Genomic DNA, 553620 nt, shown 5'->3' on the forward strand with positions numbered 1-553620 from the left:
CAAGTGTCCGCTCCAGTTATCTTTAAATAGTTACTCCATAAATACTGGCTTCCCTGGACCATGTTAATCTTTTATATTTTCAGGTATATCTATCAAAAAACAGTGGGGTAACGATAAAGAAAAAAATCTGGATCTTAAAAAGCCAGATATCTCAACTGACCAGTGAAAGTCTTTGAAAAGGATGTAATGGACACCAGTACTCTTAGAAGTAATAATGGCATAATTTATAAAGTAAATAATTTGATTGTCCCTACTCCAGCTGTGCATGGAAAAGTGAGTTGAGGGAATCCAGCCCCGTGTAAAAGGGCTATCCAGGAGCAGCCAAATAGGGCCAGGTGCGGCAGCTTATGCCTGTAATCCCAGCACTTTGGGAGGCCGAGGTGGTCAAATTTCTTGAGGTCAGGAGTTCTAGACCAGCCTGGCCAACACGGTGAAACCCCATCTCTACTAAAAATACAAAAATTAGCTGGGCAAGGCAGTGGGTGCCTGTAGTCCCAGCTACTCGGGAGGCTGAGGCAGGAGAATCTCTCCAACCCAGGAAGCAGAGGGTGCAGTGAGCCAAGCTTGCACCACTGCGCTCCAGCCTGGGTGACAGAGTGAGACTGTGTCTCCAAAAAAAAAAAAAAAAAAAAAAAAAATCTCATGATAAAAACTGAATAAATGCAAATAAATAACCCAAATATACTCGTTTGTCTTAGAGATAGTAAGTTAAATCTGATCAGAAATGACTGAAGCAAGTCCAGAGATGCTGACTGATTAGTACTTCTACACAGGCAGTTCCTGTGGTGTGCTGAGGGATGAGATACTTGCAGCAACTTTGTGGCCGTTCTCTTAGATCACTGAGTAATAAGCTGTGCTGATAAAAACTCATAAAACCTTTAGACACAAATTCTGTAATTGCACCATTATTACAAATTTTATTGTCTGGCATTCCAGGTTTCTTGTAAATAACTGATGTAAAGCCTCAATCATTAAAGGGAAGGTTTGAGATAGGATCAAAACTATCTTGGTTTTTTTTGAAAACGTCTCTTACAGTCAAATTATTCCCCAGGAATGTTTCTGTACTATCAGTACGTTTAAAAAAAAAAAAAAAAATCTAGATCACTTCTCTTTTTGAGACAGGGTCTTGCTCTGTCATCTAGGCTGGAATGCAGTAGCGCAAACATGACTCACTGCAGCCTTGACCTCTCTGGGCTCAGGTGATCCCCCTACTTCAGCTTCCTGAGTAGCTAGGACTACAAGCATGCACCACCACACCCGGCTAATTTTTGTATTTTTGTATTTTTCATAGAGATGGGATTTTGCCATGTTGCCCAGACTGGTGTCCTGGACTCAAGGAATCAACCACCTCATCCTCCCAAAGTGCTGGGATTACAGGTGTGAGCCACTGCACCTGGCCATAAGTTCCCTCAAGGGTTTTTCTCAAGTTGCCTACAGTAATCATAAATACAGCCTTTTTCAGTGGCAGACTAATTCTATGGTCCATGATGGCTTACTGCAAACATAGATTCCTTCTTGTCAATAACTTCCCATTATGCTGTTATAATATAGCCAAGATAATATGGTAAAAATATGTTGACATGATAAATTTTTCCAATAAAATGCATCCTTTGCATGCAGACAATTCATACTTATTAGTAAATAATTTTCATTCCTTGGGCAGTTTCTCTCTAGATCACCCCTTCAATACCAAGTTTAAGGCACAAGCTGATCTAGCATCACACAGGCAATAAACAAAAAGCTATATTTTATCTTCTCTTCAACAGAGAATGAAGTAAGGCTCCCAGGATCCCCATGTCCTGTAAAGCTGACAAGGAGTGTGTAGTGTGAGGGCACTTAGGGGACAGCATTCATTAGAGCTCTTCAAGGATTCCCCAAGAGAACTTAGGAGTTGGGTTGGAAGGAAACAGTCCCGCAATTCATAAAACAGTGCTGTAGTTCAAGGATAGGTTTATTCTTAGAAAAGTCCCTGGAAAGTCAAATGATAGCTTGTTGGAAGGATTTAAGGAACTAATAATCCACAGGAAGTGCCTAGCCCAGTGCCTGATGTGTCATAAGCATTCAATATATGTTAGCTAGTCTTATGATTTGAAGTGGTGGTAAGATTTCCTAACATCCATGATAACTCTCGGGGCTTCCATCTTGGTATCTGTGCAGCTGCATTCTGTGAGTAACAGTGTTCTTGGGTGGAAGCAGCTGGTACCTAACGGCCATCTGGCATTCTGTGGCCAAGCACAACTCCAGCCTTACAGGGTAGAGCAATTACATCAATAAACAGTGGCTGCATTCACAAAATCCATGGGCCCCGTCTGGGAAGCCAAAAATCTGCTTGACAGCCCTGCTCTTGTTACAGTAGGTAGCTAGCCAGCCATGAGCAGGGCAGGAGAGGACCCCTCCCAACCACCAGGAATGTCAGGCAACCATCAGGTGATGGTAAAGCAGTTGTTACACTGTCTCCCTAAAATAATATTTAGGTCGGTGCAAAAGTAATTGCGGTTTTTGTTATTGTTTTTAATGACAAAGACTGCAATTACTTTTGCACCAACCTAAGAATTGGTCACAGCTGGTGCCTGGGAAAGGCAGTCTCCCGATAGAGGGAAACACCTGGAACTGGAGATCAGCAGCTTCCGGGTGAGATCTCTAGAGTTGGGTGAGTGGGCTCAAGCATGTACACTAAGGGGCAAAATGACAGTTTAACCAGTATATGACCTTCCTCTAGGAACACGGGTAAGGGGAGAATGCCCTCAAGTGAACATGCACACACTCCAGTTAAACATACTGCACATGCGGCCCCTCCCAAGTGCTGGCAGGCCACTGTGCACCCAGACAACCCATCCCAAGGAAGAATCAAGAGAGAAGAGATGCAGACCCCGGAAGTGTGCCATTTTATAAAACCCCAAGTCAAAGGTCAAGCAGTGCACTTTGACTCGCTCAAGTCTCCCGCTTGGCCCTCTTCCAAGTGTACTTTACTTCCTTTCGTTCCTGCTGTAAAACTTTTTAATAAACTTTCACTCCGGCTCTAAAACTTGCCTGTCTCTCACTCTGCCTTATGCCCTTTGGTTAAATTCTTTCTCCCGAGGAGGCAAGAATTGAGCTTGTTGCAGACCCGTAAGGAGTCACCACTACTCTCACTCTGAGTCCAGGGCCAAGGAATATCCCTTTCCAGTAGGTGATAACATGGCTCAGTAATGGCTACCATTTACAGAAATGCAAAAGAGGCTGGGGGCGGTGGCTCACTCCTGTAATCCCAGTACTTTGGGAGACCAAGGCAGGTGGATCACCTGAGGTTGGGAGTTCGAGACCAGCCTGACCAACATGGAGAAACTCCGTCTCCACTAAAAATACAAAATTAGCCAAGCGTGGTGGCGCATGCCTGTAATCCCAGCTACTGGGGAGGCTGAGGCAGAAGAATCGCTTGAACCTAGGAGGCAGAAGTTGCGGTGAGCTGAGATCATGTCATTGCACTGCAGCCTGGGCAACAAGAGCAAAACTCTGTCTCAAAAAAAAAAAAAAAGCAAAAGAAAATGAGTAGCGCTGGCAAGGCTATGGCACTTCCTTTACTTTTTAGTATTTTTTAGCAGATTGAACAGATACTATGCATGCTTGACTTCAAGTGCTATTGGTCCTTGAATGGTAGTTATGGTAGCAGAAGTGAAAATAGGAAGTTCCATGATATATATATATTTTAATTTCCCACTTCTATGTCTGATTTATCTTCATAAAACAGGACATTCTGATTTTGTTCTGGGTAGTCTTTCTCTGTTGACCTCATCACTGAAACACAGTGCTACCCCCTGGACTCCTAAAAGAGAGGTTGTCATCAAAGCATTAGGAAGCTTTAGTAACCCCAGGAATTCTAGAAAGTATCTGAAGGTCAGCAATTGGACATCTCTTGATAAACTTGGACAGAGTCAACTATTGCAAATAATTGCCCCCTCCCAGGAAACATTAGAGGGTGCTCCCTAGCCTCAGGCATCTGCCATGGGTGCTGCCTTCTCACAGTGTCTGTACATTTCCTCAATTATACTAACATCTTTAAGCTCAAAAAATCCCAGTTCCTCCAGGGACTGCAATGGGAACCTTGAGCAGATGACCAACCTCCATCAGCCTCTGTTTCTTCATCTGCAAAGTGGTAAACTAGCTTTATTCCACAGAGTTGTTTTAAGGTAGAAAAATACAGTATATAATAATTATATATAATACATTTTTATTGTATAAAATGCAATATGCAATATAAATAAGTATACATAATATTATACATATAATAATATAATTGAGTATTTAGCACAGCACTTGCCAGATAATAAATGCCCAATAAGTATATGGAAAAAATAGAGAAGACAACTACCAGTGCAATTCTTTTTTTTTTTTTTTTTTTGAGACGGACTCTGCCTTTGTCACCCAGGCTGAAGTGCAGTGGCACAATCTCGGCTCACTGCAACCTCCATCTCCCAGATTCAAGCGATTCTCCTGCCTCAGCCTCCCGAGTACCTGGGATGACAGGCACGTGCTATCATGCCCGGCTAATTTTTGTATTTTTAGTAGAGACAGGGTTTTGTCCCGTTGGCCAGACTGGTCTCAAACTCCTCACCTCAAGTGATCCACCTGCCTCAACCTCCCATATGCTGGCATTACAGGTGGGAGCCACCGTGCCTGGCCTACCAGTGCAATACTTCAAAAGTGCTGAGTATATTTTACTGACCTAAGGACACTTTGTTAGTGTCCTTAGGTCAGTAGATTGAGGATTTATAATTTGAGGTTTATGATGCCTTAGAGAAACTTACTTAAATGTTATGCAAAATGGTATATTTATGGGCATTTCTCTAGGGAGAAGGTGCAAGTTTTCACCAGATTCTTGGATTCTCTGCTCTGGATAAGGTTAAGAACCACCATGGTTTCTATTTCTTAAGCCCACACCTCACTCCCATTAGGATGGCTCCTATCCAAAAAAACAAAACAAAACAAAAAGGCCAGGTGCAGTGGCTCACGCCTGTAATCCCAGAACTTTGGAAGGCCAAGGCAGGCGGATCACCTGAGGTCAGGAGTTCGAGACCAGCCTGGCCAACATGGCAAGACCCCCTTATCTATGAAAAATACAAAAATTAGCCAGGAGTGGTGGCAGGCACCTGTAATTCCAGCTACTTAGAAGGCTGAGGCAGGAGAATTGTTTGAACCTGGGAGGCGGAGGTTGCAGTGAGCCGAGATTGTGCCATTGCACTCCAGCCTGGGCGACAGAGTGAAACTCCCTTTCAAAAAAAAAAAAGGAAAAAAAAAAAGAAAAAAAACAGAAAATGACAGAGATTGGAACATTATTGTATCAGGCCGTTCAGGCTTCCATAACAAAAAAAACTACAAACTGCAGGTCAGGCATGGTGGCCCATGCCTGTAATCCCAGAGCTTTGGAAGGCCGAGGCAGGCGGATTATTTGAGCCCAGGAGTTCTAGACCAGTCTGGGCACCATAGTAAAACCCCGTCTCTAGGAAAAATACAAAAAATTAGCTGGGCATAGCGGTGCATGCCTGTAGTCCCAGCTACTCAGGAGGCTGAAGTGGGAGGATAGTGGAGTCCAGAAGGCAGAGGTTGCAGTGAACTAAGATTGCACCACTGCACTCCAGCCTGAAAAACTGAATGACAGCCTGTCAAAAAAAAAAAAAAAAAGACCAAAAAATCTACAGACTGGGTGGCTTAAACAACACAATAATTTTTTCTTACATTTATGGAGGCTAGATGTCCAAGATCAAGTTTCTGGCTGATTCGGTATCTGGTCAGCGTTCTCCTCCTGGCTTGCAAATGGCTGCCTCTTGCTCTGTCCTTACAAAGCCCTTCCTTAGTGCCTTCACATGGAGAGAAAAGGGCTAGCTCTCTAGTGCTCTTTTTTTTTTTTTTTTGAGACAGAGCCTCGCTGTCTCCCAGGTTGGACTGCAGTGGTGCGATCTCGACTCATATCAGCCTCCGCCCCCCCATGCTGGGTTCAAGCGATTCTCCTGCCTCAGCCTCTGGCGCTTTTTTTTTTTTTTTTGGAGACGGAGTTTCACTTTTGTTGCCCAGTTGAAGTGCAATGGCGTGATCTCAGCTCACTGCAAACTCCGCCTCCTGGGTTCAAGCGATTTCTACCCCTTCAGGTAGCTGGGATTACAGGCATACACCACCTGGCCCGGCTAATTTTGTATTTTTACTAAAGATGGGGTTTCTCTATGTTGGTCAGGATGGTCTTGAACTCCCAACCTCAGGTGATCTGCCCACCTCAGCCTCCCAAAGTGCTGGGATTATAGGTGTGAGCCACTGCACCCGGCTGCTCTTCTTATAAGAACATAAATTCTTATGTTTTTGAATTTGACCTCATTTAACCCTAGTTACTTTCTTACTCCAAATACGACCATATTGGGGGTTAGGGTTTCAATATATGAATTTGGGGGGCGCACAAACATTCAGTTCATAACACTTTTTCAACTTTAAAAAGGAAGGAAATTCAGACACGTGCTACAACATTGATGAGTCTTGAGGACATGATGCTAAATAAAATATGTCAGATAAAAAAGGAAAAATGCTGTATGATTCCACTTAGATGAGGTACCGAGACTAGTCAAACTCATAGAGACAGAAAGTAGAAGGGCAGTGACCATGGGCTGTGGGGAGAGGGCAATGAGGGGTTATTGGTTAATACGTACAGAGTTTCAGTTTTTCAAGATGAAGAGTTCTAGAGATGGATGTTGGTGATGGTTGCACAACAATGTGAGTCTACTTACTACCATTGAACTGTATGCTTAAAAATGGTCAAGATGGGCTGGTGCGGTGGCTCCTGCCTGTAATCCCAGCACTTCGGGAGGTCGAGGCAGGTGGATCACCTGAGGTCAGGAGTTCCAGACCAGACTGACCAACAAGGTGAAACCCTATATCTACTAAAAATATAAAAATTAGCCAGGTGTGGTGATATACACCTGTAGTCCCAGTTACTCAGGAGGCTGAGGCAGAAGAATTGCTTGAACCTGGGAGGTGGAGGTTGCAGTGAGCTGAGATCACACCACTGTACTCCAGGCTGCACGATGGAGCAAGACTCCATCTCAAAAAAAAAAAAAAGAAAAGGTCAAGATGGTGAATTTTATGTTAAATGTATTTTGTCACAATTTAAAATGATAAATAAGGCCGGACACTGTGGCTCACACCTGTAAACCCCAGCACTTTGGCAGGCTAAGGCGGGTGGATCACTTGAGCCATGTTTGAGACCAACCTTGACAACATAGCAGAACTCCATATCTACAAAAACACAAAAATTAGCTGGGGATGGTGGCACCCGCCCGCAGTCCCAGGTACTTGGGAGGCTGAAGTGGGAGGATCACCTGAGCCCACGTGGTCGAGGCTGCAGTGACCTGTGTTTGGCCACCGCACTCTAGCCTGGGTGACAAAGTGAGACCCTGTCTCAAACAAAAATAATACAATAACATAATAAATAAGTAAAGCCACACTGAAAGCATCGTCCAGCTCCTGTACCACTGGAGTCCTGAGGAGTGATTAAAAGCATACACTTTGAAATGAGATAGACCTGGCTTCTCATAGACCTACACATGAACCTGGAAAAGGTAGATGTTCAATCTTCGAAAATGTCTCTTAAACCAAAACAAACATTTTATCTTTCAAGTGACTAAATCTTACTGAGCACCAGGTTCCCTCTAGACTTCTTGGGACTCTATTAACAAATTGCCAGTGGTCAGGCTGTTTTAACCGTCTCTGAGCAGATTCTCCAGCCTAAGCAGGGGCTGGTAACCTGAACTGGCCTGTGAATATTTCAGAGTGTCCACTGTCTTAGCTCTGTTCACCCTGTTGAAAAGACAGCTCTGTATGTATGTTTCAGACAGCATTTTACAAGGAGGCCACATCTCTGATTCCAGAAATAAAGAGCAAATAACTCCATTGTCCTTAAACTTGTGAAGTTTGTTCCCCACGAAGGTACTTCACGGATCTAACACTGACACCTACAAAGACCCCAGTTGGTTATTTTGATGCATCTAGCCCAACTCTGTAACAGAATCGGTGATAGCCTCGCCAGGCTATTAGTTCCACCTCAAAGAATGATTGGAATTCACCCCATGGGATGTTTGACATGGAAGGGAAGAGCCTAAACGATCATTTCATCTCTCCCCATGCTTTGCTTGTTTGTTTTCAGACGGGAGGGAGTCTCGCTCTCTCACCCAGGCTGGAGTGCAGTGGTGTGATCTCAGCTCCTGCAAGCTCCGCCTCCCGGGTACAGGGCATTCTCCTGCCTCAGCCTCTCAAGTAGCTGGGACTGCAGGCGTGTGCCACCACGCCTGGCTATTTTTCTTTTATTTTTAGTAGAGACAGGGTTTTGACATGTTGTCTAGGCTGGTCTCGAACTCCTGCCTCAGCCTCCCAAAGATCTCAGGCATGAGCTGTGGCTCCTGGACACCATGCTTTTACAAATGAGGAAACTGAGTCATAGGGTTAGGAACTTCCTGAATAGAAATAAAAAGTAGGAATGGGAATCAAACCTAGGCCTTTGGGAACCAAGTCTAGACATGTTTCCACGACAACAGGCTATCTCACAAAAATGTAAGTGTCTCATGAGTCTCTAAGTCATCTCGGTTCAGGGACCAAGCCAATTGTCTCTGTAAGGCTTCGGTTTTAATATATGCACTGTCAAAGTGAGCATGTATAAAAATGTACATTGTCAGCTATGATAATTAAATCCTTGACTCATCTGAACACTCCGCTATAACAGCAAGCATCACATCATTTTGTAACTGTCTCTTAGCTGGTCCACCTCCTCTACCTCCTCCACTAAACTGTGCATTCCCTGACAACAGGGTTGACTTGTTCCTGTCTTAACCCCTTGTCTGATACAAGGTATTATGACCCTGGATATATAGGAGTTAGATCATTGTGCAAGTGAGACTTGTACCATTTATAAGGACAAATACTCATTTTATATTTCAGTCTTACAAGGAAAAAGGCATCTAAGAAAATGTCAGGCATATGCAAGGGCCCCCACAAATTGAGCCTAACACAATTCTGCAGATGTCTTGCTTTGTTATTGTTGTTTGGGGTTGTGTTTTTTGTTTTTATTTTTTGCTTGATAATAAAATTAACGCCTCATGTGTATGTCAGAAAGTAGGGTGGCTGAATCTGATATCTTAGCATGTACCATATTTTAAGCATAGTATCTGCTCTGTTTTCCAAACGAACTTGTTGATCATTGAAGTATCAAGAAGCCATGTGGTCTAGTCAGAGAAACGCGCATCTCACAACTAAAAGTGACTTCAGGCCAGGTGCAGGGGCTCACGCCTGTCACACCAGCACTTTGGGAGGCCAAGGCGCATGGATCACTGGAGACCAGGAGTTCGAGACCAGCCTGGCCAACACAGGGAAACCCCAACTCTACCAAAAAATACAAAAATTAGCTGAGAGTGGTGGGGCACACCTATAAGTCCCAGCTACTGGGGAGGCTGAGGCAGGAGATTCACTTGAACCTAAGAGGCAGAGGTTACAGTGAGTCAAGATCGTGCTACTGCACTCTAGCCTGGGCAACGGAGTGAGACTGTCGCGGAAAAAAAAAAAAAAAAAGAAAGGAAGGAAGGAAAAAAGCAAGGAAAGGAAAAGAAAAGAAAAGAAAAAGCAACTTCAAAATAATTCAGATCCTTCCCTTGTGTTTCTCAGAAGCCATGAAGTAAGGCCAAATAAATGTTCCAGAGTAGCCCTTATTAGAAAGCCCTTTCCTTTTCTAACCTCATACTCTAGCTGCTTCAGTGCCTCCTTCTACACATTTTTGGTGCTCATCTGGATCAAAATGTTGGAAAAACGCCACAAATTTATCTTCTCCCCAATCTCAAACTCATAAAATGCTACTGAATTAATTTAAAAGGCATAAACCTTCAATGGTAGAAGAAATAGGAGGTGGATCACACACAAGAGATTTCAGCAAAGCTCTGCAAGATGAGGAGCGCCTGGAGAAGAGTAACTACCGGGTGGACTGAAGAAGTCCCAGCCAAGAGTAAGGTGTTCAGCGTAACATCCAGGAAGGATGTCCGCAAGTCTTGCACAAACTTAGAGAGACTTGGGATTCAGAAATGCCCGGTGGGAGTGAAATGCGAGCTGAAATAGAAAATTATGGAGGATGTCCACATGGAACAAGCGGACTCACCACCAACCTTCAAATCCACCCACTTCACATGCACCTGTGGAAACACAAACACCTGGGAACAATATATATGCCCTCCAGATGAACGATCAGATAACCTCTTCTTCAAGAAACTGAATGTTCCTGAGGAAAGAATTCTGTGTTCTAGCCTTTAGGGGCCCAGGATAATGGACCCAGAGCCTTTACAGCCCTCTGGGTCACCTTGACACAGAGACTTCCATGGGAGAAGCCCCTCCTACCAAATGTGAAAGAGTGCAATCCCTAAGAAGGGGGATTTAGCAACATGGAGCAAAATTACATAGGCATTTGTTCTCTGACCAGCAAGCCCATGTCCACAAATCTATGCAAAAGACACATTGACAAACTATGAAAAAGACATATACACAACAGTATTCATTGCAACTGTATTTGTAATAGCAAAAGACTGGAACCAAATGTCAGTAGGAATAGGCTGACTAAACATTCAACCCAAAGCAATGGAGAGTTCTGTAATTAAAAAAAGAAACAGGGAAGATGCCTGTGAACTTCTAGGAGTTGATCTTCATGCAGTATTGTTCAGGGGTGGGGAAAGCCAAGTATGTTCCTTTTGGTGTAAGAAGGGGAAAATATAAATATAAAAACATATATTTATCTTTTGAAATAAACAATGAAAGAGTAAGACACAATCGATTTTTAAATGCTTATCTAAATATCTCAGTTAAAAGGTGGAAATTGGCAGACTCAATAAAAAAAGCAAGACCCAACTACTGTATGTATTCTTTATAAGAAACACATTTTATTTTATTTATTTATTTATTTATTTTTGAGACAGAGTCTTGCTCTGTCACCCAGGCTGGAGTGCAGTGGCTCACTGCAACCTCTGCCTTCCGGGTTCAAGCCATTCTCCTGCCTCAGCCTCCCCAGTAGTTGGGATTACTGGCACGTGCATGCCACCACACCAGCTAATTATTACTATTATTATTATTATTTTTTGAGATGGAGTCTCACTCTGTCGCCCAGGCTGGAGTACAGTGGCACGATCTCAGCTCACTGCAACCTCTGCCTCCCAGATTCAAACAATTCTCCTGTCTCAGCCTCCAGAGTAGCTAGGACTACAGGCGTACACCACCATGCACAGTTAATTTTTTTTTTTTTTTTTTTTTTTTTTTTTTGTATTTTAGTGGAGACAGGGTTTCACCATGTTGGCCAGTCTGGTCTCGAACTCCCAAAATCAAGTGATCTGCCTGCTTTGGCCTCCCAAAGTGCTGGGATTACAGGTGTGAGCCACCGTGACCAGCAAGAAACACACTTTAATCATAAAGACACTTTGTAAGATCTACCATGCAGGGTGGATCACGAGGTCAAGAGACGGAGACCACGCTGGCCAACATGGTGAAACTCCATCTCTACTAAAAATACAAAAATTAGCCGGGTGTGGTGGTAGGTGCCTGTAGAACCAGCTACTTGGGAGGCTGAGACAGGAGAATCACTTGAATCTGGGAGGTGGAGGTTGCAGTGAGCCGAGATCATGCCACTGCACTCCAGCCTGGCCATAGAGCAACACTCTGTCTCAAAAAAAAAGAAAGATCAATCGTACAAACTCTAAACATAAGAAAGCTAGCATGACTATTAAAATAGCCGGCAAGATAAACTTCAAGAGAAAGACTATTCCTAAAGATCAAGAAAGACATTTCATTCCAATAGAAAGGTTGATTCATCAATAGAAAAAAGAACAATCTTAACTGAGTACACACCTCATAACATAGCTCCCAGATACACGAAACAAAAATCGATGGTACTGACTTTCAGCACGGTTCTCAGCAACATGAGGAGGTAGATCTCTCATTTGTCACTTTCAGAGTGCACCTGGAGTTGACAGTTGGCTGTGCTGAGCCTACCATTAACAATAACAAGTGTGCACCACAACCCTCATGCCTCTCACTGCTGCATGGCGTACGAGGGCCACAGCCACTGCATAAGCAAATGCCTCACTTTCCACCTGTACCTTATCCAAATTCACCGCTGGCCAAAAGCTTAATAATTGTGATGGCACTGCATACCAGGTAATACCATATTCCCCTCCCAATCACTAATAATGGGGTCCTTGAGATGACCTTAAGGTGAGTAACCCTACTCCAAAATTCTTGTTTAAGGGTCTGCTTTCCAGGGTTACACCTGTTATTAAATATCTTGGTCAGAGCTTCCCAGACAACCGAACCTGAGGCAATCCCAAGGAGCTTGGTGTGGGTGGTAGGGAAGGAGGGAGAGTGATGGAGGAGGCACTGCCAGCTGGCCCCTGCCTGTTAACGCACAGTCAGGTGGGACCATCAGCTTCTCAGCACAGTCTGTCTGGGAGGGAAGAAATTGGGAAGAATCGATCAACTGGCTCCCATCTTTACCAGTCAAAGCTTGGCCCTAAGGCTACACTGTTAGGGACACCCACTGCAGACCCACTGTGTCTCCCACCTCAGTGTGGGCACGGAAACCCTCTGGGCATGAGGGAAGAATCACACAGTGTGGCATGAAGAGAGGTGCTGTCAAAGTGTGTCTGGGATGGTGATCAAAGCCTGTGAAAAGACGCTTCTAGCAGCACCAGCTAGACCAAGATGTGAGGCAGAGAATTCAGAATGATGCATGGGAGGGGTCTGATAGAGAGAACCTACTAAATCTACACCTAACAGCACACTTAAATGTGAAACAGTGAGTGTTCTTCCCCCGGGGTCAGGAACAAGACAAGTGAGCACTGTTTTTATCAACAGTGTACCAGAGGTCAGAGGTAGTGCAAGAAGGCAAGAGAAAGGATAAGAACCATAATGGGCCAGGCGCATTGGCTCACACCTGCAATCCCAGAACTTTGGGAGGCCAAGGTGGTGGATCACCTGAGGTCAGGAGTTCCAGACCAGCCTGGCCAGCATGGTGAAACCCCGTCTGTACTAAAAATACAAAAATCAGCTGGGCATGGTGGCACGCACCTATAATCCCAGCTATTGAGAGGCTGAGGCAGGAGAATGGCTTGAACCCAGGAGGCAGAGGTTGCAGTGAACCGAGATCACTCCACAGTGTTTCAGCCTGGCCAACAGAGTAAGACTCAGACTCAAAAAAAACAAAAACAAACAAACAAAAAAAACCATAATGATTGGAAAGAAATAAAAAAAACTGCTATGATTCACAGAAAATTTGAAAGAACCTTTAGAACCTATAGATTAACCATTAGTATTAATAAATGAATTTATTAGGGAATCTGGAAATAAAAGTCAGTTCAAAAATCAGTTGTATTTCTATACGGGAGCAACAAACTAATAGAATATGAAATTTCAAACTAAATACCATTTGCAACAATATGAAAAAGCATCAAACATTTCCTGAATCTGGAACCCACAGGTGTACATCGAGTCACTCAAGGCTGATCATTGAAAAACAAAAACGAAAACAAAAATACCTACATTGCAGAGAGCAAGAGAAATGGGCTCTAGAGCTCATCTGTACTGTAAATTTCCCTCTACCCATGTCCAAATCCATCTAAATAAACCAGTTGTCCTCCCTGAAAGGTGTGATTGGAAGTGTGATCAGACCTGTAATGTACATTGAAAGAAAAAATAATGAATAGAAATAGAAATAAATGGCTGGGCGCGGTGGCTCACGCCTGTAATCCCAGCATTTTGGGAGGCCAAGGCAGGCGGATCACGAGGTCAGGAGATTGAGACCACCCTGGCTAACACGGTGAAACCCTGTCTCCACTAAAAATACAAAAAATTAGCCGGGCGTGGTGGCGGGCCCCTGTAGTCCCAGCTACTCTGGAGGCTGAGGCAGGAGAATGGCGTGAACCCGGGAGGCGGAACTGTCAGTGAGCAGAGATCGTGCCACTGCACTCCAGCCTGGGCGACAGAGTGAGACTCCATCTAAAAAAAAAAAAGAAATAGAAATAAATGCCACAAGACTGCTTTTGAAGGCCTCATGGGGAAAAGCCCAGAGTTTTATGAGTGGGATTAGACAGTCAAATTGCACATGACAACCAGAATCTGACAGAAGAGTTAAGAAGCATTCTCAACTTGATAGTGGAGCCAGAGACGCACAGAATGGGAAACCTGTGCTCTCCCTTCCTTCCACTTAGACCTGGTGGTCAGAGAATCTGCTCTATAGTTTGTCAGTCAAAAGGGGCAAGACCCAGAAGAGTCTTTTCTCAGCTACAAGAGGAGAAAACTGTATGTCTTTGGAGGAATTAGAAATAAATTCTCCCTGAGTTGGGTGGGAGCTATTTGAGCACCATCACCCACTCTCCTGCCCAGAGCCTTGGCAGCTTGCCTCCTGCCTGCCACTCATTTTGCCCACACCCCATTTTCTTTGTCTCACATAAGTGTTCTAAGTTTGGTATTCCAACCATTGGTCCCACGTTGCTTGTCACACTCTGCAAGGATCTTCAGGACTTCAGAAGCTTGTATTGGGCCAGGCACAGTGACCCAATAATCCCAGCATTTTGGGAGGCTGAGGTGGGCAGATCACCTAAGGTCAGGAGTTTGAGACCAGACTGGCCAAAATGGTGAAACCCTGTCTTACAAAAATACAAACATTAGCCGGGCATGATGTCAAGCACCTGTAATCCCAGCTACTGGGGAGGCTGAAGTGGGAGAATCACTTGAACCCAGGAGGTGAAGTTTGCAGTAAGCAGAGATCGTGCCACTACACTACAGCCTGGGTGATACAGCAAGACTCTATCTCAAAAAAAAAAAAAAAAAAAAAAAAAGGACCCTGGATTGGCAGGGTAGAGTTCAGGGCATTGTATCCACAAGGTTGTTGGGTTCAATTTTAAAAACTAAAATTAAAAAAAAAGCAACACCCTGTCACCCAAGCTGAAGTGCAGTGGTGTGATCATGGCTCACTGCAGCCTCAAACTCCTGGGCTCAAGCAATCCTCCCGCCTCAGCCTCCCAAATAGCTGAGACTACAAGCAAGCACAACAACACCCAGCTAACTTTAAAAACATTTTTTGTAGAGATAGGCTCTTGCTATGCTGCCCAAGCTGCTCTCGAACTCCTGGGCTCAAGTGGTCCTCCAGGATGGGCCTCCCAAAGTGCTGGGATTACAGTCATGAGCTACTGCGGTATGACCTGGTTGGGAAACTTTTAAAGGGATTGCTAGAAATGTTAGATTCCAGGAAGAATGAATGGGTTCTGAAGTATAAAAGGCAACTCAGAAATTAATTTGAATACATGTTTAAATGTAGCACTAGGCAGCTAGTCAATTGTAGCTCAACTCAGGTCTCACCTGGTTCTGTATGAATTATATTCAGTATGGCAGGTGGTATATTTTCATGTGCTTTGTAGGGAAGTGCAGCCTCTAAAGTGAGGCGTGCCCATCACATTTTGAGGCCTTACATGCCCTGGCACAGCTACCAAGATGGGCCTTCATGTTCGCAACCTTGTGGAAGCCTCACAGGGTGAGGATTAAGTGAAGTAATAGAAATTAAACGATTTTGAAAGAACATGATGTACCTGCACAAATACCAAAAAATGTTTTAGGTTCTTTGAGGACTTCTTGTCATTCTTTTGTCTTCTCCTTTCTCTTTTGTTTTTAGACAGAGTCTCACTCTGTTGCCCAGACTGGAGTGCAGTGGCACAATCTCGGTCCACTGCAACCTCTGCCTCCCAGGGGATTCTCCTGCCTCAGCCTCCCAAGTAGCTGGGACTACAGACACGCACCACCATGCCCAGCTAACTTTTATATTTTTAGTAGAGACGGGGTTTCACCATGTTGGCCAGGCTGGTCCTGGACTCCTGACTTAAGTGATCTGTCCGCCTCGGCCTCCAAAAGTGCTGGGATTACAGGCATGAGCCACCACGCCCAGCCTGAGCCAATTTCAATTTCTCCTTCACCCTCATCCCTCAAGCCAATCTCAGGTACCTCTTGGGAGAATCACCTCAACCCCAGCAAGCACTGCTGTTCCGACTCTTATTTTGCTTGCCTGGACCAGTGCGGTTGTCTACGATTGATTAGTCTGTCCACCTGGAGTCTTTGTCCCTCTAGTCTTCCACTCCCCTCCAGAAGATGAAGCTTCCTAAACTTCAGATCACATCATGCAGATATAGGAATGTTTCCTTGCCCCATAATCTATCAGGTTAAAAATGTTTCTTTCTATTTTTAGTAAATAAGAATTTTTTTTTTTTTTTTTTTTTTAAATCAGGACAGGGCATGGTGGCTCACGCCTATAATCCCAGCACTTTGGGAGGCAGAGGCAGGCAGATCATTTGAGGTCAGGAATTCTAGAGCAGCCTGGCCAACATGGGGAAACCCTGTCTTTACTAAAACTACAACAACTAGCCGGGCGGGGTGTTGGGCACCTGTAATCCCAGCTACTCGGGAGGTTGAGGCAGGAGAATCGCTTGAACCTGGGAGGCAGAGGTTGCAGTGAGCCAAGATCATGTCACTGCTCTCCAGCCTGGACGAAGAATCTAGAAGGAAAAAAAAGAAAAAAAAAAAAAGAATGAAATGGGTATTAATCTCATTATATCTCTTTTTTTAGTATCTCTTAAAAATAGTAGTTCTTATTTTAGTATCTCTTAAAAACAGTAGTTCAATAGTAGTTCTTATTGAACCTACTGATATGCTGTATCATGGTAACATATTTTCCATTTTTATGCCATTTTAACCCTCTTGAGACAAACTCTTCTTCATGGTGATAGTAGATAATTGTTTTAAATTGAATTCAATTTGCTAGTGTTTTGTTTGGGATTTTTTTATGGCAATAATTCTCAATAATTAGGACTGTGCAATAGAGGTAATTTTCAAAAAGCAAGTTGCACAGCCCTTAGTTTCCACAGAAACCCAAAATGTAGTTGTGGGTGGGGAGTAGGCAGGAAGGGGTTTGTGATGGAAAGGGTGGGAAGAGGGGAAGGAAAGTGAGTGACTACAAGCTCCCCACTCTGTTTCCACCAGCAATGGCTCATCTTTTAAAGTCTTTCCACACTGGGGTTCCATGTGTGCCTTTTGGTATTGACATTATCTGAGTAAAATAAATGAAATGGTTTTCCGTCTCTTCATATGTGCTGAACCACTTTAAATAGCATGGAAAATTATCTGTTCCTTAAAACATTTTAACTCAGATCCTTTTATGTGGGGAGGGACAATGAGAGGGTCAGTAAGTTTTTGATAATTTTTTTAATTGAAATTTTTGTTGAGATCATTGCAGATACACATGCAATTGTAGGAAACAATACAGAGAGGCTCTTTGTAAACTTCGTCCAGTTGTCCCCAAGGGTAACAGTTTGCAAAACTATAGTATACTGCTGGGCACTGTGGCTCAAGCCTGTAATCCTAGCACTTTGAGAAGCATAACTTGAGATCAGGAGCTTGAGAGCAGCCTGGCCAACATGGTGAAATCCCATCTCTACTAAACATACAAAAATTAGCCGGGGCTAGGTGCAGTGGCTCAAGCTGGGCGCACTGGCTCACGCCTGTAATCCCAGCATTTTGGGAGGCCAAGGCAGGTGAATTGCCTGAGGTCCAGAGTTCGAGACCAGCCTGGCTAACATGGTGAAACCCCATCTATACAAAAATACAGGCCGGGCCCACAGTGGCTGATGCCTATAATCTCAGCACTATAGGAAGCCAAGGTGTGCATAACATGTGAGGTTGGGAGTTCGAGACCAGCCTGACGAACATGGAGAAACCCTATCTCTACTAAAAGTACAAAATTAGCTGGGCATGGTGGTGCATGCCTGTAATCCCAGCTACTTGGGAGGCTGAAGCAGAAGAATTACTCGAACTTGGGAGGTGGAGGTTGTGGTGAGCCGAGATCGGGCCATTGCACTCCAGTCTGGGCAACAAGAGAGAAACTCTGTATCAAAAAATATATATATACACATACACATATATGTATATATACATATATATACACAAAAAAATTAGTTGGTCATGATGACAGGCTGCTTATAATCCCTGCTACTCTGGAAGCTGAGGCAGGAAAATCGCTTGAACCTGGGAGGCGGAGGTTGCAGTGAGCCAAGATCACACCACTGCATTCCAGCCTGGGCAACAGAGTGAGACTCTATCTCAATTAAAAAGAATAAAAACAAAATAAAAAAAGAAGTTTTTATTTCTCCAGGATAAATGCCCAACAGTACAACTGCTGGGTTGTTGGTGAGTGCATATATCATTTTATAAGAAAGTGCAAAATTTTTTTCCAGAGTTGTGATATCATTTTATATTTCTGCTAGTAAATGCATGAGTAATTCAGTTTCGCTATTTCCTTGCTAGCATTTGATGTTGTTATTCTCAACTGTAGCCATTCTAATAGATATACAGTCGGTCCTCCATATCCATGGGTTCCATGTTCATGCATTCAACCAACTGAGGATCAAAAATATATTTTATTTCAAAGACGGTGGTTGTGTCTGTACTGAATATGTATATAAAAAAAAATTTCTTGTCCTTATTTCCTAAACAATACAGTATGACAACTGTTTACCTAGCATTTACATTGTATTAAGGTTATCTTAACTTTTTTTTTTTTTTTTTTTTTAAGAGACAGTCTTTACTCTGTTGCCCAAGCTGGAGTGCAATGCCGTGATTTCAGTTCACTGCAGCCTTGAACCCTGGGCTCAAGCAATCCTCCTGCCTCAGCCTCCCAAGCAGCTAGGACTACAGGCATGCACTACCATGCCCAGCTAATTAATTTTTTTTTTTTGTAAAGACAGGGTTTCACTATTGCCCAGGCTGGTCTCAAACCCCTGGCTTCAAGCAATCCTCCCACCTCATCCTCCCAAAGCACTGGGATTATAAGCATGAGCCGCTGCACCTGGCCTGTATTAGGTATTAGAAGTAACCTAGAGATGATTTAAAGTATACAGGAGGACTACACAGGTTATATGCAAAGAGTATGCCATTTTACATCAGGGATGTGAGCATCTGTGGAGTTTGTTGTCTGTTGGGGAAGAGGGTGCCGGAACTGACTCCTCATGGATACGGAGGGATGACTCTACAGCGCATCTCATTATGATTTTAACTTGCATTTCCCTCACGGCTAATAATGTTGAATATCTTTCATATGCCTATTTCGTCATCCTGTATCCTTTTCAGTAATATTTCTGTTCATGTCTTTTGCGCATTTTCTAATTGGATAGTTTTGTTGTTGTTGTTGTTGTTGTTGTTGTTACTATTGAGTTTTTTATTTATTTATTTATTTATTTATTTATTTTTATTTTTATTTTTTTTTTGGAGACGGAGTCTCGCTCTGTCGCCCAGGCTGGAGTGCAGTGGCGCGATCTCGGCTCACTGCAAGCTCCGCCCCCCGGGTTCACGCCATTCTCCTGCCTCAGCCTCCCGAGTAGCTGGGACTACAGGCGCCGCCACCTCGCCCGGCTAGTTTTTTGTATTTTTTAGTAGAGACGGGGTTTCACCGTGTTAGTTAGCCAGGATGGTCTCGATCTCCTGACCTCGTGATCCGCCCGTCTCGGCCTCCCAAAGTGCTGGGATTACAGGCTTGCGCCACCGCGCCCGGCCTACTATTGAGTTTTGAGAGTTTTTTAAACAGTATTCCCCCTTTATCCTCGGGAGACACATTCCAAGACCCCCCAGTGAATGCCTGAAAAGTAGATAGTGCTGAACTCTGTACATACTTAGTTTTTTCCTTCACATACACACCCAGGATAAAGTGTAATTTATAAATTAGGCACAGTAAGAGATTAACAACTATATCTAATAAGTTTTTTGGGTTTTTTTTGAGACAGAGTCTCACTCAGTTGCCCAGGCTGGAGTGCGGTGGCACGATCTAAACTTATTGCAGCCTCTGCCTCCCGGGTTCAAGAGATTCTCCTGCTTCAGCCTCCCAAGTAGCTGGGACTACAGGCACCCGCCACCACGCCCAGTTAATTTTTGTATTTTTAGTAAAAATACAGAGTTTCTCCATGTTGGCTAGCCTGCTCTTGAACTCCTGACCTCACGTGATCCACCCACCTCAGCCTCCCAAAGTGCTGGGATTATAGGCATGAGCCATCGCGGCCAGCCAATAATTAAGTTATTATTAGTAAAGTATTCTTAAATAAAATAAGGGTTACTCGAACACAGGCACTGTGATATTGGGACAATCAATCTGATAACTGAGGTGGCTACTAAGTGACTTCTAGGTAGCTAGTGTGGACAATGTGGATATCCCAGGCAAAGGAATATGACTCCCATCCCGGTAAGGGGGAGAGGACTGGCATAAGATTTCATCATGTTACTCAGGATGGTGCACAATTTAAAACTTATGAATTGTTTATTTCTGGAATTTTATGTTTAATATTTTCAGATAGCAACTGAGAGCAGATACCTGAAACTACAGAAAGTGAAACCAAGGATAAGTAAGGATCACTGTATATTCCAGATACTAATCCTTTGCTGAATATGTGGTTTGCAGATATTTTCTCCTAGTGTATAATTTGTCTTCATCCTCTTCACGTGGACATCCACACAGCAAAAAAAAATTTAATTTTTTTTTGAGATGGAGTCTCACTCTGTCACCCAGGCTGTAGTGCAGTGGTGAGATCTCAGCTCACTGCAACCTCTGCCTCCAGGGTTGAAGCAATTCAGTTCTCCTGCCTCAGCCTCCAGAGTAGCTGGGATTACAGGCACCCGCCACTATACCCAACTAATTTTTCTGTATTTTAGTAGAGGCAGGGTTTCACCATGTTGGCCAGGCTGGTCTTGAACTCCTGACCTCATGATCCATCCACCTCAGCCTCCCAAAGTGCTGGGATTACAGGTGTGAGCCACCGCGTCTGGCCAAAAAAATTTAATTTTGATGAAGTCTGATTTATCAATTTTTTATTTTATGAATCATGCTTTTGGTATCAAATCTAAACACTGTTTGCCTAGCGCTAAATCCTGAAAATTTTTGCCTAATTTTTTAAAAATTACAGTTTTATGTCTACATCACAATGTACTCCGTAAATGTATACAATTACGATTTGTTAATTAAAAATAATATTAATAAAAAATCAAAATGTGTCACAGGCTTAAATGTAGACATGGCAGAAAATGAGAGGGCGAGGGAGAGAAAAGGGGCCAAACTTACCTTTTTATAATGAACTCACTCACTCCAGGATAACAAACCCACTCCCGCTATAATGGCATTAATCCATTCATAGGGGCAGAGCCCACAAGGTCTAATTACCTCTTAAAGATCCCAATTCTATTAATGTTTTAATAGCAATTACTTTTTTTTTTTTTTTTTTTGAGAAGGAGTTTTGCTCTTGTTGCCCAGGCTGGAGTGCAATGGTGTGATCTTGGCTCACCACAACCTCCACCTCCTGGGTTCAAGCGATTCTCCTGCTTCAGCCTCCCGAGTAGCTGGGATTACAGGAGCCACCACGGCCGGCTAATTTTGTTTGTTTGTTTGTTTGTTTGTTACGGAGTTTTGCTGTTGTTGCCCAGGCTGGAGTGCAATTGCACTGTCTCGGCTCACTGCAACTTCTGGCCTCCCAGGTTCAAGCGATTCTCTTGCCTCAGTCTCCCAAGTAGCTAGGATTACAGGCACCTGCCACAAAGCGCAGTTAATTTTTTGTATTTTTAGTAGAGACGGAGTTTCTTCATGTTGGTCAGGCAGGTCTTGAACTCTCGACCTCAGGTGATCTGCCCACCTCGGCCTCCCAAAGCCCTGGGATTACAGGCATGAGCCACTGCACCCAGCCAATTTTGTATTTTTAGTAGAGATGGGGTTTCTCCATGTTGGTCAGGCTGGTCTCAAACTCCCAACCTCAGGTGATCCGCCAGCCTCGGCCTCCCAAAGTGCTGGGATTACAGGCATGAGCCACTGTGCCTGGCCCAGCAATTACATTTTAACATAAATTTTGGAGAGGACAAACATTCAAACAATAGCAGGATAATACTAGCCTCATAAAATAACTTTGGAAATAGTCCTTCTATTTTCTGGAAGAAATTGTGTAGAATTGGCATTCATTATTCTTTAAATGTTCGGCAGTTTTCCAGTGAGACTATCTAGGCCTGGATATTTTTGCAGGGAGAGCTTTGAATTTGTTAATTCAATTCCTTCAGTGGTTATGGGACTAGTCAGATTTTCTGTTTCATTTTGATTGAGTCTTGATAGCTTGTGGTTTTTGAAGGATTGGTCCATTTCATAAAATTGTCAAATTTATCACTGTGAAGTTGTGTATTAGTCCATTCTCACACTGCTATAAGGACATACCTAAGACTGGGTAATTTATAAAGAAAAAGAGGTTTGGGCTGGACATGGTGGCTCACACCTATAATCCTAGCACTTTGGGAGGCCGAGGCAGGTAGATCACTTGAGGTCAGGAGTTCAAGACCAGCCTGGCCAACATGTGAAATCTCATCTCTACCAAAAATACAAGACTTAGCCAGGCATGGTGGTGTGTGCCTGTAATCCCAGCTACTCAGGAGGCTGAGGCAGAAGAATTGCTTGAGATGGAGGTTTCTATGAGCTGAGATCATGCCATTGCACTCCAGGCTGGGGTACAAGGGTGAAACTCCATCTCAAAAAACAACAACAACAGCAGCAGCAGCAACAACAACAACAACAAAAACGAAAAAGAAAAAGTGGTTTATGACACTCACAGTTCCACATGGCTGGGGAGGCCTCATAATCATTGCAGAAGGCAGAGGAAGAGCAAAGGCACATCTTACATGGTGGCAGGCAAAAGAGCCTGTGCAAGGGAACTACCCTTTATAAAACCGTCAGATCTTATGAGAACAGCACAGGAAAACCCACCCCCATGATTCAATTACCTCCCACTGGGTCCCTCCCATGACATGTGGGGATTATGGGAGCTACAATTCAAGATGAGATTTGGGTGGGAACACAGCCAAACTGTATCAAGAATGCCTTTACTATCTTTGTTTAAAAAAAAAAAAACTCTACAGGATCTGTAGTAATATCCCCTAGTTAATTACTTTTATTGGTAATTTGTGTCTTCTCTTCTTTTGTTTTTGTCAGTCTCACTAGAAGTTTATCAATTTTATTGATGTTTTTCCTAAGAATCAGATTTTTTTTTTTTTTTTTAGCCCTCTCTCACCCAGGCTGGAGTGCAGTGGCACACTCTCCTCTCACTGCAGCCTCCGCCTCCTGGGCTCAAGCGATTCTCCTGCCTTAGCCTCCTGAGTAGTTGGGACTATAGGCACATGCCACCACACCCAGCTAATTTTTGTATTTTTAGTAGAGACAGGGTTTCACCATGTTGGCCAGGGTGGTCTCAATCTCTTGATTTTGTGATCCACCCACCTCGGCCTCCCAAAGTGCTGGGATTACAGGTGTGAGCCACCATGCCCAGCCTCTTTCTTTTTTAATTTACAGGCGTGAGCCACCACGCCCGGCCTTCTTTTTTCTAATGTAAGCATTTAGTGCTATCAATTTCCCACTAAACACTGCTTTACCTGCATCCTACGTATTATGATAGGTTGTATTTTTGTTTTCATTCTGTTCTATGTAATTTTTAATAGTCAGCAGTGTACATTATTTATTATTCATGATCCACTCTCATACAAATGTCATGAAGAACTTCCATTTACCAACAATTCTGAACCATGTCTTGTGTAGAAAACAAACAAACAAAACAGAAATGTTCTCAAACTCAGGCATACATCTGAAAACAACTCAAACAAACTTGGAGGAAAGTTAGAAAGAAACTATATTGGAAGGAGAGGGTGTAGGGACGCTGTCAGCTCAGCCATGTGTAGGTTTCCTGAAGGTCCAATCTTCTCACGTGAGAGAGAAAGTGTGGGACATTTGCCAGCTGGTGCACACCAAATCAATCCTCTTTTCAGTACTGAAACAAACAGCATCTTATTAAGAACTTGGCTTCTCTACCTATTATTTTACAGTGAATTGAACTTCCATGGCTTTCAATATTGTATTGTCAGGAAAGTTGTATTGCTGGGATTGTGTATGTATTTGCTAATTATTTCTACTTTTGAGACTTCTTTTCTAACCTATAGATTATTTAGAAGTGTGTTTAATTCCTACATGTTTAGAGGTTTTCTGTTTGTTTTTCTGTAATTGTTTTCTAGTTCGATTGCATTATGGTCAGAGAACACATTTTCTATAATGTCTTTTTCTTTTTTCATTTGTTGAAGTTTGGTTTATGGCCCAAGATATGATTCACCTTGGTGAATGCTTCATGGGCACCTGGGGAAAAAATGTATATTCTGTTGTTGGAAGGAGTGTTTGATAAATGTCAATTAGAGTCTTTGGATTGATTGTGCTCTTCAGATCTATATCCTCTCTGGTTTTCTAATAGTACTATCAGTTGCCGAGTGGAGGGCGTTAAAGTCCCCAACTATGATTGTGCATTTGTCTATTTCTCCTTTTAGCTTTATACTATTTACTTCATGTATTTTGAACTTCTCTTTTTTGGTGCATTCACATTTAGAATCACTGTGTCATCCTGATAGATTAATCCTTTTTATTGTCTTTGAACTGTTTGTTCTTTCCCTCCCTCCCTCCCTCCCTCGCTCTCTCTCTCTCTCTCTCTCTCTCTCTCTCTCTCTCTCTCCTTCTGTCTGTCTGTCTTCTAGGCTCCCAGACCCACTTCCCCCTGCAGATCTTGGCAGGGGATGAAGCCTAGGAATATGCTTTTTTTTTTTTTTTAAGACAGGGTCCTGCTCTGTTAGCTCTGTCACCCAGGCTGGAGTGCAATGGTCCAATCCAGTCTCGCAACCTCTGCCTCCTGGGCTCATGCAAGCCTCCCACCTCATCCTCCCAAGTAGCTGGGACTATACATGCCTGCCACCACACCCAGCTAATTTTTGTATTTTTTGTAGAGATGGGGTTTTGCCATGTTGCCCAGGCTGGTCTCAAACTCCTGGGCTTGAGCAATTATTTGTGTTTTCTACATCTTTGAGGCAGTTTCAATAACCTGTATTTTCCTGGAAAATCTTCAGCCTTATCGAGGTTCTCAAAATATTTTGTTAAACTGTTGCATATTGGGTGTATATGCATACATGATGTTTTTATATTTATACAATATTTGCAATTATCTATAAATAGTGTATACTTTACAGCATTGTTTGTAAGATGTTATAATGTACATAAATATGATTGTACTTCATGTATCCATTTGCCAATTGCTTTTCTCACTCAACAGGAGTTTTCCAGATGTATCTGTGTTGGCACATAAAAACAGCTGATTACTTTTCACTGGTGTGTGGGCGATCCTTCTTATAAATAAACAGTAACAGTTAATTTACTCATATGCCTCGTTTTTCTTGTGGTGAGTTTTCAGTATATGATGGACCTGAGGAGGCTTAGCAGCAGGACAATTGGCAGGACTGCTAGCCAGAAGTCAGTTTATTTGAGTCTTCCCTCCCCCATGCCCCCATTTACTCCTCCCAGGGCCTCCTTTTCTTTTCTTGAATCTGTCCCTGCAATTTCCCATGTAAGGTGTCTTCATTTACACCTTGAGATGCTTTTCTACCCATTTTGAATTTTACCCACCCAGCAAGACCCAGTGCGAATGCTACCTCCAAATCTCATCTCTTCTTCTTCAACTCTGCCATGGCGTTTTATTTGACTCTCTGTCGCATTCTTTGTTTTCTTTTTTCTTTCTTTCTTTTTTTCTTTTTTTTTTTTTTTTTTTTTTTTTGCAACGTTACACGTTATTTGTGCTGTTTTTAAGAACAAGGACTAGGATTTATTCACCTTTGTATCCCTTCTCTCTCTAGATCTACTCAACTCCCAGCATTGTGCCTAGAACATGTTGTGTACTTGATAGACATTTTGAAATCAACACATTAATGAACTAAGCCTGTGGTCTTTAAACAACCCCTAGATAACGTCCCCAATTGGGTATGCATGGACTCATTTGAACATGGAACCAAATTCCACAGGGCTCACTGTCTATTTTTCTGGAGGAGCTTTTCTGGAACCAAGCCCAGGAATTTTCCAGTCCTGTCCTAGCTACATCTCCACAGCTTTCATGGATGCCAGGGAGGGGCTCCAAGGGGTGGAGGCCATCCCCTCTACCATCAACAACTACCAAGGATTAGAATCCTAATGCGATAAGATTTTCAGGGGTGGTAAGTGAGAGGCTCTTACTCCTCCAGCTGGGGAGTTATCAGAGATGACATTGATAATAATAGTGACATTCACAGACAATAATTACAATTAATAGAGCACTTAGGAAAAGTAATCAAGGACTCTCCTCAGCAACTTACAAACATTCAGCTGTACTCACAGCTAGGATGCTTCCTAGCTAGGGTTTATTAGCCCCCAGTCTCTGCCACAGTGCTCTACACAGAATTTTTTTTTTTTTTTTTTTTTTTGAGACAGTTTCACTCTTGTTGCCCAGGATGTAGTGCAATGGCTCACTGCAACCTCTGCCTCCTGGGTTCAATTCTCCCGCCTCAGCCTCCCAAGTAGCTGGGATTACAGGTGCACACCACCACGCCCAGCTAATTTTTGTATTTTTAGTAGAGATGGGGTTTCACTAGATCAGCCTGTTGGTCAGGCTGGTCTAGAACTCCTGACCTCAGGTGATCTGCCTGCTTCGGCCTCCCAAAGCGCTGGGATTACAAGCATGAGCCACCACGCCCGACCTTACACAGAATGATTTTTTAAATCTAACCTTTTCAGAACCTTATGAAGTAGGAATTGTTATTATTCTCCTTTTACTGATGGGAAAATCGGGGCCTTGAGAGGTCAAATCAGCTGCCCATGGCACCCACCAGGTGACAGAGCCAGGATGCAAACTCACGTTGTTCTGGCTTTCTCCAAATGCCATTTCTTTCCTCTCTCACTCTCCCTCACTCTCTTCCTTTGTTCCTTCCTTCTGAACATTATTTTTTGATTATACAGAGAAACCCCGAAAACATTTTTCTAAAACTCCAGATCATATGGATAAAGAACAAGCCTCCTTTATCCTTCTTCTTCCTCTAATTCATGCATAGAAATATATCATTTTAACTGATTTTTTGAGTTTCCAACTTGGTTTTTGAAATAATAATAATAATTATTATTATTATTATTATTATTATTATTAAGACGGAGTCTTGCTCTGTTGCCCAGGCTGGAGTGCAGTAGCACAATCTCAACTCACTTCAACCTCTGCCTCCTGGGTTAATTCTCCTGCCGCAGCCTCCAGAGTAGCCAGGACTACAGGCGCCTGCCACCACGCCTGGCTAATTTTTCGTATTTTTAGCAGAGATGGGTTTTCACCATGTTAGCCAGGATGGTCTCGATCTCCTGACCTCGTGATCTGCCCACCTCAGCCTCCCAGAGTGCTGGGATTACAGGTGTGAGACACTATGCCCAGACTTTGAATTGTTTTTTGAATAAACAATGGATTCCCATGGCTCAGAAATGAAACTAACAAGGTATCCTGTGGAGTCCACCTCTGCCCCATATTGCCCCTCCCCACTTACAGGCGGCTGCTGGGTTATTTCCTGAATGTCCTCCAGGGAATCTTCACTCACATACATGCATTTCCAAGAGTATTTTCTGAATTCTCCGACTTGGGGGCCAAAAGTTAGCACACTATACCAACTGTTTTGCATCTTCAACCGTTGTTTGTTAACCATTGTTCCCTGTTGTGTTTTTCCTCCTCATTTCTAGGAAGGAAAGGAGTAGGGCAGGCTGGGCCAGTGTTTCTAAATGGCGGCATTTGTTCTGACACCACTTATCTTCCTCCCTGCAGCTCCTTCCCCCACTTTTGGTTTTATTTATTTATTTATTATTTATTTATTTATTTATTTTGAGACAGAGTCTTGCTCTGTCACCCAGGCTGGAGTGCATTGACCAGTGATGTGCTCTCGGCTTACTGCAATCTTCGCCGCCCTGGTTCAAGCAATTCTCCTGCCTCAGCCTCCTGAGTAGCCGAGATTACAGGTTCGTGCCACCATGCCCGGCTAATTTTTGTATTTTTAGTAGAGGCAGGATTTCACCATCTTGGTCAGGTTGGTCTCAAACTCCTGACCTCAGGTGATCTGCCTGCCTCAGCCTCCCAAAATGCTGGCATTACAGGCGTGAGCCACTGCGCCTCACCCTTCCTCCTTTTTGGTATCTCCCCTGCCACTGGCATCTCTGGCCAGGCCTTGGACACCTAAAGTTCCCCTTGGTGTTTCTGCACATGCCTGCTGCCCTATAGACCAGACTGGTCATACCCTTCATTCTTCCATGCCACCGTAGCACGCTAGTGCATGAGCATGAAACCACCTTTGCAAAAATCATAACTGAGAAAATTATGACAGCCAGGCGTGGTGGTTCATGCCTGTAATCCCAGCACTTTGGGAGGCCAAGGCAGGCGGATCACCTGAGGTCAAGAGTTCAAGACCAGCCTGGCCAAAATGGTGAAACCACATCTCTACTAAAAATGCAAAAATTAGCCAGGCATGGTGGCACATGTCTGTAATCTCAGCTACTTGGGAGGCTGAGGCAAAAGAATCGCTTGAACCCAGGAGGCAGAGGTTGCAGTGAGCCAAGATCCTGCCGTTGCACCCCAGCCTGGACGACAGAGCGAGATTCCATCTCCAAAAGAAAGAAAGAAAGAAAGAAAATTATGACAATGAAAGACATCAGACCTAACTGACCCCATCTTGCTTCTAACCTGTAAACTGTCCTTGTTCATTCCTGGGCATAGGCCAAACTAGCTTTGGGAAGGAATTTAGTGTATGGTTTAAATACTAGCCCTTCCCAAAAGGCTAAACTCTTCTCGTAAAACAAATGAAACGCCACCACCAAGTCAAGATGAGAGGGGCTGGAATTCTAAATATTAACAGCCATCATTCCAGAGGTCATAAGATTTGCAACTTCCTCAATTACTCTCGAAGGTGACATCTCTCTTACGAACCTAAGATTGGCTTTTTGAGATGTCTTTTCAGGCTTTTGCATTTCTAACAACTGGATGCCCCCACCTGGACCTGCCAACCAGTTTTGTGGCCCCCAACCAGGAACTGACTCAGCAGAAGAGAACAGCTTCGACTCCCTATGATTTTATCCCCTAGTCAACCAATTGGCACTCCCAATTCACTGGCCCCCTACCAACAAATTATCCTTAAAAACTCTAATCCCTGAGTTTTCAAGGAAACTGATTTGAGTAATAATAAAACTCCAGTCTCCCACACAGCTGGCTCTGCATGAATTACTCTTTTTCCATTGCAATTTCCCTGTCTTGATAAATTGGCTCTGTCTAGGCAGCAAGCAAGGTGAACATACTGGGCTGTTACAAGCATGTTTTCTATGTCAGACAAAGGTCTTCATGACGGCATTGACAGGGGTGTGGGAGGAAATAATTTAGAGAAAGGGGCTTCACGAAGACTGCTGAGTGACCGCAGCTTCTTCAGATAGAAGGAGTAGGCCGGGCGCAGTGACTCATGCCTGTAATCCCAGCACTTTGGGAGGCTAAGGCGGGCAGATCACTTGAGGCTAGGAGTTCGAGACCAGCCTGGCCAACATGGTGAAACCCTGTTTTTACTAAAAATACAAAAATTAGCCAGGCGTGGTGGCATGCGCCTGCAATCCTAACTACTCGGGAGGCTGAGGCAGGAATTACTTGGGAGGCTGAGGCAGGAGAACCTGGGAGGTGGAGATTGCAGTGAGCCGAGATCACGCCACTGCACTCCAGCCTGGGCAATAGAGTGAGACTCTGTCTCAAAAAAAACAAAAAAAGAAAGATGGAAGAAGCAGTGAGAGTCAGATTGTAGCAGGACAAGCCACAGACAAAACTTCTCAGACACCGGGTCAAAGAAGGAAGGAGCTTTATTCAGCCAGGAACTTCGGCAGACTTGCGTCTCAAAAGCCGAGCTCCCAAGTGAGCAATTCCTGTCCCTTTTGAGGGCTCACAACTCTAAGGGGGTGTACGTGACAGGGTTGTGATCGATTGAGCAAGCAGAGGGTACGTGACTGGGGGCTACATGCACCGGTAATCAGAACGGAACAGAACAGGACAGGGATTTTCACAATGCTTTTCTATACAATGTCTGGAATCTATAGATAACATAACTGCTTAGGTCAGGGATCGATCTTTAACTACCAGGCCCAGGGCACGGCACTAGGCTCTCTGCCTGTGGATTTCATTTCTGCCTTTTAGTTTTCACTTCTTCTTTCTTTGGAGGCAGAAATTGGGCATGACAATATGAGGGGTGGTCTTCTCCCTTAAGATGGCTTCTATCTCAGACAGTCCCCACACTGCCACCAGGTGAAAACACGACAGCTTCCTGCCTCCCACAGTTGCTGTCCCTGCCAGACCCAGCCCTCCTGCTCCTTTGTGTGCCCAGGGCCAGCAGTGACTCACCAGTGACCTTAATCCTGGCTCCAGGAAGGCAACCACCGACACCTGGCTCCTCCCTTGGGAACTGATGCTGACAAAGCCACTTTTTGCCACTACCTTGCCCTGAGTGGGTTCCATCTTTGGGGTGCTAGATTAAAAATTGAAGACTTTATTGAATAGATCCAACACCAAGATCAGAATCTCCTAACTTTATGGTGGTGGACACTATCTCTGAAGCTACATTGAGTTTATTCTGAATTCACTGGACAAATACGTATGGAGAGCTTCCAGGTCTGGAGATGAGGCCCTGCTCTCATGGGACTTATATTTTGGAAGAGGAGACAGCCAATCAAATCTCACTCCCCCAAACACAATTTATATCTGTGTATCTTATTGTCAATGCCCTCCATCAGAAACACCTGCAGTTGAACAACTTGAGCTTATTGTTCCAAGGGAGACCACACACGATGGGGTAACCATGGGGCATCTCAGTACAGGAGTGTTAAGAAGAACCTGTAGTAGAATTTGGGCTTCAGTTGGGTGGCTTTGGAGAGGACCCAAGGAAGTAGGGATTTGCTCTGCATCAGCTGCCCTCAGAAAGCAGGGATAAGTCTGGGATAGGTTATCTTATCCAAAAGGACAGCTGACTAGAGTGAGGTTAAAGCTAGAATTAACCAAGAGGCAGCAGTCATTCATAGCAGCCGGGAGAGGAGGATGTTTGACACTTTGGGGCTTGGACAATGTTGGTGCTTTGTCTGTGTTCGGACATGATGATGGAGTGGGCTTATTTGTCTTGATCACTCATGGTCACAGAGTGCTCTTCTCTCTTCTTTCTTTCTTTCTTTTTTTTTTTTTTAGATAGAGTCTTTCTCTTGTCACTCAGGCTGGAGTGCAATGGCGCAGTCTAGGCTCACTGCAACCTCCGCCTCATGGGTTCAAGTGATTCTCCTGCCTCAGCCTCCTGAGTAGCTAGGATTACAGGCGCCTGCCACCACGCCTGGTTAATTTTTTTATTTTTAGTAGAGATAGGGTTTCACCATGTTGGCCAGGCTAGTCTTGAACTCCTGACCTCATGATCCACCTGCCTTGGCCTCCCAAAGTGCTGGGATTACAGGCGTAAGCCACCATGCCCAGCCACAGTGCTCTTTTCTGATGCTGATGGTCTATGACATTATGTTCAACAGGAGAGCACCAAGGCCTAGCTATGCATGTAGGCCAGCTCCTCCCTGCCAGGGGTTGCCTCTCTCTCTGTCTCTCTCTCTCTCTCTGTATGTGTATATACTTTCAAGTGGAAGTAAGCGCCTTGGAGATATGGACTAGAGTGAGGGACTGCCAGGAGTGGGGAATGTGGCTGCTCAGGGTGGTCAGGATAGGCCTAGGTGGCAAGGTGACATGTGAGTAGAAACTGGAAGGAATCAGGGGAGGGAACCGAGTGGCCCTCTGAGGGAGAGCAATCCTATAGAACAACAAGGGCAAGGCCCTGAGCAGGAGTGGGCTTGGCCTGTTTGAGATCTCGAAAAGGGATCAGTAGGTCTGCAGCAGAGCATGTCAGGGTCAGGAACAGGGAGGTAGGAGTTGACGTGTAAGGGTGGCCCAGGCCAGACCAGGACAGGCTTATGAGCCAATGGTAGGACTTTGGCCTTCACTCTGAGTGAGGTGGGAGCTACTGGTGGATTTCGAGGGGTAGACAGACATAGTGAGATTATCTTACAAAAGGATTCCCTGGCTGCTGTGTTGAGAACATATTCTATGGGAGCAGGGTGAAAGAGGGAGATGGTCTGGAGGCTGCTATAATGTCACAGAGGACAGACAATGACAGTATCTCTAGACCAGCCTAGGGGTGGCAGTGGAAGTAGTTACTACTCAGACTCAACAGGGATTTCCTGATGGATTGATGCATGGGGTAGGAGAGAATGATGCCAAGTTTTATCTTACAAAACGAAAGACTGAGTTGTCCTTTCCTGAGATGGGGAAGCCCACAGGGAGAGCAGCCATAGGAGCTCAGTGGAGACAGATTGAGGGTAAGGCGCCCTAGACATGCACATAGAGATACCCAGTAAGCAGCTGCACCCATGGGCTTGGAGTTCATGGAGAAGGCGGGGTGGGAGCACAGAGTTGGCAGTTGCCAGTGCTTATATGAATGTAAGGCATGGGCCTGGATGAAATCACTTAGCGTGTGTAGGTAGGGAAGGGAATAGGTCTTCTTATCTCCCTATGCTCCCTACACTCCCTTCCTGGGCACTCCAATATTTGCAAGTCTGAGAAGTAAGGAGGAATCATCAGAGGAGACTGAAAAGAACATCAGAGGAGACTGAAAAGAACATCTGAGGAGGTAGAAAGAAAACCAACAGGCCGGGCGAGGTGGCTCACGCCTGTAATCCCAGCACTTTCGGAGGCCAAGGTGGGCGGATCACCAGAGGTCAGGAGTTTGAGACCAGCCTGACCAATATAGAGAAACCCTGTCTCTACTAAAAATACAGAATTAGCTTGGCGTGGTGGCGCAAGCCTGTAATCCCAGCTACTCGGGAGGCTGAGGCAAGAAAATCACTTGAACCCAGGAGGTGGAGGTTGCTGTGAGCTGAGATTGCACCATTGCACTCCAGCCTGGGCAACAAGAGCGAAACTCCATATTAAAAAAAAACAAAACCAAGAATTTGATCATCTATTAACAAATATATATTGAATTCTACACATCATCCCAGAATTTCTGAGACTTCAGATTCTGGGCCACCAGGAATACTAGCTAGATGGCAATGCTGGGAGGAAGGTATTGGTAAGGACTGTTGGTGGACAACAGGCAACTATTCTTCCCTCTTCCTTGTTAACAGAATCCTGACTTTGAGGAGGCGATGTAATAACATAAAAGCCTACATTTCCCAGCTGCTCTTGCAGGTAGGAAAACTAAATTCTGTCCATAAACAAAAGTGTTATGTGGGACTTCTGCAGTCTACATAAATGGAGCTAATCAGGCTGGAAGACACACATCTGATGTTCTTCTACCATTTTTCCTTCCTACTGTCTGGGATATAGATGTTAGAGTTGGAGTCCTAGCAGCCACCTTGGACTACAGGGCAACCTTGTAAACGGGAACCAAGCATTACAGATGAAGAATAAGAATACAGTAGCCCGTGTTTTTGACAACTGTGGAGTGGCCAACAAGGAATAGCTTGACTTTAGATTTCTTTTGCATAAGCAAGAAACTTCTATCTTGTTTCAGTCACAGCTAATTTGGGGTTTTCTGTCATATGCAGTAAAAACTAATTCTAACGCATATGAGATTTATTCATAGTATTTCAAAACTGTGTAGACAACTTTGGTGCAGCCCCAAGAGTTCTGAGACAAATTCATGGTCTCTGCCCTCCCAGAACTCCCTGCACAGCAGATGGACTAGGTAAGCAGGCCATTACAACACTGGTTGGTAAGGGCCGTGTTGACGGTAATGCTCCAGGGTCTGCAACAGATGGCAAGGCAAACTTCCTCTCCTCCTCTCATCTTCTTTCAAATTGTACCTAAATTCGATTAACTCCACACGGGTTCTTGGTCTGATTTTGTCCCATTGCTTACACTGTATTTGATTTTAATATATTCTAGTACCTAATTTAAGCCTTGGAGTTGAAGAGAGGAAAAATGATAATGTGGACCAGATTTTATTTGGTTGGCACTTATAATTTTACAGCGAACCTGCATAGAATAATAAGCAACAGTTATAAACTTGCCAAGAATCAATTTTCCATGTGGAGCTTCATTCAACCAACAATTCTATAAACACTCTAGTGCTAGAAAATCGGCAGGATGATAAAACTACAAATGTGATCTCTGTCATTTCCTTAATGAAGCAATTACTTTGATGCTAATGTGTCACAGTTGGTTCCTTCTGGTAGGTTCGCGGTCTCACTGACTTCAGGAATGAAGCTGCAGACTTTCACAGTGAGTGTTACAGCTCTTAGAGGTGGTGCGGACCGAAAGAGTGAGCAGCAGAAAGATTTATTGTGGACAGCTAAAGAACAAAGATCCCACAGTGCTGAAGAGGACCTGAGTGAGTTGCTACTCCTGGCTGGGTGTGGCCAGCTTTTATTCCCTTATTTGTCCCCGCCCATGTCCTGCTGATTGGTCTATTTCACAGAGTGCTGATTGGTCCATTTTACAGAGTGCTGATTGGTCCATTTTACAAACCTCTAGCTAGCCACAGAGTGCTGGTTGGTGCATTTCTACAGAGCACTGATTCGTGCATTTTACAAATCTCTAGCTAGGTACAGAGCACTGATTGGTGCGTTCTACAATCCTCTGGTAAGACAAAAGTACTCCAAGTCCCCACTGGACCCTGAAAGTTCTGCCAGCTTCACCTTTCACTACCTTTTCTCTTCTGAAGGCACCTTAACAGTGCACTTGGCAAGCTTCTTACCTCTGGCCAATACTGTTCATAAGTATGAGAACCCTGGTGTCTGCAGATCTGCAGATCTGGGCCAAATGGAAGCACAAAAAGTAATCTATATTGAGCACTTACTACGTGCCAGGCTTATTCCGTATGTTATCTTAATCTTTCCCATACCACTGCAAGAAAGGTTTTAGAATCCTCTTCACCAGTAAGAACCAGACACCAGAGAGTCTGAGCCATCTGCTTCAGTCCTACCTAGCTCTTGAGGGGCAGGGCGGGGTTTCAAATCCAGAACATCAAACTGTTTCTCAAAAATACCTTCCCTGGTGGTATCTTCTCATCATCTCCCAGTCTTTTAACCCTGGAATATCTGTCCGGTCTAAGCAGCTTTCTACCCAGGGGTTCTATTTCCCAGGTTCCACCAGTCACAATCCTATCCCCTCTCCCAAATCTTTGTACACTTCCTTAAACCTTCCCTGCACCTCCCACCTCCCTCAAGGTGACCTCTGCTTTCTGGGAATTTCCCCGCCCCAGGCTTGACTCTTCCCTTCTTATCACTTTCTATGCTTTACCTTTTGTATCCTTACTGATTTTCATTGGGAGGGAGAAAAGAGAAGACATTTATTGTGCACTCATTTTGTCTGGGAGTTTGTCTCCTTTAATCCCCCAAAAAATCCGATGAAGAGTTTTTATCTGCCGCTTTACGGATGATATTGGACACACACAGCAAGCTGAAGGAGTAGTCAGGAGGGAAAAGGACGAGGAATCACAAACCGTTCTCCCCCTCCGAGACGAGTGCATGGTGTGGACGTCCAGGAAATGTTCCTGGAAGAAATTATTGGATGGATGGATGGATGAATGAATGAATATTTAAAGGCTGGCTTACAAAAGGAGTTTAGTGAGAAATAACACAGAGAGAAGAGCTGAAATACCCCGAAAAATACAGATTTCAAGTACAGGTGGGGTTTGGGGCTGCAGAAAGTCCCAAACATTCAAACAAGCCCAGAGAGAAAGAAAGGGTTTCATTAACACTCGGGCAAGTGTGGTTCTGCAGAGTCTAAAGAGATCTACAACACTTGTGACCCGATCACAAAAGAGGCATATGCAATCTACAATGCTCCCTCCGGCAAGCTCTAGAACACCGTCGCGTTTTGTTCCCAACTTGGGCCGCTGGGGTGGGCAGGCGCCTGTCTCTTTAAGAATCTGGTCGAAGTCCTTTTCTTCGCTCCTCCCCGCCCCCGGCTCCCCCACGCCCCCGGTCCCCACTGCCCCCTCGGGGCCGGCGTGGCGTGGGGCCCACCCCTTTCTTCTCTGAGGCTGCACTGAAGGGTTCGGCTACCCATCCGTCACAGAGGCGATGCCTCTGATTGGCTGCTGCGCTTCAGGCCGGGAGGCGGGGCGGGAAGGCCGGAGAAACTAGTTTGTTGGTGGCGCCTCGGCTATACCGCAGCGGGAGCGTTTTGGGCTGTAGAGAGCCGGCCGACGGGAGCCGCGGCGCGGCCTGCAGAGCTCGCGCGGGCGGCTAGGGGTGGTCTCTGAGGCGGCGGCGGCGGGGAGCGCCTCCGGCAGTGAGTACCCAGGCCGGGCGGGGGCGCCGTGCTCTGGCCGCTGCACCCGCGTCCCCACTCCCTGCGCTGGGGACTCGCCACCCCCGGGCCGGGCCGGGACCAGCGCTCCGAGCCCCAACTGGGCTGTGTGTCCCGGGAGGAGCCAGCACGGCTGGGGCGGGGGCCTTGGGACTAATGGTGGGGAGCGGCGGCCGGCCGGCACCCCGCGGCTCCGCGAGGGAATTCCCCGAGAGCTCTGCGCGAGGGAATGAATTGTTTGGCAAATGGATGTTGCGCGCGGGAGCCGCTACTCTTTCCCCAGGGAGTGGTTGATTCATTGAGTCCGCAGACTCTCTTTTTAAAAAATTACTATTGATCCTGGACAGAGAGACTGCTTGTCTTTGAGGACGCGAGCGGCGATGACCCGCGCCTTGGACGCCCAGGCCGGATGGCTGCCTGCCCGGCGCAGAGCGAGAACCCGGGGTTCACAACGGGAGGGTCTGCGCGGGCCTGGCCGCGGAGCCCCGGGCCGTTCACGTTCCGCCTGCCAGGGTCCCTCGTTTCGGTTTGCAGAACTGTCCAGCGGCAGAGAAAGGTCGCATTCGAAGGCACACCCACCTGTCCACCTGGGTGGCGGCCAGCCTGGCAGGTCCAGAGCAAGTCCTCCAGCCTGACTCTAATTCCCACGCTTGTCCTGGCTCCGAGACACCACCGCGCGATGTTACGCCCCCACTACCCCTGTCTCTTTCGTAGTTGTTTTAGAAGCTTTTCTTTTGGGGGCTTGTGCCCGGAAGATACCAGATACTTTTTTGTGTTGCTGCTCTAAGCCCCCAAAGTGCATTCCCATTGTCTTTGAACAAAGAAAAATCTCTCTAGAGGCCTGACCCCGCGAACTGTGGGTGAGGGGGCGGAACCAGGCCCCTGCAGATTTAATCTGGACGCTCTTGGGTCCTGCTGGATCCCGGTGGCTTTGACCTTGGTGAGGGCGGGCTGGGCTTTGACTCTCCTCGGTAGTCAGGGCAGAGAATGCCAGGTGTCTGGACCATCTGGTTCCACTCTGTCGGCCCAATAGAGGGAGGAAGGGAAGTAAGCAGTGGCACCAGGAGAGGAGGCAGGATCCCACGGTCTGTATCCTGGAGCAGATTCCAGTGACTGTGATGGGACCAAGCCCTTTGGGACCCTGGGCCCCAGTCTCCCCATTCATAGGAGGAACTGATGCTCAGTGTGCTGATCTGAGCTGTGAGGATTCCTGGCATGTTGGTGAAGGCTTGCCTGGGGGTCTGGGGAAGAGTAGGACACAGTCTACCCTACCTCTGGGTCCATTTGGTGTCCCAAGACCGGAGGCCCTTGGGTCCCCAAGCTGTGCCTGTGGAGGTTGACGGAGTCAGTCTTTTTCTGGCCCGGCAGCTATTTCAGTTTTGAGGTCATTTGTCAGGCAGTGGCTCCAGGGAGGTTGATAAAAGGGAAGCAGAAATGGAAGACACCTTCATCCTGGGGTCTTGGGCTGCAGTTGGATTTATGTGTGTGGTGCGGAGAGAAGAGCTGGAAGGCAAGCTGTATGCTCCACATCGGAAGCAGGTTCTGCAGCCCGATGCCCCTTAATAGCGTTTTAAATCTGCGGGCACCCCGTGTGGGCAGAAGAGAGCAGGAAGAAAAGAGAACAGTTACCCAGTGAAAAGCAAGCTTGGTCTATCACTTGGGCGGGGGCAGCGGGGAAGGGTAGTATGAGTGAGAGTGTTACTTAGTGGGTGGTTTGTGACTGATTCATTAATTAATTCATTCATTCATTGTTTGAACGGACCTGAGTGGGCACCTGCTGTGTGCCAGGCCCTGGGTTAGGTGCTGGAGACTCTTCCTTTAGTGAGCACCTACATAGGGAGTGCTGGCACATGGATTAGGAACCATGACACATCGTAGTGATAGAGGTAGCAAGAGGAGCGGAGGAGACACAGGTGGGCAAGGCTTCTTGGGGAGAGGATGCCTTGACTGAGATGGGAAAGGCATGTCACAGCCCAGGTTCCAGGTGTAGGGCAGCCACCTTTTTCCTGTCTCTCACCCACACTTCTCCCAGAGGCCAATTTATTGCCAACCTCAAGATAGGCACAGGTTGAGGCCATGGACAATGCAAGTGGGATGTGGTGGAAGGTTTGCTCTCGTCCCTCGTGTCTGGCCGCACAGTCAGCAGTGCAGCGCATTTGCAGGAAGCTGGATGGCTTCTGGATGCAGCCTCTCTTCTCCGGGGATCCTGGAAGAACCTACGCCCCTGGTCCCAAAGACCAGCCCATTGTCTGAACCTGTAGTCCCTCTGTACCAGCAGGCAGTGTAGGCGTAGCCTGGCCAGTGTGGGCAGAGCTGGCACAAGAAAACACAGTGGCCAGACACAAATGAATTGGTTGATTGAAATGCTGGTTTTCATCTAATGTGGTAAATTTCATAATTTAATTGCCTCAGCCAGCCAAGGCTGTTGAAGCATTTTCCCCACCAGGAAACACTTAGTTGGAACAAGCTGTGGGTAGAGAGGGGAGGTGCAGGGGAACAGGGAGGAGGGAGAACTTAAGCATCCACAGCTTTCAGTCACAGCATCCTAGCAGGACTTATCAATCAGCAGCTATCCCCAGCTGATGGAAGTCAGCCCAGCCCCTACAGCAGGTTCCAACCCCTTTCCTGGACCACCTCATTGCCGTACCAGCCTAAAGGTGTCAAAAGCTGATACCTGTCATCTTCAGGGCATCATCAATCATCCCATACTGCCTCCAGGTCCTTCTGGGGCTGTTAGGAGCTGGGGAAGGGGTGCTGTGGGATTAGGTGGGGAAGCGAAGGGGTTTAGGGATAGGAAGAGCTCCCTGTTAAGTCCTTTTAACCCAGGAGCAGTGGAAAGAGCATGGGCTCTGGCACCAGACTGGTGTTCAAATGCTGTGGGTCTGTGATCAAGTTCCTTAACCTCATTGAGCTTTGTTAGCTTTTTTCAGGGATATGGTGAAGGTTAACCACTATATTATGCAGAATCCCCTAGAATGGGGTCTGGCACCAAATGGGTGTCAGTCATGCCAGGCTCCCCTTTCCCTTTTTTGTTTTTGTTCTCTGGGTGTAGAATTGAGCTTGGGTGCTTTTGCTCTGCAGCTGATTTGCAGCCCTCCCCTGAGCCCCCAGTCACCTCCCCCTACCCCTGCCTCGTCCCTCTCTTGACACTCTTTCTTATTGCTAAACCTTTCCTTCCAAGCCCTGCCCCAGCACCTTGTTGGATGATAAAGGATAGGTGTGTGTGTATTGACCTTTTTTTCTTTTAAGAAGGAGTCTCGCTCTGTTGCCCAGGCTGGAGTGCAATGGTGCCATCTTGGCTCACTGCAACTTCCACCTCCCAGATTCAAGCAATTCTCCTGCTTCAGCCTCCTGAGTAGCTGGGATTTCTGGCTAATTTTTGTATTTTTGTAGAGATGGGATTTTTCCATGTTGTCCAGGCTGGTCTTGAACTCCGGACCTCAGGTGATCTGCCCGCCTCAGCCTCCCAAAGTGCTGGGATTACAGGCATGAGCCACTGTGCCTGGCCTCTTTTTTTTTTTTTTTTTTTTGAGACAGAGTCTTACTCTGTTGCCCAAGCTGGAGTGCAGTGGTGCAATCTCAGCTCACTGCAACCTCTACCTCCTGAGTTCAAGCAGTTTTCTGCCTCAGCTTCCCCAGTAGCTGGTATTACAGACGCCCGCCACCACACTCGGCTAATTTTTGTATTTTTACTAGAGATGGGGTTTCACCATGTTGACCAGGCTGGTCTTGAACTCCTGACCTCGTGATCTACCTGCCTTGGCCTCCCAAAGTGCTGGGATTACAGGTGTTAGCCACTGCGCCTGGCCTTTTTTTTTTTTTTTTTTTTTTCTTTAATGGCAGCTCTGTGGTCTCAGAAATCAATTTCATTGAGAAATTGCACCAAATTTTCTGCAAATACATAAAAATCTTCCCAGCCATACTTTTCTCCCACAGTGGTCTCCCGTGCCCTGACTTGGGTACAGAGTCTGTATGAGGCTCACCTGGGCCACGTCTTGTTTCAGTGTGACCAAGGTCTGAGGCCAACTCCATGTCTTCACCATCCGGTAGCTAGAACCTTCAGATCTGGAACCTGTTGGCAGAAAGAGCACTTGAGTTGGAGTAGGGGAGTCCTGCTTGGCCCCTGCTTGGCTGTGTGACGCCATGCAGGTTCCCTTACCTCTGTGAGCCTCAATTTGCTTTCCTGTATAATACTTCTATTAAATGTTTTGCTATAGAATTTCAAAAGTTCTTGCAAGCTCTGGTATTCAGCCGTTTTATAAGGCTTGAGTTACTTGCTTAGCCCTTCTGGTCAGGAAGAGCTTGAGCAGCCAGTAGAATACAGAGGGGCTAATTTAGAAGTCAGGAATGGACCGGGCACGGTGACTCACGCCTGTAATCCCAGCACTTTGGGAGGCTGAGGCGGGCGGCTCACCTGAGGTCAGAAGTTTGAGACCAGCCTGACCAACATGGAGAAACCCCATCTCTACTGAAAATACAAAATTAGCTGGGTGTGGTGGCTCATGCCTGTAATCCTAGCTACTTGGGAGGCTGAGGCAGGAGAATCGTTTAAACCCAGGAGGCGGAGGTTGCTGTGAGCCGAGATCGCACCATTGCACTCCAGCCTGGGAGACAGGTGCAAAATTCTGTCTCAAAAAAAAAAAAAAAAAAAAAGTCAGGAATGGGGTTCTAGTTCCAGCTCTGCCTCGGATGTGTGCTGTGGGAATTGGGCAAGTTACTTTCTCTAGTTTTTTCACCTGTAGAATGAGAGTGGTGACGTAAGCAAGCTCCTGGTTTCCTGGAGACTCGATTCAGATTTTCCCAGTAACTCCAAAGGGACGGGGCTATTCTTGAGCCTCCGTCAGTTCCCTGTCCTTGCCCGCTGCCTCAGAGTTTCGGGCCTCCTGCGAAGGGGTGGTGGAGACAGAAGACTGCATCAGGGAGCACCAGGCTGGGCTTAGGGGAGCAGGCGAGGGCTCAAAGGAAGGTGGTGTATGGGTTACTCATTTCCCAAGGCTGCCGCTCTGGTTGTGGGCAGGGAGCTGGGCAGCAGTTCATGGGAGCACCAGGATGACCCCTTCTGGAATGGCTAGGGTGAGACCTCCCTAGTGGGATGTCCCTTGGGCACAGAGCCAGGGCCACCTCCCAGCAGAGAGTTGGACAATGAGCTCTGAGGAGCAAGGGGGATCTTGAGCAAATTAGCCGGACGTGGTGGCAGGTGCCTATAATTCTAGCTACTTGGGAGGCTGAGGCAGGAGAATCACTTGAACCCTGGAGGCAGAGGTTGCAGTAAGCCGAGATTGCACCATGGCACTGCAGTCTGGGCAACAGAGTAAGATTCTGTCTCAAAAAAAAAAAAGGGGGGGGATCCTGAGGGAGCCCAGTGGGGCAGGAGGAGGCGGCTGAACACCAGCCTGCAAGACCAGTTGGATGACTCCTCCCACGGGGAAGCAGAGCTGAGCAGGCCGTGGGAGCGCTGTGCCTGCTGCCACCAGCCCAAGGGCCACATTCACCTTAGGTGTCACTCCCCACCCACCTCTGCCAGGAGGAGCCTTCCACCATCAGCCATGTGGTGAGGAGTAGGATGCAAGGAAAGAATGGAGACAAAAAAGCCTTGCTTACATTTTTGCCTGTTCCCATTGGGCCCCCAAGGAGAGGCTGACTACAGATCCATCTAGGCTGAGCATAATTAATTTCCTAATTAAGATAAGGAGAAGCTTTGCTCATTCAAACCGCAGGACAAGCTGCCAGCCAGGTTTGCTGTTGGCCAGGCCAATTTGTGAGAGGAGTGAGGGCCAAGAGATGGAGGAGTTCTCTTTCTAGAAAACTATGGCGATTCCATCCATTGCCCAGAGTTCATATTCTGCACTCTAGCTGAGCTTGTGAGACCTTGGCAGCAAGTCCCTTAACCTGTGAATGCCTCTGTTGTTCACAGGCTTGGAAATCTGAGGGAGAAAGGTATCCAGCTCCATTCATGCCACAAACATTTATTTAGTTTTCTGAATGGCTCGCCCTGGAATAGAAGCTGAGGAAAGAAAGTCAGGTTCAAAGAGCACCTGCTTGGGAGCTCAGTGTCTGATGTGGGAGGCAGACAGGTGGTATGGCACAGTGCTAGAGTCTCAATAGTGGGCATGTTGAGAGTCTGCCTCAGTTTCCTCATTGATGAGGTGAGGAAGTGGACTGTTGGTTTCCTCATTTCAAATGTGTCCAGGGAATTTTTTTTTCCCCCATCTGTTCTCTGCCAGGCTCTGGGATTCAGTGGAGAACAAGGCAAGGTTCTCCCCAGCCCCCTCCTGATCCCGCATTCAGCTGAGGGAGGCAGACAACAGACTGACAAAAATATGAAGCTGCAGAGGAAGTAGACAGGGAGGTGTGGGAAGATGGTCAAGTGAGGATGCCGTCCAAAGAGGAGTCAAGGAAGGCCTCTCTGGGGTGGTAACATTTGAGCCAGCCGTGGGAGGATCAGAGAAAGGCCTGCCAGGTGGGGAGCACAGCTCGTGCAAAGACTGGGCCTGTGTGGGCTGCGGATGAAGACACCATGAGGCACAGAGAGGCGCCACACCCTGACTATCTGCAGTCCTCTGGTACAGGGGGAGACTAAGGATAACATTGTTCTCTTTCATTTTATTGTTTTTCTCTGATTTAAATAATATATCAATGGATTTCCTTTTTTTTTTTTTTTTCTTGAGATCTAGTTTCCCTCTCATTGCCCAGGCTGGAGTGCGGTGGCGCGATCTCAGCTCACTGCAACCTCCACTTCCTGGGTTCAAGCGATTTCCTGCCTCAGCCTCCCAAGTAGCTGGGATTACAGGTGCAAGCCAGCACGCCCAGCTAGGATTTCCTTTATAAATGAAAAGTATAGGAAAAGGTGGAGCACAGTGTGAGGGTCCATCCTTTCCTTTGTATCTGTCCACAGATGGGTGCATACCCTTCTAGTCCTCCGTTGCATGTGTAGATTTTGCATTTATGTAATTTGAATCATACTCAATACTCTACAACTTATACTACTTAGTGTGTGGTGGAGCTCTTTTTCACAGTGTCGTCATATTCCACACTGCAGCCAAACCATCATTTCCTCTCATTGTGTCCTAAGGAGAGACTTTAGATCATGCCTCATTTTCCCTGTACGATCAATGAAATCTTGTGTGTCCTTGATCATGCATCTTTATGAGCAAGTGTGATTATGTTAAATTTTCATGGTCAAAGCCAAATGCCTTTTGCAAAGACTTATTCAGTTTACTGTCCCACTAATAATAGTGCCTGAGTGCCCATTTCTCTACAGACTCACCAATTTTTTTTTTTTTTTTTTTTGAGATGGAGTTTCGCTTTTGTCACCCAGGCTGGAGTGCAATGGCGTGATCTCGGCTCACAGCAACCTCTGCCTCCCGGGTTTAAGTGATTCTCCTGCCTCAGCCTCCCAAGTAGCTGGGATTGCACGCATGCACCATGAAGCCCAGCTAATTTTGTATTTTTGGTAGAGACGGGGCTTCTCCATGTTGGTCAGGCTGGTCTCAAACTCCTGACCTCAGGTGATCCCCCTGCCTCGGCCTCCCAAAGTGCTGGGATTACAGGCGTGAGCCACTGCTCCCAGCCCCCAAATTTTTGGTAGTATCCGCATTTTTAGTTTTAGTTAATGTGATGGGGCAGCGGGGGCGGGGGGGAGTGCAGGGGCGGTGGAATCTCATTGTTCCATTAAAAAAAAAAAAAAAAGTTTATTCAGGCTTTGTCCTTTGATTCTAGTCCACGTTTGTCTTTCCAGAAGATCAAAATTTATTGAGTGATGGTTCTGCCTCTTATTGGTCTCTTGACCTCAGCTGGGGACTCATCTGTGAAATGAAGCCGTTTAATCCCTGCCCGCCCGTGCCCACCACTAGGCTGCTGTATTTTTTACATGGGCAGATGTTCCTAAAAGTTCATTTTATGCTGAGAAGCTCAGCAAACATGAAGAGGCATGGTTTTTACTAGGGAAATGGAAGTATCTGGAACATTTGAATGAATTCAGGTGTTTCTAAACAGCCAGCATATACACGGGAGGAGCTGGGGTGACTTTGCCCATGTGCAGTGAAGCTGGCCTTAGATGGGAGGTGTCTGCCTATTGTCCCAGAGATGCACGGGACCTTACCTGGCTGAGAGAGCCATCTGGCTGGGCTTGAGAGCTCTTCACAGAGGGCTGACCCAGTCAGTGATCTGTCACCTGTCTGCAGGAATAAAGAAATGAGCCAGGAGGACAGAGAGAGTTCCCTAGCTGGTCTAGAAAAAGGCCCAGGGGCAGTGGCCACCACAGACTCAACCCTGTTTACTTGCCTGTGTGGTCCCAGAAGGCATCAGACCCCATGATAGACGAGCCAGGGAACTGCTGACCATGGCCTGGGCCCCAGAGGAATTCATTACTGCTGGGGTTAGGTACCTGGGGACGTTTTGGCCAGGCTCTCCTCACCCTTCAGGAAGCAACATCCAGGTTTGGCCATGATTCCCCTGCTGTCCTGGAGATGACTCAGAACCAAGCTCCAGAGGAGGCTCCTGTGATCCCAGCCAGCCTGACCTACTTGGAACAGTCTCAGGGACAGATGTAGGTAGGGGAAGGGAGAGGGTAACCAAGGGGACAATGGGACCCTCAAAGGGCTTGGTAGGGAGGCCTCCTGCCTTTATACCTCTGCAGCTAGTGAGCAGAAGGGAGAGGGGAGGGGCCTCGCTGAAAGCAGTTTTTGCATTTATTAGACACCTGCTGATTCTGAGAGTTGGGTGTTTCATTAAGAGAGTAAGGGAAGCATCTCACTCTAGAGCTGGTTTTGCATGGGTTCTCCTGGGGCAGGGGGGTGAGTCGGCTGCCTTTGCTGGGCTCCTGTCCCACTGCCATTCTGAGCACAGCTTGAAGGCATTTCGCTGAGTTGGAGTGAGGTCGGATCACCAGGTTTCTTTTCAGGCATCAACTGGTATATCTGTGTTGCAGGAAGTTGCAGTTGCTATTTTTACCACTCCAACCAGGACTTTTTACTGGGAGGTACAATTACAAGCAAAATGCCAGGGTTTGGCTGGTTAGCTAAGCCCTGGGAGGCTGCTGTGGGCTGAGGCAGGGCCACTGCACATGGTCCTGTGTTGTACAAAGTAAGACACGTTTGCATGTGGACACACATCTACCCTGGTTGCTGGGCGGCTTTGTCTGAACCACTTCCTGTGCCTGGAGTTTCCTCTAGGTAGGAAAAAAAAAGGACTTTGCTGGGTTTTGCCCGGATAATTGTACCTGGCTGCTGGGGCAGCTCCAAAACTGTAAGCCATGTTGTTCTGACTGCCCAGAAAGTTGAAACTTTGTTAAATGAGATTGAGAACCTACTCTGTGCTACCCACTGTGCTAAGGACCAGGATACATCAGTCTCTGCTCTCTAGCATCACATGTTCAGGAATTGAAAATGCAGAAAGCGTGAGTAGTCTCTGCACCTTTTGGATGATTACCTGGTGTGTTTTTAATGTCTATACATTATGACTAGAGGCCAGATGGGGCTTATATTGGTTTCTATTGCAGCATAACACATCACCACAAGCTTAGTGGCTTACTCAGTACCTATTGATTAGTGCACAGTTCTGTAGGCTGGAAGTCTCGGCTGGCCTGACTGCGCTCTCTACTTAGGGTCTCACAAGTCCAAAATCAAGGTGCAGCTGGACTGGATTCTTGAGGCTCTGGTGAAGAATCTGCTTCCAGGCTCAGGTTTTTGGCAGAATCGAGTTCCTTATGGTCATAGGACTGAAGTCTGTCCCCATTTCCTTGCTGGCTGCAGCTGGATGCCAGTCTCAATGCCCTCCATCTTCAAGCCTGCAGAGATGTGTCAGATCCTTTCTTGCTTCGAATCTCTGACTTTTACTTTAGGGACCAGCTGGAGAAAACGCTGCAATTTTTTTTTTTTTTTGAGACGGAGTTTCACTCTTGTTGCCTGGGCTGAGTGCGATGGCGCAATCTCGGCTTACTGCAATCTCTGCCTCCCAGGTTCAAGCAATTCTCCTGCCCCAGCCTCCTGAGTAACTGGGATTACAGGTGTGTACCACTACACCTGGCTAATTTTTTGCATTTTTAGTAGATACAGGAGTTTCATCATGTTGGCCAGGCTGGTCTCGAACCCCTGACCTCAGGTGATCCGCCTGCCTCGGCCTCCCAAAGTGTAGGGATTATAGGCATGAGCCACCGTCCCCAGCCAACTCTGCTTTTAAGGGGCTTATTGACTAGATCAGGCTCACCCAGATAATCTCCCTTCTTTGAGATCGACGCCTGGCCTAAAATGTTTAAATATGGCCGGGCACAGTGGCTCACGCCTGTAATCCCAGCACTTTGGGAGGCCAAGGCGGGTGGATCACCTGAGGTCAGGAATTTGAGACCAGCCTGGCCAACACGGCAAAACCTCATCTCTACCAAAAAAACAAACAAACAAAAATACAAAAATTAGCCAGTCGTGGTAATCTCAGCTACTTGGGAGGCTAAAGCAGGAGAATAGCTTGAACCCAGGAGGCAGAGGATTGCAGTGAGCTGAGGTCGCATTGCTGCACTCCAGCTTGGGTGATAGAGTGAGACTATGTCTCAAAATAAATAAATAATAAAATGTTTAAATATGGTATATGTTGATTATCCTGCAAATAATACGGCAGGTACCAGGCAGGCACCAGGGAACTCTCATGTGGGTCTAACAGATCTCTGGATCATTTTGATTCTTTCTCCCGTGGGTATTGTGGCTAATCCCCGTTTCATTTAGCAGTATTTATTAAGCATCTAATCGATTCTAGGTAGCAAAGATGACACAGAACACTGTCCTTGAGCTGCCAGTACAGAGAAGGGCACAATACACAGTGATCTGAGGAGTGGACAGTGCAGTCCAGCAGTAGAAGAAAGGCTGCCGTGCTGCAGCAAAGACACAGAGGGCAGAAGAATGCTCATTCTAGGAGACACGACAAAATGATGTTCTTTACTGCATGCCATATGCCCTGTACGCTGCATGGGGTGCCACATTGTAGGTGCTCAGATTTCAGTGTATTTACTGCATTCATTTTCTGAGCATGTACTATGGACAAGGCCATCTACGTGCCTGACAAATATAAAATCCAGAGTGGGGTGCAGCTGTGAAGGGAGAGATTATGGAGGGGAGGGTATGGGGCTGAGCAGGGAGAATGAGGGGAAGGGAGGGGGAGGGGCTGGGGGTGGGACAAAGCTGGAAAGGGAACCAATTGAACATAGCTTGGATGTGAAAGCATCATTGAAGGCTTTTGAGCAGGAGCTCTCACAATTTGGCACTGGATTGGTAGGTGTGGGAAGAGAGGGTTCAGGGGCCTGGCCATAACCTGGCCTGCAGTGGTGGTGGCAAGACTGGGAAGGAAAACCCCAATGCAAGGTCCCAGGAAGGAGGATGCAGTGGAACTTGGTGGCTAAACAATATGCTAAAAATGTGTACATGAATGACTGGCTATTTATGGGCACCCATGTTTTTGCTATAAATATACATACATATGTAATTTCAAGAGACCAAGAATTATCAACTGCAAAGCCCAAGTGTAGCAGTCTACTCATGGCCCCTGTACTTTGCTACTGGAGGGCCTGCCCTCTGCAAACCCCTGAGGTCTTTTTTTTTGGAGAAGGATGAGGTGGTCCTGTGGGGGAGAGAAGGCTTTTGATAATGAAGGGAGGAGCAGGCAGGGCCAGCTCATTAGAGGAAGACAGCCAGCAGTGGGTGAGAGGGTACTGGGTCCAGCTGCCTCTAGTGACAGCAGGTTCTAGTGCCTGCATTGTAGAACAAACAGGATGGAGACCCCCTGCATAGGCCCCCATGCTTCCTACAGAAGTTTCTTTTTCTGAGTTCTTGAAAAAAACTGTGGTTAGTGTGGAGGATAAGAAAAATCTTCTGGCCAGGCGTGGTGGCTCACACCTGTAATCCCAGTACTTTGGGAGGCCAGGGCGAGTGGATTATTGGAGGTTAGGAGTTCAAGACCAGCCTGGCCAACATGGTGAAACTCTGTCTCTACTAAAAATACAAAAAATTAGCCAGCATGGTGGCGTGCACCTGTAATCCCAGCTACTCAGGAGGCTGAGGCAGGAGAATTCCTTGAACCCGGGAGGTGGAGGTTGCAGTGAGCCAAAACCACGCCATTGCACTCCAGCCTGGGCAAAAAGAACGGAACTCCCATCTCAAAAAAAAGAAAAGAAAAGAAAAGAAAAATCTGCTACCCCAGTGTTCTCAAAGTGTGGTCTTGGTGTCCCTGAGATTCTCTTGGTGGAGAGTCCACAAGGTCAAAACTATTTTCATGGTAATACTAAAACATTATTTGTCTTTTTCACTCATTCTCTCCAGAGTGCATAACTCAGTGAACCGATGTTTTCCAAATGGCTGGTGCCTGATGTTACAAAATCACGCATGGGTAAACAATCCATTCAAAGTGCAGGACAGGCTGTCAGATGGGAATGCCACTGAGTACAAAAGTTCATTGATACGGGCTCAGATTTCACATTGCAGCTAACCTTTAAGGCACTATACTTGTCAAGTTTTAGTGTAGTATCAAAGGAGAGTATCCACAATGATCTGAAAATACAATCTCCCTTTTCCAACTATCTGTGTAAGGTTGGATTTTCTTTATATTGTATAGTCAAAACAATGCATTTCAACAGATTGAATGCAGAAGCGGATATGAGAATCCAGCCACTATCTTCAATTAAAAAATTGTTTTAATTGATTTTTTGGTCAAAAAGTAATTTAGAAAAATGACATGTAACAGTTGCACATATTTTGGGGACACCTGTGATATTTTGATACACAGCATACAGTGTGTAATGATCAAATCAGGTAACTGGGATACCCATCACCTGAAACATTTATCTTTTCTTGGGAAATTGATTTATGAAAAACACCTGTTACTGCTGGGCACAGTGGCTCACGCCTGTAATCCCAGCACTTTGGGAGACCGAAGCAGGTGGATCATTTGAGGTCAGGAATTTGAAACCAGCTTGGCCAATATGGTGAAACCCCGTCTCTACTAAAAATATAGAAAACTTAGCTGGATGTGGTGGCACATGCCTGTAATCCCAGCTACTTGGGAGGCTGAGGCAGGAGAATTGCTTGAACCTGGGAGGCGGAGGTTGTGGTGAGCTGAGATCATGCCATTGCACTCCAGCCTAGGTGGCAGAAAAACATTTGTTATTTATGTTAACATGTGAAGGTTTTATTATTTTAAATTAACATAGTTTTTTGCTCAGTTTTAATTTCAACTCTGGTAAATACCAATAGGCAAAACCACATAAGCAGAAGCCCCTTAGGGTCCTGAGTTATTTTTCAGTTGTAAAGATCCTGGGACCAAGCAGTTGTTGAGAAAAGCTGTACCATCTAAAGCCCCTGAAAACCGGGAGCTGAGTGTCGGACCCTGTGCCTGGCTCTGCACACCATCTTCCCTTTTCAGTCCCTCTCCAGTCCTTTGGGGTTGGTGTAATTCTTTTAGTATCTGTTTCACAAATGAGGAAACTGAGGCACTGAGCATGAATCCCAGGCACAGGTCTCACAGTGCAGAGGTGGGAGCGCCGGCACGTGGGGATGTCCCAGGCAGAGAGGAAGGCAGATGTCGGGGGGGTGGGACAGGGGGAACCTGCTCTGTATGCTCTAGTCCTCCGCCTAGTATGCAGTGCTGAGCCTGGCAGGGAGGTGTATCTCCATGTGCTGTCCTCTTTCCTGACGCCCGGGAAGACAGGCATAGATTTGCTGTGGCAGCGGGAGGCTTGGGAAATCAAGAGTTTGTAATAGCATGCCTCTGTTCAGGCACACGCGGTGTTGGTGTGCTTCATCTTCATAAATATCCCACATTTTGCTGTTTTGGAGTGAAACAGCTTTGAGTACTGGCTCCAGCCAAACTAAGGATGTGTGCACGTTGCTTATCTTCTCAGAGCCTCAGTTTACATATCTGTACAACCAGGACAGGGAGACCTTGTGAAGATGTTGAAAGGATTGAATGAAAGAATATAGATAGGGCTCCTGCACAAAGGCTCACATACAGCAAGGTGCTTGAAGATAATACCACTTTGGACACACAATTCAATAGGTCAAAAGGGTGTGCAGTGAAAACAGTCTTCCCTGCTCTCCTCTCCGCCATAGCTAGCAGTAACCAATGTCTTACATAGCCTGCCAGGGAGAGTTTGTGCATGTGCCAGTAGGTGTGTCTATATTATATATGTGTGTGTGTATGAATAGTCTGGTTTTTCACACATATCAAAGGTAACATCTGAGCCGGGCGCGGTGGCTCACACCTGTAATCTCAGCACTTTGGAGGACTGAGGTGGGCAAATCACCTGAGGTTGGGAGTTCAAGACCAGCCTGACCAACATGGAGAAACTCTGTCTCTACTAAAAATACAAAATTAGCTGGGCGTAGTGGCACATGCTTGTAATCCCAGCTACTTGGGAGGCTGAGGCAGGAGAATTGCTTGAACCGGGGAGGCAGAGATTGCGGTGAGCCGAGATTGCACCATTGCACTCCAGCCTGGGCAACAAGAGTGAAACTCCATCTCAAAAAAGAAAAAAGTAACATCTGATACACAGCTCTTTGATTTTAGTGGAGAAAGCCAGTTGTTTTGTTTTTGTTTTTAAGACGAAGTCTTGCTCTTGTCGCCCAGGCTGGAGTGCAATGCTTCGATTTTGGCACTGCAGCCTCCCCGTCCTGGGTTCAAGCGATTCTCCTGCCTCAGCCTCCTGAGTAGCTGGGATTACAGGTGACTGCCACCACCATGTTGGCCAGGCTGGTCTGAAACTCCTGACCCCAGGTGATCCACCCACCTCAGCCTCCCAAAGTACTGGGATTACAAGCATGAGCCACTGCCCGGCCCCTTTGGTGTTTTTAGACAGCTGTGCATGTGCCCAGGTTTATCTCACCAGGCCTCTTTATTTGTGAACATTGTGGTTGTTCGCAGCCCTTACTTTTGTAACCATGCTGCGGCATGTAACCATTTTGTAACCACGTGCAGGCATGATGGAAAGGAAATTTTTAGGAGTGGAAATGCTGGGGCAGAGGGCACATGCATTTGTCATTTTGTAAGATGTTGCCCAATTGTTGTCTGAGGAGATTGTGCCAGCTATGCTCCCCCTGCTCTCATCTCTCTCGGCGGGTAAAGGAAGAGTTGTATCTTGGGCTTTGGGAATTGAGAGGCATTCTCATTCTGATTCAGTATCAGCGCTGACAGCCTGGAGAAGAACAGAGCTTCTGGAGAACAGGGAGAAAGAAATTCACTACCAGTAAGTGGCCAGTGCTTGGCTTTTGTTCATTTTTTGTTCTGTTCTGCATATTTGTGTTCTTCCAAGACTGTCACTCCTGGTGGTTCATTGAAAGTGATATCTAGGCCACAGTGCTTTTAATGGCTCCATCTGTGGGACCCGAGAGGAGGAGAGACAGCCTCCCTCCAGGTCCTCAGACTGCATCTGTTTACAAAGGCCAGTCCTGCTGTAGCGGCGGAATCCTCCTTAGGGGGCCATGTTGGCTTTGGAGGGAGCCAGTCTTGCTGCCCTTCTTTGTTTCTCTCTCTGGCTTGCTCTGGATAAGTGGAAGTAAACAAGTTACTTCACCAGGTGGGTGAACCTGAGTGCCGAGTTCTTTGTCCCCTCTGTGGTGAGAGCAGTGGAGTCCATTTTATGGACATTACGCCCGTCTGGAGCAGCAGCTGGGCTTGCAGATGACTCCCAGCTCTGGGGTCCAGAGAAAGCCTGAGCAGCGCCTCCAGGCTGAGGGGGTTGGGATGCGGCAGGTAGAAGCCAGGCGGCACCTTCCATCTGCCTTGGCAGATTTAGAGGGGCCACCACCCCTCCCGGAGCTGAAAGAAGCCTGTTCGTTGCACGGTGGTTTAAGTGTGGCTTGCGGGTGGCCTACCTGATAAATAGAACTTTTAGGACAGTGTGACATAGAACAATTTTTCTCGAAAGGATTTATCTCAAGAGAATACAGTGAACCAACAGAAGCAAAAGGCATTCTTTTTTCCTTGGATAAAAATTCAGAAAATTATGGGTGAATGGATTAGTAAGCCATAGTGATGTTTCCATGGACATTACAGTTTACAGCTGACAACCACAAAGACACTAGACTGAGGTTCGTGAGGGCTCCAGAAGGCTGGGTCCCCAGTGTCTGCACTTGGCAGACCCTTAATCAGTCTTTGTTCAGTAGTGAGGGAAGGGTAGGAAAATGGCAACTGTGAAAAGCTGAGGTAAAACCAGTGTAAAATAGTATTCCGTAACTGCAGTAATTTCAAAGTGTTTGTTTTGGGATAAAAGCTGAACATAATAAGCCAAAGTGAAAATAGTCATTGTGTTTGCAGTGTTTCTCAATCTTGCTGGCACCCCCCACCCCTAAGCCTTTTTAGACATGTTTTTCCTAATTACACCCACCCTTCTCATTGCATTTTAATACCACGTATATATCTATGCCTTATACATACGATGAAGAAGAGTTTTTCGTTCCCCAAGAACTAAGCTGTGTGTCCCCATCCACTGCCTCCTCCCTGCTCACCCTGGTCAGGCGGTGTGGTTCTAGGGCATTAGTGTCTTTTCTGTCTTGCTCCTCACTGTTATGTCAGTAAAAGACAACACAGTGGAGCTCCTGGGTGAGGCTCTTGGCCTCTCTCCCTTGGTCTGCAGAGCTCCCACTCAAGAAGACAGGATGCTGGGCAGAAAGGTGGGTGCTGCCCATCCATGGCTGCTTCTATCTGTACCTGCCCCGGGCTGGATGTGTGGCCTGGACAGTTCCTCCCATGCGAGGGCTCGGCTGGCTTCTCCTCTTAGCAAGATGGCTTCTCTTTTAAAACAAACCAAACAAACAAACAAACAAAATTGTTGGTGAGGAGCTGGCCAAATCCATACGTTGCCTTCGAGTAGCTGGGCAAGTCCTGGATAGTTCCTTTCTCTAGGGTGAACTTTCTCAATCCTGATTCCCCATGTGATCACAGAGGCTGCTGCCTACTAGGACCAGCGACCCACAGGAGAGAAGTTGATATCATGGGGCCTGGGAGCTTAATCCTCTTCAGGATCCCACTGTCCTGGTTGCACAGAAGCTGGTGGAGAAGGACTGCTTAAGGGGTAGATGGAGAGGACAGTGTCCTGGTGCTGGGACCTGCTGGTGGACACAGGGCTGAGGCCCCACAGACTTCTCTTCTGTCCCCTTTGGTGCTCAGCAAAGAGAGGGATGGCCTGAATTTGAACACCACCCCTTCCCCAGTCTTGGGCCAGTGAGCTCACATAGTGTAGTTGGGGGAACAGACTCAACAAGACAGAGCCCTGGGCTCTGCCCCCACTCCTTGCGTAGCTTTGGGCAAATTGCCTAACATCCCCCTGCCCAGTTTCCTAAACTGTGAAATGCAGACCATGATTATACCTAAGGCTGAGGAGGGATGAGGTGAGTTAACTCACGAAGCGCTGAGATGGTGCCCAGCATATCGTATACTAAGCAACTGTGATTAGCACTGTTGTTGCCATTATCATTAACCTGCGAGCTTCTATTTCCTTATCGGTAAATTTTTTACAGGAATAGTGTGGCATATGGCAGGATTGGATTTTTTGGCTCTCTGGTGGGTGAGTGAAGGCGTGTAGCTGGTTTTGGCCAGTGAGATGTGAATAGAAGTGCTGTGTGTTTTTCCAGGCCAAGCATTTAATTGTCAGTGCTATGCTTTCCAGAACTCTCTCTCCGCCCTGTGGCATAGTGACTGGTGACATGGTGGCAGCTCTGTCATCTGGGTTCCTAGGAGTGGGATTGATGAGCACACTCCTCACTGCCTGAACCATGATGCATGTATTAATAGTATGAGCAAGAAATAAATCTTTCTCCTCTACAGCTGCTGAGATTTGGGGGCTGTTCCTTGCTGCAATAGAACCTTGCCTGTCCTGATTAAGACAGAAAGTCATAACCATGTTGAGCTTGGTTGTGAGGATTAAATTTTGTATGTAAAATGCCTAGCACAGTATCAGGTACATGATAGTCGTGCATTTGATTTGGCTCCCTTCCTGGACAGAATCCCCTACTCATTTTTAGCAGCAAGTGTTGCTTCATCTTTCAGCAGTTTCACAGGCCTTGACCCCTTACCTCCTGTTCTGTGCCTTCTTTGTGAAGAAGAGCTTCACCAAGCTGGGTAGGACCCAGCATGGTGCACTGCCAGACCCATTCCTCTGGAGTGGAGAAGGCATCCATCTCAACTTGTAATCACAGCTCCCACTCCCTGGTGACCAGAGGCTGCAGTCACCCTGGGACTTGGAGGTCAATCCTGGAAGTTAAAGTGGCTGCCCTTCAAGTGTGCTTAATGTTTGGGTGCGTTAAGAAAAAAGGCTGGAGCATGTGGAGAAGGCACTGAAACGTTGGCCGGCCCTCTGGGTCTGTCGGGACCTCCCTTCACTTTCCAGGCTTTGGCTGCAGGCTGACGGGTAGCCGTGTGTAGAGTAATCCTCTGATTCATTGTCCACAAGGGAGACTGTGTCTGTGTCTGGGTGGGGAAGGAGACACAAGTTTGAGAGCATTGGTTGTTGGCACTGTTGATCTTGACCTCAGAACAGCAGGTGAAGCCAGGTGGTCTCACTGCGTCCACTGTCAGAGGCTGCAGCAGGGCTGTGGTTCTGTGCTATTGGGGTGGGCATTGGCTGGGAGCTGTTTGATGCAGGGACCTCATGGGATTGCCTGAAGGGGAAGCCCATTTATTACCAAGCATTGTCTGAAGCAAACATCCTCAGGCCTTCCCTGATCCTTGCTCCATTCTAGAACTGCCCCATGGGCAGCCCATTCCTGTGTGGGAGGCATGGGGGCCAAAGTGAGGCAAGGAAACGGGGGTGAGGCTGCGGGCTAGGAGATCTGAATACTGCCTAGCAAACTGTCCACCTGAGACCAGAAGGTGCCATTTCACAATTCTTGTGATTTCACTGCAGGTTTCAGATCTTTTTTTTTTGAGACAGAGTCTCGCTTTGTCAGGCTGGAGCCCAGGCTGGAGTGCAATGGTGCCATCTCGGCTCACTGCAACCTCCGCCTTCTGGGTTCAGGCCATTCTCCTGCCTCAGCCTCCCGAGTACCTGGGACTATAGGCGCCGCCACTACGCCTGGCTAATTTTTTGTATTTTAAGTAGAGGCGGGTTTTCACCGTGTTAGCCAGGATGGTCTCGATCTCCTGACCTCATGATCCTCCCGCCTCAGCCTCCCAAAGTGCTGGAATTACAGGCATGAGTCACCACGCCCGGTCTCAGATCTTTTCACAATAAAAAGATGAAATAAAATCAAACTAAATAAATATGCACACTGAAAAATATAAATAATTTGGATCAGTCACATTTTAAATAACAAGATACATACAATATTGAATAAATATGCATAAAGGGTTTTTTTTTGCTATTTATTTATTTATTTATTTATTGAGACAGAGTTTCTCTTTCGCCCAGGCTGGAGTACAGTGGCACGATCTTGGCTCACTGCAACCTCTGCCTCCCGGGTTCAAGCAATTCTGCCTCAGCCTCCCAAGTAACTGGGACTACAGACGCATGCCACCTCGTCCACCTAATTTTTATACTTTTAGTAGAAACAGGGTTTCACCATGTTGGCCAGGCTTGTCTGGAACTCCTGACCTCAGGTAATAGGCCCGCCTCAGCCTCCCAAAGTGCTGGGTTTACAGGCGTGAGCCACCATGCCCAGCCACATTTTTTTTTTTTTTTTTTTTTTTTTAAACGGGCCGTTGAAAGGTAGCAACCTGGCTGGGTGCCCTCATGCATGGTTGCTGCCCCCACAGTCTCCGAAACCCAGACAGGGGACATCAGGCCGGGTGGCTGGTGCATCCTACCTAGCTTGCGCTGCCAACCCTCAGGAGGGGACAGGAGAGCGAGGAGTTCATCTTTCCATTTCCTTTCCTCCCACTGCTTACTGAACGAGTCCGCCTTCCTGAGGAATTAAGAGCTCAGAGTCTGTAGTCAGGCCCAAGTTCCAAGAATGTGGCCTTGAGTCCGTTTCCTTATCAATAAAATGGGAATGATGGAAGTCCTGGCAATGGGACATGTTGAGGTCCTTGCAGCTCTGTGTTTTCATGAAGTCATTGTTGGTGGAATCCTGACTCCGACGCACCCAGTGCATACTTGGTGTCAGGAAGGGCCGTGTCTTGGGTTGCTGTCAGCGTCGGCTCCTGCAGGGTGGCCGTGAACCACTGTGCAGGTTGTTCACTACATAAGGGTACCCAGCCTCATGCAGGCTGAATTTCAGCTGCATTTTCCTCTCTAAGTCTTGTGCTTGGGCCCAGAGCCACATCTGTCAAAAAGCCCAAAAGCCAGGTTTGGCTTTTCTGAGTTTACAAAGGTGCTTTCCTGCTAACCCAGAGACTGGTACACTGCAGGTACACAGGCAAACCGAAAATAATTACACTGGCCGGGCGTGGTGGCTCATGCCTGTCATCCCAGCACTTTGGGAGGCTAAGGCAGGTGGATCACCTGAGGTCAGGAGTTTGAGACCAGCCTGGCCAACATGGCGAAACCCCGTCTCTAGTAAAAATACAAAAATTAGCTGGGCATGTTGGTGGGCGCCTGTAATCCCAGCTACTCGGGAGGCTGAGGCAGGATAATTACTTGAACCTGGGAGGCGGAGGTTGCAGTGAGCCAAGATCCCGCCATTGCACTCCAGCCTGGGCGACAGAGCTAGACTCCGTCTCAAAAAAAAAAAAAAGAATCGCACTGCGGGAGTGGGGAGGGGTTTTCAGTTTGTACCCGGGGGCCATACGGATTGGCCGTGGCCCTGAGCTCCGGAGATGATTTGAGCTGGTCATGGCTGGGGACTATGCAGGCTGAGCCCTGTGCCTCTCTTGTTTCCCCATCCTCTAGTGAAGAATGATGGAGCTGACACCCTCATTTTGAGCCTTGCTAACTCTTGGTTAGTGGAGGCAGGTGGGAAGGGGTTAGTGCTGCAGCCAGACTAAGTCAGGCCTTCCTGAGAGTGGCACGGAAAAAGCAGTTTGATGGCATCCTGGTTCCTATGTCTCTCAGGATAGACCTTTCGCTTTCAGTCACTGGAATCTTCTGTGAATGTGGCAAGTTTTCTTCAGAAAGTCTCACCCCTTGGCTACTTTGTTTCCTCGTGCATTTAACTTTCCAAAGATGTTCCGGAGAAGGGAGCTGGGCACATTGTTACCGGGTACATTTTAGCCGAGTCTGTAGGTAAGGATTGCCTGGGGAGCAGCGCTGTCCAAGGTGGATCCACACCTCGTAGCAGGGTGAAGGGTTGCTGGTTTGTGGCATTGCAGCATTGTGCAGTTACACTATATGCTTTACATCCATCAAAGCTCAGGACCGTGCTTAGGTCATCAGAACAATCCTGTGATCTGTGCAGAGTACAGTGTGATCTGCCTGATTGATTAAGGCCCCAAAGACGTGGGCCGTGGGCACAGGGAGGCTTCCTGGGGCCTGCTTTTGGGCCCTCTCACATGCTCCCCACCCCCTGCCACTGGGAGCCTCTGGCTTAGGCTGCTTTTGCATCCCCAAGCCCTGCTATGAGGCTGGGTACGCCACTGATACTGAACACATATATCTTGAGCAACTGAAAATAATCACACACAACCATTCCTCCTGGGTGCTGGATGGAAGGGGTGGAGGGACACACACAGCTGAGACCCCCTACTGAGACAAGCAGCCCCTGATCACCAATTCAGGGCACTGATGACCCTGTGAGTCCTTATGTGACAGGCCTCAGCAAAAGGGGGCGGACTGGGGGACCACAGGGCTCCACTCGGCCCTCTGCGCAGGCTTCCGTCTTGGGTAGGTGGCAACACAGCCGTCACTCCTTCCCACTCCCAACCCTGGTCCAGTCCGGTCCACAGTCCTGGGGAAAGGGCCTGCTTCGTTCCCCAAAGTTCCAGGGAACGTCTTCGTAGAGAATCCCACTGGTCTGTCCCGGGTGTAGGCCCCATCGCAGTGTTTGGGAGGTGACACTAGCCGACCAGCCAGGCCTGGCTCGCATCCACTCCCCACCTGGTCCCCGCGGCCCAGTGCCCATCCTGGGATCCCACCCGCTGGGCTGCCTGGAGGCAGGTGGTTCCCAGAGAGCAGTCAGGGTGTGAGTGCCAGGAGGAGGCGGCGGCATTGTGCTGGCACGAGGGAAATGCCACGTGTCGACCACATGTCAGGTGTCGCAGCCACCTGGGCAGCATTCGCCACTGCCTCGGCCTTCCTCTCCTCTGAGTCTTGAAAGTGGCTGGGCTGGCAGTCATGGTGGAGGTGATGTGAATGAGTTTCGTGTGCTGTGCCTCAGGGCTTCATCATGGACATAGGAAGAGATGGACAGGTCCATGCCATCAAATCAAGTGACTTCTGTGCTGGGATCTGTGCTGGGTGTTGAGGTCACATCAGTGAACACCACACATGGTCCCTGCCTTTCTGGGCCTCCTGTGCAGTTGGGGAGACAGTACACAAATAACATGCCCAGAACCTGTGTGGGCCTCAGCATCCTTGCCTGTAAAGTGAGGCTCCAGTGCCTCACTTGGGATCAGGCTGAGTCGGTGAGTGAGTAGCTGCCATCAGTGGAAGATTGGCTCAGGGGCAGGCCCTGCCCAGAAGGAGATGGGACAAATCGGGGAAACAACTGGGCAGGTGCTTCTGTCCTTGGCACAGAGGTGTCCCAGGCTGGCGGCTGTCTAAGGGGGTGGGAACCTGCCTGGGTATGTACGTGCGTTGCCAGTGTCTGCGTCAGCAGGCAGGCATTCTTGGCACTGACTTTGGCAGGATATCTGTCAGCTCTGGGACCCTGGGCTGCCGCTTAGTGTTGGCTTGGAGAGGTCGCTGCTCTGTCTCCTTCTCTGGACCTTTGTGGCTGCTCTGTTTCAATCTGCCCTGCTTTTTGGCCTTCTCAGTCTTTTGAGTCTTACTTTGTCCTGCCCATAACCCCCTCCAAAGGGAGTCTCTGCCTGGGTGCCCTCGCAGGCAGCCCAGTTAACACAGTGGCCCAGAGTGGGGTTAGTTCTAGGTGTGTTGGTTCCAGGGCCGTAGTTACTAAGGTGAGAAGCTGGGATTCCAGCTGGGGCTGTCTGTAAGAAGAATCCCAGAGGGGCTTGGCCCCACACTTGGAGCGTCCAAGCCCAGGCATTCATGGTGCCATTCAGCCCACGCTCAGAACCAGCCTCCCTCCCGGCAGGGCCAGGGGCAGGTGTGATGAGGTGCCTAGGGACCTCGAGCAGGGAGGCCCTGGGAAGCACAGGTGTGTTGATAATGGAACTGAGGCCGAACCTCAGCGTCAGGATCCTTGAACGTGACCTCAGTGGAGAGGGCTTGGGCTTAGGAGTCCCAGGGCTTGAAGTAGAGTTCTTCCTGGTCCTTGGCTCTCGATGTTTCCCCCAGCACAGTCTGCAGACCAGAGGCAACAAATGCCTCTTAAAATGTCTTGACACTGTGGGGTGGGGCAGGAGGGGACAGAGCCACATTTGGGAAATTGTTTGATCACCAAGGGGGTGATCTGGAGTTTGGAAACTGGAGTGAGGGTTTAGCAATCACAGCAGGATTTGGGGAAATGTCGAAGAGTCTGGAATTCAGATTGGGCAATTCCAATCAGTCACGAACTAAGCTGTTGGCAAAGCTTCCCTTAGACCAGGTCAGCGCAGCCTCTCATCTGAGGGCCCGGCTTTGAGGATGCGTTCAGGAAATAGTTGCCAACAAGTGAGTTGTGGAGGCCTGCATAGGATAGAGATCCCACTTTACAAGAAAATAATAGTGAGGTGCAGGATGGAGGTGGAGTCAGGATACAGCCTGGACCTGCATGCAGTGCTCTCGCCTCAACCCCCAGAAGGGCTAACCTCATAGCATCGGAGCCCTGTGGCCTATGGGCTGCAGGTTTGGACAGCAGTGCCTTAGGCAGGTCCTCAGTCTGCAGTCTGCCTGGAGCTTGGGGGCCCAAGCAGCAAGGCCAGTACAGCTGCTGTGCCCTCTCTGCCTAAGCCCAAAAGCAGGGACCTTGCCTAGCTCTAATCTTGTCAGTTTGTGGCTTCTCTGCCTCTTTGCCAGAGGAGGAGTGAGCAAGAGAGAGCCATGTAGTCGGACACTCATTTGCAATTTCATTGAAGCATGAAATCGTTTCCTACCTTTACCAGGTAAGTAGAAAATTGACTTGGAGTGGGAGGCGGCAGGGGAGTTATATACTTTTGAAAATGAAAAATGAAAAACTTTGTTGTTTAGGGTTTTTTGTTTTTCTTGGCCCCATTACCAGCAGGAAGACGGCAGCACAGGCTTTTTAGGGGGTCAAAATGCTGGAATGCAGTTTGCGTTTTGACCATGTTTTCTTTACTTTTCTTTTTTTTTTTCTTTTTTTCCAGGCTTAATTCACTTTATTTTTCTTGTGTAAAAACCCTGTTGTCACCACAGCTGGAGCCTGGGTCCGCTGCACGGCGACTCTGGTGAGGGTCTTGACAAGGTGATCAGAGAATCCCTGATCGGGAGACTTGTTGAATACAGTCTCCTTCCACAGGTCAGGGGGCAGGTAGCTGTGGTCTTAGAGATGGCATCAAAGGTGTTGGCCATAATTTCTCTAGGCATGAGTTTTGGCTGAGCCTTGAGTTCTCAGTACTGAACTGGGGCCTTGGGTCATGCTGTTCACTGGACGTTAATGACAGTGCTTTGAAATTCCCCTAGATTGAGCAGGCAGCGAACCTGTTTGTTGGCACAGACCATCACTCCATCACTCTGAGCACCCGGTCCCCAGGCCTGGTGGAGAAGGGCAGACAAGGGAGGCAGGGGAGGCGTCGCATTGACTCAGGGTCCTGGAGTCAGTCGGGGACCCTGGAAGCTCTGGCTGCATGTTCCTCTGCTTTGGCTGAGGCAAATCTGGATCACTTCAGTTAGTGTTCAGCATGTCCTGCTGTCATCTTGGGCCTCTGCCTTGGTCTTGAGGGTGAGTCACTCGTGGCCCCACCTCCAGGCCATCACTTGCCCCAGCTAAGTGAAGAGCCCTGTGGGGACACCTGGATTCAGAGAACATGTCTCCACTGAGCACTTGGGCCTTGATGGCAGCTCTTGCTCCAAGGCTAGGGGGATGTCTAGCTAGTACTGCTTGGAGCCCAGCCCAGGGCAGAGCCTGCTGGGAGCAGGGAAGCGGGTACATGAGGCTCTACTTGGGTGTCCACAGCAAACCCTGCAGGGATCAGTCACCTTGAACAGAGATCAGGCTCCAGAGCTGGACAGCCCATGTGAGAATCCTGGCTGTGGCGGTTTGGGTAGTTTCTTTGCCTCTCTGAGCTGTGGCTTCCCTAGCTTTAAAATGGGACTCACAGGAGAAGCTTCTGCAGAGGACTGTCGTGAGAGTGGAATGTGGTCAAAGGCACCAGTTACTTAGCACTGCCCGGACACCTGCCTGAGTCAGGAACACCGTTTGCATGTTCTCTTAACCATGGGAGGCAGCCTCAACTCTAGCTTACCTAGGGGGTGGCTCATCTGCAGGCCAAAGATGTTTGTCCCAGAGCTGGCCCATACCCTGAGAACAAAACCAGTTTCTGCAGGGCAGGGTCAGACCCAGCCACTCTTGCCTATGTTGTCCTTGGCAACGTGGTTGCGGGAGAGGGACTGGGTTTAGCAGAGGTGAGCAGGGAGTGGGTGGGAGGGGGCAAGGGGGTCATGCTGAAGAGAGAGTCCTGAGAGGGCAGATGGAGAGGAGGGCTCCTCTGACCTGTGGGCTTGTTCCCCCACAGGCTGGTGCACCATGTCAGTCAGCGTCCATGAGACCCGCAAGTCGCGGAGCAGCACGGGGTCCATGAACGTCACCCTCTTCCACAAGGCCTCCCACCCGGACTGTGTGCTGGCCCACCTCAACACGCTTCGCAAGCACTGCATGTTCACTGACGTCACGCTCTGGGCGGGCGATCGTGCCTTCCCCTGTCACCGTGCCGTGCTGGCCGCCTCTAGCCGCTACTTTGAGGCCATGTTCAGCCACGGCCTGCGGGAGAGCCGGGATGACACTGTAAACTTCCAGGACAACCTGCACCCGGAGGTGCTGGAGCTGCTGCTGGACTTTGCCTACTCCTCACGCATCGCCATTAACGAGGAGAACGCTGAGTCACTGCTGGAGGCGGGCGACATGCTGCAGTTCCACGACGTGCGGGACGCCGCCGCCGAGTTCCTGGAGAAGAACCTTTTCCCCTCCAACTGCCTGGGCATGATGCTGCTCTCGGACGCCCACCAGTGCCGCCGGCTGTACGAGTTCTCCTGGCGCATGTGCCTGGTGCACTTTGAGACGGTGCGGCAGAGCGAGGACTTCAACAGCCTGTCCAAGGACACGCTGCTGGACCTCATCTCGAGTGATGAGCTGGAGACCGAGGACGAGCGGGTGGTCTTCGAGGCCATCCTCCAGTGGGTGAAGCACGACCTGGAGCCGCGGAAGGCCCACCTGCCCGAGCTCCTCCGCAGCGTGCGTCTGGCCTTGCTGCCGTCTGACTGCCTGCAGGAGGCCGTCTCCAGCGAGGCACTTCTCATGGCGGACGAGCGCACCAAGCTCATCATAGACGAGGCCCTGCGCTGCAAGACCAGGATCCTGCAGAATGACGGCGTGGTCACCAGCCCCTGTGCCCGGCCACGCAAAGCAGGCCACACGCTGCTCATCCTGGGGGGCCAGACCTTCATGTGTGACAAGATCTACCAAGTGGACCACAAGGCCAAGGAGATCATCCCCAAGGCCGACCTGCCCAGCCCCCGGAAGGAGTTCAGCGCCTCAGCGATCGGCTGCAAGGTCTATGTGACAGGGGGCAGGGGCTCCGAGAACGGGGTCTCCAAGGACGTCTGGGTGTATGACACCGTACATGAGGAATGGTCCAAGGCGGCGCCCATGCTGATTGCCCGCTTTGGCCATGGCTCAGCTGAGCTGGAGAACTGCCTCTATGTGGTGGGGGGACACACTTCTCTGGCAGGCGTCTTCCCAGCCTCCCCTTCTGTCTCCCTGAAACAAGTGGAGAAATACGACCCTGGGGCCAACAAGTGGATGATGGTGGCCCCCTTGAGGGATGGCGTCAGCAATGCCGCAGTAGTGAGTGCCAAGCTGAAGCTCTTTGTTTTTGGAGGAACCAGCATCCACCGGGACATGGTGTCCAAGGTCCAGTGCTATGACCCCTCGGAGAACAGGTGGACGATCAAGGCTGAGTGCCCCCAGCCGTGGCGGTACACAGCTGCTGCCGTCCTGGGCAGCCAGATCTTCATCATGGGAGGTGACACGGAATTCACGGCCGCCTCGGCCTACCGCTTTGACTGTGAGACCAACCAGTGGACACGGATTGGGGACATGACTGCCAAGCGCATGTCCTGCCATGCCCTGGCTTCCGGCAACAAGCTCTATGTGGTCGGGGGCTACTTTGGGACCCAGAGGTGTAAGACTCTGGACTGCTATGACCCCACTTCAGATACATGGAACTGCATCACCACGGTGCCCTACTCACTTATCCCCACGGCCTTTGTCAGCACCTGGAAGCACCTGCCTGCGTGAGGAGCACCTGCCGAGCCCAGCCAGGTGAGCCCCTGGCAGCCCACGGCCACTCTGGATCTGGAAAGGTCATGGGGGAATGCAGTCCCACCTCTTCTCAGTCTGGGTGAAGGTCACCGTGTCTTCCAGGGAGGTCTGGGTGGGCAGCAGGTGGCTGGTGTGCTCTGGAGTCAACTCCTGGCTCTGCCTTCTGTTTGCAGTTAACCTGGAGCAAATTGTTCAACCAGTCTGCAGAATGGGGACAGTAACCGTAGTTAGACCAACATGGTAGCTCCCAAACATGGCTACACTTCGGAATCACCCAGGGACATTTTGACGTGCCGTGTGGAGCATAGGTCAACCTGCAGAGTCTGAGGGTGCAGTCTCCACACAAGCCTGCTCTTACTTTTGACACCAGGTGCAACAAAGAGGGCCTCCCAAACCACCCTTGGTCAATTTTGCCAGAACGACTTAGAGAAGTCGCTGAAGGCTGCTACGCTAACAGTTCCATTTTATTACAGGGAAAGATACGGATTAAGATGAGCCAAGGGAAGAGACATGTACTAAGCCAGAGTTCAGGAGAATGGCCCCCTCCCCATGGAATCAGGACAGTGTTACTCTCCTGGCACTGATGAGTAATGATATGTATGAAGATTGCCAACCAGGCCTGGGCACGGTGGCTCATGCCTATAATCCCAGCACTTTAGGAAGGCTGAGGTGGGCAGATGACTTGAGCCTAGTGCAAGACCAGCCTGGGCAATGTTCAGAGTCAGTCCTGGCTGGGCGCGGTGGCTCATGCCTGTAATCCCAGCACTTTGGGAGGCCAAGGCAAGTGGATCACAAGGTCAGGAGATCGAGACCATCCTAGCTAACACGGTGAAACCCCGCCTCTACTAAAAATACAAAAAATGAGCCAGGCATGGTGGTGCACACCTTTAATCCCAGCTACTCAGGAGGCTGAGGTAGGAGGATCACTTGAACTTGGGAGGTGGAGCTGCAGTGAGCCAAGATCATGCCACTGCACTCCAGCCTGGGCAGCAGAGTGAGACTCCATCTCAAAAAAAAAAAAAAGATTGCCAACCGGGCATGACATCCATGTCTAAATGGTGGAGTCCCCCCAAGAACTATAAACACCAAAGCCTGCGGAACAGACAGCCTTGGTTTGAGTGCTGTTTCTTTTGGGGGCAGCTGTATGCTCACCAGCGTGCAAGGGATGGGGAGAAGTCCTTCCTCAAAACCAGCAGGCGTCTAGCTTAAGCGAGGTCATCCTCGGGGGCCTTGGAGCAGGGCTTCCTGCAGAGCAAGTGTCCGTGGGTTGCTGCCACACTGTCACTGTGTGGAATCGCTATGAAAACAGATGACACACAAGGCACTCTGGGAGGTGACGGTGGGACAGAGACACTGGGAGCAACTCGAGCCAGGCCCTGCAGACCCTGCGGTGAGGGGAAGGAACGGGCGGGAGGAACGTCTCATCTGGGGCTGGTTTAATCTCCTGAGAAGCTGAGCTGGGGACAGGGTCTTCCCGCAGCAAATAGGGGCAGGATCGGCGTGAGGTCCTGCCATGAGAGAGGGTATCCCGGCCAGCCTGGCAGGGTACTGGGGTAGATGCCAGAGAAGGGTTTTGTGCCCAACATGCTCTCTGTGGTTAGGGCCTGGGAAAGGCCAGGGTGTGTGCCACTAGCCCTTGGCCATTCTCCCGGCTCATGCTTTCCTGGGCCCCTCACCCCTGGGATAGGGGCAGGAGATCCCTGGGTGCACTCTACCTCCAGCACAAGAAGAGACTGTGGAAGATGAGCTTTCCTGCCGGAGGGAGCCGAGCCGCTTCCCACGATCCTGCAGCGCTGGGTGGTGGCACTGATCCCGGTGTGTGGGCTCAGCTTGAGGTCATAGGAACCCTGTCAGGAGCTGGCCCAAGCTGAAAAATTAATTTCCTCAGTGAGCCAGCGGCTGCCGATACAAATGCTGAACGCTGCACGCAGTGAAGGCAGTCACTCTTAGCTGGGATTGCTTCTCAATGGAAGCTGTTGGCTCAGCCGCTAACTCAGACCCAGCCAAGCCTTCGAGTCCATAAGGGGACATGGTGGCAGGCAAGGAGAGCCAAAGAACAAGCATGAGGCTGGTGAACACAGGGTGTTTGGGCTCACAGAGGCCAGCCTGAATAGGAACACCGCTTTTCTTTTTTCTTTTTTTTTTTTTGAGACAGTCTTCGCTCTGTCGCCCAGGCTGGAGTGCAGTGGCGCGATCTCGGCTCACTGCAACCTCCGCCTTTCAGGTTCAAGCAGTTCTCGTTCCTCAGCCTCTTGAGTAGCTGGGATTACAGGCGCGTGCCACCACATCTGGCTTGCTTTTCTCTTTTACAGCTTTTCTGTTTTCTTTTTTTTGAGACGGAATCTTGCTCTTCTCCCCCAGGCTGGAGTGCAATGGCACGATCTCGGCTCCCTGCAACCTCTGCCTCCTGGGTTCAAGCGATTCTCCTGCTTCAGCCTCCTGAGTAGCTGGGATTACAGGCGCCTGCCACCACGCCCAGCTAATTTTTGTATTTGTAGTAGAGATGGGGTTTCACCATGTTGGCCAGGCTGGTCTCAAGCTCCTGACCTCAGGTGATCCACCCGCCTCAGCCTCCCAAAGTGCTGGGATTACAGGTGTGAGCCACCGCACCCGGCGTTTTTTTGTTTTTTTGTTTTTTTTTTTAATCTGCACTCTTTAGAGAAAAACCAGACCTGCCAAATTTCTTGATTCCCTGAGGAGATTCCAAGAGGATACTGGCATTTCCTAATTCCCTGTTGCTGTCCTCTAGGTCATTTAGGAACCTGGGGAATGTGGCCTGTGGGAAATGGAGGTGCCTCCCACCCCAGGCCAGCCAGGATGGGCAGGATGAAGGGGCCCATGCTGCTGGCCTCAGGCGGCTAAGACCATCTCTGGTCTGAGCCTCCAGACCAGAGACTGCCCCCTGCCTACCCTCCAGGTTGGAGGCTCCCTCTCACCGGGCCCTGCCCTGTCAGCTGGACCTGGTGAACTCTCCCAGGGATTACTCTGATCCCAGGGACCCTGGAAGGGGAGCATGCATGGTGTCTTGGTTGGGACCTTCTGGCTGCTTCACCCTGGACTGGCTCAGCTTCCCTCTCTGGACAATGAGTGGAAATCGTATTACTCATAGCACTTGAATAGAGATCAAATGATTGCCAGTTTCAGAAGCAGCTTTAAAAGGGGTAGCGATGGAGGACAGGGAGATGCTGATGATGATGGTTTTGGGGTGCTGTGGGCTGCAAGGGCCTCTAGATGTCCCTGCTTAGCCCCTCCCTCTGAAAGGCCTGTCCACCCATGACTGCTGTTGCTCGGCAGGCACTTGCCCTGTGCCCACTGGAGTCGTCCTCAGTCTGTAATGGACTTGCTGTCATCAGCTCCATTTAGGGATGAGGAAGCAGACACACAGGACTGAGCCAGTCCCAGACCTGATGGGGTAGCTACTTCCAGACCTTGTCATCCCAGAGCCATGTCCCCAAGGCATTCTGGGCTGTGTGCTTCCTTGGCTGCCGCGCTGAATCCAGGTTGCTCTTAAGTTTCTGCCATTGCCCTGCGTTCCAGCTGCTGCTTTCTCATAGGCTTGACAGCGACCCAGAGACACTCCAGCAGCCCCTCCTCGCCTGAGGCCGCCCCAGTCCTGTGGCTTCTGTCCCCTCACTATGACCCTGGGTTGTTCCCATGCTCTGCAAAGCTCCTCCTGTCCAGCTTCTGCCTGGACAGCTCGGTGTCCGAGTTCTCTTCAAAGGCAGAGAGTGAGCTGGGCTCTCCATAGAAGGGCCTGCAGCACAGAAGCCGACGCCCGGGCATGCCTGGCCTCTCCCAGGTCCCCAGGAAGTGGAACCACAGTGGCTGCAGGCAGAGCTCTTGCTGCTCAGGCAGCCATTGCAGAGCTGTCAGGGCTGAGCCAGAGGAGAGCCCCCAACTCAGGCAGCTGCAGACGGGGCCTGTGATGTGGCTCTGAGTGGGAGGGGCCGAGCCCTGGAACCAGACAAGGCTCACGGGGAGCTGGGTGGAGCGCCCTTGACAAGGACGGGGCCAGGGAGGGTGGAAACAAAGCACGCCTGCCGCCTCCCCCACGCGGTGGGCCCTCCTGGTGACCATGGCGCTGCTCACTGGGCCTCACTGCCTGCAGCCCCAACCAGCGCATCGGCCACCTAGAGTGTCCTCTGGCAGTGCCTGGGCCCGAGATGGCTTCTGTGGCCACCCCACTCCCCACGTTCCCCTCCCTGACTCTGCTCTCCCAGGCAGCAGTGGGGATCAGGGTGCTGGTGAGAAGTCCAGCTCTCGCTCGTCCCCACAAGCATGGCTGAGTCTCCTGCCTCCATGCTGGGCCCAACTGCCCCTGTCCTTGGAGGCCCCTTTCCATCCATCCTGCAAGACTCTGACATAAGCTTCAGAAGCCACCAGGAGGTCCCCTGCACACTGTGGCCTCTGCACCCCAGATGTTGGCCCTGTTTGTCCACAAGCATTTGTTTTCCCTGTCCTGGCCGCTTGTTGGAACTCGTCGTAGGTGTGAGCATCTGCGTCGAGTCCCCTGTCATTCCCACAGCTGGTTGTCATAGGTCCTGCTGTTACAGGGCACCCGCTGGGACTCTGAGAGGGGAGACAGTTGGCATCATATGAACAGCGAGTCAGGGCTGGAGCAGGACTTGAGCCCTGAATGTGCCGGGAAGCTGGCCACGGGCATCTTCACATCTGCGCCCCTGGCACAAAGCACAGGCTTGGCCAGCAGCTGCCCAGAAGCAGCGGGGAATTGCTGAGCTGGAACTGGAGTGACCTCCAGGGCGGCCCCTTGCTCCAGTGTTGCGGTTGGATCCACAGCCTAGGGGACAGTAGCCAGTGGCCACAGGAGGCCCCGTTACCCACTAAGGGTGGTCTTGCTATGAACATTCTCTCCTTTTCCTTCTCTCCCACTGGCTACCCCCTACTCCAGGCCCTTTAAGGCACAGCCCCCCAACCCTTCTCTCCCACCTGCCTCCAGCATGGGGGGCTGCCGAATGCAAGGCAGGCGTCCAGCTGCCGACAGCATGTCTTCTCTTCACAGGTGTTTTTGGAGCCTGGTCACTGGGGTGCAGGGCAGGGCTCATTAATCCTCTGTGGGCTCCGTCACTGCTGCAGGAGGGACAGTGCGGCACATTCCCTCCTGTCTTAAAAGAAGTTGCTACAGATGGGAAATCCCAGAGCACAGGCCTGAGGGTTTCTGCCAGCCTCGAGGGTTGGGCCTGGCTAAGCGAGTGCCCAGGATGGAGTCCGTCCGTCCAGGCGTCAGCAGTCATTCGTTCCTGTGCCAGCCTGGGGGATAGCACCATCCCCCCCTCGATGGGGCAGGCTGCATCCAAGCGGGGCAGGCCCTACACCAACAACCCACAGGGTACACGTCGGCCAGGGCCTGCCGCACACAGGAAGTGCAGGGCGGCCGCTGACCCCTGTCCCCTCTGCAGGCTGGAGGGTTAGCCCATTTCACAGATGAGGAGGCCAGGCCCAGGGAGCACCTGCCAAAAATTAAAGGGCCCAGCCTGAGAGGGAACACAGGAGCCTGGCCCCGAGGCTCCCCAACCCCTGTGCTTCTGGCTGTCATCTGTATTCTTCTCAGCAACTCAGGGTGCCCTGGGGGACACCCCCAGGTAGGTGGGGTGGCTGTTTAGTTCCAGGTAACAGGCCTTGCCCTGAAGGGAACACATGTCAGCATGTGGCGTGCTGGGACAGGGCCAAGACCCGGCAGCCAGGCCCCAAAGGTTCGGGTTTGCTGTGTTAGAGCACCTCAGGATGGTTAGGGCCCCTGTGACCCCAGCTTCACACTTGTGAGGAGCTTGAAGGGATTTGGGGGCCTTCTCAGTCACCCAACCCAGCCTCTGTGTCTGGAAACAACTTGACCACCTGGGGAGGGCAGCATTCCTGCAGAGTAGCCTTCAGAGCGCAGAGGGCCCAGCACTGTGAGGGAGGGAGAGGTGTACCCCGCTTAAAGGGGACAGTCCCATGGTGCTGGCTTCAGTGTTTTAATTGAAATGTGACTAAGGTTACTTAGATACACACAAGCATGCAACTAGTAAAGTCCCTTATGTTCTCGTTCTTACACAACTGTAAAACGAACACGTACAGGTTAAATACAGCCAAGGCCAAAAACCCCGGACAGCGTCGCCATTAATCACTGCTTTGCTGAGGCCCCTTGCCTCGTGGAGTGGATGAACACGCAGGGTTGCTAGAGCGCTCTGCCTGCCTGTGCTCCCCTGTGTAAGAAGGCTCACCTTTTCCCATTTCAGGGCCTCGAAGTGGTATGTGAGAGGGAACTTCTATGAGGGGAATTGGCTCACTTGGTGATGGAGGCTGAGAAGCCCCATGATAGGCTGCAAGCTGCAGAACCAGGAGAGCCGGGGGCAGTCCTCAGCCCAGCTACAAAGATCCAAGAGCCTGGGGTGGGGATGGGGTGGTGGGCAGCAAGTCTCAGAGGCCAGAGGACCTGGAGCTCTGATGCCCGATGGCAGAGAAAGAGCAACCTAGCTCTAGAAGAAAGAAACCTGATTTCCCGTTTCCTTAGCTTTTTATTCTACCAGGGCCCCAGCCCATCCTATGGTGCTCACCTGCACTGAGGGCAGATCTTCACCCGGGCCACGGCTCTGGCGCTGGTTGCCTCTGGAAGCACCCACACAGACTCACCAGGGCAGCCCAGCCATTCGAATCAAGTGCCAGGCCGCCTGGGTTTCCCTTCCAGGAGAAGAGGGCCAGGCTCCATGCCTGCTGCAGCACTGAGAATACATAATGCATCCCCGGGGTCTGGGTATCCCCGAATCCAATCAAGTTGACACCTGAGTCATCCGAGTGTGGCGGATGAAAGCAGGCCTGGGGTGCCTGAATCACCGGACTGCGCTGCTGGTGAATGGTGGATCCAGCGTTCTCATGCCCAAGCCTCATGGGCAGCTGCCTCGTTGTCATTTTGTTTCAGATCAGGTCAGAACAAAACAATGTGGCCACTGATTGATTTTCTCTTTCTCTCCTCCTTCCACAGCCCGCGGCCCTCAGTGTCACAGCGTGGCCTTGGCTTATGTGCCACAGCAGGAGCTAAGCGGGTCCTGGACCAGCTCTCCGGAGGTGGAAGGGGCCCCGCCAGCTCTGGGGAGCAGCAGCCTTGGGCTGTTCGGAGCTTTAGGCACAAGAAGAGAAGCATCTCTTGCATCTGTGCCCCTGGGGGCCTCTTCAGCTTTGCAGTGGTTTATAGGAAGACATACCTCCCGGAGGGGCATGGACTGCCACCAGGACTGACCCTGGCGTCGGGAGGAGGACACTTGCAGAGCCTTGAGATCACCTGTGTGGCAGGTCCTGGACTGGGGCCGGGCAGGCAGGGACAGGGAGGAGCCCCTGGTGGCTTTCAGGGCTGCAGCACTGCCACACATCCCTTTCCTCCCGGCCCGCCTTGCTGGGGCACTACTGCCGTCTGTAGATGGTGTCCCAGGCCTGGGAAACCAGGTTCCCAGGGGTTGAGACCAGAAGGTTGATGAGCAGAGAACCCAGGACAGATTTTATAAGGTGCAGAAACTGCAGGGGGGCCTCAGTGACGTCCACGAGGCAATAAGGCTAATTGCCTTATTTGCTAATAAGAGCAAAGGACACCCAGACCTCCAAGGTTTGTGGGCCCCTGCCACGAAGCTGTAAGTCCCAGCCCACCCACTCAGGGCCTTGCCCAGTGCTGTGGCCTGGTGGGGACACAGATGCTCTGGCCACTCAGTGGAGCTGGGCCTGCAGCAGACTCAGGACTCCGAGTGCCCTGGGGGTCACCCCTCACATCCCCTCCTCTGAGCCCACCCTGAGAGGCAGCAGTGACCCCCGTGGTACACACGTGCCAACAGCACTGAGGGCTTCTCCCCGGGAGACCACGCTGCCCTCCAAGACCAGGGGCAGCTGTAAGCTGGAGATAGCAGAGGGACCCCAGGGAGTCCCCTGCAGACCCCACCAGGGCCGCATCCGTCTCAGTTTGGGGGACAGTGATGGGGCCCTCACCATCCTCTTGAATCTTGGCCCCCATTTGCGCCCTGAGCTCCAGGGTAAGAATGGCCGTGAGAGAACCGCTGAACATTTGTTCATTGCTGTCACCTCCTGAGTCACTGGGGTCCCTCAGCAGAACCTCCCTGACACCTGGGCTGTGGAGAGGTTGGTGCTTGTCAGTGACCACCCTAATGCCTCTCACTCAGTCCTAACCCCCTGTTTGAGGGGGAGGGGTGTTGGTGCCTTGACGGGGCTGGGTAGGGTGTCCAAACTTGTGGCTTCCCAGGCACCTGCAGTGTGAACACTGCTTGACTGGCTCAGGGTTAGGGCTGCAGAGGGGGCTGTGCCACAAACCAGTTACGCAGCCCTGAGTGTCCCCATGCCTTGGTGCGGGTCCTGGAGGCCTCTTGGGGGTGGGACCTTTGGGCAGGGTTTGCCCACTGATGCGCCCCCCACCATGGGGCCCTGGCTGCATGGGGCTCCTTGGACCCCACAGACCCTGCAGACCCCACCTGTGTCAGGCCGGTTGCCCGAAGACACTTGGCTGTGGTCCCCGGGGATGGCTTTGCTGGCACACTCAGGAGCCCGGCCGCGGGGCTGCAGGGAGTGTACCTGGACCCGTGGCGTTGCTTCATTGAGATAAAGAACACTTACCACGTAGCACAAAGGACGGGCCATGGTGCTTTCCCCGAAAGTTGTGTTGAGTTTTTATCAGTTTCCTAACTTAATAAAGAGTTGAGAACATTCTTGGCCTGCCTTGTGTGCTGGTCTTACTCTTGGAGACATTCCTGTTGGCTGACTTCAGTCCTGTCCCACCAGCCAAGGCTCAGGCCTGCCTGCTGGCGTCTGCCCCTCTCATGAGCTGGGAAGGGGGACCCACCCGGATGAGAGGTCTCCCCATTCCTGTCTCCTCCTGAAGTTACTTCAGAAGCCGTGAAGTTGATTCTGTGGAGAGCCCTGATCCTGTCTGCCCCTCCTCTGGAGGGCGATTCTCTCTTGGAAACTAGTAAATAGAAGCTGGGAATGTCATTCCATCCACTTGAAAAGGCAGAACCTCCAGTTGATGCTCCTTTGTCTGAAAATAACCCAAGCGCCATTCAGAGGGGCAAAACGGCTCCAGGAGGCAGCTCTGCGGTCTGAGCGACAGCTCACAGCACCATTGTGCCCATTGGTTGCACTGTGGGTCCTGGTCTACCTGCCCTCCTTGTGTGTTTTCATAGTCACCATGAACCTCATGAGCTCAAGCATACGCCCACGGGGTAAACATCGTGTTCTGTGTTTTGTGGTCTCACCTTCAGGCGCCCCTCAGACAGCGGGCAGCCCAAGAAGGTCATGCTGTGGCGCAGCCTGCGTGCAGGGTGGCTGTGCTGTGAACGGGAACCCGGAGGTGCCCCAGCACGGTGGCTCTCAGCGGTGGCTTCCATGGTGCTCAGTGGTGTGCTGGCCCACAAAATCCAAATGGCGCCTTCACGGTGTAACAAGTGCTCTGATGCTGGCGTAGGGGCGTGACGTCACATTCCTTAGAAAATGGAATGATCTTGAGTGGGTTTGTCTCAGAGGTGAGTATGGTGCGTGTACGAGGGCCAAGAGCAGAGGGCCTCGTCCGTCCCCCTGCCCAGAGGTGCAGCCCTGGGAGGGGTGTCCTAGGACTCGTCTCACACTGTCAGCTCCTGCAGCAGTGGTGGGGACCACAGGTGAACGCCACCACTTCCATACAGGCCTGAGCGCTTCACTCTGGCCAGCGCTTCACATCCAAAGGCAGAAGTTGGCTCCAGCTAGAGTCCTGTGAGTACAGCTCAGACAGCAGCAGAGGTGAAGTTCCCTGTCACGCAGTCACAGGGTGAGTGTGAGCCAGCCGTGGCCCACAGGGCGCCAGCGTTGCACGCCACCCCCTCTCTCCCTGCTCTGCCGTCTTCCATGCAATGCAGCGGTTTCCTGGTCCACCCTGGCCATCCCAGCCCCGGCTGTCCCATCGGCATTCCAGCCAGTGGGAAGGGGAGGAGAGAAAGTGATGGGCAAGCCTGTTTTAAGGGCATGGCCCAGAAGTTGCACCATAACTTCTGCATTCTCCTGGCAGCTAGAACTCAGTCACATCCATGCCTGATTGCGAGCGGGACTGGAAAGTGCCCTGAGGAAACTCCAGGGCTCCAACACAACTAAAGGGAACATAGATATTAGACAGGTAGCAGCCTCTTCCTCTACATGCTGGGTCAGGGCTGGAAGGAACCTGGGCACGCCGCCCTGCCTCCCGCTTCTCTGGGAGCATGCAGAGCCACCGTCTGCCAACATCCTGGCTCTTGTCAAACCCTTCTTGTCAAGCAATTGTCAAGCCCCGATTGTGTGCTGCTCACTGGCCAGTGCTTTGCATAATTACCTCCTTTAACCTTCGCAGTGACCCCTGGAGGCAGATATTCTTGTCGTCTTCTTGCTGATGAAGAAATGGGCCCAGAGGTCACAGTAACTTGCCCAAGGTCTCATTCTAGGAGGAGGAGGAGGAGGCAATACAGTGGCAACTGACAGAATGTGGACTCTGGAGCTAGGCCCACCTGGGTTTGGGTTCAAGCTCTCATGTATGGCTCTCATGTATGTACAAGCTTGGTTAAACCACTTGATTCTCTGACACAGGCTTAATGATAGCAGGGTTAAGAGTTGAGGTCGAGTTCCATAAAGCACTAAACACCATGACCAACGCCCAGATAGCCCGTTACCGGGAGAGAATGGCCGCCACGTTGCAGCAGTGGAACTGGGATTTGAAACCAAGCCATATGCTACATTGTGGGGGGCTGGGAGTGGTGTTGCTTCCAGTCATTACCCAGCAGGCCTAGCTCCATGTTCCTTGGCCTTCCAGGGGTCAGACTGAGTCTGGGACAGGGCTTGGGGAGGGGAGAAGCCACCCTCCCCATCGGTAATGGGGCAAGGCCTCTCTGGAAACTTTGGGCCCAGAATGGCCAGTGGAGCTTTCCTTGGTTGCGCCTGATGCGGGAAAGAAAACAGGTCGTCTTGGAGGCTTTGGCATCCTGAGAGCCTGCCTGGGGGACTGTCAAGTTGCCAAGGGCAAGGAGAGGGTAGCCAACTGCCTCCTCCACCTGGCTGTTCAGCCAGGTGTCCCTGCCTTCAAAGGACACTTCTTTGGCCAGGAACTGACAAGAATGAGCCCAGAGTCATTCACCCCAAAGGTGTGTGGCAGCCGCCCCTTGCTTAACACCCAAGGCTGTAAATCCTAGTGGGGAAAGAGGCAGCCTCTTCAGAAGCAATTGTGTAATGAGCGCAGCTTGCAAAGAACCTCAGTTCTTCTGGATCATCACTAGGGGGATATTTTGCAGAGTAAGAAACTTGCATGCCCCGTCCATCATGTCCCAGCCCCGGCCCCAATCCCAGCCCCGATGGATCTGCCTGGTCTCTCCTTCAGGAGGTGGAAATTATGGCTGAATTATGGAAGAGGTGGTCTCTTCCAACTTGAAGAGACCATGAAGGTGATCGGCCCCCAGCTCCTCTTCTGCCCTCAGGCCCAGCCCTACCTGGCATGCAGCTTGTCCCGCCCATGGTATCTGCAGAGGTTCAGGCCCTGCCCAGGGAGCCAGGGTGATTCGGGTGAATTTCTCAGAGTGGGCACAGTATTGTCCTGCATTTTCCCTTGCCTTGTTGGGCTTTGGGATGTGGCTTTGCCTCACTGAGGGTCAAGGAAAAGCCTAGAACAGGCCGCAGGCTTCTTAACTTGGGATTTGGGATCAAATTCAGGGGATCCATGCACTTGGGTGGGAGAAAAATGACATATTTATTTTCACTAACCTCTGACTGAGGTTAGTGATCAAGTGATCCACCCGCCTCAGCCTCCCAAAGTACTGGGATTAGAGAGCCACCTCGCCTAGCCCAAGGTCGCTGTTGAGGTCACCATTTTAAAGCTGAGGAAACACGCTCAGCATGGCAGCAGAAGCTCTGGTGGTTTCTGTGTGTCTGGCCCCAGCTGCCCAGGCCCCCTGAACCCGAGGGGCCTTGCTGTGGCCCTGGGATTGGCCTGGGTTTGGAACCTGGCACTCGGGACCCTGAGGGTTTGCAGCAGTAGGGGAGCAGTGGCTTTTTTGAGTTGAATTGAGTAGGGCTGGACTCCTTTTCTGTCCTTCTGCAGGTAAAGGAGATGAGCAGTGTTGCTCTGGTACCCAGAGAAGCTTCCAGGCACTCCTGGGTTGCACGATAGATTATGTAATTCTATTGATGGGCACCAGCTCCATGCCAGGCCCCAGGGCTCCAAAGCCATTTCCAGGTAGACTCATCACGGCTTCCCCACTCAGCTTGCAGCGCTGGTGGGGAACCAGGGAAGTTGGGAGCAAGAGAGACACATCCCGCCAAGCCCACCCTGTGGTGGCTCTACCAGCGTCGAGACTGCAGAGCGAACAGGACGGCAGTCTTATCCTGACCACATGCATTCAGGAGAAATGCAGGCTCCAAGAGCAAGTGCCATGAATGGCTTCACCACGGCTTCTCTTTCTTCACATGGGCTCCTGTGAGCTTTCGCAAAGCTTCCAAAGCTGGCCCCGCTTCTCTCCCCTCTGCAGAGTGAACATTGAGGCGCTCTGTGTGTCTCATCTGTGCAACCCTAACTAGGGCCTCATCAAAGACTAGCAAGGAGCAGGTCCTGTCTCTTCCTCTCTCCGCCTCTCCACTTCCCATGGAGAATAGTGAGATTTTTAAAATGAGAGTTGAAGCCATACCGAAAAGCCCGGTGCTGTTAAATGCAGCTGTGACATTTGCCTGAGAGCAGTGGCCAGTTGGCGGGGGTTGGGGGTTCAGCTCCCAGTCTGCCCTCCAAGCTGGTGTTGCCAGCTGTGGCTGCCTCTTCGCTGTAGGCCTGCGAGGTCCCTGCCATGCCTGTCTCTTCCTCCTCCCAGCAGGAGTGTGAGCTCTGCTCTGGGGTCAAGGCCAGACCTTGGCAGCCCATGTGCTTGGCTCCCCCAGCTTAGCCTCAGGATGTGGGTCCTCAGTTTGCACTGTGCAGCGTCGGGGGCCACACTGCAGTCAAGCCAGCTGGGTGCAAACAGCAGCTCTTCCTCTACTTGGCGGCCCTCCTGGGGAAGGTCCCTCTGCCCCTGTAACTTCATTTCCTCATTCGTAACAAAGAAACATGGAACAGATCATATTGCTTGTTGTAAGGATTGAAGTAAATCAGGTAAAGGGGCTACTAGATTTCCGTCAACGATGTCCATTTCCTTTGCCCCATATACGTTTTCAACTTGAGTAAAGAGTGTGTGTGTGTGTGTGTGTGTGTGTGTAAAAATTGAAAGAAGAAAGCATTCCAGCTTTTCTGGGGAGTTGAAGGCAATTTCAATAAAAATACATGTTTCTGGCCAGGTACGGTGGTTCATACCTGTAATCCCAGCACTTCGGGAAGCTAAGGCAAGTGGATCACTGGAGGTCAGGAGTTTGAGACCAGCCTGGCCGACATGGTGAAACCCCCGTCGTGGCAGGCGCTTGTAGTCCCAGCTACTCAGGAGGCTGAGGCAGGAGAATCGCTTGAACCTAGGAGGCAGAGGTTGTAGTGAGCCGAGATTGCACCACTGCCCTCCAGCCAGGGTGACAGAGTGTGACTCTGTCTCAAAACAAAAAACAACAACAACAAAAAATTTCCGTTTTAGCTGTGGCTGCCAGGAAGCCCAGAGCCCACCAGGAGGTTCCTCACAGAGGCGTGTCGTCCCTCCTGTTGGCAGGAGTGCTTTGTCCTCCTTCCGTGGCTTGAAATTGTATGAGCCACCCCAGAGAAACGGTTACTGCCATCACAGGGTTTAAAGGACCTCGACTTCTGCTTGGAAAGCATGCAGAGTCTTACAAAACTTTCTGTGACTTCCTGATTTTCAGACTTTTTTGGGAGGCTGGCCGCCTCCAGGAAGACTGATTTGCTGTGTTGCTGGTGGGGACAGTCACCCCCAGGTCCAAGCCTCAGTGTGATGACTGAAAGAAGACTGCACGGGTTGGGCGCTTTGCTCAGTACATGCTGAGCCCCAAGGGTTAGGCCGTGGCTTGGCAGATCTTCCCCAGGCGACCTAGAATGTCACTGGGCATGAGCTGGGTTTGTCCAGGCTTGTCTAGCTGGAGTCAGGGCTAGCGGGTGAGGAGGTGTTTCTCTCTCTCGCCAGGTAAAAGCCAGGGCTTCAAATGCTTGTGGTGATGGAGAAAGAGCAGGAAGACACCAGGGCCCCACCTTCCTTGGGGGGAAGTGGCCTGGCACACAGGGCTCCCACCGCAGAGAGGAGCTTTGTGATGGGCCCCAGGCTGGGCGAGTCCTGAGGAACTCCTCTGGGATCTGGGGATGCGCTTTCCCAGAACCGTGCCTCTGCCCGTGCCTGTTCCTCCTTTCCCACCTTTCTTCCTCAATCACCCTTCTTTCGTTTCACAAAAGGAAGTTCTCTCTTGTCCCTCCTGAAACTCATTGTGGTGCATTGCTCAGGGTGTAAAAATATCTGGGGCACCAAATGGATGTGTTAAGGTTGAGCAGCATGAGGGAAAAGTGGATTGCAAAGCATATGGTTGTTAAACAGGGCAGTGCCTTTTGGAATTCAATTGACAAGCACATGGCAAGGTTCCATATCTTTGTGTGTCCATCTGCTCACCTGCCTGTCCATCCACACATGCATCCACCCATCTACCCACCCATGCATTCACCCATCCACCTGCCCACGCACCCACTCATCAGCCTACCCACCATTCATTCATCCACCCATCCACCCATCCACCTGTCCGTCCGTCCGTCCATCCATCCATCCATCCATCCATCCATCCATCCATCCATCCATCCATCTACTCATTCATCCTACCTCCCTCCCTCCCTATTATTAACTTAAGTCATAATTCAGAAGTGAGATGGTTGTCACTAAATAACATTTTTAGTTGTCGACTAAATAACATTTTAATTTTAATTTAAAAGCAATCAAACTTTTAATGGAAATTGAATTCTGAATTGGCCAATGAATTTGCCAAGTACTGGCTTTGCGAATGAGGTCACATGGTGGGCATTTTCTATAAGTTGAACAACTTAAGCCTTTAGCCCTAAATATATTTGAAGCATGAAAATAATGTCCCAAATTATGTACTTGGTAACAGTTACACTTGTGATACCATTTGAGAGCTAGACATAAAACCATGTGAAAGGTACATGGTGGTTCACATTTGTTTTAGGAGGACACGTGAACCAAAAGTGCGGATCAGTGACCGTGTCTTCCCTTCAGAAGCCAGCACAGAGCTGGGTGTGGGACTTAGCTGGACTTGCTCTCTGCCTTTTGGGATGAGGTATGGCTGATGCCTTGATGTGGAGGAGGAAGCAGTGGCATCGAGCCCATGCCCATAGTTGGCCTGAGGCCCACTCAGCACCTAGTGCCAACCCAGGGCAGTAAGAGGAGGCAGGAATTCCAGGAATGAGCCGGCTGGCCCTGGGCTGGTTCCGACAGGCTCCCTGCCCTGGCAGAGGCTCCAAATCTGAGGTTCCTTCCACAGGATGCCAGGCCAGGTGCAGCGATGGGGTTGGGAGTTTAAGGTAGGGACAGGAAGGGGGTGACCCTGTAACCCGAAACACTTCAGTTGTCTCATTTCAAATACCCGTGCATGGAAATAAACTAATGACATTATTGCACAGAAAATGCTGTGTGACCATCCACCATAGAGAGTTAGTGACTTGGAAAGATGCTTACGACATAAAGTGGAAAAAGGCAGGACGACCCATTATATAAAATAAACTATGTGTGTTTATAGAAAAGAGACCGGGAGGGTGGACCACCGTGTGAATTGTGCTTATTTCTAGAAGTTCACTGTAGGTGATTTTTAGAAACAGCCTTACTGAATTATAATTGATGTACAAATAAACTTCACAGAAACTATACAGTTTTGTAGACTGTGACATATATACCCATGAAACTTTCATCACAATCGTCGTAGTGACATCACCCATGAAAGCTTCCTTATGCCCCTTGTTAATATGAATAACAGTTTTATCAAGACATAATTCACATACCATACAATCCACGCATTGAAAGGGTACAGTCGGCCAGGCGCTCATGTCTGTAATTCCAGCACTTTGGGAGGCCGAGGTGGGCACATCGCTTGAGGTCAGAAGTTTGAGACCAGCCTGACCAACATGGCAAAACCCCATCTCTACTAGAAATACAAAATTAGCCATGCGTGATGCATGTGCCTGTAATCCCAGCTACTCAGGAGACTGAGGCTGGATAAGCGCTTGAACCCGGGAGGCAGAGGTTGCAGTGAACTGAGATTGTGCCATTGCATTCCAGCCTGGGCAACAGAGCAAGACTCCATCTCAAAAAAAAAAAAAAAAAAAAAAAGAATGCAAATTCTTTGGCTTCAGCTTTGCATAGTCTGATTCATTACATCTGGGGCTGGGCCCAGGGATATGCATTTTAACCAACAGTCCAGATCATTCTAAAGCAGGAGGCCCAGGCCCTTTGGAAAACACTGGTCTAAGGGGGAAATCCCAGGTCTGCTGTCAGAGATGTGGGTTTGTGCCTGGCTCTGGCTGGGCCAATTGCTGAGCTCCATGAGCCCTGTGATCACCCGCCAATGGGGAGACTCGATCCGATCCCCCTTCAGGACGTCACGTACCCCGAGATCACGGGTAGGAGGCTCCTGTGGCTTTCCCAGTGAGTGCCCCCCTCTATCGACCTCTGAGGCCCGAGAGAACTAATTCCAAGAAGTCAAAATATTGAAAAACTTTCTTAGACGCAGATGAGTCTGAAACCACGTGGAATCCTCCAAATCACAGGAAGTGCTCACACCTGGCAGGCCTGCTGTTGGGAACTGTGAGGACATTAATCAAGTTCAGCCTCCATGTTGTCATTCCCTTCCTGCCAAGCAGGACGAAAGGGTGTATATTTTTCTTACAATAACTGTATGGGGTAGGTGTCATCCCATTTTATAAATAAACTGTAGTGCAGAGAGGTTAAGCCTGTTGCCTCAGGACACAGGCGTGGGGGCCCAGCGTGTGAACTTCATCTGTTTCCAGACCTAGCAGGTTGACTCTTCAGCCTGCCTTCCCTGAGCGACTCTCATCCCAGTGGGAGAGGGTGAGAGCCCCTGGGCTCCCTGGTCCTAGACAGGGTCCCAGCAGCCTGGCCCACTTTCAGCTAAAAGCCCCTGGTTGGGGTGGGGCTCAGCTGCCTTTGGCTGGGACTGAGCTGTCCTGCAAGCCTCTGGGCCGTCCAGCTGGAGGCCCCCAGCAGGGGCAAGCATTCTGAGACCACTGGAACAATATCCGCCCTCCAGACTCGGCCCTGCTGGCGGCACAGTGGGGTCCCCCCAGGCTCCTGGGATAGCCCTGGCCATCCCTGATTCCCAGGACCCAGCTCTGGAATGAAGTGTGGGTGAGGAGGCCTTCAGCCCACTTCCAGGGCAGCAGGCAAAGGAGGGCTCAGCACTGCGCTGGCCTGGAGTGAGCTGGGGAGATCCAGGTATCTCTGTGTAAGGGGCAGGCCTGTGGGTAAGGGAGCAGACGGGAAGGTGGGGAGAAGTTTGACCTGGCTGTCAGGGAGGGCTTCCTAGAGGAAGTGACAGTTAACCTGAGCTAAGCTAAGGGAGGTGGAGGTGGCTGCTCTGAGGCAGATTGCATCTGTGTGTGTGTGGCTGTGTGCTGCCCAGGAAGATGGAGAAGACTGAGTCTGCCCACCGGAGAGCTCTCTTCAGACTCTTCATGAATCTGGGGCCACTGTCATGGCAGCTGTCCCACGACTCCCCTGACATGCTTCCAGATGAGTGTGCTGGGCCCCAGACCAAGCACTTCGCTCATCTCTTCAGCATCATGATGGATGTGCGCGCCACCTGCAGACTCTGCAGTCCCTTCTGAAAGAGGAAATGGAGACAGAGGTTTAATAGCTTGGCCACTCGGCTACGAGCGGCAGGCCTGGAGTCTGTGTCCATCCTGGTGCCTCTGAGTGGCCCCCTCAGCCCCTGTCCACAGCCCTCCCCGACAGAGGGGACCCCAGCATGGCCCTCTCCCAGGCTCCTCAGGGCAGGCAGCTCTGCTTCACTTGCCCAGCAGCCCTCTCCTTTGGACCACAGAGAAGAACCGAGGTTGTCCAGGCAACCGCCACCTCAAACAGTCCAGGAACAGCTTAAAGGGAAGCGGTGACCCGGGGAGGAAGGGAGAGAAAAGCAGGCTGGCTTCCAGCTGGTCCATTCCAAGGAGCCACGTTATGACCCCCTCCCCACAACTCTCCCACTGAGGCCTCCGGGTTCCTTATCCCCGGCGGGGTCCGGATGCTGTTCCCCAGGAAGAAGGAAAGTTTCCCAAAGGCATGGGGAGAGGGGGTAGCCTACACATCTGTGGGGCTGGGGCTGTGTAGAGCAGCCATTACCATATGAAAGGAGGAGGCTTGAGCGGTGGTGGGAGGGGCCAAAGCTGTCACTTGGATACCAAAGGCAGCTGGGGATGGCGGAGGGGGCCGGGGCGGGGAGGCAGCGACAGAGGGCCCCAAACTGGGGGGAGGGAGTAGGCTGCTGGGGCCACATCCTACCCATTTAGGGCACACACCACTTCCTCCCACTTGCGACTCTTCTCTGGCCCGGGGGGACACTCACAGAGGTGGCAGGACGCTGCTGGAACTGGACTGCTCCAGGACCCTCTGGGTGACCTGCCACTGTGCCCCTGAAGAAATAGAGTCAAATTTTAAGGACAAAGGGGTAGCCTAAGACTCCAAAGAACAGGAACTGTGGCGGGAACGGGGAGGTGGGGGGCTTGGGGAGGCACTTCTTGCTGTGTAGTGGCTGGATGAGGGGCTGTCACCCCCAGGCAGGGAGTTCAGGGAGTTCCAGGTCTGAGGTGTAACAATCTGCAGCTCAGCTCGCCTGCGCTCTGCTTCTGTGGCTGCTTCCAAGGAAATCGCAAGGCTTGCACGCTGCATGCCTCCTCTCCTCCCAAGCTCCTCCCTGGCCTTTGCTTTTTGGGGCCTCCTAATGTCCTCCCCACACTTCCGGTTTAGATCTCTGTCTTGCAGCATCAGCAACTCCCACTTCCTTTCCGGCGGGCCGTGGCTGCCTCTGGCATCTCCTGCTAGTTCACAGGCGGCCGCCCCTAGGCCTCGGGCTTTCCCTGGGGACGAGGGACCTTCGAATGGAAAATGGCCACTTTGGTAGGAGCCACTTGGCGGCCAGGTCTGTGCTGCGGCAGAGGCTCTGGGCACAGCAGCCTCCATCAGGAGTGGGCAGAGGCTTCCGTCCCTATTGAGTGGCTGTCTAGTGTTCTTGGGGCCCTCTGCGCTTTGTCGCTCTGCTGTTCTGGAAGAGAAGAATGGAACCTTCTCGCTCTTCTTGCCTCCCAGACAGCCTGTCCCTGGCTCAGAACCAATTGCGGTGGAAAGCGGAGGGAGGCAGGCCATGGGAACCACTCCTCTTGCCCTGCTGAGCGTGTCTGGGTGGATGAGGGCCACCACGGACCCAGGCCGGGATGACTGCTGTGGGGGAGGAGACCGCCGGGGCAGCAGTGACAGCCAAGAGTAGCGAGCGAGAGAGAAAAGACCAGTGTTTACTGGCTTGCGGGGAGGCAGCTATCACCAGGGCTACAAGACTCTGTGCAGAAACACGTGCACTTCCAAGTTTGTGGTAAAATGAAAGACACTTGGCAGCTGGGCAGGACTTTTGTTTTTGTTTTTTTTTTTGAGGAGTCTCACTCTGTCGCCAGGCTGGAGTGCAGTGGTGCCATCTTGGCTCACTGCAACCTCCACCTCCCGGGTTCAAGCGATTCTCCTGCCTCAGCCTCCCGAGTAGCTGGGACTACAGGCGCATGCCACCCTGCCCAGCTAATTTTTTTTTTTTTTTTTTGAGACAAAGTCTCACTCTGTTGGCCAGGCTGGAGTGCAGTGGCATGATCTCGGCTCACTGCAACCTCTGCCTTCCAGGCTCAAGCAATTCTGCCTCAGCCTCCCGAGTAGCTGGGATTACAGGTATGTGCCACCACGCCTGGCTAATTTTTGTATTTTTAGTAGAGACGGGGTTTCACCATATTGACCAGGCTGGTCTTGAACCCCTGAGCTCAAGTGATCTACCCGCCTTGGCCTCCCGAAGTGTTGGGATTACAGGCGCGAGCCACCGCGCCTGGCCAGGACTTTCTTTCTGGTGACTGGGTCAGGGAGGGCCAGGGAGCTGGGAAGTGGCAGAGCGGGGACTCCGGGCAGCTTTGCCCAGGTTCTCTGCATTACTGTGAGTGGCACAGTTCTCCAAGGCCCAGCTGGATTTAAGGGCCTTCCTATAGGTCTAGAAAGTTCAGACTCGAGCGCAGACTCGAAGAAGAGTAGGAAGCCAGTAATCTAAAAAAGGCAGGCACAGGCTGTGCTGGTGGAGCCAGTGACAGCTAGAGCCCTGTGTGTCTCCAGGGCAGACCCGGCATTCCGGGGTCAGACCCGGTGATTTCACCCGGAAGCTACAAGTAGAGACGATCTTTCTTCTTGAATTAGTTTCTGGCAGTTGCTCTAGTTTGGGGGTGGGATGGGGTGGAGAATGTTAGTGAAGGAAGAGAAATGAACATGAAGGGAAGTCGTAGGCTCTATAACAAAGTTCTTGTTCACTGTACTGATTTATCTGGAAATACAAAGTTTGGGCTCTTGGCATAAACTCTGACTTTAGGGCTGATCCGTCGCTCTCTCGGTTTGGGTTCCGCTGAGAGAGAGAGAGAGAGAGAGAGAGAGAGAGAGAGAGAGAGAGAGGATGGGGAGTATCCCTTCTACAGGAACCAGGAACAGGAATAAATCACAGCACCAACCAAGACTTCACAGGCAATTTATTATTTTTTTTTTTGAAAGGGCTGAGGGGGACTTTACAAGGGTCTGAAGCTGGTAACTAGAAAGAAAGCTAAATAAAATACAAAGCCAGTATGTTGTGGCAAAATTCCAGAAAACACACTGAAAAAAATCTTTACAGTTTAAAACTGCTTCACTTTATACATAATTACAAATTAATATACAGCATCTGGGTTTTAACCCGTCTGTTTTATTTAATATGATTTAGCACAGAAATGTCCACAGAGCATTTGGAAACGAGCAATGAGAGCAGAGGTATCCGGTGTATCCCAACCACCCTCCTGCGGATCCCTGCGCCTCCCCTGCGCACCTCACGCAGGCAGCAGCACACAGGTGACCACAGGCTAAGCCTGGACCGCAGGCAAACTCACCAGGCACGCCCCATGGCCAGGGCTCGGGGACTGCCCATGCCCTCAGGTGGTGAAGAAAGGCAGGGGAAAAGCTCAGGCCAGGGAAGGTGGGGGTGAGTGCTTCCTGCAGAAGCCCCCCTGGAGCGCAGCACAGGTGGTCCCACCTGCTTGTAGGGCAGGTCACCTACTTCGGTGGCAGGGGACAGTGGGGGGTCGCCCGCCTTTAACCCTTAGTGAGATAGAGAATTCATGGCCTATCAATCTTTTGACAATTAAATTAGATGAGTACTTGGAAAGATGCCTTTATTTTCCCTTCCTCCCCACCGCCCCCCTTTTATGGCAGCATTGAAACACTTTTCATTTTAAAGCCTGGCCAGCAGGTAGTAGATTCCAAGGCTCTGGTTAACTAGGGATGCTTTGCTACATTGAAAGGCAAGTTCAAAACCAAGCCCAAACTCCCTGCCCTCTTCTTTGTCTCTGAGGATGGACGAGAGCGGCGGGGCTGGCTGGGACATATCCGTAGGTGGCTGCACACCTAGTTGGTCCTGCTGAAGGAAGGCAAGGCACACAGATCTCCAGCAGCCGCCGCCCCCATTTCATCCACAGGGTTATTTCTAGGCTCCCACATTCCAAGGACATCCAAACGCAGAGAGTGCACATCGTTCTGAAGTGTCTGGGGTCACCTCACAGCCACCCTCTTTGTGACCACTGAAGCCCATTCACCAGGACTGTCTTTCTAAACCCCCTCCCAGGGCCTGGCTGTCCTCTGGGCACAGTTGGGCCACCCATCATTAGAGTAAACCTCAACTCCAATGCAAATACCAAAATCCCTGGGAAGACAGACCAGGCTACAGAAAAAGAGCCCTAGAGACAAAGATGATGAACTAGAAAGCACTTCTGTGGACAGCAAGTTCTGCATCAAGTTCTGGCCTCTAAGGTTATGGTCCCACCCTCTACTAAGGCAGGGTCTAGCTAGTTCAACCCTTGCACACACGAACACCTCCCTTCCCACATCAAGAAACAACGCCAAGGGTCTCCAAACTTTGTGCTCATGACTACTACTGAGGCCTCAGGAAGGTAACAAATATGGGAGAAAATGAGCAAAGGGGCGACTCTGAATAGAGTATTACCCTGAGACACAGAAGGGGAAAAAGGTAAGATTCGTACCTTTCCAAAAAAACCTTGGTAAGGATTCTTTCCCCCAGATAGCTCTCATGGGGGTAGAGGGAGTACTGGCAAAGGCTGAAAGTGGCAGTTTGCATGTTTTTAACCCTCTCCATTTTCTAAAAAGAAAACAGTCAATACATTTGATTGTCTTGAAAATGAAGCCAACCGTGACAGCATTTAAAGTGCACATGTCACCCAACTGGAATGACGACTGAGATGACTGGAATTGAGAGAAGATGGCGGTCTCCTTCCAGAAAGCTCACTCGATTCTGAAAATCTGGGGGCTCTGGATAGGAACTCCATCTTTCCCCTAAAACTTAAGCACAATTTCAGGCACCTGATTTCTTTAGCTTGATGGAGAACATGGCATCCTGGTGTGGAAACAGTACAGGGAATTCAGTCTGAGTCACCCCAGAAAACAACCCCTTCTCATGTGAGAGAAACCAAGACAGGCCATTAGATCCAGCAACGAGAACACTGTCAAGGCCATGCGCAAAAGCACAGGCAGCCACCATCCCAGGTAAACCCCCAGGACAGGAACAAATCCCCTTGAGGACAACTCCAAGGGGGAAGAGAGATGACGAAGGTATGTAAGCACAGGTCTTGGTAAGTGGTTCCCTTTCGGCACTGCAGATTGTATTCCTGGATGAAGTTGGGTGGCTTGGGGGAATTCTGGGCACTACCTTCTGATTTTAAACTTGTCCAACCAGAACCTGCCGAAATCGTTTTGAGTGAGGGAGGTCTGGGCAGATGTGAAATCTCCATTTTTAAAAAAGACCACCAAAACCACCAAAGCAGGTGAAACATCACAGCTAGGGGGCAAGAGACACTTTAACATTGATGTCAACCTCTGTGGCAACATGCTCTAACTTCAGCATCCATGGTGTTTTTGTGAAGAGCATGTACGCGAGTAAATCCAATCAGCACCAACCTCTTATCATTCCAAACCCAGAGAACAGGAGCACCCAGCCTACATTTACAAAGAGAAGAATGCAGGTTCAGTACTGCCCTCCTGCGAATCCCAGTAGGGGAACTCGGAGCTAGTGACCAGAACAGATAGCCAAGCCCTGGGGTAGATCTCAGGAAAGTCACGATGATTCAGCTGTAACTTGGAGTTGTATGGACTGGTGGAAGAAAGCAACTTAACTTTTTGTTTAGGGTCTTTGCAAGGGGACATGATATTTTCAATAGAAAAATCAGCAGGTTTTGGCCTTAAAGTCTGTTTCTGAAGGGTGGGTATTCTCCATGACAGAAAAAAGCAAAGGTAGCTCAGAGGTGGTGAGTTTCTTCATTCTTAAACAAGGGAGAAGATATCCTTTGATTAAAGAATGAGGCGGGGTGGGGGACGGAAGGACATGGACCCCTCCCTTTAAAATTTCATCTGGGCCTTCAAGGCACTTCAAAAGACACAGAGTGAGCGGTGCTGGCTGCCACTTCACTCAATATTGACTGGATAGTTTAGATTGTTGGGCTAGTCCTGGCTCACCCTTTAAAAAGAAACACACACACACACACACACACACACACACACACATACAATAAATAAAACAAATCTAGGCTACAAATTTTAAACCAGACCTCTTTCAAATAAACTGAAAGATAAATATCTCCATCTGCAAGGCCAGCTTGCAATTCATCAATAAGCACCAAGTTACAGATTTTTCTTTTTTTAAGTGTGCTCAAAGCCCCATGCTTCTGAGGGGCAAAAAAGCAAGAACTGAAGGCCACGTTGGAAGCACAAAATTTTCCAGGGCCTCCCTTCTGGTGTACGGGGCCTCAGAGGGCAACATTACCATGAACTGTCCTGCACACACCAGCTGGGGAAAGCCTCAAGTGAACACAGATCAAAACACGGCGGGAAAAGCAAAAGCAAAGCCGAGCAGCAGGCAGCATCTGTACCCTCCTTCAGGGGCAGAGCACAATTCAACAACAGACCTTTAGATACATTTTTGAAGAAATCCAATTTTGCCAAGGCCTCCTAACACAAGAAGGGTGCTTTCACAACCACTCCCTCTGGGCCAGCTCCTCTCCAGATCCGCACTGGCAGGAACCGCCATACGCGGCTTCACCCTTCGCCTGAACCCACCTCTCAGCCAGCTCTCCTAGCTCCAGAACACAGCTTCTGCCTGGCCCCTGGTGGTGGTGTGCCCATAGGGCGTGTCCTCACCCAGCAAGGGCCAGGCAGCTGCTGTCTGGGAGAGGCACGACAGGGGCTCAGGAACACAGCCAGGAGGCCGTAGCCACTTCTGAGTGGTCAGTAACAACCAAAAAGTGTCACCCTGTGGGGATAATGGTGAGTAGGCCTCTTCACTTTATCCGTGCCCAAAACATGTGGGTAAACATCCTGGAAAACCAGGGTATTTCTTCTGGATTTGATGACAAAATGAGATACTATGGGTTGTTTTGTTGCTTTAGTGCCTGAAACACCGAGATCGAGGTGGTGCAGATCACATCTTTTATACACATCAAGCCTTCTCTCACTGGTTTCACAAATGTTTGTCATCCCTAAAATGAAATGAGAAATACATGCAAAACAGGGGTGATACGTGCACGGGATGGGTTTAGAGGGAAACCAGTCTCTGAGGATTACTGGGTGAAGTGCTGATATGCAGGGGCTCTGGGTCCATCCAGGCACTGACCCTGTGCTGAGCTAAGGTGACCAGACATCTGGTACAGACTGGGCCTTCTTCTAGCATTCCCCATGTATATATGCAGACAGGTCCCCATGTATGGACACAGATCAAGTCCAAAACATCTTCTGTTTGGTTTCGTGTTCCCCCAAATAAAAGGCAGTCAGAGATTCAGACCTTACTTGGATACACTCTTTTAGCCTTTAGGAATTCCTGACATGTCCAAAACCATCACCTGTACTTACGAGGCCACTACTTTCAGTGTAATCCTGAGTAGGGCCAGCCCAACCTGAGAGTCCTGGGCAGTCACAAATCATGGCTGAAGCAGAGTCTGGGCTTCCTTCCCCACCCTGATACTCAAGATCATCTGTTCCTTCTTGTCCAGGACCTGGGGCCGCCCAGGAGGACTGGACGCTGAGGAGCAGTGGGTGTCCAGTGTAAGAGACTTGTGCACGTGGGGACAGCAGGAGAGGTGGGCTGGCCAGGATCAGGAGGCAGCTGCCTCAGCAGAGAGGAAGAGGGTCAGCAGAAGATCTCTTCACCCTCTGCTGATACTTCTGATGTGGGACAATCTGGAAATGTGAAAACCAAGAATGAAAAAAATTCAGAAAAACTGTTCCTTTCATCGAACTTCCTCCCCAAACCAAAGTCTTCTGTAATGCAAATAGGTGACGGGGGCTTATGGGCAATTGACTCTCTGCACACTGGGGTTTCTGAACAAATTTGGTTAATAAGGTTCTTGGTGATATCCTTCACTGTCTAATGTTCCCTTTAACTTTTAATAAGCACTAGAATTTATGAAGAGGCCTGGAAAATGTACATTTTTCTTTAACCTGCCACACAGAAAGGAGAGATCAATCCTAAAGAGAAGGATTCAGGGGGAAGAGTGGCACATGAACGGGGAGGCATTTAGTAGAATTCAACCGCGGGCTCTGTGGCTGCTGGCACATTAGTTAGCCTTCGTGAGCTTCAGTTTCCTCACTTCTCTTGGGGTTAGCAGTGCCAACTTCATACAGCCATTTGAGAGTTAAATCACCAAATGCTAGCTGTTAGCAATGACTTCTCTAGGCCCAGAAAGGCGAGGAGGACTTGAATTACTTCACTGAGAGGTGAGCTGCAGTTCCTCAATTGGATAATGCCTTGAAAATGAAACCCATGCTTTCTGCTTTTGCACATGTGCCACACAGAGTGGGTTCTTAATGTTTGTTGCATGAGCGCTCTTAGTAAGCGGAGCTGGTGAGAAGGATAGCAGTTTGGCTTCTGAGCATCTGAACTGTACCCTTTTCAACCCTGCCCCATGCCACTAAAATCTACCCTCTCTCAGAATGCACAGACACCATGGCCACAGGGAGAGCAGGTGTGCGTGACTCACCACCGGGCTGAGAGCGGCTGGTTTTGTTCTTCTTTTTTTTCTCCTTCTTTTCCTTTGGCTTAGCTAACCCAAACAGGCGGGTAGAGGCAGAGGTGGACACAGGGGCCTGGCTCTGCCCTTCTGGTCCTTTGTTTGTCTGGCTGGTTGAAGTCAGTATGTGAAAAGGCCCCTTATCTTTGTGTGTCCGAGAGATGCTGTTCCTTTTTGGGGACACTGAAAGGTCTGAGTCCAATGACCCTGATTTGGCAATCGAAGGTGCAGATGGCGAGGGGGGCTCCTCAGGACTGGGGAAGAACGATGGGATCCTCATCAGCTTGCTGTGTGGATGGGAAACCTGTACATATTCAAGAGAAGGGTTTCACTTGGAGGCTGTCAGCGTCCCTGATGCCTACTCAATAAATCCTGGCTGAATTCAACTGGGTGTGCTGGCTGGGTACTTACCTACCTCTGTGAACTCTACAGAGCTCACTTCTATGGACTGCATAGAGCTCAAAGGTTTCATTAGCTGCCCTCCCCCAAGTAGTATCTATAAACATGTTAAAAATACCGCCTTCAATACTGTTAATACTTTTACTACATATGCAAACACCGGCGTCATAAAAAACTGACAGTACCTTTGATGGGGTGATTTAGAAAAGAATTCCCATTTCCTGAAGAAAGAAGGAGAGCTGCTTAAGACTGCTCTGCACAGGGATGCACGGAAGTATTTTAGGGCAAAGAGATTACAGACACCTGTTCAGGTTAGAGGGTAAGTGGAAAAGCCGAGCTTACACCAAGAATCCTACTCAAAGGTTAAACCAGAGATAAAGAGGATCATCTAATCTGGGTTCTCTTAGCTGCCTGGGAACCCTCCTTTGTCAAAGCACTGATGATTGTATTGGTATGGGGTGGAATCCCTCCTTATGTCATAAAAAGCAACACGCAGCATTTGCTGCTCCCCCCTGCCCAATATATTTGGCAACATCTGCTGAAAGCTACAACTGCCCCCTACTCTGGAAGATGTCAGTATAATTTTCTTTCATGGTCCAAGGTCAATCAGTCAAACAAACAGCAACATGATATGCATTTCAAAACACAGGCAGATCTGTGTACACCCAGGCTCTCCATCTGCCACAAGCATCCATATTTTGGCATAACCAAGCAATATCACTGAAATAAGCTCAGGAGTGAGTGTGCTGAATTACCAAAAGCTTTCCAATATAAGCAGCAGCTATAGAGAAAGAAAAGTTTCATCAGCAGTAGAGAGGCAAATCAGGAACTATGCAGAGTGCAGCTGTCTCAACATCCCCCAAGCAAGAATATCATCTGTTCACAAGAGGAGTGGCCGCCTCCCCTAGTTGCTGGGATGGGCGTTTCCCTCTGTAACTGCCTCCCACCCATCCTGCCACACAGGTTCTTCCAGCAACTCTGGCCTGACAGCCATTTCCTGCTGTCTCAGGACCACAGGCACCACATGTTCTGGGGGATCTTTTATTCTTGCTGTGCTTCCCCATTAAGCTACAAGTTCCTTCAAGTCAGGGCCATGCCTGACTTCTGATGTGACACAGAGCAGTGGGGTTGCTCCTAAGATCCTGGATGGCTGATGGCCATTTTCTCAGATACATGGAGGCTCCTCTAGCTGTTGCCAACTCTAAGTATCCATTACTGCCTGGCCAAAATGCCCCAGCACTTCCATTCTCTTCTTCAGTCTCCTAGAGATGCAAAAAGCAGAAAAAGACTTTCTCCCTCTGCCTCTCTTTCAGGGTAAAACAAAGATTCTTTTTGTTTTTTTGAGACAGAGTTGCTCAGGCTGGAGTGCAGTGGCGAGATCTCGGCTCACTGCAATCCCCACCTCCCAGGTTCAAGCCGATTCTCATGCTTCAGACTCCCAAGTAGCTGCGATTATAGGTGTCTGCCACCACACCCGGCTAATTTTTGTATTTTTAGTAGAGATGCGGTTTCGCCATGTTGACCAGGCTGGTCTCAAACTCCTGACCTTAACAGATCCACCTGCCTCGGCTTCCCAAGGTGCTGGGGTTACAGGCGTGAGCCACTGTGTCCACCTACAAAGAATCTTAAAAACTTTTTTTTTTTTTTTTTTTAGTAGAGACAGTCTCCCTCTGTTGCTCAGGCTGGTCAAGCTACCCTCTCACCTCAGCCTCCTAAAGTGCTGGGATCACAGGCATGAGCCACTGCATCTTGCCAAAAACAGGCTCTGTATTTCTGCTCACTTTCTTACTATGCTTAGTACACAGGGGTTCTTAATTAATATCATCGTTAGGTTGCTCTCGGCAGGGAGTGCCATTACCTGACACAGGTCCCGTTCTGTCTGCCTCTGGCTGAGCCGCTCTGCCTCCCGGCGCAGCTGCTCCTGCTCCCTCTCGAGCTGTTTCTGGGCAGCACGCAGTCGCTCCAGGTCATACTGGTATGTGCCCTTCTTCTGCTGGAGCTCCTCCCGCTCCTTTTCCAGGTCCTGCTGCCCCTGCTGCACCTTCTCCTCGCGCTGGGCCAGGAGGGCCTCCCGTTCCCGCAGCTCCCTCTCACGAGCTTCCCACTCGCGCTCACGCCTGCGCTTCTCCTCGAGGTACTGGGCCTGCTGCTTCTGCAGGTTGGCCAGGTCCTGGCGCTGCTTCTCCAGGCTGCGTTGCTTCTCCTGCTCAATGAGGGAGCTCGGACGGGACAAGGTGCGAGTGAGCGCCCTCTCGCTCAGCACCAGTTTCTGGTCCTCAATGTAGCTGTCCTGCTGCAGCACCACACCCTGAGGAGGCACACAGAGGAGAGCCCTGCAACTCTGGCCAGGATGACAGCCAACTTCTGGATCCCTCCTGACCCCACAGCCGGGGGCACCAGGCACTATGATGGACTAGAACTCTCCCCTCATTTTTCAAGCCCATCTAATAAAAATGCTCCAGGATAATTGCAGGCATTTATCACACAAGAACCTCAAAGGTGCAGGAACTCACAGGTTTTTGTCAAATCTGGTCACATGCTGTTTGCGGTCACTGGTATTACCTGGGGTACTGTGTGTGTGTGTGTGTTGGAAGTGGGAGAAAGGAATGAGATAGGGCAGATCTTCAAGAAAGGAAGTGAGCAGAATTTGAGGATGTTCCTGGGAAGTCCGAAACAGAAGCTGTATTAGGAAGGCCACTCTATTCAAATGTACAGAGATATGGGATATAGAAACTTTTATAATCATACTTAAGGCTTTCTAAAGTGAAATCATCTCCCAAGTGCATGTTAGCATGCTATGTGATTTGTAGCATGGTTATCAAGCCATGCCTACAGCACACCAGCTCTTCACTAATTCTAGTCCTGGAAGGTCGATGATACTCTACCCACAGCATTCTGTAACTTTCTCACCATGAGAGCCAGTCTTCCCTAGACTGAGGGCCCCATTTACCCATAAACAGCCTACAAACCTCAAAGATCCAAGTCAACAACAGCCCCAAGCTGCTGTTCTTTAGACAAATAAACGCAGGGACGGAAGATGAAGGCACGCACCTGCAGAGTGCTGAGGAGCTCGTGGAGATGAACAATGCTCTGGACAACCTGCTGCCAAAGGAACAAAATGTAAACATTTGTTTCAGGGCTTTATGAATCTCAGAATCCATCACACTAATGTTTACCTGATAAGATGGCTTCTTTTTTTTTTTTTTTAGACGGAGTCTTGGTCTGTCGCCCGCGCTGGAGTGCAGTGGCCGGATCTCAGCTCACTGCAAACTCCACCTCCCGGGTTTACGCCATTCTCCTGCCTCAGCCGCCCGAGTAGCTGGGACTACAGGCGCCCGCCACCTCGCCCGGCTAGTTTTTTGTATTTTTTAGTAGAGACGGGGTTTCACTGTGTTAGCCAGGATGGTCTCGATCTCCTGACCTCGTGATCCGCCCGTCTCGGCCTCCCAAAGTGCTGGGATTATAGGCTTGAGCCACCACGCCCGGCCAGATGGCTTCTTTAAGATACAACTAAATGCTTGTATCTTTATGAAATATTTTCAAATTGAAAGCACCAAAGAAAGTGAGCACCAGCAGCCAAGAAAAACAAAAAGAAGACCAAAGTGACCTGTGTGTAGGAGGAATATCAGCACAAGTTAAAATGTATTAGAAAGCTTCCAATACTTAAAATGACTAGAAGAAAAACAGCATACATCAGTGCAATAGAACAGAAATTTCAGAAACTTCCCATAACAATTTAGCATGTAAGTAGCATTTCAAATCAATGGAAAGAAAAGAATATTCAATTAATTGTTCTGAGAAAATGGCTATATTTCTGAAAAAAATTGAGTTGAGACCTTAGCTCACATTAAAAAAAAAAAGGTTCAAATATCTGAAAATGTCAAAGGTGAAAAATAAACCATATTTATGTCCAGCCAGGGCAAGACAGCGAGATCCTATTTCAAAAAGAAAAAAAAAAAAAGCGCTGGAAGGAACTAGAAGGTTTTCTAATCTTGAAACAGGGAAGGCTTTGCAAACACAGAAGTAATGGAAGAAACCACATGATTTTTTCAAAAATTTCTATGTAAAAATGTAAAATTAAAATTAAAAGGCAAAGGACTAGTAGAAATTCAAATGCAAAAATCTTTGATTTAAAAAAGGCTCTCATAGAACATTATGACAAAAAAATACCCTAGTAGAAAAATAGGGGCCGGGCGCGGTGGCTCAAGCCTGTAATCCCAGCACTTTGGGAGGCCGAGACGGGCGGATCACGAGGTCAGGAGATCGAGACCATCCTGGCTAACACGGTGAAACTCCGTCTCTACGAAAAAATACAAAAAAAAGCTAGCCGGGCGAGGTGGCGGGCGCCTGTAGTCCCAGCTACTTCGGAGGCTGAGGCAGGAGAATGGCCTAAACCCAGGAGGCGGAGCTTGCAGTGAGCTGAGATCCGGCCACTGCACTCCAGCCCGAGCGACAGAGCAAGACTCCTTCTCAAAAAAAAAAAAAAAAAAAAAAAAGGAAAATAGGCCAGAAACACAAACCAGCAATTTGCAGAAGAAATATAAATGGCCAATAACATTTATATGTCATATTAAAAATGACTCAACTTTATTTGAAATCAAATAAATGTAAAATATAATAAATGACCCAAACTTATCAAACGAACAAAAACTTAGGAAGAATGATAATACTCAATGTTGGTAAAAGATGAAAATGGGCACTTGTATGTCTAATGGGTAGTGCCAAGCACTACAAAACCTTCGTTCAATAGCATTTTGGCATATCTGAGAAATAATCAGAGAGCTGTGCAAAAAACAATGTATGTACAAAGATGTTCTTAGCTCACTGCTTTAAAAGCAAAACGCAGAAAAACAGTTAACTATCAGAAGGATTAAGAAAATTATGGTACACAATAATATGAAGCTGTTCAACGGTATGCTTTGTAAAAATATGCCTTGGGGAAATGCTTTTAATGCATATTAAGAGGAAAAAAAAGCAAGATATGAAGCTCTAGGAAGTATTGATACAAATTATGTAAAACTTTTTATACTATTCATACATATACAACTCGGATATGTTATGTAGAAGACTGGAAATATAAACACCAAACATTTAACAGTAGCTATTTTCCAGTGGTGGGATGTTTATTATTAAGTAACTTATGTTACTTATCTACCATGAACATGTATTCCTCTTACAATACTTAAGTCATTTAAAAACAAAACACAAAAATCTTCATTACCAGGCTTAGCTCTTCTGAGAAAATTTTTTACCCCTTATTTTCTTTATTTTTATTTTTTGAGACGGAGATGGAGTTTCACTCTTGTCCAGGCAGGAGTGCAGTGGTGCAATCTCGGCCCACTGCAACCTCCGCCTCCCAGGTTCAAGTGATTCTCCTGCCTCAGCCTCCTGAGTAGCTGGGATTACAGGCGCCCATCACCACGCCTGGCTAATTTTTTGTATTTTTAGTAGAGACAGGGTTTCACTATGTTAGCCAGGCTAGTCTTGAACTCCTGACCTCAAGTGATCCACCCGCCTCAGTCTCCCAAAGTGTTAGGACTACAGGAGTGAGCCACCAAGACTGGCCCCCCTTATTTTATTCTTAATAAGCAGAGAGAAGTAACTGAAGAACCTGCCGACTCTAGCTAAGCATTTATAGTGTCTAATCCATACTGGAATGTCTGAAAAACAAATGGGTCTTCTACTATTTCTTACCCTGATTCTTCTAACTAAATATAGGGGGGAAATTTTGCCATAAAGCAAAATCAAGGCCAGGAGCAATGACTCATGCCTGTAACCCCAGCACTCTGGGAGGCTGAGGCGGGCAGATAAACTGAGGTCAGGAGTTCGAGACCAGCCTGGGCAACATGGTGAAACCCCGTCTCGACTAAAAATACAAAAAAATCAGCCTGGTGCGGTGGTGCGGTAGTGCGGGCCTGTAGTCCCAGCTACTCTGGAGGCCGAGACAGGAGAATTGCTTGAACCTGGGAGGCGGAGGCTGCAGTGAGCTAATTTTCAAGCAGCAGATCCAGAGAGCAAGTAGCTTCCATAAGCTCAAGTTTGTCATTTAAAGATAAGCACACTGAAGGATTCCTTCAGGACTCCACTGTATTTAGACTTCTGTGGCAACAAATATAAAACAATATCCTTCTGTATTTTAGGTGGAAAATGGAAAGATTCCCCTTAAAATTTCAAAATAAAGTTCCTTGGAGACTTAATGTACGTTAAAAGCAAGCACAAGAAAAAGAAGAAACACAATCAAAATGCTTGAGAAGTATACTCTAAAAAGCAACTATCATGTATCTGCTTCTAGTCTGCTTACAAAGTCAAGTACTCAGAATTAATTTTGGAGATGGCAGTAATCTGAAGATTATGTCACAACGAGTCTCGGGGGGGGGGGGGTGCACGGGGGATGGGCATCCTTCCAGAAGGACACCAAGGCTGCTTCACAGATAAGACACATATTAAGTCTAAAGCAACACTCAGAGAAGATATGGCTGGGCGTGGTGGCTCAGGCCTGTAATCCCAGCACTTTGGGAGGCCCAGGTGGGCAGACTGCCTGAGGTCAGGAGTTCAAGATCAGCCCGGCCAACATGACAAAACCTCGTCTCTACTAAAAATACAAAAAATTAGTCAGGTGTGGTGGTGTATGCCTGTAATCCCAGCTACTTGGGAGGCCGAGGCAGGGGAATCGCTTGAATCTGGGAGATGGAGGTTGCAGTGAGCCGAGATTGCACCATTGTACTCTAGCCTGGACAACAGAGCAAGATCCGTCTCCCCCCGCCCAAAAAAAAAAAGATGATGATATAACTTGAGTACTTGAAGGATAAGAAATTACTGTGTCAAATTACAAGTTAAATGCCCATGTTCCAGACCTGTGGCTCTTGGTATCAGGCTTGTGATAGAAAAGGCTGCTATGAATTCTACTCGGTGTGCTTAGACCAAAGGAAACCACCACGAGGGTTTTGCGGGCCCTACTTAGAGAAAGCTGATTAAAGCAAGAAGTGCTGGGTAAGGTGGCTCATGTCTGTCATCCCAGCACCTTGGGAGGCTGAGGCAGGTGGGTTGCTTGTATCCAGGAGTTTGAGACCAGCCTGGGCAACACGGCAAAACCCTGTCTCTACAAAAAATACAAAAGTTAGCCGGGCATGGTGGCATGCATGCCTACAGTCCCAGCTACTCTGGAGGATTGCCTAAGCCTGGGAGGTAGAGGTTGCAGTGAGCTGGGTGATACAAGGAGAGTGAGACCCCATCTCAAAAAAAAAAAAAAAAAAGGCAGCAAAAGGCTTCCTTAAGGACAGAGAATCAAAGGCCATCTTAGCAGGTAATTCTCTAAGTGGCAAAATTCCAAGACGGTGCCCCTAGGACCAAAAAAAGGGGAAAGGTCAAGGAAACTGACAACTGTATTGTTTACATGTACAGATGATAGCCAGCAGTTAGCCTCTTTGTAACAGCAAAAAGAAAAAAAAGGAACAAAGAATATTCCTAACTTGACAATGGTAACAAACACATATTTTCTTAAATAGCTCATAATGTCCTTACCTCACTGTTTCTTTTAAGCATAAATACCAGGTTAGCGTTTCCACCCTATGAAACAAAAACCATACATATAAAAAATGAAGATCTTGATGCAAAAATGACATTCAGTGTGTTTCTGTTAGGCTATAGCTTTCCATTTTCTTTCTTTCCTACCACAGCCTCTCACTAAGGTACTGAAGGTTTAAGGTTGAACTATTTATCACTGACACCTTGTAAGAAGGTCAGGTCAGTTTGGAGCACCTGAAACAAACCTCCTAATGAAACTGGTCCTGCCAGGACCATGGTAGAGTTATGAATGTAAACACACCACCCTAAGCCAGTGAGGCCACCAGCCAATAATATGGAACTCTTAACTGTACTGTTTGTTTTAAAAATGTGATTTTCCCTGAAAATGATTTTATTAAAAGCAGCAATTCAGGCATCCAAAACAACATCAAAGTGAAATAATTTCAAAGGTTATGAATTCAGAGGAAAGTGCCAAGGAGGTTCATAGTGTATTTTAAAGAGAAATACCTTTTTTAGGCCACTATCTGATTCCGTTCTCCTAAGATCTTGGCCATCATCTCCCTCTTCCTTCTCGCCTCCTAAACAAAAAATGTTTTTTTTTTTTTTTTAAATTTTAAAGTTGTGAAACAGATTAACAAAGGAAAGAATATCATATAGGTATCTTGGGGACGTAGTATTTCTGAATCCTACTGATGCCCCCAAAAAGAGGGAGCAGCTTGGTGGCAGCTAAGTGATTACTAGTAATTTTATGGATGCAGAAGAGCTGGAAGCAGGAATATGTATTATTACTCTTTTAGCTGATATCTTAGGAAAATCTTTTTTGTTACTCAAAATGAATATGAGTCTGATTGGCAGGCTCTTGAGTGTCTTAAGATCTCACTAAGAAATTTACTGATTGAATGGGAGCGGAGATGTAGCTACTAAAGTACAATGTAGCTACTAAAGTACAAATCATTTTGAGTTGTGTGGGACAGTCAAGGATTGCCTATAAAAGCTCATGACTTCACATCATTTACCTTTTGAAGCATTCATCTGATGGCTGTCAAATCCTCCAAAGGTTTCTGCTCTCCGGGGCAGGGAAACAGGACCAACCGCACCTTCTTGCTCAATGGGGCTGCTGACAGTTGGCCCAAGTGTGCCTCCCAGATTTCCACTCACCAAGCCCTGAAGGATCTCCACTGGAATAAAGGAAACATGCAAAGCTGACATCTTATCTTTCAATGAGGAGAAAACAAGTTCACAGTATACATGATATGTACAAAGAGCATGATTGGAAATTTCCAAAGAGTGACTGGGTGAGTACCTTTGCTCAGAGAAGGGTCTCAGCTCAGGGTATGTGTTTTGGTTGGACTCTACTAGAAATTTAGAGATGAGACCTTCCACTTTAAATACAAGAGGCTAGGAAATTTGAAAGTGTACAGGGAAGGCAGAGTAATTTACTAGAAGTTACATGGCTTCTGGAATCATATCCAAAGCAGCCAGAAGACATTCCCTGGAAAGTAAGATGGACTGATTTGAGAACAGCAAGTAAAACAGTCAGGGTTTCTGGCTTCGCTAACATGGAGTGAGTTCAAGGGGCTAGAGTAGTCTAAGAATTTGCGTCTCAACTCTGGCCCACTAGGGTTCTTTTCTAGGGTATGGCTCACAGAAAGAAGAAAGTGGAGAAAATGGAATAAAAGTTAAACAGGAGAAAAAGAGATAAAGAAAAAGAAGGGCCAGGTGGAATAAGGGAGGGAACCAATAGCAGGAAATCTGATAAGACAAGCCATGTTAAAAAAGAAAACCTACACAAAAATGATAGACGAGTCCTATGGTGTGAGAAAATCTATATGAACCTGTAAACTTAAGACACTAATTTCACATAAAAATGAGCAATAGAAAATATTGAAGTCAAATCCCATATAAAGGGAAAACACAGGTGGGGAAAACACAGGGTCTAACTTCTCTACAGATAATAAAAGCACATCAGAAAGACATGTCCATAAAATAAGTGAGCAAAACACATTCTTGCCTCAGCCTCCTGAGGAGCTGGGACTACAGGCGCACGTCACCACACCCAGCTAATTTTTGTATTTTTAGTAGGGATGGGGTTTCACCATGTGGGCCAGGCTGGTCTTGAACTCCTGACCACCTGCCTTGGCCTCCCAAAGTGCTGGGATTATAGAAATGAGCCACCCCGCCCGGCCCCATCAAACATGTTTCAATTTATGAGTCCATAATAAAAACTATGGGTCACTTTCAGAAGATGTTCATGGTCTTTAAAACTGGTAAATAGAGGGGAAAAATAATCAAGCGTTTATCCTTTTATCTTTTCTTATATGTCACAAAAAAAGAGACAACTAAATTTATGCCCTCTCAATGAAAGAACACACTATAAGGGCACAATTTACCAAAGAGATCAAGTCTGAGTGATTAATTAAGCCTCTGAGAATCCAGCTGCAAATCTGAAGGAAACAGAGGACAGAACTGTATGAATAAAATCCAAACTGTGGGAAACTCTCTAAGTCAAAAAGCTCATATTGTTCAAAGAAAAATTATATGGGAAAAAAAAAAGATGGTGAGGGGAACTGTAAATTAAGAATTTTAAGATGCATATCAAAAAAACATAAGCAAAGTAGGCCGGGCGTGGTGGCTCAAGCCTATAATCCCAGCACTTTGGGAGGCCGAGACGGGTGGATCACGAGGTCAGGAGATCGAGACCATCCTGGAAAACACGGTGAAACCGCCTCTCTACTAAAAAATACAAAAAAAAAACTAGCCGGGCGAGGTGGCGGGTGCTTGTAGACCCAGCTACTCGGGAGGTTGAGGCAGGAGAATGGTGTAAACCCGGGAGGCGGAGCTTGCAGTGAGCTGAGATCCGGCCACTGCACTCCAGCCTGGGTGACAGAGCGAGACTCCGTCTCAAAAAAAAAATAAGCAAACTAAACTATAATGTTTAGGAGTAGGCACTTAAGTCATAAAGATATATAAGTAAGTGATTAATGGCCGGGCGTGGTGGCTCATGCCTATAATATCAGTTCTTTGAGAGGCCAAGGTGGGTGGATCACTTGAGGTCAAGAGTTTGAGACCAGCTTGGCCAACATGGTGAAACCCGGTCTCTATGAAAAATACAAAAATTAGCTGGGTGTGGTGGTGCACACCTGTAGTCCCAGCTACTTGGAAGGCTGAGGCAGGAGAATCACTTGAACCCAGGATGGGGAGGCTGCAGTGAGCCGAGATCGCACCACTGCACTCCAGCCTGGGAAACAGAGCAAGATCCTGCCAAAAAAAAAAAAAAAAAAAAAGGCATAAATGATTAATTTAAAAAAAGGTCAGAATAACTGCTCCTTTTGGAGGGAGGGAGGTATGATGGGGACAGGGCACGTGGACGAAGGCACTTCAGGGTGTCTGGCCACATTTAATTTCTTGATGTGGGTAGTGGTTAAAAGGATACTCATCTGATTATTTACTATAGTGAAGTATTTGTTTTGGGTAATTTTCTGCATTTGTGCGGCTTTATTTTAACGTAAAAAAGCAAAAACTGGCAGATATTAGAGTGTAAACCACTCTGGGAGGAGATGAAGGGAGGCAATGCTGAATGTTAATTACCCTCATTTATTGCACTTTTCATTAAAGGTCCTCCTTTGAGAGCCTCTTCTGTGTTGGAGCGGAAGAGAACTCTAGGGCTATGTGTCGGGGAGCAATCCTCTGGGAGGGGGGTGCTGCACTCAGTCATGTCCCGGAAAATCATCTCCTTCTCTTCCAACAAGAGTAGGATTTGTTGGTCCTTCTGTTGAAGTTGTTCTGCAGGATGGAGAAAATGATCTGTGATTTGATTGGCGTATTTAGTATTACGAGATGACTAAGACATGAGCACCACCTTGTGGTAATTTATGGAAAGGGACAAGACAGGACACCCCACCCACTGCCCTTTCTTTTTCATCATGACAGCAATATTGTTTCTGTTCTGTGATTTCTATCTGGAAAACCATTCTGGATCTTTTTGGCGAACCATGGAAATTGTGACATAACAAGTTTGTACTTTGCTTCCACTCCCTTGTCCCCTGTTTACTTCTCAGCCCATTACTCTCTAGCTTCTGTCCACTCTGCAACTGGTTTCCCAGCTCAACTTCACGATTGAATCCAATGAGGTCTTTTAGGTTGTTTTTTTCAGCATTGATGATTACTTCCTCCTTTGTAAAACATGTTTCCTTCTTTAACTTTTAGGACACCGGTTCTCTTCCTACCATTCTTTCTCAGGACACTTTACTGATCTGCCATCTGCAATGGAATCTCTTATCTGGGCTCCTGGCTTCTGTCTCAGCTCCATCCTGAGAGCTGTCTTCTTCTTTTTTTTTTTTGAGACAGTTTCGCTCTTGTTGCCCAGATTGGAGTGCAATGGCACACTCTCGGCTCACTGCAACCTCCACCTCCTGGGTTCAACAATTTAGCGATTCTCCTGCCTCAGCCTCCTGAGGAGCTGAGATTACAGGCATGTGCCATCACCCCTGGCTAATTCTGTATTTTTAGTAGAGATGGGGTTTCACCATGTTGGCCAGGCTGGTCTCAAACTCCCAACCTCAGGTGATCTGCCTGCCTTGGCCTCCCAAAGTGCTGTGATTACAGGTGTGAGCCACTGCACCTGGTCTGAGCTGTCTTCTTTACCTTACCCACTTTCCTCTTGAGGATCTCATTTATCCCCATGGCTTCAATTACCTTCTATATGCTGATAATTCATTAAAAAAAAAAAAAATCAAAAGTCCTCCCTTTCTTAGCAGCAGACCATGGGGCCCAAGTGGCCACCTCTACTGAGATGCTTTGTTCTCAGCATGTGAGAAACCAATCTTTTCTCCAGCCCATCACCTCCTCCCTTTAGTGTGGAATCTCTTTCTCAGTCAACAACTCTTCATCTTCCAGGTCACCTGATTTGGAAACCTGTGAGAGATTCTTTCTCCTCACTCTGTCCCACCACCAACTGACCAGACTTTTTTTTTTTTTTTGAGAGTCTCACTCAGTCACCCAGGGTGGAGTGCAGTGGCACTATCTCGGCTCACTGAAACCTCTGCCGCCCGGGTTCAAGCGATTCTCCTGCCTCAGCCTCCCAAAGTAGCTGGGATTACAGGCACGCACCACCACATCCGGCTAATTTTTGTATTTTTAGTAGAGATGGGGTTTTGCCACATTGGTCAGACTGGTCTCCAACTCCTGACCCTTGTGATCTGCCCACTGCAGCCTCCCAAAGTGCTGGGATTACAGGCATGAGCCACCAAGCCTGGCCAACTGACCAGATTTTAATAACCTTATTTCCTACTCACATCTGTTCCCTCTCCAGCTCATTTTCACTTAACCTATCCTAACAGTCTTCCAAATGGTCTTTCTACTCCCAGTCGCTTCCCATTCCCTCAAGCAACCCTCCTAACTAGCTTCAACATGTTTAAAAAAAAATCGTTTTTTTTTTTCTTTTTTAAAAAAATTACATCAGTCTTTTGTTGCCTTTTTAATACCTGGTGCTTTTCCAGCTTAAGCTCCCATCCCTTAGCCCTGACCCTCCAAACACACCAAACCTGTCATTCCTTGGCAGACATGTCAAGTCCTTTTTCACCTTTGCACATAACTACTCTTGTGTGCTGAGATAATTTTTTTCAGATGTAGCTCATGCACCAGCTTCTCTGTGAGACTTACTAGACGCAGGATGAGCAGATCCCACACATGTTAATTGTGCCTGTGGTCTAATAAATCACTGTGTGGCCCATCGTTGAGGTATGTCTCCCCTGCTAGGGTGTGAGATTCTCAAGGGAAAGGGCTCTTTTTAAGGAATCTTTGCATCTGTTGTACCTAGCAGTATGCCTAGCCAGGTACTTAACAAAATTTAAAGAAGGAAGATTTTTATCCTCGTCATCCTAATCATGGGCCAATAAATCTGCTGTAACTCTGGCTCTGGTCTAAATCTGTCCATATTTTTAATTTTCCCCTCAGTGAGACTCAATGCTTTCATTTGTATGGCTTTAAGACCTAACCAAACTCCTTAGATGCTTACATTTATTTAACTCTAAGCCTTATTTCGACCCAAAGCATAGTCTTTACTTAGAAACATTCGATAAGCCACTGGCAAAGAGAAAAGAGCACCAGGCTTTGCTAAGACAGGGAATAGAATTCTGGCTTAACCATTAACTACATGTGTAACCCTGCGTAGCTTGTCCTTTGTGGGCCTCGACTGTCTCATCTGCACAACGGGGATTAGAATGCCTGTGTTGTAGGGACACTGACAAGACTATACAAAACAGTCAGCACTCAATAAACAGGGGTCAAACATAGATCGATACATACCCTTCTCCCAAAACTTCACCTCGCAACTCATTTGTGAACTGCAGATAAGTGATAACACTAGGGACTGGTGGGAGGATTAAATCAGATTAACTGGAGAATTCTTTTCCCCAAATTCTCTCCTTGTTTTAATTTTAGATGTGACTACAAATTTTGGCAAATTCATCTGTGACAAAGTACAGAGAATGTCATGAGGTTTGAGAACACCGATCCTGAGTTAAGAGAATCAATATTCTCTTGATCCAGTATTGGACACATCCTTACAGTCATTCTTTACCAGCACCCATGTCAGCCTGGACTTGGTTTCTCTTTTGTTAACAGCTATTCGTTTCGCTGCTTTCAAGTGCCTTCTGGGGCAGCTTTAGAACTGAGGGCAAACCCGTCCTCTAAAATCCACCAGCAGTCTTCTGCAACTGCAGACATTCCAGACAAGGGGCTCAGACCACTCCCAATGCCTCACCTTTTAATTCTCGGGCTTTGGTGTCCAACATTTTCTTTTCTTCCTCATTCTCACTAGGAATTCCTTCATCTTCATCTCTGTTCCTAATACAACCCAAACAAGACAGAACAAAAAGTTCCTAAGATGTCGATTACTCTGGTCACAGTACAGCCTATTATGAAAACACACAGAGACATCAGGAGGGCTGGGAAGGGTGGGGCCTGGTGGTTAACTTACAGGGTGTTGATTGTGTCCTGAATGATCTGAATCCAGCTGTTTCGTTCCTCTTTGGAGCTGGCATGGACTTCTACCATCTCTGGATCTTTCATCCCCATGCTGATCAGGAATAAACCTTTCTCCTCGTGTGCCACTTCTCTCACAATCAGTTTCTTTAAAGAGATCACTGTTGACTTCTGGTCCTGGAAAAAGGGAAGAGGGCAAATAAAAGATACATATACAATATTCTAACTCTTAAGGACAGCTTAAATCTAAGGTAAGACTAGATGCTGTTAAAAAGCACACAGTTTGAAAAACAATGGCTGCTTTAGGATAAAGAGAAATATCTCATTTCATTCAGATTTTAACAAAGATTTTCAAAAGGGAAATAGTAATTTATGGCTCTAAAGGTTGCAGTCATGTTTTCTACATGATGAATCTTTCCAGGTTCCCCAAAGAATCCAGTCAGCAATATTATACATGAGCATCATTTATGGGCTCACATGTGAGAAATACTCCAGTGACAGGTTTCTTCATAGGTCAAATAGTCAGATGTCCAAGACACTAAAAGAGGACTGTGATGAAACAGAATAATAATTTTTGGGGAAGAGGGGATGCCAGAAAATTGTGAGGGCGTGTGGGAAATTACTCAGAGGAATTTGTCCTGAGCCATTTAATTTTAAGAGGGCTGGGGAGAGCAATAATATAGTGCTTACATTCCATAACTAACCTAGATGCTTATAATACTATTACAAAAATAACAATTCAGCTTACCAATGAGGCAAAGATGTACTTCTGGTCTTTTTCTTGAAGGAAAACTAAAATGTCAGTGAGAAGAACTGCTTGAACCTCTGGAAAATGGAAATGGGAGAAGGGAAGATAGAACAATGACTACTTAATAGTTACCACAGTCAAAAGGGTTTTTATTGAAGGTGCAATACATACACCCCCATAAGGGCAAACTCTGATCTGAGATCACACTCCTCCAAAGCAAGTTTTACAGTTCTCCAGGATTCACATCTGGTCACCAGATTTTTAGCAGCATTTTAAAATGGGATTTATCACCAAAGCCTTGTTTTGGAAAAGTTTAAGTACTCAGTCCTAGAAAGATATATCCCATAAGACAAGAGTTTAAGAATAAAATACTTTTAAGAATAAAGCTGAAAAGCTGGACTTGTACAGATGTTAAACAGCAACACAGAGCAGGATACTCCAAAAAATACTCAGGTTGCAATATTTTTTGACTTCTGATTACAGTAACGGGAAAGGTGTGGGGCAGGAGACAGCAATGCTGCCCAAAGATGAAGTATAGAAATATCTAAGTCTAATGAAAAGACGTCCGTCTTCCACACCCTCAAAAGAACAAAGAGTGGCCACACAGGCACCTTCTAGTCTTACAGGTACATGTGAATATAGGGCTCTTTCCTCAGCTCCACATGCAATAGTCAACTTAAACTCTTGCTCTGACTAATCCTCTAGGAGTAGGTAGTAACATTTTCCACTAGTCTCTTGAGGATGGTTGGATGTCTCTGGAGTTGAGTCTATATCGAGCTGGCAGGCTGGCCCCTATGTAACATCTTCACTGTGGAAAGTGAAGTCCATGATTCCCTGGGAAAGGATGGAACTGACTTATGCAGTCCATGACCCACCTTTTCTTCTACCTTTGCTGCAACTAGAATCCCCTTTCTGTGGAATTCACTGCAAAGCTATGAAGAAAACAGAAGCAAGGACATCTGATTCCTAGGGAGGTCTAATTTTTTAAGGCTAAACTACTGCAATTTTCTGTGTACTTCCATCAGCTATGAAATTTTTTTTTTTTTTTTTGAGACGGAGTCTCGCTCTGTCGCCCAGGCTGGAGTGCAGTGGCCGGATCTCAGCTCACTGCAAGCTCCGCCTCCCGGGTTTACGCCATTCTCCTGCCTCAGCCTCCCGGGTAGCTGGGACTACAGGCGCCCACCACCTCACCCAGCTAGTTTTTTGTATTTTTTAGTAGAGATGGGGTTTCACCGGGTTAGCCAGGATGGTATCGATCTCCTGACCTCGTGATCTGCCCGTCTCGGCCTCCCAAAGTGCTGGGATTACAGGCTTGAGCCACCGCGCCCGGCCAATCCCACCCCTTTCAAAGAGTACCTAACATAGTACTGGCTGTTCTTGGCATGAATTCACTTGGGGGTGAAAATGAATAAACACCAACTCCTATCTCTACTGGAGGCATTCTAGGCCACAAAACCTATCATTCTGCCATGGCTTGACCACAACTTTATTCCAACAGCTGGGATCTACTAGTTTTTATTTTGGACATAAATAAATTGCTATGTAAAGGAAAGAATAAAGTGCTGGCTCCAGGCAGCAGCAGCTCTAGGAAATTCAGGCCTTTACAAGAAAAGGCAGGTATTTCTGAACTGCCAGCCTGCTTAGAAGTCTCAAAGAGAGCTAGGGCTCTCGCAACATCACAGAATATTAAGACTGGAGGGAAGGAGCCTTAGTTCGAGTTTATCACAGAACAATGAAATACACAGCCAGTTGGTGGTGGGAAAGGAGATTTCTTTCTCTGAATCTCTTCTGCCCTTCTTTTTTATGCCTTCTGTTACAGTGCAGGCCCAGATGAGCTCTTCCCCAAAGCACTGCACAGTCTCTTGATTTATCTGTCACCAGTCTCTCTTCACAAACTGCCCCTAGTGGTTATACTGAAAAACCACCTCATGTAGTATCCCTTTCCTGCTTGCCGTTCTCCTTTTTGAACCCATTCTTTGCCCCCCTCCCTCATCAACAGTATCAACTGTTAACTCCTCAGTCTGGAGAATGCACCTCATTACAACCTGGCCCCTCTCATTTCTTTGGGCTAGTTTCCTGTCACTCCCCCATCATTCACTCTGCTCTCTGTTTGAGATTCCCGGGTGTCCACTCTTCCCTGGACGTGCCACATCCTTTCAACTCGATGCTTCCACTTTCTCTTCCTTAGTGGGGGGAGCACTTTCTCCTTACGTACCAGGTACCTTCCTTGTCATCCTTCAAGATTTGACTCTAATGCTATTCCTCTTGCTTTCCCCTCCATTCCAGCACACATCACACTGTAGAGCAGGTACCTCTTTCCAAGGCTCTTCATTTTGATTTCAACTTCTAAGCAGGGTGTCCTGCTTTATTCATTGTTGAAACCAGTTGATTGCCTGGAACTTCTTTACTATTTGTTCTAAGCATGGGTATTTCTGACAGCAGTTACCTACATCATCACTTACACCTCAGAAACGAAAGCAGCACACATTTCCTCCACCTTCTTTCTATACTGGTGAGGCTGACAGCACTGCCCTAGCCTGCTTCAATGTCCTCAGCTCACTGAGGCCAGGGTGAAGGGGTGGGTATAACTCAAGGCTATTGGTGTAACACATAGACCCATGGAGTATAGGTTTGATGAAAACAAACAAACAAAATCAAATGTACAGATAAATTAAAAAACAAGCCTCACAGCTTCATTAACTTGACACGGCTGACCATTTGAAATGTAAAAATTAAAACCAAATGGAAAATGGGCATCCTTTATGATTTCTTTTGTTTTAAAGATATATGTATATTATAAAATATAATAATAAATCTAACTGATGTGGGTTAAACTTAACTTTCTATTAGGTGTCTGGAGCTGCAAATTCCTCTAACATCGCTGTGAACAACCCTGTGAACCTCTAACATCGCTTGTGAACAAGTCATGTGTTTTGAATTCACAGATTCTGTGAAACCGTCGCTGATTGTGTCTCCCTCCTTGTGAGTTTTGCCATAGACCCCAATTCCAACCTGGCTGTCCATCTCTTGTAGGGGAATACACCTTCCTTGACAGCTTGCATATGTGCACTAATCTTATGCTTTGCTTTGTTTTTTAAAATCTTATTTTCCATTTTCCTGACTGCATCATTTCTTTGTCATCTTGCTCTATTTTGTATGATTTTGTAGGCCATCACAAACCGTTTTTGATATAAGATTATGAAGAACTAAATGCTTGTTGCTCCTGGGTGGTGTTTGGAGATGGGCTCTCTGAGAAAAAATCTGGTAGTGAATTTCCAACAAAAGCACTTGGATTTTGCCTGTTGTACCTGGGCACACACTTAGACAAAAGAGCCAAGCCTTACCTTTCAACCTTCCTGCTGCATTCTTCAGAAACACACTCCCATCACGTACAAGCTTCTTCCGTTTCAAATCTTCCTTGGCAAACATCTGACCACTCTTCATCCTCATGATTGACTTGCTATCTGTCTTTGTATAAATCTCATTGAGACGCACTTTCTTTTCATAACTTGCCACTTTGCTGTCTACAGCTCCAATCACATCCTTCACCAGGCTCAAGGACTGTGCTAGATCTTCCTGCTCCACTTCATTGTCTTGGAAGGAAAGAATAATTCTGCTTTTTATGGCTCCTTTTGGACCAGGGAAGAAGCAAGGGAATCCTGACTTCTCACTCCATATCATCTTTTCCCTTGTGACTATGCTATCAGAGGGAAGCCAACACGTCAGAGGTCATGTGCCTATCCCTCTTGCTGTCATAAGTTTGATTCTAAAAAAAGCCAGAAGTTTTCAATGATTTAAATAATATGCAATCATATGTTGTGCTCTAAAATAAAAGGAACTAAAGACTTCTAGGACGAAGGTAGTAGCAGGAAGAGCTACCAAGTTTTTAAAATTTGTATCTTTGTGTTACTTAATGTAATTTCTGGGAAGAACTGGTGGAAATTATCTCCCAGCCTAGTGATAAGAGAATAGTGTTCAGGTCACTGAACTCTGGATGGAATCAATGTGGTCCCTTTCCTTCTTGCTATCATCCACCCTAAGTCTGGTAACATAACAGTCCAAATTTTCATTCAAGAAAATTATTTTCAAGATAAAACACAAGGTCTCTTTTAGACCTACCAGACCATGAAACAGCACTTCCATGGGGCCTCCAGTACTACTGGCCACAGAGGAAACAGTCCATTGCCATACAAGACTGGGTTAGAAAGGAGACTTACCTTTGGTACACTGCAATATTCTTTGGAATAAAACTGGGTACTTGGTAATCCGCTGAGTTACAAGCAATATGCACTCTGGAATTCCAAGCCTTCTAACAACTGAACTGCTCATCTTCTTCTGCAAGGGAGTAAACAGACTGTGAGGAATCACATGAAAAAGGCTCTAGTGAAAGCCGACAGGGACACATTGCTCTCAACAATGACGGGGGTTTTCATGTTTCTTATCAATACCTTTACAAAGGCTTGAAAACGCTTATCCTTGGCATAAAGGTCTTTGAAGTAGTTTACAGACTGGTTATGTTGCCCACAAAACTTGCCGTACGTCTTCTTTAAACGTTCTGCATTCTCACCTGAAAACTGCAGAGAAAAGAGAACAGAAGTCATGCCATGGGGCACCAAACTCGTAATGCCATTTTGTAAAATGTTTCCAGTCTACTTGTAAAAGTCAAAAGTGCTTCTTCATAAATTCGCCCAAAAGAATGAAATGGTGCAGCAGCTTTGGAAAGCAGTCTAGCAGTTACTCAAGAGGTTCAACTTTAAATAGGCAGACTATATGGCATACGGATTAAATCTCAATAAAGCTGTTATACAGATTTGAAAAACAACAAAAAATTACCGAAATTTTATGTACTATGCACATAGGAAATGTAAAATGTATTCTAACTTCTATTTGTCATAAACAGTAATAAAACAATGAGATTCAGTAGGAGTTTTTCATGGGGCAATCTTAAATACCTGACCTTGATAAGTTAGACAGACATCACAAACAGCCCTCATTACCTAGGGATCTGTTTGCACTACTTACTTCAGGCCAGTAGTCCTAATAATTCCACAAGGCCCTTAAATCATTCCCAAATGTGTGTAATCTCAATGGTTCATCTGAACGTATGTTCGCTTTGTGGTAAATCAATGAATTTCTGTATGCAGTTCATAAAATACATGCTAAGCATTGATTTCCATGTACTAAAAACCTCCAGAGGCAACACAAATTGATCCTTACCAAAAAACTGGAAAGAAGGATTAGTGTAGCTTTTCCCTTCACCATTTACCAATGGAAGAGCTGAGACAGTAAGTTATCTGCTCATATGACAAAGCAAATGCCCCAAAGGTTGATCCTAGCACTGGCAGCACACAGAACCAGCAAATGGAAACTACAGGTTAAACGGTGAATTCTAGCACCAAAGATCTTACTTACTACGGGTTGTACACAAGTGCGAGGAGGTACAAATGGTAATATAAGTCATAGTTTGATGAAGTACTAAGTTAGATGAAGTAAAAGTTAGATGAAACCAGAAAGGAGGGGCAGAGAGAGAGAAATGAAAATGCCCGAGGAGATGTTTCAGGAGGAAAGGTCATCATTTGTAGGTCTTACTTTTAAGCTCTATCTGTTGCAGCTATCTGTGTTCAAACATTTACCACACTGCATTTGCATTTATTTCATAACATGCTTACTTTTACTCCTAGAATAGGAGTTCCCTGAGGCAGAGGCCTAAGCCATATCATCCCCCTTTGTAGTTCCACCTGGCATTTAATAGATGCTCAGTAAATACCTGAAAAACGAATGAGTGAATGTGCTAATAAATTAATGAAGTGAAGGGTATGGGCTCAAGAATACAAAGGAAAGACAAAATGTACAATTCTCAGACAAATGTTCCAGCAATTAAGCCTCTGCTTCTACACAGCAGCAGATATTTGCCCAAAATCTTTGGGGAATCTGCATCTTTGGGGAAATATCTAGTCAGATGTACATGTTATAACCCTCTGCCTGTAAAGATTATACTGGCAATGTGTTTTTCAAGAATAATATTTTTAAAAGAAACATTAAAATCTGTCTATGATAATCACATCTAAAAGTACCAAAGTAACTTTTAGCTGAATTTTTTGGAGTATGACTAAAACCATACCACACCTTGATGAAAGTATCAACAATATATATTTTATTAAGTATTTTACAGATAGTCACTTATTCAATTTTCTGTGCTTCAGCTGGTTTTTAGATACATGAGATCCTTCTGATTTGAGGCAGAGGGGAAAGTTGAAGATTTCCAACACACACACACACACACACACACACACACACTTTTTTTTTAAATTTTGAGTTGGGGTCTCATTCTCTGCCTAGGCTGGAGTACAGTGGCACAATCACCACCACGGCTTGCTGCAACTTTGAATTCCTAGGCTCAAGTGATCCTCCCACCTCAGGATCCTTAGTGGTTGGGACCACAAGTGCGCACTACCACACCTGGCTTTTTTCATTTTTTTTTGTAGAGACAGTTCTTGCTACGTTGCCCAGGCTGGTCCTGAACACCTCGCTTCAAGCAATCCACCTGCCTCAGCCTCCCGAAGTGGTGGGATTACAGGTGTGAGCCACTGTGCCCAGCTCCAAATATTTAAATATTTTTCAATTTTTTTTTTTTTTTATGAGACACAGTCTCACTCTGTCTCCTGGGCTGCAGTGCAGTGGCACGATCTTGGCTCACTGCAACTTCTGCCTCCCAGGTTCAAGTGATTCTTGTGCCTCAGTCTCCCATATGCCACCACGTCTGGCTCATTTTTGTATTTTTAGTAGAGACGGGGTTTCATCATGTTGGCCAGGCTGGTCTTGAACTCCTGACCTCAAACGCTCCGCCCTCCTCGCCTCCCAAAGTGCTGGGATTACAGGCCTGAGCCACTGTGCCTGCCCACATTTGTTGATGTCTTAAACTATACTGTTTCTGATGATGGCACAGACTGAGGAAGAAAAACTAAGTTTTACTGCGCATCTATCATATGCATTAGGTAGTTTATACACACTCCCTTTAACTTCCAAAATAACATTACGAGAGAGACCCTACATCTGCATTTTGCAGAAAAGGAAATCAAGGCTCCAGAGAAATTAAATAAGTTCCCTGAGCTTACACAGATAATAAATGGTAGAAACAAGATGTGAATGCATGGCTATGGAACCCCATAACTTCCTCTTTTCCCAATGTATATAAGAACCTGAGATCTTTCCTATTCTCACCTGATTGACAAGCACATCCCCTATCCTCTTGATGAGAAAGTTCTTTTCACTTTTATCCACCAGAGACTCCTCCTTCCGCTCCAGAATCCTCTGAAAGAATTGGCTATGGATACTGATCAGCTCATCCAAACAGGGGAACAGCTTTTCTACCATCTGCTGCTCAAAAAGCAGATCCGTCATCATGCCCCGGCTGTACACATCACTCATGATCTTGAGAGTGCGGACATGATGTAACTCTGTCTGCATCAGCTCTAAAAGGAGGAAAAAGATCAAGGGTCAGGAACACTCTTTCATGAGGATTCTCCCTCAAAGATCATCTGCTGCAGTCCCAAAGCTAGTTTAGAGCCCACTTTGAACCTTAAAATTGGGTCAATAGCTATCCTTCCCCTAAAGTGTTCTCATTTTTTTTTTTTTTTTTGAGACAGGGTCTGGCTCTGTCACCCAGGCTGAAGTCATGGCTCACTGCAGCCTCGACCTCCTGGGTTCAAGCGATCTTTCTGCTTCAGCCTCCCGAGTAGCTGGGGCTGCAGGTACACACCATCATGCCTGACTGATTTTGTATTTTTTGTAGAAACGGGGTTTCACTATGTTCCCAGGCTGGTCGTGAACTCTGGGCTCCAGTGATCCACCCGCCTTGGCCTCCCAAAGTGCTGGGATTACAGGTATGAGCCACTGCGCCTGGTGAAGTGTTTTCAACTTATTCTTCCAATTTTATGAGTCCTATTTTCTGGTAATAGGTACACTGAATTCCATCAGTCTTAAATTGTTGATTTCCAAAGAGGCCTTCACTGGATTCAGGACCTGTCATAACTGACTGTATACCCAGTTCTAGGAAATGACTTGTGTTTAGTCTAGTTTTTAGCGTAGGTAAGGAACAAAACTGAGATATCTCTTTCTAGGACTGCTGTATAAATAAGCACTCATATATAAGTACCATGTTCAGTAGAACTGAAAAAAGAAGAGTGGGACAAAAAGGAGATAGGATACAAACAGGACCATGTCTCTGTACCTTAAAGTTTTTAAAGGAAATCTTTTCAAGAAGTCACATACTAAAAAACTGATTTTCCATAGCGCAATAAATTACCGCTTAAAAATGCTGGACAATGCAAATCAAATATAATCAGAGCAAAATGAAGAATCTCACCATATATTACTTCTTGCCGTTTGACCACATCTTTCTTTTGCTGTTTTAGAAACTTGCTGTCTATTATTCGACTCCAAGACTCTGCTTCCAGCTGTTTGGAATCAATCTCAAAGTCTCCCAGTAGCTGTCCTTCATTCATGTCTGTACCTACTCCTCAATATATTAAAAAATCAATATCAGAATCTTGGGTTTGTGACCTGTAGAATAAGCCTATGTTGAACTTTCCTCAAGATGATAGTTGATTTCATAAGATGCATGAATACAGGGGATATTCACAGACAATACAGGGGATATTCACAGGGAATATTCACATATTCCAGTACCAGAAAAAAAATATCTTGTTCAGGAGTGACAGACTCTACATTCGAGATTTTGGTTAAGAGTAATAAACATGACATAAACCCAACATGATTAAGACATGACTTCTATCTACATGAAGTTAAGAATTGGAAGGGACCTAGTACCTTTTCATATTTAAGAGACCAGGATTACAATTGCTTTGTAAGCTAGAACTGTACATGTACAAAAGTCTAAGGGAAGAAAAAGATTTGTACTAAAGAGTATGCCCACATTGAAATAAATGACATCCTTTACTTGAAAGCTGCTAGATGAGTTTGATTACCCAGTCATTATAAAGCACTGGACACTTTACTGACAATTCAGAGAATCTTCACAGGTTACAGAAGAGGCAGGCACTAACACTCCCTTAAGACTTATATTCTAGGTAATGGCACACACAGTCCCTACAGAGGCATAAAATATAGGCCATAACTTCCTCTTACCCTCATCAGTAAGTGATTCTGTTGATTCATTGACCTTGCTGATTTTATTTAGTGAGTCTGTTGAATGAGACAGGAATTTCCAGGTGTTTGACATGTTCTCATCATTGCCAACTCTGGGGACAAAAAAAAAAAAAAAAAAAAAAAAAAATTCCATACTGTCAAATACATTCTGATAGCCTATGGCTTGCATTCTTAAATGAGTACCTGAAGACTCCAGAATGACAACTGGCTGGAAGTACTACAGTGACTGAAGACAAATTGCTTATGTTGGGGCCATAGCAACATGCACACTGCCTGGTAACAAAGTCTGGAGCATTTAGTATCATTGTAGACTCAAATTGTGAGGACTTTTTGAGCCTTTTTAAAGAAAGTGATAAGAAGCAAGGGGAACTTTCTTCCATCAAACCATGTACACATTATATAAGAAACTTTCTGTTTAAAACTTATTGCCTAACGAGTACACTTTTTTTTTCTGTTCTCTAAATAACTACCGATCTAGCACTTAGAATCAACTACATTCTCTTTGGACTTTCTCAATCCTAACTCACTAACTAGCACAGCAGGCAACCAACTGATGTGTGAGTAGGCACAAAAGCAAGAACACTTTAAAGACCCACTTTTGAAAGTTACGATGTATACAAACTTCAGTAACATTACAACTTTTGAAAAGTACACTTTTGGAAATAATGAGAACATAAAGACAAAACAAAACAAAAATACCTGAAACTTTTTAAAGGAGGAGAAAACATTAGCCAGCACAGAGGTTAGGAATTACAAACAAAAGGAGACTTTTGCATAGTTAGGAATTTTGCTCCAAGATAGGTTAAAGAGATACTCTTGAGTCCTACATTTGAAATGGCTTATTCACCTGATGGGAAGGCAGGCATCTTACCCAAAATAGTCAGCAACATCATTATCAGCCCCTTGTTAACCACCTGACAGCCCAGGCCTGGCCAGGAGACCAGTAAAAAAACTCAGTGCAAACCAGTGAGTGGGAACCTAATAGTAATAATTGGCTCAGCACTCACCTCCATGAAACTGACTTAAGTGTTAAGAGGCAAAGATGTAAAACAGAGATAAGAAACAAAACAACCAGGTTTATCTGAACAATAGAAAAGCATGACATCTGTAAGTGGTTGCAACCCAAAATTCTGAATTAAATCACCCTTTTTCTTATTCCTACTTATTTTGATCTAAAAAAAATCATCTTTTTAGAACTCAGATTCTTCAAAAGTAGGGCTGATGATATACAAAAGCCTACAGCAACCAGCCTGCTAAGGGTATTTAAAGGAGATCCTTGCGACAGAATGACCATTATGACATGTACCAAAAACATAATCCCCATCATCCTTGTCTGCACCAACCCATGACTTTATAGATTTATTTCTTAAAAAAAAAAAGCTTTTTGTCAAATGATGTGATTATTATGCTCTTGTCAGCTAGATGCCAACTGTGCTATCTTTAAATATTTCCGCTTACCCAGTAATGTTCTGTATGGAGACACTTTTGGAGAGCGAGACACTCTGCTGGGACCGTCTACTGGCAAATATCGGGGTGGTAGTGGTTTCATCCACCAGGAGGACTGCGGACCGAGGACGCTCCTTGGGCTGTGTGGCTGCAAAAGGAGGACACTAACTGAAGCATCACCCATCCAGTCCCACCTAGTACTGACCCATCTGACAAATAACAAGCAGAAGTAAGGCGCTTTACAGCAGATTTGCCCTGGAACTGTAGGTTGGTAAAAAAACTCCATGGAGGGTAGTTTGGTGATAACTACTGAAATTGTAAATGCCTATATTCTTCGATCCAGCAATTTCACTTTCAGGCTATGTTTTTCAAGATATACTTGTATATTCGTGAAATGATGTTATGTCCAAAGTTATTCAATGCAACACAATAGGTAAAAGCAAAAGACTGGAAAAGACGCGAGTATCACAAGACTGGTGAATAAGTTATGGTACACCACATAGCAGAATACAATGCCACTTACAAAAAATGAGGACTACTTTCTAAGTACTGACACAGATAGATAGATCTATCTCTAAGATCTATTAAGGGGAGGAAAATCAAAGTGCAGAACAAAATATATAACAGGCTATCTTTCATGCTTAAAAGAAAGAAAAATAATCCAAGTTGTATTTACTTTAACAGGTGAACTCCAGGAAAATAAATTTTAAAAAAACTAAGAAGAGTGGTTACCTCTGGGATGGGATAGGCAATGGGGATAAAGAATCCTATGGGAGTATTACGTATTTTAACATTTAAACTGCAAATAAAATTGAAATACTTTCTTTTTTTTTGAGATGGAGTCTTGTTCTGTCGCCCAGGCTGGAGTGCAGTGAGCCAATATCGCGCCACCAGCCTGGGCGATATTGGCTCACTGCAAGCTCCACCTCCCAGGTTCACGCCATTCTCTTGCTTCAGCCTCCCGAGTAACTGGGATTACAGGCGCCCACCACCACACCCAACTAATTTTTTGTATTTTTAGTAGAGACAGGGTTTCACTATGTTGGCCAGACTGGTCTCAAACTCCTGACCTCGTGATCCGCCCGCCTCGGCCTCCCAAAGTGCTGGGTTTACAGGCGTGAGCCACCGTGCCTGATCCCAAGATTGAAAGAATTTTAAGGGTAAAAGGAATCTTAGAGATAACTGGGAGCAGCGTTCTTTAGGAGCGTTCACCATGAAAACATCTAGAGTGCCGTTAGATATGGAATCTCAGCCCCCCACCTTGTCTTCTGGGGGTGGAACCCAAGAGTCTACATATCTTACAGGCTCAAGTGATTCTTCTGCTCACTGCTAGAGAGCACAGATTTTGATGATTTCCTTTAATTTACAGATGAGGAAAATTTAACACTTGTTTAACATCTGTAACTACAGATGACCCTTGAACAACATGGGTTTGAACTACATAGATCCCCTTATGTGTGAAATTTCTTCTGCCTCTACCACCCCTGAAACAGCAAGACCAACCCCTCTTTTCCTCCTCTTCCTCCTTCTTGGTCTACTCAATGTGAAAACGACAAGGATGAAGACCTTTATGATGATCTACTTCCGCTTAACAAATAGTAAATATATTTTCTCTTTGAGTAGAAAATATATTTATTTTATCTTGTCATTTTAAAATGACATTTTTTCCTTTGGCTAAATTTATTGTAAAAATATAGTATATAAGACATATAACAAACAAAATGCATTAACTGGCTGTTTATGTTACTGGTAAGGCTTCTGCTCAACAGTAGGCTATTAGCAGGTAAGCTCTGGGGGAGTCAAAAGTTTTATGTGGATTTTTGACTGCATGGGGGCAGGGCTGGCACACCCATCATCTGAGTTATTCAAGGGTCAATTCTAATTTGTCCTCACAGTGCGTATTTCTCATTAACATGACTAAAGAGGATACTAGAGATCTAATTTGCTAAAGTGGTCACGCTGGCACTTGGGAACATTTTTCCTTGGTAACTGACTTGCTGTCCCATTCACAGGCTGCATTATCTGTCCACCCCCAGGAGTGTCAAGAGGTGAAGGAAATAAGATTGGGGTGGTAGTTATGACTTCACAGTATTTCAGGATGTCTTTGACTCAATAAGCATTAATATAATCATTAATTTCCAATTCAAATTCTATTTACAAGATGATGACACAATAAAACAGCAGAAACCCAACATACTACAACCCGACCAGATTCTAACTGCAGGAAGTACACAAGGGGTATGGGATGTGGATCTACCCCTCTTTCCCCACCCCCATCCCCACCCAAGAGGAAAAAAGCAAGTGAGTAGAAAAGAGAATGAGCTTAAGAGTTAAAGGGCCTGGGGCATAGTCTGAATGTTTCTGAAGAGAGGTCAGTGAGCAGATAAAATCGGAAGGAGGAAGAAAACACTAGTTCTTGAAGAATGGCAAGGATGTGGATGGGTCAGAAGAAAAATAGAGGACAATTCTGATGAGAAGAACCGTGGGAATGAAGACAGAAGTAATTATGTAGTATCAATGTAGAAGGGAGACACAGAATAGAAAAGGAAGCAGGTAGAAGGAATCAATGAAAAGTCTGGAAAAGCAGAATGATGTTAGGCAGAGCTCATAATAACTTGTATCTAAAAGGCAGCATGGGGGAAGAAAATAACCGCTCTCCTTATTTGTAACCAATCCATATTCTACCTAAGTAAGTGACTCAATATTGCTGCTTCCTTATTTGTGATGATTATAGCAGTGAAAACTAACACTTAAGGAGTGTTTACTACTAAGTACTTTACAGGTATGATCTGATTTAAACCTGACTACCACACTATGATACTATTATCATCCCCTTTTACAGAGGAAGAAAATGAGGCACAGAGAGGTTTGGTAACATCCACAGTTACACAGCTATTAAGCAGTGGTGTCAGACTTGAATCTATACAATTAGAATTCACAATCTGTACTCTAGACCACTATGTTGCCTCAGTGGAGTACAGTAGGAATAAAAATATTTGTGGCAGGGCCAGGTACGGCGGCTCACGCCTATAATCCCAGCACCCTGGGAGTCCAAGGCAGACGGATCCCTTGAGGTCGAAAATTCGAGACCAGCCTAGCCAACATGATAAAACCCCATCTCTACTAAAAATACAAAAATTAGCCGGGTGAGGGGTCGTGCACCTATAATCCCAGCTACTTGGGAGGCGAGGCAGGAGCACTGCTTGAACCTAGAAGGCGGATGTTGCAGTGAGCAGAGATCACGCCACTGCACTCCAGCCTGGGCGACAGAGCAAGGCTCTGTCTCAAGAGAAAAAAAAAGAAGACTTGTGGGGGTCGAAGGTAATAGTCATGAACCTTGCACATAATAGGCATTTGTTTTTAAGACATGAAAATAAGAAAGAAAACAGACTTATGAAACAATAGATAATGTCACAAAAAAAAGCATTTAAGGAAGCTAGACATAAAAAGTATGTCGAATGGGTGAGATGACAGACTGAAGTGGGTGTCAACCTGGAGAAGCTCCTCTTCTAGTCATCTACATGTGAAGATGGATAATAACCAGATTAAACATGTCTAAAGGGAATCACACTCTTGTGGGAGTGAAGACCAGTACAGCCATTCAGGAGCTATCTGGAGGTACTCAGAGAAATTAGGCACAAAGCAGTGGTTTTCAAGCTTGAGTGGGCATCAGAATCACCTGGAAGATCTATTAAGACACAGACCAGGCTGGGTGTGGTGGCTCATGCCTATTATCTCAGCACTTTGGGAGGCCAAGGCATGAGGATTGCTTGAGGCCAGGAGTTTGAGACCAGCCTGGGCAACATAGTAAGACCCCATCTCTACAAAAAAATTTAAAAATCAGGTATGGCACCTGGAGTGCCAGCAACCCAGGAGTCTGAGGCGAGAGGAGTTCCAGAGCCCAGGAGTTTGAGGTTACAGTGAGCTAAGATCACACCACTGCACTCCAGCCTGGGTGACAAAGCAAGACCCTGTCTCTATTAAACACACTCCCACGCACCACAAAAAAACACAGAATGCTGGCCCCATTCCACAGTTTGTGATTCATAGATCAGGGTAGGGCCCAAGAACCTCTACTTCTAAAAAACTATATTTTCAAGAACATTGCCTGGGGAAAGTCTCACAGAGGCTCCCATGGAGCCAGCTAATGAGATATTAATCACTGCATTATTTATAGTAGCAGTTGGAAGCAATGTAAATATTCTGTCTCTAGGGGAACTTAAAATGTGAAATATGCTTATGAAAGAATAGCCTGCCACAGTCTGAAACAACAGCGTACAATAATAACATGCATATCTCAAAACGGTATTGAGTGAAAAAAATAAGCAGAATATATGTCATATTATCTAATTTAAATTCACACAAAATAATACATTTTTTTTCAAAGTATACATATGTCTAAAAATATGGCAGATCAGAAGGACATACATTAAATATACTACAGTGGGAATGAGACAGGGAATGGGGAGTGAAAAGGGAAAAGTATCAGTAAAACCAAAGTGGAGTCTTGTATGCACTGTTGAAAATAGTTTGATGTGAACGGAAGAGTGTGATTTACCCAATTCTGAGTAACACTTGAGGTCCTTAGAAATAATAAAAAAAAGAACCATTTTCTACAACTTCTCAGTTTATAAAGAAGTTTAGGCTGGGTGGCCGGGCGCGGTGGCTCAAGCCTGTAATCCCAGCACTTTGGGAGGCCGAGACGGGTGGATCACGAGGTCAGGAGATAGAGACCATCCTGGCTAACATGGTGAAACCCCGCCTCTACTAAAAAAAAAATACAAAAAACTAGCTGGGCGAGGTGGCGGGTGCCTGTAGTCCCAGCTACTCGGGAGGCTGAGGCAGGAGAATGGCGTAAACCTGGGAGGCGGAGCTTGCAGTGAGCTGAGATCCGGCCATTGCACTCCAGCCTGGGCGACAGAGCGAGACTCCGTCTCAAAAAAAAAAAAAAAAAAAAAAAAAGAAGTTTAGGCTGGGCATGGTGGCGCGTGCCTGTAATCCCAGCTACCAGGGAGGTTGAGGCAGGAGAATCACTTGAACCCAGGAGGCGGAGGGTGTAGTGAGCCGAGATCGTGCCAGTGCACTCCAGCCTGAGTGACAGAGCGAGATTCCGCCACAAAAAAAAAAAAAAAAAAAAAAAAAAGAAGTTTAACAAACCAGATCTCATTCGATTCGTATGATTGTAAGGCACTGCAAACAAGTCTTTTAATTCGCAACTATTATTAAAGAGGAAATTGAGATGCACAGGGGTCACTTGCTTAAACACACAGGGCAAAGGTGCTGCCTTTAAGCTAATACACAGACTGTTTTAGAAACCTTCCAAGAGGGTTTGATGGTATAATGTTCAGGTATGGGTCAAGGAATCTGCAGGATAAAACAGCAGCCTTCTCTCACCACAGAATAGGTATTCATATCTTGACTATGAATAATAATTGAATATTACAACAGCATTTTCACATTCAGAACCAGAAAGTCAGAAAGGGAATTGAGAGGTGGGCTGAGCTACTTACGCTTGTTTCTCATAATGACCGTGGGTAGTGATGATGTGTCATGTGCCTGAAGGCTCCCTTTGGGCTGCTAAAGAGAAAGAAAGAAAGAAAGTCCATTGACAATTCACCTCTGTCAAGCCCTGAGAAGCGGAGTAGGAAGGGAGCAAGTAGTTCAGCTTCCTTTCCCACTCTGCTTTCCGCACTGCCCTAAGCACCCTGTGTCCTAGCCATAGTCGCCCTCAATTGCCATCCTCTAAACCTGCCACATACTCCGATGCTGTCTATCCTGCCTGGAATGCTTTTCTCACCTTCAGAGGCATGGCATTCTTCCCCTTCAAGACTATGTAAGTGTTGCCTCCTTGGTAAAGTCATCTATAGCTTCTCTCCTCTCCTCACCCAAGGCAGTGACTGGCACCCCTTTCTCATTTATAGTAACTGTCTGCCTATCTTCCCCAGTAGATTGCTGGTGCCTTAAGGGCAGAATCTTTTGACTTTTGCATTTCATTTCCAGTAGCTAGCATTTATAAGGTGCTGAATTACTGGGTAAAATACTAATTTTAGTTAAGACTTTTGCTGTAGCCATGTAACAAAAATACCTTGAGAAATTATAGATTGAAGCAATTAATCTGAGATAGGTTACTTCCTATTTAAAATGAAATTCCAGGCAGGGTGCAGTGACTCATGCCTGTAATCCCAGCACTTCTGGGAGGCCAAGGCGGGTGGATCACCTGAGGTCAGAGTTCGAGACCAGCCCAGCCAACATGGTGGAATTCTGTCTCAACTAAAAATATAAAAATTAGCTGGGCATGGTGGCAGGTGCCTGTAATCTCAGCTACTTGGGAGGTTGAGGCAGGAGAATTGCTTGAACCTGGGAGGCGGATGTTGCAGTGAGCCAAGACCGCACCATTGCACTCCAGTCTGGGTGACAGAGCGAGACTCTGTCTCTAAAACAAAATAAAATAAAATTCCCCCTTTTAGGTTATATTCTCTCATATGGGAGATGCTATATCTCTATTATGATCATTCTGTATAAACTAGTACATTCACAACAATTGAGTCTTACCAGAGATCACAAACTCAAATGACTATGGTGCCGGCAGGTAACAAATGACAGAAGCAAGCTGGGGTGGGGTGGGATGTGGGGAGGCAGTGGCGGCCTGGAACTGGCAAATCCTGTCTAAAAGAGGCAGCATCACTCAGCTCCAGCCATCCCTCCCTCCCTGCAGGCTCCACTGATGGAGCAGACTCCTGCCTTCAGCCTGCTTAATGAGTTTGGAGCTTATATTCTAGTGGGGGGAAGATACAGACCATAAGAAATCTATGTAATAATAAATAAAGATGGGCAAATACAGACTCTAAGAAGGTGGTAACTACTATGGAAAAAAGGAAAACCTGGGAGTGCTGGGTACCGGGAAATATCAGGGGGCCGAGGGTTATAAATCTTCCAATTTTTTCAGGAGAACTTAAGAATCCAAACTGATACAAAATATGATTTTGAAAGAGCTGCACTAACTCACATTTTAAAAGTACTACATGAGCCAAACAAAATATATGTCCATGGGCCGAAGAAGATCTGGGCTATCCTATTTTTTTGCCATTTTGATGCTAGTTTTAGTGCTTCTCAAAGTGAGGTCTTTGGACTATCAGCATCATCTGGGAACTTCCTAGAAATGCAATTTCCTGGACTTTCCTCCAGAATCTGAAACTCTGGGAGTGGGGCTCAGTAAGCTGTCTTTCAATAAGCTAGAAATGCAAATTCCTGGACTTTCCTGGAAATGCAAATTCCTGGACTTTCCTCCAGAATCTGAAACTCTGGGAGTGGGGCTCAGTAAGCTGTCTTTCAATAAGCCCTCGAGTTGATTCTGATGCACATTCCAGATTGAGGTCATGGCACTAGATAACTGTTTGGTGACTGATGAAGCACACAGCTCATTAATCATCTGTGTTGACATAGTTGGAAAGCATTCCTTTGACGAGGAATGAAGAGACACAGGTGACTAGAACACTGAAAACCTCACAGGCTGCCTAAAAGGTATGGCCCCCAACCCACACTTTTTTTTTTTAAAGGCCACTGGAAAAGCATGACTACATAGCATACACGTTCAGGGCAGATACCATCATAAAACAGGCACTTTCTATTCTTACATCATGTGATCAGAGCCACCTCTATTATGTACCTGAGGAGAAAAGTGCTACCAGACAGGCTGGGGCTAACCGTAACACCCTCCCCGCCCCCACCAGCAGATCAATGCCCCTGACCTCCACCTGCTGCCCTGATGGTCCTGAAGGAAGAAGACAAGTGTATGAGAAAACCACTTTAATAGCAACACGGAAACATTAAAATTGCGAAGAAATGTATATTGAACATGAAGAAGTTCTGAAAGCATTTTCTTTCCTCAAAGTCTAATTCCCCAGTATTACTCAAGAAGAGGATTGATCGCTTAAGAGAAAAAATATTTTTTAGTTATAATTCGTTCTCAAAGTTGGTACCGAATGATTAAAATAAACAAAATTCACCACAACCTCAACTTTCCCAACTCCTGAGGATCTTGCTGGTTTAAACTCTTTTATTTTAAGCCTTCTTTTAGCCAGAAAGTCTTACCTTCATTTTGACCTTTGCACAGGAGGCTAGACTTTCTCGGCAGCCTTTGTGGACAAAAGCACTGCAATCTGAAAAGAAAGCAAACCCAAGGTCACATGGACAAAGCAAACAGATTCCAGATTCTGAGTTTCCACTGCTGCCACAAGTGGCCTCTGAATTTCAAAGTGAAGTCACTCACATGTGAGAGTGTGACTAACTGAAATTACAGATTGCAGTCCTCTTCTAGGAAGCAGGTCTGTGATGTTATTTGGAGGAGGAAAAACATGAGCAGATGTGATTTCTTTTTTTTTTTTTTCCCCCGGTGTTAAGTGTCTTTATTTGGAGACTGGGAGACAGATTACAGCTTAATGAGAGGAACGACGACTCAAGTGATCTCATGGGAAGGGTGAGTTTCCTGGCCCTCAGGGAGTGACAGATGTGATTTCTAATTAACAAAAACTAGTAAGTCTGGAACTTTTCAGACAGGAAGCTGAGAGGCTACCAAAACTAAAAGTGAAAGTGTCTGCCATCAATGTGTAAGTCTAAATTACAAATAAATACATAAATAAAGCCCCCAACACGGGTTACAAAATTTGTATGACTGTAATAAAGCACAGAATATAAAATCTGAAAAGTTTAACTACGCTGGGCTTTTTGCAACCCATTCTCTGAGACAGGAACCACACACAAAAGGTCATCAGAACCCCACATGCACCTCTGGGAACTGTGACTTAAGAGAAAATGGAGACTTCTTGAAAGATAAAGCAGAGACCACAATTTGGCAAGGACAGCATTGTATCTTAATTCCTTTACTTTTCACTCCCTTGGCCAACAAGGGCCACTGACGTAAAAACCCAGGCCTCTGTGTCCAGAAGGCTTACCATCAGCTCTCAGCGCTGCTATAAAGTCACATAACAGAACCGTTCCAGGAAGCCAGAGGTAAAGCAGAAACAAACGAAAGATCTGTCTGTGGGGACACTCGAAGAGGAGACACTCTCATGAGAAGGGCTCACTCAGGAAATCAACCAGATACCATTCAATAGGCAATGCCTCACAGACTGATTCAGGAAGCGTCACAGGTCCTGTCTATACCAACTCACCAGTTAGGGGCCAACATCTCTTTAGCCCAGACGTATGGATTTGGGGGTGACTGGAGTGGTGATGGGGAGGGGAGGAAACCAGAAAGGAGACTGCTAGAATCCCAGACCTCAAAGGCCTTTTCCATTCCTTTTGTAACACTTCATTTAACAACCACTTGGTTCACAGGTCTCCTCCTTAATACCACTGGCACAGTGTATTGAGATTCTCTTGGGTTTTTCTCTATCCCCTTTCTGGGGCAGGGACCATTCACCCACTGCTGAATCTTCAATTAAGCCTCTCTAGCATAGTGCCTGGCTCATGCATCCTATTCAAATGCCCCTCTGTAGGCCCTACTATGCCTATTTAAACTAAAATTAGATGAATGCCCTATTACAGCCTTGATTACAGTATGTCAAATATCAATTTAGTAACACAAAAGGACAAAGAGCTGTCAAACTAAATTTGACGTAGGTCCTGGCTTTGCTTATTAGTTAGTATGATCCTAGCACAAGTCCCTTCTGGACAGGCCCCTGTTTCCTCATCTATAAAATTAAAAAGGAGGAACCACATTTTCTCCCAGGTTCCCTCTGCTGTGATTCTATTAGATGGGTAAGTGAGTTTCAGGCTGCTGGACCCACAGCAAGAAGTATAACAAAGTGCTCGAGGCAAATAGCTTTATTTATTTTCTAGTAAGCCAAAATGTGTTTCTGCCCAACCTCACAAGCACTATTCTTACTCAGGGTGTATGGTGCACCTCCCCTCCTCTGCCACAGAGATGCCTGGGACTTGCAGCTGGCATGCTCCTTTCTGGTTTCTTCCCCTCCCATTAGTTGATCCATCATCTCCTTCTCATGCACAGACTTGAAAGCCCACCCCATCCAAACCCTTTCTCTTCACAAATCCCAACTCAGCTAAAGTCTTTCAAATACATCGTCTTTAAGTCCATTTCTCTTTCCCTTCTACAGAAAAAGTATGCAAAGACTATGAGCAGGCAAAGTCAATGATTAGTAGATCTATGTTTTTCAGCATGCTGAATCCTCAATATATAATACTGAAGAAAGTAAAGCAAATTGCAAAATGAGAGGTATTGTATGGTAGCATTTATGTAAGCTAAAAACAAAAACAAATTATATGTTGTTTATGTATGAGAATAAATTATAAAACACAGACTACAAATGCACTGAATTCATGATAGTGCTTGTCCTTGGGGAGGAAGGAAGATGCATGGGGCAGGGAAACAAAGGGGAATCCGAACTTAATCATAATGGTTTCTTAAAAAGTGAAACAATCTGAAGCAATATGACAGAATATTACCATGTGTTCATTTTGAATCATGGACACACATGTGTTAAATTACCTATGTACCATACTTTGTATTAACATTTTTCAAAATTAAAAAAATTTTTAATTTTTAAAAAATCATCACACTCTTTCAAAGTTCCTTGGATTTGCTTATAAGCATTTCCATATCCTTTTGAATAATCCATTTATCACATCTTGTGATAACTTAAAAATAAGATTTTATTGTCTTATAATCCAGTTATAAAAGCACATTTTTTTCTTTTGTTTTATTGAACATCTAGAATATTTTAGGCACCTAAGGGCAACACAGGAGGTGGTAGATTTGCTAGAGAATCAGCTACTAACTCTGATCTGCAAAAGTGACTAAGAACACTATAGGCAAAATTTGTTTCCAAGTTCTGTTCTTTCTGTTCCTTTCTTCCCAACCAGTTCCAACACCCTACAGAGATTTAAACAATGATGATTTTTAAGGGAGTGGCACTATCACTTTTAAAAAGGCTTCAGCAATATTCAAACTCTCAGGCTAGTGTTTGAGTGTCTGAGATGAATCATAAAAGCAGAAAAAAAAAATCATTTAAAATGTGCTTCTAGTAAAGAACTTTTCATATAAATTAACTTTTAATTAATTGAAATGTCCCCAAACCCACAACCCAGTTGGAAGTTTAACAGGCTCTATATTATGGTCATGAGTCTTGTCTTAGTGATAGTTTGCATGGACATCGCCTTAAGATGCTGAAGTACCTACTTGAAAAACACTCAACTTGTTTCCAAGTTGTCCTGGACTCAATTAACAGTGACAGTTTTAGTGCTGTGCGTGGGTGATTTAGAAACTTCAGCCCCACTGACATCAGCCAAAGTCATGAGATTAAAATCTTACTCTCTGTTTGGGAAAACAGAAAATTACCAAGAATACAAGAATTGAAGACAAATCTAATACATTTTTAAGCTCTCTGCCACAAACCATACCATGCTGTTATGAAGATCAGAGAAGAATTATCTGGCCTTTTATTTATTTATTTGATAGATTTCCTAATAGCAGCAGGCAATATGCTTTTATTTTTAAAAATCCTTCAAAAAGGTCTCAGCACAGTGGTTTATGGGAACAGAGCTAACCCCTAATTGGATTCCTCTGAACTTAAAACAAACAGCCCAGCTTTCAACTTCTTTCTTTGCTACAAGGAGGCATCAAACCAAAGAAAATGAAGTTAAATCCACATGACTAGAAACTATCATCTATCTATTGCTGAATCTTTTTTTTAGCCCATGCCACCAACCACCAAAGATCTTTGGAGAATGGTTATATACTATGTGTTTTTTATCTTTGGGAAGAAAAATAAAACAAACCATTAGCGAGGCTAACTTAAGAAAATCAACTTTATACAATGATAAGAGGAGTGGCTATGCCAAACTGAAATGAAATGACAGAATAGCAAAGGACTGCCTACATAGAAACGAGTCACCTTTGTGAGCTAAGTCATATGTAGCCAGGGCTCTGACAAAAGAGGCCTTCTAGTACTTCAGTCCACTGATCATCATTTGGGAACAGGCTGAAGACTTCTGACTGTTCTGCCTACAGATGTGAGCAGCAAAATCTAACTAGGAAAAATGACCTGACCCTTCTTCAGGACACGAGTTGAAGAATTACCTTTAAGGACAGAAATGTACAACTTTCTCCTATCATTTCAACTCTAATCAAGAAAATGAAAATAAAACAAAAAAGTTAAATATGAGCAAATTTAGAAATGCATTCTACAAAATTCTTTCTGCAACTTCTTGTTTAAAATCTTTAACAAGGGCAACATGCCAAAACCCCACCTCTACAAAAAACACAAAAATTAACCAGGTATGGTGATGCATGCCTACAGCACCAGCTACTTATGAGGCTGAGGCAGGAGGATCACTTGAGCCTGGGACGTCAAGGCTGCAGTGAGCCATGATCACTCCACTCCACTCCAGCCTGGGCAACAGAGTGAGACCCTGTCTCTCTCAAAAAAAAATTATTAAATATATATATATTTTATTTTTTTGAGATGGAGTCTTGCTTTGTCACCCAAGCTGGAGTGCACTGGTATGATCTTGGCTCACTGCAACCTCCGTCTCCTGGGTTCAAGCGATTCTGCTGTCTCAGCCTCTCGAGTAGCTGGGATTACCGGTCCGTGCCACTATGCCTGACTAATTTTTTGTATTTTTAGTAGAAATGGTATTTCGCCACGTTGGCCAGGTTGGTCTCAAACTCCTAACCTCAGGTGATTCACTCAGCCTTCCAAAGTGCTGGGATGACAGGCGTGAGCCACCGCACCTGACCAATAAATAAAATCTTTGGGGGATTTGAGACATCGCCCTATCGACTAAGAGTGCTTATATGCCAAAGGCATGTGAGATGTTCTTGTAGCTGGTGTAATAACCACAGTGCTGATGTACAGAACAAGAGGAAAGCCACAAAAAAGAGCCAAATCATCTCAGCTGAAGTAGCCCCAACAGCAGTTTTCGTAAGAACACTGGTAAACAAAAATGAAACAAAATGAAAGTGTTCTGCTTAAAAAAGAATTGCCTTTATTGCTTAGGGTCTTTTTTTACCATCCTTTCCCCTAAGTAATAAATTTTCTTCCTTTAATCAATATGTATTTTACTCTCTCACATAAGCAATGAACTATAAATGCCAGAAAACTGTCTGTCCAGAGAGCAACTTTTCCTGATGAAATCAGAAGCAAAATCTAACCATCACACACATTCTAAATTCTTGTGTTTCCTACTTAGATTGCAGCTGGTTTACTTGTTTTTTTTTTTTTTATGTAAAAGAAACAACCTACCACAAAAGTACTGAAATGCTGCTAGCACAACAGAAAATAAAGCAGCAATAATCTCAGTATCATTTTACATCTGTTTAAAGCAAGCAAAACAGAACCACTGGCAAGACCCCAAAACCCAAACATAACAAATTCCTTATTCTGAAGGACTCCACTAAGTCACTAAGATTTTCAAAGAACAAATTATTTGTGGCAGTTGGAAAAAACAGCTGATTATTCAAGGACAGCTTTACATAATAGAGAAGTAAGAGTTGAAAAGACATTCCTTTATTAACTCTATGAAAGTCACCTAATCCTAAAACAAGAGTAGTTTTGGCTGAGATAAAAAAAAGTCCCAGTTTCTTATATAAATCATCATAATATATCATCATGATGGATTACATGGCTGATCTTTCTAACCACAAGTCAAAGGTGACTAGGCAGTGCTGAGGGTATGAAGCTCTATCCAGGCATCAGCCAAACATGGTTAAGCTTAACCACAATGGGAAGCCACTGTCTCCCAAGAGCACAAAGGTTTCCTAGGAGGTAAATGACTAACTGCATGGACGCTACATTTCCTACAACTCCTGGGAAGATCTTGGATATGACAGCCAATGGAGGGAAGTGACAAAACATTCTGGGTCCCCAAATTACTCATATTTTCTACTTCCTGCCAAGATAACACATGGGACTTCATACATACAAATATTCAGCTTCTTCAGGAAGCTGAAGATAATCAGCCCATTACTTCGGTTCATTTGAGAAGATGATTATATACTATTTTGTTGCTTTCAATCCTTTTCGCTCCTTCTTTTTTTTTTTTTTTTTTTTTGAGTCAGAGTCTCACTCTGTTGCCCAGGCTGAAGTGAAGTGCAATGGCGTGATCTTTCGCTCACTGTAACCTCTGCCTCCTGGGTTTGAGCACTTCTCCTGCCTCAGTCTCCTGAGTAGCTGGGATTACAAGCGCCCACCACCACATCCAGCTAATTTTTGGTATTTTTAGTAGAGACAGGGTTTTACCACGTTGGCCAGGCTGGTCTCAAACGCCTGATCTCGTGATCTGACCACCTTGGCCTCTCAAAGTGCTGGGATTACAGGCGTGAGCCATCGCGCCCGGCCTACCCCCTTCTTTTTATAAGAGGCAGGCTGCAGACTGTCTTACACAAACCTTAATGCTATCACCAGATGTTGAGACTATTTCAACACTACTTCTGGAGTAGGGTGGTACGTAAATTAAAGAATGTATTTTTGAAACTTAGGTGTATATTATTAGGGTAACAATCAAGCCCAACTTAAACTATTCCTTTTTGCTGTCTGATTCTTTTCAGTTTAAACCTCAAATATAGCCAGGCGCAGTGGCTCACACCTGTAATCCCAACACTTTGGGAGTTTGAGGGTGGTGGATCACCTGAGGTCAGGAGCGCAAGACCAGCCTGGCCAATATGGTGAAACCCCATCTCTAATAAAAATACAAAAAAAATAGCCAGGTGTGGTGGCGTGTTCCTGTAGTCCCAGCTACTTGGGAGACCGAGGCAGAAGAATAGCTTGAACCTGGGAGGAGGAGGTTGCAGTGAGCTGAGACTGCGCCACTGCACTCCAGCCTAGGTGACAGAGACAGACACCATCTCAAACAAACAAAAAACAAAAAACATCCCTCGAATATGTTACATCTTTTTCCTGGTTTTTGCTGAGCAGGCAGAACTAAGATAATCTCTGATACTCGATTAGATCAAGCTATTACCAAAAATCAAAGAACAACTAGCAAAGGTTATTATGACCCCTGTCCCCATCGACAGACTTCCCAAACAGACAAGACTTTAGTCTAGTGATAACACACTGGACTTCATGAAATCATGTGCTTCCAGAAAAAGCAAATTCCTTGGGTGACTTCATATTAAAATTTACAGGTTCAACCAAAAAAGTCCCATTCCACTTATAAGTGTTTATCAGCACAGAACCAGTAGCCAATCCACTATTTCACTGGTTTTCCAAAACACTAGAAAAACTCTTTAAAAAGTCTTACATGAAATAAAATATTAATATACTGTGTTCAAATGTGTAAAAGAGTACAGATTTATTTTCTGAGTTGCAATTTTAATGTTTACTTTTAAAGTTAATGAGAACAATGAAGTTGCTGTGATGAACTAAAAAATGTGAAATCAGAGGTACATTACATTTGCAATTCACTTATCTACCATAACCTCTAATTTATTTCTATATTTAATTTCGAGTACATGATATAGAGAACATCTTAACGTTCTTCATGTAGATAAATAACCAAAATTAGCAGTTTTTTTTTAATGGCTTGCCTTGCAATCACAGTATAATCTTCAATTAATTAGAGATGGAAGGAAAAATACAAATGAGTAGGTAGGCTGATAGCTAAAGCTAATATGTTGATGTTAAAATCTGGGAATTATACCTTTAAGAATGTATGTTTTTATGTAGTTTTAAATATATATAAATTCAGAAATCTGTGGAACTTCCAAACACCTGACACCCTGAAAGCTACTGCCCTATACATTAAACTATTTAATCACTATACAGAAGTGTGGCTGAGAATCTCAGAGTCTCAAACCTTTCATACAGTTTTCCCCAATCAATACCAAACCCTACACAAGTGATTCTTCATGGGTAGCTCTGGCATCACTGGGCAATGGAAGTCTCTAAGAGGTAACCCAGATCTTGCCCTCCAGAGGTGGTTCTAGCATGACAATGATACCATAAGGAGTCCAATAATTTGTAGTGTCCTAGTTTTGTGTGCTTCATCTACCAGCGAGTCCGGTAAAAGATAATTTCTATTATGTTTAACAAGAAGACGTATCAAGAAAGCAAAAATGGGCTTAGGATGCCTGTGCATTCTCCTACATTAACTGAATATTTTTTGCTATCTGATAAATTTATTATATGCCAGTTACGGGTTTAATTCTGAGTGATAGTCTAATGTAGACAAAGACTTAATACAACCAAAGAGGGCAAATTTCAACTATTTGTAACCTAGAAATAATGTATATACAGAAGTCAATGGCAATACAAGGCTAAATATACACTGGCATATATTAGACAACTTATTTTAACCTGAACTTAAAATTGCAAAATTATCTGGAGCTAGTCATCGAAAGGTACAGCCACTCATTATAACCATAAACCAACAATTCTTAAATCTATTGCCCTCTATAGCACAAGATTCTTCGGGTCTTCAAAAAGATTGTCTATAACTTTCAACCTTACATCTCCTGATAATGTTTCACATCACAATCCAGAACTGAGAGTTGGTAGATCAACTATCCTATTTCTGATTCAAGCAGGTGCTCTCAATACCAGTGGTAGAAAAACTCTCCTTAAGGCTTATAAGCTTACTCTCTTCTGGTAGTAATTCTGCTTTGTCCATTAAATTCTCGAATCAAACACCAACCTATTTTGTGCTTTCATCAGAGATCAGTTGATAAATAACTAGAAAATCCTTTGAAACTATCAGTGGTCCAATATCTACATTTTTAGACATACAAATAATATGTAAGTACATTCTTTAAAAATTCAAACAATATAAAAGAATAAAACAAAGAGTCCTCTTCAACTCCTTTTCTCCTTATTTCTCTTTTTTTTCAGATTGTTAACAGTTTGGTGTATAGCCTTTGAGATATTTTTGTACATTTTTTTTTTTTTTTAATAGAGTCTCACTTTTGTTGCCTAGGCTGGAGTGCAGTGGTGCGATCTCAGCTCACTGCAACCTCTGCCTCCCGGGTTCAAGCGATTCTCCTGCCTTAGCCTCCTAAGTAGCTGGGATTACAGACGTGCACCACAATGCCCGGCTAATTTTTTGTTTTTTAATAGACATGGGGTTTCACATGTTTCCCAGCCTGGTCTCAAACTCCTGACCCTCAGGTGTTCCACCTGCCTTGGCCTCCCAAAGTGCAGGGATTATAGGTGTGAGCCACCACACCCGGCCTATTTTTGTAAATTTATATAAACTACTGTTTGTTTTCCATAAACTGGGATCATGCTGTATATACTGTTGTATTTACTGACTTTTCAACTCATCAAAATGTCTTGGAGAGCTCTGTCTGTACCTGTAGATATCTCCCAGGGCTTGGCATACTATGGTCCTTGGGCTGAATTAGGCCCAGTGCCTATTTTTGTAAAATTTTTTTTTGAGACAAAGTCTCGCTCTGTTGCCCAGGCTGGAGTGCAGCGGCTCAATCTTGGCTCACTGCAATCTCTGCCTCCTGGGTTCGAGTGATTCTCCCAACTCAGCCTACCAAGTAGCTGGGATTACTGGCATGCACCACCATGCCTGGCTAATTTTTGTATTTTTAGTAGAGATGGGTTTTCACCATGTTGGCCAGGCTGGTCTCAAACTCCCGACCTCAAGTGATCTAACCACCTAGGCCACCCAAAGTGCTGGGATTACAGGTATGAGCCACCGTGCCAGGCCTGTAAATAAATTTTTTATTGGAACACAGTCACATCCATTGTCTATGGTTGCTTTTGTGCTAAAAGGACAGGGTCCAGTAGTCATGACAAAGACCTGATGGGCTGCAAAGCCTAACATACCGCTGGTTCCTTCGCAGAAAAAGTTTGGCAACCTCTGATCTGTCCTATGTTCTCTCTTTTTATTTATTTATTTTATGAGATGGAGTCTTGCTCTGTCTCCCAGCTGGAGTGTAGTGGCTAGATCTTGGCTCACTGTAACCTCTGCCTCCCAAGTTCAAGCAATTCTCCTGCCTCAGCCTCCCGAGTAGCTGGGACTACAGGCACCACCACCATGCCCAGCTAATTTTTGTATTTTTAGTAGAGATGGGGTTTCACCACGTTGGCCAGCCAGTTTCCAACTCCTGACCTCAAGTGATCCTGACCTCAGCGCTTCCCAAAGCGCTGGGATTACAGGCGTGAGGCACCACGCCTGGCCCCTATATTCTCTATTTAGTATCAGCCTATCCATCTATATACTACACAAAATATATTATATTTTATTGATGGATATTTAAATTGCTTTCAATTTTTCCAGAATATAAACAATGTTACAATAAATAAGTACCAAGGATCATACTTTAGAATTCCTTTTTTTTTAAGCCACTGTGGGTGCCTGGCTTATATTGATATTCAATAAATATTTGTTGACAAACTGCTTTTGAATGAATCACATATCAAACACAGTAGCTTGCAGAATTCAGCCAAATGAACTTTGCTGATTGACTTCATATAAGTTCAAGGACTTAAGGGTATAATTATTGATAATTAAATGTAAAAAATAAATCCAGTGTGAAGTCATTAAGATTTTCTAGACTGAAGCTCTCCCCTTACTAATGCAGACAACAGAGTAGAAGCCATTTTCTTCCTTTATAAACAATTATAAATCAGGACAACATGCTGAAATATTTGAAAAAAATCCATGAATACCTTTCAGTGACTATTTGCATGCTTGAAGTTTTATTCAGCTGTTTTTAAATCTACCCATTAGTTGTTACATCTTTTTTTTCCATTATAGAGTCCATTTGTTTCATCCTTTTAGTAATTATCGTTTTTTTTTTTTTTTTTGAGACGGAGTCTCGCTCTTGTATGTATTTTTTTATGTTACGTATGTATCCTATGTAAGTATGCTAAAAATGTTTTAATAATAGGTGAACATGCTAGAAAGTGCTTGGTGACTACTGCTCTAGGCAACCAGGTTATTCCAGTACTAAGAGGCTGTGTCCAGTGGCGAAAAAACTAAACTACAGACCTTCAACTGGTGTCCCTGAAAAGAGTCCTATTAGAACCTGGGTTCCAAAATAATCACTGGAGGAATATTGAGCAATGATAGTCTCTTGTTTCCTGGAGGTTACATGAAATTACTACTATGTGGTAGTGGCTCTCAATGGTCTGGTAAGTCACAAACAAAGGATGTGATGTGTGTGATCTCTGCCCACAGAGATGCATAAGGATTTGGGTGAGAGCTCTCATGGCTCTTTGTTACTTTTGAAAAAACAGGACAGTAAAACAAATAGTGTTGCTGACTACTCTGGGGCTATAACATCCATAAAAATCATTTTACATGAATGTGTGTCATAAAGTCAATCATTTCAAAAAGTCACAGGAGCTGTAGCACAGATTAGACAGGCTGTGGGCTGTGTGCCAGCTGGAACTCCACTCCTCTTCCATGCAAGAGAGTGAGTGGAAATCATCATAGAAGTATGTTCCAATCTGTCCAAATACACGTGTTTTTTTTTTCTTTTTGCTTTTTGAGATGGAGTCCCACTCTGTTGCCCAGGCTGCAGTGCAATGGCACGATCTCAGCTCATTGCAACCGCCCCTCCCAGGTTCAAGAGATTCTCCTGCCTCAGCCTCCCGAGTAGTTGAGGTTACAGGCACGTGTCACCACGCCCAGCTAATTTTGTATTTTTAATAGAGACGGGGTTTTGCCACGTTGGCCAGGCTGGTTTCGAATTCCTGACCTCAGGTGATCCGCTCGCCTTGGCCTCCCAAAGTGCTACGATTACAGTCGTGAGCCACCACGCCTGGCCCAAATACACTTTTAAACATTTCAAATTTCTACCAGGCACAGTGGTGCATGCCTAAATACCAGCTACTCAGGAGGCTGGCTAAGCCAGGAAGATCACTTGATGTCAGGAGGTCAAGACTAGCCTGGGTAACTTAACGAGTAAGTTAACTATTTTTAGTAAGAAATTACTTGGGATATCCAACATAAATGACTGAAAACAAGATTTCAGGACATCATGGTCTGAGAGTTGCTTCTTGACATCTGAATTCGTTACCATTTTGTCTGAATTGGTTATAGGTATAATATCAGGTTAATTGCCTCAGTCTTCTGGGTGACTGGGCTGGGCCTGGGCTGGCTGGAACTCACCTCTGACCACAAGCAGCCTCCTTGATTTACCCTGGTATGCTCTACAAATACTACTTTTGATCTGTACACTGACAAAATTTGAGATGCATTGCCTTAGAGCAAAAATGTGCAAATTATGGTCTGTGGGCTAAATGTGGCTTGAAGCCTATTTTTGTATAGCTCATGAGCTAAGAACAATTTTTACATTGTAAATAGTTTTTAAAAATAAAAAAACTGGCCGGGTGTGGTGGCTCACACCTGTAATCCCAGCACTTTGGGAGGCAGAGATGAGCAGATCACGAGGTCAGGAGATCGAGACCATCCTGGCTAACATGGTGAAACCCTGCCTCTACTAAAAATACAAAAAAATTAGCTTGGTGTGGTGGTGGGCGCCTGTAGTCCCAGCTACTTGGGAGGCTGAGGCAGGAAAATGGCGTGAACCCGGGAAGCAGAGCTTGCAGTGAGCTGAGATTGCAACACTGCACTCCAGCCTGGGCGACAGAGCGAGACTCCGTCTCAAAAAAGAAAAAAAAAAAAAAAAAAAAAAAAAAAATCAAATTATTACATAACAAAAATTTTATGAAATTCAAATTTCAGTATCTGTAAGTTAAATTTTATTGGAATCACACTCATTGGTTTATGTATTGTCTACGGCTGCTTTTGCACTGCAATTGCAGAGTTCAAGAATTGTGACAGAGACCCTGTGGCTCACGACACCTAAGATACTTTTTATCTCATTTTGTACAGAAAAAGTTAAGCAACTCCTGCCTGAGAGTATCTTATCAAAACCAGGAACAATGCTCAGTTAGCAGACTTGGCTTTCAGCAGATCAGCATAGAATGTCTCTGTGCATGGAGGTGCTCTCCCTTGGCAGTCACTATGGCTTAATGTTGGTAATGGTTGAAGCATACACCAAAGTAATAGAATAAAAATCAGCACATATGATCTAACAAAAGACCACCGAGTAGCTTTAGGGTTTGGGGCTATGGGTAATTTTGATGCTGACACTGACTTTTAAAACGTGGAGTGGTTTAGAGATCATAGAACAGAGTGCAGATGCTCCTTATCCTTTCAATGAGGCTATATCCACATAAACCCATGGTAAGTTGAAAATACTGTAAGTCAAAAATGCATTTAAATACACCTAACTTTCTGGACATCATAGCTTAGCCTGGCCTATCTTAAACACGTTCAAAACACTTATATTAGACTACAGTTGGCCAAAATTATCTAGCACAAAGCCAGTTTTATGATAAAGTGTTGACTAGCTCATGTAATTTACTGACTACTGCACTAAATGTGAAAAACAAAATGAATATACGGGTAGACAGTTTATACTGAATGTGGATTACTTTTGAACCATTGTAAAGTTAAAAAACTGTAAGTTGAACCATCTTAACTTGACTTTGTATTTGAAATTGGGGTTGTCTGAAAAAAAAAAACATAGGCTGTATATTATATATCTAGAATTTCTTTATCATGTCTAAAGAAAGATACAAAAAGGGTTACTTCTCCACATAAATGAGGAACAGATAAGGAGTGGGGTGGACAGGAAACTAGAAATGAGCTTTCCTGAGCCAAGAGAGTTCCATCTTATGAGAGGAAGAAGCACGTCTCTTACTTGTGCAAGTATAGGCATCTTTGTTGGTGAAGGGCTTCATACACTGGCTACAGCTGATAGGACCCACAACAGGAATGGAACTGAAAGTGTGCCCGTTGACAGTCTTCTTATCTTTCTCCTTGTCTTTAGAATCTTTCTCCTTCTCCTTAATCTTATCTTTTTCTTTTTCCTTTTCCTGCCGAAGAAAAGAAAAGAATCCACAGTTAATGAAACACTGGAGGGCCTTCTCCTTACCTGGGCACCCAGACGGCATGTGGTCAACAGTGGCTGGTGACTATTTTGGACAAGAGTGAGAAAGTTCTGGACAAAGAGTGTGTGTGTGTGTGTGTGTGTGTGTGTGTTTAATTAAGGTGTTGGCATGCAAGTTACATTAGAAAATTCACATGAAAACTGGGCAGGCCGAACAGTTCTGGAAGTGGCTTATCCATTGGTTACTTCTACCGATAGACACAATGCCCAAGGACCAGCACTGCAAGGAGGGCTTCTGACGCCTCAGCACAGTCCTGCCTCAGCAAGCTACAGCACAGTCCACACAGGAAGAGAGGCCAGCTTTAGGCAGAAGGCAGAAGAAAGGGTGGTAGCAATTCTGGGATTGGCCTGAGGGAGAGAAAGATGCCTGGGCGGCATGAAAAATTGCCGAGGCTCCTCTCTAACTTTCTCACATCAATCGCATATCCCTAAGTGAGGGAGTACCTATGAAGTTTCCTCCTTTACTCTAGTTAGAAACATAAATATGCCCCACATATACATTTTCAGTTTCTCCTAATTAGAATTTTAAGGTTTATAAATATTAACTTTGGCCTAATTTTCAAACTGGCAAGAGGAGACTGATAAGAGGGGGAGACTGGAAAACCACACAATGGTTAAGAATACGGATAATGGTACCAGACCATGGTTCAGATTCAGGTACTACTACTACTACTGCCATGACCACCAACACCAACACCACCACCACTACTACTACTACTACTACTTGGTAATGGTGTGACCCTGGGTAGATTATTTCTCTGAGCCTCAGTTTTCTCATTTGTCAAACGGGAATAATCACAAAAGTACCCATGTCATACGTTTTTTAAAACATGAGAATTAGGTGAGATAATACATTTCTAAAGCATTTTGCACAGTGCCTGGCACAAACTGAATACACAGTAACACTTAGCAATATTATTAATTACGCATAATTTACTGGAAATGAGTTTCATTAGCTCATTATTCTCCTAAGCCAACAGAGAAAGGTATTGCTTGTGGTAATGGAACGGAAGTTTTGATGTGAGAAGGGAAGATAGAAGAAACTGGGGAGTGGCTAAAGGATAACGGTGCAGGGCAGGGAGGATAGGAGAATGCACAGATGACAGGAAGGAGCCTTGTTAATAATTTTTCTCAAAAGCCACCTTTGTCGTTCCTCAAGCTAGTTACCAACAGGGTCACTTCCTTTAAGAAAACAGAGTACTAGGGAAAGGAAGTCCCAAGGCTTAGTAGCTCACTCCTCTACCCTAAGTACCTAGGGGTGCAGGAAGGCAGGAAAAGCAGGCAGTGTCCCTAGGTCGGAAAGATAACCTTCCTAAGCCGTGCTCTCTGACCTCTTTTGTGAAGTTCCTTTCTTTCCTGTGGTCTTCCCTCACTTGTCAGAGTGGCAACAGAAACTGATACTCACCTTGTGCTTCCTGTGTGCCCAGTCACTGCCCAGGTGCTTCTACTTACTGAGTAGGCCATAACCAGGCCAGGTACAAAGCTCAGGGGACACCAGCAAAGAAGAGATCAGACTGGGTGACCAGTGGGGGCACGGGCTGGGAGTCAGGAGCTCTAAGTGCCAGAATACCTTGGCCATGTCACCTCAAGAATAATGTAGGAATGTCAGAAATGTTCTAGAGACAGACCGAAAGCAGAGGACTCATATGACATCAAGCCTCAATCGAAGAGAGGTTGTTATCAAAGCTTACAGAGTCATGAAGAGGAATGGAAAGGAATTCAAACCTTGAAAACCTGCAGAACGACTGATGAATGCTGGGTCCTTAATTAAATATCTAAAGCAGTCAGGGACATTTCAGGTGAACACCAACCTTAGGAGGCCAGGACCATGGGGACATAACCATGCTCTCCGTAAAAGGTCCTTTAAGCACTGTTTGGCAGAGTACTTGGCTGGCTAATTAGTATCGATGAGATAATTTCCTTTCAAACCAATTGGACTACAAAGAACTACCATTCACAAGGTAGGAGGTTTTATCTATTGCCAATACTATTGTTACGTCCTTAAAAAAAAAATTCCAGGAAAATGGGTGTCCCAAGTCAGTGATCACGACAATTACTAAATGCCTTACATTTTGAATCAATGTCTTCTACATACATCATTTCGTGTGACTCAATGACTCTGAAGTGGGCAGGGTGAGCGTTATGCTTCCAATTTTACTATGTAGAGGATAAAGATAATAAATAACCGCTAAAAATCTGAGCAGTTACTAAGTGCTAAGCACCGTAATAGGCAATTCACATGTATTTTCTCACAGCAACCCAATGAATTAAGTACTAGGTATTATCTCCATTTTACATCTGAAGAGACTGAAGCTTAGAGATGTTTAATAACGTATTTGAGGCCACACGCCAGTAACTGCTCAAGCTGAAATTAAGATTCAGATCGGGCTGACTGTAAAGCTCAGCTCTCATACACTGCACTATGCTGCCAGGGACTGGAGAGGTTGGTTGACTTGCAAAAGGTCACACAACAGATGATCAGCACAGTCAAAATGGGAACACAGGTCTTCTGACTTTCTGTTCAGAACCCATCCACTGTAATGAAATGGTAAATAATTGCTACATCTATGATTCATGTGAAGTCTTTTGCTAATCAAATACATATAATGAACATCTAAGAGCCAAATTACTACACTTTTGAATTATAAAAAATAATGAGAGAGGAAGGGAGAAAAACTCCACTTTACAAAACAGGAAGCTGTTCTGAGTGAAAATTGGTAACCGCACAAGTACATAAAACTTTAATAATAACAACTAAATTTGGGGGTTTTCAAATAATTTCTTTCTTTTAACTAAATTTTGCTAAAGGTTTTTCCATGCATAAAATGTTAAATGGAAAAGCACGATTTTTTTGCTCAGGAAAGTTAAAGTATACTTCAATCGTTTAAAAAATCTTTTTATGGCAACCAGTTTATCCTCTCAAGCCTTGCAATGTTCCCCAAACCTGAATAAATAAGAAATAGCTTCCCTTTGCAACAATCCAAACTAGTTCTTCCCAGGATAGAAACAAAACAAAACAACCAACTCCACTGGCTCTTTCTGTGTTTACTAGAATTTAGTGCTTTAAAGAAGTCAGGCTCTTACCTCCCCATGCTTTGGTCCTATGAATCTCACTGTTATGTGGGGTACTTCATGAAACCGACCCCATTTTATCGACATGATTCGACCCCCATGCCAGGAAACGTGCTCTCACAGAAGCGGGGGTGCATGCCGTCAAGGTAGAGCTCAGCAGCTTTGAGCTGCCATTAGTGAAACCATAAGAGGAAGCCAGAGACTGGTTGAGAAAGGGAAGGAGGGAGGGCTGAGACTGCTTGTTTCCTTAAGACAGTCTTAACTCTTTGAATGCTGCTGGTAAAGCCAACAACCCTTGTTACAAAGGATACAGGAAATGAAACAAAACCCCATTGCCCCCAAAAACAGTGTGTGTGGACAGTGCTTAAACTGCAATATAAGAACTCTGGCAAGGTTTGGGCCAAGTTTTTACACGGGAAGTTAAGGAACACATGTTATCTATTTTAAAATAGACTCCTCATTTTATAAAATGCAGTGGGTTTCCTAAGAAAACTTTTTAGTGAAGTTGCCTGTGGTAAAGTGGTGACTAGTTATTTTCTGAAGTTTGACTTTTCCATGTTTAACAACTGGCAAAATGCTTTAGCTGGGGAAACAGACTAACAGTATTTAACAGGGATAGATGCAGGTAACAACTGCACTAGGACACTATCAAAGGTGATTCTTCACTTTTCCAAAAATATCCCTTTATACATGTAATTACAATAAAAAGAACACTCTGGACAACTGTGAAAACATGATATGACCAAACAACTGTCATGTTACAGATCTTTAATCAAAGAAGGAATGAGAATTACGTTTAACATTAAGTCTTTGTAAACACTACTCTAGGAGGCACTTCTGAAAGGCTAATGGGTACAGCTCTTTTTTATACAGACCACAGGACCTAGGAGCTTTAACTGAATTTCCTGTTACAAAGTCATGTAGTATACTTGCAGCTGTGCAGGAATTTAACCCATGCACTCAAAAATACCTACTTCAAATCAAATAGATTTGTCTGAAACATTTCTAACCACCTCTTGTTTGTCTACAAAGAAGAAAGCTTAGTATTAGGTTGGTGCAAAAGTAACTGCGGTTTAGAAAAAAGAAAACCAGTGTGATAGGATGGTTTAAAGAGGGTCATTCCACTCCCTTTGTGAACTCAAGCATCATGCATATGAGTGTTTAAATACTCTGCAACATGCAAAATTACTTAGCAGGAAATAGCACTATCTCTCAAAGATATTAAGACAAAAGCAGAAACTGCTGGTCTTCCTGTTCTACTTCCTGTTTAGCCCCCCCCTTCAACAAAAACATACAATATATTTAATCTAATCACTTATGCCAGTCGGTGATAATTCTCAAAAGGACATAGGATCAAGGACTCAATTTTTTAAGTTTATATACAAAACCCAGTACTCCAGACAAACTGTTACCCTCCTAGGAATGTGAACAGTTTACTGCCTACTGGCTTTTGGCTTTTTTGGACTTGTTTAAGAACTGTGTATCATCACAATTATACAACTGAATGGAATATATCTAGGTTAATCACTATAAACTATTTTCATAAAGATACATATATATCATGCAAAAGGAAAGCAGACATTTTCAAATAATCCTTAGACACTTTTCTGAGTTACAGGTGGCATTTTAATATCATATTCAGTAGATGCTTTTAATTTTTCCTTTAAAAGATGTAGGTCTAGCTTTATTGAATGGTTGGTTAATAAAACAATTGGATCAGATGGTCTCTCATAGCATCTATTTAAAAAATAATTTTGGAAAACTGAAAATTTGTGATTTTCACAGAAAAATCAGTGTCAATATCCATAGTAGCACTTTCAATTTGTTAACATTATGGAGAAGTAACATTATTCAATAGTTAAGAACAAGATTAGAGTTAGCATCACTATGCTAAGAAAATTTAATATTCATTAATTTTTATGTTACCATTTAGAAAATAAATTACTTCTGCATGGTAGAATGCTATGCAGATACATAGCATAGTGAGGGTATTTAACACAAAACATACTGCTTTTCCTCTATTTCTTTCCTTTCTCATTTTTTTTTTTAAGAGACAGGATCTCACTCCATTGTCCAGGCTGGAGTGCACACAGCTTACTGCAGCCTTGAACTCCTGGGCTCTGATCCTCTTGCCTCAGCCGCCTGAGTAGCTAGGACTACAGGTGTGCACCACTACGCCCAGCTAATTTTACAGTTTTTTGTAGAGATGAGATCTCACTATACTGCCCAGACTGACCTTGAACTCTTGGTCTCAAGTGATCTCCTCATCTCAGCCTCAAAGTACTGAGATTACAAGTGTGTATCACTGTGCCACGCCCCACACTTTTTAAAAATCATCTTTTGCTACATTGATAAAAGCCAAGCTGTTCCAATTTTATTTAAAAGTGAGCTAATAACAACTCACTATAAAAGGTGACTTACAGTTGCCACTAGGACACTCTAAACACTTGGTAATGGGAAATGGACTATAATCTAGGGTTACGAATTTGTAATTTTTTGAGTTTCCACTGCTAAACACAGCCTGGCCCCAAGAGATCAAATCTTGAAGCCAAGTCGGAAAGAGGAACCAATCTCAATTGCAAAAGAGTGCTGTCATTTTGACAAAGGAGATGATCAAAGGCAAGAGATCAACTGACACTAAACAGTTTCTACCAGTGATCACAGATTTCAGTCTAACACAAAGTATGTTTTCTCCTGTCCTTTCTGCTCATCCCCTCCTAGCAAACTCCAGTCCTTTCAGATTTAAAAAGTTAAAAGAAAAAAATTATACTGTATAGTAACATTTTGTTTAAACACAAAATGATGAAGTCAGATCACAGGAGGTTGTGTGACTTGAAGCATATGTCTCTGTGCCTCAGTCTGTAAAACAAGGAGGCCAAGATGAGACTTTTTTAAAGGTCAGGGTCCAGTTTCTAAATTCCATCTTACATTGTTTTTTTTCCCATTGTGTGTGTGTTTTACCTCATCCATGCTCTGTTCTAAAACTCCATGACATTGGGGAGATGGCTAGAAAGGGGGAATGTCCACTTATTTATTGGTCTTCCATGAAAAGCTTGTTTGAAGACAAGATTCGGCAGTTCAAAAGCAAAATAAAAAACAACAAAAAATTTTTGAATGTATCCAAACTATACCATAAAGTTTTTCAAGGTCATGACTATGAGCTTTAGTTCTCTTAGGTGCCTGTTAACACTTAGAGGAATGCTAAGACTATACAAGTCATTTAATAATATTTGGCTAATTTATATTGATCTATCCAAGGGGATTTTCTTTTGTTGATACCAACTATTATCCAAGCCAGCAGTGGTAAGTAAAATAGGTAAGGCTCTATTTTAAGCCTGGCTGCCAATGTGTAAATGTGTAGAATACTGGTAAAGCATTCTACCCTCTTTGACCTTCATTTTTTTTTTGAATTATAAAACAAGGCTGAGTCCGAAGCTAATACTTAAATGTGTGATTATGCTAGAAATAATTTGCTAGACTCTTTGTATCCCTCCCTGATTGCCTACTTTCTCTCCATTCTGTACTTGGACAGGAGAAATGAAGAGAAAACAATTCTTGTGGCAGGTTTTGTGGAAAAATTTCTCTGAATGTATTTGCCAAACCAAGAGATCTTACAAAACATGGTAAAATACTTTGGCTATATGTTCATCAGCCCACTGAACTGAGGGTTTGAGAAGCTTAGTGCACCTTGTTTTGTGGGGGAGGAGGCGATGCCCTTTTATGACAGTATTATTGAATTCAATGTTTATTTATTCCCTTACTTCTAAGTATGCATATATGTACATGTGTGTATATATCGTATATGCATGTATATACTACACACTCACACACACGCACGCACGTACATACACAGTGATTGCTTGCAAGAGTTCCTTAACTGATTTCGAATTTTTATTCATTTATGTCTTTATTTTGTTAGAGGGTGTTGTGGGTAGACAAATAGGGTAAGAGAGGCGAAAAGATTTTCCCCACAGACTTGAACTAGAATCAGTTTTGGTTTAGCACTGGGAATCAGTATAAGAAAGTGAACTTCTTTTCTCCCTTTCTTTTGAAAATACATTTTTAAAAAACATTAGAAATACATAAACCAGCCGGGCGCGGTGGCTCACGCCTGTAATCCCAGCACTTTGGGAGGCCGAGGCGGGCGGATCACAAGGTCAGGAGATCGAGACCATGGTGAAACCCCGTCTCTACTAAAAATAGAAAAAATTAGCCGGGCGCAGTGGCGGGCGCCTGTAGTCCCAGCTACTCGGGAGGCTGAGGCAGGAGAATGGCGTGAACCCGGGAGGCGGAGCTTGCAGTGAGCTGAGATGGCGCCACTGCACTCCAGCCTGGGCGACAGAGCGAGACTCCGTCTCAAAAAAAAAAAAAAAAAAAAAAAAAGAAATACATAAACCAAAACATTAAGCATAGTTATCGCTAAGTGGGGTTATTACAGGAGATTTTCATTCTTTTACTTTTAGATTTTGAAGATTTCCCTAATGAGCATGTAAAAAATAACTAGATAAAAAATGTTACTTTAGGCTGGGCATGGTGGATCACACCCAGTGCTTTGGGAGGCTGCAGCAGGAGGAGTGCCTGAGGTAAGGAGTTAGACCGGCCTGGACAAAATAGCAAGATTTCATCTCTACAAAAAAATTTAAACATAGCTCAGCATGACGGCGCATGACTGTAGTCCTGGCTACTTGGGAGGCTAAGGTGCAAGGCAGGAGATTGCTTGAGCCTGGCAGTTCAAGACTGCAGTGAGCCATGAACACCACTGTGCTCCAGCCTAGGTGATAGAGTGGAGCCCTCTACACACACACACACACACACTCACACTCTCTCTCTCTCTCTCTCACACACACACTTGGTTTAAATATTTATTTAATCTCTTAAGCACTAAGAGAATATGTTCTAAATGCTCCTAATTAGAAATAGATCTAAGAAATCATATTAATCTTAAAAGTTCTTGTAATCTTCCGTAGGATAATCCTTCCCTCTAAACCCAAATGTAAATATTTTCAATCCTTTGATCTTGGCATAAAATCCTTCTTTTGCATTTAAACTGATATTACAGATTTAAGCACTGTGGTTTAAGAGGATGGGATTTGAAACCAAAGAGATCTGGTTTGAACTACTTCTTCACATTAGAGGAGCATCCTTGGTAAGGTACATCACTTTTAGAAAAGAGAGATAATACCTACCTGATAGGGCTGTTGAAAGGGTTAAATAATATATGGAAAGCACTTAGCATATAGTGAAAATTCAGTAACTGGTAGTTCCACTTCTTGTTAGTTTTCTTATTATTTTCCTTTACATATTAGGCAATTTCAGGGAGTAATCCTAAATTTATTTTCATTTATGTCCCCATGATTTAACCAGTTTTGGCGTGTATAAAGGCTGTGACAGAATCCTACTGAGGACCGACTACGGTGATCACAAGCAATGCCCACAGTGATACTTACTTTGCTCTTCTTGCTGCTGGACATTTTATTCTTGATGTAGCTGAATGTACGACTGACTTTTGTTGCACTCTTCCATTCAGAATCTTTCTTGAAGAGGCTTTGTGGCGGGAAATTATAGTTCTCTTCTGTTATACTAAATAAAACAAGAAGATTGACTTTTTTAAAGGACTACAGAAGTTAAATAAATGTGAAGCAGAATAAAAGGTAGATGAAGGTTGCTTTTTATAGAACACAGTATGCCACAACGCCCAGGTTCTGTTATCAAAACTTGGCTAAGTTTCCTTAGATCCATCACTGATGTTTTTTTGCTCACTTGTTTGTTTTGGAGACAGAGTCTTGCTCTGAGTGGTGTGATGATAGCTCACTGCAGCCTCGAACTCCTGAGCTCATATGATCTTCCTGCCTCAGCCTCTAGAGTAAGCTGAGACTGAAGGCACATGCCTTCAGTATTTTTTTTTTTTTCTAATTTTTCTAATTTTTTTGTAGAGATGGGGTCTTGCTATATTGCCCAGGCTGATTTCGAACTCCTGGCTTCACACAATCCTTCCACCTCAATCTCCCAAAGTGCTGGGATTATAGGCGTGAGCTACCGCCTGGCCCATTTTTAATGTTTTAATTATGGGTTTTCAGTGATCTTATGTTAAAAAGAGCCTGTCAATTATTAGATAATTATTTTGTATGGAATCTATTCATCTACAATAGCACTCAATCTACAAACTCCTTTGCAACAAATGGGCGCTTGAAAGGAAACCCATATATGTAGCAGAATGACAGGGTACTTGCTAATAGGAGTTGCCAACCAAGGAGTCTTATGACTGACTACATATCCAAGTTCCTTAATGGTACAGATCACAACTCTTTTCTAGCCTTTGGGACACTGGACAATCAGGACTGTGGACTGGTCCATGCAGCTAGCTTCAATTTTAGGAGGGAACGTACTGAGTAGCAGGCAGAATTGAGGCAGAGTGTTGAAAGATCAATTTTAGGAGTTTTATGTAGATTCAGATATACTGATCTACCTGTTTGAGAAGTCTACATAAAATCTAAGTCCATCCAAGATGGACGTGTTCTAACTTAGGAAATTTGCAATGGTTGATTTTCTTAAATGCTGGGCATTTGGGCCGGGTGTGGTGCTTATGCCTGTAATCCCAGCACTTTGGGAGGCCGAGGCAGGCGAATCACGAGGTTAGGAGTTCGAGACCAGCCTCACCAACATGGTGAAACCCTGTCCCTACTAAAAAATACAAAAATTAGCTGGGTGTGGTGGCATGCGCGAACACAGGAGATGGAGGTTGCAGTGAGCCGAGACTGTGCCACTGCCCTTCACCCTGGGCGACACAGTGAGACTCTGTCTCCAAAAAAAAAAAAAAAAAAAAAAGCTAGGCATTCGAATAAACAATCCGTTACATAGAAAAGGCATCCATTTATACTACACTTTGCTTAGGTGTTCTAAAATAGTTATTTTAGACGGTTCCCACAGAACAGCAGTGATTGCCTCTAGGGCCTCTGTGAGAGGGCAGGTGGCAGGCAGAAGCAGCACCATAAGGGGTCTGGTCAACAGTCAAAGTTTATTTACATATGTGTTGTTTACAAAACAAAGCAGTCTGTTTTTAAGATAATGGGGAAATGGTATGAAAACCACTGCTCTAGAAAGGAGAAAGAACAAATAAGCTGTAAAAGCAGTACAAAGAAAAGCATTCATTGCAAGGGTTCTGAATCAGAATCATAACTGATGCCTCTGTGAAAAGGCAACTCAGAAAAAACTGCAGGGCAGCTATAGGAACCTGAATTATGCTTCAAGTAGAATATTCCGTCTCATAAGCATGAAAACTGAAATTAAAATAATGAGTCAGAACAGAAATCTTTTGCTTGCTGTCAAGTAAAGAATCAATTCGTGGCCGGGCGTGGTGGCTCATACCTGTAATCTCAGCACTTTGGGAGGCCGAGGCAGATGGATCACCTGAGGTCAGGAGTTTGAGACCTGCCTGACCAACATGGAGAAACCCTGTCTCTACTAAAAATACAAAATCAGCCAGGCATGGTGGCGCATGCCTGTCATCTCAGCCACTCAGGAGGTTGAGGCAGGAGAATCGCTCAAACCTAGGAGGCGGAGGTTGCAGTGAGCCGAGATCGTGACATTGCATTCCAGCCTGGGCAACAAGGGCGAAACTCTGTCTCAAAAAAAAAGGAAAAAGAAAAAAAAAAGAAGCAATTCATTTACTCCGACAGAGCTGTGTACCATTTACATGTATACAGAAGAAAACAGCTTTAAAGCTTAAAATAGCTAAGAGTATTATAAATTGCACACACACACAGACACTAATATGAAACAAAATGTTGTTAAACTGTTAGATTTAGGAATGAAAAATCCCCATAAGCAAAGTGTGCATGAGTTCACAAAATCAAATAATAGTGTACCCTCACATCAATAAATACAAACCATTTTTATCACGAGGATAGTGTAATTAATCAAAGAAAACTACTGAAGACATTAACTTTAAGAGATATAGCCTTCATGACAAAACCACCTTAATCATTATTCCAAATTTATCACTCAAAGAAGAATCCGACAAGCTCAATTAACTTAGTTTATGTAATTAAATGGCCTAAGAGATTTTAAATTTTCTTCATTTTATTTCTGGAAAAAGGAGTAACAAGTTTATAGTACCTCTCAGTCTGATCAGCACTGGTATTGTGGAAGGTACTGTGGAAGGGCCGTGAATCTAGAAAACAAGGCAGAGGAAAAGTTAGAATCAAAAAATTTAACACATGACAGGTAGAATATTTATAAATTCACAATGACACAGCTAAAGCAATAACAGCATGTGAAAGTCAGCACATGGTACCTCCTCCTTCTAAAGGTTTGAAAGAAGGAAAAATTAAACTTGAAACCCTCAAATTAGAACCAGAAGTAGGCAGTGAATTTCTCATAAAGCAAGTAAGCTTAATCCGCGACTCAAGTAATTGAAAAGACTCAAAATAACTTTTCTAATGCTTAAACATACACGAAGCAGGTTTAATTCCAGTTCTTAACAATCTTAAGTTTGCACAAACCATCCTTCTGAGATGACATCATAGGAAGAATATAGAATAGGAAATTAAATGTCATATTTTATCCCTGCTAATACTGCTTTTAAATGTTTCTATACTAAAGATCTAGCTCATCTCTAATATTTTCATGAGAATTGCTAGAAAAAGATTAGTAACCAGGAAAGAGCATCAGAGCTGGCTTATCAAGTCTTGGCCCTGTCACTAATTTGGGATGAGACCTTTGGATTGCATTTCCTCATCTGTGAAATGAGGGAGATAAAACAGATGGCAAAGTCCTTTCCAGGCTAATAGAGATAATAATGAATGAGGCAGATGCATACTTCTTCCTTCCACAACTACTGGGCCATAAACTGCTGCAGATCATTAAAATTCTAAGACTATGTTAGATAGGGCAATATGAAGAAAAAACAGAAGGAATATTATCATTATTTTGATCTACCACATGTTAATAAAGGTTGAGTTACTGAAGACTTAGATGAGAGCAAGGCCTCAGTTACAGTGATAAATGATTTTCAGTTTTCAGGAGATCAGTTACAGAACTATTTCCATGTATATTCCAGGGAAATAAAGGTTACCCTATATCACTACTGTAACGATTTAGACAAAACACCCTCCTTTTTCCTTGAGGTTGGTTTCAAGGATCTCTGAGACTACTGTGAGCCAAACTTTAACCTGATAATCTGACAGAGACTTGAAGACGTTCTACTACCAGATAACCAGCATTTGGGCCAGGCACAGTGGCTCATGCCTGTAATCCCAACACTTTGGGAGACTGAGGCAGGCGGATCACTTGAGGTCAGAAGTTGAAGACCAACCTGACCAACATGGTGAAATTCCTTCTCTACTAAAAATACAAAAATTAGCCAGGCGTAGTGGTGCGTGCCTGTAGTCTCAGCTACTCGGGAGGCTGAGGCAGGAGAACTGCTTGAACCCAGGAGGCGGAGGCTGCAGTGAGCCGAGATCGCTTCACTGCACTCCAGCCTGGGTGACAGAGCGACTTTCTATCTCAAAAACAAAAACAAACAAAAAAACCCCCAGATTACCAGCATTTGAAACTCTTCAACTCTCCAACTGTTTTGGATTCTGAACAGAAATCCAAAACTGTAGTTATTATTTTTATTATTATTAAAAATTGTTTTTTTAGAAACAGGGACTTGCCATGTTGCCCAGGCTGGTCTTGAACCCCTGGGCTCAAGCAATCCTCCTGTATCAGCTTCCCAAAGTGCTGGGATTACAGGTGTGAGCCACTGCACCTGGCTAAATTTAAATTGCCAACAAGTAGGAATGATACATAAGAAACCTTAACTTCTAAGTCTTCAAGAGATTGCCTTCCGTATTTTTTTCCCTTTTTCCCAATTTGGGGTTCTTCTTCTATTTATTTCACTTACGACACATGGTAACAACAGCCAGGTGAGAGGGAAAGATTAGCAGAATAAGAATATCTGGGATTCATTTCCAGGTTCCATATAATCTAGGTATAAACTATCAGCATTTTAATTTCATGATGTCTCAGTGTACTTAAAAAAATCGAGAGGATTTAAAAAAAAAATCAGGGGTTTTAAAACTTTTTCTGCCCAAGGAAACTTCGGTGATATAAGCAGCATTAAATTTTCTAAGCTTGCCTGGATTCTATTATACATTTAAGCAATTACCTAGTAAGTTACCACCCTAGTAATATGAACTAAATAAAAATAAAATTCATAATGCAAAAAAATACCAACCAACACAAAACCAGGCCAATAATAAGCTTCCAGTAGAATACTATGGAATAAATTAAAAACTGAACAAATATGTGATTGAGTACTAGGAGAATCTATGACTCCTACAATATTTTCAACTTCTCCACTTCTAAAAATTTTAGTTAAGTTATAATGACCTTTTAGATGTGGTTCTGAAAACAGTAATTAATCCACCAGTGCCTCTGAAATTCCTAAAGTGTCATCAGGTTTTCAGAGCATCTAAGAGTAGAAAACAACCAACGCTACTTCCATGGCAAAATTATGGACAAAAGAAATGAAACGAAACTTGTCATTAAAGTTAGCCTGCAAAGTATTATTGCGGGTAAATAATATATTTCAACTAGATTATCTTTCAAGGCATGAAATAACCTGCAGATTTATACTACAGCCAGGAACTTCAGGGTGGAACTACTAGATGGACAGTCGAATATTTTTCAGAGTGTGTTCCATGGAACACCAGTTTCATGAAATGTATACAGTGCTGCACATATGGTGGTTTCCTAGTTAATACATTTGAAACAGTATATTGAACTCTGCCTTGAAAATCCACAATGTAACACAACATTAGCATTTTAAACCTTCTGAACCCAGAGTTGCCTAAATTTACTAATATTTGGCCATGAACCAACCCCTCCCTTCTTTTGGTTCTCCCTGCCTACACATAATTCTTACTAGTATTTTTGAATTTAAGGAACACATTTTGAGAAGATATTTGATTCAAAAGTTTCTGCAAGCTTCCATATTTTTAAGGTTCCATTGTGTTGGATTAACTAAGTGACCAGTGCTGTTATAGGATTATAATTCTGTATTAGCAGGACCTTGGCTGCTGTTGTTTGTTTTTTTGAGATGGAGTCTCACACTGTCGCCTGGGCTGCAGTGCAATGGCACCATCTCGGCCACTGCAACCTCTGCCTCCTGGGTTCAAGCGATTCTCCTACCTCAGCTTCCCGAACAACTGGGATTATAGGAACCCGCAATCACATCCGGCTAATTTTTTGTATTTTTAATAGAGACAGGATTTCACTATGTTGGCCAGACTGGTCTTGAACTCCCAACCTCGTGATTCACCTGCCTCAGCCTCCCAAAGTGCTAGGATTACGGGCGTGAGCCACTGTGCCCGGCTGGGACCTTGGTTTATCTGTCATGCTGACTAGGCTACTTCCCAGTATAGTACAAATACTTTGATTTTTTTTTTTTTTTTTTGAGATGGAGTCTCACTCTGTTGCTCAGGCTAGAGTGTAGTGGCATGATCTCTGCTCACTGCAACCTCCGCCTCCCAGGTTCAAGCAATTCTCTTGCCTCAGTCTCCCGAGTAACTGGGACTACAGGTGCCCATCACTACGTCCAGCCAATTTTTTGTTTTTTAGTAGAGACAGGGTTTCGCCATGTTGGCCAGGCTGGTCTCAAACTCCTGACCTCAAGTAATCCGCCTGCCTCGGCCTCCCAAAGTTCTGGGATTAGAGGTGTGAGCCACCGCATCTGGCCTATTACAAATACTCTGAAATGAAACAGCTTTGACAATTTCTGAATACCCAAAGTCACAGGGGATTTTCACAACTTTCCTCCTATTGCAACTGGGATCATCTTATTCTGTGTCTATTTTTCAAACATGTTTTATTAGTGAAAAATATACCAAATCTTTAATAAGGCCTCCATTTAAAAGCAAATTAACTGTCTTACTGTGCATAATGCATTTCCCTTTAAGAATAGTGTGAAAATGCCAGCTTGAGCAACACTTAATATTGCTGAAACTTAGAATCAGCAAGTGCTAGGGAATTGGGGTGCTTAATCATACGGGTATGGTAATTGTCTCAGACTCATAATACTAGTTATATAAAAACAATTCATTATTTAATTTTCTATTATAAGTGGTTTCTCCACTAAAAGCAATCCTGGAATATTTTAGAAATCTTCCACAATTGAAGACAGTAATTTTCATGAAGGGGGAATTTATTTCTTTTCCAAGTTTACTTAAATTGATACCTTGTAAAGTTTTTATACTAGGCATTATCAAGTAAGAATGTATTCATTTGAAGCCTACAGTTTATCCAAAGAACTGAAAAAACAAAAGTTCAAAAGGAGAGAGAAAGTAGGAGATAAATACGTATATAACTCCCTCCCTCTAATCCATAGGGTCTAATCTTAAAGGAAAGGTATTTTTAAAGAAATGGTCTGAAAAGGAGAAGAAAAAAAGTGTAAAAATAGCTTTTAATACCACAGATGAACATCTAGATATCTGTCCCATGAGACAGAACAACAAAACAAGGAAAATAAAATTTACATTGTGAAATAAAAAGTTTTGTGAAATTAGCACACAATACTATTACAAAGAGTACACAATGGGATGGGAACACATCCCCCACACCTTTGAGGGTATCTGTGTGCTGGAAAGATATCTTGTGCCCTGGAATCAGGAGGCCAGTGGCTCAGTGTTAGTACTACACAGAAGACAACAAATGTTCTATCCAAACCAATTCTCAAAGGCAAGCATAAAGACAAATGACTTATAAAGGATGGCATGCAAGGGGCTAAAAGCCTCCAAACAATTTCTTAGTACCAAGCCTATAGCATTTTCTGAGCTGGTCAGACCTTCAAGAACAGTCACTGGACACCAAAGTTGCTTACTTACTATGCAACTCCTCCTCCTCATCACTGGAATAAGAAGAGCCAAGAGAAAAGAGAGTTTTAGACTTAAGGAGGAGCGGAGAGATGCTGATGGAGATCCGCCTTGCTGGCCGCATCTGCTGCTGAGCTGAGAAGGAGGTTCACAGAAGACATTAGAGCATGCACAGATTACGCCAGGACCTTCAGCATACGGGGAAACAGTATAATGTCAATGGACTATGTGGTTCTGGGAAATGGTGAATGATGTAATAATTTGTTTACATTCTCATCTCCATTTCTGAATATACCGAATTCTAATGCAGTTTCTAAAAAATTTGGCTAATAAATACATACCTGTTAGATTATGAAAACAAGAATGATCACAATTCATACCTGGGGTTCTCTTTCTTAAAAGTATACTAAAAATATCTACTAGTGGTGTTCCTCAGGATTCCATATCTGGCTCTCTTCTCCCTCACCCCAAATCTCCTCATTCACTCTACCTCTTAACGACAATCTGCATACAAGACACTGGTGAGTCACATCTTTCTAATCTGGAAGCCAGATCTCTCTATTTAGCTCTAGGCTCATTCCTCTCCCTGCTCACCTGGGGGTAGATGTTCCACAGGCAGCTACAGCTCCAAAGGCAGGTAAGTGAACTTATATTTTCCTGCAGAACTGTTCCTCCTCCTGTGTTCCTTCACTTAGTGAGTGGTACCAACATCTAACTCATTACTCAAAATGGAAACCAGGGCACCATCTCTGAATCCTTATATCACACTTCACTCAGGCTTCTTCACTTTGTCTTCTAGCTCAGCCTCCATTCCTCCCCTATTGCCACTGCTCTCTGCCTTGGTTTAGGACATGGTCTACTACTGTAACCTGAATCCTGCAAAAGCCTTCTATTGGCCGGACGTGGTGGCCCATGCCTGTAATCCCAGCACTTTGGGAGGCTGAGGCGGGCAAATCATGAGGTCAGGAATTCGAGACTAGCCTGGCTAACATGGTGAAACCCCGTCTCTACTAAAAATACAAAAAATTAGCTGGGCATAGTGGCAGGCACCTGTAATCCCAGCTACTGAGGAGGCTGAGGCAGGAGCTGAGATAGCGCCACTGCACTCCAGCCTGGGCGACGGCTCCGTCTTAAAAATAACATAACATAACATAACATAACATAACATAACATAACATAACATAACATAACATGCCTTCTACTGATCCAATCTCTCCTCCCCATAGTTAGCCTGAAGTGTTCTAATCAATTATTGGATCAATTTAATCAACGTAAATGATTCCATTTCCCTCAGGTAAATGATTCCATTTCCCTCAGGCAAGAGGCCGAAATTCCGCAGTCTTGCTTTCTACATACTAATTCACCCTGCTAATTCCCAGTTTCCTTCTGGTCCAAACTTTAATATTACTTGTCCTCAGTCAGCCTTCTCTGACCCCTTAGGTCTGTCAGTCCTATAACATCAAATGTTTAAGTTACTGCATTTACCATTTTCTATTAGATTCACTTGTTCTCATCTATAAATGTGGTGAGGAAAGCAACCCTACCTGTGAGTTCTCCCCTCTCCTACCACCGTCTAGCCTGGTATATGGAAAAGAGTAGGTACTCAAATATTTACTCGATAAACACACTAATAAACGAACTTCCCTTTATCCGACTTTCTGGAATCTCAATGTCCTAAATGAAATGAGAGAAAAAGCCCTGTACCTATCTAATATGAAAGCAACTCCATACCCCAGATAAATGCTAAGTGACATCACTGTTTGCTGTTGCAGCCACTGCACGTAATAGATCAAAGAAATGTTGGTACAAATACACACCAGTTTGCCAGGCAGTGAGAGTCTTGTGCAAAAGTAAGATACTACTGTGTGTTCTGATGTGCCTCCAAATGTGAAACGGATTTACAAAATGAAAATGAGCTGCCCCTATAACCCAGAATCTAAGAACATCCCTTTCATGCGTCACAAAATCATAGATCATAAGGAAAAACCTTAAGTGATGAGTATCTAGTGTATCCCTGACAAACAGAAATCTCCAACATATATATATTATATAAAGGAAATGTTCTGGTAACATAGCAATTCAATTTTATACGGTATTTGATTTAAAGTTTATATTTAATATGCATTTAATGAACACGCATGTTTTCCAGTCTTACAATTTAATAACGTCAAAAAGAAGTCTGATTACATTTTTGTTCTGATGTATTTGTTAATGTTATCTTTTCCAAACAGAACTGTGCTAAGAATATATAGATATACACTTATACACACACACACACACACACACACACACACACAGATATACACATACTTCAGTAAATTTCCATCACAGTTAGAGAAGAAATCCAGAAAACAGAGATAAAATATCCTCAATAGCACTGATGCCTAACTTTCCAGAGGCCCACCTTGATCTTTGGTCACACAGATCCTTTACCTTTTTAAAGATCTGGTACAGATATATAACTGCCACAGTTCAGCTCTCAAGACGGCCTTAGCTGTCATAGTCTAATGCATGCCACACAATTACAAGTTACTGCTCCCATCAAAACATGCTTAAGAAACTTGGCAAACTCACATGCCATAAGCGAAGTTAAAAAAACGACCCCAAGGGAAAGTGCCCTTCTTTGTGATACACATAGAGTATTCCTTCTGAAATGCTTGGGGTCAGAAGTATTTCAGATTTTGAATTTTGGAATATTTGCATATATATGATGAGACATCTTGGGGATGGGAACCACATCTGAACATGAAATTCATTTGTTTCATATATAGCTTATATACATAGCCCAAAGGTAATTTTATATAATATTTTACATAATTTTGTTAAGGCCTCATACATGGAATTTTCCACTTGTGGCATCATGTTGGTGCTCAAATGGTTCAGATTTTGGAGCATTTCAGACTTTCAAATTAGGGATGCTCAACCTGTAACACACCACACAAAATGAAGGGGAAAATGAAATCTCATTAAGAAGCATATGAAGTCAAAACATCTAATGGGTCCAATACCCCTTTCAACATATCACCACTAATGTGTTTCCAGGGATGTAATCAAGCAGATTATTATTTGAAGCATATTCTGGGTGGGAGCAATGAAAAGGTTAAAAATACAGTCATAGAAAGGGATCATCTGGGCCGGGCGTGGTGGCTCACGTCTGTAAGACCAGCACTTTGGGAGGCCGAGGCGGGCGGATCATGACTCAGGAGATCGAGACCATTCTGGCTAACAAGGTGAAACTCTGTCTCTACTAAAAAATACAAAAAAAATTAGCCGGACGTGGTGGCAGGCACCTGTAGTCCCAGCTACTTGGGAGGCTGAGACAGGAGAATGGCGTGAACCCAAGAGGAGGAGCTTGCAGTGAGAGATCCCACCACTGCACTACAACCTGGGTGACAGAGCCAGACTCCGTATCAAAAAAAAAGATCATCTGTCATAACTGAATTCTATACATGTAAAAATAAAAAAAATTTTTTAAGTTCTATCAAGAAACCATCTACGTTTCGCAGTACAGTGGGAGAAAACAGCCCCACACAATCCTTCTCTGATGCAAGGAGGAGAAATGCTGTGCACACATTCCATGGAGAGGTTTCCCTCAGGGCAGTCCTCCCAGGCACCAAGCCTCATGACACAGACAGCACCTGTGCTACTGCGACCCCCTAAAAGATGGCCGGCAAGTCACACTCATCATATCTCACCCTTCAAATCAAGACAGTAAGTCCAAGACAGGAGGCGCTGCAGCTTTTCCCGTCCTCTGTGGTTCCTAAAGAAGCTACTGCTTGCCTGCTCTCCACCCCAGAAAGTGACACAGAAATATTTTAGTCACCCTCTCTACTCAGTATTTTCCTTTTACATCAATAGATTTTTTTTTAAAACAGATCCCAGCTTAGAAATAATGCTACAAGTTTGACTGTTTTTCTAATCCAGCAAATGACCCAACAAAAGACATTCTGGACAACAGCTCAGTGGAAATACATTTTCAGAAATGTTCAAGTTTTACTGACAGCTGTGATAAACTGTGGTCGAGGCAACTAATAATTTCCTTAGAAGGAAAAAGAGCACAGGTAAAAGCTGGAAAGCAGTGAGATTAGGATGAGTTTAGAAAACATTCTGTTCCTAAACAAGCACGCTCACAATAAACAGCCAAGTGCAAGACAACAAGAGACAATGTTCTAGCAATGGTGAGCAACGTCTAACCTTGTTGAAGCTCTGGGCAGAGAAAAATGGACCCTGGCACTGTTCTGGTTACTGTGAACAATCACACTCCACAATGACAGCATGTGCTCATTATGTGACAGAAAATATGCTATGGACTTCAAATAAAGTCAGATTTAAGCCACATCACATTATCATCCCCATTTAACAGCTGAATTGAGGCAGAGAGTTTCAGTAACAAGCTCAAAGTAATACAGCCACTAAGTGTGCTTAAAATATGAGTTAAAATATTTTAAGTGTACCAAACATTTTAGGCTTTAAAAATCACTGAGGATTTTAACTATTATACTATTTCAGTTAGGGAGAATATGACTATAGATGAATCATGCTGAGTATTTAAGTGATTTGGAATTGAACACTTGAGTCTGGAGCAAATTATGAAATATCCAGTTATCCCGATGCTTAAGGCATACCACACACACTTTAACACAAGTTTTAGTCTTCTCTTCAGTCAGAATTTTAACATGTCCAAAATGATGTATTATGTTTCTAGTGTAGAATAACAAATACAGTTGGGAAACTATTTTAATTGTATATAGGAGGAACTAAGGAGAAACAGTGACATTAAGGTTGATGGGTCCTTCTGTTGCAGCATATGGTATTAGAAAGGTACGTGGGGCTAGCTATCATTCCAGCCTGCATGAAACGCACGCTACAAATCAGAATGAGGGTATTATATTTGGATGAAAGGCGTAAACTCTTGCTTGAAGCTCTACTTTTGACAGTTTTCTACTACTGAAATCAGGTTCCCTAGGTGAGTTGAGCAGAAAAATTATCAGCAATGGGAAGAAAAGCTCTGTGTGTCAGAACCTCTAGAATAGTGCTTTTGGGAGTTAGCTGTATTATTTATAGTGTTTGGATAGCAACTGAAAACACAGTCCAAAAGCACCTTGCTTTGTAAAGGAAAAATAATGAAGTGTTTCATCCACAAGGAAAGAAAGTGGGTCACAAAATATAGGAAAAAGGTCTCTCTTTGGGACACATTCTGTTGGTACTAGGTATCTGTTGCTGTAGAAGTACAATATCCACTATATCATGATGCTTGCTGGTCACAGAAGGAGGGCACACTGAGCTGAAATGTCTCACTTAGAGAGCCTTCCTGGCCTTTTCTGGCTACTGAGTGCTAGCATTCTGGCTTATCAAATTCACTGCAAACTATTCAATTGTAATTTCCATTCTATACAAGCCAAACCTCTAACTCAAAGCCAAATTTAAAAAAAAATCAAAACAAGCAAAAACAGGAAAAGCTATTTCTGTCACAGTTCTGGGGGACACATCTTTGAAAGTAAGTCTTCATTAGACACCTTTTGTCAAGTAGGCTAGATTTGTATTTGAAATATTAATCACATGAAAACAAGAAAAAATTTAACAGAATCATCCATTATGTCTTTCTCTCTCTCTCTTTTTTTTTTGAGGCAGTGTCTCACTCTATCACCCAGGCTGGAATGCATTCGTGCCATCACAGCTCACTGCAGCCTTGACCTGCTGGGCTCATGATCCTCCTGCCTCAGCCTCTGAAGCAGCCGGACTACAGGCACGTGTCACCATGTCTGGCTAGAATCATCCATTATGTCTTAATTCCACTGTGAAAATTTTAAAAATTAGGATTCCAGTAAGTCATGAAGTGAGATGGAACATCCCAAAAATACAGGGCATCTGCTTCTCAACTCTTAAACTGAATTATATCAGGGAATAATGAGGAAATCCCAGAAACACCAGGAGAATGTGTTTATTTCCTTGGCTTTAGCCTCCAAGACACATGCTCTTTCAGCAAAGAACATAATGTATCACTCACTCCCTCTTTAATGTGAATTTAATCTTTATATCCAGATCCCACACAGCAACTACTCATAAAAAAATCAACATTTAAAAAATAAAAAATGAGGCTTCTCAAAGAACAAGTTGCTTTGTGACAAAACAACACTGATCCAATCCAAGTATGTTTCTGAGCATCGCAAGGCACTGTGCTTATGGGTGCCATGACAACTCTACATAACTTCCATCGCCAGTTGATCTGAACCTGCATACAGGTCCACTAACCCCTTTCAGATGTAATACTACTGACCCTCACAGAACTAAATCTCTGTCTCAGTCTTGCTTTGTCCGTCTTGAGCTTGACATTGTTGAAAAGCTCAGGTCAGTTACTGTGCCAGTTTTCTCCACTGACAAATTCATGAAAGACAGGGATCAACTGAGGAACTTTTTAGATTAAAGAGGTCTAAAGAGACATGACAACTTAATTCAATATATGTTCTTAGACTGAATCTTGGACCCAGAAATAAGTGAGAAAATTTGAAATCTGAATAAGGTGTGCATATTAGATAACATAATTTTATTGACATTAATTTCCTGATTTGGATAATTATACTATGGTAATATAGTATTATCATAGTATATAAGAGTAGAAGGTACTCTTATATACTAATGCTAGCACTCAGTAGCCAGAGAAGGCCCGTATATGGTACTCATATACTATGGTAATATAAGAGAATATCTTTGTTTTTAGGAAATATACACTAAATTAGAGGTGAAGGAGCGTTACGGATACAACTTACTCTCTCAAATGTTTCAGAAAAAATCTTTAAGGGGAGTGACAAAGAGAGGGGGAGAGGCTGGTGAAACAAGTATTCTGACATTTGAAGACTAGAAGTGAAGAATACATGGGAATACTTTGTACTATTTTTGCAATTTTTTTTTCCCCAGTGAACATTATTTATAACTATTTTTCAAGTCTAAAATTACTTCAAAATAAAAAATGTTTAAAAACTGTGTCTGGCCGGGCGCGGTGGCTCACACCTGTAATCCCAGCACTTTGGGAGGTCAAGAGGGGCGGATCACGAGGTCAGGAGATTGAGACCATCCTGGCTAACAGGGTGAAACCCTGTCTCTACTAAAATTACAAAAAATTGGCTGGGCGTGGTGGTGGGCGCCTGTAGTACCAGTTACTGAGGCAGGAGAATGGCATGAACCCAGGAGGTGGAGCTTGCAGTGAGCCAAGATCGCACCACTGCTCTCCAGCCTGGGCAACAGAGCGGGACTCCATCTCAAAACAAAAAACAAAAAACAAAAAACAAAAAAAAAGTGCCCACAAATACAATAAACTTAATGTATTATGGATATTTTTAGGTAGCAAAAGGAGGAAGATCTCATGATGAACTCTATGTCACCTTTTCTGTTTAAGTGCTAAGCCATTCATTCAAAGAAGCAGCAAGCAAATTTTCGCAGGTAATGTTATTAGGCCTTAAAGTGAGAAAAATAATAGGAACAGTGGTTAAAATTTAATATATTTAATTTTTTAAAAAAGTAGTATACTCACTGTCCAATCCAGGATGGCTGATTGTCATTAATGAGATGGATTTTGTCAATGGAGAGGAAATGGCTGACGTACAGTAATTAAATCCCTGCTGCTTAGATCTGTGACATATCTGTGAAGTAAAAGAGTAAAGAACAGGTTGTAAGCATATGCTCTCATATTTCTAGGTAAGCATAAAACCTTATAATTAGACCTACATAGTAAAATAAGGCAGTACAGAAGGGGGTGAGAGCACAGGCCTTGTGGTCAGACAGACATAGGTTAAAGTCTGCTCCTGCTACTTAACAGCTGCTCAATTTCAGAAAAGTTACTTAGCTTTTCTGAGGCTTAGTTTTCTCATCTGTAAAATGGGGATCATTAGAGTATCCATTCTTTACAGTGGTTCTGTATCCCTCATAGCACCTAACAATGTTTCAAACTTAGTAAGTACTTAATAAATATCTGCTGGATGCATAATCACATAAAAATAATTTCACTGGAAATATCAAACTACATACAATACTTGTTCTTTGAAAATCTAAATACTCCTTCATACAGATATAGTAGAATATTGGTAACAGTATTCTGATTTTACTTTATTTATTATTATTACTTTTTTAGACAGAGTCTCACTCTGTCACCCTGGCTGATGGCATAATCTTGACTCACTGCAACTTACGCCTACCAGTTCAAACGATTCTCCTGTCTCAGCCTCCTGAGTAGCTGGGATTACAGGTGCGCACCACCATACTCAGCTAATTTTTGTATTTTTAGTAGAGATGGGGTTTCACCATGTTGGTCAGGCAGGTCTCAAACTTCTGACCTTGTGATCCGCCCACCTTGGCCTCCCAAAGTGTTGGGATTACAGGCGTGAGCCACCACACCCAGCCTATTTTTATTTTTGAGACAGAGTCTCACTCTGTGGCCCAGGCTGGAGTGCAGTGGCATGATCTCGGCTCACTGCAATGTCTGCCTCGTGGGTTCAAGTGATTCTCCTGCCTCAGCCTCCTGAGTAGCTGGGATTACAGGCGCACACCACCATGCCCAGCTAATTTTTTGTATTTTTGGTAGAGACAGGGTTTCACCATGTTGGCCAGGCTGGTCTTAAACCCCTGAGCTCAACTGATCCACCCGCCTCAGCCTCCCAAAATGCTGGGATTATAGGCGTGAACCGCCAGGCCTGGCCTCTGATTTTAAATAATTGGAATACTGAGATTCAAGTAAAGAGTTTTAAGGTCACAAACAAAGCAATAATGTATCTGGAAAGAAGCCTAAATCTCTTCCCTATCCTCTTCTAAGATGATACTGATTCTACATGAACATAAAGGTAACTGAAATTTGACAATTTAACTCTCAGTAAATTCACAGCAGCTTTGAGACCATGTAATCCAACCACCTGTAGAAGTTCCTGGTATAATATCCCTGAAAGACAGTTGTCTAGTGTCCACTAGCACACTTCTGGTGATAAGAGCCCCTTCCTGGCCGGGCGCGGTGGCGCACGCTTGTAATCCCAGCACTTTGGGAGGCCGAGGCGGGCGGATCATGAGGTCAGGAGATCAAGACCACGGTGAAACCCTGTCTCTACTAAAAATACAAAAAAAATAGCTGGGTGCGGTGGCAGGCACCTGTAGTCCCAGCTACTTAGGAGGCTGAGGCAGGAGAATGGTGTGAACCCGGGAGGCGAAGCTTGCAGTGAGCCGAGGTCGAGATTGTGCCACTGCACTCTAGCCTCAGCTACAGAACGAGACTGTCTCAAAAAAAAAAAAAAAAAAAAAAAAAAAGAGCCCATTCCAATTGTTAACTGACTTTATCATTAATCCCTTCCCTTCACAGAATGAAATCTGCCTCTTTATGACTCACACGTTGAAAGAGAAGCAATGAAATATCCGTTACTAGCATGAACTTGACTCAATTAGGCCAGACTTCTGATTATTTAGAGCTTGTTTCATGTGTAACCATGGCAGCTGAGGCAAACAGTTGCTATGTTTCAAATACAACTGTGAGGTCTAAAAAATGACCTCAGTGAAAGGCAGAGACTTTTAACAGGAAGTTGGCTGCAGGCAACTCATCCAGATCAGAATGATACAAGCAGCTCAAATACCCACTCTGAGGTTCCATACAAGACAAAAACTATGGCTAAGTAGAGATTCCAGGAAGACTAAGCATAGCAAGGCACTAAAACAACAACTTAATCTAGAAAGACTGAATCAGAAAGTCTGCTTCAGAAAGATAGTCCAATTTTAGAAACACATCAGGGGTTATAATGTCTTACTAAAATGCAGGGTTATCTGTCAAATTCCTGGAAACATCCATCTCAGAAAATAAACAATATTAAGAAAATTAAATCATTCTTATTTCCTCATTAAAATTCACCTACTCCAAAACCTGGAAAGAAGCAGTGAAATTAACAGCCAGGAACTCTCAGTTTAATACTGTTTAGCTAATAGCCACTTACACCACCTTAGGCAAGCCATTTAAATGAGCTTGAGCTGAATCTGAAGGGATATATGGGTCTTGATCTATGATTGTTTACAAATTCACAATTTTGGTATTTTTCCTTACCTTGCACATGATTTCCAAAGGATTCTATACATTTGAAATGCACTTTATTTTAAAGATTCTTTCACTGATTTACCGTTAGCAAAGCTGTGCTCAAGCCACCCAAGAATTGTTCCTATTTTTTCCTTCTTTTTTCTGTTACTGTTAGGCTGAGTAAATCTAAATCACTTGCTTCAACAAGCATATTCTTCATATTCTTATTTTTTCTCTTTCTGAAGTATCAGAACAAGTAGAAAAAATTTTTAAAGGGGCAAAATTTACTCTTCAACTGATTTTCATTATGCCTAAATCTCTTTATTCGTCTGGTCTCATACAAGCGTAAGTGCTACAATAATTACTAAGATAATCCTTCAGTGTCAAGTTTATATTTGGTCATGTTAGTGCCTTGTAGTAGGATACAATAAAAAATTAAACTTCTACACAAAGTCCTACTCAGCAAATCAAGGAAGAGGTTGTCAACATTTTTGTTTAATTAGAAATGTATTATTAGATTTTTGCCCCAAACTCCAGTCATCTATTCAAAAAGAGTTTTTTTTTTAATTATAAATGTTTCATTTGGAGGAAATAAGATGTATCCCAGAATGCTTTCATAAATTAATCAAAGTCTCCTGGCCCAAGAGGAAGAGAAAAGACTTGCAGTAAGGTACAATGCTATAAAAGCATGTAATTCAAATTCTCAAAACCTCCCCAAGGGATTGTCAAAAGTGGTAAGTGATAATGAGGACACCCAGAAGATGAGAACTAAGAAGTCACTTTGATTTGGCTGGCAAGGAAATCCATGACCTTCAAGACAGGAGTTTCAAGAGAGTGATAGCAGCAGAAATTAAGATATGATTAGGTGGTGATAAAGAGAAGGCAAGGGCCAGGAGCAGTGGCTCAGACCTGCAATCCCAGCACTTTGGGAGACTGTGGCAGAAGGATCACTTGAACTGGGGAAGTTGAAGCTGCAGTGACCTGTGATGGCAACACTGCACTCCAGTCTGGGTGACAGAGTGAGACCCTGTCTCTAAATAAGTAAATAAACAAATAAAATTTTAAAAAGAGAAGGCAGGGAGCATAGATATTCTCTTAAGAATTCTGGTAGGCATCGGAGTGAAAAGGCAACCTATAGAATGGGAGAAAATTTTTGCATTCTACCCATCTGACAAACGGCTAATATCCAGAATCTATAAAGAACTTAAACAAATCTACAAGAAAAAAAAAACCCCATCAAAAAGTGGGCAAAGGATATGAACAGACACTTCTCAAAAGAAGACATTTATACAGCCAACAGACACATGAAAAAATGCTCATCATCACTGGTCATCAGAGAAATGCAAATCAAAACCACAATGAGATACCATCTTATACCAGTTAGAATGGTGATCACTAAAAAGTCAGGAAACAACAGATGCTGGAGAGGATGTGGAAAGATAGGAACGCTTTTACACTGTTGGTGGGAGTGTAAACTAGTTCAACCATTGTGGAAGACAGTGTGGCAATTCCTCAAGGATCTAGAACTAGAAATACCATTTGACCCAGCAATCCCATTACTGGGTATATACCCAAAGGATTATAAATCATGCTACTATAAAGACACATGCACACGTATGCTTACTGCGGCACTGTTAACAATAGCAAAGACTTGGAACGAACCCGAATGTCCATCAATGACAGACTGGATTAAGTAAATGTGGCACATATACACCATGGAATACCATGCAGCCATAAAAAATGATGAGTTCATGTCCTTTGCAGGGACATGGATGAAGCTGGAAACCATCATTCTGAGCAAACTATCACAAGGACAGAAAACCAAACCGCATGTTCTCACTCAGGTGGGAATGGAACAATGAGAACACCTGGACACAGGGCAGGGAACATCACACACCGGGGCCTGTCGTGGGGTAGGGGACTGGGGGAGGGATAGCATTAGGAGAAATACTTAATGTAAATAATGAGTTAATGGGTGCAGCAAACCAACATGGCACATGTATACCTATGTAACAGACATCCATGTTGTGCATATGTACCCTATAACTTAAAGTATTAAAAAAAAAAAAAGAATTCTAGTAGGGAAGGGAAGGAGAGAGAATCAACAGACATTTCCTGGAAGGTATAGTAAGAAAGTTTTTCTTTCCCCTACAAAGGAGAAACTTGGGGTATGTTTTAGAGAATTGGGAAAATTAATAACGATATGTAGCATATTTCAAGATTCATTTTACTATTGAGATGGTAAAAGACGGTCTCAGATAAGAAAGAAAAACTCAATTTAATATCCTGGATACTTTCCTAATTTTAAAAAGTGTGCCTTGATGGAATATTTAAATCTCTGCAGATTAATGGCATTCTTTATTTATTTTTTTTCTTTTTTCTTTTTAGAGACAGAGTCTCGCTCTTTCACCTAGGCTGGAGTGCAGCGGTGCAATCACGGCTCAATGCAGCCTTAAACTCCTGGTCTCAAGTAATCCTCCTATCTCAGCTTTCAGGCACAAGCCACCATGTCCAGCTAATTTTTAAATTTTTGTAGAGATGGGGGTCTTGCTATGTTGCCCAGGCTGGTCTTGAGCTTTCTGGGCTCAAGTGATCCTCCTGCCTCAACCTCCCAAAGCACTGGGATTACAGTCATGAGCCACCATGCCTGGCCCTTTTTAATTAAGTGCTAAAAACTTCGTTTAGTGCTAGATTAAGTATATCATAAAATGGGTAAGTAATCATAGCTACTAGCCTTATACTACCAGAAGCCTTGCCTTCTATGTTCACATTTTGTGAAATACATTTTTTCCAAATTAGACATACTTAAGACTTACCTGCTGATCAAACATCCTATGTTCTCTCTGGCCTGACTCCAGATTCTCTTCTGAAAGTGACACCAAAGAGTCAACCCGTTCCTCACCACTGAATGGGTGTCTGAGCTCTTTGGCATTTGCAGAGCTTACTTCTAGAGATGAGGATGGCTTGTTTCCGACACCAGCTCCTCCTGTCAAGCCTTCTAGACTGAAACTGAACACAGGGCACAAAAGTTAATTCATTCTATTTCTGGGTCTCAAAAACAAAGGAGGACACAAAATCCCTTTGGGTGTATCTCCCTTGTTTATGTATTATTTCTATGTCAGCTAGCAAAACTGTCTAAAAGGGCATAGCACAAAGAATACCACCTACCTTTCCTCCACAGATCTTGGAATACTGAGAAAGAATACTGCACTTAGATTTTCTTACCCCATTAAATTTATACAAGTGTTGAACCACCTAAGATCACTTCTCAGATATTTTTCAATATACTATACAGACAGACCATAGTTATCGGATACTTTATAAATGTTTTTCCTTGATCTAATTAATCTTTGTGAATCTAACTGTACTAATGCCAAGTAATTAAGTCTCGGAGAGAAAATATGAGCTTAAGTAACTTTCAGAAGGCAAACTGGGTAACTTGCCCTTATGTCTATTAAGTGGACCTTTATAATTTTACGTTCAAGTTGACCTTTATAATTTTACAGGTATGCTTTCAAGTTGACCTTTATAATTTTACAGGTATGCTTTCACCCCAGAAAACCCAAGTGTTACTCATGAGTGTTACCATCTATTCTATGCACACCTGGCCAAACAACTGCTGACAGACTTCCCGAGATTTGTTAGTTGCAACAGGCACATATAACACCTTAATGAACAAATGCTGAAAAAGCAACCAGGTCTAATAGTAGAAAGAGCTGTAATTTTTTGCCTGGATATTGGTAAAGGGAACAAAGGCAATCAGGATTTGGCATTTTAAAGAGGATTCCTCCAAGAAAGATTCTGTGGTTTGCAGAATGAAAAGCATTTTCAGTAAGCAGAAGGCTACAGAGACAGGTTCGTGATTTAACCTCCTTGGGTTACTAACTAGAATAATTCACATCTGTTACAACTGCAGCGGAAACTTCTTTAAAATAACCAAGATCTCAAAACATAGCTGTAGCTGACGATGTTCTCAGCTAACAATGAGCTGGAATTCAATTGGAAGGTATACTAAAGCTACTCAGTTATCTCCACTCAAGGAAAACTGTACAGAAAATTGCTACAATTAAGTTCATACCTACCAGTCCAGGACTTGTATTTGCTTTTTAAAATTTTTATTTATTTATTTATTTTGGTTTTGTAAATCACTTATTATGAAATGAAGCCATATATATCTCTATTTTCTCTAGTAGGTAAATTAAACAAGGGATATGTTTTTCTTACTTCAATGTAACAGAAATCATGACTAACTACAAGTAAATGTCTCTGTAAACCTCATTTTCTTTCTTTTCCTTTTTTTTTCTTTTCTTTTGAGACAGAGCCTCCCTCTGTTGCCCCGGCTGGAGTGCAGTGGCCTCATCTTGGCTCACTGGTACCTCCATCTCCCGGGTTCAAGTGGTTCTCCTGCCTCAGCCTCCCAAGTAGCTGAGATTACAGGTACCTGCTACTGTGTCTGGCTAATTTTTGTATTTTTAGTAGAGACAGGGTTTCACCATGTTGGTCAGGCTGGTCTCAAATGCCTGACCTCAGGTAATCTGCCCACCTGAGCCTCCCAAAGTACTGGGATTACAGGTGTGAGCCATCACACCTGGCCTGTAAAACTCATTTTCAATACCAGGGATAAGAAGAGGGGCTAAGGGAAGAAGAAATTACTTGAAAAGCCTAAGAAAACCAGATCTATGCTTATTGCAAAAGTTAATCCTGAAAATGTTTTAGTAATCAAATCTGGCCGTTCAGTTGAGACAAGAGTATGAAACGACGAGGAGTCTCCGAATTTGGAATCTACACAGATTGGTGGATTTAGAAGCATAATAGAAATCAGTACATCTTATTAGCTGCCTTGGTTCTCTGATTGTTTTATTCAGGATCCAAGAATTTCTAGGATCTGAAAATCAAGACAGGCCAAGACAGAGAGAGAGAAATCTGTGCAGAAAACATCAAATCTATGGCCATTTGAGACATACAGGATGCATCACCTGACTCTTAGGCTGTATCCCCTCAGTTGAGTTAGTGACACCCATAGCAGAGGCAATGGAACGCTGTGCTCACAGACAAAGCAGGCTGGCCATATGCATCTCAGCCACACAGAAGCCAGCTCCAAGCCAAAAGCCCTGATGGCATATTTTATGGTTCCCCATTTGGTGGCTGGACACATAACAATATCATACCTTCTGTAATTAAAGTCAGCACTTAGGCCAGCAGAGTACTGCACACCAGAGGGGCACCAGCTCATACTGGGGATGACATCAAAGACAGAAACAGAAATGCAGGGAGAAAAGAGGAAACAGGGATGGAGTTACTAGGTTTAAAAACGAAGGGCATAGTTAAGAGACAGACGGATTTATTTGATCAACAAAAAATTTAGGAATGTAACACTGACAATTTTTTAAAAGGCTAGAATAAAAACCATAGAAACTTTAAAATGTTTTATTCTTGTCTAGATAGCACTGTGGAAAAGACTGTGGGTTCTTTACAGTATCACCAGTTCAACCTGAAACCCATACATTCCTTCTAGTGAACCCGTGGCAACTACCTATGGCTCACTCTTCAGACATGGGAGGTGTTTCAAACTCCATCATTGGGAATAATCTCTCAGTACATCCCATACTCCCACATCACCCTTACCACAGTATCGCTAACCCTAGACTTTTTAAAAGAGACAGTGACAAACTGTGCTCTGGTGGACTCATGAAGTCATTAGTTTTTTTTTTTCATGTGTTTCCATTACAGATCCAACCAAACCAGACAATTAATAGATTTTGCATAAGATACTTAGTCAACACTGCATCCATCTTCAAACCCTACTCACTAGGCTACTATGTTAAAGATAAAGCATATAACACTGATTAAATATTTGCTTATATTTTAATGATAATGAAAACTCCCCCCCAAGATGGAGTTTCACTCTTGTTGCCCAGGCTGGAGTGTAATGGTGCGATCCTGGCTCACAGCAACCTCTGTCTCCCGGGTTCAAGTGATTCTCCTGCCTCAGCCTCCTGAGTAGTTGGGATTACAGGCATGCGCCACCACACCCAGCTAATTTTGTTTTTTTGTTTTTGTTTTTGTTTTTAGTAGGGATGGGGTTTCACCATGTTGGTGAGGATGGTCTTGAACTCCTGATCTCAAGTGATCCACCCACCTCAGTCTCCCAAAGTGCTGGGATTACAGGCTTGAGCCACCACACCTGGCCAATAATAAAAATTTTTTAAAAAGGAATTCTATGGCACTAAGTTAGCAATGTATCTTTTAAATTTTAAGTTTGTATCCATTTTTCCCAAAAGATTAAAAAAAAAAAAATCCATCTGATCATCTACTTCCTTGAATATCCCAGTAGGGGTGTCTATTCTCAAGTAGCAGGGACAGAAAATGTGGGTTGGAAATGCTAAGTAAACACCACTAGCTAAAACAATAATCAATTCAAAATATTGTGTGCTCTATAAAGGAAACCGCATGGAAACGTCAGGATTTTTATTAACAAAAACTATCATTTAAAAAATACCCTGCTACCTGGGCCATAAAGTTCTAGGTGATGTGCTTTTGTTTTCTGAGAAGAGATAAAAGCAGAGCTTGTTGACAACAATAAAACCACTCGGCTCCCTCCAGAATCTTGCAGATGGGAAGGCCTGGCACCAAAAAAATTAGATATATTGGATATATCTAATAACTTTGTTTTGTTGTCAAGTGGGGTTTTTGGCTGGAGAAAGGAGACAAGGAAAATGGTGGGAGGATGTAAGAGCTACCCCTATGGCTCTTTAAAAAAATCTTTACCATATCATTTAAAACTAAATAGTATAAAGCATTTTACATCAGATTAAATTAGTGGTATAAAGCTTACAAGTGTAGAAGCAGAAAGTAAAAATACAGTGGAGACACTTCGCTGTTCTGGTAAGTGGGATGACACTGACACAATTTACTTGTGTGAGGAGAAGATACATATTTTACAAACACACGTAAGACTCAGAAGTCCGTTCTTCGACATTATTAAATTTTAAATCGCCAGTTAATAAACAGGCATATTTTTACCTAAATATCCAACTTCTTTTTTTAGAAACAGAATGTGGCAAATCAGTAACTGAACATACACTGCCAAACCATCATTTTTAAAAATAATCTCCTTCTACAGATTTAAATGTTTCTTTACTTTCAGGATACGACAATGATGTGGAATACCGTGAAGAGATTTAACATGAAGAGAATGAAAAACGATAGGGAGGCAGGAAGACAAACATAATAGCTTTTTTTTTTTTTTGAGACTCAGACTCATTCTGTCACCCAGGCTGGAGTGCAGTGGCATGATCTCAGCTCACTGTAACATCTGCCTCCCGGGTTCCAGCAATTCTTCTGCCTCAGCCTCCTGAGTAGCTGGGATTGCAGGTGCGTGCCACCACACCTGGCTAATTTTTGTGCTTTTAGTAGAGATGAGGTTTCACCATGTTTCCCAGGCTGGTCTCAAACTCCTGGGCTCAAGCAATCCATCTGGCTCAGCCTCCCAAAGTGCTGGGATTACAGGCGTGAGCCACCGTGCTCAGCCAAGATGTAACAGCTTTTCTAAGGAACCAGGAAGGAAGCTGCAGATGGTCTACAATGTCTGCCTTTTCTGGTAACAGAAAACTCCTTTCACAATTAAGGGTATTTTTGAAAGCATCGTCATTTCCTCAATTAGTCGGGGTAATATTTAGCAGTTCTTTGGCTTTGAGATTTGGAAAGTTCTAGATTAAAAAAAAACAAATGTCCCTCCCCCTGCCTTATAATACTTGTTGTAATGTTTCAATTTTACAAAATTTTAAATTATACATTACGTTCTTCCTACAAAAGTAAGTTTCACTAGGGATGAAACTGGCTGGAGTTGTTGACGACAGGCACATCTATATACTAACTCAGACTGCATCCAGCAATCTGTCGTCTCCCACTTTGTCATCAAGTGCCTGTTTTTAATAAGCTCATATTGAAAAGCTTTAATAAAGACCCAGACAAATGTACCTCCAAAGAACCTTCTACGGAAAAGCATTTAGTAGAGATGGGGTTAAAACTTGTTTAACAACTTATTTTCTGGAAGAACAATTTCATAGGAATCATGATTATCTGAAATTTATGAGAACATTTGAATTTAAGCTTAATTTCTTGCCTAAAATCTGGAATTAAACAAAGCATCCACTTGGAAAAGACAAAGTCGGAAAGATCACTATTCGCCTACTTCCCAAAAAACAGGTTCAGCTAATAGTTAAAAATACTTCTTTACAAATGCCTCCTAATATGAGAAACTGGCAGTAATATAACCCTAATTTTTGGACTTCTAAACGTTTTTCTAAACAATGGAAGAAAAGGTCACTAATGACTTCGAAAGAAAATCCAATGCAAAATTTGAAGCGAATTAGCAATCTGACTAGAAATTACTTCTCATCTTAAAAATCATTTATTTTTAGCTTCAAAATATTACCTGACAAACACTAATTAAGGAATTCAAAGGCCAAGAGATGAACTTATACCTCTGATTTGCTTTAAGAAATGACTACATCCACAATGGAATGGAAAATGCCAGGTGGCCTAGTAATAAAGTCTTTCATTACATTATTAAAGAATGTGTTGACAATATTTCAGGGCCTATATACAAGCACACACACATTCCTGGTTTTTCTTTTGTGGAGAAGAAAAAAATAGTACTCCCCAGGGTCCATTAAATAGGTATGACATAGACAATTCTTTGAACTCTTCTAGAGAAAGCTGGGTGAGACCCTATTATCACAGTCATCTGAACACCAATAAGCACAAGATTGAAAAAATTAAAAATAATTTTTAAAAAAGATAAAATAGGATAAAACTTCAATTAAAGAAACCATTTCATATAAAATGGACATTGGCAATTAATAAGTACCTATATTTTATTTGCCTGAATTAGATGGGACATTACTTAAAAGTAGATGGTCCAATCATGGATTAAGCAGAATGAGATGCTTGTTAGTATACGCTCAGAGGTGACATGGTTAGTCCATCAAGTTAACGAACTCTGTACCTTCTCCTATGAATGGGAGGTCTCCTGACAACATCCCCAAGAGCTCGCATTGAACTGAAAATGAATGGTGAAGAGGTCAGTGTTGCAGGTGAAACAAAATGGGATACAAATGCATGAAACATACAGACACCACACTGGGGAGAGAGACACTGCTCAAAGAGAAATGGCACAGGGAAGAGAATGAAGGAATGTGGAATGAGAAAAACATCAGGACAAAAAGGGACTGACAATTTCTGTGGAGGGCTACTTTGCTCCTCCCCTTGCTCCAAGGAGTTAATCAGATGGCAAAAGTTATGAAGTTTATTAAATTATTAAAGAATCAGAAAAAAATTACTACTCAAAGCTTTAAAGGGGTTTTTCTTAACACTTTAAAATTCAGGTTATACTACATGCAGGTAACACTATAAGAATTAGTCAAACTGATTAAAATCTCACTCTCATTCCATTATCTTCAGAGGTATTAGGACAATGGTCCTAGGTAAGCCTCAGCAATAAATTCAAACAGGAGAGCCCATGACATCATGCAGGATGAAAATAAGTAGAGTTCTAGTCTCAGTTCAGTACTAGACTGACTGTAAGACTTCACGTTTGTTTCTTAATTCAAAGCTGACATGAAACTACTGCCTCCAATATTTTATCATTCATAAGTTTCATTAATGTGGTAAGAATAAACGTTCCCATTTACTAAACACTCACTATATGACAATCACATTTCACTGTATTATTAAAAATAATAATGAAGGTATTTTACAGATGAGAAAATTAAAGCTTAGAGGGGTCAAGTGACTTGCCCAAGGTCATTTACATGGTAAATTATGGAGCTGGGGTCTGAACACAGATTTTCCTGATTCCAAAGCCTATATTCTTTCTTCTATACTATGGGGTCTCCTAAATTCTTTTACCAACAATAACACAAATCAGAAGCTTCTCAAAAGCAAGTACATACTGAGACACTAAACAAACTGCCTCCCATCTCACCTCCGGTGGTTCATTTCTGCATCGCTGGCTGCATTTTTCCCAGGCCCCCAGCTGTGCCTCCGGAAGGGGGAAAGAGAGCGCATGGAGCTCCTCAGGACAGAGCAGTTCGCAGGCACTTCAGTGATACTGTCCATCTCCTCCTCCTCCACGTCGCCTGGGTCAGCAGGCTCACTCTCACTTTCTCGACCCTCAGCTCCCATCCCATGGCTGCAGAATCCATCAAGGCTTTGCCGATCTCTTGACCTGTTTGGCTTTAAAATCTGGGAGAGAGACACATCACTGCCATGAGAAGAATGTTGGTCCAGTGAAGCCGTGTCATCGGTGGATGAACTGGATCCGGTGATATCACAGGTCAACTGCTCTTCCTCCGGCTGTAATGGAGAGAAAGCACATATGGTTGAAGCCAGCAGGGCCAATCAGATAGCCTCAGTTATTCTAGATCAAGCTAATGGCTTCTCAGTGGGCTCCAGGCAGGCAAGATCATGATTGGCCTCAGAGACTTGTGTTTTTAATAGGATGATCACAGTTGGATTCAAATCTCCCCGGACTCTAGAAAAGAAACAGTCTAGATCTACCCTCTTTTTGTTTGTCTGTTTTTGAGACAGAGTCTCACTCTGTTGCCCAGGCTGGAGTACAGTGGCTCCATCTCAGCTCACCACAACCTCTGCCTCCCGGATTCAAGAGATTATCCTGCTTCAGCCTCCCAAGTAGCTGGAATTACAGGCATGCACCACCACACCTGGCTAATTTTTGTAGTTTTAGTAGAGACAGGGTTTCACCATGCTGGCCAGGCTGGTCTCTAACTCCTGACTTCAAGTGATCCACCCACCTCAGCCTCCCTCTGGGATTACAGGTGTGAGCCATCCCACCTGGCCTAGGTCTATCCTCTTTATACCTTTTACTAGAGGTACTAGACTAGAAGTACATCATTTTTTCTTTCTTTTCTTTTTTTTTCCAATTTGAGACAGGGTCTCACTGTGCCACTCAGGCTGGAGTGCAATGGTGAAATCATGGCTTACTGCAGCCTTGACCTCCTGGACGCAAGCGATCCCCCCACCTCAGCCTCCTGAGTAGCTGGAACTAGAAGCAAGTGCCAGCATGTTCAGCTAATTTTTTGTATGTATTTCTTTTAGACACAGGGTTTCGCCATGTTGCCCAGGATGGTCTTGAACTCCTGGGATCAAGCAATCCTCTTGCCTTGGCTTCCCAAAGTGCTAGGATAAAGGTTTGAGCCACTGTGACCATCCCATTTTTTTTCTTTCTTTAAGAGGAAAAAGATCAAATTTATGTTAGTTCTTTCAGTCAATATCACCAACTGCAATGAAGGGAATCCATTTGTCTCTGGGTTTTTTGTATATGAAAACTAAATTCATAATGTGTTAGATTTAATTTTTTTTACAAGCTTTAACTGAAAACAAAGCAGTCTGCTTGGCTACAATAATAATGTGCTGAAATTAACATTCCAAAAGCAAGTCTGTGGTTGTTTTTAGTGGCCTTCTGAAAAATGTGGAATAGCTTATGACCCCACCTAAAGTTTGCCACAAATGCATAAGTACTTTTACAAATATCTAAATGGATGAAAGCTATACATTTTTCTCATTTCACTGAGAACTGGCTGAGTGTTATGAGGCCAAATCATACATTAAATAATCAGTCCTGGCAATGAGGTCTTTGATAAAGTGATGATGCTCTTTCCTGGCTAACCTCTGCCTAACAGGTTCTGTGTAACGTTGTTCTAGTAGCCTGACATTTTCTACTTGTCGAAACATACCAGTGGCCAGGCGGGGTGGCTCACGCCTCTAATCCCAGCTACTGGGGAGACTGAGACAGGAAAATCTTTTGAACCCAAAAGGGAGCAAGGGAGGGAGATACCAGAACACAGAATTTGATGGGTGAGGGAAAGATGAGCTTCATGGTACCCAAAAGACCAAAAGAAGTGTCTAAGAGAAGCTTGATCATACTTAAGATGTGGGCACTGTCTTAATAGCTATTTTGCACTCTTATGGGATGGGGGCAGGGAACAGGGAAGGGCATTTTGTAATTCTTTTTCCCTTTTTCACAATATTTTCCTAATTAGTCTACTCAATGTTTTAATTAAGGGTAAAAAAATTTACGGTTCTTCAAGAAAGAGAAAAAAATTATGAAAATCTTTTGGCTTTGGAATAGAAAACAAGCTCTATACTATAAGGAGACTCTTTTTAAAGGTTTGACGCAATAGTTCAAAAGCATACCACCTTCTAAAAGCACCCTTTTTACCTTTTGGGCTTGATCTCACAAGCTAATAAGAAGGCTTTCTTTTCCCAGTTCTGTGGAATCCAGTTTCCTAGATTGGTTTTTAAGTAATGTATGAGATGTGAATGAGAGAGAAGATGCATGGGGATCACCAGACAGGTCAAACTGAGGCCCAGATTTTCCAATGGACTCAGGCATGAGCAGCAGAGTCAAGATTTGAACCCAGGCTGATTTCAACTCAAACTGCCCTATTCTGGTATCTCAATCATCTTTTTAAAATCCTTTAAGAACAAGACATCAAAGTCAGTATCAGAGAAGTCCCTTCACTGGGTCACTCTGTAAAATAAAACTATGGTTCACCAAGTAAATTCTAAATTGTGGTAGGTATTATTTTAAAATGAAACAACTGACTATGCTTTTAAAGTGAGTGAGGGACTCGGGGGCTTCCTAAAGGGGTCCTATTCATGGAGCAACTCTCCATGAACAAGGACAATGTAAATGGTCTCGTGAATGTCTCGGCTTTCTCACTGTACTGGGTTGAATAGTGTCCTCCTCAGATATATGTCCTTCTCAGAATGTGCCCTTATTTGGAAAGAGGGTCTTTGCAGATGTAATTAGTTAAGATGAGGTTATACTGGAGTAGGGTGGATCCAAAATGTCCCCAGATCCAATATGAAAGGTGTCCTTGCAAGAGGAGAAGAGACACAAAAAGACACACAGGAGAGAATACCACGTGAAGACAGAGGAAGAGATTAGAGTGCAGCATCTACAACCCAAGGAACACCAAGGACTGTGAACAAGCACCGGAGATTAGGAGAGAGGCCATTTTCTCTCAGAGCCTACAGAAGGAAAGCAGCCCCCCTGACACAGTGATTAGGATCCCTAGCCTTCAGAACTGGGACCAAGTACATTCCTATTGTTTACAGCCACCGTGCTTCCAGTAATTTGTTACAGCAGCCCTAGGAAGCTAATATACTCACCCTTAGCTGCCTAAATGTCTAATTCTCAAAATAATAACAAGGGACAAACAGAATGAACATCAATAAAGCAAAATGTGTAAAAAGCCTGCTCTAAAACACACAAGAAAGGCTTCAAAACAAACAAAAATTTTGAGTTAAAGTTTCCATTTATTAATTTGTCATATAGCCTTCTTACAAGTTAGCTCTTCTCAGTTTGGAAATAACTCACAGACAGTTGTATAGGTGCTTCTTCACTGGCATCTAATCTTGGAAGGATTTTGCCTCAAAAAAAAAAGGTCTGCTGGCCGGGCGCGGTGGCTCAAGCTTGTAATCCCAGCACTTTGGGAGGCCGAGACGGGCGGATCACAAGGTCAGGAGATCGAGACCATTCTGGCTAACACGGTGAAACCCCATCTCTACTAAAAAAAAAAATACAAAAAACTAGCCGGGCGAGGTGGTGGGCGCCTATAGTCCCAGCTACTCGGGAGGCTGAGGCAGGAGAATGGCGTGAACCCAGGAGGCGGAGCTTGCAGTGAGCTGAGATCCGGCCACTGCACTCCAGCCTGGGTGACAGAGCGAGACTCCATCTCAAAAAAAAAAAAAAAAGAAAAAAAGAAAAAAGAAGTCTGCTATCTCTCTGGCACTTTACCAATCTGAAGTTTATAAAGCAACCATCTACCCTTTTGAGACTCATTAAAATAAGATGGGAAAATCTTTGGTGGCCTATTTATACATATTTTAAAAACAAAGAGCTCTGTCTAGAATATATTCTCAACACAAAGCCTTTCTTCCTAATACGTGCTTTTAACTCTGATCTCACTGAAACTACATGATTTCTACAGTCTTGTGCATCTGGTAAGAATAAAGTTCACACAGAATAATATTCTTATACTTAGTATTTTTACTGCACTATGCAGCTCTTACTATGAATTGGTGGTTATTACTTGAAAAAGGAAAACAAAACATCACTGGTGAAAATGTAAAATGGTACAACCACTTGGGAAAAGATCTGTTTCATAGCAAATTAAACCTATACCTACCATATAATCTAACAATTCGAATCCTAGGTATTTACTCAAGAGAAATGATATTATTTAGATTCCATTTACATGAAGTTCTGAAACAGAGAAAACTAATCTGTGGTGGGAAAACAATTAAGACAGCTGTTGCCTTGAGAGGGTGTGAATGGAGACTGACTGAGAAGAGACATGAGGCAACTCCAAAGCAATGCTTATAGTCTGTATCCTGCTGCAGGCTGGGTACAAAGGTGAATGAAGGCTTCTATCAAAAGTCACCAATGGGTGCTCACTTTGATAGCACATATACTAAATTGGGACGATGCACAGAAGATTAGCATGGCCTCTGTGCAAGGATGATGCACACATTCGTGAAGCGGTCATTAAATTTTTTTTTAAAAGTCACTGACTGGTACCCTCAAGATTGTACATTTCACTGTATGTAAATTTTACCAAAAAACCCAATCAGCCTATAAACAAATATTGAATTCTAAGTGTTCAGAGGTGAAGTATATTGATATCTGAACACTTAGAATTTAGGCAAACTGGGTGGACAGATACATAGTTACATAACAAATACAATTAAAAGTTAATTGTAGGATCTAAGTAGTGGGTATATGGGTGTTCACTGTACAATTCTCCAAATATTCTATATGCTCCAATATTTTCTTAATAAAATGTTGGGGAAAATGCCTGACTGGCTTTCTCAGCCAGAGTTACATTATACAGGTATGGACACATAAGTGTATACAGAGGTATAAACATTATATACATAGAACTACAAAAACTGCTGCATACTTTATATCTTATTACTATACTTGAAGAAATCATGTTTGATACTGCCAAAATACTAGTCCTTTAATCTCCATTTATTCCCAAATATTTATTATTGTTATTTATAATAATACACAAGGCACTCTAATGGACCTTGGAAAAGAACAGCTCACATTTTAAACACCTAACACATGCCAACCATTTAATCCATTTATGTTCAATATTTTAAGAAAAGTACCTGATTACAAGCATTACCACTGGTTCAGAGTTTTAAATTTGTAATAATTTCAGCACTTGTGCATAGGCAATTGTAGTTTTCTTTCTTTTTTTTTTTTTTTTTTTGAGATGGGAGTATCACTCTGTTGCCCAGGCTGGAGTACAGTGGCACGATCTCAGCTCACTGCAACCTCTACCTCCCAGGTTCAAGCAATTCTTCTGCCTTAGCCTCCCGAGTAGCTGGGATTACAGGTGTCTGCCACCACGCCCAGCTAATTTTTGTATTTTTGGTAGAGATGGGGTTTCACCATGTTGGCCAGGCTGGTCTCGAACTCCTGACTGCCAGTGATCTGCCTGCCTCGGCCTCTCAAAGTGCTGGGATTACAGGCATAAGCCACCATGCCCACCTGCAATTGTAGTTTTCTTAATTAGGATTCTGTAAATACATTTACTTTTATTTATTTTTAAGACAGCGTCTCCCTCTGTTGCCCAGGCTGGAGTGCAGTTGCACAATCACAGCTCATTGCAGCATTGAACTTTAAGGTCCAAGTGATCCTCTCACCTCTGCCTCCCAAGTAGCTGGGACTACAGACGTGTGCCACCATGCCTGGCTAATTTTTAAATTTTTTAGTAGAGACAGGTTCTCACTATGTTGCCCAGGCTGGTCTCAATCTCCTGGACTCAAGCAGTCCTTTCACTTCAGCCTCCCAAAGTGTTGGGATTACAAGTGTGACTTACATTTACTTTTATCTCAAAAAGGTTTTTTCGGTTTTTTTAAAGTAATTTTTTTGGCTTGGGGATCAAGGACCTGAGAAAAACTACAGCACATGAAAGAAGGATGTTCCCTTTAGGTTTTGTATCTTACATAAGTCATTTTGATTTTTTTAAAATCAATTGTAGATACATCTTCTAACTAACCTGGGGAAAAAATACATGGAAGCGCTTTGATTTACCTCTCTTTGGGAAGAAAGGCAGCAACTATTAATATTTCCTGTAGACTTTAATTACCCTTTTGGATAGTAGAGTGGCCTAGATCATTATATTTTATAATCGTACTTTCTCTCTTAGCTAGTGCCAAAAAGAATCCTAGGATTTCTTTTCACTTTAGAAACAAAATCTAAATTTTATGCTGTTGATTAAAGATCTTAGGAACTCACACATATTCATGAGAATAAACATGAAGCTCATAACACTCACTAAAGAGTCATTTACCAGGAGGTATACTGAATGGAAAGACAGGGTTAAGGTGAAAAGGTCACAACAAACATTACGGGCTGTTAAAGACCTCTGTGAGGCCAGAGTCACACAAATGGCTGAAGGAAGTGACTTCATGTACCACTCATGGTTCACAGAAAAAGATGTTGCAATCTCTTGCCTACAGATTATTTTTTAGAGAAGGAGAAGAGGGTTAGAACCTGGGAACAAACTGCAAGACATTTTGATATTTTGCATAGCACCCTCTGTGGATTACCCCTGAGGACGACTTTTAAGGAAGCAGCTGATGGCCTATCTGCCAGTGCCACACTTTTATTTAATCACTGGCTATTAGGGCAGGTTTGGAGAGGTTGAGAATAAAACAAAAAATGAATGGATTTTAGAGTCAGGCCTAGATGCAAACTTCAAGCTGGCTGCTCACCCACTAAATAATTTTGGATACATTTCTTTACCCATCAGTGCCTCTATTTCTTCAAGAGCATAAAATCACCTACTCGTCAGGGTTGATGGGCAACAAACTGAGATAAAATATTTTTAAACTTTAGTTCAGTACCTACTGTACAGTAAGTATCCTGTCAGTATTAGTTTCTCTCTCTCCTTTTTGTAGGTCAGCCCTTGGTTTCATTAACGCTAGAGCAAACATTTATTGCAAAACCTCTCCTGGTCACAGGCTACTTTGGTAGAGCAAAAACACTAAGAGAAAAATCCTCCCCATCTTTTCTCAGGCCATTTAGACATTCTCAAGCACACATGAAAAGGTGAAAGTGAACCTGCCATTTCTGGTTTTCCCTAAGCAGTCTGGTATAAAATGTAGGTGTTATTTACTTATTTATTTTTGAGACAGGGTCTTGCTCTGTTGCCCAGTCTGGAATGCAATGGTGCCATCACGGCTCACTGCAGCCTTAACCTCCTGGACTTAAGTGATCCTCCCACCTCAGCCTCCTGAATAGCTGGGACCACAGGTGTGCACCACCATGTCCAGCTAATTTTTGTATTTTTTGTAGAGACAAGTCCCATTATGTTGGCTCAGGCTGATCTCAAACTCCTTGACTCAGATGATCCTCCTGCCTTAGCCTCCCCAAATGCTAAGATCCACCATGCCTGGCCTCCTTGAACTTTAAAAAATTATGTCTGTCTAGTATTCTTGGGGAAAAAAAAAAAAAAAAAAAAAAAAAACCTCCGAAATCTAGCACAGGTCATTTATATGAGCAATTTCATAAATGGTTCTGGGAAACTAAGAAGGAGAAATATAGAAAATTCTAATTATCCTTAGCTAGGAAAACCATTCAGTTAAGTGACCAGAAGTAACTCTGAGTCTGCAGAGATGGTAATATTCAGGTACAAGCTGTCATGCACCTAGGAGGTTGCAAGCAAGTATTTCTTAATGAAGACACTTCAATTTTTTAAAAAAACTTTCTACATTAAAATTTTCAAACATATATAAATGTTTAACAAATATCTGTATATCCATGACCTAGTTTCAGTGATTATCAATGATCCCATTTTAAAGCTGGAACTTAGAGATACTATCTAATCTGTTTATCTCAGTATGTTTTTAGCGACACATATCTTCAGAATGGTATCCCCTTGCAGGGAATAGAATTCCTTACAATTAAAACCTCAGAGTCACAGTGGAAATTACCTAAACTCTGATATTATAAAATAAAATAAAATAAAATAAAATAAAATAAAATACAAAATAAAATAAAACTATTGATTTCTCTTTTCCTAAGTAAAAAGAGAAAGGCAGATCTTCTAAATGTGGAGTTTTTACTTCATAGAATTTTTTGTCAAGTCACTATAAGTAACAATGATAGAAATCTTTAAGGCTGCATCATATTAAATAAGTCTTTCCAAGGAACTTGGGAAGACAATGTGCTCAAGATAAAAATGCTGTGTAGAAGTTACAAGAATAGGCCAGGTGTGGTAGCTCATTTTGGCCTTAGGGAAGGCCAAAAATGAAAGGAAGGTACACAGGGTACATTCACAGAGGCACTGATATGCTCCTGATTCCCAAATCTTTAGGTCTCTATTCTTGTAACTTCTCTTTTTTTATTTTATTTTATTTTATTTTTATTTTTGAGACAGAGTTTCACTCCTGTTGCCCAGGTTGGAGTGCAGTGGTGCAATCTCGGCTAGCTTCAGCCTCCACCTCCCGGGTTCAAGCAATCCTCCTGCCTCAGCCTCCCAAGTAGCTGAGATTACAGGCACACGCCACCATGCCCAGCTAATTTTTTTTTATATGTTTAGTAGAGACGGGTTTTCACCATTTCCAGACTGGTCTCGAACTCCTGACCTCAAGTGATCCACCGTGGCCTCCCAAAGTGCTGGGATTACATGCATGAGCCACCACACCTGGCCTATTCTTGTAACTTCTACACAGCATCATTGACCATCTTGGACAGCTTAATCACCCACTAACACAATTGCCCTCACCACTTCTCCGAGATCATCATAAAACTAGAAGGAACCGCCTTGGTAGATGCAACAGTGTTTCTGCCTCTTCACCTCCTTACCATTAAGAAAACCACTTGTGGCATATAATTGAGTAGCATTTGCCATCTCTGTTGTGGGAAAGCCCTCTATTCTTCGCAGAGGAACAAAACAGAACTTGCTGCAACTAAAAACAAACATAAGCAAAAGAAAGCAAACTGCCCCGATTCCCCACCTCCCTTAGACAGTCTCAAATTATATGCAAATGTGAGCTGATTCATGTGGAAGGGCTCCATCGCTGAGATCTAGAAAGTTCCAATTAAGCAGGCTAGATGAGGATAAGTGATATGACCACACTCAACAGGAAGCTTCAGGCCTAAACACATTAACCAGAAATGACTCTACAGCTGGTTTATACATATGACATCATATAGTCTGAGCTGTGGTCCTTGCTGCCCACTGAGAAGTGTTTACTGTCATCTGACTTAATTCTAAAGGAACTTCCATTTCTTTTGACTCGTATATGAGCTTCAAAATCTGCATTTAACTAGCCACAATTTCACATTAAATCACTTTGGCCAATGCTTTTTTTCTTTCCCTTTTTTTTTTTTTTTTTTTTTTTTTTTGGTTTTTGGAGACAGAGTCTCGTTCTGCCGCCCAGGTTGGAGTTCAGTGGCGCAAACTTGACTTACTGCAACCTCTGCCTCCTGGGTTCAAGTGAGCACCTCCAGCTAATTTTTATATTTTTAGTAGAGACGGGGTTTCACCATGTTGGCCAGGCTGGTCTCGAACTCCTGACCTCAAGGGGTCCACCCACCTCAGCCTCCCAAAGTGTTGGGATTACAGGCATGAGCCACCATGCCCAGCCCAATGCCTTTTTCTAAACCCTGGTAATCTGGCGTTTCCTTCTCCAAGAGAACATTTACACGCCTCTCAGACTGAGTGAGGCCCTACAAGGCTAGCTGGATCACAACTTATTAGCAGGAGTTACATATTTAGGGAAACAACATGTCTTGGGAAGACAATGAGCACAAGAGGGGAAAAAAGTGGAAAAGAGTTTGGGAGCCCAAATAGGAACACAAAAGCCATGGGACAAAAATGAAAGGAAGGTTCACACAATACCTTTGGGAAGATGATGCTGTCCATGTCATCACTGGGTGAGTGAAAGAGGTCAGAATCACTCCCAGATTCTCTTTTAAGTACACCTTGTTTTGAGGTACACTCTCTGCCCAGTCCAACATCCAGGAAGTTCTCACACTCTGAAAAAGAGAATTTATTCACCAATATTGAAAATAAAAAACAAAAAGAAACACTTCCTTTTCACCCCAGCAACCAGTCTTTTAAATCTCTCTCTCACTCTTTTCTTTTCCTTCCCTCCTTGTTTCTTTTTTTCGATATCAAGAAGCTATAAAGGACACAGTCTAATTAGTAGTTCTGCTACTCCAATTCTAGGTTGATATAGCTCCTACAGGACAATCATGCGTCTACCATGTTTATATTAGGTACAGAAAGATAAAAGGATGATTTAGAACCATATTCTACTTCTATTTAGATACCTGCATGGTAATGTTTTCCTCGTAGTAATTAGGGAATTTTTTTTCTTTTGTCTTCAAAATCCAAAGTCTTTTACTAGCAACTATGTGATGCAGTTTGTTTTAAACTTATAGGTTCTTCTGAGTAATAACAGAAATATAATTTAACTTTTCTTACTATAAATAGTTCTTAAATTGGGGGCATAATGTGCCAAAGTGGAAAAATATATCATTTAGAATCTGTTTTCAGTTCAATAACTAGAACAGGGACCCTGGCAAGCCAGAGGGAGGGGTCTGTGACAGAAATACTACCTTGGTACATGGAGGGAGCCTAAAAACTTAGTAGCTTGAAATAAGCAAGATACTCTCTCTTATTAACTTTGCTTTTTTGTTTTGTGTTGTTTATTTTGAGATAGGTTTTCCTTCTGTTGCCCAGCCTGTAGTGCAGTGGCATGATCTCAGCTCACTTCAACCTCCGCCTCCTGGGCTCAAGCAATCCTCACACCTTACCCTCCCAAGTAGCTGGGACTGCAGGCACATGCCACCAAGCCCAGTTTATTTTTTGTAAAGATGGGTTTTGGCATGTTGCCCAGGCTATTAACTTTGAAAACAAAAGTGACATGTGACTGGGTACTATACGGTTAAAGGGATTTGTAGATGGTGAAACCAAGAACCCAAGTCCATTACTGAATGGATATGAGCTTCCTTCAAGAAGTTTTTGCAACCTCTGCCTCCCGGGTTCTACAGGCATGTGCCACCATGCCTGGCTAATTTTTTTTTTTTTGTATTTTTAGTAGAAATGAGGTTTCACCGTGTTAGCCAGGATGGTCTCCATCTCCTGACTTTGTGATCCACCTGCCTCAGCCTCCCAAAGTGCTGGGATTACAGGCATGAGTCACTGGGCCTGGCCCTAAGAAGTTTTAAAGATAAAAGTCATGACCAGGCATGGTGGCTCAAGCGCTTTGGGAGGCTGAGGCAGGAGGAGCACCTGAGGCCAGGAGTTTGAGAACAGCCTGGCCAACATGGTGAAACCCCATCTCTACTAAAAATACAAAAAATTAGCCAGGCTTGGTGGCAGGTGCCTGCAATCCCAGCTACTTGGGAGGCTGAGGCAGGAGAATCGCTTGAAGCTGGGAGGCAGAGGCTGCAGTGAGCCAAGATTGCGCCACTGCACTCCAGCCTAGGTGACAGAGAGCGACTTCATTTCAGGAAAAAAAAAAAAAAAAAAAAGATAAAAGTCATGCATCTCTGTTTTTGTAAGCAAGTTAATGTGTTATTTGGACAACCAGGTAGGCATGCTTTATCAAATCTATAGGTGACAATAAGTGATGAGGGACAGGGCAGGAAACCTGGCTATCTAGGAGTTAAAGAGAACTCTACTTGGAGGTTTTGGGGGAAGCAAATTCAAGAGGAACTGACAGTACAAGGTGATGACAAAACCAAAGAAACACTAATAGTTTTAGTCTCTATTAGTAAATAGTACACTGGCATCCAAAACGGGAACAGTCTTGTCACTATGTGCCATCCAGACCACACCTTCGGGACTGTACTTGTTCCTAAATAACATCTACAGTAGAACACTGATAAACAAAAATGTGTACGTAGTAACGGGGTCACGACAGTCAAAACATTTGAGATACATTCAGCTTACTGAGGAGCTTGAAGAAAATGTGCCTAAAGACGGTCACAGATTCCCTCTGTGCTGTTCCAGGGGCAGAACAAAGACCAGTGAGTGTGAGCTACAGAGCTTCACTAAAACGGGGCCTCTTGGCAATAGGTTGGGTGCCCCATAAAGTAGTGACTATCACTTTACCAGAAGGGTTTTGGAACAGAGAATGACTATGTCAAGATATTACAGAAAAGGTATCTGTACAGAGAGGGAAGTGAGGGCTGGACTAGATAACTTCCAGTGTCTCCTTCGATTATTAGATTCTATGCTTAGATAATTATGTTGTCTCTGTGTGTTGAAATTGGGAAGAAATAGCTGTTCTAATGAACAATTAATTAGTGATAATCACTGAATTATCTGCCCTGGTAGCTTAGAGCAAGGGTCAAGGATGCACTGCATTGCTACAGGTCATAAATCGCTTGTCAATCAAATGATTTTTTCTACTAGTTAAGCATCTGGCTAAATACTGGGGAGTATCCAAATAAAAAGAAATGTTTAGTGTTGGGGGGGAGGCAGTTTACTGTCTTGTGGCAGAAATAAACATATTAGAAGACAATTTCAACGAAGAATTACACAAAAAAATGCCATAGGAAGTGAGACAGGGCTCATGGATGAATCTGAAAATCTTTCAGTTAAAAAAGATCACCTTAGTCTGTTTCAGTCTTGGTTCAAACTATTTCGGAGAGTGTTAGTTCAATGGGAACAGCCCTGCCTTTAGCCGACTGGAAACTATGGGTATTCTGGAGAATTTTTTTCACATTTCCTAGAGTATGTAGTAACCTAAGAGGAGTTGGTGGGTGTGATCTACTCCTTCTCCTTTCCCTGCCTGAAAAAATAAAAAAAACACCTTTCCATGATTGAGGGAAAAATAGGGGGGCTGGCCAAGAAAAGAAAGGGCTGTCACAGCAACTACACTGAGCTGCTCGCTGTCCAGCTGGCCCTCTGACAGACCACGTCCAAATTCCAGACTGGAAAACAAACTAGCTCATGATATTCGAATGGAAAATTCACAGGGAAGATCCAGATTCAGCCCTGGTAGGAATACCTCACCCAGAAAATAAATTCAAGCCAGCATTACAAGGGGTAACAAACCAAGTTTGGGATGAGAGTCTGCTCTGTGAGATAAAGCTGATTGTTGAGGAGGGGAAGAGAGAAAAGTACAGAAAGAAGGACCAAGATGGAGAGAGAGGGACCATAAACCATTATAACTCCCCCGTGTCATGGGGCGGGGGGAGGTGGGGGGAATCCCTAAAGGCAGAGCTAATCCACACCCTGTATCACATGTATTGGTAAGTTTTCAAAATTAATAAAATCTTTTCTTTCCTTCTATATGTTCCCTTCCTACTGAATAAAGGGGAGCAGCATATCTAAGTGTAAACAAGAATAAAGATCTCTGCTTTTCGAGTTAGACCCATCAGGCTTAAATCTAGGTCTGACTACTCAATAGAAGAAAAATTCCAGGCAAGAAGTAATTTCACCGCGCTCAGTTGCCATTTCCATAACAGTGACAAGAGATGATCGTATTTCCCTAAAGGAGTCATAGTGACAGGAATAATTTATACATAGAGTAACCAGAACTCTGGTTTCCACCACATAGCAGGTGTGAGATATATGTGTCTAATGAAGTTAAGGCTTCATTAACATTTAATGTATGATTCAGTTAAGTATCCAGATGACAGTACCTTAAAGATGGGCACAGGCAGGGCCAGTCCCATTTTATGACCCATATGTAAATTTGTCTATAATTTTTGTGTACTGAGCTATTAGCTTTTTAGAATACAAACTTTTTAAAAGGTGTTATCTAGTCATTTGGGTTTAAAACGACATAAATGCCAACAAACTGTTATTGGGGAAGGGCAGGAAAACACACTGCTGACATCCTGTGGGCTCTGTTATGTCATACTAATCATAATTCTATCTTGTAATTTGTCCATTATTAAAGAGTATACAAAGTGATTTTAAAAGACAGTAGTATCTTGGCTAGGCGCAGTGGCTCATGCCTATAATCCCAGAATTTTGGGCGGACGAGGCGGAGGGATCACGAGGTCAGGAGATTGAGGCCATCCTGGCTAACACAGTGAAACCCCATTTCTACTAAAAATACAAAAAAATTAGCTGGGTGTGGTGGTGGGCACTTGTAGTCCCAGTTACTTGGGAGGCTAAGGCAAGAGAATGGTGTGAACCCGGGAGGCGGAGCTTACAGTGGGCCGAGACCATGCCACTGCACTCCAGCCTGGAGAACAGAGCGAGACTCTGTCTCAAAAAAAAAAAAAACAAAACAAAAAAAAAACCTGTTATTTATTTATTTATTTGAGACGGAGTCTTGCTCTGTCGCTCAGGCTGGATCTTGGCTCACTGCAACCTCCGCCTCCTGGGTTCAAGTGATTCTTCTGCCTCAGCCTCCTGAGTAGCTGGGGCTACAGGCATGTGCCACCACACCCGGCTAATTTTTGTATTTTTAGTAGAGACAGGGGTTTCACCATATTGGCCAGGCTGGTCTCGAACTCCTGATCTTGTGATCTGCCTGCCTCAGTCTCCCCAAGTGTTGGGATTACAGGCATGAGCCACCTCGCCCGGCCAAAAGACAGTATCTTATTTGGTCTAATGCTATTGCTCTCTTGAGGAAGTGTTTATGTAGTAAAATAGAGAAACCTGCAAAACAAAGTACCTGGGATTCACAAAAACACTATGCCTAAAATCAAAATCTCAGGTCTGAAGCTGAGTGGCGTAATTCTGATCTGCAACTTTGTTAAATTGAGATTTTAAAATAATTACTTTAAAAAGACTAAATTGCTTATGCTCGGGGTTAGCGTGTACAGTAGGTCTACAGAATTCAAAATTGTGTACTGGGGAAAATGTCCAGGGGTTCAAAAATCAATTCTCTAAATATAGAAATTAAACTATGATGTGTGGAGATCTTTCCTTCCTATGAATATTCAAACCGTGAGCAACCTCATTTAACCTTTACTTGGCAGAAAGTTTCACTCTTGGGTGGTTGTAATTACACTTTTAGAAAAAGCCCCAAACAGTTTAAGGAACCAAAACACAGTAGTAAGTGGTACACGTTTAAGTAGAAGGTTGTAGGAGGCTACATGGGGGAAGTGTCAGCTAAATCTGTGAACGGGGCCAATCTTGTAAAACTTGGACCCTGAACACGACTATAGCATAATATCCTTAACTACTCTCAAAAAATGAGACAAAAATAGAGAAGAACACTTTCCATATTTGTTTTCAATTATTTCCTTTGTAGTAAAGTCAGAGAGTTGAGAATCAGTAGGAAACTGCTCTGGAGTTACAGGATTCAAAACAATTTGTTTTTAAATTTAACACTACTGGAGGGTATCTACACGTAAACTATTTCTAAAAAGACCTGCAAATGAAGACTAGGTAATTTTTAAAGCTGGGCAGTAAAAACTGGGAAGGCAAACAGAGGCTTGTTGGGTAAAACAGACTAAAAAAACTCAGAATGCAAATTACTAGTATTCACTTAGCAGCCATAGGAACAGGCACAGGGATTACTCATCATGTCATCTGTATTACACCCTCAAAATGAGACAAGCTACTAATACTTTACAGATGGGAGGGAGACAATGTAGCACACAGACATTAGGGAACATACTTTACGTCACACAGAGTTAGAGGCTGGACCTGGTTTAAAAGTTGGGAATCCTAACTAACCACAAGCCATGTGCTATGTCATTAACAAGCAAGGTCTTAAGAGCATTGTACCCTCAAGTGTTGTTAGAAATAACTCAAAGATACTTAAGGAAAGACTTAATTCCTGACCATGCATCCAAAGTGTAATGTTCTCAATCTTGGGTACACAGTAGGGTAACTAAAGGAGCTTATAAAGATTTTGGTATCTAGGCCACACCCCACCCAACTAAATCAGAATATCTGGAGGTAAGACCCAGGCATGTGTATATTTTTAAAGCTTGCTCAGCCAGATAATTCCAATGTGCAGTCAAAATTGAGAACCTCAGGTTTGGTTCTTAACAGTAGATTTATACTTTTGCCAGATTAAAAAACATATGTCATATATATACGCACAGCACAGATGCCTTCACAAATGAATGAATCATAAAGCCACCTATGATGTCCTTTACCAGCAAAACAAAATCCAGGTAATTACATGTGCTCATCTCCAACTGTAAGACAAAATGCCTACAAAGCCAAATCACATATATCCCTTCCTCTGATTTACTGTATAATATGCTAAGGAAGGGCAGATCTCCAAATAAAACGATCTGTTAGAGTGGGCCTGCAGCTCCAGAAAATGAATGGACAATCTCAGCTTACCTGGGCTCTGCTTGGAAGCCAAAAGAGATGCTGCATCAGGGCATGGCTCTATTGTACACCAGTTTTCTCGGTTTATCTGAAAGAAAAGGAAAACACTGTGTTTCAGTCATTGAGGTAATGTGAGATAATTTTATAGGTGCCAAAATTATGTCGACTGTACCAACATTCCTATCTTTTTATTTAATACAGGGTGAGCAAACTTACGTCAAGGGAAAAAAAAATTTTTTCACACTATAACCACAGCAATCTATACTCAAGGCTCTAAAGAGGTTGTCATTGTCAATAAAAATTAGGCATACAAAAGTAAGAGGAAAAGATACACAAAGATGAAGGCCATAGTGTAGGCCAAGGGTAAAATAAAAAAAGTTAACATATGAAATTGACTAAATATTAAAATACATATTTGGTGTGGCTCATGCCTGTAATCTCAACACTTTGGGAGGCTGAGGTGGATTGCTTGAGGCCAGGAGTTCAAGACAAGTCTGGCCAACATGGCGAAACCCCATGTCTACTAAAATACAAAAATTACCTACACATGGTGGTGGTACATGCCTATAATCCCAGTCACTCAGGAGGCTGAGGCACAAGAATTGCTTAAACCCAGGAGGCAGATGTTGCAGTGAGCCCAGATCGCGTCACTGCACTCCAGCCCGGATGACAGAGCAAGACGCCGTCTCAAAAAAAAAAAAAAAAAAAAGGGCTCAGAGGGGTAGCTGAAGTAATAAATAGCAGGACTGGTATTGGAATGCCAAGTCTGTATTACTCTAAAAAGCAAAAACTTCCCCCCTCCCCACAAATTAAAAAAAAATTCAAATATAGCCTTTACACCTCCCAACCATCTTAACATTACAATTCTCTACTTTAAATTTTAAAATTCTTAAATTACCATTGAAGATTTCAATACTCCTCTCTTAGTTTATTGATAAAACAAATAGAAACAAAATCAGCAAGATAGAGAAAACATGAAAAACCTCAATCAATTTGACCTAACACAATACAGAACACTCCATCCAATAACAGCATAAGACACATTCTTCTCAAGTGCACTTGGAATGTTCATATTCTATCACATAAAACAAACCTCAAATAAAACAAACATATTCTGTAGCACAAAACAAGTCTCAAATATAAGAAAATTAAAATAAAAAGTATGCTCTGTGATCACAACAGTATTAAATCAGAAATCCAAAACAAAAGATTGGAAAAAACTCAAATATTTGAAAAAAATTTTAAAAACTTCTAAATAGGCTGGGTGCGGTGACTCACGCCTGTAATCCCAGCACTTTGGGAGGCCGAGAGAGGCGGATCACAAGGTCAGGATACCAAGACCATTCTGGCTAACATGGTGAAATCCAGTCTCTACTAAAAATATATATAAAAAATTAGATGGGCATGGTGGCGGGCGCCTGTATTCCCAGCTATTCAGGAGGCTGAGGCAGGAGAATGGCATGAACCCAGGAGGCAGAGCTTGCAGTGAGTGGAGATCGCACTGCACTCCAGCCTGGGAGACAGAGATAAAAAAATAAAAAATAAACAAATAAACACTTCTAAATAACCCAATGAATCAAAGTATATTAAGAAAAATAAGAAAATATTCTGAATTGAATAAAAATTAAAACACCACATATAAAAATTTGTGGATAGAACTAAAGCAGTGCTAACAGCAATATTTATAACACTACATGCCTATATTAGAACACAAGGTTTCAAATCAGTGATCTAAACTTCTACCTTACGAAACTAGAAAAAGAGGAGTAAATTAACCCAAAGCAAGCAGGATAAAGAAAATAAAGAACAGAAATCAATAAAATAGAAAACAGAAGAACAATAAAATCAATGAAACCAAAAGCTGGTTCCTTAAAAGGGTCAATAATATCAATACAACTCTAGCGAGGCTAATCAAAAAAGAAAAGCTACAAATGACAGAAATCAGGAATTACAGAACAACACCATTACAGATCCTATAGATACTGAAAAAATAAAGAAATATTATGAACATTACTGCAATAAATTCATCAAGTTGGATGAAATAGTAGCATTCCATGACACTATACAAACTATCAAAATGCACTCAAGAAAACACAGATAATCTAAATAGCCTTATTCTATTAAAGCAATTGAATCCATAGTTTAAAACTTTATTACAAGGAAAACTTCAGGCCTAGATGACTTCAGTGGTGAATGCCACCAAACACTTAAGAAAGAAATGTCAACTCTACACAAGCTCTTACAGAAAACACAAGTATTTACAATGCAGCTCATTTTATGAGCCTAGCATTACTCTGAAATCAAAACCAGAGAGATATAAGAAAACTACAGATCAATATTCCTCAGAAACATAGATGCAAAAAACCTTAACAAAATTTTAGGTTAATGGAATCCAGCAATATCCCAGGAATGTAAGGTTGGTTTAGCACTTGAAAAATCAGTTTATTAACAGACCAAAAAACTCATGAACTAATGATCATCATTAGATCGAAAGAATCTGGGGCCAGGAGCGGTAGCTCAAGCCTGTAATCCCAGCACTTTGGGAGGCCGAGGCAGGCGGATCACTTCAGGTCAGGAGTTCAAGATCAGCCTGGCCAACATGGTGAAACCACGTCTCTACTAAAAATACAAAAATTAGCCAGGTGTGGTGGTGGGTCTCTGTAATCCCAGCTACTAGGGAGCCTGAGGCATGAGAATCACCAGAACCCACGAAGCAGAGGTTGCAGTGAGCCGTGATTGTGCCACTGAACACCAGTCTGAGCAACAAAGCAAGAATCTGTCTCAAAGGAAAAAAAAATCAGCAAAATTCAACATCTATTCATGATAAAAAAAACTCTCAGAACACTAGGAAGAGAAAGGAAATTACTCAAACTGGCAAAGGCATCTATAAAAAACCTACGGTTAACATTATATTTATTGGTGAAAGACTAAATGCTTTCATTCTGAGATCAGTAACCAAAGATATCCATTCTCATCACTTCTATTCAACAATATTCCGGAGGTCCTAGCCAGTGCAGTAAAGCAGAAAAAGAAAGAAAACACATACCATTGGAAAGGAAGAAGTCAAACTTGGTTTATTGACAAATGGCGTGACTGCCTATGCAGAAAATGCTAAGGAATCTATAAAAATACTGGAATAAATAATGTATTAATAAAAGCAAGGTTGCCAGAGACAAAGCAACATTAAAAAAAGCAATGCTAGATCTTTATACTAGCAAAGAGCAATTAGAAATTGAAATTAAAAGTAAAAGCAATACCATTTACAAAAGCCTCAATAAATACAAAATAATTAGGGATAATTTTAAGAAAATACGAGTAACACTCATACTCTGAAACCTTTATAAAACACTATTGAGAAAAAATTAAAGCAGACTTAAATAAATACAGATATACCATGTTTACAGATCAGAAGATCTCAATACAGTTGTTATTGTCCTCAAATTGATCACTACATGATTTCAAGACTTACTATAAAAGCTGCACTAACCAAACCTGCCTCATATTAAAAGGCAGACATATAAATCAATGTTAGAGAAGAGAGAATCCACCAACAGACCTTCACAGATATGGCCCACTGATTTTGACAAAGATGCCAAGATATTTTAATGAGGAAAAAATAGTCTTATGAACAAATGATGCTATAACAACTGGATACAAATATGTAAACAAACAAAACTCCCCAAGATCTAAAATATTACCCCAAACCTTACCACCTATAAAAATGAACTCAGAATAGATTATATATCTAAATGTTCAACCTAAAACTAAAAAACTCCTAAAGAAGATGGAGTGAAACACTTTTATGGGACTTTGAGTTACACAAAGATTTCTTAAATACTACATTTTTTAAAACATGAAAAAAAAAATAAATATTTGTCAACCTTAAAAACTTTTACTCCTCAAAAGCCATTGTTAGGAAAACAAAAAGGCAAACTAAAAACTGAAGGAAAATATTTATAAAACAATTATCTGCTAAGAACTCCTACCCGGAATATTTAAAAATAAAACAAAACAAACTCTTACAATGCAATAACAAAGCAACGTGATTTTTTAAATGCGTAAAACATTTGAATAAACATTTCATTTAAAAAGATACACAAAAGGCAGATAAGCAAAAAAAAAAAAAAAAAAAAAAAAAAAAAGATACCCAACTTCGTTAATTCACAGGAAAATGTAAATTAAAATCCCAAGGACATACCAACAGGCATCCATCACAACAGTCAAAATTTGAGACTGATAATACCAAATGTTGGCAAAGATGTGGAGCAACCAGAACACAGAACTGTTGTTGAAAGAATGCAAAATAGTGTAGCCATTTTGGGAAAGCGGTTTAGCAGTTTTTTATAATGTCAAACATATACTTACACACAACATAGCATCCCATTCATTTACCAAAGAAGAATCAAAACCTACTGTCACACAAAGACTTGCACTGGAATTTTAAAAGCACTTTAATTCATGAGAGCTCCAAATTAGAAACAGTCCAGATTGCCATCAAATGGTAAATGGAGAAGCAAATTGTAATGTATCTATACAATGCTATAGATTCACAGTAAGAAGAAGTGAACTGCTGATACAAACAACATGGATGAATCTCAAGAGTATTATGGTAAGTTAAAAAAAAAAAAAGTCAGACTCAAAAGACTACTTATTGACTACCTATTGTATGGTTCTGTCTATGCAATATTTAGAAAAGGCAAACCTACAAAGAAAACATTAGTGATCAGCAGGGACTGAAGGAGAGGACTGACTACAGGGAGACAGAACAGAACTTCTGAGCTGACAGAAATGTTCCTATTATGATGCGGTAGTGATTACATAATTTAAATATTTGTCAAAGCTCACCAAACTATAAACTTATACTGTTAATTTTGTTGTATGGAAATTTATACCAGAATAAAGCTGAAAACAAATACATTCTCAAAAACAGAAGCATAAAATATAAAATTAATTTTAGTCTTCACAATTCCCAAGCACCTTAACATTATAACCCTTTAATCATTAAAACTGACATACTCAGATGTAATTCTAAATAATATGAGTGGAAATATCTAAACAAACTACCAAGTAGTTGTGAATATTTGTATGCTCAAAGACAGAAGCCTTGCTTTTATTCAATAACCTCTAAAATATATTTCTGATCACTTCAGTGAGAAGATATTAAACTCTTCTGCTGTTAAAGATCAACAGTTTTACTGTATACGCTAAGTGGCAGAAGGCAGAAGGCAGAAAGCTAGAGGACATTTTGTCAAATTATAACTGTTTGACAACAAAACAAATGAAAAGAATTAAACTGCTTGCAAATAACCAGGCAAACTAGAACCACATAAAACAAAACACTTTATCATTTGCTCTGTTCATCTATTTTACTATTACAGAGGAAAAACAGCAGGAACCAGGGGCCATCACGGTTTCAGTTCCTGGTGTGTTACAAAATGATGCCAAAAATTTAAAAGTACTCCTGAATGGAACTGAATCTTCAGCAGGTGCCCTGGGATTACACATATTAAAAAATATTCTTTCTGAAATGTACTTTAAGGTGTGCACAATAAGGAAGTAACCACAAATTCTGTAACTTTACCAACACCCTATCCACATCTTTCAAAGAATTGAAACAACACATTTTCTTAAAAAAAAAAACAAAAAAAAACTCATTCAGAGAATTTTCTCTTAATTTCAAACTGCATTTCATTTGAAATGAGCCAAATTTTGCTTATTGTGAAATAAGTTTATCTGCTAATAGAACCACTGTACTGCAATACAAAACTACACTTTTAAGCTGGAAGGGAAAAAATTACTCCCCCCCCCCCCCCCCCACCATTATTCCTGTAATAAGAAGAGGCCGCATGAATACAGCAACAAATTTAGATAGTTAACAGAAATAAAAGAGCTCAGACGATCCTTCAGTGACAAGTAAAGAATCTGGAAATGAACGACTACGAATTACCATATTACTGTCTCCTACCATGACCTTCAACAAGTTTTTTGGCCAACATTTTAGAAAACCCTATTAAAATTCTATTTCTACTGGGCGCGATGGCTCATGCCTGCAATCCCAGCACTTTAGGAGGCTGAGGCAGGGGGATCACAAGGTCAGGAGTTCAAGACTATCCTGGCCAACATAGTGAAACCGTCTCTACTAAAAAAATACAAAAATTATCTGGGTGTGGTGGCACGTGCCTGTAATCCCAGCTACTAGGGAGGCTGAGACAGGAGAATCGCTTGAACCAGGGAATCAGAGGCTGCAGTGAGCCGAAATCGGGCCACAGCACTCCAGCTTGGCAACAGAGCAAGACCCTGTTTCAAAAAAAAAAAAAAAAAAATTTATATTTCTTAGAATACTTTTCATTACCTTCTCAATACTACATGTCATTCCATAGCCAATGAGTAAAGTGAACATTATTTGCCTTGAATATGCAAGCGACTAAGACTCTCTATACTTTTCCTGTCATTTTAGGCGCATGTGTTACATAAAGTGAGTTTCACATTTTACAAAATTATATACAATAAACACACACTACTAGAACAAAATTAAAGTTAAATATCTTTAAGTAAATATACTGATTTCTGAGTAACAGTCATGAGAACATATTCATGTTGGGAAACAATTCTCCATGTCCCTCTTGCATTTCTGCAGGTCTTGTCTGCAAAAGCCCTGATGGCCCTTTTATTCTAGACTATCTTTTTCAAGACTGTTTGCATATCAAATATCCTTAAAAGATAAAAATATTAATTCCTTCCAAAGCAAAGGGCAGGTTTGTTTCTGTCCAGTATAATAAAGATAATGTCTCAGTCAAGGGCAAAGGTCACACAGGCTTACTGTCCACTGTATAAAAATTCAGGTTTCTTCAGGTTTAGATTTCTCAGCTGTGACACAGCATCAACCTGGACCCCTTTGTGTTGCCTGCATGGGGCTTAGGAAGCAAGGAGAACTAACAAGAAGGTGATGCTGATGCTGCTGGCTATGCAATGAGTAACACATTTATCTGTCTCTGACCCTAGAATCCCATGACTTCAGCCAGCACCCAAGAAACTGTGTCAGGATGTAAGTTAACTTGCCAGCTTGTAAGTACAGTAAAATCTCAGATCCACCACATTCTTAACAATTAGTATATACTATATAGTATTAAAAATTTTACACACAGTTGCAGCCAAAAATCTCTTGACACGTTACACTTGTGTGATCTCCTAATCTATTTTCAATTGGGTGGATATGTCTGAATGACCACAAAGAGACAACTTACATTCCTTTTAACTTTCCTGAAGTTTCCCAAATTTTCTTCAATAGTTATATATTTATTTTATTTAAAAAAATTTATCTCGATAAACTTATTTTGTAACTTCAGGCTGATAAAAAAATAGTATACATAAAAAGTAGAAATAACTTTAAGTTGCAAAGACAGCACAGAAAGTTCCCGTTTATCCCCACTCCCTTCCTCACCGGTTTCTCCAACTTTAAAATCTTACATAACCATGGCACAGTTGTCAATACTAAGAAACCAACACTGGTACATTACTATTAAGTAAACTCCAGACTTTATTTGGATTTCGCTTGTTTTCCCACTAGTGTTCTCTTTCTGTTCCAGGATCCCATCCAAAATGCCACATTGCATTGTGTGTGTGTGTGTGTGTGTGTGTGTGTGTGTGTATGTGTGTGTGAGAGAGAGAGAGAGAGAAAATGTGTGTATTATTTTGCATTTTAACATCTTTATTGAGATGTAATTCATATATTAGAAAACTGGCCCGTTTAACGTATATAATTCAATAGTACTAGTATATTCATAGAATTGTGTAACCATCACCACTACGTAATTTTAAACATTTTTATCTTGACAAAAAGAAACCTTATATCCATTAGTAGTCATGCCTCACCCCCATCCTCTGTCCCCTAGTGCCTAGAGAGCCACGAATCTATTTCTCTCTCTACAGATTTGCTTATTCAGGACATTGCATACAAATAGAGTCATACATTATTTGGTCTTTCATGCTGGGTTCTTTCACTTAGCAAAATGTTTCCAAGGTTCACCCATGTTGAAGCATGTAACAGTACTTTACTTCTTTTATTTCCAAATAATATTCCACTGTATGGATATATCCACATTTTACTTATCTATGCATCAGTTGATGGGAGATCTGGTTTTGTGTTCCCCCCCCCCACCCCCCCCACTTTCTGACTGTGATGAATGATGCTACTATGAACATTCAGAGTTTTTGTGTGGACATGTTTTCAATTCTCCTGGGCATATATGTAGGACTGGAACTGCTGGGTGTTATAGATGACAACTTTATGTTTAATACTTTAAGGAGATGTCAGACTGTTTTCCAACGTGGCTGTACCATTCAGCAATTTTTCTACATTCTTGTCAACACCTATTTTTGTTATCTTTTTTATTGCACCTACCACAGTAGGTGTGACACAGGTGCTCATCCTGAGTTTGTTTTTTTAACGGAAAATATTTTAAAATCTATTGTTACTTTCTAGAAAAGGAAGATAGTGTGAAGATGTAATGCTCGCCATGCTGGGATGTTTCTGTCCTTTTTCTATTTTTTAAAAACTGTGTTAAGTATCTTCTATATAATAAACACTGTACCAAGCCTTAAAAACAAAAGCAGTAAAACATTGTCCTCAAAGAACTCACAGATTACATGTGAGATGTGAAAATGTTAGGTTGGTCAATAAGCCTACCATAGCATCTTGCATAGCAGACAATGAAATGTGTGTTCACTTGGACAATGCATGCTGTAATTAACAGAGATGGGAATGACAGTGAATGGAACACTATATTGCATACAGTATTTTCAGTGCTACATATAATTCTGGTTGGGTCACAAATGTTATATATACAGAGACACTGGGCCAGAATAACAACTTGCCATTTTACTTCATACTGTATATGTGTGCGTGTGTGTGTGTGTGTGTGTGTGTGTGTGTGTGTAAAACAGAACAGAGAAGTCAGAGATGGCACACACCAGTGTCTAAGAGCCAGAGAACTCGGGAGATTAGAGCGTCACAAAAGCTGCAGCAGAGAAGTCAAAGCAGATACAAAACAAAAAGAAGTTACTGAATTTGGCAACTGTGAGCTCAGGAGTTCAAGACCAGCCTGGGCAACATGGCAAAACCCTGTCTCCACAAAATATACAAAAATTAGATGGACATGGTTGTGAGCACCTGTAATCCCAGCTACTCAGGAGGCTGAGGTGGGAGGCTGGCTTGAGCCAGGGAGGTGGAGGTTGCAGTGAGCCAGACAGCACCACTGCACTACAGCCTGGGCGACACAGCCAGACACTGTCTCCACAAAAAAAAAAAAAAAAAGGGTTATGAAAGAACTCATATTTCTCGATTCATGATACTTTAAAGTACCATCCCATAGATTTGACCTTTTTACAGACCCGTGAGAAGGCATGTTGCCATTTTAGAGAGGAAGAAAACACACTCAGTGAGGCTTGGTGATCTGTGGAGCACATACATGTATATGAACCATATTGTATTTACAGCTTTATCTGCTCAAAAGACCACAAGCTTCCCGAGAACAAAATCGCATCTATTTAACAGGTCTCCGCAATGAGTAATAAGTGCATGGTTCATGGTGGATGCTTAATGAATAATTTTTGAATTCGTTATCCTCAGTGATTCTGAAGAAAACAGTGGAGAGATTCCTTTAGGATTACAGCCCTGTCTCCCTTCATTAGACCCATAAAAAACCTGAGGCCAAAGGAGGCAAAGTAATTTGATGAAAGTAATAAGTATTTCAAACAGAGGACCCAAGGTTTCCTCACTTCCAGGTTTCCAAATTTCCCCCTCAAGAATCTCTTCTTGTTCTTTTCCCTTTTTCTTCTTTCTCCTTTCATTTTCCCTCCTTCCTTTTCAGAAAAAGAAGCTTTGTCACCCCAGGCTGGAGTAGAAATTCCTGGGCTCAAGTGATCTTCCCGTCTCAGCCTCCTGGGTAGCTAGGACTACAGGTATGTGCCACCATGCCCAGCTGTTTTTTAAAAAAAATTTTGGAGAGACAGGGGTCTCACAATGTTGCTTAGGCTGGTCTTGAATTCCTAGCCTCAAGCAATCCTCCCACCTCGGCTTCCCAAAGCATTAGGATTACAACCTCGAGCCACTGTGCCACCTCTTCTTATTCTTTACTTTGTCTTAGAATTCAATAATAATTGTTCAAAATTTTGTAGTATTAAATTGAATAAGTTTGGCAAAGTGTATTTCACATCTTCAAGATTTATTGGAAAATAGTCATTGTTGATTTAGACAAAAATATTTAGAAAATAAGGGATTAATGAAATGACGCAAGTAAAATATTAAACTGTGGACACCAATTTTTTTAAATATCAAAATGCTGTAACTAAAAAAATCTAGTTTGTTTGTTGTCAGCTCTGTCAATTACTAGGATCCTGTGGTTCTAATCACCAGCAGTTAACTAACAATGATGTCCTGAGGAGGCTCACTGTCTCTAAGAACACAAGAAGCTTAAGCAAATCTGAGATGATGCACACTTTCAGGCAAGTTCTCTCTTTTGAATTAGGCTTCATTCACAAACATTTAAAAGTAAAACCTACACTGAAGAACAGTAAGGTTTCCGATCATTCAGGGCTTCTGCACCAGGACTGATTGGGAAATCTAGCAGAAGGCGGCTTCTTAAAGTTATCTTGCTGTCAGCTACACACTGACACTCATCCACACAGCTAGCCAGCAGCACTGACGGAGTGCTCACTTTAGGCAAGAAACCAGGTTAAGGTACAGCAATAGACAGGAAGGTGAAAAAGACATGATTCTGATTACATTTGGCATAGTAGGTCCCACAGTTTATAATTTTAATACAAAATGCCTTGGGTTACAAAGGCTTGACGTCCCAGGATGATAAATATATACATACATCCTTACAAGTCTATGGATTATCAGATTCAGTGAGATAGCTCCACAAACCATGGCCTGTAAGTTGGGAAACACTGATTAATTTGTGTAATAAAAGAGGTACACAAACAGCTAAAATCCACAAAAGAAAGTCCCCAGCACGAAAATAATTCCTGCTCAAGAATCTGGGAAAAGCTCAATGAAAGTGTTGGTAGATGAGGTAGGCTTTAAAAGCGGACAATAAGCTTGAGAGAGAAAGATGGTAAGGCAGGGAATTCTAGCTATACAAAAAAAACATGAGCAAAGCAGTTAGGACACTCCAGAGCTGGACTTCATAGCCTTTTGCGTCACAGACTCCTTCGAGAATCTGCAAGAAGCCATGGAACTCTCACCAGGGACATGCATGCTACGTCACAATCAGCGGTTCTTTGCATAGCCTCATAACCCAGGTTAAAGACTTTTGCTTTTGATGTTTTTCAGGAACACAAAAAGCCCAACAGTATCCAGAAGTGTAAACTGAGCACGGAAGAACAACAGGAGATATAGCTATAATGAATCTAGGCTTTGTTCTCTAACAAGGGTGGACCCTGCCAATCATACAAGCAAGGCAGTAAAAAGATCAGTACTATTCTTGGCCAATAACTCTAGATGTGTACAGATAAAATGGGAGAGTAGGGAGGAAGGAAACATACGGCATCTGAGACACAAAGGCCAGTTAGGATGAGCCTGAACTAGTCTAGTCTAGAGGTAGTGTATACCTGGACTGGGGAGCACATAAAAGGTATACATCAGAAAGTTAGTACAAAGGGCAAAATTCACATAAGTAAGAGAGAAAAACGGGTCAAAGATCCACAATGAACAGATATAGGAAATCTAGAGGGAAGAAGATGATGTACCCTCTTTGCCCATGTTGAGTTTGAAATAACAACATGTCTTGCAAATGGTTACACAAGGTTTCGGAAGCTTGAGAGAAAGGCTGGCACTAGCTTCATTTATTCTTGAGGTGATGGATGAAAAGAGCGTGCAAGAGAGCCAAGGCAGAGCTTGCAAAAAGAAAAGACACACTAAGGGTAGCATTCATAGTAGATAATACATATTTGCAGATGGGGTGGCTTGGAAAGCTCATACTTGCTGGCTTCTTACAAACACAAACAGGACAAAAGTAAGTGTGCATTTGGGAAATGCAAATCAAAACCACAATGAAGTAACACTTCATATCCAATAGGATGGCTTTTAAACAGAAAAAGATAGAAAATAAGTGTTGGTGAGGATGTGTTGAAATTGGAAGTCTTGTTCATTGCTGGTGGGAATGTAAAATGGTACAGCCACTGCACAAAACAGTATGGCAGTTTCTCAAAAAACAAAATTAAACATACAATTACCTTATGATCCAGCAATTCCACTTCTGGGTATACATGCAAAGAACTGCAAGCAGGAACTCAAACAGATATTTGTATACCAATGTTCCATAATAGCATTATTTGCAATAGCCAAAAGGGGGCAACAGCCCAATGTCAATTGATGGATGAACGGGTAAACAAAATACGGTATATACTTACAATGGAATGTTATTTTTGCCCTAAAAAGGAAATTCTGACACATGCTATAATATGGGCGAACCTTGGAGATATTATGCTAAGTGAAATAAGACAGTCACAAAAGGAGAAATGTTGTATGACTCCACTTAGTACCTAAAGTAGTGAAATTCATAGAGATAGAAAATAGAATGATAGTTGCCAAACTAGCAGGCAAAAAGAATGGGAAGTTAGTGTTTAACAGGTAAAGAATTCCAGTTTGGGGATATGGAAAAGTTCTGAAGAGACAGCTGGTGGGATGGTTATATAACAATGTGAATGTACTTAATGCCACTGAACTATATACCTAAAAATGGTTAAAATTTATGGTATGTACATTTTATCACAATTAAGAAATGAATGTGCAGCAGTTAGGGAGATGCAGGCTTGTTTAGAGAAAAGTAGTCAGGCAGCCCACACAGTTAGAGTCAGAGCCAGTAATCTGGGCCAGATACTACCAATCATGGTCAATGTCATTAACCAGAGGACAAGCTCCATATGTACTGTGTGTGGAAAGAATGTCAAAACATGTATCAGCATTTTCAACCACATCCTGTGAAATAGCAATACCAAGCATATCATATTCATGTGTGAGGAATATTGTGCTTACTATAAAGTAAGCTGCTTAAGAGATGTAAAGTGGATTACAAAACATCTCCCCCTCCTTCTGCCCTATTTCAGAATCATTGATGTGGCAGGTAAATTTGTCCTAGTCTTGCTTCTTCTATTCATCAACAACTCCACTATTTCTTTCTCACTCAAACAACCAAGGCAACTTAAAGTCCACACTATGTGGCTCCATTTTTTAAGCAATGGGGGTCTTGCTAGGATGCTCGGACTGGTCTTGAACTCCTGGCCTCAAGTGATCCTCCTGTCTCAATCTCCTAAAGCGCTGGGGTTACAGGCATGATGTGAGCCACTGTGCCTGGCCACATCTGAAACATATACTGCAGGAAATCAAAAGCCACCAGACATTTTTTTATTAGAGGGATCTTGTTCTCACGTTAGTCTCTTTTCCAAATGTGATTCAAAGACTAAGGTTTTTCACACTAACAGATAAATTGGTTCCTTATACTATCAACACTCTTCTCAGTCAGTTCTGAGACAAATCCTGGCAAAAGATTCTGATCATCAGCAGAATTAGGAGACAGAATAGGAAGAATCATCAGTGTTGGCACTGTGAATAATTTGAGTTTAAAGAGAAAAATGAAGATGATTATGTATCTTTCTATTCAGATTTACCCTTTTGGAATCTTGAGCTGTGAACAAAGTATAGGACGGGCAATTGACTAAATGGGTAGGAAAGTGAATGGGTGATTCAGAAAAGCAAGTAGCTGGAACTGTGGAAAACAGAGACTTTACCATTAAACATCTATACCTTTTGGAGAGACAAGTCACCAAAACATACATTTTGGCTCTGATCACATTTATGACACTTTAGCTTAAAAACACAGTCATTAGTTTCCTTTGTCCGTACTATCTCCATGACAACCAGTCCATGGACACCACAGGTATTCAGCATCCAAAGCTCTGGTGAGTTATGGTGCACATGAAATACAGGATAATGGAAGTTACCTCAGAAGAAATGTCAGACTTATCCAGGTAACTTCTAAATTTCTGACACGAAGCCTACGGACCCCTTGTGATTATCCCTAAACCACACCCACAATGTGTTCCCATCAGTCAGAAAATAGAGCTGTACATATTTTCAGTGGAGAGGGAATTGCCTTTGTTTCTGGCAGTGTTTCTGTTACTCTTCGTATCTGAACATCCTAATAATACAGCTCATGGTTACACCCAGCCTTCCCAGCCACTGCCCATATTTACTTCCTCTGCAACTGTCTCAGGAGATCCTGCCTGAGCTACAAGGCTGAACAAAAGGAAGCAAAAACCCACCATCCGGACATAGAAGCCAACACTTGAGTCAAAGTCTTTTCAGGGAATTGGACTGTATCTGAGTGGCTATAAATATGGCTGTCTCCAATCCAGAGCTTCCTTATGTCTTTTGTTTTGCTGCAATGTGGACGTCTCTTACAGTAAGCAAACTTTTAGGGAATGTGTGTTTCTCTGCAAAATGACGCCACAATTAGAGACAGACTACTCCTCCTCAGCCTCAGCCGAAGAGCTCGTGTGGCCTGCCCAAGCATCATGAGTGGGGAGGGGATCGTCCTCCTCTGTAAATATTTTCATTCAATGTACACAAAACATGGTTGCAAATCTTTTAACCATTTAGCTAACATTCTGAATTGCTGCCTACAAAATACTCTCTATAAATCATCAGTAACAAGAAGAATCACATTACTATTAAAAGGCAGTATTTTTCCAGGTACCCAAAGTTACAAAATTAGTAAAACAGCAGTGGCCCAGGCTAAAAGCCATGTAAATCAGCAGTTAATCCTTGATTCTGACCCGCTTCCTTTTGGTACGCTAATTTTACAGTCAGTTTCTGATACCTGCTGTCCTCTAGTAATGCTCACCATGAGCTAAAGTTAGCTACTGAACTCAATTGGTTGAAAGCTCCCATCAGTCACCAACTTCCGAAGTCAACACTAGCTTTTTGAAGGATGCTAAGAAAAATGGGCATGTTGGTACCAAAGGGCCCATGCCAACAATTACAATTCTTTCATACCCCATTTTTAGCATAGATTCACAGTTACCAACCACATACTGTAAGAGTCAGAAGTCATGCATACATCAAGGAAAGGAGAAATGGGGGAATGTCATATACAGAGGAACAGGAATGGGTATGTGTATATTACGCTGGGGAACAAACGAGTGGGTGACCAAGGAATACTATCAACTTAGGTTTTATTACTTAGAAAAAGTTCAGAATAGAGGTAATATTTCAGAGGTGTTGGGGGTTGATGATGGGACAGAAGAGCTGATGTGAGGACAACACTAGCATATCCAGCCTCAGCGAAATCTTACAAGAAGGTCTTGATACAGAAAAGCTACCATGAAACTATGCAGAACTACCAAAGGAATCAGGGCAGAATGCAGAAGAAGCCAAAGAAAGTGTGGGTACATAACACAGAATGAGAACGTTGAAGCTAATCTACAGTGAATTATTAGGATGCCAATGGGAGGGACTGGAGTTGTAAATGTGGAATACCAAAGTGACAGGCTCACAAATTAAACTCTGTAATTACTGCCACATTTCATCTCATCTGTTAAACACAATTTATATAACATGATGCTTATGAATCCATACTTACAAAGATAAACTCATTTAACCAACAAACGTTTTGAGTGTTTAGATAGTATTAATGAACAGATAAAAGTGACAGACTCCTTAGTACAAAAAAACAAACTTCCATAGATAAAAGTGGAGAACATGTACATGACGGCTTGAGAATTTATGTGGCACCCAACATAACTATTTTTTTAAAACACTAATAGAAAATACTGAAATTCAAAATAATTTTGTAGAAATAATTGAAGAACCCTACCAAATGGTTTTTTAGAATTGTGAGAAAACTTTGCTAAAAATCATGGGACAAAATGAACTTATATGCCATGGTGTACCTGTCCTAAGTATTGTAGAAGGAATTCCTGCACTGAGAAAGAAGAGACCAAAAGTCTAAGATAGAAAAAGAACACATATGTATATATCAATAAAAGCTAATATATATATTCATGTAATAAAAGGAATTGATCGACTCAAAAAAGAGGTCTAGGATAGCAAGAAAAACATGGACTTTGAAACAGTCCAACCTGGGACTGCACTCATATGTAATTATCAATTACATATGAGATGTGAGGCACTGGGAAAGTTATTAACTACACAAATCTGTTTTCCCATACGTAAAATGAGACAAAGAGTAGGAATGTAAACATTAAATGCCTGTGTCTCATATCCATTCACGTCTTCCCACTTCAGACCACAAAACCCTCTTATTCTGCCTGTGCTATCATAACGGCAGGCTAACCAATTACTCCCAGGATAATCTTTTCAACACGTACACTGAGAGGTAAGGCATCCTCCCCACGGCTGTCAAGGCCCTGCTCTTCCAGGTCCCACCTCTGGCTCTGGCCTTCTCATCCTGCTACCCCACTTTCTACTCAAGGGGCTCCCATCCGCCACAATGGCCCTGTGTGCTCCTTCCTTCCTCAGGGCCATGTATTTGCTGTTCATTCTTTCTAGAGAGCTCTTCCTTAGCATAGCTAATGTCTTTCCATCCTCTGGAGATCAGCTTTTTAAATGTCTGCATCTCGAAAAGATCTTCTGTCCAAAGACCATTCTATCTGAAATAGTTCTGCCCACTACACAGCACCCTACTCATTTCTTGCAAATCAATTACAACGGTTTGTACTATAAATTTCTCTATTTATTATCTACCTTTAAGCAATAATAGGATAAAGACTGTACCCCGTGGCTCGCATGGGATAGGTACTTAGGTTTCTTTAAGTTTACAGCTCTCAATGATGTTGTCTTCTCCATCTCCAAAGCAAAGAAACTAACAACAAACGTCCCCATCTCATTTTAAACTGGAAACAGGGTGTTTTCAGGACTCCTGGTGTTTATTTACTAATGACTACTTTCTGAGAAGTGAAGTTTTTTCTAATGAAAATTTTTTATTATTTATTGGGCAGGATAGTACAAACAAACACTTTTATTAGTTGTAGGTTTGTGGGGGAAAAAAAACAAAAAACCACATTCTTGTCACTCAAGTTCTTCATACCCCTCACCATGCTCAAGAAAACCCTCGGGCTCTTCATATAAATATGGGGTAAAAAGTAACTGCCTGGCAAGTCTCGAATTAAGAAACGTATATGGAGGTGCTTCGTTAAAACTATAAAACAGCAACTCTGAGGCCAATAAGCCTGTACTGATTTAGCTCCATTCGCAAAGGCTTTCCATGCCCACCTAGAGTATAAAGTATTATATATTTTAGCATTACTTTAAATGTTCAATATTTCTTGTGATACTCAGATTTTCTTTTTATCTTTCTCCCCACCCGCAGGCAAAATCATAGGGTATCACGCACAAAAAGATCCTAAAAATGAGATTCTCCTAAATACATCATATGAGGACAAAAATTTTTAAACATCACTGTGATCTCACAGAGAAAATCACATTTCAGAGAACCCAAAATGAATAATATCTTGGAACAATTTCAAAACAACAAGTTACCAACTGCTTGCAGCCGAGGCCCAGCAAGTCAACCACCTGATAATGATTATGGAGAGACACTTACAACACTCTACCACAAATCACAACTACTCTACCTAGTGCCCTGCCCAACATGGCATTTCGTTGCTTTTTGTGTCTAGCCTTCTGAGCCCATTCCTTAGCCTCACTCGAGCAAAGAAAATCAAAAAGACCCAAGTAATAAACTGAATAGATAAATCAATAAAATAGGTCCACTATTTCCTTGACCAGGGCAATGTATTTCCACTTTGGTTAAAATCACCCTCAACTCCACATACAGCCTCAAAAGTTCAGATACTGGGGTTCTTTCCGTCATCTATGAAGCGCTTGGTTGAGTTCCAATTTCCCCTGCCTTTGCCAGAAAACTGCTAAATTTCCAAAAAGTGCTCTTTGAGCTGTCCAACATTCCCAGACTCTCATCTTACCGGCTGGAGGAGTTTTTACTAATTTTAGATTCAAGGATGCCTTCTGTGAGCAATTAGCTATTCAGAGTCTCCGCCCCCATCCTGCTTAGACACCAAACATCACTAATGCTGAGAACACAAACAAATACAGCTATCAACAAAGTCAGAAGTTACCTCCAAAAAGCAGTCAAACCAAGCCAAAAATGTCAGCTCTGCCACCTTAATAAATAGGTTTATTGGAAATCCTTCCAAAAGAAATAAATGTTGCCTATCTTTCCCCTAAAGAATTGAGTGAGACCGTAGCAGAAAAACAGAAAAGACTCAGACAAAAGACAGAAATACTTAAAAGACAGAGGCAGAGAGAGAGACTGCCAGAGAAAGAGACCAGGCAGATGGGGGTGGAGTCTGGGGGCGGAGGGGTGACAGAGACAGAAGGCCAAACAGAGCAACTTGGAAGGTGAATTTCTCCCTCTGTGATTTTCAACAGTATGAGGTGCTCCCAAGCATAAGAATCCATTTTAATGCAAGTAAAATCACATCTCAACAGTAAGTAGTCCAATGCTGATTCCCAAGCACCTACTGCTTCCTGTTCAGATACTCCTTTAAGAGGCTTACAATCACCCTTCATCCTCCATTGTACACAGATTTCTCAGCCTTTCTCCCAATACAAGAGGGCCAGGGACATGGCTACTGGGTTCAAAGCACTAAAACAGCCTGCAGAGCTTCAAAATGCATGAGGTGCGGCCCCCCTTACCTTCAGCAACACCACGTCCACAGTCCTGTCCACCTTGGAGATGTCACAGAGGCTGTAGCGCCTCTTGTGCCGTTCATACATTTTGCTCAAATGCAGAAAAGTACAGAGAAAATGCAGGAAGTATATCCACCGTTAACTTGGGAACCAGTGCGAGTCCTTAGTTCCAAATTTCTCACGGTGAGGTGGAGGAGATCTCTGCCTTCCAGATTCCTTTCTATATAAAAACTCTCAAAGGGGTCAAAAACAATGAATTAAAAAGAAATCAAAGATAATCCAATTCCTTGAACTGACTGAGAACTTGCTGGTAACTTCAGAGTGCTGAAAAGATGACTGTAGAACTCATAATATAAACAACAAATATCCCCTAATGCTATACTTTGTGCAGATCTTGACTGAAAGAGAAGCAAACAGCGTTTCCATCACTGGCAACGACTCCCGTAAAAAAATTAAGAATAAACTGGCCAAGCATAACGGCTGATACACGTAGGGGAAAAAACCCAAGAAGGCAATAAAAATCCAGTATATACTTTGCCAGGAAGAGGGAGAGAAAGAAAGGAAGACGACGCTATTTCAAAGCGATGACATGAAAAAAGTCATTAGATTCTGTTCTTGCTTAAAACAAAAACAAAGACAAAGAAAATCTACTTTTCCTTAAAGAGAAAAAAGTAGAAGCTGGGAGATGCTTTTCAAAGCAAAGTCTTTAGAGTCTGTCTCTTGCTCACCAGGCAGTGGGACTTGGTTTTGATTTAAGTTGAAAATCTCTAAGGACAGCAGAGTAAAAGGGGGAAAAAAAAAAAGACCACTCCTGCAGTACTCCCTCTCTCCCTCCCTCCCTCCCTAGCCAGCCTCCTCCTCCCTTTTCCTTCTCTCTCAGGAACGTCACTGCTTGCCCTTTCAGCTCTGCCTTGGAGGTTTGAAAACCCAATTGCAGTTGTGGGAACATGATTCATCTACAGACGAAGAGAAAAACAAGGCTTCCTTTTCCAACCCGCTTCTTCTTCCTCCTCCTCCTCCTCCCACCCCTATGAAAAAGGCTTTGTCAGGCATTGCAAGATGCAGCTCAGTTCTTTGATGTCAGAGTAGTATGCTAATAAAGGAAGGGGGGTGTTATACTAAACACCACAAGTGTGTACAATGGACTTACAATGGAGTGTAAACTCCCAAGGTACAGAAAACTGAAACTACCCAAAGCATACACTGTACCTCCCTGCCAAATGCAAGGCAATGATTTAACATGAGAAAAATGTTAGCCAAATATTGCAGTTATGTCTCTAGGATCAAGACGTGGCTACAAATGTGTCTGATAAGGTTTAAAAATTATCAAGAGTTAAGCTTTATTTTGGGGGAGGGAGAAGGGATGATGGAGTTAGATTTAAAGAAAATGAAAAGGAAAAGGAGTGGACAAAGGAGTTCTGGATATGTTAATATTTGTTGTGACTAAGCATAGCTGTCTGGCTGAGACTTCTCCTTCAATGTTTCTATGCACACTAACTGGGTCTTGAATGTGGGTCTGCTACTTCATTTGCCTGTTTTCTTACTATTCCACACCCTTCTAGTCCCCATCCTAACATTCTCGGGGACCGACTTACTTCAGAATGCATTCTCTCACCTGAGACACTCTCTTACTTGGATCATAAACGATTTGGGAGGGAAAAGGATGAGGAACTGAGGGGAGCAAAAAGCAGAAAGGAGTGAAGAAACAAAAGAAGGGATTAAAAAAAAAAGATTTCTCTTTCTAGGAGCTGCTGACATTTTCCTTGAGTTGGCCAGAGTAGTCCTTAGCTAGGCTGTGAAAGCAGGGGCTCAAATACCACAACAGAAGAGGAGAGGAGAGATTTAACACCTATATTTCTGTTGACATTGCAAACAAAGTTGGTGAAAAGGTTTTTCAGGTATAGAAAAAGGGTATAGATCAGCCGTGTCCTCAGGCCAGGTATTCAAGTCGCTGACCAGCTTAAAGGAGGGAAACAGCAAACCCTGCTAAGAAGAGTGCAAACATTTTCCTCAACTTTCTGTTAATACACCACAGCTACAGGCTTTAATCCGAAATAAAAGCCGTAAGGTTTTATCTCCCTATTCCTCACTGGTTCATCTGAGGAATGAAGGTGGACAACCCCTCCCCTTCTCATGCCACCAGTGAGCCTTGGCTCTTAGTGGTACCAACATGTGCAGTGAAACAGATGTTGCTTTTCATTACAAATGAGACTAGAAAACAGTAGAAACAAGACGATCTGACAGAGATTTAAAAGTTGTAAATAAAATTCTTGCTCTGGCTTATCAAAAGCATGAGAACCTGACCAGAGATTTACAAATATTTCCAAACTATGTGGTCTAGGGCACAGACAGAAAGAGCCTTTAGGCTTGAATGTATAGACAAACTGATAGTTTATTATCTTTTCTGTAAAAGCTTTCACCAAGCTAGAATGTAGAACTCGCCCTTCTTCTTTTTTTGAACACAGAGCTGCCTCCCCTCTGTCCGAAATATGGTTTGTTCCTCACTGCCACTCCCTTCTGTTTTAATTAGAATCAAATGATTCCTGCTTCCAAGATTCCCAGGCATGTCTCTCTAGGGATCAGAGATGGTTTAATCACCATTAAAACCTTCCTACCGGCCCGGCGCGGTGGCTCATGCCTGTAATCCCAACACTTTGGGAGGCCAAGGCAGGCGGATCATGAGGTCAAGAGATCAAGATCCTGGCCAACATGGTGAAACCCTGTCTCTACTAAAAATACAAAAATTAGTCGGGCATGGTGTCATATGCCTGTAGTCTCAACTACTCGGGAGGCTGAGGCAGGAGAATCCTTTAAACCTGGAGAGGCGGAGGTTGCAGTGAGCCAAGATCGTGCCACTGCACTCCAGCCTAGCAACAGAGGGAGACTCCACCTCAAAAAAAAAAAAAAAAAAAAAGCTTTTCTACCCTAACCCTGTCCAGTGACTTACATGCAGATAATCTATATCAATCTAACAGATATTCTGTGACTCCTAGTGGAGGCAAGCAAAAGAAATAGGTAACAAGGTGTCTGTCTTCAGGAAGTTTATAGGAGAGGGAAAATTGTTTCAAAATAATATAATTTTCTGAAAGAGCCTAGATTACTGTTTGAGACATATAGAACTAACCTTTTTATTTCTAACTTCTGGATTTGTGCCACAGGCTGGAAAGCTAGATTTCCTGCTCTTTCTGCATATTAAAAGGACAATTCTTTACATATTCTGCTCCTTCTTGGAGGACAAATACCCTGGGTGGGAAATAAATGCTCTGGGTGGAGAAAAGAGTCTGTGTTGCTTTCCCCTCTGGATCTGCTCAGCACTCCCCAACAGAAGACAGAATCTGCAGTCTTGTGCTTTTGCAGTTGATGTGACAACTCCAAGTTTTTATCAAAAACATCTGGAACCAGTGAACAGTAATTCTGCTAGGATTTTGAAATACAGCAACCAATCATTTCATATCTAAACCAGAGCTGAGAGTTACAAATTTAAAGGGGGTTCTGAATTTATTTCCCTTTTCCTTTAATTTGGGGAACCTGTAGTAAAATATTTTATTATTTACAGTCATACTACTTAACAGTAGTTACTTACAGTATTAATTCTCTCTCCTTTCTCTCTGCAGCCTCCGTCCTGCCCTCTATCCACACAAAGGGTACCAGATTCTTTAAAAACAACCGGTGCTTTTAGTCTGTCTCATGCCACAGGCCCAACATGCAATTCTTAAAGATTCCAGAAAATGAAATATAAAAATACTTTATACATCTTAATTTAGCTATAGCATTTGTGTTCATGAATTAAATTTTCATTTGATTTACTTAACTACAAGATCTAGCACCTTACCAAATTGTTTAAGCATTCTTATGGGTCAACACTGTGGCTGCTTCAGTTCTAGTTAGGGCAGAAGCCCGTCTGGAGTCTCACAGCAAAGTTTCTGAATTAGGACACCATCTAGTGGGGGATGCTGAAGACCCAAACAGAACACCAAAGGCCAGTGAATATTTTTGTGGGGGTGTGGGGATACGGGTGGGGCTCATCTTCTGCTACTAAGTATTTTTTCCTGAAAGCCCAAAGTGAACATAAAGTAGCAGCATGTGACTGGACACTGGTTAATAACTCACCAATGATCAATTTTACTCTCTGCAGAGAACACAAGGTACTAAGTGAAAATCAAGGGTTCTTTGTCTTCCTAGGTGTGCCATTATCTCACTGAGCAACTTGGGAGATACTAGTTTGACCCTCTGGACCAAGATTTCCAGAATGGAAAAATGAGAGAGATTTGATGCTAGGTCATATCTGAAGATCCTTCTTGCTCTAATATTATATAGTGCCAGTCTGAGATTAGGAAGTTATTGCCTGCCATATAGTTCATAGGATACGGTAGTTTCAGAGGAGAAAGAAAAGGGAATTGAGACATTCTCTTAAAACTTGCAGAAAACATTATTCCTGCATAATGACACTTTCTACCTTGTTCTTCACGTGAAATGGGAAGGAAAAGTTTACCACAGTCAACAATTTTCATTAATCTAAACTTAAATATAGTGAGTCATCCAGAGTTACACATATGTTGGTGGTAAAATGTATTAGAATATAGATAAAACATTTAGCCTCCACTTGAGCAACTCCTGTTTGCTTAGATAATAGACTGTTTCAAATAAGAGGAATGAATATTTCACAGGTGAAAGAAGAAAATAATTTACAACGGCTGCAAAGGCATTGTCTCCAATTAGGCTTTCCTTGTAAATTTCAGTGCAGGTGTTTAGGTGCTAGGTGCTATGGCTCCAGGAGAAGCAGTTCTACTGTTCCCTCCTAGCCTTCACTGACACACAGATTGGAAGGTTACCAGACAGTAAAAGGGTAAAGGAGGAGAGACCTGGAAGGCCATAACTAGCATTTCTTTTCAAATTAGTAGCAAGCAGTAGCCAACAGCTCCTTTCCTTAACCCTTTACTGTCTTTACAAGAAGAAATCTTAAGACAAATTAACTGGCGGCAGCAAACTGACAATAATAGCAACAATTAAAATAACAAAATAATATGGAAGAATATAAGAAAAAAGTATCTTCATAAACTTGTGCTCTTTACAGGAACAAGGTCTCATGTATCATACACACAAATGTTAAATTGTACTAAAATCACCAACAGCTTTATGAAATAAAAGGCAGGAGGAAGGAAGAAAGGGAGATGGCAGAATCAAAATTTCAGTTGGCAAAACAGTGACAGGACAGTTTAATCTCGAGGACAGGTCTTTTGGAGCAAGATCTATTAACCACAACATTTAATGAATACCTCCTGTTTGCCAGGTGCTTCCACAGGTACAATTTCATTTATTCCACATAAAAAGCTATAAGGTGAAATTTTACTGTCTACAGATGAGGAAAAGTAGCACTCAGAGTTTAAATCAGTTATATAACATCACACAGCTAATAAAACAGGCTTGCTTTAAACTCAGTTCCGTAAATCAGTCTTTCCACTACATCTTATTTTGCCACTTGATAAATCCCCCAAGAAATGAAACTATAACAGAAAAAAGTTAGTATCTGAGGAAAGAAAACTTGGGATTCATTGCTCATTATCAATATTCCTACATTGGATTTTTACATAAATGCTAAAGGACAGAAAAAGATGTTTTTTTTTTTTAAATAAAAATGCCAAGTGATTCTTAATTTTACATTAAATGGACTCAGCTTTTCTGCCAACATTTCAATATTTGACATTCCACTTTCAAAAAGTTTCTCACTATAGTAATATCTTACAAAAATCTGAATGAACAAACCAAACACACAGAGTAAAAGATCTCTGGATATTGACAATTGCTACCCAAGTCTTCCTTAAAACGAAGAGATACACTGATCTGGCTTTTCTCTTTGGAGCAAACACCGGTTATTTCTTTTGGCAGCAATTCAGATATTTAAAGATGGCCATCGTGCCTCATCATCTTCTTCAGGCTTCTCTTTCGAACCATGATTCCCACAACGGTTCCTCAGACAACAGAGTACCTGAGTGCTCTCCAGTTAGTGTACTTCTTGTGATGTGGATGCCACAAACAAAATCCTCTGACATAGTGCACACTGGGATGACTAAGATCAAATTGGTTTTCTTGACACACATACCACACCACTAGAAGGATAAGCTTATTGTGAAATAAACTTACTTCCCATATATTTTCTTTCAGTGTGACTTACAGCATCAGGTCTCCTTTAAACTATAATCTTGTGATTTTATTTTAAAACCTACTTTGTAGCTTTCTGTATAAATATATTCTCTCAAATGAATTCTCATTTGCTTTAAAGTTACCATTTTAGCCTAAAGAGAGCATAGTGAATCTAAATTCCATCACTGAAATAACAGCTGTTTCTCCAAACTCTGAAGAGCAAGGCTAATGATGGAACCCAGAATTATATCACTAAAAGCCTCCCCTGGTAGGATATCTGTCCATCAATTAGCACTCCTAATACATTCATGCCATTCTCCTGCCTCAGCCTCCTGAGTAGCTGGGACTACAGGTGCCCACCACTGCGCCCGGCTAATTTTCTATATTTTTAGTAGAGACGGGGGTTTCGTCATGTTAGCCAGGATGGTCTCGATCTCCTGACCTTGTGATCCACCCGCTTTGGTGTCCCAAAGTGCCAGGATTATAGGCATGAGCCACCACACCTAGCCCCACCACTCCTAAGATTAAGTAAAATGCTGGTCTATCAGCTACAAAGCCAACTGAATTCTGAGTCCCATTCCTCCATCTTCTATACAATAGAGAGTAATTCATAAAACTTCTTCCTGAAATTAATACATACTAATGTATGGCATTCTCCTATTCAATCTGTCAAATAATGTCACCCAAAAGGGAAATGAGACACTACTCATGCAGTGTACTGTTTGATAACCATTTATATTGTCTATTTAAAACCAGATCCTAAAGACTGTTGTATTTGATAAAACTATAAGCCATATTTACTTATAGTTTTGAAACTTCTAGCAGCATTTCTTTTTAGCATGACCACAAGAACATAAGACAGCCCAGCACTGACAAATAAGAACAAAAACAAAAGCTACTTCATAATAGTACAATGACACAAGAACTTCTTCTCACATGTAGAAATTTTACCAATTTCATAAAGCCCCTAAGTGCAAATTTTTGAGTAAAATTACTAAAAATCATAGCATCCCTTTTAAGGTATTAAGGTAAGAAGAATATCTTCTCTTCACATTTACTTTCCTTTTTTTTTTTTTTTTGGAGACAGAGTCTCACTCTGTTGCCCAGACTGGAATGCAGTGGTACAATCTTGGCTCACCACAACCTTCGCCTCCCAGGCTCAAGCGATTCTCCTGCCTCAGCCTCCTGAGTAGCTGGAGATTACAGGCACGTGGCATTACCACTCAGCTAATATTTGTATTTTTAGTAGAGACAGGGTTTCACCATGTTGGCCTGGCTGGTCTTAAAGTCCTGACCTCAAATGATCCACCTGCCTCGGCCTCCCAAACTGCTGGAATTTACAGGTGTGAGTCACTACGCCTGACCTACTTAAACATGCTAACTATACCACCAAATAGTCAATTCAAATGAATTCACAACCTTATGCAATTTTTCCCACCCAAATAGTTGGTATATATACAAGCGCAAAATGCATATGTGATTCAGACAAAACCACTGGTAAAAAAACCCCCTATTTCAGATGGTAATCTAGACCTTGAAAGTATTTATTATCAGTTAATTTTTAAACAGGTTTACTGAAGTATAATTTACATATAATAAACTGCACCTATTCAAAGCATAATAAATGTTTTATGTATTGTCAAATTTTTCTAAACATGTTTTCAAGATACATTAGAATTTTTAAACCTGGAGTGCCAAGAACACTAAACACGGCAAATTGAGTAACTAACAATTTCAACAACAACCAGGAAATTTCACATGGAAAATCTGTGACATTATTGGGACTGTATAGTACAACTCCACATCACTGTCCTAAATCTTCAATAAGCTTTTCAATAAAGTTAAATCATTAGGCAAATATTTATTAAACATGTACATTTGGCATTGAGGATATGGCAGTGCACAAAATGGACATTAAATAATTATAATCATGTTTGAGACTGGCCCTTAGAGTATGTTACTAATCTGAGACTTGATGGAAGACTTAATAGGAATTAACCAGGCAAAGGGTGTATATGTGTGGATGGTGCTGCACGGAGGCAGGGAAGGAAAGCCAGAGAGATTGACTGGTGTCTAAGTTCAGGCAGAAGACTGCATGATAAGGCCCAGAAGGAAGAAAGAACACAGAGACAAAGGATGAGGCCAGCCCCAGCTGAACATGTTACTTGTGTTCACAAGTATATTGTCACTACAATAGGAAAAGCGATCGAAGAATTGTTAGTAAGGGAAAGGCATGATCGCATCTGTATTTCAAAAATATTTTTTTCTGGAATACGCTCACAGGACAGGAGGGAACAAGCCTAGAGACAGATGAGTTAGAAAGCTGTTAAAGAAGTCAGATGAGAAATGATGGTAGCGTGAACTCAGGTCTGAAAGCAGAGATCAAGAAAAGAAACCGAAAGTCCAAAAATATTTAACATTAACAGGATATTGGGCATTGGGGTGGGAGCAGGAAGGAAAAGAAGTGTGATGATGGACTAGGTTTCTGTCCTGAACAACTAGGTAAAGGGCGGAATGCAGCAGTAGGTGGCAGGGAAAGATTAGATGACGAATTCACTTTTAGACACAGTGAATCTGAGACACAGTATCTCAGAGATATCTCAGCAGAGCCATGGTAAGCAGTTGAAAGTGTGTGACTGGAACTCAGGGGAATGGCTGGGGTTGGGCATTCAGATTTGGGAATTAACACACAGAGGTGACATCAAGGAAACTAAATGGAGAAAGTATTTCAAAGAAAGGATAGTAAACAGTGTGAAATGCTATAAAAAGCTCATGCAAATACAAGATTTGGATTTTGCTAGGCAAATATTTCGTACATCTTGGTGAGGGTAGTTCTGGTGTAGCTACAGACTGATGAAAACTGGATTTAAATAGTCTACTATTTCACAGGGGAAAACTTAAGGTTTTTGGGGGGAGGGGAGTGGGAGGATGGAGTTTCGCTCTTGTTGCCCAGGCTGGAGTGCAGTGGCGCAATGGCGACTCACTGCAATCTCTGCCTCCCGGGTTCTAGTGATTCTCCTGTCTCAGCCTCCCAAGTAGTGGGGATTACAAGTGCTTGCCATCATGCCCGGCTAATTTTTTTATTTTTAGTAGAGACAGGGGAGTTTCACCATGTTAGCCAGGCTGGTCTTGAACTCCTGACCTCAGGTGATCCACCCACTTCAGCCTCCCAAAGTGCTGGGATTACAGGCCTGAGCCACCACGCCCGACCCTTAAGTTCTATCTACATACTCAACTCTTCAGAGTGTTCTCTTAAGACATTTTTTTCCTTTAGAGAAAGTGCCTTAAGTGAATCCTTATATAATGACTGCTATAAGATTTCTAACCTGACAATAAATACTTTAGATTGTTAAGAACTTTAAGAAGTAAACAAAACACTGACAGAGAAAAAGGGATCGTTAACAAGAAGTGAGTTCCATGCATCACGACTATCCTTTTGTATTTTTTAAATTGTGTCAAAGAGATCCTGCCATAGAAACCAAAATTAGTAGCAAACTAATGAATATTAGCCAAATTTATTTACCCATTCAGCAAATACTTAAGTGTCTGCTGTAGGTGAGTTGCCCTGTAAGGTGTTATGAGAGATACACAAATACGTAAGACATTTTTGAGTCCTCAAAGAAAATACAGCAGGAGCAACTGTACAAAACACAAACACAAGACAGTTTGGGTAGTTAGTACAGATGAAAAGCAGAATTTCAGCAAAAGGAAGACAATCCCTGTCTGAAGTGATAAGAAAGAAAAGATGCTGTTTTAAAGTAAAAGGAAGGAAACAGAGAAAATGGAAGAGAGGAGGTGGGCATTGTGTATGAAGAGTGTGAGTGAGGGTAAAGCTGTTAATGAATGCCAGGTATGACAGAGGAATAGCACGATGTCTGGTTACATGCATCAGATTCATGCAAGGGACTGCTATGACATCAGCTAGGAAAAGCATTAACAGCATAAGTTATACAAACAGATGATGTAAAAAGAAAACTACCATATGATCTAGCAATCCCACTACTGGGTATATATCCAAAGGACATGAAATCAGTATTCACTCTTATGTTCAGTATACTGTTCACAATAGCTAAGATATGGAACCAAGCTAAGTGTCCATCGACAGTGAATGGATAAAGAAAATGTGGTACATACACACAACAGAATACTATTCAGCTATAAAAAATAACAAAATCCTGTTATTAATGGCAAGATGGATGAGCCTGGAGGACATTATGTTAAACGAAATAAACCAGGCACAGAAAGACAACCACCATAAGATCACACTGATAATGTGGAATCTAAATAAGTTGATTTCACAGAAATAAAGAGTACAATAGTGGTTACTAGAGGCTGGGACAAGGATGGGGAAAAGAAAATGGGGAGAGGTTGGTCAATGGGTAAAGAGTCATAGGAGGAAAAAATGTAGTGTTCCATCACATCCAAGGGTGACTATAGTTAGCAATAATATATTGTATATTTCAAACTAGCTGGAAGAGAGGATTTTGAATGTTTTCACCATTAAGAAATAATTAATGTTTGAGGTGACTGATATGCTAATTATCCTAATTTGATCATTACACATTGTATACATGTACCAAAATATCACACTGTACTCCATAAATACGTTCAACTATGTGTCAATTAAAAATGAAAAAAGCATTTGCTGTTATGCTAAAGAGTTTAAGACTCGATTCAGGGGCAACAGGGAGCCAGTGAAGATGTTTGTTTGAACAAAGAAGTGATATGACTTACGCTGTCATTCAGAAAGGCAGTAAAAAAGTCTTTAGCTTCATCCAGTCTAATCTCCCTTGTCTGGATTTCAGACTGCTCCATGACCCTTATCCAATCTCATTTTCTATTGTTCTTCAAGATAAAGCCTAATTGTGTCTCAAGGTTCCACAATCAGGATGTGGTTCTTCCTACTTCAATGCCCCTGGCTCTTAAAACAATCATGGTTTCTGCAATTCCCTCTCTTGCCTATCCACCTTAGTCAAAGTTCATCCTTTAATTCTACATTCCCAATTCAGCTCTCTCTACCTACTCTAACCCTCCTTATAATGCTCTCCTTTGAACCACTATGGGGCTTAGACTCTGCCTTGCTGACTCTATGGTGTCCTGCCCTGTATTGTCCATTGCTACTGCATGTTGGTCTGATTCTAACCAAATAATAATTGCCTTAAAGGCAAATGCCATTTCTCAAATTTCTCCAGAGTGCCAAAAATGGTATGAGACAAAGGTGGGATGAATAAATAATAATGTCTTTGTTTACCACCAAAATCACAACCCTAAGACTTCCAATGGCTGACCAAATTTAGTTATTAAATAAGGAGAGAAAATAATTTTGTCTGAAGTAGTTTCTCTATTAGAAGAACGCAAGTCCTGGCCAGACACAAAACTCCTGCTCAAAATAACCACAACCCAGGGAAAATATGAATCCCACATAAAATAAAAATGTATTACTTTAGGAAATTACTTGACGACTTCTTATTTTTCTCTTCACTGCAAAAAGAATAGCTCTAGCATAGTCAACACAGTCAGACAAGCCCAAAAATGATTCAGCTTCCCATGGAAGACTTCCCTCATCCCTCCAGGCAAATATACACCATTGTACAGTCATGCTCTCCAAAAAATGCAGAGGTACAACTTGCTCTTTTTATCAATTGTCCAAAAAAACAAAGCAAAGGGGAAAAGAGAGAAGTCCTTTATGAAAAAGCCTATTTGCCAACACTACTGCCAGGTTAATTTTGGCATTCACTCATACTCAAAGCAATAAACTTGCTTCTATTCATTCAGAGACTATTACTTGGAGCTTGCATTTTGAGAATTTTACTTAACTAGAACAGATATTTTAATGTTCTAGAAATTTTTAAGGAAGTACAATGTAACTTTGTTTACCTTAGATTACACTGTAAACATTTGCTTTGGAAGGGTTATCACAAAAATATGTTTAAAGAGTGGAGAATGCTCCTTTACTTAAATACATACTAGCAGAGATGTCTCATACAGGAAGCATCAAAGGAAATGAAGGGAGAAATGAGTAGCTTAATGACTCTATTAAGCTAGCATTGTGGTTAAAAGCATGAACTCTGGAGCAAGACTGCCTTAAACAAGTTATAGAAACTTTCTGTTCCTCAGTTTCTCGCCTATTAAATAAAAAGTTAAGAACAATAAATGAATTAATGTATGTTACATTTTTGTCTTATTTTTTTAAAGGAGGTATTTAAGTCAGCCTACAAGGGTACATATAAAATAAAACCAAGTAACTATGGTAAATTTTTACTCAAGTCAGAATTGAAAGAACAAAACACTTTTGCTTTCAGTCAGACTGCCATATCCCCTCTGGATCTATTTTGTACCATGACACAGGAAAGCAGAAGGAAAAGCGAAGTTTTCTGATTCTCTGATAACTGGAGAAGGTAGGGAGCTACCTCAAAAACTAAGAATAAAGGAACTACTGAGTATCTGAAGCTGTTTTACAAAGAAGTACTTCTTTAAAAGCCAAGATAGAACTAGGAACACAGATCGAAGAGTTAAGTCTCAAAAAAAAAAAAAAAAAAGAAAAGAAAAAAGAGAAAAGCCTCTTCATCTGAGGCAAAGGGAAAGAAGAAAAGATAGATATTTATAGATTTTTCCTGGCCAATCCCCAAGTGCCTAATTTGGATTGAACTGAAAATGTCTCCGAAACAATCCCCACCCTGAAGGCTGAAATACCAGTGTGACCCACTGGGGTAAAGAGCATCCAGCTCTGAGAGGTGACCCTGGGAAAGAAGCCTAGCACCGTGACCACTTCTCTGGCCTTTTCTCTCACCTTTCCTTGCAAGATTCTTCTACTTCAGTCACACAAGTCAACTTACTGTTCTCAGATTATTTTACACCTGGCTGCCTCCATGTCCTTGACCCTGCCATGATGTTCTTCCCAGTCTAGGCAAAACCGGAAAAGTCTTCAAGATCTCTTCAACTGTAGTCACCCCCATGATGCCTCCACCAAACACCTCAGTCAAAAAACTGGCCTATCTTGCCTCTGACTCCATTAGAACTGTGTTAGCATTCATCCATCGATTATCACAGTTACGTAGGGACCTGCTGTACAAGTGTCGTGGGCAAGACATCTCCTGTTTCTTTGGATTTCTTGGCATTCAACAAATGGTTTCTGTGTAAATAAATATGTATATCTGAAAAGGATCTTTCAGGTAAAGAAACCCATGCTCAAGGGTAGATCAAACCTAGGTTGGGCGCTGTGGCTCATGCCTGTAATTCCAGCACTTTGGGAGGCTGAGGCGGGTGGATCACCCAAGGTCAGGTGTTCAAGGCTAGCCTGGCCAACATGGTGAAACCCCATCTCTACCAAAAATATAAAAAGCAGCTGGGCATGGTGGTGGGTACTTGTAACCCCAGCTACTCAGGAGGCTGAGGCAGGAGAATTCTTTGAACCCTAGAGGCGGAGGTTGCAGTGAGCCAAGATCATGCCACTACACTCCAGCCTGGGTGACAGAGCAAGACTCCATCTCCCAAAAAAAAAAAAAAAAAAGAGAGATCAAACCAGTGCAGAAAATCTAGATTCAGAAGTTCCTTTCTTTAAAAAATGTAAAATAAACCATACATTTCTGACACAGAGATATGCACTAAGAAAAAGGACATTTACTTGGCCCACTACAAATGGTATTAGTAGTTAGACCTTATAAATACATGAGACCTGTCCGAAATTTATCAGTAAATGAGAATATCCTGTCTACCCTTAATGCTGTTTTAAAAATTAAAAATTTTAATCCACTTTATTGAGGCATGATAGAAATACAAAAAATTACGTATATTTAAAGTACACAACTTGATAAGCTTGACGACTGAATGCTTTTTTAAAATATAAATGGAGGTTTGGGTGGGTCGCATAAAATTATCCATCCCTGAGATTTGTCTAACTAAATACATATTGATTTTTATATTATTTTATTTGTTCACAATTATTTATAAGCTTATATCAGAACCTTTCTAAAACAATTTTATTTTAAGTTCCAGGCTACATGTGCATGACTTTGAGGTCTGTTACATAGGTAAACATGTGCCATGTTTGTTTGCTGCACCTATCAATCCACTGACCCAGGTATTAAGCCCAGCATGCATCAGCTATTTATCCTGACGCTTTCCCACCTCCCACCACACCCCGCTACAGGCCCCAGTGTGTGTTGTTTCCCACCCTGCGTCCATGTGTTCTCGTTGTTCAGCTCCCACTTATAAGTGAGAACATGCAGTGTTTGGTTTTCTGTTCCTGTGTTAGTTTACTGAGGATAATGGCTTCCAGTTCCATCTATGCCCCTGCAAAAGACTCTAAGTATGCAAATATCTCCTTCTGGAATTTATATGAATATTCTACAATTGTTCCCAGTGAAACTTTTAAATACACTCTCCACAAAATGGTAAATTATTTGAGACAAAGTTTCATGAAAGCATTTTAATAATTTCTCAAAAAATAAAGGGACATATCTGTGTGTTTAATGGCTCAGAAGCTTGCAAACCACTGACTGTCGGGAATAGTTTATCTAGGAAATTAGGTAATCCATGGGGATTAAGAGCATAAATTATTATCAGGGGCACCCATGAGCTCTTAGTGCAGCACTGAGCAGGAAACATGGAAGTTGTCCCTCCAACTAGCCATCTATAGATTATTAACATCTCTCTTCTGACTACTCTATGAAGATGTTACAGTAAACATCAGTAGTACTCAAAAGAGCTTAGCATACGGTTTATTGTTAAGAAGAACTTCTAATCTTTCTTTCATACAAGTAAGGTTTTCCTGGGTTTGAATTCTAATGGCTCTATGACTCTAACTCTCATTCTGAGGAAGCTTTTGAAGGCCAGGTGCAGTGGTTCTCGCCTGTAATCCCAGTATTTTGGGAGGCCAAGGTGGGTGGATCACCTGAGGTCAGGAGTTCAAGACCAGCCTGACCAATATGGTGAAACCTCATCTCTACTAAAAATACAAAAATTAGCTGGGAGTGGTGGTGGGTGCCTGTAATCCTAGCTACTCGGGAGGCTTAGGCAGGAGAATTGCTTGAACCCAGGAGGCAGAGGTTACAATGAGCTGAGATTGCACCATTGTACTCCAGCCTGGGTGACAGAGCGAAGCTCCAACTTAAAAAAAAAAAAAAAAAGAAGAAGAAGAAGAAGAAGAAGCTTTTGATCAGTTCTGTTTCATTACTGAGTCAATTATCCAAATTCTACATAGACAGAAAGATGAATCACCCCTCTTGGTTCAGTCCTAAATACTCATTTTAGTGGGTTATCAAAGAGGACCTCCTATTCTTCACCTAATTTTTAGATGCAACTCCTGCCACAGTGATTAAATCAGCTTTTCAACCTCAACTTACAAAACTTCAAATATATTTATTACGTAAACAGGAAATAGTTATTTTTTAAAAAAGTGACCTCTTTAAGATTGTCAGTGCCCCGAAGGAGAGAAAGTAATAAATAAAGTAAATACTGTATCCCCTTATGCAGAGTTCACTGAAGCAATACTTACAGGAAACTGTCAACTACCTAGAGATCAGCCTTGCTGAAGTTCTTCCTGTGTCCCTTTTTCTTTTGAGACAGTCAACATACATCAGACATTATAAATGCCAGCCATGTGTGAGACATGTGACAAGTCACTGTACATGAAAACAGGGCTGAAGCGGAGTCACTGGCAGGAGGCAGCAGAGCTCCCAGTGCAGTATGTAGTGGGGCACATGAGACACATTTTAATTCCACTGGGTCTGTTCCAGTGTGGGGAAGAAGAGTACAACAGGAGGCCTGAGAGTGCGAAGAGAGCACCACAGGTAACACTGCACATCAGGGAAGGGCTTTAAAGAAGGAAAGAGTACCCATGTCAACTCCAAAGATGCATTTCAGGCACAGAATACATTCGGTGAATACAACAATAAATTTCAAATAATAAGGGGGTTCTGGTGAGGCTGGCAGTTGGACTGTGGGGTGAAACAGTATAGCTGATGGGACTGTACAAGTAATCTTCAGAGGCAGATTGTAAAGTCCAGGTATGCCACATCATAAAGTTTAAAAACCAAGGAGCTATTTAATTTACTTTGAGCAAGAATCTGCAACATGGGCTAGACCAAGCAGTTCTCAAAGTGCAGTCTGCAAAACCTTGAGGAGACTTTTTCAGGGTGTCTGTGTGACCAAAACTATTTTCATAGTAATGGTAAGATATTATTTGTCTTTTTACTGTGTTGACACCTGCACTGATGGTGCCTTAGCACAAACCAAGGCATTGGTGCCAAAATGAATCAGGAGCCATCATAGTCTTCACTGCCATACTCTGAGTACACACCTTTTTAAAATTCTGTGGGACAAAATGGGAAGCAAACACAAAATACTTCTGCGTATGGAGATGTGATGCCTGTCTTGAAAAAAATCACTTGTACAGTTATTTTAAGTTGTGAGCTAAACTTTTTCAGGAAACAACATTTTACTTAAAAGAACGAGTGACAAATAATGGTTATTCAGAACTTGGGGTATTTTCTTAGAAATGAACCGAGTGGACGTGCTTCTCAAGGGAAACAACTTACAGTATTTATAGCTGATGATAAAATTCAGATTTTAAATGAAAATGAGAATTCTGGAAAGCTTGTAGTTGTCACTGTGAGTTTGCCAATTAACCAATACTTAAAGACATGTCTGATGAAATTAGTAGTAATATTAACAAATTTGAGTTTCTGATATTGTAGAATGAAACATTCGACAAATGGAAGAGTTGTATTACTCAGTGAATCAAATATTTTCCAAATGACCAATGTAGGATTTTACAAAATTATGCATGAGTAAAAGATTCATTGAAAGTATTATAGGCTGGGCGTGTTGGCTCACGCCTTTAATCCCAGCACTTTGGGAGGCCGAGGCGGGTGGATCACGAGGTCAGGAGTTCGAGACCAGCCTGGCCAACATGGTGAAATCCTGTCTCTATTAAAAATACAAAAATTAGCCAGGTGTGGTGGTACAACCCTGTAATACCAGCTACTGGGGAGGCGGAAGCAGGAGAATCACCTGAACCCAGGAGGTGGAGGTGGCAGTGAGCCAAGATCGCACCACTGCACTCCAGTCTGGGTGACAGAGCAAGACTCCGTCAAAAAAAAAAAAGTATGAGATAGACCAGACCCGGCAGAGTGGCTCATGTCGGTAATCACGGCACTTTGGGAGGCTGAGGCAGAAGGATCACCTGAGATCAGGAGTTTGAGACCTGCCTGGCCAACATGGAGAAATCGCATCTCTATTAAAAATACAAAAATTAGCTGGGCGTGGTGACGCACACCTGTAATCTCAGCTACTCAGGAGACTGAGGCACAAGAATGCCTTGAACCTGGGTGGCAGAGGTTGCAGTGGGCCGAGATTGTGCCACTGCACTCCAGCCTAGGCGACAGAGTGAGACAGAGTACAAACAGTTCAATGATAGGATTTCAGATTCCACACTGAAAATAGCTTTTAAGGACCTACTATTTGTCAATTTTGATCTAATATCAAAGAATATCACATTTGAGAAAACTATTAAGGTAGTTCTCCCTTTTCTAAGCATATACCTGTATTTGCTGAATTTTCTTTATATACTTCAACCAAAACAATGTATTGCAATGCAATAGGCTTAATGCATAAAAGGTATAAGAATCCAAATATTTTATTTTATTTTATTTTATTTTTTGAGGCGGAGTTTCGCTCTTGTTGCCCAGGCTGGAGTGCAATGGCACGATCTCGGCTCACCGCAACCTCCGCCTCCCAGGTTCAAGCAATTCTCCTGCCTCAGCCTCCCGAGTAGCTGGGATTATACGCATGTGCCACTAGGCCCAGCTAATTTTGTATTTTTAGTAGAGACGGGGTTTCTCCATGTTGGTCAGGCTGGTCTCGAACTCCCGACCTCAGGCGATCCACCCGCCTCAGCCTCCCAAAGTGCTGGGATTACAGGCGTGAGCCACTGCGCCCGGCTCAAATATTTTATATTAAGTCAGAAATTAAAACAATACCACTCCTCTAAATTTTTTGTAGAAAAAATATTCTTTATAAAAATATAATTTTAATAATGATTATTGTTGTAAATAAATATTTTTTAAATTTCTCAGTTTTAATTTCTAATACAGTATACATTTCTAGATATGACCTATATAAACAAAAGCTCTTCAGGGCTCTTAATTTTTAAAAATGTAAAGAGATCTTAAGAACAAAGAGTTTGAGAACCGATGGGTTATAAGGAATACAAGAATAGCTGGAAGGAAAAAAAAAAAAACCCACAAAAACAAAGAATTCCGGTGAGAGAAGATGACAGTATGAATTCCTAAATTGGCAGTTTAATGTGATAAGTTAAATTTACTATCTCAGAGAAAAAAAGCTTTTCTTATTTAGGGGAAAAGGATGGAATCTTGGATGAGAGCTTTCTAACTTAACAGACTGTATGAAAGCTAATGCCTTTAGTTATATGTGAGATTAGGTCTAAACAATTTCATAACATTATGAATGATGCTGGTGAATTAAGAGTAATCACAGCAAGAACAATAAACAGAGACGGTATTCTGAAGGGCAAATAAAATTATTTAGGAAAAGACTTTTGATGACCTATATGCTAATGAAGTTAACCAAAAGGTACTTCCTAAGGGACTACATGGTTGAATAAGTCTCATTCCATTTTTGAAATACCAGGGCAAATGGTAAGCTGAGATGAGTAACTCTTTTTAATGCAAGTTCCTGAATTATTACTCAGATTAGTGCCCATTAATGTACATTTTAATAAACAACAGTAAATGATACCCCATAACAATAATTCTGAGCCATCAAGAAGAGGATAAATTTTGCTCAGCATTTAAGTAGTCAGCCAAGTACATGGATATTTTAGAAATATAGTATAGCAAAGGTATCAAAGTAGAAGATCTGGCACGTAAGGCTTTACCTCCAGCTATCTGACTGCCATTCCACAAAGATTAACTTGTTACAGGTTCTACAGTGAAAATGTTCCAATTTAATTCTAAGAGGGTCTTCGCTCCTGGGGAAAGTGATATTAGGAAGAGCCACAGACACAATGCTAAGGAATGGATGGTAAACACGTGGTAGAAGAATTTCTACCACGCTGAATGACAAAGGCTGACAAAGACAAGTTGTTTCTTCAGCTTAGTTATTCCTTGTTGTCATCAGGACATAAATGCTTTTGGGAGTGGCTAGGGGAATATATTCCTTTAAAAGGCTATCTTGTTAAATTTGAAATTAATGTCATACATTTGTTAAATCTTTTAATTACCACTTGTTTATTAAAAAGAACCTCCTAAAAGAACATTTGTGTTGTGAAAATGGATGTCAATATTTAAAGTCCTGTCTACTACATTAGAGATGGCCCAGCAGTGCCTCTACTAAGCAGCAGCTGTTGAAATTTCCTCTGAGTAACTGTGTATATCTAAAAGTAAAAGCCTTGCTTTCAAAAATATTTAACAATTCCCACTTTTTATTTATTTAGATTTGTGCAATTATCTTCCTCCATTAGACTAAACTAGTTGGTTATGTGATAAAATGCTTTTCACAGGAAGAACAGTAAGCTAGCCCTTTTTTTTTTTTTTTTTTAATCTAAGCTATTCCCATCTTCCCCATTCTATGTGGGAGTGACATACCACAAGAAGTTACAGGAACAACTGCTACAAGAATTAAACATCTTGGGCCTTTACACAGCTGTTGCCATATCATGGCTTTGGTGCATGGTCACAGATGCTGTCAAGAGGCATGTTTAGTTTAGCTATCCTTTTGCTTCTCCAGCCCCCACATTAAAGGTCTCCTTCATCTTCTCTGTCCTTTTTGCTACCTCCCTTCTTCCTGCTCCAAGCTCCCACAAACCAGCCTTAATAAACAAGGAAGGATCAAGGCAACATTCCACAGCAGTCATATTTCAGGGTACCTTCATGTTTGTTTGCTAACAGATGGTTGGTATTATCTAACCAATAGGGTGACTTCAAGTTTTAAAAAAACAGCAAGATTAATTCAGAGATAATATTATTTCTTTTTTTTTAAATAGAGATGGGGTTTCACTTTGTTGCCTAGGCTGGTTTTGAACACCTGGACTCAAGTAATCCTCCCATCTTGACCTCCCAAAGTGCTGGGATTACAGGCATGAACCACCAACACCCAGCCCAGAGATAATATTCATAAAAGGTATGCATTGTTTTGTTTTTATTTAACCCCTTTTTCTTCCCAAAGAGTTATGCCAAGAAACAGACAAATGGCAGTATAAGTTCCCATTAGGAATAAAACAAAGAAAACTTGGCATTGTTAGGCACTGATGAGCTTGCCACCTCCCACCTTCTGGGATAGCTAAAAGCACAGTAGCTCCCCAAGATGAGACCAAAACCAAAGTGAGGAGGTAGAGATACACTGTAACTCTGATACCCAGCAGCAAATGTCAATCACCTGAATTCACTACTGCCAGTATAACTTAAGACCCTCCAGTGGCTACAAAGAAGCCTGTGGGGCTATGACGGGTGGGGTGTGCCAGTGACAAATTCTATTCTTTTTCAAATCCTACAGAACACAGTCTTTCGATTTAAAAGCAAACCTAAGAGCACTTGTCCACATTATATTATATGCTAATCTTCAAATAATATTTCTTCTCACAGCTTGCAGGTACTCCTTTTAATGCGCTCAGCTGCAACAGCCACTGCAGGAAAGTTCCATGTCAGGAAAGCCAGGATTTAAATCCTTTTCCTCACTCAAGGAGGAAAGAACAGGCTCAGACAAGGGAAAAACAATCCACTGAGCTTGATGTGAAGCAGATACAGCACCAGGTTTCAGCACTAATGAGGGAAGAGGGCCAGAGCTCTATTTCCCTCCTTTCCATCATCCCATTAGGGAAACCTAATGACTCCTGGGAAGGAACATAGCCTATTGTGTTGACTACAGGGGCAACAGGGACAGGAACTGTTTCATAGCAACACAATCATGATACATGCATCACTTTCTGGAACTGGAATGAAAAGTCTAACTCTCTATTTCAAGGCAAGCAATGCTGTCAACAGGGAAAATCCTTTCAGTGAAACATTTCAGCAGAATTCCACTTAATGCCTGATGTTACAATGCTACCAGAAGTGAACAGTAGAAGGGACAATGGTGTGGATAGGCCTAAACTATGGAAAATTCCTTCTCTGAGTTCCCATGACCCAGGTGTCAACTCCTGGTTCATTTCTTTGTTTCTCCCAATAGAGCTTCTTGAGGGATGAGATCTGTCTTATTTTACCCACCATGGCATCCCTGGTTTCTATTACAACACTCAGCATACAAAACAGATGTTTGCAGATTAAAGGTTGAATTTCGCTTTGGAAATGCACAAGAGTAACATCTCCTGGAGGAAGGGACTATGTTCCAACAGCATAATTTACTGTTGGAATCTTTGCTACAAATGTTTAAAGTAAGGGATTCGTGCATGGACATACGTTTTTTCCATGCCTCTCCCGCTGACAAGTCAGTCTGTAGCTTCCCACAGTTTCTGGCTTTCACAGGGGTGGAATGAGAGAAAAAATTCCTGAGCCTCTTAGAATAAATGTCCTATTGCCCACAAAGTAGAGACCTGCACACTACCTGGGCTCTGATGCTTCTCATCATGCATCCTCTCCAGATTGCACCAGGCCTAGGCCTAATTTCAAGGGGCCTGTGGCTGAGGTGGCACCCCCTGGTTCTTCTTTAGCCCGGCATGGCAGGGGGAGTCCAAACCAACCCAATGTCTTCAGGTCCCTCCACCTAAAAAGAGCTTGGCTTATAGTTGATTCAAGGGAAAAAATAAACACAACAAAATTTTTGGTAGCAAAACAAGGAGGAAGGATGACAAAGAAAGAAATTAATGATGTCAAAAATAAAACTGACCATAGCACATTTTCCTTGAGTTATTATTTTCATAGAAACCAAAAGATAAAGAATATTGGAAAGAGGATCTTACAATTCTGCTTTTCCCAGGGCAACCAGGATGTTACCTAGGGAAGAACATGACAAGCAGAAGGCTCTTCCATTTTTCACATCATTCATCTGCTGTCAGAAAACACTCGCATTACACAAACCTGGATTCCACAGTGATTCATGCAGGCTTATTACCTTGGTAGGTAACAATATCCACTAAACTTCAAGGAAGATAACACACAACAAGCACACCCAAAAATAAAGATGCCATGCTCAGGAAGGGAGAAGGCAACAGGGAGTGGGAATCTTAAAACTACCCATATCACCCTATACTGTGATCTGCACATGGCCCAGCCACAAGCCTCCAAGTATCTGTATCAGAGGGCAATTTGCTAAAAGGAAGTACTGCAGTCACCAGTGCAGCAGATGCACACAGCTCATCAACCACAACAAAGGGATCAAGTGTACACCTTCAGCTGTATCCTTCCCATAATTTTTCTTAATGTATGGGGAGTGGGGATTAAAGGATTTCATGAAGTAGAGGAATGTCACTGACTAGTAAAGATGGTCCTATTTAAGGATTTCCTATTAAAGAATCTCCAGCAGAAATACTGGAGAGGTTTTCAGTGTGCCTCCGGCTTACCATGTGACACTGAGGAGTTTACTTCAGTGACAGGTGATGACTAAGACAGAGGTGGGCAAGGAGAAGCTCATGGGCATCACAAATGATGGCAGGCCCTTTGAGCATCCTAGCTCTTCGGGTACTCCAGTTCCCTTCTTGGCAAATTAAAGGGCACAAGTCTCATGCTCACTAAAATTCCTCCCTAAACTAATATTCTATAATGAGAACAATTATTTTTGGAAGATTTTGGATTCCCGTAGTTACAGAATCTGGAATATAAATAGAAAAGATCTCTAAATGGTTCCATTACAAATTTTTTGATCATGTGCTGTTTTTACATAAATCAAAAGGGAACAGGATATTTCCAGTTCAGGCATGTTTTTCTGCTAATCTATCGTTTGTCGAGGGGATTCCAAGCAATAAAATAATTCACAGTTTTTAACTTCTTAGCCACTCCACCATGTTTTTTCTTTCTGCCTCAGAGAAGGGGTTCAGCAAAAATGTGCCCGATGTGCCACTCCCAAGGTACTTCATACTCTACACAGTAAAACACACACATACATGCATATCTCACATAAATGAAAGCGCCAACTCAAATTTATCCTTTCAAATATGTATTTAACCATAAAGGTCAACTGTGAAGCTATACATTTACCCCAATTATTCCTATTATAATTAGTTCAAACTGTTTCAGACATCTTTTGCAACCATCTTCAGTATAAACAATGAAATCACATGTGAAAAATCTGTCTCATTTTTATACCTCCATAACCCCAAATTCCAACCCCAGAGTGACTAGGCTTTTTATTTTATTTTGAGACAGGGTCTCATTCTGTTGCCCCGACTAGGATGCGGTGGCATGATCATGGGTCACCGCAGCCTCAACCTCCCCAGGCTCAGATGATCCTCTCACCTTAGCCTCCCAAGGAGCCAGGACTACAGGTGCATGCCACCACACCTGGCTAATTTTTGTATTTTTGGTAGAGACAGGGTTTTGTTCAGGCTGGTCTCGAACTCCTGGGCTCAGGCAATCTGCCTGCCTCGACCTCCCAAAGTGCTAGGATTATAGGCGTGAGTCACCACACCCAGCAACTAAGCTTTCAAAACTCTTAAATATATATCAATACTGATGACTGAGTCAGGATCAAATGCCAGCTACAGAAAAAGAAGATCAATACAATAAACATTTTGGTTTACTCTGACTTCTGAGTTAGGTTTAAACTTAGATAGTGCTCATAAGAGTATTCTCTGTCCTGAACTTTACCAAAGGCATTTTCACCATCAACTAACTTTCTCTGAAGACTTCCCATGTGCACTTAAGACAATGTCCCAATTGTTCAGGTCCACAGCAATGATAGGGTTTTGGGTGTCCTCAGAATGGAAGCAAAATGTCTACATCATTGTATGAAATGAAAGAAGCAGGAAAGGAGAACATAAACTTTCAATGGCTGAATGGAACTATTTAAACAGAAATACTACTTGTTTCAATTCCCACATGGTTCATATACTATTGAATACTTCCATTTTTCATATTCTGTGGTAAATTTTGTTTTTCAGTTCTAGTGAAATGTTTTTTGTTTTTTGTTTTTTTTAACCTGGATTACTGCCAGATCAGTTACCTTGCAAACTGATGTGTCTCTGGTAATCCTTAGGCAATTCTAAGATCGTTGAAGGGCTGAGTGTATTGTGAAAGTAAAAAAAGAACTACAAGGCTGGAAAGCATATCAATGGCTCCCTGAAGCTATCCCTGTTCTTGCCAATAGACTATTGATACCACCTGTGCTACAACATGGGTCTCACCAAGGAAACACCATTATGTTTCAGACAAGCACTTTTCAAGAAGTATTCCTCTCTGTGATCTCCTATAGCACATTAATGGTATCTGATAACATGTCTCACACACTGCATTCATGTATTGTGATTGTATCTGTATATGTTTGCTTTTTAAAATTTAACTAGATTCTAGTTATGCTAAGGGCAAAAGGATCCCTACCTTTCAAAAATTATCTGGTATTTGGCAGGGTACAGTGGCTCATGCTGTATTCCCAGCACTTTCGGAGGCCGAGGTGGGAGGGTTGCTGAGTCCAGGAGTTTTGAGACCAGCCTGGGCAACATTATAGAGATCCTGTCTCTACAAAAATTTAAAAATTAGCTGGGTGTGGTGGCTCGCACCTTCAGTCCCAGCTATTCTGGAGGCTGAGGTGGGAGTATCACTCGAGCCCAGGAAGTTGAGGCTGCAGTGAGCTATGATCACGCCACTGCACTCCAACCTGGGCAACAAAGTGAGACCCTATCTCCACAAAACAAAAACAAAAACAAAACTCCAATATTTGATGCAATAATTTGTCCAGGAAAAAATAATCATTTAATGTTTACTAAATGAATAAATGAAATTAAAGCCACAGACTAATATCACAAAATTGAGCAGCCTAGGAGACTAGAAACATCTGAAATTGGTGCCCCTGAAACCTTTTCTGGATAAAGTAGACAACTCCATATATAGTGGACAACTCCATAAATAGTGTACACATTTACTCTTCTGGTGGCCAACTAGAGAAACACCATTAGCCTCTTGTTAAAATCTACAATCAAAACCTAATATGGAATATCTAAAACTGCTAAATTGTAGGTACCCAGGTAGATCCCTGAGGTAGACCTAGGCCTTTCTCAAAGATCAAATAACATCTTTCTTTTAATTTTCTACTATGGAAACTTTCTCTTTTATAGGCAAAAACAAGCAGCTCTAAGTCATATTTATGTCAGTAAGCAACACAGAACTTAGAACCACAAGCAATACATAGTTTTTTTCTAAGAGATCACCTATTGGTAGCCCTTCCAAATGTACTGGTTACAACCAAGCCTGTATTTCTGATACATAATGCATATATCTTCATTCCCACAGTGTAAAAATAATATAACATTCTTTAAAAACTTCCTTAGAAAGGAGAATTTAGCATCCATTTCACTGAAAGTTATCTTTTCACAAGCACCTGTATATTTACCTGTATTTTAACACTCAAGAATATATCATATTTACTAGTTTAATAATTGCCTTTCCTACTGGAATATGAGTCTTTGAATGCAGAGACTCATCTATTTTCATTTCAGCATATCTGAGGCCTAGCACAGAGTTCAATGAACATTTGTTGAACTAAGTACTGACTAAATTAGTACACCCTTGCAGTAAACATAAAGTGACATGGAAAGTTAAATGAGTACCACTGTGGCCTGATATAATTGATAGCTTCTTCCAAGACCATTTAAAAATCATTATCTAAAATCATTCACTCATACTGTCTTAAGATGGGCCTAATAATTCTGAGTTACTTTAAAATGAGATTAGAATTATATCTATTGCCTTTAAAATGCCTATTAAAGGCTAGAATTTCCTAACCCTAGTTAATACAAACAACCTTTGTAATAGGCATCAATATCCCAAATTTACAGATGAGGAAACAGCCTCTAAATAAATTAATCAAAATTATTCAGCTGGTGATTGGCAAAACTGGGATTAAAACCTTAATTCACTGGGCTCCATAATCTTTCCCTTATACTTAGCTATTATCATTGGCTGTCAACATAATAAGAAAGAACAAAAGAAAAATGAGCGTAAGTAGTAGACAGAAAGAGTGCTAAGACTCAGATACAGTTATTTTCACTCAAGACGGGGTGGCATGAGATATATATACCCTCTAAAATGCACATACAACCTATGATTCAGCAGTTCTATGAAAGAAAAAAGCAGATTCTAGTATAATTGATTTTAATATCTCAGAACAAAACACCTTGGAAAACATTTAAGACAAAACTGATTAGTGTAAGGATTTGGTTAAAGAATGGGTGATTAAAAAAAAAAAAAAATCCCGCATGGTGGCTCACACCTGCAATCCTGCACCTTGGGAGGCCAAGGCAGGAGGATCACTTGTGCCCAGGAGTTCAAGACCTGCAACATAGCAAGATCCTGTCTCAAATTAAAAAAAAAAAAAAAAAAAAAAAAATCCCTCATGATTGTCCTTTTGGTCCAAATGTAAGATATCCTCAGTTTTGTTTGTTTGTTTGAGACAGAGTCTCATTCTGTCTCCCAGGTTGGAGGGTAGTGGTGCAATCTTGGTTCACTGCAACCTCCACCTCCCAGGTTCAAGCAATTCTCATGCCTTGGCCTCCCAAGTAGCTGGGATTACAGGCGCATGCCACCATGCCCTGCTAATTTTTTTGTATTTTTAGTAGAGATGGGGTTTTGCCATGTAGGCCAGGCTGGTCTCGAACTCCTGGCCTCATGTGATCCACCTGCCTCGGCCTCCTGAAGTGCTGGGATTACAATATTTTTAAAATTATTCTAATCATCTCAGAATCATACACTGGTCAAAAATTAAGAGCAGAATAAACTAGAGATTAACCATTATACAAAGGAGAAAACACAGATCAGAGAAATTAAATAACTTGCTTAAGGTCACTTAAAATATACAAATAGATCATTAAATTATACCTTTACATATATTATCTATGGGTAGTTTTACACTAAGTTTATAGTTTTGCCACTTGTGACTTTATGGTCTGGGGTTCTTTGAGGTACTTCTTTTCCACAATTGTATTAAAAATTTGCATTAGAAGCCACTGATAATTTCCTGGAAACTCTCCATTTCAGAGAAGATACAGAGAGTCTCTAAAAAATTTACATGAAAAAAACTGAGAATTAAGTTTCCTCTAGCTTTGGACCTAAATGGGATAATTCAGGGAGAGCCTGCCTCTCTTAAATGCCAAATGTATGCAGATAAAGACTTTATGGCAACTCAGAAAGTGGCCAATTTGCCTTTCCCTAGGTGACACACACACCACAAAACTATCTATGTGAATATGATGTCAGAAACATTTTTAAAGGACCTTTTTAAAAACTGACAACTATTAAATAACAGGGTGGGATGTATAAGCCATTTTGAATATCAGCATTGTAAGTTGTTGGGTGAGTTACCAAATAGTCTAGAGGCGGCCATATTTTCCCACGGCAGCTGAGCATGAAGGCTGTGAACAGTCACACAAAACAAAAGCTTTTAACCAAATTCCTAGACTAGGGATGGAAATACAAGTTCGCCCCCTTTAGACAACAGAAAGAAAATAGTGTTCCATTAAATATAATAAAAGGACAGAGTTCAGGAAGATATTAACAGGCAATATTCCAAGACCAACAATGCCCTTACTACAATCCTGAAGAAACAAGCATGAATACTGTTGTAAAAATAACTAAGAATGGAAATTCAGTTAATTTGATGTTTGGCTGTATAATTGCAAAATAAAAAAAAGAAAAAAGAAAAGAAAATGGTTCTGATTTTAAATGCTTTCTTGATTGAGGAAGGTATGTTAAACAAAGAGTAGATTTTCCCAGTAACCTAATACTCAACACATGGGATTTTACAGTTGTTCTTGAACGTAGTTGTTCTTGAGTGTTTGACTCCTAGGACCATAGAAACCCTGACAATACATACTGGTTTGTAGAATTAACTGTTCCATATGGCTAATAAGTTTATGCAAAGAGCATTCAGAAAAGGAACTATTATTGAGATACCTCAGTGAACAGATGCCCCAGGGAGGGAAGGTCCTTCCTAATGAACTTGGCCATATCTTGAAGAGAAAAGATCCCTACAACATATGATACTGGTTTGCAGTACTGCGGCATACTATGAAGGCGAATGGTGTCAGAAGGCCTTCTTTTCTGAACGTAAGTATTCAATGTCATCTCCTGCTTCCCTCCAGCATCTGGCACAGTATCATATCATTCTTTAGGAAATAAAAGGCAGGTCTAAAAAATCTTCCTAATCTCTGCACCAAAAGCAAGCACTTTGGAGAAACACCATCTTAGTGGTATTTAGTTGCAGCTAAACAGATTATAGTAAGAACACAAGACTTAAAGTGTATCAGCTTACATCTTAAAATGGCTAAAGGAATTTCTCCAACTATTTCCAAATGCATGAAAGTGTAATGCAATGGTTTTAGAATTTTAGTATGCGTAAGTATCATTCAGGGATGCTTGTTTAAAACACAAAAACCCATCCTAAACCAAGTGGATGGGACTTCCCAAGCATACCCTCAGATGATTCTTCAGGAAATAGTATAATGGAAAAATTATTAGCATAGAAATTGGGTTCTAGTCCAGCTGGAAGTTAACTAGCTGTGAAACAAGGCAAGTCATTTAACTATCCTGAATCCATTTCTTCTCTTATAAAGAAAAGGTGCTGGACTTCAGAAAATCTTTAAGGTTCTTTCAAATTGTAAGGGTCTCAGAAGTAAAACAAGTTCCATGTCTTTCAATTCCAAATTAATGTATGAAACTATTCCTGAAGCTTTTATAACATGTGTTCAAGAAGCAGTAACTGAGTCTGAACCACCATATTCTACTAGTTACTAAAATAAGTGAATAGCATATTGTAATCTGAAGTTACTAAAGTAATAATAATGCTAAGCTGAATTTGTTTTGTGCTAGGCTCTGATCTAAGTACTTGATATATATTAACTCACTAAGGAAAAAAAGACGACAACAAAAGGTAATCTGAATACCTTGAAACCAGTAAAGCATATAGGGGGAGGTCATGTTGAATATTAAATTGCAATGGGCATTACAACTTTGGCAATACTCAGTAACAAACGACAATTATAATAAAATGATAAAATGATTAATGGGAATAAACCACATTATGTGTAAAGTAGTAACTTTGCCTCAAAAACTGTGAACATTTTCAACCCAATAAAGAAATATCAGTAAAGACTATCAAGAAATCTGCAGCATTTAACACATACATGTGTTTTCTCTGAGAATATAAGTAAACGAATGTGGATACTAATTCCTTCACAAACTACGATTTTCAGCACTGGACCTTTAAAGTAAGGGTTTATTTACAATACATGTGTCAAACAGGTTAAGGAATGAAAAATTACCCCTCAGTTTGTATGACAGATATCAGACTAATGGACTAAAGAAAACAAGAACTCAACTGTAGCTTTTTCTTTAAATCCTTGGTAGTGCCACTCGACAGGGGTTCTTATGCTCTGATCATTACACGTTTAGAGAAGGTTACAAAACAAGACTTCTATAAGAATTTAAATGGATTCTTTAAATTTACTAGAAAAGAGCCATAAATTTACCATAGTACTGGTTTTCAAGCCGGTAGCAAAGCATAAGATATAGGAATTTGTTCTATTTTACATTTGGAGAGGATGATTCAATGAAGCAATGACTGGCCTATTCCCAAGGCACGCACATAGACAGGGTATGTGGTAGAAAGATCAGGTTAAATATTACACAAATGCCACTCCTCCCTCAAATATAATCACAGACTCTAACCCTTTTCAACATGAAAACAGACTCTAGAAGGTTAAAGATAGAGAATGATTAGAGACAAGGAAACTGAGCTCTAGAGAGGCTGTCAAAAAACTATTCAGGAAAGACAGAACTTGATCCCACTCCCAACCTGTAGTTTAAAAACCAGAAGTTTCACCACAAAACAATTTAAGAAAAGAAATTTGCTTGCTTCTTTTTTCTTTTCTTCTACCAGTGCACAAGTATTTATTAGGCAGGAGCTCACATGCTATCGCCAGTTAACTCTTTTTTACAGCCCTTGAAAAAAACTTAAGACTTTTTTGTTTTTTCAAGACATTGTTATTCTGTTGCCCAGGCTGGAGTACAGTGGTGCGATCTGGGCTCACTGCAACCAGTTCACTGCAACCTCCCAGGTCAAGCGATTTCTGGCTAATTTTTGGTTTTGGTTTTTTTTTTAGTAGACACAGGGTTTCACCATGTTAGCCAGGCTGGTCTCGAACTCCTGACCTCAAGTGATCCGTCCGCCTCAGCCTCCTAAAGTGGTAGAATTACAGGCATGAGCTGCTGTGCCCGGCTGAGATTTTCACATTTTTTTAATTCCTGGAAACATAATTCAAAACAATAATATTTCATGACACACGACCATCACATGATATTCAAATTTCAGTGTCCATAATAAAGTTGTATTGAAGCACAGTGACACTCCTGTGTTTACATACTATCTATGGCCGCTTTCACACTCACAGCAAAGCTTACTAGTTGTGACAGAGACCATATGTCCCACAAAGCATTTACAAAAGTCTGTCCTTTACAAAATGTTTGCAGACCTCTGCTCTCTTTCCCTATCCAGTGAAAACCTGTATGATGAATATAGTAATGTGAAGAGTTAAGTGGGAAAAATTAAAGTGTGTGTCTGTTTTATCCCTTCAATTCACAGCAAATAAGGGAAGTTTGTCAGAGCACCATAGAGAAGAGTTAAGTAGTCAGATTTCACATCATTATAAGAATGCTGTGAACACAAAAATTTTCCAAATTTAGGCCTGCAAATCCTCAAGAATTGAAAATCCCACTGACATATGCTTTCCCCAACTCTACACGGTGGAAGCAAACACAAAGCATAAGGTATTGATATCTCCCAGCTGGAGACAAATTACATGGTTCTCAGGCTTCTTATAGCATCCTTACCAACCAGAGCCCAGGTTTCTTAAGTCAAGCAGGAATTGCCCTGTTGTATAAGTCCTAGATTAGAAATCAAACCTCAAACTCTTCCAGTGGCCTTTGCCCTCTAGCTAGTCATGTGACTCTCCAAGGGTCTATTCTTTTATCTGTAAAATGAGGTATGCTGACCAACCAGAGGAATACTCACTCTCTCAACTCTTAAAACTAGAGAAAAAGGAGAGGAGGAAAGGGACTTTAAGTCATGTTTTGTTTTCTTCGTTATAGTAGACAAGATACCATTAGAATAGAGATAACCCTCATCAGAAAGCAAAGGGTCTAGAGCCAAGTACCAGTCTGGATTCAATGACTTGAATCACTACAATATTAAAATGGAGTACTAAGAAACAGAGGTATTTGAATTCAAGGATGTGAGTTTTTTCCTTCCTTTTCTAAGGGGCTTCTGGAAACAAAGACACATCTACCCATGCAGGGTGTGTTCTCTTTTCTTCTCACAGGGTTAAAAGCAACATTTGTCTGAATAATGCCTGCTTTACAAGTAGCCACCCAGGCATTAGTCATGAATGTTATGTGTAATAAGGGCGGGTTAGAACAGTCAGCACCTTCATACCACAGTACTCCAATACAACAAGGGCACAAGTATAGGGCACTGTTTCTCTCAACAAGTTTGTTTTAAAAGTTAACAGTCGGCCAGGTGCAGTGGCTCACGCCTGTACTTTCAGCACTTTGGGAGGCCAAGGCGGGTGGATCACTTGAAATAACAAGTTTGAGACCAGCCTGGCCAACATGGCAAAACCCTATCTCTACTAAAAATACAAAAAATTAGCCGGGCATGGTGACGAGTCCCTGTAATCCCAGCTACTCGGGAGGCTAAGACAGGAGAATTGCTTCAACCCAGGCGGTGGAGGTTGCAATGAGCCAAGATCCTGCCACTGTACTCCAGCCTGGGTGACAGAGTGAGACTTCAGCTCAAAAATAAATAAATAAAAATAAAATAAAATAAAATAAAATAAAATAAAATAAAATAAAATAAAATAAAATAAAATAAAAAAGTTAATAGCTTTAAACAAAGAAAAATAATCTCAAGACCTTGAAGAAAAATATTTTTAAAACCAAATGAATGGAAATTACATGATCCAGCAACTCCACGAGGTGTATAAAAACATATGTCCACATAATTTTGTACACAAATGTACATAACAGCGTTATTCACAGTAGCCAGAAAGTGGAAACAATCCAAATACACACATAAAATAATGTGCTATATCTATACAACGGAACAGTGTTTGACAATAAAAATAAATGAAATACTGATCAATGCCACAACATGGATGAAACTTGAAAATATTATGCTAAGTGAAAGAAGCCAGTCACAAAAGATCACATACTGTGTTATACCATTTATATGAAGTTCTGGAATGGGCAATTTACGTACTATCTATAGCCACTTTCACACTCTCACAGCAAATCTCTCTATGGATTCATAGAGAGCAAATGTAGACGAAGGAGCTGGGGGAGGGAAGAGTGAAGGAGAGGTACACTGCTAATGGGTCTGGGGTTTCTTTTTGGAGTGACAATGTTCTGAAATTAGAGCTTCAGTGGCGATGGTTGCAGAACTCTGTAAATCTATTTAAAACCAGTGACCTATGCACTTTATTAGATTGGGTGGATTTTATGGTATGTGAATCATATCCCGAAAAAAGCTATTCTGAAAAAAAAACCCCATATTGATTGAACCTTTTTTTCTTGTTTTTTTTGAGACGGAGTCTTGCTCTGTTGCCCAGGCTAGAATGCTATGGCACGATCTTGGCTCACTGCAACCTGTGCCTCCCAGGTTCAAATGATTCTCATGCCTCAGCCTTCCAAGTAGCTGGGATTACAGGCGCCTGTAACCACGCTCAGCTAATTTTTTTGTAATTTTAGTAGAAATGGGATTCCACTATGTTGGTCAGGCTGGTCTTGAACTCCCAACCTCAGGTAATCCACCCGCCTCGGCCTCCCAAAGTGCTGGGATTACATGTGTGAGCCACTGCGTCTGGCCTACTGAACATTTTTTTTTCATTGCTGAAAATGATATACTTCAAAATTTAGACGGTTGCTATTGAGCTATGAAGTAAAAATCTCATTTTGCCTATCAGTTTTTATATAAAGAAAGCAGAGTCAGGTTTAAGAAGGGTTTATAGGCCGGGCGCCGTGACTCACACCTGTAATCCCAGCACTTTGGCAGGCTGAGGCGGGTGAAATCACTTGAGGCCAGTTCAAAAATGGCCTGGCCAATATGGCAAAACCCCATCTCCACAAACAGTACAAAAATTAGTCGATCATCGTGGCACATGCCTGTAATTTCAGCTACTCACGAGGTGAAGGCAAGAGAATTGCTTTCACCCAGGAGGCAGAGGTTGCAGTGAGCTGAAATTGCGCCACTGCACTCCAGCCTGGGTGACAAGAGCAAAACTCCATCTCAAAAAAAAGAGGGAGAAAAGGAAAGAAATAAAGAAAAGGTTTACAGATCCCCTTTTGTGGTAACTCCGATTTTGTGACAATTTAAGCTTACTGACAAATTTTAAAGACTTGTGCTCATGGGGAAAATGTTTTTCAGCATAATCTGCAAGAAAACATGTAACAGCCCATTCCAAAACTTCGCTGTCTGGTATATACCATTTATGAAAGCTTAACTGCAGCAACATATACACATTTATATAACAGCACAAGAGAGAAGGGGGAAAACACTTTTTGCCCACTTACCCTCAAATAAAAGACAAAGCCATAAATAAGACATAGCAGAACAGGATAAACACGTTTTGTGCTCATATAGACTTACTGATGCCACTTACCACCTGGGTCATTGGGCCTTGCTTCATCTTCAGTGTAGCAGCTATGCTCCCTACAGCCACTTCTTCAGAAACTGAACTTGCTCTAAAATCTACTTCATCTTCAGCTTTCACGTCCGGCATTTCTGAAAGGGCAGGGAGGTTACAGAGTACATTTTTAAAAACTGATTTCTGTGCCTTACTATTTATACAACATGCTCCAGGTTTCATGTGTTTTGTTTTTGCTTTTGTGTTATAGCGGAAAAGTATTCTTTTGCTGTCAGCGGCTAGTGTCATTTCTGACCCTATGCTGAGCTATTCCTTTATCACATGGTTATTGGTTTTCCCTAGCCTTTGTAGGGGCTTAGAACTAAGTGAGGATCCAATTCAATGTCTTTTGAACATCCATTTCACTATTAACTTTTTATGACAAATCTGAGTGTAGCACCAACTTGCATATGGAAAACTAAATCCATAAGCTTCAGGGGGAACAGATTAATAGCTGAAGCTAGGTAGTCCATCTCGGCCATCATCAAAAAAGCAAGAAGGATTTGTACAAAACAAAAAGGAAAAAGCCACTGAGAATGAGACAAAGCCTCTGGGACAAGTCTGACTTTCACTACCATACAACACACTCTGACCCACCCATCACTGTAACCAGTAAGAACGAACTACTCAGCAGTTACTTCTTGTTTTTAATCCTTATTTCTTCCAAAACTGAAACCTAATCACAGACTAAGCTATCCCTTTCTTAAGAGAAACATTTCTGTGCATGTTTTCTCGAGAATTACATAGTTGTCCTCTTGCTGGCCATGCTCAACAGACCAAAAACAGTGGTGGTTTTTGTTACTTGACCACCACATGGTCAAGCAAATACAGGAAGGAAGTGATAAATGATGTCTGAGGCAAATTTAGGCTTCTGACACTTCTTTAAAGGGGACTGATGACTGAACAGTTAAAATTCACCTTAATAATCCAAATGCAAATGGAACTGTCATCTCAATTTCATGTGGAAATGTATCTGTGGTTATTAACCTAGTGATGCCTCTACTCTGGCTAGAAAAATGCTCCCCACACTAAAGATCATAGAAGTTTCTTTCACCAAAGAATAAATTATATTTTTATTCTAGGAGCACATGATATATACGAAAGTCTACCTTAAATTTGTAAGAGTTACATTTCTATAGATGAACCTCTTTTCTTCTTTCTTTGCCCTTATAATTATATAATCTTTTTTTTTTTTGAGACGGAGTCTCGCTTTGTCACCCAGGCTGGAGTGCAGTGGCGCCATCTCAGCTCACTGCAAGTTCCGCCTCCCGGGTTCACGCCATTCTCCTGCCTCAGCCTCCCGAGTAGCTGGGACTACAGGCGCCCGTCACCTCACCCGGCTAATTTTTGTATTTTTAGTAGAGACGGGGTTTCATCGTGTTAGCCAGGATGGTCTCAATCTCCTGACCTTGTGATCCACCCGTCTCGGCCTCTCAAAGTGCTGAGATTACAGGTGTGAGCCACGGTGCCCAGCCAATGATTATATAATCTTACCAGCAGTTTAAAAATAGGTAAACCAGTTTCCTTGCCCAAAGAACCAAAATCTGTGTTAAATTTCATAAAATGTTATTAAAGTTAAAATCTAAGCAATCCCCTCAGAACTATCCCTTGATCAAAACATCTCTAAGTGAGTCAGAGTAATTTCTGGGGGGAAAGAGGGTTGCTTTCCTCTGGGGATGTGATTTTTGGTACCTCCTTCCTTTCCTATATCTATCAACTTTGAAAAGATGCATCTTGGCACAGCAACCAGTCACACTAGTAAACAGTGATTACTGACACTTGAGGGGTATCAGCAGCCTCTGCAGGACTGGCGTGGCTCAGTCATGCACCACTGATTTCCTAAGCACTGTGGGCAATGCTTCTGGTGGGTCAAGGGCCACATCCCCTTCTTTCAAACTGGCCCCTTCCAAATCAGCAGTTAAACCTGTGTCTTCTCACTCATAAAACAGTACGATTAAATCTATGAGTAGAATGTAAACTTGCTAGAAAATACCCTTTGGCTCTGAGATCACACTCAGGTGCTTTTTCTCTAAAGCAATGTGACCAGGGATTTTCCCAATCCTGGCCATTTTCTGAAGAAAGCACCAATTTCTTCATGACTGGCTACTTTCTCTGTAGTCTGAGACCATGAGTACTGAGTTCCTCTGTAGTTTGAGACCATGAGTATGACTCCTTTTGGTAACAGGACAAGTAACTCACCTACACAAAATTTACCAACCCCAAGTCCATATATACTCCTGAAAGGTCATACGTTTTTTCTTCCTTCTCAAAACCTCAACATCCTAAACATCCATCATTTCTTACCAACTTATAATCAAAGTCTGAAATTCTCCCTGGTTTTTACTTTTTCTCATAGGATACTACAGACACAATCCCCACAGAGTTCACACTTGCTTGAGTTAAATTCTGACCACTGAGCCAGAAAGAGAAATAATTCTAGCCCATGTGGCCAAGGACGCAGCACCCAAATGAAAAGAACATTGCCAGGCATCAGCTTACAGCCACTCCCATTCTTCTGAAATGCCAACCTGCCAGGGCCCCCAAAATAGACTTGTTGTTGTGGCTTTCTTTTAAAAAAGTAGAGACCTTCTCATTTAAATCCTGAGACAACAGTCAGCAAATATTTATCACTAACAATCCAAAACATTAATAAAACTAAAAAGCTAAAGTCATCAAAAATTCTACCTGGGATTCCTTAAATCCCTCAACTGGGGAGGGAAAAGATTATAAATGGCTAAAAGCCCTTTACTAGGGAAAATGACCACTGTATTTAAATTGCGTTTCTTCCAAAGCAACTTCTTTTGCTCCACTGATTCATTTCTCTCCATAACCCTCCCCCACACTCTTAATACATATATGTAAAGGGATTTTCAAAAATTGAAAAGAACAGCAAAAATAAACAATGAAGACAAAACAGGCTACTTCTTACCTACAAAAGCCTAGGGGCAAGCATGGAGATAGGTCTTCCGTCTACAGCTGGTAACAGGTGGTGGTATAAAAGTGTGCATCAAACTGACCTTTAAAGACTTCAAGAGTCAAGATCGTGTCCGACTCCCGTTTCAGCTTTAGCTCAACCCCGGATAAGAAGTTTTATTCAGATAGTTTATTTCCACCGAGCAATAGCGGTTTCTCTTTGCTGTCTCGGAACATGATTACCCACAGATGGAACAGGCTGCTGTGTGAGCAATCTGCTCAGTGCAGCTGCTTCACCAAGATAAAGCAGACACAAGGTCTGCCCTGTGACAGCAGCTCAGCAGACTGGGCTTGGGCGGAAATCCTGCATCCTATCCCCTGCACTGTGCAGGGTCTTGAATTCCCAGACTGCTGCCCAAAAGCAACAGGCAATGGAACTAGAGGTCCGTTCCCCAAGCAGGAAAAGGAAGGAGTTCCCTGTCAACAACACCCCTAGCTCAAAAAAAAAAATAATAAAATAAAAGCACACAAAAAAACCAATGACCTAATACCACCATTCTGGGTGTTGAGATGTCAGATTAGAACAATACTTATAGCTGTTCATGAAACCACTCTGACTCTAAATTTGCTCAGAATACAGACTAGGATGACAGGGGAGGAAGGGCGTTTCAGGCTTGTAAATAGAACACAGCTTTTTGGCACTGTTTTCTATGGTACCAGAGAAAAGGATTAAGCCATGTGAATAAAAACATCTGCTAAATTCCTTCATCATTTTGGAATACCTGTGATCTAGGCATTGTTTTCCAGGTTTGCAAAGTTGCAACCACTCCAGAATGACAGATAAGAGTGTTTATAAGCTTAAGCAATCAAGCAGTTAAGTCTACAACACAGGAAACAAAATCTGTGCAACCCTGAGATGACGTGCCTCTCCTGATGGTGGTGACTATTAACTTGACTACCCACCCAATGAGTGCAAGACCTCAAAACAACAAAGAGGCCTATATTTTTACCAGGACACCACAGTGACTCTTAAGGGAATCTGCTGCTCAGACTGCTAATTTTGTATTATGTTTTGCTTACCTGTTGCTGGCTCAGGCCCTTGGACAGGTAAAATAATCTTCTCTGGCTCCTCCCTTTCAGCAAAACATCCTGCAAAGCTCCCTGTGGCTTCCTCAGGAGTACTGCCCATTGGCAGGCTCTCCCCAGGTGGGAAAGTACTCACTTTTTCTGTAAAAGCATTCTCTAGCCCTTCAGTGAGAGGACCCAGCTTAGGCCTGGACAGTGACATTTGACAGGCCTTCCCCTCAGCAAGCAGTGCTCCAGCGGCCTTGACTTGTTCGATGACAGCATCCACTATATGGCTGGCAGCCTCCTCTATCAAGTCTGCTCCCTTAGGCAGAGGTGTGGCCTGGGCAGAGACCATGCAAGGTAGAGAGGGAGTGCTCCTTTCCTCGCCTGAGGGCAAGGCTTGCAGGACTTCCCTCGCGCCAGCTGGGGCCTCATCATCATGGAATGAGAGCCCCATGTCTGTGGGGAGCTCCTTGGCAGCAGGCTGCAGTAGGACAGGATGTGCTTCAGTGTCTATCTGGGCTTCCTCAGCGTCACCCCTGGTACAGCTGTGGTCTGCTCCCTCCAGCTTCCCTTTCTCCCAATCAAGAGGTACCATCTCTGGGGTTCCAACTCCCTGTGGGTCAGTCACAGCTTTATCCCGTAAAGCTACTGGCAAACCCAGGATGACATTCTTCTCTTGGTTCAACAAGACGTCTGGAATCAGGATGTCTTGGGTGTTGTGTGATACATTCTTTCTTCTGGGAACAGCCATCCCTTGTAGAGCATTAACCTGCGTAACATCCACCGTCACATTTCCACTCACCTCACAGGCACTAGTTTTTCCCTGGGATTGGGTGTTCTTTACTCCAACATCCAGAGGAGAAGGTTGACTGCAATTAAGAGCCTCAGACCCATCAGACCCATCTGGCAACAGACATGGCAACAAAGCGGAGCTGTTGTGCTCTGCACCCAAGGCTTCCTGCCTTGAGTCTGTGGCCAGACTTGCTCCTGGTGGCACCAGGCTCTGGGCAGCCCCACCTTGAATCAGCAGTGAGACTTGTGGGGCCACTTTCTTGTTACGTTCAGTTTCTGCCTTAAGACAGGCAGAGGGTGCACCCGGTGAATTACTTAGCTGAAGTGCTTTGTCCTTGGCACCATCAACTGAGACCGATTTTTCATGGAATTGTAGAGTCTCTTGTCCGGGAGGTGGTGTTCTCTGCTCTTCCTGCAACATTCCTGAAGAAAGAGCATTTTCCTTAATGGAGGAACAGGTCACTGCTATATCCTTATCTTGTTTCTGAGTTGCAGAGCTTTCTGAAACCACCAGAAGTTTTCCCTCTTCTGTCAAAACTGAATCTAAAGCCAAAGTGGCCTTACCCACACTTTGCAGGGAAGAGTCAGTGTCCCCCTTGATATTCAGAGCTTCTGGGACTGCTGGAGGGGCAGGACCCTCACACTCTCCACCAAGTCCTGTGAGACTGGTATTCCCCATCCCACGCTGAAGCTCTGCAGCAGTGGAGGACGTGGACAGGTCTGCTGCCCTATCTTCTAGTGGCTGTGTATCAGGCTCATTCGAATCTCCGTCTGGGCCAGCTCTACAATCTGTAGCCATATGTAGTTCAGGAGTTGCTGTTCCCTTTTCTTTCTGGGAGGGGACAAAAGAAAGTGCGTCATCCTTGGTTACTGATTCACTGCTTGGATTGTTTGCCAGAGAGAAAGTACTGTCTGATATTACTGCCTGGTCTGGCACCAGTTCTTTCTCCATTTTAGGGCCAACTGGATGTGGATGTGAAACCACCTCAAGCATATTTGTTAAAGGTTTATCTAGTTTCACATCTTTTCGTTGGCCTTTGTTATCCACCACTTTGAAAGGACAAAAATCCACACGTTCCCGGGTATCCCTTACAGGGTCAGAGGTGACTGTATTAGCCTGTGGGTCTTCACAGTGGGTGGCATTGGGTGGATCTTGTGAGCTGGGTTGCCTTGCTGTGGTGCTTTCGGGCTGGCTAACTATGTTATCACACCGTTTTGCAACCAAGTCGCCACTAGAAGTCACTGTGTTCTGTTGACATGCAGAGTCTGCACAAAGTTTATCGTCTCCAGTTGTAGAACAAATGGGTGAGGATTTGCCCTTTTGGCTTTGAGCATGAGATGAATTTGTTTCTGAGTTCTGGTGTGGCATTACATCTTCTAGCCCAAGAAGGGCTAAATCTGAGGGTGACATTGCCTCACCTATGACTGCTGCTAAGAGAGTATAAGGTTCTAATCCATCTGAAATCTTGTCTTCTGTAGCAGCTGGAATCACCACAGAATTCTGATCTACTGGAGCATCAGCACTCTCCTCACGACTTTGTGAAGTTTCTGTTTCTGCTGTTTTTTCAATGGAGGTTTCTTCATTACTAAATGCAAGTGAAGACTCAGCCGGTTTGTCACCAACCACGGAACTGGCGGCAGGGACACAGTTTGGAACACTGACTTTATCCCCAGGCTTACTTATGACGTGCACGTCAGAGGCTCCAGCTGTGCCAATATTACAGTTCTCAAATCTTTCCTTTGTATTTTCCCCTACTTCAAGCACATTCTTTTGAACAGTGGCATCTGGATTCATGAGCCCATGTTCCATTTCCCCTGCAGTCTCTGGGGTACTGACATTTGTTGTTGAAATGCCTCCCAGTTCACCTCCGGAGGAATACTGGGCTGTGCCTGGCTCCATGACCAAGTCTCTCTGCAGCACAGCATCTCCACTGCTCAGGGAGTCCTGGTCTGTGGGCATTCTAGAAGATTTTGTTCCAGTTTCTTCACTTCTGTTTCCACAGGACGAAACGCCTTCCATGCCCTTTACTCCACAATCAGGCAACTTCTGAAGGCAGCTGTCTTGATCAGATACAGTTCCAGAGTCCACAATAGGTGCTGGCTCCACCTCTTCCCCTTTTCTTTCCACACCTTTATTTTTCTTCCTACAAGAATGGTCTGTATTCTCCTCCTCAACCATGCTTGACAAATCACAGGGACTTTCATTCTGTGCAACAGGGATCCCTGGGCAGCAGTGAGCACTCTCGATCTCTTCAGAAGAAGAAAGTCGCTGAGGGTCCGTGGGTTCTGGTGCACAGGGAAGAAACTGGCCATCTGTCTCTGGGGCACTGGAAGGATCCTGTGCCGTCACCATTAAGGGCATAAGATTGTCCATCTGCTTGAGGTTTGTTTTCTAGGAGGAAATGAAATACACTTTTAAAAAACTGCTCGTAGGAGAAGATGTCACTGACACCTCTGAGCAAAAATCCTGTTGGACAGAACTCACTTCCATTCTGGCCCTTCTAAGGTCACATGATAAGCTAATCTAAAAGAATACAAACAACTTTCCTCTTATTTCTGATATTACTTTCCTCTCATATCTGCCTATACACTGGGATGTTCAAAATGGATTGGATATATGAAATATCTATTTTCTAAATTTTGAACTTATTTTAGGAAGTAGATTAAAATTGAGTCTCAAAAACCTTATTTTTAAAAAGCTCAGTGAATATCTTCAAATGAGTCGCTAACATTAAGGTGGGATCTCCCATTCTGAGGCCAGGCTGGAGTGCAGTGGTGTGATCATAGCTTACTGTAGCCTCGAACTCCTGGGCTCAAGTGACCCTGTGCCTCAGCCTCTTGAGTAGCTAGGACTACAGGTGTGCACCATTGCACCTGGCTAATTGTTTTATTTTTTGTGTGCACCACTGCACCTGGCTAATTGTTTTATTTTTTGTAGAGATGGTATCTCACTATGTTGCCCAGGCTGTTCTCCAACTCCTAAAGCCTACAGGATCCTCCTACCTTGGCCTCCAAAGTGCTGGGATTATAGGGCGTGAGTCACTGTGTCCCACCTATATTTTTCATTGTCTTCAGCGGGGCAGAGCCTATTTCCGCCCTGCCTCATATATACAAGTAAAAACAAATCCTAGCTCTTTTCCATTACAAGGTGCAGCCAATGCTCCTGTGCCCTAAATATTTACTGAGGAGTTCAGAGTCCTTTAATCCCCAAAATATGTTCCAACCAATCTAACTTAACCATTGAGTTATGGGTTCATAATTTCAGGAACAGTGGCATGGCAGGTATTCTTTTACCTTTTGATAAAACCAGAACATACTAAATATAAAATAAATGAGAACATACACCTATATACTGTCAGAGTGTGTTATGGATACTATATGTAATCTCAAAAATGGATTTTGCAACTTTAAAGTATTTTAAAAATATAAACAGATACAACCAACAACATGGGAATGATTAAGAAAATCATGGTTCATAAAACTGATGGAAGAAATACCACCCATTATTAACTATGAGGACCATATTGCAATTAGAAAAAAATTATTAATCTAAGTTTATAAACATGCAAAACTCTCATGTGCATGCAGCAAGGTTTAGGAAAAATGGAAAAAAACAAATACAGGTGATCTTTAGTGAATTTACCTTCATATCAAAATTTCAAAAATTCTTACAAAAACACTATTTTCTCAACCCCTAAAATCTGTTTTTCCAAACATCTGGTTTGCTTGCCACTCATTACTTGATCTACTGCAATAATATGCATATCTACTGCCATCCATCCTCTCATTCATCTACTCATTCAGTGACTATATTGGGCACTTACAGGATTCCATCATCAGACCATTCCTATCTTACTGAGCCTATTGTAAAAGTTTATACATACAAGTATAAAATGTGTCATGCTTGTTAAAGTCTTTCTATTAGAGTGTACAAGCAAAATGGACTTTCACTAAAAGCTTCTGTGTTAGGTTCCTTAAGAGTATTCAAAATTGGCTTATTTCCAATCCTGGTGAGAGTATGACAGTCTCCTAAAATCAGGAAATGAAGTCATTAAATTTAATAAATAGTAAACATTATAAAACAGGAATCTGGAGAAACAGTAGTGTTGCCTGAAGAAAGTAACACATGTATGTTCCCACAGTTTTAATTTCTCGTATTTGCCTGCCAATTATTCCCATATCTTGGCAGGTAGCTTTGGTACCTGCAAAACTGTATTTTCAAGTGGACTACCATTCACCTAGTAAAAAGAGCTCTAAGGAAAAATGTGATTGCCTAGAAGTCCACTCAGAGGAAAATGAAATGTCACCTGCTCTGGAACAAACACAATTCTAAAACACAAAAGTGGGAGCATCACATAACCTTATGGAATTTCTTGGCTTGCTGGTCTCAAATAATGCAGCTCATGCTCTGGCATTGAGCTGACCTTAAATGAAATTATTGTCAAGTGGTTTCCAAATCAAATCAGCTCTGAAATAAACCGAGTGGAAAAATTACCTAAACATAGCCTTTCAGATGTTATGGCCAAGAGAGATGTACACGTATGACGTTTATATTATTCGTAATAAATGCTAACAGGTAGTCTGTAATGTTTTTATGTCTGGCAACAACTTTATCTTGAAGACTTGAGTGGATTATAAAATCTTTTCTTTTTTTTAGTGATCTTTGTATCATGCAACTATTGATTTAAATATAGTAATACTATATTCAAATGGTACATATCATCACTCACTAAAATAGTTATAAAAATACTCCTGATTAAATTTGGTTCTTGTTCTTTGGCAACAATCTCAGAAACTGTTTTGCTTCTTTCATTTTGTAAAGTTAAGCCAAACACAGACAAATATCCTTTCATGCTGGGATAATTTAATTCTAGTTGTTGCATATTTCTGTACCTGAAATATGTGTCTTTCATTATTCCCAAAACCAATGAAAAAAACCTCTCAGTCCCCTTACTGCTACAACCTTAATGCTAGCTCTGATCTGTAAGTGGTAACATTTAATACCGCTAACACTGCTTTACAGCTCTCACAATCTTTGGGGAAAGTCTTTCTTTTTCTGTTTTTGAGACAAGGTCTTGCTCTGTCACCCAGGCAGGAGTGCAGTGGTATCATCTCATCTCACTGCAACCTCTGCCTCCTAGGCTCACTCGATCTGCCTGCCTCAGACCCCCGAATAGCTGGGACTATAGGCATACACTACCATGCCCAGCTAATTTCTGTAGAGCCAGAGTTTCTCCATGTTGCCCAGGCTAGTCTCAAACTTCTGAGCTCAAGTGATCCACCTGTGTCGGCCTTCCAAAGTGCTGGGATTACAGACATGCGCCACTGTGCCCGGCCAGGAAAGTATTTTTATGTTCTAATTATATCAAGGTTCATTGGAGGAGGGCGGGGACATACAAAACACACATATGCACATGCACACACTTAAAAATAAAAGCTTTCTGACTTACCATTAGTTGCTGTTGGATGTTCATAAGTCTAAAAATGTGTCCAGTGCAACTGTCTCCAGGAAATGGGTGTTCATGTGATTCAGACTCAGAGGTTAATGTATAGATGTCCAACTCTCGATGATGCCTCACAGAACAGTCTCCATATGGTATTTCATAGGATAAACTGCTCCAGGAGTCTGGTTCTCCAGCATTCTCCCTACACGCAAGCAATCTCTGGTTAATGCATATATATTCTGCCTCCCAGACACAGGCTTAACCTTCTAGGTCTTACTTCATATTTCCAACCTGATTGTTCTTTGAGGTTCAGCAGCAAAAATTAGTATATATACCTCCCAAATGATTCAGGCATATAACTAATAGCTCCATCCTCCTCACAAGAGACCACAAATTGGTTAAATGAAAACTGCAGGACTCCTAGCCCTAACAATGTTCTTTAGATCAAGACAAAGAGATGTCTGAGATCTAATAATAGTTAATATTATGCTAACAACCAAGTAATGAGGAAGTGCAAGGAAGATGGTTTTAGCCTGATTTTCAACAAAATCAAGGCTTATTAAGAGGTGTTCTTAAAATAAATTAGACCATATGCTAACTACAGTCGATGATAATGGGAAGAGAAGAACCACTCACTCCAACCCTTATAAGGGCACTCCAACTTTTCTAACAATAGGTGCAGAAAACACCCTCAAGATTAATGAAGTCAATTACACAAAGAAAAACTGTTACGATGACATATTGTTCAACACTTGTCAATATAATTATCATCTTATTTGGAATAAAGCACTTGGTTCCAAGAACTTAAAACTTTGTAAAATTTAAAAAACAAGCAAGTTTGCTCAACTCATATCATTATAAACATATATAACAACTTTCCACCATTATATGCCAACTGATTTGAACGAGGCAAGGGGGTTTCTCCTCTAAAGGCTACAGCACCTCTGATTCCACTCTTGCTTCCAGAAGGCATACCCATGCCCATAATGCCTGCTGTGACACAATACATAATCTGTGCTATGTTTTTACAGCAGATGAAAGAATCTTGGGGCATACAATCAACAGGGATGAGGCACACAATGATACCCCACACAATCTCATATTACTTAACTACTGTACCTGAGCATGCATTTCAAGTGTTAAGCACCCTCTTCTACATTCAGCACAAATGTAAATGTCTGAAGCCCTAACTGTGGGTGTCACTATTCTTTCTCATTAGCTTGATACACAGTATGCTATACAGAGTTAGAGATTTCTGGGGACAAAATTTTATTTTCCAGCTATATGCTGCTAGACAAATTTCTTAACTTTTCTGAGCCTAATTTCATAATATGCAAACACAGATATTATAATCTAAGCATTGTTTTGAGAATTAGAGAAAATGTGCATTAAAAAACTACATCTATGGTGTTTGGCACAGAGAAGTCACACACGGATACTGCCTATTCTTCCTCCTTCTACTCTTTCATTCATTTAAAAAAAATTCCTAGTAAGCCTTCCTTTCTTAAAAGTAGAAAAACATTTCTACTTTTTTCTATTTTTCTACTTTTATCAGAAAATCCTGTTTTCTCTGAAAGCTTTAAACATAATGAAAACACTCCGCAAACAGCATTCTGATGAGGTTCCTAGCAGCTCAAAGATCAGGCACTATAATAGATTATGCTTTCCATCAACCCTTTCCTCCTTATCTGAAATGTTATTTTTCCTTTCCTTACAACATTAACACCTTTGAACATCCCATTATCACATCATATTTTATTTTGTTTTATTTATTTTTAAGACAGAGTCCTGCTCTGTCGACCAGGTTGGAGTGCAGTGATGCGATCTTGGCTCACTGCAACCTCTAACTCCCGGGCTCATGCAATTCTCCTGCCTCAGCCTCCTGAGAAGATGGGATTACAGGCACGTCCCACCACGCCCAGCAAATTTTTTTGTATTTTTAGTAGAGGGGTTTTGTCACATTGGCCAGGCTGGTCTTGAAGTGCTGACCTCAGGTGATCCACCCGCCTTGGCCTCCCAACCTATATCACAGTTATTATAATCTCACCGAAGCAAACAATAGATTGGTAAAGTATCCCTGAGATTCTGGGAGGAAGGTTATATTTGAGATCATTACCATGTTTTGAAATGGAAGAAACTAAAGATGTAAGAAATTACAGACATGCTATCTAGCCACTGAAAAACATGAGAAAGATTACTTCAACTGTCTCTCCAGAGTTTTTTCTACTAAGTCACACCTGTCTGTCATTAACAGTTCACCTGAGACTAATTGGAATTTTAAAGCTAAAAATATGCTACAGTGGCAGCCATAAAAAAGGATGAGTTCATGTCCTTTGCAGAGAAATGGATGAAGCTGGAAACCATCACTCTCAGCAAATTAACACAGGAACAGAAAACCAAACACCACATGTTCTCACTGGTAAGTGGGAGTTGACCAATAAGAACACATGGACACAGGGAGGGGAACATCACACACCCGGGCCTGTCGGAGGGTCAGGGGCTAGGGAAGGGAGAGCATTAGGAGAAACACCTAACATAGATCACAGGTTGATGGGTTCAGCAAACCACCATGGCACGTGTATACCTATGTAACAAACCTGCATGTTCTGCCCATGTATCCCAGAACTTAAAGCATAATAATAATAATATAAAAAAAAAAACTTAAAAAAAATATGCTACAATGGAAAATCATGTACTGGCTGAGGGTAATGACAATTAAGTGTACTCCAAAAAACTACTATTACAATTTCCATGCCCAAGAGCTCCCCAAAAGCAGCTAAAAATAAGAATGGCATATGCTATACTAGATGTTTCACATATTTTACTAAGCTGCTATACTCTGAGTAAAATGACCTCAAACAGAAAAGCACTTGTAAAATACTCTCGATGGTTCAAATAAATGACTCAAGAAGTCAAACAGCGGGGAGAAAACTTCTATATCAATTCAGCTTTCAAGCCTACACTGACATAGTCACTAACATGCCTTACTGTGTGGCAGACATTAGTGGCATATCTGCTTAATCAGATTATCACATACAGCCATATTCCAACAAAAAAGATCTCCAAAAACAAAAACAGCTTTATATACCACCACTGAGCAGGACCCAAATATAACAAGATTAGAGGGCACTGTTTGCCAAGGCAGGGGCAATTAAAAAGTGACACAGTCCATTCTCTGCAAAATGGAGTATTCTACCAACCTTACTACTACTAATTCTCAAATTGTTCCATTTATAATATCTAAACCTTAGAAAATCCCTTTCTCTAACTACAGCCTACTTACCTTCTACCTCTCCCACTCTCACCTTCCACAGGAATGCGCTTTTGTTGTCACAACTGCCTCCAGGTACTAACCTTTCAATCTCCCAATTCACGCCCCTGGGGACTTCTGTTGCTTCCTCATCCCTCTAGATGCTAAAGATCAGTCATTGCAATTATTTTTCCACTGACTTCCATGAATATCTGTTGCTACTGACACTCTTCCAAACTCATTTCACCTCCAGGTCTGGCTAAGTCCCATCATCCATTCATTTAGCAAGTATGTATGTGCCAGGCACTATTTAAGGTGCTGGTGACGCAAACCAAAATCCTTGTTCTGTTGAACAAAGGGGACAACAGCAATCAAGATGAATAAGTAAAACACCCAGAAGATAGCAAGTGCTATGGAGATTAAAGCAGGATTGAAGGTTGCGATTTTAAATGTGGTGAATCAAAGGAGGCCTCATTAATGTGACATTTCAGAAAATACATTTCCTGCTCTGTGTTACCACTGTATAAAACCTTTACTGAGTCCACCAGTAAAATCTGGCAAAACTCTATGCATAAGAATGTTTACTGCAACTTTTGGCATAACTTCATTAAAAACTGGAAGCAACCTAACCAGTCAGTTACTGGAGCACTAACTGGTAAATTGAAGAAGAGATCTATAGACCATTATGTAGCCATTAAAAATAACTGAAATAACCAGTCAGTTACTGCAGCGCTAATTGGTAAATTAAAGAACAGATCTATAGGCTATTACTGAATTATCAGGTCCAAACTCAGTAGTGCTAGAGTTGATGAACCCTGCTGAACCCAATGAACCATGTTCTGTCTTCCTCTTCCTCTTTCCTTCAAAGGAGGCAGACCTCCTTTCCAGTCATTTCAACATTTTAAGGCTTTGTGATCTGGTTCCTACTCATTTTGGTTTTTGTTTTTTGAGATGGAGTCTCATTCTGTCATCCAGGCTGAAGTGTAATGGTGTGATCCTGGCTCACCACAACCTCTGTCTCCCGGGTTCAAGAGATTCTCCTGCCTCAGCCTCCCGAGTAGCTGGGATTACAGGGCAGGCACCACCACACTTGGCTAATGTTTGTATTTTTAGTAGAGACGGGGTTTCGCCATGTTGGCCAGGCTGGTCTTGAACTCCTGACCTCAGGTGATCCATCCTCCTCTACCTCCTAAAGTTCTGGAATTACAGGCATCAGCCACCACACCCAGCCTCCTACTTACGCTGAACGCTACCAAAGCTTTGTCACAGGTTTCGGGTGATAAGTAAATCTCAAAATCCAGTGGCCTTTCTTTATCCCTGTCAACCCTGAGTTTTGCAGAATTTAAAAATGTTGATCTAGCTGGGTGTGGGGGCTCACAGTTGTAATCCCAGCACTTTGGAAGGCCAAGGCAGGCGGATCACTTGAGGTCAGGAGATTGAGACCATCCTGGCTGGTCAGGAGATTGAGACCACCCTGGCTAACACTGTGAAACTCCGTCTCTACCAAAAAAATATAAAAAATTAGCCGGGTGTGGTGGCACGCACCTGTAATCCCAGCTACTCGGGAGGCTGAGGCAGAAGAATCACTTGAACCCAGGAGGCGGAGGTTGCAGTGAGTTGAGATTATGCCACTGCACTCCAGCCTGGGTGACAGAGTGAGACTCCGCCTCAAACAACAAAAAAAAAGTAAGTCATTTTCTTTTTTCTAATTACTCCCAACTAAAACTTTGTTTTAATGGTCTAGCCTCATAAACTAATATTAAAAGACCATTCAATGAAATGTTTACTGAACACCTATTAAGTGGTAGGCACTATGCTAGAGGTTAGAGCTACAAAGATATATGACATCTGCCTCAACATTAATGTCTCAACATTAATTACTGTTAGCCACAGTTTGGCCCCCTGAAGTTATTGCTACCCTCACAGATGCAAAAAAGCAGGAAAGAATGTATCAGGAGTTTTACCCTTATATGTGTGGCACTATATTTATGCACTAAATATAGCATATTTCATCAAAATTAAGATGCTATTACTTGTAAAGCCATCATCATCTTATGTACTACTAAAGCAAAAAACTGTTGCAAATTAAATTATGATAAAATGGTATAACAGCATTGATCAAAATGTACCTGATTTCACAATTGGAAAGATGCACATTTGAAGACACTGTAACAGAGTATAAATAAAGTGAATTGTCTCTCTGAAGCACTGGTAGTGATAGTACAAACAGTTCACAGGAACCATTAGTTCCAGCATCATCTGCTTCACAGTATGCTCTGTTTAACTCAATGTTACCATGCACCAATGTTACCAGGAACCTATGTTCCCAAAGCATGCAACCAATAGACAGCAAACACCTGTGAAGAAAGCAGCTCACAGGCTTTATACAGAGCTGCACGGAACCTCAGGAGTCCATGGCTTGGTACAATTTCATAAATACAACTAAGACACTAGTTTTCAAACTTTTAAGTAGCTGCATGTTTTCAGATAAAATCATATGCAGAAATAAGAGTGGCTATGTGTGACAGGGCCAGTAGAGGGAAGGCAAGGCAAAGCCCTACTCTGGCTCTGTCCACCCTCCTTCTTAGGTGAACTGTGAGGTCCATACCTAAAACCCTAGGCGTATCTGAATGCTCTATAATTCTAGCACAGATTTTCTTTTTTTTTTTTTTTTTTTTTTTTTGAGACGGAGTCTTGCTCAGTCTCCCAGGCTGGAGTGCGGTGGCGCGATTTCGGCTCACTGCAAGCTCCGCCTCCCGGGTTCTCGCCATTCTCCTGCCTCAGCCTCCCAAGTAGCTGGGACTACAGGCGCCCGCCACTACGCCCGGCTAGTTTTTCGTATTTTTAGTAGAGACGGGGTTTCACCGTGTTAGCGAGGATGGTCTCGATCTGCTGACCTCGTGATCCGCCCGTCTCGGCCTCCCAAAGTGCTGGGATTACAGGCGTGAGCCTATGTACAACTACCACATTTCCATTTTAAATCCATCTTCCGCATTCAGTCTCCTTTAGACTTGTAAAATAACTACTCAACATTCTCTTAAGTGGAAGCCCTTCCTACGACTACAGTTGGTAATTAAGTTGTCCGTCAGCCTTGTGTTTCTGCCATAAAGAGGCCTATGGCTGGGTATCTAAAATTTACCTTGAAAAATGTGAACAAAGATTATATTGTAACCACATCAGGTCTTGCAGGACAGGAAAGCATAACCACAAATGTACTAGAAATTCTGGTTGTTTCAGTTGGTGAATTAAGAGGCACCATAGCCTCAGCTGACACTTAAAAAAACAAAGACAAAAAACAAGTGAAAGAAAGATCTGTAGACGAAGGAATGTAAATACTGCAGGAAGGTCTATAGAGCTTTCTACTGCCTTCTGCTTTATTTTTTAATTCCAATAAGGAAACTATCACCCTGAAGAAAAGAAGGTACTTTACCACCAACTGTGGCAATTATGCAGTACAGGCATTGTTTCATTACCACTACACATCAGATAGTGTTAAAGTCTCTTAGATCTTCACATTCAACCAGATTTCAAAACAGACTTTAAGATATGAAAGGCTGACAATATGATTACCTTGAAATTTTCGATCTTCTTGTCATGAGGTAATTAATATTGTTTTTAAACATCCTTAGGAGCCCTGAATTTTATCTAGTTTCCAGCACACTTCCCGGAGCAGTCTCTATCTTGTGAGCTCGGCAAGACTTGCTGAACTGCACCATAACAATCTTACTCATCTGTAAGCCCCACTGAGAACCAGGACCATGTATCTCCCGACCCGCTGATCTCCACTACTCAGCACAATCTCTTGACATACGTAGGTACTCAAGTATTTGTTGGGATTTCACTCCAGGGCGGAAGAGTACAAATATTCTTCTGTTTTACTCACAACGTTTAAGATGGTTTGAGATCATCACTCTCTGAAGAGACAGATAATCTAAGGAACTAATTCTAGTACAACCCAATGTTAGTGGCAGTAATGGCCCAAAAGGCACAGGTGGCAAAGGAGACTAAAGCGTAACAACTAAATCCAGTGTGTGATCCAGATCAGGAGGAAAAATACTTAAAAGAATACTATTAAGCAGATGGTGAAAAGTAGAATATAAACTACTATATATTAGATTATTGTATTAATGATAAATTACTAATTTTGATAAATGCACTGTTACTGTATTTAGTGACTGTCCTTGTTCTTAGGAAATACATGCTGAAATATTTAGGAACAGAAGGTCACGATTCTGCAATCTACTCTCAAAGACTTCAGTAAAATTCTATATATGTATATATACACACACATAGATAAAGCAAATGTAACCAAATGTTAAAAATTGGAGAATTTGGATGAAGGGTATATAGGAGTTCATGATATTTTTCTTGTATCTTTTCTGAGTTCAAAATTTTCCAAAATACAAAGTTAAATGTAAAACATTATTTTAATAAAGGCAGAGGTGACAATTCCTTCACTCTTCTGTGATTATTATTTACTTAAGATAGGGAAGAAACTAATATTATCTGAGTATCTACTTAAACAGACACTGACAGAAAATTTTAAGTACACTAATTTAATCCTCTTATCAGTCCTTCAAAGTAGTAGTATTCCGGTTTCAGAGATGAGGAAACTGGGACCAGAAATATTAACATACTTGTTCAAGGTATACTACATACATTAGCAATTTGATAAACCTCACTTCAAAATCAAACTTTACCACTTACAAGAAGTGAGAACTTGAGCTAGATATTTAACCCCTTTGAGCATGCATCTTGACCTATAAAAACTGTAACAGTCCTTTTAAAAGGTTGCTGTGAAAAAGCAAAGAAAGTTGTTGTGGAAATTAATGAGGACTACATAAATTATTTAACAATGCCTGGCATACAGTAGGCAGTCAATAAATATTAGCACCCTCTTACTCAGCACATTGTTAACAAGTAATGGATTTGAATCCAGGTTGGGCTGCTCCCAAAGCCTGTGCTCTCCCCCTTATATAATGCTGCACTGCTGTAAGAGGAAAGGGCTGGTCTTTATAGGAACACTTCATGTGGTACCCACAGCAGGAAGTATTCACTGTAATCTGAAGGCAACAAGGAGCAAAGAGGCCTTTAAGAGAAATTTTTTTTTATGAGTCAAAGGAATGTTCTCTCCAAGTAGAACATTTTTCAACACACATTCTCTGATAAAAAGTTCCAAAGTCCACCATCTGCTACATTGATCAACAGAATGGTGTGTGCGTTGAAGAGACTGACAAAATGTTGGATAAACTGCCTAGACCAAATTCTCATTCTCTGTGTTAAAAAAAAAAAAACACACACACACACATTCTACTCAAATGAAGGACAAATATTGATTCTGACAGGCTGGAAAATGGCATGCCCACATTGCTCACCATATTGTTCACAAAATTGACACCAACCTACCTTTTCCTACGAGGAAAAAAATACCAATTCACTACAAATTTATCTAATTATGTTCAACTGAGACTTCCCTAGAGGCTAAATCACAGTGTGGTATGGGAAAAGTACGGGTGCTGAAGTCTGAGTAGAATCCCATTTATACCACAGTCTGATCTAAGACAAATTATTTCGCTTCTATGAGCCAGAGTTTTTTCATCTGTTTAAAGAAAAGTGGGGACCAGGCGCAGTGGCTCACACCTGTAATCCCACCACTTTGGGAGGCCAAAGCAGGTGGATCACCTGAGATCAGGGGTTCGAGACCAGCCCAGCCAATATGGTGAACACCTGTCTCTACTAAAAATACAAAAAACACACACACAAAAAAAAACCTGTTGGGTGTGGTGCTGCACGCCTGTAACCCCAGCTACTCAGGAGGCAGAGGCAGGAGAATCGCTTGAACCCAGGAGGCAGAGGTTGCAGTGAGCCGAGATCGCACCACTGTACTCCGGCCTGGGCAACAAGAGCAAAACTCAGCCTCAAAAAAAAAAAACAAGAAAAGAAAAGGAAAGTGGGAATAACAGCAGTTTTCTTACAGAGGCTCAAGGAGTAAGATATTAAGATATAAGGACAGAGATATATATTCTTTTTTTTTATTTTTTGAGGCGGAGTCTCTGTCACCCAAGATGGAGTGCAGTGGCACAATCTTGGCTCATTGCAACCACCACCTTCCAGGTACAAGCGATTCTCCTGCCTCACCCTCCCAAGTAGCTGGGATTGCAGGTGCCTGCCACCACCCCCGACTAATTTTTGTATTTTTAGTAGAGACGGGGTTTTGCCATGTTGGCCAGACTAGTCTCAAACTCCTGACCTCAGGTGATCCGCCCGCCTCGGCCTCCCAAACTGCTGGGATTACAGGCATGAGCCACCGCGCCCAGCCAAGGTACATTCTTAATATGCATACTACTAGTAAGTACTCATTAAATACTGGTTTATATTTCCACAACATAACCACTTCCTTTTATTGTTAATATTTATCAACTGCTTAACAATGTATCAGATATTGAACTGTGCATTTGGTACACATCATCTCATTTACTCTCGTAATCATTCTGTGAAGGAGAATATTATTACCGTAATTTGCAGGTCAGGAAACTAAAGTTGTGAGAAATGTAGTAACTAAGTAATGGAGTCAGCCAGCATTTGGGTCAACAATCTAAACCACCACACATACCTACCTCTGCTGCCTACTTTGTAGCAGAGAATGCAGACAGTCGAAACAAAAAATATATATAAATTTTAAAAATACACATTTTGAGAGACTAGTATGCAAGTTCTAGATCATTGTGCACTATGAATATGGGTACAGCAGTTAGTAGTCCATGGTGTCTATGGTCATTTTTCTCTTGTTTTTTATCCTGAGGGGCTACTTCACTCCCTTTCTCAATGAGTCCGTAACTTCTGGAATACTACGTTACTCCAATAGCCAAAGTTGTATTTTTTTAGTTCTACCTTACTGTACTGCTTTCAAGATCTTGAAAAAGTGATTTTCAGCGTACTGCCACTACATTAGTTACACATGCATCAATATCTAACATACCAACACTCACAAGATTAGTAAAAATTAAAGTTAAATCAATTTTCTACTAGACAGACATGTATATATTTATTGATATGATCAAGGTATTTAGTTGATTCCTCCTACTGAATCAGATTTAAGCCACCAACCTGATTCAACGAATAACTCTAAGGAATCAATTTTCAGACGCAATGTTAAACTCAATCTCACTGAAGTAACCTTTTAACCTTAGCTGCACTTTGAAAGCCTGGAGAGCTTTTAAAAATCCTTATGTCCAGAGGCTGGGCATGGTGGCTCACGCCTGTAATCCCAGCACTTTGGCAGGCCAAGGTGGGTGGATCACCTGAGGTCAGGAGTTCGAGACCACTCTGGCCAATGTGGTGAAACCCTGTCTCTACTAAAAATACAAAAATTAGCTGGGCGTGGTGGTAGGCGCCTGTAATCCCAGCTACTTGGGGGGCTGAGGCAGGAGAATCACTTGAACCCAGGAGGCGGAGGTTGCAGTGAGCCAAGATCACGCCACTGCACTCCAGCCTGGGCAATGAGTGAAAACTCCGTCTTAAAAAAAAAATAAAATCCTTATGTCCAGATGGCATATCACATCTATCAAATCAAAATCCCTAGAGGTGGTCCTCAGGCATGAGTGTTTTTTAAAGCTCCCGCAGAGACTTTAATGTGCAGCCAAGGTTGTAAAACACTGCATTAAAGCAATCTATGGTGGCAGTTATCTAAAAAAGAAAAGCAGAGCTAATACTGGCCACATTGCAATGAATATGGGAGTTGCAAACATCATTTCCTTTGACCTAATTATACAATTCCTTGAAATTTAGCCTAAGGAAATAATTTAACAGCAGCAAAAAATCAGTAGGTAAAAGATAAGGCTCACTCCAGTACTCATTAGTTTTAATTTTTTAAAAAATCAGAAATTAATATTCAATATTAGTTCAATAATTTAAATACTCATAATAAACAAAAGAGGGCCTCAAGAATACTTATAAAGACCATAGAAATAGAAAATATGACAAAGTGAAACTATCAGACTACAAAACGGAGGATGAGCTGCAACTGTTATTAAAAATTCTATAATGTAGGAGGTAACATCTGATAATGAAATAAACCTTTCTTATGGAGGTGGCCTCTTACGTGGCCTCATGAATATTATTATGTACAACTTAATTATTAAAAATAAATAAATAGGCTGGTGCAGTGACTCACACCTGTGTTCCCAGCACTTTAGGAGGCTGAGGTGGGAAGACTGCTTGAGGCCAAGAGTTCGAGACCAGCCTGGGCAAAACAGAAAGACCACCTCCACTCTCTCCAAAAAAAAAATTAGCCAGGCCTGGTGATGCACACCTGTAGTCCTAGCTACTTAGGAGGCTGAGGTGAATAGTCAAGGCTGCAGTGAGCTATGGTCTCACCACAGCACTCTATACTAGGTGACAGGCAAGCAAGAGGGAGAATTAATTGATTATTTTATTTTTACTGGTTTTTTTTTTTTTTTTTTTTTTTTTTTTGAGACGGAGACAGCAGGTATTACAGGAGCTCCTTGAAACGAACACAGGAGAAATAAACCATGACGCAGACATCTGAGCTTAGGCTCCAATGCAGTTATATTTAGTTCACACTAGACCAACACCAACATCAAATAGATCCTCACCTAAGAAACAATCCCAGATAATCTTTATTCACTCAGTAATATACTTTCTCTTTTCCAACCTTCTCACTCCCCAGATGACTCAGAGTATCTAAGTGATTTTAAGTTGTAAGTGGCATTAGATTCTCACAGGAGCGTGAACCCTATCCAGAACTGCATATGCGAGGGATCTAGGCTGTGCGCTCCTTATGTGAATCTAATGTTTGATGATCTGTCACTGTCTCCTATCACCCCTTGATGGGACTGTTTAGTTGCAGGAAAACAAGCTCAGGGCTCCCACTAATTCTACATTATGGTGAGTTGTATAATTATTCCATTATATATTACAATGTAGTAATAATAGAAATAAAGGGCATTATAAATGTAATGTGCTTGAATCATCCCCTCAACCATCACATCCCCTCCTCCCATAGGTCCATGAAAATATTGTCTTCCACAAAACCAGTCCCTGGTGCCAAAAAAAATAATAATTGGGGACCACTGAAAGAGATTTCTATTTAAATATTACTTAAATTTGTATTTATACACAAACTAGGTTGCTCCATGTCAGAACTTGTGTGTCTTTGTCTACTCCATGACAGTTATTGGCTTACTAGCTACTTAACTGTCTTCCGTTTAACCAGTGCTTCATGCTACTTAGTGAGGCTGAGAAACACAGGCCCCTGAGAATTATTTTGAAAGTGAGAACATTACCCCTGTTGACCAAGATCAACAACAGTGGTAATGAGAACAGGAAAAAAGAGAACTGCTTACAAAATAAGCTGAAACTTGGAAAGAATAATATAACTGAATAAAATAATTTCAAACCGATGACAGAAAAGAAAGTCAAATTTCCAAGAAATGAGGGGGAGGGGACGGCAAAGGGAGGGAAGAGGAGGAGCGAGGGGAAAGGGAAGGGAGGAGTACACACTCATCTTTAAAAGGTCAAAAAGTTTCTTTAGCTTTCTCGTGGGGCAAAAACACAAAACAAAATCAAACAGAAACCCTGTAGGATTACCAATTTTTAAATAACAGAACCAGGAGAGAAAGGAATGCACATCCATTTCTTTCAGTTTTATTCCTGAAGATCATGAGAAACTTAAATATGATAGAAAGATTAAGAACTAAGTATGAACCCAAAACTCCAGTGTAATGGTGAACGTTAAAAATCAGCTGATTAACAAGCTTCCAACTTAGTGGACAAGCGATGTGTTCTATACTTACAGAAACTGGTAACTGTAATCACAGTGAAGTCATCACTCTGCAAACTAGCTTTTTCGGTTCAGAAGAAAAGATAAATTTTTGCTCATTTGTCTGGGCAGGACCCCCATCTTCAGGCATGAAGTTCACTTAACTATGTATGAGGTTATCATCACTAAAATTCAAGAAAAGAACCCATACTCAACAAGTCCAATAAGCTTCTAATGACCTTGAGTATTTTTATATAGCCCACTGACCTGATTCGGCACTTTTCGTAAGTTATAATTAAAGTTGATTATCCTACTTAAAAACAGTTACATTAATAAAATAGGTCCTCATAAAAAGATAATGTCTTTTGGACAAACTACATGTGACTTTTCTCATGTTTCTCCTGTAATTTGTTGCTTTTGCAGAAACATGTAACATTGATTTACTCACCCTAATAATAGCACTGCACAATAAACAGGTAAGGTGGGTCAGAGAACTTCTCAAATTACTTATGAAAAATTAGATTTTTTTAAATTTTCCACTTCATCACTGAAGCAAAGATTCTAAAAATGAACTACTGGAAAAATGAAATTTAATGTGCACAGGTTCTAGGGAGAAAAGTTACTGGCAGAAGAGAGAAGCATAGCATAGATAGGAATATGGCATGTGGTATAAGCTATAGACTCATTGGATAAGATTTCATTTTCTCCCAAAGGTAAACTTCATATAGGCCTGAGCAAAGCTGAAAACCAATTTAACAATAGCAAGAATATTTTAAAAGTTCAGTCTCACCCAGTCTTTATTATTGTTGTTATTGCTATTAAAATCAAAAGCATCCAAATATCAGCTGAAATGGTCATGTCACAAAGAGGTTTGTCAGGCCGGACACGGTGGCTCACGACTGTAATCCCACAACTTTGGGAGGCCGAGGCAGGCGGATCACGAGGTCAGGAGATCGAGACCATCCTGGCTAACACGGTGAAACCCCGTCTCTACTAAAAATACAAAAAATTAGCCGGGCGTGGTGGCAGGTGCCTGTAGTCCCAGCTACTCAGGAGGCTGAGGCAGGAAAATGGCGTGAATCCAGGAGGCAGAGCTTGCAGTGAGCCGAGATCATGCTACTGCACTCTAGCCTGGGCGACAGAGTGAGACTCTCTGTCTCAAAAAAAAAAAATCACAAAAAGAGGTTCTGTCACCCGGGCATGGTGGCTCACACCTATAGTCCAGCTAATCCAGCATTTTAAGAGGCCGAGGCAGGTGAACCACTTGAGTCCAGGAGTTAGACCAGCCTGGGCAACGTACAAGACCTCATCTCTACCAAAAATTTTCAAAAGTTAGCCGGGCATGGTGGTGTGTGCCTGTAGTCTCAGCTACTGGGGAAGCTGAGGTAGGATGTCGAGGATACAGTGAGCCATGACTGGGCCACTGCACTCCAGCCTGGGCAACAGAATGAGACCTTATCTCAAAACAAACAAACAAACAAAAAAACACACAAAAACCCACACCCAACAAAAACAACAACAAAACAGGTTCTGTAATGTGTTGACAAGATTTCCCTGAATCAAATGTGAAATATCAGGAACAAATCACAGTACATAACAAATATAATACGATTGTAAAGCCGTATTTAGTTTTTCAGAGCATTTTCATCATAAATATCATATTTAATCTTCAAGTAACAAGGCCAAGATTCTGCAGATAAATAGTGTTTAGGCAAGTCAACCAAGGCTTCACAGAACTAAGGGCTGAAATGAGGGTTAAAAAATAAATTTTAAAATTCATTCCAAGCAATCTATTCATTCTAAAGCAATTTAGTGTAGTAATTTATGTGAATTAATGAGCAGAAAGAAAAGATAAAAGCAAAATATTTCTTTAGATCACATTTTAAAATGGCACTAAGAGGTATTCTACTGAACACTCATATCTTAAAACCATTTCAAATGCACATATTCTCTAAAAGGAAGTGTATATACAAAAATCCCAGAAGACATTTACAGCAAAAGTGTGTAGAGAATTTTTATTTACTCTGCATGGAGTCTAAAACGCAAATCCAAATCTTCATTTAAGGAAAATAAAACAGGTGCTTATGGTAGAAAATGTCTTTGACTGGAAATGGTGACTTCTTCAGAAGAGCTTTCTGAGGAGGTGACCTAATAACTGGCCTGAATGGTATGAAAGAGCTAGCATGCAGAGTTAGGGAACAAGAACATCAGGCAATGTGTACCACAAGCGCAAAGATCCTGAGGTGGCAATGAGCTGGCCAGGGAGGTTAGAGTCACTGTAGCTGTGCAGAGAGAGCAATGCGAATGAGGAAAGTGTTATGAAATGAGGTCTCAAGAGTCGTATCGGGTTCAGATTTCACAGAGCTTTGTGAGTCCTGGTAGGAGCTAGGATTTTATTCTTGGAGGGGTGAGAAAACATTGAAGGGAGGAAGGCAAAAAAGAAAAAACAAAAGAAGGATGCTAACAATATTTACTACAGTCATGTGCTACTTAGCCATGTTTCAGTCTATGACAGACTATACATGGAATGATGGTCCCATAAGATTATAATGGAGCTGGAAAATCCCTATCACCCAATGATGTTACGGTTGTCATAATGTTGTAATGCACTATATATTTGCAGTGATACTGGTGAAAGCAAACCTAGTGTGCTGTCAGTCATATAAGAGTACAGAACATAAAATTATGTACAGTACATATTTGATAACAATAATAAAACAATTATGTTGTTGGTTTACTATCTACTTTTAATCCTCACAAAAACTCTGAGGCAGGTATCAGTGTATTTCTATTCTGCATGTGTGGAAACTGACACTTAATGGATAATTTCCCCAAGAATTCATTCACAGCTGTAAGTGAAATGGCCACAATTTGCACCCAGACCTAATTCTAAAACTTATGTGCCATCTTCCACTATCCACAAAGAAATTTACCTCTAAAAAAGTTTCAAACCACATTCAAATTATACTAACTGGATATCTGATGTAATATTTATCAGAAACTAATAAAATATATTAGGGTTTTTGTTATAAATTTTATAAAATCCATAGCAAGTTTTTCAACTGCAAAATAACACAAATTAGAGGTCACTTCTCAGAGATAAGGTTACAGTATTCAAACGGAGTATCCACAGTTTATGTACATTATACAACAAAATTCAATAAGCCCAGGATGAGTTTCAACTAATTTTCTAGCATTCTATCTGCCATGCAATTATCGACAACCAATCAGCCTCTGCCTTCTTACCTTGCCTAGCATGCTGCAACTCAAGAAAACATTGGGGTTTTATGCTAACAGACATATAAAAACCCAGTCAAATTAACTTAACTGCAAAAAAAAAAAAAAAAAAAAAACACTTTTGGATCCTAAAAACACTAGTTCTTCAGGAAAGTTCAATGATGCTTCAGGTTGAGTTATAGCAAAAAGCCAGAGAAAATGTCAGAATAAACAATGAAGATTCACAAAGCATCGGTCTGGAAGCTGATACTCACACATGGCTGCCCAAGCACCACGAATATCGCAAGCCCATCCTCTTTTAGTTTTGGCTTCATACTACAGCTTTAAAAGTAGAGGAAAGCAGCCTGGTCACCCCTCCTAAAGGCGTGTTTCGCTCCAAGTTTACTTCTGACAAGGAACTGCAGCACTTAGTTCCTTCTCTGAGGGCTATTGCATTATCTTCTCAAAACCACATCACCATAATAGTGCCAAACCTTAACGAGTTCTACAAAACCAACCACAACTCTACTCAAATGGAGCTGGAGAGGCTAAATGCCAGAAAGAGGTAGGGGTTCAGGGATAGCTAATCCACCTCAAAATGATGTATCTTAGTTATCTGAAGGGAACTCACTGCTAGGCTAGTTATAGTCAGATATGCATTCATGCATACCCAGGGCCACAAGATATTTTAGCACTGAAACTTAGTTTTCCTCTCTTCCTTCCTTTTTTTGCCAGGGGGCAGGGAACATAGAACTGCCACTTTCGCCTTAATAATTAGCATAAGGAGAGTGCAAAGAAAAAGAAGGCACATCCTTTGAGCAAATACTGTCTATGAATACTTCGTTCTAAATTTTGTGCTTTTAAACAAAAAAAGTTTTATAAGGTAATGGTTAGAGCATAAGCTGGAAAGTCAGACAGAGTTGGTTTGATTCCTTACTCTGACCTTACCATCTTTGTGATCTTGGAATACTTAAATTTCTCTGCACTTCAATTTCCTCATCTGTAAAGTGAAAATATTAAATTTGTCATGAGGATAAAATGAACATGAATGCAAAGTGTTAGCTGTCTGGCCACCCAAAATGATCGATATATTGTGACCGTGTGGTATACTAGAGGGCTGGTATAATTCTAATGAACCAAAAAAGAAGGCAACTTCCGAGTATTCGACTTTAAAAAAAAAAAAAAGGTAAGGAAATCTTGCTTGTGGGGTAACTGTCAGGCAACTACCCCTACATCACCTACCACCATTTATCCTCCAAAAATCTATGAGGAAAATGGCGCTCGGTTTCCCCACTAGGTCAAGAGATAGTTACAATTGTGGGGTGAGGCTGACTAGAAAACAGTAAGTCGGAAACTGGTAATTTTTAGTCACACCTGTAATTTAAAGTCACACCTGTAATTTTAAACTGGTGGTTAAAAAGAGATGTCATATTCATACGAACCTGAAATATTTCCAATGAATTGTCCTTCCTAGCTCTCCAAATAAAGAGATATCTAAACTCCTAAGAACGTTATAAACACGTTCTTTAATCCTAACAGATCTATGAGGTACATATTTTTCTCTATTTTGTGCAACTGAGGCCTATAGAGATGTTAAACAATAGGGACACACCCAAGTTCAGCTTTGCCATTTTTAAGGCCAAAGAGATGGATACCTACTGAACAAGGATTAAGTGATTACAGGGTTACCACCATTATCAGTGAGGCAGCACCATCAATACAAGAAATACTAGTAAAATAAGGAGTACTATGTAAGCATTCTCTACATAATTTAAAGCAGTAGTCCCCAGCCTTTTTGGAACCAAGGACCAGTTTCATGAAAGGCAATTTTTCCACAGATGGGGGTGCGGGGAGGATGGAATGGTTTTGGGATGAAACTGTTCCACCTCAGATCATCAGGCATTAGATTCTCGTTATGAGCATGCAACCTAGATCCCTCACACATGCAGTTCACGATAGGGTTCCCGTTCCTTTGAGAATCTAATGCCACCACCGACTGGACAGGAAGTGAGCTCAGGTGGTAATGCTCGATCGCCCACCTGCCACTCACCTCTTGTTGTGCAACCTGGGTCCTAACAGTCCATGGACCAGTACCAGTCTGCAGCCCAGGTGTTGGGGGCCCCTGATTTAAAGTATAAATCTCCTTATGTGCTTTTTATGCAGAAATTCTATTGGCCAGTGAAAGTGTACAATATGTACTATAAGAATAAAATGCTACAATAATCAGTGACTGTAAAAACTGTTAATGTCATATGCAAAAACAACTAAAGAGTTTTCAAATGGATAGTTTGACAGTTAAAATGAATATTAAGAGACAGTGTACCAGCTAGATAACCTTAGGAAGAACATTTTATCTTTATTAAGCCAACAAATGTTTATCGAAATTTAAATGGTATAAGAATTACAGATGTTAGGCCAGGCACAGTGGCTCACACCTGTAATCCCAGCACTTTGGGAGGCCAAGACAGGCGAATCACCTGAGGTCAGGAGTTCAAGACCAGCCTGGCTAATATGGTGAAACTCCGTTTCTACTAAAAATACAAAAAATAGTCTGGGCATGGTGGCAAGTGCCTGTAATCCCAGCTACTCGGGAGACTGAGGCAGGAGAAGAATCACTTGATTGCAGATATTCCATTTAGGCCATGGTCTTTCGAGGGTAAGTTCAATTTGAAAATCATTCACGTAAAAATAAAATTAAGAGCAAAATGTCAACATTGCCATCTCCAAATTTTATAAGAAAAAATGGCCAAAATAATGTATAAAAACTATGATAACTCCATCCTGGCTAACACGGTGAAAAAACACACAAAAAAATTAGCTGGGCATGGTGGCACACGCCTGTAGCTCCAGCTACTCAGGAGGCTGAGGCAGGAGAATCACTTGAACCTGGGAGGCGGAGGTTGCAGTGAGCTGAGATTGCACCACTGCACTTCAACCTGGGCGACAGAACGAGACTCTGTCAAAAAAAAAAAAAAAAAAAAAAGCCAAAAAACTATGATAAATCATCCTCAATCCAGATATAAATGTATTTTTTAAAAGTGTTAGGAAAAATATTAGGTACCCCAAATACATTTTGTTTTCATTAATGAAACAAAATAGGCTTTAGTAAGAATACTTAAGAATACTGCTCCTTATTTATGTCTATGGACACTAAAGATTCAAACAAAACCTTGTCAAAATGATTATTACACAATAACCAACTTCAGCAGCTAAAAGATTTTTGTGATTTATTAAATCCAGAATCCTAACACAAAATTCCTTCTAGAACATTTTACTGAAAAATTTCCCTGAATTACAACTGTCTGTAGTTCTACTAGATAGATACATTACTGATGTGCTAGGAGAAGTTGCATATGCTGTTTAATGAATCAAGAACAATCTAGAAGCTGGTAATGCTGAGAAACTGTTCTCCTACTATAAGGTTAAACTTTCAAAACAGAACAGGTAAATATTAATAAACGTATAGGATTGGTTGTATTTTTTACTACCTCATATTTATTCTTGTATCACGTAAGTTCATTCTTTGCTGGTGATATTCTGCTTCAGCCAAATATTGATTTTAGCGAAACTGTTTGTTCAACACACCTAGTTTTTTTCTTGTTTCTCTAATCACTTCCCTTGTTTCCCCAATCACTTCTATTTCTGCCAATAATAAACGCAGGTAAAATGCTGAAGTCATGCTTTCTATTGGTATGCCTTTAAGAAAACTTTAGAATTGAGCAAGTAAAAATCATATGTAGTTTTTAAAGAGTAGAAGGTGCCATCAACTGATCCTTCATTTTCTTTTTTTTTTTTTTTTTTTTTTTTTTTAAATTTTGAGACGGAGTCTCGCTCTGTCGCCCAGGCTGGAGTGCAGTGGCGCAATCTCAGCTCACTGCAAGCTCCGCCTCCCAGGTTCACGCCATTCTCCTACCTCAGCCTCCCCAGTAGCTGGGACTACAGGTGCCCGCCACTGCGCCCGGCTAATTTTTTTTTCTATTTTTTAGTAGAGACGGGGTTTCACCATGGTCTCGATCTCCTGACCTTGTGATCCACCCGCCTCGGCCTCCCAAAGTGCTGTGATTACAGGCGTGAGCCACCGCGCCCGGCCAGATCCTTCATTTTCTCACACATGATTATCAAGCCCTATATTCCAGGTCTGTATTTTCTTCCACGTAGGCCTGGAGTGAAGTCAGAAACAAATCACATGCTGTTGCCATAGATAATTTGTTACCACAGATTAAGTAGTGTTATTTCACAACTCTGACCACTCTGAAGTCTAAATGTTATATGGTGACCAAGAACAAACACATACCTTGCTCAGTATATATGTGTCATTCTGCAGGGAGAGAAAAGAAGTGTATGGAAACACAAGATACTTGGAATGGCTTTGTGATTCCAACCAACTTTCAATTCCTATTCATCTTCTCAGAAAGCCCAAGGGAGTGTAAAAGTTCATGGGACTTGGAGTTACAATCTGGTTCAAATTATTCTTCCATCACTTACCAGCTGTGGCTATTATATTTCCTTGTGCAATGGAGATAAAATGCCCACCTTCAAAGGGTTGGGGAGAGGATAAATACATGAGAATTTACACAAAACACCTAGCAACGAATATAATAAATTGCTCTATAAGTACAATATTATCTTCAGGAAGTACATTTCACAATTTTCTAGCATGTTGCCAGATACGCAATCCTGAGATTACTAGTTAAATGGTTTAAAAAATGTAAAATGTCAAAATTCTTGAAGTCGCCCAGCTGAAAACTGAGGGGAAAAAAAATGCACTGAGAACCAGAGTTATTAATCATCATAAACTAATTAGGTTAAAAGCCTGAGAAAGCTACCAAACATGCCTCCTCAAATAATTCTATGAATAAATCCGAATACAACCTAAAGACAGGCTGTGAAAATAGCGACTAACTATATGGGCCTTGGACAAGCTGCTTTAGCCTACCTGAGGTTTGCTGAGAGGTTTTAAATGAAAACGCACGTAAAGCACCAAGGTAGTACTGTGCATAACACAAAGCAGATATTCAATATTCAATAAATGTTAGTGTCTTCCCCCATTCTCTAGTTTCCATTCAGTTCTACAACCTTATCTTTACCAAGACACAAAGACCTAGATCACACAGTGACAAAGGAGGTCAGATACGAAGGGATGGACAGACTGATGAATGGGACTTTGGCCAGATGTCAAGTTATCCCAAATTCTGCCTCTCTGGTTATTATTTTTAAGATAAGTCTGTATATTTGTTTCATCTTTTGCTTTACTATGTAAAAGCAAAGTCTCCAAACTTGTTTTGCACCAGATGGGCTACTGAGGACTCAACTTGTCAAGTACTTGAATCTAAAAGGGCAAAATTACTATGTTGGCAGAACATTGTGAAATATGTATTCTTGAGCAGTTACTCTACCACCTAACCCTACACCTAGGTTTCAAGTGTAAGTGTCTTGTAAGAAGGACTTGAGAACTTACAGGCACAAACCCTTTGAGAGGGGCCAACAGTGCCTACTACAGTAAATCATGACTGAGTAACTAGTGCTTGTCAGGTTGGGTCTGTGTTCATCATTCACATGTGTTCTCTCAATCTGGATAGATCGGTGGACTTCAGGTTCCGTTACTTTGCAATCTTGTGAACCGAGACCTTGGGCAAGTCACTTTACCTCTCTGGCCTCAATTATAAAACAGAGATGGCCAGGTGCAGTGGCTCACGTCTGTAATCCCAGCACTTTGGGAGGCCAAGGTGGGTGAATCACCTGGGGTCAGGAATTCGAGACAAGCCTTGCCAACATGGTGAAACCCCGTCTCTACTAAAAATTCAAAAATAAGCCGGGCGTGGTGGCGTGCGCCTGTAATCCCAGCTACTCGGGAGGCTGAGGCAGGAGAATCGCTTGAACCTGGGAGGCAGAGGCTGCAGTGAGGCGGGATCATGCCACTGCACTCCAGCCTGGGTGACAGCGATAGTCAATCTCAATCTATCAATCAATCAATCAGAGATGACAATACTTACCCTATGTAAAATGGTAGCTTGAATGTAATTAACCATACTTGAAAAGTCATATAATGGGTAATATAAATGTATAGTTATTATAAGAACCTTGTTTTCCTCAAAAAACACATAGACTGGTAACCATAAACAGATGAGGAACCATAAACAGATAAACTGTTTCTAGGGCAGTATATGCATTCAATAAATGAAGATTTGTTTAGCTGATACTAAAAATAAGATGACATTTATGAGGACAAGTATGTTTAAACTGGCTCTTATGGCAATTGAAATATTTCAACACTTTTATGGCACCACTCCAGAGCTGAAATTCTTAAAAGAAATACTATTCTTATAAGGGTGGAAGGATTGTAAATGATTCTTTATCCATCTAGAATTCCTTGCTCCATTAATCAACAGGCATCAACATCACAGCATGTATCAGAGGGCCAAACTGATTTTATTTAAAGTAGTATCTATTATACTAGGGAATAATTTCCAACTTACATCAACTAGGGATATTCAAATGATGCTTAAAATACTACAAGATTCTGGTAACATTTCCCTAAGGTATGAAAAACTGACATAGGCATTAGAAGGAAAAGAAAATTAAAGAAAAGGAAATGGGGGGTAACATTTATGTCAATCACTGAATTATGCTCTCTACATGAATTCTTTTATTTACTTCTCAAAGCAACCCATTGAAGATAGTCCTCTTCTTCTTGTGAGACCAAAAAAAAAAAAAAAAAAAAAAAAAAAAATGCACTGAGGTTTGGAGAGGTTAAGTGATTTACCCAAGACAAATAATGCAGTTTCACAGAAGTAGACCCTGGATTCAAAACCAGCCAGTCTAACCACAATTCTCCAATCTCTCTACTAACTTTAATTCACAGAGAACTATAAGAAATATTACAAAACAAGGTATCTGGTAGACCAATCAACTGGAATTTGAGTTTCATTGATCAATTAACTCTAATTTTACTGATGTCATTATCATTATTAATACATAATTGTAAGAAACGTTCAGAGTATCTTAGAGTTTAACAAAGTATTTGCACAAATCTTTTTTTAGTTTAAATAACCTTGTGATGTAGGCAGAACAGGTATTATCCTTAAGAGAGGGGGAACATGAGACCCTATGGATAGGCGACATTTTCCAAGTCACACTAATTACTAAGTAGGCAGGCTTAGATTTTAATTAAGCTTTTAATCCATAAGCAACTCTACCATACTATACTACCATCTTTCTCCAAGCTGAAATATTTATAGCACCTTTATTTGCTCCACAAAAATAACCAAAATCTGTATGACAAATAAGCCCTAATTTTTCATATTGCATACACTAGAGACTGGGTTATCATCCAGGAAGTAGACAGTATTATCCTTTATTTATGAGATGAAGAAATCAAGGCTTAGTGAGGAAAGGCTGCAAATGGCAGAGTCAAAATGCAAACCTAGGTTTGACTTCCAAGTCTGCACACCTAGTCACTACCTGGAGCCTCCTCTTACTCTCAAGCTCCCTCTTACCCCCAACACGGGTGATCCACATCCCAAGATTTCTACTTTGTGACATGTAAGAGATCAGCCAGATCCAATAACATTTGCCTCTAATATTTTCTTCTTAGATAACTACAATGGCACGCTCATCTGTTATTGTCGCTTCCTAGCATTCATGAAACCAAGAGCCTGCAAACTGGGGTCTTTACCTATTCTCTTCATCACTAACTAGTTAGGTGACGATGGGTGGGGTCCTCAAATCAGAGGAGATGATTGTCTAACTAAAGGAGAAGTAGGCCTACATGTTTTGGGTACTGTTCTGGGGCTAAGATTTCTCAGGCAAGACAGAAAATTAAAGAAAGGGAAATAAGAGATAACATATATGTCAATCACTGAGTTATGCTCCCTACATGAATTCTTTCATTTACTTAAGGCGAAACTTAAATACAATGTATTTAAGATGAATTTTCAGATCACAAATGCATTCACATTCATAATGTAAGATCTAAATATAAGCTAAAGCGAAACAGCAAGTCAACAAAAGCTCTGCCTTCCCTAACACTGAATTAAGTGAAAGTTAACAATCATGGGTTACAAAAAAGGGCAACTGTAAAAAATGTCCTGAGTAGTTATTACTATCTGGTAGGATTTAATATAGAGTTCAAGCGTTTTCTAAAGGGATAGGTCTTAGAAAATCCTCGCATGTCCAAGAATGGCTAATCATAATTTTCACAGAAGTAAGACTTGGTTTATCAAAATAGACTGGCAATCAAAATAGCCTTGAACAAAGAAACACAAAAAGAACTTGGGCCCTAACCAGCACAATACTCTGGCTCCCCACTCCCCACTTAATAATTAAAAAGCAAAAAACAAGGTAAAGCACCAAAGAATTAAAACAACAAATGTACTCTGGAAGGGCTATAAATGGGGTTAAATAAGCTTGACTTTTCAGTAAAGTGTAGAATGTAACTAGTTATTCAATAAATGTAAAATGTACACAGCCATACTTCAATTTCATACTAACTGAAAAGAGGCAATAAAAGAGGCAGGCTTATATGTGGACAATTTCATTTTTAAAAAGCAGGATGGGGAAGAAGATACACAAAGTCAAAAGTTAATAAACTATTAGAAAGACAGCATCATACACTGTGGCAATTCTTAAATTTCTACAAACCCCTTCATGAATCTCACCAAGAAGTGCTTTATTCAGAAAAACATGTGCATAAACGTTTATAATTTCAAGAGATACAGACCCCATGAAGTCTATTGTTGGGCCACTTTTTAAGAATCCCAGGAGTGGAAGGAAAGAGCTCTGGACAGCCTTTTGACTTCTATTTCCGGCCCTGCCACCTTGTTATCCCAATCCAACCACTTTGTCTCTCTGGATCTCAGTTTCATCTGTTAAAGATGATCTTTTCTTTTTAAGGCTGTAGTATTCCGTTATATGAATATACCACATTGTTTGTCCATTTATCTGTGATGGACATCTAGGTTGTTTCCACTTTTGGCTGTGTGTGTGTGTGTGTGTGTGTGTGTGTGTGTGTGTGTGTGTTTGGTAACAGACAAATAACAATTATATAAATTTATTTATGGGGTACAATGTGATGTTTTAATCTACGTATATACTATAGAAAGATAAAATCAAGCTAAGTAACATATCCATCATCTCAGCTACTTATGTTTTTGTGGTAAAAAATATATTCTTTTAGCAATTTTGAAATATATATTATTTTTCTGACACACGTCACAACACGGGTGAACCTTGAGGACATTACGCTACGTGAAAGACAGGCACAGAAAGACACACATTGCATGATCCCACTTATATGAGGTACCCAGAATGGGCAAATTCTTAGAGACAGAAAGGAGAACAGAGGTTATCAGGGGCTGGGGGAAAGGAAGTTCTGTTTGGGTGACGACAAAGTTCTGGAAATAAGAGTGGTGATGGTTACATAACTTTGTGAGTGTTGTGAGTGTACTGAATGCCACTGAATGCTGTACCTAAAATTTACGATTTTAACCATTTTTATGTTATGTATATAGCAAAAGAAAGGGGAAGGAAAGGAGAAAAGAAAACCAATAACAAAATGATGATCATTCTTGATCCTTTAACAACTGAAATTCTACTAGAATCACACTCAGACTGTGTGATTTAGGACAACCACCCCCTTTCCATTTTTTAATTGCTAATTATGACTCAGCACTTTTCCTAAGCTTCAGAACAGTAACATCCCAGAATTCAAGTAAAGAACTAGATCTGCAGCAAGGTGCTCATCCTCTCCTATCAGGGTCCTCTACTTGGAGATATCTCAGGTTGGTTTTCCCTTACCAGTCTCCCTTCAAAAGGAGGTAAGTGGCTTTCCCACATGTAACAGAAGTAGTACTTTAAAGCAAGCAAAAAAAAGTCTAAGAACAAACACACTCTAGTTTCCTTAAAGCTGTGCTGCAATAACAGTCTTGTGACATCCCGTCCAAGGATATAATGAAGCTGTTGTAATCACTTTATTTCCCCATTTGGATGGCAGTCCTTAACCAACTCTGCTTCCCAGCAAAAAATCAAATTTAGAGGAAATGCATTTGAACTTCACAATAGTTATGTGGAGTTAACTGTTTCAACTTCTGAAACAAGGCCTCTCTTCCTGAAGCCATAAGGCTAACAGTAGAATGAACCCAATCATTGGCCAGATGGGGAGTGTGAAGGAGTAGAACGTATCACTCCCTGGAATACTGTCTTAGGAGAGCTCAGGTAACCAAAGCTCACTTGAGATAAGTGCCCCTCCTACTACCACTGTATCTGGAGCACCCATCAGAAAGCTTTCTGCAAAGAACCGTCTAGCATGATGGGGAAAGTTATAAGCTTGGCAAGTGAAGCAAGAAAAAGCTGTTTATATAACCGTAAGTAGCATTACATTCTGAGATCTCTTCTTGGTCCTTCCAGACTATATACACGGCTAAAAATGGTAAAACATAAAGCACAAATTAAATCTGGCATGAGAAAAATATCTGAAAATTTGCTAATACTGACTCAATTTGCACAGGTCCCTCAATTGCTAAAGAACATAGATTCAATGGGGTTTATACTTGTTCAGATAATGTGGTGGAAAAGATAATGATGACAACTACAAAACTAATAAAAAATATACTAAACAACAGAAACTATTCTTGAAACTTCTTTATATAAACATTCCAATAAAAACTTTTGGCTGCTCTAGTGCATTTATTTCTTTATTTATACAAGAAAAAAAAGAGCGCTCTTCAAATGTTTTGATTAACAACCTTCCTCCAGAGAACTCTTTAAAGAGTCAGGACATATAATAATCAAGCCCAAAGACAGACAGGATTTCCTACTGCACATTTCCAGGACAATTCAGTTGCTTTTTATTGCCATTCATATGAAGAAACCACTGTTCTCAAATTTTATTCACAGAAATTACATTCAATCCAAAACTTAACAGTTTACCATATTTTCTGTATGCAATTATTATATGGAAGTACTAGTTTCCAATTAACTCTTTCAAGTCTTAAAGATATACCAGAAAAAAATATATAAGAAATCTGTTTCCTCTTGTACTAAACCAGGATAAACTGTATACATTGGTAATGTTATGCTACCTCCACAGACAAGGCTCATTCTGACTTTCGAGTAAAATAGTAAAATGTAAGAGATACGAATTGAAGAAGGCAGGAAGGTAGAGGAGAGAGAAAATGGTAACATGACTTACGTTTCTCTCTCAGACAATGAAGTGGTTAGCAGGAGCAAGCTTACAAACCCCCAGCAGAAGGCAAGGTACAGAGTTGAGGTTTTAATTTGTGGCAAACACACACTGAGATGCCAAGTGGGTGGTACTGCTATGAATCAGGGGTGGGGCTGGGGATGAGAGGAGGGAAATAAGGAGAAGGAGCACTTACTCCGTTAGAAGCTGGTGCAGCTTGTGATAGCCTCGCTCCAAGGCCAAGCTCACAGGCGTCGCCCCTTCCTGGTTGTGGATGCTGAGAGCTCCGCGGCCACCTGGCTTCTGCAACAGGAACCACGTCAACCTCAGCAGTCCCAGTCGCACAGCAAAATGCATCAATGTCTCTCGCGGGCCAGCATCTGCAAATGGGGGAGAAAAGGAACATAAGTGAGGAAAATATAAAAACAAAAAGCAAACAAAGATAAAGACAAGTTATGTAAGCACCACTGTCTCCAAGCGCCTAAGACTGTAAAGTTAAGCCACAATATACAGTGTGAACAGCTTTATTGTGGCCAGATAGAATCAGCCCTCAACTAAAGGCAAAACAAAGCTACAAAAACTGAGAAAGTATAGGACACAAAATCTTCAACTGAACACAGCCCTGCAAAAGAGAACCAGGCCATTTCTGTATTCTAACTTAGTATACAGTGTTTGTTCAACCAATTTCACAGGCAGGCATATAAAGGTGACCCCCACACACATTCTTTTACTCAAATAATAATAACAGAAGCAAATGCAGCCCCACAACATGAGGTCCAAGGGGGAATAGCTGTTGGGACTTAAATGGGTGTATCATAAATGGTATAATTACTTTTTAAAAGAACACCCAGACAGGAGTTGGCTAGTTAAACACTAAAAACAGGTTCTGCTTGTTCAGTACACATGGGTCTTTTTATTCCTCCACAATAAGGGCAAATCAAATTTCTGGCACTGCCAGCTTTGTTTATTTGTTTAATGAGAGGAAGAAATGCATCTTCTGGCACAATAAGGAAGACTAACTTTAAGACAATCCATTAATAACTGCAGAAAGGAAAATGTTTATTTCACTTGAAATAAAGGCTCCCTCTTAGTAAAGTGAGTCACTCTGAAAGTGATGGAATGAGGAAGGGCTTGTAGTTAGACAAATCTGGGTTCGAATCTGGCATTTACCATCTGTGTGACCAAGCGCGATTCATGTAACATCTCTGAACTTCACTTTCTTCATCCCTAAAGTGAGATACCAACACCTCACTCATAGAGTTGTAACGAATGAGAAGAGGTAGGTGAAATGCTAGTATTAGACTGGCTTTAGTAGATATTCATTAAATCCCAGTTCCCGTTTCCCTGCTCTCTTCACTGTCCTCTTGGGACATCAAATTACATTCAAGGTTCACTAGCAATACTCTCTTCCTCAGCAGTCCTCTGTGCCCGACCTAGGATGACAGGAACTAAGGTCTTTGCAGGGATGCCACATATGGCCCCACAAGGCTGTATTACACTCAACTCCAGGGAGCTGGAAATGGCACCCTGAAGTTGTGCCTGCCTCACCTCAGCTATTATCTCTCATTCTTCATGGCTTCTCACGGGTCTAAACTTCTTCACTGAGCACTCAGACTTCTTGGACCCCAGTGGTTTTCTCCTTACTGTGAAGTCCTTAAATGCTTCTATACATGAGTATCACAAAGGAATCGACAGATTTTTGAAGCTGTGACTTTACACTGAATTATACTGTTTGCAAATGTCATCTGTGTATTAGTCTGGTATCTCTATTTCCAAGTTAAATTTCCTTGGAAGCACAATTTTTCATATTGTATATTTTCCCTACAGAACTGTATATGCACGGACCAATTCAGGATGTATAGGGTGTTTAACCAGAGGCACGTGGCTGGAAAGATTATGCCCCAGAAGCAACAACTACATGTGCAGGTACAAATTTTAATAATCAACACCTCTGAGCAGGTGGCAAGGCCAGACAAAAGTACAAATAGAATCCTCACAAAAGATCAAATAGCACCATCTAACTTGTGTCTTACAGTTGTTCTGACATCCTTATCAAAAACAAAAGAGCTAATGAGGCACTAACTAGGAAATCCGTGATTCTTTAGAGGCTAGTTATTTCCAACCTTGAATCAGTTGTTTCTTTACCATCCTCCCACAACCACTCTTGTGATTTGTTATTTGTTCTGAGTCAGCTCAGCATTTGAGTAGAAATCCCAATACTACGGCCACGCGCCTGCTCAGAAGCTGATGCCCTGACCTCTGCACTACATCCTCTCCCAATTTCTTGAAGTCTTAGCAACTGGTACCACATCTGCTTTTGTGTAGACCCTTTCTGAGGATAACTGATTAGGAGAAAACAATGTAGTGAGGACCTGCTATGCACCATGCACTGGACTAGGCAGTTTATGTCAACTTTTTCCATTCTATCTTCACAGTAACCCTATGAGACCTGGTTATCTTCACTGTGCAAATGAAGGCAGATTCATAGAATTAATAACTTGCCCAGAGTCAGAATCAAGATTTAAAATGGAAAGTTCTTCTGTCTTGAAAAAAAGAAAAAAAAAAACCTTTTCCATTACTCCACCCTGTTTCTTTTTGTTAGGAAATAAAACCACAAAGACAAAATCAAGCAATCATACAAGCAAGCTAAGCTAATGTGGTTTAAAAAGCACCTTTTTATGTTTTCCTCAAACATTTTATTAACTTTTCCAACGTACACATAGTTCAAAGAATTACACAGCAAATAACCAGACACTCACTCAACAACCTAGATCCTACAATTAATGTTTTTCTATATTTGCTTTATTATATATATCCAACCATTCTTCCTTCTATTTCCCCATCCACTCACCTTATTTTTTTTTTTTTTTTTTTTTTTTTTTTTTTTTTTTTTTTTGAGACGGAGTCTCGCTCTGTCGCCCAGGCTGGAGTGCAGTGGCGCAATCTCGGCTCACTGCAAGCTCCGCCTCCCGGGTTCACGCCATTCTCCTACCTCAGCCTCCCGAGTAGCTGGGACTACAGGCGCCCACCACTGCGCCCGGCTAATTTTTTTCTATTTTTTAGTAGAGACGGGGTTTCACCATGGTCTCGATCTCCTGACCTTGTGATCCGCCCGCCTCGGCCTCCCAAAGTGCTGGGATTACAGGCGTGAGCCACCGCGCCCGGCCCACTCACCTTATTTTTATGCATTTCAAAATAAGCTGAAGATATCAGTCCACTTCACCCCAAAATACTTCAGCATGCATATAATTAACCAGCATTCAATATGTAGTTACAATTTTAGGTGATTTATACATATACAATGAAATACAAATGGTACAGTATATCCATTTGATTGTGACAAATGCATATACATGTGAACCCAAACCTGTATCAACATAAAGAAAATTACCAACATCTTAAAAAGTTCTTTTGTGCCACTTTCCAGTTAATCCTCTCCTCCTTATTCCTAGAGTTAACCACTGTTCTGAAATTTTCACCTACGTTAGTTTTGCCTGTCCTACAACTCCATATAGATGAAATCATAGTATACTCTTGTGTAAGGCTTCTTTGATGAGCATGTTTGAGACTCATCTACATTGCTGCACATAGCAGTAGTACATTTCCTTTCATTGCTGAGTAGTCCACTGCATGCATATACCTTCAGTTTTAGGTATTCTCCCATTAATTCCTCACACATTTTTGATTCAGGGGTCACGTGAATTAGGTTTGTAGAAGAGGCCAAGGTGCAAAGGGATAAACAAATGAATATATGAATGTAGTTTCCTTTAGTCTGTGTTGTTTTAAGAGCATGAAAGCTTCCATCACTGCTTTCTTCCTTTCGTGTTTAGACTGTAGAGCTCAATAATTTAGGATCAATCTCTGTTCTCTTTTCTCTACATCAGTACTCCTCTGTATTCTGAGTTATTCAACTTCGTTTTTTTAGATCACTAATGGCCTTTCCTACAGTATCAATTGGGTCCTTTGTCCCCAGTGTGAATTAACTGTGCTTTAGGATTCTGGATGTCTGCATCATTTTTGCCAACTCACTCCCCTGCCATCCTTGTCATCATAACAACAGCTTTGCTGCAGATGTAATTAAAGCCCCTAACCAGTTGATCTAATAAGGGAGGTTATCCTGGATTATTTGGGTAGGCCTGACTGTATCAACTGGAAGGCTTTAAAAGCAGGGCTTAGGTTTCCCCTGGAGAGAAGGAATTCCACCCCACCTGTGGAGGACAGCACTAGCCTGTGCCTGTGGAGCTCCATCTCACCCACAATCTCCCCTTCCTCACATGATATTTTGGCCCATGTTGGTGGGCTGACTTTGCCCATGATCTTCCTTCCCCATCCTGCCCTACAAATTTTGGACTTATTAGCCAGGCCTCACAATCTAAGGCACCATTCCTTATAATAAATCTTAACATATTATTTCTCTTAGTGGTTCTGCTTCTCTACTTGAACAGTGACTGATATACTCACAAAACCTACTTTTCTCCCTGCCATCTCCTTTTCTAATTTAATAACAAATCTGATTTTATTGAGTTCTTTAAAGGACAAATGGGAAATATCATCTAAATTTTTTTGTTTCTTATAGAAAGCATACTCGGAAAATCTTCCATCTGAATACTTATGATACTTTACCCTTTTCTTTATGCTGTAATGTTATTTCATAGACCCCATGTTGACTGGTTATCCTGTTTAACCATACTTAATTGGAAGGATGTCTGTAGGCGTAGCTTCTACCCACAGAGAAGGAAGGTAGAAAATGTCTCACGTCCTGCTTTCTATTTATTTATATGCTAGACACACCTGTCACACACCTTCCCTCAGATCTACAAAAAAGTCGATGTGCCTAGTAGGTATTCAAGCATGATGAGCCTGCTAGAGAGCTGTGTCTTTTATAAATGGTCAGATTCTCTAAGTAAAATGTTCTAAGTTCTGAGATCAGTACAATAATTAAGGACCACTTTTCTACCCCATGAATCCACCCAGCAAGCCCTGCTCACAGTATTCTTCGAATCTATACCTATGATTCCAAAATCACCATTCTTTGTACTATTCTGGACTACCTCTTAAAAAACCGAAAGTCCCACATGACGCAGGAATTCTCAGCTGCATGTGAAAGGAAGGAGAACAGGCCACTGTGAGAAAATGCAGTTGTGGAAAAATGAGACTTGCAACCTTGTAATAAAAACAAGGTTTGAGAGGCAACAAAACCTTTTGGAATTCAGCTCCTGCCACTACTAGTCTTGGGATCAATAAATACTAATCTTCTGCCAAGGAAAAAAAAATCACTAGCAGTTTTAAAATATGTTATTTTCTTTTCAGCAGTGATAATAGCTGAAAAAATACACAAACACTAATGTAGCTAAGCAAAAATTTTTATGAAAAGCTATCAAACACTCTGAAGGTGGGTGGGAACTGAATCATCAAAAGATTATGGTGGGCGACCTATTAACCAACATCAGATACACAGAATTGGGAATTCTACACAGGTTGTTCTTACTGTAGTTTTTCCTAAACCTGTCTTCCACCTCTCCACCCAAATTTCTCTTTGAGGGGAGAATTCTTGCCCCCAAAGATGATCATATCTTTTTTTCACTTGGTTATACAATATCATGAGTAAATAAGAATGAAGATTTCCCCCAGGACATTTCTCCCTGCTTCCTCTAGAGCAAGTCTGCAGTGGGCCCACCCTACATTATCTGGGAGTTATGCTGATTGCTACTGCACAAGGGTCTCTCAGGGAAAACACCCTCCTAACTTACCATTTTCACTAACCACCAGGCTGAGAAACTAAGTGAGACTTGGAAAACACAGAGGAAGAAATGTCCTTGCCCCACCACTCACACTGCACCCAGATGAATCCTTATCACCTGCATTTAAGGCAGAACTGTGGCAAACAGTACAACGCAGAAGCTTGTTTATATAACTAGGGATGAGAGAACATTTGGAAGATTCAAAAGGACAAATTCCCTCCTGTTCATATTTAAAGTGAAGATTAATTTTTGTAACAAGCATAACATCAATGTTTTTTGTCTCTAAATGGTACATTCAAAATGAATAGCTTACAAACTAGCACACATTATCAGAATACACTTTCCTCCATTTCACAGATTGAGGAAATTAAGTAACAGAGAGATTAAGTATTTTGCACAAACTCTTGCAATGAAGCCAGGATGCAAACAGACTGACTCCAATGCCCCTGCTTTCCCCACTTTGCAAGAGCAAAGTTAAACCCAGAATTCTTAACTTCATGCTCATGCCTGAAGTTCAGGGAGACTTAAGAAATTTGTCATATGTAAATGTGTGCAGGTAGGCAACTATAAACATTTTTTTCTGAGGAGAAATCTGAGCAATTTCCAAAGAAGTCACTGACCTGAAGAAAGCTAAAAAGCACTGCAACTAAACAATTATAACAGAAAGAGGATTAGCCATAATTCTTACATACTATTTTGTATAAGTATTAGGCTAGCATACCTGTAAACATCCTAGCTTTCAACAGCAAGAAGTCCTGTTACATAACAAGGTTTCTTATTTATCTGTATTACCTCAGGCATCATGGTTACTTTGTACCTTTCTCCTTTAAATACCTATTTAAAAGTATTTGATATTCAACTCATTCATGTGAACAGACTATTCCATTACATTCGTCCCTCAACAGCAGGCACGATGAACTCTTAACTGATGCTACTCTCCCCTTACTGTACCCAGTGTTCCTAGATTCTAATCAACAATTAATAGAACAATTTAAACTGCAGAATGTGAACTGAGCACACAAAATCAGATTCCTGATCCCAGTTGCTGACTTAAAGACAGTTCTATCAAGTCACTTGCATCCATTTCACCATGCAAAGTATACAACTAACTTACACAATTTCTTTTGCTATTATTTTAAATATATGTACAATAAAATTCACCTTTGGGGGTGTACACTCCTATGAGTTTTAACACATGCATAGATTCTTATAGCCACCACCACGAACAAGATGCAAAACAACTCCAACAACCCGAAGAATTCCCTCATGATACCTCTTTGCAGTCAGACTTTTCCCCCACTCCCAGCCCCTAGCAACTACTGATCTGTTCTTTTTTTCTGTAATTTTGCATTTTCCAGAATATCATATAAATAGAATCATACAGTATGGAACCTTTGGAAACTGACTTCATTTTCCTAGCATAATGCATTTAAAATGCATCCAAGTTGTTGCACATGTCAACAGTTTGCTTCTTTTTATTGCTGAGTAGTATTCCATTGTATGGATATATTACAGTTTGCTTCTATATTCACTCAGTGAGGGAAATCTGGGTTATTTCCAGTTTTTTATGATTGTGAATAATGCTACTATGAGCACATCTGTGCACAGACTTTTTGGTAACTATAGATTTTCATTTCTCTAGGATAAACACCCAAAAGTGGGATTACTGGGTCATATGCTAAGTGTATGTTTAACTTTAAAAGAAACTGCCAAATTTTTCCGGAGTGGTTATACATTTTGCATTCCTACAACCAACATAAGAGATGTTCTTCATCTTTGCCAGCACTTGGTATTCTTCATCTTAGCTGTTATGATAAATGTGTAATGACATCTCATTGTGGTTTTAATATGTATTTCCTTCCTTAAGTGTTCAAATTTGGTTTGGCCTTTGTTAGCACTGCTTGAGCAATTTTGTGCAACAGAAAATTTACCAGTACACTGACAGTACAAAAAATATTAAAGCTGGCCAATTCCCTCCTATTAAAGACAAGGAAGTTAAGGCCCAAAGAGAGGAAGTGGCCAGGCATGGTGGCTCACACCTGTAATCCTAGTACTTTGGGAGGCTGAGGCGGGTGGATTGCTGAGCTCAGGGGTTCAAGACCAGCCTGGGCAACATGGTGAAACCCCGTCTCTACTAAAATACAAAAAAAGTAGCAGGGCATGGCAGCATGTGCCTGTATTCCTAGCTACTTGGGAGGCTAAGGCAGGAGAATCACTTGAACCCAAGAGGTGGAGGTTGCAGTGAGTCGAGACTGCACCATTGCACTCCAGCCTGGGTGACAGAGCAAGGCTCCATACCAAAAAAAAAAAAAAAAAAAAAAAATAGATAGAGGAAGTGATATGTCCAAAGTTTCAGATGTTTGCTTTTTCTAATAGTTGTTTTCAATCATGGTAATATAAACAAAACTATCCAACTCCTGGACCCCTCTTTAAACAAGACAAAACAAAACCGTAAAACACCATAAGCCCCACAAATAACTAATGCAGTACTATCTTGACACTGATTTGTAAAAGGCAGTCAGAATACACATTCCCGTATCAATACAGAAATGGAAGGAGCTAGAGGTATTAAGGCCATCACCAGGTTTCTGAAGAGGCACTCACACCTTATATAATGTCAAATATTCTGATCTCTAAATATTAGCAAGTTTCTTGGACACTATACTTAAAAAAAGAAGAAGAAAAGGACAAATTCTTTCTTCCTTGATTTGATACTTCAAGTTTTACCTGGGCAGGACTATCCAGGTAGTATCCGACAGTATGCACCTGATAGTATGGGACACTGTTCAGATGGCTGATCACAGTCTTAACTGTTACATTTAGTAGATTTAAGAGAATCAAAGCTGGCAAAGACCTCTTTACCATTCTTTCGTGGAAGAAGACAAAACTCGTCTGAGTGTAGAAACTATGCCATGGCTCAGGCCCCTGTGGGTATTCCTCCTCAGGAACCGCTCACCTGTGGAGAGGGTGACTTGTGGTCTGCTCACCCAACAAAATTCAGTACTCAAGGCTGGGTGGACTCCACAGGGCCGTGGAGTGACTGACCAGCTCTTTCACTGAAGACATAGAAAGTACAAGCAGACCCTTCTGGCAGGAGCTCTAATATCAGGCTTCCAATCTAGATTTCATCAGTAATAAAGTAAACATTTTGATCTCTATCTCAGGCCTTCTAAATCGTTTGATTGAACTCAGAAGGGAAACCGGATGTTACTTACTGAACTCCAGGTACACATTATGTTTCACTTTAAAATACCTATACAATTATAACACCAAGTAGATGTCATTTGCTACTAGAATTATGTGGGAAAACCCTTGTTTGAGTAACAGGACTTACTATGTAAATATTTTTGAAAAAGTGGAATTCTGGCCGGGTGCATTGGCTCACGCCTATAATCTCAGCACTTTGGGAGGCTGAGGTAGGTAGATTACCTGAGGTCAGGAGTTCGAGGCCAGCCTGACTAACATGGTGCAACTCTGTCTCTACTAAAAAAAACAAACAAAAAAAAATTAGCCAAGTATGGTGGCACATGCCTGTAATCCCAGCTACTTGGGAGGCTGAGGCAGGAGAATCACCTGAACCCAGGAGGTGGAGGTGGCAGTGAGCCGAGATCACGCCACTGCACTCCAGCCTGGCCAACAACAGCAAAAGCCCATCTCAAAAAAAAAAAAAAAGTCCTTTCTTCAGTGAATTACCATAGAGAGGGCCAACAGATAAGTCAGTAAGAGTGACACTAACCTGGTTAAGGAAGTGTGTGGTTTCTCAGAGCACACCCTGTTCTCATGCTCCTCCCACTCACTGCCCAATCTTTCCTCTCCTTCACTTCCAGGCTATCTTAGAGAACTTCAGCATATAATAATGAAAACCATGTCTTTGATCATTAAACACCAAAAAGTAACTCTGCTGCTCTCCTCATGAAGAATGTGTCACTTTCTATACTTGAGAGATCATGTCTGAAATCCAGACCCACAAGAAGGTGATGTGCCACTCTCCTTGGGTAGTCCCTAGGGTCATTTTGCTGCAACAACATGCTTAACAGCTCAGCTGAAGAACCTAGAAGAGATGCCACGGAGGCCACTTTCCTACAGTAGTTCTAAGATTTACTCAGCTGCTGTGGAAGACCTGAATATGATGACTACAGAAAAGCAGCCCCATTACAAAAACAGAAATATCACAAACTTAAAGTTTGTTTGTAGATCATATAAATTCTCACCATGCAAACTCTGATCTGTCCCCAACACATTCCACTCCGCGGGCAGCTTCAGGTGCCTGAATGCCAGCACTACCTTCTTATCGAGGGAATTCACATCCCCAGATGGGGGTCCTGACTGGTCAAGAAAACGGGTAAAGTTCAGAGCCTGCTGATTTCCAGCACTGGTTGCCAGGAATTGAGCTGCATCATACGCTTCATCCTGGATGAAATGAAAGTCTTCTTCAGCCACCACAAACACGGGAAGGCCCTCTTTGGAAGCACAGAGCTGCACCTTCACTGTCTCACAGCAATCATGACCTAAAGAAAACACAGGCAGCAAAGAAAACAGTATTAGAACCTCACTGCTGAAACGACGCTGGTGGATCCTCTTAGCTCTTATTTCACGACATACAAATTTCTCCTCCTAAAAAACATCCCTCCTTCCTCTTAAGCTCTGGCAGCATTTTTCCAAACTTCTTAAAACTCCATTTTCAGCTTTTAACATTATTTGCAAATATGAGTTCCCTTAACAAAGACCAAAAAACTCTGTATCCCAGCTTTCACCATGCCTATAATATGGTATCTGGAACTGAACAGGCTCTGAATATCAACAAGGGCTATTCAGTTTAAACAGATTTAAGAATGAAAGCTGAAGGACCGGCAAGGCCTAGCATACGATGGAAAGTCCAACAGCTACTGAACTAAATTAGATCTGAAAACATAACAGGAAAAAATATCACTCATACAAGTTATATAGGAAGAATTTCACAGATTCACTAGCACTTGCTTTATTATCACAATACAAAGGCTCACATGATGAAGCACTTGGAAAAGTACACAATTACTTGATTTTATTTTACTACTATGAGCAATTCAAGGCCTAAAAAATAAATATTGATTTTTGTTCTCAGATACACATTCTTTCCCATCTCAGCCACTAATGTAATGAGGACTTCAATGAAATTACCTGGTTTGCATGAGGATAATGCAATGCTGTGGCTGGGAGCCCAGTTCAGGAAACACAAACATGCCAAGGACTCCATGGTGCCCAGTGTACAGACTGGCAGGCACCTCAGGAGTGGTGATTGGAGGCAGAAAACTGCATGCCACTCCAAAGAGCTCGGCTGGAGTCAGGTAAGCAAGATTTAACACCACATGTCTACGGGTAAGGCCTTCTTGGAGGATTGGGCTTTCTTTTGAATTTTTAACCTCACAGAATTAAATATTTCCAATATTCAGAATATACTCATCACAACGCATATTGTATTTCCCCTGTTTTCACACACTGATCTCAAATAGCCAGAACTATGCTCCTATCATCATCCTTCTTCCATTATCTTTCTGATGACAAAAAAGGAAAGAAAGTACAGTTCATGTTTTTGTTTGGGTGATGCCACTTCGTGCTCTGCCTCATTAATCACGGGCACCCATGCACGTGCCACTTCTCTGAATCTCTAACATTCAGGCCACTCTTCTACAGCTAAGGGCATGTAGAGAAACCCTTTATATGGTCCCTGAGGCTGAATTTCCATACCACAGGCACAGGCCAACAGAGGTTTCAGACTTGGAACAAACTAAGCTTTCTGCTGTCTTTGAAAGAGACAATGTTTTTTCCATGTTACCAGAATAATAAATAAGTTGATTTTCCACATGCTTTTTTCCCAAGGGCCTCCTTAAGCCCTTCATCCTGTGGCAAAAGAAATCTCTCACTGCTGTGTACTTCTAGGATGGTAGGAAGTATTTACCAAGCAAGTACCTAGTACACATCAGGCATCTGAGTCATTTCTCTCCACAACAATTTTATGAGGCATGTATTGTCCTCAATTTATAGATTAGAAACTGAGACTTAAAGAAGTAACTTGCCCCGTGTTACACAGATATTAAGGTGCAGAATTCACTATTCAGAGTCAAGGCTGATGCCAAAGGACACGGTCTATTATAACAGGAGGCAAGGGTTTTGTATCACATTGCCTATCAATAGGGCAATGTGTTTGAAGAGGAAGAAGGCTAAGAGCTAAGTCCCTGCCTGAGAGGAGCCTAACACTTGGAATCATGGGCTAGCATGACTTTTAAGCAAGAATAATTGGTTCATGAACCATGAAGATAAGTCTTCACATGAACACTGAATCCACACGATAGTCCCACTGCCTTCCAAGTCGAATTCCTTCTAAGAAGGCTGTAGGAAGCCAAAACATCCTTTGCTTGGTGTGTGTGTGCAAGCGCAAGCATGTGCATACGCACGCACACTTTATAATAATATATACGTGGTATTTATACATTTAATATATGAAAGAGAATTAGGGGGAAAAAGCAGTATTTTTTTGAAGGGCAGCCAGCCTAACTACACAGACATCAATGTTAGCAGAAACAAGCCAAATGATTCCTTTAGTAAGATTTGTCTATTTTTCTAGCAGAAAATGTTTCCTTTAAAATATTCTCTAGCATCTGACTCAGTTTTGTTCAAGAGCTAAAAGCTAGACATCCATCAAGTCCAGGCACTATGATCAGAAGGTGAAGATGAGTAAAGTAAGGGGTCTCAATTCCTCAGAGATTTAAGGTCCATAACAGAGAATCAAACAAGATGCAGAAAACTGCAACGTAAGTCAAAATGAGAGGACTTCTACAAGACCTTTCCTATCTAAAATATCTAAATATCTAAATACAGTGCAGTTTGGGGAGAGGAGTGGTGCATTCCATACGTGGGCAAAAGCAGGAAGATTTCACAAAGGAGATGGCAATTAAGAAGGACTTAGGCCAGGTGTGATGACTCACATTGTAATCCCAGCACTTTGGGAGGCCAAGGCAGGCAGATCGCTTGAGGCCAGGAGTTCGAGACCAGACTGGCCAACACAGCGAGACTCTGTCTGTACTAAAAACAAACATTAGCCAGGCATCTGTAGTCCCAGCTACTAGGGAGGCTGAGGCAGGAGAATCGCTTAAACCTGGGAGGCGGAGGTTGCCATTAGCCAAGATCGTGCCACTGGACTCCAGCCTGGGAGACAAAGACCCTGTCTCTGAATAAATAAACAAACAAACAAACAAACAAATAAATAAATAAAATCTAGAAGGGGCCTCCTAAATTATTTAATATTATCACCTGAAACATCATACATAGCCTCACTTAATTTCCAAATAAACTGATGGTGGATGGATGAACGATGGATGGATGGAGTGATATGTATGTCAGTCAGGAGAACTGCTTTAAAGAAGAAATGCTGTGGTTCGTCAATAGAATCAATATATAGCATTGTACCATTTATCCAAAATTAAGCTAATCTGTAAACTTCTGGAAGTCCTTTGCGGTAGATTTGAATAAATGTCAATAAAGACCAAAATTTCACAATTCAATGATGATGATGTAAATAATCTGAGATCCAAATTGAATTATGCTTTCAAACCTTAAATTCACAGTGCCTTAGAAGAGAGATTACACTATGTAAAACAGAATATCCACTGCCGTACCCATTTAACCAGTCCTTTTCCTTTCTTATCACTTTCCTTCCTCAAGCCTATGCAAAGATGAGAAACCTGAACCCTTGAATCAGAAAGGGAGTCACAATACCACTAAAAGTAAACATCATTCACACGGCAAAAAGCCATGGTGAAGCAATGTTACCTTACCCAAAACTGTGAAGTGCCAAAGTAAAGTATCTGCACAGAAATTTGTCTGGAATTGCTAAAATGACTGTTTACTGAGGCAGAATGGGATGAGGGCGAACTACAGGGAGAGAAACAGAACAAGGCGTGATGGGTGTGTGCATGTGGGGGTGTTGTGCTTGGCAACACCAGTATGATTATCTCTTTCTGCTGCATTAGCAGAGTTTGTTAGCAGACGAATGGATGGATGTGTGAGCTACTGTCAGCTCTGTGTAACACGAAAATCAAACTGTATAACAGAGAAGGCAGAATGTCAGAAATAGCCATGAAAGAGATATCTCAGAAATTGTCCAATTGTTAATCCAATGTTTTCCCTTCAGATATGAATTCAAAATCTGAAGAAGAAACTATGAATCATCTTAAGTAAAATATGCCATAAATCTGGAATTTGTTTGGTATGATTAAAGGCTTCTTTTTCAAAAGAAAACCTGAGGGTTAAAAGATGAGTGGGGAACTCAGGGTTTCCTGGATTAGTCTTTATTAAACTTAAGAGCACATTGGAAGCATTACTACTGATCAAGAATAAAGTACCTCACCCTACTGTCTGGAAATCAACCATACCAGGTTGGCCTACTGTCTCACACTAATGTTTTCCATTAGGTTCAAGTGGCTCTCAAGATTATTTTTTAATTCCTATAACCTTTCTGATAAAGCACCTGGGGGGGAAATCAGCATTTTTTAAAAAGTTACATAATACAGACTCAATAATAAAACAAATCACCCCATATGCCTACACCAAACCTCTTACTATCATAAATTAGCTCTAGAGACACGACTATTTGCAAGAGGGCCATTAGTCTTATGACTGCCTTTGTACCTAAAGACTGCAGGGTTATTAACAATGTCTACAATTACACTGCAAAGACACGGGGATGGGAAACTGTATCCAATTTGATATAATAACCACAATCTAACTTTCTGCATAAAAACAGAAGCTGCAGTAGGAAGAACAATAGCAGGATTTTCAATTAGTTCCATGGCGTTTTTCCTTTCATTCAATTTCCTGGTAACAAGAAAGGAAAATAAAAATCCCAATCTTTTCTTAAAAAGGGAAGTTTTGAAAATTTTACTGAATTTCTGAAGGCAGTTACTCTAGAGGATTTATAGAGGGGAAGGAGAGAGAGAAACTATTGGAAGAAACATGGCCCAAACTTTAATTCCATATTTTAAATTATGAGTTAATTTCTGAACTTCTCATACTATCAAGTCCACTTACAAGACAAATATAAATTATGGGGTGGGAGAAGTCTGCTCCCAGCTGAGTACATTGTAGGGATCCTCCTCAAGTATGCTGGCAATTAGCTGTCAAGTACAAAATATTAGGTTTAAACTCCAGCTCCACTTCAACAGATTTGGTTATCCTGAGAAAGTCATTCAATCTTGAAGCCTGTTTTCCTTGTACACAAAATGAGAACAACATCAACCTTATGGATTGTTAATAACATTAGAGCTGTGCACAAAGTACCTGGCATGAAATGGGCATCTAAAACTGGTAGTTTTTATTATTGGCTATTAAAATGCTTCTGTTTAGGAAACTCAAGGAAAACAGATCCCTAACACTCTACAAAGAGCTTCTCCAGCATGGCCCAACAAAGCTTGCCATTGGCACTGCAGAAATAACAAAACAAAGAGAGGAGGGAAAGAATAAACAAAAACACAAGGAGCACCTAGGTGAGAAACAAAAACTTAACTACTGATGGTCCTCTTAAAATCATCTAATCTCCACCTTTTTTATGCTGGCAGGTCAGGAGGTGTGTGTGTGTGAGGTTGGGAGAGCTCTCCGGCAGGCTCCTTCTCACTATATGGAGCACCGCACCCATGGAAACGAAATATTGCTACTGATAAACAAAACTGCTGAAGTACAGCCCAAGAATTACTTCATTTCCTATTAAGCTAAAAGTGGAATGCATCCCATCTGGGCCCTCTCTTTTGAGGATGAAACAATAGGAACTTTGTTTCATCAGCTATCCAAAAAGAAACCCTAAAAGTGTTTGCTGGGCCAGCCAAGCCCAGTCCCACACAGACGTCACCTTCTAAGAGAAAAAATGATGGAAAATATAAAAATAATATCTTGATTACTTCAGTTTGGCATCAAAGTCTCTAAAAGTTTGATGTCTTTTTCTTCCTTCTGAAGTGTCTACGATAGGGTTAAAAGAAACAAATTTTCAGTCTTCAGACCCAGACTCTAATAAGAAATAGGATTATGTGCAGAAGTACACACCCACTGCTGGGTTTTGGTGGCCTAATGGTAGTGTGCAAATTTGGTATATGTGTAAAATGTCTCTATGTGTACAGGAGTATTTAATCAGAAAAGAACAAAGAGTAGGCACAAAAATTTCACCATGTACATTTTCGAGGAGGAAGGAGAGATTTAATGCTAAAAATGTGCTCCGCTATATTCCAGCCGACACCTCTAAGGCAGTGTTTCTGAGCCTTTTCTTCCGTTATACCCCAAAGAGCCTTTTCAGACATTATTCTCTATTCACCCCTCACTTCATGAAACTTTAATACCACAGATATACCACAAATTTGTTTAACTGTGTTTTACATACACACAGTAAGTCTTTTTTGTTCCCCAAAAGGCAACTTTCACCCCCTTGGGAGGATTCCACTCCCTTAATATTGTATGCCTTAGGATTCCAGTGCTGTGTTCATGGTTCCAAAGTTATGAAATATATAATTACCTTATAACATTACAACTAAGGACAGCAGATAACAGATTTTTTTTTTTTTGCTTTTCAACTAGTTCTCAGTCTGTTTTTCCAGTATAACCACTATATGTACTAACTAGCATTTGGACAGTAATTTAAGTTTTGCAGAATATAAAATCTCATCTGTCTAGAGACAGCTTTATAGTAAGATATTTCAGAATAGGGAGACTGTTATAGAAAAAGTCCAATAAAAATAACTGATTACCTTGGCAGGCATTGCCAGGGGCAGGGCTGGGCTGGGGGATGGGGGGTGTCAGAATTCTCTAATTAAGTCCATTAAATTAAAAGTCTACATCTTCTTTTCAAATATGCTATTCAATTTGGTAATACGGGACATCTGCTGCTAGAAAGTAATTATTGGTTCACAAGAAATGAAAGAGGCCAAGCATGGTGGCTTACGCCTATAATTCCAACACTTTGCTAGGTGGAGGCAGAAAGATCACTTAGCCCAGGAGTTTGAAACCAGCCTGGGCAACACAGGGAGACACCATCTCTAAACACACACACACACACACACACACACACAAATTAGCCACTCATGATGGTGAGTGCTAGTTGGGAGGCTGGGGTAGAAGGATAACTTGAGCCTGGGAGGTCAAGCCTGCACTGAGCTGTGATTGTGCCACTGCACTTCAGCCTGGACAAAAGACTGAGACTCTGTCTCCAAAAAAAAAAAAAAAAAAAAAAAAAAAACAGAGTGAGAGAGAGAGAAAGGAAGAAAAAGAAAGACATAACACATTATAACTCAGACCATTTGTTGTAATCTGGGCTGTAATTTTTTTCTTTAAACCCAAAAGAACTTCTGATCAGGTAAACGTATTTTTCTTTTTTAATGACAAATCTACTTTATAAAGTACCTTCCTTTATCAGTGAAAAAGAAAAGGAAAATATAAAAGAGCTGAGTCAAATTTGGAGTTAATAAAGGTTTGCAGTTCTTCAAACAAGAACACTTGCTATGAATTCTAAAAATAAACAACAGACATGGCTGAAAAAAGATTTCATTTTATGAAAGATTCTGCATCAAAGTCTTTTACAAAAATAGTATACAAAAACCACTAAACATTCTGTTCCATCTCCTATTCTGAAATCACTACTTGGTCTAAATTCACAGTTTCAGTAATAAAAATGAACACAATAAAACAGTACTCTATGCCCCCATCTCACTCCAAGAACTATCTTCAAATGATGTCCAGATTTCTGTACACTATTTGCCAATCCTACCTAGCTCTTAAAAAAACAAATCTCAGCTTTATCTCTCGAGAAAAATCACTGGTTAATTAAAATGTCATTTAGGATTTTATTTGTTTTCTATGGAGGGACAATAATGGAATATTATTTTCATTTATTACTAAGGCAACACCTTTCATTATTAGAAGTATATTTCCATCTCAAGCTACATTTCAAAGCAAATTATATTCTTGAATGAGCTACTTTCATAGGTGTTTTGAATGTAATATTTTATTATAAAGCTGTGATTGGCCTCCAGCGTTAATCAACACAAAGATGGATTTATTTTCAAAAGAGAAGACATTCTTTTCAGCAATCAAAATGTTTTCATCGAAAATTACTATGTATCATACAAATAACAAGCTCACTGTAAACATTTAAACAATTCAGGTTGGGCGCGGTGGCTCACAACTGTAATCCCAGCACTTTGGGAGGCCAAGGCGGGTGGATCACAAGGTCAGGAGATCGAGACCATCCTGGCTAACACGGTGAAACCCCGTCTCTACTAAAAATACAAAAAAATTAGCTGGGCATGGTGGCAGGTGCCTTTAGTCCCAGCTACTCGGGAGGCTGAGGCAGGAGAGTGGTGTGAACTCAGGAGGTGGAGCTTGCAGTGAGCCGAGATCTGGCCACTGCACTCCAGCCTGGGCGACAGAGCGAGACTCCATCTCAAAAAAAAAAAAAAAATTCAAAGATAGATAAAGTAGAAAGTCAAAGTCTCCACCTACCTGCCCTCTAAGATGTTACTACTTATGCTTAAAATACTTTATTTTTAAAAAGGAGGGGAAATCACATCATAACTACTTTAAAAGATCTTTACAACTTCTTTATAATTACAGACACATGTAAACACACACACACACACACACACACGGGGGGGGGATGGGGAAGGAGGGGGCAGGAGGGAGGGATAGACAGACATATACACTTCAATGTAGGACTTATTACAAAACATGCAAAAAAAAAAAAAAGAGAGAGAAAACAGAGATGGGTGGGAGACAGGCCTGCAATTTCAATATCCGAAGTCAAAATAATTTATTAGGAGATAATTTAGAATGTCTACGTGTCAACCCTATTTAGGGAAATATTGATTTGATAAAAGGTTACAGACTAACATCGAAAAGTAGCTGCCTTTTGAGGGTTAATCAATCCTTTGGTTTTAGGAAAAACTAAAATGTTACAAAACACAGTGAAACATACAGAGAACTCAAAGAAAAATCAGAGCCAGCAATCCGGATGAAACATGAAAAATAAAAAAATAATAATAATAAAAGCAAGAAGAGGCTGGGCACAGTGGCTCATGCCTGTAACCCTAGCACTTTGGGAGGCCAAGGTGGGCAGATCACGAGGTCAGGAGTTCAAGACCAGCCTGGCCAACATGGTGAAACCCCACCTCTACTAAAAATACGAAATTTAGCCAGGCATGGTGGCACACGCCTGTAATCCCAGCCACTCAGGAGGCTGAGGCAGGAGAATTGCTTGAACCCAGGAGACGGAGGTTATAGTGAGCCAAGATCGTGCCATTGCATTCCAGCCTGGGCAATAGAGCAAGACTCCTTCTTGGGGTGGGGGATGGGGGGCAAGAACAAGGCACAAAGCTCTGTTTCTTCTCTTAGCCAAAATGACTAGGAATTGCAGAGCTCGTCCCGCACATAAGCACAAACAGTGCAGAGACATCCCTGTAGGCAGTAGCTGCTGCAACAAACAGACCACGCACACTTATCCAGGAACTGGGATGCACAGTGCACTGCATGGACTTTCCACGAAGACTGGACTTTCCATGAAGATTCTTGACTAATCTAGCACTGCTCTCAGCAAACAGGAAATCTGAGGCTATCAATGCAGCTAACTGATGCACAAAAATCATCGGACTCCTTCTCCAAGGTAAAAATGCAACTCAACAAGCCAGAGGCTCCTTTTGAATTTATTTTAAAAAAACAAACAAACAAACAAAACAAACAAAAAAAAAACAGGGCGGGGAGGGGGTTACATGTGAGTGTGATTATGGGTGTATTCACATACATACACATCTTTCTAGAAGAGCAGCTTCTGGGAAGCTGGATGTGTGACACAGTAGAAATGTTGTTCTATCAAGTGACAGTTTCCTAGAACAAGCCTTCTTAGTATATACCAGTGAGGAAACCAAACAAAAATCCTTGTCCTCATAAAGCTAACACTTTAGTTGGGGCAGATAGAAAATAAATAAGGTAAATAAGTAAAATATATGTGAGAAGTTGAAAAGTGCAATGGAGAAAAATAAAGCAGGAAAGGGGGACAGGGAATGTGGAGAGGAGGCAGCTGTGTATTTTTATAAGCTGGACCGAAAGGCTTCCCTGAGGTGATAGCTGAGTAAGGGCCTGAAGGAAGGGAAGGCACAAGTCTAAGTCCACAAAGGCAGATTTAAAGACGTTTAGGTCCAGGCTAAAGAATTTACCCCATAATATAAACATGAAATTCAAAACAAGTTAACACCCAAAATGCCTCTATCTCTACCCCTTCACAATAAATTACCAAACTAAGCCAAATGACAGTAGCTGAAAAAGACAAATAACCAGAAAAATCTCACATGCGGTAAGTAGAGCAATAGGGTCTGGTCAGGAATCTCCTTTGCTTAGTTAATAGAGTTTCTACTACACCAACTAAGGATCTCATTGGTACCCTTGCACACATATCAAAAGCTCATATGTTAAAAGTGTTGTCTTACTCTCCATTTGGCCTTCCAGAGGTAAAAGAAGGTCTTTCAGGGACTCTAATCCTTTTGTCACCTCTGCTGTGATGAGGCACCTCATATTAGCTGTCTGACTAAATTCAGGTAGGAAGCAGAATGTTCAGGCCAATGGGAAGGGGGTAGTTATCAGACCTCATAAGCATGATGGAAAATACTGGAATGTGGCTAAGCAGAGAGACAATTCGTAGAAAATGAAAGAAAAGCCAGGTACTAGGTAGGACTCCAGGGCCAAAGCAAACGGGTCAGGAATGATTTCCCAGGATTTGGACCAAATTAGAGGAAAGGAGCAGAGTCTAATATACATTCTGCTTGGTTTGGGTAGGCAGGGCAAGGGTACTTATATAGACATATATAAAGAGGTACTAGAATCAAAGTCAAGGGAAGAAATGTGAACTAGAGCTCAGAAAGGTAGGCTGAGGATAATGTTCAAGGATTTGGTACAAACTTAGAGCTCCAGGCTGTCATACAAGTTCAGTGACTCCGGGAAAGTAATTGCCTGCTGCCCATCCTGGTTTAAGGACCTTACCAGTAAAGGCTTAAGGGCTTTGAGGTACATCCCTCTCCACCAAGAGAACAGACTTTGTTGGGATCTGTGACTGACGATCACAGTTAGGACACAGGCCATGCTTGTTATATTTGCCTTTTCCCTTTTATCTGCTTGCAGTCTCCTTGTATCTACTTATATGCCCTTTCTAGATACACATGCACACACAGGTATACAAACACACAGTCCTCAAACTTTAACCCTAAAGTGCTCCTAGTATAGGAAGTATTATGTTTATAAAACTTACCTCAATTCCTTTACTAATGAGAACTGAGTCACGGGCTGATCAATTATACCTAGGTTAAGAAGCTGTTTCTCCCCACCACCAACACATAATAAATGTTCAGCAATGGTGATACTGGATGGCACCTGCTAGAGAGCAGACCTCAAGTTCCAGAGAAGCCTTTCTGATGTGATATACATCACAGGAAACAAGATGACTGGAGCTGTGGGTTACAAGGAAGGATACCTAATACTCTTCAGAAAAGCAATCGGTATCTATCCTGACTGCCTTCTTTTATTTCCTGTCCATAAAAATTTGGAAATAATATACCTAGAGACTCTCTAGAATCTTTAAATCCTTGAATTTTCAACATCATTTTTACCAAGTAGGAGGATAAACCAGTTTTCAACTGTCATAATTCCAGTTCTTAAATAAGTTATAATTTACAGAATTTGGTAGGTGGCCGACACAACAATAATACATATAAAACGGCACAGCAATAAAAAACTGGCAATCTGCTCCAATACCAGCAGGACCAGATATTCAAACTGCTTTATAAACTAATGAATTTTTTTACACTGCCTACACTTCACTCTTCCTGTCACTCTATACTAATAAACGTAGAATAAAAGTGTTTAAGAACTAGGAAAAGCTAGTAAGGATCCCATTCAAATACTTACCAGGAGCAATGGTCTCCAATGTATCAGAACTGACCTTCCGAGTACTTGTACAGTGACGGAGGGTGGAACCCGAAAATACCAAGTAAAACACTACATCATCTTCAACTTTGTCCTCTTCAGCAAGCAGCACTGTAACAACACAATCGCCCTAGGAAAGGAAACAATATAGCAAGTTCACATTAGTAAGGTTGCTCTCCACAGCCTATCTTTATCAAACATCATATTTAAGGGAAAATCAAATATACCGTCTAAACCATGCCCCCATTCTAGTAAGCTGAAACAGGTATAAAGATTGAGCACTTATGTGCCAGGCAATTATCCAGGCATTCACAATACAGAATGAACCTGAAAATAAGATCGCTGTCTCTTCTCTAAATTTACATTTTAGTGGAGGTGATTAGACAAATAAGTTAACCAACAAGATGAAGGAAAACTTTACTTGATGAATGGGTTAAAAAGGGGACGGGCGGGGGAGATAGAGAAGAAAATCCAAAAATAAGGCAGAGAGGATGGAGGGGGTATAATAAATGATCACATCCTTGTACTCAGAATGCTTCTTAACTCCTGTGTTCCAGTTGACAATAATTCTCTAAATTCTATATCCCATAAATCATTACCAAGTCCATACATTCTCCAGCAATAGGCTTGCCTGGAAAGGGGAGAGTGCAAAGAAGACGAGCTTGGGCTCCAGCCTAAGTGCATAACAGGCTACAACATCCAAGTTTGTGTAAGTATACGCTATGATGTCTGCACAATGAACAAAATCACCTAATACCATATTTCTCAGAACATATCCCCATAGTTTAAACAGCACATGACTGTATAGGAAAGCTCCTGGAACATGTTCAACTCTCCGTCTATAATATTTTTAACCTATTTCAATAGGAGGCTGCTTTTCTAATAATTTGTATTTCCTAACCATCTGACATTCCTGCTCTTCTTTATCTACCCCTACATTAATCCCATAAAATCAGACAAAAAATCTTGGGCCAATAACTTTGTCTATGACTTCGCAACTATTAGAAGGTAAGACATCTTTGTCTTTCAGTTGCTTTTTTTTTTTTTTTTTTTTTTGGTAAGACAGAGTTTCCCTCTTGTTGCCCAGGCTGGAGTGCAGTGGCATGCTCTCGGCTCACTGTAACCTCCAACTCCTAGATTCAAGCGATCCTTGCGTCTCAGCCTCACAAGTAGCTGGGATTACAAGCACCCACCACCACACCCAGCTAAATTTTTTTGTATTTTTAGTAGAGACAAGGTTTTGCCATGTTGGCCAGGTTGGTCTCGAACTCTGACCTCAGACGATCTGCCCGCCTCAGCCTCCCAAAGTGCTGGGATTACAGGAGTGAGCCACCATAGCCAGCTGTAAATACTCTTTAGTAGTTTTTATATATAGTTTTTTTTTTTTAAATCAAGACCAGTGGCTAAATATATTCTATGAAATGCTGCCCTAAATATCAGCATTCTCACAATTACAAACTATACAATTCCTGTTGGAACCATAACAAAAGATTACAAAGCATCAAGGTTTAAAGCACTGAGATGTAATACTATATAAACCTTAATAATGCACTACAGAAAAATTAATTTAGAGAAGGCCGGACCATTTTAGCATCATAATTAGAGGAGTAAATTCTCATTACGTACAGAAGATTTTTCCTTTCAATTTTAGCAACAATTAACGCCAACAAGAGAACCATACCACCCTGTGGTCACAATTTACTAAGCCCAGCAGTATAACTGAGCAGAAAGTAGTTTTTTACTAAACACTAAAAAGCAAAAACCATCAAGTCAAACCTAGGAACCAGGTCTATTAACAAAATATGCTCCAGCGGGTCCATGACTACTACTATGACTATCACAGTGGAGCATTCAACAGTATCCTAATCCAAGGAATATCACAGCTGGTAAAACAGAATTATCACTGACTTCAGTTACTACCCAGAATTAGACTTTTGTCTTGTTTATAAGACTCTCTCGGAAACATTTTTGAAAAGCTTAGCCTGGTAATATGTATAATCTCCTTTGGCATGATGCAACCAGTTAAGAAGATGTTTGCAGCGTGTATGAGAAGAGTCTATTTCTCAAGGTACTGAAATATCCTCATAGCCTGAAAAAAGTACAAATGAAAAGTTCCATCCTTTGCAGCATAGTTTGACAAACTATGACCCACATGTCAATTCCAGCCTCCCACCATCCCATTTTACATTTTGCGGGGGTGGGAGTGGGGGTTACGGTTAGGGACAAAAAAAGGCCTTTTAATCCTTTTAATGTGAAAATTACATGACATTCAAATTCACTGTCAACAAATAAAGGTTTAATTGAACTCAGACCATTCATTTACCCACCATTCACGGCTAGTTTTGCACTACAATGGGCCATAGAAGGTAACGATTACATGAGAACTTAGCCCACAGCCTAAATTATTTACTATCTGGACTTTTATAGGGAAAAAAAAAAAAAAAAAAATTTACTTTGATTTTTAACCTGGTATTCTAAGAATGTATCTTCCTTTTCACGATCAAGAATTTCATCCTCACATGAGATCCAACATCTTGCTGGGAGACTCTCTGTGCCCCAAGATACTAGGGATGTCTGGGCCCTCCTTTGGGGACAGAGGAGGTGGCTAATTATAAGCAGATGAAATCCTTTTAGCAATGCTTTCAATATGAACCTCTTTTTACAAGTAAGTTTTAAACTGCTTTCATATATATATATATAATTATACTTTAAGTTTTAGGGTACATGTGTACAACGTGCAGGTTTGTTACATATGTATACTTGTACCATGTTGGTGTGCTGCACCCATCAACTCGTCAGCACCCATCAACTCATCATTTACATCAGGTATAACTCCCAATGCCATCCCTCCCCTCTCCCTCCTCCCTATAATAGGCCCCGGTGTGTGATGTTCCCCTTCCAGAGTCCAAGTGATCTCATTGTTCAGTTCCCACCTATGAGTGAGAACATGCGGTGTTTGGTTTTCTGTTCTTGCAATAGTTTGCTGAGAATGACGGTTTCCAGCTTCATCCATGTCCCTACGAAGAACATGAACTCATCCTTTTTTATGGCTGCATAGTATTCCATGGTGTATATGTGCCACATTTTCTTAATCTAGTCCGTCACTGATGGACATTTGGGTTATTCCAAGTCTTTGCTATTGTGAATAGTGCGCAATAAACATACGTGTGCATGTGTCTTTATAGCAGCATGATTTATAATCCTTTGGGTATATACCCAGTAATGGGATGGCTGGGTCATATGGTATTTCTAGTTCTAGATTCTTGAGGAACCCTTTTTCCACAATGGTTGAACCAGTTTACAATCCCACCAACAGTATAAAAGTGTTCCTATTTCTCCACATCCTCTCCAGTACCTATTGTTTCCTGACTTTTTAATGACTGCCATTCTAACTGGTGTGAGATGGTATCTCATTGTGGTTTTGATTTGCATTTCTCTGATGGCCAGTGATGACGAGCATTTTTTCATGTATCCATTGGCTGTGTGCATGTCTTCGTTTGAGAAATGTCCGTTCATATCCTTTGCCCACTTTTTGACGGGGTTATTTGTTTTTTTCTTGTAAATTTGTTTGAGTTCTTTGTAGGTTCTGGATATTAGCCCTTTGTCAGATGAGTAGATTGCAAAAATTTTTTCCCATTCTGTAGGTTGCCTGTTCACTCTGACAGTAGATTCTTTTGCTGTGCAGAAGCTCTTTAGTTTAATTAGATCTCATTTGTCAATGTTGGCTTTTGTTGCCATTGCTACTGGTGTTTTAGACATGAAGCCCTTGCCCATGCCTATGTCCTGAGTGGTATTACCTATATTTAATAGTTAGGGTTTTGGTTGTTGTTTGAGACAGGGTCTCACTTAGTTGCTCAGGCTGGAGTGCCAAGCACAGTCAGGGCTCACCGCAGCCTCCAGTTCCAGCACTCAAGTGATCCTCCCCCTGCTGCCTCCCAAGTAGCTGAGACCACCGGCATGCGCCACCGCTTTGGGCTGCTTTTTAAATTTTCTATAGAGATCAGGTATCCGTATGTTGCCCAGGATGGTCTCAAACTCCTGAACTCAAGTGATCCTCAAGGCCTGCCAAAAATGTTGAGATTATAGGCATGAGCCACTGCTCCTGGTCTGTAGTTTTTTTGTTTTTGTTTCTGTTTTTAATATTAAGTCACACTACCTTATGACAAAAAAATTCAATAGAAGAGAACACAAAAGTTCCATTCATTTCAAAGCCTCTTGAAATTTAGATTCCAAAGGCACCTGGAATCAAAAATACCTGTTTTCCTTGAAGGAGTATTCTCTGCACACTGATAAAGTCACTGAGAGCAAATAACAAACTGCATTTCAGCCACTAACTCCCATTTTACTCCAGCAGAACCAGGTACCTACTATTACTTGAGATGGCTTTGAAAGATTAAATGAGTAGAATGGTGATGAAAAAATAACAAGGAAAAACAGATCTAGGTAACAATTTTTGTTGCGATGCTTTAATCCTACCATCTTTAAAGAATATCCTGGTATTAATAAATTACTCTGCTGTGCCTGGGAAAGACCAGTCTACAGAATAAATAGATACATCAGTCTGGCTACACAGTGAACAAGTCTGCCATGTTTCTAAATAAAATAAAATATTAACAAGGGTAATTTTCAAGACATTCTCAATTATCATTTTAGTTTGACCCAACCTCAGGAAGAGTACACACCTACGTCACCACTCTCTTCCAATAATCTGAACTTAAGAAACACTGTGATCCCCTTACACAGATATTTTCCATGTTTCATCATTAGTGAGAAATGTCTCCCTGAAACTGACAATTTTTTCAGGGTCCTGATTAGTTTTGCTAACAGATGACACAAAAACTAATGGAAAAGACATCTATAGTAGCCCTTATTCTGTAAATATAGGTTAGCCCCCCCCCACCCCTATATAAATAAACTGTGATGTAAAATACCACTATCAACCACTTATTTGCAAATAAAAACAGGTTTTTATAAAAGAGTTACTTTACAATGTGATTTTAAATGGTAGCCATGGTCTCACTTTTCCCCATCCTGAAGTAATTCTTAGAGTAGCTACATACTATAATAATGGCACTGTAACTTCCTTTATATGTTAAGTTTAAAAATTTTTTTTTCACTTAGATTGCTACCCTGGAATTCTAAGAATATATTTTCCTTTTCTAGACAAAAGATTTCCTCTCCTCATGAGACCCAACATCTTGCTGGGAAACGCTCCATGTCCCAAGATACTAGTGGTCTGAGGCTTTCCTTTAACTGGGAAAAGTAACTTGATGGAAAAAAAAAAAAAAAAAAGAAGTGTGATGGGAAAGGGAAAGGTATTTGGGGGATGGGAAGAGGCAAATTACAATGCAGGGATGAATGGACAAAAAAGGGCTTTGGACAGAGAAGGTGGTAGATACGGATTAGGAGAATTAGATAGAAAGACCTGTAGGAGGAAGGGTGAAAGACAGGATGACATCAATGTCATCTTAGATAGTAAGAAAGCGTCAGCCATAGATTTTCAAAGGTGGGCCCAGTTACAAGCAAAGTCAGTGGTATACTGGAGTTGGCTTATGTAGACTCATGAGTGCTCATTGTTAAATTTTCAGGAATTCTGCAAGGAATTCTGTTAAACATAGACATTATTAAAAATTACATTATATTGGCTTATAATTAAGTAAATTGCATTAAAAACAAATGTCATAAATATTCAAAACTTATCACTTTTTAATTATTTACCACAACATACTATACTTTATGCTCTGGAGGTTTCTATCTCTTGTATCCAAACAGCAGAAATTCCACATAATGGTGTGCTGCTGCATGTCTTCACAACTCATATCTCTTGTCAAATCTGTATTCGTAATATGCCCTGGATAGCCTGAAATCAACCATTATGGGAGTATTTACACCACTGAAATTGGCAAAAGCTATAAATCAGGGCTTTCTGTTTTTCTTTTTAACCAGCACACCACTGAGAACAGGTCAGCAGAAGGGAAGGAGAGGGCAAAGGGGGAGAATTTCCACAGGGAGGACCAAGGAAGGCCACGGCAGGCCCATTTAAGAGACATCATCACTTACAGAAAGAATGGAGGTCTTGCTATAAGACAAAACGCTAGTCAAGTACAAACCATCACAGATTATAGGTAACAGTGTTGTCATAGTTCTACTCACAGCAGTTCAGTATTATCACCACCTTGAGTTAACTTGTTAGTTTATAACTTCTTAGTGTATCACCGTGATTAAGAAGATGATCATTGACACCAACCTGCCTGTGTCTTTATCACAGTATGGTATATCGCTTTATATTTGTTTAACTTGGGGTATGTTGTTTAACTTCCTTATGCCGTAAGGGAGGACACGAATTATCAACCTTATCTCATAAGGTTGTTTTGAAGAATTAGGTGATTGATAAAAGGAAAGCACCCATATCAAGTGTCTGGCACATAATATTCAATAAATGACTACTATTATAATGTACCAGGATGTACACCCCATTACAGCATGTTTTATTCACTGAGAAGCCTGCTTTGTCTAGACTAGTAAGTTGCACTTAAAAAGACAGAAAGGGAGACACCAAAACTTTAATGGCAGTTATTCCTAGACGGAATTTTAATACACCATGTGCTTTTCTGAGTTCTCCGATTTTTAACATCTTTGTTGTTAAAAACTGGAAAACAGAAAAGATGTTTAAAATGTTAAGGAAGTTGCTAAAAACGCAACAAAGATGTTGGAGAAATGCTCACTTACCGCTTATAAATAACAAAGGGGAAAGCAGAACTTTGGCAGGTAACACCTGAATCAAGTGATTAAAAAAAAAAAAAAAGTAAAAATAACCATAGAGAAATACGCTAACATCACATTTCACATAGCACGCACTAAGGACACAGCATCACTTATAACGTTCCTAACAAAAATGCATAACTTCAATCTAGTCATAAGAAAATATCAGACAAACTTAAATTGAAGGGGCATCTATGTAAAAAATGGCCTGTAACTCTTCAGAAAATGTCACTAACAAAAGACAAAGATTGAGGTCCTGTTCCAGATTAAAGAAGACTAAAAAGATTTGCCAAGTAAACACAATACATGATTTTGGAGTGAATCCTGAATAAAAACACGCTGCTATTAAGGATATTATTGGGACAACTGGCAAAATCTGAATGAGGTTTACAGATTAACATGGGACCAATGTTAAAATTCCTGGTTTTGGTATCATGCTGTGGTTATGAAAGAACACCTTTATTCTTAGAAACTACACAACAAAGCATTTGGGGTAAAAGGATGTAATACCTACAATTTACTCTCCAATGGCTCAGGAAAGAAATGATAACAGACAGAATGATTAAGTAAATATGGCAAAATGTTAACAGTTGGAAAATAGGGGCTTAAGGTTTATAAGATGTAATATCTGTTCTATTCTTAACAGCTTTTCTATAAACTTGAAATTATTTCAGAATAAAGTTTCCAAGAAATATCTACTCAAATAATTTATAATCAAATATTGGAAGTTAAAAGGTATAAAATGTAGATTTCTGAGTTTATTTTTTATATCTTGCAGTCACATATTTTATGTAAAGACATTCTTGTAGGCTCCAAGAATTGTGAAATTATAACAAAAACTACCTTTCAATCCAGAATCATAAAAGTTTCACAGGTCTTCCCAAATTTATTTCCCAGTCTGACAAAATGACAGGATTTATATCCACTGCAAATTTGGGAAAAGTGAAACAAAGGAGTTAAATAAACTAAGTAAAAACTCAGTGTTATTACAGGGTATTACCTTTCCATTAGGTAGCAATTATTACAGTACCAAAAAAAAAAAAAAGCAAAAAACCCTCAAAATCTCATTAACCAACACTGCTTGTATTCACATAACTATCTTCATTCTCTCCTTTAAACACAATTGATAGGCAATTGATAAAACTTTGCCCAGTTACTTTGCTAAAACAAACACCGACAGGTGGCTACAACTTTTCCATAGGTTAAAAGGCAAAGTCATGGCATTTTAACTTGGCAACTCATGGTAGCCAGTGTTCAATTTCATTAAAGGCTCACACAACAGAGGAACACTCAGCAGCAATGAACATTATCTAGTGCACAGATATTGGTCACTAATACCATTCTCCACTAAAAAGAACTGAGTCCCTTCAGAGATTTGGCTGATTCCAGGCCTGGGTCAGACCGTAACACCTTGTTTTGACAGAAAACAATGAAGCGCTCAAAAAAAAAACGATTGGGCCATGTCTTAAGGACACAGAAGCCAGACTCCAGTGGCTTCCTCTATACAAACCTGGGACAATTTAAAGACAAAACAATCAAGAACAGCAATAAATTATAAACAATTTTTTAACAAATAGGAAGTCATGAGTCCATATTAATAACAATAGATAAATTATATAGCAGAGAAGGGAGTTTCTATGAGTATCGCAGAATGACAGGGTTCGACTGCTAAAAGGGGAGATTGCTGGAATAGTAAAATTATCACTGCACAAACATGGTAAAGATTCACTCTGGCAAAAAGTTATCAATGAATGCTCAATCCAGAGGGAGATTCTGATGAGGAACAGCATACATATTACACAGTCTTTTAAGTGTCTCCCCATAGATTGCTTATTAGTTAAAAGAGAGAAAAAAGAAGTAGTATTCATTCAGTGAAATCTGCCAATACACTGAACAGGTAAATCAAAATAAAGATCTCAATAAAGACAGATAACAGATGTGTCTCCAGAGTCACACACTGAGAAAGACACAAGGTTACCTATGCAGTGCTCTGACCAAGCGTGCAAGCCCTCAACCTAATCACAAGGAAACGTCGGACAATGAGAAACAGTCTATTAAGAAAGAGGAGAGGCACTGTATTCTTCAAAACCGGAAAAGATAAAAGATAAAGAAAGGTGTGGACGTGTTCCAGATTAAAGAAGGCTAAGAGACATGACAAATAAAGAGCAGTATCTATCCTGCTGTGATTACAAAGGAGAATATCCCTATTTTAGGAAATACATACTGAAGTATTTTAGAAATAAACAGCCAGGATACACGTAACTTACTGACAGATAATTAAGGAAAAAAATTGTCGGCCTACAGGTAAATAGCTAGAGTGAAAATGATAAAGCAAATGGCGTAAGACGTTAACAACAGGTGTTGTCCTGAGTAAAGAATATATGAGTATCCTTTGTACTACTTTTGGAAAACTTTTTATAAAATTATTTTTTAATATTTTTAATATTTTGGAATTATTTCCACATTAAAAGTTTTAAAAACATAAAAATAAAAACTTGTAAAACCTCCAAGGCTTCCCACAAAAAACTGTAAAAAGATTTTGAAATAAATTAAGGGCTGAGGTTGTGGGAAGCCCTATCAATACAGATGTGGAGAAAGCTCTGTCATTAATAGCAAATGTAGAAGTTCCTTCAGCCTCACACTGAGAGCATGGAGTTTGTCCATGGCTGACCGAGGTGCTTTGCAAATACTGCAAGGTATCTTTATCTCCACTTAAGAGATGAGAAAGCTGTTGCCGAGTATTTTTTAACCCTTGCCTTTAAAAAGCTAGAAGGGTCAAGCGGGGATTCAAATCCAAGTAGGATTCCTAAGTCTGTACTTCCTCTATATCCCGACCTTGAAGTTAAGAGGAGGAGACAGAGTTAGGTGTGGGAAAAAAGAGATATGTGTGAAGAGGTCATTGTTGATAGAAGGAACATGTTACATAGCAAGCAAGTCGCAGGCATCGAAGGACTACAGGGTATAGGAGAAAGAGGGTGCTGAGAACAAGAAAGATGGAAGAGTCTGGAGGTGGGGAAGGGAGGAGAAGCAGGAGGTCTGCTTATGCTCAGGGTAAATCCAAACCCAGACACAACGGCTGCTTGGGCCCAAACATGTGCGACAAAGTCAGAGAGATGTATAATTGTGTGCACTGTACTGTCCATGTTTCTCTTCACCACCTGAGGCTTATGGAAAGCAAGAATTGTCTTTTGAAACTTCACACAAGGCCTATGTAGTAGTAGGAAGTTGTTCCATAACTGAGTGAATAAAGATGGCAGAGATCAGCTTATGCCGAATATTAATGGCAAGCCAAAAGATTCATACTTGAACCTGTGTAGGCGAGGGGAAAAAAAAGACACAGTCTTATGTGGTATATATTGAAAGAAAAATGGGGGGTCAGGGGTGTTAAAGGCAGCAAATACTCCAGAAAGATTTCTCTCACAGTCATATCCTAAGAAGGAAAAATAATAGAGACAAAGAAACCATTTGGGGAAAATAATACAAAAACACAATGTGAGAAAGTAAACAGTGCTTAACTGCCACAGTAGCAAGACAATCTAAAAAAATGATAAATGTGAGGAAAAAAGTTGTTAAAAGTAATTTGGGCCAGGCACGGTGGCTCATGCCTGTACTCCCAGCACCTGGGGAGGCAAAGGTGGGAGGATCTCTTGAGCCAGGAGATGCAGACTGAGGGAGCTATGATCACACCACTGCACTCCAGCCTGGGACAGGGCAAGACCCTGTCTCTCCAATTAATAATAATAATAATTTGATGAAATATGACAACCGACTGGATGGGACTAGAAGATAGTAAGCATGAAGCAGAATTAAGAGGAAAAAGGGGTATCTCTAAGGAAAACTAGTGGCCTGTGGGAATAATCTGTGATAAGATGATGAGGCTTTGAATCTTAAGTTTCATATATCAGCAGGGTAGACAAGATAGATATTTGTACTTATTCTATATCCAACAGGTAAGTAACAGGGCAAGCTGTCAAAAAAGGGCTAGCCTGGCCACTCAGATCTGAGAGTCAACCTGCACTAAGTTAAGAACTAAAACCTTGACTGTAGATGAGTTTGTGGTAATAGAGAGCCAATGACTAGACCCTCGTGTTCCAGCAAGGGAGGGCAGTAAGAAGAAATGGATCCAGAGAAACAGGCCAAACAAGGAAGGGCCAGTTGGAGAAGAGCAGAAATCAGAGAACAAAGGATCAACAAAGCCAAAAGAGGCAAGGATATAAAAGACTTGCAGCATGTAAAGGAGTGACTTTTTAAAAAGAACTCCTCAGAACAAACAATGGAAGACAGATGTCTGAAGAAAATCAACAAACTCAGAAATTTTTTTTTTCTCTAGCCTTCAATGGGTTTTTTCGTAACATATCTTTCATCTATCTAATCCAGTGCCCTGAACTCAGAAATGGCCCTATGGACCCAAGAGGGACCCAAACTCAAGTGCCACCTAAAAAGATGGGATTTGCCATATCTATTAATGGCAGCCACAAGTGAGCACTCTGCAGCCAAAACTTAAAATACTTGTTTCCCATTTCAAATCTTTCAGAAAGCTCATTTGCTAAACTAAAATAATGATCACTTCCCAGATTCACAATACACTCAATTTCACACCATTTAAAATATTTCAGAGTTCTCTTTATTTTAACCATCTATTGTTAATAATACCCTTGGTAACTACAAAAGTCTTTCAGGATGATACAATCTTGACAAGACATAATTGTTCATCTGTGATAATTAGGTGGAAAGCTAGCCTGCATTAATTAAAGGATTTTCAAATGACTTACTGCTAGCAAATATAGAACTGCCATCCATTGCTGGGATCATTTTTTAAAATACAAACATTATATGAAACAATATTGATAGGTAAATGAGACTTAAAATATCTGAAAATATTTTGTTCCTTTAAACATTTCCTTTAATATATTTTACTTTATTACTTCAATAATTGTATACTAGCAATAAAATGTATTACTAATATAATTATACATTTATTACTAATATAATAAATGCTATATTAGTACATATACTGACTTCTCTAGGTACAGGGAGATGAATGCCCAAACTCTACCCTGAAGAATATGACCAAAAAGACTTTTGCGGAGAAATGTCTAAGCCCAGTGCTGCTCAAAGCTCAAGACAGATCACCTCAAGCAGGCACATACTCTCTGAAAGCTTATGCCATTACAGTGAAGCCAGGCCACAGACTGCATCTCGTTCATCTTTGTACACCCAATATCTCTTCAAAAGACCTGATACAGCAAGTGCTCAATCAGGATGTACTGAGTTGAACAAAATGTATTTCATCTTTTTTTAAAAAAATAAAACATAAAATGCTCCAAATAAAAATATTAAGTTTGTCTTGCTTATCCCATCCTTCCTTCCTTCATTTCAACAATGGGGTGGAGACTTAGGTGAGGAACTATGGCACACTAAGGCTATGGAGACAAGTCGGTTCTTGCCCTGTTGGGGCTCACAGACTCTTCAGGGAGACAGACACATAAGGCAACAATTGCAGCTGTATAAAAAGCATAGTGAGAGAAGCAAGGACCAGGGACTGCAGGGATTAGAGGAGGCCCTTGACTGCCTGAGCAAAACGCAGGGCAGGGAGGCCTCCCACAGTCTTGTCAAACACAGGTCACCTGGAAGGAGCCTGAGGAATACCGATTCTCTCTCACCTGATTTCAAATTCTGTTTGAAAGAAATGATATTTGCAACCAGTGGACAGGGGTGACACGTGAGGGGAGGTGACAGAGGCTACAAACTAAATCCAAAACCATTCAGCTGTCAGACCTGAGAGTTTCTAAATACTGGATATAATGGCGCTTATAAAATTAGCAAACCCCAAAGAAACACAAAACTTGTATTTCTAACTTTGTGAATACCCCGAAGTGCTATTCCTTGGCATTCCTTATGTCGGAATTCATTCAAAAGGAGAATACCACAAAGTTTAATTATAGGATAAATGAGTTATATTTGTGCAGCCTAATTTAGTGGCGTGCTCTAGAAAATGACAGACAAATTCATAAGGCACGGTTACAACAAAGTAGGACCCCAAGGCTCCTTAAGATGAGGACATAAATATATGATGTTATTGCCATCAAGCTAGAAAACAGAAATCCTACCAGAAGAAAAAAAAATCTAAAAACCTTAATCACGAACAGAGCTATCCTGTTCTGTTGGTCCTTTAGTATTACCTCAAAGTAGCATGAATGGTTCTCAGAGTAGCTTCGTTTCTCTGGGAAATTAATACCATTATAAAGTAAGCATATGCACAAAAATCTTTAATATTATTTAGCACTCACTATTTCTTAAATGCAACATGCTACTCGATAACAAGGTATCAGCCACCACACATGGTAGTGAAGTATAAAAATGGAGGCTGGGAAACAGAATCAGGATCACTTAATAGCTACAGACCCCTGATAAGAACCACTTGAAGCTCATTTTGTCAGCAAAATGAATTCATTCATTACAAAACTTACTGTAATATGTGTCAGACACTATTAAGAACTAGGCCTCAAACATGAAAGACAAGGCCCCTTTCCCTCATGGAGCTTGTATTTTAGCAGGTAAGACAAATTATAGAAAGTAACATTAGAGAGGAAGTTCTATTAGAAAGGGTAAGACAGCATAAAGGGATTAAAGTTTGTCTGAAATACGGATGAGAGGATACTTTTCCCAACAGGGTGGTCGGGGAAAGCTCCTCCAAGGAAGCCAAATTTGAGCTGAAACCTGAATGAAGCAAATTAAGGGAAGACAAAGAAAGCAGTCAAGGTATCAAGTGCAAGGCAAGTACAAACTCAGCGTGTTCAAAAAATAGCAAAGGTCAGTCTGGAGGAGCAAATGAATAAACACTGGGTGGAAGGCGAGGTTGGAATATGGATTTTTTCTTTTTCTTTTTTAGTGTGATGCTAAACCACTGGAGGGTTTTGAAAAGAAGAGTGACATGATTCATGATTCATGTTTCAAAGGATTACTGTAGTTCCTCTGTGGAGAACAGGACAGAGCAAGGAAACTACAGAAACAGAAAGAACTTAGGAAGCATCAAGAGTGGTCCAGATGAAATATGACAGAGGACTCAACTAAAGAGCCAGCAGTACCACCACCTCTGTCAGACGGCTGGAATTCCCCACTTCAACCCCTTGCCTTTAAAAAAATCTACACAAGGCCAGGCACGTAATCCCAGCACTTTGGGAGGCCGAGGCAGGTGGACTGCTTGAACTGAGGAGTTCAAGACCAGCCTGGGCAACACGGCAAAACCCCATCTCGACAAAAAATACAAAAATTAGTCAGACACGGTGGTGCATGCCTGTATCCCAGCTACTCAGGAAGCTGAGGTAGAAGGACTGCTGGAGCCCAGGAAGCCAAGGCTGCAATAAGCCAAGACTGTACCACTGCTCTCCAGCCTGGGTGACAGAGTGAGACCCTATCTTAAAAAAAAATTACACAAAGTGCCTGAGGAAAACAGAGGCTCCATCAATATTACTCACAGCTCATTCCTGCTTGAAATGCTTTGAGAACATCTTGCTGAAACCCATCTGTAAAGATAGGACATCAAATGGACAAAGCAAAATGCCACAGAGAAAAGGAGGAGGGACCTAAACCCTCAAGGACAGTTTAGGAATATACCCTTGCCAGGATCCACGGCCCCCATTCCTGCCATGCACTCATGGCCAAGTCTCAGAAGAAGAACACTGAAAACTTTTCCAACAGCAGGTGTCCACCTGTTGCCCAGGGAGCACCACCAGTCTGACGTGTGGGGGTGGAGGGGGGTGATTAGGTGCTGCTGCCATCATACCCTACTCCCACTTGCCGCCACTTTGGGGATGTCAGTTCTAAAGGAAGCAAGTTGATCAGTCCCCAGAAGCTCGCATTCTTGGCCACAAGACCACTACCTGTCATCAGGTGTTGGTGACATCCAAATTGGTTGACTAAAAGAATGGCATGCCTTCTGTCTTGGGGCAAAGAGAAGCTTAGAAGTTTGGTTTGACTTGTTCTGTCTTTGCTGTGGTTTCTAGACACAAGGAAAAGGCAGTCAGCTTCGTGCCATACAACACAAAATGTTTCCTTTTCAATCCCCATTTCATCTAACATCAAGATTGGCAAACTTTATCTGTAAAGACTCAGATGGTAAATATTTTCAGCTTTGTGGGAAATACGGTTACTACTGCAACTACTCCGTTTTTTCTTTTTTTTCTTTTCTTTTCTTTTTTTTTTTTTTGGAGCACAAAAGGAGCCATAGACAATACATAAAGAAATGGGAGTGACTATGTTTCAACAAAACTTTATTTACAAAAACAGGCAGCAGGCCAGATTTGGCTCACAGGCTGTAGCTTGCCAACCACTAGTCTAACATAACCTTTTAGTACAGTTTTCCAGAGGTTCACACACCCAAGACATCAAAAAAAACCAGATTAAGAACCCCTGATTTAGTAGAAGAAACTCATGCCAACATACACTTACAGTGATATAACAGGTGCTATAAATAGAAACATTTCAAAAGTGTTATGGCCTAACAGAAGAGAAAGAAAGAGAAGGAAGAAAATTTGCCAGAGACTAAAAAGGCTACCCAGAGAAAGTAAAATTTATGAATTTCAAAAACCCCGTAGGAGCTGACTAGGAAGACAAGAGATAAAGTCACTCCAAGGAGGGGAGAGGATGTACGAAGGCACAGAACTGAACAAACATGGCGTATTCAAGGACTAACGGGCCATGGCTTCAGCACAGGGAACATGGGCATAAAAGAGTGCCAAGGATAAGCCTTTATACTCTAGACCAATGGGGCCCATGAAAGGATTAATAACACCTCTGTCCCATGTGCTTTCTGTACGTGGTTGGTGACGGTCAGGGAAGACGATCATAAACAACTGTTTTATATAACACTAATGATCATTAGTCTTCATATGTCCCCTGAGCAGTGAGGTCATCCCTGACCATCCTAAATGAAGCATGAGCTCTCCTACCCTAACTCTCCTTATTTATCTTGTCCTGCTTTATTTTTTCCATAGCATCATTTACTATCTGACACATATTTATTCATGTATGTCTATTTAATACAATACAGTATATAGTATACCTGTATGTATATATATAATTCTAAGAGTATATATTTATGTATTTATCTGAGTTCCCCTTTCCTCCCAACTGTTACATAAACTTCCTGAGAGGTGGGAACCTATTTGTCTTATTTAATGCTATATCATTGCCTAAAGGTGTGTCCTGTTGTTTCAGGTGCTCAATAAATGTCGGCCAAATGAATGCAAGAATTCCTCTCTGAACTCTCTTTCTGTAAACAATCTTTCTTTTTTTGTTGTTTTTGAGATGGAATCCCACTCTGTTGCCCAGGTTGGAGTGCAATGGCACAATCTCAGCTCACTGCAACCTCCACCTCGTGGGTTCAAGTGATTCTCCTGCCTCAGTCTTCCCAGTGGCTGGGATTATAGGTCCCTGGCTAATTTTTTTGTATTAGTAGAGACGGAGTTTCACCATGTTGGCCAGGCTGGTCTTGAACTCCTGACCTCAAGTGATCCGCCCACCTCCTCCATCTCCCAAAGTGATGGGATTATAGGTGTGAGCCACCACGCCCCGGCCTGACAATCTTTCTACAATTCATCTTAAATACTTAAGATGACTGGATGAGAAATTAATTAAAAGATCTAGAGTCTAATGGTCTGAGTAAATTTTCAGCTCTGTTGTCCTTAAGAAGTCACTTTAACTAAAACTCAAAAAGACTAATGACAAGAAGAGCACCTAACAGCTACACCCCTATTTATTTAACCCAGGGGCTTTTCCTATATCTGTCTCAGCTGGAAAATACTAAGATAGTATCCACATCCCTCAAAAGAAAATGCATTCTTGAAACTAGCCGACAAAGCCATTTTTATAAATCTTTCCTTAAAAGATACCTCAAAGTAATCTCAAGCAACATGAATAGAAATCCACCAAGAAATTTATCGACTTTTACATAAAGTCATTCCAGATATAGACTTAGGTTGACTTCACTGTTAGAAAATATTAAAGGATTTTATTTGGCATTTAAGGTTACTTTTTATTTAAACTAGGCTAATCTTTTGCAGATAAAGATACTGGCCAATGAAATCCCTATAACCTGTCTTCTTCTTTTTTAATCAGATTATGTGTATACTCCTGCCAAAAGCATACCCCTTTCTCAACGCCAATACAAAATTGTTATTTTAAATACTACTACCAGTCACAGCCCAAATTCATACTGTCTTCCAGCTTCATAATTTTGCAACACTAAGATACAGGATAATTCTTAAAGATGTCCAGGCACCACCTATTTGGTCCATTAAAACAAAGCCAGCAGATGGCGCTCAACAAATCTACTCGAGTTCTATGTCTATGGAGTAGTTTTAGAGATTGTTCTAACAGGGGGATTTCAGACAGAAAAGAAATTAAACTACTCAAGTTTGGATATCCTTTAATGTATGGTTCCTTTAATGAGAAATATTACTAAAAGGAAGAGAGTGTTGAAAATTTTTTTAAGAGTATAAGTTTTTCTCGTTTCAATGTACAATCTCAAGTACAATGTACAATCAATGTACAATGTACAATCTCAAGTCTACTTTTGTCAAGCAAAGCTAAATTGTTCAGATGGTGCTGGCTTTCCCACTGGCTTTAAAACACAAGTGCGCGCGCACACACAGAGAGCGAGAGCAAAAGAGAGAAAGAGAGAGATGCAGGGAGAGGGGGAAAGGGAGGGAGAGAGCGAGAGAGCAATTCAGAGCGAGACAGCGAGAGAGAGAGCGAGAGACAGCGAGAGAGTCTCTACCTCTGAAAAGTGTTTCACAACTCTCTGGAACTGGTAGAATTATTAATTAGGTCAATACTTAAAGAGACATTCTCTCTTTTGCTAATAAGACCAGATATTTGGCTAAAATGCAGACACATAAGGATTTTTTTTTTTATTTATTTTTGAGACAGGGTGTTGTGCCCTGTCACCCAGGCTGGAGTACAGTGGTACGACCATGGCTCACTGCAGCTTCAATCTTCCAGGCTCAAGCAATCCTCCCATCTCAGCCTCCCAAATAGCTGGGACTACAAATTTACGCCACCATGCCCGGCTAATTTTTTTTTTTTTTTTTTTTGTAGAGACGGGGGTCTCACCATATTACCTAGGCTGGTCCCGAACTCCTGGGCTCAAGCTCTCCTCCCACTTCAGCCGCCCAAAGTGCTGCGATTACAAGCACGAGCCACTGCACCCAGCCTTTATTAATTCTCCATAAAAATGTAATGCAAGAGTTGGACGTGATTAGACAAAATCAATCTCTCTGGCTCCCCATTCCTCATTCCTTCCCCTCTCCTCTCTCAGAGAGCAGATGGTTGAAGATTATACTCGGCTACTTTGTTGCTGATTGAAAAGGTGACATTCTGTCATTAAAATCTAAAGATTTGACTTCTGTTCTCATCTTACTGTTACTCACCTAGCTTTCTTGGTTATTTATTACCCTCAGTTCTCTTGTTTTTTCTCCAAAGTCATCAATTAAGTTGGGACTCTAGGCGTCGAAGCTGGCCTCCACACACTAGGAAGCACAGTCTCCAAAATACAATCTGATCAAGCCACTCTCCTGATAAAGCCCTATGCCTGAGCATGTCCCTTCAACACACAGCACACAAAGCCCCCGACAACCTAGCCCTCGCTGACCCCTCCAGCATCATCTCCCTCACAGAGCCTCTCCTCAAACACTTTGCTACAAGCATACCAAGCCACTGAGAATTCATGAACACACGTTCAAGGTTCACTCTTTCTACCTGTCTCACTACTTGGCCATGCTGCTCCCTTTATCTGTCACACTCCCTTTATCTGTCACACTGATGATTAGAGTGAGAGAGTAAAGCATGAAAGACAATGCCTTTCTTTTCTAAGTAGAAACCTGGGCCCCTTCCTCAGAGGAAGGGCCTCCTTACCTGATCTAATACACACTATGCCTCACCTACTGCAGGCAGATCAAGGTCCCCTCTGATTCCATGAGTCCATCAGGTTCGCACAATGGGTATCTCTGCACCAGCAATGCCTAAGTCAGGGAGCCTAGCAGGTCAAGTTGAATTACCTCTGGTCACATATCATTCCTAACCCAGGGTACAACATGCTGAGACCACGGAAAAGAGACATTCAAAGTTGGTCAGTGGGACACTGTCAACTACAAGATTAAGAAGGGAAGGTACCAATACCGAATGGACAGCATTGCTTTGGGGGCTGCAGCACCAGAGGAAGACCACAGGCTTTGAAATCACATGACTCAGAATATCAGCTTCCCTTGTTAGCAGCTGTGTGTTTAAAACAGCTGATTCTTTTAGGAGCTACCTCAAATTCCCTGTAAGAACTCCTACATTGTAAACTCTAGGAGGATGGAAATCATTATAATCCCATATCTGAAATGCATGAAATAATGGCTCTTGCATCAAATGCTTACTATTTGCCAGGACTGTTTTAAATGTCTTACACAAATTAAGGTTGCCATTTAATCCCCTTACCACGATATAAAGTAAGTACTAAAGTATTTTAACAAGGTATGCCAAGTACGTAGCATACACTAGGCACAAAGAAAATGTTCCCATCCATTCCCAAGTAAATAGAAACATCCCACATTTCTGAATCTCCATGTCTCTACCTCTCTTTTAATCTCTTCTAGTAAAACATACTATTTCTCAAACAGAGCCAAATAAAGTATGGTAATAAAATTGATTACTTTTTGATTTTACTTAATAATAGGTGAAGAATTTTTAACTAAATGGCAAATAAGTCTTACAAAAGAAACTGTCTAAAAGATGTCATACAGAAATTTAGGAGAAGAAATTCCATCCAATTAACAGTAAACCAGCTTTTTCGTAAAACTGGTTAAGCTTTCTAATTTCTAACAAATAGTTACATGAGTATCAAACAACCCACAGTACTTAACCATAAAAGTAATCAGAAGAAAATTATATCATTTCAGATATTATCACTTTTCTTATCTAGTATTACCAGTAAAACCATTTCACAAAAATACATTTTTTAAGTTTTCCTTTTTAAGTGTTGACATTTTTTAAAGAAATAAGTCAACTTTATGAAAATCTTTCTAAGGGATATTACACATTTCCAGGCCTAAGAAGGCCTACTGATAAAGGTGGGCAGGAATATCAACTGAGCAACTGATATGTATTAAGATTTTTACATGTAGGAATGACATACTTAACTGCTGCAGATTAAATTACATATGTTAAATGCTTCTCAAAGTAACTGATGTTTAGTAAGCATTCAATAATTGCCAACTATAGCTGTCACTTTTTAAATCACATGTAGTGCTCAAGAAAAATCCTGTAATATACATACTACCCTATATTATAGAACTTTTAAGATGAAGACTCTAAGGCTCCCACAGTAGGGCGGAATTTAAAGCCATGTCTACTTGACTCCTAAGCCCATACACTTTCTCTACGTGGGTTCTCAAAGTGTTGGATCATCTGGGAACTTACCAGAAATGCAATTTTTCATCCCTGTCCCAAACCTAGTAAATCAGAAACTCTGGGGTGTGGCCCAGCAATCTGGGTTTTAATAAGCCCTCCTGGTGACCCAAATGCATGCTCAAGTTTGAGAACCAGTGACCCCACAGCACCATGCTCCACTGTACCAGTTACCACAAAGGTCTAGTGTCTATCCCTAAATAGTTTCCCTTCTTCCCAACACATTCCACTTTTCAGTGTTTCCTTCTGACTTTAATAATCTCACCAACATCCTTATTTCACAAGTCCTAGGCAACAGCCCGCTTCTTCCCTGCACCATGCAGGGTTAAAAGCTGACACAGAGGAGAAATACACTGACATCATTAAAAGCCCAGGTTTCTGAAGAAAGGTCTAGTTTGAATTCTAACTCTGTTCTTACTAGCTGCATAACCTCAGCAAGTGACAAAAGTTCTGTGACACTTTCTTCGGCTTTAAAATGTGGAAAACAATAGTTATCTCATGAGATCATTAAGATGATTAAATGAGAAAAATGAATGCAGGACATATAGCATAGTGGATAAGTACTAACAGGTATGGAATAAACGGAGGCTTAAGATCAGCGTTTGAACACAATACGCATTTCCGCCAACCTCTACTGCATACAAATGCACACATATACAGTATGGCAAATGAAAAATCAACATTCCATACTCACCAGAAAAACTGAAATCTCGGTACACCATTTTTAAAAACACTCATCTCCGTCTCATGGTCAAGGAGAAGAATTACTTTGTATTCTGAGACTTAGCAAGATATGGGCAACACATAATCATGAGTATATGGTGGCAAGAATATAATAAATTTCACAGGGATCTGGAAAATGAGGATTTGTGGAGAAACAATACTGGCTATAAAAAATACCCACGGTTGTAGCTTCTTAATATTATGCTGCCTAGGATCCCTAAACCATACAAGATAGGACAAACTACACAATAATACACTTTACTCAAAGTAGAATTTAGGAACACAAGAGGTGACTGAGAAGAAAATGGTGTTCACGAGTGACAGTAGGTGAAGATCACCCCTGGCCTTCTTTAATTCCAGAAGATGACAGGAATGGTAGGAAAGGCTCCCACAATCAGATTGGTGGGTCTCATGAACCAAAAAAGGAATGTACCATCGCCTGAGCAGTAAGACAAAACTCACATTTCCTTCTGTGGACATAACAAAGAGAGACAGCTGAGAATTCCACCCCAGCCGCCAGATGCTCTGTATATCACATGGGGTCAACAGTTAATCCAGACACAGAGCCTTGTGAAGGGCTCCAAAGACACAAGAGCCAATAGCTCTTTCCTGGTTTAAAAAGGGTAACAAACAACCAAATTTCTGCGAGTACAGGTGAAATTCTCTATACTTAAAGATAAATACCCTAAGTTACAGCTCCTACATAAAAGGATCCAAAAGGAAATAAGCAGAATCTCTGGGGGGAAAACGTGTCTGAATGAGGAAAAAGTACTAAAGATTTGTATCACCAACCCATCAAACAATCAATAAATTCATGTATCTTCCAGAAAAATATAATTTCTACCTCCCTGCTGATATAAATAAATGTTCCCAATGTTCTACTTGAAGGGAGCTATTTATAGATTTCTGAATTATAGATTCAGTGGGCTGACTTCACAAAGCTAGCTAACAGTCTCATCTCAGGTGACAGAATTTCCAAAGACAGCAATGAAAATCTTATCATCAACATACTAAAACTTTAAAATATAAATCTTCCTGTCTCAAACCTAATTCATAGGTTTGTCGGACCAATAAAATGAGATTCGTGTAGTAAGAAGCAAACACAGAGAGTTCCAAGTAAACACCCACATACCACACAGAAGTACTAGGATACTGTGGTTGAAGTTCAGTTTTTCACCTAGTATCAGTTCCAGGTTTTCACTAGGAGAGTACCTCTTAGAGGCTCTACCCAAAGATCAAAGCAAAGTGACACATTGTCCCAGATCACAAAATCCCCGTGTGGCTTCATTTATTGGTTGATGAACTACAATAACCTTCCCTTTGGGATCATAAATCCTAACCAAAAAGAAAATCATCTTTGGCAAATCAGACATTTATAATCATCCATGTATGAGGCAACACCCGTTCCCAAAGAACAGCTTTAATTATACTTGGAAACAATAAAAAACACTAGCATTGGCCGGGCGCGGTGGCTCAAGCCTGTAATCCCAGCACTTTAGGAGGCCGAGACGGGCGGATCACAAGGTCAGGAGATCGAGACCATCCTGGCTAACCCGGTGAAACCTCGTCTCTACTAAAAAATACAAAAAACTAGCCGGGCGAGGTGGCGGGCGCCTGTAGTCCCAGCTACTCGGAAGGCTGAGGCAGGAGAATGGCGTGAACCCGGGAGGCGGAGCTTGCAGTGAGCTGAGACCTGGCCACTGCACTCCAGCCTGGGCGGCAGAGCCAGACTCCGTCTCAAAAAAAAAAAAAAACTAGCATTATAATGTACAAAGTACTGTGATAGAAGCTGAAGTAAAAATGAGAGCAATAAAATAATAATTCAAATACAAAGCCCCTGCCCTCAAGGAACATAATAAATGGGAAAGGCGTGCATACAAATGTGCATCTGAAGTGCTCAAGCTCTTATAAGAAAGTCCGCACAGAGTAGCTGGGGCATGGGAGTAGGAGTGATGGATCCACAGGAGGATGAAAGCTCAGAAGGGGCTCCACAGAGACAAGTGGCAGGAAATGAATCCTGAAAGATGAGCACTTTTCTTTACGCATATGCTGGGGATTGGAGGGGCTCTGGGGTGTGGTTCAGAGACAGGAAGAGATGCCCTAACAGTTTCACATGGCTGAAAGCTAGCTTACATAGAGTTGGAACTGGTTTACCCGAAGTACCAATGACTCAGCGTGGGATCCATGGCTAGGGATTTTTAAACTCCAAATACCATCAAAATACTGCTTTCATTTATGCTGTCCAAAAATCAGTCTCAGCAGCCCATCTACAACCTCATTTCAAAACCTGCTGCTCTTACCCATTCCATTTGCATCATAATCTGTGCTGCTACTGCTGCTCCTGCAAAGCATATGGGGCTTTAATTATCTACAATCATAAAAGGAAAAATTGGTGAAAAATTCTAAGTGACATAAAACTATCATGAAAAAAATGTGAAGTGTTAACTCCCTTAATTGTCCACTGAAAATCACTGCTATCTCTTACAAGAGATACCCAACCCTGTACTCAATAGTACACACCTTGATATTATTCTGAGTCAGTAACATAGTAATAATTTATTCAGGAAGCTAACCATTAAAAAAGAAAAGCCATAGATGTGTCCTTTTAAAATAACATCTTACTTAATACATACGCTTTCCCATGCATCTTCACAGGCAACCGCTGCTGATGGGTTATGCAGTCAGCCGTGTTGAAAAATACAAATGTACCCACACAGTTCTAACTGAATTCATAGAAGGCTTTTTAAAACTATCCTTTTTATTCATTTGGTTTATATGCTTAAACTTTGGAGTGCATCAGAATCACGTGAAGGGCTTATTTTAAAGTGACTTTTTGGGCCCCACCCTCAGGCATTTAGGTCTGGGATGGGGCCTAAACATCTGCATTTCTACCAAGTTCTTAGTGGTGCTCATGTCCCTGGCTGCTGGTTGCAGACCTCACATTGAGCCAGTGCCCTAGAGGAGTCCAGGTGGCAGTCATTCCAGGTCACCCCACACACCAATTACCACTGAGAGTAAGCAAGTTTTATACGATGTATGTCTTACATATGAAAAAGAGATGGCAAATGGAGTTCAACGCTAAAGACAACCTCTAAGTGTAGATGTGATGTAAGCATCAAGCTTCAAATGACCAGATCAAGAAAGGATTGTATCAACCTGAGGAGCTGATAGTGAAACTATCCTCACGTGCAGAGATGAAATGGGAAGAGCAAAAGTTTCTAGTTCGAATTACTGCTTCACCTCTTCCTAGCTATGTTCCTTCATCTATAAAATGGATCTCACATGGGTGAGGAGATGAAGTAAGTTACCTTACAAGGAAGGTGTTCAGTAAAAGGTAGTTGCTACCTAAGCTAACAAGGGAAAGAGCTCTCAGCGCAAGTATTTATGCCGAAGATGCAAGACGAAGCCACAAAATGTAACTTTTACGCGCTTTCAAACTATGTCAAAATAAAGGAGGAAGGTCTCTTTTTAAAACTACCTATATCTAAAGTTTTATCCATGATCTGGCTCATTGTGATTGATATATATATATATATATATATGATATATATATATATGAGGTGAGATAAATATCTCACCTTAATCCTTACTACCACACTCTAAGGTTGTTGTAAAAACATGACTGTTCTCCGTCAGGCTTCCAAGGCAGCTCCTCCTCCTCTAAACTGTTTGCTCCTCCAAACTGTTTGCTCCCTCTGTCCCCTACACTGACACCTTCAGTGGCCATATCTGTGGCTCTTTGATGCTTTCAGTCATTCTACCAGACAAAATCCATATGGTCTTCCTTCGGAACAGCTTCATCATCCCCAGATCTCATTCTGTATGCTGCAACAGTGAAGTGATAGGCCTACTTACTTGATAGCCCATCACTGCTCTCCTTCTACTCTCTATTTTGGGTATGACTTTCATCATGCTACTATTTGCCTGGTCAAAAGATCTCCAGTTGCTCTTCACACTGTTATCCTGTGTAAAACCCCATATTTCCTTTATCAGTGCTGACCAACAGAATTTTCTGCAGTGATGGAAATATTTTCTAACTGCACTCCATATGGTAGCCACTAGCTACGTGTAGCAACTGAGCACTATTTGATGAAGTGAATTTTTAAATTTATTTCACTTTTAACAGCCACATGTGGCTCATGTCTACATTACTAAACAGAGCAGCTATATATAATCTCATCTCCAGGTATCCTTCAATGTGAACTGCCCGCCCTGGTCAAGCAAAGTCTCTCCCCACAACTGATAACACTCTTCCATGCCTTACTCCAAAGACTGTGCTTCCTCCTCTCACTCTGCTCTTCCCAGTCTCCACAGCCTATCTATATCCAGGCTGGTAGAACCCCCATCTTTTCTGAAGGCTTCCCAACCACATCTGCCAATAGTTCATTCCTCTCCCTGCCATGAACAATCACTGTGTGCACAGCTCATCTAGCACTCCAATAGGTATTGCTAGCACTGTAATTTATCTCCTCATGCATCTGAGCCCCTTCCCCCCCCGGTGAAAGAATCTATTCCCCTAAGATCAAATCTCCCATTCACATAACAGGTGCTTCACAAACACTTGTTTTAAATGAATTAAAGGTACAGAGTGACACATTTTAATCTTTCTTGGACAGCAAGACTTCTCTTCACTAGTACCAAATGGAAATTTTAATCCCCTCACTGTTATTTGATAGCTTGGCAAACACCAAGTTATTGAAAAAGTATCCTGTAAAAAGGCTCTGAAAAGTCTTTGACCTATGTACATTTGTCTGTTCTAAAAACGCCAAGGAAAAACGAGAAAATACTGCTTACAAATGAAAAACCCATTAACTTCAAAGCAAGTTTCTGGAAACTGATTAAAAAGTCCAACAGAAGGAAACTGAAATTCCTGCTCTGTAAAACCATCAAAAGCTAGACGGAGGAACCCTTGATTTCCTTATTCTTCTGGCAGGTCTCAGATCTGGCTGGACAAGGCCACCAGCCCACAGTTGCTGGAGCAGACCTATCAGAAATGTATTGTTAAGGCAAAGGCAGGTAATCCATTTAAGAGATCAGCAGGCTGATAAGGCTCTTTGTATAAGCAAAATGTATCCTAACATACAAGTGAGAAGCACAGCCAGGTTATTTCAGAGCCTGCTGTGGAAACACATTTCCTGGGAAGCACGATAAAACTGTGCCATTACCAAATTAGTCTTCCCTATAAGGAGGCAACTGAGAACATTAAGCTGAGGTAACCTAATTTCTGTGGCCCTTCAAAAATTTGATTATTTATGCAAACTACATCTGTTCAGGAATAAATTTTTTTTAGCTGATAAAATTTTTAAAGCCTCCACCTTCTAATTACAATATCTCCGCTTGCATGCTCATCTTCTGAGGTCTGTTGTAATTAGCATAAACAGAGCAGCACGTTAATCTACGTGCAAAGTCCAGGTCTTCACGGAGGCTGAAAATGTAAGTCTGGAGTAAACAGGAACCCAATGTGGTGGCAGAAAACCACTCTGATTATGCAAGTCCAGTGGATATGCTCTTCTGATTTCCCTTCTTTAAATGGGCTTTTGAGGGAAAAAAGGAGGTGGGGGTGCTTTGTAGCCACTCACAGGATGCGAACCCTACATCCACCCTGGCTGTAAAGTGGATACAATAACCAAACACTGTATGTCTATTGTCATGATTAAATCAGGCAATGTGTATTAAGTGCTGGCCACGGTTCCTTGCCAAGAGTAGTTTCTCAACCAATACTAGCACCCTAACTTTTCCTTGGGAAAACAGAACATCATAAGGAACAGTCCCTATTCTAATAGAAATAGTTTAAAATCACTGGAGATTTTGTTTTGCACATTTTAAATAAAGAAAGGCATCCAGTGCCACATATTCTTTCTTGTGATGCTCTTCTATTATCAGGATGTTGTGCCTCCTCCCAGAAGCAGCTACATGCAAAAACATTTGGTACTGAGAGAAAACAAGAGAGGAAGGACAACATAATCAACCAGATCTGTTGGGGTTCTGGAAATTTGTTTTGTAATTGGAATGGCTCTTCCCCTTGAAAATCTAATAAGTATGGGTTTTATCCCAAACATATGGCAGGTAATGATTATTATCCCATATATTACCTTCAAGCATGCCTTGGAAAAAATAGAAATCTCACATCTGAATATCTCACTGGCTTTAAAAAGTATTTAATTTGCAGAGGCAAAAATACACCATTTGGCTTTCTTGAGGGAGACACAGAGATGTGTTCAACAGATCATAAATCTTAAGAGACACAAAAAAGCAAGTTTATAACTGAAGAATCTGAAATATACACCCCAAATTTCTCCTCTTGAAATGTGTTCTTACAGTCGTTTTAGTTAGTGAATCATCAGCATCGAATGCAAGCCATCTGGGTCAGTGTTCCGTACAGCCATCCATTCTGGAGTTACAGCTGCACACATTACTAACCACAAGAGTCCAATGCCCACCGAAACATACTGGAAACCAGTAAAGAACATTATTCTAACACAGAAAAAGCATCAAAGAACCATGGGAGCTGAGCTTTACAAGAGAAATGCCTTACTGTTCCAGGGCCTTGGTCTTACTCTCACTGATCCAGGGCTAATATGTCACCATCCTCTTGAGGAATCTCTAAGTATAAAGATGAAATAGCTGAGCATATACTTTATTGAGATGGCTATTACTGACTTTCCTATATCAAAAGGCACAAAACACATTTTATCATGACTACTTCCTCCACCATAGAGGGATTTCAAATAATAACTGTAAACTATTTTCCAATGTATCTATAGTCCATAAAGACAGTCTAATCCTTACCTGTTCACTCCCCCAAGAAAGGAGCAAAATGCTATCTTTTTGAATATTCCTCTCTTCTTCATCTTCCAATTGCTACATTTTTTCAAATGTTCCAATTTGTTCCAAATCTTATACTATAACTTCTCTGTGCATGTACGTTGAGTATTAAATTCAAACCAATTAGGGCCCTGTCTCCTGTACACCAGCTAAGCTAATTATCTGCAGATTCTGCTACCTCATCAGACCTCTCCTAACCTGCTGCGAAACTACAGGCAACTTCCCTCAATCTCTCTCTGTAGTTCAGTTTCCTCACTCTTCCAGAAGACTGGGCTCAACAACTCCTAACATACAATGATTCCTATGACTCATTAAATTTGTCACCAGTCCTGACCTCTCCCATAAAGTCCATTCCTACATGTAGAGCTGACTGTGGGACATTCACTCGGGTGTAGTAAAGTGATGAGAGAACAGAGGAAGCGACTTTCTCTGCCATATCAAGTATGGGATTCATCCACATCGCCTAATTCTTGACAGCTATTATTTCCTTGTACCTTGCAGAGCTTCAGGCCTGGCGTAGACAGACCTCTTCCAGACTAAGCCTGGGGCCTGAGATAAGGGGCATCCAAAGACCCTTTCCCTCCTCCTTCATCGGAAGTCTAAAAATCTTGTTTCCTTTTCAGCTGTTAGTCTGAGGGAGGATTTATTTACTGTTTCTAGAATCTAGTTGCTAGGTTGCTAGATCCGGCAGGGCTTAGAGTGTGGGTGTGGTGATAAAGCTCATTCTGTTTGTTTTATAAATACCAACCTTTCCTTCATGTGCTTGGCTTTTTCTTTTATCATCTGACAGCATCCCTCACCCCTTACCCCGTCTGGGACATGACTATGCTTTATATCTTGACAGTGAGGAGAGATCTAGAGACAAAGGGTACATGTACTATGTTCATAAAAAATAGAAGCAGTCACATGGCTTTGCTGTAAATAAATGGCTCAGATTATAACTCCCATAAGAACTAAGATAATTCAGGACTTGAGAGACAGAGGCACTGTTTCTAGTACGCTTCTTCAACTAGGTAAGGTATTATCTCACAGAATGCATCTCTATAATAAAACTCTATCAAACACACTCATCTGTACTTCACAGGGATGCTGTAAGGATTTCCTTACAGTTTTAAAGGTTCCACATGCACCATAAAGACAAGGTTATCACCTTCCTTTCCCTATTGGCCACACCTTCAATAACAAAGATGACATCACTAACTACTCAGGGCCTACGCTGGGCAGATTAATAAATGAAACCTGGGAAACAAATGAGCAATTTTAAGAAAAGTAGCTCTGTCAAAATGAAGTGAATTTCACTAAAATTTTAGTAGTCTTATCTAAACTGTAGTTCACTCACTTACTCAGTGAATGTTTACTGAGTGCCTACTATGCTCAATATTAAAATGGTTATTATAGCTCAGCTGAGAATCACATTTGTTAAATAACCATGTTCATCCACGAAGGCAGAGGCAATGCTCCCTTAAACCTCAAGCAATTTATCATTCACAATGAGCTTTCTGTTGACATTAGCCCTTTCACCTATATTCAAGGGTATACCTTGCACAGAACAAGGGTACCCCATTTTAGGAAAATCCAATAAGCAAAAGATGCCTCCAAACCAGAAACAACTTTAGAGGGGGAAAGTAAATAACTTACTCATGCCATCTCTTATATGCCCAATTCCTCCGGAACAGATAAATCACGTACATTCAACACCACCTTAACTAAGGTATCAAAGTTAACATTTCCAATAATTGGAAAATAACATATCATGTGTCCTCCTAATGTGATACTCCAAGGACATCACTTACGTAGTATGTAGTACTATTGCCAAAATCATGACAAAACATGCTAAAAAATAAAATTAAGAGACTAAAGACATATATTGTGTTTAAATCCTGGATTGAAAAGGGAAAAAGGTGCTATAATGGAAGTTATTGGGAAAATTAGAGAAATGCGAATATAGACTTCTATCATATAAGAGTATTACATCAATGTTACAATTCCTGTTTTTGTTAATACTGTGGTTATTAAGCAGAATGTCCTAGTTCTTAGGAAATATATGCTGAAATATTTAAGGGGAATAGAGTATAATGCCTGCAACTTTCAAATGACCAAAACAAATAAAAATATATAATACAGAGAATAAGCAAATATAAGTTTAATAAGAGTTGACAGAGGTGAAGTTATTGTATTCTTCTTGTAACTTCTCTGTACATTTAAAGTTATGGTTTTTTGAGATGGAATCTCGCTCTGTAGCCCAGGTTATAGTGCAGTGGTATGTTCATAGCCCACTGCAGCCTTGAACTCCTGGGCTCAAGTGAGCCTCCTGCCTTGGCCTCCCAAGGGTACTAGGATTACAGGCATGAGCCACTGTGCTTGGCCTTGGAGTTATTTCAAATAAAACCCATTAAATCTTTTAAAATATGAAATGGAAGAGTAAACTTGCGTTACTTATTCTTTAAAAGGACTTTATTTCTGCAAGTCTCTATAATATGAAATGTTTGCGTCTTATGGAACAGTTGTGGACTCAGTATTTGTAATAAGACAGCTTGGTATATAGAAGAATGAAAATGAATTTCAGAGTAACCACTTCTGGGTAAAGCCCCACATCTGCCATTCACTAGATGAACCGCCTTAAGTTTGTTTTCTTTTGTATGACAAGGGTAACGATGCCGCTTCCTCTGCTCTCGTGCTGGTAACACTGCTGTGAAAACTGCATGTATTAACATAAGGCATGCAAATATGCTTTCTTAACTATGAGGTACTACGCAAACATGAGCTCTTGTTTTTAAGGAGCTGTCATCCAGAAGGTTACAGGTGATGCAAATGAATGTTACACAACTGCAGGTAAAGTACCCACAGAAAATGGGAGAATGAAAGGACTACTATTAAATCATATTATACACCACTTATTCAGGTTCACAAATGGACTAACGAAGCAAGTTTTGGAAATATATAGATTTTTTCCTACCAAAAAGCAATCCAGCCATGAAACAATATAAAAACAAAGAAGTATTCTTTATTACACCATCCTCTCATAACAGCCAAATCTGCTTAAAATAAATAAATATATATATATATATATTCCTCAATTCAAGAACATCCATTTATATCTAATAATGTGGATCTTAACGATAACTAGAAATGACTAAAACTATTTTTTCCTCAAAAGTGTAGTCCAAAATATGTATGTTTAAACTACCTAAGAATCCCGTCTGCCCAGAGTCAGCAGATCCACATTAGGATAAATTCCAGTATCCCTAAGAGATCTGACTTGACCTCAAGGCAGCAGGAGCTCTAATGTTTTCTGAGTACACACAGGGATGTGGGTTCAGATGTGATGGAAGGTACGCCCAGGGAGATTATCCAATGGTCTGTTAAATCCTACAAGATCCAGCTTTTTCCTCATCTCCTCCCTAAATCTCCGACTTCATGCAGAAGAGACTGGGCCCCTCTCCTTTGTACTCACAAGGCCCAGCCACTGTTCTGTTCCTCAAACATGTTAAGCCACTACTTCTCACTTAGGAGTTTCTGCATTTGTTCCCTTGGGCTAGAGCACTTCTAGGAGCTTCACATGCTGGCTCCTTCAGGTTTCAGCCTAAATGACATGCCCCTCAAAGGCCTTCCCTGACCACTCAACATAAAATAGACCCTAGTCAGGCACCATCACATCGCCACTTTATTTATTTTCATAGAACTTTTCTTCCTGATATGCTATCTTGCTGTCTTCCTTCTTCTCACTACAATGCAAGTACCAGGAGGGCAGGGATCTTCTGTTTTGTTCATGGCTAAATCTCCAGCATCCAGAACAGGTCTTGGCACAAATAAGGCTCCTGAATAAAAGAATAAATTGCCCAGCTCCAGCCCAAAGTTTACTTCCAATCCTGATGTATAAGTGAAATTAAGTAACTCCAGGAATACAATGTTGAAGGCTCAAATGCAACCCAGGTTTCTGGAACTCCTTTCCTGACTCAACTTTGTCTTCTACACCATAGTCCACTATACTAATTCCATCTACTCTTTTACCTTCTCAAAGAGCTCATCTATTCTCACAGTCAAAAGAATCAATCTCTTAGAGATAACTCAAATGATCTCACTTCAAAACCAACTTCCTTGCTCTGTAGTTTCAAGTACACACCTCCATCTATCAACAGGACACCCATGTGACTTTATTTAACATGTGTAAAGAACAAGCTCATCACCTCCTTCTCTACACCTGATTATGGCATCAGCTGTTCTCTTGGTTCTCTTTCACTCTCTCTGTCTAATAAAGCATTTGGCCCTGCTGTTTCTTTTGAAATATTTCTTGCATCTGCCACTGCCTCTCCATCTTTCCTCTCTCTAAACGATCCAGGCCCTCATACCAAGAAGGATACTACTAAGCTACTCGGAGTTTTTAGCACTACCACTAAATGGAACTGAAAATGCAATTCTTATAAATTCATCTGGCAATAATCATTACTTTTGTAGAGGCTGTGAGAAAAACCCAACTGAGTGATTGCCTAACATAAAGGTTGTACTCATACAATCGGAGCTAACAGACAGGAAAACCAAGGCATAGCCATATTGAGCTACTAGTCTCCAAAGTTTCAGCCCAGGGTCCTGCATATTTTACAGTGAACATTTCATTGAAAATAATTCATTAAAACAGCTTCATTTAAACATTCAACAGTACTGCCACCTGTACACTTTGGAATCTTTCTTACATTTTAAAGTATTGCAACGCATTCTGGACACATCTTTATTCAAAGGCTGATTAAAATATTTATTTGGAGTCCAGCCTATTTGTCTTAACTGACAGATAAAAGTTCTTCTCCGGGTACAGTGCTTTTCCTTATTTAGTAGCAATATTCTCTCTTCTACTGATGATACTCACCCCTGGCAGATCCCGAATATGATCTAAAAGAAAATCTTCACAATCTTTGTTCTCTTGCTTATTTCTTTCCCTAGGTGCAGAGAACTGCCCCCACCACCCTGCTCAATGGGATATCATAAAACAGCTACTTTTCCTCACCAAAACAGCATAAATCCCTGCAACTTGACTCAGTTCACTGAGAATCCAATACACTGTTACTGTCCTTTTAAAAGGGGGATAACATATTGCCCCATTAAGTATTACTGCTGATGGACATACTTGAATCCTGAAGTTTAAAGAAGTATTCTTCTGTAGAGCCTGCTCACGTCAATTAAACACAAAATCATATACAAAGCATTTAGTGTAAGTATTAAGTATGTTACTCAGAACTGAGCTGTGCTTCCCTAACAGAATGAAACTTTTTAAAGCTTAACAAAGTTTACAGTGGTTTCTATGACTTAAGTCCAGAAAACAAAGGTTCAATTCACAATTTACCACCAATTAACTGTGCATCTTATCACAACATCTTCAGACCTCATTTCCTCACGTCTAAAATGAAGAGGTTGAAGCATATATTAGCTAAAGTATTTACTAACTCTAAAGTTCTCAGGCTCCATGAGGGCAAGATCAGAGAGCTTCTAACTGATCTAACTGCATTTATCCTCTCCTTTCCAATTATCGTTTATCACTAATTTTCCCAAACTACTACTCTATTAGTTTTCTACTGCTGTTACAACAAATTATCACAAACTCAGTGGCTTAAGACAACACAAATTTATTATCATATTATCATTTCTGAAAGTCAGAAGTCCGAAATGACTTTCACTTATTTAAAAATCAAGGTGCCAGCAGGGCTGTGTTCCTTCTAGAGTCTCTGTGTGGAGAAAGTGTTCTTTTGCCATTTCCAGCTTCTAGAGCTGCATTCCGTGGCTCACGTGCTCCTTCCTCCCTGTTCTAAGCCAGCAGTATAGTATCTTCAAATCTCTGACTCTGACCACTGACTCTCCTGATACTCCCTCTCACTCAAGAGAACCCCTGTAATTATACTGGGACACTCAGATATTTCAGAATAACCTCCCATCTTAAGATCCTTAATTTAATCATGTATGAAAAGTTCCTTTTGCCAGGTAAGGTAAATAGTCACAGGTTCTAGGGATTAAGACGTGAATAAATTTGGGGGAGCCATCCTTCTGCATAACACAACTACTTATACAGTTCCCTAATTAAAAACCTTTAATAACCAAAACCAGACAAAGACATCACAAGAAAACTATAGAACACATCTCTATGTATAGACATAAAAGTCCTCAAAATACTTTCAAAACAAATCCAACAACATGTAAAAAAGATTGCACAGCATGATCAAATGATACTTATCTCAGGAATGCCAGGTTGGCTTAACATTAAAAATTCAACCAAGGCAGCCTAGCAACAGAGCAAGAACTTATCTCTAAAAATAAAAACAGGCCAAGCACAATGGCTCATACTGTAATTCCAGCACTTTGGGAGGCCGAGGTGGAAGGATAACTTGAGGCCAGCCTGGGCAGCATAGTCAGATCTCGTCTCTACAAAAAATAAAAAAATAAAAAAAAATAGCTGGGCATGGGTACACATGCCTGTGGTTCCAGCTACTCAGGAGGCTGAGGTAGGAAGATCACTTGGGCCTAGGAGATCACAGCTACAGGGAGTCATGGAATACCCTGTCTCAATAAATACGTAAATAAATAGCCAGGCATGGTGGCGCACACCTGTAGTCCTGGCTGCTCAGGAGGCTGAGGTGGGATGATCCCTTAAGCCCAGGAGTTCCACGATGCCGTGACCTATGATCATGTCACCGCACTCCAGCCTGGGTGACAGAGCATGGTCCCATCTCTTTAAATAAATAAAAACTAATTCAATCAATGTAATATATCACATTAATGAAAGGAAAAAAACCCACATGGCCATCTCAACACAGAAAGATCACCTGACAAAATCCAACATGTTTTCATAATAAATATAGTCAAACTAGGAATAGAAGGGAACGTCCTCATCTAACAAAAGGTACCTGTGAAAAACTCACACCTAACAACATCATACTTAATGGTGAAAACGTGGATGCTTTCTCTTTAAGATCAGTAACAAGACAAGGATGTTTGCGGTCACCACTTCTATTCAATGTTGTACCAGAGAAGCTTCTCAGGGCAATTAGGCAAGAAAAAGAAATAAAAGGCATCCAGATTGGAAGGGAAGAAAACGATCTCCGATTACTTGATCCTGTACAGAGAAAATCCTAAGGCATCCACTTAAAAACTGTGGACAAACAAGCTAGATTATAGTTTGTAACGCATCTCTGACACAAGGCTATAGTTTCAGAGATCAGAACGCAAAAATCAATAGTATTTCTATATATAAGCAATGAAAAATCAAAAACTGAACAACTGGCCAGGTGCGGTGGCTCACGCCTATAAACCCAGCACTTTGGGAGGCCGAGGCGGGTGGATCACGAGGTCAGGAGTTTGAGACCACCCTGGCTAACACGGTGAAACCCCGTCTCTACTAAAAACACAAAAATTTAGCTGGGCGTGGTGGCAGGCGTCTGTAGTCTCAGCTACTCAGGAGGCTGAGGCAGGAGAATGGTGTGAACCCTGGAGGTGGAGCTTCCAGTGGGCCAAGATCACGCCACTGCACTGCAGCCTGGACGACAGAGCAAGACTCCGTCTCAAAATTAACAGCATCAAAATGAATAAAATCATAAGCAACAAATTTCAAGGAAGTACCAAGTTCATACAGTGAAAACTACAAAACACTGTTGAAAGAAATCAAAGACAACCTAAATGAAAGGAATCAAATTCAGAGTACAGAAAAAATTCCTCACATTTATGATCAATTTCAACAAGGATGCCCAAGACAGTTCAATGGGGGAAAGAATAGTCTTTTCAACAAATAGTGCTGGAACAACTACAGATCCACACGCAAAAGAAAAAAGCTTGACTCTTCCCTTACAAAATACACCAAAATGAACTCTCAGATTACATACCTATAAAATTCCTAGATGAAAACATAGGAATAAATCTCTGTGACTTTGGGTTAGGCAAATTCTTCTTAGATATGCAAAAAACAAAACAAAACAAGCAACAACAGAACATTATCAAAACTGAAATTCTTTTTGCTTGAAAGGATTGCATCAAGAAAGTGAAATGACTACCCACAGAATTACAGAAAAATTTTGCAAACCATGTATCTAATAAGGGACTTGTAGTCAGAATATACAAAGAACCCTTACAATTCAATAAGACAACCCAATTTAAAAATGAGAAAAGGATCTGAATAGACATTTCTCCAAAGATACAGAAAAATAGCCAATAAGCACATAAAAAGATGCTCAAAATCATTCATCACTTAGGAAATGCAAATTTAAAACACAATGAGGTATCACTTCACGCCCATTAGGGTGGCTATAAATCAGTAAGTCAGAAAACCTGTGTTGGCAAGCATATGGAAACACTGAAGTCCTTATACACTGCTAGTAGGAATGTAAAATGGTGCAGCCACTGTGGAAAAGAGTTTTCCAATTTCTCAAAATGTTAAACACAGTTATCATACACCCAAGCAATTCCACTCTTAGGTATATGCCTAAGAGAAATGAAAACATATGTCTTCACCAGAATTTGCTGTTCACAGCAGCATTATGCATAATAGACCAAAAGTGGAAACAACTCAATTGCCCATCAACTGGTGATTGGGTAAGTAAAATGTGATATATCCAGGCACTGGACTGTCATTCATTAATAAAAAGAACAAGGTACTGATCCATGCTCTAACACGGGTGAATATTGAAAACATTATGCTAAAGAAGCCAGTCAAAAAAGGCCATGTATTCCATGATTTTATATATACATATATATATTATATGAACTTTCTGTGTGTGTATACATATATATACACACACACACATAGATATATGATCGTTCTGTGTGTGTATATATATACACATGAACTTTCCAGAATAGGTATATCAATACAGACAGAAAGTATATAAGTGGTTGCCACAGGCTGAGAGGAGCAGGGAATGGTGAGTGACTGCTAATGGATATGGTGCTTTTTTGGGGGATGATGAAATATTCTGGTCAGATAATGGTGATGACTACAAAACTGTATACACATGAAAAACCAAAGAATCACACAGTTTAAAAGGGAGAGGCTGGGCATGGTGGCTCACGCCTGTAATCCCAGCACTTTGGGAGGCTGAGGCGGGTGGATCACGAGGTCAGGAGATTGGGACCATCCTGGCTAACATGGTGAAACCCCATCTCTACTAAAAATACAAAAAATTAAATTAGCCAGGTGTGGTGGCAGGCGCCTGTAGTCCCAGCTACTCGGGAGGCTGAGGAAGGAGAATGGCAAGAACCCGGGAGGCGGAGCTTGTAGTGAGCCGAGATCGCGCCACTGCACTCCAGCCTGGGTGACACAGTGAGACTCCATCTCAAAAAATAAAAATTTTTAAAAAAGTGGGGGGAATTTAGCCCGGCCTGGTGGCATGCGCTTGTACTCCCAGTTACTCGGGAGGCTGAAGCAGGCCTGCTTGAGCCCAGGACTTCAAGGCTGCAGTGAGCTACGATCGCTCCACCACACTCCAACAAGAATGACAGCGCGAGACCCATTTTCCTAAGAAAAAAAGAAAAAACTCAAGGTACTCAGCTCACATACAAACCCACTGGTAAACATAAATTATCTCTAAGTAGTCTAGAAAGAAAATGAGCACATAAAACATCTTCTAAAAACACACGTTACATTTAACATAAAAATCAGCTATGCAGAAGTTATATGAATATTTTATGCTGGAAACGTAAATGATTATTATTACTACAGAATGGTTAAGTATATTTATGTATTTATGTATAAATGTATAAAAGGAAAAGCATCTTTAAAATAAGCACTATCAATGGCTTCTTGGTGGTCACAAAACAAAATCCTCACACCTTTGTCTTCCCTCACAATTGAGCTTTATCCATCTTTTCTGGCATATCTCCCATTATTCCCTGACACAAACTCAGGTGGGCCAGAGTTTCCAATGACCATCCCCCCACTATTCACCCAACACTGTGTTCACTGCCTCCCATTCCTGACCATTTGCCTATTGACTTCAACTAATTCTGGGGACGTTTTGTCCCACTAAATGATCCTTAATTCTTCAAGGCCTACCTTAAGTCCTATAACAAATTTTCTCACCCACTCCAGAGCATAGCAACCCAGCATCTACTGGCCTCTCATAGCTCTAACCATCCACAACCCTAAGCTGGCTTCTCATGAAATGGACACTTTTCACCACCCAAATTCAACTAAGTCACTTTTTTTTTTTGGAGACGGAGTCTCGCTCTGTCGCCAGGCTGGAGTGCAGTGGTGCAATCTCACCTCACTGCAACCTCCGCCTCCCGGGTTGAAGCAATTCTCTTGCCTGAGCCTCCCAAGGTACCTGGGACTACAGGTACGTGTCACCACGCCCAGCTAATTTTTTCTGTTTTTAGTAGAGATGTGATTTCACCGTGTTGGTCACACTGGTCTTGAACTCCTGACCTCATGATCTGCCCGCCTCAGCCTCCCAAAGTGTTGGGATTACAGGCGTGAGCCACCACACCCAGCCAATTAATTCACTCTTACAATAATAAAGACTGGTCACCTAGAGCCTACGTTTTCCAGCCTTGATTCAATCATTTATCAATTTTATTTTCTAAGTCCCTCACTTTAGGGAGATGACATATCAGCTTTCACCCAGAGTCCTAAAGAAAACAGCACTCTTGCCAATGACATAGTGCCATCTAGTTGCAACATAAGGTAAATCACAATGGCAGTAGGAGGATCTCCACACTACTTTTACAGGAATGCGCTGCAGGTAAAAAATAAGCTACAGCACTGTTTTGCAGGACAATTTGCTTCATATGTGCATACTATCGCCCTGACTAAATTAACTCTCAAGTCATACAGGTATTATTTTGTTTTCCGTTCCATGCACAGATTAGCCATTTAGTATTTACTAAATCAAACTCAATTTCTGAAGTGTCTTACACAAATATATTCATGCACATATGGTTAAAATTTTCCTTGAGAATCTATCACGTGAGAGTGTGGCTTATTATAACAAGTAAACAGAACAGATAAATACCAAATGAAAAGAAATCTCATCATTTACTCACATATAAGGGAGCTTGTTGTGGATTAAGTTTCATGACCCAGGACACTGAAACAGAAATGGAATAAATGAGAATAAAATCAAAAGTTGTCATCAAAAATATATAAGCCACCAAAAGTCCTAGGTGTTAAGCATAGCTCTATGAGTACAGTCCCGTCTCTGAGATTACCATATGCCCAGCTGTATGCCATACACTAAGAGATTCAGGAAGGAAGTGGGGTCAGGGATTGATTCCAGACTCAATCTTTTCAAGTGGGGAAGAAAGATTTTCCGATTGAAAAATAAAGACAAAAGCCTTCACCGTCATAGAAGTTTCAACAACCAATAGGATATTTAAAACAGTTATCAAAGCAAAACCATTGTATGTTCACTTACGTTTTTACCTAGTCCCTCAAACTCACAAAATGCTGTTTATTCAGGGACTCCTTCCAGTCTTACTAGGGAGCCTGGAAAGTGAGGGGAGGATTGCAAGGGCCACCAGAACTCTCTTCCTCAATTCGCCTTCTCTAAGAAGGGAGGGTACAGCTTGCCTCTCTAACCACTAAAAGGCATGACCCTCCTCAGAGTTAATAGCTGGATTCCCTGATTGTTATTTTCACTAAATGAATTCTCATAAAAATCTCATTAAGATTTAGAGAAGGCTTCCAGGGTTGAATTCCTGAACATTAAGAATAGCATGTTCTTAAAAGTTGAACTTGGAGATTGGACCAGGATTTCATCTAGGCTATAAATGCTCAGCATTGTAGGCCCTTTACCAAACACCCTGAATTTGAGTATAAAGTGATCTCACCCTCTTAAGGGTCAGAGAAACAGAACCAAGTGAATTCACTATAATTTGATCTGAGGAAGTTTCTTACTCACAACAGGTAAACGAAGGCACATACTAACCAGCAATATAAACAACAGTATAAACTTTCATACATGCAAAAAAACAGACAAAATCCCAAACTTCATGTTCTAACATATCACAAAAACCTCACTAACAATAAATTGAAATGACCAAATGTTTGGACTGAAAAGCAATGCCTTGGTAGCCTAGTCATGCCTAACTCAAATAACAGAACCCTCTCGATATTAAAATCCTCACAGATCTGCCACAGATCAAGCTGCGTTATGTCCTGGATCAAGACTTCGCCAAAAAGCAGTTAGCACATACCTGAGCGGAAAAAAATCTACATCAGCCTCCTAAATGCAATCATCTCCACACCAGTTGCAGGTCCCAAGCTTCAGGTGTTCTGCTGGACAACGCAGTAGAAAGCTGACAAGCAGGTGGCTTTCCCACACTGACTGAACCACTTCCATGCTCATGCCCATTCATTCTCTGGTCCACCCCATGCGCTGTAACAGACCTCCTGGCTCAGGGTACTCTTATCTTACTGACTGCCTTCACTTAATGACTTTGTAACTTTAGGTGTAAAAATTATCTGCAGAAATCCACACTGAAAACCAAGCTTGAAAAAGGTAGCAATAACCAACCAACATTTTTAGAAGAACAAAGTCAATTTCAAGCCCATCAGATTCAAATAGCAAGCATGGATGAAAATGAAAGATTGAAAGGCTTGAGAACCTTCTCAATGTATTAAATATCCATTTAAATTACAATTAAGCTCACTGTGCTCACTGGACTTTTAATGAGCTTTCCAGGTCCTGCTCAGACTTGCCTAGGACACGGGAATGAAAGAACCTATAGATGTATGGACCAATCTACCTTAACTAACTTGTCAAGTGTTCCTGAATCAAGCAGAAGAAATATCAGTGAAATTGATACAGGAATTAACACCTTGTTAATCCACAAAAATTAAAAGAGTGTCGTACAATCCTGTGGCTTCCTTGGGCCACACTGGAAGAATTGTCTTGCACCACACATAAAATACACTAACACTAGTAATAGCTGATAGGCTTTAAAGAAAATTGCAAAAAAAGAAAATCTCATAATTCGTTTGTTTTTGAGACGGAGTCTGGCTCTGTCACCCAGGCTCAAGCACAGTGGCACAATCTTGGTTCACTGCAACCTCTGCCATCTGGGTTCAAGCGATTCTCCTGCCTCAGCCTCCCAAGTAGCTGAGAATACAGGCACCCACCACAACACCCAGCTAATTTTTTGTATTTTTAGTAGAGACAGGGTTTCACTATGATGGCCAGGCTGGTCTTGAACTCCTGACCTCAGGTGATCCATCCGCCTCGGCCTCCTAAAGTGCTGGGATTACAGGCATGAGCCACCATGCCCAACCAATGTTTTAAGAAAGTTTACGAATTTGTGTTGGTACACATTCAAAGCCCTCGCAGGATGCAGCCTGTGGGCCACAGTTTGGACAAGCTTGGATTAGAGAAATCTACAGAGACAAACTAGTGACTTAGCAGCCCTCTGATGTTTCATGATTTGCAAGAAACTTAGGATGACTATGTGGAAAGACGACAAACATCAATTTAACTGAATGGTTCCCACCACACTGGAATGAGGAAGCTGAGCAAACTCAGAGGACTCTTAAGAAAGGGCTGATGTCATCTGAACTGTTTGGAATTATAAACTCCTCTAAACATTTTTCAAAGCCAGAACTCATAAGAGTCATTCTGATACATGGATTAAAAGAGGGATGACAAAGTGTCTGGCCCCCACACTGGTCAAAGGGACAGGTCATTGTTATGCTGGCAACACAGGCTGTTCAAAAGAATGCATCTGTCAAAAGTAATCAAAGTAATGACCCCAGAAGGTTCCAGAAACAGATTGGTAAATTCAGGTTGCTTTTAGACTTCCACAATGCTGACACACAAGGGGAAGGACAAAACAAACATTTACAGAGCATTATATTTGACATTACATTTAATCCCCATTAAAAAGATACTATTTCCCCTATTTCACTAGTGAAAAAAATTGATCTTTCAACGGTTAAATCATTTAACACCAAGGTCAAAGGGTAAGTTGGAGAGACCAGATTCAAACCCAGTCTGACGTTAAAACATGTTTTTCCCCCCGCATCATAAAAGGCTCTCCTGCTAATGACCTCAAAATCTAAAAACTGACTTGCCCTACACCTCCAGCCCCATCCTACAAACTCTCCCTGATGTTGTTAATTCAGCTGTCATTGTGCACCTACAATGTGCCAGACACCATACTCCTCAAGATTCTGTAGGTACAGAAGGAACAGACAAAAATCCCTACCTTCATAGATATTATTCTAGGGGTAACACAGGTAAATAAAACATTAAAATAAATAGTTTTCACATAGTAACAAATTCTATAGAGAAAAATAAAACAGAAGAAGGAATAGCAAATGAGGGAGATGCCATTTTAAACATGGTGCTGAGGGAAGGCCTCCCTGAGAAAGATATCATTTACCCCCAAAACGCAAAAGCAAGTAAGAGAAAAAACAGGTAAAAGGTGTTCTAGACACTTAAACCTGCCACAACATTGAGAACTCAGGGTTCTGATGCAAAACCTCGCTGCATATAAAAGGATTAACTTATTTTATACATTTAAACAAACTCTACTTAAGAACTGTGTTCTAAAGGAAGGAGCATATTACAGGAAGGCAGTTTTCGGTCAGAGTAAACACACTTAAAAACTAAACCTATTGAAAGACCAAGACCCACTGAAAGTCTTTGCTTTGTCAGATTTTTGACCAAAAGGAAAATTAAACAAACACACCATGCCCATCCAATGATTTCACCAAGGAATTTTAAGAGAGAAAATCCTACTTCTTCCTCACCCAGTAGCCAGTGAAATGACTGAGCAAATTCACAAGTTCACTGGGGCTGCTTTCATGTAACACAGGGACAACACATGACGACAGTGGAACCCTACAGGTTGTCTAGTATTTGAAAGACTGTGAAGAGGAGGAAATGTCAAAATGCAAAGTCTTAAATGATGTGCTTTTAAGTATGTTCATCAATTTCACCACTCAGGAGTAAAGCCAGCTATAGTTGTAAGGAATCAGAAATTTGAGGGGTGTGAAATAAGCAGAAGCATACTAGTTAAGGATTTGTATTCTTCCCACATTTTCCACTTTATTTTATAATGCTGAGAAAAAACACATCTAATAGTTTTCTGCTGTATAAAAGAGACACATTCACTTTATGTCAAAATAAGAGTCACTCGATTTTAATACAACTATCTCAATTTATAAATTAACATTCTCCCCCACTGCCCACACATAGTAAGTCTCTTACGGTGTTGTTGATTAGAGAAACAAAAGTTGCTGCTACAATTCTCTTCCTGCATTTTAATATAAACAATCATCAGTCTTTTCCTCATAGAGTGCAGTGTGGACACCATCATCAGAATGTACCAGCGCTGGGTATGCAAAGTTCACAAAGATTAGCAATAGCAAAAGTTTGGAGATTTTTGAAATTCATCCTGCCGGCATAGAACTACGTAAAAACTCAATCACTATAGAGGACCACACAGAAACTCAGGCATGAAGTTACATGGTTGTGTGATTGGTTTGGGAGAAGGAACAGAAAGCATTTCCACCAACTCATAATGTCTGAGCAAATGACTGCAAAACTTCAGAAGCTATGAAAATGTTTATATACTAACCAAATGCCCCTTAATAAGCCAAAGAAACACTGTGTCCCCTTAGGTTGGATGCTGTGGCACATACCTGTAATCCCAGAATTTTGGGAGGCCAAGGCAGGTACATCACCTCAGTCAGGAGTTTGAGACCATCCTGGCCAACATGGTGAAACCCCATCTCTATAAAAAATACAAAAATTAGCCGAGTGTGGTGGCAGGCACCTGTAATCCCAGTTACTGGGGAGGCTGAAGCATGAGAATCATTTGAACCTGGGAGGCAGAGGTTGCAGTGAGCCCAGATGGCACCATTGCACTCCAGCCTGGGCAACAAGAGAGAAACTCTGTTTTAAAAAAAAAAAAAAAAAAAAAAAGAAGAAGAAGAAGAAGAAAGAAACAGCATTTTTTTATGTCTCTATCCAACAGCTTTACACATCTCACAGATATTTGCAGCTTAACCCCCTCACCCCTGCCACCTACATCTCAATACAGGAAAATAATAGGGTGCCATACAATATTCTCTAGATAATAAATCAAATTAAATCCCAAGTCCTCTATAATTAATTGTATTACCTTGAGCAAGTCACTTAACTTGTCTGAAACTTAGCCTTCTTATCTGTAGAAAGAGCATAATACTGCTTGCCTATACTGTGGGGTTAGTAGAAGAGATGATCCAGGTAAAGTATTAAAGCACAATGACAGACACATAGCAGAAGCCACTGCTTCTTCCTCTTGCAGAATTCCTGAGTCTCAAGGGAGACTAACCCCATGTAAGATACTGTGAAATCCATAAATGGCTAAATGAAAGGCTTCAGATACTCAGAAACACCTTTCTGGTAACTTCTTAAAATACATTGCTAAGTAAACTACATTCTAAAATACAATACAATAATCATAGAAAATAATCTGGAGGAACAAACACCAAAATGTTAAGTGTACACATCTCTGGAGATTACAGGAAATTTTCATCCCTAAATAATCTGTTTCTTAATTGTAACTATTCAAATAATGAACAGATATTACTTTTTAATAGGAAGAAAACATTATACACAGCACATCTGTTTTAAAGTCCCTTGTCATTCAATGTGTCACAACTGTACTAGAAGTAACTAAAAAGACACCGTTTCCTAAATGTGTAAAACTGAAGAAATCTACAATCTTCACCAAAAGTCCCTAGAACCAATAAAAAAAATTAAAATGAGAACGCATCCAGAGGTACATTAACATCAATCAAATTCACTATTCTGTCGTCACACCTACACATGCTACTAGAGAAGCCTTTAACAAGCCCTCCACCGTTAATGACATGCCCCTAAAAAGGGGGTGGGAAGTCACAGGCCCAACATCATGTAACGAACTAGAAACCCTTCTGTACCTGTTAACTTGGTGATCTCAGCATATTTCCTAAGGACCAGCTGTCCAGGTCTGCATACCTACCACATCAATTGACAGGGTTTTTGTCACTCTCAACAGGGAAGTTTCCAAATCCAGAAAAAAAAAATGGGAGGGGGCAAACCACCCCCACATCTGCTCCCAGTACCAACAGGCAGACGGCAGCTGTTTGGGACTCAGCCAAGTATAAATAGAGCATTTTTACCTGCAGGGTACTTCCATGGCACAATGTGCTTCAAATGAATTTCCATGGCCAGGGATCCTGCTAAGACTGGGCTACAGTCAATCCTTCAAAACCCACAAAAATTTCGGGTGAGGGTTAACGTGGAAATGACAATGCATACTTTGGATTCTTGTAAAAAAGTCAATGTTCAGCTCTTCCTCCAGGAAAATAACAGGATCCAAAAACTCTTTCCTTCATCCCACTGAGCCTGGGCTATAAAAATGTCATGCCCTGGTTGGGGAGGCTGGGAGTAAGAGCTAGAAATTCTGAACAATGGAAGAAGACCAGGATACAAAGAGTAAATAGGCTTTTCCTGTTGAAGATGCCAAGTTCTAACAAAAACGTAAAATACCACATGGGCCAAATAAATTTCCTGAATAAAGGACGGAGGAAGTCTTACAAGACCCTCACGAATGCTTTACTTTTGTTTGCAACTACGTTAATAATTGAGCAGTTAGTTTTAAGCAGCGATTCTTGAACCTCGGTACACATGAACATCAGTTTAAGGCATTGTTAAATAATGCTGATTCTCATTCCCAGGACCAGAAAGACTAGAAATCAGGAGACCAAATCTAGTGCTGCTTTTGCTCCGGAATCATGACCCACACTTCGGGAAACAATGATGTTAAGACTCATAATATGCGTCTGATTCTCACACAGGAAGAGTTAGCCCTGCTCTGCCCCACTATCATACGATGGTACTTACTAGCCACCAAGACAAAACGCAAAGCACTGAGCCCAAATGGGTAGGACAGGGGGCTGGGAGTGGGACAAAGCAGGTAGGTAGGACATGAAGGGAATGAAGAGTCTAACACAGGATAACATTCAACAGTACAACAAAAGAACACAGCAAATTAAAACAACAACAACAACAAAACAGTAACACCCATGATCACTCATTTAATTTATTGTTTATCAACGCTGGAGTACCCGAAACACATAAACGATCCTGAGTTTGGGCCAAACACATGCACAAACACAAAATCAATGTAATTATCATGGAATAAAAAATCAGAACTCTTACAATAATGAAATAAAAATAATCTAAAATAGTAAGTTAAATGTAGTTTTAAAACATCAGAACTCTGACATCCTTATAATCATTTTAGAGTTTACTTTGAAAAGCTGTGTAGGACAGTACACTATAATCTTTGTTTAGGGTATCATTTTCTTGGCATATATTTATAATATGTGCCTGGCACATAAAAACTCAATAAAGGGAGATAATCTGACATTTCTGAGCCCCTAAAATATTACATGTACTAAGTTATTAAGCTTTAGCAATAAATAATATGTCATTCCTACCACTTTAGTAAAGGGCCATATGTATGTAAACAGATATTACAGTATGATGAGTACAATAATAAAAATAATAAAAATGTTACAAGGATCAGGAAGGAGCAATAAACTCTCTAGAAGATGGGAGGCCCAGACAAGAGATTACTGGAAGAAGCAAATCATGGGGAAAGTTCCACCAAGTGGACACAGGAGGAGAAGCACAGGACCAAAGGAACAGCATGTGCCAGGTATGACAGCACAGTGAGTAGCTGAGAACTATAAAGATGAATAGGAAGTGCGCGCAGGGGATCGTGGGAAAGGAGTCACAAGAGGCATCCAGGTTAATCCACATACCTCAAAGCTGCCCAGCCCTAGAAACAGAGGCAGGCAGAGAGAAGAAAACACATAAACCACTGTGACACAGCTCTATACTAAAAAAATCTCAGCCATTATACAAGGGAAAAATTAACGTGTTGCAGCTAAGTGGGGAAAAAAGAAATCATGGCCCTATAATGGCAATAGTATCAACAAAGCTCTGTCTTTTTTTTTTTCTTTCTTTTTTTAAGCTCAGTTCAAATTTCTGTTCACTCACAACTAGCTGCAGGTTCAAAGATTCACAAAAAGTAGCACTGGAAAAAGTTTGTAATTGTGTAGACTAAACTCAAACCCAGACACAGCAAGGATCTGTTGGGGGCCCCAGCCAACAGGGCCAGGCCAGACTCCCACCATGGCTTCGCTTCCCTGCAGCAAACAACAGCTGGTGCCCAATCAATTTACACCAGTCCCTGGAGTTTCTTAATCCCAATCCCAAGTTACAAGAACTTACAGGTAGAAGGGGTCTTGGAAGCAGCCCAGATCATTCTTCTTCCCCAAGGAGGACTCGCTGCCAATGTGCCTGCCTCTGCTTGTAGACTTGAGCACCAGGGCCTTATCACCCTGAGAAAATCTCTCTAGGCCCCACTCGCACCTCTGACTCAACCTTCCTAAAATGCTATTTTCATTCTGTAGCACCCTCTCTGCCTTCACAGAAGTAGGTAATCTTTTAGAACAGTTCTTTTGGGATACCAATACCTTTACTTTAGGGAGTTCTAGGGCTTGGCACTCAAATAGTAACCTACCAGGACTCGAGAAAGGGAGAGAAAAGCATAAACATAAAATGTGATCATGGTTTTGGGAACACATTTAACCCATCTTAGTTTTTCTAGAGCTTCCAACCTCCAGGGCCTAAAGATGGAGCCCTGTACTCTGGGACCCATATTCCTAAATGCTGCATCCACAGACACACATGGCCAACACATGATTAAACTCACTACATTTCTTCTGTAAGAAATTAAACATACTTATTTTACAACAACGATGGACAAGCCACTTGGATGAACAGATATTAAAGGAAGGGATGACTGCAGAGTCCTCATTAAGATTAGAGACAACCTTCTAGTATTTAAGAATTATTTGATGACCCCTAACAGACTAATGTAAGGATAAAAATTAGAATACCAATGTAATTCAGAGACAGAGACAAAAAGACCTAGAATTGAGTTGTAAATGTGGCACTTACTGGCTGTGTTATCTTGGACAAGTTACTTAACTACCAAGCTTTATTTTCCTCATCTGTAAAATGGGAATACATAAAATTAAAGATGTATAGTTAAAGGTTTAACACAGTGGTAGGCAGTAAGAAAATACTCAATAAAGTAAGTTCCTGTTCTTCCTGCCTGGTATGAATTACATGACAGTCTTTCAGCACTAACCTTACATCACATTCAACTACCACATCTCTCAGGACATCCTAATCACTGTGTCGATCCCTAAATCTAAATAAAAGGTAATGGTGAGGGAAATATACATTCCAACCGATAAGGTACTCTATTAAACATACCATTTATCATTGGTGAGCTCTCAGAAGCCATCCACCATCTCCCCACTACCCCTCTGGTGCCTCCAAATAGTGTTCAGGGTCCCTCATTATCTATACAGCCTTACTGACCACTCTTTCCTTCCATACCACACCTTCCATCCAGTCCCTGCATACCTCACGTGCATGTACCATGCTCAGTCCAGTCCTCACATCTTTGCTCATGTTAATGCCCTCCACCCTTACTGATTTTAATATGATTATCACTGATAATCTAACCCACACTATCAGCAGTAATTCATATACTCTCTTGTATTTTTCTTTTATTTTCATGCTTGCCTTCTCTCCCCAATTTGTTTTTAATCTAGTCTACTGCATTGCAGATGTCTCCTGAAGCACCCTCCACACCACTACTACTCATGCCACACCATCTGGCACAGTACTGAGCCCCCAATGAATGCTAGAGAAATAACTGTTTGACATGAACATCAGAGACAGAGAAATTCATCAGCTGCTTTGCTGCACCATAGTTTGATGGCAATGGATCCACAGTTATAGCTATAAGTACAAAAATTAACCCATCAAAACAAAAATGTCTAAAATCACTCTAGCCCCAGAAGGTTAAACTGGTAGCTCATGAAGGGCAGCACGAATCCTGCTAAGTGTTAAGCAATCCAGCCTGAAGCAATTTGCTTAATCTGCCAGAGAGGTAACAGGCACCAGAGCTGGGGAATTCAACATCATATAACTAGACAACCTCAAAGTGAAAGGGAGGACAAAGAGCTACTTAACACTATACTTAGGATCCCACATGATGGTTGGTACCTCTGGAAAGAGGAACTCATGGACATGTTATTTCAATTCTCTTTTGGTGTTTAACACAGGCTTGTGGTTTCCTGCAAAAATGGTTTCTGCTGCTATGCAAAGACCTATATGGAGAAGAAAACTCCCAATTAATTAATTCCACAGGTGAGAATTTTGCCACCAGCTGTATCCTGTTATCCAAAGGAAATGGGAACTATAAGCTGACAGGAGGTCTAGACACAGGAGAGCAAGACCATAATTCAGTAAGTGCTGACAGTCCTATCCCTATGGTAATAAGAATAAACTTTAAATTTAGAAAAACTCATACATAGCTGGGTTTTATGTAAATTAACTTCAGGAGGGGTTAAAATAGATATCCGGCAAAGAGACTGCCAAATTCAAGCCTTTACACTTCCTTCATCCTCCCCAGCCTCTATCAACCAAAAAGCAGGCCGCCCAATAGGCTAAACCAATTATAAACCACCTGGAAAGACTAAATATAGGCAAGTAGGCTCTCACACAAATGAGGACATTACTGAGCTGGATGACCTTACCTGGACAAATGCAAGACTCGTTAGGAATGATTTCCGAGGCACACACAGCCCACCTTCTCAGACACATTATGTGACGAGTCACACAAGTGTCAGAGGGGATCACAGACGTTAAAAATGTCAATGTTACCTTGTAAATTATTAAATTGGTTCTTCTGTCTTGAGAATAAATATTGTCTTCAATGTATAATTTCACAATATTAAGTCTTTAACATCTTGAGAACAATGACACTGGAAACACAAGGTGACAGGTTTTTGTTAAACCACCAATCAAAAATAGAAGGAAAAGTTTTAAACAATAAAGACTTCAAATTAAAAACTTGTATATGTCATAATTAAGTGAAAATCCTACAGATATGAGGAAAACTCTGATTTTCAGCAGTCCCCTATTAAAGACTTCGTTAATGTTAATTGCTTCAATGAAAAAATTTCTTTCTAATGGGAAATTTCTACTCATAAAACATTTCTGGCATTAGCAATCCCTTAGACAGTCATTCTTGCTCTTATACACTAAGCAGGGATATTTCGGAAAATACTAATGCATTTATTTTACGTGGCAAAGAACTAGGTTAGTCAACTAAAAGCACATGAAAATTAATTATCAACTCCACTTTAACCCTCTGATGCCATGTCGATACAGAACTTGTGATAACATGAATGGCATTTTTAGCAAAGAATCTGACTACTTAATGACAGCATTTGGGGAATGGAGCAGAGGGAAAGAAGGGAATCAAGAATATATTTTTTAAGCTATGAAAATAATGGACCTGTGAGCTTTTACCTCTTGGAGGAAGAGGTGAGAACATGTTAGCTTGTGTTTTTTAACCACTGCTACTCCTGATGATGGAGAGTCAGCCACATGTTTGATAGAGAAACCCATGTTTACAGTTGGGAACACTTTTTTCATCCTATTTAAGTCACCTAGAGAAAGAACTGCTATTACCGAGATTTCAACTTTAAACTTTCAAACTAACAGTTGAGTGGGCTGTATTTCTTAAGGATTCTGCTGTTCAAGTAAGAAGTGAGGGGTTTTATTTCCTCATTGCTCCCCATTATCATTTTTTTCTTGTTGCTTATCCCAAGTCAGGTATGCCTGTTTACTGAGTTAGTGTCAGTGAAAGATGAAGTTTACAGAACATCTACTGTGCACTAAACTGCTGCACAGATGGCATCTCATTTGACCTACCACAGCCTTCTCAGGCAGTGCTTATTAACTCTGTTTTATACAGAGGAGGGAGGCCCCCCAGGCAGGGGTTGGGCTTCAGCTCCCACCCCTCTCATGACCCTCTTACTGGAACCAAAGCAGTCCATCATTCTTCAGTTGACATGGGATGTTTAGTTGATTCTGAGCTTTGGCTGTCTTTGGGTTTTGGGAGCAACCTTAGTTCTTTGGTTTTTCAGATCAGTCTGAATTCTGGCCATCTTCTAACGATGACTAATGCACTGAACCAACTGTTTGTTGCAGTGGGGGCCTGCTGTGGGGCCTATTTAACTTATGTGGAGAATCAGAAAGTCAAGGTCTCAGCATTCTCTGGAGAGTTTATTTGGACTTTTTACAGCTATAATCTCCGTCTAGAGTATGCACTCAAACGTTTCCTGAATTGAATTATTTCCCTTTCAAATACTTTTTGTTTGCGTGGTTTACATCTTCTCCTACTTGTGCCTTCCACATCAAATTGCTCTCCTGATGACCTAGGTCTGTAAGCCTACATCCCTACTCTTCACTCCCATCTCCAGGCCCACGCCCAGTTAACAAAACCTGCAAAGCAGCAGCTTTACTTCTAGGACCCCGTACCTTGACATCTTCAATCCTTTTTCCCTAAATTAGTTTACTTTTTGACTGTAATGGTTTTCACAGAAAGTAGCCAGTTGTGCTCCTTATGTGCTTATTATTATGACCAAATTATTAGCACGTGAGTCATTCTGTTACAACAGTGATTTTATAAAACACCTATGTGTATTTTTTGAATTTTTGAAGTGTAGTAATTTTAAAGGAAAGGGCACTATTTAGATGTCCAGCTGTTTCTCTATATTCTTGTGTATATGCCACGTATATTAAATATTTAAAGTGTCACATATGTAGTAATATGGCCTGTTTCCACACTTACTAAAAACGACAATTTATCATTATGTATTTCTGTTATGTAAGTGCTATTTATCTTTTCATATACAGCTACAAATGCTAAAATGTTTTAAAGCACCAGGTCTGTATTTTTCATGACAACTTTATTTTTTATTATCTTAGTTCAAGTGGGGAAATTAATTTTATTCCTCTCCTATATGAGAAGTTCTTAAAGTGGGGAAATTAATTTTATTCCTCCCCTATATGAGAAGTTCTTAATATGTAAACCCTCTAAGAGTTTCCTACTAAGAGGAATTCAAAGCTGGGTGTGGTGGTGCACACCTACAGTCTCAACTACCTGGGAGGCTAAGGGGAGAGGACTGCTTGAGCATCTCCTCTCTTGAGAAGTTTGAGGCCAGCCTGGGCAATGTAGCAAGATCCTTTGTCTAAATTTTTTAAAATGTTAAAAAGAGGAGTTCAGAAAATTTGAAATTCAGGGAATGAACACTGAAGCTTCTCTTAAATGTGTTATTTCTAAATCCAGAATTAGTGTTATATTACCCCAATTTAGACTGGCAATAACTTTTTAATAGTTTGATAAAAAGCCATGTATTTAATCTTTCTTCTAAACCATTTTCATTGAACTGCTGAAGTTATGAAAATTTGCTGAGTTGTTGTTTTTGTTTTTAGGAGATGGGTCTTATTATATTGCCCAGGCTGGACTGCAACCCCTGGGCTCAAGTGATCCTCCTGCCTCAGCCTCCCCAGTACTTGGGACTACAGGTGGGCACCACTACACCAGCTTCCTGCTTTTTGTGTTTTTTTTTTAACCTAGTATATGACTTTAAACTCAGATCTAATCTAACCAATTCTTCATCATAGCATTGTTAAACAATTACAAGTTGAAATTTCAAATAACTGTAATAGCATAAAAAAATGAAATACTTAGGGACAAATTTAATGAAATGTATAAAGCCTGTATCCTGAAGACTGAAAAACTTGGTTAAAAAAATACAAAACTAAAATAGAGAGATATATGGTAAATATATTAGCTTACTATCATTAAATGTCAATTTTCCCCCAAACTGATCTACAAATTTAATGCATTTCTAATAAAAACGCCAGTAGTCTTTCGTAAGGCAAGCTGATTCAAAAACACAAGGAAATGCAAATGACTTAAAATATTCAAATCAATTTGAAAAAAGTAAACAGAGGTAGTATAAGTTGGAAGACTTATACTACCTATTATGTGATCCCACTCTTATGGAATTCTAGAAAAGGCAAAAATAGTGACACAATGTAAACCAGCACTTGCCTGGACCCAGGGATGGGGGTGGGGGGGAAGGCAATTACAAAAGGACAAGAAGAAACCTGAGAGTGATAGGAATTTTCTATTTCCTGATTGTGGTGGTGGTTACATATGCATTTGTCAGAGCCAACTGACCTTAGGCACTTAAGATGGGTGAATTTTATTGTGTTTAAATTATACCGTAAATAAAGCAGTTTGTTGTTGTTGTTGTTGTTTTTGAAGACGGAGTCTGGCTCTGTCACCCAGGCTGGAGAGCAGTGGCGCCATCTCGGCTCACTGCAAGCTCCGCCTCCCGGGTTTACCCCATTCTCCTGCCTCAGCCTCCCGAGTAGCTGGGACTAGAGGAGCCTGCCACCACCATGCCCGGTTAATTTTTTGTAGTTTTAGTAGAGACGGGGCTTCACCATGTTAGCAAGGATGGTCTCGATCTCCTGACCTTGTGATCTGCCTGCCTCAGCCTCCCAAAGTGCTGGAATTACAGGTGTGAGCCACCGTGCCCGGCCAATAAAGCAGATTTTTAAACTTTTAAAAAATATCTTCAAGTAATTCAACAGTTCTTTATAATGCTGTAATGCTTTGTGTCATTGTGTTGAACACCAATTGTCACTATTCCATGGCTGGGCCTGGTAGAAAATCTCAGCTTCCTCCACAATGATAGCAGTAACAGACTGGCAACAAGAGGCCAGCATGAAGTCACAAGAGACGTGGAAAGTACATAAAACTAGGTAACTAAGACAGTGCCAAATGTTTGTTCAAAAGCACTACAAAGTGAATAGATAATAAGGATAAGAACGAGTAAAATTACACTGAAGCTTAACCAACTGCAGTCATGATGTTATAGCTCACAGAAAGCATAAAATTGAATGTTCCTGAGATGCTGCATCTCTGTTTCTCCCCACATCTCCAAAGTAACATAAAATCACTGAACTCTCTTCACTGTTAATGCTTAAAGCTCTGAGCCTTTGTCTAACTGCATGTCTGTCAGATGCATGCTATTTCAAACAAAAGAAAGTGATTAGGGCATACTGACTTTATTAAGTTACAAAATGAAAAGCCAGGAGGGAAGAGAAAAGTTATTTTGGAAAGGGAAAAGCTACTTTAAAAAGACTGACCATGAGCCTCTAAACTAGTTATGTAAAAACCTTGTGCAAACCACATAATCTCTCTAGGTGTCACATTATTCCACTATAAAACAAACTATAATGTTTTAATGCTACTGTTTTAAACACTTATGTTTGCTTTATAAAGCAGTATGTCTGAGTTGAAAGTGAATTATCTTTATTAGCATCCAAACAGAATCAGGCACAATTCTTATAAATTGCCTTTTTAAAAACGCATTGGCAGTTCCTCCTCCTCTACTATGGACTCTTAGTAATGCAGATTCAGTTTTGTTTTGTTTTGTTTTGTTTTGTGTTTTGTTTTCTGAGACGGAGTATTGCTCTTCTCTCCCAGGCTGGAGTGCAATGACGAGGTCTCGGCTCACTGCAACCTCTGCCTCCTGGGTTCAAGTGATTCTTCTGCCTCAGCCTCCCAAGTAGCTGGGAATTACAGGTGCCCGCCACAATGCCCGGCTAATTTTTTGTACTTTTTGTAGAGACAGGGTTTCACCATGTTGGTCAGGCTGGTCTCGAACTCCTGACCTCAGGTGATCCACCCACTCTGGCCTCCCAAAGTGCTGGGATTACAGGCATGAGCCACCACACCAGGCTGATTGAGTTTTCTTTAGTACTACCCTATATGTTACTTGGAGGATAGATTATTGAAGGTTAATAATCTATCCCATGTAGCGAGAGGTTGAGAAACAGTACCATTATTTCAGAACACTCATGAACTTTTGTCTTTAAATAGTCAAATTCTCTGCTAAAAATGCCATTCACATTATCACAAGTTCTCTATCGACATGGCATGTAGATTGTTAAACTGGAGTTGATAATTTTCATGTGCTTTTAGTTGACTAATCTAGTTCTTTGCCACCTAAAATAAATGCATTAGTATTTTAAGATTCTCTGTTCAGGGGTCTAATGTGTTCTGGCCAAAGTCTATGTGCGTACTCATTAACAGATGAGTTAGTTATTTAATGCGTGCTGCTTAACAATCACAGTATCCTTGTGCTGGAGGAAAACAGGTCAAATAATAAATCTGTATCTTGCAGGTGGTGGGTCCACCAGAAATGGCCTGCAAGTGATGACTCTGAATGAGCAGGTATTCCAGAAGTACACTTAGGGATCAATGCTAAACTTTATACCTAAAACAGCACCTGTCTTTATTAGATTAATCCATTTGTCACAATCTGGAACTACCTGGAAAGAAGTAACTCTGCTGACAGGAACACCCAATAGCAATATCCACTGTACACAGCAACTACAGCCCTCACCTCAGGTCTACCTATTCTAGAAGGCACTATTATATGCAATTCCTTATTAACAGAGGAACTTTCTGGTTGCAACAGGACACATATCCACATATGAAATCTCTCATTTATCCACTTAAACATTTACACATCTGGCCTGGTGCAGTGGCTCACACCCGTAATCCCAGCACTTTGGATCACCTGAGGTCGGGAGTTCAAGACCAGCCTGGCTGACATGGTGAAACTCCGTCTCTACTAATAATACAAAACTTAGCTGGGCATGGTGGTGCACGCCTGTAATCCAAACTACTGGGGAGGCTGAGGCAGCAGAATTGCTTGAACCAGGGAGGAGGAGGTTGCAGTGAGCTGAGATCCCGCCATTGCACTCCAGCCTGAGTGACAAGAGCAAAACTCTGATTCAAAAAAAAAAAAAAATTTACACACTTAATAAGGGTCAGATCAACTGATAGTTACAGCCCTCAAGGAGCTCTCAATCTGTCAGGAGAGACCTGTATGTAAACTCCTAATTGCAAGGCAGTGAAAATATTCTACAAGTACTTGTGAAGCATAAAGGGTGAAATGGGGGCAGCTTCACAGAAGTTATGTTCTCTGACCTAAAAAAATTAGAAAAGACTAAACTAATTCCCCAAATATTAATTTAATTATATTTTAAGTCAGACTTTATAGAAAATTCTACAAATCCAGTTCATATTAGAAACCTTTTACTTGTTCTGCTTTGTTTGGATAAAGAACAAAATCTCTGAAAGTGATACAACAGAACTCATCTGAGAGAACCAAGACATCTCTTTAGCAGCCTGGGGTTCTTTAAAGCATCAAAGCTGTCTTGTTAAAATGCTAATATGCCTACTCTTCCAAGCTACAAATCACAACTGATTTTACCAAAACTTAACTTTATCTCAGTCTGTTTCCAAAGATTTATTACCTCTCATCTGCTACTAGAGATTTTAAATAGTCCAAACTTAGAGGACAACTACTAAATCCACGAAAAGTCATAACACAGTGTGATTTTCCAATCTCAATACACCTCTAGAAGGGCTAAGACTCTGACCGTCTAAAAGGGTCATCGGCCATAAGAGAGTATTCAGACTATTTCAAACATGTAAAGCAAATTGAGGGCCTGACTAGAAAAATAGGCTTCCCGATTTCAGTTTCTTGCAGCCTTAATAACTTCATGGAATACCTCAAAAGTTCCTTTACCCTGAGAAATATAAGAATGCTTTTCCAACATAGTCTCACAATATTCATTCACCTAAGAAAGAGTTTTTAAGAACCACCTACTCACACGATATTTTGAAGTTTTGTTGTTTTTTCACATTATTGCGACAAAAATACAAATAAATTAAAATGTGCAAATCTGAGTACCTGAACATATTACAAATCAGGCATCAAAAATGTCCTCCTCAACTCTGCTTCCGTCAACACTTAAGTCAGTAAGCTGGATGAGGACAGAGAACACACGCTGACCAAACTTGCTGGATCTAATGGCTAACACGTTGGATAACAGAGCCAAAAAGACTGCAGGCTGAAATATCAACCCCTGAAATGGCCCATTATTATTTTAGTTATTCACTCATTCGCCAAAATTCAGTAAGCAGTTATTACTAGGCATATTGTGTTAGGTACTGCAGATAGAACAGTAAAAATACAGTATTTTCCCTCAAAGTAGGTATGTTCCAAGAGAAACAGATATGATAACAAGGAAGACACAAGGGGGTGGCCAATTCTACCTAGGAAAGAAAAGATGGTCAGGAAGGCTTCAGAGAGGTAATCTGATCTGAATCTCAGAAGTTGAAAGAATGAAGAAAGTCTGACAATACATTAGGGATGACAGAGAAGTCATTCTAGATGGATAAAACTGTGTGCATATTCACAGAGACATAAATAACTCGTGGCTCTTTAGGGGAACAATGAATGGTGGCTCAGTAGGAACAGATCACAAGGTAACATGAGGATGCTGTGAAGGGGAAAGGTGGGAGGGAGGGCTCATGGAGTAGGCAAGATCAAAATCACAATCACTCAAACATTTATTGAGTACCTACCATGTACCAAGAACTACATATACATATATACAAGGTCTATATTTAGAATCAACTACATCAAATAAAGGTGGAAAAGCACAGAAGCACTTGTAAAATATACTATAGTGTACACAAATGAACAATCGACAGTATAAAATGGGTGCCAAAATCATCATTGGTGTGCACTAATACATGGATGATTGAGTTACATATGTGTGTGCGTGTGTGTGTAGTTAATACAATAATAGATGTAGTGTTCAATGCAGAGAAGGTAATGAGTGATTCCAAACTACCATTTACTCAACAAACCTAGAATATAATGGTTCATGCTGGGAACTCTACCAAGACAGACACAGATAAAATTTTTAAAAGGTTAGGAACAAAGTGAAGGGATGGTTAACAAAATAAAAATCATGTTGTAAAAATAGCAGTGGACAAAAATTAAAGAGGATTAACCAGGAAAAAAGATCCAAGGATCTTTAAAGGATCTTTAAGTTTCTCTTAATTCCAAGATTCCAAAGCCTAACAACTGAGCAAAAAGTTAAAAGCTTACTTCTGGTGTTTCAAAGGTTTTACTCAAGTCATCACTGACACCAATAAAAAGTACTGTGTGCCCATTATGATGAGTAAGATGCAGTGTTAGACAGTACAAATGGGAAGAGGGATATGAAACTGAATCCGCCAAAGGATTCAAAAATGACTAAGATCCAAATATTTGCCTTTAAAAGATCTCTAGCCTACTAAAGAACAGAAGTCAGATCCATAAACAGATATATTCAGCAAGGTTAAAAAGTAATTAATGCCTAAAGATCAATAAAAATAATTACAAGTAGGTTTAGGAGAAAACTACAGTTTAGTCTCTGGTTTCATCATTAACCTAGGCTTAGAAATTAAAGAACTAGTAAAAGAAGAAAAAGGGACGGGGTAAGCAATTGAAAATTCTAAACTGACATAACCTTATTGTTAGACAGATGTTGATACAAATTTGTTAACAGCCCTGACTCTGGTATCAGACTGCCTGAGGTTAAATTCTAGCTACACTGTTTCCGAGTTATTTAAGCTTGAGCAGCTCAATTGTAACTCTGAGCCTCAGACTTCTCTTTGGTAAAGACAGATGAGTAAGAACCTACCAGTTCTAACCTCCCTCTTTGAAATTAATTCCTTAAAACAGAAGAATTATACAAAAACTACAGAGAGTTAGAAATGACCTAGGGTAACTGGCTATGATAAAACCAAAAGGAAATCAAAGGAATAAATATGAATGTGGAAGGCTTATCACACAGATTAAGTTTCAAAACTCAGGAGTAGATATCATCCATATTCTACAAGAAGATGGACAGTAGGGCTCAAAGAACTTGTTTAAGAACACTCTGCTCAAAAGTTTTAAACTCTGGAGTCAACCTAAATCCAAAGCTCTTTTTTTTAAATTCTAGACTGTATTACCTTCCAAAATCTGTAACTAGATTTCTAACAACTATTTTTAACACATACTGGAGCACACACATGGATGGGCACAGGCAAAACAGGGCCAGGGAAGGGAGATATTTCAGTATTAATGAAGAGGAAAGTCACCAGTCAGATAAAACAGAATAGAGGAAGGCATGCCAGACTTTAACCCTTTGGTTGCTGGATCACAGACTCCGTGTGGGAAAGGAAGAGTGATCGGGGACGTTCAAGAGCAACTAGGTCAAAAAGAAGTAGGAACAGGGCCTCGGGAGCAGTATTTCAAAACCATAACAATCATTATGGCTTCCCCAGTACATACTAGCTGGCTGTTGGGCATACAAGTGTGCATTTCTAAAAAGGTTATGGTTAAAATCATAGGAATCTGGCTTCCAAATTTCAATTGAGGCACATTGGCAAGGACTCATTACCAACTGACTCCTAGCACTGCCACCAGCAACATCACCGGGGGGCGGGGGGGAAGCAAAGACCCAACAAAAGCCTCCCCAGTGGTCGCTTTATCTTGAAGCTGACTCAGATATCAATAGAACTCACTGCCTTTGATGTAGCCAGTCTAGCTCAAATGCTTCAGTCTCCTTTTTGCCCTTTCTCAGAAACAAGAAGAGGGTGGCAGGAAAGGAAAGCAAAGAAAAAGGGCAGAGGGAAAAGCAGCACACACAAAAAGATCCAGTGTTCACTACAGATCTCCAAAAGAAACCAGTCCTGGCATGTTTCAAAAAACCACCATCCATATTCTACCATTTTGTGCAATTTAGTCTTGGCTGCAACTTAATCTAGTGATCTCATAACAGTGTGAATCTGTAAGACCCAGAAAGAAACATTATAGCAATTGAAATCGGTCAAGCTTAATAAAATCAGATCTTTAGAGCAAAGAAAGTCAAGCCTAAATTATTCCTAGGCTCAATGTGAAAGGAACATCCTTTTAATTTTTTTTTCTTATAAACAATGTCAAATGGCAATGATCTCTACGTAACTCCTACACTTAGGAAATGTTCATCCCTTCTTTGTTCACATTTTTTCTTTTCCATGCTCCCTTCTTTTTAGAACTCCAATTACATGCATATCATGGACCTTTTAAAGACTGTCCCACATTTTCCAGGATCTGTTCATTTTGTTTCAATCTCCTTTTCTCTCTGTCCTTCAAATTCAGTAATTCTTACTGAACTACAGTGCAATGGTTCTTTTCTGTCATCTCTGTTTTGCTATTAAACTTATCCTGTAAAATTTTTATTTCAAATAATTTTGTTTACAGTTTCTATTTCTCTGCTAGATTTCATAGCTTTGATTCTAAGTAGATTTTCCTGTGTGTAAACGAGTATAGTAATAACAGCTGCTTTAAAATCCTTATTGGCTAAGTTTAACATGTGGGTCATCTTGGGATCCAATCTCTACTAATTAGTTTGTCTCTTGAGAATGGGTCACACTTTTCGGTTTCTTCAAATTTTGAGTAGCTTTAGATGTATCCTGGGCATTGTGGCAACTCTGGATTTTTCTATTGCTCCAAAGAATCCTGACTTTTTGTTTTGTTTTACCAGGTAGTTAAACTCAAATGGCAAACTTCTGTCTCTTGATGGCAGCACCGATCTCTATTCGGTTTTAAGCATTACTGTGGATGCCTCATTCAGATGGTATGGGGTATGGTTCAGTGATTTGGACAGAATTTCTCTCTCTTTTTTTTTTTGGGGGGGGGGGGGCAGGCGGAGTTTCGCTCTTGTTACCCAGGCCCGGCTAATTTTTGTATTTTTAGTAGAGACGGGGTTTCTCCATGTTGGTCAGGCTGGTCTCGAACTCCCGACCTCACGTGATCCACCCACCTTAGCCTCCCAAAGTGCTGGGATTACAGGCATGAGCCACTGCACCCGGTGATTTGGATAGAATTTCTATGCAGAATTAGGGATGTCCCCTGTCTGGGTGCTCTCTCTCTTTCTTCATGTTCCAATGGCTGTGATTGATAGAACAAAGTCATAACCACCACAGGCTTCCTATGGACTTCCAGCTGTCACATGAGGCCTGCCACCAGGTGAGAAGCCATGAAAAAGAAGAAACTCCTCCAGTGACTGCTGGTCTTCCACATACCAAGTGCCCTCCAGAAACCACTGTTGTTGGTTACTCTCTAGTGTCTTCATGTAGTTGTTTTTTTTTTTGTAATTTATCCAGGTTTACAGTTGGTAAATTAAGGCAGGATAAGTGAATCTGGTATTCATACAAGATTTACTCTGGAATGCAAGTTTAACAAATAGAGGAAATCAGTAATTCTATTTCATTTAATAAAATTAACAAAGTTAAAATTCTTGTTCAGATTTCTCTATGGGAAAGGAAAGTACATGACCTGTAAAGACACACTGAGAAAATATAAACTCCCAACATCTTAGCTTTACTACAAAAACTTCTATCCAAAAGGGACTCAGATACAATGTCACTCTACTTTAAGACATATTGGAAGCAACAAACTATCAACAGGAAAAGAACCACCATGGCTAAAGAAAATAGGAGCAGAAAGAAAAAAAGTTAACAAGAAGGAAAGAGACTTCCCTGCACCCCCTCCCACCCACCCCCACACACAAACACTATTTAAAAAGTGAAAACAGTAACCCAAAAACTAAATAGGGGGATTTAGTATGTAGCAAAGATTGTTGAACACATTATCAGGATACTAATATCACTATATTGGTTAATTCACACACTCAAACTTTTCAGTGTTAACACTGTGTTAGCATTGTGCAAAGTTCTGAGGACAGAGATGAAATTACATACTGGCCAGGTGCAGCGGCTCACACCTGTAATCCCAGCACTCTGGGAGGCCGAGGCGGGCAGATCACCTGAGGTCATGAGCTTGAGACCAGCCCGGCCAACATGGCAAAACCCCATCATTGCTAAAAATACAAAAACTAGCCAGTCGTGGTAGCAAGCACCTGTAATCCCAGCTACTTGGGAGGCTGAGGTAGGAGAACTGCTTGAACCCTGGAGGCAGAGGTGGCAGTGAGCCAAAATCGGGCCACTGCACTCCAGCCTGGGCGACAGAAAGAGACTCCATCACAAAAAATAATAATAAAAATTATACAGTCCTTGTCCTTAAAGAACTTAATATCTAGTGAAAAATAAGAAATTAGCTATATAACTTGATAAGACAGAGAAGATGCAATGAAAGTATACTCATTTTCTATTGATGTCATAAACTACCACAAATTTAGTAACTTAAAATAACAACAACAAAAAAAAACTTCTGTTCCCCCATTCTCCAGGTTAAAAATCTGAGATCAATCTCACAGGGCTAAAAATCAAGGTGTCATTTAAGCTACATTCCTTTCCAGAGGCTCTACGGGAAAACCTTTCTCCCTGCCCTTTATTGCAGCTTCTAGTAGGCACCTGTATCTCTTGGCTGTGGCCCCTTTCTCCATCTTCAGAGCCAGCAAAGTCAAATTTATCTGACCCTTCTTGAACTGTCATCTCTCTCTCTGCCCACAGGCAAGCAAGGTTCTCTGCTTTTAAAGATTCCTATGATTAGACTGGCCCATCTGGGTAATCCAAGATAATCTCCACATCTCAAGGTCTTTCATCTTAATTATATCTTCAGAGAACTTTGTGCCATATAAGGTAAAATATTCATAGGTTCTAAGGATAAGGACATGGACAACTTGGTGGGGGGGGGCATTAACCTGTCTACCACAGAAAGTATCATAAATGGCTCAACAAACATGGAGCAAGGAAGGTATTTCTGTCCAGGCTTGGGGTGACGGGGTTCATGAATAATGTCACACCAGTGAACTTCCGCTGTATCTAAGAACACATTACAGTGATGGGTAAAATGCAGGGTGAGCTGTGTCAGGGGCTGTGTACTTTCCAGGAAGAATAAACAGCCTGTACAAAAGCATATGCACATAAAATCTCACACAATAGTCAGAAAACTGCTAGAAGTTTGGTAGCAAAAGCTTGGTGAGCGTGTGTGTGATAGGAGCAGGAGAAAAGGCCAGAAAGATTAAAAAAAAAAAAAATTATAGATTGATATGGAGTTAAATTTGACTCCAGGTGCAATGGGAAGCCATTAAAAGTCTGTAAGCATTAAAATAGCATGACATGTATGCCCAAGAAAGCAATTTTTGCCCTTGATATGAAAACACATTTGAAAAGGTAAGCCTGTGAGAAGGAACTTGGGAGGCTATTGCAGCTGTCCTGATAAAAACTAGTGAATCTAAATATGGGCAATAGTAATAGGGATGAAGAGGAGAAAACAAATTTGAGAAATATTTGAAAGGTAGCATGGCTAGAACTCAATGATCCAATATACTTCAGAGTGAAGACTAAGTAGGAGTCTAGAAAGATTTTTCACCTTAACTAGATAGATGATGGCGCTGTTAAGGAAAAGCAGGCTAGGCCAGGCGCGATGGCTCACGCCTGTAACCCCAGCACTGTGGGAGGCTGAGGCAGGCAGATCACAGCGTCAGGAGATCAAGACCATCCTGGCTAACACCATGAAACCCCGCCTCTACTAAAAATACAAAAAAAAAAAAAAAAAATAGCTGGGCATGGTGGCGGGCACCTATAATCCCAGCTACTTAGGAGGCTGAGGCAGGAGTATGGCGTGAACCTGGGAGGCGGAGCTTGCAGTGAGCCCGAGATCGTGCCACTGCACTCCAGCCTGGGTGACAGAGCAAGACTCTGTCTCAAAAAAAAAAAAAAAAAAGAAAAAGAAAAAGCAGGCTGGGAATGGTGGCCCAGGCTTGTAATCCTAGCACTTTGGGAGGACGAGGCAGGTGGATCCCTTCAGGTGAGGCTTTCAAAACCAACCTGGCCAACATGATGAAACCCCGTCTCTACTAAAAATACAAAAAAAATAAAATTAGCCGGGCGTGGTGGCAGGCACCTATGATTCCAGCTATGTTGGAGGCTGAGACAGGATAATCTTTCGAATCCGGAAAGCAGAGGTTGCATCAGCTGAAATCACCACCATTGCACTCCAGCCTGGGTGACAGAGTGAGATGAAGAAAAGAAAAACAGATGAGCAAGCAGTAATTTCAAGGGAATACAAGTTAAATTCTAGATGTGTTACTTTTGAGGTGTCTTTGACACAGTCAAAGGATAACAGTTTGTGACAATGAGCACCAGAAAGATGGATATATGGATCTAAAGTTCATGAAAAGTCTTGGTTAGAGCTGTAGATTTGGGAATCATTCGCACAAAAGTGATAGTTTATGACATGAAGGTAAATGAAATTGTCTAGACAAGTATATGCAGAAAAGTACAACTCAATGCAATACACTAAGGAAAACAAATATTTAGAAAGAAGCCGACAGGAACAAGGCTGGTGTGATAGAAGTCATTAAGGAGTATTCTAGCAACATAGTAAGATTGATGCCTATAATATACTTATGACACCAAGCTGTCATGGAAAATTTAAGCTGTTAAGTAATTTATTAAAGTATATAATGTTTTCTAAGAAACATTTATCCAAGATGCTTAAAATAAAGTTTTCAGCAGGGAAAATCTTCAGTTGTAAAAACTGTCATTCAAAATGATTACTCTAAGTTTCAATGCAGCAGAAATCTGTCTAATCCATATTAGGTATTAAAAATCAAACATTTACAAATAGTTGTGTCTATAAGGCTTTTATTTACACTATTAAAATCTGGAAATAATCTATATAACATTGAATGATTATTTTAATATATAAATTAGAGCTATAAGAGGAACTTAATAGCATGTACAAATGTTTAATCAATGTAAAGTGATAACTAAAATACAGATGTGTTGCACTCCATACATATATAGTAAAAAAAGAAAGACAGACCAGAAAAGAAAAAGAAAGGGGAAGACTCAAATGTTCATAGTGATTATTCCTAGAAGTTACAATTATGGGTAATTTTCATTTTTCTACTTCATATTCTAAAGTTTCCATAAGTTAAGGTCTACATATTTCAGAATTTCCATAACAAACATATATTACTAAAAATCAGAAAAACTGGAATATCTATTTTTAAGGGATACTTAGAAGTTAGTATTTTCTTTATAACTTTTTTTTTTTTCCAGACTGAGTCTCACTCTGTCACCAGGCTAGAGTGCAGTGGCGCAAACTGTAACCACCGCTTCCCAGGTTCAAGCAATTCTCCTGCCTCAGCCTCCTCAGAAGCTGGGATTACAGGCGCGCACCACCACACCTAGCTAATTTTTGTATTTTTAGTAGAGACAGGGTTTCACCGTGTTTGTCAGGGTGGTCTCGGTTTTGCGACCTCGTGATCCGCCCGCCTCGGCCTCCCAAAGTGCTGAGATTACAGGCGTGAGTCACCGTGCCTGGCCTCTTTATAACTTTTTAAGGCAGTGCCTCACCTCTGGAAGAGACCTACTTCTTTGTAGCAAACATTCAAATCTCTCTTCATGAAGCTCTGACTTAGAGAGGTCAAACAGAATAGTCATTACAATTAAGTAATGTAGTCAACTCAAAATCCTTCTCCACCAAAGGCTTCAGTTGTGTAAAAGATGACAGACATAGTAAGCAAAAGAGCCTAAAGGCAAATTATTTGGTTTGTTACCATGCAACCTTAGGAAACAGCTGTGTCCAAATACAGAGTGACGTACAGATCAGGGCTACAACTAGACGCCAAGGGTGCTGAGACAGGGGCTCTCTAATCTCCACCTCCTACTATGGCTCCAATTCTGTACACTGCTGAAAAGAATCAGTCCAGTGCTTCCCAAAAGAAAGGTAGAAGTGTCTCTCTTTTTAAGAAATCTCCATGGCTTCTTTCACCCTTTAAAAAAGAAAAGTGTTTAAAAGCCAAGATGGTGTTTTCCTTAAAAGAGAATGTGTCCTCTTTAATTCTGGTGGCTAATTTCTTATCTTCCAAAGAAGCTGTCACAATGCTATATCACAGCAGGCCTTCAATCACCATAAAAAGAAGCACTCACTATGCTGTCAAATAGACCTAAATTAGAATTTTAAACATGCCTCTTACATTTTAGATGTGTTACTTTTTAAAAACTGATTTAAAAATACAAATGAAGAATATATTATTTCTGTGAGGTCTGGGGCAATTCATTCAACCTTCACTTTACTTCATTTTCACTTTACTTTACTTTACTTTTCAGGTTCCTGTCCAAAAAAAGGGGATCATGCCCTCTTTGTAACACTGTGGCGAAGTATACAAGAAAACGTAACTAGAATGTCTCACTACAGTTAGTCCCTGACTCACAGCAGATAATAAACTATAGTCATTACTGTTATTGTATTGAATGGACTGAGGAATACTTCTCCAAATCCACAACCTCATGAAATTTTTAGAGAAGGTTCATGATCTCAACAAGAACGCATAGCAATAATTTTACATGAGATGAGTAGACCCACTTTGGAGAGAAAAGCTGCCAACATGAGCTATAAGAAAATAGAAAGTGTACCGAGACCATCCTGGCTAACACGGTGAATCCCCATCTCTACTAAAAATACAAAAAATTAGCCAGGTGTGGTGGCGGGCGCCTGTAGTCCCAACTACTCGGGAGGCTGAGGCAGGAGAATGGTGTGAACCCAGCAGGCGGAGCTTGCAGTGAGCCAAGATTGCGCCACTGCACTCCAGCCTGGGTGACAGAGCGAGACGCCGTCTCAAAAAAAACACCAAAGAAAATAGAAAGTGGGCTACTCTGGGAACACTGCCTTTGGGGTAGCCCTGCTCTGCAAGGAGCAGTAAAAAATATAAAATTAAATTAAAAAATAAAATTTTTTAAAAAGAAGAAAACAGAAAGTGAGAGCAGTGGGTGTCCCCATAGAGACTGAAGCAGTTCAGTCATTATTTGGATTCTGATTAAGAAAAATAAGTCAGGATTGATTTTCATCTCTAACACCTTATTAATAGTCATCCTCAATTCAAAGCAGAAAGGTCTGTTTAACTAAAACTGTTCAGTGTATATATCCAAGTGACTAAACAATTAAACACCTCTGATTTTGCTTACAGGAAGAAGAATCAACTTGCAGAAGTTTAGAGTGGAAAGCCAGAAAGGGTATGATTCTTTACCCCAAAACTGTACCTTGGAAAAATGCCATGGACTACAAAAAAGAGCTTTTCTGATTTTCTAATTATGTTTGCAGCAAGAAAAATAAGGAAGATCTAAGACTTAAGGCTCAGAGTGGTGATGTGCAAAAGAAAGTAAAATAGTTCTTTTTCTATTTTATGTCCTCCTTTTCTATCAATGAGAATGAACTTCAGGGTACATAACACAGAATAAATAAGTCACACTATCTGACTTAAAGGAATTTGTCCCAGGCTAGAAAGAGATACTTCCTAAGTCCCAAAAGAAGATTATTTAAGAATAAAACAGATGGAAGATTACAAAGGGATTATAGTAGTTTGCAGTAAGAAGCTAGATTCAACAATCTGTAATCTATTGAGTTTTATCTCAGTGTCAGACACAAATTGTTAAAGGGATGGACTGTGAGTCTTTGAAATGGAAGCAATAATCTAAAAGCTCAGCATATACCTACAAGAAGACACACCACAGTTCTTTTTTTTTTAAACAAATTTTATCATCCAAGGGATTGGTAACAGAGATTAAGGAAAACTAAAAACACTGTGTCTGAATTTGAGTAAAACCTATGCCCAAATTCCCTATGTTATTGCTGTGAACAAACTCAAGAAATCTGAGTTGAGACGTCATGGTTTCTACAGGTATAAAGAGTGTGACTACAATTTCCCTCCTGCAGCTCATGCTTTTGTCTGTGCTTCTAGGTGAAATCTAGGAATTTGGAGAAGCACTGTGGGAGGGGGAGAATATGCCGCATGTCCCACTGTTGCCATCCTCAACCCTATAATGGTTCTGTAAACAAAGTAAAATGAGTAATTCATAAATAACTACAAAAAACAAGATTTTTGTACAGGTGACGCCAACTCTTCCCCACTCTCACTCTGCCTAATTCTAATGAACACATTTGCCAATGACTTAAAAAAAATCTAATGATCAAATGATCAAATATACAGACTATATTAGGTTCACTAAGAACATTAATACATTAAAAGGCAGGCTAAAGATCCAGAAGTCCTAAAAGGCTAAAAGGATGTACCAAGGATAGACACGAGAGGCCCAATACACCAAGATGAGATTTAATATGGATATACATAAACCATGTACTTCCATCAAAACACCCAGGTCCTTCATTGAAACTCCCAAATGAACTCATAGAAGACAAGAAATTTATCTTAAAGTAGCATATACAGAAAGGAATTGTGATTTTTGGCGCCTAAAAATCTCTCCTCTGTCAGTAAAACAACCGATCAAGAAAGGAGATAATCTGGATCAATTTCTTGCTGCCTGTTAAGAGACCAAACGAGCTTCAGTGAGTAACTCAAAACAGTTATGAAATTTGGGTCAAGATAATAACTAAGGTATGCAAGGTCTTGTTCTGGGGTGATGAAAAGATTCTAAAATTGATCACAGTGACAGTTGAACACCTCTCTGGATATACTAAAATAATTGTACACTTTAAATGGGTAAGTTATATAGCATGTGAATTACATCACACTAAGTTTTTTTAAAGAGTTTAAATGGCTAGGGCAACAGAGCCGACTAGAGGCAGCTAGTGTGTGTGTGTGAGTCTCACAGAGAGGAACAGAAGGGGTGAGTAAATACAACACCTTCAACTGACACATCAGGTATTCTCATTGGGATTAATCAAGGAAACAACTTGATTTACAGAGAACAGAGAAAAGCAAGGCAGGACAACAGCGCATCTGGGAGCAACACAGAGCCAGGGGTTCCTCCCCGACTCAGGGAAGCGGTGAGTGAATGAGCGACCCCAGGAAACCACCCTTCTCCCACAGATCTCTGCAAACTTCGGGTTAGGAGATCTCCTTGTGAACCCACTCCACCAGGGCCTTCATTCTTCACTCTGACCGACACAGCAATGTGGAGCCTTGGCAGAGCAGTCGCTCAGGCACGCGTGAAGACCTTGGAGACTTAGACACTTGAGCTTTCTGGCAAAAGTAGTTGCAGCTTCAGCAGGGTGGGAGGTTAGACTCCTGTACATACCCCTAGGAAAGAGGCTGAATCCAGGGGACTGAGCAGCAACAGCCCAGAGGACCCACTTCCATGGCAGCCCACAAGATAAGACCCACTGGCTTGGAATTCTAGCCAGCTGCCAGTAGCGGCACTGCACCTCCCTAAGAAGGAGCTCCTAGGGGAAGAGGTGGGCCACCATCTTTGCCAGTCCAGCCTTTGTGCTTTGGAGAATTTGAGTTGACCCACAGTAGAAGGGATGCCACAGCACAGCACAGCACAGCACAGCTGCTCTACCCAAACATGGCCAGGCTGCTGCTTTAAGCAGGTGCCCAATCCCATTCCTCCTCACTAGGTAGGACCTCCCAACCTGGGCCTCTAGCCACCCCCACCCAAACTCTCCAGCCAACAGAGATCTGAAGTCCCACTGGAATGAAGCTTCCAGAGGGAGGGGTGGCCACCATCTTTGCTGTTTGGGTGACTCAGCTGTTCCAGCCTTAGAGTTTCAGAGTGTCTGAGGCAACTGAGGGCTGAAGTGGACCCCCAGCACAGCACACATGCTGTACCAAAACGTGGTCAGACTGCTTTTTTAAGCGGTCCTGATCCTGTCCCTCCTCACTGGGGGACCTCCCAACCAAAGTCTCCAGCCACTTCCTATAGGTGCCTTTGGACCAGCAACAGGTCCATTCCTCCCTGGGACAAAGTTCTCAGAGGGAGGGACAGGCTGCCATCTTTGCTGTTTCACAGTCTTCACTGGTAACACCTCCAGATTCTGGAAAATCTGAGGTGACCAGGGACTGGTGCAGGCCTCAAGTATACCACAGCAGCCCTAGGGAAAAGTGGCCAGACTGTTACGTGGGTGGCCGTTCCCATATTTCCTCACAGGGCAGGTCCTCCAGGCACCCCCAACCAGAGCTACTGAGCTAGCACCAACTCAGCAACTCGCTGGACAGAGCCTCTAGTGGCAACTAAAAGCCTCTCAGCCACTGACTCTACTGTGGAGCTGCCCTTGCCACCTTCGGTCTGACGAAGGAGCAAAGACATTAAGTGCCTTATCCACACTCCAACAAGCTGCAGTCAACTCAAGGAGAGGAGGCCAGTCTGTCGCCCACAGGTCCCACACACCTCTGACGGCTCATCACCAGACAGGGAACCAACCCCTGGCTTGGGCCCACAGTACAGACCCTCCATCCTGGGCCGATTGCACTGAGCAATTGCTGACCTGCATCTTCCTGAGGTGGAGGCCCCAGGAATCAAGCGAAGAACCTTTGGCCAAAACCACTAATAAGATCTCTCCCTCTGCTGCCTGTAAGCTGGGGGAGGAACATAAACACTGAGATCTCCCCAGAGCTGCAGTAGGCAGCCCAGGAGTGCCAAGTCACGAACTAGCCAGCACTCAAGGGGGAGAGGGAACACTGAGAGGGAACATGGCTGCAACTGTGAGGAAACACAGGGGAGTCACACAACTGAACAACTGTTTAGTCTACCAACTGTCCAATAAGCCTAAGAGCCACCTGCTGCATCATACCGCAAAGCTTCAACACCAAAGATACCTGACATACCCTCCCCTCTGAAACCAGAAACAAGAAGTCAGCTTCAAATAAAGACCCTACACAAAACCTCGACCCAGTGAAAACATCTAGAAAAGAAGTCTATTGACCATACTCAATCTACACTGCAGTTAAAGTAATACCCACACACACCAATGAGAAATAACCAACACAAGAACTCTAGTAACTCAAATGGCCAGAGTGTCATATGTCCTTCAAATGTACCAGTTCTCCAACAACAGTTCTTAACCAGGCCGAATGGGCTGGAATGACAGAAATATAATTCCAAATATGGATAGGAACAAAGATCATTGAGATTCGGGATGATGGCAAAACCCAATCCAAGGAAAATAAGAATCATAATAAAGTGATACAGGAGCTAAAGGATGAAATAGCCAGTATTGAAAAAACAAAAACAAAACCCTAAGGGGTCAGACAGAGCTGAATATCACACTACAAGAATTTCACAATGCAATCACAAGAATTAACAGAATAAACCAAGCTAAGGAAAGAATCTCAGAACTTGAAGACTGGTTTTCTGAAACAAGACAGACAGAAATAAAATAATTAAAACGAATGAACAAAACCTCCAAGAAATTACGAAAAGAGGACAAAACTACAAATCACTGGCATCCCTCAAAGGGAAAGGGAAAAAGCCAACAACTTAGAAGATACAGTCCAGGATATCATCCACAAAAACTTTCCCAACTTTGCTAGAGAGGCCAACAGTCAAATTCAGGAAAGACAGAGAACTCCTGCAATATTCCACATGAAGATCACCCTCAAGACACATAATTGTCAGATTTTCCAAGATGAAAATTAAAGAATAAATGTTAAAGACAGGGAAAAAGAGAAGGTCACATGCAAAGTGATCCCCATCAGGCTAACAGTGGATTTCTCAGCTGAAACCCTACAAGCCAGAAGAGACTGGGGACCTATATTCAACATCCTTTAAAAAATCTTCAAGAATTTCACATTCAGCCAAACTAAGCTTCCAAAACAGAAGAGAAACAAGATCCTTCTCAGGTAAGCAAATGTCAAGAGACTTCACTACCACCAGACCTGCTCTTAAAAGAGATCTTGAAAGGAGCACTAAATATAGAAAAGAAAGACTGCCACCAGATAATACAAAACCACACTTAAACAGAGACCAGTATCACTGCAAAGCAACCCTACAAACAAGCCAACATAATAACCAGCTAACATCACAATGACAGGATCAAATCCACACATATCAATACTAACCTTGACTATAAATGGGCTAAATGCCCCCACTTAAAAGGCACAAAGTGGCAAGGATAAAAAAGCAAGACCTCATGGTATGCTGTCTTCAAGAGACCCATCTCACACATAGTGATACTCATAGGCTCAAAATAAAGGGATGGAGAAAAATCTACCAAGCAAATGGAAAACATAAAAAAAGCAGGGGTTGCAATCCTAATTTCAGACAAAACAGACTCCAAACCAACAAGGATCAAAAAAGACAAGGAAGGGCATGGGATAATGGTAAAGGGTTCAATTCAACAAGAAGACCTAAGTATCTCAAATATATATGCACCCAACAGAGGAGCAGCCAGAGTCATAAAGCAAGTTCTTAGAGACCTACAAAGAGACATGGACTCCCCACACAATAATAGTGGGAGACTTCAACACTCGACTGACAGTATTAGACAAACTGAGGCAGAAAATTAACAAAGATATTCAGGACCTAAACTTACCATTGAACCAAGTGGATCTGATAGACCTTTTACAGAAGTCTCCAACCAAAAGCAACAGAATATACATTCTTCTCATCATGACATGGCACATACTCTAAAATCAACCATAAAACTGGACATAAAACAATCCTCACAAAAGCAAAAGAAACCAAATCATACCAAACACATACTCAGACCACAGCGCAATGAAAACAGAAGTCAACACAATGAAAAACACTCAAAACCATACAATTACATGGAAAATAAGAACATGCTCCTGTATGACTTTTAGGTAAATAATGAAATTAGGCAGAAATCAAGAAGTTATCTGAAAATAACGAGAACGAAAATACAACATAACAGAATCTCTGGGACACAGCTAAGGCAGTGTTAAGAGGAAAATTCATAGCACCAAATGCCCACACGAAAAAGAAAGATCTCAAATTAACAACCTAATCTCACAACTGAAAGAATCAGAGAAAAACAAATCAACCCCAAAGCTAGCAGAAGAGAAACAACAAAAATCAGAGCTGAACTGAAGGAAATCAAGACATAAAAAAATCATTCAAAAGATTGCTAAACTTATTAAGAAGAAAAGAGAGAAGATCCAAATAAACACAATTAGAAGTGACACAGACAATGTTACTACTGACTCCAAAGAAATGAAAACAACCATCAGAAACTACTACAAACACCTCTACCCACACAAACTAGAAAAACTAGAAGAGATGGATAAATTCCTGGACACATACACCCCCCTAAGACTGAGCAAGGAAGAAATTTATTCCCTAAACAGACCCATAATGAGCTCCAAAATTGAATCAGTAATAAAAACCTACCAACCAAAAAAGGACCAGGACGTGATGGATTCACAGCCTAATTCTACTAGATGTACAAAGAGCTGGTACCACTCCTACAGAAACTATTCCAAAAAATTGAGGAGGAGGGACTTCTCCCAACTCATTCGATGAGGCCAGCATCATCTTGATACTAAAACCTGGCAGAAATACAACAAAATAAGAAAACTTCAGCCCAATATCCTTGATGAACATCAATGCAAAAATCCTCAATAAAATACTTGCAAACCAAATCCAGCAGCACATCAAAAAGCTAATCCACCATGATCAAGTAAACTTCATCACCAGATGCAAGCTGGTTCAACATACAAAAAATCAATGTGATTCATCACATAAACAGCCTAACAAAAACCACATGATTATCTCAACAGATGCAGAAAAGGCTTTTGATAAAATTCAACATCCCTTTATGTTAAAAACTCTCAATAAACTACGTATTGAAGGAACATACCTCAAAATAGTAAGAGCCACCTATGACAGATCGACAGCCAACATCATACTGAATGGGCAAAGGCATTCTCCCTTGAAAACCGGCACAAGACAAAGATGCCCTCTCTCACCACTTCTATTCAACATAGTATTGGAATTCCTAGCCAGAGCAATCAGGCAAGAGAAAGAAACAAAGAGCATCCAAAGAGGAAGAGAGGAAGTCAAACTATCTTTATTTGCAGATGACATGATTCTGTCTCTAGAAAACCCCACAGTCTTGGCCCAAAAGCTCCTTCGGCTGATAAACAACTTCAGCAAAGTTGCAAGATACAAAAATCAATGTAGTAAAATCACTAGCATTCCTATACACCAACAGTAACCAAACTGACAGCCAAACCAGAAAACAATCCCATTCACAACTGCAATACAATACAATACAATACAATACAATACAATACAATACAATACAATACAATACAAACCATACCATACCATACCATACCATACCATACCATACCATACCATACCATACCAAGGAATACAGCTAACCAGGGAGGTGAAAGATCTATACAAGAAGAATTACAAAATACTGCTGAAAGAAATCAGAGAACACACAAACAAATGGAAAAACATCCATGCTCATGGATAGGAAGAATCAATATCATTAAAACGGGTACACTGCCCAAAGCAATTTACAGATCCAATGTTACTTCTATTAAACTACCAATGACATTCTTCACAGAACTAGAAAAAATTATTTTTAAAATTACATGGAACCTGAGAAAAAGTTTTCTTTTTTCCTTTCAAAAAAAAAAGCCTGAATAGCCAAGGCAATCCTTAGCAAAAAGAACAAAGCTGGAAGAATCATGTTACTGAATTTCAAACTATACTACAAGGCTACAGTGACCAAAACAGCATGGTACTGGTACAAAACAGGCATACAAACCAATGGAACAAAATAGAGAGCCCAGAAATAAGGTCACACATCTACGACCATTTGATCTTTGACAAAGCTGACAAAAGCAATAGGGAAAAGACTCCCTATTCAATAAATGGTGCTGGGATAACAGGCTAACCCTACGTACAAGTTTGAAGCTGGATCCCTTCCCTTATATTCTGTATAAAAATTAACTCAAGATGGATTAAAGACTTAAATGTAAAACCCAAATCTATAAAAACCCTGAAGACAACCTAGGCAATACCATCCTGGACATAGAAACGGGCAAAGATTTCATGACAAAGACACCAAAAGCAATCGTGAAAAAAAGGAAAAATTGATAAATAGGATCTAATTAAGCTTAAGAGCTTCTGCACAGCAAAACTGTCAACAAAGTAGACAGTCTACAGAATGGCAGAAAATACTTACAAACTATGCATGTGACAAAGGTCTTATATCCAGCATCTATAAGGAACTTAAATTTACAAAAGAAAAACAAACAACCCTATTAAAAAGTGGGCAAATGACATGAACAGACACTTCTCAAAAGAAGACATACATGTAGCCAATAAGCATATGAAAAAAAGCTCAATATCACTGATCATTACAGAAATGCAAATCAAAACCACAATAAGACATTATCTCATACAACTAAGAATGGCTATTATTAAAAAGTCAAAAAATAGCAAATGCTGGCAAGGTTGCAGAGAAAAGGAACCCTTATACACTGCTAGTGAGTTGGTAAATTAGTTTAACCATTGTGGAAAGCAGTATAGCAATTCCTCAAAGAGCTAAAAGCAGAACTACCATTCAACCTAGCAATCTCATTATTGGGTATATACCCAGAGAATTATAAATCATTCTACCATAAAGACACATGTACACAAATGTTCACTGCAGCACTGTTCACAACAGCAAAGACAAATCAACACAAATGCCCATCAATGACAGACTGGATAAAGACAATGTCGTACATATACAACTTGAAATATTACACAGCCATTAAAAAGAATGAGATCAAGTCTTTTGTGGGAACATGGATGAAACTGAAGGCTATTATCCTTAGCAAACTAACACAAGAACAGAAAACCAAATACTGCATGTTCTCACTTGTAAGTGGAAGCTAAATGATAAGAACTTACTAACACAAAGAAGGAAACAACAGACACTGGGGTCTATTTGGAGTGGGGGAGGAGGGAGAGGAGCAGAAAAGATAACTATTATGTACTGAACTTAATACCTGGGTGATGTAATAATATGTACAACAAACACCTGTGACATGTATTTATCTATGTAGCAAACCTTCACATGTATGCCCAAACCTAAAATACATTTTTTTTAAAAAAAAGGAGTTAAGGCTGGGCGCGGTGGCTCAAGCCTGTAATCCCAGCACTTAGGGAGGCCGAGACGGGCGGATCACGAGGTCAGGAGATCGAGACCATCCTGGCTAACACGGTGAAACCCCGTCTCTACTAAAAATACAAAAAACTAGCCGGGCGAGGTGGCGGGCGCCTGTAGTCCCAGCTACTCCGGAGGCTGAGGCAGGAGAATGGCGTGAACCCGGGAGGCGGAGCTTGCAGTGAGCTGAGATCCGGCCACTGCACTCCAGCCCGGGCTACAGAGCAAGACTCCGTCTCAAAAAAAAAAAAAAAAAAAGGAGTTAAAAATCAAATCCAGGTCCATATCCTACCCATTTTGCTGAAGAACTCTTATTTTAAAATAATAATAACAGATTTCTATATTTTGAGATGGAATCTCACTCTGTCACCAGGCTGGAGTGCAGTGGCGCAATCTCAGCTCACTACAACCTCTACCTCCCAGGTTCAAGAGATTCTCCTGCCTTGGCCTCCCAAGTAGCTGCAACTACAGGTGCGCACCACCACGCCCAGAATTAGAATGTATCAATCAGTTTTCTCTGGGCTACCAGTGATACCATCAGAGCCTATAACTCCCACTGTGAGCTCTAGAAACGTAAATTTAGAGATGAAGCCGCCTTTCAGTGGTAAGGTGCCAAGTTGTTGACCATTTTCTTTGGTATTATAGGGGCCTCAAAACAATGCCCACAAACTGTACTAACTGAATGTTCATAAGAGTTATCCAGCATATTTTAAACATAGATAACCTTAAGGACATTCACTCCAAAGAACTGTTTTGATCAGATAGTTCCCCAGTACTTATCAGAGATCAGAGGATAACGGCTTTTTGACTGAATAAGCATATGGAAGGTGAGGGAAAACAGGGGAACAGTTCATTTAAAATATTACATACTTTAAGAGAATACATTAAATGGAAAAGCAACATGCATGACCCCTTTGCAACTTCTTTCCGCCTTAATTCCCTCAGCTAAAAAACAGATTTCAAAACAGCTACGATGATTGTACCATATGAAGAGTTAACTCCTTTTGTGGCAACAGAATACCCAAAGGCAAAGGGGCTAGGAGAGAAAGCCTCCAGGAAGTAAGAGGTCCAAAAGGGAAAGCTGAAGGACACAAAGAACAAAATTAATTCACCAGGAAGGGTTGCTAGAGTCTTGGTGCTGACTTCACTAAATTTTAACGAAATTATAATCCCCTCCCCACAAAAGCCTCTGTGGCCATGTCTTCTGAAAAAGATTAACACTGATTCTGTAGTCCTTCTTAGACATTCTAAAAATGATTACATTGAGTTTTTTGGCATTTCACTTATGGATTTTTCTTCCCAATTTTTCTAACATGTGAAAAGGGAAAAGACATCTGTGCAAAGATTTTACTCTAAACAATTGCTTGCTCCCGTGTAGATTCGTTCTGCAACCAAGTCAAAGGTTCACTGGCACTAGAATAAGAGCCATGAAAACATTTTACTTTTTATTGCCTTTAGGATTCCATTTCCACTCCTCCACAACTACCTTGTATTGCTCATCCTAGTTCACTAGTCCAAATGTACTAAGGTGAAATCTGGAAGCAGCCATCTTTCACTGTTTTCTGTTTTGCCTGTCTGAATAAGCCTGAGGTAGCAGCAAGGTGCTCCACTCTAGCCTGAGTTCTCAATGTTGAACCCAAGCATAACACCTGTCAGGAATAAACATAACTCATATAACAAGTAGCTGGCTTGAGTGGAAAGCCCTAAATCACTAAATAAAATAATTTAGCAATTAATAGATTGGGTTAATATAAAGAAGTCTGCTTCATAACTGTCCAAATATCCCACCTCCGTTTGTACTCATTACGGCCCCAAGCCTTAGCCTGAATCACTAGGATAAAAATTCCTGCCAGCAGATGTCAATCAGGGGAAAGGCCCTGAATTCCTGTATAAACATATCAACCACCTTTCCGTTTTCAAAAAGGTTACTATGGCAACAAAATAAACAACAAATTAGAATAAGCTATGCTATTTGATAAAGTGAGCACACCAATGGGAAGTTCTGGCAGTCAAGCAGCCTTGACAGTCATAAATACCTCCTAAACGAAGAAGGAAAAATCAGGCTCCAGAATCACAAATATCCTACACACACACACACACACACACATATACACACACACTTTTTTTTTTTTTTAACATGAAATCAATGCTTTTTACTCATTGACACACATGCAAATACAGTCACATACCGCAAAATGACTTTCCAGTCAACCACGAACCGCATAGAAGACAGCAGTCGGTCACGTAAGATTATAATGCTGTATTTATACTGTATCTTTTCTATGTTTAGATATAGATACTTATCATTGTATTACAACTGTAAATACTCTGTGACCATATGGCCAGAAATTTATTTAATGGTTCTACTAACAAAAAAAAAAATAAGGAATGCTGACATACCACAGAAGGATCCTTGTTGAATAGGTAGTTCATTTTACAGATGAAGAAAGTCAGTGGACTTGCCTAGGAATCCACAGCTAGTTATTAGTTAATACTTAAGAAAGTAAAAATTGGTTATGAAATCAATCCAATTCAAGAAATGTTCCTTATTAAAACTCTAAGCTCTCTTCCGGGTGCAGTGGCTCAAGCCTGTAATCCCAGCACTTTGGGAGGCTGAGATGGGCGGATCACGAGGTCAGGAGATCGAGACCATCCTGGCGAACATGGTGAAACCCCGTCTCTACTAAAAAAATACAAAAAACTAGCCGGGCGAGGTGGCGGGCGCCTGTAGTCCCAGCTACTCAGGAGGCTGAGGCAGGAGAATGGCATAAACCCGGGAAGCGGAGTTTGCAGTGAGCTGAGATCCGGCTACTGCACTCCAGCCTGGGCAACAGAGCAAGACTCCGTCCCAAAAAAAAAAAACTCTAAGCTCTCTTACTTTATCTTTTTATTCAGCTAATAAACACCAAAGCTAAAACAGGGTCTCAGAGTTGAAAGCACAATACAGAAAGGAGAAGAGAAACAAGTCTTAATTTGAATAGGACATAAGGGGATCTTGGGACTTCTAAATCTGGTAGAAAATAAAAGGGAGACCACAGGAGCCAGAACAGTGTGTGGGGGGGGGGCGGGGAGGGTCAGGGGAGAACTTCCTTTGTTAAACCATGAAATAAGACACAGGTTAACAATTTTAACAGCTAACCAGGGAGGTGAAAGATCTCCCTGAATGATACTTAAGTTTTCCCCAACTTTTCAAATCTACCACATACTAGCTGAATGACTTTGGGCAAATTATTTAACCCAAGCCTAAAAAAAGCAGGGAGTTAGGGAGGATGAAGAGAGGAAACAAATTTTTCATGCTATTTTAATATAATTTTAATACTTCACAGAGCTTTCTGGGATACAAGGCCTAGCTCACAATAGATGCTCATCAAATGTCAGTTTCCATCCTTTTCCCTTCTCAAGAGAAGTATTTTTTAAAAGGCCGGAATCCATCAGTAGATCCAAATATTATTCCAAGAAACTATGTGTTCAAGAGTCCCTACTTCAATCATACAAAATTACAAGTATTGCTGAGCCAAAATCAGGATGGCAGTGATAGGGGAAGAAAGTTTTTTCTTCATACCTGTGGTAATTTCCAAACGTTTCTGTAATAAACTGTTTTATAGTTAGAAACAACTATTTGGAAAAAGAAAATAAAATGTTTTAAGAACAGTTTTATCATTGTCATGCTAGAAATATATATTTTATATATATTTTTTTTTCTTTCTTTTTTTTTTTTTTTTTTGAGACAGGGTCTTGCTCTATCACCCAGGCTGGAGTGCAGTGGCGCAATCTCGGCCCACTACAACCTCCACCTCCTGGGTTCAAGCAATTCTCTGCCTCAGCCTCCTGAGTAGCTGGGATTACAAACGCCTGCCACCGTGCCCAGCTACTTTTTGTATTTTTAGTAGAGACGGGGTTTCACCATGTTGGCCAGGCTAGTCTCAAACTCCCGATCTCGTGATCTGCCCACCTCAGCCTCCCAAACTGCTGGGATTATAGGCGTGAGCCACCGCGCCCAGCCTAAAAATATTTTTAACAAATGTTCTGTGCAATAGCTTGCACTATCCTAGGCTTACCCAGCCCTAACTATGTAAAATAAGACTTCATAACTATCCCTAGGGAGAGGATAACAGAGCAATCTTCTTAACTAAGGCCAAACTGAGCAGAACTCTATTCATTGTTCACAAAGACTGTGAATATCTTCTTTAAAGGCAGAATTAAGCAAAGTGAACTGTGATACAAAAGCTCCCTACAATAAGGCTAAGTCCCAAGACAAACTCCTTTCCTCCCTCTTCTCCCAATTCAGTCAGAAAATGAAGGCTTGTGTTCACAGCATATGTAAGACTGAGAGGCAGTAATACAGTTTAACAGAAAAAAAAAAAAAAAAAAAAAAAACTTTCAAGAGATTTATCAATGAGTGGCATCAGAACAAGCAAATATCCACATGCAAAAAATGAACTTACACCCTAGCTCACACCATACACAAAAATAAACCCAAATACGGATCACAGATACAAACATACGAAATAAACTATAAAACGTCTAGAAGAAAACATAAGAGAAAATCTTTGTGATCTCGGCTAAGGCAAAGATCTCTTAGATATATGACACCAAATGTATGATCCATAAAAGAAAACATGACACACTAGATTTTATCAAAATTAAAAACTTTTCCTCTTCAAAAGACACCATCAAGAAAATTAAAAGACAAGACACGTCACAGACTAGGAAAAAATATTTGCATATTACATAAACTAATAAAGGGCCTATATCCAGAATATATAAAGAACTCTTATAACTCAATAAAAAAAAAAATGGTAAATTTTTTGAAATAGACAAAAGGTTTGAACAGACACTTGACCAAAGACAATAAACAAATGGTAAATATGAACAGTTAAAAAAAAAGCTTAACATTATTGGTCATTATCAACACACAGCCACCAGAACGGCCATAAAAAAAAAAAAAAAAAGACTAACAATACCAAGTTTTGGCAAAATGTGTGGAAAACTGAAGCCTTCATATATTGCTGGAGGAACTATAAAATGTATAGCCACTTTGGAAAACAGTGTAACCCAGCAATTCCACTAAGTATCTACATATGTGAAAACATAATCATACAAAAGACCTCAACTGAACAGAAATGTGTAAACCTTCAAATGACACCAATGACACCAGGTTGCTGAGCTTAGAGATCTTAAGTTTGTTTTGTTTTGTTTCTTTGGAGTTTCTTTTGCTATCAAACTGTGGGCTTTTATAACTGCTATTATCAGTCCCCACAGTGAAATCTACTTGCATTATTTAAGCCACTGCAGAATTTTTAAAAAATTTCCACCACACTAAGCCATTCCCAAAAGTTAATCCTCGACTTCTAAATGGTCATCATTACCTTGGCAGAGGCGAGGAAAAAGAGGCAGAAGTAAACTTCTTCAGACTGCATGTATGACAAGAGTAACTGGATGGCTCTGAGAAAGCAGCTTTCACAGCACAAAGAAAAGTGTGTAAGAGAACTTGATGCAATACCCTGTTGACAGCTTTGTCACTAAACTGTTTAGATACTCCCCTCCCTTTTAGGTACCTGAATGACCTCAGGTGAAAACCGATTCTGAAAAGAGTCACCTATGCAAATCCTAGACAGAACATTTTTTACTGATGAATATAGAAAGAAAAAAGCTCTTTTATCTATTTGACAAGCTCTTTTTTCTTTTTTCTGTCTGTTTAAGATTTTGCATCACCTCCTCAGTATCAAAGTCATGATCCTCCCAGATAAAATCCATGAATTTACAACACAGTCAGTAAGTTACAATAACAGCAGCATTTCAGAACACAAAATAAATTCCAGGGAAAGGGAAATTTAAATTAAGAAAAAGTTTTCATCTATAAAACAGAAATATGCCTGATAGACACCGAGCTATAAAGTTTTGTGAACAAGTCTATAACAAGTAAGCTAGCTGAGCACCTGCTAGTCATGGCCAAAAGAAAAGGCAAAGGGAGGAGATGACCATGGTGTGTGCTTGGAGGAAGGGAAGGGCAGAGACATTCTGACTGGTTCTTCTGGATGAACAAAGTGGTTTAGCCAAAGTAATTGCTAAATATATAAAGGGTGGGCACAGAACACTGCCAACACTGAGAGCTTTGTTGGGTGTTCTTTTTTCTTCACAGTAATTTCTAAATGCTTCCTTAACTTTTCAGTGACAACCTGGTTTTGTTTTGGGTTTTTGTTTGTTTTTTGTTTTTGGGAGGGGGTTGTTTGTTTTTGAGACTAAGCCTCATTCTGTCACCCAGGCTGGAGTGCAGTGGCACAATCTCGGCTCACTGCAACCCCCACCTCCTGGGTTCAAGTGATTCTCCTACCTCAGCCTCCCAAGTAGCTGGGATTACAGGCACATACCACCTCGCCCAACTAATTTTTATATTTTTAGTAGAAAGGCGTTTTACCACATTGGTCAGGCTGGTCTCGAACTTCTGACCTCAGGTGATCCACCCGCCTCAGCCTCCCAAAGTGCTGGGATTACAGGTGTGAGCCACCACATTTGGCCGACAACCTGGTTTTAATGAAACCATACTAGTCTTACACAAACATCCATGTGTCTAGGAAGCTTAGCTAATACCAAGAAGGGATGATCAGGAAGTCCCCAGAACTGGGTTTAGACCAAAAACAAAGGCTAAGGAGTTTGTGGACTGACTAAGCATTCACAGCACTTCTAAGCGTCGCTGAATGTGAGGTGGTATCATCTTCCACCTATAAATCAAAGAAAGAATGCAGGAAAGCGAAAATGCCCAATACCAACAAAGATGTGGAGAAACAAGTGCTCCCATACTTAGATGATGGGAATGAAATAAGAAGTGGTCACAAGCATTTTGGATAAAATTTAACACATTTAACATGGATATATGAAGATACTTGAAAACGTTCAAACTTTAATCCAGTAATTTTACTTATTATCATAAGAAAATAAAGTTGGAATTGAGAGGAAAACTTGTTTTGATGGGGGAACTTTGCTGTCTAACAACAGAGAATTGGTTAAATGGGATAGCTCAAAAGAACAGAATTATGTCATCCCTTAAAACAGTACTCAAAAAAAAAAAAACTGTACAGAAGGGGAACACAGTATTAAAGGGTGGGGAGGAGACAATAATGATATATGATCTAATGTTTTAAAAACTATTTTTAAAACCATATAAGAAAGAGAAAAAAGCAAGAAGAAAACTAAAATGTTAAATATTTCAAGGTAATGGGGTGTAACCATCACCTATATATTTGCGAGGTGGCAGAGAAAGGAGATAGCAGACAATTCCACCACCACCACCTTTCAAAAATATGACAGCAAACTCCATATCAACCAAAGTAAACAAAGTACTTAGAAATCTGCCAAGAGCCTTCCCCAGTGCTTCCTGCCCTTTTGTGGTAATACGACTCAAAATGATGGAAATTAGTCCATAGCAACACTGACAGGATCATGGATCATTTTTTTCACCTTGTATTATATTAGCTTCCTAAAAGTCAATTTTGCAAAGTGAATGAAAATTGAGTGGTATAATAAGGCCTTATATCCACTTAGGTCTTTTTCAGATAACAAAGTAAAGTGTTTCCTGGTTTATATACTGAATTCTAACATTCTCCTTGTAAGCTTTAAAACTTTCCCAGAATAGTAAAGACATCAATAGTAATCTTTATCACCAGTAAGCTACTACTGTATGATGCCCTGAGAGAGAATTCAGTAGAATTCTCCCATATTTTACAAACCAATTTCTGCATAAAAAATGTTTCAGCTATCCTCAAACTGAATCAACTTTTTTTTTTAAGACTGGCAGAGGCATAAACAGAGCTCAAGGTTAGGAAAATAATGGGGTAAAAAGAGAATCCAAAATAAATATGTTAGCTTGCATTTTTCCCCTCATTGAAGGAAAAATACATTCTTATAGAAGATAAAGTGGGCAGGATTTTGCAGTCAAAATAAACTATAGAGTTAGGCTACGTTAGGAATGAGGTTAGAATTGAGTTGAAATAGCTAAAAGAGAAAGCTATTTTCCACTGTTCTTAGACTAAAGTATGTATTCTCCTGGAAAAAAAAAGAAATGAGAACTAATCTGGTATGTAACATTCAATACTCAAAAAAAAATAGAATCCCAGTGCTGGAAAGAGTCTGTCATCTAAACAGCCTCCCAATGAAATTTAGGCATCTTCTTCATACACCAAATCCCAGATCTGCACAACTACTACAGCAACTCCTCATTTGGATCCGTAACTGTACCACTGTTGAGATTTCTTTTGCCTGAACCTCTCCACATAAATAAAAACACATAAGCACACAACTCTATCTTTCAGATTATACCATATAATTGATCTGCTAAAGAATCTGGTAATCATTTCTTTACCATCTAATTGAGTTTCATATTGCCTACAAGCAAGAATATTGTAAAATGTAAACCACTTTAAAATGTTTTAAAATATTTCAGAATTTAGGATGTTTACTTACATCCTGAAGTTACTACCTACAAGCTGGAAAGAGCTGAATTTAGGACCACCAACACAAGTCAGCTAAACACGAAGGGGCAAGGTAACCAGTACCTCATCACCTGACCATTCCTCCACCTCAAAGCTTTTATATCAACTCTCAATTTAATACCTCTTCGATTTTCCCATTAGCTAGTAAAGCAAAATTTGAAGTTTAGTATATATAAGACACTCTGCTAAGTACTTTGCATTGTCTTATTTCATCCTTAAAAAATCTGTTTAAAGAATGTACTAGTACTACCCTTGTTTTACACATGAGAAAACTGAGGTGTGGAGAGCATAAGTAATTTGCCTAGAGTTACAGAGCTGGAAGAGCTAAGGTATGAATGTAAAGAGTTCAGCTCCCAGACTAACTTCCTAATCACTGTATTGGCATAAATAAAGGGGTAGTTTAGATTTTCCTGATACATCTTGTTCCTCAATTTATAGCAAATCAGGCTTCTAAACAATGTTACAATGTTACAATGTTACTTGTCCTAGAGTGAGTATGAGCCTCTACACCATCACTGTGAATGTCTGAGAAGTAATACATTTATGGTTATTCCATTCTCTGAAATCACAATGCAGCAGCAATTATTTTTAAAATGCTAACTGATTATTCACTAACTATGACCTTTATCTCTCAGTATCACCAGAAGAACAAATAGCTGCTTACCAACTTGATAAGGAAAAGAGAAAAGTGATGACGATGATCTGGCCTGGTCCTGGGGCAACAGACAAAAGTTAAAAACACAGGTTCTGAAAGCATGTTTGGATTTGAATGTGGGATCTTTTCATTTGTTAGCTCTTTGACCTAGTGCAAGTATTTAAACCCTCAAAGCCTTGCTTTTTCACCCGCAAAATGTGGATAACAACAGCACTACTCACACAGGTATTATAAATATTAGGCTAATGTACATAAGGCCAGCAAGCATGACACCCGGTATGGTAGGTATTCAAATGCTAGCTGTTATACATAATGATTAGGATAAGAATGAAGAAGGCCAAAGAGTAACTGTCTGACAAGTTAGAACAAAAGGCAGAAACACTACCAAGACCCACAATATGACTCCAACCACAAGAGTAGGAATGACTAAAACTTCAAGACAGCTTAGCTGTATAGGTGGTTCAGTGAAGTACAACATATAGCCTTTAAGAAACAAACCCACCAGCAGCCACTAGCATTCCAATCACTCACATCTCCCTGATGGGAAAGATTAAGTCACATAATCTCTCTCTACAATTGAAGAGAAAGTGTCAGCTTATTTCTATTCAGCTAACAGTGTTTACAACTTCAACTAATTTCTAACTACTTAGGAGAGACAAGTTAACTAACTAAATTTTTGCTACTATAAGGCAGATAATAACTTGAAAGTAGGAGCCAGTAAAACACTGCCAAGAAGAGGTTGTATTCAACCTGCTACAATGATTAAGACATGTAATTAGCCCATTACAGTAAACAATGGTGCCCTTATTAAGGATAAACTTTACCCCAGTGTGCCTCCAAAATACAGATTTAAATTACAGGGTCCATATTAATGAGACTTTACAGCATTCTATTAAATACAAAAATTTAGTCCCAAAGATATGCAAATAAATGAAGCCTATTTTACTAGATTCTACAATTAATTCCAAGACAGACTGAATTTACTTCCACATTAGACATTCTGCCTAAATCCATTACAGATTACATTCACAGATCTACTAACTAGACATGAGCCAACAGGCACCCAAGTTCCATTATTTCCACTTCAGAGTAAAGTGCAGGAGAAAATGCAAAGGAATATTCAAAAGAGGCCGGGCACGGTGGCTCAAGCCTGTAATCCCAGCACTTTGGGAGGCCGAGACAGGTGGATCACGAGGTCAGGAGATCGAGACCATCCTGGCGAACATGGTGAAACCCCGTCTCTACTAAAAAAATACAAAAAAACTAGCCGGGCGAGGTGGCGGGCACCTGTAGTCCCAGCCACTCGGGAGGCTGAGGCAGGAGAATGGCATAAACCCGGGGGGCGGAGCTTGCAGTGAGCTGAGATCCGGCCACTGCACTCCAGCCTGGGAGACAGAGCGAGACTCCGTTTCAAAAAAAAAAATTTTCAAAAGATAAAAACAAACATGCTTTGGAGAACTAAAGAAATAAAAGATTCTCCTTGACAGCATAAATCCCAGGGCATACCGGCACCGATTCCTACCCCCGCCGCCCAGCCCCCAAGATCTACTGAATTAAAACCTCTCCAGGATATTCTCATCCAGAGCCAGGACTGAGAATAGCCTCCCTGTTACAACTATGCAGATCTGTGCTCTCTTCACCACTCTGAACAGCCAATGGTTTGGTTTTTGGTTGGTGTGGTTGGTTGGTTGGTTGATTTATGGCCTTGTGGCACTCATCATATTCACTAATTATGTGCACACTTTAACTGAATCCTAAATTTCCTGATGGCCAGAGGGAGGTTACTATTTTCTTAGGCACCTAGGACCAAATCATGTCAACAAAGAGTACTATAGTAGATATTCAACCAATACAGAAAATTCGTCCAATCAAGATAGAATTTTAAGAAATAGTTTAGGGAATTACTTCCCTTGCTGCACAGAGGTAGTCAGGCCTCCCCCTGACTCTTCCCTGGCCTGAAAAACAGCTCCCAGATGGACCATTAGTCTTGTAAGAGAGAAAGGAAAGGAAATTATCTGGGAAAACTGCTAGAAGTAACACATGATTCCAAATTAGGAACTCAAGATAATTAAGAACTCAAAAAAATATGCTAGGGAAAACAGGGGGTCCAAGAGGTGTAAAAGTAAATAGGTAGAAAAATGGTAGTAGTTAGACCATTCTAAATAAAAGAGTAATATCATTTGTCTTTTGTGGCCATAAAAGTCATAAAAGATCTTTTCAGTCAAGATTTTGAATTCAAATTCCAGCTCCGTTAGCAAAATAACATGACTTTATGCATGTACTTTCTTCATCTGTAAGTGGGGTAAGAACACCACTACAAGGAAAAACAAAATCTACCCCGCAAAGCACTTGTTCATTGCCTGGCACATCATAAGTATTCAATAAAAATTAGTTCCCTTCCTCTCCAAGTGGAAACTCAGAAGGTAAGATAATGAAAATAATGATTATCTGGTAGAAAAGGAGTGGATGGTCATTCTAATACCATTTTTAACTGTGTGCTTTCTCGGGGGGCTTTTGTTTTTCCTGTAGACAAGCCACAGTACTACCCACAGCTACCATCTCTAATATGCAAGATCACAGGAAAGTCAAAAGTGATTGTAAGGCCAAGAAATTTTATATGTCCTTGTTAGAAACAAGACATTAGTAGCATGGGTACAAACCCACAAATGATCATTTAAACCCCCCAGCCACTTTGAAAAACAAGGAGAAAACGTATTCTGAGGCTTGGGGCCAAACTTTGCAAGAAGTCTGGGAAATAGCTTCCAGCCTTCACAGCTTTAAATAAAGGTATAGCCAGGCGAGGTGGCTCACGTCTGTAATCCCAGCACTTTGGGAGGCCGAGGCAGGCAGATCACCTAAGGTGGAGAGTTTGAGACCAGCCTGACCAACGTGGAGAAACTCCGTCTGTATTAAAATACAAAATTAGCCAGGCATGGTGGCACATGCCTGTAATCCCAGCTGCTCGGGAGGCTGAGACAGGAGACTCACTTGAACCCAGGAGGCGGAGGTTGCGGTGAGCCAAGATCGCACCATTGCACTCCAGCCCGGCCAATGAGAGCAAAACTCCATCTCACTCAATCAATCAATAAAGGTACCATGACCTGATCAGGCCTAGGAAAGTAAAGGTGTCACTGCGATCTTTATAGAGGAGGAAAAGCAAGAAAATTACATTAAGAAAAACAGGTAAAAAAAATAGACTTGTTCATTTGGCCAGGAAGAACACTTGAAGTCAGATATAGTGAGCACATGGAGAACCTGGTGGGGGATTCTGGCTTCAAATAGTTCTCAGGAGAGTAAGTTGGACAGTAAGATCCAGTTTGTCAATGTTCCTCTGAAAACTGGTGATCCAGGACGAAACACATTTGATACTTCAAATATTTTGCTGTTGCCGCCTTCTGTAACAGGCCACCCCTTTATCCTCATTTTGACATACTTTTATTATTGTAATTCAAGATCAACTTAACAACTCTGACAGCCATGTCACTTACGACTAACATAAGCTTATTATGGTCAACTAAATGCTCCACTTTAAACCAAGACTTCCTTCATCTATATTTCTGTAACTGGTTTTCTGACCCAAACGCAGGTCCTTAGAATTAATTCTATAATTGGCCTTATCAGAGTTGCCTCTTTGGCCCTCAAATTCCTCATCAATAAAATGAACAAATTTGACAAGATGATTTCAAAGGTTTCTTCCAGTTTTAAAACTACAGTCTAGCATTTACCAAACATACATGGTTAACGTTTTTACTTTTAAAGGGTGTGTGTGCGCACACACGCACACAGCTACGAACTTGCCTAGAGGAGTCAAGATACTTGCATACCACTCATACTCCCATCATAAAAGTGCTCTATCAAGCATTTAGGATAACACAGGCCTCTCAAAACATCATGTACTAGGAGAAAGAAAGAGAAAAAAAACCTCAAAATTTCTAGTAACTAGTGTTGTTTATTTCTATGAAAGCAGAATATAGACAGAAGACCTGGACAAATTAAAAACAAGGTTTCAATTCCTGTAAACCAGAAAACAATACTAAGGAGGTTGTTTTTGAAACAGTACTTCAGACATGTACAACTTAAAATCTCTAGTCAACACAACTATATACCAATGATGGCCACGAGAATTACATGGAAATAATTCTTCAGAGATGTTTATGAAGGAAAGGGTATCATCAGAAAATACATCGCACTGCACTGTCTTCTAAAAAAGACTGCAGATGGAGATAGGGTAGTGGCTAGAATCTCTACTTAGGCTCTTAAATGACAAAGTAACTGAGTAGAAACTGTGCTAGACAAATAAACCTCAATAACTATCACATACAATCTTCCAACAAGTTTTTCCTGAATGACACTGAGAACTAAGAATATTTTCTCTCATTTACATTTTTATGATCATTTTGTTTTCTTTATAAGACCACATGTGAAAATACACTTTAAATTGTGCAACTTGTTAGTTACAACCAAAAAACATCAAAAATCAAAAGTGTATCCAGACTGTGCTACCTTAATATTCAGGTGAATTTGCATACACACAAACTCATTCTCTTAGATTTCCACCTATTTTTGTTTTAGATGATCCTAGACAGTAATCACAGAGCCCACTAAACAGTAAAGGCTCACTCGCACACAATGGGAGATGACTGAGTTCTTGCCCCAGTGGCTGAACACTGCTTCTTTGTCAACCTTCCTAATTAGCACTTGGCTTAATAATTCAAGGTCTCGTAATACAGTAACACCTTACATTTAGACTAAATGAGGGATCCATTAGTATTAATGACTAAACCAATATAAACAATTTTAAAGAAGATTTCAGTTAACATATAGAATCCTAATTAAGAGCCAAAACTGGATATTATAGAATGAACCAAAGATTATCCTACACAAAGTTCTTCTGGATGAATTAGTCCTCCACCAATATTGCCGTTGCTCAAGTATTTTTGGAGCTTCTTTTTCACAAGAATCTTCAAAAATAGCATTAGAAAGGCATTACTTTATAGATGTCTCTTATTTTCTTTCTTCACACAAAACAAATACCTTGCAATCTGATAATGAATCTTTTTTTTTTTTTTTGTAACCAATCTTGTTTCTGAGTATCTTTTGGGCTATTTTTAAAAACCAAAAACCTCATCGGCTCAAAAAACCTTATCTACCCCAACAATTAATAACAATACTTTCAAAAAAGTCTTGCCCTAATTCCCACAGTAATGGAATGAGAACAATTAAGTCCTATCGGAGGTAAGTTCTTTTTTTTTTTTTTTTTTTTCACTCTGTCGCCCAGGCTGGAGTGCAGTGGCACAATCTCAACTCACTGCAACCTCCACCTCCCGGGTTCAAGTGATTCTCCTGCCTCAGCCTCCCGAGTAGATGGGATTACAGGCAGGCGCATGCCACCACACCGGACTGATTTTTTATATTTTTGGTAGAGACGAGGTTTCACCATGTTGGCCAGGATGGTCTTGCCCTGACCTCAAGTGATCTGCCCACCTCGGCCTCCCAAAGTGCTGGGATTACAGACGTGAGCCACCAGGACCGGCCTCTAATGTAAGTTCTTAGAGGAATCTTAAAATGAAAAATTAGTTTGATATTCCCAAAACTGTTTTCCAAGAACCAAAAGGTTTTCTCTTATATAAACACACCTAGAAAACTGTAATTTATAACCAGGCTTTTTACACATAACAAAAGGTAATCTCAATAAAAATAAATAATAAACCTGAATACAGGCATATCTCATTTTAATGCATTTCACTTTATTACACTTCAAAGATACAGATTTTTAACTAGTTGAAGGTTTGTGGCAACCCTACATCAAGCAAGTCTATCAGCACTATTTTTCCAAAACACATGTGGCTCACTTCATGCTTCTGTGTCATGTTTTGGTAATGTTCACAATATTTCGAACATCTTCATTATTATGTCTGTTATGGTAATCCGTGATCATTGATCTTTTATGTTTTTTATGTTACTATTGTAATTGTTTTTAGGGTGCTACCAACTGTGCCCACAGAAAATAGCAACTAAATAAACGTTGTGTATGTTCTGACTGCTCCACCAACTTGCTGCTACCCTCTCTCCCCCCCTCTTCTTGGGTCTCCCTATTCCTAAGACTTAGTAATCCTGAAATGTGGCCAGGCGTGGTGGCTCATGCCTGTAATCCCAGCACTTTGGGAGGCCGAGGCGGGCGGATCACGAGGTCAGGAGATCGAGACCATCCTGACTGACATGGTGAAACCCCGTCTCTACTAAAAATACAAAAAATTAGCCGGACGTGGTGGCGGGCGCCTGTAGTCCCAGCTACTCGGGAGGCTGAGGCAGGAGAATGGCGTGAACCCGGGAGGCAGAGCTTTCAGTGAGCCAAGATCGCGCCACTGCACTACAGCCTGGGCGACAGAGCAAGACTCCGTCTCAAAAAAACAAAACAAAACAAAACAAAAGTAATATTGAAATGTGACCCATGAATAACCCCACGATGGCTTCTAAGTCTTCAAGGGAAAGGAAGAATCACACATCTCTCATTTTAACTCAAAAGCTAGAGATAACTAAGCTTAGCAAGGAAGACATGTCAAAAGCTGAGACAGGCAGAAAGCTAGGCCTCTTGCAACAAACAGCCAAGCTGTGACTGCAAAGGAAACATTCCTGAAGGAAATTAAAAGTGTTATTCCAGTGAGCACATAAATAATAAGAAAACACAACAGCCTTATTACTATTAACAAATTAACAATATGAAAGCTTGAGTGGTCTGGATAGAAGATAAAGCCAGCCACAACATTCCCTTAAACCAAAGGCCAATCCAGAGCAAGGCCCTAAATAATCTCTTCAGTTCTGTGAAGGCTGAGACAGGTGAAGAAGCTGCAGAAGAAAAGCTAGCAAACTAGCAGAGCCTGGTTCATGAGGTTTAAGGACAAGAAACTATCTCCATAACATAAAAGTGCACTATGAACAAGCAAGTGCTGACATAGAAGCTGCAGCAAGTTATCCAGATAATCTAGACAAATGATGGAAGTAGCTACACTAAACAACAGATTTTCAATGTAGACAAAACACCCTTATACTGGAAGCCATCTAGGACTTTCATAGCTAGAGAGGGAAAGTCAATGCCTGACCTCAAAACCTCAAAGGATGAGCTGACTCTCTTGTTAGGGGCTAACGCAGCTGATGACTTTAAGTTGAAGCCAATGCTCATTTACCATTCTAAAAATTCTAGAGCCCATAAGAATTATGCTAAGTCTACTCTGTGTTTCCATAACTAGAACAAAGCCTGGACAGAACATCTGTCTATAGCATGGTTTAATGAATATTTTAAGGTCACTGTTGAGACCTACTGCCCAGAAAAAAAAAAAAGACTCCTGCTCACTGACAATGCACCTGGGTCACCCAAGAACTATGACGGAGATGAACAAGGAAGTTAATGTTGTTTTCATGCCTGCTAATACACTTGCTTTCTTCAGCCTACTGATCCAGAAGTAAGTTTGTCTTTCGAGTCTTATTATTTAAGAAACTAATTTCATAATCCTAGACCTGACATCCATCCTCTGATGAATCTCGGCAAAGCCAACTGAAAACCTTCTGCAAAGGATTCACCATTCTAGATGCCATTAAGAACATTCACAATTCATGGGAGAACATCAAAATAGCAACATTAACAGGTTTTGGAAGAAGTTGATTCCAACCCTGATGGATGACTTGGAGGGGTTCCAGACTTCAATGGAGGAAGTCACTGGACGTGTGGTGGAAACAGCAAGAGAACTAGAATTGGAAGTGGAACCTGAAGATATGACTGAATTCCTGCAATCTCATGATAAAACTTGAACAGATAGAAGGTTTCATATGGGATGAGAAAGTGTCTTCTAGAGACGGAATCTACTCCTTGTGTAGATGCTGTGCAGTGTTGAAATGATAACAAAGGATTTAGAGTATTATATAAACTTAGTTGATCAACTAGCAGCAGGGTTGGAGAGGAGTGACTCCAATTTTGAAACGAATTTCTACTGTGGGCAAAATGCTATCCAACAGCATCACACATCACAGAGAAATCTTTTGTCAAGGAAGAGTCAATCAATGCAGCAAACTTCACTGTTGTCTTATTTTAAGAAATTCCCTAAGCTGCCCCATTCTTCAGCAGCCACCACCTGATCAGTCAGCAGCCATCCACATCAAGGCAAGACCATCCAGCAAAAAGATTATGACTTGTTGAAGGTTCGCATGATTGTTAGCAATTTTTAGCAATAAAGTATTTTTCAAACAAGGGATGTATATTTTTAGACGCAATGCTATCACACACGTACTAGACTACAGCATAGTATAAACAAAATTTATATGCACTCGGAAACAAAAAACATTGTGTGACTTTCTTTACTGCAATGTTCGCTTTATTCCAGTAGTCTGAAACTGAACCCACAATATCTCTGAAGTATGCCTGCATATTAATATTGTACTATATTCAAGTAGGTCACTTCTATACTGGTCTGCAACTGTTTTTCACAACTAGAAAGTATCATATTAATAAGTCACCTATTTTACTGCAGAACATCTGCATTGCTGAGATGGGTTTGCTGCCAAAATAAGAAATTGTACATAACAGCAACTCCTATTCACAAGAGAGCTGGGCTGGTTTTTCTTTCCTAATTTAGAATCATATGCAGGTATGCACAGAGAAGGAAGCAACACCTCATTTGGTTTGGTTTGGTTAGGGTAGGGTAAACAAGGTAAGTTCTTTCTTAAACTGCTCCATTATTAAAACAAAACAAAAAACATCTGTTCAAAGTATGAGAAGAGTTAAGTCCAAACTAATCAATTACATTACTTCCTTAAAGATTAGTCAAAATGGTGCAATAACTTGAAAACTGAACTGAGTACTTCCCAATCGTAAGGACAAAGTTTTCTAAGGGCTCCAAGCCTTTCCTACCTTAACTCCAAGCCTTTCCTCCCCTTTCCCCTGCTAACTCTTCCTCATCTTACAGAACATGATCATGTAACCATCATCTCCTTCATGAAACAATTCCCTAATTCTCTCAACTCACTCTCAACTGGGTCAGGTAGGCTTCCTCTATGCTTTCTAATGCACACCTCAAATCTCTTAACAGCACCTCCATACTGTAATTGTTAGTTTCCTAGTGTGTCCTCTCCTACTAACATATAAGCTCTCTAAAGGTCCTAAAAATGTACATACCCAGGACCAGACACACTAGATGGTACATGGTAATTATTCAAATGACTCTGGATAAATCCCTGCCAAGAGAGACCATGATAGAGCCCACCACCATCTGTACTATTCATGTCAATGCTCTATTTACAGTAACAGAGACCTCTGGAATGCTGACATATACTGGAGCACCTACTTAAGTGCCAGGCAGTGAGTTTTAGGCACTGGATATATGAGAGATAGAGCAGAGACCTCTCTTACGGAGCACAAATGGTGACATTATAAGCCAAATTGCAAATATTCCTTATGCAACATGGTGGAAATGCAGTTAACAATGCGTACAAACCAAAAAACAAGTGGGAAAATAAACTTTTAGTGAGAAAATGAAAAACAATAATAAGCCTATAAAGTAGAAAGTCCCTTCTGTCACCTTTCTTGGACCTGTGAAAGGTTGTAACTCATTAACAGAGGAGGAAGGGCCTTTGCTTCTTCCAATTACATTATGAAAATCTAGACAAAGAGTGAGTATTAGAGGGAAGGGCAAAGAAAAAAAAACAATACAAAGTTGAGAGTATATACAGGCATGCGCACGCGCATGTACATGCACACGCGCGCGCGCACACACACACATACACACACCCCATCAAAACATTTGCTACTGTCCTGCAACCTCTCAAATCAAATATTGGGCTTTCATTCTGACAGTGCCAGAAATGATCAAATGTTTCCTGTCATTTATTCCACTTCCTGTGTTCTAATTCAAGCCCCTTTAATATCTTTCTCAAAAACGCTATGACAACCAGTGAAGACTTTCTCAATACAGCAAATAACCAGAGACGGAGAATTATTCAGTTAGGAGGGGTAAGGGAGTAAGAGACCCACTCCAGCTGTTCCACAAGGTCAAATGTGCAGATAAGCTTCCATCTATTTTTAGTTTTTGCTTTGCTCACCCTTTAAGAATCACTAGTACACTACGAGAACTCTAAAGCAACATTCTTCCTTAATTTATTCTAATTATATGTACCTTGGACTGTTTTGACACTGGAGATTTCACGAAATAGTTGCTTGTTTTCTCTGAGACTGTCACCATTTTCTAAAACTTGAGAAACTAGGCATGAAACAAAATCACTGCCTGCATTTCTAAGTCATCATCCATCTGTACCTTTGTTTAATAAAAGTCTATATATTGGAAATAGTTCTGAGACCTCCACATAATTCAGCTGTCCTAATCCTAGGAATGAACCACAATCCTTAAAATGCAGAATTCCAATATTTTTTTAGAAAGACATGGTCTTGCCATGTTGCCCAGTCTAGCCTCAAACTCTTGGACTTAAGCAATCCTCCTACTTCAGCCTGTTAAGTATTCTCATTTTTAATGCAGTCCTTTTTAATTTTTTCCAGTAAAAAAGTAATAGCCCACATTTAAGAAAATATTGGGGGAAATTCTCTTTTAATATTTCAGCTTCCTTTCCCTATAATTCCATCCCATTCAGATAATTTCCCTTACATAAAATAGCTAGCTAGCTCTTGACCTCCTTCAAAAATGGTCCCCACACTTTTACCCTGAGCAAAATTTTCTGGCATTACTCTCTGGTGAAATAAAGTCCTCTTCCTCCTAATCCCAATTAGTGTAAGAGTTTTAAGTATTAACTTTCAATGTGTATTTGTCTCTTCTGTCTCAAGGTATGGTTAACTGATTGCTTCATATTGAATAAAAAGATAATCAGAATAATACCATACCCTGCATCCATTCTTTTCAAGCAGGAAAGGTAAAAAAAATCAACTCCAAAGATGAATGAACAGACTGGGCTAGGGAAGCCATCAATCCTATTCAAAGTCATGGGCCAGATATCCCAAGAAGCTGTTTTGCAGTTCACAATACAAATGAAGTGACAACAGTCTACATCTTGAAGCCATCGCTGCTCTGTCAGAACACTGTTTCAAGAGTCAGATTAAAAAAAAAAAAAAAAAAAAAGTCAAATTCAGACACTTAAGACTTCTAGAAATGACAGATGAATATGAAAGATGTGCCTTCTTTCATACTCATAGAGAAAATGAAGTACACAATTTCCCTTCTCTGTGCCCTACCAACCCTTAGGCATTGACACTTATCAACAGAATAGATAACATACACATGTTGATTACTACTGACAAAAGGCATCTACTATCTTTCAAGCTTCTTTAAAAAGCTGTCATTATTTTGAAATGAGACATAAATGCTAGTTAACCATTTCTCTACATTCCCTCTCCACCCCCCAACAAAAAAACTCACTCAAGTTGGAAAATTTTTTACTCTCCCTCCTCAACCCAAAAACTAGAATACCAAGAATTTTTTTACTCTTAAATGATTAGGCAACTATATTTTCATCTATCTTGCAACTAAACAATCTTATACATAATAATATCCAGTTCAATAGTGGCATACAATCGTTTCCCTGACTGATACACAAATGTATCAGGGCCATGTTACCTGTATAATTCAGCTCAGTCAAAAATGCAGATCGAGTTCATCAGCATGATCAGTGAGTCTTTACCAGGAACAGAAATGGGGCAACATAATGGCAACTCACAGAGTATCAAAAGGAGAGCATCTGAGAAAGTGGCCCTGAGGCTGCCATAATTAAATTTCTCAGAACCATGCATTTTCTAATGCCTACAAAGAAGTTTGCAAAGTACTTGCAAAGAAGCTTGAAAACTTTTCAAATCTTATGAGGATATGAGACAAAGATTATACTTAAAGCAAACAGTGCCCACTGTGAAATGTCCAAAAATATATATAGACTCTTCCCATCACCACCAAATTTTTCTGGAAATAATGGTTCTAATTAATGGTTCCGGAAAGAATGGTTCTAATTAAACCCTTAAGGGTGGCATCCTTGAGCATAGAATCCATTTCTTATTTTAATATCTGAACATCTGAACAATGCCCAGCATACAGCAGGTACTGTAAGCAGACTGCTGAATTTAATTATCTATACTTAAACCCATGCACAATATTTCTTTTTTTTTTTTTTTTTTTTTTTTTTGAGACAGAGTCTCACTCTGTCCCCAGGCTGGACTGCAGTGGCGCGGTATTGGCTCAGTGCAAGCTCTGCCTCCCAGAATCACACAATTCTCCTGCCTCAGCCTCCCGAGTAGCTGGGACTACAGCCGCCCGCCAACACGCCCGGCTAATTTTTTGTACTTTTAGTAGAGATGGGGTTTCACCGTGTTAGCCAGGAGGGTCTCGATCTGACCTCATGATCCGTCCGCCTCGGCCTCCCAAAGTGCTGGGATTACAGGCGTGAGCCATCGCGCCCAGCCCAATATTTCAACTGTCTCTTTTTTGTGGTTAAAGTGGTCTTAGCCACCTGTGGTCTTTATTATTAATGATAACTATGTGATTGCATTCATTATCTCTAGGCTAAATGAAATTATTTGTCTTTTAAATACTACTTAAATATTTTATTTTAACCTACATCATCTCCTGTTCAGAGAAGTAAAAATTTTAAATATGGGAAAGACAACCAAATATCCGCATTATAACAAGGCTAGTTTATCACTTTTTGTAATGACTGATTTTATTAAATTACTGGCTATAATTATATGCTACAAGCTTAAACAATTCAACAACATGCAAAACCTAGGTTGATGCTGAAGTCTTGGTTTCTTTACTGCTTACAGACTTAAGAAAAGCAAAATGGAGTACTGGCCACTGCACAGGCATCAGGGCTACACAATCCCATTACAGAGCCACTAGCCACATCTCAGTTCGGGCTAGTCACATTTCAACTTGAAGAAATGTGGCTAGCCCGAACTGAGATGTGTTATACATCTAAAATACACACACTGACTTTGAAGATGGTACAAAAGGTCAGGCATGGTGGCTCACACCTGTAATACCAACACTTTAGGAGGCCAAGATGGGAAGACTGTCCGGAGCCCAGGAGTTAGAGACCTGCCTGGGCAACAAAGTGAGACCCTGTCTCTACAAAATAAAACATAAAATTAATTAGACAGGCATGGTGGCACACACCTGTAGTCCCAGCTACTCCGGAGGCTGAGGCGGGAGGGTCCCTTAAGCCCAGAAGATTGAGACTGCAGTGAGCTATGATCCCACCACTGCACTCCAGCCTGGACAACAGACAGACCCTATCTCAGAATAATAATAATAATAATAAATAATGAAGATGGTACAAAAAGAGAATGTAAAACATCTCAATTTTATAATTACATTTAAAATGAACTTTTATATATTGAATTAAAATATTAAAATGAACTTCTCCTTTAATGTAGCAACTAGGAAATTTTAAATTACCTAGTGGCTGATATTATATTTCTACTGGACAGTACTGGACTGGAGACAGACAATTCTAGGTTCAATTACCAGTACTAATAACTTCCTTGGTTTTGGGCTGCCTGACCAGCTGCTTAATACATGAACTTCAATTTCCCATCTGTAAAACTAGAATATGTCACCTTCTTCACTGGCTCCTGGTGAGGATTAATGAGCACTTAGAACATAATGGTGGGAATACAACAGAAAATGGCAAAATGACAGTCATGTTTAATCAGCAAAAGAAAGATTACAAACTTGGCTCTCAAATAAGTATCTCACAAAGTTTATCAATGGGCTAACAATAGATTGTTCTTTTAACAATTCATGACTTGTCATTATATTGCAACATTTCCATTCCTGACTAATACCCATTAATCATACTTGACTCTACAACCTTGACCAATACTACATTCCAGTAATTTCTGGTTAATTTTTACATAAACGAATATTTTCTAACTTAAACGCCCATTGCTCACACGCTATTTCAATTCTACCAGAAAGGACCAGTGAATATCAGAAGGATTCCTTTGGTCATACATATCAATTTTAAATTAGGACAAAGAAAAAGCAGTGAAGTCAAAATCCCACCCACCCCCGAAAATGAGGATTCTAAAATCTCAAAGTCTAAAAACTACTGGAAGCTCATCTGGCACATATTAAGGGAAGCTGGCTCCTGCCTAGGATAAACTATTAATATTTCTAATATCAATCCAAAACTTAATAGCAAACAATCAGAAAACAATAAAAGGCAAAGAAAAAAGCTACCTTTTGTTCCTATGCTAGCAAGCTTTTAAGGGAAACTTATTGCAAAAAAATTAGCTGTTCAAGTTAACCATTAATTTTCTTTTGGAAAGGAATGAAACAAAGACAAACTAGTGAATAAAATCTCATATTTCATTGTGAAGCATAACACATTCATATTACTCTAATATATCAAACTCCACCAAATAACAAATGTCAATCCCATAAATAATCATTTATGGACAGCTCAGCTTACACATTACAGAACAATTTTAAAGGAGCACGTGTGTGTAAGAACCCAAAAAATTTGCTACCTTTTAATGGGCAGGGAAAAGGAGAAATGAACCATGATATAGAGACTATGGCCTTGCCGAGGAATGGAATGGAATGGACATACTGGTTTTCAGATGGGTCAATTTTCAGCAGAATGACCTTAACGTGATCTCTGACATTCAAACACACACCAAAATTCCAAAATCATAACAGATGTGATTCAATACTTAACATACCCTGCAAGTTAAAGCAAATTATGCAGCTTCTCTCAAATTTCCTTTTCCCCACTAAAAACTAGTTAGTCATGGAAAAAATTAAGTACCTGAGACATACTCATTGACCAAAGGAGTCCCAAAAATTACTGTAGCTACCAGTCATATCCATGGGAATTAGTGCGCAGAGGTATAAAATGTGACTTTACATTAATGAAATTGATCATTTCTCTCTCTCTTTTTCTTTTTTTTTTTTTTTTTTTTTTTTTTTTTGATACTGAGTCTCACTCTGTTGCCTCGGCTGGAATGCAGTGGCGAGATTTCGGCTCACTGCAGGCTCTGCCTCCCGGGTTCACGCCATTCTCCTGCCTCAGCCTCCCGAGTAGCTGGGACTACAGCCGCCCGCCAACAGGCCCAGCTAATTTTTTTTTTTTTTGTATTTTTAGTAGAGACGGGGTTTCACTGTGTGAAACCTCGTGATCCGTCCGCCTCGGCCTCCCAAAGTGCTGGGATTACAGGCATGAGCCACTGCTCCCGGCCGAAACTGATCATTTCTAAAGTGGCTTACCAGCAGGCAGGAAAAAAAACCAGAATTAACAAAAGCACCACTCCACCACAGTACCTGGCTACCCACAACTGAGTCTTGAACTAAATGTTACTCAAACTGTTCACATAGTAGTCCCACCTCCAAGAAAGTACTGAAATAGGACATCTTTTATTTATTTTTAACTCCTTCCCCAAGAACCTAGCACAGTATTAAACATAAACTGCACAACGAATAGAAGTATTTAACTAAATATATGTGTCCATTTATGCAAATACATAGTACAATACACACTACAATTATAAAAGAGTAACCTATTCTTTAATGCTCTCAAAATTTTAGAATGTGCTTCCCTCCTCAACTCCTCAAAGCAAATACAGTTGCTCCGTTCTTCTGTGCTCCCATCTCATTTCGCTCGAATCTTCCCATTGACATTTACCATACTGACTCATTATTCTTCTATTTACAAACCTGCCTTGATCCATGAAATCTGAGCTCAAGAAAGGGGTTATGCACACTGAACCACCAGGCTTTAAGTGCACCAGCTCTCTCATAAACCTCCCATTATTTTTTAGAAGCTAATCATCTACACACCTCATTTTTTTAAAAGGCATTTCCCTCTGAAATTCCTGGGATGCTGTTACTAATTATAGAAAATTATGAATTTTTAGAGTAACTTCACTACCACCCCAAACCTGAGAGCAAAATTTAAGAAACAAACCATTCCAACGCCAGAAAACCCAACCAAAACAGGTGACAGGTCACACTTCCTCACACTCTGAAGTTACACTTAGGTGATTTTCTCCCATCCTAAAGCACCAATTGCACATAACAATCCCAGAATCCATTTTAGAAAACAGAATATTAACCCTCCTCCCAGACCATTTTAGTCACATACAGTCATATACTTCTCTAACACAATGCAAAGGCTAAAACAAGAGAAGGCCTCAGGCACTTGTCAATGTTCGCTCCTTAAAGCTAGGACATCTCAATTTGTCATTTGCTCAGAGAGACTTTGAAAAAGAAACAAGAAAAAATGAACCATTCATCTTAGAAATGCATCCACACCAGGAGAAGGCACTCTGACATAAGAATTAACAAAACATGTAGTACACCAATTTGCTTATCTTATTTTGGAGTGCCCTCATCCTTTTCAAATCATATACATAAAGGAACACTCTGTACCTATACCATATCTATTAATATCAAGAGGATTTTTTCCCATCTTCATTCTCTATAACACATGTACATCTCACCACTCCTCATTTTTGTGTATGTATAGAAATCTTGTTAATTATCATTGGAATACAAAGCTATTGACTAGTTCAGAAGGAAAAAAAGAAAGCACGATGGTCATATTCCTCTTCTATGTTTTTTTCACTGTGCTACTATTCATAAGTTCTCATCTTGTTTGTCCCTTATTTTCAAAAACCCTTCACACAATTAGCAATTCAATTCTACCACAAAACATGTATTAGAAATGAACAGGCAATCTTTACAACAGTTTAAATTTGCCCCGTCAAAGCCTGTTTACAGCATACAAATCTGAAAGACAAGTACCAATTATACACAGGCCACAATAGTGCTGAACAAAAGGAAGACTGGTTTCAAGACACAGTATGAACATCGGAGAAAAATCTGGGAAAAACACGTGAGTTAAACATGACAAAAAAACCTTAAAAAAAATTATACCTTTTTTCTCTGCTTTTCAGGCTATAAAAGGTACTCTCATTTCCATTTCCACTGAGGTGGTAAAAAAGGTTGGAGAAAACAATGAAAGTTGGATGAGTATAATAAAGTATAATTAAAATATACATACATTCCTTAATAGAGGAGTATAATGGATAATGTAAACAAAGCTGTTCATATAAATTTCAAAATACATGTACCAAGACAATTTTAGAGGAGCTGTCTAAGTAATACAAAGTTGAGTTAGTTAGGCCTGTGGGATACTGTGAATATAAACGCTTCTGAGGTGCTCTCAATTAACAAACCCACCAAGCAGAAACAAGTGTTGTGCTAAGAATCCCAACAAGGACCTGAGAACATACTGTGATCCCACCATCCAGAGCTCAAACCGTGGTGGCACACGTTTCCGTGCAGGGTGCCTGGATCGAGTCGCTTCCCCTCTCTGAATCTGTACTTTCACATTTGCTTTTTCAGTCACCTGATGCTTGCAGCACAATAACCCAAAAACCAGGGGACAGAGCAATGGTGCTATTCTCCTCACCTTCACCTGACTTCAACTCCATCCCCATTTCCTTGTCTCCCAATGGGAAAACTCCTGAAAATAACCCTTTCAGACAATCTAAGGTTTCTATACCCCTGAATGAAATGAAAGAACTAGCATAAGCAATGACAACTGAACTACAGTCATCCTGAAAATCTCTCCAACCCTGAGCTAGATTCGCATACTAACTACTAGTAATCATAAGAAACTAAGCCCATAGTCTTCCAGTTATGGTCTGTTCTGAAGTTCTGAAAGAACCACCTTCTAAAGATCCAGGTCCACAAAACAGTACAAGACTACGTGACCTGGGATAAAGAAAACATGAGCAGGATCTTCAGCCACTGCTCAACCTTGCATCAACAATCTTCAGACAATGGCATTCTGCACTTTTCCCTAAGGACCACTTAGTAGTGCCGACAGTCCTGACTTACAAACTTTTCTGCGAGGCAGAACATCATGATGAAAAGCTCGGGCTTTCAATTTCAACTTAAACTAAGTCTAAAACGGCTCTACTACCTACCCCTTAAATAAGCTTGGGTCAATTACTTGACCCGCCAGTGCCTTAGCTCCGATTTGTAATATATACATTGCAGAATAAGATGAAGGTTAGAGCAGATAACGTAGTGCAGGGTCGGGCCCATATTAAGTGGCCAATAAATATAACTCATCACTAGGAAAGTAGAAACAAATTAATTATTTTCCTCTGTGTTGTTTCTATGAAGATTTTCAAATAAGAAACTAAAGTATTTCATGAAAATCAGCTTATTTCAATCCATTGTAAGCTATAATCAGTGGTTTGAAAGTTCTTGATTGCCTGAGATCCCTCCTTTTTACTCTTAATAACTGAGAATCCCAAAGAGCTTTTGTTATGTGGGTTATATTTATTGGTACTTATTGTATCAGAAATTAAAACTGAAAAATTTATAAAATATTAATTCATTTTAAAATTCAATGAACTCATTGCATATGAAATAAACATACTTTTATGAAAAATAACTGTTTTCCAAAACAAAACAGAAATAAGAATGTGGCATTGTTTTACATTTTGACAAATACTCTTTAACATCTGGCTTAATAGAAGACAGCTGGATTCTCATATCTGCTTCTGCATTCAAAATGTTACACTGTTTGGGGAAGTACATTTTCTTTTTTCTTTTTTCTTTTTTGAGACGGAGTCTCGCTCTGTCGCCCAGGCTGGAGTGCAGTGGCGCGATCTCCACTCACTGCAAGCTCCACCGCCTTCCGAGTTCACGCCATTCTCCTGCCTCAGCCTCCCGAGTAGGTGGGACTACAGGCGCCTGCTGCCACGCCCGGCTAACTTTTTTGTATTTTTAGTAAAGACAGGGTTTCACCGTGTTCGCCAGGATGGTCTCGATCTCCTGACCTCATGATCTGCCCACCTCGGCCTCCCAAAGTGCTGGGATTACAGGCGTGAGCCACCGTGCCCGGCCGGAAGTACATTTTTAAAATTTTGCCTTACATAGACACCCAATTCGAAAAAGGAGTAGTATTTTAATAGTCTTTTTGGATAGTTGTTAATATTCTTTTTCTATGTTACAACAAAACCTGACAAGTGGTAGTTTCTTAAAGCGTTAGTGCCAGTGTGAAATCTGAAACCATATCAATGACCATTTTGCACTCTGTTACATTAAAAGTCACTGGTCTTTCACTTTGAATCAATCTTTTACCCAAGGACGATTTTGCTGTAACATCATACATTGATCATTTGTGAAAATACTGGTTCCTTGAGTTATGCAGATCTTCCAAATGTAGATCCATTTCATTATACAATATCAAATATCACATTTGTTAATATCATTACTCTACTCATAAAGCTTTTAAATACTGAAAAGCTATCAAGCTCATGGTGGCGAATACGTTTTCCAAAACTCTGATTTTCACTTGCAAAATCAAATTTTATCACTGGCAACGAACACTCTCCACTACTTCCTTGAAGTAAAAGGCTTTATTTTCAAGAAAGTATATGCCAAATACCCAATTTCTGAATAACCACAGCTTATCACCATCCTCCCTTCAAATAAAAATGGAGTTTCATTTAAGAAAGCAGTTAGTTCACTTTAACATCCGTCATACAAGAGCTTTTCCTCAACACAACCACAACACTTCCACGTGCAGAACTCCTTTGCGCATACTTCCCTTTTCTTCACACATTTTTAAATATGTTCAAAGGTTGAGATTTAATAAAAGTAATAATGTTCACTACTTCATCACGGCCATTAAGTGGAACTGGCATTATTCCTCACTCACAGTACATGACTGTAATGAATACCATGATTACTAGAGTTCAGTTTAGTCCACTGTTGTGATCGATTCTAAGGCATCGGCAGCTTCACCCATTGTTCCTTTTGCACTATGCACTATCAGGTCAAATGTCTGCACACTATAAAAAGGTAAATAATGTTTTCATGTGTTGACCTCACAGACTCACTGAAAGGGTCTCAGGAATGTCCAATGGTCTACTGACTAAACTTGGAGACCCAATGTTATAGGATCAATGAAGATCCATCAATTACCTATGTGTATAGAACCTGCATAGAGTGCAAGTTATTACTACTACTACAAGGAACCAAGGAGGACAGAACATTTTCTTAAAAACACACAAAAAGCTAACACAACACAGAGCCATTTACAATCAATTGCCCAATGAAACAACACAGAAAATAAATGGCATAAGCATTCTGATAAAGGAAAATGATTTACATGGGTTGGACCAGCTAGGGAAGGATTCAAGGAGGAAAGGGATTTGAGTTAGGCCCTGAAAAACCAGGCAAGTTGAAGAGGTGACAGCATTCCAAGCAGAGGGCACAGCACAAGCACGTCCACGTGACAGAGGGTAAATCTGAAGAGTTGCAGAAGAGAAACGGCCCACCTGTCAAGCACCTTACCCCAGTCCAAGGAAGATAAAATGCCTTGACTAACACTGTCAATATACTAAGGACCAGGGAAGAAAAAAACTGGAAAGGGGGGTTAAGGTCAAGGTAGAAGGAGTTGGGCTGCCAGGCTTAGTAGTCTGAACTTGATCCTGAAAGCATCACAAAATCCCTGAAAGGTGTTTTGGAAAGGCCAGCCTAAACAGTGTACAGGAAAAATAAGAGAAATCTGAAGCAGAAGACCTATTTTGAAGCCACTCTCATGACCCAAGTGAAGACGTCAACAAGAAGGGCATGAGTAGGGAGACAGCCCCAAGATAACTACAACTGTAAGACATGGTACACAAAAGCAAGTATGACCACACTTGCTTCTAACTGGACAGCTGGTGATGAGCTACCAGCCCAGGCAAGTCATGGTCATGATGCTTATTTTAATAATCACACCTAAGGCCCATGAAAAAGAAAGGAAGGAGACATTACTCAAGAGATACTAGGCCATAAATCATACCTAGAAAGGAAAATTCCAGAAAAAGTGAATACCAACCTTCTTTCAAATTATAAAATTATATCATACTCCTCTAAAGGAAAATGGAGGAAACTAATTCTTTCATTTGAGCTCAATAAAATTACTATAACAGCAACAACCTCCCTTATAATTTAAGGTTCATTTAAAAACTACTAGCTGAATCAGGCGGGGCACGGTGGCTCACGCCTGTAATCCCAGCACTTTGGGAGGCCGAGGAGGGCGGATCACGAGGTCAGGAGATTGAGACCATCCTGGCTAACACGGTGAAACCCCATCTCTGCTAAAAATACAAGAACATTAGCCAGGTGTGGTGGCAGGCACCTATAGGTGAGGCAGCAGAATGGAGTGAATCTAGGAAGCGGAGCTTGCAGTGAGCCAAGATCGCACCACTGCACTCCAGCCTGGGCGACACAGCGAGACTCTGTCTCATAATTAATTAATTAATTAATTAATAACTACTAGCTGCATCAAAGAATATAATCAACAGAGTGAAAAGAATGGGAGAACCCACAGAATGGGAGAAAATGTTAGCAACTCTTATTTGATAAGGGATAAATATTTAGAATACATAAACAATTCCTACAACCAATTTAAAAAATGGGCACTGGGCCAGGCATAGTAGCTCATACCTGTAATCCCAGCACTTTGGGAGGCCGAGGCAGGCAGATCACCTGAGGTCAAGAGTTCGAGACCAGCCTGGACAACGTGGTAAAACCCCGTCTCCACTAAAAATAAAAAAATTAGCTGGGCATGGTGGCACACACCTGTCATCCCAGCTACTCGGGAGGCTGAGGCAGGAGAATCGCTCGAATCTGGGAGGCGGAGGTTGCAGCGAGCAGAGATCACACCACCACACACCAGCCTAGGCAACGAGTGAAACTCCATCTCAAAAAAATGAATTAAATTAAAATAAAATAAAAATAAAAAACGGGCAAAGGATTTGAACAAACATTTCTCCAAAGAAGATATACGAATAGCCAATAACCACATGAAAGGATGCTCACATCACTAATTACTAGAAAAATGCAAATCAAAACCACAATGAGATATCACTTCACATGCTGTAAGATGACTACTATCACAAAAACAGAAAATAACAAGTGTTGGTGAGGGTACAGAGAAACTGAACACTTGTGCACTGCTGTTAGAAATGTAAAATGGTACAGCCACTACGGAAAACAGTACAGCAACTTCTCAAAAAATTAAAAATAAAATTACCATATGATCCAGCAATTCCACCTCTGGGTACATACACCAAAAAACTGAAAGCAGGGACCTGAAAAGATATCTGCACACCCACGGTCAAAGCAACATTATTCACAATAACCCATATGCAGAAACAACTCTAGTGTCCATTGGTGGATGAATGGATAAACAAAATGTCGTATATACATACAACGGAATATTATTCTGCCTTAAAAAGGAAATACGTTCTGGCACATGCTACAGCATGGATGAACTTTAATGACATTGTGGTAAGTGGAGTAAGCCAGTCACAAGAACACAGACTGTGTGGTATCATAAAGTACCCAGAATAGTCAAATTCACAGAAACAGAAAGTAGAACAGTATTTGCCAGGGACACAAAGGAGAGAGAAATAGAGTTACTGCTTTGTGGGTACAAAATTTCAGTTCTGCAACATGAAAAGAGTTATGGAAATGGACACTGGTGATGACTGCATGACAATGTGAAGGTACTTAATGCCACTGCCTCTACACTTAAAAATGATTAAGATGGTAAATGGTTAAGAGGGAAAATTTTATGGTATGTGTATTTTACCACAATTAACATTTTTTAATATTCTTAAAATATCAATTACTGGCATGAAGTAAGCAGTTGGTACTTTCTAGATGAATAAATGGACTCTAAAACAGACTGGGCAAAATCAAGAACCACTTTAAATGAGATAATCTAAGCCAAACTCAAACATTACCACTTCCAGGAAGCCGACTCCTCTCCCGTGCCAGAATGAATCATGCCCCTCAGTGCACTCTCATTCACCCAGCAGCCTGTGCTAGAAATTTCCAGTTACTCTGGACAACTACCACCTCCTAATTCCTACCATCTACTTACCAAGTTTCATCCATTCAACTTTCAAAATGTCCATTAGATCTGCTGGTTCCTCTCCAACCTCACTGCTTTCAAGCCCTCACAATCTGTCCTAAATTATGGCAATGGCCTCCTCTAACTTGTCTGAGAGGCAATGCTCCCTTCTCCCTCTGCCAAGCCACCATCCTCTACTGCTCTCAGAATGAGGTGTCCAAAACAAAACTAGATTATCCTCCCTTTTGCTTCAAGAGGACAAACTAGAAGATGCTTCCACCCACCCCATTTTGACTTTCTAACCTAATTCAGTGACCACACCCTATCCACATGAAATAATTCTACACCTCACTGCTCACTGAGCTCAAACACACCAAGCTCTTTGACGTCTGTTTCTTTGCACACAGTGTATCACAGCAGAACCATCATTCCATTCTTTCTCTCCTGAACCCAGACCTGGCAAATTCCTACTCATGCTTTAAGACCCAGCACAGGTCGGGCGCAATGGCTCATGCCTGTAATCCCAGCACTTTGGGAGGCCAAGGCAGGCAGATCACCTGAGGTCAGGAGTTGGAGACCAGCCTGGCCAACATGATGAAACCCTGTCTTTACTAAAAATACAAAAAAAAAAAAAAAATTAGCCGGACATGGTGGCGCATGCCTGTAGTCTCAGCCACTTGGGAGGCTGAAACAGGAGAATCTCTTGAACCCAGGAGGCGGAGGTTGCAGTAAGCCCAGATCGCGCCATTTGCATTCCAGCCTGGGCAACAGAGCAAGACTCCATCTGAAAAAAAAAAAAAGACTCAGCACAACTGTCCCATCCCTCATCCCTCATCTGTGTTCCTTAGAATCCTGTATACCACAAAGTTGGTACTATAACACTGTTACACAACACATTTCCATCTCTCTCACTATACCCCAATTATCTTTGCATTCCTAGTGGCTGGTGCACATTCCTTCTGCTTAAACATTTCTTCAGTGAGCTTACACTACTTGTAACTAGCATAAAATGTATTATTTCTGTTTTGTGAGCAGGACAAAAAATCCAGAGATCTTATCCTCTAGAGACACATTCTTTGTGACCGAGGACTGTGCTTCACTCTCCCTTGGTTCTTTCAGGGCCTAGCCCATAATATGCTGTTTCAAATGTCTGCTAAAAAGAATTTCAAAATAAAACTGCCCCTAGAAACTATCAAATTAGCTTTTATTATGCATTTTTCTCTCAAAGTGTCTATGTTCTCCTTAAAATGTTATGAAATCTGATTACATTTACAAAAATTAGCAAAGAAACAACATTGCAAACAACTTATTAGCCATTTATTTCTAAATTCCTATTTCTAAATAGGAATTCAGACTGGAAAGGTCAGTAACTGTTGCATATAGTACCTCTTCTTCTACCTATCGATGTCGTATACCATAATTGATCTACACTTAAAGAAAAAAACTCTCCCCAATTATACGTACAACCACAGACAAAAAATAAATGCTTGTTGGACACATATGTGTCCAGCGATGAGCAACATGGTATATATAATAGGTACTGTTTTTCCCATCTTACACAGAAGGGAACTGCAGCTCAAAAAAAAAAAAAAAAGCTATTTCTAGCCCAAGGTCACAAAAATTAGTTGAGAGAGAGCAAGACTTGAAACCACATCACAAAACCATACAATGCCATGGGAATTTTAATCATGGTCCCTTCACTCAGGATGGTAAAGCACACTTACAGGCACAATGAGAATTACTGAACTACCATGGGGTGTGCAGTCTTAATCGAAGATCCAGAAAAACAGTTTATTTATCTACTCTATTTTTTGTATCTTAAGAGTATTTAGGGCCAGGCACGGTGGGCTCAAGTCTGTAATCCCAGCACTTTGGGAGGCCGAGACGGGCGGATCACGAGGTCAGGAGATCGAGACCATCCTGGCTAACACAGTGAAACCCCGTCTCTACTAAAAATACAAAAAAAAATTAGCCGGGCGTGGTGGTGCACGCCTGTAGTCCCAGCTACTCGGAGGCTGAGGCAGGAGAATAGCGTGAACCCAGGAGGCAGAGCTTGCAGTGAGCCAAGATGGTGCCACTGCACTCCAGCCTGGGCGACACAGTGAGGCTCCATCTCAAAAAAAAAAAAAAAGAGTATTTAGATCTGGCTCAGTGGCTCACACCTGTAATCCCAGCACTTTGGGAGGTCAAGGCAGGAGGATCGCTTGAGGCCAGGAGTTTGAAACCAGCCTGGGCAACATAGTGAGACCCTGTCTCTACAAAATAAAAATTACAAAATTAGTTGGGCATGGTGGCACATGCCTGTAGATCTAGCTACTCAAGAAGCTGAAGCGGGAGGTCTGCTTCAGCCCAGGAGTTTGAGGCTGTGGTGAGCTGTGATCACCACTGTACTCTTTAACAGCCTTGGCAATGGGGCAAGACTGTCTCAAGAACAGGAGGGGGGGTGAGGGCGGGTAGTCTACCAGTAATATCACATGCAGCAGACAGTACTTTCTTCAAGAGACATATACAACAACTTTGATCTGTCCTAAAGGCTACTCCATTAGAAAAGTCTGGAACTGTTTGCAAATTGCAACAAAAAGAACATCGGCTTTGGAATGAAATGGACTTTGGTCGAAGTTCTGGATCCTGCCCTTACTAGCTCAACAAGTATCCTAGCTTCTTTGTATCTCATATTTCTGTAACTAAAATACAGAGATAAAATCTCCTTCACAGGTTAGTGAATAAGGCAAATAAACAGCATCTAGCACACAGAAGGACTCAATAAATAAATAAATAAATAAAGTTTCCTTCACTCTATGCCAACTCTACCAGAATTTTTTGTCCAAATTTTGTATCCACATTGATTAGAATTCAAATAACTCGCCCGGTCCATAGTAAAATCAGTATGTGAATCACGGATTTTTGTCAAACTCATTTGTTTTGTGGATACAAACTTCACACCCAAAGTTAACAAAGTGAGCTAGAAACCAAACTAAACTAGAATCTGGGTCTTTTAAACTACCCAGTTCAAAGCTCTTTAGTAAAAGGGGAAAGACTTAAATGATATGAAGAGAAACCAGAGTATCAGTTCAGAACTCTGATTCAAAGGCACAAATCTTTCAGGAAAACATCAGCAGAAACAGCAAGACACCAAGACAAAACTAAGCCTGAATCGATTAAAACACATGACTCATCTATTCATAAGCTCTAGACTTAGAAGTCACATTAAGAAACTTCACAATGGATCTTTAAAACACAAAACAGACTTTAAACAATGGTAAGGAAAGCTCATCAGAATGCGCTAGGATTCAGCATTCCAGACAGTTTATGAAAAAAAACACAACCACTGCCACATAAGGCCCTACTGAGTACTAAGAATGAACACACACAATGATAATAGCTAGAAGGAGGTAAGTGCAAGCAAGGAAGGTGACATAACTTTAAAGATAGTAACAATTTGTCAAACAAAGGCAAATTAATCATTGGCTTTTCAACACAGCCACAATCTAACAGCCATTCATTAAGTAAAGATTACTGAGCCCCTACCATATGCTAGGAGCTAGGTACTAAAGACACAAAGGTGTGACACTAGCCCAGCAAAGGGAATAAGATATACATGTACAGTTTTTCAACTGGGACAGGAAACAGTGTGCCAGAAAAGCTTGAGAGGTCAGAAAGGCAGCTTATAACCAACTGTGAGAATTAAGCAGGGTTTATGTAGGAAATATCCTTCAAGATTTAGCTTGAAAAGATAAGGCAGAATTGGACATGAACAGATGGGAAGGAACATTCTGTGTGTCCCTAGGGTCTAACCTCCACACTGGCACAGAAAGTAATCAATATATGTTTCTCAAATACATGAATGGGAAAAGGCACATGATGATAAATACTTCACTATGGTGAGAGAACAGTTTTTAAAGCATGTTGTTGCAGAACCAAACTGTGGCAGGCCTTACTCAGATTTTATTCTGTGGGCAATGAGGAACTACTATTTTTAAATGGGGCAGTGATATGACCAAAGCTAAGCTAAAAGAAGAATAAACTGACAGAACATAAAACAGGTGACAGCTAAAAGAGAAAACCTGCCCTTAACTACGCTATTGACCTTATCTGCATCTGAAGTAATTATGCTTCAATCTTGGTCAGTTCCTCTCCTTAAAAATCTTTTACACTAATGATTTCTGATGATATGTATAGTAAAGTCAGGATAAGCTAGATGATACTATGGTAACAACAACCAGAAGGTATCAGAGGTTAACACAATGAAATTTACTCCTCACTCACTCAAAGATCACTATGGCTCCAGGCAACTCTCTGAGGCAGCTATCCTTCAAGCCTTGGGGCAGTATTCCAACCTGATTTATTCATGTGGTACTGTCATACCTGCTTGTGCTTCCAGGTCCCAAAAGCAGGGAAAGAGAGAGAGGATTTCACATCAGCCTTTTTTTTTTTTCTGAGAGGAGTTTTGCACTTGTTGCCCAGGCTGGCATGCAATAGTGCAGTCTTGGCTCACTGAGAATTGCTTGAACCACCTCCCGGGTTCAAGCGATTCTCCAGTCTCAGCCTTCCGAGTAGCTGGGATTACAGACATGCGCTACCATGCCTGGCTAATTTTTGTATTTTTAGTAAAGACAAGATTTCACCATGTTGGCCAGGCTGGTCTCGAACTCCTGACCTCAGGTGATCCACCCACCTCAGCTTCCCAAAGTGCTGGGATTACAGGTGTGAGCCACTGCGCCCAACCTCACATCAGCTTTTAAATGCTTCTAGCCAAAAGTGACACGTTTCCATGGGACACACCAAGTCACAAGACCATGCCACCTTGAAATAAGCTGGGAAATGTGAATTCTACATGCAAAAAGGAGAACTAGAAATTATAGTGAGTAGCACTAATGCCCATCACATTTTGATATTTTTACAGTGTCCAGCAATAAATTATGTTGTGAAGAAAAAAATGCCCAATTTCTTTGCATCAGGTACCACCACGGTAAATCTGTTCTTAGGGCATCAAGGTTAGCACCATGCTGATCATAAAACAATCTAATCTCTATATGTTCGCTGACTCTAAAAAATTTAGCATCACTTATTTTAGATTTTTTCATATCTATTACTCTTTTAGGAATAATTTCCAACCATTAAAGAAAACATAGCTTATTTCATTCTGCTCTAATCTCATAAATTTCTCATTTTTTCCTTATTTATGAGGACATAACAGAAAAGGAATAGTATATACAGTATGATCAAATCGTTTCTGCCCTATATTAAGAGTCTTTGGCATAACAAGCTGTTAAGAACAATGAAAGTCACCACTTATATTACCAGATTTCATTAATGAAAAACATTGAGTAATAGCAGTGCTATTAAAAATGTCTCACAGCTACAAAACTCCTGTAACTTTACGAAAGGCAGGTAAACATAATAAAGAATGCATACATTTTAAAAACACAATCCTAGTTTCAAACCCCAGCTCTTGCACTTCCTGGCTGTGGGAGTTTAGCCAAGCTACACAATCTTAGTAAGCCTCAACTACCATCCCAGGGTTAAGTGAGACAATACAGATAAAATGCTACAAAGTAGTAGCTCAAGAAGAAAAAAAAAAAAGGGGCAACTAGTATAAATAGGTTCTGATAAGCAAGGAATATGATTCTTTGTATCTTTTTATCAGGATTTCCCAAGCTCACGGGGAGGTAAAAAGTACTTTAATTTCTAATTGCTTAGTTGAGAAATACCTCATGGGTAGTTAACATCAGGGCACAGCCTAGTAGTCAGATACCACAGTCATTCATTGTATTATACAGTTCCTTCATGATCGAGACAGTAAAATTTCCCTAACCCTGAAAGATTTATACCAAGAACAAAGATATCCAGCCAATAGATGGAGATTCATAAACAACAAATCCTAGGCACCAGAAGACACTTTCAACATATTTCAGTCCAGATGTTTCCAAACTGATTTTTTGGCCATGGAAATGACTTCGAAGGAAACATTGCAGGAAACTCACAAAAGTAAACTAGAGGAAAGTGGAACAACTCTGTGTAGCACCACTTGCTCTCTTTTTCATGTCCTCCCCAATCCCATTTGGGCCCTTGATGTAATTCCAAGGATCTCCAGGACTTGAGGACACTTTTTGGGGAAAACACAACAAAGAACCAAACAAAAACCTGATACAGTCTATTTGTTCCATTTTTGATGGGAGAATTGAGGTGCGGTGAGCTAAGCAACTTGCCCAAGGTTGTTAGCAGCAAACTAAGCTTACTGAATCCTAATCCAGTATCTGTTCACTAACAAGTTTTTCTCAGTTATAGAATGTTTTACATCAGAATGTATCCTTTACATTTCTACCAGTCAGTGAGTTTCCACCACCTTCCTATTTTTAATCGGGCATTCTTTTTTTTTTTTTTTTTTTTGGGGGGGACGGAGTCTGGCTCTGTCGCCCAGGCTGGAGTGCAGTGGCCGGATCTCAGCTCACTGAAGCTCCGCCTCCCGGGTTTACGCCATTCTCCTGCCTCAGCCTCCCGAGTAGCTGGGACTACAGGCGCCGCCACCACGCCCGGCTAGTTTTTTGTATTTTTTAGTAGAGACGGGGTTTCACCGTGTTAGCCAGGATGGTCTCGATCTCCTGACCTCGTGATCCGCCCGTCTCGGCCTCCCAAAGTGCTGGGATTACAGGCTTGAGCCACCGCGCCCGGCCGGGCATTCTTATTACTACTGTCTTGTTACTCAATCTCTATTTTGTTCTCCATTATTATTGTTATATGTCCCAGAAAAACTGCATAGAAACATTTAATTCCTACCACTGATGTACCAAGCTAATTGTTTAATCCCAGATGCCTAAGACAGGAAAGAAAGTAGTGAGACCTAAGGAAGAATCCTCTGAAATGTTAGATGCCAAGGTCCTATTTGTTGGTTGACCTGCTAATTGTTATTACTCTTTTCTGCAACCTCAAAGGGGCAGTTCATCAAGAGAATACTGAGACAAAAATGACTAGCTTCTTTGGTAAACAGTTTATTACAGCTCAAGTTACTAGGGGGAGGAAACAGTAAAAAAGTGGAATGGCACACTTCCGAGATTTAAACCCAAATAATGCGGTTGTAACAGAGAAAACAAATCAGAGCTGGCCTTGCCCCAAAAGATTTCCAAAACAGAGGTCCTTTGGGAGGCCTATAAAAATTCTGATCAATTCAGGTTGGCAGAGAGGATGCCCTCAAAATTCCACATAGGGTTCCTTACCAAAACAAAGTAACCATCTAAACTTCATAATGAAACTGAACAGTTGAACAATCATGTATACTACATAAAAAACTGGGCGGTTTCAAGACCACAGAAGCCCTCCCACGTCGGAATTAACTATCTACATGTTCCAAGACTTTATTATAGAACCATCATAAATCAAATTTCTACTGCTAGTGATGTAATATGCCGGACAAGCTGGCTCATGCCTATAATCCCAGCACTTTAAGAGGCCAAGGCGGGTGGATCACCTGAGGTCAGGAGTTTGAGACCAGCTTGACCAACATGGTAAAACCCAATCTCCAATAAAAATATGAAAATTAGCCAGGCATGGTGACAAACACCTGTGGTCCCAGCTACTTGGGAGGCTGAGGCAGGAGAATTGCTTGAATCCGGGAGGCAGGGGTTGCAGTGAGCCGAGATTGTGCCACTGCATCCCAGCCTGAGCAACAGAGACTCTGTTTAAAAAAATAATAATAATTACATTATCTACTAAAGGATAATTAATCAGCTATTTCTCTGTAGCCAGAAATAGGCTGAAAATCAACAAGATACTCCTAACAATGTTCAACAAAACAGAGACAAACTGGTGTATCAACAGAGCCAAGAGATCACCTTACACACCTACCTGACACAACTAGCTCTTCTTATAGTACAGAAAACTTTCACAAATATTATGATTGAAAATTATTATTACAGCTAAGACCAATTAACTAATCTTTGGCTCAGAGAAAAAGGCTTGCCTATGTTAAAGTCAAGAATATGGTTCCAATGTTTAATTTGCTTGTTTTCTTATCTAAACCATGATGTCAATATGCCAACTGTGATTTGAGAAACATATGTGGATTATACATATTTGTACTTTCAGAACTAAATTTTATTTTTTAATTTTTTTTAGAGACAGGATCTTGCTCTGTCACCCAGGCTGGAGTAAAGGCAGTGTGATCATAGCTCACTGTAACCTCTACTCCTGGACTCAAGTGATCCTTCCGCCTCAGCCTCTCAGGTAGCTACAACTACAGGCATATCACCACCCAGCTAATTTTTTAATTTTTATTTTGTAGAGACAGGGTCTCACTGTTTTGCTCAGACTGGTCCCGAACTCTGGGCCTCCTGACTTCAAGCTATCCTCCCACCTCAACCTCTCAAAGTGCTGAGATTATAAGTGTGAGCCACTGAGCCTGGCCTAGAACTAAAAGCTGTAACAGTCAGACGCAGTGGCTCCCACCTGTAATCCCAGCACTCTGGGAGGCCCAAGTGGGAAGATCACTTGAGGCCAAGAGTTTGAGACCAGCCTGGTCAACACAGCAAGACTCCATCTCTAGAAAAAATAATAAATAAATAAATAAGCTATAACATTAATTCTAATATGCATTTAGATATGCAACAGAATGGCCACAGATCATTTTTCACAGGGCTCTTTGTGTAGAAGAGGACCTTACTCCTTAGCATCTCTAAATCTTATCTCGAATACTTCCCTGTTTTATTGTTGGAGTTAATTTGAACTGACAACTAAGAACGAGCCAAAAGAACATGATATCAGTGACTTTATTTGAAAGTTTCCTCCGTGTGTATTTTAATATTGAGAACTCAGATTAACTTTCAGCACTTAAGAGGGCAGTAACTATGCTTCATGAGTTTCTTCGTATCCTTTTAGAAATACAGAATTCTCTCATTTTTTCTTTAGTTGCCAGTAATCCAGTAATTCTATTAGTAATTATGGTATCTAAAACTTTAAAAACGTGTTTTCTAAAGGTTATGGGGAAATAATATATAAGAACTGTCATATTCTGCCAGTAGAAGTATAAATGACATAAGCTTTCTGTAGACAACTTGACAATATCTATGAACAGCTATTGAAATGTACACCATTTGCCCTAACAATTCCATTTCTCTGTGAGAGCAAACAAGGACACACAGATGTATGTATAAGGTTGTTCTTCAAAGCAATGTTTATAATAGCGTAGAGGAAAGAGGCAGGAGGAAGGGTGATAGGGAAAAAAGATACACAACCTAAATATTCAAATAATAGGAGGTGAACTGAAGACAAACTTAAGTCCATACAAAGAAACACTATATAGCCATTAAAATAACTATGTCAGTTACTTGAAATCATATAAAGGTGGCCAGGGGAAACGTGGATCACTTGAGGTCAGGAGTTCAACACCAGCCTGGCCAACATGGTGAAACCCCATCTCTACTAAAACTACAAAAATTAGCCAGGCGTGGTGGCACGTGCTTGTTATCCCAGCTACTCGGGAGGCTGAGGCAGGAGAGGTGTTTGAACCTGGGAAGCAGAGGTTACACTGAGTAGAGATCACACCACTGCACTCTGGCCTGGGTGACAGCGCGAGACTCTGTCTCAACAACAACAAAAAAGAAATCATATAAAGGTATATTGATGAAATGTTTTATAACCTGTTTATGCTCAAGAATACATACAATATGCCACATATGGCTTGTATATATGCACACATGTACATACACACACTCTCTCTCTACAAGTTTTCAAGTTTGGAAAGAAAAATTATACTAAACGATTTTATCTAGGTAGTGTCATTTATGTGTACTTTTTTGGGACTATAGTTCCTAAATTTCTAGAGGAACTGTATATTACTGTTGTAATAAAAATAAGACTTATTAAAAATGTCTTTCATAAATCACAATAACAATCTGATGACTCCTAGAATGAGAGATTATAAAGTAGAAAACCATAAAAATAAATCTACTGGCAAAGTCAAAGTTACATAAAGTTCTGCCAAAATAATAGCTCACAATGATGTCCCTTTCACATAATTACTCGTTTCAACTCTTGCTAGAATGAGGAATGTAGAGCAGAGTAAGAGTTCTAGAGTAAGATCCACGTTCAAGTACGAACTTAGCCACATACTAACTGTGTGACCCTGAGCAAGTCGAGCCTCTCTGGGCTTCTGTCTCCTCATCCATAAAATGTGGACACTGACACATTTTGTGACAATCAGAGTTACGAGGATGAAAACGAGATAATGGTTTGTAGAGTACTTACTACTACACTTGGCACATGGAATATAGTAATAAATGATGGCAATTATCACTATTATTGTTACTGCATATCAATCAAGAAACAAAATCATGAGTGCTTTAAGGGCAGTGACTACATCTTACTTTGTTTATTCCTCAATCCCTAGCGCCCAGTAGTGTACCTGACACACAACAAGCCTTAAATAAAATGTTGAATGAAGTATATACAAAATTAACTATTAATTTCTCTGAGCCTCAATTTCTTTTTCTGGTAAAATCATAAAAACACCTTCCTTGCAGAGATAAGACCTGATCTACATAAGACACTTAGACCAACAATAGCTACCAATAGATCAATAATGGTTCCCAATAAATGACAGCTATTATATTAGTGAATTTGTCCCTGCAGATTTCAACATGCATCAAGGCTGACGGGAGAGAATAAATACAATTTTTCTTCTGAAATAGTATTTGAGTCCCGAGATAGCTCACAGATGAACCAATACCTTTATTTGAGCTCGGGAAAGAAAACTCTCCATTTACGGGCACATATCCCAGTAAGCTAACTAATAAAGTAGTCATCTTTAGACGGCCACAAGCACTTTTGACAAAGCAGCCAAAACAATTCTTTACCACAGAGGGGGTAAAAGAGGAGTATTTCAAAGAATCTATGCACTTAGGACATAAACATAATATTTACAAAAAGTGCTATGAAAAACAATGTATCAATTGCTCCTGGGCCTTCAAATAAAAGCTTTTAAGACACCGTTTTTATATACATTGTCAAATAAATTATTAAGGAAATACAAGATTTATGGAGGTATTCAATTACCTTAAAAATTATTTTCTTTCACAAAAATCAAAATATTTGGGAATGCATCATTTAAAAAATAATCCTCCGGAGGGAAAAAAATTACCAAATTCAATGGGGTGAACAAAAGACTACTGATATAAAAACAAAAATAATTATGTATAAATCATAGCATTCCTGTGCTGGTACTTAAGAAAAACAGTTATCTTAAAAAAAAAAAAAGGACCCAAAAAAAACTGCACAAATCAGTAATTTGTGCAGCCTTAATTTTCCATGTCTAATTTGACAGAAACCTCAAATTTCATATAAAAGTGCTTAATACAAGGTTTATAGTCCTATTTCTGCAATTACTCTGCTGAAAGGAAAACAGGCTACTCAGCACTCATTTGCTTTGAGTTAAAGTTGTCTGTTTCATATCCTGGAAATCTATCATGCCTTGTTTTACAGAGGCATTTCATGGTTTACAGTATTATACATTGGAGTAAAAATACCATTTAAAAATCACTAAAAAGAATAGTTGGTAGTGATTTTCAGGACAACTAGGATGAACGTATTACAGTAAAGCATGGGTGAATTTTAAGGTACATGAATTATATCAAAACAAAGCTTTAAAAAAAATGCATGCAGAGAATAGCAAAATCTTGCTAGAATCTGGGTAATGAGTATATAAGAGTCAATTCTACTGTTCTATTTTGAATATGTTTTACAATCATAATTTTGTGTTTTAATTACGCCAGCCATCACGCACCCACATTCTTAGGTCAACCATCCATATGCAATGATGAAGTTGCTGAAGAGGTTAAAATGTGAAGTGACAGAACCCTACGTGGACCAAGCACAAAAACCAGACAAGAGCTGTATAAATTTTACCACCAAACTTGGTCATCACCAAACCTCCATTTAATATGGTGTCTTCTCTTTCCCCAAAAGGAATGCTTTAAACTGACCAAAATCAAACTAAAACTGATGCTAGAAAAGAAAAAATAAAAATTTGTTCATTTATTTGCAACAGGATGGATTTTATTAAGTTTAATATATACATGTATATGTTATGTGTGTGTATATATATACACACATACATATATATGCATATATAGTCAAACCTTCATCTTTCTATCAACCCAAATATTTCTTTTTTTTTCTTTTTCTTTTTTTTTTTTTTTTGAGATGGAGTCTTGCTCTGTCACCCAGGCTGGAGTGCAGTGGCGCGATCTCGGCTCACTGCAAGCTCCGCCTCCTGGGTTCACGCCATTCTCCTGCCTCAGCCTCCCGAGTACCTGGGACTACAGGCACCCGCCACCACGCGCGGCTAATTTTTTTGTATTTTCAGGACAGACGGAGTTTCACCGTGTTAGCCAGGATGGTCTCGATCTCCTGACCTCGTGATCCGCCCGCCTTGGCCTCCCAAAGTGCTGGGATTACAGGCATGAGCCACCACGCCCAGCCTATCCCAAATATTTCTTGAGAAGCAACTATTATGTGCCATTGTTGCCGGGGATACAGCAATAAACAAAGCAGATAAAATTTGCCCTCAGGAAGTTCATAATCTGGGAGGAAAGACAGACATGTGATATTATTACCTTACCCCATCTATTCAGTGGACAATATGACAGTGCATCCTACTAAATTAACTGGGGAAAGGAAAGGAACACTGGGCAAAAACAACATGGAAAAATCAAAGAGGTAACCAAAAAAAAATACAACTCAAATCCCTAATCTAAATAGGAAAAACAATCATTTATTGGATTGTTTGGAAACCAGCTAGGTTTCCAAAAGAAAACTTCTATCTTGTCTTTTATACATATAATCTGTCCTATTAAAAAAGTCTCCCTTTTCAAAAAGATAAATAAACATTACCTTCAGACAACCTTTCAAATAAAAGAGTAACTTTAACCATTTAACCATTGAACAATCTCAATTATTCATAATTCATATATAGTATTACTCAAGGTCCGGCTGTTCAATATTTTTTCCAAGTTACCATAAATCTTGGCTGAAGAGAAAAATAAGCTTAAACCTGGGTGTATTTCATGTTACAAAGAGGTTCAACAGCCACAGTCAACTCATCCCACCTTTAAATTTTCAGATTTCAAGAAGAGAAGGAAAGGGATGGGGGAAAAAAAGACTTGAAAAACAACACTATTCGATACAGGCAAAAGTTCAGGGCCATTCTTATACAGCCCCATTAAAAGAACAGATTATCATTCATGACAAAAATGTAATTAAATATACACGCCAAGCTATCAGAATTCTTCCCCTTTCTGCCATCACATACTAAGGTTTCTCTGGCAAGGTTATCTACACAAAGATTCCTCTGAACAACGAACAGTCCCTCTGAACAATAGGCTATAAGCAATAATGAAAAGGAACTTGCATGTCCTGTCTTAGGAAATTACCCAGACACAGAATTATTTATCAAATAATTCTATTTACTGTACTGTATTGGAAAAAGAAAAAAATGTTTATGGTAATAAGGTTGGCAACAATAGTAAGAAAATTAGTTACTCCAAGCAAAGTAGAAACGAGTAGTTCCAACTCTGAAGAATCCTCACTAATGTGAAAATATCCTCTGTTCCATTTCATGTCCAAGAGCCTAAGTTTTGTATCTTTCTCTGGCCATCCTTCTAGGACTCAGTGAAAGGTGAGTCAGCAAATACCATTTCACAGAACAAAAGAACTCAAGGACAAAAGAGCAGTAACCTGCTCGAGGTCACACAGTCGATTATGTGACAGAACCCAGCTAAACTGGAACTACTGTCTCCTTCTGACTACAAACCTTGCCAAGTTAAAGCCATTTTACCAGGGGGTGGGAGGAGAGGAGATGGAGTCAGGTGACAAGCAGTAGTGAGGAAACTAGCAAAGTATCTAGTTACAGAGTTATTATTTCCTAAATCACGAGTTAAAAATAAAAGATTTCTTCCCCAGAAATTAACATGCATGCTCCATTCATTTGCCAGAGTCTCTGCTCCAACAACATCCTGGCCTTCAAAATGCTCAAATGGATGAATCAAAGACAATTCACATTTAAGGGACTACGAAGAGAAAGCTGCATTACATGACCCAGGTCTTTCCCCAACCATTCCACCTGTGTCTTTTGTTGGGTCCACATAATCCACTCCCCTGCATTACGCAGAAGATATGCACCCAAAATCCATGTTTGATATGAGCCAAACTGGGCTGAAAGCTAGGGGGGTAAGAAAAGATTTTTAGAACTTCATGGTGCACACCTGTATTTTTCTTACTGAGGGCTTGCTTACTCCTTCTTCTGCTAACACTTCAGTACTACTAAAATGAACCTAAAAAACTGGTTTTTCAACTTCCTATATAGGTTACACATGAACTAATTAAATGTAAAACACTTTGAAGACGTGAACAAATGTGTAAATGTTAATTATTAATGTCCATCCACAAAGCTTCTGTATATGAAGGAAAATACAATTCTATTGGCAAGTTTCTGCTACTTTCAAGGCACAAATATGGAAGCCTAGCATGTTTTTAAGAATTCTAGAAAAACTTTAAGAGAAGACCACAATGATTTTCTATTGACACCAAGATCAAGATGGAATTTTAAGCTGGCTACTTTGGATATAATTATATCAAAGTGAAAAAAAATGTGACTTATAGCAGATATAATAAAACTAGAGTTATGTTTATAGTCACAATGTCCCAGATGAAAGCTGTAATTGACTTGAAAAGCAAACTTAAATCTCTAAACCCTAGTTTTTTCATCAAAAAAGGGAGCGAGAATAATATCTATCTTACAGGATTATTGTAAGGAATTAAGAGAATGTAAATGAACATAATATGCAGGTAAACACACAAAAGTTTATTCTTCCCTTTAGCAACTTTACTTTTTTGAAAACACCTTTTAGAAAATGACCTCAAAAAACCTCTCTAGACTGGACATACACACTATTCTACGCTCTAAGGATACACACGGCACCATTTTGGCAGGAATGCCCAAGCAAAAGCTTTGGCTATTACTGCCCACTGACCCACGCATGTCTTTAATCCTTGAAGGGAGGAAGCACCTCAGCCAGTCCCTAAGGCTTCATGTGATAAAATGAACACTTAGAACTCTACTTCCCAACTCTTGTTACCATATTTTTTCCCCAAATAACTCCCAAACTGCAAAGTCTCATCTACAGTTCCTTTGTATTCTGAGCCCAGCCGCTCTGTGTACAAAGCATCCAAGAAGATGCACACTCTGTGTACAAAGCATCCAAAAACCATTTTCTTCCAGCTTGTTAAAGGTAAAAGAAATTATTTCCATGCAATGTCACAACGGACCTCCCTTCTCCCACTCCAGAAACACACCCACTTAGACAAGGCAGAACTCAAATGCCAAGATAAGGATAACAGATTAATTCACAAATACCACCCAAATCATTATGTTTTTAGAAGTGATTCATGAATTACTAGAAATGTCAAATTTGTCAAAAGTCCCTGTCATATCCACCACCTTTATCTTTAGCACAGCTATCACCCGGGAAAAAGAATACTTCTAAAAATCTAAGTCAATGTTTATGGTATAATTCAGATTTTAAAACAAAATAACTTCAAGCTCAGTTCAATTTTTCTGAAGAGATCTGCCCACCACAATGCAACATAAAGTACTCTTTCAACAAAATAGTGCCGCAATTAGCCTGGTGGCAAAAGCATGTGCTAACAATTTTTCCAGGAACGGTTATGGACTCATATCAAAACCACCCAGAGCCAGGTGCAGTGGCGTGTGCCTGTAGTTACAGCAGCTAGAAAGGTTGGGGTGGGAGGATCACTTAAACCCAAGAGTTCAAGTCCAGCCTAGGCAACACAGCAAAACCTCATTTCTGGGAAAAAAAAACAAAAACAAAAAACTCTTACTTGATTCCCATCTATGATTAAGATTATTCTGTAATCCCAGCACTTTGGGAGGCCAAGGCGGGTGGATCACGAGGTTAGGAAATCAAGACCATCCTGGCCAACATGGTGAAACCCCATCTCTACCAAAAATACAAAAATTAGCCGGGTGTGGTGGCACATGCCTGTAGTCCCAGTTACTCAGGAGGCTGAGGCAGGAGAATCGCTTGAACCCAGGAGGTAGAGCTTGCAGTGAGCCGAGATAGCACCACTGCACTCCAGCCTGGGTGACAGAGCGAGACTCCATCTAAAAAAAAAAAAAAAAATTATTAAGGGCTCAAATTTTTAAGACAATAGACTATATATAGTAAAATAATGGAATGAGTAATATCAGCAACCACAAACAAATGAAACCCACTACCCTAGAAACTCACCAACTGAGCCCAACCTCAAAAAATATTAACTCCTTTTATTAATGATAAGAATACGGCCGGGCGCGGTGGCTCATGTCTGTAATCCCAGCACTTGGGGAGGCCGAGGTCGGTGGAACACAGGTCAGGAGTTCAAGAACAGCCTGGCCAACATGGTGAAACCTCATCTCTACTAAAAATACAAAAATTAGCAAGGCATGGTAGTCTCAGCTACTCAGGAGGCTGAGGCAGGAGAATTGCTTGAATCTGGGAGGCAGAGGTTGCAGTGAGCCAAGATCGCACCACTGCATTCCAGTCAGGGTGACAGAGAGAGACTCTGTCTCAAAAAAAAAAAAAAAAAAGAACAAGGGGCCAGGTGCAGTGGCTCACATCTATGATCCCAGCACTTTGGGAGGCCAAGGTGGTGGATCGCTTGAGTCTAGGAGTTCAAGAACAGCCTGGACAACATGGCAAAACACCATCTCTTCAAAAAGTACAAAAATTAGCTGGGCGTGGTAGTGCACACCAGTGGTCCCAGCTGCTCAGGAGGCTAAGGTGGGAGAATCCTTGAGCCCAGAAAGCAGAGGTTGCAGTGAGCTGAGGTCGCGTCACTGCACTCCAGCCTAGACCCTGTCTTAAAAAAAAAAAAGAATAAAGACAAACATACACACTGCAGAAAATCAGAAGATCAAAAGTTACCCTCATCAGCTTTGCAGTAGCCTCCTTCTAGACTATCTTCATACATGTGTATGTGAAGTACATTCAAATAATACACTTGCATCACATTAAAACGTCATTATCTTTCCACTATCACCAATATCCTTAGAGACTACAAATGGAAAATATAGTTCACTAATGTTTTTATCATGCTCAGAGAAGAAAAGTTTTCAGCATGTTTGGAATCCTAACTAATTTTGATATAATATGCAAGACAATTGTTTTAGGTCACTACCATCTTCCTTCATTCATATCTAGCCTTCCTTTAATTATTATACATAGTGGTGGTTGTTTTATGACTGTCATGATTACTAACTACTATGCCATGAGCCCCTATTATGGAGCTTTATATATCCCTAATTCCCACTAAAACCTCCCACTCTCCCGTCTCTATCTACAATTCTCTAATTCATACATCCAGTCCAGATCATCACCGAACTCCAGAACTGTATATCCATATGCTTACTGATATCTTCACTTAAAAATTTCACGGACGTCAAACTTAGCATGTCAACAGGGAAATCACAATTTCAACCTCTCAGCAAACTGATTCCACATCTTCCCCATTTACCCAGTTGTTCAGATAAAACACCTAGGAATCGTCCTTAATTTCTTTCTTTCCTTTAGAACCTTTTTCCAATCTGTAAGTAATCCTATCAGTTCTATTTTCAGTGTATATGGATTCAAACCACTTCTCACCACTTTCGCTGCTACCACCCTAATCCAAGCCATCATCTTCTCTAGGCTGAACTACTGCAAATCTCTGAACTAGTCTCTGCGTTTCCACTACTGCTCCCTATGCCAAGAGTAAAGTTTTTAAAGCCGAAATCAGCTCTTGTCATGCCTTGCTTAAATCCTTCAGCTGTTTCTCACCATACTAAAGAGCCTATTTGATCTGGTCTCTGGCTACACATACAAACCTTATCTCCTCACGTTCTTTCTCACCCATTCCAGCCACACCAGGCTCCCTGTTCATTCTCCCACCTCAGGCCCTCTGCACTTGATGTTCCTTCCATATTGAACACACTTCCCCTGACTCTTCATGTGGCTAGGTTTCTTGATTTTCTTCAGGTCTATTCAAATCTCACCTCCTCAGTAAGGCCTTGTCTGACCTCCCCAATCTCTGCTAGTACTCTTCATATCCTTCCTAGAATCATCACCACCAGACATGACTGCAATTGTTTGTTCACTGGTTTATTTTCTACTTCCCTCAATAGGATATAGATTAACAGCAGCAACTACAGATGTCACTGAATTCCCATTACCTAGAACGGTGCCTGACAAAAGGTACTTGAAAAAATTTACAAACAACCCTACAAGGTATGTCATATAACCATTTGCCAAAAGAGAAAAGAGAAGATCAGATCTCAGAGACAAATAACTTACCTAAAGCTGCATGGTAAACAAACAGCAAATGCGCCTGAAAGAGCCACCACTCTACCCACTGACTCACTACAACTTGTGACATAAAGCATATATGCTAGGAAACAAAAACGCAAAAGCAAGTATTTCTACATGAAAACACCAGATCCCAAGTGTCACAGCTCTTTTAGAATTTATCTAGCAGGTTTTCTGGTTTTCATTGGAAGACTCCCCCAAGGGGGGGGGCGCAGAAAATAATAGATTATAGTGATCCTTCTCTTTCTGTTTATCACCATAGCAATTCATTGATTAATCTTAGGTATGTACCATGTGCCTCTTCAACTAAAAGATATCTACATTTTTTCTGTTATTTCCCACAAAGCAATGGCTGAGCTACTATCAGAAGATAGTCAACAAATACTTCTTTCTTATTTATATTCCCAAAGATTTTGAGAATCCTGTAATGAAACTTTCTGAACCACCAACAAAGCATACTCACCCAAAGGACTTCAGCTGCTAACCACGACAGAGTAACTGGATCCAGATTTATCCTGCCATTCTCCCTAACTACTAGAAAAGTGGACAAAATGTATGAGGCAGCATCCTTTAGAGCCTGGACAACAGGCAGCACAGAACTGCAATCCCAAAGAGAAGGGAACAAATAAGGTAAGCCCTAAAATTGCCCCAGCTTTCTGGCTGGAGGTACCTTCTAGACCATGGTGCAATGAGGAGGATCAAGCACAACATGGCAGCCTTGTCAAGTTTAGAAGACAAGCATAGCTTGGGAAGGCTAAGGAGTCTGAAAATTGCAGAGTATGAGAGAAGAGGAGTGAGTTGCATGAAAAAGGAGCTCCAGAAATCAGCATAGAGGCCAATGAGTCTCACACTTAGTAGTAAGCCAAGCATGCACGTTGTGAAAATACATGACGGCAAACAAAGAATCACCCAGGAACTGTAAGCTAAATGATCCCCAAAGTTCACACAGGTCTGGGAGACATTTGTGTTCTCAACTGCCAGAATAGAGCCCTCACAGGACGCCCAATTCTTCAATGAAAACTACAGGGGCTTCACGCCTTAGTAATGGGGTGTAGCAAGCAACTTAAACCCATAAGTTTGGCAACTTAACTTGCCAAAACAAAGTATGATACTCTTTAAAGCAATGGTTCTTGTGTTTGAAATAACTTTACCCCTGTGGAGACACCTGACATTTAACAGATAAGGACTCAACAACTATCATGAATATTATACATATGATCAAGAATCTATTTTAAAAATGAACATAATTGGAAACAAATGGAAGAAATAAAAAAAGATTCAGTAGCAAATGGAACCCAAAGACATGTAAAAAATAATACATCATGACTAAATGAGTATTATCACAAGAATGCAAAGCTATTTCAACATATTACACCAGACTAAATAAGAAAAAACATATGATTATATAAATATAGAAAAACCTTTGACAACATTCAACAGCTATTAATGACAAAAACTCTCAGCAAACTAAACATAGAAGGCAACTTCCTCAACTTGATAAAAGACATCTACAAAAACAAACACCTATGGCTACCATCATTTTAATGGTCAAACACTCAGTGTTTTCCCCTCTAAGATCAGGAAAAAGGAAAGGATGCCCACTTGTAAAATTCCTATTACACATTATACTGAGGGTCCTAGACAGTTCAGCAAAGTAACAAAAAGAAATCACGCCCAGTGCAGTAGCTCACGCTTGTAATCCTTGCACTTTGGGAGGCCAAGGCAGGCAGATCACTTGAGGTCAGGAGTTTGGGACCAGCCTGGTTAACACAGTGAAATCTGGGCTCTACTTAAAAAAAAAAACAAAAAACACAAAACTTAGCCGGGTGTGACAGCATGTACCTGTAATCCCAGCTACTTAGGAGGCTGATGCATGAGAATCACTTGAACCTGGGGGGCTACAGGTTGCAGTGAGCCGAGATCGCACCACTGCACTCCAGCCTGGGCGACAGAGCAAGACTCTATCTCAAAAAAAAATAAAAAAGGAAATGAAAGTATACAAAGTGAAAACGAAATCAAACTGCCCTTATTTGCCAATTACATTACTGCCTATGCAGAAAATTCCAAAAATCTACAAAAAAAGCTTCTATTACTAAAAATGAGTTTAGCAAGGGTGTGGGATCCAAGGTCAGCATATAATATAAAATGATCTTTCTATATACCAGCAATGAACTGGAAATTGAGAAATATCATTCACAACAGCACCACAACACATGAAACACATGTATGAGATCACAAAACACATGCAAGATCCAATTGCTAAAAACTACAAAATGCTAATCAAAAATCTAAGGTCTAAATAAATATATATACCATGTTCATGGCTCATTATTAAAATGTCAATTGCCCCAACTGATTTCCAGCTTCAACACAATGCCAATCAAAAACCCCAGCAGGCTGGGCATGGTGGCTCATGCCTGTAATCCCTACACTTTGGGAGGCCACGGTGGGAGGATCACTTCATCCTGGGAATTTGAGACCAGCCTGGGCAACAGAGAGAGACTCTGTTTCTACAAAAACAAAAAAATTAGCCAGGCATGGTAGTGCATGACTGTGATCGCAGCTACTTGGGAGGCTGACGTAGGAGAATCGCTTGGGCCCAGAAGATCAAGGCTGGGGTGAGTGGTGATCCTAGCACTGCATTCCACACTTGGCAACTGAGTGAGACCCTATTTTTTTTTTTTTTTTTTTTTTTTGAGAAGAACTCTCGCTCTGTCACCCAGGCTGGAGTGAAGTGGCGCAATCTCGGCTTACTATAACCTCCATCTCCCGGGTTTAAGCAATTCTCCTGTCTCAGCCTCCCAAGTAGCTGGGATTACAGGACCCACCACCACACCCAGCTATTTTTTGTATTTTTAGTAGAGACGGGGTATTGCCATGTCGGCCAGGCTGGTCTCGAACTCCTGATCTCAGGTGATCCTCCTGCCTCAGCCTCCCAAAATGTCAGGATTACAGGCACGAGTCACCACACCCGGCCGAGACCTCATCTTAAAAAAAAAAAGAAGAAAAACTCAGCAGGACTTGTAGATAACAGCAAGATGAATCTAAAATATGCACAAAAAAGCAATGCAACTAAAATACCCAAAAAACAATTCTGAAAAATAATAACTCACACTACCTGATTTTAAAACTTACTCTAAGGTGACAGTAATCAACAGTGAGGTGATAAAGAAATGAAAGACACAGATCAATGGAATAGGAGAGAGAATCCAGAAACAGATTCACACATTTATGACCAACTTGCAAAAAAAAAAAAGGGCAAAAAGGTAATCAACAGAGAAAGGACAGTCTTTTCAAAAACTTGCTGGAAAAATTGTAAATCCATCCACAAAAAAATAAGCTCAAAGCATACCTTGTACTATTTACGAAAATTAAATCAAAGCAGATAATAAACTTAAATATAAAATTTTAAACGATAAAACTTATAGGAGAGCCAGGCACAATAGCTCATGCCTGTAATCACAGCACTTCGGGAGGCTGAGGTGGGCAGATCACTTGAGGTCAAGAGTTCGAGACCACCCTGGCCAACATGGTGAAACCCCATTTCTACTAAAAATATAAAAATTAGTCAGGTGTGGTGGTGGGTGCCTGTAATCCCAGCTACTTGGGAGGCTGAGGCAGGAGAATTGCTTGAACCCAGGAGGCGGAGGTTCCAGTGAGCAAGATCTCGCTCACTCCAGCCCGAATGACAGAGCGAGACTCCATCTCTAAAAAAAATAATAACTTCCAGGAGAAAACACAGGGGAAAGTCTTTGAGCTCTAAAGCTAGGGAAAGATTTCTAAACTATTATATCAAAAGCATGATCCACTCGGGGGGAAAAAAAACCCAAAACTAAACACTGGATATCATAAAAACTAAGAACTTCAGTTCTTCAAAAGACATTATTAAGACAAGCAGGCTGGGCACAGTGGCTTGTGCCTGTAATCTCAGCACTTTGGGAGGCCGAGGCGGGTGGATCACTTGAGGTTAGGAGTTTGAGATCAGCCTGGCCAACATGGAGAAGCCCCATCTCTACTAAAATACAAAAATTAGCCGGGATTGGTGGTGAATGCCTGTAATCCCAGCTACTCGGGAGGTTAAGGCAGGAGAATCACTTGAAACCGGGAGGCAGAGGTTACAGTGAGCCAAGATCACACCACTGTACTCCAGCCTGGGTGACAGAGTGGAACTCCATCTCGAAACAAACAAAAAAAGACATTTATTAAAACAAGTAAAAACAGACTAGGAGAAAATATTTGCAAATTATATATTTGATTCCAGAGTATATCCAAAAACTCATTTTTTTTTTAAGCAAAAGATTTTGAATTGACATCAAAGAATGACAAATAAACAGATGAAAAGATACTTAATATCATTAGTCATTGGGCAAATGAATAAAAAGGCTACATTCTGTGTGATTCCATTTTGACAACATTCTTGAAAAGGCAAAAAACCATGGAGACAGAAAACAGATCAGCGATTTCCAGAGTCTGGAGGTAGAGAACGGGTTGAGTACAAAAGGGCTAAGAAGAATTCTGGAGAATGAAGGAACCGTCCTATTTGAAGCAGCAGATATATGAAAGTATACACCTGTTAAAACTCAGAGGATGTTACACTAAAATGGCTGAATTTTAGTGAATATGAACTATACATATGAATAAAGAATGAAAAAGAGACTAAAGAGACATATGATGTGCTGAGTGAACTTTAATTTTACCCTGTCCAAAATTTTTCTTAATCAACTATAAAAGATATTTGGGGGACAAATACAGAAAGTTGAATAGGTATTGAATAACATTATAGAATTAATGTTACTCTTTCTTGTGAATAACTGCAGTTGGTTATGTAGAAAAAGGGTCGACAAATTTCTGTAAAAGGCCAGATAGTACATATTTTCTGCTTTGTGGATCACACGGTCTCTGCTGTAACTACTCAACTCTGCCACTATAGCATCACGGTACCCAGAGAAGACCTTACAGAGTGATGTAAATGGTAAAAAACCTCACACCTTTTCCTTCTCTCCCATCCTAGCATCCATATCACACAAACACACTGGTATCCACCTTCTCCAGGCACTGAACACAGCATTGCCCCACACAAATGCTCATACAATCACAGTATTTCAGTACGAGGTCCATCCTTCCAGCAAGGTCTGACAAAAACGCACTATCCATTCATCTTCTATTTATAACGTCACAATCAACTTGCAGGTGGACAAGAAAATTATAAATATGAGGACAAATGCATGAAACAAACTTTCTTCCACTGACCAGTGAGGACAGATGTATGAAACAAGCTCTTTTTTTTTTTTTTTTTTTTTTTTTTTTGAGATGGAGTCTCACTCTGTTGCCCAGGCTGGAGTGCAGTGGCATGATCTCGGCTCACTGCAACCTCCACCTCCCGGGTTCAAGTGATTCTCCTGCCTCAGCCTCCCAAGTAGCTGGGATTAAAGGCATCCGCCACCCTGCTGGGGTAGTTTCTGTACTTTTAGTAGAGATGGGGTTTCACCATGATGGCCAGGCTGGTCTTGATCTCCTGACCTCAACTGATCTGCCCGCCTCGGCCTCCCAAAGTGCTGGGATTACAGGCATCAGCCACTGCGCCAGGCTATGAAACAAACTTTCTTCCACCCACAGCTTTCTCCTCTCTCCCCATTTACAGCAGTAAGACAGCCTAACCTGGGAAAGACAGAGAGAGAGAGAGAGGGAAGCTACTTCCAAATGGACGCCTGTCCCCATCAGTAATAACCAAGTCTATTCAAGTGCTAGATGTTAACTTTAAAAGAAGGGAACATCAAAAGTCCAAGTTTCTTCGCCTAGCTTTGTCAGGAATGTTTTTACCCTCAATCTGTAAGTGTGATCAAATATAATTTTTAAAGGTTTACCCTCAATCTGTAAGTTTGACCAAATATAATTTTTAAAGGTTTACTACAATCTCTTCATCAGAAAACTAATGGAAAAATGGAATAAAATCTATAGAAATGTCCTTAACAGGTAAATATTTCTAGAATGTATCTATTCCATCTGGTACTGTAAGTATTCTAAGCTATGCTAATATAACTGATTGAAATCACAGCTTTCTTCTGTAAATGGTGGTACCTTTAAAGTGTTATCTTGAAGGGGAAGTGAGTGATTTGCTCATGTCTCTGTACTGAACTAACACTGTTAACACCCAGTCCAGTTCCACCTTAAACAAGTCTGACAAATACAGACATATTCCATACTTATTATTTGTCAAGACTAGGGTAAAATAAAGAAAATTGGAACACATATCCTCTTATGACTGATGAACTGAAAACAATCCATCTCGCACTGTTTCCTAAATAACACAGTCACAAAGAGCTCTACCCCACCAAGCACTCTGCAAGTCCCACTCTCAAAGGAAGACTCACAGGTGACTGAGAAGATAAACTCGCTATTGTTTCCATTATCCTTCAGTTCATCTGGCACCTTTGAAGAAACAGATTTAGATAAGACTCACAAGTCTCAAGGCCCCTTCTTTATGAAAGAATTAGCTAAGCCTCTATACTCAGAAGCATCAGACTTTTAAGAATGCTTAAGTAAAAATGTATCAAAATTATTCTCATGACAGCTACCAGGAAATAGCTACTTATTCCACGTTAGATACTGCAGTTAAGTACCTCACATAGTTTCACTGATTTCTAAGAACACTGCAAAGCATGTTACTAACCCTTACAGAGTAGGAAACTGAAGCTCTGAGAGGCTATGCAACTAGTCAATGGAAATGTGGGGATGTGAACTCTACCTAGCTCCAAAGGGTGTACGTTTTTTTTAAATTTCTAATTTTTTTCCAATTTCACAATGGAGAGTTGTCACTACAATTTTAATAACTTCACCAGTTGGGTGGGGTGGCTCACATCCGTAATTCAAACACTGTGGGAGACTGAGGTGGGAGGATGGCTTGGGTCCCCGGGAGACAACTGGGAAACAGTGAGATTCCGACTCTAAAAAAATAATAATTTCACCAAAACGGGGGGAGGGGGGGCAGATTTCTAAATCGGAATCTCTTGTTGAAATCCTTAGGGCACTAGTTAAGCCCCACTTCTTTTCAAAAAATAACTGACAGATTTAAAAAAAGGTTAGAAATTCTTTTAAAGTAAATTTCATCACAGATCTGCAAGTGAATTGTCATTTTGGACAAGTGCCCAGAGTTAGTGGCTCTCTCCTGTGCACACTAGCTACCACTAGGCAGTAAAAATAATTTATCCAATTCAAACACATACTGTGCCTGCGCTATGTTAAGACTACTGGCACACAGGGTACAAAGCTAAGTAAGGTCTATCACAGCACTCAAGGAGTTAAGGACTAGAGGAGGAGTCCATTTACAGTACAGTATGTGTGCAGTTACCATTTAGTCAAGGCAAACGAAGTGTGAGAAATCCTAAAACAATAGTACCTACAGGGTAACATGCCATCACCGCCCAGAGAAGGAAAGCAACTGGTGCACTCGCCACGTTATGTTGTCAGCAGTACTGGCTTACATTGTGTCCCTCCCTGGCAATCCCTTCCAACCTGTCAACCAACCTCCTTCCCCACAAGCACACACACAACCACACAACCAGGAAGGGAAGCCATCGAGCGAGTATTGTGAATCCTAAAACTGGCTCTGTAGTTTAAAAGTGCAACGCCTGTGCCTGAAGAAAATTTGTCTTTAGCTTCATCAGGTGAAGAAATTGGTTTTATAACACAAGGCCCACCAAACAAGAAAAGCCCAGGAACGCTTCTCCAAATGACCCACTTAGCATGAGAAATCACTCAGAGCAAACTGACACACAGTATTTCTCAAATTTTTCTTTTTCACTTAGCAGAAGGTAAAGGAATACAACTGAAGTTAACAGTAAATGACACTCTGGCCATTTTGTTCCACTATGAATGACAGACATTTAAGCTAGTTCCATCTGGGGAACTGAAACAGAATCATGTTCATATCATAAGTCACATAAACCAAATACAGTGGAATACGTGCACCCGAACTTGGCAAAACTTGTACTTAATGCAGTCTGCAAATCCCCAAGAGTCCACGACGGAACACAAAAACAGTAACAATGATTTATCTCAACTGATCTTAGCTTCTTCACAAACTTGCCAATAATGAACCTTTCAAGAACTGCACCGTTTGTCTTCATCTGAGCAATCCAACGGTTTAGAAAAACTGAAGAAACTGCTTCTTCGAAAAATAAAACAGTTGTTGCGGGGGAGTACTAACAACAACAGCAACAAAAGGCACACTGGTTTTTACTGAACTGAAGCAATAAACTCTCCAAATAACTTCATTAAGCAGTGTCATAGCAAAGAAAGAACACCAAAATACCGCTCAATCCAACTTTCATTGTGAATTCCGGGATCTAGAAAATTAAATGTGACGGTATCACTCTGCTATAAAAACTATTTCCAAAACAAAACAAACCTATCTAACCCCTTTCTTGATTTTTTTTTTTTAAATAAAGTTTTAGGGTTTTTCCTTTTTTCAACTTCACATACTTATTGGCTTTGCAAAAAAAAAAAATGGCAGTGAGCCATATTTACCAAAAAAAAAAAAGTTTTGTTTGGTCTCAAAGTATAGCTGCAAGCTGAGCCGGCTGCACGGGTCCCAGAGTGCGTGGGGACCTCACAGGTCTCCTGGGCCGCTCGCCTCCGAGAGGCGCGGGTCAGCCAGGCCGCGCCCCCGAGAAGACGCGGAGAGGCCCCAACCGGCGGGCGCGGCCCGACGTGTTTACCGTCCGCGTCGGCCCCCGGGAGCCGCTCCCTAGCGCCCGCAGCACTTGTTCGCGGCGCGGACTCCACACCACTACCGCCCGCCTCAGGGGAGGAGTGAGCCCGCCCCGGCGGCGCCGACCCGGGGATCCGGGGCAGGGATTCGGCGCCTCGCTGGGGGCGGAGCGCCTGAGAGAGCATCCGCGGCCAGGCGCGCCCCCCACCCGGAAAGCGGCGACCGCCCCCAAGTTGTGCTGCGGAGTGGGAGTCGCGCCGAGCCCCAGGCAGACAATGCGGGAGAAGGGTGATCCGAAGGGAGGAGGAGTCCGCAGAGCTGAGGTCCCGGCGCGGCCCGGCGACCCGTCCGTCCCACCCGCCCCCGAAACCCCCGCAGCCCCCGCCCCTCCTCCCGGGTCCGCCCCACCGAGCAACCGCAGGGGACTGGCCGCACTTCGCACCCCGACCCCTCCTCAAAGCACAAAACTTCCCCCAACTCCGCCAACTAAGTTGCGCTCTCACCGTGCGGCTCCCGGGGCTCCCCCGCGGGCCGAGCCGGGACAGCTCCTCACCTTCGCCGCAGAGAAAGACAATAGGCGGCCGCTCCCCAAGCGGCGGCTAAAGCGGCGGCAACCGAGGCAAGCAATGTACACGGCACTCTCGGCGGAGCACAGGCGCTTCACCGCGGCTGCTCGCGCTTCGCGCTGGCCCTGCACACAGCCCCAGCCCATCCGCGCATGCGCCGAAAGTTGCTCGGGGGGTGGGCGGGGCACGCGGGCGGGCAGTAATGCCTGCGAGTCCTCCCGTGAGTACACGCGGAGCAAGAACTGCGAGCTGGGATTGCAAGGCAGAGCTGCCCATCCCACTCCACGAGACCAATAGTAAAGCTCCTGGGCGGGGCAGTCAGGTTGCTAAGGGAGGCTGAGGTTGACCGCCGCTGCTGCTCGGCGGCAAAGTGATCAAAGTAGGATGGCTGGCAGAGGCTGCTCTGGGAAATGCCCACCCACGGTCTCCTCTCCACCCTGTCTCCAGAAACCGCCCTTCCTCTGTGTGCCGGTGGTTACCTGAGCTGCAGCACTTAGCCACACATCGTGAAATGATTTACTCCTCTATTTCCCCCACTTCAACTCAGGAAGTGGGGTTTAGTCTTCTGTGTGCACAGCCTAGGACAGTGTAAGGTATTAGGTATTAAATATAGGTATTAAACAAGTGTTGGATGGATGCAAGACACTATGGCGGAATCACAATTGTGACAGTGCATTCCGTGAACTTTTGGCTACTCGATCACCGCAAAGTCATTCCGTGTTCGAGCTGCAAATGACCTCAGAAATCATCTGGTTGCTTTGAGAAACAAAGTGTGGTCCAGGTACCAACGGTGCCGGTAACCACCGACCCACAGAGGAAGGGCGGTTTCTGGAGACAGGGCGGAGAATATATTAGTACACGAAGAAACTTCTTTTTTCAAATAGTTAAGTGTTTCTAGTGCGCATTAGGAGGGAAATGCCTATCACGTCAAACCATTGTTTCATTAATGTTATTTCTTAGGTCAAATAAAAAGTGGCGAAAAACGAATGCACTTCAAGAAAAGTAAAAAATTGAGACACTTTATGCAGTTCAAGAACGTGTAAAACTAGTTGACAGTGAAGTAAGAACAGTGGTTAGGCAGGAAGAGAAGGTTATTGGCTGGGAAGGAGGAGGAGGGAACCCTCTGGGGTGGTGGTTCTGTATTTTGACCTGGGTAATGGATAACAAAAGTATATACATGAATAAAAAAATACATCCAGTGCACTTACGATTAGTGCACTTTACACATTTTAAATATGTATTTTTAATGTCAATTTTTAAAAATCTGGTACAGGATATACCCTCACCCCCGCCCCTCCCAAAAAAAGCAAAGATGCAAATGACTGCCATTTGGGAAACACTGATCCAGGCCGGCTCACTAGCAGTGACCACAGGCCGGCTCACTAGCAGTGACCAAACACCTGAGAAAGGGTATTGTGAATTCCTCATGTGTGTACCAGGAACTTCCAATGTTGAATAGCTCCAAATCTCAGAAATGCTCTTAATGTTGAGCTCTGGTGCTCACATATACTTTCTTGTTTTGTCTTTTTTCTTTCTTTCTTTCTTTCTTTTTTTTTTTTTTTTTTTTTTGAGGCAGAATTTCTCTCTTGTTGCCCAGGTTGGAGTGCAATGGTGCGATCTCAGCTCACTGTAACCTCCACTTCCAGGGTTCAAACGATTCTCCTGCCTCAGCCTCCCAAGTTACTGGGATTACAGGCACCCACCACCACACCTGGTTAATTTTTTTTATTTTTAGTAGAGACGGTGTTTCACCATGTTGGCCAGGCTGGTCTCAAACTCCTCTATTTCCCCCACTTCAACTCAGGAAGTGGGGTTTAGTCCTCAGGTGATCCACCCACCTTGGCCTCCCAAAGTGCTGGGATTACAGGCATGAGCCACCGTGCCCGGCCCTATTTTCTTAATTAAACCTCACCGAATGGCTTTAAAAAAAAAAAAGGTCAAACATGCCCAGCTCTTGATGTGAAAATATTTCTGTATCACTTCATCTCATCGTGCTGCTCACCCTCTTCCACTGTTCTCTAATCTGTCCTTGTTGATATTTAAAAGTTGGCACAAGGCCTGGCACGGTGGCTCACACCTGTAATCCCAGCACTTTGTGAGGCTGAGGAGGGCAGATCACTTGAGCCCAGGAGTTCGAGACCAGCATGGGCATCAGTTGAAACCCCATCTGTACCTAAAAATACAAAAATTAGCCAAGCATGGTAGCCCAAATCTCAGCTATTTGGGAGGCTGAGGTGGAAGGATTGCTTGAGCCCGGGAGGCAGAGGTTGCAGTGAGCCAAATCATGCCACTGTACTCCAGCCTGGGTGACAGAGCCAGACCCTATCTCAAAAAAAAAAAAAAAAAAAGCTGGCACAGAGAGAGAAGACACCTGGATCCTAGACCTGACTGACGGCCTCAAAGGAGCCTGTCAGGAGCTGGTCACTTCTCAAAGAACCTCAGTCCTCTGTGAAACAAGAGTGCTAACCAAGAAAATCACTTGAACCCTAACATTTGATAACCCAGTGACCTTCCCGCTTAGAACCTGGCTTGTTTCAAAGGCAGCAGTAAATGTTACCATGTCATCTTTCTATGGACACTGACAACACCATTCCCTGCTCCCTGCCTCAGCAGGATTTACACCTTTCCAGTGGGCTGCAGGAAAAGTTAAGAGTCTAGCACTTCTCGAATGTACCGTGCTTACAAATCACCTGGGAGAGTTTGTTAAATGTGGATTCTGATTCAGTGAGTTTGGGGTGGGATCCGGGATTCTGCATTTCTAAAAAGCTCCCAGGTGCTACTGATGTAGCTATTCTGAAACCCGACTCTTTTTTTTTTTTTTTTTTTTTTTGAGACAGAGTCTCACTGTATTGTCCAGGCTAGAGTGCAGTGGCATGATCTTGGCTCACTGAAACCTCCGCCTCTCCTGTTCAAGCAATTCTCCTGCCTCAGGCCCTCAAGTAGCTAGGATTACAGGTTTGCATCACCACACCTGGCTAGTTTTTGTATTTTCAGTAGAGACAGGGTTTCACCATATTGGCCAGGCTGGTCTTGAACTCCTGACCTCAGGAAATCTGCCCACCTCGGCCTCCCAAAGTGCTGGGATTACGGGCATGAGCCACCATGCCCAGTCTGAAACCCAACTTTGAAGAGTCTACCCTAAATTCCCCAAATGGCTAAGCCCTCTGTCATCTTTGGGAATTCCTAAATTGTTATCTGCGTGACTGATGCCATCTCATCGTTCAGGCCTCAGCTCAAATGATCCTTCTCAGAGAAATCTTCCTTGGCTACCCTACCTAAATTGACTCACTCTCATCTAGTCCCTCTCTTGCATATTTCCATATGCAATTATCGGTTTTTTCCATAGCATTTATCTCAATCTGAAAGTACCTTATTTATCTTGTGTGTTTATTGGCTCCTCCCACTATAATGTAAGCTCCTTGAAGTATGCTGGGTTTACCCCCTCTCTCCTGCCCCTCTGATAGTATCTGGTTCACAGTATGGACTCAATAAATGTTTCACATTAGTGAATTTGCACGAAAGAAGCTATTACAAGGAGCCTTCAAACTGAGTGTCCCTGATACTAAAGACTTGTTCTTCCAAGGTATACCAAATATTTCTACACAGTATGCCCCATTTCACAGAAAGAGATTGCAGGTTTGATCATTTTCTCATGCACTCTGAGTAAGTTTGCAAGCCAGGAAAGATACCTTACTAAGCAGTGGTGGGGTTTGTATCTCCGAACTATCTCTCCATTGACTTATATCTTCCCAACCGATTTACACAGATTCTATATAATACCTAAAAATATAACAAGAATAAATCCCATTTTACAGAGAGTTCCTGGTAATGCCAAAGCAAAGAAAAAACAAAAGTAACACAATTAAAAGAGCATAAATTTCTCTGGAAGCCCACAGTGTGTAACATGTCCACTTTGATAACAGAAACACTGGAACAAACATGTCCCAGCGTTCCTTCACAGCAGTGGACATTGTATTGCTTTTGTGATAGAAATAGTGCCCTCATCATGCTTTGAGAGCTTCCACTCTCAGCTCCTTGCTTGATGCGAAGCCAGCTCTACCACAGCCCCAATTCCATGGCCTCAGCATGGAATGCAGACCTGACTCTCCTGATGTATCCTCTCCGCGGGCAACAGTGACTACTCCCATACTACTCTGCTGGAACTAGGGTCTTGCTTGATTGGAATATTCGTCTCCGTTAAATGGAATCTGGAAGGATATGCCTGTCAGCCATCTTGTCACCATAAAGAAAGAACCTTTAGAATGGAACTGGAACAGTGGAAAGTAAACAGAGATGATTTTCTTAGTGACGCTAGTTGAACTGCTGAATCCAGCAATGTAGACTTTTCAATCCTATAAGCCAATAAAGCCTGGCACAGTGAAGGTTTCTGTCACTTGCATCCAGAAGAGTTGTAATTGCCACACCACCCATGAGCTGATGATCCCTGGCCAATTCCCTGACAAATGTCTATTGAGAGTTTACTGTGTGCCAGGCATTAGTCATGGTCCTAGGGTTATAGGTGAAGAAGAGGTTACTGTCTTTAAGAAACTCACAGTCGGCCGGGTGCGGTGGCTCAAGCCTGTAATCCCAGCACTTTGGGAGGCCGAGACGGGCGGATCACAAGGTCAGGAGATCAAGACCATCCTGGCTAACCCGGTGAAACCCCGTCTCTACTAAAAAATACAAAAAACTAGCCGGGCGAGGTGGCGGGCGCCTGTAGTCCCAGCTACTCGGGAGGCTGAGACAGGAGAATGGCGTAAACCCGGGAGGCGGAGCTTGCAGTGAGCTGAGATCCGGCCACTGCACTCCAGCCGGGGCGACAGAGAGAGACTCTCCGTCTCAAAAAAAAAAAAAAAGAAAGAAAGAAACTCACAGTCAATTGAAGGCAGACAAACCAGGAAGAAATCAAATGTGTAGGTGCCTTTAAAGAGGACAGTGCAGGGTGTTGTGGGGAACAGAGAGGAGTATTTCTCCTAGTTAAAGGATGAAAGTTTAGGAAAGACATCCAAGAGGATGAGACAGATAAGCTGGGTCTTGGAAGACAATCAGGCAGATAAAGAATGGTGGGGCAGTACAGGACACTAGGGTATGTGTGCACAAATAATAGAATGGCCTTTCTAGAAAAGGGAAGAGCAAATTCAAAGACACGGAGGTATCAGAAACACAACACACATAAGAAACTGGGTGGGAGATGAAGCCGAGGGCGGGATATGGAAGCCAAGTCATGAATGGCCTGGTACACAGCCCTGATAAGGGGTGTGGCCCTTATTCTGAAAAGCAAAGAGGAAATCTCAAAAGGTGTGAAGAAATAAGACAACAATGAGAGCAGATTTTCATCTTGTAATAGAAAGATCACCTTACCACCATATGTCGAGGCTGGATTTAAGTTGGGGGTGAGGATGGAAGGGAACAGGGAAATCTCTAAGAGAAATCTGGCTCCAGGCAGAAAGTTTTGCAGTCTAGAGCTGAATTTTTATTTCTTGGGGGCAGAGGGAATCTTACCTCCTTGATGTCAAGCCCAATGTTACCCAGTATATATAAGCCTTATGTATGCTTTGGAATTTTCCAGTAGTCACATTTAAAAAGTTAAAAAAGAAGCAGGTGAAATTTATTAATGGGGTATTTTTACATTCTATCTATTGTGCTAAGTCTTCAAAATAATCCAGTGTGTATTTACACTTACAGTACATTTCAATTCAGTCTAGCCACATTCAAGTGCTCAAAAGTCATGTGTGACTGATGGCTGGTGTACTAGACAGCAAAGGTGAGGTTGATTGCTTCTGACACAAAGCCTCTATCTAGAAATTTCTTCCAAACCTCAATATGTTTCTAAAGCCAAAATTCCTGCACCATACCTCTTCACTTGCATTATCTCATTTATTCATCACAACAATCCTAGGCTGGCACTATTATCCTCCTTTTACAAGTAACAAGTAATCTCTTTTACAGAGATTAAGTAATTTGCTACAAGTCACATAGCTACTGATTGGCACCACTTATCGTTCAAGAGACAAAAACTAAGGGAAAGTTGCCAAATCCAAGTTAGAATAGTATTTGAATACAATTTCCCTCATTAGGGCTCTCTCACCTCCTCCTCCTCCCCTCTGTACTTGGAACTATGAACCTACTTAGTCAGCCTAGCTACAGAGCAGGTGCTCAGTAGAGAGTTGATTAAGCAACCAATTCCTTGTTGAGAATACATTTCAGGAATTCTACAGGCACAAACTAAGCAGAGAAATGGCTTAAGGTTATATGCTGTATTGCAGGTAAATGCACAGTAAATGGCATTTATCATTATGATTATTACCAGGTCAGATACTATTAACATTTTAGGGACCTTGCTGCATATTCATTGCAAGCAGCCTTCCAAAACAAGTTGTGCTGATTTATAATTTACATCCCTGTCGTCAGGGTATCAGAGTGACTAACCTCTCTAAGTTCTACTTGTATGAAACAGAAGGAGTTTAGAAGTGGTCAGAACTGGCTGGGCACGGAGGCTCACGCCCGTAATCCCAGCACTTTTGGAGGACCAGGCGAGCAGATCAGAAGGTCAAGAGATCAAGACCATCCTGGCTAACACGGTGAAACCCCGTCTCTACTAAAAATACAAAAAATTAGCCAGGCGTGGTGGCGCGCACCTGTAGTCCCAGCTACTCCAGAGACTGGGGCAGGAGAATTGCTTGAACCCAGGAGGCGGAGGTTGCAGTGAGCCAAGATCACACCACTCTAGCCTAGGCTACAGAGCAAGACTCTGTCTCAAAAAAAAAAAGAAAGAAAGAAAAGAAAAGAAAAAAGAAGAGTTCAGAGCTAAGTTTGGATCATGGATGCTCAAATTCTTTGTCTGTAAAGGAATCACTCCCACCCAACAGCCACATTATAACAAATATAACCCTGAGCACATTGCCTGGCACAATGCAAGTTGCTCTATCCACTTTACACACCTCCTCCACTTCCCCTTTGAGAGACAATAAGATAAAAGGAAGTCTAGGAGCAGATCTGATTATGCAGAAAATTGTTAATTGACAAACGCAGGGAAACATGCACGTTGCCAAAACTGTAATAGAGAATTTTCAACAAAAAGTGCATATTGTCATGTACTAACTTCCTCAATAGATGTAGCAGCCACCCAGTCTCCTGCCCCAGAGGCTCCCCAGCTTTTAATTAATAAATGCCAGATGTACTGTTTATTGATAGAACAATTTATTTCATTTCTGAAACCCTTGCTTTTCTCCATAATGACCTTCCAAGCAAAAGTTTTGCTTGAAGGCTGCTCATGGGACCAAATTAAGCTTCTAAAGTCATTATGTTTCCAGCGGTAGAAGGGTGAGGGACGCTGGGTTGATAGGGGGAAGGAATCACAAATGCCTCAGGGTTAAGGGACCACCCTGGCCCCAAACAAAGTTATTGCCATATTTTTTAGCCTGGAGTCAGGGGATTTAATTTTAGGAGCATGAAAGGGTCCAGAGATTCTCTCCCAATAACTGCAAAATAAAACCGGAATCACTTTTCAGGGTAGCATTATTTTGATTTGGTTAGGTTTCGTTTGGTATCGACTTTATATGCAAGTTCCAGTTTGGAGAAGATGGGAACTGTTTTTCTGCCTCCAGAAAGATTTATGGGCGAGCTCAAGTACTGCACATTTCCTCCTATCGCTTTTCTCTTTATGCCCAACCTTGTCCAGTTTATTCAGCTGCTCTCATAATTATCCCCAATTATTTATAATGGTAGGTTTCTGAAGCTGGAGTTAGAGAAACACCATGTTTTTGAGCCCCAAATGCTGTTGAATGGAAATGGACTCCAACAACTTATGTGAGGCCTAAGCTCAGGTTTTCTTGGGCAGAACTTCTCAAAAACTTTTCTTCATTACTATTAGAATTTTTTTCCAAAACTATATTGAATTTTCAGTGTTAAAGGAAAGAAGTCCTTATTTGTGTACAACTATTAAAAATAACTGCAGTTTTGGCACAGCTTAAATCACTTTTTCTTGAAGTGCTTCTATTGGAGCATTAATTCCTTAGAAACCCATTGTCTGTTTAAATGAATATAAGAAATGCTTTATTTTATATTTCTCTCCTCATGAAGATTCACTGTACGTAATAGCATTACATATTAAGGCCTTGAAAAGTCCTGCATTTAAAAAACCCCAACTGTTTGACTTTGCTTAATCCTATATTACTCAAACTTATTTTACCATGACACCAATTGCCCTTGGAAAACTCATTAATATATCATATCCCATTGAGGGCACATTTTTGAGAAACACTGCCTGAACCCGTTCAACCCATCTTCCAGAAAGAACAAAGTAGGTGAAGCACCATTTACCTTTTACCCATTGTTAATGGCATAAATGTGTGTGTCCTCTCCAAAACTCATATGTTGAAGCCCTATCCCCCAACGTGGTGATGTGAGGAGGTAGGAACTTTCGGTAATAATTAAGTTTAGATGAGGTCATCAAGGTGGAGCTCCCATGATGGGATTGGTGCCCTTACAAGAAAAGGAAGAAACACCAGGCCGGGCATGGTGGTTCATGCTTGTAATCCCAGCAATTTGGGAGGCCAAGGCAGGCAGATCACTTAAGGTCAGGAGTTTGAGACCAGCCTGGCCAACATGGTGAAACCCTGTCTCTACTAAAAATATAAAAATTAGCTGGGTGTGGTGGCACGCACCTGTAATCCCAGCTACTCAGGAGGCTGAGACAGGAGAATCTCTTGAACCTGGGAGGCGGAGGGTGCAGTGAGCCAAGATTGCACCACTGCACTCCAGCCTGGGCAACAGAGTGAGACTTTGTCCCAAAAAAAAGGAAACACCAGAGGCTCCTCTCTCTTCTACATAAGAAAACAGTGAAAGAGTGGCTATCTGCAAGTAAGGAAGCAGGCCCTCACCAAGGAGTGAATCTGCCAGCACCTTGATCTTAGACTTTTCAGCGTCCAGAATGAGAAATAAATGTCTGTTGTTTAACCCACCCACTCTATGGTATTTTGTAATAGCAGCTTGAGCTAAGACACCCACACTATCATTTGTTTCAAAAGGGACCCTTAGTCCAAACCAAGAGGTGATTCCTTAGTTAAGAAAGGAAAATAGGCCAGGCGCGGTGGCTCACGCCTGTAATCCCAGCACTTTGGAAGGCCAACCAAGGTGGGCGGATCACAAGGTTGGGAGATCGAGACCATCCTGGCTAACACAGTGAAACCCTGTCTCTACTAAAAATACCAAAAAAATTAACCAAGTGTGGTGGTGGGCACCTGTAGTCCCAGCTACTCGGGAGGCTGAGGCAGGAGAATGGTGTGAACCCAGGAGGCGGAGCTTGCAGTGAGCTGAGATCGTGCCACTGCACTACAGCCTGGGCAATACAGCGAGACTCTATCTCAAGAAAAAAAAAAAAAAGAAAGGAAAATAAAGCCAAGATGGTGGCACATGCCTGTAATCCCAACACTTTGGGAGGCTGAGGCGGGTGGATACCTGAGGTCAGCAGTTCACGACCAGCCTGACTAACATGGTGAAACCCGGTCTCTACTAAATACAAAAATATTAGTAGAGTGTGGTGGTGCCTGCCTGCAATCCAAGCTACTTGGGGGGTTGAGGCAAGAGAATCACTTCTACCTGGGAGGCGGAGGTTGCAGTTAGCCGAGATCACTCCAGCCTGGGCAACAAGAGTGAAACTCAGTCTCAAAAAAAAAGAAAGAAAGAAAAAGAAAAAAGAAAAACAAAGGAAAATAGATGCTTCCTAAATCTCACCCGCAGCTTGATCAGATCACTCCTCCTAGGTTTCACACTGTATTCCTACCTACTACAAGCACCCCTTCACCTGAATTGCCTGCTGGACCAGAAACTTGGCTCCAAAAGTGAGAAATCCTTCTGTCCCTCATCTGCTCTGTTTTCTGCTTTCCCGCTCCCTCAGTCCCATCCAGTCATTTCCAGCATGCTACCTTTTCATTCTGCCGCAATCTCTTTTACAAATCAAGGTAAAGTTTCCCATTCTTACTTCTCTTGGGTTCATTCACTAACTTTCAGTCGCAGGATTGCAATATTCTTCTAACTGGTTTTCCTGCATCTAATAACTCCCAACTAGTCCATAGTCCTCTCTGTAACAGAATGGTTTTCCTAAAAGTACAGCCCTGACTTTTCACTTTCCTGCTCAAAAGACTTCAATGGCTCCCTTTTGCTTACAGAATAATACTAAACACTTTAGCAGAGAATTCAAAAGTAATTGACTTCCAGTGTCAACTCACATAAAAACTGCATTAAACTTCTTCTCTATCTAAACCTAAGTGCCCACTCAAAGCCTTGAACTTTTTGGCATGTAAACAGACCTACATTACTGAGGACACTAGAACTGAGTGCCTAAAATCTCTTTCACCTATCTTCCCCAGGAAGTAGTTCATGGTTTAACTAAACTGCCTGCTTAATATCATTTGTTTCAGTCCCTGCCAGAATTTTACTTTATAATTTAAGTTTTCTGGTTTACATCTTTAGTCCTTATAGTCTGCCTTCAAACTTATTCAAATCTCTCTTATCTTAAAAAAATGCATAAAATCCTTGACCCAAGTACATTCTTAAGACACTGTCCCATCTCTCCTCTTGCCTTTGCCATCATACTTTTTAGCCTACTGATTCCACCTCATTGTTTGCCCTCTTTTCTTAAAATCAATCTTATCAAGGTAAAATGTACATTCAATAAATATGCCAATTTTAAGTGTACAATTCAGTGAGTGTGACAAATGTGTAAGCATCCCAATAACTAAGAAATAGAACATTTCTGAGGTCTCCACAAGTTTTTATATGCCCCTGCCCACAATTCCCACCTCTACCTGCACGACCCTAGGCTTTGCTAATTTTCTTTTCCTTTCTTTCCTTCTTTCTTTCTCTCTCTCTTTATATAGAGACATCGATATCTCTATCTATCTATCTATTTCTATTTTTTTTTTTTTTTTTTTGTGATAGAGTCTCACTCTTTTGCCCAGGCTGGAGTGCAGTGGCACAATCTCGGTTCACTGCAGCCTCCACCTCCTAGGTTCAAATGATTCTCCTGTCTCAGCCTCCTGAGTAGCTGGGATTACAGGCATGCACCTCCATGCTCGGCTAATTTTGTATTTTTCGTAGAGATAAGGTTTCGCCATGTTGGCCAGGCTGGTCTCCAACATCCTCAGTCTCTTGAGTAGCTGGGATGACAGGCATGAGCCACCATGGCCAGCTAGTTTTTTTATTTCAAAAATATTTTATAGAGATAGGGTTTCCCTGTGTTGCCCAGGCTGGTCTTGAACTCCTGGGCTCAAGTGATCCCCCCGCCTCAGCCTCCAAAATGCTGTGATTACAGGCATGAGCCATCATGCCTGATCTGATTTGCTTTCTATCATTATAGATAAAATTTGTCTTAGAGTTGGTTTAAACGGAATTGTAGAGTATGTGCCCTTGGCAAGTATATTATTTATAGCTGCATAAGACATTACACTCCTAATTTAGTTTAAAATGGCAAACATTTATTATCTTGCAAAGTTTCTGAGAGTTAGGACTCTGTAAGCTACTTAGATAGGTGGTTCTGGCTCAAGGTCTGTCCATGAAATTACAGTGAAGCTGTCAGTAAAGCTGTATTCTTTGGATTGAAACTGGAGGATTCACTTCCAAGCTCACTCACCTGGCTGTTGTCAGGAAGTTTCCCTTTCTTGCTCTTTGGGCCTTTCCTTACGACTGCCTACAATGTGGCTGCTCACAGACTGAGTGATGAGAGAGAGAAACCGAGAGAGAGCAGAGGCAACACTAGATTTATGACATAGTCTTTAAGTTGTACACTAACACTTCTGCCTTATTCTTTTCATTAGAAGCAAGTCACTAAGCTCAGCCCACACTTAAGAGGGGACTACGCAAAGGACTGAAGTCTAAGAGGTGGGGCGCATCAGGGTCCATCTCAGAGGCTAACTAACAATTTAGTCTCTGGCCCTTCACTGATTCATGTTCTTCCCACATGCAAAAAATACTCACCACCTCCCAAGACCCTCAAAAATCTCAGCCCATTATATTATCAGCCCAAAGTCCAGAATCTCATAACCAAAATGAGGCCCAGCTGTGGATATAGCCCTTACATATAGTTCTTCTTAATCATCAAACCTATGAAGTCTGTGAAATAGGCAAGTATTGTGCCCCCTACACACACACACACACACACACACGCACTCAATGTACAACGGGGAAACAGGCAAAAGATAATCACTATAGATATTCCTGTTCAAAAAGGGAAGAAATGGGGAATATAAAGGCATCACTGCTGTTGACCAGCCATGGTGGTCCACAGCAATTCTGAATCTATCTGAAGCACTGTGAATTCCTTGATTAGTGATTCTCAAAGTTCTTGGTTCCCTCTTCTGAGGTGTCTTTCCTTTTTAATGACAGGTAGTGTGTGTTTGCAATAGAGTAGTTAGTTTTCTCAGCCCGCTTCTTTCTTTCTTTTTTTTTTTTTTTTTTTTTTTTTTTTTTTTGAGATGGAGTCTTGCTCTGTCTCCCAGGCTGGAGTGCAGTGGTGTGATCTTGACTCACTGCAAGCTCCATCCACTGGGTTCATGCCATTCTCCTGCCTCAGCCTCCCGAGTAGCTGGGACTACAGGCACCTGCCACCGTGCCCGGCTAATTTTTTGTATTTTTAGTACAGACGGGGTTTCACTGTGTTAGCCAGGATAGTCTTGATCTCCTGACCTCATGATCCACCTGCCTCGGCCTCCCAAAGTGCTGGGATTATAGGTGTGAGCCACCACACCTGGCCTCAGCCTGCTTCTTTCTTGTTGAATTTGAGAATCCAAAGTCCTCTTTTCATTTTGTACTGTCTCTGCCTCTTTCAATCTAAGGTGATGATGTTTCTGCTCATGTAATTATTTTAAACATGTAGTGGATTTCCTATGAATCTTAACGGGGGTCCCTGTCATTAAATTAAAGTCATACTTGCAAGTCTTTTTGATATAAGCACTTCTCTACTTTGGGTTTCTGCCGATAGGCAACAATTATTTTTTCTTTTGGGACAGGGTCTCACTCTGTCACTCAGGCTGGAGTGTAGTGGCACAATCACGGTTCACTGCAGGTACAGCCTCCTGAGTTCAAGCCATCCTCTCACCTCAGCCTTCTGAGTAACTAGGACTACAAATAGGCACTACTACACCCAGCTAATTTTTAAATTTTTTGTAGACAGGGTCTTGCTATGTTGCCCAGGCTGATCTCAAACTCCTGGGCTCAAGTGATCCTCCTGCCTTGGCCTCCCAAAGTGCTGGGATTGAGACAACACTCTTGCCCTATTCTTTGATCAAGAGGATCTGTTCACCACACCCTTACAATCTTAAGAGGCTTTTTGTTGGACTAAAGAGTACTGTAAGGCACCACTTTTAAGCTTTGTGAAGTTTTAACCATGGATTTATAGATACACCCTTAGCTTTGTCTTTGGACCATGTTTCCCTAGCAGTATCCTGGATTTGATCTTTCCTCGGAAGCCATTAATTTTTTTTTTCTTTTTGAAACAAGTTTTGTTGCCCAGGCTGGAGTGCAGTGGCACAATTTTGGCTCACTGCAACCTCCACCTCCCAGGTTCAAGCAATCCTCCCACCCCAGCCTCCCGAGTAGTTGGGAATACAGGTGCATGCAACCACACCCAGCTAATTTTTATTTTTATTTTTTTTGTTAGAGAGGATTTCACCATATTGACTAGGCTGGTCTCAAACTCCTGAGTTCAAGCAAACTGCCCATTACAGACTCCCAAAGTGCTGGGATTAGAGGCGTGAGCCACTGTGCCTGCCCCAAGATTTTTAATATAATTTGATATCTAGAGAGTCTAGGAATCTTTTTCTTTTTCTTTTTTTGAGACTGAGTCTCACTCTATTGCGTAGGCTGAAGTGCAGTGGTGCAGTCTCGGCTCACTGCAACCTCTGCCTCCTGGGTTCAAGCAATCCTCCCACCTCAGCCTCCCGAGTAGCTGGGAGTACAGGTGCATGCAACCACACCCAGCTAATTTTTTTGTTGTTGTTGTTAGAGAGGATTTCACCATGTTGACCAGGCTGGTCTCAAGCTCCTGAGTTCAAGCAATCTGCCCATTTCAGCTTCCCAAAGTGCTGGGATTAGAGGCATGAGCCACCGTGCCTGCCCCAAAAATTTTAATATCATTTGACATCTAGGGAGTCTAGGAATCTTTTTCTTTTTCTTTTTCTTTTTTTGAGACTGAGTCTCACTCTATCGCCCAGGCTGAAGTGCAGTGGTGCAATCTCAGCTCACTGCAACTTCCACCTCCTGGGTTCAAATGATTCACGTGCCTCCGTCTCCTGAGTAGCTGGGATTACAGGCACCCGCCACCACACCCAGCTAATTTTTGTGTTTTCAGTAGAGACAGGGTTTCACCATTTTGGCCAGGCTGGTCTCGAACTCCTGACCTCAAGTGATCCACCCGACTCAGCCTCCCAAAGTGCTGGGATTACAGGTGTGAGCCACCGCACCTGGCTGAGTCTAGGAATCTTCAAAGCTAACTCCTTTCTGTTTAACAATCCTTCCATTAGTTACTTCCTTTCTCTTGTGTTTTTCTGTAAGAAGCAAAAAGAAACCAGGTGGTATCTAGAGTGATGAACATATGATCGAAGTTGAGCCAATAAAAGACAGCCCTGAGACTTTTGATAAAAGTATTGGAAAACACAAATTCTCATTCCACTGGGAGTAGAGAGCTGGTAGAATGGGGGCCTGAAGTTCTAACGGTCATCTTGTCACTATGAGAGAAGAGTTTTCTGAGAAAGAAACCAAGACAGAGGGAAGCAGAGCTAAGAGAAGGTGATGGGGAAAGATTAGAAATCTCCTTAACTTGATCTCTCAGTTCCTTAGGGACATTTTCTACCACCCACATTACTGTAGGCAGCAACAATGCTAAACTTTCTGCTACTGCATTAAAAATCCCCTTTTATCTAATTTCCAATAAGATTGTCATCATTTTTCCCTTAAGGGAAAAATGGCTGTCCTCACTGGCAGCCTCCTTGAAGTCCACAATTCTACTAATAGGGTATTCAAGACACTTTAAGCTTTCACTATCACCCTCTTCAAAATCCTCACAGCTTTTCCAGCTTCTACTTACTTACTGGTTCCAAAGCAATTCCAACATTTAGATTTTTACTGCATCAGCACCCACCCTTGGTACAAAAATCTGCATTACTTATCTATTGCTATGTAATACACTTCCAGCAAATTTACCAGCTTAGAACAAACATTTGTTATTTCACACAGTTGCTGAGGACCAGAAATCAGGAATGGCTTAGTGGTGTGGTTCTGGCTCAGGGTCTCTCATGAGGAAGCAGTGAAATTGTCAGTAAAGTTCTAGTCTCCACTATAACTGGAATTGGAAGACCAATTCCAAGCTTATTCCCTTGACTAAAGAAGCCTTCGGTTTCTCACCTCATGAACCATTTCATAGCGCTGATTATAACATGGCTTCTGCCAGAGTGAGTGATCTGAGAGAAAGAAGCAAGAGAAACAGAGAAATAAGAGTAGAAGACACATTGTATTTATGATCTAGTTTCCAAGTCACATACCATCACTTCTGCCTTACTCTATTCATTAGAAGGAAGTCACTAAGTCCAGTCCACACCCAAGGGGAGAGGATGAAATAAAGATGTGAATACCAGGAAGCAGATCTCACTGGGACCATCTTGGAGTCTGGCCACCACAGCAAATTACTAAGCCTCTCCTGTGTGTCTGTTAGTGTCCTTACGTGTTAAATAGAAATAATAAAAGTATTTAACTCAAATGGCTGCTGTGAGGTGGAATGAAAGAATACTTACAAAGTTCTTTAGAACAATATCTGGCACAAAGCAAAAAATGTAATAAATATTGGCCCTTGTTATTGTTTTAACCATGTGAAATGACTCTCAAATATTTCTCTCAGTGCTCAGGGCACTTGATATAGTGTTCAAAGCACTAATTCTACTTTTTTGACTGCCTCGATGACTTCCAGTAACTTAAATATGTATGTCCCAAACCAAAATCTTTGTATTCATTAAGACTCTTTTAGTCCATTGGCTCAAGAAAAAAAAACAAAAGGGAAATTTAAGTCCAGAGAAAGATTTCAAGCAAGTCTGGTTCCAGATGACCCAATGATGCCATTAGGAATCTGTCTCTCCCCAACACCATCTTCATCTCTCCCCATTGCCTTCTCTTGGTTCTGCTCTCTTCTGTCTTGGTTTCTTTCTCAGAAACCTCCTCTCTCATGGTGACAAGATGATCATCAGAAGCTTCGATTCCCCGTTTTATCAGCTCCCTATGCCAAAATGAAAAGAGAGTTTCTGTATCTTTTATCAAAAGTTTACTACTGGCTGGGCATGGTGGCTTATGCCTCTAATCTCAGCACTTTGGGAGGTCGAGGCGAGTAGATCACTTGAGGCCGGGAGTTTGAGACCAGCCTGGCCAACATGGCAAAACCCCATCTCTACAAAAAGTACAAAAATTAGCCGGGTGTGGTGGTGTTTGCCTGTAATCCCAGCTACTTAGGAGGCTGAGGCAGGAGAATTGCTTGAACCCGGGAGGCAGAGGTTGCAGTGAGCTAAGATGGCGCCACTGCACTCCAGCCTGGGCAACAGAGCGAGACTCCATCTCTAAACAAAACAAAGTCTATTACCAACATTACTTTAGACAGCAATTTTACTAAACTTTCTACTACTGCATCAAAAGTCTCAGGGCTGTCTTTCACTGGCCCAGCTTTGATCATATATCCATCCGTAAGTCACAATAGCACTGTGGGGAGGTCATTGAAGAAGTGTTGGTTCCTTGGCCGGGTGCAGTGGCTCATGCCTGTAATCTCAGCACTTTGGAAGGCTGAGGTGGGTGAACTGCTTGAGGTCAGGAGTTTGAGACTGGCCTGGCTAACATGGTGAAACCCCACCTCTACTAAAAATATAAAAGTTAGCCAGGCATGGTGGTGCATGCCTGTAATCTCAGCTACTTGGGAGGCTGAGGCAGGAGAATCGCTTGAACCTGGGAGGTGGAGGTTGCAGTGAGCCAAGATTGAGCTACTGCACTTCAGCCTGGGCAACAGAGTGAGACTCCGTCTCCAAAAAAAAAAAAAAAAAAAGGTTTCCCCATAATCTTTATCATTCTCCTATCCTTCAATGATTTCCTAATTTTACATAAATTAATATGCAGACATAGCTTAGATTTCTATCCTCCCACTATTATGCTTGAATTAATAAGCAATTCTATATAAAAATTATAGAGCCATGCCTGAGGGCCTAAAATATAAAATGTTCTGATGGGTTAGGCCCAGGTCATGTGTTTGCCCACTGAGACAAAGAGAGTGTCAGTTACACCTGAACCACGTGAACTGAGAATGTGGTGAAGGCCCTATGCTTAGAAGAAAATTGACATACTGTGGCCAGAAGCAAGTAGGTTTGATGCCAGGCGAGCAAAACCAACAGATGCCCTTCTTAATCACCTTCCCTCTGAAATCCATTCCTTTTCCCATGTTCCATCCTTCAGTAAAGGTCACCTCTTGGGCTGACAACCTCTGACACCTAAATCTGCCCTGCCCCAAGTATCCAGACTGATGCCATGTTCTTCTGACTCTACAGCTCTGTGCCCAGAACATGTTCTCTGGTTTCCTTCTGTCCTGCCCCTATTCATATGGTTCCCTCTACCTAGAAGATCCATCCACAGCATCTCTGCCTGGCAAATTCCACAAACCTTAAAGGTTGGCTCAAGAACACCACCTCTATGAACCCCATTATTGATTTGTTGAGAAGAGTCCAATCAGTCACCAACTTATAGGAATACAGTGCTGAGTCCCACTTTTATTTGCAAGCATTTTGCAAATGCCAAAACTGCCTAAATGCAGAAACTCATTCAGTCCGAAAAAGGCACTGGGAGAATGTTTTTAACATTTCACGTCTGTCTCAATTTGTGAAACCTTATTGAAGTTTATGAAAGAGCTACTTAATTTTGTTTTCGTTCCCTTTTTGGCTTTGATTCAGATTTGATGGGTCTCCATCGCATCAGCTCAATGATGCCTTCTGCTAACGCACTTAAGTCTTGACCTACAGACCCCAGTGGGTGGATAATTCCCAGCTGAGCTATGACTGGAGCTCCACGTGGGGAGAACTTGGCCTCAGCATACCTTAAGGACAAAGCTTGTGACAGAAGACACTCTTTAGCTGGGGTAATTTAAGCTGGTCTCTTGAAGTGCATATCAGGTCTATTTGGAAATCGGCTTCACTTCTCTTTGTTTTTTTTCTAAGGATCTCCATCTTTCTTTCTTTCTTTCTTTCTTTCTTTCTTTCTTTCTTCTTTCTCTTTTCTTTCTCTCTTTCTTTCTCTTTCTTCTTTCTCTTTCTTTCTCTTTCTTCTTTCTCTTTCTTTCTCTTTCTTCTTTCTCTTTCTTTCTTCTTTCTCTTTCTTTCTTTCTCTCTTTTCTCTCTCTTTCCCTTCCTTCCTTCCTTCCTTTCTTCCTTCCTTCCTTCCTTTCTTCTTTGGCAGAGTCTCACTGCAACACCCAGGCTGGAGTGCAGTGGTGTTCAAGCAACTCTTCTGGGTTCAAGCAACTCTTCTGCCTCAGCCTCCTGAGTAGCTGGGACTAGAGGTGTGTACCACCATGCCTGGATAAGTTTTGTATTTTTAGTAGAAACAGGGTTTCATCATGTTGGCCAGGCTGGTCTTGAACTCCTGACATCAAATGATCCAACTGCCTCGACCTCCTAAAGTGCTGGGATTACAAGTGTGTGCCACTGTGCCTGGCCCCCCTTTTCATTTTAAGTACACTACTACCTTCCGGTTTTCTTCTGTAGGTATTCAGCAATAGAAAGACGGCAGTCATAACACACACACACACACACACACACACACACACACACGCAGATTTAAAAAGCGAGCCCAAACCTAACTTCAAGCAGGGTTGCCAAGTCAGAGAGGAAAAATAGCTTTTATGGCGAGCCCTTGGCCTGTCTGTGCTGACAGTTACATACATTCCAGCTTGTCACTTGCCTCTGACTTACTTTCCCAAATACTTCCATTGAGTTATGCCACTTATCACCTGCTTAGTATGTGACACTTCATCGGCCAAGACAAATGTCACATTAGGAAAGTTGTCCAGCGAATGAGGGCAATAAAGGACTGCAACACAAAAAGTTTGGGCTTTTTCTTTTAATCCACTTTCTAGTTCTGCTTTCCAGATCTTGCCTGTGGTTGGGGCTGGTTGGATTTTTAACTGTGAGTGAGCATGTTGTATTTAGGTTACAGAGACAGATCCTCCAATAAATGGAGAAACTGGTAAGAAAAAATGCCCTTGAAACTCAAAAACCCTGACAGTAAATTTGATCAAAAGTAGTGACAGTGATGAAAAACAAATGTTCACAAATGTTATAGAGCTACCAAAAATGAGGTCACTGGATTTTCAGGGGACTTCTGTAGACTTTTCACAATCATATATATATATATTTTTTTTAATTAAGTGAACTAAGTTCTTTTGAAAGTGAGAAGCTGACAGCTTTGGTTAGAGCCAGAAATAGAAGGCAAGTACTGGTATGCCTTAATGGTGAGATTTTGCGGTCATTAACTGCTTCTACTAATACATTTCAAGGTTAGGTTACAACCTTTCTCACTTCTGAGGGGCTTCTCAGAACCTGTTTTTCAAAGTGAAGGTCACTGTCTCCAGATTTGGTAAAAATCCCATAGCTCCTGTTCATAGCATTAGTACCATTGATTTGGCTCTGCAGGTAAAAGAGCAAATCAGTAAGTCTCAGTATCAATATTCCTATTGAAGTCCAACCTTCTCCACTCCCTACAGCAAATAAAACCCACACTCCAGCTAACACAAGGTATGTGGACAACTTTAATTTTTGAAGATGTTACTTTCCATGGAAGGAAAGGAAGTTGGGTATTATCATGAGTTCATAAAAATAAGTCAAATCTGTGGACATAAATTTTCATGGCAATTTTAAAAAGCAAATCTGGGCCAGGCATGGTGGCTCATGCCTGGAGTGTCATCACTTTGGGAGGCCAAGGTGGGAGAATCGCTTGAGCCCCAGAGTTTGAGACCAGCCTAGGCAACTTTGTGAGACCCCCATCTCTATTAAAAATAAAAAAAAAATTAACAGGGCATAGTGGCACATGCCTGTAAATTGCTCGAGCCCAGGAGTTCAAAGCTGCAGTGAGCTATGATCATGCCACTACACTCTACCTGGGCAACAGAGCAAGGCCCTGTCTCTAAGCAAATAAATAAATAAAATTAAAAAGCAAATCCGGGCTGGGCACGGTGGCTCACGTCTGTAATCCTTGCACTTTGGGAGGCTGAGGTGGGTGGATGGCCTGAGCTAGGAGTTCAAGACCAGCCTGGCAAACATGGTGAAACTCCGTCTCTACCAAAATACAAAAAATTAGCTGGGCATGGTGGTGCGTGCCTGCAGTCCCAGCTACTCCGGAGGCTGAGGTGGGAGAAATGCTTGAACCTGGGAGGCGGAGGTTGCAGTGAGCCTAGATTGCACCACTGCACTGGTCTGGGTGACAGAGCGAGACTCTATCTTAAAAAAAAAAGAAAATATGATCATGTTACCCTGCTGCTTGGAATCCTTCAAAGATTCTCCATATATGTCATGTTTAAACCCATTTCACATAGATTAGATACCCAGACCCTTTGTGATCTGACCTCTGTCCAACTCTCCAGCCTCTGTTTCAGCCCTGTCTTCCGCAGTACAATCCCTATGGCCTGCCTGTCAGAACCAAAGGCAATTTCCTATCATGTGCATGTGCATATACTGTTGCCTCTGCTGGCAGAGTGATCCTCACCCTCCTTCTTTACCGAGTTTACTCGTGCTTGCCCTTTCTGGCTCCCATCTGCCCCACTTCCCACTAGTTCTTACTTCCAAACAGCAACACACACACCCCTCACATGGTTCCTGAGAATCCTATTTGGATGCTCTTCCTGAGATGTGCTCAGCACCCTATTTTTGCCTTCATATCTCTCACAACAGTCTTACTTGTCTGTGTTCCACTCTAACTGAGACCCACACCTCATTTATCTATCTCTAGCTCCTGGTTCAGTCCCTAATACAGAATAAGTGCTTAATCATTTTTATTGAATAAAAGAATAATTGAATTGCCCATTTCCGTTTCTGGAATACAGTGTCTCAGGATGCCCTTCCATGCATTTCTGATCAATGAATCCTACGTTAGAAAGACTAGATGACTCTAGAGCTCTCAAAAGGACTTTCAAATACAGAAAGAAGTTCAGGTTAACCCAGGAGGTTGGGCAACCAAGACACAATTAACCGCGAGTCAAACACTGGACTGTGCACTTTAGCATGTATTTTCTCATCTAATCTTCCTAACAACAGTTAAGTGTAAGTCTTGTTTTCTCCATCTTATAGATGAATACGCTGTCCAAAGCCCACGCAGCAGGAAAGTCTTAGAGTTGGGGACTTATTTCCAGATTTTTGTTTTTTTTTTCAAGACAGGATCTCACTCTGCCCCCAGGCTGGAATGCGGTAGTACAATCATAGCTCACTGCAGCCTTGATCTCCTGGGATCAAGCAATCCTCCCACCTCAGCCTCCTGAATAGTTGGGACCACAGGAATGCAATCATGCCTAGCTAATTTTATTCTTTTTTTTTTTTTTTTTTTTTTTTTTTGTAGTGTTGGGGTCTCGACTATACTTTCCAGACTAGTCTTGAACTCCTGTCTTCAAGTGATCTTCCTGCCTTGGCTTCCCAAAGTGCTGGGATTACAGGTATGAGCCATCATGCTCAGTCCATTTCCAGGTTTTCATTTATTTATTTGCTTATTTTTATTTTTATTTTTTTTGAGATGAAGTATTGTTCTGTCACCCAGGCTGGAGTGCAGTGGCGTGATCTCAGCTCACTGCAACTTTCGCCCCCTAGGTTCAAGCAATTTTCCTGCCTCAGCCTCCCAAGTAGCTGGGATTACAGGCACACACCATCAGGCCCAGCTAATTTTTTTGTATTTTTGGTAGAGACAGGGTTTCAGCACGTTGGCTGGCTAGTCTCGAACGTCTGACCTCAAGTGATCCACCCACCTCAGCCTCCCAAAGTGCTGGAATTACAGGTGTGAGCCACCATGCCCAGCCTTTTTCCATGTCTTTATGATTCTAAATTCCTGTTCTCTTTTCACATAGCATGAACGCATAACTTCTTTTTCTTTCTCTAGGAGGATCTGGGTGAGGGGAACATTTCTGGTTTGTCTTTTGAAAGAAATAAATGCAGATTATTGAGACCTACAGGAACCTAAGTCTGTCTGGGTTTAGAGCACAAGGTGATTCTGACCCTCCCCGACTACCGCATTTACTCAAGAAGTTCAGATTCGGAGAAAGAGGTCGAACTAGAGAAGATGGTGCAAACCTGGACCGAGGAAACAGTTTTGAAAAGACTTCTCTATTTGGTTTAAGCCTCTACAAACAGATATCATTGTTTTTAGTATAGCACGCACTAATTGCATTGATATTTTATTTTTAGGTAGTTTGTGTTGCAGATATTATTTAACAATATAAATAAATATGTCCCTTCATTTTGGATGCATTATACACATCTTTCCTGAGTTCTTGAATATAGTGATGAGCAGAATTGAACAGGTGCATTTCCATCTATGTGGCCTTAGGATTGTTTCTGCTAGATTAGAATGAAGTTTGCTAGTTTGGTCAATGACCATAATGCCACTCACCTACCCAGTCTGTCTGTCTCTGGCACATTAGCACTGCCCTTTTCCCCCAGGGCAGTCCACTTTAGTCCACTGGAATTTGTGAAACCAGCTGCACCTTGGCAAGTCCTGGCCTGGGATTAATTTGGCAGGGAGGTTATTCTGAGACGTGTCTGACTCATAACTTAGGGGCTAACTCTGAGCACCAAGCCCCAGCCCTGCCCTCTTTTGATTTTTCTCTGTGCTGATTCATTCTGGGTTGGGACTTTGTTGTCAGCAGTCATAATTGTATATGGGTGGAACTTGGATTTTAAATATGACAAGGAGTCAAGTCTGGAGCTTCTGCTAGCTTTGTTATTAATTGTGTCATTTTTTATTAATTGAAAAAAGGAAGAAAAGAAGGGAGGATAGGAAGTAGAGAAAAAGGAAGTTAAAAAAAAAAAAAGAAAAGAAAAAAATATCCCATGGACCCAAGCTGAAACCTATTCTCTTCCACACTCTATATTTCCTCCAAGCTCTTGGAAAGACTTGTCCTGAATCTTGTTCATGTGAAAATAAGCCAGGTACAGTAGAAAAAGTACATCCGGGCACAGTGGCTGATGCTTGTAATCCTAGCACTTTGGGAGGCGGAGGTGAGCGGATCACCTGAGGTCAGGAGTTCGAGGCCAGCCTGGCCAACGTGGTGAAACCCCATCTCTACTAAAAATACAAAAATTAGCCAGGCATGGTGGTGCCTGCCTGTAATCCCAGCTACTCAGGAGGCTGAGGCAGGAGAATCGCTTGAACCCAGGAGGTGGAGGTTGCAGTGAGCTGAGATCGTGCTCTCCAGCCTGGGTGACAGAGTGAGACTCTGTCTCAAAAAACAAAAGCAAAAACAAAAAAAAAAAAACAAAGAGTATAGATTTTGGGGTTAGCATATCTGAATAATTGTATGATCACAGGCAAGTTATTTAAACCTCTTTGAACCTCTGTTTCCCAATCTGTAAAACAGCAATAATATTTTACCTTTAGGGTGATCATGATGGTTAGAAATATTTACATAAAGTGTCTGGCACATTAAAAAGCATTAATAACTTGCAAATATCATTGTCATAGCTATTTTTATTTTTATTTATTTATTTATTTTTGAGACGGAATCTCGCTCTGTCGCCCAGGCTGGAGTGCAGTGGTGCGATCTCGGCTCACTGCAAGCTCTGCCTCCCGGATTCACGCCGTTCTCCTGCCTCAGCCTCCCGAGTAGCTGGGACTACAGGCGCCCGCCACCTCGCCCGGCTAACTTTTTTTGTATTTTTTTAGTAGAGACGGGGTTTCACTGTGTTAGCCAGGATGGTCTCAATCTCCTGACCTCTTGGTCCGCCCGCCTTGGCCTCCCAATGTGCTGGAATTACAGGCATGAGTCACCATGCCCGGCCAATATCTGAATAACTGTATGATCATGGGCAAGTTATTTAAACCTCTTTGAACCTCTGTTTCCCAATCTGTAAAACAGCAATAATATTTTACCTTTAGAGTCGTCATGATGGTTAGAAATATTCTATATAAGGTGTCTGGCACATTAAAAAGCATTAATAACTTGCAAGTATTATTGTTACAGCTATTTTTATTAAGGGACCCTTTGAAGCAGTGAGAATGTAGCCTCATGGAATAGACTGAAAGTTTAAATTTCATTCCTCTGAAATTGCGGCAGAAGGTTCTATGCTCCCTTTGAGTGGAGACTTGGGTATGTCTAAGTACAATGGTGGTTGGGTCTCAGGGACTGACTCAGGCTGTGAGAATACACAAAACAGTCAATAAACAGAAGTCAAATATTTGGGGAAGCAGTAGGAACTGGAGATAAAGAGCTCCCTTAGTGGCTGGCAACTCCCCATTTACTAACGGAATATTCTTGTACAAGTTGCATAAATCACTATGACTTGGTTCTCTTCTCTGTGTCTATCTTTTGGGTTGCCATGAGGATTAGAGGAGATCACATATGGAAAGACCCTAGCACAAATTAAAGTGCTTAGTAAAGAATTATCTCACATGTGGAGAGACAAATTGAAATGTACCAAGTTCAAGTGTCGTACGGCATAGACTTTGGAGTAATATTACCTTGTTCAGATCTGAGCTCCACTACTGTCTGTCTCACTTTCTTATCTGTGAAATGGATATAATTGCTTCCTTGTCTGTACTTATCACATGTATGTGTTAGGAGGAATAATTTTTTTTTTTTTTTGAGACGGAGTCTTGCTCTGTCGCCCAGGCTGGAGTGTTGTGGTGCAATCTCTGCTCACTGCAAGCTCTGCCTCCTGAGTTCACACCATTCTTCTGCCTCAACCTCCCGAGTAGCTGGGACTACAGGTGCCCACCACCACGCCTGGCTAATTTTTTGTAATTTTAGTACAGAAGGGGTTTCTCCGTGTTAGCCAGGATGGTCTCGATCTCCTGACCTCGTGATCTGCCTGCCTTGGCCTCCCAAAGTACTGGGATTACAGGTGTGAGCCACCACGCCCAGCCTACGAAGAATAATTTTGAGTCAATATATGTAAGGCATTTATAATATGGTCAAGTACTATATCAATAAATATTAAATAAATACATAGAGAAGTCAGTGCTATGACAAGAACAGAAGGCAAAACTATAAGGATAAAAAACAAAATTGAGTTGGACACAGTGAAATGTGCCTATAATCCCAGTTACTTGGGAAGCTGAGGCAGGAGTATCAGTTGAGCCCAGAAGTTTGACACCAGCCTGGGCAATACAGTGAAATCTCATCTCTAAATAAATAAATAAATAAATAAATAAATAAAATTGTTGACTCTTGACTAGAGTGGGCCATGAAGAACAAAAGCAGTAGTGGCCAGGCACAGTGGCCCACACCTGTAATCTTGGGAGGCTGAGGTGGGTGGATTTCTTGAGCTCAGGAGTTCGAGACCAGCCTGGGCAACATGACAAAACCCTGTCTCTACCAAAAATACAAAAATTAGCTGGGCATGGGGGTGCACACGTGTAGTCCCAGCTGCTTGGGAGGCTGAGGTGGCGGGGGGGTCACTTGTGCCCGCGAGGTCGAGGCTGCAGTGAGCTGAGATTGTGCCAGTGTACTCCAGCCTAGGTGACAGAGCCAGGCACTCTCAAAAGAAAGAAAAAGGAAGGAAGGTAGGAAGGAAGGAAGGAAGGAAGGAAGGAAGGAAGGAAGGAAGGAAGGAAGGAAGGAAGGAAGGAAGGAAGGAAGGAAGGAAGGGAGGGAGGGAGGGAGGGAGGGAAAGAGGCAAAGTAGTAGTGAAGCAAATGCTTCCTCCTCTTTTTTTCTTTCTTTATAAAAATTGGCTACAGGCAGTAAGGGGTGAGGGTGTGTCAGCCTGAGTTAAAGACCAGGATGTGAGTGGATCCAGTCCTTCCAAGCTGCCATGGACCCCAGGAAAACGCCATGGGATCACCCTAACAGCAAGTCCTGCTTCTTTAGCTTCCCAGTCCTTGTGCCTAAGAGCAGCTCTAAGCCTTTTCTGTGGGGGTGGGCTTGGTTAGGGAAAGCTCACTCCATGGGAATGGCCACTGCTTTCAAGAGGTCCACGGTCATTTCCAAGGCCAACTGACTGAGTAGATGAGAAACCCCAGTCACTTCTGCTTCTTCTGCTGTATGACTGGTGCACAAGCGGGATGTAAAGTATTCAAATTCCAGGGATAGAGCCAACTGTGCAAATTCCTGACAGGCAAATTGAGACCGATTATCCGTAATTACAGTCGCCTGAATTCTATGCCAACAAGACCCTGTTTTCCAGCAGTCAGCGATAGCAGTTGCTGTCCTGGTGCCAAATGCATCCAGGGACAGTCCCAGGAATGGAAATGATCTGCCTTCACAGGGTATTCCTGACAGCTTCCATCAAGAATACCAAATCTTCTCACTTAAAACCTGGAGATGGCTCCTGTAACTCTCAGGATTAACTCTTTGGCTAGACTTGTCATCATTTGGAACATCACCATCTTGAACTTCTTTTCCCCAACAACCTTCACTTTAGCCCTACTGAATTGCTTGTTTATAATGAACAACCCGATCCCTGATTCCAACCTATTGCCCCTCGTTAAGGTGCTTCCTTATATGTGATTTAGTCCTTGGGCCAGGAATGACCTCATCACTAACTCCTACTCATCCTTAAAAACTCAGCTCGTGTAGTCCCAGCTATTTGGGAGGCTGAGGCAGGAGAATCACTTGAACCCGGGAGGCAGAGGCTGCAGTGAGCCAAGATCATGCCACTGCACTCCAGCCTGGGAACAGTGCGAGACTGTATCTCAAAAAAAAACAAAAAAGAAAAAAACAAAAAAAAAACTTTAACTCGTGCCTCTTCTTTGAGAAGCCTTCCTTGACATCCTCAGGCTGGATTTGATTTTTTTTCTCTTGGTTCCCATTGTGCCTGTGCTCACACAACACAACACTGTCATTCTTTGTTTGATTTGTCTCCTCCGCTAGAGTGCAAACCCCCTGAGGGCAGCGACCATATCTTATTAGATTTTCTCAGAACCCAGCACAATAACCAGCATCACTGAGTATCTATCCAATGACTGTTAGCTCATCAATAAATGACATCTTCCCTGCTGTAGTGCTAATGAAATTGTTCTTTCACTTGGTTAGATCAGAAGATCCTCCTCGGAGATTACTGCTCAAACTTACTCTTAAAAGCAACCAGTGAAAACCCACAAAGAAAATTTCATTGGTATACTGAGTATAAACTCAACTCACCATATACTCTTCTATTTTTAATGCTGTTTAATCTTATAAGGTTAGGCTCCCTAGGTATATAATAAAGCATAAAGACTTAATTAACCTTATTGCTTCTGTTTTGTCATGGTGCTCTATTGAGGCCTTATTTAAATAGCATTTCATGTTAGTCTCTTCATAGTTATTAACCAAGTCCAAAGGTTTTTATTCAATTTCTAACCATAGCATTATTTGAAGTGTAGCTATTAAGAAATGTCTTTTTTTTTTCTTTTTGAGACAGAGTCTCACTAACTCTGTTGTCTAGGCTGGAGTGCAGTGGCACAATCTCAGCTAACTGCAAACTCCGCCTCCCGGGTTCAAATGATCTCCTGCCTCGGCCTCCCAAGTAGCTGGGATTACAGGCACCTGCCACCACACCCAGCTAATTTTTGTAGTTTTAGTAGAGACGGAGTTTTACCATGCTGGTCAGGCTGGTCTCAAACTCCCGACCTCAGGTGATCTGCCTGCCTCAGGCTCCAAAAGTGCTGGGATTATAGGCGTGAGCCACCACACCTGGCCAGAAATGTCTATTTTAAGTGAAAGTACAAAAACATATTTATCTAAATGACTGGTCCCCTCACTATAGACCTCTTGCAAATCTAACCACCCGTCTTTGCTTTTTTTTTTTTTTCTTGAGACGGAATCTCGCTCTGTCACTCAGGTGGGAGTGCAGTGACATGATCTCAGCTCACTGCAAACTCTGCCTCCCGGGTTCAAGCGATTCTCCTGCCTCAGCCTCCTGAGTAGCTGGGATTACAGGTGCCAGCCACCATAGCTGGCTAATTTTTGTTTTTTTAGTAGATACAGGGTTTTACCATTGTTGGCCAGGCTGGTCTCGAACTCCTGACCTCAGGTGATCCTCGCACCTTGGCCTCCCAAAAGCCTGGGTTTACAGGCGTGAGCCACTGTGCCCAGCCTAGCCATCTCTCCTAAGATAATATTGTGCCTATTTGAAATATTTTTGGGTCTCTACTTTTTATTTTTGCCCTCATAGAGAGGTGGTGATCCTTACTTGAAGAGTGGTTTTGTTACTTTAAAACCCAAAACTATAGTGACAAATACTATTGTCCAATAAAATATCCACCTTATTTAACTTGTGGAAACAGTGTTGAACATGCTCACCATTAGTTGGAAATCAGATGTGTTAGGTAGTACACATTTTTTAATTTAAAAAGTAATAGTTACATAATCATTTTAAATGGCGTTAACTGCATATATATGACAAGCATGTTGAACCCATAATTTAATGGATATTGCTTACAGAAAAGCTATATTACTTAAGGAAAAACTTATTTAAGTAAAAATACAGTGAGTTAAATTGCTGAGAGATAGTAAACAGTAACCCAGGTTATGAGGATGAGACAAAGATTGTGAAGGGAGCACATAAATGACTAAGGTGTGAGAAACACCTGTGGAATGAAAAGAGCAGAGGCTCTGGGGCTCCAGTTATTTTACTTTTTATGCAGGAGCTGGTGGGCAAGTGACTTACCTTCTCTGAGCCCCACTTGCTGATCCATGCCATGAGAGTGAGTTGCAATGGTTATCAGAGATAAGGTTCATGGGTACTCAGCACACAGTACCTAAAGGGTTCTGTAGTGAGAATTTGAAAAAAATCAGAACCACTCTCATAGGACAAAGATATTGAGTCTACATTTTAAAAGTTGCCACAGTTTGGCTGGGCGCAGTGGCTCACGCCTGTAATCCCAGCACTTTGGGAGGCTGAGGTGGATGAATCACGAGGTCAGGAGTTCGAGACCTTCCTGGCCAACATAGTGAAACACTGTCTCTACTAAAAATACAAAAAAAAAAAAAAAAAAAAAAAATTAGCCAGGCGTAGTGGCATGCACCTGTAATCCCATCTACTCAGGAGGCTGAGGCAGAAGAATTGCTTGAATTCTTCCGCCCAGGAGGCGGAGGTTGCAGTGAGCAGAGATCACGCCACTGCACTCCAACCCAGGTGACAGTACAAGACTCCACCTCAAAAAAAAAAAAAGTTGCCACAGTTGAAAGGGAAAACCAGGGACATTTCATGAAGCATGATGAGCATAAGGTGGCAGCCGGATGGCTCAAGGTATTCCTTTGAATGTATTCACTTGGGCCTGTTTGTTAAGGGACCAATCACAGAATGAAGGAGTCAGGTAGTTACACCAATATGATGCTAAATAACTGGTGCTACCCTTGAACCCTAAGAGTGTGTCAACTTCTAGACAGTAAGCCATGAGATTCTGTCCCTTATTGACCTTTATAATCTCTCTCTGTCTTTTTCTTGGTCAACTTAAAGCTTATAACTAAATTCACAGCTCACTTCTAGAAATCTGTATCATCTTATCAACCACTTGCTCTTCCCCTTCACCTATACTCCTATGCTAAAAAGCACTTTCCTTGGTCCTGGTATTTTTTATTCTCACTTTGCCATTGTATTATACAGATTCCCATTAAAAACAAATTTTTTTTTTTAATACAGAGACCTGTCTCACTATGTTGTCTAGGCTGGTCCTGAACTCATGGACTCAAGCAATCCTCTCCCCTTGGCCTCCCAAAGTGCTGGGATTATAGGCATGAGCCACCGTGCCTGGCCCAGATTCCCATTTTGTATATGTCTAATGCAAAAGGGAGAGTACCTAAATGTCTTAGTCAGCTGAGGCTGACATAACCAAACTGCTTAACAGTGCAAATTAATTTTCTCACAGTTTTGGAGATTCTGGTGAGGGCTCTTTTCTCAGCTTGCAGATGGCTGCTTTCTTGCTTTGTCCTCACATGACTTAGGGGTTGGAGGAGCGAGCATGTCAAGTGCAAGCCCTCTAGTGTCTCTTATAAAGGCACTAATCCCAACATGATTCCCCCACTGTCATGACCTCATCTCACCCTAATCACCTCCTAAAGGCCCCATCTCCAAATACCATCACACTGGGGGTTGGAGGCTCAACATATGAATTTTGGAGGGCTACAACATTCAGGCCATGACACTAAGTAAATAATCAGATAATAAGAGTCATGTCATCTTTTGCCAAGAGCCAGCAATTTATCATCTGTGTCCCACCAGAATTTCCAGACCATCCAAAGAAACGTCTTCTTTCTTTGATCCGTCATTGTAAAAATAGGCAAGTGTGCTAACAACAGGCCACAAATATTGGTTCTCATACGGAGCCAAGTTTATATCCTTTATATCCCTAGTTGTTCATCAGCCATCACTGATTCACAAAAGATAAGCGAGATCTCCTGACATATCAATGTAGTGGGTTCTCTTCCTCACTCTAGTTGGTCACCCCAAGTGTATAAAATGAGAACCTACAACGTGGCAGGCAAGTGTAGGATGTTATGACCTCATCTAATGTCACAATCCTGACAGTAGAAATTATTACACTGTGTTTTGGGGTGAGAAATTGAGTCTCAATAAGATTAAGTAATGTGCCAAGCATTAAGCCACCTACAATTGAGGAGCTCAGCTCTGAACCCGAGTCAGTCTGAATATAAGGGGCTCCGAGAGAACTTAGATGTATTACTTGCCAAATGTTCATTCCCTCATTGAACTTCCTGACATGTGCCAGGCTCTATGTAGCAATAGCAATGAACAAAATAGAACAACAACAACAAAATTCCAGGCTGGGCACAGTGGCTCATGCCTGAAATCCCAGCTCTTTGGGAGGCTGAGGCAGGTGGATCACCTGAGGTCAGGAGTTCGAGACCATCCTGGCCAATATGGTGAAAGCCCGTCTCTACCAAAAATACAAAACTTAGCCGGGCGTGGCAGCAGGAGCCTGTAATCCCAGCTACTCAGGAGGCTGAGGCATGAGAATTGCTTGAACCTGGGAGGTAGAGGTTGCAGTGAGCCAAGATCATGCCACTGCATTCCAGCCTGGGTGACACAATGAGTCTCTGTCTTAAAAAAAAAAAAAAAAATCCTGCCCTTATGACTTACCTACAGGAGACAGATAATAAACAAAACAAGTAAGTAAAATAAGTAGTGTATCATACAGTGGTAAGTAAAAGAAAAAGCAGGGCAGCGGAGTGGGGTACAATAGTTTGTGCCTATAATCTCAGCAATTTGGGAGGCTGAGGCAGGAGAATTGTTTGAACCCAGGAGTTTGAGACAAGCCAGGGCAACATAGTGAGACCCCATCTCTACAAAAACATTTAAAAATTACCTGTGTATGGTGGTGCATGCCTGTAGTCCCAGCTACTCAGAAAGTTGAAGCAAGAAGATCACTTGAGCCCAGAAGTTCAAGGTTACAGTGAGCTATGATTGCACCACTGCATGCCAGCTGGGTAACAGAGTGAGACCCAGGCTCAACACCACACAAACACATACACACATCCAAGAACAACAACAACAACAACAACAAAACAAAAAAACAAAGAACAAAACAAAACAAAAAACAGGGGAGAGGAACTAGGCTGACAGGGCTGGAAGGAATCACAATTTAAAATATAGTTGTTAGGAAAGACCTTACTGAGAAAGAGACAGTTAAGCAAAGACATGGAAACAGTAAGTTGTGTCAGAATGTCATTAACCCTGAGGCTCCAAAGGTTCATGGGAGAGTGACAATTTTTGAAAAGCCATTGTGTCAGGACTCTTTTTGTTGTAAAAGATAGGAGAATAGTCTCACCATGACTTCAGCAAGAAGGGGGAATGTATTCGCTCAACGAATTGAAAAGTCCAGGTCTGCCTAGATTCAGGGGTCAAACAACGTCATTGGGACACAACCTAGTTCATTTTGTATTTCTGCTTTTTCCGTGGTGGTTTATTTTCTAGTTCCATATGGAGGTAGAATGGGATCAGCAACCCCAGGCCAACATCCTGCAGAGTTTAAACCCAGAATGGAAGAGGGAGTGCCTCTTTACCAGCAGGCCAAGCAAAAGTCTCAGTGCATCTTATTGGGTCACAGGCCCATCTGAACACTTGACTATGATCAGGAACATATGGCTCTGATCGGCTGGGCCCAGTCACCTGCCTAACCCTGGAGTCACAGGGAGAGTCAACATACTGACAGTAGTGGAAGGTGGGGCCCCGAGGAAATATGGGGTGTTGACTGCAGAGTGGAGAAAGCAGCAAGTATTCATGATATCACTGATCTAATAACTTCTTTTGCGATATTGTGTAAATTGTTGATGCAGTTTGCTCTATGCCCAAAGGGTGGTTAATAACAGATTACAGATTTCTCCCTAAGAGACAATCTACAGACAGCATAAGCTCCTTCAGTGGGGCTCCTGGGTTTCTGGGGTCTCCTGTCACGACACAGGACATGTGAGCAGCACATTCACAAGCTCTCAGACCTTCAAGGGTGGCTGGATGTGTGGTTTTCGACTGTGACCTCTTGTGCTTCCTCCATGGGCCTTAGTGAACCACATCACAAGTGCCTGACATCCCCAGTGTCAGAAGCTCAAGGCTTTTAGAGTCTAGTTCCACTCAGGCTGACCTGTTACCTATGGGGCCTGACAACATTCTAGAGACATAGTCCTAAATTCTGAAAACCTAGTCCACTGCTTGAGTAGAATCTTGGTGTTTTTCTAGGAAACTCCATTTTTATGCTTTGATGTTAGACAACCCTGGGGCTAGATTTTGACTCTATCACTTACCTGCTGCAGGACCCTGAGCAAGTCATGTGACTGACTTCCTGAGCCTCAGGTTTCATATTTGCATAATGAGGTCATTAAAATGAGTAAATAAATGACCACGTATAAAGAATCTGGTAACAGCCTGGAGTACAGCGGGAGCTCAGAACATTTCTTTCATTTTTTTCCACTTCCCTGCTCCCTTTTTCCATGAGGCCATTACCAGGGCTTCCCTGGAGTCCATGTTATGAAACTTGCAGATAAACCTGTCAAATAAAAAGGAAAGGAATGAAAGGGATGGGTAAATGAAACCTGAGGCAGAGCTGGGGGATGTGTCGTTCAGTGGAAAAATCATAGGCTTTGGAATAAAACTTAATTTTAAATATGGGCCCCATCCCTTGTTAGATAGAAGGCCTTGGGAAAATTACTTAATATTCCCGAGTCTCAATACCCACAATGAGAAAAACAATTACTATTGTTTACAGTGGTTGTGAGGGTTAGTTGAAATAATGTAACCTGGCACACAGTAGGCCTTCGATAAGTCTTAGTTCTCTTTTTTTGTAAAAGTAATTTAATACCTGGGTGAAAGTGATTGATAATCAAGACACTTACACACAAAAATGCCCAGAGAAAATTATTTTCCTGAAGGCTCAAACATCCAGACTTTTTGCTTGTTCTCCTCCATTTTTGCTTGAGCAATTTTTTCCCCTTATGTTGGAGGCTGGGAAATAAAAGTCAGTCAACAAAACCGTACTGACAACCTGCCATGCCCGAAGAGAAAACTATGTGTTATCAGTGGGAAACCAAATCAGACATAACTCTTGTCTTTGAGAAGGTTTGACTTAATTAGGGGAAATATAACATGCAAAAGAGGTTATTTAAACTGATTATGAATAGCCTGCTGACCAAATGCCAAAGTAGACCTTGAAGGAGTGACCAGGGTTGAGTGTGAAAAGTCAGGAGGGTTTCTAAGGACAGAGATTAGCAGGGAGAAGAACCCCCAGCAGAAGCCTAGAGATGGAATGAAAAACCTCCTCCATGTGGGATAGTGACCTCACTGACTTATCTGCACACCAGGAAGGCATTGTGTAGAGGTCATGAGATAACAAGTCAAGAGGCTCTTGAGCAATTGAATGAGGTCAATCACAAGTCTATGTTATTACCTGTTACTAGTGCTGGTAACACAAACAAATCCAGTCTCCCAAACTGACTGGTTGGAAAAAGAGCTGAAACTTTCATCCACCATAAGGTGGGGACCATTTCTCTTATGACTTTTTTATGTAAATCTGAACTTTCTGGCAATTCTTACATAGGGGTAAAACTACACGTCTCTGTGTAGGGTTGCATTGAACAAGACCTGGAACTCCATCAGGTGCCGCGTGTCAGCATAGTAATGGTGCCACTTCTTGCTGGAGCTTAAATCACTGGATCTTCCCACCTCCACAATTAAGGACAGAGGATGCTGAAGGTGGCTCTCCTGCCTCTGGATGCTGCTCTATGTTCCCAAGCCCACGTTAGTGTCTGAATAAAACCCTCCTCTGTGCTCCTCTCTACAGCTGGGTGTCATCGCGGCATGACGACTATGAGCTGGCTCTGTTTCTCACTGGTTGTGTGAAACTTAGCCAGCTAAATAGGAGGATGATACTACTAATGGTAATTCTTTCCTGTAATTGTAATTAATTGGGAGGTAATTAATTTAAAAGGCTTAGCATAGTGTCTGGCACACAGTAATCACTTACTAAATAGTACTTGTTATTATCTTAAACTAGCTTGAAGTTAGGACACTGTTTTTCTCTAGAGCAGAAAGGGCAGATTTATGTGACCCAGAATGGAGGGGCGCTCCATTCATTGGGAATGGATTTAAACCAAGAGGTGATTCTGGCAAGGTAGAGTGGAGAATCTTCCACCTTTACTCTTCCAGAGTATTTGAATGTTTGAAGCACTCTTTGGTGGGAAGGTTAATGGAAAGACTCAGTGGAGTGTGTGTATGCTTTTTTTTTTTTTTTTTGAGTGTTCAAAGTACAGTAACTTTTTCAGGGCATTGCTTAGAGATGGACCTGTGTGTGTCTATGTTATGCATAAATGAAAATATAAATAAACACATATATAGTTTTACACATATAAGTAAGTTTATTAATTTTCAATATGATGGATCTGATGCCACTGAAGACAGACAGACTCAGCATGGCTTTACCACAGACTAAATATGTGATCTGGAGAAAGTTATTTAACCCCCAGCTCAGTTTCCTCAATTATAAATTGTTATTATTGTCAAACTCAGGGGCTTATCGTGAGGATTAAACGCGATACCAAATGGAGTGTGCCTGGCCCACAGATGTTAAATGAGAGTTTGATGGAGACATGGAGCATTGTCATCAAAGTCTTGGTTTCTTACCCAGCTTATTTACTCTCTGGGATAGTTTGGAAGAAATTACACATAAGAGACAGCCTGCTTTGGGAAGACTTGAAGAGGAGAACTGGTTGGGTGGACGTATTTGATCCATGATGCAACTCCAATATGTGTAATGGCAACTTAAACCTCCTTTAGACAGATGATGGTAGTCATGCAGCTTGTCATGGTAGGAGGTTTCAAAATAAATTTCCTCTGCAGCAGTGCTAGGTTGTTTGCTTAGAAGATTGTACTTCTGACCTAGATCCACCCTCTCTCTCTGGACCACAGTTGATAAAGGGAAACATCTGGATACTCCAGGTTCACTGGTCTGGGAGGAGGAGAGGGTGGAGATCTGGGCTGAGAGTGAAGACACCTGGATTCTGGTCCCACTCACTGCTTGTCCATGGGCACATCACTTCATCTCTGAGTCTCAGCTTCTGTGGGTTCAAACTGATATTCTCTAAACTCTTTCCAAGTTCTAGTATCTCATAATTCTATGAATGTGTAACTTACTTTCTAGCTGAAGAACATGATCATACTAGACAAAGGCAATGCCAAAATGAAATCGCCTCATTCCGTTATGCAATTTCTTTGGCTTTCTAAAAGGAGTAGGGCGGGATTCAGCCAGATGAATAATGATGAGCAAACATGTCTCTAAATCCAGGATGCAGAGTCTGGTCTTTAATAACTTGGAGGCAATGCCCTCTGCTCTCTCTAACGCCCCCACTCCAGTGGTCCGACACAGGGCTCCTGGTTGGGAGGAATTGCTCTTACTCTTTGACAAGGTTATTCTATTGGATTTCAGAGCTGGTTTTCAAGTCTCTGTCATTCCAGAGAGACTCCCCTTGGTTCTCAGTCACCCAGCAGAGGCAGCTCACACCCTCTCTCCACATGTTACTGTGGATGCATGTGTCAGAGCAAGTTGAGTCATGGGAAAGGCATGAGCTCTCCTACCTGCTCCCCAGGCGGGTCCCTCCAGGGCTATTTTCTCTGGAACCAAGCTTAGTCACTTGCCAAGCTTTCAAAACAGAGATGTCTCTAAAATTCCAGGAGGACTGTTTGTTCCCAGACAAAGTACCTTATTTGGTGGTAAACATAATGGATAGAAGGTCTCTTCTGAGAAAAACCACCCATTGAGTGATGAGAACTGGCCACCCAGAATGTAACTGGGCACTTACTAGCACAAGCAAGTATAATCACCACTGCTACAATTTTAAAGCCCTTGCCCATTGATGAAGCCCTTTTGCATGCTTTGCATCAACTTGCTGGCCTCACCACAACTCTATCTAATAGATGGTATTATTTTAAGATTAATTAATTAATTATTGTTATTTTTGAGATGGAGTCTTGCTCTGTTGCCCAGGCTGGAGGGTAGTGGTATGATCTCAGCTCACTGCAACCTCCGCCTCCTGGGTTTAAGCTATTCTCCTGCCTCAGCCTCCCGAGTAGCTGGGATTACAGGCTCCAGCCACCACGCCCAGCTTATTTTTGTAATTTTTAGTAGAAACGGGGTTTCACCGTGTTGCTCAGGCTGGTCTTGAACTCCTAGCCTCAGGTGATCCGCCTGCCTTGGCCTCCCAAAGTGCTGGGATTACAGGCATGAGCTATCGCACCCGGCCTTTTTTTTTTCTTTTTTTGAGACACAGGGTCTTACTCTGTGACCCAGGCTGGAGTGCAGCAGTGCAATCATGGCTCATTGTAATGACAGGTAGTAAACCTATTTTACCCATGAGGAAAGTGAAGTTTAGGAAGACTAATTTTTGCCCCAAGTCACATAACAGATAAAGAGTGAGTCTGGGACCTTAACTCAAGTTTTCTGACCCTGAGTTCAGTGTTTTTACCATCAATACAACAGAACCAGGAAGTCAATTCAAACCTACATCCCCATATAAGCAGGAAGAACTCCGTGAATACTTCTTGGTCAATGATCTTGTGATTCATCAGCCCAATTTTCTTGACAATATCATTTTTATAGCCGTTTAGTCATTTTCCTGACACAGTATGGCTCATGCACAACAAAATTAATCAGATAAGATATTGGAGCTGCTCTTGAGAAGTTTACATTCCAGAGAAACATTCTTTCTCATTCCAGAAAAAATGAGAGAAGGTTTCATGATTTTGGTTTAAAGTCAGTGCAGAATTTTTAAGAGACTAAAAAAAAAACTTCTTATGGGAAAATTATTTCACTAAGGCAAGTTAAAATCATCAATACATTCTTTTTTTTTTTTTTTTTTTTTTTTTTGAGATAGAGTCATACTGTCACCCAGGCTGGAATGCAGTGGTGCAATCTTGGCTCACAGCAAGCTCCGCCTCCTGGGTTCACACCATTCTCCTGCCTCAGCCTCCCAAGCAGCTGGGACTACAGGTGCCCGCCATGACGCCTGGCTAATGTTTTGTATTTTTAGTAGAGACGGGTTTTCACCGTGTTAGCCAGGATGGTCTCGATCTCCTGACCTCGCGATCCGCCCACCTCAGCCTCCCAAAGTGCTGGAATTACAGGTGTGAGCCACCACGCCCGGCCAATACATTCTTTAATTCACCAAGTATTTGCTAAGCATCTGTTATGTGTCAAGTTCTGTACTAGCAACTAAGGACCAATGACAAATAAGACTTAGTCCCCACTAGGTAACTTAACAGTTCTCAGGGGTAGGTAGAGATGTCAATAAGTCATTGCAATAGAGTGTGATAAAGGCCCCAGGAGAGACACAAAGTTTTGCGGCACATAGAAGCAGAGAAGGTTTAACAGAAGAGGTAATTTTTTTTTTTTTGAGACAGGATCTCACTGTGTTGCCCAGGCTGGAGTGCAGTGGTGCAATTATAGCTCACTGCAACTTCCACCTCACGGGTTCAAGTGATTCTCCCACCTCAACCTCCTGAGTAGCTGGGACTACAGGTACATGCCACCATACCTAACTAATTTCTGTACTTTTAGTAAAGATGGGTTTTCACCCCGTTGGCCAGGCTGGTCTCCAACTGCTGACCTCAAGTTATCCTCCCACCTGAGCCTCCCAAAGTGCTGGGATTACAAGCGTGAGCCACCACACCCAGCCTGAAGCAGTCATATTTTACCTGAGTTGTAAACAATTAATAAAAATTGCCAAATAAATAAGGGGTACATGATCATTTGAGAAAATCATCAGCAGCAGCACCATCATCATCAGTACCACCACCATCACTCTGTAATTACCTCCTATGTGCCAGACATTCTACTAAGCCTTCTGTATATATTAACTCATTTGATCCTCTTAGCAAACCACAAGGAGGTATTGTAATCCCCACTCTGGAGTCCTGTTTTCCAAAGGGAGGAGGAACTTCCCTTCTGGTCTCTACGATAAGAGAGGAGGCCTGTCTGAGTAAATAAATATTTTGGAGTTGCAGTATGTCCCCAATTTTTCAGATGAGGAAAATGATGAGAGAGATTAAGTGGCTGACTCAAAGTCACCCAGAGTCAGGATATGAACCTGTGCCATCTGACTCCAGAGATCATATGGTCGATAATGGAAGGAACAACTGGTACAAAGATGAGAAGTTATGCATGGGTGTTTATGTGAAGGATTGAGAGCATTTCAGTGCAGCTGGAACATGGTATACAAACTGTGTCTACCTCAGTGGCTCTCCCAACCTCTGTGCCTCTTCTGTTTTCTCATCATTCTCTCTATGCCGTGCTATTTTAAATACCTAGCTTGAGCTTTGGAACCACACTACAGATGCAGACTTGGGCTCCAAATCTGAAAAAAAATGCTAGCCCATGGTTATAACCCCTTAGAGATCAGTGTTTTTTCTTTTCTTTCTCTCTGACTCTGACTGGTGCCAAGACCTCACTTTCCATCATCCCATGGGGTATTGTGGGAGGGGCCAGTTTACTTCTGGTTCACACGGACTTGAGGAGGTGACTGTGGAATCCCTGGTAATCCCTAGCCTTGACTTCTGTGTTCTTGCTTCCAGAATCCATCAAAACCACAGCTCAGTTTTGCAGCTTGGAGAATTCAGATGGATAAATGCCTTCACAGGAAATGTGGCTTTGATGTTCCACTTACTTCTCTGGGTTCCTGCTTTCTCTTAGACTTGAGGCTGGAATTTCTTACCATCCTGTCAGCAATTTGATGCTTTTACGAATATGAAAAGAGAATTATCCAACATGCTTAGTTATTTCCAGCAGGAGAGTTGGTCTAAATTACTACAGGAAACTCAACTACAGGAAATCAAAGTACCAAGACTCATCCAATTTTCACAACAACCCTATGATGTAGATGCAATTAACTTGATTTTTCCAATGAGCCAAATGTGATTCAGGGAGTTTAAATAACTTGCAAAAGGTCACACAGTTAATAGATAATAGGGCCAAGGTTCCAACCCAAATTTCTCTGACTTTAATTTCCACATCTCCCCCATCATATACCCAGGTTCACCACTCACTAGCTGTGTGGCCTTGGGGAAGTCACTTAACCTCTCTGTGTTTAAATTTTCTCATTTACAAAATGAAGGTAATAAAAGAATCAACATCAAAAAATTGTGCCAATGAAATGAATTAGTACATGTAAAGCATTTATAACTATGCCTTGCACATAAAAAGAACAAATGTTTGCAGTTTCTAACATTATTATTATAGTTCTCTAGGGAAATCAAACTTGTATAGAAGCTGGAAGTTTATGACCTATGACCTATTTAGAGAATACTTGCCAATCTCAATCGCTATCTCTCCGCCACACACACACACACACACACACACACTCCCTCTCTCATTCATTCTTTCATTCACCCTTTATAGGCAACCTTCAGTGTGTAAGGCCTTCTACACAGAGTACATTTATGTCTTGCAGAGCTTTGTGCCAAGGCCATGGGTTTCTCCCCACTCTGGAGTCCTGTTTTCCAAAGGGAGGAGGAACTTCCCTTCTGGTCTCTAGGATAAGAGGGGAGGCCTGTCTGAGTAAATAAATATTTTGGAGTTACAGTATGTAACGATGTCCTTTCCTGTTTTCTTCTCCTGTTTCTGTAGCCTTGCTTCTTTCAGCCTCCTGGTACACAGTGGATGAACAGGGAGTTACACTTGTGGAGGCTCTGCCACTAGGCCCTCACCTCCCCCAGATGACAGGAGTCCTAAAGCATTAGTTAGTTGCATCTTTTTTTTCCCAAGTGTCAGCTACCTCTTTAGAGACTGCCAGACCCTCTCTGAAGAGAGGCCAAACCCAGTGGAGCCAGAGTCATTCATCAGATGAATAGGTGACTAGCCACAAATATCCATCAATTACTTGCCATTTGCAAGGAATGCTGTGTTGAGGTTGTGGAGGACGGGAAGGTTATCATGACACAGCCTCGTGATGAGGTAAAGAGCACAACAGCTCATAAATAAGTTTCATTTAACAATGGAAGATTGTCATAAGGCAGTATTTGGGTACAAAGTGAATGAAATAGCTGTCGATGCTGGTACAAGGGATTCAGAGGGGAAGGAGGGAAGAGTGTGTGTGTGTGTGTGTGTGTGTGGTGGAGTGTGAGTGTATGGGTTTTGTGATTGGTGTCAGGGTCCCACTTGGGAGGCAAGTTGAGTGAGAACACTGTCCATGGGATAGGGTGTGGGAAAATGGTGGGGTTTAGGGTCCAGGAAATACGGGGAAGGACTAGAGGCAATATAACTAGTTAGAGTACAAAGATTCTAGGTGTGAGCCAAGGTCACAGTAGGTATTTAATCTGAAGGGTGTTTCAAGCCAACCCATATGAAATCAAGCAGTGTCCACCTTGACCTTGTTCCTTTAAACCAGCTGATCTATCCATGCACCACACATTTATTGGTAAGGCTAGTCCTGGATGCATCAATACCTTTTCTTTTTGAGACAGGATCTCACTTTGTAGCACAGGCTGCAGTGCAGTTGCACAAACATGGCTCTTTGCAGCCTTGACCTCCTGGGGTCAGGTGATCCTCCTGTAACTGGGACTATGGGCACGCGCCACCACGCCCATCTAGTTTTGTATTTTTAGTAGAGACAAGGTTTTGCCATGTTGCCCAGGTCGGTCTTGAATTCCTGGGCTCAAGTGATTGGCCCACCTCGGCCTCCCAAAGTGCTGGGATTACAGGCGTGAGCCACCATGCCCAGTCCATCAACACCTTTTCTAATAATAATCTAGAATCCTTCACTGTTGCCCTTGAGAATAGGAAAGTGAAAGGCTTCCTAACTCAGAGACTTATTAGACAGTGAAAGTGAAACAGTCAGCTTGTGGTCATTCAAAATAAACCGAACCTAACCTCTCTTGTTCCAGCCTCTGAATCCCAAGTTTCGTAAAGCTTGTTTCTGTTCTCTTACTACTTCCTGTGGATCCTTATTCCCATAGATGTAATCTTGGGCCTGGATGAAATGAAGCATAAAGATGGAGTCAAATACAGCGATTAAGAACTAAGACCAAGAAAAAGGCTCATCCTATAAGATTCCTGCTAAGCACTGCAGAGGTGGGCATGGCATTTCTTTTTCTTTTTTTGAGACGGAGTTTTCCCTCTTGTTGCCCAGGCTGGAGTGCAATGGCACGATCTTGGCTCACTGCAACCTGGCATTTTTAAAGTGTTGACCAGGGTGGACCATTTTTGAGTGTCAATGGCTTGACACTCATGTTGGCCAGGCTGGTCTCTAACTCCTGACTTCAAGTGACTTCAAGTGACTTGCCATCCTTGGCCTCCCCAAAGTGCTAGGGATTACAGGTGTGAGCCACCGTGCCCAGCTTGAAATCTTTAATACAAATAATTCCATTATTCTGTTTGATGTTTGCATACCAGTTGGTGTAAAACACAAAGGTGACTGCAGATCCAGTTGCTCAGTAGTTCTTAACCTACAGCTGAGTGGTTGCGAGGTGTTTTCAAGGTACTTCTTTCTTGTATTGCTTTGAGAGAAAGGATAAGGGAACAAAAATAGCAGAATGAGCAATGGAAAAAGGAGGGAGTGGGGTTTTAATCTTGGCCCCCAAGAGGCAGCAAAGGAAAAACAACACAAAGAGAATGAGAAATCCAGACAGTCATTGAAAGGAGAGGGAAACGCCTCAGGAAATGCAAGAGAAAGCAAAGGGTGAGGGGTAGGAAATAGAGACTGAGAGTCCCAAGCATGGGCACTAAAGGGACTGGGGTAGTCTCAGTTGGAGATGGAAGCATTTTCTAGAAAGATTAAAGCCCATTATTACCTTTAGAAACAAAAAGGATTTTGGAAGCAGAGAGCACAGTGGGGTGACTGCCCTGCCTTGGTTCATGAGCTAGATGCCAGCCGAGGTAAAATCCTCAGAGCAGGAGCTGAGAAGGGAAACATCCTCCACATGGGCAGACACATGCTGCAGAGCCTGGGAATCATCCCAATGCAGATCCCTTTTAAAAAGCCCACAAAACAGTGCGTGCAGGTACATTTCCAGCAACTGACTAGGGGTTCAGGTTTGCAGCCGAGCTGAGGTGCGAGTCTCGATAGATTCAAATGGACCAAGCCTTTGACCACAAAGGAGAAGAGAAGGCACATTTGTTGAGCACAATAATGCTGTGAAGAGGATGCTCTTACCTCCATTTTGCAAGTGAGCAAAGAGATGGAGTATACAGTGACAATACATTATTCATCCCTGTCCCAAGGTCACACGTGAGAAAGTGTGAAGCTGGGATTCAAACCCCAGCCTTTCTGTCCTCAAGCCTCACCACTTACGTCATGCTGGGCATCGTTTCATTTTTTGAAATCTCACCTAGGGCCAACTTCTTTATATACTTTCTCTGAGCTATAACAGGATCCAGCCATGTGCTTAAGTGTCAGCATGTCAGCATTTCAAAAACCTGCCACTTCCACATGACCCTAACACCTAGAGCTAAAACTGGGCAGGATCTCAGGGCCCAGGCATCTCTTTCCTTTTCTGATGATTTCATGAGGTGTGGGGGCAGGGATCCCTGAGTGGGTAGAGTCCAGATTAGGAAATATTTCCTTAACTGGCCCTAAGGCCTGTGCTCATATATTTCTTTCCTTATATTCATAGACTTATTTAAGAAATATAGACCCCAGAAGATGAACACACTCAATAGTTTTTCCTTCTGCTATTTGGAGGAATGATGTGATATGATTGATTTCTGTCTTTGTTAAAACATTTAATTACATCTTTCATCTTAAATTATTTGAAAATAGAAGCATTTTTAATAACAATGGCTGTTTAGGGGAAAGTAACTAACATTCACTGTGAGCCTGTTTGTGTCAGGTGCTTTAATCCAGATGATTTCCTTCACTTCTAGGGGGAAGGTATTACTATGCCCACTTCATAGAGGAGGAAACTGAGGTTCAGAGACATTACCAAAATAGTAGGTGGTCAGAGCTGGGATTTGAACCCAAGGACACTTGAATCTTGACTAGGCAACATGTCAGGCTTTAAGAAGGAAATCTTGGGATTAAAATAGAAAAAACATTTAAGGAGCTTAGGACAATATCTGGGACATAGTAAGCTTTAAATAAATGTTAAGTATTGTTACTGGTGTTACTATTGTTGAAAGATGAGCTGTAAGACCACCTTAAAATGTTTTTTTTTAATTTTTTGAGACAGGGTTTGGCTCTGTCATCCAGGCTGAAGTACAGTGGTGTACTCACTGCAGCCTCGACACAGCTCACCGCAGCCTTGACCTCCTGGGCTCAAGTGATCCTCCCACCTCAGCCTCCTGAGTAGCTGGGACTACAGAAGCATGTTGCCATGTCTGACTAATTTTTAAAAAATGTTTTGTAGAGATGGTGTCTCGTTATGTTGCCCAGGTTGGTCTTGAACTCTTGGGCTGAAGTGATCCTCCTGCTTCTGCCTCCCAAAGTGCTAGGATTATAGGTGTATAACCACACCCAACCAAAGACCACATTTTAAAGAGAATCTGTGGTGTATTAATTTTCAACCACATCTGGCAGATGAATGAATACCTGGAGATATGACAGCAATCGTTATTCTGATGGCAACACTGGCAGGTTACATTTACACAATGATTTGGGCTTTGCAGTCTTTCCATGGTGTCCCCATTCCTAGAGGAAACAGCCCATCCTATAGGATTCCAGGAGGCTATTGACTTGTCTTTTGATAGTCAACAGCTGGAAGGAGAGATCGAGGGCTTGTATGAGTTCTGAGCGCTGGTGGCCGTTGTAAAAACGCAAGCTCAGGCCTTCCTTGTAATTAGCAGAAAACAGTCATAGGTCAGAGATAAGAAACAGAAGGGCTGAGTCCGTTGTGGGAAGCTTGCCTGGAACCCTCTCTGCTAAAGCATTCCCAAGGTTGGTGGAGAGGATCAGGGTGAGCTTCTTACTGAAGACCTGTCTAAAAGATCAGAGGAACGGCTGATATTTAAGGAATTTTTATCTCCATTTTCCCCCTTGAAGCTTGCTTCATGTGGGCTACTGGTTTGCTATTTCATTTTTCCAGTGTTTAGAAAAATAAGTTACGTTTTGGTGACTATTTCCTTCCTCTGGTCCCTGCTCTTGGCCATGCTGTTTACCTTCCCTGCCTGAGCACCTCCTGCTGGCTCCTCAGGGCTTACTCAAGCATCTTTTTTTTTTTTTTTTTCCTGTGATTGTTGCCCAGGCTGGAGTGCAGTGGCACGATCTCGGCTCACTGCAACCTCCGCCTCCCGGGTTCAAGCGATTCTCCTGCCTCAGACTCCTGAGTAGCTGGGATTACAGGTATGCGCCACCATACCCGGCTTTTTTTTTTTTTTTTGAGATGGAGTCTTGCTCTGTTGCCCAGGCTGGAGTGCAGTGGTTCAATCTCGGCTCACTGCAAGCTCCGCCTCCAAGCTTCAAGCCGCTATCCTGCCTCAGCCTCCCGAGTAACTGGGACTACAGAAGCCCACCACCACGCCTGGCTAATTTTTTGTATTTTTATAGAGACGGGGTTTCACTGTGTTAGCCAGGATGGCCTAGATCTCCTGACCTCGTGATCCGCCTGCCTCGGCCTCCCAAAGTGCTGGGATTACAGGCGTGAGTCACCGCGCCCGGTCCCACACCCAGCTAATTTTTGTATTTTTAGTAGAGGGTTTCACCATGTTGATCAGGCTGATCTTGAACCCCTGACCTTGTGATCTGCCTGCCTTGGCCTCCCAAAGTTTTAGGGATTACAGGCATGAGCCACCGCGCCCGGCCTCAAGCATCTTAAGCCTCCCTGAACTGCCTGCTTCTCCTCCTCTCTCTTCCCACTCTGGGCTAAGTACTCCCTCTCAAGGAGATCCCGGGCATGCTTCTCTACCTATATCATAGCTCATATTACTTTGAAGTGATGTCTCTTTCTGCATTGAAAATATTTGGTAAGTGTCTGAATCTCCTTTCGGAGAGGAGTACCTGGGCCTTATATCCTTCACCAACAGAGCAACTGGTATGCAGTAAGTGCTCAGGAAAGAGGAGTCCAGTGAAAATGCCTCCAAAACAGAGTGAACCCATCTCTCAGTCCACCATGCAGGCGATAGTCAGAATCACATGACTAAAAACAACCTACATCCAGATTTATTTATTTATTATTTTTAGTGTTCTCTAATTGCGAAATCTTATTTTGAGGGATGAAAAGTCAGAAAGGTGAATATGAAAATCTAGGTATAAATATAGATGAGCCGGGTGCAGTGGCTCACACCTATAATCTCAGCACTTTGGGAAGCTGAGGTGGGCAGATCACAAGGTCAGGAGTTTGAGACCAGCCTGGCCAATATGATGATACCCTGTCTCTACTAAAAAAACTACAAAAATTAGCTGGCCGTGGGGCAGGCGCCTGTACTCCCAGCTACTTGGGAGGCCGAGGCAGGAGAATCGCTTGAACCCGGGAGGTGGAGGTTGCAGTGAGCAGAGATTGCACCACTGCACTCCAGCCTAGGCAATAGAGTGATATTCTGTCTCAAAAAAAAATCTATCTATCTATATATATAGATATATAAATAGATATAGATAAATGACAAAATGACCTCGGATAACAAGGATGAAAGTTTGGGTGATGTATCTTCTCTTTCCCAGAGATAGACTTCCTTGGACCTGCCTAATGTTGTCACTATTCATTTTATGTCCCTTTAGGTCAACAGCCAGAAATGGAGACAGATGCTAGCTTCCGTAGCAGCAGGCTGCCTCTAGCAAGTCTTTTTCCAGTTCTAAGCTGGGATCCAAGCCTGTTGTGGGCTACAGTACGCAGGATTTGCACTTCCCTGGCACATGGATCCAATTGGTAGCTGAAATTCCATGTTTATGCAGAAGAACATCTGTAGATTTTGTCTCTAGTACAGCCCAGTTACAACCAGACTTGGTATTTAAAGAATGAAGCAAAGCAACCACAGAAAGAGATAAAATGGAAGAACTCTCTGTCTGGAGTCTTTGTAGTTGTTTCAAATATGAATAGACAGGAAAAGAAAATAGGAAGATAGAGGGTGGGGTTGGGGACAGAGATATGAACATTTATCTACCAGAGCTGGCATATGATCACTCCTGTGTCAGCTTTGGGGTGGAGAGAACCTAGACCATTTAGATCCAGATAGATGTGGGCTCCTGGCTCTGGCATGTGCCTGCTGATGTTGGTACAAGGTTATTCACTGTAACATTGTCTATAGTAGCAAAAGACAGGAAACAACCCTATGCCCACCAATAGAAGACTGCTCCATTAAATTATGGTATGTCCATACAATGGAATACTGTGCAACTGCAAAATAAAAGAATGAGGAAACTCTTTATGTGCTGGTAATGAAAAGATCTCAAGATATTTTGTTGATCTCAAGTTCTTTATGTGCTGAAAGAAAAAAAAGCAAGGCATGGAACAGTATGCATAGTATGCCATGTTTTGTGTAAAAATGGAGAAAAATAAGACTTTGTACTTTATTAACTGGAATATGCATAAAGAAATGCTAAAAGTATACAAGGAACAAATGGTGGTTACCTGTGTTTGTGGCAAGGAGACAGATGGGGGAAACTGACAATCTGGGGGTCAGTAGACAGGAGACTTCGTATTGTATACCTTTCTACGGTTTTGATTTTTTTTTTTTTTTTTTTTTTTTTTGAGCCGGAGTCACGCTCTGTCACCAAGGCTGGAGTGCAGTGGCATGATCTCGGCTCACTGCAACCTCTACCTCCTGGGCTCAAAAGATTCTCCTGCCTCAGCCTCCCCAGTGGCTGGGATTATAGGCACATGCCACCATGCCAGGCTAATTTTTGTATTTTTAATGGAGATGGGGTTTCACCATGTTGGTCATGCTGGTCTCGAACTCCTGACCTCAGGTGATCTGCTCACTTTGGCCTCCCAAAGTGCTGGGATTACAGGTGTGAGCCACCGTGCCTGGCCCCCTTTCTACGGTTTTGATTTTTGAATCATATGACTATATTACCTACTTACAAGCCAAATTAAACAAACAAGCATCATAGCTCTGTCACTGTTACCAGCTGACCCTGGCAAGTTACTTAACATCTTCCAGTCCCACTTTCCACATTAGGGAAATGGGGATATTTATATTTGCCCCACAGGGCTGTGAGGTCACTAAACATCACTGAACAATGGAACATAGAAAGCACTAAACACAGAGCGGGGCGGGGTGCGGGGGAATGGGTGCTCCCAAAGGGTGGGTCATACCCCTTCCCTATAGCAATGCCAGCGTCTCTCAGGCCTGGGCATAATTGTGATGTGTTGGCTAACATTTCTCAAGAAGCACTTCAGGAGCCACTTTCTGCTGCTTGCCTTGTTGTGAATCTGTCCGAGTCCTCACCCCTGTTAAAAATATCCAGTGACCTTAAGAGTTCAAGCACCTCTGAACACTCCTCTGCTAGGCGGGGCAAGCCTCTAGAAACTTCTGCTTCATTTTTCTGCTTGGTTGATTTCTCCCACTCAGCTCCCCCTGCAGAGTCAACTCCCACTCACCCTCCCGGGGAGCAGTCCACACCTCAGGTACCTCACTGTGACGGAAGCTGCTTCATTGAACACTGAACATTCGGACAGTATTTGGGTCCATTCTGTCTCCATCTCGCCCGATTGCCCTCTCTCTCAATCAGTTCTCTGGGCTTCAGAATCCTAGTGAAGTCAGAGGACAGTTGCCTCTTATCGGATAACCAAAACCTTCTGCCCCCAGGCAGTCTCCCTTAGGAGGCCACCTGGCATATCCAGCGCTCCCTTGGTAACTGAGGGGCCCCGGGGTGCTCTAACTTCCAGGCTGGCATGTGATCTCCTGCATGCCTGTGTAGAGAGCCCTCAGCGGGGCGGGAGGATGTGAGGAAAGAACACAGTGTTCCGGGCAGAACAAAGCCAGCTGCAAATTTGCTCAGGCCCTTTCATTTCTTCCTTGAAGGGACCAAGTGCAGCCTCTAGCGGCTGCTTCTGGACATGGTCACCAGGGTCAGAACTGTGGAACTTGTGGGACTTGTTCACCTTAAACTGGGCCACAGCTCTGGAGCCCGAGGAGACAGCAGGACTTGGTGACATAGTTCTCTGAAAACCTTCACCAGGCAGGGTTGTGGTCTGTTCCGCAGGCCCGTGCGTGAGTCAAACTGAACCTGCACCCCACACAGCTCAGGTCCAGGGTTCAGGACCAGGCTAATCTCTGCAGTGAGCTCAGCTTGCTAACCCACATGGGCGTGCAGAACTCCCCCTTGCTCCTTCCTGTAGCTGCGCCCTTGGCCCTCCCAACCTCCCCACCAGCTCTGTTCCCCTTCCCACCTCAATTGTCATGGGCTGTCTGCAGCGTTGGCAGGGGTTTGTAGCTGTTAGTGGCTGCTTTCCTTGAAGTTCTTCTTTGCACAGATCCTGAGACTTGATATTTGTTGAATGAACAACATCAATGCAATTCGAATAAGTGGAAAGCGGACCTGAAGTTGAACCGGACCCATTTGCCTTAATCTATTTTCTAGGTTATTTAAAAACTTATCACATCAACTCTTCTTACAAATTTTGGTATTGTGGAATGCTATGTTGGAAATACTAATCAAATAGATCTCTCTTGTTTCATGGAAGACCAGTATAAATTCTCTGTTCCCTAATGAAAACAAAGCCCCCAAACAAAAACACCAAACATTTGAGCTCTCATCGGGTACATCAAACTATTTCAGGGGCTAGGCACGGCATTTCCTCTAACCCAGAGTGAATCCCTTTAGGGCACTCAAAGGACTGTAGCACAGCATTTACTTTTTTCCACATATTCCTTCAAATTTCTGTTTTCTATATTACCAGCTACTATCCACAGAGAGGCATAAATCCCCTGGAGGAGTCGTATGTGACCCCACGTGATTAACTTTGCATCTGTTTTGCAGCTGTTCACTCTGCAGTTTTATTTTGCCTTTTGGAAAACTCAGAGTAGTGCTTCTTAAATGTTAATGTGCATATGCCAAATCACGTGGGCATCTTGTTAAAATGCAGAGTTTTGTGTTGAGGGTCTGGGGAGGGCTGAGATTGTGCAGTTCTAAGGAGATGCCAGGTGGTGCCAATTCTGCTGCACTGGACACCACACTTAGAGTGGCGAGGTCACTAAATAATAGGAGCGAAAGGATTGTGAGAACACCGACATCAGTGAGAAGGAGGCTGGCTGCGGAGACCATGGTAGGAGGAGTTTTCCTTGGTGATTCTGCTCTTCTCTCCTCGCCCTTTCACTTTCCCTTTCCTTGTAAATATCCTTTACTGTGGTCTTTCTTTGATTAAAGAGAAACTGTGTGAGCAGAGCCAAACGCCACATTCATCTATGGGTAGCATCTATGCTTCTTCAGGTCATCTGGGCTGGAAGAAAACAAAAAAGTTCTGCAGCCAGTGATAACTGAAACAAGTGAGACTTCTGTAGCCTGTGTGTGCACACCCAGAAACAGACCCAAAGCCAGCGGTTTCAGTTCCCTCAACTTTATTTTACTAAAGTGACAGAGAGGCAGCAAACATCTGCAAGGAACCAGAAATCCTTCCTTTACGGTGCTGCAATCTAAAACAGTTTCTCAACCGTGGCGCCGCTGATGTCTTGGGCTGTCTCATAGTTTGCTGACGGGGAGGCCAAGTGTCCTGTGCATTGCAGGCTGTTTAACAGCATCCCTGGACTCTACCCACGAGATGCCAGCAGCACTCCCAAGCTGTGACAACCCAAAATACCTCCAGACATGGCCAGTGTCAACTTGAGGGGCAAAATTGCCCCCTGGTTGAGAACCACTGGTGTAGGATGGGATAAGGTATAATTTGTCAGTTCTACAGAAAGTCTACCTTCCCTATAGGGGAAGAAAGTTTTTTCTTCATACTTGTGGTAATTTCCAAATGTTTCTGTAATAAACATGTTTTACTTTTATAGTTAGAAACAACTATTTGGAAAAAAAAAATAAAATGTTTTAAGAAGAGTTTCATCATTCTTATGCTAGAAATATATATATCTATACACACACACACACACACACACACATATATATATATATATATATATATATATATATATTTTTTTTTTTTTGGAGACAGAGGCTCCCTCTATCGCCCAGGCTGGAGTGCAGAGGCACAATCTCGGCTCACTGTAACCTCTGCCTCCTGGGTTCAAACAATTCTCCTCCCTCAGCCTTCTGAGTAGCTGGGATTACAGGCGCCTGCCACTGTGCCCAGCTAAGTTTTGTATTTTTAGTAGAGACGGAGTTTCACCATGTTGTCCAGGCTGGTCTGGAACTCCTGACCTCAGGTGTTCCATCCACCTCAGCCTCCCAAAGCGTTAGGATTACAAGTGTGAGCCACCACGCCTGGCCCTTGGTGAACTGGTTCTCAGTGAGACACCACCAAGTGAAATTTCCAGATAAGTGAAGTTAAGGCATGTGGGTTTGTATTCTACGCCTCTTCTAACTAATTCGTTCTGGCTTCTAGAGAAAGAGATCTGAGGTTGTCTACACGCAGCAGGAAAGAACACTGTCTACCATGGGTGTGGGTGTGGGTGGAGGTGCCATTATGCTTGCTGTGGATTCATCTTTTTAAAAACTGAATTGCCATCTTTCCTTGCACCCCAACATTTGGTTTGCTCTCAATAAGGCAGTAGCTGTGGTCTAATGGAAAGCATGTTGGCCTCAGGGTCTGAAGATTTGAGTTGGAATCTCAGCTATGCCACTTACTATGACCTTGAATGAGTGGGTCATTGACTGTCCCCTCCTGAGCTTGGACTATGAGCTATTCATTCCCAGCTCATAAGGTGTGTGTGAGGGTTAGAGGAGATGACAGATGAAAGCATCTACTTAGTACCCGGCTTATGGGGAGTGCTCAATCATTTATGTGCATTTATACAACCCTTATTTATTTATCATCCAATAAGTAGGTAACACAAATTTTGGGGCAGGGAATATGATCCTGTACTGAATACTGAGAAAATTTCTGAAGGTGAAAATAGGGCCCTATACGGGCTTGTTCAGGAGAAAGGAAGCATCCTTTCCTTTGGGCCAAACATCCTCTCCAAGTGAAGGTATATTTAGAAGCCTTCAAACTGGCTTCCTGCACTAAGGGAAGAAATATTTGCATTTGTAGAGATGACTCATTAGGGAAGCTCTAATAAGTTCTCAAAGTGTGATTCCTTGACCTGCAGCATCAGGATCACGTGAGAACTTGTCAGGAATGAAATGACAAGGCCATTGGCCAGGCGTGGTGGCTCATGCCTGTAATCCCAGCACTTTGGGAGGCTGAGATGGGTGGATTACGAGGTCAGGAGATCGAGACCATCCCGGCTAACACGGTGAAACTCCGTCTCTACTAAAAAATACAAAAAATTAGCCGGGCGAGGTGGCGGGCGCCTGCAGTCCCAGCTACTCGGGAGGCTGAGGCAGGAGAATGGCATAAACCCGGGAGGCGGAGCTTGCAGTGAGCTAAGATCTGGCCACTGCACCCCAGCCTGGGCAACAGAGCAAGACTCCGTCTCAAAAAAAAAAAAAAAAAAAAAAAGAAATGACAAGGCCAGCCCCTAAAACTCAATCGATTTGTAGGTAAAATACTCAGGCCCTCGCTCATAGGCTTGGTTCTTATAAACTTCAGATGCTTTTAATCCATAGCAGAGAAGAAACAGCATATAAGAAGTCAAGTGGAGCTATTAGAAGGTGGACCAATAAAGGCAGAGATAAGATGACAATCGATGGAGAAAATTCAAATACTAAGTCCAGCCTTAAGCTCTTTAAATGTAGGGTAAACAGTAACATACTTCCTCAATAGCCTATGGTCATTACTTAATATTCTAAAGGGAGTATCTGTAGTGCTGGCCTAGAATTATCAAGAAAAACTTAAACCATGTTTTCGTGTTCGGTTTAAAGTGGTAGGATGGTATAGACTTCAGAAAGTTGTTTTTTTTGTTTTTTGTTTTTTTTTTTTTTTTTTTTTTTAAGACAGAGATTTGCTTTTCTTGCTCAGGTTGGAGTGCAATGGCGCAATCTCAGCTCACTGCATCTTCCGCCTCCCGGGTTTAAGTGATTCTCTTGTCTCAGCCTCCCGAGTAGCTGAGATTACAGGTGTGTGCCACCACGCCCAGCTAATTTTTGTATTTTTAGTAGAGATGGGGTTTCACCATGTGGGTCAGGTTGGTCTCAAACTCCTGACCTCAGGTGATCTGCCTGCCTCAGCCTCCCAAAGTGCTGGGATTACAGGCGTGAGCCACTGCGCTTGGCCAGAAGACTTTTTTTAAAATAAAAAATATACTTCAAATAACATTTGAGTACGTTGAGGAGTTAGCTCTACTTATTTGGGAATTTTACTTCCTTCCCCCAAGAAACTGATCAATGAGGCATCACTGTAACTTGTTGGGGTCAAGAACCATTCCCCATGCTTTTACCCACTCCTGTTTGACCACACTGTAAGAACTCAATAAATATGTGTTGCTGATTAAGCTTCCCTCTAGGCATGGGGATAAAAATGGGGTAAACTCAATTGTTTTGCAGTTGTCATGCTGTTGCCACCATGCCCGATTATTGCTTTTATCTTCAAAGCCCAACGTTCCCTGCTGATTTCTGTATTGTTTGCTTCTTTCCTTCTTTGCAGAAAATGAAATCTATGCATGGAGTGCAACCTTGCTGAGAATATTTGTTTCCTTTCTATATTGTCTCTCCATGGCCTGCTCGTTCTCTTCAGGTACTACTCATAATTATAGCTCTTCAAGATTCAGTGAATTTCATCATTCCTTGTTACCAGTTATGAAAATCACTGATTGTTTCAAGGATTGGTTATCTGTCGAGATGACTTATTAGGGAAGCCCTAATGAATTCTCAGAGCAAGGTCCCTGGACCAGCAGCATTAGAATCACCTGGGAGCTTGTCAGAAATGCAAATGTTCAGGCCCCACTCAGACCTGCTGAATTAGAAACACAAGGAATGGTGCCCGGAAATCTTGGTTAACAAGACTGCCAGGTGATTCTGATGCCTGTTCAAGTTTGAGGTTGGCTGTTCTGGAGTACCGTCCTTTATCTCACCCCTTACGGTACCACAGGAAGTGGGTGGGGGTGGGAGAGACAAGTTGTCCTCAGTTCAGAATATTTGGAATATAAACCAAAAGAGATAACTAAGCTTAGTAGAAACAACACAGGCTGAGATAAACCTCGGCTTAAATTCTGGCTCTGCCTACATGTCTTTGAGCATAGCATTAACACACCCTAAATGTCATTAACCATTTTGTGACTCAGTATCCTTAATACTTTGCAGAAGCTAAATGTTAGGTCTCTTGCCCTTACATTGTTTAGGCACTAGAAGTGTTTCCACTTGGAAAAATGTGTCTTCCTATGAAAACCACATTTAGTGCCCAGAACCAAATGTATCTGAAATACTAACTTGGCATTATACTTTAGGTATATTATGAGTTAAAAACACACTTAACAGGCTTTTGTATGCTAGCTTGGGAACTTTATTATCCATTTATTTAATCATTTAGCCATGCCTTTTAAAAAAGCACAATACAATTTCCCTATGGGGAAATATATTCCAAGTTCCAAAAATGTAATTTACGTATAACTTCTGTTCATTGGATGTCTCTATGCATCCGTTGTATCTTTAATGTAATCCAGATAGTCAAACTCAAGGAGCAGGGATTTGGAAGCTCCACACAATTAGTATCTTTCCTCAAAACTAGTAAATAGTCTTTGTAACTAAGTAAAACTCAAAAGTTGTGACTTGTTTTCAGTACTGATTATGCTCAACTGAAAAGGAATAATAAGACATTAGGGCAAACCTGGGCTGACTGAGGCATAGAAGAAAACGGAAACACAGAGTTTGGGCACCTGTTTGGCCATGAAGCCACATCCATTGTCTGCAGGGTAAGTTCTCACTGAGCCTCCTAGCACCTTAGCCACCACATCATAAGGTGACTTCAATGCTGTAATTCAAGGGCAAGAGCTCTAGACTTTTGAAATGAACCACTCATATTTTTTTTTCTAAGAGGAAATGCACAAATTGTGAAAAGAGAGCTCAGCTTTTGTTCTAGATCTGTAAGTTTTCTCCTCTTTAAAATTGGCCTGAGCCAGGCGTGGTCCCAGCTAGTCGGGAGGGACCTGTAGTCCCAGCTAGTCGGGAGGCTGAGGCAGGAGAATGGCTTGAGCCCAGGAGTTTCAGGCTGCAGTGAGCTGTGATCACACAGCTGCACTCCAGCCTGGGTGACAGAGCAAGATGTTGTCTCTAACAACAACAACAACAAAATTGGTCTGTGAAAATTTAAATAAAGACTGCCAATTTGTGTGAAGCAGTGTGGTATAGTAGGTAGCATGTGCCTGAGGGGCAGAGGTCTGAGTAACCCTGGCCTTATTTCTTGCATATAATCTGATTTTCTTTTTTTTTTTTTCTTTTGAGATGGAGTCTCGCTCTGTTGACCAAGCTGGAGTGCAGTAGTGTGACCTCCACCTCCTCGGTTCAAGCCATTCTCCTGCCCCAGGCTCCAGGGTAGCTGGGACTACAGGTGTACGCCACCATGCCCAGCTAACTTTTTTTTTTTTTTTTTTTGAGACGGAGTCTCACTCTGTCCCCCAGGTTGGAGTGCAATGGCATCATCTTGGCTCACTGCAAGCTCTGCCTCCCGGGTTCACGCCATTCTCCTGCCTCAGTCTCCCAAGCAACTGGGACTACAGGTGCCCACCACCACGCCCGGCTAATTTTTTGTATTTTTAGTAGAGACAGGGTTTCACCGTGTTAGCCAGAATGGTCTCGAACTCCTGACCTCAGGTGACCCATTTCCCCCCCACCACCACCACCTCAGCCTCCCAAAGTGCTGGGATTACAGGTGTGAGCTATCGTGCCTGGCATGATCTGATCTTTGACAAGTGATGCAACCTCTTTCAGCCTAAGTTTTCACATCTGTAAAGGGGTAATAATAATACTAATGATACTCAACCTTCCTAATTCTCAGGGCTATTGTTGTAAGGAACAAATAAGAGGATGTATATGAATATCTTAACCAGTCTATGCGGACATGGAATATTGATCTAGGAAAAAAACCTAGAAAGTCATCAAGTGGAGCTTTTTTGACCACAGGGGGCTTTTCTGATAGCAGAATGAACAGGAAGTAACCACAGATGGAATGGACTTGCATAATGAGAGAGATTTTTCCAGCCAACATTTAACCCCTTTTCCTGCTTACAGCCAATGACTCTCAATAGCTGGAGAAGGTGTTCATGTATGTTTCTCACAGGTGGTTTTAGGGGAGTTTCTGCAGAGGGCATTTGTGTGGAACTTTTCAACAGTTAGTGAGAATAAATTAGGGCAGTAGAAATACAGTTGAAGAATCTGAACTTGAAAAACTGTAAACGGCAAAGCCATACAAAAGTGAACCTAGTGAAACAGTAAAGTTATGTTTGTCCTGTCACTCATGACTGCCCTTGCCCGTCCAGAGGTCTGAAGGTTTAGTCTCTGAAGGGATCAAACAGAGAAGCCTCTGGATGGGATGCTTGAGACTTATTTGTGGGTGTGAGCACAATACCAGTGAATGCCATGCCAAAAACAGGGATTGAATGGCTATATGCACACTCAATTCAGAATGGAGGCCGGGTGTGGTGGCTCATGCCTGCAATCCCAGCACTTTGGGAGGGCAGATCACTTGAGGCCAGGAGTTGGAAACCAGCCTGGCCAACATGGCAAAACTCTGTCTCTACTAAAAATACACAAATTAGTTGGGTGTGGTGGGACGTGCCTGTAATTCCAGCTACTTGGGAGGCTGAGACATGAAAATCATTTGAGCCCGGGAGGTGGAGGTTGCATTGAGCTGAGATTTCACCACTGCACTCCATTTTGGGTGACAGAGGGAGACTTTGTCTTTTAAAAAAAAAAAAAATCCAGAATGAAGGGACTCATTGTCTTGTTCCTCCAACAAGAACGTTGGTACCAAGGACATTACCTCTAGGCAGGAGGATAGAAGGCTTCTCTTTAAGAAATTGACAAGATCAAGAAAAAAATGCCTGAATATACTGACATCAGTGTTTTACCCCAACAGGTACCATCTATACAATCCTAGAATGAAGTTCAAAGTCAACAAAGCTCATCATGTGCTCAGAGTTTCAAATCAGGTTTTCTTCTCTACTGGTTAGTATAAGTAGATGGCCAAGAAGTACTAGCTATCTGAGAAAGTCTCTAACATGATAGGTTGGAATGAAACAAGCAAAAAACCCACAACAGCTTAGAGAATATACAGGCAAGACAGGGAGAAAATGAAGTAATAGAAAATAACCTATTATTAAAAACCTCAGAAGGAAAGGAAAAGATACTCCATCTATGGAAAAAAAATCAAGATGCTGTCTATAAAAAGAAATATTTGGAGGACAAAAATGTGCTTCTGGAAATTAAAAACATGATACTAGAAACTAGAAACTCAGTAGAAGAAAAGGAAATCACCTGGAAAGTAGAATAAAAAATATAGAAATGGAAACTAAGCTAAAAGCGCAAGAAAGTTAAAGGATCAGGAGATCTAATATCTGAATAATGTGAGTTTCCAGAGTGAAAAGAACAGAGAACACAAAGAGGAGGAAATCATCAAAGAAATAGTTCAAGAAAATTTCTCTGCATTAAAAGACATGAGTTGTCAGATTGGAAGGGTCTGTTGAATTTACAACAGAATGAGTAAAGACAGATTTACAACAATGCCCATGTTGTGAAGTTTCAGAACACTGGGAACAAATAAGTTTCTACAACCTTCCAAAGGAAAAAAAAAATATCATTTTTTTGTATTTATCATACAAAGGATTGGTAACAAAAGTGGCTTTGAACTTTTGAGTCACAACCTTGAAGACAAGAAAATAAGAGCAGTGCCTTCAAAATTCTGAAGGAAAATTATTTCCTTTCTAGATTTCTATACATAAACTATCACTTCGATTTGAGAGGTGGAAAACTACATTTTCAGATGTGTAAAATCTGTAAAACTGGGTCTTATGCAACCTTTCTTAAGAGGAATTAGGAGATCCAGTTAGAAGAGAGTCCCCTGGAGGATGAGGAGATCCCAGAATGAGAGCTGTGCCAGTGATGCAGATTAGAGGAGTTGACTAGAGAGACAGACTGAGTGCTGTCATCAACAATTCCTCTGCTGACATTTACTTTTTTTTCAACTTTAGGAAAGCATGCCTGGGTTTCATACCAGCTTCTAATCTTGTCTTGACCACATATTGATGAAATTCCTACATCACTGCTGCTTAGACCTTCTAAGGTCATTTATTTCACCCCACAGATTTTTTTCTGTTTTCATTGACTCCTGAAGGCTAGTTGGCAAGGACTGAGGTCAGGTTACGGCAGGTTTAGAAGAAGAAAATACTCAATTCAGAGTATAGTCCATCCATTCAGAATGCTAGACATCCTTTGCCTGGCCCACAGGACAGTCCTGTCTGATGGCCCAGTTGTAGCAAGCCCTATGTTACTGAGGACTCACTGGTATGCCTGACCCTACGACTTCACTGGAAGGGGCTCTCATAAACATTCAGGGCAGCTGGAGACAAAGTGTGACCTGGAGACATCTTCAGCTTTTCTTTTCTTGGAAGCCTTCATCTAAAAGTTGTGATATTATCTGCGTTTTGTTGTTGTTGTTGTTTGTTTGTTTGTTTAGACGGAGTCTCTGTCGCCCAGGCTGGAGTGCAGTGGAGGGATCTCGGCTCACTGCAACCTCCACCTCATGGGTTCACGGCTTTCTCCTACCTCAGCCTCCCGAGTAGCTGGGATTACAGGCGCCCGCCACCATGCCCGGCTATTTTTTTTTTTTTCGTATTTTTAGTAGAGATGGGGTTTCAACGTGTTAGCCGGGGTGGTCTCCATCTCCTGACCTCCTCATCCGCCCACCTGGGTCTTCCAAATTGATGCCACTGCGCCCGGCCGATATTATCTGTTCTGTACAGGGCTAGGGTTGTACTGACTACTGAGTTTTTCAAAATGAAACAATTATTTCTTAGGGGTACATACATTTGTGCTACAACTTAAAATGCAAAGGAATGTGTAGCATTAAAGTCAGAACAGTGGTTAATTCCCTGGGGAGTGAGGGAGAACAGAGTGCAATTCGGGAAGGGCAGGGAGTATACTTTAAAATGACTTGTAATGTATTAATATTTTTCAACCTAGGTGGTGGGTACATCGTTGTGTAATTCTTACTATTTTGAAAGTGTAGGTTGGGCCTAGTGGCTCACGCCTGTAATGCCAGCATTTTGGGAGGCCGGGGAGGGCAGATCGCTAGATCGCTTGAGCTCAGGTGTTTGAGACCAGCCTGAGCAACATGGTGAAATCCCATCTCTACAAAAAAATGCAAAAATTAGCTGGGTGTGGTGGCATGTGCCTGTAGTCCCAGCTACTTGGGAGGCTGAGGTGGGAGGGTCACTTGAGCCCAGAAAGTTGAGGCTGCAAGTGAGCCAAGGTTACACCACTGCACTGCAGCCTGGGCAACTAAATGAGACACTGTCTCAAATAAAAGTGTACACATACATTTTATACATTCTTCTCTATTATCTATATTGTAACACAATTTTTAAAAATTATTTTTAATTTTTATGGATACATAATAGTTGCATGTATTTATGGGGATACATGTGATACTTTGATACAATCATGTAATGTGTAATGATCAAATCAGGGTAATTGGAATATCCATCACTTCAAACATTTATCATTTCTTTGTGTTAGGAACATTCCAATTCTACTCTTTCATTGATTTTGAAATGTGAAATAATTATTGTTAACTATTGTTTCCCTATTGTTATGTCAAATACTAGATCTCATTTTTTTTACCTAACTGTATTTTTTACCCATTGACCAACTCCTCTTTGTCCCTGACCCCACTACCCTTCCCAGCCTCTGGTAACCATCCTTCTACTCTCTATCTCCAAGAGTTCGATTTTTTTTCTGCTCCCCCATATGAGTGATGACATGTGGTATTTGTCTTTTTGTGCCTGGCTTATCTCACTTAACATAATGTCCTCCAGTCCCATCCATGTTGTTGCAAATGACAGGATCTCATTCTTTTTTCATGGCCAAATAATATTCCATTGTGTATATGTATCACATTTTAAAATCCATTCATTTGTTGGTGAACATTTAGGTTGATTCTCTGCCTTGGCTGTGAATAGTGCTGCCATAAACATGAGTGCAGATAAGAGTGCATAAGAGAGTGGATATCTCTTCAATATACTGATTTCCTTTCTTTTGGGTATGTATCCAACAGTGGGATTGCTGGATCATATGGTAATTCTATTTTTAGATTTTTTGTGAACCTTCATGCTGCTCTCCACCTTGTCTGTACTAATTTGTATTCTTACCACCAGTGTATGAGGGTTCCCCTTTCTCCACATCCTTGCCAACTTTCGTTACTGTCTGCCTTTTGGATAAGAGCTATATTAACTGGGGCGAGATGATATCTCATTGTAGTTTTGATATGCATTTCTGTTATGAGTAATGAGACTAAGGATTTTTTCATAAAATTGTTGGTCATTTATATGTCTTTTTTTTTGAGACAGAGTCTTGCTCTGTTGCCCAGGCTGGAGTGCAGTGGCACGATCTCGGCTCACTGCAACCTCCGCCTCCCAGGTTCAGGCAATTCTCCTGCCTCGGCCTCCCAAGTAGCTGGGATTACAGGCACGTGCCACCACACCCAGCTAATTTTTGTATTTTTAGTAGAGATGGGGATTTTGCCATATTGGCCAGGCTGGTCTTGAGCCCCTGACCTCAAGCAATCTGCCCACTCCGACCTGCTAAAGTGCTGGGATTACAGGCATGAGCCACTGTGCCTGGCCTCATTTTATATGTCTTCTTTTGCGAGATATCTATTCAGATCTTTTGCCCATTTTTAAATTGGATTTTTCTTTTTTTGCTGTAGAGTTGTTTGAGCTCCTTATATATTGTGGTTATTAATCCCTTGTCAGATGGGCAGTTTGCAGATATTTTCTCCCCTCTGTGAGTTGTCTCTTCACTTTGTTGATTGTTTCTTTTGCTGTGCAGAAACGTTTTAGCTTGAGATGTTCCCAGTTGTCTACTTTTGCTTTGGTCACCTGTGCTTTTAAGGTCCTACTCAGGAAACATTCGCCCAGGGCAATGTCCTGGAACATTTCCTCAGTGTTTTCTTTTAGTAGTTTTATAGTTGTATGGCTTCAGGTCTTAGATGTAAGTCTTTAATCCATTTTGATTTGATTTTTTTTTTTTTTTTTTTTTTTTTTTTTTTTTGAGACTGAGTTTCACTCATTGCCCAGGCTGGAATGCAATGGCATGATCTCGGCTCACCGCAACCTCTGCCTCCTGGGTTCAAGCGATTCTCCTGTCTCAGCCTCCCACGTAGCTAGGATTACAGGCATGTGCCACCATGCCAGGCTAGTTTTGTAGTTTTAGTAGAGACAGGCTTTCTCCATATTGGTCAGGCTGGTCTCGAACTCCCAACCTCAAGTGATCCTCCCGCCTCGGCCTCCCAAAGTGCTGGGATTCCGGTGGGAGCCACCGCAATCAACTGATTTGATTTTTATATACGGTGAGAGATAGGGGTCTAGTTTCATTCTTCTGCATATGGATATCTAGTCATAGTAGAGTTTTGAAATACAAATGGACCCAAAGTTATGCAGCAGATGGGGGGATTCCTAGAGTGGATGCTTGAGTTATGTTGAGCCCCAAACCCCAAGGCTTAAGATAGAATTATTCTGGTTCTGATAGGGGCGAGGAAACTCCCAATTCCTCAGTATTAAATTCTCCTAGGAAGCTGTTTTCTGACTTGCAGTGGCCTGTTCTGCAAGGACCGAGTCACGGGAAACATCAAGAAAGATGTGGTTAGTTCTTTTCCAACTGCTGGACTGCTGGAATATTCTCTGCCTTGATTCAGATGTTACTGGAGTGGGAGGGAAGCCCCTAATTATAGTCAGTTACTGACTCATATCCATACTTTGCTCATGGTTATTTCTTCAGAGAAGAATATATGTGGTATTTTTGCCTACTGAGTGCGCATGTGTGTGTTGTTCATCATCTCTCCACAACGTCTTTACATGACCTTTAGCTGTAGGGTTGGGCCTTCCTAGGAGCTCTTAAGTCAGCCCCAGCTGTGCACACTGCTGCTGGATTGCTTTCATAGGCACACCCAGAATGTGGGTGTGGCTTTGAAATATACAGCTCTCTGGGGTGTCATTTCACACTACCTGCTGTGGTCAGTAGTAACTGAACAGGATCTGGAACCACACCTGCTCCTAGGAACTAGTCAGGACTCCCTAGGTTATAAGAAGCAGAAGCCCAATGCACAGATTTAAATGCAGAAAAGACATACCGGCATGCTTAACTGCACACGCGTTGAAGGAGATTCAGGTACAGCTGGATCCAGGCCCCCACAGGATCACTGGAAGCTATTTCTATCTGCTTTCTTCTGTATTGGCTTCTTTTCAGGTGCACTCTCCCCCATCTGGTGACCTGGGGCAGTTACAGTCTTGTATTAACATTTTACTTGCTTATTAACTCCAGTAGTTTTTATATACTGAGTTCTTTTTGAATTCTCTGTCTCTCAATAATTCTTATGGAGACTTTTAATGGTCCAGTTAGGGCTATGTAACCATCTCTGAAGCAATCGCATTGGCTAGGGCGATAGAGTGGTCTCACCAAGAGGACACACATGCTCACCCCATTTCTGAGGGAGGGGCTTAGATCCACATGACACGGATTGAGAAAAGAAAGGTAGTTTTTGTTATAACAACTATTTGTACATACAAACTTCTCTGGAGTGAATTTTAGTTAACTAATTTTTGAATACAGTGATGTTTGAAATGATAGATTATAAATCTAGTTTGTGAACATCGTCTTCCTCCCTAGCCATATTTTATGAATTTCCACACTTAATGAAAACATGCTTTAAAAACATAGAAGTTTTCAATTCAAATGAGTAAGAAAGTTTCTGTGCCGGGCGTGGTGGCTCATGCCTATAATCCCAGAACTTTGGGAGGCTGAGGTGGGCAGATCACTTGAGGTCAGGAGTTTGCGACCAGCATAGACAACATGGTGAAACCTTGTCTCTACTAAAAATACAAAAATTAGCTGGGCATGGTGGTGGGAGCCTGTAATTCCAGCTACCTGGAAGACTGAGGCAGAAGAATCACTTGAACCTGGGAGGCAGAGGTTGCACTTACCCGAGATCCTGCCACTACACTCCAGCCTGGGCGACAGAGCAAGACTCTGTCTCAAAAAAAAAAATAAAATAAAAAATATATATATATACACACACACACACACATATATGTATTAATAAAGTAATTGGGCAGCAACAGAGCTCTTTTTTTTTTTTGAGACAGAGTCTCTCCCTGTCACCCAGGCTGGAGTGCAGGGGCGCGATCTCGGCTCACTGCAAGCTCTGCCTCCCAGGTTCACGCCATTCTCCTGCCTCAGCCTCCCCAGTAACTGGGACTACAGGTGCCCGCCACCATGCCTGGCTAATTTTTTATTTGTATTTTTAGTAGAGGCAGGGTTTCCCTGTGTTAGTCAGGATGGTCTCGATCTCCTGACCTCGTGATCTGCCTGCCTCGGCCTCCCAAAGTGCTGGAATTACAGGCGTGAGCCACCGCGCCCGGCCGCAGCAGAGCTCTTATGTCTTTCTATTGAATGGAAGAAAAACTCAACAGAAGAAATCTACTGCTTCTGACAGATCTTAGGGTATAATTTATTCAGACTTAGGTCCTTGAGTTCAATTTGATTCATTGAAAGCTCAGGACACATTTTGCTTTGGTTTAAAGGCTTGCCCATTTAGTTTTCTTACTGAAGGGGTTTCTAACCCAGTACCTGGAAAAAGAAAGTGTTTCTAGATTGAAGGAGTTTGCTGCAAATGTTCTCTCTTATTAAAGAAATATTCACATTTCTGACCTCATATTTCCCCTTCTCTGAGGGGACTTGTATTCTCTTTCATTGCGCAGGGGTAAGATGCATTTTGGAGATGCATTGCTTGATTTTAACTTCTAGCTCTGTTTCTCTGACTGTGACTTCGTCAGAAAGCTAGTCACTCAGTGCCTTTCTATGCTTCCATTCCCTCATCTGTAAAAACCTACATAAGATAACCTACTTAGGATGGTGCCTGGCACATAGTAAGCTCTTTATGGGTGTTGGCTGCCATTATTGTTATTTCATGAGCTCTCAAAGCACACAACCACAGGCCTGTTTTACTTCTGGTTGAGATGAAGCTTGGAGGGCAGAGGGCAGACGCCTGAAGCTAAGCAGCTTATTAAAAGTAGAATAGAAATAGATGAGAGGAAACCAAAGTGCTTTTCTCTTTAGATACTTATCAAAGCATGCTTCGCTGCAGACTGTGGGCTTGGGTATGGCCAGAGATCAAAGGCCCTCTTATGTGCAGTGACATTTCTGAGCACAGGGCTGAGTTATAAAACCCTTGAATGGAAGGTTTTGGCACTTGGAACACGGCTTGGGCTAGAAGGGCAGGGTTTTTATAGAGGCGATTCATGGAACTGCTTATGCTGGTGAAGAACCCAGACTGTTATGACTCACTTGTCTCTTTATTGCTTTGGACCAAGAACTGTTGTTTCCTTTTAAGTCCCTCTGTAGGAGCTGAGCTACAGACTAGGGCCAAGATAACTCTTTCAGGAAGACAGAGTGACTTCAGTGAGTGTGAACAGGAATACTGCCTTGTTGGGCTCTGGGTCAAGTATCCTGGACAAGCAGAATAAGGATTTTATTTTACCAGGGTAGAATTGCTTTTGGAAACTGGCAGCATCCTTAAAATCTTAAACTTCAGATAAGCTTTCCTTTTGTCTGTCTGCCATTTTCATTCTCTGAAAGCCCAAGCTAAAATTGATGGTGTGACAAATAGAGGACAGAAGAATGACTTTGGAAAGTAGAAATTAATGTGTCTGGGCTGCTACATATAGAAGTAGGGATAGCAAAAGGGGTCATTTGGAGTCCAGTTTTCCTGAGGTCCTGCTGGGTCTCCTGGGAAAAACTGAAAGGGACTTTTGGCCTGATGGTGAGGCCTCGTGCGGTAGGCAGACTTCTAAGATATATCCCAGTGCTCTCCAACTCCTGGTCCTTACCTCTTCAGGTAAGCTCCTCCCCTTGTGTTCAGGCCAGACCTATTGATCTTTGGATACCTTTGTGAGTTTGGAACTTATCGTGAAGTAGCAGATCATCCAGATTTCAAGGATACGGTGGTTCTTGGTCCCTGAGGGATCCTAGGTAATGTTATGGTCTCCAATACAGTGCCTGGCAGTTATTCCAAGACATTTGAGAAAGGATGCTAAAGCCAAGAGCACCAGGATTTCTTTGGGACTCCTAATTGAAGCTGAAGTCACTGGTTGGGAGAAAATCTCCTCCTTGGTGAACAGGAGCAGGAAGTATGAAGTGTGGGGAAAGACAGAGGCAAATCCAAGTCTTTATTTATTTATAATTCTGGTTTCAGAATGGGGTTACCACATGGTCAGGAGGAAGAGACTCACAAAGAAAGATGAAGGTTGCAGAGAGGTGCTGTGGAAATAGCACATGCTGAAGGAGTCTTGTAAACAGCCCAGAGGCGATGACATACCAGTGTCAGCAGAGGAGGAGAACCATGCTTCAGTATAACAAAAACTTCAGTGAATCATGCTCGATGTGGAAAAGTTGAATAGACGTGGCTAAGGATAAAAGAAAAAAAATACACATAATCTCACTACCCAGAGAGAAGCAATGTTGATATATTTCTCTTCTTCAATGAATACTTATATATTGTTGATATTTTACTGTCTGTGCAATTTTGCTTTAATTAAACATTTAAATTATGAAATAATTCAAATATACCAAAACAATATGTCACCAAGTGTGGCAGTTTGGACTAAGATGGGTGGCAATAGAATGAGTTCTCCTTCATTCCAGGCAATAACTTTGGCTTAGACGAGAAAGACATTTATTTTTCTCTCACCTAAACTATGTCTGTAGATGGTCAGCCCAGGGCTGGTTTGGCAGTTCTGCATCATCATCACTGGGGATATAACTTCCAACTCTCTGGTGTGCCATTCCTGGGATGCCTTTGTGTTTGCGCGATGGTTGTTGGAACTCCAGAAATCTCACCCACATCCTACCCCACAGGAAATCCTCTTTCTCTCTAAAGAAACTCCCAAGAACGTTTATGCCACACTTTCATTCATATCTTGTTGGCTAAAATGTAGTAACATGGCCACATCTAATTGCATGATAGGTGGGAAATGAAATTTTAATTCAAGATGATGTGACCAACTAAAAAATTATTTGCCAGGCCATGGAACCATCAACCAGATTTAACATATGATATCACTTCGCTAATTTGGATCTCTTCAAAAAATTTTTTAATTAAGAAATGAAGAGTTAGGCCAGATATGGTGGCTCATGCCTGTAATCCCAGAACTTTGGGAGGCTGAGAGGGGAAAATCGCTTGAGCCCAGGAGTTTGCTACCAGCCTGGGCAACATAACAAAACCCCGTCTCTACTAAAAATGCAAGAAATTAGCCAGGTGTGGTGGCACGTGTCTGTAATCCCAACTACTTGGGAAGCTGAGATGGGAGGATCTCTTGAGCCCAGAGAGTTTGAGGTTTCAGTGAGCTGTGATAGCGCCACTGTACTCTAGCCTGGGTGACAGTAAAACCCTATCTCAAAATTAAAAAAAAGAAATGAAGAGTTAAAGATATAGATAGACTCTACTTTCACCAAGGATATAGAAAGCTAAAAAAGTATTACTCCCACATAATAAGAAAAAGCCAGATAAACTACAACATTATAACTTTTCTTAAACCTATCTGAGAATTGAGTTTGGAGGGTGACTAAGCACCTGAAATTCAAGCAAAGACCGGCCCCTCTGAGAAGAGAGAAGATCCACACATTGGCTCCCCTTTGGGCAGAGCATGGGTGGTAGAAACATCGGGTGCCATATTAGTAGGTAAGAAGAAGTCAAGTAAAATTTTTAATGATTTGGTAAAAGCTGAGTATGGGCTACGATGACAGTATAGAAATCTTGGGATCCCAGACACCAGGGAAGTTCACAGTTATTGGTAATTTCTTCTCCATGGACTTCTGTTGAGTGCTCACAAGAAAGATTGAGTCAAGGAGGGAGAACAGAAAGTTTTCTAGTTGGTTAAGAACAGAAGGATGGAGGAAATTGGTCCCTGCCACAGGAGACTTCTCCCCTATGGAACCAAAGCCATGAGCTATTGAAGGAGAAGCAGCCAACTGAGAGGTAGCACCACAGTGAGGACACAGGGAGCTGGGGGAAGGGTCAAAGACAACATTCTTTCTATGCCAGGGAAAGGGGTAGGAAAACATTCTGAGTATGAATGCTATACCAATACAACCAGCAGCCTCCTACTGGTGGGGAAAGCGCAGGAAGCTATGTTTTGCACAAGACCTAAAGCAAAAAGCAGAATTTGGCTTACAGTGGGGAAGAAAGGCAGGATCAGTAAGAAAGTCACACCTCTGAGACCCAGGCACAAACAGCTCACCAGTTTAACAGAAAATCCTCTTCCTTCCAACAGAGAATTTCCCCTGCTGTCCCTCCCCCTGCCCCACAAAATCAGGCAAGCAAGCACTGAGTTACAAGCAACACAGCTTACTACTGCGGAAGAGACAAGAGCATGGGAGGAGATCCTCCGTGTAGAGTGCATGCACACGGGAAGGCTGAAAGCTAAGGGTGGAGAAGAGATATTTAGAAAAACCCTCCAGCATCCAGCCCCCACACCAAGCACAAGGTCACACCAGAGGAATTTAAAGCCACTGGTTCACTAGTTACACTGAAGGTAACTATAGCAACAAAATCCCCTTCTCAGTTCCTGACCAGATTGATTCACCCTCCCTGCCCCACTAATAACCAATTTAAAAAATGTGTAAATGTGGCAGGGTGCAGTGGCTCATGCCTGTAATCTCAGCACTTTGGGAGGCCCAGGCAGGTAGATCACCTGAGGTCAGGAGTTCGAGATCAGCCTGGACAACATGATGAAACCCTGTCTCTACCGAAAATACAAAAATTAGCCAGGTGTGATGGTGTGCATCTGTAATCCCAGCTACTCGGGAAGCTGAGGCAATGGAATCACTTGAACCCAGGAGGCAGAGGTTGCAGTGAGCCGAGATTGCACCATTGCATTCCAGCCTGGGTGACAGAGCAAGACTCTGTCTCAAAAAAATAAAAAGAAGTGTATCCATTTTCAGGCATAAGTACTATTTATCTTCATCTTTATTCTACACACACTGTCCCGTAGTCAGTAAAAAAAAAAAAAATTACAAGATATACACATAAGAAAAAAAAGCCAACCCATTATTAAAGAATGAATAAAACCAATTTATCTATTTTTATTTTTAATTTTTAAAAAATTTCAATAGCTTTTAAGGTACAGGTGGTTTTTGGCTAATGGAAGAATTATATGGTGGTGAATTCTGAGATTTTAGTGCACCCATCACCTGAATAGTGTACATCGAACCCAATATGTAGTTTTTTTGTCTTACATCCTTTTCTTACTCTCCCTGTTCAGAGGTTCCAAAGTGCAGTATATCACTCTGTATGCCTTTGTGTCCTCATAGCTTAGCTCCCACTTATAAGTGAGAGCATATGATGTTTGATTTTCCATTCCTGAGTTACTTCACTTAGAATAATAGCCTCCAGTTTCATCCAAGTTGTTGCAGACATTATTTTGTTCCTTTTTATGGCAGAGTAGTATTCCATGGTGTATATATACCACATTTCCTTTATTCACTCATTAGTCGATGGGCACTTAGGTTGGTTCTGTATCTTTGCAATTGTGAATTGGGCTGCAATAAACATACATGTACATGTTTTTTTCACATAATGACTTATTTTCCTTTGGATAGATACCCTGGAGTGGGATTGCTGGATCAAATGGTAGATCTACTTTTAGATCTAGATTTCTTTAAGAAATCTCCATACTGTTTCCCATAGAGGTTGTAATAATTTACATTCCCAGCAGCAGTGCATAAGCCTTCCCTTTTCACTACTTCCATGCCAACATCTATTTTTTTGACTTTTTAATAATGACCATTCTGGCAGAAGTAAGGTGATATCTCATTGTGGTTTTGCATTCTCCTGATGATTACTGATGTTAAGTATTTTTTCATATATTTGTTGGCCACTTGTATATCTTCTTTTGAGAAATATTTATTCATATCTTTTGCCCACTTTTTGATGGGGCTATTTTTTTTTTCTTGCTGACTTCTTTGAGTTCCTTTTAGATTCTGGATACTAGTCCTTTCTCAGATACACAGTGTGCAAATATTTTCTCCTAATCTGTGGGTTATCTGCTTACTCTGATGATTTTTTTTTTTGTGCTGTGCAGAAGCTTTTAGATTTAATCAGGTCTCATTTATTTGTTTTTGTTTTTGTTGCAGTTGCTTTTGGGGTTTTAGTTATGAATTCTTTGTCTAAGCCAATGTCCAGAAGAGTTTTTTTAAGGTTACCTTCTAGAATTTTTATGGTTTTGAGTCTTATATTTAAGTCTTTGATTCATCTTGAGTTGATTTTTATATAATGTGAGTGGTAAGGATTCAGTTTCGTTCTTCTACATGTGGCTAGCCAGTTTTCCCAGCACCATTTATTAAATAGGGTGTCCTTTCTCCAATTTTTGTTTCTGTATGCTTTGTTGAAGATCAGTTGGCTGTAAGTATTGGACTTCATTTCTAGGTCCTCTATTCTGTTGCATTTGCCTAAGTGCTTGCTTTTATACCAGTACCACGCTGTTTTGGTAACTACAGCCTTGTAGTATAACTTGAAGTCTTGGTAATGCGACGCCTCCAGATTTGTTCTTTTTGATAGGATTGCTTTTACTATTCTGGATCTTTTTTGTTCCATATGAATTTTAGGATTGTTTTTCTAATTTTGTGAAAAATGATATTGGTATTTTGATGGAATTGCATTGAATCTGTAGATTTCTTTGGGCAGTATGTTCATTTTCACAAGATTGATTCTTCCAACCCACAAACATGGGATGCATTTCCATTTGTGTCATCTATGATTTCTTCCAACAGTGTTTTGAAGTTCTCCTTGCAGGTATCTTTCATCTCCTTGGTTAGGTGTATTCCTAGGTTTGGTTTTTTTTTTGTTTGTTTGTTTTTGTTTTTTCCAGCTGTTGTAAAAGGGATTGGGTTCTTGATTTGATTCTTAGCTTGATCATTGTTGGTGTATAGCAGCGCTACTGATTTGTGTACCCTGATTTGGTAATCTGAGACTTTACTGAATTAATTTATCAAATCTAGGAGTCTTTTGGAGAAGTCTTTAGGGCTTTCTAGGTATATGATAATATAATCAGTGGACAGTAATAGTTTGACTTCCTCTTTTCCAGTTTGGATGCCCTATATTTCTTTCTCCTGTATGATTGCTCTGGCTAGGACTTACAGTAGTATGTTGAATAGAAGTGGTGAAAGTGGGCATCCTTGTCTTGTTCCAGCTCTCAGGGAAATGCTTTCAACTGTTTCTTATTCAGTATGGTTTTGGCTGTGGATTTGTCATATATGGCTGTTATTAATTTGAGTACTTTATTAATTTGAAAATGTATTAAGTACTTTCTATGCCTAGTTTGTTGAGGGTTTTTTTAAAATCAAAAAGTGATGCTGGATTTTATCAAATCCTTTTTCTGCATCTACTGAGATGATAATATGGTTTTTGTTTTTAATTCTATTTATGTGATGTATTACATTTATTGACTTGCATATGTTAAACCATCCCTGCATCCCTGGGATGAAACCAACCTGATCACAGTGTATTATCTTTTCGATGTGCTGTTGGATTCCGTTAGCTAGTGTTTTGGTGAGGATTTTGCATGTGTATTCATCAGGAATATTGGTCTGGAGTTTTTTTGTTGTTGTTGTTATGTCTTTTCCTGGTTTTGGTATCAGGGTGATACTAGCTTCACAGAATGATTTAAAGAGGATTCCCTCTTCCTCATTCTTTTGGAATAGTTTCAGTAGTATTAGTACCAACTCTTCTTTGAATGTCTGGTAGAATTCAGCTATGAATCCATTTGGCCCTGGGATTTTTTGTTGTTGTTGGCTTGTTATTGGTCTGTTCAGGGTTTCTGTTTCTTCCTGATCTAATGTAGGAGGGTTGTATGCTTCTAGGAATTTATCCATTTCCTCTAGGTTTTCTGTTTTGTGTGCATAGAGGTGTTCAAAATGACATTTTTGTGTGCATAGAGGTATTCAAAATGACATTTTGTATTTCTGTAGTGTGGGTTGTATGTCTCCAGTTTCATTTCTAATTGAGCCTATTTGAATCTTCTCTCTTCTTTTCTTGGTTAATCTAACTAACAGGCTATCAATTTTGTTTATCTTTTCAAAGAATCAGCTTTTTGTTTCATTGTATTTTTGTATTTTTTTTGTTTCAATTTCATTTAGTTCTGCTCTCATCTTTGTTATTTCTCTTCTTTCTTCCTCTTCCTCCTCCTCCTCTTCCTCCTCCTCCTGCTTCTGCTGCTGCTGCTACTGCTGCTGCTGCTGCTGCTTCTTCTTCTTCTTCTTCTTCTTCTTCTTCTTCTTCTTCTTCTTCTTCTTCTTCTTCTTCTTCTTCTTCCTCCTCCTCCTCCTCCTCCTTTGAGACAGAGTCTCACTATGTCATCCATGCTGCAGTGCAGTGGCATGGTCTTGGTTCACTGCAACCTCCAATTCCTGGGTTCAAGTGATTCTCGTGCCTCAGCCTCCTGAGTACCTAGGATTACAGGTGCCTGCCATGCCTGGCTAATTTTTGTATTTTTAGTAGAGATGGGATTTCACCATGTTGGCCAGGCTGGTCTCGAACTCCTGACTTCAAGTGACCTGCTGTCCTCGGCCTCCCCAAAGTGCTGGGATCACAGGTGTGAGCCACTGTGGCCAGTCTAACTGTATTTTTAAAAATTTCTTTTTCCCCCCTTAAGGATGTGACTTAAATGTTTATAGTTTATTGTAGCCTAATTCAGGGGTGAAGGCTCTGTATGCTTTCAGGAGTGCTTTCAGGGGTGAAGGCTCTGTATGAGTTCCTTGGTTATAGAGTCTTTGGATGACGGCTTTTTCAGATGCTGGTTGTAGTAGCACTGTGCTCAGTGTGTGAGCAAGTTCACTGTCTCCCATAGGATTGGAATGACAGAGGTCTCTTTAAGCTTGTCTCATTCCCCCATATTATGTACTTCTTTCTGTCTTTATTTTTTCCCCAGTATTTTATTTACTGGGTTGAATAGTCCAGGTGCCAGTCCAAAAGGGGAGCTATCCATGGGTGAAAATTGGCTGTGGCTAAGGCAGGTGGGTAAATGCAATAACCGATGATGGGCAGAGGTCCCTGCCTTGACAGAGGTGGCTGGGGGAGTTCTCAGTGAAACATGCTGAGGTCTTATCAGAAGGAAGGACTGGAGCCACCTCAGCTCTTCTGCCAGGCCAGCAGGAAAGCTATCCACCTCCCAGACACATTCTTGACCCAGTATTCTGGCTATTCAGAGCAGGTAGGCACCTCTGCTCGTCTGCAGGAATGTTGGTGTTCCAGGTGGAGAGGAATTGTGACTCTGTCTTGGGCAAGCCTGCACCTGGAGGGTGCTCCTCCGGTAGGGATGCAGTCACCCTGAAGTGTTCCAGAGAGGCTATCTAGAGGTGCAGCCACACTGAGTTCCCATGGGAAAAGCCCCAGCTGTGTTTGCAGTGGTGAATGAGGTGGAAAAGAAATCCCCCTCTCCAAGGCCCTTCACAAACACCAGCACTGCCTGACTCGTGGAGGGAGAGCTACAGATTTTCCCTGCTGATCCCAGTACTGCAATTGTGCCTCTGCTGAAGGAAACTTCCCACAGCAGAAAGACCCGGGACTCAAGGCTTGCCACCTGGGTTCTTTTGTCCCACAGGGTGTTCCCTTGAAGGGGTGCACTCCCCCTTCCTTTAGGAGTGGGAGGCCCTGAGAGCCAGACTACTGTGAATGCTGTTACTCCTCTGGGTCTAGCCACCCAATGTGGCTGCCACACTGCAGCCTGCTACTAGGGAATATCTGCAAGAGATCCAGAGTTGTGACCTGCCCTCAAGTCTCCCAGCAGCGGGTGACAGCACCAGCTCTAATAGGAGTGGCAGGGGAGTGATGTAGACTCAGAGATTCCTTGGTTATGGATAGTCTTCGTGTATTGGCTTCCTCAAATGCCCATTTGGGTAGTAATACATAGGTCACATGGGCAGATTCATGACCTCCTGGTTAGCCAGAGTGGTGCAGGCAATGGTGATGGCTGGGGTCACACACAAATTTTCTCCTTCCTGGGCACAGTGTTATTCTACCTGCAGATGCTGTAATGGACTGTGTGAGTTGGCCTCCAGTCAGGAAGTGATGCTTGCCAAAGAGCACCAACTGTAGCAGAAGTGATGGGATTTGTGCTTGCCTTATGCTACCCAGGGCTGGTACTTTGGATTAACAGGCAATGGGTGGGCCCATACAGCTCCGAAAAGTGTCTGTCCTTTGTGCTCCTAAAAGTTTCTGTCTTTGGCTGGGCGCAGTGGCTCACGCCTGTAATCCCAGCACTTTGGGAGGCCAAGACGGGCGGATCACGAGGTCGGGAGATCGAGACCACCCTGGCTAACACGGTGAAACCCCACTCTACTGAAAATACAAAAATTAGCCGGGCGCGGTGGCGGGCGCCTGTAGTCCCAGCTACTCGGGAGGCTGAGGCAGGAGAATGGCGTGAACCCAGGAGGCGGAGCTTGCAGTGAGTGGAGATCGCACCACTGCACTCCAGCCTGGGCGACAGAGTGAGACTCCGTCTCAAAAAAAAAAAAAAAAAAAAGTTTCTGTCTTTTGTGTTAAGCTACCAGGGTAGGTGGTGGGCAAAGCCAGATGGGGGCTGGGTCAGGCAGGTCCATGTTTTGACTCTTCACATGCGGTGCTAGCAGTGGCCCCTGTGGGAGTTGGGGGGTGGTTCTCTGGCCTTTGGGATAATGTTCCAGAGAGGAGAATAACTGCCTCTGCTGCACAGGAGAGTTCATTCAGGGAGTGGGGAGTAACAGGCAGCAGTAAGCCCCACCCAGCTCCCGTGCACTTGGCAAGGCAGACCTCTTACCTGCAGTATTCTGCTAGCAGCAGCCAGCTAAGTTCCTGGCCATCTATGCTTAGAACTCAAAACTTCCTTGGGCCATAAACCTTCCCCTGCAGAGACAAGAACCATGGCTTTCAGGCCATGCCCCTCCCAGTCTGCCTGCACAGCTCATTTGCTCGTGGCTGCAGCACACTTCCCATTCACTCCTGGGTTCTGGCCAAGGGAGTTCTTCCCCACTTGAGGTTATATCGCAAAATTCATTTGGGAGCTTCTTTTTTTTATTATACTTTCAGTTCTAGGGTACATGTGCACAACGTGCAGGTTTGTTACATATGTATACATGAGCCATGTTGGTGTGCTGCACCCGTTAACTCGTCATTTACATTAGGTATATCTCCTAATGCTATCCCTCCACCCTCCCCCCTCCCCACAATAGGACCCGGTGTGTGATGTTCCCCTTCCTGTGTCCAAGTGATCTCATTGTTCAATTCCCACCTATGAGTGAGAATATGCGGTATTTGGTTTTCTATTCTTGCGATAGTTTGCTGAGAATGATGGTTTCCAGCTGCATCCATGTCCCTACAAAGGATATGAACTCATCCTTTTTTATGGCTGCATAGTATTCCACGGTGTACATGTGCCACATTTTCTTAATCCAGTCTGTCACTGATGGACATTTGGGTTGATTCCAAGTTTTTGCTATTGTGAATAGTGCCGCAATAAACATACGTGTGCATGTGTCTTTATAGCAGCAGGAGGAGCTTCTTTTAATTAACTCAGGCAATGGTTGCTGCCTGTGTAATTTGGCAGACTTTTGTGAGGTCTCCTGGTGGCAGAATAAGGAATGGCTTCCCTTGGTCCATGCTGGAGACTGGGAGTGCATGCAAAGTTCTTCCTGCTGCCATTTGTGCTTTTATATTCCTCTCCACTCCCAAAATCAGTTCCAGTGTTGGGTAGGGTTAAGGCCTTTCCCTGTGGCCTGGATTACCAGGTTCCCTGGTGGGGATGTATACCCTGGAGGCAGTCTCTCCCCCTTTCACGCTCTGGGGACTTATGGTTGTGTGTATTTTGTTTGTTTGTTTGTTTTGATTTTTTTTACCTAGCTCATGCCATAGGTTGCAGCCTGCTACTTTAAAAAAATAATCTGTGGACCAGGTGTGGTGGCTCATGCCTGTAACCCCAGACTTTGGGAACCCAAGACAGGTGGATCACTTGAAGTCAGGGGTTTGAGACCAGCCTGGCCAACATAGTGAAACCCCATCTCTACTAAAAATACAAAAATTAACCGGTGATGATGTATGCCTGTAGTCCCAGCTACTCGGGAGGCTGAGGCAGGAGAATCGCTTGAACCTGAGAGGCAGAGGTTGCAGTGAGCCGAGATTGTGCCGTGCCACTCCACTCCAGCCTGGGTGACAGAGTGAGACTCCATCTGTAAAATAAAATAAAATAATCTGTGGATTTTAGTTTTCCTGTTTAGTTCCTGCATTGTTTCTTGGGGAAAAAGTCACAGTGTGAATATCTACAGGTTATTTTGTCTTTCCAAGTGGGAGAAACATGCTAACACTGCCTCCAATTTGTCATCTTGGAGAATAAGAGCAATTCTAAAGGCTATCCAGATGTTGAAACTATCTGGTAATTTAAAATAACTATGATTAACATGTTAAAGGCTCCACTGGAAAATGTAAACAACATGTATGAATAGATGGATTTCAGTAGAGAGATAAAATATATGAAAGAGTCAAATTTAATTGATAGAAATAAAAAACAAGGTAACAGAGATGAATTATGTCAATGAGCAGTTCAGGAGACTTTACATTGCTGAGGAAAGAATATATGAACCTGAAGACAGGTCGTTAAAAATTATGCAAACCAAAACACAAAGAGAAAGAAAAGTAAAAACCCCAGAGCACCCAAAAGCTATGGGACAATATTGAATGGTCTAACGTAAGTGTAATTAGAATACCAGAAGGAGATGAGAGAAACAGTGAGGTAGAAGACATCAACTATATTACTCACCCCAGTTTTTCTTCTTGAAGCTAACCACTTATTCTATAGTGAGTGTGTATTACTTCCATCCTGTTTTAATATTTCTTAGTATAGCTAAATGTACCACCAAATATGTGTATAGGTTCAGACCTGAATGGGTCTGAAGCAATGGGATTGCTTTTGTTTTTAAATGTATATAAATGGCATCATGTATCCTTTTATTAGTTTACTTTTTTAAATTAAAAATTAACATTCATTAATTTTTACTGGGTGGTATCCCATTATATAGTTTACTTATTCCCCAAATGATAGAAAAACTGGTTTTAGTTTTTATTATTATAAAAATGCTACAATAAACATATTTACACATGACATTGTGAACATGTGAGTTTCATAATATATTCCTCAGTGTGCAATTCTGAGTTGAGAAAAAGTAATTTTTTTTTTTTTTAGAAGAGTCTCAGTCTGTCACCCAGGCTGGAGAGCAGTGGTGTCATCTCCACTGCAACCTCCACCTCGCGGTTCAAGTAATTCTCCTGCCTCAGCCTCCTAAGTAGCTGGGATTATATGTGCCTGCCACCTCACCTGGGTGATTTTTATATTTTTAGTAAAAATGAGGTCTCACCAGGTTGGCCAGGCTGATCGCAAAGTCCTAACCTCAACTGATCTGTCTGCCTCTGCCTCTCAAAGTGCTAGGATTATAGGCGTGACCACCATGCCCCGCAAGAAAAAGGAATTTTCAATATTACTATTGCCAAATTGTTCATTAAAGTGGTTAAACTGATTTACACCTCCACTAGCAGTGAATAATAATTTCTAATTCATGACATTTTCATAAACACTTAGTATTATCAGACTCTTAATTGCTGCTAAATTATAGGTGTAAAATTATTGTTGTTTTAATTTACATTTTCCCTGAACTTTTTATTTTTTATTTTTTTAATTTTTTTGAGACAGAGTCTTGCTCTGTTGCCCACGTCGGACTGCAGTGGTGCCATCTCAGCTCACTGCAACCTCCACCTCTCCGGTTCAAGCAATTCTCATGCCTCAGCCTCCCAAGAAGCTGGGATTACTGGCATCCACCACCACGCCTGGCTAATTTCTTTTATATTTTTAGTATAGAAACAGGGTTTTGCCATGTTGGCCAGGCTGGTCTCGAACTCCTGGCCTCAAGTGATCTGCTCACCTTGACCTTCCAAAGTGCTGAGATTATAGGCATGAGCCACTGCACCCAGCCCTGAATATCTTTTTGTATCTTTATTGGACATTTACGTTTCCATTTATGTAAATTCCATGATCATATTATTTGCCCATTTTTAATTGCATTGTTTGTCTTTTTCCTATTATTTTGTAAGATTTCTTCATCCCAGTTGATTAGATATTCTTATCTGTGGCTGGTCTTTTATTTTTGTTATGAGTTCCTTTTTTAATACAGATATCAGAATTTTAATTTGTAAAATTGAACAATTGTTCTCTTTGTGTTTTTGCTGCCTTATGAAGTGCTTTTTTGCTGTAATATCATAAAATTACATTTTCCTCTATTTTCTTCCCAAAGTGCTAGAAGTGTTGTTTTTCACATTTGCAAGTTGTTACACGTGAGATAGGGTCTCATTTATCATTTTCTTCATGAAGCCAATTGTCCTGGTACTATATTTTCAATTGTGTTTTCTTTCCCCAGTGTTTTCAAATGCCACTGTTGTCTAGTTTCAAGTTGCCATTTACATGTGGGTGGGTCTATTTTTAGGCTTTTTATTCTGTTCTCTTGGCCTGTTTTTCTGTCTTGGTCCCTCTTCTATTTTCTTCACTTAACATTATTTCATAGGAATATATGGGGAAATTTAGAGGTGGCCCACAGTGTCTGGACCACTGAGAGAACAGCTGTAAGAACTAGAGTGTTTATTTTTCTTCCTTTTTTTGGGCTTTATTTTTAATTGACAAAAGATAATTGAACATATTTGTAGGGTATAATGTGATATGTTGATACATGTATGCATTGTGGAATGAGCAAATCAGGCTAATTTTGAGGAGTTTTGATTCCTGATGAGCTTACTGGGCATAGACTGGAGAACCAGAGACTACTCCAAAACCTTCTGGAACGCCGCTGTCATTAAGTATGATGAGCAAGCCACATGGCTGGCGCTGTGAGCGTGATGATAGGCTTTGGGGAAAAGGAAAGGGGAACTTCAGCCTGTTCTTGTCCCATATTCTTTCACCTGAAAGTTTATTTGAATTATTGAAATTCTTACCATAGCTTAGATTATTAAAAATTAAACCTTCTGATGGAAGAGGCAACATACTTACGTACCAGACTAGGGAATTGTTTTAAAGAAACACAAATGTTCCCTACTTTTCTTTTTTCTCATCCGGTAATAACACGTGAAGGTGGAAGAAATCTTTGAGGTCATCTAGTATGGGTCGCCTGGATGGAATTTTAAGAAGTTTGTTTTACTGATGTACTATGTTCTTATGACAGTTGTGGAGGAAGAGCAGGAGTCATTTTAAGTCAGAAGAAAGTGATTTCACTGATACTCCCTGGCTAGCTTGACATTTGTCTTTTGAAGTTGGAGGGTCTAGGGCAGCTCTATGACTCATACCTGAAAAGTCTAAAATCAGGAGGCCATGGTTGGAGCTGTTCCTGCCTGACAACAGAGTGACAGGTGATGGCTGTACTCTGAGCTGCACTTTCACTAATGATAGGCCAAGATGCCTGTTTTTAGAGCTGTGGAAAGGAAGATTTGAACTGGAATAAATTTATATTATTCATATTACGTTGGACTACTCCCAAATTATGTAATTATTAGGTTATTTGAGATTTTATGCAGGAATAGGGAAGAAACTGCACAGAAAGTTTGAAGGGGTGGGGAGAAATAATAAAGTAAGTTTTCTTTTTTCTTATATTCCTTTGGGTCCTTCTTAATGAAAACACTGGTTAAATACGAATCTTCAGGTCAGGTGCAGTGGTTCACCCCTGTGATCCCAGCACTTTGGGAGGCCAAGGCGGGTGGATCACCTGAGGCCAGGAGTTCGATACCAGCCTGGCCAACACAGTGAAAACCCATCTCTATTAAAAATACAAAAATTAGCCAGGCACGGTGGCACACACCTGTAATCCCAGCTACTCAGGAGGCTGAGGCAGGAGAATGGCTTGAACCTGGGAGGTGGAGGTTCCAGTGAGCAGAGATCCTGCCACTGCACTCCAGCCTAGGTGACAGAGCGAGAGAACATCTAAAAAATATATATATATGTGTGTGTGTGTGTGTGTGTGTGTGTGTATATACACACACATATATATATATGTATATATATATACACACACACACATAAAAATCTTCAGATTGGGGAATCATAACAAGTCACAACTAAGAAAAAATAAACATTTAGGTAAAATCACAAAGAGAATATATTTTACAAATTCCTGCGTGCCCCCCGCAACCCCTCTGAGAATATCATGTGACTCTAAATTTGTGATACTCTGAGGATCCAACATCACCTATGTGATATTCTGGGCAAAAATGAATAACCCGAATCTCATAAAGAAATATCAGACAAACAAAATGAGAAACATTGTATTTAAAAATTTAGGGGAGAGGAGTATAATAAAACTGTCAGTGTAATAAAAGTCAAAAGCTACATAAATAGTCCAGATTCAGGAAGCCTTAAAATATATGACAACTAAATGCAATGCCTGAGAAGAGATTGGGTTGTGTACTTGAGGTGGGGAGATAGGGGAAGAATGTGATAAAGGACATTACCAGGCTGATTGAAGAAACCAGGAGAAGAATGGAAGATTAATAAAAATGTATCGTTGTTAAATTTATTAAAGTTGATAACTGAGCTGAGGGTTATACAAGAGAGTGTCTGTACTCTTAGGAAATGCACACTGAAGTATTTAGGGGTAAAGAGCACAGTAGGCATACCATATCCTCAAGTGGTTCAGAAATAATTTTTTTTTTTTTTTTTTGAGTTAGAGTCTTGCTCTTGTCGCCCAGGCTGGAGTGCAGTGGTGCAATCTAGGCTCACTGCAAACCTCTGCCTCCTGGGTTCAAGCGGTTCTCCTGCCTCAACCTCCTGAGTAGCTGTGATTACAGGTACCCACCACCATGCCCGGCTAATTTTTTGTGTTTTTAGTAGAGATGAGCTTTCACCATGTTGGTCAGGCTGGTCTTGAACTCCTGACCTCAAATGATCCACCTGCCTCAGCCTCCCAAATAATGGTATTACAGTCATGAGCCACCGCACCCAGCTGCAGAACTAAAACATTCTAATATCCTAATATTTTCTTTGTAATTAATGCATGTTAAAATTTTAAGATAATTTTTATTTTTAAATTTGTGTTTTTACTTATTTATTTATTTATTTATTTATTTATTTATTTATTTATTTGAGACAGGATCTTGCTCTGTTGCCCAGGCTGGAGTGCAGTGGTGAGATTTTGGCTCACTGCAGCCTGTAAGGCTTGAGAGATCCTCCTGCCTCAGCCTCCTGAGTAGCTGGGACTACAGGTGTGCACCACCACGCCCAGCTAATTTTTGTATTTTTTTGTAGAGATGGGGTTTTGTCATGTTGCTCACACTGGTCTCGAACTCCTGGGCTCAAACCATCTGCCCACCTCCACTTCCCAAAGTGCTGGGTTAGAGGCGTGAGCCACCAAGCCCATTCTAAAATTTAAGATAAGAAAAAAAAAAAATCTATAACTTCTTAAGTGGTTAGGGGAAAATAGAGGGAATAAAGAAAACAAGATATCCTCGCTTTTCCAAAAAAGGGCTAGGAAACCAACAGCGTAAGTAGAAATACACAAAACAAATAGGGAAAATACATTTTACCATATTGGCAATCACAGGGCATGTAAATATCTATAAAATAGAAAATCATGTACAAGTCAAAACAAACTAATCAGATCTATATGTATCAACACAAACAAGTCTCGGATACATTGTACTGCGTTTATAAAATAAGATGCAAAAGAATATCATAGTAAAGGACCAGTTTGTAAAATTTAAAAATGACATAAAAAATGTTATATATTGTTTATAGATACAAATATATGTAGCAAAATTATACATGGAAGAATACACACCAAGTTAATGATAGTGTTTATTTCTGAAGATGAGAGAAGGGAGGAATGGGAGAAAGAGATGAGAGTAAATTTTTTTTTTTTTTTTTGAGACAGGGTCTTACACCATTGCCCCGGCTGGAGTGCAGTGGCACAATCTCAGTTCACTGCAACCTCCACCTCCCAAGTTCAAGTGATTCTCATGCCTCAGCCTCCCAAGTAACTGGGATTACAGGTGTGTGCCACCACTCCGGGCTAAATTTTGTATTTTTTTTTTTTTTTTTTTAGTGAAGACAGGGTTTCACCATGTTGGCCAGGCTGGTCTTGAACTCCCAGCCTCAAGTGATCTGCCTGCCTTGGCCTCCCTAACTGCTGGGATCATAGGCATGAGCCACTGCACCTGGCCTATGAGAGTGATCTTAACTGTATCTGCAATTTTTTCTTTGAAAAAACAAAAAATAACAACTCTGAAACAACACATAACTAAAAGTTAATGTGTTACAGATACCACAAATAGGTGTCTGTTATATTTATTTCTGGATTTTTCTGTGCATTTAAAGTATTTAATAATTAAATATCTGTATTTTCTATTTCTTAATTACATTTTTCTAAGGACATAGAGATGATGCAGTCCTGCTCTCACAGGTGCTGGCTGAGGTGCTTATTAAAATACAGCTTCCAAAAATAGTGCCAGAACTATATTGGGGGTGGGGGCGGGTAAAGGAGCTGAGTCCTCATCTATCATAGCAGGAAGACAATGGATAATGTCTGATGCTGGTTATTTGTGCGCCTAGGGTCCCTCCTAGTTTCATGCTCTACCCTGCTCTGCTAAGTCCAGTGGACTGCACTGTCCAGGCTTTCTTCCCAGTTGGCTTTCGGGTTCAGCCAGTGGGTGGCTCTGTGGGAAGATGGGAGGGCTGGATTCAAACAGAGGTCAGGGTAGCTCTTCCCAGCTCTCTTCCTGCTTTGGCATGCTATATCCGGCTGTAGCTGCATCCCAGGTACCACTCTTACTCACTGGGCTCTGATAAGTGTTTCTTTCCCTTGTCTCAATAGGCCCTGGAAGCGGGGAGGGTGGTAATAGCTTCTCAGCACTGCTAGTCTCTAGGTGTCCTACCATACCTTGTTTGTTACCTTATCCAGTCCAGAAAATCTGTGAATAGTCCCTTCATTAAAGCCTTTTCATTTTAACCATCTGGGATGACACAAGAAACACTGTGAAAAGTAAAAATTGCTTTTGTTTGTTTGTTTCAGAACCCTTTGCTGTGGATGAGAAGATTGACTAGGTGACTTGCTCCAAGTTCAAAGCCTGTTTACATAAAACAATAATGACCTGTCTTTCTTTTGTTATTTTGAGACAGGATCTTGCTTTGTCGCTCAGGTTGGAGTTCAGTGGTGCAATCATGGCTCACTGCAGCCTCAACCTCCTGGGCTCAAATGATTCTCCCGCCTCAGCCACCTGAGTAGCTGGGACCACAGGTGCATGCTACCACATCCAGCTAGTATTTTTAAATTATTTTTGTAGAGATGGGATCTCCCTATGTTTCCCAGGCTGGTCTTGAACTCATGAACCCAAGCAATCCTCCTGTCTTGGCCTTCCAAAGTGCTGAGGTTACAGGTGTGAACCACCATGCCTGGTAACAACTTGGTTCGAGAGCATATGGTTGACAACATCTTGATGAAAAGGGATATGACTGGCCAGGCATGGTGGTTCACACCTGTAATCCCAGCACACTGGAAGGCCAAGGCGGGCAGGTCACGAGGTCAGAAGTTCAAGACCAATTTGGCCAACATGGTGAAACCCCATCTCTACTTAAAATTCAAAAACTAGCTGGGTGTGATGCGGTGTGGCTGTAGTCCCAGTTGCTCAGGAGGTTGAGGCAGGAGAATCACTTGAACCCAGGAGGCGGAGGTTGCAGTGAGCTGAGATTGTGCCACTGCACTGCAGCCTGGGTGACAGAGTGAGACTCCATCTCAAAAAAAAGAAAAAGATATGGCTGACACACACAGAATGATCTACTCTCCTAAGACCTTGTGCCCAAGAATTTTGTGACTTCTTGGATGGTATCAATTGTGTTTTATGTTTTATTTATTCATTTACTTGGTAAGTTTTGATCAAGTGCTGCTCTGTACCAAGAATTGTGTCAAGAAATGGGGATACATTGCTGTGTGAGAGGAAGTCCTCATGTGCCAGGAGCTTACAGTAGACAGGGCAAGATATGCAAACTCATTATGAAGAAATATGATAAATGCGAGGCGAATGGAAGCAGAGGGTGCTCTGGAGTACCTAGGAGGGTTATTCAGCCCAGCTTTGTACTGTCAGTGATAGTTTCCCACAAGAAAGGACATCTAACCCGAGAGCTGAAGAATAAATACTAGTTAGCCAAGTTAAGGAGGATAGGTAGATGGGAGGGAGTGAGTTTTAGTTTTAAGGCATTTTAGGTAAAGAGAAAAGCAATATGGGTAAATCCAGTAGGGGATAAAAATCATTTGGGATACTGAAAGTCGGTCTCTTGAGTTGATTGCCGGAGGACAGGGTGAGATAAGTTAGAAGAAAAACAGGGATCGGATCACAAAAAGCCTTGTAAGTAAGATTAAGGGTAGTGGTATTATTATGAGGTCAATACAAAGCCATTAGATCTTTTGAGTAGATGGTGTGCAGTGTAATTGCATTTGCATTTTTAAAAGATTACCTTGTCTATACTGTGAGAATAAATTGGAGGTGGATAAGAGCAGAGGCAGCTCCCTTACAAAGTTGTTGCTGTAGCCCAGGCCAGAGATGATGAGTTGGACTAGAGGCTGGGACTGGAGAGAAGCGGCCAGAGAAGAACATATGGCTAAAGCAGGCAACCTGAAAACATTCAGGAAATTATTGTTATTAGAGGACAACCCGGCAAAATGCAAACTGTTCTGTCCTTATTTGATCTCAGATGGACTGTGAACTCTGGGGGGACAGGGACTATTTTGTATTCATCCCCGTTTCCAGTACTACGGAAGTGCTCAGGAAATGAATATTCTTCCTAAGTGAGTCTCAGTGACGTGGTGTCTGGGTAGAGTGATAACCCTCATGCCTTTGCTGACCCACCTTTATTAGGGAATTTCAGTAGCGATTGTGAAGTCGATGTGTAGAGCTACTGCGGCAGGGATATTAAGGTGCAGAAGTTTTACCCAGTTCACACTGAAATGCCCATGCTGGTTTTTCCTGACTCAGTTCTCTTCTGCCATCTGCTGGGACAGGCTTTCATAGCACATCAAAGCAAGATCACCAGCGAAGACAAGTCTGAAAGCTTTGTGGGAGCCGCGGTGGACCATGCCTTGGATAAGTTTACAACTTAGTTGGAGATGCAAGTATCACATCCAAACCACTGTCCATTTGAGGCTAATCTTCAATATTTATTTCCCAAAGACAAAATGTCTTTTATAAGGATGAGTTCATGTCCTTTGCAGGTTCATGGATGAAGCTGGAAACCATCATTCTCAGCAAACTAACACAGGAACAGAAAACCAGACACTGCCTGTTCTCACTCAAAAGTGGGAGTTGAACAATGAGAACACATGGACACAGGGAGGGGAACATCACACACTTGGGCATGTTGTGGGGTAGGGGGCAAGGGGAGGGAGAGCATTAGGACAAATACTTAATGCATACGGGACTTAAAACCCAGACAACAGGTTGATAGGTACAGCAAACCACCATAGCACATGTATACCTATGTAACAAACATGCAGGTTCTGCACATGTATCCGAGAACTTAAAAGACAAAAAGTCTTTTTTTTTTTTTTTTTTTTTTTTTTGAGATAAAGTCTTGCTTTGTTACCCAGACTTCCAGGCTGGGGTGCAGTGGCATGAACATGGCTCAGTGTAGCCTAGCCTCTTCCTGGGTTCGAGAAATCCTCCCACCTCAGCCCCGCAAAGTGCTGAGATTACAGGCATGAGCCGCCAGGCGGGCCCAAGCAGACTATCTTAAATGTCTGTGTTCTCCTTTGAGTTTTTGCAACAACCTTACGATAGCCATATACTATAACATTTTTCAAACAAGGAAACAGAAACACAGACATGTAAATGAAAAGCCAATTTTGAACAATAAATAAGTAGCCCAAGCCAGGACTGAAGCTTCCTTGACTCCTGGTTCCACACTTTTCTCACAATGTCTCAATGTCTCCAACACACCAAGGGGGAGTTCCAACAAGCCGAGACAGGCTGCTGATCTGCAGCAGGGACGGGGCAGGCCTAATGTGAAGGCTGACAAGGCTGGCGGCTCCCTGATGTTCAGCACAGAGATGCAGGATGTTGGCATGGGGTGGGGTGGGGGAGAGCAACAGAAACGATTCTCCACATTCTATGTTCCCCCAAGATATGTCAAGGTGAACTTTCCAAGGGAAATTTTTTTTTAAGTATATGAAAACTAATAGAACTTGAACTTTTGGTGGATGGATGTTGTCAAATAAAATAGACCCTACTATTTTTGTTAATGTATGTGGTTAAGACTAAGAAACTATTGTGCCATCCTTTTCTCTCTCTCTCTTTTTTTTTTTTTTTTTGGAGACAGGGTCTCACTCTGTTGCCCAGGCTGGTGTGCAGTAGTGAGATCACAGCTCGCTGCAGCCTTGAAAATCTGGGCTTAAGCAATCCTCCCATCTCAACCTCCCAAGTAGCTGGGACTACAGACATAGGCCACCACATCTGGCTAATTACTTTTTATTTTTGTAGAGACAAAGTCTTGCTATCTTGCCCAAGGAATCCTCCTGTCTCACCCTCCCAAAGCACAGGGATTACAGGTGTGAGCCACTGCGCCTAGTCAACTTTTCTCATTTAAACTTAAGTTATTCTTATATGAATGCCCAAATACATTCTTGGTGTTAAAAAATCCAAACATTCAGGTAATGCTAATCACTTCTTTTACTTCTTTTTACTTTTTTTCTTTTCTTTTAAGGTTTCAAGCCTTTCCCAAAAGACAGCCACAGTCAGGAGTACGCTTCCAGATCTTCTAGGAAAAATGAGTGACCGTTGCAGGAAGTCAGGGACCCCAAATGGAGGGACCGGCTGGAGCCACAGCAGAGGATCATAAATTGTGAAGATTTCATTTTAATATGGACATTTATCAGTTCCCAAATAATAATTTTATAATTTCTTATGCCTGTCTTCCTTTAATCTGTTAATCATGTTATCTTCGTAAGCTGAGGATGTACGTCACCTCAGGACCACTGTGATAGTTGTGTTAACTGTACAAATTGATTGTAAAACATGTGTGTTTGAACAATATGAAATCAGTGCACCCTTGAATAAGAACAGAATAACAGTGATTTTTAAGGAACAAGAGAAGATAGCCATAAGGTCTGACTGCCTGCGGGGTTGGGCAAAAAGAGCCGTATTTTTCTTCTTGCAGAGAGCCTATAAATGGACGTGCAAGTAGGGAAGATATCGCTAAATTCTTTTTCTAGCAAGGAATATTAATATTAATACCGTGGGAAAGGAATGCATTCTGGGAGAGGTCTATACACGACCACTCTGGTAGTGTCTGTCTTATGCAGTTGAGATAAGGACTGAGATACGCCCTGGTATCCTGCAGTACCCTCAGGTTTATTAGGGTGGGGAAAAATTCTGCCCTGGTAAATTTGTGGTCGGACCGGTTCTCTGCTCTTGAACCCTGTTTTCTGTTGTTTAAGATGTTTATCAAGACAATACGTGCACCGCTGAACATAGACCCTTATCAGTAGTTCTGCTTTTGCCCTTTGCCTTGTGATCTTTGTTGGACCCTTATCAGTAGTTCCCCTTTCTGTCCTTTGAAGCATGTGATCTACTCCCTGTTCTTACAGCCCCTGCCTTTTGGAATCCTTAACAAAAGACTTGCTGGTTTGAGGCTCGGGGGGCATCACGGTCCTACCAATATGTGATGTCACCTCCGGTGGCCCAGCTGTAAAAAAAAAAATTCCTCTCTTTGTACTCTTTCTCTTTATTTCTCAGCCAGCTGACACGTATGGAAAATAGAAAGAACCTATGTTGAAATATTGGGAGTGGGTTCTCCCAATGTCTGGCATGCCTGCGTGGTTTTCTTTTTCCTGAGTGCATGTGGGAACCTGATTCCCTTTGGTAGGTGCATCAGGCCGGTTCACAGAAATGCTTGTTCGGCTCCCTGATGATTGGTGAGTCATCTGTGTATTGTCCCGGGTAACTGTGGGTCACATGGAGTCTAAACATTATGCTTATCTCTGCTATATTAAACTCTCGTTAAAACAGGGAGGAGTTCGAGAGCCCATGGAAAATATGGTCACCCTATTCAGGGCAGTGGAGGAACACTGTCTTTAGTTTCCTGAAAAGAGAACATTAGATGTGGAACTACGGGATCATATTCGTGCAAAATTCTGGGAACTGGTCCCAACAGGGAATTATGTTCCCGTCACTGTTTGAGGTGATTGGGCCTTGGTACGTGCAGTCCTAATGACATACCAATCCCGTGACCCCCTGCAGTTACCACAGTTTTCTGAATCTGGTGACCCTCTACCTCTTCCTCAGCTTTCCTCTCCCGCTCCGCCTTGGTTATCTGCTCAGCCTCTCCCTCCGCCTACTCCTCCCCAACCTGATGATGTTGAGGATTCAATATTTAACTCCAGTGACTTTTGCTTAATGTCACCCTCTGATGATCTTATTTCTTTTCACAAAGAGCCGGTATTTGTAGTACTCACAGTCCCAACTTGGACAGCCTGGGACCATATCTATGCTAACCCTTCCCTCTCCAAACCTTTGCAGTCTTTGCCTTTGGAGCCATCTAATGGCTCTGGGACCAAACTACAATTTACCTGTAATTCTGCAGGCCCTCCCCCATCCACCGCAGCCCCTCACCCTCCTGTCATTTCAGTCCCTGAACTGGTCACTTTGCCATCCACCCAAACTGCTTCTCTGTACCCTTCTTCATGCATGGATGCCCCTGCCACTCTGGTTGCACAGGATTGGGACAATAATCACCAGCATGCTTCTGCCTCTTCTGCTCCCCCAATGCCCCTTTCTCACAGTCTCATACCGATCTGACCTCCTCAACCTCAGTTTCCCTTATCTACACATACTTTTCCTGTCACTTCTGTGCCAACTCCATCTCATGTGCCTGTTTTTGAAACTTCTATGCAACGCTTATTACCCCACAACAAAGAAACAAGTGGATTAGAGGCGTAGGCTTATCCAGTGATGCTGGAACCTCCCAATGCTGAAGGGGTACAAATGCATCAATATGCGCCACTCAGTCTTACCTTTTTAAAAGAATTCAAGGATGCTTGTACTAAGTATGGTCCTACTTCTCCATGTGTTAAAATGGTATTACAGACTCTTTGTACTGAGGTCATTTTGCCTCCTTTAGACTGGGACCTTTTGTCAAAAGCTGTTCTAACTCCATCTCAGCATTTACAATTCCATACCTGTGGTCAGAGGAGGCCCGTCTGCAGGCTCAGCTAAACCAGGCTGATGGCATTCCAATTACTCAGGCTCAGCTCACAGACTCTGATAATTTCTCTGATACTACCCCTCAATTAGGCTTTGATGCTCTCACCATGGAACAAGTAACAAAGGTATGTATGAGAGCTTAGGATAAATTACACGTCCCAGGCCAAGCTCCTGTTTCTTTTACTACTGTTAAACAGGGTCACAATGAATTATATCCTGATTTTTTGGCTACATTACAAGATGCTGTTGAAAAAATCTGTCTCTGATGAGTGCATTCAAGGTATTCTCCTTTGTATATTAGCTTTTGAGAATGCAAACCATGAGTGTAAAATAGCCATGTGTTCCATCCAATGACAAAATGTACCTCAATTACATTTAGCATTGTTTACTTTAAACTTTCTAAATTTTCCTAAAGACAATACTCTGACTGCAACTGACTGCCATTATACAGGCAAAAAATTCTTCCTAAATGAAGGCAAGACAGTGTTATGGAAAAACTCCCAAACCAATACCTAGGAACCTGGAAAAATTATAACATGGGGAAAAGGGTATGCTTGTGTTTCACCAGGAGATCATCAATACCCTGTCTGGGTGCCCACTAGGAGACTTAAACTTCATGTGAATACTGACAATGAAAACCACAGGGAAGAGATGTCCACATCAGAGACCACCCTCATATGTGGTGAGATCTGTGCCAACTCCTCAGAAACTGGCACACCAAATCAAAATGGGTCTGGTTCAATCCTCCCTAATGGCAATGGAGACCCCTCTAACTAATCTCACTTCTCCTAATTCTCTTTCTTTTTCTCCTTATGAACCTAAAAATCTCACCATTTCTATTAGCCTGAAAATAACATCCTCCTGTTCTTCTCTTCCTTCCTCCTTCAGCATTGGATCTTGCTTACTATAGGTTTTATTTAATAATTATCCTCCTTATACTTTATGTCTCACCAGTTTCCCCCAAACTGATTTACCTGCTACACAAATTATTCTTATTGGGCTTACGTGCCTTTTCCTCCACTTATTCGACCTCTCACCTGGATGGATGCTCCTGTGAAAATCTATACTAACGATAGTGTGTTGATGTCTGGAGCTACAGATGACCTTTGCCCCACTCAACCAGAAGAAGGCACTGCATTTAATGTTACTATGGGTTATAAATACCTTCCTCTGTGCCTTGGACATGCACCTGGTGGTATCCATCCAGAAACTCAACTCTGGGCTGCTTATCTTCCGGAGAGATTAGCCACAGGAGAATGGGGACATTTGGTCTCTGGCCTCTCCCTTTCTCCTTTAAGACAAATAAAAAGGGGAGTAATAGGAGATACCCCATGCTTTCAATATAAACCTGTAGGAAAACCATGTCCTAAAAATTTTGAGGGCCCATCTAAAACTTTAATTTGGGAAGATTGTGTTAACTCACATGCAGTAGTATTAAAAAATGACTCATATGGTTTAGTAATAGACTGGGCACCAAAGGGCTATTTAAAAAACAATTGTTCCTCTAGTGGAAGGGAATGCCTGGAGGCTACTTATTTTATTTCTTATTGGGAGGACGAGGATCATCATCCTACTTTGCATAGATGGTTCAGCTTGTTCCTTCCCTTAAAATGGGAAGATAAGGACATTACCCCCCTGAAGCCTCATGTGATATTCTCCATTCTGTGCCCAGAACACTCAGAACTTTGGAAATTGGCTATTGCCATGTCTGGACTGCAAGTATGGGAAGGGGAAACTTTTCTGACTGTTGTCCCCACTACCGCTTCTCACATTCGTGATTCTGAATCCCATGATAAATCCCCTTTGAACTCTTCTCCTCTTTTTGATGCCAAGCCCCCATTGTGGGACTCCAGTTTGCATTATGATAATTCTTCTCGACCCAGGTATCCCTCTCTACCCCTTCAGCATCCCCGGGCACCTCGGATTGCTTCTTTATAGCAGAGAACGTTGGGCGTTGCCACTGCCACTCTTCTCCCTCAGTATCAACATAGATTCAAACATTCTGCTTTGTTTACCACCAACCTGACTATTCCTATACAGAGTTGTGTTAAGCCTCCTTACATGCCGTTAGTGGGAAATATCAAAATTTGGACTAACAATGAAACTGTCCAATGCATTAATTGTCATTTATACACTTGTGTTAACTCCCGTTTTGACTCCAGGAAAAGTATAATGTTGGTTCGAGCTGGAGAAGGAATCTGGATACCGGTAACTTTACCCAGACCTTGGGAATCTTCCCCCTCAATGCATTTAATTTAATGAAGTGTTACAATGAATTCTCAAAAGATCTAAGAGATTTGTTTTCACTTTAATCGTTGTGATCATGGGCCTAATTACAGTCACTGTGCTGGCCACCACTGCTGGAGTGGCATTACACCAATCTATTCAAACGGCTCATTTTGTTAATGATTGGCAAGCCAATTCCACCCAAATGTGGAATTCTCAAAAAGGCATTGATCAAAAATTAGCTAATCAGATTAATGATTTAAGACAGTCTGTTATTTGGCTTGGAGATTGGCTAATGAGTTTAGAACATCGCATGCAAATACAGTGCAATTGGAATACTTCTGATTTCTGTATCACACCATATTCCTACAACAAGACTGATGATTCATGGGAGATGGTCAAAGGACACTTTCTGGGTAGGGAAGATAGTTTATCCTTGGACATAACTAAATTAAAGAAACATATTTTTGAAGCCTCTCAAGCTCATTTATCCATTGTGCCTGGAGCTGAGGCGTTAGATCAGGTGGCAGAAAGTCTTTCTGGACTAAACCCCACTACTTGGATTCAGTCTATTGAGGGCTCCACTGTAGTAAATTTTGAATCATGTTTCTACCGGCTTGTTTTTAGTGTGCCCGACAAGTCAAAGAATCCTTCATCAAAACCGAGAGAATGAACAAGCCTTCATCACCATGGCACATTTATATAAAAGAAAGAGAGAGATGTTGCAGGAAGTCAGGGACCCCGAACAGAGGCACCGGCTGGAGTCACAGCAGAGAAACATAAATTGTGAAGATTTCATTTTAATATGGACATTTATCAGTTCCCAAATTATACTTTTATAATTTCTTATGCCTGTCTTCCTTTAATCTGTTAATCCTGTTATCTTTGTAAACTCGGGATGTACGTCACCTCAGGACCACTGTGATAGTTGTGTTAACTGTATGAATTGATTGTAAAACATGTGTGTTTGAACAATATGAAATCAGTGCACCTTGAATAACAACAGAATAACAGTGATTTTTAGGGAACAAGAGAAGACAGCCATGTGGTCTGTCTGCGGGGTCAGGCAAAAAGAGCCATATTTTTCTTCTTGCAGAGAGCCTATAAACGGATGTGCAGGTAGGGATGATATTGCTAAATTCTTTTTCTAGCAAGGAATATTAATACCCTGGGAAAGGAATGCATTCTGGGGGGAGGTCTATAAATGACCACTCTGGTAGTGTCTGTCTTATGCAGTTGAGATAAGGACTGAGATATGCCCTGGTCTCCTGCAGTACCCTCAGGATTATTAGGGTGGGGAAAAACTCTACCCTGGTAAATTTGTGGTCAGACCGGTTCTCTGCTCTTGAACCCTGTTTTCTGTTGTTTAAGATGTTTATCAAGACAATACGTGCACTGCTGAACATAGACCCTTATCAGTAGTTCTGCTTTTGCCCTTTGCCTTGTGATCTTTGTTGGACCCTTATCAGTAGTTCCCCTTTTTGTCCTTTGAATCATGTGATCTACTCCCTGTTCTTACACCCCCTCCCCTTTTGAAACCCTTAGTAAAAAACTTGCTGGTTTGATGCTTAGGGGGGCATCACGGTCCTATCAATATGTGATGTCACCCCTGGCAGGCCAGCTGTAAAATTCCTCTGTTTGTACTCTTTCTCTTTATTTCTCAGCTGATGGACACTTATGGAAAAATAGAAAGAACCTACGTTGAAATATTGGGGGTGGGTTCCCCTGATAAGTGTTCCTATGGGAGCATAGTCTTGTTTAGTGTTTTATCTCCCTTACATGAATGGGATCTTGCTCCCCATTCTCCTCCCCAGGCCTCTGGAAACCACCTTCTACTTTCTGTTTTACGAATTTGAATACTCCAGGTACTTCATGTAAGTGAAATCACACAGTATTTGTTCTTCTGTGACTGACTTATTTCACTTAGCATCATGTCTTGAAGGTCCTTCCATGTGGTAGCCTGTGCCAGAATTTCTTTCCTTCTTAAGCTGCATGGGATCTTGCTGCCTTTCCAATGGAGCGGCCCACACTCCCCTGCCTCAGCAGGAGGTGCACGTTGACTTGTCCAGGCCCCTCCTGGGAAGCTCCATGTTATCCCCGAGAATAGATGCCCTCAGTGCCCTCATGCTTGTATACCATGCCTCCCAGCTGCGAGCTCCCCACAGCCCTCGTCCAGCTTCTTCATAGCTTACCTTCCCCCCCGCTTTTTTTTCATTGTGGCAGGAGACATAAAACATAAAATTTGCCATTTAAACCATTTTAAAGTATACAGTTTAGTAGCATTAAGTACATTTTAATTGCTGTGCCACCATTAGCATCATCCATTTCTGAAACTTTTTCATCTTTCCCAACTGAAACTCCATTCCCATTAGACAATAATTCTCCATTCCCCTCCCCAGGCCTCTGGAAACCACCTTCTACTTTCTGTCTTATGAATTCAACTACTCTAGGTATTTCATGTAAGTGAAATCACACAGCATTTGTCCTTTTGTGACTGGCTTATTTCACTTAGCATCATGTATGTCTCTAAGGTTCTTCCATGTCGTAGGCTGTGCCAGGATTTATTTCTCTCTTAAGCTGCATAATAGTCCATTGTATGCATGTACCATGTTTGGTTTACCCATTCTTCTGTTCGTGGACACTTAGTTTGCTTCCACCCTGTGGACTATTGTGAGTAAGGCTGCTATGAACGTAGGTGTACAAGTATCTCTTTGAATTCCTGCTTTCCATTCTTTGGGGTATACGCCCATAAGTGCTGCAGCAGCTTTCTGAGTACCTTTCAGGCTGTGGGTGTCTTCTTCACTTGAATATCCCTTGCATTTGGGCTATTTACCATAGTTACCCACTGATGTAGTTTGGATGTATGCCCCTGCAAAAATCTCATGTCAAATTGTAATCCCCAATGTTGGAGGTGGGGCCTGGTGGAAGGTGACTGGATCACAGGAGTGGATCCTTCATAAATGGTTTAGCACCATTCCTTTGGTGCTGTATTCGTGACAGAATTCTCACGAGATCCAGTTGCTTAAAGGTGTGTAGTACCTCCCTGCTGTCTCCCTCCTGCTCTGGCCATTTGAAGTGCCTCTCTCTCCCTTCACCCTCTGCCGTGATTGGAAGCTTCCTGAAGGCTCCCCAGAAGCGGAAGCCGCTATGCTTCCTATACAGCCTGCAGAACCATGAGCCAATTAAACCTCTTTTCTTTATAAATTTCCCAGTCTCAAGTATTTCTTTATCGTAGTGCAAAAATGGACTAATATACCCACCCACCAAGGGCACTCCTTTTTCCTTTCTAGGGTAGGTATAGGCTTAAACAAGTGGTTCTCCATTTCTAAAGATTTGGGGCAGGAGAAAGAAGCTGTTCTCAGGCTCCTGTACTGTAAGACTCAGTTTGAATGTCTCTGCCTCTGTTGTCTTGCCTGATCAATCTGGGGACTGAGTGCCCTTCTCCTTTTCACTGCAGTAGCACTGTACTCTCTTATTTAATGGCGCAATGTTGCTGCTCTTTGTTTAGAGTCCATCTTCCTCATGATCCTGGGAATTCCTTACGGGAGAAGATTGTGCCTTTTCAGTCTTTGATCTGCTGTATTGTACATAGTGGACAGTGTCTGTTTTTAAATTTTTAATTAGTTTTAAAAACATCTTTAATAATTATATACAGTTAAAAACAGTGTGTTTTTAAATTTTTAATTAATTTTAAAAACATCTTTAATAATTATATACAGTTTAAAAATTCAGGGCTGGGCACAGTGGCTCATGCCTGTAATCCCAGCACTTTGGGAGGCTGAGATGGGAGGATCATGAGGTTAGGAGTTCAAGACCAGCTTGACCAACATTGTGAAACTCCATCTCTACTAAAAATACAAAAAAAAAAAAAAATTAACTGGGCCTGGTGGCATGTGACTGTAATCCCAGTTACTTGGGAGGCTGAGGCAGGAGAATCACTTAAACCAGGGAGGTGGATGTTGCAGTGAGCCAAGATCGCGCCACTGCACTCCATCCTGCATGACAGAGCAGGACTCCGTCTCAAAAAAAAAAAAAAAAAAAAAATTCAAAGAACAAATAAAAGGTTTGTAAACATTAACTTCCCCCTCCTTCTCTGAGTGCTACACTTCAGAAGGAAACACCTCTATTTTAATTTTCAGTCCTCTACACCACCAACCCTATAGGAGACAATCTATTGGCTTCTGCTTTGGTTGATGAGAATTTAGTTCACCTGTACCACCACCCATCTTTCCTGCCGCCATTGGTTCCAAGGCTTCACCCCACCCCCACCCATCTCCAGGAGCATTTCCTTGTGGCCTTGCAGTTCTGCCCACTTACATATCCTGTTTTTCACTTTGGGCTCAGCCATATCATGTGCTTTGGATAATGGGATGTTTGCAGGCATGATGTAAGTAGGGGTTAGAAAAATGCTTGTGGTTCTGGGCACAGCGGCTCACACCTGTAATTCCAGCACTTTGGGAGGCCAAGGTGGGCGTATCACTTGAAGCCAGGAGTTCGAGACCAGCCAACATGATGAGACCCCATGTCTACTAAAAACACAAAAAATTAGTGGGGTGTGGTGGTGTACACCTGTAATCCCAGATACTCAGGAGGCTGAGGTGGGAGAATTGCTTGAACCTGGGAGGCAGAAGATGCAGTGAGCTGAGATAGTGCCATTGCACTCCAGCCCGGGTGACAGAGCAAGACTACATCAAAAAAGAGAGAAAGAGAGGAAGAAAGAAAGAAAGAGAGAGTGAGAGAAAGAAAGAAAGAAAGAAAGAAAGAAAGAAAGAAAGAAAGAAAGAAAGAAAGAAAGAAAGAAGAGAGAGAGAGAGAGAAAGAAAGAAAGAAAGAAAGAAAGAAAGAAAGAAAGAAAGAAAGAAAGAAAGAAGGAAGGAAGGAAGGAAGGAAGAAAGATGCTTGTGTAGTAGGTAGGGTCTGTTCTGTTGTACCTCTGTCATCATCTGGCTAGCCTGATGGTCTTGGGAGAAGGATAGAAGATGTAGGGCAACACCATCCCAGTGAATTGTAGACTTGCAGACAAGGAGCAAAGCAATCTGGCTAGCCCAGCCTAGATCAGCTGAATTCTAGCACATCTGCAGATGGGTGAACAATCATAAATGATTATTGTATCAAGCCACTGAGTTTTGGGGTAGTTTGTTATGCAGCAGTAGCTAACCAATACATACCATGATCTACCTTCCCAGTCCCCCTCCTCCTTCTCCAGTTATATCACCACTTTTGTTCTTCAATTGTTACCAGTTTAACCTTTCTCATTTCTTTAATTATTGATGGCATCACTTCTCTCCCCAATTTCTTTTTTTTTTTTTTTTGAGATGGAGTCTCACTCTTGTTGCCCAGGCTGGAGTGCAATGGTGTAGTCTTGGCTCACTGCAACCTCTACCTCCTGGGTTCAAGCAATTCTCCTGCCTCAACCTCCTGAATGGCTGGGATTACAGGTGCCCACCACCACACCCAGCTAATTTTTGTATTTTTAGTAGAGACGGAGTTTCACCATGTTGGCCAGGCTAGTCTTGAACTCCTGACCTTAGGTGATCTGCCCGCCTTGGCCTCCCAAACTGCTGGGATGACAGGTGTGAGCCACTGCATCTGGCCCCCATTTGGTATCGTAAGTTTATTTTCACTCTTCTTCCTTCCACTCCACTCAGCACTTTCCAACAACTGCTTTCCCTCAGCTACACCTTAGCTTTTACACAGAGATGTCTGATTTCATTAACATTTTGTTTGTAATAGAACTTTCGGACACTTGCTGCTTTCTAAGTCCATCAGGTTTCTATGGAGGAAGATGGACAAGATACTCTTTTAGAGCAAACCCACAATTTCCCATGAACTAGTTTAATGTGTTTCTCTTTCTTGCAACCAAATGATCCCAGATTAATACACCCTTAGGCCCATCAAATCTCCTGGGACTGAAATGTAAGCAGCAGGAAGACTGAACAGCAGGATGAGACTTCTTTGCATTAAGTTATGTTGGGTTTTAGCAGTGGTAATAAAACTCTGGGATGTTTCCTCTCTGACAACTCTTTCCACTGTCACAAATATTTGTGCTAGTAGCAGATGGATAGGTCATATCAATTAAACGTAACAACTGTACTTTACAAAGGTCTCTCTTAATTAGTAAAGATCAATTAAACCAAGATGGGCATTGTGCCCAGGAAGTTAGTGTGGCATTTAACAAGAAGGATATTCTCAATTGATACACTTTGCCATAAATTTTTTACCAGATGAAATAAAAAAAATTGGAGATGAAAATAAGTAGATATTTTGTAAGGTTTAGACTGGAGATGGTGATGTTGGAAACTGGAATTTTCAATTGGTAGAAATGTTATCCCTGGGTTTGAGGAATCTCAGATCTTTCCTGATGCCTCCACACCTACATGGGTCAGAGAGTGTAATGAGGGACCTTCCCTTCTGAGGACGTTGGTGCAGAGGAGGTTTTACTTCCCCCGTATTCTCTGGAATCATGAAAAGAACATGGATTTGGGAGTAGACAGTTTTGCATTTGAGCAGCCACTTTACCATGGCTTGGCAAGTGGAACTTGAGTAAGTTCCTTAATGTTTCTGATCTTCAGTTTCCTCAAGTAAGGAAAATAAATAAATGCTGAATAGGTTCTGCTGTGAAGAGTGAATGAGCCAATCATCTCATATGCCTGAGTCAAGAGAGAACATCACAAAAGATAGCGGCTTTTATTCTTACTATTATTATTCATGACCTTGAGACACATATTTATCTTAATATTTAACTTAACTCATTTTATTATCCCATACGATTTATAGTGAGAATGTATTTTTCCCCCTGCTATCCTTTCTTCTGTGATAACTCCAAGATCTCTCCTCCCTCAGCTATATTCCTTGATTCTTGGATGCTGTCACTTCCAGCAGAGAAAACCGGAAGACGAGGGTGTATAGGAGTTTTGGCTGTTTTTGCTTGTCCTAACACACAGTGGCATTGTTGAAACAGGCAATCTTGCCCCTGGGTGCCATCCTCCTGGTCCAATGCCCAGAGATCTTAGAGAACCAGGCAGGCACCTCCATGGAATATAGAGATCTGGCAGCAGCTTCTATAGCCCATCTCAGCCTTGTGGAGATACCACTTTTATTTAAGTACGGCTTGTGATGACTATCGTGTGTGCAGGAGGGATCCTCACCCTGGTGTACCCATCTGTGTCTGAGGCTCAGTCTTGCTCCCCTGTTTAATTACTCTGAACTTTGAGGTGACACATCCAGAATCTCCATAACAAGTGATTTATCTAGACATGCAGCCACCATACTCGAGTAATTAGCATTCTTCTCCCTGGCAGTATTCACTTGAAGGTTCCTGCCACAAAGATGCCCTTGTAGGGAACCAGCTCTGAATAAAGCTTGGAAAACTCACACCTCTCTGGGCACATCCCTGCCCAGATGAGTTCCTTGGGCCTGGATGTTTCTGACCACACTCATGAGACCTGGGCTGGAATTAAAAAGCTGTCAGTGCTGAGGGAATGTTGGAGTTAACATCACTTGTTCGCTTTCACCTCTTAAGGCAAACCTCAGGACTTTAAATGTATTGAGGGCGTTTGCCATGGGAAGGAGGGACATGAAGAGATACCCAAGATAAATGGTTTAATCGGGAAAACAAATTGGCAAACTAGATGTATAACATGATCCCATTTCCCTGTTTTTTCTTTTGCACTTCTCTATTGTCTGAATTTAATGTACAGTTATAAAGAGTATGAATTCATTTTACATATAGTAAAAGATGATAAAGATTTTAAAAACCACCGTATTCTGCTGGCAAGTTGGTTGGAAATAGAGGCTTCAATTGAAAGAAAAAAGCAGGGGGATAATGTGATGTCTTTATTAGGATGGCTGTCAGAAAAATTGAAAAAGCATCAAAATTATTCACTTCTAGTGTTACATAATCCAGAATCAAAATTATTTTAATATTTTGAAATTTATTTTTGAGACTGAGTTTCACTCTGTGACCCAGCCTGGAGTGCAGTGGTGCAATCTCGGCTCACTGCAACTCCACCTCCCAAGTTCAAGCAATTCTCCTGCCCCAGCCTCCTGAATAGCTGGGACAAAATTATTTTTTAAATGAGCACAAAATAAAATTCATAAGGTGATGTAAACTATATTGTGAGCTGGCCTTTTCTTCCTTAAAATGATTTCTAAAGAGATCAAAACCATTTCAAGGGCCAGGTGCAGTGGCTCACGCCTGTAATCTCAACACTTTGGGAGGCCAAGGCAGGAGGATTGCTTGAGCCCAGGAGTTTGAGACCAGCCTGGGCAACATAGTGGAACCCCATCTATAAAAAAATTTAAAAAATCAGCTGGGCATGGTATTGCATGCCTGTAATCCCAGCCACTTGGGAGGCTGAGGCAGGAGGATCACTTGAAGCCTGGGAGGTCCAAGCTGCAGTGAGCCGATTGTGTCAGTACACTCCAGTCTGAGTGACAAAGCAAGACCCTGTCTCAAACAAAACCAAACATCTGTATCAAAGTCTGACAATAACCATACACGAAGGACAACAGCAGAATCAGGCAAGAGCAGATGGTGTTTCTGTCTACTTGTGGCCAAGAAAGGTTTCTATGCCTTCCTTTCATGTAGGCTTCCTTTTTCTGTTTTTGCTTTTGATCAAGTGGCTAGTGGCTATATTCTTTATATTTGATTATGCCTCCACAATGTAGAGTGTCTGAGTAGCATCCCTCTATTCAGTTAGAGATTAAAAATTGAGGAGATAACGGAAATTGACATTTAATTGATACCAATTAGTACTGAGCACTGAGCCAGTGACTTTATAGCCTTCATGACCCAGAAGCCTATGTCCAAGAGGGTTTAAGAGCAAATTCAAAGCTGCTGTCTTTTCTTCTTTCTTTTTTAATATATTTTTTATTTTTATTTTGTATTTTTGAGACAGAGTTGCACTTTGTTGCCCAGGCTAGAGTGCAGTGGTGTGATCTTGGCTCACTGCAAGCTCTGCCTCCCGGGTTCACACCATTCTCCTGCCTCAGCCTCCCGAGTAGCTGGGACTATAGGCGCCTGCCATCACGCCCGGCTAATTTTTTATATTTTTTAGTAGAGACAGGGTTTCACCATAGCCAGGATGGTCTTGATCTCCTGACCTTGTGATCCACCCGCCTCAGCCTCCCAAAGTGCTGGGATTATAGGCGTGAGCCACTGGGCCTGGCCAACCTGTTGGCTTTTCAAGACAGTTGGTCCTTGGATCCTGCATCTATGAATGTGGGAATTGCAAATATGTATACTTCTTTATGGAAGGGAAGAATTCAGATTTTTCCAAATATATATTCATGTCTATTTTAGCTGCATATGTTTTCTGTATTAATTGGGTGATGTTAGCTGCTGTAGCAGATTAACACCACATCTCAGTGGATTAACATGAACAAACATATTTCCTTAGTTTCCTGGTCCATACTGGTTGGGAAGTGTTCAGTATGGCTACTCAGAGCCCAGGTGCCTCCATCCTGTGGCTCTGCCCTCTGCTCTGTCCCCAGAGTTCTTTTCATTCAGCAGATGGGTCAGGGAGAGCGATTGTGTGGAAGACATACATGTTTCTTGGTCACTTTGACCCACAGGAGACAAGAGCACAGCATCATTTCCTTGGTAAGAACTAGTCCTGCCTAGAACTGGGGCTGGGCAGCCCCTTCTCACAACGACTGTGCGCCGCGGAAGGGATCACTTGTCTTTGACGGTCAGCTGATCCTTTCTACCACGGGTAGAATGACTCAAATCAACGATTCCGGAAAAATGTCATATTTAATGTCCTCAGAGTCACTTTCCAACTCCAGCAGTGAAAATGGCAAGAAAGAGAGGTCGTTTGGAGTCCACTCAGAGAGAAGGTCGAGCTTCAGATCAGGCATCCTGGAGCTTCCTATCTGCATTTGCACAAGCAATCTATCTCTAAACCCGGTGTCTCCTCAGCAGGTTGGTCAGAGGGCAGGCAGAAGCATATCTGTCTGTCAACATTCTTTTTTTCTTTAGATGGAGTCTCACTCTGTTGCTCAGGCTGGAGTGCAATGGCGCAATCTCGGCTCACTGTAACCTCCACCTCCTGGATTCAAGCAATTCTTCTGCCTCAGCCTCCCAAGTAGCTGGGACTACAGGCATGTGCCACCAGGCCTGGCTAATTTTTGTATTTTTAGTAGAGACGGAGTTTCACCATGTTGGCCAGGATGGTCTCAGTCTCCTGACCTCATGATCCACCTGCCTCGGCCTCCCAAAGTGCTGGCATTACAGGTGTGAGCCACCATGCTTAGCCCCATCTGTACCATTGATGAGGATTTATTTCCCAATCAGCAACCCTGGACAACCAAATAGTCCAAAAAACTACACGTAGGAATGACTCCCAGGGGGTTCTTTTTCTTTTTTTGGCGGGGGTGGGGGGGCAAGATGGTATCTTAAGAGTAGGAAAAAACTGACCAAGTTCTTATGAGAGAGAAATAACTTCTTCCAGCATGCCGCTGTCAGTAACCATAGATAAGTCACCAGAAATAAGATCTAGGTCTTACAAACATGTCTGCTACATGGGACAAGCCCGGAGCCAAATCACATCTCACTATCCGGAGCGTGGTTGACAGATGTGCCAGTTTCCCTTAGACATACAGCAGATTCCTTGCTGCAGTGTAATTGGAGTTTTTTAAAAAAACTTTTTAACAGAAGATTCCATAGAAGAGGAACAGATGAGTGAGCGGTTGGGATCAGCGTTGAACCTCATAACTTTCTCTTTAGTGTCTGACTTGCATCTGTTCAAGTAGGTCTGTTTTATTAATGCTTACTGGCCTAAAGCTACAGCCATAATATTAAAGATGCGATGTTAGCACAGCACTGACATATAGATTGTTTTCCATAAGAAATAAATTAATGCTTGCATAGGATATTGAAGCCCTGACTTTCCTCCAACTTTCTGGCCTCCATGTTCAGAGGCTGGATTAAAGATAAAGATTACAAAGGGTTCCCTAAGGGGGTTACCATTAAGAATAGGGTAGAGATCAGCGAAAGCTGGGCTAGGGGACTAAGGCTGAGATATCAGCTCACCTCAATGTGAGACCCGACTTCCTCCCCATTGCTCAATCCTCAAGCATCAGGTAATCCATATGGACTAGCAGGTACTTGGTAAAGAAGGAAACAAAATGATCCCTTAACTCATAAACATCCAAACAGCTTTGTCAGGCAGGTGGCAGAATTTCATTTATCACAAATGCTGGGGTCCTTTTTTCACTAAGAATAAGAGAGTGTAGCCACCTCCAGTTTGATCCAGGCCAATATTCATGCTCAAAATATTGAAGGGTGGAGCATTTAAATTCAGTTTCTAGTCAGCTGCCATCTTGGATACCAGGGACTCTGAAGCCCCAGCCCAGGAGGCCACTCCAAGCAGATGAGAACAAAGAGAGTCTCAACCACAAGGGAAGGCTGGGGTTGAGTGGGAAGATCACATCCCAGTAACCTGGTCTGTGCTTCAGGGCACGACTCCAGACCCAAAAATAGAGAGGGCCTTAGAAACCAGAGGCTGGGTGGAAGGAAAGCTGTGCCGACAGAGTGCACTCAGAATCAGTAGCCAGGGGACTGGAGGTGATGCCGCTGCGGACTCCTCGATGCTAGGTGCTCCCGATAAAAGAAGACTGACTCCTCAGGAACTCCCTCTCCTGCGGGAAAAAGTTCCTCTTGGGAATGGTGGCTGCCATGGGTTCCAGGTCAGAGGGAGATTGTCTGTGGCTGACCAGCCTGATTAGGGCTTTGTTCCTGAGCTGGGCTTGGCAAAGTTCTTCTGCAAAGAGTGGTAAATATTTATATATATATATGTTTAAGTAGAGACAGAGTTTTGCTCTCTCGCCCAGGTTGGAGTGCAGTGGTGCGATCTTAGCTCACTGCAGCCTTTGCCTCCCAGGTTCAAATGATTCTCCTGCCTCAGCCTCCCTAGTAGCTGGGATTACAGGTGCACAACATCATGCCCTACTAATTTTTTGTATTTTTAGTAGAAACGGGGTTTCACCATATTGGCCAGGCTGGTCTCTAACTCCTGGCCTCAAGTAATCTGCGTGCCTCAGCCTTCCAAAGTGCTGAGATTACAGGCGTGAGCCACCATGCCTGGCCAAGAGTAGTAAATATATTAATCTTTGCACGTCATAGGCTCTATCTTGCTATCATTCAACTCTGCCCTTGTAGCACAGAAGCAGCCACAGACAATATGTAAAAAACGGGCATGGCTGCATTTCCCACGCCAACAAAACAAAAGCTTTATTTACAAAAACAGGCAATGGGCCAGATTTGTCTTGCAGAATGTAGTTGACTGACACCTGTTCTGGAGAAAAATACTCTTTTCTCCACAAGGCCATCCCTCCTATCCATCAGGCCTCTTGTTTACAGCCCAATGTGGGTGCTCCTCGATACTTCCATTTTCCTCCTTTCTCCTTTGCTTTTCTTTCTCTGCTTCTTTTTTGTTTCTCTCTTCTATATCTTCAAACTCTTTCTGTTTTTCTTGTAAAGCACTTGCCCACCACATTGTAATGTAATCATCTGCACTACAGATCTGTCCTCTACTGGACTTCCTTGAAGCTCTGTTTCTGAGAGTTTGTAGTTTTTCCACAATGCCTTATAGGCAGTAGGTGCTCAGTCAATGTTAGCTCATAAGCCTGCTCAACTGGGATATTTTACTCCTTTTCCTGAATGCCTGGTCTTCCCCTCATAACCTCCACAGCAGCTGTGTTTCAGGAGTAGCTCCTCCTCTCTCTTTGGAGCTCTCAGTATTGGAGGAACAGCCACTTGGATGGGATTCTCTGAGTCTAAGAACCCTCAGCAGCTGGTCCCTGCCTGAAGAGAGAGCTGCTGTTCCAGTTCACAGTACACTTGGTTGTGACAGGAGAAGAAAGGAGCCCTGGCAGGAGCATGAGTCAGACCAAGAGGGTGCAAGAGCCTTTCCATGAAGGTCCCAGAAGGCAGAAAGCCTTTCACAGGGCTGGGATCAGAGGTGTTCCACCCAAGAGGACGTCTGGCAGGTGGCAGCTTCCTTTCTATACTCTTGCCCCAGTCATCCTCTCTTTGGCCCTCATCTGTTCCAAGGGAAGGACTCCTTCCTCCTGTTTTGCAAAATGACTGATTTTCATTTATGCCAATCTAGTTGATATACCCGGGTCAATGCAGGGCTACGGTGAGTTGTCTGACTTCACAAGCCCCTAGGGGACAGCAGCTCCTCTGATGGTTATGAAGAGCCATTCAGATGTTAGGCCTCCCAATGTGGTCTTTTTCTGGGAAAAAACTTACCTGTTGAGTGTACATCTTAGAGGCCTGCTGTAATTTTGTCTCCAGAAATGGTGTCATCTGGGGCTTGGCCTGAGTCCATGTTGCTCTTGGTCTCCTTCAGTGAGACATTTCCCCTCCCACTCCTCCTTGGCCTCTTGCTAGTTTCACAGATGCACCAACGCATCCATTTTTAATCTGACCAACTCAATTACAGATGTTATAGATTGTAATTACCCAAGGAACTCCCAAAAACTAATTATGTAACATGCAATCCCCAAAATAAATTACTTTCCTTTGGCTTGATGTTCCAGAAAGCTGTTTTCTGCTCACACTTGTAATCCCAGAACTTTGGGAGGCCGAGGTGGGTGGATCACCTGAGGTCGGGAGTTTGAGACCAGCCTGACCAACATGGAGAAACCCCGTCTCCACTAAAAATACAAATTAGCCAGGCATGGTGGCACATACCTGTAATCCCAGCTACTCAGGAGGCCAAGGCAGGAGAATCACTTGAACCCAGGAGGCAGAGGTTGCAGTGAGCTGAGATCACTCCATTATACTCCAACCTGGGCAACAAGAGCGAAACTCCATCACAAACAAACAAACAAACAAACCGTGTTTTCTGAGGAGGCAGAGAAAGAGTGTTGCTCATCCCTGTTAGGGATGCTTATGAAGCAGCTCTTTATTTAGCTCCGTTGTGTGTTTGTGGGTGTTTGTCAGAGGTGGCCACAGGCTCCATGCCAGGGCTCTGTGCAGTAGTCACATCATCTTTTGCCACGATGGGGGATGTTGCCACACTACCCATGGAACCAACCCATGTCTTGTCGTTCCACCACCAAGAGAAACTTCAGTTTCCTTGGGCAAAATCTGGGAGGCCAGGTAATGGAAAGCAAACATCAGATGCAGGAGATGCTTAAAAAAGAAAGAGAATTAACGTGTTAACCTTGGCCTGAGACTAGTGGAGTCGTGTTAAGTGATGGATCACTAGAGCGTTCCTCAGCAACAGTGCCTGTCAGAGAAGGAACCCAGAGCCGACATTTACATTTTTCTTTCCTTGTTTTTTGTTTACTATCAACAGACAATGGAATCTCAGAGTTTGCTGAATCTAAGCTTTGGGTACCAATAAAGGCTTTCCTTGACCTAAATGCATTTGAAAAGCACACTTTAAGACTATGTCAGTGATAAAGTAAGAAATTAGCTCATTCACGGGACTCATAACCTCAGAGTTGCAGACCCTTCACCGGGAGCTGCCATTCATGTGAAATACTGTTCATAACTGTTAATAAAATCACCAGGACAAAAGGGGAAACAGGGAGCAAACCTGTAAACATCCTCAGGCGTGGAGCAGGGATGGAGAAGCTTAGCAACAATTGTTTATGTCAGGAGGGCCAAGGAAGGCTGACAAAAAAAAAAAAAAAAAACGTTCTTTGAGTTTGTATTAGTCAGGGTACTCTAGAGGGGCAGAATTAATGAAATATATATATATGTACATATATATATGGGAGTTTATTAAGTATTAACTCACACGATCACAAGGTCACACAATAGGCTGTCTGTAGGCTGAGGAGCAAGGGGAGCCAGTCCGAGTTCCAAAACTGAAAAACTTGGAGTCTGATGTTTGAGGGCAGGAAGCATGCAGCATGGGAGAAAGATGTAGGCTGAGAGGCTAGGCCCATCTAACCTTTTCATATTTTTCTGCCTGCTTTATATTTGCTAGCAGCTGATTAGATGGTGCCCCTCCAGATTAAGGGTGGATCTGCCTTCCCAGCCCGCTGACTCAAATGTTAATCTCCTTTGGCAACACCCTCACAAGCACACCCAGGATCAATACTTTGCATCCTTCAATCCAATCAAGTTGACAGTCAGTATTAACTCTCACAGAGTCTCAATAGTAGTGAGAAGGTTCCCAGTGAGAAGGAGTGAGCTTGGGGGTGGTCCTGGGTGTCTAGGTATGCGCAGGTGTGGTATGTGTATGTGGCAGTGACTGTGTGTGCATACACATGTGCACAGGCATTTGTGCACGTGCAGATATGAATTGTGTGCATGTGTTTATGCATATGTGTGGATGTGAGTGTGTACATGTGTGCATATCTGCATTTGCATATGCATTGCTGGGTATGGGTTTGTGTGCATATGTTTGTGGGTGTACATGCGTGTATGTGCCTCTGTGTGTGTGCATGTGTGTGTGTGTGTGTAGGGACATCAAAACACACTAGATAAGATAAGAGCCCTTTACTCTTCTCCTGCAGCTTTGGCCTTTACTTCCCTGTTACAACCTCCGTGGTTCTTACTGTAGATTCCCATTGAACAGACTGCCTCCTCTCCTAGAAGGGCTGGGGAAGGGAAAGGCAATGTGTTCTTCAGCTGCACACCCAGCCCTGAGCCTGCCTCCTGGTAAGTGCTAGCTCAGTATCTGCAGAGTGGTGGAACTGCACCCCACACTGATGGGAGGGGGGACAGTGTGCATGGCAGGCAGTTCTCATCTCACCTCCTTCCTCACCAGGCATGCTAAGTTCCATTTTGCAACATGGGGAGTCTAGGTTTTGTTACTTGTTTTTTGAGCATTGGTTTTCTTTTTTTAGTTTTTTTGAGATAGAGTCTCACTCTGTCGCCAAGCTGGAGTGCAGTGGCACAATCTCAGCTGACTGCAACCTCCAACTCCCTGGTTCAGGCGATTCTCCTGCCTCAGCCTCCTGAGTAGCTGGGATTACAGGCACACGCCACCACACCGAGCTAATTTTTATATTTTTAGTAGAGACGGGGTTTCACCATGTTGGCCAGGATGGTCTCCATCTCCTGACCTAGTAATCCGCCCTCCTCGGCCTCCCAAAGTGCTAGGATTACAGGTGTGAGCCACCTTGCCCAGCCGAGCATTTGTTTTTAAAACAGAAATGCATTTTTTTGAATGAGCATGAACCCAATTCTGGCATATAGAATAAAGTGTATAGAAGTGTAAAGAAACTCTTCCTTTTTCAAAATTCTTGACACTGGAAGAAGTTGAACCTCATGGAATGCTCTCAGTGTCTTTTATTGCAAACCACAGCGTCTTCCTGGTGATTCTCATGTTCTTGCCTCTCACGTCCACTTGGTAATCTGTCATTTTAGTTTGGAAATGATTCAGGAACCTACTCAACCATTCCTTGTAAACGCTGCTGTTACGAAAACTCCTTGCCTGTAGCACCACAAAAGTTCTAACTTCGTTTCTTTTTCCATTTCGCCTTCATTCTGCACAGTTTGCCGAGGCTACTGTATTAGTCCATCTTGCACTGCTATGAAGAAATACCTTTATGTGGCCAGAGCAGGAGGAAGGCGGGGGGCATGCTACACACTTTTAAATAAATAGATCTCATGAGAACTCACTCACTATGCAGCACCAAAGGGGGATAGTGCTAAACCATGAGAAACTGCCCCCATGAATCAGTCACCTCCCACCAGCCCCCACCTGTAACACTGGGGATTATAACTGAACATGCGATTTGGTGGGGACACAAATGCAAACCATATCAGTTACCTTTCAATAAGAAGATCTAGTTGTATTAAATGGGAAACTATGAAATTGCCAATATCCAACCTCTCTTGACCTACAAAAATTTGCGGTCTAACACAGGTCACCATGACACTGCTACCTAGCACTTGAGTCTGTGTTGGCCTCTCATGACAATGGTTTTTTGAGAAGAACTTGCTGTACTTTGTTTCCTAATCGCTTCCTTAGAATTAAATAAGTGGGGTGGTATCCAGAATCTCATATCCCATCGATGTCATTTGCTGGGTAACCAACAGCAAACATCAGATATTTACCTCTGACATGCAATGTTCAAATCAAATAGTAAGATGTCTCTATGTAAACATTTTATGCCTCTTTGTAATATCAATTGAATTCTATCCTTTCTGAAGTCACTACACCATTTCTCCCAGTAAAAAATTGTCTACAAAATCTTAGAGTTGGTTCTGACACTACTAATTTTGAGTTGAGTGACCCTAGACAAATTGCCCACCTTTTTAAGCTTCACTTTTCTCATATAAAAATAAGGTGTGTTAATAATAGTTAACTCATCGGGCTATTCTGAAAATTAAAATAAAAGTGCATATAACATGGTAAATAGGGTGACTCACACCTACTAAGTGCTCCATGGAGTACACTGTACATTTTAAAATAACTCAAAGAGTGAGATTGGGTCGTTTGTAACACAAAGGATAAATGCCTAAGGGGATGGATACCCCATTCTCCATCATATGTTTATTTTGCATTGCATGCCTGTATCAAAATATCTCCTGTACCCCATAAAAATACGTACCTACTATGTTCCCATAAAAATTTTTTAAAAGAAAAAAAGTATTAAAATTTGTTTTTATTTATTTATTTATTTATTTATTTATTTAGAGACAGTGTCTAGCTCTGTCCCTCAGGCTGGAGTGCTGTGGCCCAATCTTGGCTCACTGCAGCCTTTGCCTCCCAGGCTCAAGTGATCTTCCCACCTCAGGCTCCCAAGTAGCTGGGACTACAGCCGTGCTGCCATGCCTGGCTAATTTTTGTATTTTTTGTACAGACAGGGTTTCACTATGTTGCCCATGGTGGTCTTGGCCTCCCAAAATGTTGGAATTACAGGTGTGGGTCACCATGCCTGTCCTTTTTTTTTTTTTTTAAATTGAGATGGAGTCTTTCTCTGCTGCCCAGGCTGGAGTGCAGTGGCATGATCTTGGCTCACTGCAAGCTCTGCCTCTGGGTTCACCCCACTCTCGTGCCTCAGCCTTCCAAGTGGCTGGGACTACAGGCACCCACCACCATGCCCGGCTAATTTTTTGTATTTTTAGTAGAGATGGGGTTTCACCATGTTAGCCAGGATGGTCTCGATCTCCTGACCTCGTGATCTGCCCACCTTGACCTCCCAAAGTGCTGGGATTACAGGCATGAGCCACTGTGCCCGGCCCATGCCTAGCCTATTTTTATAGAGACAGAGTCTCGCCATGTTGCTCAGGCTGGTCTCAAACTCCTGGACTCAAGTGATCCTCCCACCTTGGCCTCCCAAACTGCTGTCATTACAGGTGTGAGCCACTGCACCTGGCCTAGTTTTATAGAGACGGGAGTCTTGCCATGTTGCCCAGGCTGGTCTTGAACTCCTGGCTTCAAGCAATCTTCCTGCTTTGGTCTCCCAAAGTGCTAGGATTACAGGCCTAAGTGACTGCCTCCCTTGCCTGGAACCCCATGCCTCTTTCCTCAGCCTCAAATCTCACATCCTCTTCTCACCATTTAAACTGTAGGCCACAGACTGGAGGAAAAGCAGAGGGAGCCAACCACCATCTGCTGAGTGTGCTACATGCCTAATGTTTCCACCTATTATCTCATTTAATCCTCAAACCCTCTGCAAGGAAAAAGCTCACTTCCTTTTTAAGTGAAAGAAACCAAGACTTAGAGATGCAAGGTAGTTCAATGGTGAGCAGTGGAGCCGAGGTTGGAATTCAGGTTGAATCTAAGGAGGCTCTTATAATACTGTCTCTTTCCTTATGACTGGGGAGCTCCACGCCTCTAGCTGGGATGATGATGTTCAGACCTGGGAGGAATCCAGGGCTACCCACCTCTAAAATTCGGAGGGCAAGAAGCAAGAAACAGTCACAGCACTGCCCTGGACGCTGCTGGGGTCACCTGTCCCCCAGGCTGGAGCTGCCTCTGGCCTCGCACCTCCCTTCCCCAGAGACTGGTGCCCGCCTCCTAGCCCTTATTGGATGGGGCGGGGGTTACTATCTGCTTCGGCTTGGCCAGCTGCTCCTAGAACTGGCGATTCTGGGAGAGCGCACGGCTGATGGTGGTGTGGTTGTTCTGCACAGAGGACCTGCGCGCCTCTCCCTGCTCCTCCCAGAGCTCTGCTTTCCGCTCCTGCGGCCTCTACTGCTCCTGGTTCAGGCGACTCAAGCCCTCATTGGCTTCCACCTGGGCTTGGAGCTGTCCTGCCAGACTCTCCAGCTCCTTTCACAGGTGCTTGACCTCAGCTTATAGCTGCTGCTCCACCTCTGAGGGTCCTGCTGGGGCCTCCAGGTGTAGGGGTTCAGCTGAGAAAGGAAGCAGACAATAAGGGCCTCTGGATTCTCAAAAAACCCTCCTCTTGGTGCACAGCTCCTCTCAGGCTCTGCAAACTTGGCCTCCCTGCTAATGACTCCTTGTACCCGATGGTAGCCAATCTTCCAAGCCCCTTTCAGATAGAGAGCACTGTGGGTGGCTGACAATCGGCACTCCTCCCTCTTTGTTGATGGGGACACTGAGGCTCATGGAGATGACAAGACTTGCCGTCTCCTGGCACAGACCTCTTTCCCTCTGCCTCAAAGTCCTTCCATGTACCCACCTCCCTGGGGCACTCTAAGTGACCCCCACAGCCCTCCGATGCCAGTCCTGCTTTGAGGTCACCCCAGCCCCAGCTCCCCCATCTGGTTCTTCAGTTTGGCCAAGCTTGTCTCCAGCTCCTGTACCTGATGCAGGTCATGCTTCTTCTCCTCCTTCAATGTGCAAACCTGCCCAAAGCACAGGGGGAAAGGGCCCTGGAGAAGAGGGGCTGCTAGCTGGGCAGGCTACCATCTCCGTCTCTGCCCCCACCTCCACAAAGCCCAGACCCATAACCACTTCTGGCTGTGTTCCTCCCATTGCATAGATGCTCAGAACGATCAAGCGACCTCTCTTAGGCGGGGACTGAAGGGTCAGGTCTCACCTGCCCTGATATCTCCTGCATCCTCTGCCACACACAGCATGCTCTCCATGGAGATACTCAGCGCACTGGTCTCTCCATTTGTAGATACTACAGCCACTCCATCAACTGCGAGAATTGACACGGAAGTTAGGAAGGGCTGTCACTGGTCCTCACCTACTCCTGGTCACCTGGCATCATCATCCTTCCACATCCCTCCTTCTGCAAAGCCTCACGGGCCCCAGGTATGCTTCTAGCTGTGCCCACTCTTCCATGGCCTGCTGTAACTGCTGGTTAGCCTCCAGGGCTTCGCAGCAGCTAGACAACTGGATGGTGAAGTGGGAGAAGTTTCGATCTGGGGAGCACAGGCCATTCCACATAGTGCCTTTAAATGGGCTAGGGCTAGGCTCAATGTACGACTCAGTCAATAAAGATCTCTGTCAAGTTGCTTTGCTTTAGAAAAAATTAAATAATTTTAAAGAGCTCTCAGGCCAGGCATGGTGGCTCATGTCTGTAATCCCAAAACTTTGGGAGGCTGAAGTGGGTGGATTCCTTGAGCTCAGGAGTTCCAGACCGGCCTGGGCAACATGGCGAAGCCTCGTCTCTACAAATACAAATTAGCCAGGTGCAGTGGCATGCACCTGTAGTCCCAGTTATTTGAGAGGCTGAGGCTTCAGCCTGGGAGGTGGAGGTTGCAGTGAGCCAAGATAGCACCACCACACTCCAGCCTGGATCACAGAGCGAGACCTCATCTCAAAAAAAAAAAAGAAAAAAGAAAAAAGAAAAAAGATGATCACAACTCTCTCTTATTACCACGGAATAGTGAAAGTGTTGACTTGAACCTCAGAAGGAAATACACAGACTCATGAGCTAGCCATATAAATGTAATCTATAAAATAATGGCTTTCATCCATGATGCTTTAAGAAAAAAAAAGTTAAGCCCTAACCTTGAGATTCTGATTCCCCAGGCCTATGACAGGGTCTCAGTTTGTAGATTTTTAGCAGTCTCTAGAGGATTCTATGGCAGAAGCAGAACAGGGACTCAAATTTTCCAGCTCTTGGCTGGAGACTCCCCATATCCAGCATGGTCCCTAGACCATGGCCCCAGCTGGATGGGGCTCCCACTGCCCTGGAGCTACAGCCTCTGGCCTGCTGAAGCATGAGGTCGGCAATCTCCAGTTTGTTTTTCAGCTCCTCCAAGTCACGCTGCACCCCTGCCTTGTGGGTCAGCGCAACTGGAAGCTGCTCTGCCTAAGCTGAGTTCTCCTGCTTCAGCTCCTTATTACTGTTGCTATGGCCAGAGGCAGCAGAGAAAGGAATGAACGAAGAATAGAAAGGATTGTTTTGGTGATCAACCCTCTACCCTCGCCCCACAACCACAGAACCGTGGCACTGGAAGAGACCCCAGGAATCAAATGTCATGAGTTGCCCGAATCTACAGCATGAGTGAGGGGCATGGATGGCATTAGAGCTTAGTGGTGCACGCATGCAGACCTGTACGACCACCTCACCATGCTCACCTGCACACCTCCCACCTCGCCCACGCCACCCATGCTAAGGGCCCCAGACCTCCCATTCCACCTTCCCCCATCCTAGGTGTTCTTGTCCACCTGCAGCCTGAGGGCATCTCTGTCTCTGCTTAACTGGTTGTTGTCCTGCAAATACAGAAAGGTGAAGTCAGGATACAGCAGGCAGAGGAGCAGCTGGCTGAGCAGGAACAACAGCTATAGTGACTATTCCAAAGTAACACTTCATCACTCTCAATCATGCCTGACATGTTTTCAAGGCATTTCCAAGCCCATGGTCTCATTTGTTTCTCAAATAACTCAGTAAGGGTGGAAGGGACAGGAAAAGAGATGGAATTTATAGCTGGCTAGCAGAGGCCCAGAGAGATCAGAGAATATTGCTATCGTTCTTACCGTTATGACTACCCCTGTTTGAACCTTTATTGAGTGCTTCACCAGGCATCATGCTAACAACCCCATTTAATCCTCACAACCACCATAGGAGACAGTTACTATTATCACCTCTATTGTGTAGATGAAAAACATGGGGTATTAGAGGTTAAGTGCTTGCCCAAGATCACTCAGACAGAGCTGGGATCTAAACATCCAGGTATATCTGATCGTCCATGCCCATGTTTTCACTGTGAGGCAGGAAAATAGGGTCTGGAGGCAGGGAACATAAGGCCAGTTCACACTTCAGCTATAACCGGAAATATCCTCTCCATAGGGCGTACGCGTAAATGACTTTGTAACTTTACTTCATCCTCTCCAGTTACATAGGGCGTACCTGAAGTAACCAATGGAATCCTCTAAGGGTTCATTAACCCCCCCAAAATTTTGTAACGGGGCCTTTGAGCCCCTGTGCTCGGGCGCGCTCCCACACTGTGGAGTGTGCTTTCATTTTCAATAAATCCCTTCATTCCTTCCTTGCTTTGTTTGTGCATTTTGTCCAATTCTTTGTTCAAGATGCCAAGAACCTGGATGTCCTCCACCTTTAACAGCTGGGGGTGGAAGACATCCAGTGTTCACTTTTTGAAGAGTACATTTGCATGGTCCAAAACTCAGAAAATACAGAAGGGAAATATCTCCCAGCCACCCTGTTCCTCTCTCCTGAGTTTTTTACGAATCCTTGCAGACATATTTTACGTGTATTATCATAGTACACACATACACACACACACAGACACACACACACACATGTGTTCCCACTCTCTACACAAATGGTAATATACTAAAGATACTCTTTTGTATCTTCATGGTACAAGTATCCTAACCCCAACCTAGGACTTGATCAATGCCACAGCCAGGTAAGGGCAGGGCAGGTATTTGGCCTCTAAGCTCCGTGTCCAGCGCTTGCTCCCCACAGTGTCCCCCAACCTACCCACAGCAGCCGACACAGCCCCAGGCTGCCTCTAATGACCACACACAAAAGCAGTGAGAAATGGCCCATGCTGCCTTCTGGGTGGGATATGCCTTCCTGCAGAAGGGACCTTTAGGCTCACTCCTCCATCTGGAAAGCCGGGCTGCCAGGGTATGGTTAGATGGTTGACTCACCCTACTTGCCTTCTTCTGCTCCCTCTCCAACTCTCCCACACGCCGTCGGAAATACTGCAGGCGGCCGGCCAGATCCTTGGCCTCTTCTGGAATGAGAGAGGTTGAGATGGGACCCAAAGAACTTCCCCTAAAGGTCTGTCAATGTGTCAAGTTGAAGGATGACGGGGTGCCCAGATTCCCACCTTCAAACTGCCTGGCGCATGCTGGGTGTAGTACAGTGCTGTCTGCAGCTGAGTTTTCTCACATGTAAGGATTTGTATTGCATGAACCTGAGCCTTTGGGAGAAAAACTAAGCCAGGCCTGATGGTTATTGCCTACAATCCCAGCACTTTGGGAGGCTGAGGCGGGTAGATCACCTGAGCTCAGGAGTTCAAGACCAGCTGGCCAACATCATGAAACCCTGTCTCTACTAAAAATACAAAAACTAGCTGGGCATGGTGGCAGACACCTGTAATCCCAGTCACTTGGGAGCCTGAGGCAGGGGAATCGCTTGAACCAGGGAGGTGGAGGTTGCAGTGAGCCAAAATTGTGCCACTGCATTTCAGCCTGAGCAACAGAATAAGACTCGGTCTCTAAATAAATCATTAAATAAATACACAATGCTTTCCATTTAATAAGCACTCAAAGCCCTTTATCAGTTTAAAATAAATACAAGCCCCTTGTAAAGTAAGGCTAAATGCTAAGTGATGCGGGAGAGAAAAAGGACATAGGTAACTCCTACTCTCATGAGGTTAATGACTAAATCCTATTTTTCTAGAATCACCTGGCCTCTCTAAGCCCTGTGAATGAAACTAAATTTCTCACTCAATACCTGGCTATGACTTGCAATCATGAAAACCAAGAATTGTGTTATGTCACCGTGTATTGCTTGTAACCTGAATTCCACACTAGGCTGGGATCAAGGGTTGAATCTTTCATGATTTGCTCCATAACCTGTATGCTTCTTATCCCAGACCAAACTAAGCTTTTTTCTAGAGTTCTGCAATTTACAGTTAGTGTATAAGAGTGGTTTTCAAACATGTAGTCTCTGGACCAGCAGCTCTAGCAGCACCTGGGAACTTCTTATAAATGCAAATTCTCAGGCCCCACCCTGGACCTGATGAATCAGAAACTCTGGACTAGGGCTCAGCAATCTGTGCTGCAGTAGTCCCTCCAGGTGTTCAAGAACCTCTGGCATACAGCACGTAGTAAAATGTATTTCCTTCTGTAGGTCCAAAGCCAGGGATACTATATGTTCTGTCTCGATATGAAAAAATGACATGCAATTAAAAGACATATATCTCCTTCCTACTCCCACCCTCCATCCAATGTGTTTTATTTTTATGAGTTAAATAAGAAAATGAGTGGCAATCAGAGATTTAATCTAAAACGTATATTTACAGGTATCAGTTCTCATCCAGCCCGATCTCATCCGATATCATTTATATCCTCTTATGTGTAAATTTTAGAAAAGGATCTTCACAATGTAAGACTCAGGCATACTAGGAGTTCTGTAATAAAACACCAAGTAGATCAGAATGTCCAAAATTACTGGAGAAGAAAACTGGAATCATTGGTTATATTTTCAAATTGCATTCAACACGAAATTTAAGTTTTGAATTTTTTTCACCTTCATCTTCCAATAGAATTAAGCCAAAATACTCCAGCCTTCCAAAGCCTCTAGCCAGGCAAAATTTTGCTATATTACTTCTTGCTTTTCAATGGCTATAAAGCAGACTCACATTTTGTATAGTTGCAAAGATGCAGACCTAAACAGTTCCATCTGTTCAATATTAAAACAAAAGTCCTGTAAACCTCAGATGGTGAGTGTAATACTTCACCATTAGCCCCAAAGCCTCAAATATGAAAAGATACCAAGAACACCACTAGCAATCGAAAGTAAACTCTCGGCCGGGAGCACTAGTTCATGCCGTAATCCCAGCACTTTGGCAAGCCAAGGTGGGAGGATTACTTGAAGTCAGGAGTTCAAGACCAGTCTGGGCAGCATAGTGAGTTCACAGCTCTACAAAAAGTTTTAAAAATTAGCTGGGTGTGTCAGCACACTTTCCGGGGCTGCTGTGCCATTGCTGGAATCTGCTCTATGGAGAGTACTGAGTACTTCTACCTGTAGCACTTTCCCTGGCTGGAATCCTGCAATTGTCACAGTGGCCCAAGATCCAAGAAGGCAGGGCAGAAGCATCGTGTCCCCTTCCCAGTGGGTGCAAGGGAGGCCGGGGGGTGATGAACAAGCCTGTGGGAGGGTGAGGGGCAGGAGGGGTGCATGGTGAGCCTCTGTTGACTGCTTGCTGCCTCAACTGGAAGGTCAGGACCCAATGTCTATTACAGGTTAAATTACAGAAGTATTTCTGATTTCAGATTTTTTTTACAGATTTTGGAATTCGAAAATCTGAAATCCAAAATGCTCCAATGAGCATTTCCTTTGAACCTGGTCTTCGAACATCATATCGGCGCTCAAACAGTTTTGGATTTTGAAGCATTTCAGATTTTGGATTTTCGGATGAGGGATGCTGTATTATCTTCTGAATGAGGCCACTCATTTAGGAAAGCCCAGAGTTTGGGGACATGGAGCTGCA

The 553620-nt window shown here is 42.1% G+C and overlaps 2 protein-coding genes, 1 long non-coding RNA gene and 3 other non-coding genes across 28 annotated transcripts; 4 read left to right on the forward strand and 2 right to left on the reverse strand.

Moving 5' to 3' along the window:
• Window positions 1-8558: 8558 nt before the first annotated feature.
• Window positions 8559-8663, reverse strand: LOC119620427 (U6 spliceosomal RNA). The gene has a single exon (XR_005236951.1). It is a non-coding gene; the product is annotated as a U6 spliceosomal RNA (small nuclear RNA).
• Window positions 8664-36113: 27450 nt separating this feature from the next.
• KLHL25 (kelch like family member 25) lies at window positions 36114-72444 on the forward strand. 8 transcript variants are annotated; one of them, XM_073013054.1, is made up of 5 exons: window positions 47482-60350; window positions 60573-60653; window positions 60889-61147; window positions 61941-63745; window positions 70725-72444. In XM_073013054.1, exon 4 carries the CDS (start codon window positions 61952-61954, stop codon window positions 63719-63721), a length of 1770 nt encoding a protein of 589 aa, XP_072869155.1. In that variant the 5' UTR covers window positions 47482-60350; window positions 60573-60653; window positions 60889-61147; window positions 61941-61951; the 3' UTR covers window positions 63722-63745; window positions 70725-72444. The 8 variants fall into 8 exon arrangements, with proteins under 8 accessions (XP_007988492.1, XP_072869154.1, XP_007988497.1 ...); XM_007990301.3 differs by lacking the exon at window positions 47482-60350 and adding an exon at window positions 36114-36281 and having other exon boundaries at window positions 60573-61147; XM_073013053.1 differs by lacking the exons at window positions 47482-60350; window positions 60889-61147 and adding an exon at window positions 36114-36281.
• Window positions 72445-84446: 12002 nt separating this feature from the next.
• On the reverse strand, window positions 84447-437924 carry AKAP13 (A-kinase anchoring protein 13). Of its 15 annotated transcripts, none has more exons than XM_037987751.2 (38): window positions 437704-437866; window positions 341371-341414; window positions 302578-302725; window positions 290829-291125; window positions 281073-281256; window positions 253457-253652; window positions 247224-250398; window positions 243207-243328; window positions 190531-190606; window positions 184153-184289; window positions 174186-174556; window positions 173208-173261; window positions 169366-169431; window positions 167014-167206; window positions 161690-161798; window positions 149423-149477; window positions 146755-146887; window positions 137987-138161; window positions 124393-124460; window positions 121812-121878; window positions 116314-116449; window positions 114835-114947; window positions 114053-114205; window positions 112909-113159; window positions 110136-110261; window positions 109905-110022; window positions 109032-109280; window positions 105688-105764; window positions 104935-105116; window positions 104719-104801; window positions 101544-101738; window positions 98972-99133; window positions 98463-98533; window positions 97953-97997; window positions 93483-93533; window positions 92290-92739; window positions 90003-90336; window positions 84447-89202 (listed from the first exon to the last, which is right to left on the reverse strand). In XM_037987751.2, the coding sequence occupies exons 2-38, from the start codon at window positions 341401-341403 to the stop codon at window positions 89153-89155; spliced, it is 8505 nt and encodes a 2834-aa protein (XP_037843679.2). In that variant the 5' UTR covers window positions 341404-341414; window positions 437704-437866; the 3' UTR covers window positions 84447-89152. The 15 variants fall into 15 exon arrangements, with proteins under 15 accessions (XP_037843679.2, XP_037843680.2, XP_037843681.2 ...); XM_037987752.2 differs by having other exon boundaries at window positions 437754-437859; XM_037987753.2 differs by lacking the exon at window positions 437704-437866 and adding an exon at window positions 345968-346059.
• On the forward strand, window positions 178678-178783 carry LOC119620414 (U6 spliceosomal RNA). The gene has a single exon (XR_005236941.1). It is a non-coding gene; the product is annotated as a U6 spliceosomal RNA (small nuclear RNA).
• On the forward strand, window positions 428626-428687 carry LOC119620431 (U7 small nuclear RNA). Its single transcript, XR_005236954.1, has one exon. It is a non-coding gene; the product is annotated as a U7 small nuclear RNA (small nuclear RNA).
• Window positions 437925-487340: 49416 nt separating the features above from the next.
• LOC103231114 (uncharacterized) lies at window positions 487341-503125 on the forward strand. 2 transcript variants are annotated; one of them, XR_005236853.2, is made up of 4 exons: window positions 487341-487583; window positions 491001-491090; window positions 494427-494515; window positions 502815-503125. It is a non-coding gene; the product is annotated as an uncharacterized lncRNA (long non-coding RNA). The 2 variants fall into 2 exon arrangements; XR_496778.3 differs by lacking the exon at window positions 502815-503125 and having other exon boundaries at window positions 494427-498602.
• Window positions 503126-553620: the final 50495 nt, after the last annotated feature.

Source organism: Chlorocebus sabaeus, chromosome 29 (genome assembly GCF_047675955.1).
Source record: "Chlorocebus sabaeus isolate Y175 chromosome 29, mChlSab1.0.hap1, whole genome shotgun sequence".
In the NCBI taxonomy this organism is placed as follows: domain Eukaryota; kingdom Metazoa; phylum Chordata; class Mammalia; order Primates; family Cercopithecidae; genus Chlorocebus; species Chlorocebus sabaeus.

Bases quoted from the DNA above. Each gene is read 5' to 3' on its own strand.
- KLHL25 (XM_007990301.3), top strand. From the start codon at position 61,952: ATGTCAGTCAGCGTCCATGAGACCCGCAAGTCGCGGAGCAGCACGGGG.
- AKAP13 (XM_073013056.1), bottom strand. From the start codon at position 437,912: ATGGGCTGGGGCTGTGTGCAGGGCCAGCGCGAAGCGCGAGCAGCCGCG. The intron at 161,799-167,013 runs GTAAGTCTTAAG...TTTACTTCACAG, and splicing joins ATAGGATGTTTGATCAGCAG to ATATGTCACAGATCTAAGCA. The intron at 109,281-109,904 runs GTAAGTCTCCTT...TTTCCTTCCAAG, and splicing joins AATATTGCAGTGTACCAAAG to ACAATGAAGTGGAGCAGGAA.